We start from the raw sequence: 576,716 nt of genomic DNA, 5'->3' as shown, positions 1-576,716 counted from the left end.
CTCTTTCCTGATGTTTTGCATTTTGGGGCTAATTACATATGGAAAGATGAATGGCTGTATCAGATTTAATTGAGTTGAACTCTAGCTAGTCCAGGATCCTGCAAACAAAAAGTGACTAAAACCAGATGCCTAGAGAAGGGCATCAGAGGGGGGCAACTTCACACTAATACACTGTCAGCATAGTCATGTTTTCTAGCAATCTGCAATTCAGAGACTATCTGAAGCACAGATGATACTGTGTTTAAGTTCTGTCAGGAAAAAGGGAACAGCAGTTGAGGAGACATTGGATCTAGGTCTAGTGCTGTCACATGACTAGTAAATTCATTTTTTTAATGCTATATTGCTTTCTGTTTAATTCATGTATTTTTTTCTGCAGTTGACATAACCTTGTGAATTGTTTTTCAAAAAGTCCATTCTTGCTACTTGGCCATAGTAGAGGCCTTTTATTATAGCATGAAGAATTTGTCTAATCTGATGTCACCTAACTCAGAAGTATTTTCCCTTTTGCCACATGTCTGCTTACCAGCACTGTTTCCAAAAGATGCCAAAATCAAATTCTGTGTATTTCCTGTTTAAATCATTATCAAACATCTCTTGAAAAGGACAAATCCTAATGGTAAACAAATGCCTTCCTTTATGATAAGTTCTTATCATTATGTCCAGGTTTTTTTCAGGAGGACACTTGGCTTTTGCCAATTACATACTATAATGTGGAATACTACGGGTCTCCTTTTTTTCTTCATAACAAGACCTGCAACTGTTTCTTCAAATTGCTGAACAACTAATCCACTAAAATTGGGACAGTATGTTAAAGATAATGATGTGCTATATAATTAACTTCCTGACTTACCAGACTACCAGAGTCTATCGGTAGCATGTCCCCTATCTAAACAATCTTATTAGACTAGTGTCATTCCTTAGAGGAAATCTCCATTCAGCTTACGTCTGTAGCAGTGATATGTATCACAAGTTTAGTGTTAAGAAGGAAGTGGAGCTATATTTACAATATAGAAGTTAAAATGCTGATTCTCAGCAAGTTAATTGATTGTGATTTGGGGTAATAAATTGTGCTCATATACCATTATGGTTAAGTTTTTTCTTGCATGCTCTGACAGGCTAGAATATCAGTATCCATCATTACTTATATAGTACCAACAATAAAAAATCCACTAACTCTAAAGTGAAGAACATTTGTAAGTCTTGAATGATGAAAATCTAAAGCAGACAAACATGTGACAACACACTGGACCAAAGACTTGGCATCAGGAATATGCGGGGAGTTACTTGTGTGTGTATTTTCTAGAGCCTCAGAAAGCATTTATTGCTGGGAATTATACAAGAAATTAGGACTTCTCTAAGAGAGCTTGTGTTGCAGCATACCTAAACAAGAAAATGTTGTTTTCATTAATGCTAAAGAAACACTGTCTGTTCAAATGTATATACAGAAGGGCTGTATCTCATTTGTGCTATCACTGTCCTGAGTTAACTGAAATCACCAAGGGACTAAGACGTACAGTGAGTTGGTTTTCTCTAAGCCAACGGTAATCTCACTGTTCCGCTGCTGCTAGACACCTTATCTCAGGCTTTAGTCCATATGTAAAATGCACATGTATCTTTCTTACAATTTTGCTACATGAAAATCTTCCCTATATCTACTCAGTGAAAGTCATTTACAGTGGAGTTTGAGTTCTCACATATTTCTTTGTTGCACCTCCTGAGACAGGCGGCACAGGAGATGAGAAGTGAAAATGTCTGCGTTAATATGGCTTAAGGCAGCTACAGGAGCTGAAACATCACCTGGTATTAATAAGAAGCTTTGCATTTCTACCTTATGGTGTGCTGTACAACCATGCTGCTGCTTAGCAGCACAGTGGGACTAAATATAGTGGGACCACCATGTACAGACATGACAAATCCCATGTTGCTGGTATGAGACTGAGACATTTGTCCCTGTCTCCCACTCCCCAGCCTCAGCTTTTGCAGCTCCTTTCTTTGCCAAACAGCATGTCTTCTGCCTTGGCTGCACCTGGGATGCTGAGCTCTGAACCCAGAGAGAAGCTCTGATGTGCTGTGCTGAAGCTTGAGCTGTGCATCCCAGCCAGGCCCCTTGCGTCAGCTTCCCTAATCCCCGCTCCTATTGCATGACCCAGCACATGCTAGTGGCACTGCAGATATGGGTGCACACCTCTGGCGTACAGAATAATGAGATCAACAGTGAGAGGCCAAGGCAAGGCCCACTCTGGTCCCTTTATTTTGATGATGACTTCTCATTTCTCCTGTTTTCCTCTTGGATTCACCGCCATCCTAGGAAGAGTAAAGTCCCTTCCCAGGACAGTCTGGTTCTTCTCTAAGGTTTATTCATTTGTCTACTTTAGAGGATGTTATTTTCCCTGCCACAGGGATCCTCTCAGGCTGCCTGGCCATTTGACTCCATATGAAGGGCTTAGAGACTTCCCGCTGATACAGCTCAGGAAGACTAATGCTCACCCAGCAACTGAAAATGTTAAAAACACAAATACAATTATTCTTTCTGTCCTCATTTGGGTGCTTTGATTTCAAAAATATTATTTTCATAGCTGCCTTTTTAATATTACTCATTACCTTCCTGGCTGCTTTGCACATTGTTTTCACTTAAGATGTATTGCTTACACTGGGAGAAGTTGTGTGGCCAATGGTTTGAGAACAAGGCCAGATGGCAGGAGTTCCCACATCCAACATCCAGTTTGCCACTGTTACTATGTGTGGCCTTGGGCAGATTGTCCAGTAGTACTGTATATCAGGTCCCCTATGCATTTGTAAAAGAAGTAAAAACAATAAGATCTACCCTATGGTAATATTCTAACTGAGTTTCAAAGATTGCACTGAGCATACAGTACCCAGTGCTTTGCAGGAGCTAAGTAATTTTGACAGTGGCAATAACAGAAAGTGGGATCCTGTCCTCCCACAACATCACTGCCTTACCGAGGAAGTTGTGTTTTCACACTCCAGCAGACACATCCACCTCTGTATTGTCAGTGGATTTAATCTGAAAATGTAGCATGGAAAAGAGGGTGTAAGTAGGAGGTAAGGGCAATGCTGGCCTGTTTCTCACCAGCATTATACTCCCTAGAGGAAATCAAAGAAACATGAGTTTTGCAGACACTAGCCTCTTAGTTTAAATGCCTTCTGTGGTAAGTTTGATTACAGCCATTGTTGGATACCTGTGCTTAGGCTTCACATAATTTTTTCCAGTGGAATAATTCTGTAAGTATAAAATTAGAAATATTTGTTATTTTTCTTGGATTTTTTTTTTTTTTCATAATAGAACTAAAAAGTTTTCTAACTGCAACATAACCAGAAGCCAGATTGGTCTACACAGTCCTGCTGAATTTTTTTCACTTAAGTTGCCTTCAAACATAAAGAATGTGGTGAGGAACTAATCAGTGCTTGGCAAATTCTGCTAAGCGTTCTGCTTGAACACAGCAGGTTTTTAACCTGAAGCACAATGTTTTCCATTGTGTATTATCCCAAAGCTCAAGTGACTCACAGAAATGAGCAGGTCATTTTACACATAGGAAATAGTATGCAAAGGTTATAGAGTAAGACACTTTTATCTTCAATTTAAAAAGTGTATTCTTCCTTTTGGTTGTAAATTGCTCCAAAGCACTCAGATCTGTATAGCTGCTAACTAAATGTCACTGAGTGATTTAAGCTTCTCAGCACAAGGATGGCTCAAAGATTAAGTTCACAGCTGAATTATTTTCTAAAGGAAACAGTCAGCCATTTGCCAGAGGTATGTATTGCTGTCCATGAAGTTTTATTACAACGTGCAACCTGTTTAAAAATGGTAACCTGCTATTTCTACTTGAAACTAAAGAAGAAGATATGAATATCTATAGGTGATTTTTTTTTTTTTAAGCAGAGTTTCCTTTAAACATGATTATCAGAAAAATAATTTAAGGAAACATTTTCTGTTGTTACATGTTATTCATGCAAAGTAACATGTTATGATTGGTTTTATTAAACATTGATCAGAAGGATGAGCCAGGGAGCCTGGGAATTCTCTGTGATAGCTTTCCTACAGGCTGTTTGCTCAGGTGTAGGAAAGGCAGTGCTGATGTTTCAAAAACGCAATTCCCTGTTTCAGAAAGAACTAAACAAACAATAGTTACATCAGGTCCCTCTGCTCACATTGCTTATTCTCCTGTAGAAGCACCTGTATTTAAAATCCACTCTGTGTGTTATCCCCACGGTGAAGCCAGGAGAATTATTATTGGCAACATTTTCAAGCCTTAGATGCCTAGATTTAAGCATCTAAATATGTGGCTTGATTTTTGAAGTACAGAACACATGCACACATGCACACAGACATACACACACATTTTATTGAAGTCAGCTGGAGAAGCTGGGTCATAAGCATTTTTTTAAAATCAGGCCACTTATTTAACTGTCTAAATACGGATTTATGAGCCTAACTTCAGACACACCCAAGTCTAGTCATAGCTCTCTCAGATACTAATATGTTGTCCCGGCACCGTGTGCCCCACACACTTCAGACTGACTAATTTTTAAGTCCCGTTCCAGAGCTGCACTTCTTAAAATTAGGCTAGATGAAAAGAAAATTGTTTGGGAGAATTATTTCCATAAATTAAAACCAAGGATTATTATTATTTTCATTCTAGGAGAGAAAGGATATTACCCTTCCTCTGCAGTAACTGGAACCTAAATATTGTAGACCTACTGTTAACTTGTGAGAATTAGAAAATCAGACTAATTTCTTGACCAGTTTTCTCTTTTGCTTCTTTTAAATATTACAGTGCTTACTGAAATAAGTGGGGCAGCTTGTGAATATTGCTAATAAAGAGCAAGGGGATCCCCAGATAGCCCTTGCTGTGCCACTGCAGCACTGTAATTACACACTGCTTTCTATTCCAGGCTTGGGAAAAAAAATGTGACCTTACTTCAGGGTAAGCACTGAAACCCATTTTACTAAAATTTTCCTATGAAAGCTGTTGTCGATGAGGTGCAGTTCTGTTGATTAGCACCTGAGCAGGTGTTTGTCTACTGTGTGAGTTCATGCAGACCTTGGGAGGGCAGAGTTTTTGCAGTGCTGTAGAGGTTTGCTTTCAGACCTTCTTTTGTGTCATAAAATCTGTGTCATAAAATTTGTGTCAGGAAAGCATGCAAAACTATTTCAATTGCTGCACATCTCTCATACACTTCAAGTATATTCAATGAACTGTTTGTATCCCAGTTGACAGCACAAAATTGACAAAATTGACCTGAAGAAAGAATTCCTGGTTTGTTTGGTTTTTAGCTTTGAGGCTTTTTCCTTCATCTGGCATCACACCAGCTGCTAATTCTGTCAACCAAGCATTGGTGTGAAATGTTTCCTTTACTGATAAATTGACTTTGTCCCCCAAACCTGCCCAGTGCAGAACAAATCCCATTTCTTCTTCTCCCTTAATGGAAGGATCTGCGTGTTCTCAAAAACTAGCATAGTTCATAGTTGAAGGTCATCCAGAAAACATACATACACAAATAGATTTGTCTGTTTTGATTTAGCAAGATATTTTATGGTTTAGTTTACTCTCTCAGGTATCCTTAGACGATCTTTTCTCTTACACTTTTGTTTCTTCATAATAGAGTATCACCAGCAAGGATGGAGTAAAACAAAACAACTCAGTAGGAGGTAAGAGCACTCAACCATGTAAAACCTAACATTATTTTGGTTCCTAACATTACCTTTTAGAAAGCAATTTCTAAAACAATTGCCTCTTATCTGGAAAAGACGTGAAGTCTTTTAATCAAATCTGATAGCAAAGTCATCTTGGACAAGCATAACTACCTCTTTTCTACTTTCATATTACAAACATTAGAAAAGTAGGATGAATTCAGCCCTTTTGAATCTTTACAGAGTACAAATCTGTTATTTGGGATGGTATTCATTTAGATTTGTACTAGTTAGTGGAAAGGAATCATGCACTTTATGTTTCACTGAACAAAGCACAAATTCAGCTGTCATGACTAATTCAGCCAAAGTTTGTTTGTTCTCTCCTTTTTTTTTTTTTTTTTTTTTCTCTCTTCTCTCTCCCCTTACCACAGAGAAGCACTTCAATGCAGAGGGCACAGCAGGGCTGAAGCCAGCTGGATTAGAAATTTTGATCAGATCTGAAATGGTTCTCTGCCCTGCCTCAAGACAACTTTGTTTGCTCTGCCTTTTCAGCATGTTGTTTATAAAGCACAGTCTAAAATTACCTGAGTGTTGAAAAAGTAAGAGCTAAAATGCAAATAAAAAAAAGATTTCCAATGGCTGAGTCCACACAGAAAAACATCTAAGTGAATGTCAACAGTATTTCATGGGCAAGCTCCTTGAAATGTATTAATTTGCTTTATAAAAGAGTTCAGGTACTGTCAATTCCATTTTTGTTGCTAAAAATTCCCAGAAATGTACATTTAATATAGAACTGCCATTAATACTCATTTTGTGGCACTGCAGGACAGGTTTCCCTGCTATTATTCCTATTGTCTAGCTTTATCTTTCTCATCCTCTTCTGCAGTACCTTGCTTCCTAGATGCTCCTTACCAACTCCATAAACAATGACTGATAGACTAAGCGGAGACAGATTAGTAGCTGCTCTAGTCTCAGAAAAGAAATAACAGAAGAAACTAAATTTAGCTCTGTGAATAATAGAAGTAGAAAACAAGAGGGGAGCAATTCCAAGTGAAGAGTGAAATGTGTGTGCCAAGACCACAAAGGAAAACTGCGAAATTTTTTTTCTTCAGACACCCAGTAACAAAAGCTTCGGTCAACAGCAGTGGGAGATTCCCAGTTCACTTAAACAGCAATAGTGTCAGGGCCCAACTTTCTGGGCAAAACATCTCAACAGTGTAAAACCTGGGCAAAACATTTCAACAGTGTAAAAAGGTTCCTTTCACAAGTAGAGGAATTGTTCCTCTCTGACAGATCTCAATAGTCTTGAAAACAAAGAGTGAGAGAGCAAGCTGTAATATCAAATAAAGGGACTAGGGCGCAGGCAGGTACAAGGTTTTTGGCTGGCTGGCTAATAATGACTTCTTGCTTTTAGATGTATAAATGCCCTATCCTTTAGCTTCCTACCATGATTCAGTTCCTGCTTTTTTGCCTGCATCTGTTCACTCTCCATTCAGTTATCACCCTGCTACTTCCTTACAGTTGTCCTGTCTCGTGCACAAGAATGCTGAGATACTAAGTATGCCATCTGCTTAGCTCCTTGCTTAGAAAGCAAGAGGTCTTCAAGAAAGTAAGGTGTATACTCCACAGTGAAGAGGTGAAGGGCAAGAAGTGAACTTGACAGAGGGATGCTGGTGGCACTCTGCGAAGAGTACAGGAAACCAAGGGTGATACAATCAGACGGAAGCATGGGTACATGCAGGGTATGAAAGTCAAATTAATTTTTTTTACTCATGCAAGCAATTAACATATCGGTGTAAGGTTACCTCTGGTACTTTCCATCACATAAACAGGCTGCCTCACAGTCTGGGAATGATCTGGGAATCATCTGAAAAGTAGATCATTTGAAATAATTGTGCCAAACCTGGACAGTGAAGCAATAAGAAAATTCAGATTTGTGAGGAAGGGAGGGTTTTGAGCTAGTCACACTATAAAAAGATATTAAACAATGACCAAAAAATGCATAGGAATTGGAGATTGTGTCAGAAGATGAGATGTAAGAAAGACCATTTGAGGTGCGAAACAAATCAACATGTTTCTAAGATGTGGAAGGGAACAATGAGCAAAGTATGTTGCTGTCTTGGCCACAGCAGGATTTTCAGTCCCTGGCTACCTTCATCAATAAGGATCCCACTAAAATGAAAGAAAATTTCACATCAGATGTTTTTGGCAGCAGGATAGAGGTTATTGAGTCATAGGGACCTGTGGGTCACGTGCAGTACAAAGCCGTTTATGACATCAGCAGGACAGGGATTTTGTTGTGGTGGCTTTCTTACTGATTGCTTTCAAAAAAATGACAAAATTGAGTGTAACTTTTATTTAGAGAGTAACACATACAGGCAGGACTGCGTGAAGAGGTCTTGGACTGATGTGGTGTAACTCAGGATTTGGAGAGGCAAGGCTGATTGCATGTTTCCATTATTCACTATTAGGAGAAGCAGAATTGGTAGTAGACGCCCCACTTATGGGCACACTAGGCTTGGTACAAACACAGAGAAAAAAAATGTTCCTTCTCCAAAAAAGCATTAAAGCTTTGGGGTTTGCCCAGTTATAATACAGAAGTTTTTGAGCACGTTTGAAGTTAGACAAGCTAAAACCTATTTCTCACAGACTTAGCAGCTTGAGTTTTCTAAAGGGACCTTGGACAGAGAGTTAATGTACATTTACCCTACTTCACTCCCCTGTTATACAGTGATGTGGTAGAAAGATGCTTCTCACCATCATTAAAAATTAGGCACATAAAACTATCTGCCTGTCCATGTGCACAGAACAGTATGCTCTGATTTCTCTCCTCATCTAATCTCCCCTGAATCCCTGGCAGCACACTTCAGCATTGTTATTTTTTTCACCGTTATTTTTTAGCAAATACGTTTACCAAAGTCTAGTCTTCAGCATTATTCCATAATGCAGCCTAGCATGGTAGGGTTGAGGCGAGATGTGTTTAGGTCCCTTTTAACACCGAAGCTTCATCTACCCTTGGGAATAATTTAGTAAAGGGGTTTGCTTGATCTGTTTCCATGAAATGGAGTACTTCAAGGATCAAATTCTTTTTTGGGGAATAGTGATACCAGTCTTCAGCATCAACATTGCAGCAGATTGCATGCAGAAGTCAGATATGTGGCAAAGTGATGTTGTGCACACCGGCTGAAAATACATCTGTTTGTCAGCTGAAAAGAGGCCTCACTCCTTCCGTATGTGCTTTGACAGTAAAAGAACAGTTGGTATTTTGATGCTATATGAAAATGTGAAGTTACTGCCTGCAAAATGTCAAAGTTAATGCCTGTTTGAGAGGACACCAGAAAACCAATATGTTTCAGTCAGGCTGTATCTGTTGCCAAATTTGTAAAATACACTGCTGATGGTGTTTTGTCAGCTGTAAACCCTGTAGAGATACGATTACATCCTGGCCCCACTAAAGTTGGAGTTTCAGAGTTGGAGTTTTGGTCATTTAGTTAAAGACTGAGACAAAGCACCAGTGAATCATGACTTAACATGGCATTCTGAGAGAGCACGAATGTAGAGCTCACAACAGAAATACATTTCTGTCCCACCCCTGGTCCTTATTTATCCTCTCGTGTGGTGCAACCTTATGCGCTCCCTACTTGTACATCTTCCTGCACTTCCTCTTGCAAGAATTTTTGTGTGCTTTAAGGGTGTCAGGCAAAGGGCTCTGAAACCTGTTCTCCTTTGACTTAGCTTTGTTTTAGAAGAGTGTAAATATGTAAGCGTGAACAAGATTTGTCCTTATTTACAGATATCAGGCCTAGTAGGTAAACTACACTTGAGTTACACCACACTCCAGTAAAGCCAGTGAAGTTGCATCAGTGTAGCTGAGAAATGAATGTTCATTTATCATTCCAGCACAGGCTGTCTGCAGTCATTGTTTTCATCTGCTGCTGCCTCTGAGCCACCAGCTCTTTCTGCCTGAGAATGTTTGAATCCTTTGTTTTCTTCACCACCTAAACTGTATCCAATGGGCAGCACATTTTCCGCTCAGATATTTAATATTGATTAGGTAACTGAATTTAAATTTTAGAACTATGAAAGTTTGGAAACATCTGCAGACATTGAATAAAGTCTGTTTTCTCTTCCACAGTCTGTGAACAGCTGGAATCCTCAGCCTGAAAAGACTTCTTTGTTTCCCAGGTTTCCATTACACATTTTCGTACCACACATGCAAACTATCCAGGCCTGGTGAAGGCGGGACAATTCTTATTTTTGTGTAAGATGTTTGCCATTTTCCATTCTTCAGTCTTCAGACCTCTCCTTGTCCAATAATTGTTGTTAAAACATTCCTATTTTTCCCTCTGCAGCTATATTTTTAGTACAGATACTGGGCCAAAGTTTGGTTTTGCACCAAATTTAATCCTGTCACAGACAATTAACTTCAGCAGAGTTTCTCTAGATTTGTATTGAGGCATGACACAAACTTACTTGTTAATCTCTCCCGCAGAAGCTGTGGAACAAACAGGGCATGCACTAACCATGGTACGCGCTAATAATTTTATCAGTAGCACTGGTGAAGAGCTGTGTGTTCCTTTTTTTTTTCCTCATATTTGTAAACATAAAGTATGTTAAGTGAAGATTTATAGACCTTACTCTGCAGTCTTTTATTGAGCATAATTCTCATCTTGATACGTGACTTCACTGATGTTCCTCTAATTTTCCATGATTAGGCCTATCAAAACCTGGTCTTTAATAGCATGCTGGGCATGTTGTTAGTGTATGAAATTCTTCTGTAATTAAAATGTGACATAGATAACATTTGCTTTTGAGTACTCATCAGTAGTCTGACCCTAAATCCTTGGAATAATAACAGTGTCTGGTCAATGTCTTATTTTGTCCAATGTCACAGAACTCTTTTCAACATGTAGTACCTAATTAAGGAATCATTGAGTACAGATAGAAACATCTACGAAACTGAGTGATCCCCACTTCCTAGAGTTATATGGCAATAATTTAAAATCTGGTACTAAAATCAAAAGATTGAGTTGCAATATGTAAGTATTCTTTGTTTTTGCAATTCTACACTTATAGAAAAAGAGAGGGACTGTAGAAGGTTTCTTAGTCTACCCTTTACAGGAGCAGGATGAACTATACTGTACTGTACTATACTAGCTATTCCTGATGGAAAAAAATCCAGCTTGATACTAAAAATGTTCCATCAAAACTCTGTGGCTTTCCCATGCCATGTATTCCACGCTGAAATAACTGTATGCTTTGAAAAGTTTTCCTGTGTCTTCTCTGAATCTCCATCTTTCTTCCTGCCACAGTGCACTGCAGAGAACAGCATATACATCTCCTCTTTGCAACAACTTCTCCCTTTTTTGATACAGTGCCTTCAAAACATTTTGAATAGACAGACAAAAACATTGTGATAATCAAGGCATTTTGGCTGAAATGCAGAGCAACCTGGATTCAAAGGACTGCCTTTTGGTAATTGTCTGACAATACTTGAAAACACCTGGAACAAATACAGGTAGAGCATTTATCCATGCCATGCTTTTAGTCAGCCTTCTGCACAATCTGGAGAAATTACAAACTCTAGGTTGACTAGAAGGAGGTTTTTTTAAGTTTAGAAAAATCATGATCACATGGACAGTGATGTACAAAACTGATATTGAAAACTGCCTTAAAATCATGCATCTGATTAACAGAGAGGGAGATGAAAAGTAGTCCTACAACTAGGGATACTGATTAAGGTATGTCACATTTTTTTGAATGGCACCACCAGAAGGAAAATGAGAATAGCATACACTAATGGCCAAACTAGTTAAAATACAAGTTTTCTAGATCTTAAATCTATTTTCACCGAGGGCCCAGGTTAAGGACACAATCCTGAGGTTTTTTTATCAGTGTGGAACTAATTTTTGCAGAAACACATTTCCACTAAAACCTCACCTTTCAATCTGTGTACACAATCCCTTAATGGAATTGACTGCTCATAGAATATGTTCAAGCACAGATTTTAAAAGAAAAGCTGATTCATTATTATTAGGTGGATACATCATATGCCCTGACCTTTCAGATGTATGAGATACCTTATTTCAAAGTGACCTTTCTGAAAAGGTGTTAGCTATTTACATCAATTTGATTTCCTAAAACTTCCTCCTTTTATTTCTAGGTTTTCTACCCCCTCTACCTCTTTACATTGGCAGTATTTTTCTTGGTGATAAACTGAAATGTCACATTTTAGGATTTTATTTTATTCCAGTCAAGACAAGAAGAGCACAGGAGCTCAACTATATTATAACTCTGGATAATACTAGTTATAAAAGAATGCCAAAGCTTCTTGGCAACCACATTTGTAAGCCAGAGCCAGAGAACCAGAAACTAATGTCTAGTAAAAGATGTCAGATTCAATTCTTGCTGCCAATGTCTGGCAAGAAAAATCTGCTCAATAGATGGTTTACCTCATATGACCCAGTTGGCACTCAGAGCAAGGGTGCTTAATCATCAGTGCAGGTAAATTATAAGAAAAGCATGTAGTACTTCCCATACATCCTGTTTCTTGCATACTATTGTTCTCTGGATTTTAACACTAAGCATTTATCCATAACGGTACTGTCAGGAGCTTATAGGAATCTCAGTCTGCTTAAAATAGTGAAATATTTAGGATTCGAATCATTGCTGGCAGTGAATGCTAGTCCAGTGGATTCAAAAGAACTTCTGCTCTTCTTCACGACACTGTCTCTCTTTGACTTCATTTCCCTAAGGAAGTGAAATTGTAAAGTCCCTGTATTTCTGTGAAAAGAGTAACTTTCTTTCCCTTTGGCTTCCCCACTTCCAAATGAGACACCTTTTTCCTGGTTTGCTATCTTCTGAAAGTGATTAAAATTCCACAGACTCTTGAGGAGAGTTCTTTCTGTCTCCCCAAAGCCGCAGGTACCTGGGCAAGAAAGTGGTTTAATTTGCTGCTCTGGTTGAGGCATCTGTGTGTAACGACATTCCTCTAAGGGAAAAAGGCCAGGGAAGGATGCTAGCCCACCTTTTGTAAATACAAACAAGGCTGATCATTCTCGTGATAGCCAGCCGATGCACGAGTGACACTTTTGCATTTTCGTGTATGTCTGCAAAGGTGATGTACTCCCTGCCTGGTAACTGTGCCCCCTACTTCCAGAGGCAATGCTGAATATTGCCACCGAAGGACCAGAAAGCGAGACCTGCCTGGGGCTGGCTGCTTCTGGCTGTGGAGAAGGTCAAGAGAAGAGGGACCTGGAATACAGTTTTCTGCTTTGCCACTGTTGCCATAGAAAAGGGTTAGATAGAGTTTAGATGTGCATAAGCCTCAAAGCACAGCATAAGCTGCAAGTGTGTGTCTTTAATTGACCAACACAGGCACACCAAGCAGTAGGTCCATGACTGCATTGTCACCTCCCAACATTCCCTTGACCTAGGCAACTGCCTATGTGGCCTATACCAGAGCCAGCTCTGAAGCTGAGCAATCAAAGCCATATATTGGATTGTACAGTGTTATTTAAGGGTCAGAACACATAATTTCTGTCAGATACACGAAGCAGAGCTAGTCACATTTCAGCTCTTGTTCCAGAAAGTTGGGAGATAGCGTGCTAGATTTTGGTGGCCTGTTGGAGCTGTTGCTCAGCCTAGAAGCAGCCTTGAGTAGGTCCTCACCTGTACTGACTGTGATGGAATGGCATGAGAACAAAAATGGCCAGCAAGTTTATCTGATTAGTGGCTAATTGGCAGTAACAGGAGCTCATATGCAAGAACTGTGACACCAGCACCAAAGTGACATCTCTGAGAGTATGCCTTAGATGGCCTGATAAATTAGAGATGGTATTTTTAAATTGTCATTTCCTTTAGGCTATTTAGAAGCAATTGCCTGCACAACAAGCTCATCATGCACAAACTGTTACAGCTTGGCAAACACATGCTCCCCAAAAACATCGGAAAACAAACTAAGTCCCATCTTCACTACTTACTCCTGAACGGATCTCCGTCAGGCACTGCGTTATCTTGACAGCTTGATCCTAGTGAGGCTAATCAGATGCAGTTGGCTATTTTAAAAAAGAAGATACCAGCACATCTGTCTTGCCCTCCTTGACAAAAGGAGGGAAATAAAATGCAATGAAAAATTCCTGGACCCTTGGTAAAGGAACAAGACAAGTAGGTAGAAATTTATGCCTACTTAACAGAGAAAGCCCAAATAATGTGAATACCACCTGAATTCCCTGAACAGCATTTCAATTAACAATGCAAGACAGCTCTACAAAGCCAAGAGATCAAATCAAAGCAAGATAAGCATGCCCCAAGTGACACAGAATCAAGTTTGACCAGTTAACGCTGGCAAAATGTTAATCAAGACCAAGTTGCTCAGTGCTTCCATTGGTCAGCAGGGTACCATTTGGGAGATCATTTCTCTATGATGCCCAAAATGTGCTCTGCTTAGGTATCAGCAGCTTCAGTGGTCATCAGGGAGGCTAGTCCACATTAGGGCTGCCTAGCACATTTAGTCCCTCTGGCTGGAGACATGCCATTTAAAAAAAAAAAATTTGTTTTCAGCGCTGCTTGCAGTGTTCACGCCTGACAAGATTTCTGACTGAGTGTGCAACTCCCAGATAGAAAAGACACAATTTTCAGTTTATAAAATCTGATGAATAAGCTGTCCCCTGGGGTTTGGCAGGACTAACTGCCTGAGATCTGCTGTAACTTTCTCCACTTGGCCTAAACTCTCTGATATGGGATGCCTGAAAGTTACACAACTAAAAGCCATCTTTAACCACTCAAAAAAGCAGACTTGTTTTAGAGACTCTGAAAACTACAATTCCAGCAGGAGCATATGGGAACAGTTGCTGTGAAAATCAGGCCATTGTCATAAATGAGTGCTTTAGGCACACGAGTCTGGAAAAAAAGGGCCAATAAACTGAACAGTATCATTGGTGAATGACCTGCCAGTGGCATTCAGTTGAAAGCTTGGAGATAGCAGTTTGGATTTCATTCATTAAGATCTGCATACAACTATTTTTCCCATCTGCTGTTTAAGGAACATTACAGAACAACAGTAAGAACTTTTTTTTTAGTTTGGGTTCTGTGCTTTGAGTGCATTTTTTATGAAGCACGTGTTTGGCTAATAGTTGCAATTTCATCTGAGCAGCCTCTTTGATGACGTGCACTTTTAAAACAGATGCCTGTGCTGATGGAGTGATATATTCCAGGGTTAAGTGGGCCCTCCAAGACATAGCTCTGACTGCCTGCTGCTGGGGTCACTAAACTACTTCAGTGGTTTTATTTTAGCTCCCTGAATGACACCCTGTCTGATGGTTTTTGCCTTCAGCCACATTCTTTTGCTTTCTAAGAGACTTTTCCTGAATTTACCATGCATATAGATGACAGTGTTCTAACAATTCCATCCTGACTAGTTTCCTTTTTTTCAGAGGCATTATAATTAATCATATTCATGGGTTATATGTTGGTCTGCCTGCCAAAACCCAATACACAGCAGCAAGTGAATATTGTTAGTCAAATTTTTACAAGCCAGAATGATCCTCTAGTTTGCAGACATCTCTCATGAAGAGACGCACATGTCTCCATTCTGCACTTAAGAAATCTTGCAAGAGAAGAGCAGTCGAGCTGCCTACTCAAAGTCTCCAGGGACTGGTGTTCAACTCACGGTTTATCAAGGCTGTATTCTTATTTTTCTTGGTTTGTCATTTGATCTCTCAGCACTTCTGGTCTGTCTGTGATTATGTATCTCCCACTTTTAAGCAGACTTGCTCCTAAGAAGTCAAAAGTATCACTCAGAATAAGCAGTTGTCTTTCTTCAAGGCTTCAAGGAAACCTCACTATTTGCCCTCCAGATATTTGCCTATTCCTCTTCAAGTTCACCTTCCAGATTGTGTTGTATGAGAATAAGATAAGAGCAGATCTTTGTAAGTCTGAGGTCCTTGTCATTGTTCCCTTTGTCACAGTGTACAAGTACTTCATAGTCCCTAGGATAGCTACCCTTACTTCACTGCTGTAAAGTAGTTAACAGCTAGTACCCCTTTCACAGGTAACACTCCCTACCTATTATGAGGTACCTTTGTCAGTAGCTGTAGAGGAGCACTAAAAACCAGTTTCCTTGTTTTTTAAAAGAAAGAAAGAAAAGAGTACACATCAAGATAATGCCCTTTTTTAGATCTGAAGTGAGTGCTTAAATAGAGTGGAATCTGACCTTGTTAAGCATCACATCCTCTAGATTTGCCAAGGAAGGGTCTCCCAAGCACTAAACCTGTGTTTCTGCATATGCTTAGGACAACTTATGATTTGGCAAGGCTCATCCACCCCTAGATCTGCTGTTCAAGGTTTTAATCTGATGTCCCTAGTAATTCCTACCTCAGCCTTCTGCTACATTCTAATTCAGGTATCATTTGTAAACTGGTTTTGGTAGGATTTACGTATTGCAGGTCAAGCCAATTTGTAGTCTTAATAATGCTGCTGTAGCAGATCTCCAGGGTTTACTCCTGAGCAGTTCATCTATTTTACCTGGAATTCTTGAAAAAACATGTATTTCTTCTGTTCATAGTTGATGTCCAGACATGATTTTGGCTAAAGCAAAAACATCTGAATCTCCTGAAGACGTTTCCAATATTTTCTCACCAGACAGGCTTTACTTGCCTTAGGGCAAAAAATCTACTGATTAATTTGTTCATATGCAAGGCAACAAGTATTTGCTGGGAACCAGAAACCACCCATCTACTCCAGAGAAGTCATAAGTATAATACATTTGGAAAAGAATGAGCACACAGTTGTAGAAATGGCAGGGTTTGAGATCTAGGAAGCATGGGGCTTTGTGTCAGTGCTTCAGGACATGGAAATGAGAGGTCAGAAAAGAAATGGAGGCATTATATTCCAGTTCCCTACAACAAGCAATGAGTAAATAAATAATACCTGATATTCAGGTTAACCTATATTTGTTAAGTATGGTGATCAATAAACTACAGCTATAGATTAAAGATTCTGTCAGTTTGAAATTCACTCATTTTATTTAAACAATGAGTGGAAAATACTCTTATTCCCAGCACCTGCTGTTGAATTCCCCTGCTTTTTTGTGGTTTTACTATTACATTTTCCAATTTTAAAAGAAGTGAAGCAGACTAGACACAAGGTATTGTCAAATGCCCAAGGTAAATAAGCTGGAAAAATATTAAGAAAATTATATATAATTTTCTGTAGTAGCAAAGGGAATATTAAGTGAACAATATTAAATTATGAAAGGATTCTGACAAGGTAAAAAGTTGAATGGTCTCTCTTTAAAACAAATGTCAAAAATGTCCACTGAATCCTAATGGGTGGAATCTTTCTGTGTTGCTTCAACACAGAATATGGAATATGAATCAATCTTAATTTATACAGTAGATTAATTACATGTTTTTAATGTGAATCAGATCCCTCAGGTTCTATACTCACAAAAATCACCTTTATTGGCCCTATATGAGAGCTCAGTGCCAAGACCACCCAGTGACACGGCCTTACTTTGAAGGATGGAGGAAACTGTCTACTCTTAAATTCTCATGCAAATGCTGATTCTCAAATTCCTGACCTACAGAACAGGAAGATGAAAAGTCATAGCACATTACAATAAAAACATCCTTTTCACCTAGAAGAGAAAAAGTCACTTGTGAGATTCCCTTCTGCGTTGTCCTCAAAAGGGAACAAAAGAGCTCTTATCTTAAAGGCAATTATCACACATCCACTGCTTCCAGCCCAGGGCATTATATAGGTGCTTGAGAAGCTGTAGCATTGAATCTGTTCTGCTGTGCTGGAAGGGAAAGACCTAAAATGGGAAAGAAGGCCAGTACCATGTTAAACTACTTAAGAGGTCAAACAAAATCTGACTGCAGCCAGCAATGTTTGGATTTTTCCTTTGGCACAGAGAACAAGCTGTAAATTATTCAACAAATGTGTACTCTACAAGGGGTCAGAGGAAAAAACATCTGCCCATACTGGGCAGCCACTTCAATCCCCTCTTGTTGCCAAGTTCCTGAAAAGTGCCCAGAAGCACCTAGTCTGATGCACCAGGTTTCCTGCCTCTTCCTGGGCTGGTGGTTTCATGTCCACCCCAGACCCTTGTGCATTAAACGTGACATGAAATATGCAGAAAGAAGGGGAAAAGCACTCATGAAGCATTTGCTTGTCTTTCTCCTGACAAGGCTGCACCTCTTATGTTAAGTTTTTAATCCCAGTTTGAAAGTGGTTGTGGAAACCTTGAGAGGGTTTGCTGGTTTGTGTCCAGTCCACAGGCTTAAAAATGAAGTATGCTCCAGCCTTACCCTGATGACAATTTGTCCACTCACAAGAAAGGAGATAAGGTTCTCAGTTAGTGGAGAGCATAAAACCAGCTTCTTCCACTGCATTCGCTCTCAGTGAAAAGCCAGCAAAGCGGGAGGTGGTGAAACCTCCCTGGAGAGCATTGCAGCATAGGAAAAGTGCATGGCATAGGGAGGGGTAGTTGCATTAACATTTCCTGACCCATGTTTTTCTGGTCATATATATTAAAATATATACATAGATTTGTGTATGAGTATTTATCAGTCTCCAAAGCTACAAGAAGTACAGTGTTTTTCAGTAACAACAGGGACGACTTTTAACAAAATCAGCTCTTCTGAGACACACTGAAAACAAAAGTCATTTCATAGACGTGGGGAAAACTTTTTTCACTTTCATGTACCTGTAGTTCTAATGCATCTGGGGCTGATTTCTGACAGCGTAATGTAAACAAATATCAGAACTCCATGGCGCTCTAAGCATGCTGAACTTCACAGCTACCTGCACTCATGACATTTTTAGTGTTTCAATATGATCTGAGATGGCAGTGATCTGCAAAAGGGATGGAAATGATTTCCCTGACTGTGCTATCTACCAACCTGACTTTACTGAAAAGATTTTAGATTGGAGCCGGCCCGGGTATTTGGCCAATACACTGGCTTCCTGACGTCAGTCACCTTGAGCTTCCCCTAAGCCCCAGGCATAGAAAAACTCAGCAGTCTGCTTAAAAATGAAGAAGTCATGACACCTAGCGGTGAGTTAAACACCAATAACCTATTTCCTACAGAATTCACGCTTGTTTTCCATAGAAACATTGTTCTCGGTCAGATTGTAATGTGAGAGGTGTGGGCATTACCCTCACTACCCTAGACATCCAGGCAGCCCCTCATTCCTTTTACAGTCCCATGCAAAGTGTGTGTGTCTTGTTGCATCAAACTCCTGTGCCTCTCCGCAGAGAGCCCCATTCATTAAGGCCCAGTGTGCTGCCCCTGGTCATGCTCCTTATTGAACATGACATTTTGAATAGCCATTTATACTGAGATCAGGTTAAGCGCTTTGACTTTGGAGAGAAAGGGAGCATGGCAGAATCCTGGCATAAGACCAAGTGGGAATTTAAAACTTTTTTTCTGGTCGGGTACTTATTCATCAAGGCTGTTTTTAGAAGGCAACTCAAAAATGTATTGTATGGCATGCAGCAAATTCCTGGCAGGCAGTTTAAACTGACTCAGTTGCTGGCAAATTCTTTTGCTTTTGAAGACTACTCAAAGTCTGCCTTGGTCAGCAGCAGTCAAAAAGTACATACTGGGTGTGATGCCATGACAAGAAGTCGCACTGAAAAGCAGTAAACCAGTCTAGACATGTGCAAAAAAGTTATAGGCTCTTTCCAAACAGTGGCGAGTCTCAGGGATTTTTTTTTTTTCAGGGAAGCAGAACAGTGTTGAGTTGTGCTAGTGGTAACTAGGCTGCAATCACCAAGTGGCAAACTTTCCTGGATTGTTGAGCTAGCTGGTTGGGGATCTGCCATTTTTTATCACAAGAATGAGCTTCAGTGCAAGAAATTTCAAGTCAAAACATCACTGTATGTTGTTTGGGAATCTGGGTGCATGCTTCTTTGCATCTGTAAGAGCTGTTAGCAGTGCAGCCTTCCAGCTTCATGTCCATATTTGTGCATGCCATATAAAGCATACTTTCCATTGCCTTCAATGAGACAAACTCCTTCCTTCTCTGTCTTTCCAAAGAGATGTGTGATAAAATTGCATGTCGTAACCAAGAAATGGAAACTAGATTACTTGCATGTACATGATTTTCTTGATCTAAAGATTTATTTTACCACATGTCCACATGTATTAGTACCTGTAACTTCCCCAGTTTGCTGTCTTGGGTATAATTAACACTTCTACCACCAGAGTGTCTGGATATAAGGTAAGTGAATATAAAAACATCAGTTCTGTCCAAAATGTTCCAGTTTCCATCCCTTGAATCATCAGCATGTGATCTATTCTGTGCCAATATTAATAACCATTGCTCATGGCTTTCAAACAACTCAAACTATTTAAAAATTAATTCTGTTTACAGTACCTTCTAGAGGAAGTATTTTGTAAAAGTGTATAACTCAAACTGACTAGTGGCTACCCACAAAATATGACTATCCAGAAACAAAATGAATCATTTAGAACTAGTTGGCAAGGAATGGACATATTGTTGGAGAAAGGATGAAGTGGAGATCAGATCCAGCAACTGGGAGTCCTGGGTTCTCTTTCCACTGTACCATACATTTCCCGTGCTGCTCTGACATAGGCAGGCCTGACTGCAGCAGTGTAGACAGCTATCAGCCGCAGTCATGCCAAATCACACCGTTTACTCTTTTACACTGTAAGCTGTGAGGCTGAAGTTAACTGCCCTGTTGAGCTGTCACTCCTAGAAAAACTTGCAGTCATGAGTTGGAGCCCAAAGGTGTGCTAGTTTATGCTTTGCGTTTTTTTTTCCTTCTGTAAAATGGAGATGTCCACCAACTGATGCATGACAAGCTTGTCTGAAGTCCCTGGTATGAGCCAAGAGCTAGTATTACTTCAGTCTTCACTGGCAGTGATGCCACAGCCATTGCTGAAGACAAACAACACAAAATGGAAAAGTAATACTAATGCTGGCAGCCCTGTAACCTGAAATATGTAGTGCAGTCCTGGACAGAACAAGTGCAACATCGGACAGAGCAGAAAGTTGGGTGCCACTTGTTCCATTTTGTATTTGTTCTTGTTGCAACAGACTCTAAGCAGCCCCAAAACACTCACCAACAGAAGTAAATCTTTCTTCTTCTAGCCTCTCTCTAGGAGAAATAGCTTGACAAGTTTATAAGGGAAGGGAAGTTGCACCCTACTTTGTGTGGATGTGCTAGCCTGTGAGGCAAAGTTTTTGGAGTGCCAAATAGAAGACGTGAATTTGGGCTGTAGGTCCAGCAACAGTGATGTGTTTCATTATTCTCATGAGAGGCAGGATTGTCTGCTGCAGTCTGTGTTACACAGGTACACCTGAACTTCTGCTATGGCTTGCTCTTGCATTTTTGTGATTCCGCTGTTGACAGGTGGGACACAACAAGAGCTGTGAGGTATAAAGTAGTGTCAAAGACAGCACTGAGGAGTAAATATCTAAGTGGTATTCACTCAGATAGGACTTTGAATTCTCAGCTAGCATGAGCTTTTTAAGCTAATCTCTGCATTGAGTGCAGAGGTGATATGGATAGTGAATCCCCAGTGTATCAGACTCACTTGCATGGCTAAGCCTGCAATCACAGAATCACACAATGGTTGGGGTGAGAAGAGACCTCTGGAGATCACCTAGTCCAAACCCCCTGTTCAAAGCAGGCTTAACTAGAACAGATTGCTCAGGACCATATTTGGCTGCGTTTGAGCATCTCCAAGGATGGAGACTCACAACCTCTCTGGGCAACCTGCTCCAGTCCTGAATCACCCTTGCAGTAAAAAAAAAAAAAGAAAAAGTTTTTCTGATGTTTCAATGGAATTTCTTGTATTTCAGTTTGTGCCCATTGCCTCTTGTCCTTCCACTGGATACCACTGAGAAGAGTCTGGCTCTATTTTCTTTATACCCACCACATCAGGTATTCATACCTATTAAGAATTCACTTTGATCCTTCTCTTCCCAAGGGCAAACAATCCCAGCCCTCAGCCTCTCTTACTGTGTCAGATGCTCCAATCCGTTTGTGATTTTTGTGGCCCTTCACTGGACGGGCTCCAGTATGTCCATGTTTCTTTGGCACTGAGGAGCCCAGAACTGGACCCAGATATGGCCTCACTAGGACTGAATGAAAGGGAAGAATCACCTCCTTTGTCCTACTGGCCTATTCCTTATGCAACCACAGACACTGTCAGCCGCGTTTGCTGTGAAAGCACATTGCTGGCTCATGTTCAACCTGTTGTCCACCAGGATACCCAGGTCTGCTATCTGATGTCTAGTTCCATATGAATGGCTAGCTTTCTTCAGCTTCGTAGACTTGATGGCTTGAATTTCTCTCTAATACACAGATGAACGTGCCTGGTCTGTTGAATAGCATGAACTGTTTCTGCATCAATGCTGTTTATTTATCCGGTAGCACTGAGAGGTCTAAAACGGCCTCCAGCCTGTTTGATCAGTTTAGTAGACAGGATGCATACTTAACTGCCTGGAGCAAACAGAAGCAGCAGCAAGTTACTGTGTTTTCTATTGAACCAGGATGATACCAAACCTCTTGCTATGCCATAAGATTTAATGGCATCCTAACAGCTGCAGAATAGCTTGAATTGAGGGAGGGGCTGCTTTTCCTAGTAATCCGGTCATTGTCCTTCTTGTGGACCAAACAATGACATGTTCACTGCATATACATTTGGGCCACTTCTCAGGCCTACATTTCTTAGCTCTACGGCAGAAAGGAAAAATCACCTTTTCTCTAATAATGGAGTGAAATCCTTCTACAAAAACACAACTGCATTCTCCAAAGAGCAACAAAAGTGGACACAGTGCGTTAATGCTCAAAACCATGAAATACCCCTAACCAACACTCTATGTCATCACATAACCTAGATTTCAGTTGAGAATTTGGGTGTTGTTTTAAATAACAAAATATAACATGTGTTCGTCATTAATCTTCGTGAACATTTGTTTGGACAGAAACTGTCTCTGATCAACCCACTTGTGTAAACAGGTCTATGCTTCAGATAGAAGTGGTAAGATGTTATTCCAAGTACCTGCATTATAGGGAATCTCTCCTTAACTCTTAACGAGATACATGTAATGACAGCCTCAGTATTGGTGGCTGTACTCCAAAGACTTTTATGTTCAGTTTAAATTTCAAACTTAAATAAAAATTTATCTTGCATCAAAGAGGAAAAATATTACCTCTAAAAAAAATCTACCATTTGTCCCTAGTCTGTTTGAGGTTTCAATATCAAACACTTCTGCATCTGGCTTGCAAAGAACAGAAAAACTTTTTCACCTTTCATTACCAAATGGCAGACGCTGCATTCATCGCAGCTGAACACCCTGCAGAGGTTTCCATTCATCATGTAATTTTTTACAGGTATAGGATCATATACAAAAATGAAAGAAAAAAATAAGAAAACTAAGCTTTGTTTATTTAAGAAAATAAATGCTGCATTGTATTTGTGTCAGCTAGTTCTGGGCACAATTGGTGTATTTCGTTTATGTTTGACAATGTAGTCACATAAACTATCAAAAATTTTACTTGCAGAATATTGGTGGAGTAAATTAAAACATGCAATTTCCTACAAAGCTCTTGCTCCCCATAGTTGGTCTCTTCATGCCTTTTTGTTACAGAACAAAACAAGAACAAGCAAACAGCTTCAGTCCTGCCAGTCCAAGGGTACTGCGTGAGCGGGGAGCAAGGCTCTCGTGGAGTTGTTATCACTGCAGCTACTTACTGGCTGTGAACCTTACCCAAACTTGTTTACCTCCATTTCCTCATTTGTAAAATGTAAAGTATATCTAAGAATGAGCCAAGAGCTGTATACTTACTGACTGCTGGTGAAGTTAGTTAGTTCTTTACAACCAAAAAGTGTTAACGCTTTGATTGCTTGAAGGTTAATCCAAGGCTTAAAACTGTTTGATAGGAATCATGTCCAGACACAGGAGCCCCAAGTTTGCAATAAATACAGCCATTAGAAACATTTATCATTGAGACAGAGCATTGAAGAGAAATAGTCTCAACTGTGCCAGTTCCGGAACACAATATCTTAATAGCGTTACATATTTTGGACGTTGTCCTGAAATGCTTCTGAAGATTGTAGAGATACAGAACTCTTGAGATACGGTTTTGGTTGGTTAGTTGGTTGGTTTTAAATCTGGAATTCAGTTTATCCATTGCAATTGTTTTAGGAATTTCTTACAAAGCCCTGCATTTGGTAGCTGGGAAAATGGTACAGAAAAGGCTGTGTTGATAGACACATAGAGTAATAAGGAAAGGACAGAAGCTAGAAGGAACAGAGTAAGGGAAAAAAGACAACTTCACTGGCTCTTAATATTTCAAATGTCGGGGGGGGGGTGAGAAGAAAATAAAGTTACTTTTGTAGGTGGAAAGATAATTTTGTAGCTTTAGAAAAGTGACACGGCTGCTATAAATGACATGGCAGGTGCTGCTGCTTCTTCTCCCTCTTGGCAGAAACCTTCCCCTCAGCAAACATGCTACCATTTAGCTGCATTTTAAAGCCAGGTCTGCAGATCTTGCAGACAGGGAAACAGAAATGCTGACAAACTAAATGAGCTGAATTCAGGCATCCCCTTCCAATTCCAAAAGTATTAATTCTAGTCCTTTTCCATTTGAACTTCTGTCCTGATACACTGAACTGAACAGTTATAAGTCTTCAATATACTGTTTTTTTCTGCCAAGTGTTGCTCTGCAGCCCCATCTTTTATGCAGTTTGGCCTGCCACACTGCTGTCATGGCAAACTTTCATTTGGAGATACTATCCCATTAGTATCTACAAGTGATTGAGATCCATAGAAGTCTAGATTGGTTGTCTGGAGTTATCGAAAATTACAAACATTCATCTTAGCCTGTTACATAAACTTGTTTTGAAAGCAAAAAGAAATTAGAAGCAGATAGGTTGGCTGGTATAAAGCAGATAGGTTAAAACGATTGTGATAGTATTTACAGCTAGTGAAGTCATGCAATCATTACAATGAGAAAAATGGGAGGAAATTTTTGTAGCTGAAGTCACCAAAATGTTTCTTAAGTAATGTTCATGGAATGTGGTTGTCAGCTTTCATGTTGTTTTTCTGAGGGTCACTGAAAAGAGGCAAAGGAAAACTGACTGGGAAGAGCTAATGTCATCATGGCTGTCATCCTAGTGTATCTCAGAGGGATCCATCATTACACTAACATGCTTCCAATAGAAGCCTTCTCTGGTGCTAAATCTGGATTTTGGCTGGATTTGCTCAGTGAGAAATACTCACCTGGGAGCCCTCATTTCCTGAGTCACAGCTCTGGAGCACATTCGCTATCTGAACAGCTGTGGGGACAAGAATGGTAAAGGTGCCAGCAATTAAGGTCTTGAGCAATTTTTTTCTAAAATAGAGCTCAGAAACCAGACAGCTTCAAGGCTCCCTCTTATGATTTGAAAACTCAGTGTTCCAGGATTCAGTATTCCTAGACTTTAAATATATGTAGAAGTTTAAGAAGTCAGAGTCAAATACCTCGAAGTCTGCAGTCAAGATAATTTTGTTTTGATACCGCCAAAATGTAACATTTAGATTGTAGGGGTTTTTATACCTTCTCTTCCAAAACCAACTTCAGATTTCCTATTTTTCCTTCTGAGGTGGTATTATTTCCTTTCTCCTCTTCATTCCATCACTTTCCAATTTCCATCCTAAGCAAAATCATGACTCCAAAAAGCTTTGTACTTCAGCAACATGGGAAGAGTTGAATAGTCACCAAAGGTCCAGTAAACGAATGTTGTATTACTTGGAAATAGGATCTTAGCCGTGAACAAACTTCTCTATAATGGAAGGAGAAGTAAGCTGGGCAATTACCAGTTACTTTAAATATTCTTGGTTTTCTCTTAAGTATGATACATTTTCTTCATGTTCTGCTCTGTATTGGGTAAAATTTAAACTACCATGATCTTCATATCAAGCCTACGTCTGGAGGATTGTGTAAGTCTGCCAGTTGCTCTGGATGTTACTGTTTCAATAAGTGGAGACCTATAACATGTTTATTAAATTTCTGTTAGTTTTTGTCTAATTTATGAGGGAACCAAAAGAGTTGTATAATTTTAGAAGGGGATTGGATGGACTATTTACCTAAAGTCATACTGACTGTCCTGCAAAATACTGAAGTGATGTCAAATACAGACCGGGCAGACTGGGCCTGAAACTGCTTACAAATGATTGCAACTCAGGTGGAGTTTCGAAGTGGTCAGTGCTCAAAGTGGTCTTGGTATGAGACACAGTGTGGGAAAAGAATTATTTTTCTCTTTCATAATGGGAGTTATCTGAATTTATTTCACATTTTTTCTGTACACAGTACTGTCAGTAAAAATATAAAAACACTTGATGCTGTATTTCAAAGGACCTAAACCACTGCCCATTTCTGAGTATCTTTTGAGCGTTCAAGTTGCCTGAAATCTGACTATGCATCCAGCTTTTGCAGATGGGCCCATCTCTCTAATGGGCCTCTCTCTCAGTGATCCAAACCAAAATCCTGACTCCAGCTGTCCCTGTTTTGAGAACATTTCCATGTTAATAACTGAATTTTGCTGCATGATCTTGCCCACAAAGGCAGACAGCCATGTCTGTCTACTGCTCGTAGTAGGCACTTTTTCAGTTTCCAAGAGCTGTGCCTGTGCTCAGAGGGAGCCGCCAGACTGTTCTCAAACTATGTTCAGGGTCACGCTGAGGAAACACCCTCTTGGAAGCTGTCTGGCTCTTTGTTCCTTCCATCAGTCTAAAATAAACGTCATTGAAAGTGCCTCATTCCTCTTTGTGTACGCAAAGACCATGGGAACACTTACAAGTCAATCTCTTTCAGATACCACATACAAAATCAGAGGAAATAACAATGTTTGGGTCTTTCAAGAAAATCCAAAGTGCCCAGATTTCTTTGGCAGACATTCCCACTTTGTTTTTCCAGGCTGAGAAGCATGGAAGTACCCTTTCCACCTCTCTGTCACTCACAAGTTCAAGGCTGATTATGCTTGGACTCAGAGATAAAATTCAGCAGTGAATGGAAAAACACATCCAGCTGACCCAAAGGGGAACTGCATCCTCTACCTGCTACTGTCTTCCTCCACATGTTTCACCTTCTTTCTGCAGGTTAAATGACTCACTACATTCTTCTGCCATTTACTTATATTCTGTTTTCTCTGTGTTCACGGAAAATCTCTGATGCTTGTGGGACTGTTCCAAGGTCAATAAAATTTCATTTTCTGAAGGTTATAAGATTCTTTAAACTCCAGTCAAGATCTGGAGCCAGAGGGGGGTCCATTTTGCATAAAATCAAAGCTGTGCCACAGGCAAGTGCCACATATAGTTCGTTAATAAAGTTCTTAATCTGAAAGTGTTGTTTTCTATGTGGGAAAAGTCGCCTTAACTGACTACAAGTTGTTGCTGAAATTTTAGCTGAAATTATGCATACAGTCCTAGCCGGTGTAAGCAGAAAATATTTGCACAGACATCCATTGTCTTGACCTACAGACAGAGTTCAAACAAACACTGATGGGAAAATTAAATTAGGAATACAGGATATTGTCCTTCATTCTCTGCATTCAGGCTACTCAGATGGCAGAATCTGAAATTTATATGGCATTTTAATTGGTCATAAACAAACTCAAAATGATTCCAAGGTTGGATCTGAACAGATTTCATACATGACTATTTAATATTCATAAAGTTTGCAGAAGGACAACTCTGAATGTTGACTTTGCTTTCATCTGCAAAACAAAGAAAGCAACAGAGGTGAACAGTGGAAGCTTATGCAGAGTACCCTATTAAGACCCTTCATGTGCTCCTCTGTGTTGTGCTATGGCGATACAGAAAACAGCTAAAGTCTTTACTTTTTCACTAATACTATGGTTTATTCTATTCTTCTCTTTAATTTTTCTATCTGTATCAGCCTCCATCCATGAAGTTAAATCCGGCATGACAAAGGAATTTAGCACTATGAAAAAAAGTTTTTAGCCTAGTTGGCCAAATGAAAAAGTTGGGGAGAAAAATTTATTTTGGAAAACCTGACACAGGAAATACAATAAAAAATGAAGGTTAATGTAAGCATTTGTTTTGACCCAGCTATCAGAATTTCATTTAGTGTTTGGTTTCATTTTTTTTTTTATTGTTTTAAAGTATATATGCATTTCAAATTAAAAAAAGGAAGAATATAAATATTTCTTTTCAAATGTTCAAATGCATGAATAGGATGAAACAATGGCAATGCTATTTACCAGCACCACAAGCAGCTCAAAACTGTGATTTCCTCTTGCTTTCTTTTCTTTACAGCAAATAATTCTATTCAGTCTCAAAAATAATGTATAAAGGGATCAAAAAAGTATTATCTTATCCCTCATCAGACCCCTGTTAACATCTGCCCCTCTACTCCTGTTAACATCTGCCCCTCTCCAAAAATAACCAGAGGGCATAAATCCAATGTCCATCCCCAAGTCCAGTCCTTATCCTACCCCGACGGAACTGTCAGCATCCTATTTCTCCAGATCTTCCTTTCCAGCCATACTGAAATGAATAGTAATTCACCTTTCTTAATGTCAATCTTCATCTGTTTTACAGAAACCCATGTTGAACATGGAGCAATTACTGGAGACCTAAAGCAAATCCCAATTGAAAAACTTGTCCAGAGTCTTCTTTATGCCCCAGTTTCTGTCACATACTACCTACCTACTTTTCACGATTGAAAAGATCAACAATGAAATGGGAATTATTGGTCTCGCAGAACCCAGCAACAGAACAAGCTTTTCAGACTATGTTTACCTAAAACATAGCACCAACCATTGCTCTCCTCTCAGTAAAAACCTTACTCACCCACACAGAAAGCATACATCCATCCTAACAGTAGCTTTCGTCCTACCCTACAGAACTGAAAGACTCCAATAACAAGCTGACCTCTGCAGCCACTGCTTTCCTGCACTGCAATTTTAACATTGTCTAAATTCCTTCAAAAATTCCAAAAAGATCTTCTCCTGTACTAGAACCACTCCTTGTTCTAGGCCTCAGTGCCCTGCATGAAACCACACTAATATTTGAATATTGCTGCGTGGATCCCTACCTCCAAATTCAGTCCTATTGGTCACCATATCCAAAACTCATTCAACTTTTCTTGCTGTGGCATTGATCATCCATTATTCACAGGTAGGACCAGCCACAACCTGTTAGGAACCTACAAGAAACTGAGTATCTAAATTCAGCTTTCTTTATCTTAAACCTAAGCACAACTTTAGCCAATAAACAAAATAAAAAAACCCACCAACTTGGACACCCTAAAAATTCAATTTGGAGAGAAACACACAGCTCACTATAAATAATAGCCCACATGCTATTCCCACAGGACTTACTACATCCGCCTATTAACTTGCTCTACTAGCCTCCCCTTTCCTGGACCGTAGTATAAGTATTAATTATAAGGATGTTTTCTAAATACAGTACTGATCTATAGAGTTCATACCACAATGACTGTCTTTTCTGATACCAAGTTTGCTCTTCTTCCTTAGCTTCTTAAAGAACTAATGTAAAACCAAGACCTTAATGATCTTTTACCAGGCCTGTGATCCCAAGCCACACTAACAGTTAATGCTCCCCTGTTACTCTTTTCTGTCACAGGATTAATTATATATTATTCATTGCTAAGAGAACTAGTCCTGAAACTAGAGCCTGCGGCTTGGCAGGATCCAGGAACAGGCACCTCTACTTTCCAAATGGAAACCAGATATCCAAATATGGCCTTCACTTACAGGTAACCTTACTTACCCTGTCCTAAATCAATACTATCCAGATATTGTTGACCTCTGCAAGCACCAGCCCTCTCAGCAGTCATCCCTTCTCAGGGATCAGTTTAGCTCTCCATGCTTTCTTTCACAGAAAAATAGTGTGCTACGCTTAGGATAGGCTTCTGGACAGACTAACAACAGCCACAAACTTCCGAATTAATGCTATGCTAAGTAGCTTTCTGGCATCAGCCCCCACTGTGTCTCTAAAATTCTGTAGGCTCTGACAGTAAATTCAGGTCTTTGTCCTCTTCTACCCCAAACTCTGCATAACTGCCAGATGCTTTATCTGTAGTCCTATCACACTTTAATCATTGACAGTTCATTGCGGCAAAATCACTTCTAAATGAAGAGTAAAAGACTGGTAGGGTTCAGCAATAAATTTTTGTTTAAAATCTCTGCATCATCAGATCTTCACTCCTTTAAAAAACTGTCTCAAATGAGGGCTGTTGTGATACAGTGATAAACACAATCCCACAGGCTGCTTTCCTAAATCCAGACCATACATCCAACCTTTGTTTATACAACCTTTACACATATGTCCAGCCTTTAATAATAATTCTCTTGCCACCAGCTCCCATCAAAACTAGCCAGAGGGCATAAGTCCTTGCCATGACCAGCCCTCATCCTAGACCCACCACACTGACAAGATCCTGCAGTAAATGTATTCATCCAGCTCTTCCTTTCCTGAACCCCAGCCCTAACTGTGGCCACATAGCTCACCCCCACCACTCCAAAGCATCAGCCCTAATCCCAGCCATAATTGTAACTTTAACTGTAACCAGTTGCTTCTCTCTACCACAGAACTAATCACCTGGAGTCTAATCATCTCTCCGCTGCTAGATGGACAATCTCTGAAGTTAGGTTTTCAGGGTAACAAAATGCCAATACAGGAAAATTATCTTCCAGTGATAGGCTTCTTTCCAAGTGTTGCTTGAAAACACATTTTTAAAGGTATCTATTGCTAGGTTTTGTGGTTTTGTTTGGAGCGATGAGTTTTAGTCTTACTGTAGCTTGTCAGTGCTTTAACAAATCCTGGGCTACCAGGCAACCTTTGGTTTGTGGCTTACTAGAGAAAGGAAAAAACCGTCAAGGCTTCTTCAATATAACGAATGCTATGCAAGGGCAAATACAAAATCTCCAGTAAACGTGCAAATGCTTTTCCAGATGTAAGCTGTATAGAGCTCTGTTGGATGGGATTTTTATCTTTATCTTTCTTTACATTTGTACATGTTGGAAAATCCAAAAGCATTTAATAAAATCATATTCTCTCTTTTAATCTGTAAAGTTCTGCTAACAGCAGACACTCCTCTAACCCAATGCTGACTAAAACCTTGTGATTCCCATTAATTTTAATAGGTATTGGAAGAAATTGCAAAATCATACCCTATAAAACTAACAGCATGACAAAACAATGTCTCAGAATTAACATAAACACTACTCTCTATAGATACATTTCTTCAAGAGCAATTCACTGGAGAAAATATACTCCACAGGTTTTCCTAATCATATTTCTTTTTTGGTAATGTAAGAAGTCATTCCCCAAGGGCAATGTTTCGTTCCCATTCAAGTCAAAGATAAAAATTCTCTTGAGTTTCATGGGAACAAGAGTATTCTAAAAATAAAATTGTTCCTCTGATAACCTCTAGTGGATTTTTTTTCCTCAGAAAGCCAACACAACAAAGATGACATTTTCATCAGTTCCATTTCTGTCCTCAGGGTGTACTGCTGTTCAGTGCAAACACAGCTTAGGGATATGTGAAGGAATTTTATGTTGTCTCATGCACCCCCTGGATTGCCCTGAGGCTAACTTGTGCCTTTCTGGTGATAGTTTACAGCTGTTTCTGGGCAGTGGTATAGCTCAGGACCCTCCACATAAGTAGGGAAAAAAAAAAGTTTGATAGTCTTATACTGCATCACAGTAAAGGCAGCTCTTTCTTGGACTCTTGCAATTTCTCATCAGCCCTAGTATGCTGCCATGATTACCACAGAAGAGGCTGTAAGTCTGTTCATAATCATTGTGAATCCTTCCTGAGGATGGCAAGAAACAGGGCTGCCACAGAGAAAGGTAGAACAAAGTACTAAACTTGCATCCCAGCCACATATCAAAAGTCAAAAAATAATTAAAATCATTACATAGATTCAGCAATAGGACCACCAAGGCTTGAGACTCTCTAGCTGTACATTTTTCAGCTCAATGCAGACTTTGTGACCCAAGCCTTCCAGGAGAAAGGGGGACGTTTAAACTTTCCAGATCTCACTTGAGGTAAAACAATGAATTTGTTATTAATGTTCCCTGTGTGCAGTCCTCTTCTGTCTCATCTGCAGTTTACTCTTGTAGTTAAACAAGGCACTGCAGGACATTTCCTAATGTCTTTGGGAGACTCGTTTGTTGTTCTGCATGAATACATAGTACTACTGTTACCTTATTCCGTGGAGTCACTTACCTGGGTGACCATGCTGGGTCAGCAAACACCATTTGAATTGGTGCTCCACTGTTCACTTAGTTACGCAAGGGAGAGGACCACACTGTGCTTGTGTGGGTTGTGCTTACCCATGCCTATCAAAAAGCATTGTCAGCCTTTCCTAGAAGACTTTTGCAAGCATCTCTGCTTAAAGAAATGCTGCCCATCAGGTTGCCTGCTGAGACAGAAGCTGAAAGAGAAAAGGGTGTTTGCTGGTGTAGGCACTATACTGCTTGATTTTTTTGGTTTTACTTAAGGTGGATTGTGTTTCATAGCTGGATTTTTAAATGAAAGTAGTAAATACGTGGGCATCCAGATTACAGCAGATATCACTGTGAGAAAAGGATGTAGAGAAGGATGCTGAAGACACTTGGGAGAACTACCATAAGAATATATCATGTGGGTGCAGTGAGGCAAGTGAGGTGTTGCATTAAGCTTCTGAGCACACATGAGCTGAACCAGACAATAAAACCTTGAGCAACTCCAGCCAAAACTGGATCCTCCTGCAGTGAAAGAGCGTGCTGTGCTCTCTTGGCAATCAGATTCCTTTCTGAATTCTCACTATTGTCCATATGGAGAAGTACATGGGGAGACTCTAGAAAAAGAGGGGACCAGAGAAGCGTGCAAGATGGGGAAATGCAACACTTCGAGAAGAAGGAACTTGACATGGGCTGTGGGAAGCGAGCAGGAGCCCAGGGCAGGGGTCTGACCAGTGTGAACTGGATGGTGAGCGAGATGGGTGTTTGCAGCTATAGGCTGGCTGCAGACAAAGCTGTGAGGGATACAAAGCTGTCACGTGGGAGGCAGAGGCCAGAGCCTGGGGAGCTGGGACACTCAAAGCAGAGTAGCTTCACAGGGGCTGTGATAGACTACAGAAAGTATTGAAAGTACTTATATCCATGAGAAGAAGGGACAGGTGCCACCTCCCCAGCTATTTGCAGAAGCCTCACTTCTACCAGCTGGGCAAGTTCTGGGAAGAACAAATCCCTCCAGAGCTCATAACCACCAGCACCCCACTTTCCGCTCAGCAATTTGAACTCCCAGGGCCTGGAGCATCCCTGTGTAGTAGCCCACGTCTTCCTGTCCTCCCAGAAGCCCCTCTCGTTGGAGACAGAGGTTGATGAAAGAGCCCCTGTGCTGACCCCAAACTCTTGTACCCTTCTTATGTCTTGTGGGCACAGTGGAAGGGCAGAAGAGAACCAACATGGTGGGGATTTGGATCCTCATGGAAGACGTTTTTGGCAAGAATTTCCTCATGTCTTTACACTGGGGACACCAGAAGCGAAACAACCCTGCGTGAAGAGCCTGTCATTGCAAAAGAGACCCCTTTGAACAGGCACAGGAAAGGCCTCGAGCCTGGCTGCAGCCCTGTCATACAAGAAATAGAGCAGGGCTTTTTTTGTTGTTGTTTAAAGGGCAAATGGGTATGATTTTAGCCATTCCTAAAGTAAATCTCTGGGAGCCTATTTTCAAAGGTTCTTCAATATGGACTCTAAATCTGCAGCTACAATTCAGACCACTGAAAATCCCATTTAAATGAAAATTCATGGAATTTTCTGTAAAAAAGAAAGAAAATAAAAAGGAGAATTATTACCATTGGGAAACATTTTCTTGCATATACAGTAATGGCAGAATGTTTACATTAAGCTGCTGGATTTACTTGAAGCAACTGAAGGCCGAAGATGAAATCAAGTTTTTAGACACACACAAAAGTCAAATTATAAGTATTTAATTTAATAGTAACAATATATTAGTTTGTATAGCTATTACAGATTTCGTTTATTTTAAAGTTTATTAAAATGGCTCGCAAACCATTCAAGCGTCCCTTACACAAGCACACAGGCACTTCTGGCGCTATGTGTTTTCTTCACCAGTAGAGAGCAGCACTAGCCTAACCATTCTCTATGTAACAATTGCTCTACTTTTTTCCTCCTTTCTTCACCCAAAAAACAAAAGTCAATGGAATCTTCCTCCCTAGCTTTTACAAGTGGAATACCTGGTCTCATTACTGAATGCTTTGCAGTGAAGTAAAATTTAAGCATGTTTTATCACTGGCAGAAATCGCTAATGATTACCCTACTCACAAAGCAGCCGTTGTGCCTGTTTTCTTCCTTCCAGGGTACCTTTTATCTGGGAGACCCCCTAACATTTCTCACAGGCACAGACAATACAGAGGGTAAATGTGAGCCTGATAGGCAGAGAAACATGCTGTGTTGCCTGCAGTTTGCTTTTTGTTTATTGTTGCTTTTCCATGAACTGACCAAGATGAGAACCATGGAATTTGCACCAGCCTTAGAAAGCTGGTCTTTGTCCTAAAACATATTTTGTCTTACCTTAAACAAATATTTTCTCTCTACCATGCAAGCAGGTAGAGATAATCCTGGAAATGAGATGTGCTGCAGATTCTGCACTGCTGTTCACAGAGGCTAATCATAGAAGATGGCTGGTGCTTCCTTTCTAACTAGGGATTGACCAGCGGAGCTTACTTACTGCCTAATTCGTAAGATGCAGTGAATTGCTCTAAACCCCTCATTATTTCAGCTTTTGCATTAGTTCTGGTTTGTGTTCCTCAGACCTGCCTCATCCCCATATATGATCCGGGCTCTGGGCTGTCCTTGGCTGCCATGCCCAGGCTGACTCTGCCCAGCTCACCCGGGTAGCATGGGGCTGATAAGGCCCCTGCCCTATGGGCCTTGTTACCATGCTTGGCTCCCAGCTCCCCAACCCTTAGGGAACAGCTGGCCTTTACTATGTTCTGACACTCACCCACCTCTCACCAGCTCAGAATGTGCAGAAAAATGATACACAGAAACATTTAAGTTTCCTTTGTATATAGCCTGGGCAGTACTCTGTCTCCCTGCTTGCATGACTCCTATTTGTTTAAGTTTTTTTTAGAGTGAGTGACAAGAGTTTTTCCAAGCTAGGCTGCTTTAATGAAACGATTTTAAAATCATTCCTTCTGTCAAATGGACTTTTCTGTCACTTGAAAAAAAGTCTACTCCCACTCTTTTATACCCAGAAATTCAAAACTGTAGTCAACACCTTCTAGGCAAGAAATAGTTATAGACAAAATGACTTTTGAAGCTGTAGTACCACTGCTTTAAGCAGCTAGGCAGAGCCTTACAGGGAGTCCGGGTCTGGCCAACAAAATGAGAGATCATAAATAAAGATTATAATCAGTTTCTTCCACCAGATAGATCTGTAACTCTTGAGGTAAAATCATTCCTCCTACTTTGTTGTACTTCTCTCCTGAACCACAAGTTAATTTACTTACAACCTTTTTAAATTGAGTTTTCTGCTCAAAGAGCCTTCAGTTTCCTGAGACATATGCACAGATTTCCTGTCCCAAGACTTTAAGGCCTTTCAAAGTTCAACATTTTTGCATTCTTACCTAGTAAGGGAATGCACCTGGCTGGTTTGTGAAAGAATCACCTTAGACTTGCCTACCGTATTCCTGGTTAGTGCCGGGCTAGGTTGTTCTGTCACTTTGTATTTGCGTACTATTTTCATTTAGCGAGGTGTATGAAAACCTCTTAAACTTGTTGCATGCAACACCTTTTCATGGACACTGAGCATTAGGTCTGTCATCTTGTAGTGAAACTGGTCTTTCATTGATGGCTCTCTGTGGATTCTGGGTTGTTGTTTCTTGGGTTGGGTTGGGGGTGTGTCAGCTATTCCTTAAGAAAACAAGAGAGAAGTGTAACAAATGAAAAATTCCTACCGGTAATTTGTTTGCTTAGAAATATGTCATCTTAACTTTTATGCTCCAGTCAACATCACTGTGTCTCCAGACGTTTTTGGCTAGCTTTCCCTCTCCTCAGACTATGTGCCTCTTTTCTCCCACAAGCAGGAAAGAGCAAAAATAATTCATGGCAGGTGGGGTTTTCAGACATGACTAGCATAATTTAGACCAAAGCTAAACATTTTTGGACACTACACCGAATTGATTGTGTACATACATACCAGCTATTTTTCTTTTAAAAAGTACCATATGGCAAATTAAGAACTATACAGAATCAAAAATTGTGATTATTTATTGCAGAACAGTTTAGGGAATTAGTTACCTTAAATACAAATAAGGTTTCAGTTCTAGGTGGGTTAGAATACTCTTGCAGAATGAAATACAGAAACAAGACCAACTTCACACAAGCCAATGCACTTCGTAAGAGTGCCGTACAGTGAGTTACTGGTGTTCAAATGAATCCAATGGATACAATAGCGTAAATCAAACCACTATATACCATAGCAGTGGAAGGCAAATACTTAGTGCACACAACCATATTCCAGCAGGACATTGTAGCAGTTTGTAGCATGACCAGTAAGTACAATTTTCAGAGTACGATATTATATGTGCATAAAGGAATATGCTTGATAAGAGTATTTTATCTATGGAGAAGTGTAATAGACATAATTTTATAGCGGATGCACATTACTGAGGCCCTCTGAGGACTTACGGAGAATTAGCACAGAGGGTTTAGCCCAACCTTTCTGAGCACTGGCAAATCTTATTTTTTCTGGTTGGTCTTTCAGGCTGTTACCAATGATGGCTAATTCTCAGAGCTATGTGTATCTCTCAAGCATCTTGGTAAGTGTTGCCTCAGCATTGATGATATTGTCAGCAGTAAGATACCTTGAAGACTTCTTTTCAAATGCCCTGTATTTCTCCTCCTTACATTTTGATCTGTGTGTCAAATGTAGGCCCACTTTGCCCTTTCTGTAGCCTCTTAATAGTAATCCTAACAAATCACGATAGATGCTGTACTGTAAGTTATGCATATTCTCAGGCCCACTTAGTCCAGTGATCTCTCTTCAGAGAAATAATGATGAGCTGGGAAGAGCTATACATGGCTTCAGGGAAGTTATAGAAACTGTCAGCAGCTAATACACATTCCAAGGTCTGTTTGGGTTTTGTGAAGATAAGGCAATGCCTACTCAGCAATATCCAATGTACTGATTAGTCTGCAATGCTAGCAATTCCTCTTGCCCTGTTAAAATAACAGTATCCTTTATTTTGAAAATCTGTTGTCTGTGTACAAAAAGAATCTGACTCAATATGAATATTTACCAACAATGTTTATTGCACTCAGACTGTCTAGGTTGGGTGGGATATTTCTGAGGAGATTCCTTTCTTAGCTTTATGTAAATACTACCTACTCAGAGAGATGGGAGACAGGTTCTTAAAACTGTGAGGGATAATATTACATTTTTATTACAACACATCTCCCTGCCTAGTAGTGGAATCTAGCTGAGAGGAGCATCTGGAAATTGCATAGCCTCCCCATGGTTTTGGTTGTCTCAAGCAAACTCTGGAGTATATCGTAATCCTTATCTGATGTTCCCTAGGATATCTGAATGCTTTTGTTTGTAACAGTATCTCATCTCCTTTTTCATGACAGACATGCATAATATAATGGTCCTTTTTTTCTAGAAAGGAGGAAAAGAATGCCACAAATTAAATGCTAGGCAAATAATCGCCCATCTATAATGAGCTGAGCAAGGACAGCTACTCAGCAAGTATTTTGCCCTTTTTTCTTTTCATAGGAATGCCTCTGCTCTTCCTTGAGGCCATCAGGCACAGTAGAGTTTAGAATTCTCTGATATTTCTTGGAAAGACCATTCTTGCACAGAAAGGCAAATTTCTTGTATTACAGATGCTTGTCTAAATCCTCTGATGGCTTGATCGAATGTCCAATAGAGCTGATATTTCCATGGACTATTTGATCAGACCTGATAATAACACTTTCAGCTTGAAGGAATAAATGTTAATAGCAAGTCCTTTTTATTCAAACCTATATACTTCCCTACATAATAAATAAGAATAAAAATCAACTCGTGTTATCGGTGCAGTCCCATGTGTTTACCCCAACTGTCAAGCTACAATCTGTTGCTGAGGTGGTCATCCTTTCTTTTTTCCCCTTTAATATCAAAAGAGTGTTTATTCTTTTGCCCTCTTTAAAATCTGCTCAATCACATAGTCCTTCCACTAAAGGAAATTACAGGCTACAGGGAAATCTGGAGAAATATCTGTGTTTTAATACTAGCTGTATGTCATCCAGGATCCCACCGGAGATGACATTATTGCTTTTCAATGGCGAGAGCTGGTCACATGGGAGGTGATGTTTTTATTATAATCAGCTGCAGAGAACTGGTGAGGGTGAGCTCATCTGCAGCTGAGTATGTTTGAACTTTTGTACCTTTCAGTACCTTTCTGCAAGCAGTGGAAATTCTCTCCAACTGGGATATGTTAAAGGGTTGGGTTTCCTGTAAATGTTGAGATCTTAGAAAATGGCCATGGGAAATTAATTTTTCAAAGGAAAAGAAAATTGAACTGGAGAATTACGATGTTGATCATTGAGGCAAAGTAGTCTCATCTGGGTTCAGTAGGAAAGGATTATTATTGTTTAAATATCTGATTTGACTTTAGTCTTCCATTCACAGAATTACTTAAAAGACTTTTTGAATCTATGTCGTATTACACAAAGCAGATTCCACTTACACTATGGCCTGCCATTGTGTTGGTGGCCTCCTGGGAGATGCTGAGCACCCTTAACTCCTATCTGAAGCTTCAAGGATTGGTCTTTAGTCAAAGCCTCGATAAACACATCACATCTGCTTCCCTGGGACAATTTCCAGATGACATGTAGTTCATTGACTTTCTGTGAGGAATAAATGGAAATCTAGTGGCACATCTGGTGCTGCCTTCAAATCAATTTACAGTAGTTAAATAGATTTGAATTGGCACTCACTTACATGAAGAACCTGTCGTGCAGCCCTTTGTTTGCTTCACCCCACTAACTAGGCTATTAAACAATTGCATTTACCTTAATGCAAATTCTGTGGGGGAAAAAAAAGATGACATTTTGCACATGGCTGAGCTTTAAGGCAGTTAATGAAATTAAAGAACTCCCAGCACAGTAGGAAACCCGGATAACAGGAACAATCATTTAGTCAGCACATTTCTGTTCCCACAGGAGCCAAGGCTAATTATCAGGGCCAGGTTGCATCCAGAGGGGTGAGGAGATGACAGCACAACGGTATTTCTCTGCACAGCTGCTCTCACCAAATTTACTTACACATTCTAGAGAAACAACACTTTTAAACCAGATTTATTCCCAGTGCAGGCTGGGAAGTGTAGATAATGAAGCCATGTAGTTGCCCTATCAAGTTTTCACAACAATTTGCAGTGTTTGAAAAGCAGCTTAAGCAGTTTGTCCAGTACCATCCATACGGGTCGACCTTGAGTAATTTTGGAAAAGATGTATCAAAGAAAAAATGAGTTTACAGAGGGAAAGGAGGAAAGCAGATCCAAGTCTGGAAATTGTCTCCACAGAACAGACACTTTTTTATTTTCTTTTTTTTTTTTTTTTTTTTCCTTGAGCTAAGTAAAAGCAAAATAACATTCCACAGTCATCAAAGCATGTTCTCTTATCACAGAGTAGGCTTTGGGTTAGCAGCATGCTGCTTGATCTTTCTCTAGTCTCTTTACTAAACCAGATCATAAAAGGTGAGAAAGAGCAGTTTTGTCTAGAGCACTTTTATGAGTTAAAAGCATTAGTTTGCGCTTAAGGCAGTGGGCCAGATCTTCGAACATCTGGTTCAGTTCCTGCCTTTTCCATAAACTTCCTGTGTGACAAAACATATTTGCACTTCAATTCCCTATCTACTAGGCAGGGATCATGTTGTTTTACTGTTTTACAGAGGTGGTCAGTTCATAGAGTCTATGTGAGTATCTGCATGGCCCAGTTCAGTGAAAATGTGACTTTAAGCTGTGGACAAGGGTCCATTAGCTGATATTCTGCGTATCCAGTCCCAGCTCTATCACTGTTTTCTGTGGCTTGAAAGCCTCTCAATATTGCCATCTGTAATATGAGAATAATGCTGCTTTCTTGCTTCCAGTGGCAGTTGTGTGAATAAGTTGTTTGCAATGCTTCCTAGTGCTTAGACAAAGAAATGTGCTGTGAAGATGGAAATTGTTTTGATCATGTGAACCCCATCCACTAAGGTACTTTTTGCATACGAGAGTCCTTTCATCGTCAGTTTTGCTGCTTCTGCTCACAGAGCTTCTTCCCTGTTGTTTCCAATATGAAAAAGTTCACTCAGTCTTCACACATTATTATCTCCCAACTTTCAGATGTACAAAGCCAGTTGCAACAGCGTGAAAGACAAGGAATGAGTAAATGATGGTTTCGGCCTGATCTTGGCCAGAATGCAGTTAAGATTTTATCTTAACAGTGCCTTTGGTGTCCAGGGAAAGTCATTGATCTGCAGGCAGTCTTCCAGCTTGTGCCTAATTGGAATTGCTGGCCCTCAGCTAATGGCCCAGCAGAAAGTCAAGTTGTGAAACAGGAGAAATGTTTGAGCCAACTCCCAAAATAGGTGGAGCAGTCACAGGGAACTAAAACTTCTTACCATCCACTCTGAGCTACATCTTTCTTTCCAAAGATTTTATCATTTCTGTGGCTTCCTGATATTTTTTCAGCAAGACTAATCTCAGCCTACAAAGCACAAGGAAGATCAGTCCTAGCTGAAATTGATCTGATGTGAACTGACAAGTTTCTAAGAAATCTACTTTTCTGTAAAGGAGCCAATTGTTTGGAACAAATGCTGCAGACATCTCCTTTAGGCTGATAATTTCTGTTGTGGGTTAGTTGAGGGAAATGTTTTAAATTGCAACGCACAACCGTTACTTTCCCAAATGTAAATATGCTAATTATCTGTTCCTGTTCTTATAGTCCTATGAATCTTTCCTTTTAATCTTTCACTGAAGAACAAGAACTACATTCTCAAAATTACAGATTCAAATGTTGTAACAAACTGTTTATAATGCAGTATTTCTTTAATCTGTGTGCTGATCCTGTTACTGCCTCCTTCTAACTGAAGCGGCATATTTTTCTGAAATGAAGGGGTTTTTTTTCACAGTAACACAGGACTCAGCAATCCTGTGGAGCAAATGGTGTCAATATCTTTCTTCAGCCAAAAAACCAAAAAAACCAAAAAAAACAAAAAAACAAAAGGAAAGCAAGCTAGCAAGATTTTGAGGAAGGATTCAGCTTTTCATTCCAGGGTTCTTACAGCAATACACATTCCACAAGCCAGCCTGTTCCCAATAAACACAGAGCACACTCTGCTTTCTCAGGAACAAATATTTTCTAGTAATTTAAAGGTGACTATTTGGATTGATGAAATGATACACTAGGCATCTTGAAAGAACGCGTGAGACATTGGGAAATAATATTCAGATCTAGTCACACTTTCTCTAAGAAGCACTTCACATGTTGTGGGGTTCCTCAGAATCTACCCATGGGTACCCCAAAGTACTATCTGAGACAAGAAACTCTGAAGGTTTTTTTCAGGATTCCCCTTAGCCCTGGGGAAATAACCACTCATATTTTTTTTGTGGTGAGTTTTGAGAAGAAGATGATCAGATAAAACAACACAGAACCTGCTTCTGGAAAGCAGAATATGAAGAAAATGTAATAAAGAGGAAACACCAGGGGTTGGGATTGTTTGAACAAACGCAGTGCATATTCAGTGGGAGAGAAAAATCCCTTCATACCAGTCCAGGAATGCTTAGTAAACAATTAAACGAACAGTGTTGGCTGGTTCTAGAGTGGATCATTGCTTAGGAGCTACCCTTAAGTACTAGGCATAGTTTATAGAACTTCACACCTTTCATGAGATTATGCATTATAGAAAACCTTTTTAATATGCAAACAAGTCTGGATTTTGCTAGCTGTATCAGCTGGTCTAGAAAGAGATTACCTCCTTGCCTCACTTACAGCCTTAGGCAGCCTTAGGCACTTACAGCTACAGCAATGCTGCTATATTTGAATGCTGTTATGGACTCCCTCAACCGAAAGGGTATAAAGGATCAGCTTCTGAAAATGTATGAATCTCCAATAAATTCAGTAGAGTTTTGCTGATTTACATGAGGTGAGAATCAGGCCTGTGTTACACATCAAGTCCTTCTTTGAGGCCACTGTCAAGTTTGGTATAAAAAAGGGGGAGAGTTTCATGAAATTGTTTCAGAACAGTGATTCAGATAACTAAATAGATTTGAATGAGTAAGAGTGGAGATTACAGTGATGTGAAAATGTGTAAAATGAAACTAAAGCATCTTGAAAGATGATAAAAAGTAGATCAAATAATAAAGTCTGGTGACAAATATTGTAAACAAGCAGGACTTTTACGTCTGAAACTCAGTGCAGAGAACTTCATTCTCAAATATAGGTCAAATTTCCAGATGCTTCCTGATAATGTGGGAGGTACTCTGTGCCTGTCTGCAATTCCTCAGTTAGATAATGCATAGGAAACAAAATGATCTAAATTCCCAAGGCACTTGACCCTGTGTGCAGCTGTCTAGGAACAAAATTATGTACAAAATACACAGATATTATCAGGGCCTTATGTATATCGTGATTCCATAGCAATGGAATTTGATGAAGAATTGTGGTCTTGACTCTCGCTTATTATTAGATACTATATGAAAGGGAATGAGAAAGATTTTGGAAGTCCTCAAGGAAGTCTCTGCAGTAGGTATTTTGCAGACATCTAGTAAATGACAGTCCCGTCCCTATGTGAACACAGACTATGGAATGAGAAGGTGCACCAGAAGGTGTAAATCATAATAATAGTTGTAAAAACTGTAATTAAAAGAAAGAAAAAGAAAAAAAAAGGAGGTGGGAGCATATAAAGTGGGTAGGTTTCTAGTCTGTATGAATGTTCAAATACCTTTGACAATGCCAGCCAAGTATCACCAGTGTAGTGAACTATGCTTTTAATGTTAGTGGTGAGAAGGATGAGCTTCTCATCATCTGGAAGGTGAATTTGGAAAGGAAAAATTCTATTTTAAAATGGCACAATTAACCATATCACTGCAGAGTAATTCTCTAACTCGGTCTTCTAGCCATTTATCCCACAAGCCCAGGCTGCCTTTCCTACCATTACAGGTGTGAAACGTCTCCTCTCCTCTTTGTCTAGTTGCCAGGATTTCCAGCTTTTGCCATGCAAATATTAACTGCTAATAGCTAAATATGAAAAAGTATGGAGAAGGCATAATACTAATTTATAATGAGTTTGAAATTAAGGAGCATCTGTAGACTCTTTGAGTGAATGCTCAAAATATTTTTTTAGAAACTCTTTTTAAAATACAAATGAAACAGCTGCAAGATTTCTAATTTGCTATTCCAGAACGTTCTACACTCAAGTTCCTAGGCATACATCAAACGTGACTGTGATGATTTTTAATTAATCATGGATACCAACACTAGTAACATAACTAAAATTTGGTGACATAGGTCGTATTCCAGAATCCTGGAAATAGGCCACCCTATGCTCTGATGACATTTTACCTGGGAAAAAAAGAGGTGCTTTGTACAATTTTTTCCAAAAGTAACACACAAAATACAAATTATGCATGTATTGTTTTATAGTCCTAGATACGTCTCCATAGCCTGAAGACTTCTCTTACATGGCCATGAAAATATTTAAGTTGCACTACACAGTCCCTATAGGGCAGCATTGTGAGACCACAGCAAATATTCAAAATTAAGTAAGCCTTTGTTATTTCTAAGTTGGTATATTTCTAATTAAAGGTACTATTTTTCTTCTTGTGCACGTAATTGCCTAACCAGACAGTTACTTTCAATTTAAGAACTGGATCAGATCTCATGTTCAGTTTAAATCCAACTTCTTTAAATAGCTTCAAGTTCAAGCCACAACTGCCAGTTAGCACGTTTAGGATGCATTCGCGCTCTGGATAGTATTTTGTGGTGCTAACAGAGGCCCAGACCATTCCTTTCTCATTTTATTTCAATTTTGACATCTGTTTGTTGGTTACCTTTTGCATTGCACAGCCTTAGTTTGGAAACAGACTACAGAAACTGCAGCCACAGCATCCCACCAGGACACAAGTAGTCCCTGTGCGGAACCTGTCCGCAGCCCAAGAAGGGGAAGATGAAGCCAGCAGCAACCTGGACATAAGTCAAGCACAGGCCAATCACGCCAAACAGAGCAGAAGTAAACCTTGTTAATGGAGCAGCGTACATCTGCCTGCATCGGCACTCCAGTTCAGTGAGTTTGGCACTGCGTTTTACAAGGGCATATCTTAGGGTTACTTTCCCAATCTCTGCTGGGGCTTTTCTAAGAGTTGGTCTGTGATGTGTGGCAAATGAACCTGTGGATATGACTCTGCCTTGTGCATATTCTTCTAAATGTGGTTTTATGAATTGCAAATATGACTGATGAGGTTCCAGACTGGCACAACTCCACTAGATGACAGACAGATTGTCTGTCCTGCTATGACTGGGCTAGCTGTGTTTGGGGGCCACCTGTTATCAACAGTGAATAAAGTCAAGTTAAGAAAGTGAAGATAGGGGAACAGATTATCTTGGGAAGGCAAAAGCCAAGGGTGCATCTGATTTTATAGGCAGACCGTGATCAGACATAGACAAGAGCATGGTCAGATATCTTGTTATACGATTTCCAAACTCTTTCAAGATTGTTCCTAAACACAGCCTAGTCCAACTATTTGGGTGTCACCAGGAAAAGATAAACCTAGAGGAGCACTATAGCGAAGAGTAGGAATCCCACAGAAAGAAGCAGAGAGGTATTCAGGAGTCAAAGAACAAGTAGTGAATTCACTGGAGCGTGGGGGGAATCTAAACGCTACTTAAAGCTTTCTGAGGCCATAGCGAGCTTTTCAAACTATCAGCATTAAAGTAGATTCCTCAGTCCTAAACAGCAGTGGCAACTTTAAATGCCTTTTTACCTTTTTAGCTTTTTTTCTCTCTTTTGGGAGAAAGTGGGGAGAAAAAGGACTTGCGGTTCTGTATAAAAGCCTCAAGGTCCAGAAAGTTATGGCAAACAGTCATCTAATAAAAATCTACACACAAACTGTTGGCAATTCTTTTAAAATATAATCAATCTTCTTGCACCTATTATGTCAGAAAGCTGGTTTAGTAACACCCTGCTCTGCTCTTTAGAAACCTTCTTTTAGCCATCATTTTGCCAGTATCATCTTTTGCAATGAAGATCGAATTCCTTTTATCTGTGATCTTATCTAACTGCTCATTTGAACAGTATCCCTCTTTTAGGCACCTTACCAAGATAGACGCTTCATGAATGCAGTATTCAGTCTCCTGACCAGCCTAGCGTCCAGTCTCTGAATGTGTTCTGTGTACCCAATCAAGATCATATTAATTTTTTAGATAATGCTGACTAGAACATGACATTCCAGGGGACGTTTTTATTATTTCATATAAAATGAACTTAATATTTCCTTATCTCTGTTAAAAGAGCTTGCCTCTCAGATGAGGATCACATGTGTCTTTTTCATGTCTTCATGTCAGTCATACCTCATAGTTGGGCCATCAACCTAACACGTGGGTCATTGTCCCTGGACACCTCCAGCTGATAAACTGCCAACTTAAATGAGAAAGTCTTATTAGTCTTTGCATTTTATTGTACTTTATGACATTTCTATTAGTCCTGACTTAAAAATGGATCTGTCCTGTATGATAATCAGTTCCCTCTCCTTATACAATATTTTGCCACTGTACTGAAATTGCCTCCGACTGTGTCATCAACAGATTCCATTAATATGATCCTAGTCTTTGTGCCAAGGCCATTCATGAGAATATCTTATAATACTGAGTTCCATAAACGACCCTGGAAGATGTCTCTTTGTAGTCTTCCTTGAACCCTCTTGCTGTCTCTCTCCCTTACTCTCCTTGCTGAACCCTCTTGTATTATCATACTCATCTGTATTCACATATTCAAGTGATTCCTACCCTATTTCATATCTTCTCCACTTTAATTGATGAATGGTTATGAGGACACTTGACAGAAGTCACGATAGATTTACTGCATTTTCTTTCCCTAAAAAAAGATGATTGTTGTCAAAAACAAAGCCAAATGAATCTGTTTTCATAAACCCAGACTGCATTTTGTCCTGTTTTTCATTACCTTTATGCCTTGTACAATATTTTCCTTTGCAACATGTTCTAAAGCCTTGTATACTATTGAAGTTTACAAGAGCATCATCATGTCCTTTCTGTATGGTTAAACACAGAAATAGTGTTTGCTGTGCAAAATGGAAAAAATAGCCCCCATTTTCTTTTGGTGTCTTTGGCAGATAATCATTAATTTCTGATTTGTTAGTGTTGCACAGTGATCCATTTTTTAAATTATTAAAGATTCCTTTCCTCCCCCCCCCCCCTTTTTTTTTTTTTTTTTTCTTTTTGGCAATTCATACTGTATGGCTATTTATTCTGATCTCCAAGGCAGAGAAATTTTAGTTGATTGATTTCCTTTTCTGTTTTTTTCTAAGCTTTTGGTAACTTCTAATATATTTTTTCAGGTAGCTGCTCATCCAGTCACAGTCAGACCTGTCCTCTAGAAGTGCTTTGCTTTTCTTGGGATTTTTTGCATCTCCCACTAATATATTCTCCCAAATTTTCTCAACCTTCAGGACTTTAAGATATTCAATCCAGGCTACTTCATCAAATGGTTCTCTTTGTTTTATAAAATTTCATCTTTTTTTCAACACTGCTTTTTGTTTATTTAAAATTATTTCATTTATATTGATCTGATCTGACTCGTGATCATCAGACCCCAAATTATTTTATGCTACTGTTTTTCTTTAGCCAGTAGGAGCAAAGACCACAGTCCTTACTCAATAGCACTTTACAGCAATTTCTCAAGCTTTTTCCTTCCCCAAGGTAAATGAAAAACATTACAACTGAGAAATTGCGCATTTCTTCTATTAGAATAGCACATCTTGCAGTTCATGTGATGGCAACTCTCTTTACCAAGTCTCTGATTTATAGTGATGAATAGGCTGATTCATTTGATATATAGTCTTTTCTCCTCAATGAAAAAACATTTGTCTCATTTTTTTCAAGACACATTGCACATATTCCAGCGATACTTTCTTTATTCTTTAAGACTAAAGCCCTACCCCTTGAATAATCCTGATAAGTTCCAATGGGGCAAATTTAGGGCATGATATTCTAAGAAGACATAACAGAATCTGACACTAAAAGAAAGGCAGTGAAGTCTACTGAGGGAGGTGAATTTTTATGTTGTTATAAAGGGGTGTGCTAGTAATTGAGGGGAAAAATTCAGGTTAAAAAAAAAAAAAGGTTATCAAGAAAAAATATACTGAGACCAAAATACAATACAGTCCACAGACATCTTCCAAAGAAAATCTTGGAAGCAGAAAAGCCTTGTACTTTTAAAAACAGATTTAACAAAGCAATAGAAGAGGTCCTGCATTTTTAAGCTGGCTAGCAGAGATTTTTTCCATCTGTAGCTTCCATGTATCTGTGTTCCCTACCTCCTTTTTCCCTGACAGATGTTCTACTCCTCATTAAAGAAGGAAGTAACAGTACCCTTTACTGACTGTTCCTCAGTTTTCACCCATAATTTAACCCCAGATTTCAAGAACTACTGCACTGTTTTGCACCTATTCCACTGAAATTAATTCCAGTTAATTTCTGTCCTTTAGTTACAGTTCCTGTCTGTGGGTCAGCAAAGAAGGGGAAGGAGGAAGAAATGCTACCTACTGCTTAGCAGTTCTGTAAATGAAAAAAGTTAGTTTTAAGGCACAGCTTGCAACCTGTGGGTAGGACTCAAAAAAAAATGTTTTTTATTCATTCTGTTTAATATCACATACTGAAGTTTGAGGCAGCAATGGTAAGTGATTGATATTCCTAGGACTAAGTCCCACATCTCTAATGTCTTTACAAACTTTCTGCGTACATTGTTAGATTTACATGCATTCCCCCCTCAAACATTAGGCCAGAGTCATTCTTCATCTTCCAGGGTTAACTAATCCATCATTAGACGGAACCATGCAGATCCATATGAAATGTTTGCTTTTAAAGCCAAGCTTTCTTATTTCAGCTTTTGTCATTTTATTCATTCGGACAAGCTGATTAATGGTGTGAGCATTGTACATTTGCTTTGCAATGAATACTAAGCAGATGTTATACTGGCTTCTTGCCCCACACTGAGCATGAAGAGGTAAATCCTGTGAGACCTTGCTTTTGTTAGTAGGTCAGTTACCGAAAGGTCAAATAGTGTCCCTTAGTTTGTTGTTTTTTACATAAAAATTATATTGATTAATCTTAGATATTTTGATTCAAGTCTTCTGGGAGGGGCTTTATATTAGAAGTACAGGCCCTGACATATCAGACTGGGCAAAACATCTGCTGACTGTAAGGGCAATTTTTTCTGTGAGGGCTTCCAGGTTGAAACAGTTGTAAGTTGCTCTCATTATACCTTGCAATTCTCTCTCACAGGCATGCAGGCAAGGTCTGTAGGGACAGGTTACATCTTTTCATTAAGCCGATGGGATGTAACAAAATAATGTTTCAGGCACACAAGTCCCTCTTTAGATCTGAAATGGAAACCACAAACTTCAAGCTCAATACAGAGTGAGAAGGGAACAGTTCTGCCAAAAAATCTGGGTAAGCGCCCTAGGATAAAAGGAGATGTTAGCAAGAGAAGAGAGGATAAGCCATACCTAAGCATTTTCCTTCAACATGGGCTAAACTTCAGAAATGAGCTCGCTGAAGTAGAACTACATCTATTTGACACTGGCAGAAGAGAATCAAGTGCATTGATACAGATTTCAGAAATGGGCCTGTGCCACAAAGTTTGAGTCAGATCTGAAACTTCCCAAAGTTCAGGAAGTCTTCAGAACCAGGGCTCTTGGGCCCTTCTCACATGATTTACAAATTGGAGGCTGTAAGCCTACATTATCTGTTGTCCTGGGACAAAGATTTTGAATACTCTCCCAGAGAGAAACAGAATTATTACCTTCCTACCTTCTGAAAATCCAGTGGAATGATTCATTTTACTTAATTCACTAATTTTTAATATATGTATATACACACATGCAATTATTAATATATTAATTTGTTAATTCCCATGTGAGGCTATTTATTTTTTTTTCCCAAAAATTCTTTCTCCTTTCTAGCCAAAAAGAAGAAAGAAAATAGAAAACCTACACATTAATCCCATAAAGGTAAAACTTAATCTATTTCAGTGGATGCAAGATATGAGTATTCACAACGCTCTCATGTCTTACAGCCATCTCTAAGGCTCAGGGGCTAGCTCCCAACTGAATCTCTATTAATGCCCAGCATTCACTCTTCAAATGAGATTTTATAAAATAATTTTGCATATTTATGATATTTAAATACTAGAAGTATGGTATTACCATTTTTATGGCATAAAATGTTTGGATGTAAGCTACTTCAGCTAGAACGGCACAATGATATTGACGCAATTCTGCTGGTCAGAAAAACTTCTTTTTTTATAATTGTCCTTGTCCCACAAATTCCTAGGAGCTTAGTTATTTAGCTTAATCTGTAGAGAATGGATTCAGCCCTGGAGGTTCATGGTTCATACTCTGCTTTTGAAGGGTATAACTAATATTTAATTGAATATTTCATTCACCTCTCTAAAAAGACAAACATAAAATGACAAAGACGTATAAATATAACTAGACTATCTTCTGTGCTAAGTATATTTTCCTGATAATTACATGTAGGTTGTTTATATTTCTTTCCCTAAGCAAAGATATCCTAGTTACTTGCATTTCATTAAAATAAGTCCTTCTCTGGCTTAACAACCAGTGCATCTTAAGCCTGTTCATTTAAACTATTGAGAGTTTATACACACTAAAAGGTAACAAGGCTTTTACTTATTGAACACCTTTTATATCCCCATTGTATCTTTCCCTGTGTAAGCTAAATCTCAGTTGTGACATAAAGTGGTTTCTAACCAAATTCATCGCCTTCCAGTTGACTGTATCCTTCCCCTTGAATACGAATTTGCAAGCAAGAAAGCTATTGAAAGGTCAAGGGATAGAGAGAAGAAACACCTTGAACAGAATGGCACTTGTTCCCTCTGCCATTTCAAGTTACTGACGTCCTTGCTGTCTCCATGAATTCATTTGCATAATAGAGGTGATCATCTGGCCTTTATTACGGCAGATTGAATGTAAATCAGTTACTGAAACATAAAATGCATCCTAGGGAACTCTCTGCACACTGGCATACAAATGAAGGTCCTAGTGCTGCCTAGGGATACTGGAGGTGATAAAAGAAAAATATTAGTGTTGCTGATTGACACTCATTGCTACAACTTCTGTGAAAGGCTACAGGAGAATTTCACGGTCTTGGTGAAAGAAGAGTTTCTTTTAGTTCACCTCCCTTCTCCCATTGCTGTAAAGTTGTTTAAAAGACTGGACTTCATATTTCAGTGTGTAACTTGTCACCAAAACCATCCCCATCTTTTACACTCTCTTAGACTGAACTGGACTCCAAGCTGGGAGATTTCTGCTCACATTGAGATATAATCATGTACTTCGCGGCCTGATTTTAAGCACCAAACCTAATGAAAAGGCTGTCCTGATCTGCAACATTTTACTGAGCCATTCTGCTTAGAATATACTTCCAGTTTCTCTGGTAAGACACTGTTTTCCTTCTCAGCACAAAAACAGCTGCAGGCTTTTATTCCTAACATTTAGAAATAAAGAGAAAAGTATCAACCACACTCCTACTCAACCTTTTTGATTTGGATTCCCTACCTTTCATTTTTGTCACAGCAGGCTAGGATGCCACACCTCCTCTGTCACTTAACAGAACTACTGCACATGCACATTCAGTCCAGGACTTCCCAGGAAAAAGGCGCACATCTATGTTGTCGTGCCTCCTTTCAGGAAGCCTGTCAGTTACTGCTCTAACCTTCTGAAGTTCAACATAGTAATCCCTGTCCATTTAAGTTTGCCCATAAGATATGATTTAGTGAACCTTTTTCTTCCCATCTGCCACAACTGGCTGTCCAAGTTCTTCATGAGTCTCTCCATATCAATTTTGACTAATGTTTGCATAAGGCACATCTCACTCTCAGAAGGAGAGATTGACACTACTAGGGTGCAATCATATCCAGCAACTAACAACCTTCTCATGAAGTCCTGTATGAAGTACATTGGGTCATGTATCAGCAGAGAAGCTGTGGCATTGCACTTCAAGAGGAGTGTGTGTCATAGTTGCCTCATATATCTGAAAATGGAAAGTAGCTAGGGAACTGAGTATTGCCAGTCATAAATTTCGAAAAACACTAGGGCCAAAAACACAGTGCTATTTTAAGAAGATGTGGGCCCAAGGATTGCTAGCCTTTCTTCTATCTTTTGGTTTTATCAAACTTTCTCATTGATTTGGGCCACCTTTTAAAATTATTTCAACAGTCATAATGGCCAGAAACTTACTCTTTTGTAACATCTTTTATTTATCTTTTTTTTTTTTTTTTAATTTGGATTTTGATTCTTAAAACTCTTGCACAGTTATTGCTTGCCAGCATCCAAGTGCTGCCAGCAACACAAACCAACACAAATTTCCTGGGTTTTATAGTAACTGGCAGTGCTGTTCTCGAGGGAGACGCATTAACCCTGCGCATAGAGCTTGGATTTCATACAAAAGAGCCCTATTTCTTCTTTAATTATATGCACTCATTTTCATCTATGTCTTTATTAGTATAGTACAATATTTCTTTTAAAGTTTTTCATGTTTTCAGGCTCCCTCCCATTTAAAATTATAATTCTCTGCTGTTTCAGTTAAACGCTACACCAATATTCTTGAGGCTAAGTCATTTTTGCCTGCAGTTCTAGCTCTGTATTACATCGGCACCAGTTAGGGCTGTCCATCAGCAGCACACTACTTAAAACTGTACAAAAGATATAATTGGCTTTTTATCATTGAGCTGATGTTTCTAGAATATATTTTCATTCTCCTCTTTTCACTACAAATAATTTTACTCATCACAGTACTGATGTGGTTGCAGCCTAGCTCAGATCAGTTTGCTTTAGTGGGACTACAATCAGTCAGACAAAAAAAAAACAGGCTGCTCTCAGAATTCTTTTTCTGGAAGAGACACAGCTGATACCAGTTCACAATTTTAAGAGCAGGCCAAGTGAAAACTCTTGAAAAAACTGAATTTATTTGCTATGGAGATTACTAATCTCATCTCCAAAAATAGAAGAATGCCTCTATTTCTGAAACAGAAAATTTTGCTTCAAGTTCTTCCTTTTGGATCATAGCTTCCAGACATTGTGTTCTCAGATCCCAGGCTGAGCATTATAGTCTCACCTCAAGTTTCTGTTTACATTTGAGGGTCCCCTGTAGACAGCAATAGGCACAAATATATTACAACTAAACATTATGTTGTTCTCTGACATTGGTGTATGGACATAGTATTTTCTTTAGGTTGGATATAAAGTCCTGAAACATGACAGTTAAATCCTTTCTTTCACCTTTGTAACGGTGAAAGAAAGGGTGCTCTTAATTATTTTCCAAATTTCATTAGTGTGATCTGTTCTCGAGCATGTAAATAGATCAGTAAAGATCTGCACCTTTTTAGGAGCCACGCATCTAAAATTTTTCTAGTTACCACTGATCAATGAGATTGGAAGCAGGAGTCAGTGTAAAATCAAATTATGATTCAATCTGGTACAGTGACTAAAGTAATTCAGAGGTGAGAATGAGTAAGGATGCAGGCAGAGGACTAGAACAATATAGGCAAGATAAAGAATTTGGAGGAGGTGAACAGGTCATGAAAGATTGTTTCAACCTGGGGTTTGCATAGAAGGAGCAAAGCTAAAAAGAAAACGAAAGTCCTGACAAAAATGTGAAATATTGAAAAGGATGTCAAGAACAATACATTAACTATAAAATAGAGGTGAAATGTATGGAAATAATTGAAGCAGCAGACTCATGGTTCCTGGTTCAGCAAAATAGCTACAGACTTAAGGTCGGGTTTGTTCTTCATTGCCACAGAAGCTAAATCCATGATTCAAATCCTGCTGAATTGATTCTATGGTAATCATAGTCTCCTCCTTCAGCTTTCACCGAGCCGTAGGATTCACTGCATCCAGGGGATTTGAACTGCTCGGGACTTCAAAATACTGCTTTTATTTGAGAGTACCAAATGCAAGCTTACAAGACACAATTTGCCTTTAACATTTTTCTAACTGTTTTTGCTTGAAGGATCTTAGTAGTACTGGGCATTGATCCAATAAATATGAACTTGTTCAAGGGTGGAAGACAGTATGAGAGCCTCCCTAATATTTTCCTTCTCTATGTTACCATGTTTAAATAAGAAAAAAAATAGCTTAATATTTTCCTGAGCATCTCTGAATTGTTTCACATATACAGTGCAGCAAAAATGTAAAAGAAAATTGTTCTTGGAATTTATGCTACCATTTTTCCCTGATAATGACTTTAGGCACATAAAATTAACAGATGTTTCTTACCAAAATAACCCAGAACTAAATGTTAAGTGTTTATTCTCTTTTAAAAACATAAACCAATCAGAAACCAGATAACTCTAGAGTGTCAAATAAATGTGCTTTATGTATATATACATCATGAGGCTCCTCTCTGAAGTGAATTAAAAATTAATCCTAGGTAAATATATCATGGTGGTTTCGTAAATGTGTTTCTGAGGATGAGATTAATTACATTCATTGGTGTGAATAATATACAATCAATACCCATTTTCCTTTCTAAAAGGATGAAATCAAATCCATTCTGCTACTGGGACTTTGTTGTTATTCTTAAAAACATCGGCATAATAGGCAATTAAAATGGGAACAAAGGAAAAATGAAAGAGAGGAGTAGAAGGATTCCTACTGAAATCCCAAATGAGATGAAAATGAGTAGCCAAGAGCAACAAAAGCTAGATCCTAAGGCCTAGATCCTGCAGTCTTTTAGTACCACACCTTCAGCTAACGCCACAGAGCATACTTCAGGGTTCTGGAAGTGTTTGCGAGATCAGGCACCAACCATTCAGCTTGGCTGGAGGTTATTAGTAACAACAGTTAATAAAATAACATTTGAAACGTCATGTAAACTCCTGAAGCTCCAGAGATACTTCCATTCTGTAGAACTCATCATAGCTTAATTTACTCACAATTTTTCACGGGTTTTCTTTGGATATTAAATTTAAAACACTACAGAATGTGTTTTCCAAAAAGCAGAATTATGGCAAAGGAGAACAATAACTTTTTCAGTAACAGTTTCTGTTTTAACTCAAATACTTTAACAATTAAAATTAATAAGGGTGGGGTTTTGTTCCAGTGTTGTAGCTGTTAAATTATAAAGCTGTATTTCAATGAATAATCCCTTTATATACTATGAAGCCTGGAGAGTTTTAAAGGTGGCATGTTTTTTCCATGGTATATGTCAAACTTGCCTCTGAGCTGGGTCCAGGTGCTCATGGGCAGGACACTGGATCTATCCACTGTCAGGTAAAACGGCTGCTTACCTGGTGAACACGGAAGTTAAATATTTCCTTTAACATTAAATGATCCTTTTAGAATGGCACCAAGACATCCCTGTGTTGTGGCAAATAAGTTTGCATTTTCAATATATGTGCTGGATGGTGCACTGTGTCCAGGAGTGTTTAATCCAATGCAGGTTCACAAGAAAACTGGGAAGAACTAAAACAGAGCAGACTTTATTCAGGTCCCTCACTCTGGAGTGAAATTTATTCTTGTTAAACTCTTGTAAATGCTAGAAAACATTTTGGCTAAAGAAAATTCTGCAATTTAGTTTATTTTTGAGTATTACATGCTTAAAATTATTTTCATACTTAAATACAACACCTCAGCAGATTGCAAGATCAAACCTACATACTGGACTTCTTAGAAAGCACTTCCACAAAGTTAATGTGCAATAGTGTGGTATTTGTCTCTGTTTTTTCTGGTGTTAAGACCTCTAAATTTATCAGCCAAATTTGACTACACTGCCACTGTAGCTGTAATCTAAACAACTCATAAGAATATGCTCATTAAGCAGATAGCATAATTCTTTTGCCTGGAATTCTGCCATAAGCAGTGGAATTTGTTTTCTGGAAAAAGAGGTGAAGTGATCTAATAATTCAGTGGATAGCAGAGAGAAACTGTGAAGCTGAGTACAGATCTGGACTTGCTCAGAAGTGATTATCTGGGAACAGTGCTAGTAATAACCTTCTGGTGTCTGCTGAACAGAGGCGGCATACAGCCCTCAGATGCACATACAGCACTTGTATTAGCTGGGTGGGTGGGCCTTTGTATTTGCTGTCACAGGAAAAATCTAACTCGCATGTGACATTTAAGGACGTGAGGGATAAGAAGATGGAGGTGCTAGCAAAGAACTAATGTGTTAATATCATGAAAGAAGTCCATAATTTGGCTGCTTTAAATGCGTTATTCCTTTTCTTCAAGTTCAGAAACAACCTCTTCAGAATAAATTCTTACTTCAGTTAGAGAACACGGATAAGTAACTACAGAAACTGGAAAGCTGAAAATCTGGTTTGCTCATTTAGAAGATCCCCTGTCACTGCAGGAGTCTCCTCCATAGTAGGTTATCTGGTGCCTTAGAATCATACAATCATAATTCAAGTTGGAAGGGACCTTCAGGGGTTATCTAGTTCAACTCCCTGCTCAGAACAGGTTCAGTCAGACCAGGTTGATATTGGCCACGTCCAGGGGAGTCCTCAACATGTCCGAAAATGGAGATTCTACAACTCTGAGCAACCTGTTCCAGTGTTTGACCACCCTCATGGTATGTTTTTCCCCTTTTGTCTGGAATATGGAATTCACCATGTTGGAACATGTATCTGTTGCCTATTGTGCCATCACTGTGCACCTCTGAGAAGAGGTTAGTTCCATCATCCCAACATGTCCTGCAGTCAGGTAGTTGGAGGCAGCAACAAGGTCTCCCCTTAGCATTCTCTTCTCCACACTGAGGATGTCCAGCTCTCTCAGCTTCTTCATGTGCACCATGTTCTCCAGCCCCTGACCTTTTTGGAGGCCTTCACATTGACTCTTTCCCATACATGAATATGGTTCTCATACTGGAGGGAGGCCAAAACTGGACACAGTACTCCAATGAAGTCTACTGAAAGGCCATTTCCCTGGCCCTCTTGTTAATACAGCTCAAGATGCTGTTGGCCACCTTTGCTGCGAAGGCACAATGATGACTCACGTTCAAATTGTCCGCTAACACGCCCAGGTCCTTTTCTGCAGAGCTGCTTCCAAACAGCCCCCAGCCTGTACTGTTGCGTGGGGCTATTCCTTCCTGCATGCGAGACCTTGCAATTGCTCTTGCTGGACTCCAGGAAGTTTGCATCAGCCTGTTTCTCCAGACTGTGGAGCTCCCTCTGAATAGCAGCCCTGCTCTCCACTGAATTCAGCTTTCAAAATGCAATAAAAGAATGTAAAAGCTAGACAGCCACTGTGGGAGAGAAGCCCTGTGCATCAGAAGCCTCTCAAGGGAAACGACAGAACCAGATGGAGGTGATATCTTTATTTACCTCTAGAAGTTACTCGCAATCGGGAGGAAACATTACAGAAATGCTTAGTTGGCTAAGCATTCTTCTACCAGCAGTAAGAAGTTGGTTTGATCTCGTGTGTTACCATCTTGAAAAAAAATATTTGTGCTGATTTCTTAAGATGTGTTGGCAACTTATCTTATGATAGTGCTATTATACAGTATTATATTTGTATTTGCTTCCCACAACATTTTAATTCTGTATCTGTTTTGATTTGATGACAGGGACAGCTCTAAGTCACAAACTAAAATGGAGTCTTTATTATATAGTTCTGCTTCCCCCAAAGGAGATGCCTGGCAACTCTCACAGACTGAAATATGCAGTACTCTGCAGCTGGTCTATTTAAACTCATTTTGTGCTGAAATCTTCTTAGAAGAAGGAAGATTCTGAAAGCCAGGGAGACCATGTGGATTTATCTAATTCTTCAGATTTTTTTGTTGCATAAAAAGCATGTATTAAGACAAGTCATCCAAACAGTTGCATTGCTCATGGAACCATAGTGCTAATTCTTTGGCTCTGTAGATTCCATAAATCTTTAAGGCTTTCAGGATGTATAAGCTTTCATAGTTTGTCACCGCTTCCATCAGGATGGTGTTCCCTTTGTGAAATATGTAACCTAGGGCTCCACATAAACCATTTGTGGGCAGGGAATGTGGCTTTGGGACAAGCTTCCAAGGTAGATTAAGAAAATTCGGCCTCTGGCTGCTTTTAGGAATTCTGCAGGTTTTCACACCCCTTTTAGAAACCAACCCTCTCTCAGACCCAGATATCCTTTTTATGGGAACAAATAAAAACCTTTAGAGCAGTTAAATCAAGCTAACAAAACACCCCACAAAGCCTTCACAACAGAAGATAACACAGGAGGAAACCTCTGTCAGGTCCACCAGAGACTGTTACTGATTTATGTGTAGGATGTTCAGATGCTCCTGTTAATGCATGGCACCACTAAGCCACAAATTATTCAAGGAGTGATTTTGCCAGTACACAACAAATACCACTAATGATTAGTGATCTAAGGAATGTGCTCTCTGTAGTACAGAAAGGATGTTATTGTAGTGATATAACTGCTTCACGTGACCTGTGGCATGAACTTTTGTGTCTGGCGAACGGAAGACAAACGAACACATATAAATTACTCTCGATTCATCTTCCATTACGTGTGGCAGGATGTCTTGGTGACTATTACATCTTGCAAGCTCACCTAAAACAGCCTCATCTGAGATATTCTCCAATTGACTTTGCTTTCCTTGGGGTCTCTTCATGTGTTTCTAAAAAGGTTTCAAAAGGGGAAAAATATGAAATATACTAAAATTCTCATATTTAACAGTCCCTACATATATAAGAAGCCACCTCCTGGCAGCTGTGGCACAACTGTGGTCCAAACAAGTAAAAAAGGTGCATCAAAATTTTGCTGTCTTTAGTCAGAGCAACAAAATTAATTCTGGATTCTTCCGTGATTTGGCACAAGTGGTATGGTCGATATGCTCAAGGAAGGATAGATAACGCTCTGCATGTTTCTCTGTGAAAAACGCCTTCATAAGCCATGACAATGTCCCGTAGACTTGGACACAGTTCAGTTTTCAGCATCTTAACAAGGAACAGTAATGTTAAAACAATTAGTAAACATCACCTAAATAGTTCTTCAAGCAACTCTGTGGATTGGGTAAGACTGACTCCCAAGATGCTTTCCTACCATTTTGGTGGAGACAGCACTGGACACCACTGGCCAGTAGAGCAGTCAGAGCTGTTTGGGAGAGGAAGTCGAGAACGATGTCTTCCTTAAGACACTTTTTACAGTAGAACTGCTGGAGCTGGACACCACCAGGACATGGGGTTGACGTGCAGCAGCCCTTCCATAGAAGAAAGGGTGAACCATGAGGCCTGTACTGGCTGAGAGGCTTATCTTTGGAAGCTGTGGAGTCCCAAGTCCCTTCTGCTTTGTGGTGAGAGTGAGCAAGGTCAGTGGAGGGCTGAGAAGGTTTCAATTCTGAAGCTGAAAGAAATGTGAAATGGCGTCTGTGTGGGTGCCACTCCCACCCTTCCTCTCGTCCCTCCGACCTTGCTGGGAGGAAGCAGGGCTGCAGCCATGGAAGCATGGACATGACAACATTTAATCTGAAAATGACATTCCTTTCATCTACCACTGAAAAACACACGATGAGGTGTTCCTTTCTATGATGACGATGATGGTATTATAGCGGTGATCCTTTGATCTTACCAGTGCTTAGGGTGTTTTTTGCCCCAAAGTATGCTAAGGGAATTTAGTGTAGTAACAGCTACTGCAAGCCTCTGCAAATCGATATTTTGCCTTCTTGTGACTGTAAGAACTAAAAGTTACTTTTTTTTTTTTTTTTTAAAAAAAAAAGAGTATCTTGTTTCCCCTGGGTGGATTTAGCCTCCTAAAGCAAGCCTGTCTGATTACATGCTGTGAATGTTCAAAAGCTAGATGACAAGAACTCAACTTGAAATGGCTTGGGACTTTGTAGCCTTTCCCTTGCTTTTCTAGAGCTGGATTCGCATTTGCGTGTGGAGATCCGTGACAACGGTTTATCCTCTTCTATTAACGACAACAATACTCGTGTTTCCAAGGAGTTTTGTTTTTCCAGGCAATTTTGCCTCACTTAATCTCTACTTTGGGGGGGGGGGGGGGGAATCTTAGCCAACTCACAGAGGAGGACAAAGGAGGAATAAAGAGGAAACTTAGGGGTTGACTCCCAGGGGCTCAGTCCCGCAGCCGTCAGCCCCGAGCAGGCCGCCCCGCAGGCGCCGTCCGCCCTCCCCGCGCACCCCCGCACCCCCTAGGGCGCGGTTAGGGAGCCGGGGGGAGGGGGGCGCCGCGCTCAGCGGGGCCGCCGGCCGGGTCTTCCCCCGCGCAGAGGCGCCGGGGTCCCGCGGCTGCCCCTCGTCGGCGGGCGGGCGGGCGGGCGGGCGGCAGGAAGCGGGGCAGCCCCGCAGCCGCCGGGGGCCGCGCCGCGCACCCGGAAGCGGTTGGGCCGGTTGCAGGGGGCGGTTGGCGGCGCGCGCTGGCTGGCTGGCTCGCAGGCGCGTCCCGCTGGCGGCCGCGGGGCGCAGGGCAGAGACTCGGCCCGGCCCAGCCCGGCCGCCCCGCAGCCCGCGATGCCCTCGGACTGCCGGCCGCGCTGGGCACGCCGCTGGGCATGGTGAGCCCGGGGCGGCCGCTCCCCGCGGGGACCCGCCTCAGCCTCCTCCTCCTGTTGCTGCTGCTGCTGCCGCTGCCGCAGGGCGCCGGGGCGCAGAAAGGTGGGTGCGAGAGCGGGCGGGCAGGGCGGCGGCGGGCGAGCCCGGCTGCCCGGCGGCCGGGGAGAGGGGAGGCGGCCGGGCGGGAGAGGGAACTCAACCCTCCGGGACTCTGCTGCGGGGAGAGGGAGCTCCCCCCCCCGCGGGTCTCCCCTCCGGCATGTGGCCCCACACCCCGAGCCTGCCTCCTCCCTGGCCAACAAAGGGAGAAAGAAGAGCCCCGTTCTTAGAAACCCCCTTTTCTTCCTCCTCGCTCCCCCGTTGTGGGGTGCCCGCCCCGTCGGGGAGCGTGGGGGCTCTCTCAGGCAGCCCCCCCCACGCCCCCCAAGCGCGGGGAGGTTGGCCGGGCCTGGGCCGCCCCCGGGCTCCGGCCCCTGGGGGAGCTGGGGGCGGGAGGGCTTCACCCGGGCGGGGCGCGACCCCAGGGACGGCGGGGAGGCGCTGGGCTGCGGAGGTGGCTGGGGGGAACAAGGGCAGTCCGGAGGCGAAGGCTGCGGTGGAGTTTGTCGTCTTGAACAGCGTCCTGCTTCTGGGGGAGGCTGCCCCAGCCGCGGGTGACCCCTGGGTTTTTCCTCCGCGAGCTCTGTGTGAAGTGGTGTGAGCCAGGAGGCGGATAAAGGGGAGATTCAGCTTGCTGTGAAAATAAACTTAGGCGCCCAAGAGTATGTAGAAGCGTATATAGGGGTGAGAGTCCGGAATGTGTGATAGGCAGGGTTTTGTGGTTGGTTTTGGATTTTTGTTTTGTTTAGAGAAGGCGGTGAGATTTCTTCTCCTTGGGTGGAATTACTGATGAGGCTGTATGTAGCACTTTGAAAATTACGAGGCACAATTTGGTCACTTCATGGCAGAAGATCAGAGGATGCCACAGTAACTGTCACTTTGATCATATGCTTGGGAGAAAGTGGTGGGAGTGAATGTTTTGACAGCATCTTGAAACTTTCACTACTGTGAATACAGGGGTTGAGAAGAGAAATTTTATGGTTTTTAATTCCGCTTGCTTCTTGCACTGCTCTTGCTTCATTTCAGAAACTCAAATGTGTTTCCACGTAACTTTCTGTACATCTCAGGGAGGGAAATACGTTTGAATGTCACAAATACATGTATTTAAATGCACAAAGGGAATCAGAAATATATGCACTGTATGGTTAAGCATACATTTTAACTATTTTTTTTTTAATGAAAAAAGGTCAGAGGTGTGTCCATACAGCAAGTTAGTCGCGTTGACTTATCCTCTTATTTCCAGCTAATTGCATTTAATTTTAAGTATGTTCCTATACACATAAGAAGCTAACACTAATAAGCATTTGACACACCTGGTTTTGTTTTGTTTTAATTTATAATGGAGGAGGAGAAGACCCATTTGCTTTTGAGAGGAAATTGGGCAATTTTAACATTTAGTCTTTTGAAGGCTGCTGCTGGGTGTCAGGCAGCAAGGCGTTAGTTAATGCTGTAGGAACATCACACACTTGTGCTGACCTGACACTTGTCTGACCTTTTGGTGAGCAGACTGAGTTTGTTATTGTAGGAGAAAACTGAAATAACTGGGGGGGGAGTGGGCCGGTCATAATTTTCCTGCAGACTATTGAGTTGAAGTGGCTCAGTGAGTGCTCAGAGGTGTGCTAGAGGGGTTGGGACTATGCAGCAAGAAGTGGGGACTGTGTGGACAGCAGGCTTTTAGGTATGGGGTTCACTTCGTCTTTCTGTACTCTGAGAAACCACTGAAGAGCTCCTACCCAGAATTTCAATTTACAGTGCCCCTGTAGTTAATGCTTAAATTTTGCACAGAAGCCTCACTTTTGAGCAGGAGGGGAATCTCTTTATTGACAAGCTTCATCTTATTTGATAAGAAAAAGCAGATCTTGTTTTAAGGTTAGGGTCTCTGGTGCTGTTGGATACAATGCTCTTCAGTATGAGAAACTGTTGGAGCTTCTCAGAAAAGTTTTGCTTGTGAGAGACTGTTCACTTGCCAAAATGTTTTCATTTATCTTATTCCAGAGAAGGTTGGAAAGCCCATATCCTGTATCTTTAAACGCTGGCATAGTTCTAATTTGGGTAAGGAGTCCCATACAGAAATGTCTTGCTCGTAAAGGGTCTGCACAAAGCTGCTACTAAATTATAGTATTGAATATATGCGCAGGCTTCTACGGGAATATGTTGATTGCCAATGAAAGTACCTAAGGTTTAGGAAATTCCACAGTTAAAGTTGCTTTTAAGCTCTTTTGTAAAAATACAGTAAGTGATACTGTGTAGGAACGTAGCCTCATTTGTTACATTAGGGAGGCTGATCCCCTGTTAATAAGCAACTATTCATTTTCTTTTTCACTGTTCAGCAGCTCTAAGCCTCACGTACTACATGGTATTTAAATCTTTTTCTGAAGATGGAGTGTTTTCATTTCTCACATGCTTTTCTGTAGAACACCTCCCTAGTGTGAACTGATTTAAAAATAACAATATGGTTTTGTTCAATGTGAAACTTGTTTTGAATATTGGGTCAAATGTTCTCCTCCTCCTCCCCTTCCAGAGCTGCAAACTGAGGAATGAAAAGGTGAGGGTACTACTGCGGTGAATATGCTTTTCACTTAGTAGCCCACTGTATTATCTTGCAGGATTCGAGTGGGATTTTTTTTCAGTCTATACTGTTGAAAATCGTTCAGAGTATGGAATTCAACATTCTTTGGTCAAGGTCTTGAACTTGAGCGTCTCACTGTCTTGGAAATATGAGCATTTTGTGTGAGGTTGAACACCTTCAGAAACACTCAACAGCAAAGTACCCCATGCTGCATTTCATGCAGTCCTGTGCATTGAGGACTGTCCAGCTGATGGCTGTGCAAGTCGGCTCTTGTGATTTTGAAACAATTCTGTAGTGACTCTAGCTCCTGGTTGCAAGGAGATGGATATTTGAAAAATACTTGAAGTGTTTTATTTGTTTTTCATGTAATTGGGTAGGTGTGAATGAAAGCAAGCCAGCACCATGTAAGCTTCCTGCTCTTTGTGGATTGCATTTTGAGAAACAGTGGTCTTAACAGATGTTCAGCTATTGACATAAATTCAGTATGGCCTGTTGATTAGTTAAGTTTAACCTTTTTTGGATTTAGAAGGACAGAAATAAGAGAGAAATAGCTGCTTAGCTTTCATCAAAGTAGAAATTGAGTAATGTCTCAATTATTCTGAAAATAAAGATTGTAGGGTCTGGGGAGCAAGAACTTTGTTATCATACATGTAGTTTGGTAGCCATCTGTTGGGATTCCTAGTGGATACTGATTTGCCTTAAGTTAAAAATAAACTTTAGATTCTGAAGTTGATTCCCAGGTGATTTGAAGCAGATTTGTTTGCAACCTTTTCTTTAAAAAAATTGGTCTGGATGCTTGTTTTTTGAATGTGACTCCCACATTTTGTTCTGAACAAATACCAGCCCATAAGGATGTTGTTTTATACTCAAACCTCGTTGAAGAAAGTACCGAAATGTGATTCATCACTGTAGCTTAAAACCGTTTGCTTCAGTGTAGCGGAGGAACAGAATTTTTGAATGTATGGTGCTGAGTTACCATGATCTGAAAAGCTAAGTGAAAGAGCTAATGGCTCTGTGTACCTTGAGCCTGCTGAAATGGTTTTCCATGGCCTTGTGTTTTGTGATTGGACTGCAGTATTCCTGGATCTGTTGTGTGTTCCCTGTTCGGCTTCAGTTCCTCTGTGTGCCCCTCCCCTTCTCTCCGCAGCACTCCTGGTTCTTGCCTCTGCTTGTCCATGCCTTCGAGGTGCTAGACAACAGTGGCTTTGACTGTGGCCCGTCCAGACTGTGGCTAGTCCATCAACCTAGTCTCTGCCTTTCTGTGAGACCTGAAATAGCTCATGGTCGTTCAGATGTTGGTGGCTGAAACAAATAACTGTAGTGACTGTTGCAGCTTCTTGGCCCCATACTGTACAGGGGTGTCCCGGTGCCTTTGTCACTCAAGTTCTGCAGTTTACTTGCAGTATGCCGAGTTCAGAATTTCCTGGGACAGGAAGAACTTCTAATCTTCCTGGGAAGACTAGAACTAGCTATGTGATTTTGTGAACTTTGTTTCCTTAAACTTTGTTTCAGACTTGGAAGTAACTGTCCCTTTTGGTCACTAAGATGACCTTCCAGTTGTGAACTTCAAGCCTGAAAGGATCTAACAATGTCTTCCAGCTGTAGATTTGGAAGAGACATGACTTGGTTTGGGGAGAGGGAAGCAGACGAAGACGAAGAGAAGGTGGCTCTAGCTACATAGCCATCGGCAAGAGGGAGGGAGAAAGACTGTAGCTTATTCCTAGATGTCCTAGAAGAGATGATTTCCTTCTGGAACAGGTGACTGACCAGGGTTCCAGCTGCCAAGGTAGCCCATTGCAGGTGTCTTTTTCCTGCTGCAGAGAGCTCCTGGCATGTGAATATAAAGCACTACCGCAAAACCGTCTGCCACATGAGCAATTGTTATGTGTTGCCCTTTGTATAAGTGCCATTTTGTACTCCAAATTAGATTGGGTGGTGTCTCATTGCCCTTTGTATCCGTTGTCCTTGGCTGGGCTCATCTGGGAGGAAAAGTCACAGCCAAACCCGTAAGGAATTATTTTGATTAAAAAGATGCCCAGCTTTTTGTAAGAGAGACATATTATCCCTCAAATTAACATTAGAGTAAGTGTTTTATGATGGAGAGGGCAGCGCTCTATTGAACTATTTGATTTTGCTAGTAGGACAGTTTTACTTAAGAATGCAGAGTGTTTTGAAGATGCAATTGTGCAGAATACAGACTCTTGAGAATTCGGGAGTTGGTACCATGCAGGCAGGAATGCTGAGGCAAATCCCCTTCAGCCTTGTGCGGAGAAGTACGGAAGAATTTTTCAAGACTGGGGCTTAAAGTTATGCCAGGTTTAAGCTGACATGTCTGCTGATTCAGATTTTCTGATGCCTTTTTTCACTTCCCAGCGTTGTGCCTTGAAGATGTATGTAGTGAGGAGGAGGAGGAGGAGCAGCAGTGCTCTAGAGAATTGTGTGGAGGAATGCTGTTCTTGGGGGGAAGTGGGCTGGTATTGGAAGTATAGACCTAAAAATGGTGAAAATTCTTTGCTTTTTAAAACAAGGCTCTCAGCAAAGTTATTTTTCCTCCACCAGTTACTGAGCTTTATTTGAAGTGGTTAAGTGGGTCGGGTGGGCAGAAGGTACATACATGTGTTCTGCAGAGCCATTCTTTCTGGGAGCTTGCCTTGCAGTACTGATTCTGTTCAGCCCAGCTCATCTTTGGGAGTCTGTTGAGTCCTGTCCTAGTCCACTCCTCTAAAGAAAGCAGGAATCACCATTTTGTGTTAACACTCTTAGAGTTCTCATACTTGGTCCCAGAATGTATTGCATTTTGCTTTGGATTTAAGCAGTACAATGCATGTTGGGTTTATGTGTGTATGTGTGTACATGGCTTTAAAAATCAAGTATGTAAGCTAGTGTTAAAAAGGCGACACAAATATTCTTTCAGAAGCTTGTATGCTGTTCCTGTGTGCATCTCAAGCCAGTGACCTTCTAGCTTATTAGTGGAGTCTTTAGGAAAATTATTTTCCTGATACTGAATGGAGATGTTCAGCTTTCAAGATTTAGAGAAATGTTTTCTTATGTTATGCCAATAAGAAACAAGTAATCCATCTATTTTCTGCAGTTCTGCCGCCTGCTTTATACTCTGGGAAATGATCCATTAGGTTTTTAATATGATCACTGCTGTTCTGTATAGTTTCAGTCATCAGCTGGTTACACGCTGCCTTGAACATATCAGCTTTGATAGCTCAGATAATCATCAGTACAAATGCAGTCCTTGTTGGAATTGCTGCTCAACTTACTGGCAGATGTTTCTATATTCATTATTTTATCCATATTTTGAAATGTTTTTAAATGAGCTATTGTGCACCACGCCCACTTTTGTGGCTGCACTCTGTGCTTTGGGGAGGCAGTTAGGATTACCTGGAATTTGTTCTGTAGTCAAAGGATTTCCCTCTCCTCCTGCATTTGCTGATTAAGAGATACTTTTAGATTAATTTCTTTAATCAAATATTATAGGACGTCTGTGGTCCTTTTTTTATAAAGTAGTGGTATAGTTGAAACCTTTGTCCAAGCATAGACTGAGGTTTTGTTTCTAAACTGAGGTTGGGGTGTGGGAAGGAAGAGCAGTAGTAATGTTAATTTAAAAGGCCATGTAGCAACTCGGATTAAAATAGGATCTGTAAAATCTTCAGTGCTGTTTTTTATACAGAGGTGGGTCTATGAAACCTGTTCATTAATGTGGGAAGATTGTGAAATACCAGATTTTGCTAAGCTTCATGCTTTGCCTTCCATTATTTGAGGCAAACAGCTTGAGCTGTGCTATTCGTATTCTATTTGAGCTTGTTGCTTTATATTTGAGCACTTTTTATGTTATTTGCATTAAAAATTATACTTGAAAATGTGATAGTGATTTGACATTTGGACCACAGAATAGCACTGATTTTGAAAATGGCTTTTGTTTGAAGAATTCTTTGTCTAGTGTTTGAAAAAGAAAACAAACCCTGACCCTTGGACGGGTAAGAAACATTTAAGCCGTGCTGTTTCTTTTTGGGCATGTCATTTCTACTGTTTCCCTGCATGACCACTTAGTTTCCCTTGGTGAAGAGCTGTAAAAGCATAACATTTCTTTGTGGTTGCTAAACTGTTAAAAAATTAATTTAAGGCAGATAGTTCATACCTGTTCAGTTACTGGTATCTCAGTTATTTCAATCAGTTGGATCTTAGAATTGATACACAGGCACTTGATACTGCTTGTGGCATTTGGATGCTTCCTGTTGGCATTTCTTACAAAATCTCTATGTTTATAGTTGTCAGTTCTAGTTGGGTTAGATTCTTTTTTTTTTTTTTTTTTTTCTGTGCAAATACTGGAATAAAAAGAGTTTACCATGAGTTAGCAGTCTGTAAGACTTAGACCAGCAAACAGCTGATGAGTGCTGAAGGTCAGTGGTTAGTTATCGCTTTGGCTTTGGTGAGACTAGTTGCACCCTGAAAATCACATCAGTGTTTATCTTTGACAATAAGTGACAACTCATACTTTTGAGTATTTCATTGTGACTTTGCAGTGAGACTAGTGAGTTGACCTCCCTAGCTCTAAACCAATTAAAATGCATTTACAGTAACTCTGTAAAATACAATACTAAGTGCATGAACCATTCTTAGCAGCTGTTGGCAATTGTTTTAATGAGGTGAATCCTTTTGAAGACAAAGGATTCCTGGAAGCAGAGTATGTGTAAATGGGGACTGAATATGTACTTGTCAGATGAGACTGCTTTTAGTTTTTGGTAACATGAAGAGGATGTTTTGGCTTGTTCGCTGGTCTCAGTGTGCAATAGGTGTTCTGCATTTTCACTCAGGTAGTTGTTACTTTCTTACAATTGTTTGACTGCTGATCTTAAGAACCTCTGTTGTAAGTACTGAAAGTACTTAAGTTTCAAGTTTTCAACTGAATGAACTTCTGTTCTATTAACAGAAATTCCATGCATCTTCGTTTTGAAGGGTAACACAATTAGGAAGGTTCTAGCTCTGCACCATTGTTACAATAGCGTACATAGCTGTTGCATTAGTAAATGTTTTTGTGTAAGCTGAATAAAGTTTATGAACTTAGTTGTGTCATTCTTGGCGATAGTAGTATTGAATAATAAGGAATTCATCCATATGCCGTAAATAAAGTAGGTGTGTTTTTTAAGAATATCTTAGAAACAGTTGGTTTGGTGTTTTTTTGGGATTTTTTGTTTATTTGTTTTCCTCTCCAAGTGTTTAAAGCATGTTAGCTTTAGAAATAGTTACAAATTCTCTCTCTCAAGATACCTTTAAATCAAGTCTGAAAACTTTCAGGAGAGTTAAATTTAACGCGACATCCTACATTTTCTTTGGTTAGAATCGTGACTAGCCAACTGTAAGCAGTTGTGGTGTACAAGAAATGATGCTCAAAAAGGCGCTTATCTTCAATACTGTGAATCCATCTTTCTGTAAAATGACCTATAAATTAGGATCAGAATGTTCAAACAACACTTTTTTTTTTTTTTCTCTTTGAGAGGTGAAGTCTGAAGGGTTTTTCTGTTTGTTTGTGTGCGCGCATGTTTCGTTTTCTGGGGTTTTTTTAAAAGAAATATTTCTCCAGTGCTTTCTTTACACCAAGGTTTGTCTTTTATTGGCAAGACTGTATGACATCAGTTTTATGAACTGTAGTACTAAAAAAAAAAAAAATCAGCTATTTGCAGATTTTTTTTATTCTGTTCTGTGTGGATATCTTTGGTTTCCTTAGCCTTTTTTCATTGTTCAGCAGAAGTTTCAGCTTCAACAACGTCACGGGAGGCTACCTTATTAACCACATTCCAGAGATTATGCATCATTTAGGTACTGAAAAATGAAAATAAAATCAATTGTCAGATCATCTATATGCTTTATTAAAACACTCCCCTCCTCTCTTTATAACTTCCCTTGTTAATCCCCTCTCTAAACCTTCCTCCCAGATTTTTGAAGTTGTTTCCAAATTTACTTCTAGTTCAAGGAAGAGGTTTTGTCATCCAGGATTGGAATAGTATCCATCAGAACGTTAATCCTGCCAGCTACTGACCTTTGGATCATCAGTCTTGCTGAAATTTGATGTACTGTGCATGAGGCCATATGGATTCTTTTTTAACTTTTCTCCCCCAGAGCGATTCTTCTGGTAGAACCATTTCTTTAAACAATATTCTGATTTTCCTGTTTCTTTACTTGAAGTGCTGTGTGAGATAACGATTTGATACATCCTTGAGGAATACCATTAGTGGTGGAAAAGGGAACTTGAAAAGCGTGGTATGCTTCTGCGAATGGTTGTGAGCAGATAACTCTTCTGTCCCAGTTTCAAAAAAGATGATGGTGTAAAAGCTTCCCAGAGTGATGCTGTCAGTCATATTACACTGGTACTGTTGATCTTGGTCTGGCATTTAAACACAGCTTGTAAATAGATATTTTGTAAAATTATTCCATATTTGCAAAAGGTTAATAATTTTTCATCCCTAAATGCCATTTTCTCCTCATATTCAGTGATCCATTTGTGGTTTTTCTAGACTTAAATTGGGCAATCCTAAGACCTCAAATGTTGCTTAACTGTGAAGAGGAAATCTTTTCAGGTCTGTTAGTTGCCGTTTCTTGGAGTAGAAGTAGTAGTTGTTTTAGTGCCCAGTTGCAGCTTCAGATATTGAGGGAGGGGGATAGAAACACTGAAATGTTTTAGCTGTCACAGTTCTCTTTATGTGTCCTGTTTTTGCACTTTTAGTTTTATATTAAGGTGAAACTGAAGTGGCGTGTTAATTAGACTTACGAAGTCAAGCAACTTGTACAGCTGCTTTGATGTAAATGTTTTTTGTATAGAGAAACCCCACAGGAATGAGGCAGGTGGAAGATCCTCAATATCTTGAGTGGAAAGATGAATTAGGAAAGCAATGGAAGTAGAAGGTGAATTACAAGGGTGCAATTTTGCTTGGTTACTTCTCAGAGTTAGGAGTTTTTGACTGTGGAAGGATAGTTTATTGCAGTGATCTAGCATGTATGTGGAGTATGTTGTGCACGTATGTTTGCCAGCAAGTCCACAAAGGTTTTCATAGTTGGCAGCTGTTGCATCTTTAGCAGGACTGCAGCCAGTTAAAGCCATATCTGGTCATTTTAACTTTGCTCCAAAATGATTCAGATGTGGGGAAAAACATCTTGCCTTGTTCAGTGTGGTGGAAGGAAGCTGCTGGTGCTTAATTTTGCTTTTACACATCTGAGAGTTTTGTGAGACCAGGAAGCCCTGAATTATCTGCTAATTTCTATTTTTATGCCATTGTATACAGGTGTCAAAGTGCATCTCATTATCACAGGGTGGAAAGAGAGATGCATGAAAGTTAGTGCTTTTGAACACTTACGTATGAAGTCCCATGGTGATGAGTTTTTATCTTTTCCTCAAGCATATTTGAAAACGTCAACTAAAACATTTTCATTACTTTATCTTTTCAAAGAGCTGTTTTCAAGGTCTTCAGTTCTGTAACATAAGGCATCCTTTTCTTCTTCCTGTGAAGAAGTTACAGCAAAGCTGACGGGCAAGTTTAAAGTTCGCAGATAGTTTTTACTGGAGCTTCATAGACTACTGACTTCCTATGTGCTCTTGCTATATTTTTGTGATAATTTCGGCACTTAAAAACCAGTTACTCGAATGTGTAAATTTACGGTCATCTTCCTAGTTAATCTTCTTTTATTCAGTAGTACATGATGTTTGTTTTCTTGGTAGTATTCATGGAGGGTCACAAGTGTGAAAATACCTTCCTTTTAAAGGAACGTCTACAGGGAATGAATTACCTTTTAGAACAGATTGTGTATATTTCATGACACTAGAGTGAAGCCATGTTCTTCACAATGGGAGAACCCCAAACAGTCCTCATTGTAATTTTGCAATTGGAGTTGAAAATGATTGTTAGAAATTAAGATGATGCTGTATGTCACCTACACTGGCAGAAGGAAATACTGGTGTAGAGATGTGGAGTGTTACTGTTTCATCAGTTGGATGACAAACTTTAAAGAGGGTTGGAAACTGATATTTAAAGTCACTGTTCTTGGTGCAGCTACAGAGTGCAAATAATTCCAACTGTCTTTTGAGGTTTTCTTTTTGAAAGCATCTCAATGCCCCGTTGTTTGTTGTTCAGGTACCCAAACTGTCAGCTGCCTTCCTGCCAGCTTGTGTGGATTCCGTGGTAGCAAAACGCGATCTCCTTCCTGACTCTACCTTGCATCCTTTCCACTACCTAGGCTCCAGTGATGGTTAGACTCCTGTTGACCCATACCTGTACCCTTACTCAGTAAAAGGTGGATAGGGTGGTAACCTGGGTATAAAACTGCTGTACAGCTCAACAAGGGTGCAGTAAGCATCGGTAGTGGGCAGGGTGGGGAGCCATAGCTGTTTATAAAAGGCAAGATGGTACTGTAGCGGCTGGTATTTAGATCTGCGTATGTCACTGTGGATCTTCAGTGTAGGCTGTGCGGTCTCATTTGTCAACTGATAGAAGAAGAGGAAGACAGAAAAAGATGACTGTAGTGTTAATTTAGCATGTGAATTACTGGTATGATTGAGGAATTTTTTTGCCTCTTTGTTGACATATGTAAGACTTGTGAGATTTCATTTGGTCCTGGCGTGGTAAGGAGTTTGAAGACCTTACAAGAGATTTGAAGCCTATTGTGACCATGACTGCTGCTTGTTCTTACAGAGTTTTGTGTGACCATCTGTATGCTATTTTTCATTTTCTTCGTCAGCTGTGTTTCTGCAGTGTAGCACTTAAAGCACCGAAGCACAACAGTGTTTATTTTTATGAAAGTGTTGGTGCAGATTGCTAAGTAAATGATATGTCTTGGGAAGCCAGCAAGCTGCATGTGCCAGACAAAAGACAACATACAACGTGAGCTGTCACTGTGATTCAGCATGGGCAGCAGGTCGGGAGGGCTTCTGCATTATGTATCATTGAACACAGAGCCCTCTTACAGGGTCCTCATGTAAATCACTTTTCACCATGGCTAGCCTGTCTTTGTAGGCTGCTTTTGTCTGCATACTATTTAAGCAAATCATAGCTGCCCCTGGGGACTTATTCACATCATTTCCCTGATCAGTAGGCAAAAGCTTTGCAACATGGTCTTGTGCAGCTGATCTTTCTTTTCTGTTCTTTTGAAGTAGCCAGTTGATTAGTACATGATAGAAGAGGAAGCAAATGTCTTACCTGCTCTGACGATTTAATTATTTGAGATAATTTGTTTCAAAACGTTACTGTATTTTGGATGTTAAATTTAGCAAGGCTAAGTGTTACTCTTTTGTGTAAAATTCAGCGGCTGAAAGCCAAGACAGCATTTCCAGAGATGATGACTGAAAAGCTGTGTGTACAGATGAAAATAAAGTGCTAATTATCACTAGCCCAGCACGTGGCTGGCATTGTAAATGAAAACAGTAAAATTTTGTTGTAATGGCATCTTACGTTCTGTGCTTCTGCTGTAAGAGCAAGAATCAGCCTCTGTCTCTGTCCGTTCTGTTCCCTGCCCCCCCCCAGCTGCCAACATTTGGAAAGGCAAAATGCTTATTGGGCTTTATCTTTAGTCCTGGTCCTGTCTTTGTTAAACCTCAACCCCTATTTTTATTACCCTTCTAAGGGTGCTTCATAGCAAGTAAATCAATCCAAGCTGAGACAGCCATAATCCCACCTGCCCTCCTTTCCGTGCCCTACCACTGGCAGGTGCACAACAAGCTGCCTCAGAGAGGCAAGTTGACTGAAATCTTAACATTGTGCTGTGGAAAACGGTAGGGGCACTGGTTTGTCTTCAGCCAGCTAAGTTCCTAAGCCAGTGCGCCACTCTTGTGTGACTGGTCTTCCCAGGGGAGGGATGGTTTCTGCATCTCTGCTTGGGATTCAAGGTTGTTTAAAATGCAAACACAGGCTGGCAGTGCTGCTGAAAGAAGCAGTTGCTCCTGTGTCCCTACTCTTGCGCTGTCCTGTCCCTCTGTCAGGGAAGGCACTGCTGCATGTGCACACTAAAATGAATTAGGTGATTGCTCTGGGTTAAAACTAACAGCTTTTTTTATCTCCAGTCCCTGGTCAGGTTTACCATGTGGCTGCAGAAGTGTTTCCCTCCAGTACCAGGAAGGGTGTGAGAACAAGTGGCCAAAAGTGAGAGGCAGACAAGGCTTTCTTTTGTCTGTGGCTGCGCTAATTTAAAGTGCCTTCAAGTGTTTATTGAGCTGTGGCCTCACTTGTGGAAGTGTCGGGTATTTTATGTTGTGAAACATCTGTAGTGGGATGAAATGCTCAAACCAGTGCGTTACTGAGGCAAATAGATGGCATAAAGATTAAGGTGGGCTGTGTGCTTGCTGGCTTGTTAAGAAAATTAATTCTGACAGAGGAACAGATTCCTTCCTGAAGAACATAGTTCTGTGGGTTTTGGTGGAAACAGCAATGCGTTTGGAGGACACAAATAAGGGCATTTGAAAATACCTGAAAAAGCTATTTAGAATTTGATGTCTTTGTGGTCTTAATTCCTCAGTGTTTCTTACTCATGGAACTGTTTTGTTGGTTGTGCAAACTTTCTTGCCCACACTGAGAAAAGTGAAAAATAGATGCAGTGTCTTTTTAGTGGCACACTGATAAAAGGTGGGGAAAGGCAGAGCACATGAGCTAAACGAAAGAGGAGAAATCGTAGTAGTGCATTGAATCAGAAAAAGTTGTGTATTTGGAGTTAAAATGAATGCTTTAAAATACCTTTTTGCCTACATAACTTTAACAAATTTGGTTCTACCTTTGCTTATTTAAGAAAGATTTAATTACATCCTATATGTAGCCACAAACTTACAGAAAACCGTAGCTTGTATATGTAAAGTCTTCTCAGGAAACCCACTGATTAAATTTGGTCTTTTCAAAGTGCCATGTGTTAAAATTGAGATTGGTGGTTTGATATGCATCAGTTATGCCTTATAGACTGTAATCTTAAACTGTCTGATGTCTTTATTTTATTATTCTCTCTTCTCCAAGTAAGGGGTGGGAAAGCATTCTCTAGTCTTAAAGATTAATTTTTAACATGTTTTGGTACTGAGAACAAGATCAGCAGTCACTAACAGCAGCCAGTCTCAGGGGGAAAAAGTTCTGATTAATTGACTTCAGCAACTATAAAGAATAATTAATCTTTTTTGTGGGTATTAATAGAGTACTTAGCACCCACTTCTGCATGTGCGGTGTCCTCTCATTTTATTAAATTCCACATTTTCTTCTTATCCAATGCATTTTGGTATGTTTGTGTTGGTTCAAGTTTTGTATTTTTTGATGTAAAGAACGTGGGTATGAGAAATGGTTTTAAATCATCTGCATGATTGCATCAGACATCAGCGTGCCATAGCCCGGGGGTCATATGTAATTTGTCAGGATAATTCATCCAGACTGCATTTGAAGGCGCCTGCAGAAGAGATGAATGGTTCTCCTGACGACAGCAGTCTGCTTTCCACAACCGGCTTCTTAAGAGGCGCCCGTGTTTCTACCACACGTTTTGGTGAAGAGCTGAGCTTATTCATATTTGCTGCGGACACGGTCCTCAGGACATGTGAAATTCAGTGCAGACCTTCCAGCAAGTGTCAGGTGTAATGGGTATGTGGAAGTGATCTGGTGCTTGATCTGTTCTGCAAGTGCAGTAGGTCCGTTGCGTGACGGAGAGGATTGAAAGAAAGCAAGAGACTCGTTCAGCTGTGTACTGACAACAGAAGTTGCCAGCCCATTCGGGACTAATTGATTTAGGAGTTCACTTCTGTCTCTTCTATGTGTTCTCAGACACTCCACTGTCATGCACACAGATTAACAGAAGCGAAAGATTCTGTGACACTTAATTGATGAGTTACAAATGAATGAAGTAGCTAACACCTCTATATATGTGGCTGTAGTGCAAAGAATTGGACTTTCTCTTTTTCTTGGAGAAATTGCCAAGTATCCAGATTGCTCCCCAATGCAGGATATGTATCTGTGTCTCTGGAGTTGATCGGGGGTATTTATACAACTTTGGCAAAAATGATGAAGCACCACTTACACAGAGAGGCTCAAGAACTATCGTTTTATAGTACCAATAAAATGAAGTGAGGCTTCATTGTTCTGCAAGTTTCACTGGAATTGTGATTTTTAGAAATTTCCAGATAGCTCCTGAATGGTGCTGCTGCCCTTTGCAGACTGTATATTGCATGCTGGACACACAATGGTAATCTTTTAATTCTTCAGGCATCAAGCATCTGGCACTTCTGCTATCACTAACCTAAGTGAAACACAAAACAAAATGAGATCTAAATGTCCAGTCAGAATGAGCTACTTCTAAAACTAGTCTTCGTAGTAAGATGATGCTGTAGATGCGGTTAAGCACAACTTTTTTTCCTTTCCATTCCTTTCTAGTATGATTTGACAGCAGCTTCTCTGATATGGGTAGATTAGAGGAATATTTTTCCTCACATGTTTTCAAGAAAGCCTACAACAAAAGGGAGATTTGAGATTTGCATTTCCATTAAATTGTGTGAGACAGATTAGAAAGTTTTTCTGTCTACGCACTGGAAACATGACTGATTGTTCTAAGCTAAAAGGGGAAATTTGACATTTCTTAGTGATGTGTCTTTAAAAGAAAAGTCTCAATGTCTTTCTAAAACTTACAATATTTTATTTGCATTTTATCACCTAAATGTGTAAGAGTGTTTTTGGAGTTTCTCTGTTTTTCTCATCAGAAAGGTGTGCTGTGTTCATCATACAAACGCAGTGCCAGCAGTGCCGGTATTGTGTCATGCTTGAGACAGCTGAACTGCAAACTGGTGAAAAGAACAGTTGAAGTGAATGTTAGATATGTCTTTTCTACTTTTAACTGGAGAGACTGATAGTTTAGGTACAGTTCGTTGTAAGCTCCTGTTTGTCTTCCAGCAGCATAGGCTTAAGATGCAAAAATGTGGGGAAGAATCAAAGATGCATAATCATGGCCATTATTGGTATTCCTGGTTGTAAGAAATAGCATTTGTGTGGTTACTGCATTGCCGTAACAGGCCCATTGAAGTGAGAAATAATTAACTACCAAGTATTCTAAATTGTGCAAGTGTTTTTATCTTCCTTAAAATGTACTCAGAATGAGATATCTGCCTGTACAGGTGAAAGCTACTATGATTTTATGTTCAAAAGGCCACTGTCTTAGTGTATCTGCATAATGTTTTCAATCTGTAAATGAGTAAACGTTGCTTACCCCTGCCACAGGATAGGAAAAGCACAGAACTGGTTAACTGGCTCATTGTTTTTATATAGGACATAACCTAAAACTGACTGCTGCTTATGTTGAAAGTTGATTTTATATGTCTGCAGTGTAAAGAGTTTTGAAATACTAGCCACTAAAATCGCCGTGAATAAAGACCTAGTATGTATTTGTTGGTTTTATTTTTGTTAATATAGTAAGTTCCACATATTTTCATCAGCGACCAGGATGAAGGGACAGAGTGCACCCTCAACAGGTTTGCTGATGATACTGAACTGGGAGGAGTGGCTGACATGCCAGAAGGCTGTGTTGCCATTCAGCAAGACTTGGACAGGCTGGAGAGCTGGGTGGAGAGGAACCTGATGAGGTTCAATAAGGGCAAATGTAGAGTCCTGCACCTGGGGAAGAATAACCCCCAGCACCAGTACAGGTTGGGGGTCGACCTGCATGAGAGCAGCTCTACGGAGAAGGACCTGGGAGGTCTGGTGGACACCAAGTGACCCGTGAGTCGGCAACGTGCTCTTATGGCCAAGGAGGCCAATGGTATCCTGGGGTGCATTAAGAAGAGTGTGGGCAGCAGGTCGAGGGAGGTTCTTCTCCCCCTCTGCTCTGCCCTGGTGAGGCCACATCTGGAGTGCTGTGTCCAGTTCTGGGCTGCCTAGTTCAGGAGGGACAGGGAACTACTGGAGAGAGTCCAGCGGAGGACTACGAAGATGATGAGGGGACTGGAGCATCTCTCATATGAAGAAAGGCTGAGAGACCTGGGGCTGTTTAGCCTGGAGAAGAGAAGACTGAGCGGAGGCCTTATCAATGCTTATAAATACCTAAAGGGTGGGAGTCAAGAGGATGGGGCCAGGCTCTTTTCAGTGGTGCCCAGTGACAGGACAAGGGGCAACGGGCACAAACTGGAGCACAGGAAGTTCCACCTCAACATGAGGAAAAACTTCTTTACTCTGAGGGTGACAGAGCACTGGAACAGGCTGCCCAGGGAGGTTGTGGAGTCTCCTTCCCTGGAGATATTCAAAACCCGCCTGGACGTGATCCTGTGCAACCTGCTCTGGCAGGGGAGTTGGATTAGATGATCTCCAGTTTGTCCCTTCTAACCGCTGCCATTCTGTGATTCTGTAATATGTGTGAGTACTTGTGAAAAGCCAGTTTACTAGTTAAGGAATCGGTATTTTTCTTGACCGTTAAGCATATTGTGACTAATAAGGAATCTGACGTTTAAATGTTTACTAACTAATAAACCAAGGCTATACAGGGTTTCAATGATAAATTTTTCACTTACTCTTAGGCCTTTGGAAAGAAACCGGGATTAAAATGATACACAAAATACACGGTTTAAGTTACCTCTTTATAACGTTGGACAATTGTGTCTCATGTATTAGAACAAGAGTAATTTAGGAAAGCAATTTATTAGTTGTCACCCAAATGGAAATAATATTTGTCATGGTATGGAACAAAGTATTCTAAAGCAAATTGCTAAAATTAGATGAGGAAAAACATGGCTAAACAACAGCTTTGCAAACTGAAATTTTGAGTTTACTGAAGCAGATATTCCAGGTACTTTTTACAAAGAAGATGCATCATTTTGATTTAAGACTGCTAGCAAGAAAAAACCCTGCAGTTTGCATCTGTTTGTGGTTCTGTATGTACCAGCAGCACAGTAGCTTTTAGAATATGCAGCTGTCTTTCAGTGTGCTCAGATTGTAAAGAGAATAGGTTTTGTTACTAGAAATCAAGGGCTTTTGCAAACAGATTAATCAGACCTAGCTAAGTACACAGTTACTTTTCCCATGCCACTTCAGTGCGTTGGACTTACTTTTCCATTCAGTCTTGTATGAAATATATTAAAGAATTTTGGAATTTAGTTAAAGTCCCTAAATATGTGTACAATTTATGTCCCTAAAGCTTAGCTTACATTCTCATGTTTAGCAGAGGAGCTACACATATTAGTGTGTACAAAACACTTTCAGACTGACACTTTTAGCTGTCAAAACAAACATCTGTCAGTACAAATGATGTTGATCCTTGTTTCTGGAGTGTAAAATCTTGATGTAATGTTAAGTCTGTTGTAATCACTTGGTAGGAACTGTATACACAGGCATGAATTTTGAAGGGCAAAGTGGACCTACATATAATAAATGTATTTGGAGTGGTGTCGAAGACATTTTTTAGCAGCATTTCTAATCTGATTTTTGTCTTTGCTATCTTTGCTTACATTACTTTGTTCATGATCCGCAAAGGTCCTGATTGCTTTTAGGATAACGTGTGCAGATCTCTTTCAAAAGCTCTCCGGACCTTCTGGTGTCAAATCCTGAAAATGATAATGCTGTTCCTGGCCTGCTCATTTAATAAATAGACTTTTTTGCCTCCAGTGCTAACAAAAATAAATCAGAGATGTTATAAGGCTTATTTTGTGGGGCTTATGTTACTGCAGGTGTTAATTTTGCTGGATGTGTCTTTGTGCTCAAAAATACTTTGTTTCGTCTTGATACAGTAATTTATAGAGAGAAAGTGGTGGTGGATGTTACTTAAAGAACATTTGTATTTCCAAAACAACACGCAAGTTCTTACACTTCTTGAGTTGCATACTGGGGAAGTTGATGTCTAGCTGTAAATAGTTTATCAGTTTGTTCTTTGTAATTTGATTTTGAGAATACGCAATTTGTTCTAATTTTTTCCACTTGTTACTGCTGTTTAAACTTAACACTCAGGTGTTAGGTAGACAGCTCCAGGTTGGAGTTATAATTTAATTTTTTGTACAAATCCAGAAAAAACCTGAGCCTGTTCCCTAAAAAGCTATAAGAATTAATTACAGCATTAAAACTGTGGTATAGTAGAAAACAATGCAGCAGTAGTTTGATGATGACCAGACCTGGCAGTTATTTTCAGTAGAGTATTTGCTGTCCATTGTCTTTCCACTTCTTTTTCATCGTGTTGTGAGTACAGTAACAACAGTAAAACTGATGTGCTCTTATTTTATTGGTGGGATTCTCCATGCTTTTCAGAACCAGTTTTCTTCTGTGTTGAGGGAACGTGATATAGTGGGGATGCTTTCTGTACTGTCTGTGCAATTTTTTAAGTCATTATGGATGAATTTTTATCTAATGGAGGAAGTTGTAACAGCTCTCTGGTCTACTATGATGTGAAGCTAAACAGTAGGCCATATTAGTTGAATGGTATTTTTTCACAATTGCTGTTTTATCTGCGTGCAATTTACTTTGGAGTTTCCTTGCAACATGATCAGTACAGTTAAACAACCAACAAATCTTACACTACTGCTAAAACCCAGCGTGACTAAATCACCAGTGAAGCTTTGAAGATGAATGTGCGTAGCTGACTTATTTTTGGTGTTTTGTAGGTGATGGATGTGGACACACTGTTCTGGGCCCTGAAAGTGGAACTCTTGCTTCAATAAACTACCCACAGACCTCTCCCAATAGCACGGTTTGTGAATGGGAAATTCGTGTAAAGCCTGGGCAGCGAGTTCAGCTCAAATTCGGCGATTTTGATATTGATGACTCAGATTCTTGTCATTCCAGTTACTTAAGAGTTCACAATGGGATTGGCCCCACCAGGACAGAGATAGGTAGGAGCTTTTATTTTTGATATTGGAAAGCTTTTGTCTTATATAGAACTTTTAAAATTTCTCCTTGTTTACCTGCTCTGAGCATAGAGTAACTACTAGGTGTATGGTATCAGTTAACTTCTTTTTCTGTAGCCGTAGAAAACTGTTATAATTCAGTTGGATATTGGGCAGGGTAAGACCTTGCCTGAATACATCATACACTGCTTTGCACGATATAGAATTTGAGTCTTACGAGAAGTGATGAAAAGAAGCGTTTACTATTTACAGGAATCTCAAATAAGGTAAAGAAAGGAGTTTTAGTAATTCTGTGATCAGAGTTGTGATTTTCCTGAGCTTCATGTCAAGGAAACCCTGCAAAACTTTGAGGAGTGCTATGTGTACCTCACCACAGTAGACAAACAGCCATCAGGGACCAGTTTTAGTAAATTTACTACTGATATTACTGCTAGAAAGCACAGCTAAGGAAAGATTCTCCTGCTATACAGGTCTTCAGTACAGGGAGGGAGTACAGGTGCAACTGTTAACTATATAAAAATAAAAGTGGTAAACCATAGAATCACAGAGTGGTTTGGGTTGGAAGGGACCTTAAAGCTCTCCTAGTTCCAACCCCCCTGCCATGGGCAGGGACACCTCCCACCAGACCAGGTTGCTCAAAGCCCCATCCAGCCTGGCCTTGGACACTGCCAGGGAGGGGGCAGCCACAGCTTCTCGGAGCAACCTGTGCCAATGCCTCACCAGCCTCACAGTAAAGAAGTTCTTTCTAATAGCTAATCTAGATCTCCCCTCTTTCAGTTTGAAACCGCTACCCCTCATCCTATCACCACACTCCCTGGTAAAGGGTCCCTCCCCACCTTTCCTGTAGGCCCCCTTTAAGCACTGGAAGGCTGCTGTAAGGTCTCCCCAGAGCCTTCTCTTCTTCAGGCTGAACAACCCCAACTCTCTCAGGCTGCTCTCACAGGGGAGGTGCTCCAGCCCCCTGATCATCTTTGTGGCCTTCCTCTGGACCTGCTCGAGCAGGTCCATGTCTTTCTTACACTGAACGCAGCACTGCAGGTGGGATCTGACCAGAGCAGAGCAGAGGAGGAGAATCCCTTCCCTTGACCAGCTGGCCACACTTCTTTTGATGCAGCCCAGGATACAGCTGGTTTTCTGGGCTGCGAGAGCACGTTGCTGGCTCATGTTCAGTCTTTCATCCACCAGCACCCCCAAGCCCTTCCCCGCAGGGCTGCTCTCGGTCGACTCATTGCCCAGCCTGTAAATGTGCTTGGGGTTGCCCTGACCCAGATGCGGAACCTTGTACTTGGCCTCGTTGAACTTCATGAGGTCTGATGGTCTCTTTCTCTGATGACGTGCTCATTTCAAGTACACTTACCGTTGTTGCTCAGCAGATGAACTCTGTTTGGAATGCCAGAGTGTTCTTAATGTAATTATTCTTAAGTAATTGCATTTTATTTACTGTTATTAAAGTGTACATAAATGTCTGTTGTCTTGACACAATTCCCATATCCTAAAAATTTACTGAAAAAATTATGAGGAATAATGATAGCCGACCATCCTATGTTTTGTATGTGCATACAACTAGATGCTAAATGCAACACAGATCCTATAATTATCTTTGATTCTTCAGATTCTCAAAGGAAACTCCACTGTTATGTTTTATTTTCTTAGATATTTCCCAGTAGCTTGCGAAGTTTTTGTAAGCGGTGGAGAGGGAATTGCAAAACTATGAGGATCTTTGTTAAAAAAAAAAAAAAAAAAGATGGAAATAAAAAAGTAGTATATATATTTCACCTGAAATGCCTTCCTTTTTATGTGGAATCACTCTGACTTGAACTGTTCATCTTTGTGCTGTTAAAGGATGTCAGGCTTAAAAAGTTACGTAGTTCAAAAATGCCCCATTTTTTGATAATGTTCATAGTTTAATTTTTGTCCTCTTTTATAGGACAAACTGAATTTCATGACTGTAAGGCAGGGGTTTTTTCAAATAGCAGAGTGACATTATCATCTACGTCAAGGTGTATTAAGGGTTTTAAGACCCTTGTGGTTACTTTGCATAAAACTCAAAATGAATTGCCATTCTTCCTTTATTAAAATAAGTTGTTATTGTGCAGTTTAATTCTATTTTCCTTCCTAAAGCTTTAATCTGGAGAGAGAGAGATATTTATTTCACCAAGATTGTGTTTGTGCAACTCAAATGCTGATCCCGCTAAACTGGGTCTTTTTATAAAGAGTCAAGTGGAACGTTAGGTTTGTTAACCCTCTTTCCCTACTGTTACCTAGGTAAGTGTGTGCGAAAATAAAGTGTGTGCTTGGAGCTGTTGAGCCAGGCTTGGTCTAAAATAGGAAGCGCTGAAGTCCTTAAATGGCAAGGAACGTCCAGTTCTGATCAGTCTATTACTCACTTTTACAAGTGACTTAATGGGTTCGAGTAAATTTTCTACTTCGTTTGTTTCTCTTGACTTTCAGCTGTTCCCAGCTGTTGTAGTAGCACAGTATGTTGAGCAAATGTGTGTGTTGTTCTGCTCTTAATAAATTAAATCACAGAACAGTGATATTAACAGATGATGCAGATTCCTGAGTGTTCATAATTGAAGCAACAAACACTGCAGAGATTAAACAGTGACCTGAATTTGTTTGGAAGAAATCAGGATTAATCCTAAATTTTCCCATTCAAGACTAGTGACATGGTCTAACATTAATGTACTTGTATTACATAAAATCTGAAATGATACCTACTTTAACCCAAAATAACTTAAAAATTGGCTGATTAAAAATTAGATTGTTAGTGGACTAGTTCATTGATAAACAGAGGTGGTTTCTAATGAAGCTTTTAAGGACTAGTTCTCATTCCAAGCCTTTTGAATATTTATCAGTAAATCAAAAGAAGATTCAGATCCTTGGTGTTAAGTTTGTCTCTAGTTTAATTAAGATCTAGAGATGGTTTTTTTTAGAGTTCATCACAGACCAATCACTGTGCATCGTCAGTCAGATGTACTTATTTAACACATACAGTGTAAGCCCAGATCTATAGGAGCAGAGGATGTAAGCTGCTGTGGGAATTCCCTCTCCTGCTGTAACGTTGCTGTATGAAAGCACTTGGGGTCTCTCAATGCGTAAGTACAGACAAAAATGTAATATTACATCTTCTGCGCACACCTTCTGCAGAGGTGTCACGGCAGTCATGTTTTGTCTGTTTCTAGTGCCTACTTCTAAAAAAGATTGCTAAAAATCTGGTGAGAGGCCAGGAAGACTTAGAAAAGCGATTTATAGTTTCAAAAGTATGTCTTGCCATGAATCATGAGGTGCATCAGTCTAGTTTGTCAAAGGCTGTATCTCCATGGTGCAAGCAGCACTGGATAGTTTATCCAAACTAGATTTAAATGTCTTGCCCTGTGTATTTACCCGAAGAAGAGGATAAATGGTGTCTCGAGGACAGTCTGACCTACCCTGAGCCTCATGCTGATCAATCCTGTAACACGATCCAGTGGCTGAAAATAAAACTTAAAGAAAAGGAAAAGAAACGTAGTAGTTGGAAAAATGATGCACTTCATAATGAATGCAATTAAACATTGAAACATGACTTAGAGCAAATCATAGGGTCAATGTGCAGCCTTGGAAACTTACTTCTTTGAAACAGTTGCTGACAACCAGTTTAAGTACTGAGTTGAGGTAAGGTTGTATTTTTATAATATTACAAATTTCATTAAAGTATTATAAAATCTGTTTTCTGGTTTTTTTTTCATTAGAAAATACCCTTGCTTTGTTCAAAAAGTATCTGAATAAGCAACATTTAGAAAGCTCTAGTTATAGGAATTTGTATTTCTAATTTTTTTTTTTAAATTTTATTAGTATTTGAGAGTGCAGTTCACTTTTTTAAAGGAATTCAACATACCCATTATATTTGTTTGTGCTATATTTATATTTGTTTTGTACTGTTATATTTGTTAAGAACTGTTCCTGCAGGGCAGTGTTATTCCACTCCCTCTACTTTAGTATTGTAATTTGCCTTCAGTTCAGAAGGGAAACTGGCTTCTTTTTTTGCTCTTTTATGTATGATAACATACTTATTATGAAGAAAGCAAATAAACGAATGGTAAACTGAAACGTAGGCAGTGTCATTTGCTGCTGGTGATTATCCACTGATTATCCACTGCAGAATCTTAAATAAGGTTGTAGGTGCTTTACAACATTGAAGGATCAAGGGACCCTATAGAACAGAAGATTCTTTTTTTTTTTTTTCTTAACAGGTTTCTAAACTGATCAGTATTATATTAAAGTTTCTAGTTAGTAGGACTGGAGAATTCCTTACTGACTTTGGTCCTTTTAACAGCCATTCATCCAGGTAATGTCATTTGGTAGTAATTCTAGGACTTCATAGGGCAGATATTGTCGGTATCTGCAGACTCCAGCATCTCAGTTTAAAACGTATTATTTTTGGCCATTTTGGATGGCAAGAGAAGTATCCAGATGCAGAATCTGTGTTAGGTTTTATAGGTGCAGCAAAACAAAGCAAGCCAACTGGCAGCTTAATGGTACTCATGTGTGATTGTATGTTAATGCTGAACTGCAGTGAATCATGCCTCTTGTTGTCCAAAGTTAAGAAAAGTAGTTGACAAAAGCCAAGGAAATAGTTGACAAGGAAGAAGTGTCCCAACAGCTGAGGGACGAGAAAGGCTTTTTTCTCCTTTGCTTCTGTAGGTGATTCTCGTTGCCCTAACTTGATCCTTTTCCTTGACAGATTTTTCATGGCCTTTGAAGAACTGACTGCGAGGGTTATGCATGGCTAGAGGTGAATGGCATAAGGTCACATTTATTTGCAAGTGTTAAGGGTATGAGAGACTCTCAGCTGTTGACAGTGACAAAATAAATGTGGTACTCACATTCTGCCATTTGCTTTACATGGACACTGACTACAGTATTTAGTGTCATGCACATGCATTTGTTTTTGAATATATGCCAGAAGCAATGTGAGCTTACACTGCAAGTGAAATAAGATGCTTCTCACATATGTTGATTTTGGTCCACGTCTGTCCTCTCCCTTGTCTCCATAGGAAAGTACTGTGGGTTTGGCTTTCAAATGGATGGTTTAATTACTTCAAAAAGTAATGAAGTCACAGTACAGTTCATGAGTGGAACACACACTTCTGGACGTGGGTTTCTTGCAGCTTACTCAACCACTGACAAATCAGGTATTTATGATTATTTTGTAATTTTTCTGTGCTGGTAAAATTAGAGCTGTCTAGTAAAAACACAGAGCTAGTTGATTTATTCCCATGTTCTCACAAATTAACTTCTAAAAATGAAGACTTAATACAGTCCTCCTGATTCTTCTGCATAGAAAATTGGACTGGCAGTTACTCTAAGTTACTGTAGTTTTAAAGAATTGGTATCAAAGTATACTTTGAATAGCAGAGAAGAAATCAGTTACCTGTTAGGAGTGAAAAGAGCTGCTTTAGATAAAGCACAAAATGCATTTTTTTCAGGTAGTAGTCAAGGTGGCAGGTAACTAACAAGTTTTCTCATGGACCTGTATATATTTTATATAGACCAATCTTGTGGAAAATTTTATTTCAGTAACAGTATCCTGTACTCCCTCAGCTCTTTAATGATATAATCTGCTGACTAGTTTTTAGTCTTTTTGCCATTTCTTGGTTTTTATGTGGTTTTGGTTATTCTAGCCTCTAAAAGAGGCTGCTGTGTTTGTTTTGCATCTCCTTCCACTTGTAAAGGTGAGCGACATACATGGTCCACAAGGAAACGAAGGATTGCCAGCAACTGCTTCACAAGGCGAAAGGCTTGTGAAAACACTTTCTAGAAGTATTTTCAAAAAGAGTTTTAATTTTTAATTTTTATTTTGTGGGTTTCCTGATGCTTTTCTCTCTGTATTTTGGACTGTATGTGCTGATACACAGCAGACAGAAGCACGAAATTTGAGCTAATCAGTCATGGATGCCAGTAACATGGCACTGTAACGTTTGTTCCCTATGCTGTCTGATTTCAGTAGTGTAGGAGTGTTAAATGCTGAAAACAGAAGGCCTGTTTAGCTAGCTTATTCATTGAATCTTTTGAGAAGAGCGTATGTTTGTGTCTGAATTATGTTAGGTTCTCTGAAATATAGCTATCAATGAAAATGAAGCTGCACAGAAAACGGATTTTTGTAGTGTTTCTCTTCTTGCCTGTGTCCCGTTCTCAGTGGATTTCCCAGTTACTCAGACAAATTATCAAGGTTCTACTGTAATACAAAATCTGTTGCAAGAAGATTTAGTAGGAATGTGTTTTTTCATTCTGAGACTTATGGTTAAGCCACAAGAGGCTCAAATATATATTTTCATGCACTTTAAAAATTTCTCAAATTTGTTGTCTTTATCATCCTCTTGACTTAACATTTTTTCTTTCCAGACCTAATTACCTGTTTAGACAATGCAAGTCACTTTTCCGAACCAGAATTCAAGTAAGACTGATTTTACCTGTTCCCCCTCCCCATCTCTTTAATGAAGTAATTTTAGTGTTTCTACTTCACTCTGTTACTTAAACCTGATGCAGCTTGAAAGTTGGCTGTCCAGAGAACTTAAGAAATAAAGTAATTAGGGGTAGAGCTGAATAATTTTGACATTTGCACTTCTCCTTCCTCCCCCCCCGCCTCCACACCCCGTTTTTGATATTTATGTGCGGTATACAGTAGAACCTCGTTAATTTGCACTAATACACACTAGCTAACATCTCATTCCCATAGCAAGAATATTGCTTTTATAAATACGTATTATAGCAGGTATACACCTTACGCTGAAAATCATATTACATTTACCTAAGGAGCACTAAACTATGAAATGTGTTAAAAATTAGAAGCCCATTTCACATTTTGGCCTGCATTAATGAGGTTCTGTGGAGACACAAAATGCTGTACTTTCTGGTGGGGGAACCATATGTCATTTCCCTTTTTTCTTCTTCTCCATTTCCATCTAAAGCAAGGACAGTGTTCAAAGCTGCAGACTGTTGTGAAGTGCATAAGCTTACTTTTTGGAGAACTTTAGCCCTGGCATCATGAGACATTTCAAAGTACAACCTTTGCATTTCTCTCTTAGTTTCCCAAGTTCCAGAATAGGGCTCTAATTGCAGGTTCTGGCCTTACTCAACATGTGCTGAAGTCTCTGAATCTCACTATTTTCATGGTACCTGCAATGTTGCTTCCGCTGTTGTTGAACTACAGTGACGATGTTAATAGTCTTGAAGATTTAATAGTTTATGTATGTGCACTATGAAACAGCACTAGAGCATGAACACGGGCTTGGAGCAGAGATGCAGATGTCTTGCCTCTTGCTTTTTGTGAGCTAGTGTGTTAACTGAATTTGGCCAGTTTTTTATGAAGGCAGTGCAAGGAGCTATTATAAAATAGCATTACTTTTCAGATGTATAATTTAAAGATGCAAAACAAATAGATATGCAGGTCTTTAGTTTATAAAATAGAATTCATTAATATTGATACTTAATATGACTTTCAATTTGCAGAAGCCATGCAGTATTTATATTATAAAATGCTGGTTGTATTAATTTATTATATTGAGACTGGAACTGTACTTTCAGCTGAGACTTTTTTTTTTTAAACTCTCTCAACTGTCTGTTCTCCTGTTGTGTAATTCTCTTCCTGAGTATTCTTTGTCTGATTTGGTATGTCTTCAATTAGGATGTATCCTTAAATAGTGATATATGAATGATAACAGTGTATGGTAAATCACAAACATAGTGACTATTTTATAACATTAGGAGAGCTGTAGTTGCATGCATATCTTGACTTGATATTTTGTTCTCTTCCAGTAAGTATTGTCCAGCTGGATGTGTGATTCCTTTTGCTGATATTTCAGGCACTATTCCCCATGGATACAGAGATGTAAGTAAAAATACTGTGGGCTCACGTGAATTTTGGGAAAACACGCAATGTATAGTTACAAGTCAATTACTGTTGTTCGCGTTAGTTCTGCTGCTCTGGAATTTGTACCTCCTGAAGTGAATAGCATGGTACTCATTTTTTTGCAGAGCTGCTAAATGGCTGGTGGTTCAGATGTTGCCGTCTCCAAGAAGTAGTGTAGTAGAGACTCAAATAGTTTTGTAAGGCCTGCTGAGAAAGGTGGATCAATGGAAGTATTGTTTTCTGCTTCCTGTTTTGTTTTTGTTTGCTTTCTCAGGTTGGGAAATTCGGATTTGTAAAGAGAGAACCAGTTCTTTTAATGGTGTCCTCTTGTTTTTGACACTGTAATGCCCCTCTAAACAGAGGGTCTCAGTGGTGTCTTAATGTTTTATTACAACTTGAGAGATGAAATAATATTTATGCTCAGCAGCTATAAAACCATTTGCAAAACAGAGTTAATACTGTAACATTAATGTTTCTGTAAACTGGAAATAAAAATCTTTAATAATGTACTGTTTGCTTAGAACACTACAAAAACCTAAACACTGTTTTTCTGATGTAAGCTTTTGCAACTGAATTAGCATTTCTGCCATAGGATGGGAGGGTGTTTGCTTTGTTTATATTTAAGTGATTATAATGTTGCTAGCAATCTAGTAAAAAATCACAGTAAATCTCATTGTTTATCTTAAAATACTCTTTTAATAAGCCATTAGATCTAGCACAGAGGAAAGACAATTTTAAAACGTTAGTAAGGAAAGAGATTAATGTGAACCTAATGTGCCTCTCTGATACTCTTTTCTCAAATATCTGTAAATCCTAGGCTAGCCACTTAAGTAATTGCCCATATGTAAAAATGTCACTGCACTGTAACTGTGTTGTGTGTTCAGATCCACCGTGAGTCCTCACTAAATGGCTGCAAGATAATTTTTGTAGCTAGTAACAAGATGAAGTTGATTCTCTGCCTAATGTATTTGCAGAATCTGTAGGAGTTCTGCTTGTTGGGAGCTTTTTTTTTGTTTTGTTTTTTTTTTCTTTTTTTGTTTTTGTTGCCAAAATCTGGAAAAACTGTTTTCTATGCAGGAAAAAGGGAACTTTAGGAAATAAATAGCCTGTGACTTTTTTTTTTTCTTTTATACTTCATTGCTCTGAATAAAAAGGTAAAAAGGCAGAGAATTTCCCAGAAGTGAAGCTGTGTGGAAAGAAATCAAATTGTCCAGCACTTTAAAGTTTCAGGTAGAGATTTCTCATGCATCCCTTTCAAATGATCAGCAGCTGCTTGCTGCTTTAAGAAATACCCCAAATCTTGATTCTTTTGTGTATGATGCTAATGTCCACAGTCCTTGAGGACTTGGAGCACACATTGCTGCCATCTTCTGGTGAGCAGGGAGGAGAGAAGCTGCATCTCCTGCAGTATCCCCTGTTCTTACTTTCAAGGGAAAGTAGGAAAGGAAAGGGAAGCTGTGTGCATGAGCAAGACATAATTACGTTTATTTAGAAAGCTTTTGGGATATGTGGGGGGGTGGGGAATAGAGTTAGATTTTTTTGTGTGTGTGACTGTACTGAGGAGGATTATGTTTGGAAAAGTCTTGGTGAGCAGGGTTTTTTGCCAGTGAGCTTGAGATACAGGGCATCCTGGCCTGCTGCACCATGCAGTTATTTCTAAAGAAGCCACAGTGGAGGAAGTTGTTCTGGTTTTAAAATAACGTGAGAAAGAAAATAATCTATGAAATGTTCTCTCTCTGCAAAGGACCTGCTGGTTCCTTCTTAAAGAATTGTGGTGAGGCACTATAGCGCTCAGTGGAGCGGCTGGCAGAGCAGTGCAGCAAACGTGTTTAGTCACAACAGCTCCTAGTGGACTTTGTTTTGGGGAGCAACAGTTAACAGCAAATAAAGATCTGCAGTTGTCATCTGTTTTTTATTGACTTGGGCAAGTCTGCACTGGGATACCACACTAGTAATAACAAGCTAATTGTGGTTGCTGCAAGGCATATTGGGAGATACCCAGGTGGTCCTTCACAGACAGCTTGGGCCCACTCAGTCTCCTAAATTGCAGGTTGATCCCAGTCTCATTGGATGTGAGCGAGGGGCTGCAGAACTGCAACGTGTCTGTGCGTACCGCCGTGCTGCACGTTGCAGGAACGCCCGTGAAGAGCTCTTGTCTATGCCTGTCGCAGTGTGCGTAGCCAGTAATCTTCCAGAAACCTTGGTGCACGTGGCGGACAGGTGCAAAGCCACTGCTGCTAAGCCTTTTTTGGAGCTGGACTACGTCTTTCCTCTTGAGCACTAGGATGTTTCTTGGTCAAGCCCCTTGGGCCTGGAAGGGTTTGCTTTCCAGCTGGAGAAGATCTCCTGGGCTAGTTTTGGTCCAGGAGACAGAGGCGTCTTGCTCTGCTCATTCTGTGCTGTGCCCAAAGGACTTGGCCTAGTGGGTCAGCCCTGCTGTCTGTGGCACAGCTAGCCTGCACGCCAGGGAAATGGAAGTGTCACTGTGACATTTGGTAGAGGATCCAGGCTAGCGGTTGGCCAGGGAGACAAGGAAAGAACAGGATGTCCTGCAGAAACTTTGTGCGTAACTGATCTCCATTGACCTGTACAACCCAGGTAATCAGCTTCTTTAGAATGAATTGTGTTCACTTAATGGCTTATATGGATTAGAGTGCTGGATGGTTAAAACATGAGTTTAAATAAAAAATACAACCCATCAGCTAAAAGCTACAATATCTGCAGAGCATAACTCCTTAATTATGAGAGGATGAATAAATGTATTTTCAGTGTGCATTCTGTTAAAAGGTTTCCTATGTATTTATGCATTCAACTCCTGTTGTCTAACATAATAGATTTATTGTAGGCTGCAGGTCTGCCTGTCTGGCTTTTTCAGACTGATTCACCTTGCTGTTTGTTTGAGCTTATTTAATTACAAGAGTTACAATGCAAATACATCTGGGTGAGGACCTTCCTTTTGTTTTTTTATAAATTCCATAATAAACCAAAGATGAATGGTTTCTAAATAACAGAGGTAACAGTTAAATAAGGACAGTATCTTCATGTATATTAACAAAGACTATAACTGGACAATGTAGCATTTACAATATACAGTGCAGTATTTAATTTATTTACAATGTAGTATTAAATTTTTCTTTTTTCCACCCTCTTCAAGTCATCATCACTTTGTATGGCTGGTGTTCACGCAGGCGTTGTGTCAAATACTCTGGGTGGCCAAATTAATGTTGTAATCAGCAAGGGCATTCCATACTATGAAGGCTCCCTGGCGAACAACGTCACCTCAAAAGTGTAAGTGTGCTTCCTTGATTCTCCTTGTCTTTAGCACCTTAGATCTTGGTAGTGTCTCATCGTGGACTGATTTCAGCTAGTGGAGCTGTGTGTTCCATGGACAGGTTCTTTTCTGTAAGGTTCTCACAATGCTCTTTTTCTATGGTGTGATTGCTTTACCAAATACTTTTAACCTCTAGACGATAAGGAGTAACTTTCCAAATTCTGCAAGCAGGTTTTATCTTCCAAAATGCATGACATGACCATAAATTCCTAATGGTCTGTGGAAAAATAATAATTTAATAGCAGCTTTTTAGTTGCAGGGAAAAAGAGTGTAACTTGTAATTTTATCTCAGAAGTCCCAGGAATGAAAGAAATCGGAGGAAATTGATTCTTGTTATTGTGATTAGCTGAATTTAAAAGACAAGCATTTTAATGAAGCCTTGTGTTTTGCTAGGCCAATGTTTGTTTGAAAGCCGTTAACTCAGGTGGTATCTCTGGACTAGATTTCAGTTGAAAAGGTGTTTGTACTGAAAGCATTGAAACTTGGCAACAGGAATGTTACTTGAATCGTGAGGTGCTGCTCACTGAGGCATATGTGCACAGGTTTCAGAGGCAAGCAGTCAGGCAAGAAAAAAAAGTGGAAGACTGTTTCAGTTTTCCTTGCTGACTACCACAAAAACCCCTCATCTTTTGTTCTCTGCAGGGGACCATTATCTACAAGTCTCTTCACGTTTAAGACGAGCGGTAAGCATTATCACATGTATTGCATGTTGATACTTTCATATAAACTTTGTGAGTAGAAATAATTGTTCAGGTATTTTATTTCTTAAGTTTTGTTATCCTTTTTTTTTTTTACTGCATTTCTCAGTAATGTATATTTTTGAATTGTTTTACTCTCTCAATTTGATGATTAATCATCACTATGTGTATAGATACAGTGATGTATAAAGTAAGCCTTGCTTATATGCAGAAAGATTCTGTCAGGTTATGTTCCTCTTTTACAGTGGTTTAAAGTGACTTGACTCCCGTACTTTAAACACGCTGCTAAAGCAGAACTGGGCCCTTTATTTGTACCAGCTGTGTATTTGAGTTTTTTTCCAGGTTTACTCCTTACACTTTCCTTGTTGCCTGCTAAGAAAGCTAGCAGAAATCCCAAAATGATTCCTTAGCTTTCTCCACCTCTTCTTTTTTTTTCCTCCCATATCCTTGCAGCTGAATGCGATGTGATAAATCACTCATCTCCCTTGCTCTGCAAGGGCATCTCTTGGGCCTTGCTCTGTGTGCAAGTTGTGTTCCTTTTTGGCTGCCATGTTTTGCTTCATAAATATGTACCAGGTTGCTGATTGCTATAACAAGTGTTGCCCCTTTTTAAAGCTTTACTGCTTTGCATGTTTTTACTTCCTATCGAATACCTGTTTTTCAAATAAATTAGCTGTAGTTTTCTAAGTGGAAGCTAGCTTCTATGTCAGTCACTTTAAATGCCATCTTTGAATGGATGTTGGAAGTACTGTGAAGACAGTGGCCTTTCCTTAGTCTCTTTAACTGTTTTAATAACAATATAAAAAAACCCAACAAAAGCATTACATCTGTTTTCCATAAGGATAAAGTTAAAACCAAAAAATCATACACATACTCCTCAAAAGTAAACAAAAACTTTTCCTAATATATAAGTGACATTGAATGGGGGTATAAAGGCAGGAATCTGATGTGCAGGAGTGTTTGGAAATGGAAATGTATACAAACAAACAAATTAGAAAATATAATCCACATAATATTCAAATAATTTCTCTGCAAGAGCTGGAAGAAGGAATTGCACGTCTGGTGACCTTATGCATGGAGAATATTGAGCACAGTGATGGAGGCAGGGTTTGTTGGGGTCTTTTGTCTTTCAAAATGTGATCTGATAGTGTATATGAAAGTAATTAAGTGGCCTGGAAATACGAAGAGACAGGACAAAATGCTGATCTAGACTGTTTGGATTTCAGTGACACATTTGAGAAATTAACAAATAAGCTAGAGACAAGATGCAGGTCTAGATTAAAATGTATGTAGCTGGGTGGCCTAGGAGTTAGCTGAAGGAAAAAGAGGACTCTGTTGTACGCTGAAATGAGGTTTATCAGACTGGTGAAGTTACTAGTGTGGCTCTTCTGTAATAGTTGGTTTCATGACTTTGTACAAAATAGAGTGTGCTGTTAATGCTAGAGGTGTGGTCAGTGCAGACCTTGTACAGCACAACCTGGCTGACTTTGAGATTTGAGTGATAGAAATGGATTGAAGAATCACAGAGCAAAATGTATAAGGTTGGTGTCTACATTTAGTACCCGGGGCTAAACTACAGCAGTTGCTCTGTCACCCGACAACCGCTCACCAGCCCCAAGGGGGAATCGGGAAAAGGCGAGCAGACCTGTAGGTTAAGTGGAGACAGCTGTAATGAAACAGCATCACTGCCAGCCAGGGAATGCAGGGTTAGAGTCAGCCAAAGGAATATGGAGCCGTCACAACTGACATGAGAGCAGTCCTGAGGAGCAGGGAGAAGCCAGAGGGGGAGCAGGAGGAACCCCAGCAGGAACCCCACAGGAGCTCCCCTTCCTCAGCCAACCTTCACCCCTTAACAATGACCATGACATACGGGATGGGCTGCACCTGTAGCCAACTCAGGGCAGCTGCCCTGGCTGACTCAAAACTGCTGACAGCCTGCCTAGCATGGCTGGGCTGTGACTATATCCCAGGCAAACCAGGACAGTTTGGGTATGTAGAGACTGAGGCATTTCTGCTTCAAACTGGCGGCGTGTTAGATGGCAGTGACGGAGGAGAGAAAGGATTCTGTTAGTGAAGTGCTGCTAATGTGATGCTGTACCAGGGGAAGCACGTCCAGTCGAGACAACGAACTATTAGCACCATCGTACGGGACATCGGCAAGGCTTTGTCTGGGGTCCAGTCGCACGAGGGCTCTGCCACCTGTGTCTCACTTGAGGAATGGGCACCCGGCCTTGGTGCAGAGGAGGGCTGCGGGGGACCTGCAGGGAGAGGGGGAGCTCCCAGCAAAAGGGAAACCACGCCGTGTTGTTCGGCTGGCTGACGGAAGGCAAAGATTGCTCTGCACTGATGTGTCTGGGGAATACATGTGTGAGAGGGTGAAGCTGTTGGTGCTACAGAACAAGATTTTAACGAAGGGCAAGTGGTCTCAACTAGCCACAAGGAAATTTAGGCAGAAATTTAGGAGATGTTTTTTAGCCATCAGCAGTAGAGTGTGACATGGGAAGAAACTTTTAGTAAGAATGGTGACAAAAGAATACAACTCATTTCAAGGATGTGTTTAAGCTCAAGGCCTAGATTATGACACGGCTTGCTATGTTCTTTGGTGTATTGTTCGAATTAACAGTGTGATACTGAGGTGGGTTTAAAACCCAAGAAGTTACATAGACACAAAAAAGGAACAAATGATCAAGTAGTCTGTTTCCCATGCCTGCATCGATCATACATACTCCTAAACCATGACAGCTCTCCCAGGGCCTCTCGTCTAGTGCTCTGTGTGGGTGGTAATTGAGAGAATATCCCCATTACTCTTGAGCAGGCATACATCACGGCATACTCGTGACCACGGGTGTGGTTCCAGCATCACTGTTAGAAAGCAGAAGACGGTGTGTTTTGTTGGTAGTGTTGTTATGGAATAAATTTAAATGGCAGTTTAATATTTGCATGTAAAGTCTTAAACTCTGAGCGGGTAAAATCACCGTGTAATGATTTTATTGAATTTTCATTTTGAATCCTCACCTTTTCATCGTGCAGGTTGCTATGGAACACTGGGGATGGAGTCTGGGGTAATCCCCGATTCCCAGATCACGGCATCATCTGTTCTTGAGTGGTCTGACCAAACAGGACAAGTGAACATCTGGAAACCTGAAAATGCCAGGCTAAAAAGGGTTGGTCCTCCTTGGGCTGCTTTTATCAGTGATGAACATCAGTGGTTGCAGATTGACTTGAATAAAGAAAAGAGAATAACAGGTAAGTGAATCTGATGCGGCTTTTAAGCAGCATTCAAAAAGTTTGCTTGTTGACATCCTTTTTTCCAGTGCTTGGTCTTTAAGATCAAGTCCAGGTGACACTGAATTAAAGCAAAGGGGATTCTATGTCCTAGCTAATACACTGAGGAGCCTGGAGTTGAACAGGTGGGGGGATTCATAGTAGAAAACACCTCTTCCATCAGAATTTCTTGGAAGTGTTTCCTGTCGTTTTACTGGATCCTTCCTTTTTCCTGCTGACTGATTGTCTCCTTGGAGGTGCAAATGCATATCCAGTCAGGTCAGTGCACTGGTACCTCTGGTGCAGGTGTACTGACTTCTGTTTCTGGGCTTTCCCTGCTGCCCGTCATGGCCGTAGTGAATCCAGCAGTGGAGGCAGGAGCAGCTGCAGCGCAGTGTGAGATGAGCAGCAGGCAGAGTAAACCAGCTGGCAGCCTCCCCTGCACCTCCTCGCCTGAAGTAGAACTTGGGCTGAGAGCTGGGGATGGTGGGCCCTCTGTGGCACTTTTCCTCAGCAGATGGACCAAACAGCAGCCACAGTCTGGGTTAGGCTCTGCTTCTTCACGGAGGTTGTGGTGGACTGTCTGCTGTGATTTCAGCTGTGTCATGGGCAGAGACAGCTGGAGGTGCTGTTCCTCGGTCCGCTCTGGATGGTTTGCTTCACTCAGGCGAGCTCATGGTTACCTGTTCCTGTTGATCGCAGTGTGGCCCGTGCTGAGTGGCAAAGCATTGAGGCGTTCGCATTTTGGGGTTAACCTCAGGGGTAGCCTAAGTAGTGGCAGGACAGCTATTGTATCTTCTGTGCTGATGTTAGTGTTTTCTATTTTGATTTAATTATTCAGAGGTGATTTGCTGTTGTTAATGGGCATGTTTGCAATCTGACTTAAATCAAAAATAAAGTGGCTTTAGGCAGAGTGCTTCAGAGTCCCAGGCTTTAAGACTATTGTGAAACATCTTCGTTTGATCAGTTTGGGTTGGCCAACGTGTGAGTTGGTCTCTGTAAAGTCAGCTGCACACCCTGCTATCAGCAGCTTGGCTTCCTGTCATTAAGTAACTGGGGTTTACCAGCAGCCTTTGTTATTACCTCCCTGGGGGCTCTTTGGGTTTTACATGACTCCTCTAATTCCTGTGCCAACAAGCTTTTACAAAACAGCTTTCCTCTGTGAGTCGCTCTGCAGCGCTGAAGTGGCAGCTCCAGGAAGGTACCGTTCTTTCAGTCCTGCTTTTAGGTTGGCAGAACAAAAGCAGGGAAGAGCGGCGCTGTCTCGGCAGCTGGAGACAGGAGTGGGCCCTGGTCAAATGAACAGACCGCTTCCACCAAGAAATAGGGGAAAAGAGCTGAGCGAGGTTATATATCATGAGAATTAAAATACAGATGTAAGTCAAATGAGCATGACATTTCGGTCACTGTAGAAGTTTCAGACCAGCACCTTGGGTAAACTTTTTGAAATGTAACTGGACCAGCAGAGATTCCAGCTGCGTAACTCTGGATTCAAAAGCTGATCTGTTGATTTTTACAAACTGGTACCTGTTTTTTGTCTAACTGGGCACTTTCATTTTCGCAGGTATTATAACTACTGGATCAACCTTAGCAGAGTACTACTATTACGTCTCAGCCTACAGAATTTTATACAGTGATGATGCACAGAAATGGACAGTATACAGAGAACCTGGCATGGACAAAGATAAGGTAAAAATACCACATGTTTTCTAGTGTGTTCTGCGGAGATTTCACAATTGTAAATACAACTAATTTTGGTACGGTGAGGAAGCATTAAAGAACTTTCCTTTTCAGTGTAATTTTGAATCAAAACAGCATCTGTGCAGAAGAAAATATGCAAATACGTAAGGATTCGAACAGTTCTGAAATTCAGAGATGATTTTTATTACCATTTGGGGGTAGGAGTGTTCTGTACAAGAAACTTCTGTTGCCAGTGGTCGGCTGTCTGGTACTGCGTCCCTTTAAGAATAATCAGATTTCTTTCAAAATTAAGGTTTACTTTCTTATCCTCTTATGGTTACAGAATAAATGTTAGAGTTGTATAATTTTCCATCTTTTATAATGTTTCTGTCCATCTTACTTTTTGGCAAAATGCTGGTAAGTTTCTTGGATAATAGAGCAGCCCTTGCAGAGAGGAGTTTTCTTAAAAACTGAACTGGTATGTTCCAATCAGAAATGCTTTGCCCCACAGAAAAATTACCTAGTGTTAGCAGCAAGTTTGTCTTGTTTTCCCTGTCATTACAGCTTTGCATTATTTAATAGATAGTAAAAATGGGAAGATTAATGTCCTACATGGTTTTCCAAGTGGTTCAGAATGGATTTTCTTAAACAAATGAGAGTATTCTTGAAGGGTAACCTGTCTGGAACTAGAATTTCCTTCTTTTTCTTAAAATTCTTGGATGTAATTTACCTTATTTCCATAGGCCTGTGGTATTACCTACATGTAATAGCAGGTAGTAACCTAGTAACTTTTTAGAAACAGGTCTTAAGAATGGTAACTCTTCAGCTGTACTTGGTTTTCTCAAGTTTACTGTGGGTTAGGAATGTTTCAAGGTAGGATGTAGCATCCTGCCGGTGAAGTGAAAGGTTCAAGTATCCTGTTTGTAAATTAAGACGTTTTTGAACACTGAACATAATCACAGTAGGAAACTTTCCTGAAAGGAGGAGACTTTACTGTCGGGGCTGGTCCATCCCCTTGAACCTACACATGAACTAACAGACTGTTAGTATGAAGTATTCAAGAAAAAAAAAAATCCAGCATCTTTTGCTAGTTTTTGAGTGCCCTCTTCTGGCCGTAAAATAAAATCTCAGCTAGCGAGCCGCCTAGATTTAGGCTTCAGATTTAGTTCGGTTATTTTCTTAGAAAACCTTTGCAGCTGTTGCCTTTTAATTTGAGTGTATTGTTTTTCTTGCAAGTTCATGAAATGAAACAAATTACGGGTAACGGATTTTTTTTTTTTTTTTTCCCACTCTGTCTCATTGGGTACGATGCGGAAAAACCGTACATATCCAGGAAGTGTCAGCTGTAGGTAAATGACAGAAAAAAGGGTTCCGCACAGGTGATCTCTTAGGCTTCGAAACAGCAGATTTTTCCTCTGTCTGACATCATCCCACTGATACAGCTTTGCTTTTGGGTGCATGTGTGTGCAGGCTTCTGCCTTTGAGCCTTACGTAATGGCACACCAGGCCAACCAGGAGGTGCTATTTCCCATTTGTTTGAAAGATGTTTGGAATTCCTAACGTTTTTCACGAGACTGGAAGCTTTTCCAAGGCTTTCCCGTAGTTCCGTTTGCAAACAGCTTCTAGACATCTGACAGTACTCAAGAAAAGCTTTTCTTAAAAATTTTACAAATGAAAAAAGGAGTAAAATGCTTGAATAGGGGGGAAAATGACAAATTTGCAGTGTTGGAAAAGTTTTGACAGCACAGAGGCAAACGGAGAGAGTTTGATAATAAATAGAATATGAAAGTGATTTCTCATTTAAAAAAAACTTGCACTGTATTGAGCTCAGAACCAAATTTTTTGTGCAAAAAAATACTGACCTGCAGGTAAAGTTAAGTTACGATCATAACCCTTGACATCAAAAGCTTGAGTAATAAAAGCCTGGAGTAAAGAACTGCTTTACTGTTAATCTTTCTTGAAGATAATCGTCAACGTTAATGATTCTTGTTGCCTTTGCTGTTACACGCTCAGCCTCAGAAACCTGAAGGGAGACTAACTTTCAGTGTTGGGCGTCTATTTTCCTCATGTGCAACTTCTGCCTTCAGTGCTGGGGTAGCCACGTGCAGTTTGCACCTTCTTTTAGCGGGCACCGGCATGGCACAGCGCAAACAAGGGTGCAGTACGGCAGTTTGGGCTGGGCGCATCCCCTCAGAGAGTCACCGCTGTATTTTGCTTCTCATTTGCATCTTTATCAAAACAAATAATTCTGGTGAGATCTGTAGCTACAAGCCTGTCAGTTAAAAAAAACAAAAAAGGCTTAGTTTAGGAGAAAAGTGGCTGTAAATTGAAACACGGTCTTAGAGCGTGACTGCCTGGGCACAGAAACTGTGGCTGCTTTGTGTTATTATTTCCAAAATAACACCATAGTCTTGCCCCCACAGTTAATCTGTCTCCATTCATTGCTAGTAAGCATATTTAAGAACAAGAAGCTTCAATCCAGAGCAGGACAGATACCAGTGAGAGCCAAGTGCTTGTAAATCTGCACTGCACTAAGCTGGGGAGGAGAGGAGACTGTAACTTTTGAGGGAGATAGATGCCTTGTGTTTGCCTACCTAGATTTTTAGTGTCGTGAGTGGGTTAGCAGTGACTTGGATAGGTAAAAAAGAAAATGCTGGTTACTAATTTAAGCTGGAGAAAAAACCAAGGCACTCAAACATGAAGTGCTGCATTTAAATTACCAAGTGATTTATTTTTCTGTGCCTAACCAAATTGGCGTAAGTGTCCATTTGATCAGTCGGTGCTCTCAAACATGAAGACGATGCCCGTGTAAGGACCACCAGAATTCTCATGCATAAGTAATAGGAATGGGACTTGTGGTCTTTTGAGGGTGGAGACCCGTTATGTATGTCAGGGAGCCCAGGCGTGAGTCAGTCCCTTAAAGGTCCCTGGGGTGGTTTGGGTTTTTTGGGGGGCTTTTAAAAAGATAGTTTCCTGGAATAATTGGTTTCTTTCAAGCCTGTAGGGATATTCTAGTCATTTTGTTACAGAAACTTAAACACAGGAGTGCAATACAAACCCCTTTATCTTGTGTATCAAAGTTGAAAGACCAGGGATCTGCATTGCTCAGAAGTGTGCTAAGAATTCTTGACGGCTCCGTTTTATGCAGACACACGGCTGTTGTTACACAGTACAATGCTTGTCCTCAGCAGCAAGGTGCTTTACTGTTTACCCACTGGTGTGACAGAGCAGAAAATTTGCTATAATGTTTATTTTTCAGGCAAGTGCCATAATTCTGTTCTGCATTATGCCCAACGTAATTGTCAATATCTGTATCGGTGCTTTAAAAACGAACATCTTACTCCTTTACTGTCACCTCTGTGGTGACGCGTGTTGCCCTCGCACCCCAAGAGCTGCATGTGCAGAGCCAAAGCCCAACTGCTGTCTGTGCACTGACACGGGGAGACAGTTCAATTCCTGCCCGAAGACGTGACACCAAACCAGGCCTCCCCAAGGAGACGAAGGGGCGGCTTGCTGGGCCGGGGCGCCGGGCCTGGTTTCTGTAGTGTTTTAAGCAGCTCGGTGCAAAACCTGTAGTTGGCTGTAGGTTTGCCAGTGCGCGTACACGGCAGCATACAGCACTGTCGATCTGCTTACTGGTTTTAAATCTCAACCAGACAAACCCGCCCCGTAGTGTCAAACCGTGACGAGTTCTTTGTGTGCGAGACGCAGCAGTGAAGGCCCAGCTTTAGCCCACCCTCTGTGCAGACTCTGCGCCCTTCTCTTCCAGCACCGCACGGCTCCGGGTGAGACTGACTGGAGAGAGAGCTCTCCCGTTCTGAACCCGAGTCCTTCCATGGGGCCTGTGGCTCCGCCCTTGTAGACAGCAACCAGCAGAGGGCAGTACTTGACCGCGTCTCTTCATGCTTTCTAGTACGTGCCATACCCGGGCACAGCACAGGCTGTGCTTAAACTATGAGGCTGTGCGAAGGCACCGCTTAATTCCTGCTTTCACGTTGTCCCAACTCCTTGCTGTACGTATTTGAAGAGTAAGTGCCAATTACCAAGAAGGTCTGAGTTAGAATTACCCAGTGCCATAGACACGCGAGATGCCTGTAACGGCAGGCATTGCCCGGGGAGCGTCCGCAGAGCGTTACATCGTACCTTCGCTCCGAAGGACGTAGCTGCGTGCGTGCACGTACAGACCCACACCGTTGTTTTAGTTAGTTACATATTTAATGGGGCCGAGTGAGGGGAGGTGTGCAGGCAGCACCACCGTTCTGGGGTGAATTTTCAGGATTCTGCGCTGCTTATTTTTCTTAAATAAACCAGCAAAATCGGTTGTAGTTACTTAATTGCTGTTGCATTTGTATAACATAACGTTTGTCTTTTTTTTTTCTTTTTCTTTCCTTTTCTAGATATTTCAAGGGAACACTGAATTGTACCAGGAAGTTCGCAATAATTTCATTCCACCTGTTATTGCACGTTTTTTTAGGATCAACCCTTTAAAATGGCACCAGAAAATTGCAATGAAAGTAGAATTGCTAGGATGTCAGTTTAGCATAGGTAAGGCAACTGGAAACCTTTCAACTCTGCAAGACAAGCAGTGAAATAACTTGGGAAAGGTGACATTGCTGGGTATATTTTCAATGAGAAAAAAGTACTTCTTAGCTGCATAATCCTCCTGTAACTGATACTTCCGAATTTCTTCTAATGTTACTAGACTTAACCTGGAAAATACCTAGTTTAGTAGTGTAAACGAAAATAAGTGTTTCAAAAGAAACCAGTCACTTGCTTTCCGTGTTACTGATTCATGGGCTGTTTTTTTCCTCATTATATAACATGAAAAAGCTCTCGAGCAAACTGTTCCAGCTGTCTTCTGAAAAGGAATTATGAATTCTTTTCTTCTAAAGGCCGTGCTCCTAAAATCACCGTGCCACCACCACCTCCTCAGCACAAGAATGATGACTTCAGTGACGATTTCATTCATTCAGTGAAGACTTCGTTGCAGACAGATAAAACAACTTTCACACCTGAAATAAAAAACACCACAGTGACTCCAAGTGTAACCAAAGGTATCCACAGTTAGGTCATAGAAGTGTTTGGGAAGTCCTTACAGTACCTTGGCATATATTAAGTGTGCTTTCTGAATGTCACTTTCCTAAACACTTAATATATTATAGCAAATTACCAATCTTTTCTTTTGAATTTTTACCAGTTACTAAATACACATATGATAAAAAGTGTACAGTTGCATACTGCATGCAGAAACAAAACCAGTCTTCCAAGTCATGTATGTAAAGTTCCATCTTTCAAAACTTGTTCAGACCGAGTTCGGCTTTTACCTACTGAACGAATTTTGTCAGGCGGAGACGCTGCAACTTGGACTTCCCTTCAGAATTCATCAGCTGTAACTGCTTTGTTACTTAATTTGATAATTCCTTACGACAAACCACTTTTGACGTAGCTAATCCTTTATGGAGCAGTCTTGTTGGCATGAAATTTGAAAAACGTCACTTGGCATTGTCATTTTGTTTGTTAAAGAAAATTGTCAGAAAAGGGAGCGGAATCCCTGCAGCTGCAGACACTGGCGAAGTGTCCTTTGGATGGTGGGGGGACAGGAGGGTCTTGTGTCCCAGGCAGGCCCAGCATAGGCTGATTTTGGTGACTAACTGTTAAGGTACTGTGGTATTTCCTTCTTAAAGGAGGTTCAGACTTCAGTGGCTGCATGCTGGTGGGCTCTTTTGATTTCCCTTGGCAGTAATAAAATACATTGTTCTAACAGAAAAATCTTACTTACGAAAACAAACCTGTTGATTTGGATGAAGAGCCTTGCAAAAATACCAGCTGTGCCCACGTGTAGAGGAGGCAGCTGGCACCTGAGCTGTGCACTGTGGGAGCATCCTGCAGGGTGGCTTAGCTGGGGGACCTGGTGCGGTAGAGGCTATACGTGACGTCTGTGTGCTTTACCCAATTTGATTTTCAAATTAAAACCTGATTTATGAGAAGCTCTTCTGTCTGACACCGCTTAATTTAATTGCTTTCAGATGTGGCATTGGCAGCAGTTCTGGTTCCAGTGCTGGTGATGGTCTTCACTACTCTGATTCTTATCTTAGTTTGTGCGTGGCATTGGAGAAACCGGTAAATGAACAGCTTAATGGAAGTGCTTTAAATGAATGCGTGGGAATGAAATGCTGCATGTGTCACTGTGGGAACCACATGGGCCACACTTGTGGAAGGATTCTTTGTTCAGAATTGTACGCGCTGTGAGAAAATGTTCACTCGAATAGCGAGGACAGTGAAAACAGCTTTTTGTAACTATTTTCGTTAGAAGTACTTTTACTGAAAACTGGTTTCTCCAGTAGCAGCAGACTGGTGATGGCAAGCCGGGTTACTGGTGCTTGTACTTTAAAGCTGAGGACCAGTTACAGCCAAGGTCGTAGTTGCTGAGCATTAATTAACGCATCTTCCGATAAGCAGGCTGCCGGCTGAAACACCCCCTTTTTCTTTTTGTCGCAGCAAGAAAAAAACGGAGGGCACTTACGATCTACCTTACTGGGATCGGGCAGGTAACAGAACGGTTTTATAAACTCCTTTACTGGGCATTTTTGGTTTGATGTGTATTTCAGACTGTGCATGTCTCTGTCCTCCCTCATGCTGGAAATGTCCACACCTGTGTGTTTGCTCAAGGGCAGGTCTAAGTATGCCTTATCCTTTAGACGAGAAACCTTGTAATGGCCCTGTTTTTATTTATTACATACCCGTTTCTGATAGATCACAGCCGTGTTGTCTTAGAATATTAGACTCAAACTCTCCTGTACTTAAATGTTGATGATGGACATGACAGATTTTTTCCCGGTTTGCTTAAATTTAAATGTTCAGCATGCAGGTCTGTTCTAAAAGGAAATTCAGCAAAATGCAGTATCGAACTAATGCTGCTGCACTTCCCTGTGGAACCTCTGTCTGTCCCACAGGCTACGTCAGATTCTGTTAAACAGTGTTCTGTGGATTTGAATCTCCTGTTTCTTGGGCTCTGCCTGCAGTGGTGGTCTCTTACAGCTGGAATGAAATGGACAGCAAACCAGAATGGCTCTAGCTGCTGGCGGAAGGGATGGGGGCAACCTAACAAAGCCAGCCTGCCCTACCCTGTCTCTTCATGACAACAGTTACTCCTTTTTATTTCCACTCAAGTTAGAATCCTCTTTATTCAGGTTTTTGCAAATACTCACTGACCTTTTTCAACAATGTTGCCTTAAAAAAACCATGACATTAACAGCCAGAAACCATGTGAATTAGTTAAAGGTACTGTTAGGTTGTAACTGAGACTGTCTAAACTTTTATGTAAATATTTGCATTACAAATTGGAATCATGGCTCACTTTTTAGTAGTTTCTGTGTTGTATTTTGTGAGTTCATTAATGTGAAGAGTACACTGCGGCTAGTGGACATGCAGGGATAGACTCGTTGGACTGCAGCAGTTCTGTGGGAACTGGGCGAACAGTCAGGCAGGTTGATTGGGTGAGAGTTAATGTTAAAGTCTCTTGTAACCTTAGGATCACGCAGGTACTGACAACTGAGTTGTTTACGTGCTACTACAAAATATAGGCTGTGGTGTAAAAATATTTTAGCAGCTGGAAACACAGTACATGTGTATGCAGGCTTGGGTGTTGTGTTTTGTTTTGTTTTGGTTTTTTTGTAAATCCATGTGAAGGATGGTGGAAAGGAATGAAGCAGTTTCTCCCGACCAAATCAGCAGAACATGAAGAAACTCCCGTACGCTACAGCAACAGTGAAATTAGTCACCTCAGACCAAGGGAAGTCCCAACAATGCTGCAAACGGAGTCTGCAGGTACACGTTACTCTTTTTGTGGGCCGTGTAGTGTGTGTGTGTGTGTGTATATATATATATATATGACATGCAAAAAAAATGTCAGGAATTTGCTTAAATTTAATTATTTCCGGTTTGGTTTGAGGAACAGAGGAGAAACGGATAGTTCTGTTGGTACAAGCATTTCTTTGATATCAAAGATATTGTTGCCATCTGGTCTTAGAGTATCATAAAAGTGTGTGTTAATTGACTTGATGTGCTGTAGATAGACACGTTCCCAAGTTAATGCAGTAACTGAAAGTTTCTTTACTTGTATTTGTTCTTCAACCCCATAAAGGATTGAAGGATTTTTTTGGTTATGTTTTCATGCACTGGAAATAATCTTTATACACCAATCTGAAATGTGGTACTTGGTTCCCTGCACTGACTGCATGGATTAAATTGGTGTTCTGATCTAGAAGAGGGGGAGTTACTGATAACCCTAACCCCTTCCTTGGTGAACCAGTCGTTAGAGGAAGATGGCTGATGGTGCCCTTGGTTCTGTGCTTACATAGCGATACCGATGGCAGGAATGGGCAGACGTGCAGGAATTGCAGCTTCACAGCAGGCAGAATGACTTTTCTCTTTTTGGCTGCTTGTCTGTTTTTACCCAGCTAGCCAGCTTTCTCGCCTCCGGCTTTTGTGACTCAGCTTCTCTCTGCACTAACAGATCTCAGCTGACCACATGCAGGGTTCCCCCCTCAGAGGACAAACCCTCTGTCCCAAGGACCACTTTTTATTCAAGGCCAGGCAGGATAATTTCATTTAATTCTAATTTTGCAGGGAAGACATTTCAAAAAACTTTGTTTTGAGGCAGATTTACAGCATGGGAAATTGCAGCTCACAAGGGAAGACGTACGAACCTGAGAAATTGGGACATTGTGGCTCTATCCCAATGGCTTTAACTGTTGGGTGGAAATGACTTTTGTTCCAAAGCAGTTGGCACTGATGGACAGAGAGGGACCACTGGGTCAATCTCAGATAGTAATTTCTGTTACACTGTTGACAGGTTGGATTTAATGTGATGCTGCTGTAAAAAAAACCCATCCATTAAGAGGTTTTTTATTTTGTTTTGTTGGGGCTCACAACACAGAGTACGCTCAGCCACTGGTGGGGGGAATTGTTGGCACGCTTCATCAGAGATCAACCTTTAAACCAGAGGAAGGAAAAGAAGCAAGTTACGCCGATTTGGACCCTTACAATTCACCCGTACAAGAAGTTTACCATGCGTATGCTGAACCACTGCCTATAACTGGACCAGAATATGCAACTCCAATAATCATGGACATGTCCAGCCATCCCAGCACACCTCTTGGCGTTCCTTCCATTTCCACCTTCAAGGCTGCAGGGAACCAAGCTCCTCCTCTGGTTGGAACTTACAATAAACTCTTATCTAGGACAGAGAGCACGTCATCAGCACAGGCACTGTACGATACACCGAAGGGGCAGCCGGGGCCGGGTGCCACTGCCGAATTGGTGTACCAGGTACCACAGAGTGTGGCCCATTCCACTGGGAGTAAGGATGAACTAAGTTAGCTCACGAGTAAGGTAGAATGATGGCTTGTTTTTAAAAGCCAGTTCCATAAAGCTGACAATTTCATTTTTTAAATTGCATTGTTTTGATATTGTTAGTCTTAAATAATACAGTGTTGAACCAAAAGATGTGGTATTGGAGGACTGGGAAACCAGTCTGCCTTTCCTTAAGCTGTATGCATAATTACAGCTTGTCTCCTGCAAAACCGTGGGTATTTTTATTACTACTGTACAATTGTTGGTCAGACATGAGAGAAGAACTCTTCAAGATTAGCTTCAGTAATTCATAGATGTGAATGATGAATTGGAAGAAACAGTTTAAAGTACGAAAGCCGATAATTTCTTGCTAATGGTACTATTTCTAGGGAGGGAAAAAAACCCCAAAGCTCCTACTTTTCCGAGATCGATACATAAGCACTATAGCTTCTAAAATTCATTTTAACCCTATAAAATGCCTGCACAACTTTGGACTTTAAAAACTAGTATCAGGACTCATGGCCAAAATCCCATTAACTTCATGGCATACACTAGTTTTGATTCTAAATTACATTATTTCAGCTTTTGTTCCCAGGATTAGGAATCAGCAGCTGTGTGTTCCTCAGAAGGTTCCCACCATTTTTGTAGCCTTCCCGAACTAGAATCTGCTGTCTGTCTGTTACAGTCTGTGCCTCCTGGATCCCTAGGAAGGGACAAGACTAAGTCAGACATACAAGGAACCTACGTGGCAACTGCTTCTACATTATTCCCAACCACACGAAGGCCGCTCTGAGTAGCGTCTGCCTTGAATCCAGACTTCCCTGATGGTCCATGGGCAAGAAGCACCCAGGTGTTCAAGGTGACTGGATTCGGAAAGGTTCTCCCTGTCACCCTGCCCTGCCCTCCCCCCCGAGTATCTGTTGTTGTGTGTTAAGATGTGAGCGTATACAAAGATATGTATATACTTTTGTGAGTGCTTAAGGAAGCACACAAATATTCCAATGGTGCACACTTTGTGTTATACACGCATTTAGCACATATGGTACGTTTTGGCACAACTGAAAAACTTTAGCCTTAGGGCTTTTCTTCTGATTGTTCTTAGTAGAGGTATAGAAGATTGCAGAACCTTTGCAAGAGAACCAGTATTGTTCCAAAGAGTGTCCATTTCACAAGTGTTTAATGGAACTTGTGTCCCTTGAGTGTTCCAGTGTTCTCTACTATGAAAGCATTGCAGTCAGTTTTCTGTTTGGGGTAACATAGACTAGTTTTAGGTAGGTAATTACCAAGTGAAACCAATTTGGCTATCATAGTTGCCATTTTTTATCTTGTTAGAAACAAAGCACAGCTTTTTAACCTAAAAGTAGTAGGGAAAAAACCCACAATAAAAATGCTTTATTTTTATTGTAACAAAGAGCGCTGTTGGGAGGGTGCTGAATTAATTTATACATGTGAACCCCCTGCCTACACATTAGCCCAGTTTTATGGACTTCAGTGGTTTGCTCTTTGTTTCTGTGATGTAATTCAAGTCAGCCTTGTTAATTGCCCAGCGTCCTCGGCTAGGTGGAGAACCAAATCAAAACTGAAATGCTGTTCAAGAGGGCTGCCCTTTGTACCACTACGCTGTCCCAGCTCACCACTTGAAAACCTGTTTGCACGGCGGCTGTACGTCAGCTTAGCAATCCAAAATTACTTGTGGCCTGTTCAACGTCTAGAATATGTTATTACACACTCTGTGCTATCTTAAAGCCCAATTTTTTTTGATGATTCATTCTCATTCATTGAGAATGATTATTAATTTTTTTATTAGAATTGGGTGTCTAAGCTGAAATGTGAATGTAAGTAAGGGTGGTATCTAAGACCCATTCATGAAGAAACCAAATTCCTGCCTATAATTGTATTTTTGATGTTATTGCAACTTTCCCTGCTTGATAAAGCTAGTCTGCAATCTTTGTAGCTTTGCTTGTTTCTTACCCAGCAGCAGCAACTATGTCTTCAAAATTACCTGAGCTGATTTTATTTGAAATGGGGTGGGAGGTTATTTGTTTGCTGTGATTGATAGCCATATTCCGGCCAAGGTAAGAAACCTCTGCATTCTCAAATTGTACCAGTTTAGGCTTTAGAAAAATTAATCTACAATAAAAATAAATGGATGTGGTCAGGCTAGTAACATTAACAGGCTTGGATTTCATTTTTACTGTAGGCCGGGTATGGTAGAACTGTGGGTATGCTGTAGGCTAAGATGGTGTAAGAATTAAACAGTTTCTCTATGGTGGGTTACTTTTTAAGTACCTGTAATGAGGTTTCATTATTTGAGCAGCATGAGCTGTTGACTGGAATGGACGTTTTTAAGAATTTAAGTCCCTTTTCTGAAAGAAATTGGTTCCAAGCTTTGCTCCCTGCTTTCAACTTTGACCACGTTATCTGCTGGGGCTAAGAGGAGAAGTCTGAATATGTAACGGTTGGGTTTAAAATGTGTGCTACAGACTGTTAAATGTTGATTCCTAGATGTAAGGTGCATGGCACGCTTAAGATTAGAATTCTCCTGTGTACAGTACAAGCAGAGGTACATTTAATGGGTCTTGTACATGTGAAGACATACGGATATAAAATGTATTTCAATCTTATTTGGCTCGAGTATTCTCCCAGAATGTATGTTCTTACCTCAGCATGTATTGTAGTTGCTCAGTATTTGTATATGTTGCTAGAACTTAGACTGTATAAATAGTGAGGGGTTTTTATATGTATGTTAAAAAGTATTTTAAATAAATTGTACATACACATTACTTGGTGTGTTTGCATTTAACACCTACCTCGTACCTCATGCATTTGTAGTTTGGAAATGCAAGGGTGATTTGTGAGTTACCACCCTCCCAGGGGGATTATGCCCTGCCTCCCCGAGTGACATTGGTTCCTGGCAGTGGGTGCACGTAGCAGCCACCCACAGAGGACAGCAAGTGCCCATCTCACCGACTGAGCCTTAGATGGAGTAAACTGACATGTACCAGAGCCGCCCTCATGCTGGAGCCTGCTGCAGGGGCAAGTGGTATTTACAGGAGGGAGCTGCCCTGGAGTCCTGTGTGACGAGTTACTGTCATGAGACAGGCAGGCTGGGGTCCAGTACAACCCCTTGCTTAGATGCAGAGACAATCCCCCCAGCCCCCAGTCAGCACAACACCTCTATACTGGTAGAGGGGCTGCTAGTTTATTCTTCAACTAGACCATGGCTATTTTCCAGTTACTGAAAAAAAAGCTGCTTTTGTTTCCAAAGCTTTCCCCTTCTTTATCTTAATTCTAGCACTGCAGTTCCCAAAATAAATAAATCATAATTACTCTTCTTGTGCAAGTACAAGGTGAAAATTGGATCCTAAAGGGCTCAGTCCTTGCATCCCTGTAACCTGACAAGCAGAGTTGTCTTCAGCAAGGGAAGGCCAGCACACCTGCAAGCATCCCTGCTCTAGCTGACCGGTGTTCCAGAGGGACTGTTCTCAAGTGGGACAGCCCCATCGGGCTGAGGCAGAGCACTTGCTGTTCCCTTATCCGTCTCTGCATCTTGCTAAACCCACATTCTGCGTGGAACGCAGCTTACCTGAAATGCTACTGCTACTTCAGCTCGGGCTGTCTCAGCTTTATGCTTAAGCTTTTCCACATCCTGGGTGATGGAGGGGAGGGGGGGGAAACAAACAAACAAAAACCATTGAAGTAAAACTGTATCTAGATTTCTGAAAATGTTTCAGGAGCAGAAAACAGAATAGGACAGCCCTTAGTGTGCACAGAAGTCTCCTGACATGCTATTTTTTTTATTACTTTCCCACACATGTTGTGCAGACGTAGTGAAAGACCATAAGAAGCGCTTAACTTAAAAGGCCAAGTATTCTGGTCACTACACAAATAGCTCATTATTTCTAGGAAGAAAAGTTCCTGAAAAAGTAAAGCTTTTCATGTAAATGAATGACATTTGCCTTTCATCCATAAGTGGTCAACATTTATACTGGTTTAATTTCATACTGATGAAAACAGAACATAATTGCAGTGAACGCTGTTCTCCTCCTGTACTTGGAGTTCACAGGTGTCTGCACACAAGCTGGCAGAAACTCCTGTCACGCTACTCGACCCTTCAGATGTCTCTTAGGAGCAAACGTCAAAGCAGCACACCTACTGAAAATGGGTGTGTACCTGACCGTCCAGGGAAAGGCAGCCATGGAAGGTGTCTGTTCAAGCCTTTCCTTAGGGAAGCCTTGACCCAATTATTGATCATGTAATCAAGTACACCATGGTCCAACTTTGGGAGAGGCGCAGCGATCACTTTTATGAAACCACGTGATCAGTAACCAAATTCTGATCTAAAAAAGGCAGATAGAACTTGAAACTGGTGTCAGTTTTCAGCACAGCCCGAAGTTTATACCAACGGCTGTCTCTGCTGCCTTGCAAAAGGAAACTTTTTTTTTTTTGCACACGTGATGACAGTACTACACATGGAAGAAAGACTCCCACCTACGTTCACATTTAAATGGCAGAAGACTAGAACAGCTCCTAAGTAAGTGCACTGTCTGCACGCTGAACTTACCTAGCGTGACTACACGAACAACTCTGCGGTCAAATTACAGTAGAATCACAATCTACCTAAAACCAAACTCAAAACTAACAATGGTGTTTGTTGTGAGTCTTTTAGCTCTTTTACCTTTGTACATGGCTTTAAGCAAGACAGAGTCCAAAACAGTGAGGATGCAACTGAACAGGGAAGTGAAAGTCTGCAGGTCAGGTTTCACCCTAACAAACAAACACAATGCCACAATACACAAAAATTGTTTCTAGAGCATTATAAAAAGTCTCACTTTATTATTTTCTAAGGAAGTGCCTCCAGTTCACTTGCCTTGCCCATGAACATGCTGCAGCTTCACAAGATTCTTGGCTCTCCAGAACCAGCTTTTGGTGACAACAGGCCGAGTGTAAGAACCCATTCTGCTCAGGAAGGCTCCGTCACATTGGACTAGTTTAGTACATGAGTCTGTCTGAAACAAAGGCCAAAAAAAAGTTGAATTTTATTGGTAAAAAAGAATCCATGCTTTATGTATCAAACATCCGATACACACCTAAACCAGCTGACACAAAGGCATAGATGATTATAATATTCCTTCAGCAGTGACAGAAATAGGGCTGTCTCAAGGCACTCTATAGGTTTACTTTACAGCCTCTCACAAGCAGATCCAGAGGCACGGTCTGTCCTGCTGTTCCTTCAGTCATCGTGTGACGTTTTTCTGGGTGGGGTTTTTTTTTTTTTCCCTGCATCAAAAAACCCAAAAGCAGCCTTGTTACTGACACTGGTGCTTTGTTGCTTTACCCATCTCTGAAGCAGACCACACCACTTACATGTTTAAATGCTGTAATTATTATTAGCAGAAATAACCAAGTTAACGAAGTTAAGCTAAAGCTCTTGTAAGGAAAAAAAAAAAAAAAAAAAAGAGTCAGACTTTGATTTAGTGCCTCCCCTGGGAAGCAGGCTGCCCAGCATCACGACTGCCTGCTACTTCTGTGGCTTACTGGTACTTCCTAAGTTAGTAGTGGCCCCCGTTTTCTGCGCCTGCAGACTGCCAGAACCCTGCTGCAGTGTCTCCAGGCACAGGGAACACAAGGGTTGGGGCAGGGGGTGGGGCATCTGTGCCTCACTGCCTGGTCACCTGCCAGCACCAAAACAGCCACTTGGGGAATCATGGAAAAGGTTTCGTTTGCCCCCACAAAAAGCTTCAGCAGTATGAAAAAACTATTGAAGTTCTTGCACCAATAATTTCTTCATTTCATATTAAGGAAAAAAGCAACTTTCAGCATTCATCTTGTACTGCCCCTTCCATGCTGGGAATTACATTCTTACTGTTTCTATACATTCTTGCATTTTTTTCTGTTGTACTGACAGAACTGCAGTTGCCTGCTGTACAGACCATCAGTACAGGTATTAGTTCCTCCATAGAGGAGAAACTGCCTGTGAAAGGATTTTTGTGTGGAAAAACTTGCATTTAGTGAATGAAGTATTTGCACTGTGAAAGGACATTAGCTCTTAACATGTAAGAGATCAAGATCTCATATGTATGAAATAATCTGTAAGTATAAACACTTCAAAGAATGGAAACTAGAGTATGTGGAGAATTAGACCTATTCTTTTCTAGAAAGTAGCTGATTTTTTTGTTTCCCCAGAAATCCCTGACTGTGCTGAGAAAGTGAACTGGACACCAGAACAGAGGTGTTTTTCTCAGCACGAGCAGTCATGAGTCCACGTTATTTTACTTACACTGGTGAATGTATTTTTGAGCTGTTCATCAACAGCATCTTTGTCCCACACAGCCAAGCCCCTCGGCCTTTACAATGTAAAGTTACTAGCTTTAGTTTTGTCAGTATGCAAACACAATAGTACTTGGTTTAAGGACAAAAAAATCTCACCTTAGAATTCAGTTCTACCTGTAGAGCCTTCAGGAGGCGACCAGCAACAACCATGGTAATACCAAAGCAACTAAGTTGCTACCCACTGTTACCTGAATTTTGTAGGTACATGTCGCACAGTTCATAACCACCAGGCTGCGAATGTGGGACTGGATTATCCAATACAGTCACCTGCAATTCAGGGGAGTGACTGCCTGTCTGCTGAAAGGATATCCAAGATCAGAATCTGATAATGAAGTACGCAGAAGTATGGAGCAGTGTCTTGCTCACGTTTTGTAGGGGAAGAAAGAAAAAAAATATTGCCTGGTGTTCCTCATCCTCTAGCATAATGTATGAATACGCTGGGGATGATTTTTCACGTGTTTTAAAAAAGTTTAAATCCTCCCTTGTGCATCTGTAACCTTTTATGCTTTATACTCTTCCTACGCTCACTTCACTGAAGCCTGGTCACAAAGACACGGACGCATTATTTTTTTGTCTGAAGGGAGGAGTTACACCAACTTTCTTACTACCAAGATGCCTCGCGCTGGCACAGGAGAGGAAAAATAATTTGGTAAAATACATTCCCATCAGAGAAGAGCTCAGCTTGCTGCACTGTATCACTACTCATCTAAAGGAAGTGAAATACAACCTTCTGCCTTTTGTCTCCTTGTGCATGCTCTCCTCCAAAATACCTCACCAGCTGAAGCATAATGGAAGGTTCACAGGTGAGTTCCGTCTGCTGCTCTGCAATGGGAAGCACTCTGCTGGGTTTCCTTCACCCAGCCATCTTTTTTTTTATTATTTTTTTTAAACTAACAAACAAAAAAACCTGAAGACTCTGCTTTTTCAAGTTTGGCTGAAATTAGCCCATGGCTTTTGGCAAAGGAGAGGTCACAGCAGATAGACCACACAGAAAACCTCAATTCTTTCAAGAAATGATAATAAAAAGTATCTGAAAAAGCTCCATAATTAGTCATAAATTTCCATCAGTGCAAGCAAAGCATGAAAGCGCAGCCTCTGTCAAGGCTTCTTACGAACCTGCTCAGGACAGGAAAGCAGGTGGAGGCAGACAGAGGAAAAAAGTGCAGTGAACAATTGTCACAACACGTATGCCTGTATTAGTAGTTTTGAAAAGCTGGTTGCTCTCCCTCACCTATCAATGACCGCTACGTTTTGCAGTCCTGTTTTCAGTGGAGGTTTGTAGTATCAACTTTGATGGAATCATTTAAAAGGCAAACCTTGTTTCAACAGTTAAATGATATTCCTTAGCTGCCAGAGTCATGAAAAGCTATCTGTTCTGCATTTCATCAACTAAAGAGATGAGACAAAGGGGTTTTCATAGCATTAGGAACAAATGAGGAATGGCTACAAAGAAAACAGAGCGGAGGGAATTTTAAATGCTGAGCACCTTTAACATAGTAGTTTTTGTAGTTTAAGATCAAAAGGCAGACAAGTTTCACACATACCTCCGAGAGGCAACAAAGAAAGTAATTAAAAGCCTGATGCAAATAAACCAAAAAGGCCACTGATACTTTGAACTCCTTCATACTTCAAAGGGAGAGAAAACAGAACCTTACTTTTAACAGTCATCTCTGCTCTACCATAGTAAACTCAATTTAAAGGAAAGATGAAAATTGGACAAACCACTGGTAAACTCCTCAGTATAAGTAAAAGACTTTAAAACCAGCGTGGACTGTCACGCAAAATACACTATAAACTGTCCAGAAAAAATAAGAACAAAGGTCTTTTTCAATTATCTACGATCATCTACATCTCAAATTCCACCATTCAAGCTAAGAAAGGGTGGTGTAAAGATGAGACTCCTTGGAGAGGAGCAGACAGGTACCACCACAGCACATGAGTGGCAGAGACACGCATCCTACAGGCTAGAGTGTGAAGCCCAGGCAGCACTGAAACCAAGCCTAAAACCCAAACTGCAGCCTGAACCATGCTGACACCTAGACCACAGGAACACGTGGGATGTATGATGTTTTGTTTTGCCTTAACTTTGATTCTCTCTTTTTAAAGTTGCTCCAGTTTTTAAATTTAAAAGCTTTTCTGTTCTTTGGGGAGCTCACTGTACACAGAGGTCCAGGGAAATCGATCTCAAAGCTCCACCCCACCGAGGACATGAAAACATCACCTGCCTTGAACTGGTATTTGATGTATTGTTCAATCTCATGACACAACAGTAAAAATTTCTGATTCACAAGAATCTTGCTGGCATTCAGGATTTGTTTTTAGCTCACTGTGTTAGTGAACACAATAATTATCAGAAATAACAGCATCATAAAACACACACAAAAACGTAACCTCATTTGTGTATGTAAAACAGCTATGAGAGTATATTCAGGATTCATTCAGGATTGCATTTGCAGAACAAAAATTACAATATTCTCCCGACACTGAGACAAAATACTGCAAACAAGCCTCTGCTTTTTTATTCAGGTTTTATAATGACAGTTTTGGAACAAAAAACAAAATTGAGAAAAAAATTAAATCCCAAAGGAAGTCCCTAAGCCATTTATATTAAAAGGTAACTTACTCCAAGGTCTCCTTCTGCCCACGAAGAATGATTCATTGGGAGCAAAAACTTGCATTTTTCAGTAAAACTCAAATAAATGTTTCATAACTTTAAGAGATTTCCCAGGCGCAGTTTCATACAACAAGAAAGAATCACACTGGTCCAAACACTCAGTAATGTAAAAAGGTGGGCAGAACAGGGTTTGTAGTTCTCAGCCCACATAAGCACGTTTTAGGTATAATCCTGTAAAGTCTCATCCTCCTTCAGACAAGTGGGCAAAAAGACCTCATGTTACTGTCCTCAAAGAATTACTCAGCACCCTGTCTTAGGTCATATCTGGCATGACACACATCATGTAAATAAGCACGTACCACATACAATACACAGTGCTGGATCCTACTAGATAAACCTCACTATCTTGAATTATTCAAGACACAAAATTATTTCAGAGATTCAGACACTAGCAATAGTCCATTAATCACTAGTGAAGCACAGCTTTCCAAATACTGACAAACGCTTCAGGTGTAACACAGGAAAAAAGCAAGCTCCCCCCTTCCCCTGCTCTTGCATCCATGAAGTTTCTAAGGCTTCAAGCAAGTGACACGTCTGGTGAGGACATTCTCTCTCCCAGCAGCAGCCAGGTCCCCAACATCATGTTAGGTCCCATATTTCGCAACTAGGTTAATGTAGGCCAGCTTCCCTATTGGTTTCAGCGGGGCACGGCCAGAATCTGCCCAGGCAATGGATGGCAGGGGCTGAACATATCACAGGCTCCAAGGAAGCTCTGCTGTAACTTCCAAAAGGGATTTTCTCTCTGTGCGTGTGTGTGTGCACTCGCTAAGTCCTGGTTGTTTTTTATTATCATCCTTCTTTTACACCTACCTAACATCAATCCTTCCGTTACCAGCCCAGCTGGCCAGCTGCTTTACATTCCTGAAGGTACTGACAAGAACACTTAAGTCTTCTTAAACCGCTCCTCCAGCACCACAGACTTCCAGAAGTTTCAGAGCTGTCTTCCACCCCAGCTTGTTGGTAATCACAGCAAACCACAACACAGTGTTCTTCTGACAGTTACCTTCATTTCCCAAAACTAAATGGGATCAAAATCTGTACTTCGATGTAAACGAAAAAAACCCCAACATCTTAACAAAATGTCAGTTCCTAACAGCAGTTTATACCCAATGATGTTTCAATTATGTTTCCACAGCAAATTAAAAATAATTTATGCTTCTATGCATATTTTATAGCATTTTTTGAACACAATAGAGGAAGATGAAACCGTATACACAAAGAACTGGCCTCCTACATAAAGCAAACAAAAAAATGCTGATTATTAAACCAAACTTCTCTCACAAAACTAGACCTCTACTGGCAGTATTCCCACTCCACACAGTGGCAGACACTAGATCTGTCAGTATCAAGAGGCTGAAACCATTAGTCGTTGTTCCAAAAGTTTTAACGTTTTTTACATCTGCATCAGACTTTAAACTCACAGTAATGAAACAAACAGCCACATGATACCCAGTGCTAATAAAGCTGCCTGCAAAAATGAGTTCCCACTGAGTTGACCTCAAAGACAACTTGAAATACAACTGTATTACTATTTTCAACTCATGCATATTTCCAAATTTGAATTTTTATAAAGCATGTGTATGACTGAGTTAGCATTAAATAATTCCAAGAATATTTTTCCTAAGTCATGATACCAGCCCTCTAATAAATTAAAAAAGACATCCTCCCATACTCTCCGCTGCAGATGATACCATCACCTTTTTGTTTTCTGTAATGCCAGCAGAATTTAGACACCAAGAGACTCTAGCATGTACTAGTATAGTGAATCTTTTGTTGGTACAGCTAATCTTTTACCTTAACATACACCCGTGCATTTCAGGCACTTATTTTTCTGTCAGTCTCCACCACCAATGACTTCTCTGATTTATCAGTCTGCAGGTGCCTAACAGTTCAAATGGCTAAGTCCAAACATATACTAGTTGAGTCCCCCTTCATAAATGACAGTTTAAAAACTCTCTCTAGTGATTAATTACTTTGTTGGTACATAGAGGGGTACGAGGAAGCTGTTCTGGGAACAACACTATTGTACTTTAATTTAGGGATTTTTTAAGGAAAAATTAACTAGTTATGCAATGTCAGACTTCTGGAGGATCTTGGATGCAGGACTTCTCAGAGCCAGCAGACCAACACGTAAGAGCTCTGAGGAGCTGTATATATGATTTTACACTATTTCAATGAGGTTGGGTTTTTTTTTTGCATTGTAAGATACAGTTGACAAATTGACTATATTCGAGTTCTGCAGTTCAAACACAAATATCTTCAAAAGATCTTCATTCATCTAGTTAAAAAACTGCTTACCTGGCATTCCTCTTCACGCATCTTCAGACTTTGCTGAAGTATAACCTCAGGTGGTTTGCATGTCTTCTAACCATGAAGCTTCATATAGAACCAAAAAGAAATTAAACATTAAAAAGTTGATTTTCTTTAAATGGTCATTTATCTATAAACACATGCACAAAAAATGTATTTACAGTACTTGTTTATGTAGCTGTATACTAGAGGTAGTTCTATTTCAAGATAGTGTTACAAAGTTTTGCAAAATAAAACCAAGCCCTTATTCTCACATAACTCAGGGAAAAACAGCATGTGAAACTTTGTTTTTTCTGTACAAACCAATTATATAAAAATACCACTGTCTTAATCAGGTTTCCACCGGTACACTTGCAAGCCAGTTTTGTCATGAACCAAAGTTTATTTCTTCGTAGCATTGACAAATCCGTGGAAACAAAACAAATGGATTCTATTACCAGCTACTTTGAGGCTGATTAGCATAGTTCTTGATTATATAATCCAAATATGCAATGGTAAATACTTATAAAAAACCCCTACTGAGTCAAATTTAAAATCGCCTGAATTTTGAATGTGGGTTATTTCATCTTTAAATAAGAAAAATAAAATTTTTACTTTCTTATTAATTGAGGTATTATTCAGCTCCAAACATCATCATTTATACAAAAAAGCATTTTATATTAAGTATTATTACAAGCCATTATTATACAACTTTTTATTAACATAACTATTTTCAGATGACAACTGTATTCAAAAGGCCTCAAAAATATGTGAACCACAGACTTCCTATTTTTTCTACTGGAGAAGGAAAGCGCTAAGGCCTGGCAAATGCCAGGATCAATCTGACCTTCTCCTCTCAGGCACTCTACTGCTCAGAGAGGATCACACATGGTACATGTGAACTGATTTTGAGGAAGCATACTGGTTTTTAGGCTTACAAAACAAGGCAATTTCCTTGAATCTCTTCTAGTAAAGAATAAATTGTGCCCAAATGTGCCTTGTTCACATAAAGAGCTGAAATGGATGCAGACATGTTGATTTAGTAAGGTAAATCTCAACCTAGAAGGTACACGATTAAGACATGCCGCACTGGCTGGGATGCTGTTGTCACACGGTAGCGCCTTCTGTTTGCCTCGGTTTTAAGTCTTTCCTAGCTCATGGCTGACATTTGAAAGGCAGTACCGTGCTGGATGGACCCACTCGAGGTTGCTCACGTTACTAGTTTTGCCCATTGCTACCTGTGATTCGGGAGTCTCTGGGCTTGCTTTCGCAGCAGCTGTTCGTTCACAAAAAAAAGCTGTTGTCTGACCACACCAACAAATGCAAAAAGAAATAAAAGAGGAAGGACCTGTACCCTGTTCAGCTAGACACAGTGCTGAAGCAGGTTTGATCCAACACTGGGATCTCTTCTAAGGCTACGACTATCACAGATTCCTGCGTGGGAGACTCGTGAGCCCCGGAACACAAGTGCAAAGTGTCTGGCACACAAGCAGCGCTCCTCTGCAGGCTCAGGCGAGAGCCAGGCTCACAGCTGCCAGGCGTGCCGGCGAAGGTAACAGGCCGCCGCCCCAAGCACCAGGTTCAAAGGGCGCTTTCTGGTTCCAGCGTGACGAGGCAGCGTTTTCACAAATGCGTATCCCCGCGAAAGCCCACGGGGAGCACTTCAAGTCCCTCGGGGCCAGCAGCAACAAGCACCCCGCCCCGCCTCGGCCCTGCGGCAACCACCGCCCACCCCCTGACCTGGCGGGCACGGCGGTGCTGCCCTCTCGCCCCACGCCGGGCCGCAGGGCAGGGCAGGGCAGGGCGGAGCCGGGCTCCCCACAGGCCCCGGCAGGGCTCGGCTCCCCGGGGGGGCAGGGGCCGCCCGCGCGGGCACACACCGGGCGTTTCCCACCCTGGCCGCTCAACCGCGCGCCGACCTGCTCGAGGACACCTCCGCAGCCGTTACTGCGCGCGGCGAGTCCCACTCCCCCACCTCCTGGGGGCCCCATTGGCTGCAAGGAGCAACGCTCCTCCCGCCCGCTGCTGACCGATTGGCTCAGGCCCCGCCGATCAGCGCGAGAACCCGAGTCCCGGCGACAGCTCCGCGCCAGAGGCTCGCCCGGGCCCGCAGCCGGGGAACCCCCGGTTACCCAGCGCAGGGACACGCTGGCCAAAGCGGCGGGACGCAGCGGGAAGGCAGTAACCTGGCGGCAGATAACGTGCAACTCCTCTCTGAAGGTGGCACCCACAGGGCACCCTGTTCCCGGCGTGCGGGAACGGCCAGCCGTACCTCAGGGGAACGAACCCCGACTTGCCCAGAGCTCCTGAATTTCTTCAGTCTTTTTCATCTGACAAAGCTTACCTTGCGGGGAGGGGCTAAGATGATGCCAGTTTCTTCCCCACTGTTACATCCGTCCCATTAAGAAGGTGTACGTTTTGGACAAGGCCAGCATCAACCTTTTCCTAGTACCAGAACAAGTGTTTTTACTCCTCGCACAGTGAGGTCTAAAGAACAAGTATGCTAGAGACTTGAATGTGGAAGACTTGCCTTCTCCATCAATTTCTAAGGAAATCATGCTCTGCCTGCCTGTATCCCTCCCCCCAAACAACTTTTGAGTAACACTTGGCTGAGGAAAACCTGCCAACCTGTTGATGATGTCAAAGTTGTTTTGAGTTTTACGAACGCAAAAGCGAACAAGGGAGGGTGCAGACAATGTTACAAATACACAGCTCAGGCTACCTCTATACAAGGCTCCTTGCTTAAGAGCTACCATCCCCCTCTTTCAAAAGAAGTAAAACCTAGGATCCAAAATGGGAACAACTCAATTTGGTATGCTCCTGAAACTTTAAAATTATACCCCTGCTGTAGGAAGGGAACATCTTTTCCCCATAACTCTGCATTATTGAACTGAAGTCATTATGGGAAATAACATTTCAACAGCTGAGAACACTTAAAATTACAGCTGACACATTCATACTACTTTTCCTTCTGTGACGTGATCACTATCACCTGTTAGGTAGATAGGAGAATTACTGACAAAATAAGCAAGTTTCAAGGCAAATCCCAAATTATAAAACTTAGCCTATTTACTTACGCTGTGTGAGACATTCCATTTCAATCAAAACCCTCCAAAATCCAAAAGTTATGAAAATTTTGTGCTCTGTCTTCACACAGCTTGTGCTTTGTCTTCTCATTTTCTTCTCTCCCTTTGAAAAGCAACTCTTGACCTTTTCTAGTTAAGACTTGGCTCTCCATTGGTTGCCTGAGGTGAAGTTCCAAACTTAGAAATCTGAATGATAAATTCCTCAAGCTACAGCCTAAAACCCATTGGCACAATTGTGGTTTATACATCTGTTAAGCAACTCCTGTACTTAATTAATTTTATCAGTAGCAAAAATATGCAGAGATAAAATCTTACCCATAGCTTTACCTCTTAGCTCATCAACTTCATTCAGGATCAACGTCTTTTTTTTTTATGATTAACTGCAAAGCCAGAAATGATAGTGCATGAAGGAAGCTTGTTCAAAGACTTTCTGCGATCATTGCTGGATCTCACATGAGACCCAGCAACAGCAAGCTTAAAACATGGACATTTGACTACAAGCGCTGGATTTGTTTTCTTTACCAAACCCATCAAATAAAAACATGTGCTTTGTTTTGGTCAGTCAAAACAGGAATGGCTAACACCAAAATTACATGTGAACACCACTGATGTTTGTCAGTACTGCACTGTGATGGCTGATCTCCAGCCATGGCTTACTAGTCATCAGAGGATAATAATTATGAAAGACCTTAGATGGAGAAATCTATCTGCTGTATGGTCCTTCTAATTCTTGTAAGGTGTAGCTGATGACTCACTAATTACTTTTATCATTTTTACTTTTAGTGACTTTAAATTAAAACTAACACTGCTGCAGCCAAAGCAACACAGTGAGCACAGAACCAAGGTAAAAACTGAAGCAAGGCCCCTCTTTCACAAAACTGATAGTACTTCAAAAGTCAGTTACTGTCTGAATTCTGTTTGTAAATAAAACTCTCAGGATCTGAACCAAGGCAGACCAGCAAAAGCACTCATGCCACTACTTGATTTGTCCATGGGCTGCTTTTCTTACAACTGTATCTCATTTTGCCAGCCCCCAAAATAGACAAACTGCACACAGCATGACCCTGGCGCTCTTCCCGCTCCCTCACCTCTTCTACATTTTTGTACATAAACTCTGCAGGCAACTCGGACCACTACAGAGGTCAGAGCACAGCAAGCCACGGTAATCTCCTGGCAGCACACGCTGCTTTCAGCAAACACCTGGGCGGCGTCTCAAGCTCCTCCTGGATGTCCCGCATTCGCATGGCACAACGCAGGCCAGCAAAAGCCAGCCCATGGGGGACTGCAACCTAGTCACGCGACACACCCTGCCACCCACCAGGATGAAGCACCACTGGCGCGTTTCCTTGGCGTCCAGCGTTAAGTCGCTGCTTCTGCCCAGCGTTGGGGGACACGGTCCTGTTGTCCTCTGCCACCGTGACAGATTTCTCAGCACACCCGCTGCAGGGAGGAGTGTTATTAACTGCAGATGTTATTATTGTCCTTAGCTGCTGTGAAGCCTGTCTGCGCTGTCAAATAACCGCCACATTTTACCTCAGAGGCAGAGACAGTGGCGCAGTACGCGTCCCCAAATGTTAACTCGTTATGACAACTGGGGCTATGGCCAGACATTACTTCCTTCCTTCTTTTAACCATTGTGGGTTTTTGATTTCTCTTTCCCGTGTTTTCAGGTTCATTGTCACTAGTAATACAGCCCATAGAAAGCCCAGGGATTCATATAAATTACTTGAGAAACCTCAAGAGCTTTTAACCTAATCTTAAACCTGGAATCCCTCAGTATTATGACTGGGTCAACAGAGCTGTTAATGGAACAGTTTTTCATTACACACAGGAATCATCATGGCGAAAAAGGCAAATAACTTTTTGGTAGCTGGGTCTCACACAGTAGAAAACCTAATTTTTTCACAAGTTTAATTGTTTCAGTTTGAAAGGGATTGTTTTAGGCGCTGTAATGCAAGAAGGCAATGGCTGCAATTGAGTGAGAGTGCGACTATAATGGCATTTTTTCATCTTGTTTCATGTTGCATGTTTGTTAACAGTACATAGTACATACTCAGTAGAGAAATACACATTTTGATTAGAGCTGTCTCAAATACAAGTTTTCCAGAGTATGAGCTATTTTGATTTCTTTACGCATGGTAATTACCATTTGGTATCATTTAAATACTGCCTCTACTTGCACTGGACCAGAATCAGCCCTATTTTCCTTTTCCTCTCCTAGCTGGCTATATGGGGAAAGAGAAAAAACTTTTTTCATGCACTCATCAATGTAAGCAAAAGCCAAACAAGCCCCACTCCTCCTCTGCCTGTCTTCCCATAACCTGGGGAGAAAGCAGGACACAGAGCAAACAAAAACTGCTCCACAATCCCCATCTTGCAACCAAGAGGCCACCAAAGCAAAGGCAGCTGCCCAAGGCACTCGTAGCTTATAACAAATTTGGTTTTGGAATTGTAGGGAATAATGCAATTAAAGAGAACTGAGTCAGACCACCTTAGCTCAAAAACGATGCACCATAGTTCAGAAAATGTGTACTTTCCACTGAAAACTAAGAATTTCTTTTACTTGGCTGCTCCCCAAAATCATACGAGCTTCCCAGATCACATGATACACTATCGTCTTAAGCAGATCAGCCACGTTTCTTTGCCTCTATATCCAAGAGCAAAAAAACTACTTTGCACCTTCCTCCATTCTCCCTCCTTGTGCGATCACAGTTTTTTCTCAGACCAGCTCTGTCTCTCATAACAAACTGCTCCCAGCTGAGGAAGACGGCACCCTCTTATCATGTGACAAGGAACCGCTTTCCCCTATTTTAGATGGGAATCCAAATTGATATGCAATCCCTCTTCACATTATCAAAACTTTCCAAGCCTTCCCCTCCCCAAACTGCTATCTTTGACTTTACTCTGGTAGTAGTTTGATTTCTCAGAGGAAAGAGAGAAAGCTTTTACATTGTACTATGTCGTTAAAATACACGGCACCCCATCCAAACACTATTATTAATAATCTCCATGCAACACAGCTGTTTATATAAAAGAGATGCAGCATGTAGCTGACTTTTCCAGATTCTATAGGTCTGCAATCATGCTAATCTGTTTCACATGAAGGACTCATCCCTTTATTTTTAGATGAGATGAGTTAAGCAAATGTCTATGTTTAGAACACAGAAAAACCAACCGAGGCAGACAGATACTGGACGTATACGCATGAAACTGTAAAGCCTGAAAAAGACTTGGAAAAATTCTGTAACTGAAGTGCTACTGAACTATCCTGTAAATCCTGTTTCCCTTTTATGTCTCTATATATAGATATATATCCCATTAATGAAATTCAATCCTAAAGGGAGCTGGCAACCAAAAGGAGAACAGTTTTTGACATTATAATACAGCACTCTCTTAAACCTCCCTGTAATTTAGAAATGAGATTTAAATTGCATGTAAGTTTTTCATAATAATGGGAACTTTTCACCTCCAGATATTTTTGCCACTTTTAAAACTGAACTACAGAACTCAAGAAGATAAAATGCTCCCATGTGTAACTGGGGAGTTTCAAAATTACAAATGAAAACATATATTAAAAAAACCAAAACCCAGACACTTATATCCCATTTAGCTCACCTGTTTTAGTTCATGCTTACCATATAAATTTAGATTACCTCTACTAACAGGAATCCTTTGTCCAGTTTTCCATTTATTAAATATCCACTCCCCAAAAGAGAAAAAATTGCAATAAATAATGTCCTCCTCTATTTATCTTTTAGAAAAAAGATGTGGAAAAGAAAAGAAAAACCCCACACTTTCTAGTACTTTAAGCATCTATGATGTCATTAATTTCAGTCCAACAAACTTAATCCCCATTTCTGACACGCATCTTTCTTTTTTTGAGAGTGAAGGAAATAGGCAAAGTTCCATCAGCTCAAAGGGACTTGAATATACAGCAATGATGCAAGATAAGGCTTTAAGCGGCAGTAACAAAGGAACAAGCATTTTCCTTTGCAAGCAAAACCAATTTTTTTTTTTTTTTTTTAAGTATTATGCTATTTTCTGAAGTGCTGGCATCTGTAAGAAAGGAATTCAAACAATTTAATAATTTTGATATGCTGAAATATTACAACTAATGGCAGTAAGTCTTTTATGGCTTAGTGATGAAGCACTCACAGTGGTGCTGTTGAGTTCCACTTTCCAGGTACAGCTCTCAATTTCATGCAGCAATCTTAAACCCGGACATCTTTGTTCTGAATTGACAAATCCACATTAAGTTAATCTCGCATAGAAAAAGGCCCACTTACTGTTGGTGGAAGTATGCCTGACAGATAAGCTAATTAAAATTAAATTCTGAAAGGTTTTACCAAGGTGGTTTTTTTTCTTTACTCAGGACACATAAACTTAATTCATAAAACCGAATATGCAGGGCAAAAGCAGCGCTGTGCCAAAGACACAGTATTGGTCATGACACTCCAGGTATTTTAAAAGCAATCTGTACCTCAGTAAAAGTGCAACATCTCTGGTTCCTTCATACTTCCACTCTCCAAATCTCAGTATGCTTTCCCTGATCAATTTGACTTAACGATCTGCTAACAGCCAGAATAAATTAATTCAAAATCACACTGGATTTTTGTCTGGAATCATGCTTCCTGCTGGTGTTAGCAGCTGACAAAAGAGGACAATCCCCTGAGACATGCCACAAAGAGGAGCAGTCAATGATGGCTTTTACTATCTTTCTCTTATGGTAGAACAGTCCTTCAGCCAGGGCTTTCACTTCTGTTTCAGCCCCTGCACAAGAGGAAATAAGACGGCGGCAGCAGCAGCAAACAATTCCAATAAACATTTCATATAGGAGCAGGAGTATTTCCCAATGTGGGCAACGAGGAACACGTTTACAAAATTTTCTCGAAAAGGCACATTCATGCAAGCTCTGGCACAAGGAGCAGACCAACAGCACAGCTGCAGCACTGGCACAAAAGGCAGTGTAAGGAGGTTGCTAAAACTTACTTCCCATCCTTTTGAGCAAGGCAGATTCCATCTGCTGGGAGTAGTTCATCAAAACTGCCATTCCCATTGCTCTGTTCTGGGCAGTATAATCCCAAATGACAAGACACTGCATAGCTGCTCAGCGTTAACAACAGTAACTGCCCAAGCTCAAGCAGCAGCCTCCAAGGACACTCACTGTTCAGAGGGTACAAGAAAGATGTAAGATGTGTTTAAATCTGTGGTAAGATGAAAAAGAGGTTTTGGGTTTATAAATAAAGAGTTAGACAACTCCCACATTACTAGAAAGAGGAAGATTTGTTTGAAGACAGGTCTTCCCTGTGGAGGGGTTTGAAGACAACGTGCATTTCAAGAGAAGATATTCTTGCACACATGTCTGGGAGATAATGGGCAAACTAAGCACTACTTGTTAGACTGTGTTCTCCAAATAACTTTTTTTTCTGGTAGATACTGACTCAATCAAATACATACATCATTATTCAGTCTTCTTTTACTAACATTTTTACCATTTACATATTTCATGAAGAAATAAAATCGGTGACAACTGCACTGTGACTTAACCACCCAGATGACACTGTTTCCTGAAAGTCAGTTTCTTTGAGGATTTAAAAAAAAAAAAAAACAAAACAAAAAACCCAGGAGGAAAAAAGAAAGTAAAAAGAAAGAAAACAAAGAGGCTCCTGGGGTCCATCTGGAGCCAGAAATCCTAAATTCAGCTTTGGCAGCAACTCCCATCAGGGCTCTCCAGAGGGCTGCATGGGATTATATTTTCAAAAGGACTTAAAAGGTTTAGGAGCACATCTCATTGTTAGAAGTGATTTAGACTAATGGGCTTAAACATTGCTAAATGTACTGCTTCATGCTCTGTATTGTCCAGCCCAGTTACAGGCAGGGCTCTCCCACAGCTCCTGACAGATTTAGATGCAAGGGTTTGAAATTCTGGAACCCTGTTTCTACAGCTTTCTGATGGAGGTGACCAGCCCCAACTGGGAAAAGCAGACGGGGACACGCACCTTAGCCCAGCAGGTCAGCATCAACCATCGATGGAGCGAGAGTGTACTAACAGGCCGGGCTGTGAAGTGGAGCAGCACCCCTCCTGCTGGCTCCTGGCACAATTAAGAAGCAGAGACTACAGGAAAGTACGTTCTGTGACTGCAGTCAGATTCACCAGGGGCTATCTGTCAGAGGTCACAAGTCCTAAGTACCTAAGACACTTTAAAAAGCAGATGTGGGTGCCCTTGACAGTGGCACGCAGCCCCCCTGTGCCACATTCCCTTCTCTTGCTCTGGTCTGTGGTTTCCCTCTTGGTTTAGTGTTGAAGTTTTTTTAGGGGAGGGGGAGGTAAGGCACACAGAATACTTACGAAAGGAATTAAAGTGTTTTATTCCATTTGCCCTTTTGCAACAGAAAAATTATTTTAAAAAACTCAGATGTATACCATAGTATACTTGATCTAAATTCTTCACTGCTGTGCCTACATTTTGTGAGAGACTGGAAATGACTCCTAAACGTGTAAAATTTTGAACATGAAACATGAAAATTGATTAGTCTATTCATGAGCTGCAGTGTTTACTTTCTGAAGTTTACAACTTTCAGTTGACATATTTTCTGATGCGTTGTTTTCTATTGACAGTAAGTCACCACACCACAGAAATGGGGGCCTGGCAGGGGAACAGACATTTCATGTCACGTAAGAGTTCGTGAACTTTGTAAGAGTGGGGTAGGTAGGAGTGCAATTCTGGCCTAATGGTTATATTAGGTAGATGTTTCTGCTAAAATGTTTAGCATTAAAGGAGTTTTTAATTTAACCTTTCTATTAAATCATAATTTTAAAAATGTAAATGTTTTGATGCCCTCTAGCTTTGCAGGTTAGTCACAGTACCTAGATAAACCCAATAAATTTGGTTAAAAAAACCTCCAACTCATAAAAAATACCCTGTATTAAATCATAAATTGGGTATCAAACTGTGATGAATATGCTATGCTAAATTGGTTGCTTTTTCAAGATAGCTAAAAAAGGTATATAAAACCTAAGCAAAGCCATTTCAGCACCGAATTGCACCTGCTCAAGCTTTTTGTTGGAGCAAGACCTCACTTTTTACCCATCTGATGCTCCATTTAAGTCAAGAGAAATATTGTCTGAATTAAGGCTTGAGTAAGAACTGAATATGGATCCTTACTTCCAGCCAGATATTAGTACCATATAATTTCTTTGCCGTTGCAATTCTAACCCACTATGCTATCTGTTGTTTGAAGGCTCATCTCACTATAAGTTTCCTAGGAAACAAATTTAGGAGCACATACATTAGTAAGAAGGCAGCCTCAGGTAAGTTTGGTTTTGGATGATGGAACAGTACTGCCCCTCAGTTTGCTTAAGTTCAGCAGATCCGTTACTGAAACGGATCCAGAGGTCAGGGGAAACAATGAAAGGTCTGTGCTGCATGTTCTTGGTTCACAGCACGCCTTTGCCTTTGGTCAGGAAGCCAGGGAACCTTATTACTTCTGAAAGTATGTTTTCTTTTTTCTGAGTTTTAAGTGGATGGCAGTTATGACAAAACCTGTCAGGGTTGCTGCTGTGCCAGAAACCACATAGGCAATTCCCAGGAATGGGTTACTTCCTCCGCTCCATACCACCGTTGAAAGAATCACATGCTTCCTCCCCTTGAATCTGGTAACAGGGAAATCTGATAGAAGGATGTCAAGGTTTCATAACAAATTTTACATTATTTCCAGGAGGAGAAAAAGTACTGGTAAATGCTCAGAAACCTTTCCAAGGCATAAGAAGTCTGGAGATCTGCATTTGCTGCAAAAGTTCCTTTTAACTGATCTGTAATGTCTCTGCTATTCTGGGTACAAAAACCCAGTAGCAGCTGGTGGTAAGAAATCCAGTTATTTTCAATACAGTCTCTGTGTGAACATGGAAATACTTTTTTTTTACATTATGAATTTGAGATTCATCATTTATGTAACTTCTACTGCACTGATTTGCTATGAAAACTCTGTTGAAAATGAGCCTTTTGGGCAACTTACCATGATGGCGCTCTACATATTCTCAGTGAGGGGAAGCACTCACCTCTACCTACTATGTTGTCTACACAGAATGTTACATGATTTTACCTTTTATCTCTCCACATGGAAACCTTCAGAATAGAACTGATTTGAAATCACAGCTCTATCAGCTGAGAGAGAAGAGAAATTTATAGTCATCTTGACATAACTCCTGCTGACAAAACAAGTGTTTTAGTCAGCAAAGTTCACGCTGTTCAGTGTAAGAGCCCATTTTCACCAGCACAAAAATTCCTGTCAGCACATGGCCCAAACCTGCCAGAGTGCTTTGCTGACACAGGTGTCCCACACAGCTCTCAACAGCAGGGATACCTCTGGCATTCCTGCACCCCAGAAAGGATGTCTACACATCTGATTAGGCCACTGTTAAATATTTCAGCTAAAACAACACCTTCAACCATCTCTTCAGGTTCCAACCACACTCTTCAGTTTTACCCTTTGTGTAAAGCTCCCATGTCTCCAGCCAAAAGCAGCCCCCTCAGAAGTCATATCCGAAGTCACATGATGCCATTTCAGTAACATGTCTTAACTCCACCTGCACAGGCTAAAGAAAAAACACTTGTAGTGTCTCATCACCCTCAAAACTAAGTCTTTTCATGGTGATCTAATCTGGGTGTTTTGCTTGTCTGCTTTGCTGTTTTACTATACAAACCCCATCCACTTCCATCTCACTGTAACTATCTCATGGATAACATCAAAGGATATTATAAGAAATACGAAAAGTGTAATTCCCTGCGGGGAGGCCATCTGCAAACTGCCTTATCCGTCTGACACGACGGTAAAGATTTCTGAACGTAGCAAAGGCTGACACTCGCATCCAGATAATGAAGTCATCATTTACATAACCGTTGTTCCTTTCATCTTCCTCATCTAACAAATACACTGGTTTCTGCCAATAAGGAGGTCTTGCTGTACCTGACGAAAAAGAAAGAAATGAGGGAAGACACGCTGTCAGTAAAAACAGTGGTTGGTGACTAACTTCTGGGCCTACTCACAACCAACACAGACCATGAGATATGAAAGAGAAACAAGACCCTGTCCAGTTACTGAAAAACTATAGATGCTAGATAACACTTTTCACCCAAGCATCTCCACTCACCTCAAACATGAGGGGCTTGGACTAGATGACCTTTAAAGGTCCCTTCTGACCCAAACTATTCTCTGATTCTATGAATGAGAGTTTAACAGTACCCAGGGGTTGCTACAGATTAGAAAATTCAAGCACAGGAAAACCAAAGCAACTTGCACAAATGGAAATACTGTTTATTCTGGATTCTTGACTCTTCAGCAAGCAACAGGCTCTCTATAAGGAGGAGTTTGCCTTCATTTTTATACATTAATTTATTCCTGTACAAACAGAAAAGCACCTTTTTACTGTCTAACGGCATAAACTATGATATTTAGAATCTGTCATATGAAAACTACTTAGATAATTAAATCTTGCATATTGCATCCAGCACAGCACTGCCTTGGTCCAGAATAGGGAGCTTTTAGTCCCACTTCAATACTGATCAACCATAACAAGAAAACGGCCATAGGAAACAGCTGTTTGGGAGAATTAGTGATGATGGCAGCCTCATTTGTCTCACAACTGCCTAAGAATCTGCAAAGGCATGAAGAAGGAAAAACATGACATGCAATTCTTCTTCATAGATATTTTCAACAGGAAAAAACAGTGACTGCATCCTTGCTTTCTCGGGACAGATTAAGCATTACAAGAAACTATACAGAAGAGTGTTGACATGGTATAACTTCAGTCTTCCAAAACCACTTTGTCCTAATTTCTGTGCTCAGTGATAAAACAAAAAAAAGTGATATTTTGGCTAAATCTGTCTTCTGCTCTCAGTCACCTTCTTAAATCTGCTTCTCCAAGCTGCTTTGGGACGTATTTCTCCCAAAGGCAATTCGTCTCAGAATGGGAGACCCTCACATGGAGGGGGAGGTAGGGAAGCTATTGAAAAATAAGGAATACTAGTGGAACCATTCTCACCTGCAAATGCAGAAGAGAGATTGTATGATTTTGGATTGCGAAATTTCACATTTTTATCTGTCCACCAACTGTTTCCAGTCTTCAGCAGTGGTACTTGAATAACAGATGAGTTAAGATTGTAAAAAAGATCAATAGTGTCTGTAGGGAATACAAGAAGCAACAAGCAACGCGTATGAGTAAAAGACAGTCATTCTAATTGCCAGCATGACTAATAAAAACCATCACATTGAAGTGACAAATGACTATTCAAGTGAATAGAAAGAAAAAAAAATCCTGGGAAAGGTTTCATCACGACTGCGTACAGAGCACTGTACATTCCACAAGAAGAATTAAGGTTCCAGAGCCATAGAACTTCTGAAGTTTTAAAGACTGAACCTATTCCTACCAATAATCCTGCTGAATCCCTGTGTGGAAACATGCACAAACATCTCACGTCCATCAGCTCCTGTGTGACTAACTTCTTTGCAGATCACTTTTGGAGCTTTCCAGCTAGTTACAGAAGTTACTCTCCTAGTTAGCTTTCCCTAGCATTGCTTTGACAGTTGTCCTAAACGGATTGCTTTGTTATATATAATATATATTTTCAGTGAACAGGGGAGAGGTGAAAGCACAGTCAAGGGAATTCATGACCCTCTGGAGAAAATTTTGCTTTAGTTTATGCTAATCAGACCCTGTCTACCTTGAACAGGAACACTTCCTTCAATCAAAAACTGTTTAGTTAAAATTGTGATTTACTGTGCCATCCTGTTTTGGTGGGGAAAAAGCATTTGCTTTGATCCATTATATTTTCCTACTTAGATTAGTTTAATGTAAGGCAACATTATAGGTCTCATTAACATCTATGTAAACACCTAGGCAGCCAAAGAGATGACAGGCAGGGATAGTTAGATGATATAGATGGGGAGGGGCTGGTTTTAGGAAACATGAAAAACAGAACTCAGCTGCATAAGCATCATCAATGAAAATATTTTTTTTTAATCCTGCTACAAAACTTGTGTTCACACAGCTCCTTAGGGCTCAGACACACTCTTCTGAGCAACTGATCATTCTGTGCCCTAGATCTTTGTCACTAGTTTATTAACAGAAGTTGCAATTCTCTCAGCTCTGCCTGCTTAACTGCTTGTCTGACTACTCCCTTACCTGCTAGCTTGGGCTAAAAACCTTTCCCATGGCAGGAACTTGGCCATCTTCCTCATTTTACAAAACAAGATTAGAGAGCAATTAGACAACCAGCTAAACTGTCAAAAGTGAATGGGAAGCACCCTCTTTCACAGCAGAGGGACAGAAATAAGCTACCAGAGGGGGGATTCAGACATCACCCCCTTCCCTCACATCACCAGCAGCTGGAACCTTTCATCACACTGTGCACTAAGGACCGATGCAAAGGCAGACACTGGGAGGGTTACCCTCAGCATTTTAAAATCTTACTATCCCTAGTTCTCTGCAGGAGCATTCTGTCCAGCAGCCAGGGCTCCAGAAGAGTGTAGGCTGCACATAGGTAGCTCTGCTGGCCTAGGTCTGAGCCCAGTCCAGTAATCAGACTTCCAGGGGAGCAGGTGGGTGCACAGGCAGATGGAAATCAAATGGATCTAGAAGTTACTGAATGCAGCTGCCCTTCACAAGTCCTATGGTGTGGGTGGCCCTGCTGCTTGAAAACAGCTGCTACATTGACAAAAACTGCTGTGTGGAACAGGTTAAAAAAAAGTGGGGGGTGGGGGACAGACAAAAAGGATGGGTTAAGGGAGGAAAATCTGTAGAGGTTTTTTGTCACCTTTCCCCACAAAGAAATCCATTCTGAACCCTGCCAGTGTTCATGGCTAAGAGCCCTCTGGGTTTCAGCCTAAATGTACTCATAGGCAGATTAAATACTAGGTTACTACAAAAAAGATCAACGCTGGGATCAAATTGAGCATGACTATGTATGCTTCCAGCACTCAAAGAACAAAATGCAACCACACAGATCCAAAGGTTCAAACTGATGTGAAGAACATGTCACCTCCTTCTAAGCACACCACTGTGGGAAGGCAGAATCTGGGCTCTCCCATCACTGTACAAGAATTTATTTTTTAGCAATGAAGCACACTAAATCTGTTGTATCATTGTTCTGTATTTCACCAGGGACTCAATTCCTCAGTCCTGTTGTATATTCACATTGAAGAGGGCCTTAATAAATGAAAAAATCTTCCTCAGTTTCAAAATGAGGGGCAAGTTACTCAACAGTAGGAAGCAGAGTCCCATATTCATGTAGCACTGCCAAACAAAACCTTTTGTGGGAGAAAGACAGACATCTTGCAATATCAGGATTCAGCTGGATTGAGGTAATGGAATGGTTTCAAGTGGAAATTAGTAAGGCAGATATGGAAGTTACCTACTTACCATTGAACATGCTGTTGGCAATAGCACCGCATGGAGCCATGGGCGTCCCATTTCGGTAGGTGGTGAAAGGCGTGCAGTAGCTCTTCTGAATCTGCATTCAAGGTCACAGAACAATCAGGGACAGAACCCGGTGGTTTGTTTTGGTTTTTTTTTTTTTTTTGGTTTGCTGGTGTTAATATTTGTACAATCATAGAACAGAACACCAGGTTGGAAGGGACCCCAAGGATCATGTGGTCCAACCTTTCTTGTGAAAAGCATGGTACACTGTCTAGAGACAGCACCCTGTCCAGCTGAATCTTAAGTGTCCAATGTTGGGGAATCCACCACTTCCCTGGGCAGATTATTCCAGTGGCTGGTTGTTCTTGTTATGAAAAATTTTCCTCTTGTGTCCAATTAGAATCTCCCCAGGAGCAACTTGTGCCCATTACCCCTCGTCTTTTCCACGTGACTCGTTGTAAAAAAGGAGTCTCCATCTTCTTTGTAGCCACCCTTTATCACCCTCTGTGATAAGGTCTAAGCCTTCTTTTCTCAAGGCTGAACAAACCCAGTTCCCTCAGCCTTTCCTCATACGGCAGGCTTCCCAGTCCTTGGATCACCTTTGTGGCCCTTCTCTGCACCCTCTCCAGCCTGCCCACATCTTTTTTGTACAGCAGGGACCAAAACTGAACACAATATTCCAGGTGTGGCCTGAGAAGCACTGACTAGAGTGGGATAATGACTCCTTTGTCTCTGCTGGTGATGCCCTTATTGATGCAACCCAGCATCCTGTTGGCTTGCTTTGCTGCTGCAGCACACTCTTCATTCATATTGAGCTTGTTGTCCACTAGGACACCCAGGTCCCTTTCCACAGAGCTGCTTGCCAGCCAGGCAGATCCCAGCCTGTGCTGCACTCCTGGATTATGTTTTCCCAGGTGTAAGACCTTACACTTGTCCTTGTTGAACTTCGTAAGGTTCTTGTTAGCTCCCTCTTCCAGCCCATCCAGGTCTTCCTGCAGGGTGGCTCTGCCTTCCAAAGCATCCACCTCCCCACAGTTTGGTATCATGCGCAAACTTCATCAGCGTAGACTTGATCCCATCACCCTGATCACTTATGAAGATATTAAACAGCGTTGGGCCCAATATCGATCCCTGGGGGACCCCACTTGTGACAGGTTGCCAGTTTGAAAAGGAGCTATTTACCACCATCACCCTCCAGGTGCAGCCTGTCAGCCAGTTCCCTGCGCACCACACAGACCACTTGTCTAGACCATAACGCATCAGTTTCTCTAGAAGGAGTCTGTGGGGAACTGTATCGAAAGTCTTGGAGAAATCCAGATAGACAATGTTCTCCTCCCATTCCTTCTTCTGAAAAGCCACTGAATAATTAACTCTCCAGTACCTTTTGGTCACATTAGAGATACCTCCAAATGAATGGGTCTGCAGTTAAGGAACACCTTCCACATCACAGTAAGTAAATTAAAGGTCTTCACCAAATTCTGCTGAGGACTTGCAAACTCCAGACTACAAAAACTCATTTGGGAATCTGCTATTATAACATAGCAACAATTTAAAATGTTCCAGTGAAGCCTTGGCTTACCCTAGAACATCTTGTTCCTTCTTTTTACTTTTGACCTGGACTGCTTCAATGGTGGAGAACAGCACAGGCAGCTAGCCACATTACTACAGTTCTGTGTGGGGAAACCTTGATGTATGAAAACACAGCATGAAAAAAAAACTCATCTCAAATTTATCATGTCTCCTATCCCAGTTCATGAGAAACTATAAATCTTCAGGTTTAAACACAGAAACATTTTCAAATAACTCTAATAAGCTGTGTATCTGATTGGCACAAAAGCCAAAAGCAGTTGCACCTGGATGCAAACAAACAAGCTGACTGGACACCTGGAGAAGCAGATGTACAGGGAACGTGTCTTGAGAGTTACAAGAAGCATTTTATAGAAACAACAGATTATTATGGCACAATCATTACACGTACTGAGAGGACAGTGTGTGGATTGTGTGTATATTAAGAAATGCTACTTTTAATCCAAAGAAAATATGTTTTGTATTTATAAGTAAAAAAACTGAATGCAATGATTGCATTCCCCAATTTCCTTACGCAGGCCTGCTGCAGGTGATGCTGTCTAGCCTCCTCTTTAGACCTCTAAGTTGCATACTTGGAATGCTACATGATCACCTATTTCACCATAAACCTTTTCCTGCTCCTTGTCTGCTTCCAAAGCCAGATGGCAAAATGAAAGAATAACTTAATTCCCTAACCCTATAATAAAAGCACAGCTTAAAACATTTCTGGCTAAGAAGACTATAAACGCTAGAAGGAAAAGCTTTCTGTAAATTTATTTGAAAAAGACAATGTATTTTTAATCAGCATCCCTACAAGGTGCAGGTTTGAGAACTGCAACACTGGACTGACATCTTTTATTTATCCCCTCAATCTTCCTCTCTTATTAACTTACTAGACATAATGCCCCCAACAACCATAAAAGCAGAGACTTTTAAACACTGAAAATCTACTTTCTTATTATTCCCTAGAGCCATTTTAACACACTTACAGTTATGACTAGTTAGCTCTCCATATGGTCAAAGATGTACCTGATGGAAATACTGATGATCTCATAACTAAAACTTACATTTACATTTCGACCCAACAATTGTGCGTCACTTCTTGATATCATATATCGACGGTGGTTTTGATAGAAGTTTTGCAGGCCATAGTACATAAAAACATCACCCTGGAATTTAAGGATAAATCCTTTCAATAATGTGAGCTCATGCAGACAAAGAGAAATCCTTTACTCAAGATGGTGCAATTATTACAATAATTTTGTGGAGACAGACACTCACGTTCCCTACCCAACAGCTCTTAATACCTTCAGATTTTTTGGAAAATAAGGCCGCCTCTCATCAATTGTTCTAACCTTTTGAAAAGTTAAGTCCTGTAACTAAAAGGAGAATGCTAGGCAGGCAAATACAAGGAAGAAAGAAGATTATTGAACTATTAAAAACCATTATTCAGTTAAAAAACCTTCTCATCTCAAACATCACTGTAACTTGAAGAATTAGAGTATTTTAACAGCCTCTTCAATACTGAAGAACCCTAAAGTGACTTTATAATTTCAATTACACTGTAATTTTAAGGGATCATTTATGCAGTACTAAGCATAAGATCTCTTTGGCAGTACATGAAGCATCTCAGCAATGTGACCCAGTAGTTTAGGACAGGAAATGAAGGATATTTTTCCCAAATGAAACTGCAGAATGACATTGCTAGACTTATTTCAAGGACCTTGGGGATTAATAGCATAACCCTTATAAAAAAGACTACAGGAGTTTACTTATGACAAGTGGTCAGAACTTCAGATTACCTTCTCATTTGAGAGCTTACAGTGCAGTAACAACTAACCCCAGGCCAAGGGCGATGGTTTGCTACTAACTCAAAGAGAGAAAGACAGACAGAAGTCACCTCCACAATCAAACACCATTTCCTCCATACCCATCTTCTTCCTGGACATCTCCCAACCAAGGACAGAGGTAGTCTGATCTTAATTATTTTTAACATGTACCAAAACAAATAGCAAAGGCAAAAGTGTAAAATTTTGAGTATTAAATGTTTTTAAAAAGTACAAAGACAATTTAGTCAGGAGCTCTGCAGAGCAGAACTAGTGTGCTTTATCACACAGCAACAGAAGTAACAGGAAGTATTAAGCAACTTGAGTTGTTTTCTCACATCCACTTACCAATATACCTTCCTTTAGTGTGAAATTAAGAGAACAGTGGCATTCCTTATTCCAATTAGAGGAATTTTCACGGAGTTTTGAACAATCTGAGCATTTATCTGAATAATCGATCTGTCAGAGAAGTAACAAGCAGAGATATTGTAATAAAGGAAAAGGTTAGTGTTTTAGTTCCAAGACTTAGAGCAGTTCTAAGTGACTGTGGACTGCCAAAAGCATTGTTAAAAATCAACAGAAGCAAAGAATCAGGACTTGGCCTCAATGAACATTCACAAATTTTATCCCTAGTTTAAAGCTGGTTTAGAGCCTTTTGATGACTGTTGCAGAATCTCCACATCTGTTCCTCAGCAAAGGAGTGCCGAGTGAGGAACACTTCTGCAGCTTGGTCTGGCTGACCAAGTAATGCTTGACAAGTCCCCATGTGCATTATGGCATGTGCCGCGCCGCCCCCCGCCCCCAAGAACAGCCTTGCATGTAGTGCTAAGTGTTGGCTCCAACCAGGAGTCCATTAACACCACCACAGGCCTAACCAACCTTTCCTCCAGGATGCATTTAAACATCAGGGCTCCCTGCATTTTAAGATTTTGCCCCAGTTAACATTTATCATCTTCTACTACCAAACATTATCAAAAGGATTAGTTTATTTCCCTTCAAAAACCCAGAAAATAATGACAATATTTCAGATAGTGGTAGTAATTACCACCCATATTTCAGATATTACCACCCAGATAACCACCCAGTGCCTGGGTTTTATCAGTGACCAGCTACCTCGGAGGATTTTCACAGGAATACTGGCTGCTGGACACATGTCCAAGGCACGAAGCCATTGTTATCATCTTTACCCAGAAGCAGAAATTCAAAGCCTTTTCCCTTCAAACATAGCCCAGTTTCTTCTTCATAGAATACCTAAGAACACCACCCCCAAACAAACCTGGATTTCTCTGACGCTATTTGCGGACAGTATGAGGCAGACTCCCACAGAAAGGCAGAACACGCCTGTGAGAAAGAAGCTGGAGAGCACAGTCGCAATGGTAAGCTGGGGCTTCCAAGCTGGTAGCTTCTGTTGTTTGAACGCACTGTTATCTGGACATCTGGAAGGACGAGCCTCTCCTTCTTGTGGAAGAAAACTTGTCTTGTTTTTCATTTTCTTCTTGGTGAGAGGAAGGAATAATATACTTGTGCTGCAGAGTGTTTAAGCTGAGATACTGTCCTTACCGTTGGGAAACTGTATTGTTTGTTGAAACCCACATTATGGCCAGGAATTACTTATTAACTAAATCTCTCTCTTCCTCATTTTCTACATTTGTGCCTGGATCCCCATGATCAGCTTGTACCAATCAAATGATTGTGTACTTTGGTCAGGGTGTACAGCTCATGTCTCCTGGAAGAGCTTAAATATATGCTTTTTCCTGCCCCACAATTCAGTAGGATTTGTTATGTCTTATTAATTTGCAGGGATACTGCCAGCTATACTGGAATTTCTGTGTAATCTCAGGTGTATTATTTCTTCTCCCTTCACTGCCAAGCTAACAGGCATGGCATACAATGAAAGGAGCTGTACTCTGATTGCACTGGATGCCATTGGGGAGGACTGCAGGTGCTGAGACAGCCCCGGACAGAAACCATTGCTTTGGAAGACCAAAGCAATTTTCTTAACCTACTGCAGTCATTGCTATTGATTCAGATGCATTTTAAATTTGTAAAAAGGTTATGTGTTCTTTATCACAAAAGGGCAACTCATTCTCAAAACATCTGATTTCGATCTAGGGCTTTCCAAGATGCTGATGATTTGCTCACCTTTATTCATCTTGTCCTCTGAAAAAAAAATCCATCCATTCCCTGCTATCCACAATGACAAAAGAATCACCCAAAGATCATCTCCTTTTAATTTAAATGGACAAACAGAAGAATATTATTTGCACACTCCAACAGTTTAACCAAAATACAGTCTAAATATAATACACAGGTAATTTATCATGTAATAGCAAAAAATAGCATCTGTCCAGCTCTAGAACAGACAGGTGAAAAATACCCTTTTGACAAGTTACTGAAATTCATACAAGTTTTTCAAAGACCCTCGAGGGCAAGAACTAGATTACCACTCTCATGAGAGAATTAAGTGTCTCCTTTGGGACAGCAGAGGGAGAAAACAGAAAACTGAGTTGTACAAAGACTTTCACAGCCAAGTCTGCTCATCTTCAAAGTCTTAAAAGTGACCTAGAGTAGTAAGGTGAATGCAATGTAACTCTAATTTTAGTATCACATATTTCCTGCAATAAAAATCATGCTAAAACTACAAACAAAACTCATGTTTTATTATTAAAAGAAAAGGAAACTTGGAAAAAGTTGCAATGTGCATTCTTTCTGTATTGATAGACCTCTGAAAAGTCAAAATTCTTGATTCCATCACCTGTTAACCTCTCGCCAATTGCAGACAGGATAATAGTAAAATGCAGCTGCAAATTACTTCCTTGTTGGTAAAACCATTAAAAGAGTCCCAGCTTCACAGATCCCTCTCTGCACAGCTTTATAATACTCATCTCCAGTAGGTCAACTGTTTCTTTCTTTATCTGAAGAAAATAAAAAACAAAGAAAGCATCAAAAGTTACTGATAATGCTTTGGCTAAATAACATTATTTACTCAGGCACCCCACCATAGGACTAGAAATTAAAGAAGAGGTTCCCATAAAAGGTCCTGAGCTTTAGAATGTTTCCATTTTGTAAAACATCTAGCATTTGCTCTGCAATCCTAAAGTGCAACTATGGCTACAGAAAAGTTGACATTGGTACGGAGTTGATAAAGCATGACACAGCAAAAGGTCCATCCTGGGCTGCAAAATCCCTATGGCACTTTCCACAGTATCAACTGGTCTCAAGTAGTCCAAGGGCAGTACTGCATTGCAACAGCCACAACATTGTCTGTGTCTGAGACACCTGAATGAAAGCGAGCATGAAGGTCAGGTCTACATGTGCTGCATGTACAGCACTTTGGTTTATAACACAGATACCGCTGTAGCTTATTGCATATCTAAAGATAAAAGACGAATGTATTCAAGAGTAAATATTGGCTACATATTTCAGCAGGAACATGAGATTCTCTATCATCATGGTTAGTCCAGAGTCTTCTTATAATCTCCCTCTTCCCACTTACGAATAATTTATTTGCAAGTTTTCTCTCAGGATTATATCATTCTGTGCCTCCACAGAAATAAATGATGTGAGAAAGCCTAAGCAATCTCTATTCCACACTGGATGTGCTACATGAGAGTGAAAATAGCAGTCTACCACAAGTCCATTTCTTACAAACCTTTTTACTTTCATGAAGCCTGAAACCTAAACTTTCTGCATTTTCAAACTTACTCAAGGCTCAGTGTTTGTATTGTTTGCAGACAATACAATACAGGTTTTTGTTGAAAAAACTCCACTTGAATCTTAGAAACAAGTAAATTGAGGAGTTGAGACAACTCCATATTGCCATCAACCTCATACACAAAGCTTTCAAAGCAGGAAGGTTGTCCTTTGGTCACATCAGAAAGTATACAATAAATTTTTATTTAAACCTTTATACTTTAATATAACTCCCGTGTGCCAAGTCACAGTCACATGAACCCATCCACCCCTCCTCCAGTTTCTTTGTGAGCTTTCTTTTTAGTTCCTTCTTGCCATTGTTTGGGATGAATGAAGCAGGAGACACAGAAAGAGAAAAAAACCAAAACCCAACAGCATCTAATGAGGTGTTGAGGCAACTGAGATAGCAGTGCATCAGGGCACCATCCATTATGTGGATATGATGGGATACAAGACTGTCGTGTGGGAAGATTTCTGTGTTTTTAAATCCATATATTTATCAGAATATACCACTGTGTACATAATTCTCCACTGAACATCAGGCGAGCACAAAAACTGCAAGTAGAATGGACACATTTCCAGCTGTTCTTGCTTTCTGGTGTAACCACAATGAAATTTAGCAATGCAGCACCTTAAACATGCAAAGAAATTATTGACAATTGAGGTTTGCACTGAAAATACGTCAGTATGCCTTGTTTCTAATTTTAAGGGTGCAATTTTGCCTCCACAACTAATACGGGATGAAAAGAAATTAGTACATCAAACTGCCAATTCTCTAAATTACATTTTTTGTACTTAATTCCTCTCTTCTTTGAGAAACTTATGACTATTCATAGCATGTATTTGACAATTTTTGCACAAGTAGAAAAGTAAGATCCTCTGCTCGCTAAGACTGTATTCTGTATTTCAAGTCTGCAAGTTGCCAAAACATCCCATTGGTTTCTACTGTGTTAAAATGCCTTTATTTGGGTATCTTTTATTACTGACATTCCTTATAAATAATTTCCAGGAATCTGCAGCAGGACAAATAGCCACAAGATGCTCCACTTACATAGCTCAAGATGTCAAAAACCTTTCTGTACGTTGGGTTACCTGAGTCAAGTGCAGGCTTGAAGACTTTTCTGTAATCACATATTCACTATTTTGTAATCACACCTAAATATCTATTCCATATGCTAACACTATATATGAAGGTATAACATTCTTACTTACTTGGTTTTAAACCTTAACATTTTGATGTTAAGATAGCCTTAAGATTTTTCCTTAATACCTCTGGAGTAATTTGTTGGCCTATATTCCTAGACAGAATGGTACCTACAGTGAGCTGAAAAGGATAGTTCAGGCTTTCAATAGCCCATAGTCTTCATTTTTTGAGGTGGATCACCTGTAGTCTACCGTATGTGTATTTACTTCAGTTGACTTAAAAAAATCCATCCCACTGTAACTGGCACCTTTTGTCCTGCTATGTCTATGAATTTGTGTTCTTTAAAAAACTTCAAGTAAGTGCAAGCACCATACAAAAAAGCCTTCTGTATTTACCACAAGAGGGAGCAGCCTCCTTGCCTCAAAAAGCAAACTGTCACAGCAATAAACGTGAAAGATGGATTACAGAATTGAAAAGAATGGGGAATTATCTTAAAAGAAGTCTACAAATGATGGATGGTTCTACATAGTTTGTACCCTACCTCTTGTCAAAAAACAAAAAAAAAAAAAAAAAAAAGAAAAAGAGAGAACTGTCTATAAATTTACTTACAAGAAGTTATCTTACTCTTAGATGCAAACAAAGAAATGCTTCTCCCGTTTTCTTTAGTTTTTGGAGAAACTTTTGACCAAACTCCTCTTACTGAGAGAACTCCCTGGGAACAGGTAGAACAACCATCTAGCATAAACAGGAGAAATTCACAGCACAGCCGTAGAAGTCACAGCTGTGACTTGCAACAAAAAAGGAAAAAATCTTCCTCAGGAGGTAATTTTGAGACCTGAGAGTGCAGACTCAGCAGTCAAATGTTCACTTCTTTATGTTTCTATATCACTGAAGTCAGCTCTGCAGAAAGAAAACCTTACTCACCAAGATCTGGGCACTAGAATCAAAAGTAATGAATACACAGAATATAATATATACAGGTGCTTATACAATACCTCAGGGATATCCATCATTCTCCTTAGTTTCTGATCTCTCCAGTTCCAATCCAGAATCATATATTTCGTGGAGTTCAAGCACAGGCCATCTAAAAAGGCAACATAAATTTTACTACCAAGATAAGATGACATGTGCTTATCAAAATAAGTTTGGGCTTTTACATCTTTTGCTGTCTGTTTCCAAGGAAACTAATCTTTGAACACTTAAGTACTACATTTGCTGGTTGGAAAACTAATGCACTGACACTGCAAACTCCCTTAACCACATAATCCCATGCCTTTTTGGAAGATAAACACAAAAGCAGAACAACTACTGTTGCCAGGGGCTTGTCAAGAGCTAACATCCTGCCAGAAAATAATTCCTCAAGCTTCCTCTTGATGAAACCGCAGGAGTTGAATTTCCACAGCTGATGAGGAGCTGGTAAGTTACAAGGACTCTAGCCTGAAAACTCCTGTTAATGGGAACTGACAGTGTTTAGCAATTTACAGGATTGGGTGCTATGTGAATCTGAGTCAGGTCAGTGGTGCTGCTGAAGAATGCCTTTATCCTCCAAATAAACGGTGGTGAAAGAAGAAAAAAGTCCTTTTTGAACCGGCCCTCCAGCTGTTCCCCTATTTCCCCCTGATCTTCTAACACAATGCTCACAACTTTTCTTACCAGTTTTGACTCCTCTCCATTCTCTAGTGACCTGGCATTGCAACACTAAGGTGTCAAGAAAGCACTAGACCTTAGGATAAGATGATACACCTTGTGTCCCTGCCATAAGCTGCCTCTACCCTAACATGGCAATGTGCTGACAGGCTGAGCAGTAACGATTTAATGTTGGTGGAGGGCACAGGAAGCATCAAAAATACGCTACTCCTGTACCATTTTGGAAAGAGCAGTAGAGTCCCCATCTACAGCCAGTCCCTGACCAAGAAACCACAGTCAGAGCAAGGCAGTGTTTAGAAAGAGGAACGGAAAGAATCACCTTATCATCTTGTAATTTTGTTGTTTGTTTTATTTTGTGTATGTAATGTCTATTGAGTAAGTAAAAGTACTCAAAATTTGGGAAGAGAAAAGGAGATTTATATAGAGTAATTAATTTAATTACAGCCAAATCAGAAGAAAAATCAAATCAGCAAGGAGATCTTTCATTCACCCCTCACAAAAGCTTACACTGAGCTCAGATTGACATATGATATAATGACTTCTGCTGTTATTTCCTTTTGATTTACTTGCAGTGTGTGGTTTCCTGGAGCTTTAAATCTTACACCATGGTTTTGCAATCACTTTCAAGTCAGCATAAATCAGTATTTCTGCCAAAAGAGGAAGTCCTCCACCTCTGCCTGCTCATTACCTGATTTTGTGTCCACACTGGTTTTGTTTTAATTGGGATAATTTCTAATTGGGATTGGTTCATTGAGCTGCCAATAACTCTTGGGCTAGCACAAGAAGCAAGAAGGGAGAATAAGTGGGCACTGACTGGGCAGGAAGTATTGCTCTTCCTTTCGTTGGTAATACTGATTTATGCCAGCTTAAAGTGATCATAAAATCAACTCTAGAATCTTGACCTCATTTTGACTGACATAGTAGAGGTGGCAAAATAGAAATGTGCATTTCAGTACCGAAATCCACAGATTCATGTCACCCTAAGTGCTTCAAAAACAACTGAAGTCTTGCTTCTCATCAGACCAAGTATAAGGTATCTATGGAGAAAACCCTGCTTGTTCTCCTACCTTGCTCCACTAGCGCTTTTACTCTCCCAGGAGTTCCAACTCCGATGTGGAACACGCTTTTCTCCAACATATTCATCTGTTCTTTTATCTAATTTGAAGAGAAAAAGACAAACCACAGTAAAACCATGACTGTTTTAAAATTTCTTCTCAAAGAGCTGGAAATAAATTCAAGATCTCGAAATACCTCTTTCTAGAATACCATCAAGTAACAAATGCCATTCATCTTTCAAACTGTCAAACTGATATATCTGGGAGAAAGTTTAGGAAATGTAACAGCCAGCTGGGCATCACACTCCTCTAGAAGTTCAATCATTTTCAACTCTGAAAATCTGCTATTGCACCAACTATTTTTGGAGGTGAGAACAGTAGGCTTCCTTCAGCATTTAAACAAATTCTCTGGAAATATCTGGAAAACTGACAAAGTTGAATTAGCGTTAAATTCCTTCAAGATGAAGACACTGGAAAAGGGTGAAATAAAGCAAGTGACATTTGTGTGTTTGTCAGCATTTATACCAAAGGCCAAATGACTACTCATTACTTCCAGCAACCCCATAACTTGTGCTCTCCAACAGGTATGGATATCGGGTATCCAGGCATCCAATCGGCAGAATGCAAACGTGGGTACAGGTACAGTTTGATTCAATAAACCTATGTGTATGAGCCTTCTATTTAAACAGGCAAAACACATTTGAATGAGCACCTCACAGGAATATGGAATATCTTTAAAACATAGCACATGCATAAGCATCTACATTCTGCATAGGATTCCACGAGAGCTGTTGGAGATGGTGTTTGGCTAGATCCCTCAAACTGCAATAATGGGTTACCAAAGGAAGCATTACCTAAAGAAAGGAACATTGTATGAACACTATACGAAAGCCACTATTGCTAAATGCTTTAAAAAGAAAATGGTATGACGCTAGTTAGTTTTTTAGTTGTTCTATCAAAATTCCCTTGCAGCTCTCTTACCTTTATGTGCTTTGCAAACAACTTCAGAACTCTGCAGTCTCCTTTAAATGCTGTCATTGACCTAGCAATAAAAAAATTGAAAAAGGAAATGCAAGCATCGGGGCTTGGATTAAGACCACACATGAGGAAAGCAAAACTAACTGGCATTTCTCAATACACTTGAGACACGCAGTCCCCCAGTGACCCTTGCTTGTACTTTGAACACTATGTACATTCTTGTTTGCTACTCGATCAACAGTGATCAACAACTGGACAAACACAATAGAAGATATCAGTAGGGGGCAATATTGTTTAGATAGCTTTTCAGATAGTATTTAATAATTATGGCCTGTGCTTTCACAGCTGACTTAGTTCAAAACTGACTAATCAGCAAATTCTAATTCGAAAATATCTCAGTTACTGAGATACAGGCACAAATGAATGGACCAATCTACATTTTACAGTCTTCCTGCAGTGTGGTTGTTGAGAAAACCTAGGCTGCCACAGTCTTTACTGCAGAGATTGCCCAAATTCCAGTTAACCAAAACTCATTTGTCTGGAAACCTGATTTGTTTTTCTGACACTCCATTTTGGCACACAGTAACAACTCTATGTTCGGTATTAATCAAGCAGGAGGCAACGTATTCCATACTTACTGAATGTCATTTAAGACAGCTTTCTCTGCATGTTTTTTGCAGTGAGTCAAATTTTCAATGTTCTCTTGTGCAAAGCTAAAGGTTTATATACAAGTATACACATAAACCACCTAAGTCTCAGATGGCAGTATCTCCATGCAGGCGCTAAGCACTACTGGCACATCTTCCCTATCTATGCTTCTATCTGTGTCATGGAGTCAAACTTCCCAACTCTCCATCTCATGTTGTACTGACAGATCATCACAGAAAATGGGGTCAAGACAGCAAAGACAACCATGAAATCTGTGACGTATACATTAATTAATCAAAGTCAGTCATCAAGAATTCTGGAATGAGAAGGGGGAAGATAGAGAATGAGAAAAAAACAGGACAGGGAATACTGAAAATAGCCATCTCTGCACAGCAGTTTTGCCAGCCTGAGCCAGCTGAGAACTCAGACACAGACCTGGAGGCACTCGGGCCAGATGCACGCGTTGGCACTTGAGGCCCTGGAATGCCACGTCCTCATTGCCTTTGGTGCAAAGTCACGATTTCTAGTGGTGGATCACAATGCTTTATGGGTTTACTTTGTTCCCAAGTATAACATGTTGCACGTTTCCACAAAATTGGTTACACTTTATTTTTGGTTTTTAACAAAAACAGCACTTCCATGCAGCCAAAGTACTTCAGTCTAAAACCAAACACCACACTCCCACAGTTTAAAGAAGCAAGGGCTATTGCATCAGTTTGAGTCAGTGAATTTGTTGGCTAGCAGAGGACAGTGACCCAGTTTTGCCTTTATGTCTGTGGTTCCAAGACAAAACCTCTGACTGACTGCCAACCTCAACATAACATTTGCTATCGACATACTTGATGAGTTCCAAGGAACGAAGGGCAGAACTGCAGATAACCAGCATCACCACTGACTTCTTCTCCTTGTGGTTTTTACGGAGTTTTGCCCACTTAGGACAGACTGCAATGAAAAAGCCCAGGTACTCACACAGAGAAAGTACTACAGGCCGCAATTTTAAATTACAAGAGTACATGATGAATGGTAACCATGAGCATGAACACACATGATGACTCCTATGAAGTCTGGATCTCTGGCAACACTCTTACATTTAGTCATGGCTGAGAAATTGCAAAATAAATTGCCCAAACTAAATAAAATACATAAATATCACATAACTGAACAAATTAGATAAGCATTAAGAATCAACAGTTCGTAGGGTGACAAGCCCATTGTCTTCATTTGCCACATATGGCAATTTGTATTAGAGAAAACCAATTGAAAAGAAATATTTCTTTTGTATACAAGAGAATAAAAATTCTCTTGGTTCATGTCAGCAGACAGCTGCAGGATTTTTACTGTAAGATAGTACATACACCTACTTACGAAGCCACAATGAATTACTATCAAATAATCCTTAGCAATTAAAAGAAAACCTAGAGTATTTTGATACAAAAAAAGTGCTAAGAGTAAAAAGAGACAAAAACCCAAGACCTGTCATGAAAACAACTGAAAAAGAAAAAACCCTTCAAGTTATTAATATTTCATAATTAAAAATACTTGGAGGTACACATAAAAACTGCAATAATATTGCATTAACCATGTTTCTCATACAACTTTCATCTCATCCAGATCAACATTTGAACTCACTTTCCTTCAGGTATGAAGAAAAACTGTGGGTGAGATCATTGGCTGGCAAAAAACAGGAATCTGAAAACATAAAGGAAAAAACATTTTTGTTGACGTATTTTGAACAGTGAAAGGAGCATATATGTTTGCAGCATAACATTGTTATATTGATGAAATCACAACTGTGTTGAAATCCATCATCAAAAAATTACCATTTGTGAAACAAAGATTAATGTACGCCTCACGTACAAGAAGCTTTATATTGGGTAAATCAATGAAGGTAACATCTCTCAACCCAATTGCAATTCCTTTCTTTTCTCCCACCATGAAGCCCTGAATACAGGACTGCACAGGTGTGATCACATACTCCAAAAAAAGTTTTCATATGTCTTTGCCACAATCAATCAAAAGTCTTAGCCAAAAGCCTTACAGTCAACCTGCTAGACTATTCCTCCAATCTGCCTATGACAGAATACATTTGTCGATCACCCAAACAATCATACTGTGCAAATGCAAGAACCTACCAACAATCTATGTGTCAATAAGTGCCTTTCTGGCCTTTCATATTGTGGTAATCTGCCTAACTCTATCAACCCTAATGGCAACACCTACACTGCATTTTAATGCCTTCCTCTTCCTACACTTCCCACCGACTGCGTATCTTTTACCTGGTCACTATGTTAACTAGGAAGTTTTAAAAGCAGTCTGTTGCAGACACGCCATTTAACTTTAAGCTTCATATAGAGACAATGAAGAAAGGCAAGGTCCTAACAGGTTCTTCTCCAGCGTCTATAAAGAAAAGAAGGTCCTTTCTCCAGTGCCTATAAAGAAAGTGTATATTCTTAAAAAGGTGATCAAAATTAGATGGTCTGAAAAATTGCCATTGTTGTTGAGGGTCATTTGCCTGATGGAACAATACACTTCTGCAGAGCATTAACAATTCTGTCTTCAGGGACCCACATATTTGTGGTCGTTCTGCATGAAGCCCAGCACCTCAGGGTGCCTATCTATGGATATTTGCTGATGTATTTTAACTAAATTAAGGAGGTTTCATTACAGACATTATTCCCGTTCACATGCACGGTGCATTGTGCCAATGCTGGCAGCATCAATCCACGATTTCCACTGGAACAGACAGCATGACAAACTTGGCTTGTAGCTGATGCCTGGCTGAAGTCCTGCCTGTGAAGTTTCTTGAGCATAGACACTCTCCATCACCATATCTTCCATTTAATGGGTATTCTCTTACTAAAAACTTTCATTTTGCACTGACCCCTTTTATTAAATCCAGAGATGGACATTTACTGGGACTTGAGCTCCAAAGGGAATGAATGTGTACCACTGACGGATCAGCAGCTGATTTACTTTTAAAATCATGTTAAAAAGATGCACTTGACCCTGGTGGGGAAAGGCAGGGGCTGCCCTTCCGTAACCATTTGGTGCTAATAGGAGAGCTCTTAGCAACCACCATGGTCCTTTCCTCCCAGTAGCAAAATAACTTCACTGTTGTTTTGCTTTTCTGAATACATTAAGTCTCATTAACAACAGAACAGTCCAAAAGATAGTTTCTAAAGGACGCGAGGTTCAGACGTTGACTTTTCACCAACAGTTCAGCCACACTGGATTATTAACAATTTTAAATGAAATTTTCAGAAAAGCGGGAAGGAACAGAGCTCCAGACTGCAGCAAGAGACCATGTTGACAACAAACCTGACCTTCTGTACCGTGTCAGTTAAAGAGAACACACAGCTCCAAGTAGCTGCTTGTTATTTGCTCAGTGCTTTGACGTGAGTGACTTGACAGCTGTAGAAGTTCGTAAACTCCTTGGCACTCTAAGCCTTCAACTCCCGACACACAAAGAAAGAAAAAATATCTCCATCCAACCCAAGAGCCAATCCATACGGAAATGGGTCACTTCACTGGCCCAAAGGGCTCTTTTAATAAGAAAGTAATCAAAGCAATTTATTATTTGCTAAAAACCCTCAAGATCTAAAAAAATGTAACACAAGTTTTTCAAAGTAATCTGTATGGACTTATCCAGGTTTTCTTGATTCAACAAGATAGCTGAACCTGCCCCATAGAAATAAAGAAGGGTAAACCTAGAATCATGGATGTTAAGGGGGAACATATTTATCTAGAAACACAGGCTTAAACATGAAAAGAGAGAAACGACTGCTGGGCTAGAAGGCTCCTATATTGGCCACAGGTCACTAAGAGTTCAACCTGCATCAAAGGTGTATGCAGGTTAGTTACCAGGCTGTTTGTTCTTCATGAGCACTACCAGCAAATAATGGACAGTGCCTATAAAATGACAGTGCCTCTTTATCTGCAGAGTAAGAGGCACAGAAGTTCAAAGCTGCCTTCAACTGTAATGCAACCTCCAACTAACAGAAGCTAACCCTGCTCTGCCTTTTCTATCACTGGCTTTTAACTGGAGCCAGAATACAGGAAACCAAGAAGTCCTAGTCATGGTTAAAACTTGGTCACTTTACACTTGGACCAAAACTACAAGCTCATTTCATGCTACTCCCTGAAAAACCATTGCATTCAACATCTCACAACCATGTCAGAATGATGTCTCATTATTTTTTTGTCTACTCCTATCAGCCCTCGTATTATGCATCTCAGATAAGCCCAGAAAAAAAAATACATTTTCACTCTCTCAGTTAGCATCTTGGAAGCTATTATTAAGAATCATATAATTTCTATCAGAGAAGTGAGCTCCTGAAATGAATACTTTACAATAAAAGGACACATTTAAACAATGTTTCATTTCTGTAACTCCAAGAAACCTTATTCCAAAGAAACTAACATCTCTAGTTAAACAGAAAATTAGTATGCAGTATAAGAAAATACTTCCATAAAAAAATACAACTCAAGACATGACCCAAAAATCCTTGTTCTTCTGCAGAAAAAGAACTCAACAGTATCATGAAAAAACTATTAATCTATTAAATATAGGATAAGTTACCTGACAGCTTTAATTCCTCTATTTCAATTACCGAACGGTTTTCACCAAAATGTTGACTAAGCAGATTTTGTAGATCTCCAGGGACACCAGGCTTTGGAGCAGACTTTTCCAGAATCTCAGAAATTTTCTTCTAAAAAAACAAGTAAAACAAGTATTGCATTTCTATAATTTCTGCTCTTTGGCTAGCTAAGAACACCGTAAATATATGTTCCTCCATAACTCTGCATGGTTATATTGGCTTAATTGCAGCTTAATTAGAAAACCACCTTACTATGGGCAATACTCCCTTTGTCTTTATTGGGACACCATCTGTGAGACAAAGTGAGATTTCACAGAGATGAGGTGGGCTTGGAAGCATTTTTGGCAGCTTTGGAGTGGTGGTGGTTACCTTCAGTGCAAGTTCAGCAGGCTAAGGTCTGGGGCAGCTAAGATCCGTGGAAATTTTAGAGAGCTATAGCAGCAGTTTGAACATAGGGGACAGATCTTCCATCCCTCTTTCCCCCAATCCATCCCAGCACCCACTCCCTCTTCCTCTTCCATTCCCCACCACTCCTGCTCTCCCTCTTGCCCAATACACCCCAAATACTCCTCTAACAGCAGCATAAGGGGCAGAAGGCTGAATAGGGAAGAGCCGTATGGGGGCTGCTGAAGCCATTCCACCCCACAGCAAAGGCAAAGTAGGCATCTCCGACTTAGCAGACAGCAAGACAGAACTATCAGGCTCATTTGACTTGGCAATTCAGCGTAAGGCGCCATTCCACAGGACTGTTACGTCATTCATTGGGCCACTTGGTTCCTTCAGGAAAATTATGGCACTCTGGAGGGGAGAAGCCTGATACTAACACGAAATTCCATAGGAGCAAGAGCAAGGACACCTGAGCAAACTCTCTTCCTTCAAGAAGAGCTGTGGGGAAATGTTCCTCACGCAGGAAGTTTTATTGTTTTTCTTCCAATTTATTCCAGATGCTTAAAAACAAAGGGTTTTTTTCCCCCTTTTCGTTATTTTTGGAGAGAGCACTTTGGAACCCACAGATCAACCCAATAAATATTTCCTGATGGACTCTTTGACAGGCTGTGTACGTCAACTTAGTGGCCTAGCCCCACTGAAACCAAAGGTCTAACTAAGTGCCTATTGTTTGCCTGAGAATGGAGTCTTTTTGTTATGTCTGGTTCACCAATATCTGCCATGGGATCCTTTTGCTCTGGCAGCAGTGGAACAAGTACCATGGTCACGTCTGCCAGAGTTGCATTTAAAGCAAAATCCCACTCTTCCCTCTTCCCATTCCCTGGATGATTAAGAGGCCTGACAATATAAAAAGGCCACCTCTCAGCCTTGTGAGGGAGCCAACTATTTACAGTCTGTCCCAAAAGACAGTTAACTTGCCTGGTGCCATATAATTTCCATCTAGACTGCAGAGTGTGTTTGTTGTTGAGGGCGAGGATGGAGCATAGCCAGAGGGACAATACAGAGTATTTATTTATATACTTATGCTACGAGGAGAAGAGCGAAGAAGTTCTTGGCTCAAAAGATGTAACAGCAGCTGGAGCCTGACCACACTGCTGAAATGGGGTAGATTCTGCAGCAACTGAAATTCCACCTTTCTGTGACACAGTTACATTTTCCTGTGTGCAAGACTTGCAAGTGGGGTGTAGACATATATAACCTTTGAGCGGAATATAGGCACAATGCCACAGTTCAGATTGAGAACAGGTGTTTTGACTGGAGTAAAAAAAGTAGGAATTGTCTATTCTTCTCTGAAAGAGGCTGCAACAGTATGACCATATTACTTCTCATTGTCACGGGGTTGTTCCAGTTCTGAATCTTGTAACAGTACACACACCCACTGTCCATTCTCAAACACACTCTAGGACTTTCATACCTTCTTTCTCCTCTTTGCCTTTACAGTGGTCTCTTGCTTTTCTTCAGGCTGACTTAGAAAACACTCTGTAGGCTGCAAAGCACATATGTTAAAAAAAAAAAAGGGGAGGGGGGGAGAAAAAAAGATACAACATCAGATACCTGATCACCTGTGGAAAGAAAATGGTCACCAAAGGGAGGTAGGACAGGATACAGAAAGTATACCGCTGGGTTAGGGAAAAACAAACAAAACTAAGCTTCCCTACCTGTAGAAGGGATCAAATTCTTACAGTTACATATATCTGGAGTAATTTTGTAATTGGGATCTATGTTGTTGTAACCAAGAGGGGAATAAAAGAACAGAAAGCTGAAACATACAGGTTGTAGTCACAATTTCATGAAACGGTGGAAAGCAGGTTTTGATATATTGAAAAAAAAAAACAAAACCAAGAGGAAACACATGAACAAAACCTTTCACACACTTTGTATTTTTAATCTCTATTACTGTGTGTGATTGTTTTTCTAAACTTTGCCAATAGTGCTCTAAAATAATTGGGTCTAAGGTGAGCATCCAGACAGTGAAAGATACCACAGAACTGGGCGAGAATAATTGGAAACAATCATGCTCTGGATTTCCTTTGACATTTGTAATGCAAAATTCAGGAAAACATGTTTTGAATTTGTTCTTCCCCATTCTTGCTTCGTCTCCTTTTAGCAGGCAGGGTCAAATACACACAACAAAAATACATGGTGCATTTCAGAATAATCTTCATCCAACAAATGTTGCTATCATTAACCCTCTTTTGTGCCTGAATGAGCAGGCTGAATTGGTCCATTTGTACCAAAGTCCCTGTTCACATAAGCCAGGGTTAGGATTTGTTCTTAGCCACCTAAAATGGTTCAAAACAGAGGAAGCAAGGCACAGGCTTTCCTTGTTTTGAGCATAGCAAGTCTCTTTTCTTTTGCCTTATTAGGGACTTCCACTTCATGGAAATGCAAATTAATCTACATAGATGGGCTTTAAAGCTTAATAAGTGACTTGATGAAGAGTAATGGGAAAATAGGCTGAGCTGCAGGAAAAAGCTCCTTGATACTAGGGTGCATTTGGCTGGAAAAATCTGCTCCTGTGAGAAACCATGGAGAAGTCTCATCGCATAGAGTATTAAAAGCTCAGAACAGCAAATCCAGCACTGCTCCCTGAGGAAAGCCTGGAAGAAAAGTATCAGCAGGAAAGGGAACCCAGCTGAAAACCAGAGAAGCTGCTCCTTTGTTCCCTTGAGAGGGCAGCTTCAACAGAGCTGAGAGGGCCAAAGGAAAGCTAATAGAAGAGCTTTTCTGAGCACTCCTTGCACTGCTCTCCCTCCTTAACAGGAGGACACTTCATGACAACTGGTGCTGTATGACTCTACCCACCACATTTGCACCTTTCCAAGCCCACTCTCACAACCTTATCAGAAGCATTTTGTGGAGTTTAATTGTTCATATTATGCCTAGATTTCCCTTTTTCTCCCCACTCCCCTGAATGTAGCTACAGAAAACCAGATACCACCATGCTCAACACAAACTTGCTTCTGCTCTCTGTGCCGTGATGCAACCACACAATTGCACTTGCAAAGGCAGTAATACCATATGGCATTGGCCCTGAATCTGGTTGAGGTTTGAAATGATACTTGGGAACTACCAGAGAAGATTTGGCTAGGGACTGGCTACAGGCAGCAAGGCACTCTACAACTAGGGCTGGAATATAATGCAGGCTGGATCAATATCCAACCATGAGAAGTTGTGATAGGGACTGTATCTTGCCTCAACAACAGAGACCTGTCCCCGTGATTTTCTCAGGTATAAACAGATACTATCTTCACTAGAAATCAAGGGAACAACTGCAAGAAGAAACTCACTGCAGCTACCAAAATTGTTCCAGGGTTAACTGTGAGCTTTTAGTTTTTATTTTTGGTTTGTTTCTTTTTTAAAAATCTCTTTCCTGACTCCGATTCAAGTACTTTTAAAACACCATCATGCCTTTCTTCATTCCTATCCCTACCATTAGAATTCCCAGACATTGAGACTGAAACAGATTTACACTCGGCCTTCAGTTCCTGCTCTACCCTTACGCATCCCAGCTGTCCATAGATACTTGAACACCACTTGCCAGGTGTTTTAATCATAAATTCCATGTTCAACATCATATTTTATGCAGAGAACAAGGCTTTGGATTGATTTAGTCAAGGGACACTAACAAGCAATCAAAAAGTCAAAAAGGGGACAATCTGAATCTCTTTCCTCCAGCAGCATATGATGGTTCTCTATCCTAGAAAGTGTTACCACTCATTCAGCATATTGAAAAATGACAATTCACTTCAGGCCCATTTCTCCCCTCCTATAATATTGTAAACTGTTTTACATAAATCTACAAAAGACTCCCAACTGGTATCCACATGAGAAAAGAGTAAAACTGTGCCACAGAGCTGAAAAATTTTCTCTAAGAGAAACAAAATTGTCTCATTGATAACGTTTTCATTCAGATGTTTAAAAGTATCACCAAGAAGTACCACCTTCTTTTTTGAAGGCAGTATGTAAGGCTTTCTTCCAACAGCAACAGAATTACATAGCAGGCTTGTAGTCAAAGCCTTGCTTCCTCAGAGAAGCCTGTTAAGACTCAAAATTATCTCCTTTACAATAACATATATATATTTAGGCACAGTATACTATTAGACCAGCAATAATAAGTCCACTTTATTCAGACATTAAAAATAATGCCATAAAAAAAAAGAGAACCTTCATGGTGGTGAATGGCTGTAAACCTACATTTCTTTGATGATCTGCAGTCTCGAATATCTGGGCACCTGATCTGGGCTGAATTTCCAACCCTTATCAAAATGTAAGTTGCCTAGCTACTCATGCAATAGCTCTTTGCATGTCACCCTTAAGAAAACATCATTTGCATGTTTTTCTTATGTAATACACAGAGGAGACAACCTACTGGTTTTTGACATAGCTCCCTTGTGCTCTGTGTTTTTAAGCTATTTTTGCATGGAAGTTCTTAAAATGCAGAAAACAGGAACTTTGTGCTGAGACCACTGATTTATGAACTAAAATGTCATAAATTCCATGTTTGTTAATCATAGACAGAACATAATATATTTCCTGTATTATATTTCTAAGAAATATTTTTTCTTTACATGTTGACAAGTCACTGGAAATTCAAATGTAGAGTGAAAACATTCTTGTGTATGTGTGAAAATTTACATTCTAGATCAACCATATACTCTGACTTTTGGAGTTTGTGACAAAGTAAACACATCAATGCGCCATTCAGATTGGAGGCAAATTATTCATTTCACTGAGGACAGCTTGCAGACTAAAAACATGAATGTTCATAATTCTATTTGGTTGTCTCCTGACTGGCTTTAAGGTGCCAAATCCACTACAGAATAGCTTCCAGCCTAAGAAAAAGGCAGGGATGAGTAAAAAGCATTGTTATGTGCATCAGAACTACAAAACTACTAGCTTTCCATAAATCATCTGACTTTGCAAGTGTTTTGCTCTAAAAGACATGCAATAACACATCCATGACTTTGAGCTCCCATAAAGCATCGCCTCCTAGAGTTTCGTGGCTAAACATTCAACTACCTGATTCCAGACTGATATTCTTTACATGATAGGAAGAGCTGTGGCAGAAGATCTGCTACAGCTGAGCAGTTCCAGTCCACCTTGGCAGGATAACCAGTGTTGGTTATCCTTTCTAATGTTCTTACAGAAAGAGCAAAGCAACTCCTCCAAACAAATGGTCTTAACCTAGGTTCTAGATGCTTAAGTTAAGATAACAGTGACGAAAAGTACTTCCATAAGCATTCTCACCGAGTTGAAGTCCTTAGCATCTGACCCCCTAGTAGAGCCTGTACAAAGGCAATAGAGCTTTCTCCTGTATTGCTCAGTTCTCTCTTTCCTAATCGATGTGTGGAACCAGTTCAGACATTTGCCTCACTTCATCTTTGACTTCCTCAGAAAGATACCCAAAAGCATAGCAATTGCTACTGTGTGGTTCACACTTCTCTGTTACAAATAAAGAACATCCCTGCAAATGGTTTTCACTTGGACATCTGCCTAGGCTTCACGCAGTGACCTCACTACTGACCTAAGGGTCAAAATCAATATCCATAAACTCAAGCAGAAATAGCTTCCAATGTCATTTTAGCTCTTTGACAGCCATTCAGTCGATTCTCCTGTATGGTATCAGGAAAGCAGAAGAAATTTACCTTCAAACAAGAGACTTCTTAAAATCAGCTGACCTCTAGATGACTCTTTTTTTGCTCAAGTTGGGGTGATGCTGTCTGCCAAAGACCTTGCTGCCTTCTCCTTGGCATACTCCATATAATGCTGAAGAATGCAGGTCCTACTGGTTTTAAAGGATGGTTTTGGTAGTGAAAGGCTATGAAAACATCAAGCCACATAAAACTAAATTCTTCTTCACTTGGACCTTGCACTGGGGACACGCTTGAGTGGAGACGCTGTACAACATTTAAATACAACTTTCAAGACCTTGTGTGTGCAAGGGAAGGGAAAAGATTATAGGGAGGATACGCGGTAGCACCCTCCAGGCTTTTACCACTAGACACTTTGTAAGAGTCAGGCCTGGCAACCTCAACTCACAAAACGAGTGAAGTTATCACTGAAATGTACTAGAATGTGATCACTTCCAAATAAGGCAAAATAATTTAATAAAACCATCTTATCACATGAACAGATCAAAGTGAAGGAATCTGTCTCTTCATTGAATGAAAGGGGACTACATTTCCCTATAGGTTATTATCTCTGTGCTCTACGCAATCACTAAATTTACAAACCTGCTTTCTTTTCTTTGTCACAGCAAGTTTGGAATCTGAAACTTGATGTGTTGTTGTCCTGTTATCACTTCCTTTCTCAATAGCTTCTTCATCTGAAAGATCTAAGGAGAAAAACAAACAAAAAAAGTTTTTGCTACTGTTTTTCAAATCCACCTCCTATCTTCGCATTCAAAAACAGGGATAAAATCTTCAGCTGAAGGGTTGTCACAATAATACAATCTCAAGATTGGCAATAAGTACAGCTGTAACAGAATTTTTTATCATTTTAGAATGAATTTCAAATATCAGGGTTCTAAGTAAAGTCACAGGTTTCCCCTTCTCTTCACAGTATTACATCTGGCAGGCCATGTATTTCTTTATCTTTCTGGAATGCTGCACAAGGGGTGCCAGCTGCAGCATCAGAGGTAGAAATATCTAATCCTTCCAAAACCTCTCTTGAATTAAGCTAAGCAGTGAACAATGAAAGAAGATGTTTTTGATAAAACTACATCTGAAGTCACATGACATCTCTCTGCATTATTTCAGAACAAGTAAAACATAATCTTGGATCCATAGCACTGCATTCACCATATAAAATTACAGACCTATCTTGTTAGATCCTAGAACAAGCAATAGCACTGGTACTGAAGGCTAACAGCCCTATGGTCCACAGGATCACTGTAAACATACATCTCTCTTGCAAAGTTTGCTGACGCTTCTTTCAGAATAAGTCATCTCCTCCTATTAAAACAAGTCTTGCAGATGAAGGAAGAAAAAAAATAATCAAACCAAACACACAGAAAAACACACACAAAACCCACCCCAGCCTCCATCTAAAAGCCCCAAGTACCTTATTGACATCAATTACCTAGAAGAGGAAAAATTACAAGATTAGTATAATGTCCTATTGCATAAAAACATATGCAGACGTTTTCTGCAAGTACATCTTAATTGTATGTCTTTTACGTCAATAATAATTAGACAAAGGCACCATTCCCAAAGTTCAAGCATTATGTCCACAAGACTAAAAAAGGCTTATGTTTTGAAAGAAAACTGTTTAAATTAAGATATTTCTTATTTTGAATAGAGGAACAGTACAATTTCTTAAGCATCATCCCAAGCATGGATGCTATAACTACATCTGTGCAATCACTAGCTATGAGCAGATTAAATTGATGGCCAGAGAACATGAGAGAGAGAGAGAAACCAACTATGGCTGGTATTTACTAATTCCATGTTAAAATAAGTACTTATTGAAAAAAGGTAAGTGAAAGAATGTGTGAAAGATATGTCAAAGAATTTAAATGAAAGGCAAGTAATGGGATATGAAGGGGAAAGGAATCTTTATTCATCCACAGGTGCAACATTATATATTGTATGGCAATAAGACAGTGGCTTTGATAATCCTAATACAACAGAAGGGGTAACAAAATAGGTACATATTTACTCTTGGAAAGATACCATCTTGTAACTTCCACTCCTTTTCCCACTTTGAAAGGCTTATGTAACTTTCAGCATCCTAAAGTTGGGTTGTGACAGCTGTTAAGAGTTCAAAAAAGTTTGGGAAGTTGAAAGCTAGCAAGTGAAGAAAATCAGTGAATGTTTTAGCAGGCTGGATGTAGTGTGTCATGAAATCTTACTTGATATAGATTAGATTCTTGGCAAACTGTAAGAGCTTTAGAAACAGAGCAGTGACTGAGAAGAGAATTTGTTTTCTGTGAAGTATCACCAAGAGACTCCTAAGTGAAGGGTTTCACTAAATATGTTAGTGAACTTAGTTCAGACCAAAATGAATGCCATGGAAGAAATGGCAGCTCTTGTTTGCATCTCAATGCAGGATGAAGATGTATTCTGAAATCTTAAACGGGAATCCACCAAGAAAAGCCCCTGCTTTCCCAATCTAGAGCAAATGCACGAATGTGTGCACCAAGTGGACATCACAGCTCAGCTGGTCTATTTGCTTCTTTCTCTTCACAGGCACAGCCATCAAATCAGCAGCTGAACAGACTGTGGCCACACAAGTGCTAGATCCCATACGGGGTGAGTGGCTGGTGGCGGGGGAAGAGCAGGATGTCACCCCTTGCATCCCTTTACTGTGAGCTAGCTGCAACATTAAGCTGCCCCTTAAGCTGACGCTAAGTCAACCACAGAGTACACTAGGTGGCCAGCCATTCTGGGATCTCTTCTCAAACCACATGAGCAAGGGAGGTGACAAGTCTAAGTCTCAGGCTTATTGTACACTAGGAAATGGCACCGATCTCCATGAGTTGCCCTCATGAGCTATTCTCCCTCTCTTCTGAGGGGCAAACTGAGTCCGACTGACTCTTCTTCTGAGCTGCCATTTGGATCATGAACAAGAATAAGCAGCGTCCCCAGTATGACTGCCACTTTTGCTAGAACACCACTGTTACTGTCCCAAGAGTATTCATCAGACATTGGCTGAAGGTGGAAAGTTTATTGGCCAACAGAAGTAAAAAGGAGAGGGTATACCAAAGCCCATTTATTTTTTTTTTTTTTTTAAATTATCAATGGTGATATGGGTTTACTTTATTACAAATTTATTATTAATGCACAAAAATTATATCTAGTCCTGTACAGCCTAACACATGGCAGCATGCGAACAGCGGAAGACAGAAAACTGAAGGTTTGGGAGTCTAACATTTTTTCATTACATTACAGCTCAAATATTGGTGTCGATCTACTGGGTTCTTCCCTTCTGTTCTCCTGACAACGTCAGAGTGCTCCTGCACCCTAGGCCTGCCCCTGCACAGGAACAGATCCTTCCCTGGCCTACTCCTCTCCAAAGTCACTGACCACTTATGTCCTCTGGACACTCCGGAATCTTTAGATATGATACTTCATTAGAAGAAGCTAAAAAATTACATCATCCAGCATACTCCTGAAAGTTTAAAAGCTGTCTTGGTAACTCAGTGTTACCCCTGTGCATTACCATGGGCTTGTTTCCCTCCGTATCACCCTCTCTCTAACAAATCTATTGTGCTGCATTTTGGCAGGGCAGCTTCTGTGTTTGAGAACCCATCAGTGACTTTCATCTCTTCTGCCCTGACTCCAGAGATACTGGAAAAGTGACCAACTTTCACACACACCAACTCCACACCCTCGGGGTCCTGGCTGCACTACATCCAAACAGGCTGTGGAATGATGGTACGAATGAAAGTAGATCAAAGAAATCAGAACTAATCACCTTTTTGTCCCTCTTGCTCACTGTGCTTGAGCCCCAAACACCCATTCCAGAGTATATCCATGCATGCCTCACTGAATTGAATTGCTGAGCCAGCTCTTTCTCAGCGTATTTACTTTACATTGGAAATACATGAGAATTGCATAAAATAGATTCAGGGGAAACTGCCTGTGATCTTTAAGCATTCCTTCTTAAATCCCACTTGGCATGCTCTGAAAGGCAAGCAGGAGTCATCTAAGTTTTAAATAACCCCTTCTCTTTCTCATAACTAAAAGACATACTGCTAGCAATAGCAACCTAAAACTGGACAAATGGTTTCCATGATCTGAAATAGCCTGACAATGTACCACCTGTTTACTGCCCATCTGAGTTTTGGACTGCACTTCGGGATGCAATGTCCTTCTCTGCTTTCAGCAAGAAGAGAAGAGGGAACCAATGTCCAGCCCCAGACTCAACAAACATCTGTGAAAACAGTTCAAATTTGAGCATCTTTCTGCAGTAGCTGCGTATCTTTATTTCATACAACAGGAGGACTTTTTTTCTGTTCCAGAAACAGCCACTCACGTCCCAGTTGAGACACCAGATACTTTTGAGCTGTGATTGTTTGTGACACCATGTCAGCTCCCGTGATGACAGGAGCATTTTGTTGTGGGCATCAAAGTACCACAGGCCAGAGTCTGTCAGCCATGCTCACATTAAACAGCGTACCTTCTTCTGCAAATAGTTACCTTGATGTCAGCAAAGTTATTCATAAAATAAATCATAACTCGATGTGAATAAATGCAAAAGCACCCACAGCTCACCGATCCCAAACATGGCTGTATCAGAGCAGCGCTGCTTGCCCTCCTTTCAGGTGTCAAGCTGCCCAGGAGACTCATCTCTGCCAGAACAGCAGAGATCACAAATCCTTCCTTAGTAATAAGTTGGCACAAATGCAGAACCTAATTGATTAATACAACGTTGACTTTCATCTTCCTTGCGATGCAAATGAGCGGACCGGCAGGCGCTGATGGAATACGCTGCTGAAGGGGTGGTGATGTTCACAGTGCAGCAATCCTCTGCATCTGCTTTCCTGTGACATATGGACCTTACGCAACCACAAGGTCGTCAAAGACGTCTGAACAGTCACGTAATGCTCTCAATATAGAAAAATAAATGTAAATCCCACACCTCTTCACGTTTTTTCCTTTGGTATTACATCAGCGGCATGGGACACACTAACAGGCTTCTCAGTCATTAAGCATTTATATTTGAGTTTATTCTGAACCACGCTGAAATGAAAAAAGCCATTTATGCTTAACACACACACACATAAATGAATAAGACTTTCTCATTTATGATATTGATCACTATTTAAAATCATTCAGTGCAATGGTTTCTAACTTCTTTGAAATTTAATATTAAAGCATACACATATGTATATCAATATGTACACTAAACATATATACACCTATACATATATACATATACATACATGTCTTCATGCTTATACACATGCACATAAACAAATAAGCACACACATACTTAGATCATTTAACAGGTTCCCTTTAATAATCACCTTTTTTAACTAATATATTTGCAAAGAATGCACATTTGCTTGGTTTTCTATACCAGTATTTTTAAAGGCAGACAAGACCTTAATGACATACGAGGTAATGACACGTGCTTTGATGTGAGTGCAATTTTGTTTGTACAAAACAACTACTACATACAAATTTGTGTTTGCTAGGTTGATTCACCATTACTGAGACTTCTGACCTTCACATGCCACTTTTCTACTCTGAAGTGCTTAGATTAATAAAGGAGTTAGAATGACCTCAACATACATAATTAATTCTTATAAAGACTAAGGCTGACTGAAAAGTGTAACTCTTCTAGGCAGCACACCTCCACATGCGTCCCCCTCCCCCTCAAAAAAAAAGGTACAACTGAAAAGGAACAAAAAATAATCCTAAAATTGTTTGGAAAGTGTGACTTGTGGTTCGAGCCAGCCTATGACTGAAATAAAGATAAAGGAAGCTTACAGAAATGACAGCAGCTATGGGAAGAGAAGGATAAGGAGAACAAAAGGCATTTTTTTTGAGAGAAAGGAGGCATAGTGCTTACAACTCTTCACTATATAGGAACAATGAACATGTAATTAAACAGAAAGCTCGGAATAGAAAAATATTCTTTTGTGTACATACCTAAAGATAACTGAGTGTACAACTTCCGTTAGTTGGGTTTTGTTTGTTTGTTTGTTTGTTTTTTAATCTGGAAGCTAAGTGAGATCAGACATTTAATTGGTATCCAGTGACACAGGATAGTACAGGACAAGTTTGTTTCTTACCGTTAAACTAATCTCAGGATTTGGAGGGAACGTGCCTTATGTGTCGATGAGGAAGACTCCCTCAACTCTTATTTGATGTATCTGGCATTGCCCACAGTCAGACACACACTCCAGGTCAGAATAGTCTCTGGGTTTAAACAGAAATCCCTGCTTTCTCCCTTATGCTCCCATCAGGGCTACCTATCAGTACAAAAATAAAATTACTTACACGAAAACAAAGTTTGTATGTAATTTAATATTGTCCCTCCCAACTTCCATCCTCCTCTGACTGGTCTAAAATTGCCTTATATCTGAACCAGACTTTAAATAAAGCCTGTTTTTTCCAATTTTTTAAAAAAAGCTCTGTACACTATGGAAATAGGTTTACATTTGTTATGCTCACGTCCTAGTTTCAAATAAGTTTCAGGAAAGTATGTGCTTGTCATTACTCTGTAGGTGGGCATAGTTCATTCAGTTTGGTTGTGCTATGATGGATTAATTTCAGGCTGCTTTGCAGTATATGCTTTTATTTATTGGTTGATTAAACCGTATGGATCTGTGTTCATTAATCTGGGGGAAAAATATTTCTCTGGGCTCCCAGCTTTACATTCAGCAGACTGAAAAATATCTGATGCTGAGTAAAATGCCAAGTGTATTGGGCACATCTCGAGTTTTTTCTTAATTGCCATTTTAAATTCCTTTTCTTTGGAAAGAAAGGAGGAAAGGTATAGCGAGAAGGCCAGGGAAAAGAATGAAATTGAAGTCTGAGACTTCCTTATTATTCTCCTAGTTTTGCCATTAAAAACGGGCCTAAATCTTCAGTGAATCAGATTAAGTAATCTTAATGTCAACGCACTATCTCAAATTTTTCTCATTGTATCACCCCTGCATGTCCCATCAGGTACACACAGTGCAAGGTCAGTTAATGTTCTGTAAAATGTAACAGCTAGCAGCAAAATTGGCTTCCAGGTCCCTGTTCATCCTCTTGCCACCACAGTTGTGCTGATCACAGTAACTGGGCTACAAGTGGTGATGACAGTATTTTAACATACCACTACGGTATCACTCCTCAAGGCAGCAGGAAACATGAAGCTCAGGCAGGTCCTGCCATGCTGCCCACCAGTATCCAAAGGAACAGATGAGGTCTTTCAAATGAAACAGGCCTGGCTGGGGGGATTATTAACTAAGAAAAAAGGATTAATATTTTAAATATTTTAAAGCGTTCCAAGATCAACTACTTCCCTGACAAAAGGCAAGGGTTCTGCGTACCAGTTGGAGAAGCAAGTACAGAAACCAGTGGTGCACAGCGGCAACAAGCGAGCAGCAGCTCAAACAGCCTCCTGGACAGATCCCAAATTACTCAGCTGTGTGTCACTGGCACTAATCCCGAATTGTCTACCAGGACAATTCTCTCCAAGTTCCCTCTCTGTAGGCAATGGGCAGCTTTGAATTTTGTTGTCGAGAAGCCTAATAATAGCTCAGATACCCTGGAGCCCATGGTGTAAAGTCAACTGGCCAAGCAATAGCTATGAAGCCTTTCTGGGGACCTCCGGACCAGCCATCACATGGAATAACTAAGAATGTGAATTTTATTATTAATATGGTTCTTCAGACCAGTTTCTGGCTATTTACCATGACAATACTTTAGAAATTGCTAGTAAATGCAATAAAATTTTAGTTACATCCTTGGGGAAGATCACCACATAACCATTGCACCAAAAAGAGCTACAACCATGTCAGTACCCTCCTCATTTCTCAAATTGCTCTGACTAAATTAGAAAGGGCCCACTGGCACCCCCAGAAAGACAAATAATTCTCCCCATCATGGTCACGCATCGTCTGCAGTGGCATAACCGAGAAATCCAGATGACAGATTACAGAAAGAAAAAACAAAACCATCTCCTTACCTCCTTGAATAAGGATTAGCTAAATCATTTTAAACAATATAGTAAAACAAGATTTTGTCTTAGAAATCAGCAAGGGAACATACATTCTGACAGGAAATGAAAAATGAATACTTAATTGCATCAAAAGACATCATATTACAGCTCAGGGTAAATCTTTGATGCAAGGAAGAATGACAACATGGCTAAGCAGAGTGCCGCTTCAAAAATTAATGACGATGTTTGCTTTTTTTTTTTTTTAAATTTTAGGTTTTGCAACTCCAGTTTTAAAACACTGATGAAGTTTTCACACTTTTCTCACCAGGGTCATGAATCAAATTAAGGCCTTAAACTACTTGGGTATTTTGACCATTTGGAACTAAAGAGGAAAAACTGAATGAACCGGTATCTGTTACTGTTACTTACATGATGTTAGAAGTTACATGTGAAGCTCTGCTGCAGCTGACCACTAGTTAGTTAGTCAGTCACGGTCCTTTTGTCAACTTTTGCTGCCAGCCTGTTGCAACAGAGAACAGAGCTCCCTCTTTGCCTGGGCTGACACAATCTCCGTGGTAATTTTATGTGTGCTGGTGCTCCATCATCCCAAACCAGCCATCGTCCCCCAAGGTCTGGGCAGTGTTTTCCCTTCCCATCTCTATGAACTAAGGACTCTTTTTCCAAAACAGGCCTGTTCCAGCACAACAGTAAGTTTTCAAATCTGCAAGGATGCCTTGAACTTCAGGCTTTATCTGCCAAGGTACTTTAAAAAGGCATTTTAAAGTGTATTTGTGAGGCATACTTGAAGGGCATACAATATGCGACTGAGCAGAAACAGACACAGTCCTGTCAAAGAATGAAAAGCACTTCAATTTTGTCCCATTAGGTAACATTCAGAAGGTACGAGCTCCTTCCCAATCCATCCAGCCAAAGCCTGTACCGAGTCAGTTTCTTGCACTGTAGGAGTACCCTGTAATAGTTTCTAAGTATTCACAATAGCTTGTACAATAAAGACAAAGACAACATTCTTACAAAAATGTGAACCCCTTCCCTGGGCAGTTCAGAAGGCACATCTACCACAAACAAATTTTTTTGGCCTGATAAATCTGGTGACATGATAGTCAGTTCAGTTTCCTCTTTCTTACACTGAATGGCAATTTAAATTAAAATCTCTGCCCGTTCAAGCAAAAAAGAAGAGGTCTTAATGGAAGAATATCAAATCAATTTTCACTATGCTCAGACACAATAAAAAACTTTTAGCACACAGACATAACTAGCTGCTGTGCAAAGGATCTCCCACAGAACATTTCTAACAACTACCTCTCCTTTCTGCCTTATTTTTAACACTTTCTCTTTAATATTCAAAAATGGGTACTTCCAAACTCATTTTTGCCACAACTTGCTGACCGGGAGTGAACCAAAGACAAAATAAAGGGCATATCAGAGAATATGACCAGAGGAAATCCTCTGTTGTACACAAGTAAGCACAGAAGAATAAAATTCACGTGATCAAGGTTAGGCCCAGCTTGTAGTACAGCTGCAACCCAGGCCTATTCATAACTTGACTTTTTCATTTTCATATATTGCCTTATAAGGCAGAAACATATTAGAAAAATCACAGAAAGTGAATGATCAAATGTAAAAGTAGTAGGCCACCCTCCTCCTAATGAAAAAAGTCTCTTTTCTGCAAGACAAGGGTTGAATTTGACATCCTATTGCTGCCTCGAACAAGGAATAAATGGCATCACCAAGGTAAGAAGGGAGAACTGAATATTCATTTAGTCACTGTGGTTTTTAAAACCCATGGTATGCAAAGGGCAAATACAAAGACTTGCCATGTTAGGAATATGACAGGCCCTTTTATTGTTTGATATTCAACTTAATTTCTTCATGACGGGACTGCCAAACAAGAGCAACCAAAGCCTGAAGATACCACAACACATCAGCAGAGTGCAAGTCAGTCCTGTTTGCTCTAGTACCCTTTGCCAATGACACCATGAGTGAAGGCTCAGATGACATCTACAAGTCGCTGCAGTCTCCTCATTACTCTTTCCTTTGTTTTCTCAAAAACTATCCTTTATGCTGAAATTTCCAATAATCTCCTTAAATCTCCAAACTCAGTTTAAAAGTGTATTCATAGGGAGATAGGGACGTGGGAGACAGTTTTGTTTGTTTGTAAGTGGCTGTAAACAGCGGTTTTGGCTGTTTACAAATCTGCTGGAATAATATTACAAAATTAAATACTTAACCTTGTAAAAAGGGCTTCTCCTCTTGACAGATGCCAGGCATTATATACCCTGCAGTCACTTTAGAAACCACTCAAAGGATGCCAGCAATACTGTGCAACAGTTTATAACAGTAAAAGGACACTCTACCCGGTTCTGAAAGTAGAGGAAGGGGGCAAGCCAGAATGCAGTTGACCATGTTGGAAAACTGGCTGAGACATTATGGTTCACATATCTCATCTTATAAAACGCTCCATGGGATCTTTAAACAACTAAAAGTGTCTAAGAATTTGTGTTTATGAAAAGAAAAATCAGTTCACAAACACTGGTTACAGTATGCACAACTGTATGAGGGGGAACCCTACAAGACTGGCTTGAAATAGCTATCAATTCCAACAGAGGCATCTGAGAGAGGAAACAGCCTGGGCTCTGGAAAGCCAAATCATTCCAGAGGAAATGCTACCAAGGAAGGCTGGGTAGTCAAAGAGAAAAACCATCTACAAAGAATCAGAAAGACCATCAAGCATCATAAAACACAAGTTATGAGCCCAGGAAAAGCTAGGCATAAATTAGGGCTTGACTCCCTACTACATTTCCCACTTGGTGTGGAAACTCATGCAAAAGCCATCCGAAAGAAAGTTTGAGTGTATACAGCTGTCAAACAAAATATTGTTCCATCCATCTTGAAGAACTAATACAATCATTCTTAAAGCCTTTTCCCCTCCTTTCAGGAAGTTCTCATTACTGGGGTTGGTCAGGCAACATTTACAGCTCTTTACGCACAAACAGCACCACTCTATAAAAGTCTCCTCCAAAATTAACATTCCTTCCCCAAAGCCACCCAGCACATTATTTGTATAAGCAAGAAATCATCGTTTCTCCAAAATCTCCATATAGGAGAAGTGCATGTCACAGCTCCTAGCAAAGTCTGACTGTTCCTGTGCTTTAGGACCCACTGAGCACTGCGATTCTTTCTTTTTTCTACAAACTACTAATCTATTGCATATGGAAACTGCTCCAGCCATTTGCTGTGGAGGGTGAAGAGTACCAACTTATTCTCTCTCCTATCCCTATCTCCTTCATGCTGTGGATGAGGGCATCTGTGGCAATTTCAATATCCCAGCACTGGAAAGATGAGTAGAAGCAGCAGTGGCACTGCAGGGGTGAATTGGTTGGGTTGGTCTAGGTCGCATCAGGGTACCACCCTGGAGTGAAGATAACATGATGCTATTGGTGTTTAATGATGTGGTATCACATACACTTAGAATTTCACTACTTACACAGTGCTAGTATGTCACTCACCATCTGTCTATCTGGAGGCAGACTCACTCCTTTTTCAGGCCCTCTCCCAAAAGTCAAACAACAGCATCATTCATGCTAATATTCACTCCTAACAAACATTTATTATTGTTAATGTGGAAGAAATAGGTAAATTGGGAGGAAAGAGGAACTTGGATAAATCCATAAAACTACTTAATGGGTGGGCTCTAGCCTAGGTCTGACTATGGGCAAGTTTTGCCTGGGAACATAGTATGGTCCCCGATGTGATGTCTCCATTAATACGGCAGGAGATTAATATTTTCTACTATTCTCTCACTACCTTGGGAAGCAGCTGAGCCTTACAGCTGTAGTTCTTGTTGTGAAGGTAACACACAGAGTCTGTCTGACCCTGTGGACTTCAGGCTGATAGATTATGATAAAATTACACAGTGGAAAAAAGCTAAAAGTAGTAGGCTTCAGTTAAAAAAATATAGCACACTTCACAAAAACTTACTAGCCCAAATTGTTGTTCATAAATACACATTGCTACTTTACTGACCACTGATATTATTCACGCCTTTTTGGCTCACGCATATTTTGCAGACATACACATCTATAGTATAAGGTTATCACAGTCCTGATGTTTTCTCAGGTTTTCTCTGAATATTGAAAACTGCATGCGTGCATGTAATGTAGCATACATTTAGATATATGTCACCACTAACAAATAGAAGAACAATACTGCAAACAAGGTTTTATCCCAACTCTCCTTACATGTCTTAACACAGAATGTGAGAGCAGACATTTTGAGTTGCTCACATTTCTGCAGCTTTTTTATTTCATAAGTCTTCATATGACATAGCAGTTATCAGGTCCATGTTTGACAGAGTATCAGGTTGACTCATATCAAGTTTAACTCTCCTTCAGGTTAAGAACGAAATACCCTGACATGTTGCCACATAGTTAGAGTGGCAAATTCCCCAGCTTATAAAACATCTGTTGAAAAGCAGCTCCCTTTTTAGGGCCCAAGGGTTATATTTCTACGCCTCCTCTTCTCTTGCTTCCTCCTCTGCATATACTACACATTTCTCTGCAGTTTGGTCTCTGATATTGCAGGTTCTACTGCCCTTTCAAGCTACCCTAGCATCTCAAATTTATATGGTACCAGAATACACATTTGTGAATTAACTCACTTTTCCAAAAAATCTTATTATAAGAGCAAGTGAAAGGAAGGATAATTTTGTACAGACAGAAGCTTTTAGGGAAATCCTACACACTCCGCTGCATTAAGGTTTTTAAGAGGAGGAAAGGTGATCGGCTTTTCATCTATGTCAGTGCTCCCTACTTAAGACGAGCAATTACAAAGCAATCTTTCATCTGTACAAGTCTTTTGTGAACTGGCATGCAGCTCATTTGTCTAAATGATCAAATAAAATGCATTATGACTCGATCAGTTGCAACTGCCATAAAAATAGATCTCATACCTACATTCATTTTCTGCAAGCAGATGGTTAGATTGCTTTTCTCTCCTTTTATATTGCAGTCCTGTTCCCTTAGATCCTCTCTTTGTAGTGAGCGACATGCTGGGAGGTCAGTTTTCTGACAAGGTCATCTGCCTTCAGAGTATGAAGAGAACTGCACGGAAAGTGGGTTGGGCTATATTTAGAGTTCGGTCCAACTCCGTGCCAAGGTCCCCCCGCTGTCTCTCTCTTGCAGCACCGTCTCAGGTCTATTCTTGCAGATTCTCAGCCCACAGAACACATGAGGAGAGGAAAGTCACTCTGAGCTACTACTGGATTGAGGTTTTTGCAATTTGCGAAAAACAAGTGGATCAGGAGCTCAGATGAGGACTCCTTAAATCCCTCACTTCTAGTATTTAGTTTTCTTTCTTCAAAAGGATTTTCCCTTTTCAAGCAAATAAGGAGAGGACACATCCTGGGATACAGCAAAAAATAGTCTGCTGAGCTAAGGTAAGCTTGCTTCGTTTTTCTATTGTCATCATAGTTAGAGAGCAATTGATAATGACTTGGATCAGAGATGCTTTTTTTCTGCTAGACCAGCTCTGCATGTCAGCATTAATGGTTTTTTTGGATAAGGAAATTCTCAGTTTCAAAACATCCATTTTCATTATCACTGTCTAAAGGAAATGAGAAATAAAAGCATATCAGCATGTGCAATAGAATATACACTGTCTGATTTTACCTGTTTAAATGAAGGTAAAAAGCACTCAACTACGCCAATAGACTATCATTCTGAAAGTAAGAGAAAAACAGCTGTGTGACTATATGCATAATGATTACATATCTAGATGTGCATTTAGATATGTTGACTGATGTTTTATCAACATTGTACAATATGAGACAGTACAGCTTCAGGATTGCAATATAGGGCTTGCTGCAAATAGCACAGACATAAAAAATAATAAAATTAATAAATGAACACATGCTTAAATCCCCTTTACAGTTCAAAAAAAGTTGCTCAGCTTCAGCCAGAGTACAGGCAGGATTAAAGATCATATTGAATTTGGCTTCCTTTCCACTGAATGCTTTACACTGGTCCTGCATTACTTCTCCTTTTAAAACCACATATGGCTGAACAGTTTTCCTCAGCACCATTTAAAACTTGTGATTCTTAAGGGGGGAAAAATCCTGGACAGTGTACAGCATGGCATGCCTGCTGTAAGGAGATCCTAACACATTTCAGGTCACATGGACATCATGATACTGTAGTGTGGACTCCAACATGGGGAGATTGTTATCATGTAAAGACATTCTGGAGCCACGGATTTAGCACTGGCACATACACACATAGCTTCCTGCAAGGCAAACACACAGGAGTGGTAACCCGAAGAAATAAGGTCGAAAGGTCCACTTGATCCAAAGGTGCAAAAATCGACACGACAGCACCAAAAAGTTCCTCATAATGGAAACACCACATAAAAGTCTCAGTAGGAACATCTGAGGAAAGGCTGATGGGATTTAAATTAACAGTAAGCAAAGGGCAAAAGAGGTCACTAAGTTGCTGGGAGTTCATCTAAGCCACAGCAACTGGGTGAATTCCTGCACTTATTTCAGGTCATGTTTTCTTAACATATCTGTTGGTTAAACAGTGCCATATATCAGGCTGAAAAAGTAAAAGATTGCAAGGTGGCATGAGTTTTACCTGCTGAAGATACTTATCATTTTGGTTACTCTCAACTCTGTATAAGATCATCTCACCTTCTTTTCCTTCTGATTTTTGTTTGGTAATTTATAATGAGAGTCAGGAGCGTTAAGTTTATTTGGAGGATGTGATAAACACCATGCATTTCAAAGAAAATACCTTTCTAGCAGTCCTAAGACTCTTCAACAAATAATAATTAGGGCAACATGCCATGGAGCCAACTTGGGCTGTGGCATGTGATAATTCAGAAGGTTTCTATTGCAAGAACAAGAAGAGGAGGCTGTTATGGGAGGGTTACTTAAGTACTGCGAATACATTCATCAAGTTCATCAGCAAGTAAAAGGATTCACAGTGTAAAAGTAACTAGTGCAGCCTAAGATTGGCAATAACCTTTTATAAACGGTTGTTACACACTGATAGAAAACAGGAGGAACCAACAGGTCTGTATAAATTTTTAAGTGGTTAGGTTATGCCTAAAGTTATTGTTAATGAATCAACTTACTTTTTGTAACACTGTGGCACCTATACTCCACTTGCGTGTGGGAAAATACTGTTTCCCCACCCATGTTAAAGACCTTGGAGGGGTGGGAAGTGACTCAAAATAAAGCAGTATGGGTGCGACTGTAGCCTACAAATACAGCATTCAGAAAGACTCTGCTGGCAGAGGGGCAGAAGCGCTGCTGCATTTCAGTGGCAGCCAGGGACTGGCTTGTTTTGAAGGGAGGGTCATCACATCTTCCCCACAAGAGCTATGGTCTCTGCCACCCAAACCGGTGGGAAGTTTGTCGTCATACAGATGATTGAATGGCAGCAATGGAAAAAGGTAGCACCACTGTAACGATAAATATGACCATGGCATCAGAGGAAGAAGTTATGGAGAAGCACATCCGAGTGAACAGGCCTCATGTCTTAACATAGGGAAACCTAAATCTGCTTCTAACCTCTTTCTGGTTGTGGATGATCCTGCTGGGTGGGATCTTCCTCTTCCTGTTCTCTCCCCTCCATGATACATTTCTAGCACCAGCATAAGCTGGCTTCATCTTGCTAAGGTGTGACCTCCAATGGGTACTATATGCCCATCCTAGTGGAGACCACCATAGAAGGGGAAAAAAAGAATTTAAAAAAAAAAAGAAAAAGAAAAAAATCAAAAGGAGGAAAGGATCTTTATTTCTTCCCCTAGTGCAGAAAAGAAAGACTGAAACACTTTGTTTCCACTGGGGTGCTCACACGGGGTTGAAATCCACTTTCCTCGCTGGGGGTGGAAGGGCATGGCCTATGTGTTGACTAACTTCCTACCTAAGGTTGTGCATGAGGAGGAAGATGAGGCTTGGCTGATGACACATGCTGCCAGCTGGCCAGGCAAAGCTCCAAAGGGACATTCACAAACTCCTGCCATTGGCACTGTCACCCTCAGCTGACAGGTGTAAGCAAGGCCAGAGACAGAAGGCTAAATCCAAACAGCGACAAGGGAATGAGTAAGTCCCACCAGCAGTCAGATCCCCACTACTGCTCACTGTATTTATGTTCCTGCTTGGGGGCTTTATCCAAACAACAAATGGTGCTGAGATTCTCCTCCCTCCCTTCTAACCCTCAGACAAACTGGACTGACAGAAACAAGCTGGGGTTTTGAGGGCAGTCAAAGTGTACCTCAGCTCATCCTGAAACTGGTATGTTTAGCAAGAAGCCCTATCAGACACTACAGCATCACTGGCATATGTCTCTGTAGTCAGTCAATGTGACCTAAGACTCACCACCACCCACCACCATCATCGCATAGCTGGTATGCAGCCAACAACTAGCCAGGGACACCCAAAAGGGGATGGAAGAGACCTAGAAGGGTGAAGGTCGCACCCATAGAGACAGTCAGAGTATTTGGGTACAGTTCTCTCTGTGTATGCCCACATGAGGAGGTAACACGATAACAAAATATGAAAATATCATAGAAATTTCTGCATATAAATTCTCTTTCAAAACCTTTCATGACTATTGTAATGAATATACTTTCCAGGAAGGAAGTGACAGAGGATGATGTGTGAGTGCGAGCTGTATAGGAGAGAAAGGTACTTACAGACACAGAAAAAATCATAAAATTATAGTTAAATGAACAGTTAATTAAATAATTGTAGTCATTCTGCTAAAGAATATTTTCCCTTGAGACTTACTGGCAACAGGGAAGGAAATCAAAGTTCATACTCGCAATAAGCCACATAGCCCCAAGCTTTTGTCTGACCTGCTTTCACAAATCCATCTCCCAAAAATAGGAGGAAAAAAACCAACAGAACTTTTCCATAGGGTCCCCTGCTGTATTTTGCTTTCTGTGCATCAGAGGTATAGAGGTATCTTGTTACAGAAAACAGTGCTCTTATATGAGGAGTAGACTCAGCAGTCTGCATTTTCTTTCAGTCTGATACAGTGTTGGGACTAATGGAAAGATCTCCAACACTGGTTTTCACATTTTGCATTAGAAGATATCACTTTTAACCATGGCAAATGCACTTGTCTACCAAAAGCACAATAAAGCTTCATGCTGACATCTAAGCAGAATAAGGCACAGAAAAAAAAAATCCACTTGAAGATCTAGGTACTCTACAGGCCTGCAGTACCACGCTGCTTTGCAGCTGCAATTGTGAGCTCCAAACTGGTGAAAACTGCATGAAGACCATCTTACTTCAGTGATTATTCAGGATTGGTACACAATCCATTTACGTGAGATAAAGTCTGCTGTGTATAGCCTCCGCATAGAAACAGGAACCTGGGGTCTTCTCAGTGCAGGGGAAGGGGAGGCAGAAGGAGCAGCCCCTCCCTGACCTCAGACATTGACCACCAGTGCAACTGAGGACACAGTGGATGCAGCCTGCTTTCCCCCGGGTCACATCTGCTTCTCTCTCTTGCAGTCACACAAATGTACATATGTATGTACACAGGTGCATACAGACAAATGACAAAGTTGCAGGGGATGTAGACCCACTCTCTATCCATTAACAGCAAAACACAGTATTTTAGGCTAAGATGCAGCATCTCCTTCGAAAAATACATTTATTTTATCTGGACTTCCCGTTTCTAGATTCAATGGAGAGCAACTATGACAGCTTTGCCTAAATATGATGATAAGAACGAAATTAAACAAGTGAAAGTAGTTTATCTGGAATGGTATAAAACAATGTGCAGGGGTATGAGACAGCATGTATATACCCAGAGAAGCAGTGGTTATCCATACTTGAAAATATGCTTTCAAAAGTATTTAAAAATTGAGGACATACATCTGGCCACCTGCACGGATTGTTTTTTCATTTTCATAAAGCTGTTCCCAACTCCAAGTTCAGTGATAGCTACAAAAGTAAGCTGAAAACAGAGTGCTCCAGTAGGGCACACATTTCTTATGGTACTAATGGAGGTACACAGCACGCTCACAGGAACACCTCTCCTCTCTCAGGGGAGCTCAGCAGGAGCTGGGAGCCTGGGAAAGCACCAGGCACAGCAATGGTTGTGCTTTGCTGAAGCAGTTTCTCTATGAACGGTGTATGCACAGCTTTCTGCTGCCCTGTGACATCTGCCAAGAAAAGGATCATATGCAAAGCTAGATTGTATCAGTACATTTCACTTGAAGATGAAGGTGGTTAACTTTAAAACAATTCCCAGTGAAAATCCCACCTATACAATGTGGCATAGTCATGCAGGGAGAAATAGTTAAAACTGGGATTATACGAAACTAACACAAATTTCTTATCTTCCATTACATAAGCCTAAATTCTTTCAATCACAGCAAATTCACAGGACTGGGACTAAAACACCACAGAAAGTAATCCAACAACACTGAATTCTTTTGTCTCAAACATCAGAGCGTGAAAGTGCATACGCACAGCTGCAAAACTATAAATTAAAATTTTACATAAAATGAAACTTGGACTAAACATAATCCTGTTAAACTAAATCCTTGGAGGTGAACTTTTCCATTTTTTACTCATAACCAGCTTTTTAGTATACCATTCTGTTCCTCAGGCATTCACTTGAACTTGAGAATCTCTCGCTCTCAAATAACATTCAAAAAAAATAAATCAGTATTTATGACATGGTTGTATTTAGCACAGTACTCATGCCATTTTCTTAATGACTAATAATATTGCAGAAGAATACCAGAACCGGATGAAAAGATCATAAAATAATCCCCAAATGAATGACAAATGTTTTTGATACTCTCCCTAAACAGACAATTTAAAAATCATGCTCAAAATACAGTAAAAAATAGGCATTTTACATCAAGTCTTGTCTGTCTTTAAAAGCACTCAATTTAAGTAAAAAATAAGTGGCAGCCATTCTTGCTGTTACTATATTTTATTCTGCTAACAGATTTAGATTACATTAGAGATGTCATCCAGTACAACTTGATACGTACCATCACAAGTCCACTCACATAATACCTGCCCACAAGAGTGGGAAGACAAAGAAATCCCACTTTGGAAGAAAGTGGGGCAGTACAGGATAAGCTTGCCTGTATACAACAAAAAGGAAGGGTTGAGATGAGGCATTAGGACTCATGTGCTCGAGCACGTGCTGTCGCTGTGTAGTTTGCCTCACACAGCCAAGCCAACGGGCTGCGTGCTGCCCACTGTACGTGTTCATCCACCGACTGGCACCGGCCCACTTAGAAGGCAAGACAGCTCAGTTTGCAATGAAGTTTCTTCATATAGATAAGAGACACCAAGAGACTGAAACCATATGACCTCTCAACTCCTTTGCAACAGGAAACCTGAGACTCTTGACAAGGGAAAACCAGAGCATTTGCTCCCCCTCACACCAACGTTCATCCAACCTCCAGCTGTCTGAAGTGGACAACATGTAGTCTCATTATAGGATTCTTGAGTCTTCACAGAGATTGTCCTCACTATGTGGGCAAAGAATCTCACAAACCTCTTTCAGAGCACAGATCGTCCTCCATTTTAGACTCTTCTTCGCTATCATAAACGTGCTAGGCGGGTTCCCCATCAAATTTGCTCCTTGCCAGTGAAACAAAATGAGAAAATGCCAGGTTTCATCAAGCAGTGCAAGGTATGGAGTGACCACTGGAGAATGCATGGCTAGCTTCTTCTCTACTGTCCTTTCCTGTGACAGGTCATGTAAAAAGAGCTGTTAATGCTGAAGACATTTTTATTACTAAAAGTGTAAAGCTATGGTATGTACCGAGCAGTTTCATACTTTACACTTGTTGAGGATGTACTACATGTATGAGTTGATAAGTTGTGTTTTCTTTGCACTTTGTGCACATACCCACTACACGTGGTCAGAGGAGGGAATCCTAGAGGATTTATTTGGATTCAAGTCAGGTGCATGTATGTGCTTTATTAAAGAGCTTGGGATGACTAGGAGGCTTAAGCATCTCTCACATGAAGAAAGGCTCAGAGACCTGGGGCTCTTTAGCCTGGAGAAGAGAAGGCTGAGAGGGGACCTTATCAACACTTATAAATATCTAAAGGGCTGGTGTCAAGAGGATGGGGCCAGGCTCTTTTCAGTGGTGCCCAGAGACAGAACAAGGGGCAACGGGCACAAACTGGAGCACAGGGAGTTCAGTTTGAACATGAGGAAACTTCTTTACTCTGAGGGTGGCAGAGCACTGGAACAGGCTGCCCAGGGAGGTTGTGGAGCCTCCTTCTCTGGACATATTCAAAACCCTTCTGGATGTGGTCCTGTGTGACCTGCTGTAGGTGAACCTGCTTTGGCAGGGGGGTTGGGATCTCCAGAGTCTCTTCCAACTCCTACCATTCTGTGATTCTGTGAGCACACGTTTCTACATCTGATAGGGACTGCTTAGCCTTTAGCAAATCACTAGCACTTCTTCCATCTCAGTTTGTCTTACTGCAAAAAAAAAGAAGATGCAGAAATATCCCTTAATGGGGTGTTTCGAGGCCTAAATAATATACATAAAGTGCTATGGGAGTCTTGAAGAAAAGTGCTATTGTAGAAAAAATAATAGTTATTTGTTATATTCAGACAGAAAGGACATGAAGACCCTTTCTTTAACCCTTGAAAAAGCATCAGTGTTTTTAAGAATATTTTCAAGAATCCAAACTGGTTGCATTCAGATCATTAAGATGAAAAACAATCTTGGGGCTCACTCTGTCAGAGACACACAGTTCCGTGGGTTCCCTTTTAATTTGGAGCTACAATTCTCCAGTCCCAGTATCGACAGCCACAATCAAAGGCTTCTTTGTCATGTCTTTGCTATTCAGCAGCTTCTGGGAGAGTATCCTGACATGAAACAAGAGCATGATAAGGGTTAGCCCTATCCAAAGGGTTTCGCTACTGCATCCAGCTCAAGGACAAGCTGATGACAGACTATGTAAAACTGGGGTCAGAACATATACTGTACGGGAGAGACAGAAGCAGTGCTTTATCCAGGTCCTGAAGTCTCAGCACTAGAGACAGCCTCGTAAGGCAGTTTGCCCTCTGGTATCCTGTACAAATTCACATGCTGTGAATCCTTCATTCAAGATCCTGTTGGGAAACGCAGTCTCCTCCTGCTTCATTTACTGCAGAATTGCCGATAAGGAAACCCTGCTGTAGAAGAACACTACTCGCAGCACACAACAGGGACGAGATAGGCAGCACATCTGCAGAGAGGAGATTGGCATCTCAGCCAAAGTTACAGAAAACAACAATTATAAAATAATCCAAGTCTTACAATATGGAAAATAGCATAGCCCTCAAATCAGAGATACTTTGTCTCTCACTGTTTGTCTTTGGCAACAGAAAGAATGGCCATATAAAATTAGTACTATCAAACAGAGCCTAGCATGGCAATAAAAAAAAAAAAATCATATGTCCTGTCACAGTAATTTTATTGTTTTGTTTATTTTTTAAACTGAACTAATTACTTAGCTCCCAACCATTGTTGGGACTGGAAGGCTGCACCAGGACTGCAACGAAGGTAGAACCCCAGGGACCAATTCTGACTATAGTGGAGATTTCATCTGACTACACTTTAATTAATTGTAGTAGCACAGCACTCTGAATTCCCAGGTACCCCATTTCAACCTGCAGACTAACATGACTTGTTTCAGGGTATATTTTAACATTGTTCTAATAAATTCTTCAACAGTTCTTTTAAGTCTCTGAGGTAATCAAACTTATTTTTTTATTTTTGTTATGGAGACTTTCAACAGGCATTTCAACTATAAATCACTAAAATGATATGGCTGTGGAATGCCAAAAATAGACTCAGAAACCAAATACCTCTTCACTACTTGTAGCACAGTGAATTTTCTAATTACAAAAGAATTCTTCCATATCAATAAAGCATTTTAATTTAAAATAAGTCTCTATTATAATAAAGACAAGCCACAGTAGCATTCCGTTAAAAAGCTCAGGAGTGAGCCAGCTTAATATTAGGTATCACCCACTGTAGGAGAAACATAAGTTGTCAACGACAAGAGAAAAGCAGGATGTTCAGGATTCAACACATGCTGCAGTGTCTGCATTACTTGTATAATCCAGGCTTAAGTAAGCCATGCTTAAGGACTGACAAACATGCGTAGAAATATGTGGCAAATAAAGAACCAGATCCCAAAATAAGCGAGTTTTGAGCTAATACATCATAAGACCCAGCAGAGATGGTGTAATTTATATCCTTAAATTCACAAAGCACATAAATTTTCCTTTGCATTCTCTGCATCCTGAATTCACCAGTGTTTTGCTACTGTATGGAAACGAGGATGTTAAACTGCCCAAGACTCTCCTCGTTTCTACTGAGACGCTGCAGTCCCCAACACCAGTTAAATGGGACCTGCAGAGGTGGCTGTACACTGCCCCTATACAGCAGCAGTAGTATGTACTGAATCTTCCTCCAAGGGGGATGCAAAAACCAGAAAAAAGATCAAGACATTACAAAAGAACCAGGGGAAAAACCTGAAGACAGCCATCAAAGGAAGGGCAGAGCACACCACTGAACGTAGTGGCAGTGGTGGCAGGAAAGGGGATGAGGACAACAGGAGTGGAGCTCTGGCTCTAAGCTAGCACACTTGTCCATGTTTTCTACAAAAACCAACCCTCTCCCTTTCTCAATGAGGTGAGACACTGCACCACCTGCCCGGTGTCTGGGAGGTCATGGAGCTGTTCCTTGGTCCCTGTGTGGGGGCACGGTAGAGGGAGTGACTCCTGCTGTCTCAAGGCACTGTCTGTCACACAGCTGTAGAAACACACTTGCTCCTAGCAGCACCTACCCATACTAAGGGGTACTGAGCCTCACCACTAGGCCAAATGCAGCCCACCTCTGCCAGCTGTTCCCCTTGGTTACCTAAATCTTTTGAGAAGATAGGCATCATAATTATGACTTTCCCCCTACATAAGAAAAGGCCGGGAGCAAGAAACAGTAAGTAACTTCACATGGTCCCTTACCCCAGTGTATCCATACAGCTGCCAAAACCCAACCCAAAATAAAATAAAATACCAATTAGATTAGTATTCCAAAGTGAAACTGTTATGTGTACAATAAAAAAAGGGTAACTCACTTCTGTGGAGAAGCAATGAAGCAAACATGTAATTTAAGAGAATGATGATGGATTTCCTTTGACAATGGGAAAGGTACAGACCAAAGCTCACATCTCTGGCAAGGCATCTAGTTCAGCAATCACTACTTTCCTTTAGTTTCTGCTAACCTAACAGTACAGATACTCTATTTTACAGCTGTCATTACCACAAATATTACAGGAATAATTTGCTACAGTAAATAATCACAGAATTGAGTAAAGGCAATGGCTTTCTCAGGAACATGTAAAATTATTCCAGGCTGGAAATCAGTTGTTCATGCCTAGCAGTAACTGTTCATGAAACCAACACTTAAATTACATGTTTGGACTGAAAACCTCAAAGAGGAAAAAGCATCAAATTGTTGCCACAGACCAAGGCACAAAATCTTTTTGATTTGGAGAAGCAGTTTCTGCATAGATTTACAAGCCTGAAGCAATTTTAATTTTTTTTTTTTTTTTTTTTTCCACACTGAGCATCTAACCAAGTAGTTTAGGTTTCAGAAGAGCTTGAGTGATGTATTTAACACCCGCTGGGTACACCGCCACTTACATCGTGTTCAAACCAGAAGGAAAGGAACAGCTGCTCTTGCACTCCCTGCCTCAGGTTAAGCACCAGGAGTGGGAAGCCCCCACCAGAAGCATGTGAAAGCACCAGCACTCACGCACTGCAGCCTCCAGTGATCTAGAATTCCCCTCCTAATTTTCTATTCTTTACTCATGCCTTCTCTTTTAACTGCATCCAAGGATGAGCAAAGGTAAACAATGCAGTGTGCTTTACCTGTGGCTGACCCTAAAAGCCACTTCAAAACTGCAAGCTTGGGCAGAGCCCAGCCAGGATCTCTGAAGTGAGCCCAAAAGAGCTTGAGCCTACAAAGCCTTATCATTCCACGTCTCTGAACAACGCTCTGGCTGCTAACCAAGCTCCTTGGCAATACCAAGAGCGAGTAATGTCCCATTTTTTCTACATGGTAGTCACTAAGAAAGTGAAGATAAATTAAAGGAGGGGTAGGAAGCTGAAGCATGCTGCCCTCTGGCCTAGGTGATCCTGACAGAAGTCAGTTTTCTCAGCTCCCCTTAAGCTTAGAGCCCCAGGAAACATACCTTGGCAGGAGGTTTGCCCTAAAACTACATGTTGCGAGTAAACCCATGGCTATGTTAAAAGTCACCCACCTCTAGCTACTAGCCTTGGAGTCGCTGAACATAGAGAGGGAGGCAGCACTATTTCTGAAAATGGGGAGGGAGCTTGTTCTAGGCAGGTAATTAATCTGTCTTTGCTCTTGCATCAGTGAGAGTACCAGTGCACCAGTACAGTACCAGCACACAGCACCAGTACTTTAAGAACATCTGTAATAGTAATAAAGATGCTCATGACTCTAAACTATGTCTATCATGAGAACTCCTGTCCCAAAGAGGAAAGTGACAAAGAAAATGCTCCCTTAGTGCAAGCATTGGTTTTACCACATTTGTTTTGTGGTTTTTTTTTTTTCCAAACTAGACAATCTGTACATCTGCTCAAGTTGCTCATGCACATGTTGGGAGTGGAGGCTGTGCATATGAAACAACTGAATCACAAGCATGCCTACTAAGTAACCCTTGCAGGGATGAGGGGGAAACTACATGCACAAGAGTCTTCAAGCTGCCTACACATGCAGCAACTACCTCCCACAAGGTCACTGGAAAAACCCATTTAGCCACTCTGATCGCTTTTAAGAGCAAGTAAAATGCAGACAAACATACAGGGCACTGGGGGAGGAACACGTCTCAGGCAATGCAAGGCATTTTTGGATAGGCTCAGACAGTTCCTGGCCTATTTTAACAACACTTAAGATTGGCAGAAATTTTGTGGAGGAGAATTATTTTTGTCTCCACCATTTCAGCAAGATGAAGATCATGGCTTCACTGCACAGACCAGCCTTGGTAGGACAGTAGTACACAAGGTGCAAGAGAGGTAGGTCAAAAGTCTCAACACAGAAAGGATTCAAGAGATCAAGCAATTCTCTCTTTTACCTCCAAATTCAAAATGGGAAGCAGAAGTGACTGCAGAACATTTTAATTCAAAAAACAGATACTGTTCTGGTTCATCGGTCAAGACTTCTGTTAGCATGTACTTCAAGAAGCTCACAGTACTGTTGTATAGGCAAACAGGAAACAAAGTTCCTTCTGCTGTATTCCTGTGTTGAATTACAGGGTCATTTTTCAAAGAGAAATTTTGAAATGTACAGAGCTAGGAGTTGGACATGATCAGACGTCTATAGATCTGACTGCTGCATTCAAAACACAGTTGACTACAAGGCGTGAGCAACTTGCCTGCAGAACCAAACAGGAGTCGATCTGAATCTCTCAGATGGTTCATCTCATTCCTCTCAGGAGGACCAAAACAGGCAGCTGCTCCTCCTCACTAGGAGTGCTTGCCATGGCATCCCAACAGATTAGGCTCCGTTCCCCATGAAGCTATACATTATTAATCTTATCTGAAGCAGACAGTGCTGACGCCCAGCTTCCTCAGTGTCTAGAAGAATACCAGCTGTCTCCAGTTCAGCCCAATGGAGAGAATGTGTTCATGTATCAAGAGGAAATATTTCTTAAAACTTTGCAGGATTCAGAATCCTTCCCCTCTTCTTTTCCTTACACACTATCACAGCAACTGCCTGGGATTCATACCCCACTCCATTTCTCTGTATGCCCAGGTGCAATAGACTCCTTTTTTGTATCTTCTGCTTACAAGATAACTATGCCACTTCCTCTCAGACAAGGATCTGGACCCAACACCCCATCCATTTGTTTTTTTTGGAATGGGTTACTGCCTGTCTTTATCAGACCAACTGAAGAAGATGCCCAGATCACGTAACCAGTGGAAAATATGGCAGCACACTTCCTAAAGCACAGGAATGGACACTGTAAAGAAAATTACTGTACTCAACAATTCCTTAGCTTTTACCTCTTAGAAGTCCTTCATGAGCTGGGTTCTAAGGCTCAACAATCTCTATGGAGCTTTTTCTTCATCAGCTTTGGAGCATTACAACCAATAGATACCACACAGTTGCTAGCGTTGTAAAGAAAAAAAAAAGTTCATTTCTACTGAAAGGCAACTGAGTTGAGGAAGAACGTTTTACACTGAACTTAAGAACTGGTCCGTAAGGGATACTGGATAAGACTCATATTCATCAGCCCTTCTTAAAAGTGGTCATAACCAACTGGATGGCAAATTACACAAAACCCAGGAAGAAATGGGTCTTTACTGACTTACAGTCCTTTCAAAGCCTCTAACAATCTAAGACGTTTTAATGGTTGTGTAAACATGGCACAGACCGGTGCAATACAAACACATGGCTCAACGGGTAGATTAAGCCCTTAAAAACGTAGAACACTATGCACCATAGTTGATTTTGCACCAGAAACTGGTTTCTTGAACCAATTTTGCACTTCAGGATGCAGTCCAGCAGTGAGTTGTTTTATGAACAGTCACATCAAGACACATGTATCTTGCACATCCCATCCTCTCAAGAAAAACAGGGGTCTCTACTGCAGCAACATTACATGTGAGGAAGCGCTATTTTTAAATAAAAGCCTTTCATTCTGGGGAAAACCAATTCCCAAACAGTTTTTGATCCCCTAAATCAGGGTCCAAGACTTTGCTAGCAAGTGGGAAAGTGTTCTACAATTTGAAATGTTACAGCTGAGCTGATGAAAGATCATTCAAGCAACCTTAATGGCTCACATACAGTCATTTTTACTGTAGAAATCGACACACGATGTTCAGGTCTAATAAAACCACGTTATTTGTTATTATGGAAAATACACTAATTCTACTATTTCCCATAGATTTAACAGCACTAATAAATCCAGATTTGTGTCATTAATCTCTAGAACTAATGACTGACTACCAGTAAGAGTGCAGTAGGTGATTAAAGCAATATAAATGTCCCATAACAGAGCTGTTATTGCCTTTGTGTGGGGAGGCACTGCCAGTGGTAAGTCGTCGTGGTTTAGGCCCAGCCAGCAACTAAGCACCACGCGGCCGCTTGTTCATGCCCCCCACCCCACAGTGGGATGGCGAGGAGAACCGGAAGAAAAAGGTAAAAATTCATGGGCTGAGATAAGGACAGTTTAACAGGACAACACAAGGAGAGCATAAATAATAATAACAATAATGCTAATAAAAGAATATATGAAGCAAGTGATGCACAATGCACTTGCTCACCACCCAGAATCCGATGCCCAGTCAGTTCCTGAGCCACGATCCCTCCTCCTCAGCCAGCTCCCCCAGTTTATATACTGAGCATGATGTCATATGGTATTTGAATATCCCCTTGGCTAGTCTGGTCGGCTGTCCTGTCTGTGCCCCCTCCCAGCTTCTTGTCAGAATTAACTCTATCCCAGCCAAATGCTATGGCTGAATAGTACTACCCTCAGCCACTTACGTCATCAAAACAGAATGACATCTTTTACTTTTATTTTCTAAAGCTTGTTTTTGGCAAAGCAAGTCATCTGTTCTCTCAGGTACTGTTTAGAAAGCAAGATTAGTAGATTAAGTCGTTTAGCTCCTCATGTATTTTGCATTTTACACTGCCATATTTAACACACAGCTTCAGGCACGGCAAATAAAACAGTCTTAAATCTGTGATTGCCTCAGAGCTGTTTAACAGTGCTCTTTATGCCTCTTGGAGCAGGTTGACAGTTTTGTAGCATGAAGTCCCAGGCTTAACCCTCAGTATAAAGTACTTGAAAAAAATACAGACTTCCAAGTAGAAGGCTGAAACATATTACACATCCATACTCAAATTCCACAAGGCAGACCTATTCACATGTATTTACCTGGCAAATATGCACGAAGGTGCCTGACTTTTTATCATCATAGCAAAGGAAGACTAGATAAGCATGTGTATCTCATGAAACTATCTATAGCCTATAGGCTTCCCCACAGTCGTATCTGGGTTTGACTCTTAGAGCCATCTGTGTATTTCTATTAAGATACATTCACTAAGCCTTCATCACAAGGCAATGACAATTGGTTTACTCCATTACCTGACTGACAATTAACCAGTGGTCTTAACAGTCTGATGTCTCACATACTAATGTAAACAGTTGGAGCCCAGATCTGCCTGTTTATACAGGACAGAAAACAATTTAATTATACACCAATAGAGAGAGTTTGATTTTAATTACATGAGGCAGAGTATTTGTCCAAGCAAAAGCACAAGGGGAGTACATTAAAAAACAAACCCAAAATTTGGCTGTTGAAAGAAAATTATGATCACATCTCTCATGTTAGAAATGTTGATAAAAGAGTTCAGAGTTGATGCCAAGGTTATTATCATCCTGAATATGTATTGGCTGTTCAGCCACTGGTCACAAGATTCAAAAAATAAAACAACATTTAGTTTTGTATAGATCTGTTTCTTCATGTAAAATTAAACAAGTTATTTGCTTTTTTTGCTATTTTGTTTTGCTAAAACCAACCACCATTCAGCATGTGTTTAGAAGACTACACTTCTTTCGGGAGTCTTTTAATCAATATAGCAATTTGTAAACCCATTTCAAAAATAAATATTTAGAGGTCATGTAAGCAATGAGCTCACAGAATGGCTTAGATCCAGGCATTGTGTAGACCGAATGATGTGATCCTCCAGACATTTTGCTGCCCATGTGGTGCCATCAAAGAATTTTGGTTGTTGTTTTTTGGGGTTTTGTTGTGGGTTTTGGTTGTTTTTTTTTTTCTTTAAAACAACATGACAAAAATTAAGGAAGGAAAGAAAGAGACACATGAGGAACTGAGAACTGTGAAACGAGACAGGGTTAATGCAAGAGGGGTCATATCCCACTACTCGAATGTGAGCCGGCAGAGGGGAAGGAACAAGATAAGAAGAAAGGTCAGAGCAACAACGGTGGCCAGGTCTTTTCTTGGAAAGAGCTTAAGATGAAATTAAACCAAAAAACAACCCTCACTCTTCCGTTTAGACATCAGCTACTCTCTGCATTCTCTTCTTCTCACTAGTTTGGATAAGACTTTTATTAGACAACCTTTTTTAATTGCCCACTTGGACCCTAAGGTGCTAGAGGAAAGTGCTGAGGGCTCAGCTGTCATCCCAGCATTAAGTGTGGTTGACAAAATACTCTGCTCCACTAACTATCTTTCCTTGATCAAAGAACTTCCTGTTATAGGAACAACACCTTGCTGTGGAGAAATTATCTCCCATTTCAGACCACAGGACAACTCTTTAGAAAAGTGCTGCCTATACTTCAGTTCAGCAAGAGCACAAGAGACTGAGGTACCTTCTTCTGACTTGGACAGCCATGCAAAAGACCGTCCTCTCTGGCCCTCACCACCAACTATGCCAGGTCTCTGTAGCAATTTGCAGCAATATACTTTATTGGGCTACTCTGCTAAATTTGTTGCAGATGCTGCTGTAGTAAATCTTTCCTTAGTCATGTGCTTCAGGAAAAATGAACTGGAAAAGTCTGCTTCATAGGCTCTGTATCAGCCACAAAAAAACTGCATGAAACCATTAAGTCAAGCCCAAAGCCCCCTGGAGAATTCTGGAGCACCACTGTCACATCCCGATTTTCCAATTTCATCCACTCAGCTGAAAGGATGTTTAAAACCAACATTTCTGGGGACAAAGAGAATCTATTTTCATTCTTCTCTTATTATTGAAATGTGGCTGAAACCTTCTATTCTCAGAACAGCCAAAAATAAATAAATGCTGGTACATGTAGGGAAATTTTAGCTTCAGAAGCAGAATTTCTCACAAGAACTTTTGAGCAGCTGAAGATGTGGGAAGAGACACTATTACTTGCTCTCAGCTAGAGCAGTTGCTAACATGATTATATGCCCCCCCCCTTGAAAGTCCATTTGCACAAAAGGAGGTGAAGCTGTCAGTAAATAGCAGTCATTTATCACCACACCCATAAACCTCTCTTCCTAGAGCTGCCATACACCTGAATATTGTCCATGAAAGCAGAATCCATGCTTAAGGTGAATGCCATCTAAGGCCCTCCTGGAAACTCAAGCTCTGTTTCAGACCCTGAGATGCCATTTCTTAACACCATGACATGGGCCATCATGCTGGAAGTCAGGCTGTTTCTGGGAAATGCCATTTCTCTTCCACTCCTACACTTGTCCTCCTTTCTCAGGTTTACCTCTATAGCTGAAAAGCTTGTTTGGTGCTCCAGCTCATCGATACTGCGAGTTAAAATGTTAAACATTAAACCCTTAGTACTTCATTTTGGGTTTAAGGCTGAGATTCAGAATCTCATAAAATCCAGGATGCTCAAGCTACAGTTTAAAACTACAAATTACAGCGCTTTCTCCAACACCTTCTGTATTTATAATAAAAAAAATACTGCAAAGCTTATCAGAAAAATACCTCTATACAAGTAGAGTGAGGTTTCAGAGGACAGCCATAATCTCTAATGCAAACAGGTATGCCAGAGCACAGAACAGTAAGACGATTTTCCTCCAATCATGCACCAAGTTAATGGCAAAGCCAGGAACAGTATGCAAATCTCACTGATGTTGTAAAACATCAATAAGCCCACGCATGGCTTTTCTGCTTATTTATGGTACATGTCTCTACATCAACTTATTTTTCACATGCTGATAATGCAAGACTGAACTATGCTTTTCCCACACTTGGGAAGCGTTACATGTAACTGCTAGTTATTTTCACTGAGAGAATTACCACCAGAGTAGGCATCATACCTTTGAATGGCCTCAGTTCAATTAAAATCCCAAGATTTACAGCTTGCAGTTACCAGGTTTCTCTTATGGTTTCTAGAAATATTACCATATTTCTCTTATTTCTGAAAACTTGTGGTTAAATAGGACAAATCCCTCCCCCCGGCCCCTTACTAAGGTAGCCTCTCTAAGTGCCCACTGCGCTGAACTCCACAAGGGTAAGACTGAGTGACAATTTAGACTCACAAAACAGGGAAAAGAAAGCCATCGAGCATCCCCTATAATGTCAGTGGCACACAGGCAGGGAAGCTCAAACAGGCAGGGAAAGAGAAGGTGCTGTACTCCTCCTACTCCCTGCCTTACACGTGGCAAGGTCCCTGTTTCTGAGAACACTGTCAGCAACTCCTTGTCCCACAGAGCCCACAACATGGCTCCCACTGCCCATTCACTTTGCTTTGCGTCTTTAGGGAAACAGGGCTTATACATGACGAACACAGTATCTGTGTGTGTGTGTATTTCTGTGTGCTGATCCCACAGTTTTTGTCTCTGCCCACAGCCATTATACCAAGGTTTGACAAAGGGCTGGAGAAAGCAAATTCTTGCAAGATCTTACAAGTTTTTTGAAAACAGGCAGGGAGGCGATTCCATAATTATCCTCACAAAAGGCAAGGTTGGCATATGCGATCCCAGAGAGAGGGGAGAATCCCAGTAAATTCCTCAACCATGGGAAAAGTTTCACAGTCAACCACTGGACACAAATTTATAGGAAAGCATGCATATTCAACCCCAGTGCTCAGAAAACTACTCATCTGGCTAGGCAGGCACTATAAAACATAGTCATTTGAATGATTTATTCCCTTCTTTCTTCTAAGAAATCTTTCCCAGCACTGGAACAGGAGGGAGCAAACTGGTGGGTGACACACACATTTGCTAGCACAGAAAAGATTTTTATAAAAGCAGAAGTCCTGCCTCTTAGTTGCCCTGCCCAGTTCAGCCACAGCAAGCCACCCTGGCAATGACCCATTACTCATGCTGTTTACCACTAACCTTGCTCATGATGATACAAGGCAATCACAGAGCAAATGCAAGCCACTCACCTGGCAGATCTGCAGGCATTTGTGGGAAGCAGGCAGTGACCTTGTCAGCCAGCAAAAACTACAGCAGGAAGACAGTGCTTGAACAAACCTTATCGTGCAATAGAAAACTTCCGCCCTGGCATAATAATGCAAGGGAAGATTTCCCACCAGCCATTTACTATATGAGGGTGTAGCCTCAGTACAAAAGGATGCATAAACTTCCAGGCTGAAACAGTTGTGACCACAGCATGCACGTTCTTCTGTCTCTCGAGGAGCTCTGACCTGGCCAGGCCTGTATCACATTGCCTGCCACAACAGTACTCCTTTGAGAACCAGGTGTTTAACAATGTAGACAACCCTTGGGATACATGCAGCACACTACAGAGGTCAGGAGATTCAGACACATGGCTGCACTGCCCAGAGGGTCCCACCAGTTAGGAAGAACTGAGCTTTGCCACACTTTCTCTTGAACCTTCACCCTCCCAGAAACTGAACAGACAGTACGGCAGGAGAGCTGTGGACACTCTACAGCTCTGTCCACCTACCTCAACTGCATCAAGACTTGCTACCTAATACCACCACCCTCCCTCCACCCCACAGATAGCTTCTTTCCCTCTGTGAAACTCTGAATGCTATTTTTCACAAGTAGAAATTACCAACATTGACAGAATTCTTACATCACTTTATTTTAAAAAAGCTGTTTGCGCTAAATATATCTCTATCTACTCCAACCCTCCATGACTCAATCTCTATCTATAAATACTTTAATGGGATTTATTCCATTTATTTTCTAGTTTCCCAGGTGATACGACATGACAGACCTTCAATCTGGTCTTGTGCAATCAGCATAGGAGAGGTCAGTGAATTTGCAATAACAAAGTATTTGAGAGCCAGCAACAGGGAGAGAGAGTTCAAATGTTCAGTGATAATGCACTAGCTCAAATGCATGCTTCCCTCCTCAAAGACTCCAGCATAAGAAAAAGCTTTAGGAGCAGATCTTTCATACCATAATTTGCTACGCTGTTTTGGTCTTAAGCACAGGTTGATTTGCTTGCCTTCATTTGCAGCTAACCTGCAAGAGGGACAAAGATCTAGAGATCTTGTCTAGAGAAAGGACCAAAATGCAACAGTTCCTACATCCCTGTGAAACTTGTAATAGACAGTCAGGCAAGGACCACAGTTTAGCCGTTTTGCCCTGGTTTTCTCTTGTTATCCCAAGTTGATAGCCACTTCTCATTTTAGGAATTTGGGATGAACATGCATTTCTTGCCATGCCAGGTTTTGGGCATGCCTGCCACCACCAAAACAGGCACTGTGAGCCTCTTCCACAGCATGCAATGGGCAAACCATTCCAGCAAAGTTTTTCTGTCCGGGCTGGGTCACGACAGTGGCACTGAATATGGGCTACAGGGGACTCCTGAGCAACATGGATCCCTGATGTGAGCAGCAGTGGGCCAGAAAGACACTCATATGAGGCAAGAGGATGGGAGAATGCTTCTCCCCAGTAATACCAAGCACTTGAAAAGGCTGGAGTTTGGCATAGAGAAATGCATAGGCTGCAACATTTTTTTCTACAAAAACTTTTCTCCATTCATGGACTCCTGCATAGCAATGTGAGACTCCCAAGTGGGAAGCTCAACAAAACACTTAAACTTCTCTTTGCCAAGGACAGCCTGGTTAGCTTACCAGAACGCAGGAATCTATATGGAAGAAAAAGCAGCAAAACATTTTCAAAACATCAGTTTAAATCCAGACCAGTTTTCTCTCTTCAGTGAGGTCCCGTGTAGCTGCTCCTGTTAGAGATGCACTGGAAGGGGTGATATTTCAGGCCTATTCTTCAGCAATGCTCTAAAATTCCCAGCTATGAAGCAAGCCTGCCAATCCGCCACCTTGCTCTGCTTGCACACAAACCCAAGTCAAGTAACCTGAGGAGACATTAGCAACTCAACACTCACCGCAATTTCACATCGTGTTCTGACCAAGTGGCACAAGCACTTAACCACAGCCTTTAACAACAGCATGCTGCGCACGCTAATCCCTCCTTGATATTTCATGTCAGCTCCCACTGTGAATCAGCACAGATGGCAATGGATTTTGGCTTAACAAGCCCATTCAATTGCACTTGCACTTTCTGGAGCGAGGATGATTATCAATCTTACCTAAATTATACCATGATCCTGAATGCAGTCTGCCAGCCTCCTCTGAATGGTGGCTTACCAAAGCTAATCTGTAGCCAAGGGTGTTGCAGCTGGGACTGCCTGAAAGGCTCCGCCGTTGCCTTCAGGGGAAAACACCAAAGGAGCTGATGTCATTTACATGTTACCTGACTGATGAGCAAACTTGCTGGCAGCCAAACACAACACAACAGTGACACTTTAAAAGAAGTGTTTAGGACACGTTTTTCATTACCATAGTCAATCAAAACACACCTCTGCCACCTCCAACCTTATCCCACTGTGCAACAGACATTAACAGGCTAAAGCGATGGCAACACGTGGATGATGAAAACATTCCACCAGTAGACTGGACTATGCTGAACGCTGCGCGGGAACATCAAGTAAGGTATTTTTTTATACCCTGAAGTGTTTTCTCATGGCACATTAGACTTTCTGATTTTTTTTTTTAAATTAATAATTGTGATCAAGCTCCCTGGGGCTTCTTTCTTGTGACAAAGTAGCACTTCATGAGTATAAAAATCTGTTCAAATAAAGTTGAAAAAAAAAAAGGAAGAAAAAAGCCAACAACCTTTCCAATATTTTTTCCTCAAACATAATGCATTTTTTCCGTATGTCTTCTGATTCCCTCTGTACCTTCTTTTGCTTTAAAAGTATGACAGTACAAATGGATAGTCCAGCATATGAGAACTTCAGTAACAGGCCACAAAGTAATCACTTAGAGCATTAGGCATTGGTGTTGTAGATTGGTAACACTAGCTCTGCTCAGAAGAACTTCTGTGATCATCCATGATCAAAACCCAACAGCATGCAATTTCTCAGATCTCCAGTGGGTGAGGGGAATGAAAGAAGTTGTTCAAGGGCCTTAGGTCCACAGTGAGGTGATGCACTATGGCAGTGTCACATAGAAATGTGTGCAGCCAGCAGAGCACAGCAAAACAATCCCATTTGACTTCCCCATCCAGAAAGGCCAGGCACTTTGAGAGGTACCCATGGCATTTAGAGTTGGCTGGTGGGAGGGAGCTGTGGATGAAGTCTGCTCAGAGCAAGGCTCCTACTTACTCATCTAGATTAGGAGCAAGACCTTCAACTGTCCTATTTAAGCGCAAAGCTTTTGGAGGATAACTGTTCTTAATGGTAAACTAACAGCTCTGCCAGCACTGAATGAGTCAGTTATCTGAAGAAAAGATATTGCACAGTGTCACTTCTCAAACACACACAAAATCAATTATTTCCTTCCAACTGGTATCTGAAAGTTGCAAATAGCAATAAGGAAAGTATTCAAGAGAAAAAATAAGGAAGCACAAACATGGGGATTACCTGCAAAATTAGACTGGTTTTTTTCTTTATTACTGTTAGAATTTTTAATTGCAAATGGAGTCACTACACATTCTCCTAGTGACAATGTAATTTAAGCAGTCTATTATTCAGTATTATGTCGAATCAACATTCTGCAAAACGTTAACCTCCATCCCAGGTTCACCCCCCTACCCACCCCTAATATACTGGTTTCAAAAAAACACTATATTTAATCCCCTTTATAAAAGCATGTAATATAAAGGCTATTGCAGTCAACTCTAGGGAATGACTAGCACAGTACTCTTGAAATGTCTAAGGAAATTCCTGCTGGGATAATATTTAAGACTTTAGTCCCCAAAGCAACGTTTCTCAAATGACCTCAGGCCTAAACCTACCTAAGTTGCATCAAAGCTGCTCAAACATGTTGTGGCTGGCATCAGCTCAAGTTCTTTTAAAACATAATTGTTCTCTATTTATTGCATGTCTTAACTGAGTCACCACATGAGAAAGATTTTTAAGTTGCCTATCAGAAAAAGCAAGGTAGATCTTGCATATGAACATGACCAACCATTTCAAAGGGTGCCTGAGTGCCCTCTTCACTCAGACCTTCCTCAGCCATTATGCTCTTAAAGCACTGCATGTGTAACCCTTCAGCTGTGTTAAAATGCTATTGATCAAGGACCAAGATACACGTTAATGTGTAACTTGCCAGAGGTGTTTGAAATTCCATCTGATCCTCATCAAAGGAAAAAATTCCTCACCCTTATTACAGAGTGTAAAAAGTTACCAAATGCCCTGAGCAGGATGGCTGCCCCTCTGGAATAATGCCTTCCCCCCATTGCAACACCATCAGCTGTAGGTGAACCATATGGGTTCTCCATGCTATCTCCACCTTTCAATAGTGGCTTTGAATCAAGAATGTTACTGTAATGAAGAACAAGGGCGGATGGGCTGAGTCCCAAGATAAGTAAGTGGCAGGGCTGACCTCATAAGCTGTTCCCTAGGGCATTCCATTGGGATCGCACGAGGTTCCTCGAAACAACATACGAAAAATAGACATTGAAGTTTTACCATTCATAGGCAGGAAGTAAACAATGTTTAGCAGGAATTAAACACCTATTATTCAAAGAAATTTAAAACACAAACCCCACATACAAATCATGCCGGGGTTAAAGCGGTACTTAGATCCAATAAGGGAACACAGCAAGAACAGGTCATCGCAGAATCCACACATGTAGCATACGCACACATGCACACTTGTGAAAGCATAGAGAGAACTACAGATGCAGCTTTCCAATGCTCTTCAAGAAACATGGCCCTTACATTAGAAAAAGAATTACAGAAGCACTTTGGTTCAGATCCACTCCCAGAGAAGTTAGTACAAAAAAGCAACAACAAAAACCTTGAAAATAAACAACACACTTAGTGGGAAGAAAATTAAGCTACTGATGAGCACTTCTGAAAATCCTGCCCATCCTACTAATGCGCTCTGCTGAGAGCGAGCTGCATGAGCTGTCAAGCATTTCAGCTTCCGTCCATTTTGAGGTCTGTCCCGTGCAGATGAGCCTCACCCCTCCATTTCTCCCTTTGCGCATGGAAGAAATCCACTCTATATTTTGAAGTATGTGCTTTAAACATTCTCCAATACTAAATATTACCCTTCTGTTCTAGCATGCCACAGAATTTCATGGAAAATTAACTGGAAAACAAAAGGTTTCAGAAACATCAACACCACCAAAAATAGGCAGAAGATACATATGATGGGCCTCAAATTCGACGCCTATCACTGCAACAAACCACAATCCTATATTCAAATTTCTTCACTTTTTTTCCTAGATGACCTCGTGGACAAGAATCACTAGACCTTAAAACACAGGCACCTCAGCTGCCTAAGCTGCAGCACTAGGATCCATAGTTGGAGGCATCTGGCATCGTTCTTGTTTCGTGTACTCCATGACAAGCTCATGTGGACCACAGTGACAATCCGTAACAGAAACAATGCAAGTCCTGCATTGGTCCCCTGCCACCTAGTTGGTCTTAAGATCAAGTAAAACCAGAACAATGATACTGAAATAGGAGAACAACACAGAGCGATTATTTCGGGAAAAATACTTTATCAGTATTGGGCTTTTTTATTTTGCTTGGGTTAAACAGGTTTAGAGTGACTCTCCTCTAAACTTTAATTTTTTTCAAGTAAGTTGCAAGTTGGTCTGGACAGCTGAAGAAGATTGAATACCCACTCATTACTTTGAGCTCAACATTTTCACATTTTTTTTTCCCTTAGAGGTAAATTAACTACTAAGGAAGAAATAATTTTAAAAGTACAGTACTCAGTGCTTATACAGTGTCTTTTACCAGCAGAACTCAGAGCTGTATACACTTTTTAATGCACTTGTCAACCACAAGTCCAGAACACTGGACTTGTAACTACTCGGTCTTTCACAAAATGTATCAGCTTTTGGCAAAAAAACCCCTTTGGTTTTTCATTACTAAAAAGTCATCCTTTTTAGGACCATAGGAAGACAAATAGCTTTTGATCAATTCCATCTCATGCAGCCAAAGCCTCACTTCCAACTAATAAGAAAAACTTCTCTTGATGTAGCCAAGCTGCACTACACTGAGATGTGGGCATTATTCTGGTGCTGGGACCACTTGATTCATAAAAATCTGGAATTCTATTAAAAAGCTGATAGCACACAAAAATCTCAAGTGACAGGTACACCAGCAGGGCACTGAGAACCCCTCAGCTCTGAGTCCACACATTAAAAAACTTAAGCATCTACATTAGGTTCTGCAAGAGAACAGACACATACCCCAGCGTGTCCCAAGGCTAACTCACTCCTCTGTCCCCCTGGCTTTATAATTCTACATAGAACTGAAATAAACCCAGCTTAAAACAGCATTCTGAAAACTCAACGTACTAAAAAGTTGTTCCATTCATATGTTCCCATGTCCTAAGAGACATGCATAAAACATGATAAAAATATTAGCAATTAGGTTTTAGGGACTGTGATCTCACAGATGAGAACAGAACAATTCCAACTGAAGTCAATGGAATTATACCCGCTGATGTGAGATCACAACACAGCACTCAAAAAATACCTTAAATCTTAAAATCCCCAGATGCAATGTCTGTATTAGCCACACGCGCATTATCCTGAAAGGAGGTTTCAATTATTTTTATAGTGAGATAATGTTCCCTTGTTGATCTTAAAGTCTTACTAGCATGTAACAATTAAATTTCATTCTTGAGAAGACGATAGCAAACATCTGCAACTTTGAATCTATACAAGTAGCAGCAATTTTTCCACAAGAACAGTGACTTTTCCACAACACCATAAAGCTACTGCAAGCTACATACAGGAATCAGAGGAAAGAAGGGGGAAGTCTTCTCCAAGGCCAAATGCAAACTGGAAGTTTTACGCTTTGCCAGTTGCAAAAAAAATGGGAAACAAAACACTTCATTTTGTAATAAAGTATCAGCTAACATATTTAGCAGAAGGAAACCCGTTCTTCAACAGCCAAATCTGACTTTCATTCAGTGAACTAAAAATATATCTGCAGAGGTTTGTTAATACGGTTGACCTCAAAATTTGGAACTTTCTTCTTTCCAGATGCAAAATAGCTCAAAATCATGCATTTTCAGTGAAGGATCCAAAGGCCCCTCTACTGTCTATTCCCCACAGAAGTTAATCACCAAGAATTAGTGAACACAGCCAATCCTAGAGACTAAGGAAACACAGTTATCCCCACTTTTGGATAGAAAATTGAGCAATTAGTCTCTTCTGTGTTTTCTACAATATACTTTAAAGCACTGCTATGCAAGGTTTAGCACACTGCATGATGCCACCACTGACCTTTCCCAGTGCTGTACTCCTACGTTTGGTCCTAAATTAATTAGAGGAAAGAAAATAGCACAGTTATCAGGGCTGTTAGCAAATAAATGTAAGTTTTTCTTTTCTCCTCCCCTCCCCATTTTTCTTAAGATGGGGGGGGGGGGGGAGTGGGTGGGTGGAAAAGAAGAGACTACACGTACTTAGAAGCACAGAAAAGGTAACTTGAAGGACTTGAAGGTAGGAAAAAGCTACTTAAAGCTTGTTTTGCCAGAGGAAAAAAAGCTGACATAAATTAATCAGCAACATCACTACAGGTCAAGCCAACTGCTCACCTCAGCCAGCTAATCCAAGCTACAATCTGATTTGTCTGTGCTAGGAATTGAAGAAGAGATAGCTCACTTTTTTTAAAAAATAAAAAATAAAAAATGCTTACTAAAGATTCCTTGTAACATGTCACCTTAATGCTCATCATGCTATGGCTCTGTGTAGGAATGGTCACTCAGGCCCAGTTCCTGTCAGGACCAGCAGCACCAGCAGTAGCATCTTCAGCCCTTCTACATTATGGGTATGTGATCAAAAGAACTAGTGCATCACACTTGTTTCTCTAAAATGTACAATCTCATAATTTTCCTAGCATGATTCTGGGGGCAAACAGATAGGAAGGTTAGTTCTGTTCATGTCTTAAAAAAACCCCTCCAGTTTCTGGAGAATAATGTTCCTTTCTTCTCTAATTGACCATTCACCTGCATGGTAATGCTATGAGGGACATCATGAGTATGTCCTTCCACTGCCCTACTCACCCAAAATAGGGTCTCCGAATCTCCAGCAGCACAGTCACTGCAGAGCCATGCTGCAGCAAGAACTAAATCCCACCTGGCATCCTTTTCAACAGTGCTTAGCAGAGATGTGGATCTCATCAGCTGTTCTGCAGACCTTGTGACCAGGAATGTTCATTTAGAGATGCTACTTGAGGTTAGTTGCATTCACAGATGAATGAGTCCCAATCACCACCAGCAGCTCTACCCCCGTACGCTAATAACGATGTACAAATGACAATCTGCCATCCAGTGTGACCCTTTTAAAGACAGAAATGCAGAGTAACCCATTCTCCTACAGCTTAAACCCCTTGGGGTGGGTGGAGAAAACACCTTCTAACAGCAGTATGGAAAATCTTCAAGCAAGGTTGGAAATACCTGAGAAGATGGGAAGAGAGCAATAGACAGGAGTTTCATTTCCTGACCTGACATGGACCTTATCATGCATTAAAAGGAAGTTAGTCCAGGACAAATGCTGCATCTGCGAAAACATATGGTATCAGGAACATGGCACTGAGAGAGTGTCAAGGGCTGAGGTTGGGCAGGCCACTAACAAATGACAGACACTCTCTATTAACCCCTCTCTCCTCCCAGAAAGGGAAGGGAGAGAGACTTACTGTTTGGAAAAGAAAACTAAAACAGCTTTAATGAAACAATAACAATAAAAGAAAAGACAATAATAAAGATAAGAAAAATAATGAAATATATACAGATCCATACAAAACCAATGCCAAACCCAACTCCCCCCACCCTGATGACGATAGGTCAGGGCTGGCACTGGAGCAGTCCCAGGCTGGAATCAGCAGCAGATGGGAACTGGATGCAGGAGCTGGATTCAGGCACTTTATTCAGGCATGCACAGATCGGGATCAAAGACAGAAGAACAGACGGAGTCTTCTCTGCCTACCCTCATGATGCCTCATCTTTATACTGAATAAGATGTATACGGAATGGGATACTCGGTCAGTTTGGGGTCACCTATCTGGTTCACTCCTCCCTGCAGGTGCGACCTTTTTATGTGCTTGCGACCCTTTTCACTTACAGCACCCCAACATGGGACACAAGATTTAGCAGTGACCTTGGTTGCTATAGGAGCAAGTGTAAGCAAGGGCCCTTCTGCTTATCATTCCTCAGTATTAACTACAGACATCAAGCGCTATCACTACTAGAAGCAGACACTGGCTGGAAAAACGGGCTGTTGATTTCAGGAAGTGCAGTTACTTAGAAGAGACTTAACTGAAAAGTAAAATCATTTAACAGGATTAGTTCTGTTTTAGCCCAAACCAGGACAGAGAGCTGGTCAGTAATTATAGTATCAGCCTTTTGAGATCTAGTTTTTAGCAGAAAGGAAAGCCTGTCAAAAACATAACCCTCTGCAAACCAGTAGGGAACAGACAGCCTTGCACCCATTTTTTTGGTGAGAACTTTCAAGACCCACTAAAGGTGACACAGAATTATCCCATTCCTCTCAGAAAGTGTCACCAGATCATTCAGAAACTTAACTATAACCCATAGTTACAGATGCAAAGAGCTCTGTTTATGATACATTTCTGCATGTATATTAGCACAGAAACACCCAGTATAACAGATTCAGAAAAACAAATATCCTTTTAGATGTGAAGTGACCTTAAAACAAATCTGTTCCAGATTAAAAAGGCACCCTCCTGAAGTTCCAGATACGAATCTAGGACCCTTGGGTGACAGAGATCTATTTCCAAGGCACACAGAAAACCAATAAGCTTGGGTCTACAACCATGCCTTGTGGGGGCTCCAGGAAAAAGTCTATTCCATCCTCACAAGCTGTCTGACATCCCCTGAGGACAACGAATGAGACTGACCAAGAACAGGAATTTAAAACAGGCTGCAGGACTGTGGTTTACCAGGAACAGGGTGTTTTTTGGACTGCAAACAGCCCAGTCTATGTGCAGAGTTCAGGCACTCTGGCCAGTGGACTCACAAAAAAAGGGGCAGAGTTGGACAGGCTCCCACATGCAGCAAGGCAAAGCTCCAAGCACCAACGCAGCCCTCTTTAAAGACTTCAAAATGGTCACAGTGAACACATGCCCTCCTTGACTTGTGCTACCAAGCATAAGATGGACCTTAAAAAGATTAAGGTATGAAAAATCAGGAATGCAAGCAGGTGCAAATATTTGGGATAGTCTATAGGGAACACAAAGTCTGCTTCAAAAAACCACCCTATTCATATCCACTAAAGTGGAAAATACAGCTTTTGCTCTGCTCCTTCTGAGGAGGAAGCCATCACAAGGCTCTAATTTGCCTCAGTGGGAATCCCCTTGTTAGTCATCATGGTTCACTGTGAACCAGAGGTACTTTCTGTGAGTGGACAAACCACAATGAACCAGATTTCTTTGTGTGAAGCAATTCCCTGCCACAACATAGATACGATCAGCTAGTGTCATCATCTTGAACTTTCTTATGAGCGAAGATGCTTAGTCTGACCACTTGTGTGTCAAACAGAGGGAAAAAGCCTGCTGAGAAGGAAGCTTTGGATCGATTCTTGGCAATGCACTCTCGCCCTGGGCTCTAAACCCTGGCACCCCACACGTAAGTAGGTTATGCTCTTCATCCAGCAAACAAAGAGGTGCATCTCCTCAGCAAGGAATGGAGCTCTTAAAGCTTACAAATGCTACAACTCTGCTAAGTGAGGAATACGAGGCTGGACACCGGGCTGTCCCACAGCAACAGAAATAAAAAACTACAAAGACAATGACGCAAAAAGCCATTAAAGTTCACAAAAGAAGTAATGCAAATTAGAAAGGCTCAAGTAACCTCAAGCAAAGAGCAACAAATCCCAGAGGAGGTCTGGCTTGCCAAGACAAGAGGAGCAGCTGAGCATGTGAGCGCCATCCACTCTGGCTGCCTATGTGCAGAATGGAGGGAGGAGGTGCACAGGATCCCCCTTGTTAGGTACCACTAGCTCTAACGCTGCTCCAGCTCCAATGGCAGCAGGTACACACACCAAGGGAGAACATACATACAGAAAGCCATGTCAGAGAGTACACTTTTCCCCTACTAGATGTAGTTTAAAGTTGCAGCTGTTTGATTCTTACCAAACTTAAAAGACTAGCCAGCCTATTAAGACAAATTCCTGTGACGAACTGATCTTACATTGCCAACAACACAATGATCTTATATTGTTAAGGATCAAGGTTACCAGTAGGATTCTCCACACACAGGGAAACTAAGGGATAGAACTCCCGCAGCTTTTCTTCTGGGGTGACCCTTAACGTTAATCCAACATAATGTGATTACAGTTACACTCCCAAGTACACAAGTGTAATAATCTGGCAGATTATACTCTGTTCTGTAGTTTTTTCTCCAAATAATTTACAGGTTTGGAAACTATTTTTTTTTACAACTTCAGCATACCTAGTGAACAGTTCAGTAGCCAACACCCCCCCCCCCCACACCCCTTTTCCAGTTTCAAGCTATGTTTGTACAGTTCAGTGAAAGAAACTATTATAAAGTGGGCACATATTTTTAAATTAAAAGGAAAATTCACGAGGTCCTTCCCTGATTCTCTGAAGAATTCCTCTAGCCATTTTGATATGTGGGGATATATATAAAGCCATTAGGAAGCAACAGTTTAATCCCAGACCAGAAATGACACTTCTCTTTTACTGGTGTGGGGGTGAGGAATGGGGAGAGTTACAGTTAGGAATACGAACCATCCCAAAGAGAAAATTAAAATAGATGGCCTAAACTTTCCTATAGCCACTGACAAAGGAGGCGAGTATAGTTATGTAGAAATGAAGCATCAATACAGCTATTAAACAGTGCATCAGCACTGAGCAACTTGGTTTCATTCTGCTATGTTTAATTCAGGAGTAAAGCAGTCTCTCCATCTGTAAAATTTAATCCATACTAAGGAAGAAAATGTAGCAAGTAGTTTAAAAGACAGTCTAAAAAAAAAACCCAGAAAAATGTATGTTTGTCTTATATGAGCCAAAGATGTACAGTTTGGTGGGTTTTGCTCAATTTTGAGGCCAAGCCTTGTTGCACATTGGTTTCATCCAAACTACAAATGAGGAAAAATACATTCAGGCTACAACAATCTTGCCTATAGCTAACTTTTATTTGTAACAAGGCTGTTTAACTCTACTTTTAACTTGCTTTTGAACTTCAGTTCCTTAAGATGCCTTTGCAATGAAAAAAGATGGTAAAGTTTGCAGATTGACTTGAGTCAACTCCCACTTTACATGTAAACATGAGCTCTTCATACCTGTCTCATAGTAACACCCTCTGACGACTCCTTGTTTACAGCTGTAGAGATCCAGCATCATGGTTAGCCATGAAGAAACAAGAGTTGGGGGAAACATCCCTACAATCTAATTATTTTTTTTTCCTATCTTGCATTCAGATATGACAAAGAGACATAGCTTATTATGCGAAAGACATTACGCAGCTCTGACCTGCTTCATTGTAGCTGAAGCTCATGTTACATCACATTGACATGGCTGCAGAAAAGTAAGCAAAAAAGCAATAAATTACATTCCTAAGGAAGCAGCAGCTACCTAAAGAAATGAACCAGTAGCTTGGCAACACCTTACATTACCATGCCAGGACTTTTAGGTCATGAACGTAGGCAAGTGGGCACACAGTCAGGTAAGCAAACATCTGTTTATACTTCAAAAGCTCAAATTATGTGATATTTAACAAACCTTTTTCTAGTGTGACATTTTAATTGGTTCATCCAGTTAAATAGCTCCACAATGAACCAGTGATACTGCAAAGGAGCTAAATCACCATCCTTTTAGGAAGGATGCTAAAGACATGGGAGGAACACCCACAAAAGTAGTAAAGGAAGGCCTGCCTTCATAAGCCTTTAATTGTACCGCTCTGCATCGCTGTAATCTATTTAAAAACTGATTGGGTTCTTGTTTTCTCCTGAGTTCTTCACCCTGAATCTGCCAACTTTTCCCATCCTTCAGCCGATCCTGATCATTGACATGTCCCACATCTCAACCCTATTAGCTCAGCTAGTCTACTGGGGGTCTCTACTGTGCCTTTGACTTATCCAGGAATCTTTGTGTTAGTGCAAAGAAATCCTAACCAAAGTTTTCAAATAAGGCCAAAATATATGCTTATAGCTAAATACAATAAATCTGAAAATTGAACCAATACAGTGGTTAGATGAATTACATTTTCTTACAGTGACTAATAATTTCTTTTGTGTTTTAACTAAAGCCTTACAGTCAGCTGAAGCATGGGAAAATATTTAATGTGACTTTCCAAAGCACTGCATTTCTGAAGCTCTGCCAGTCATGTGGCAGACTGAACACAGCATCACAAAGTATTCTCATGTGTAATCACAGTGACTCTACAATACAGGTTATTTAAAGCCTTCTGAGATTCATTTATAGTTCTAGGTAAAGTACATTTCTTACAGGATTTCACTGGCAACCATCCGAAGCCACATTCCAAAAACTGAAGTGCAAATTTCACAGCCTCTAGTCCTGACAATTCACATCCTATAAAATAATCAGAAATCTTTACCTTTTGCATAATAGTTGGGATCCTGTGCCCTTGCAGACAGTCTTTATATTTTGCTCCCTAAACAACAAAAATATCACAAGAGTTGCTAGCAGGTTGGAAGGAGGTCAACAAAACTAATGTCAGGAGCTTTTTATTTCCTTTCTTTTAAACTCCTTGGGGAGTCTAGTGATCAAAACCTAGCAAAGTGCATAAGTACGTTGTGTAATAGGATTGTTAGATCTGTTGGCTTCAAACTAAAAAGACTATAAAACAAAATTCCTATTGTGGATATTTCTTAACATTTGGTGGTCTGTCATGCATTCCCACTATGGACAGTCATTTTCATCCTCTTGCTATTAAGATCTTTGATTAAAGAGCATTGCTGCAATACTTCCACGAAATTGCTGTAATTTGGGAATTTTACTTTTGGGAAAAAATGTAACAGAATGATTAATGTGTCTATCAATTCTGCTCTCTTAATTAATGCCAAAAGTGGAAGGAATGAATTATTAACCACTTGCTTGCTCTGGCTGTCACATTGACAGAACGTCAGACTCTCTTCTAGCATTTCAGCAATGCCAGAAGCCGGAATCTTCCTCTAATTGTGCCCACAAAGACCCGTCAGAATGGGCAAAGCAGGCTCAGAAGAAACATCTGAGATCAAGATGTGTCTTCCTAGAAAGATCTGAACTAATACTTCACTGCTAACCCACAAAAAGGGAGAGCAGACAAATTTGAAGCGTATTTTGTATTTAAGATTAAGCAATTCTTGGGTGAAGCTTAATAAGCTGGGTTTGATCTATGAAGTTCTCTGTATCTCTGTGCTAACTGCATAAGGAATGCCTCCCCTTTCTTCATCTGATGGGATGGCCTGAGACTTGCCATCACTAGAGATAATCTTTCCGAATCTTTCCTATCAAATGTTAAACCTCTTTGGAGAGCTTTTATACACAATAACCAACCACTGTGGATTACGGCCAGTGGCCAGCAAACAGTTTTGAAGCTTCATCAGTGTGACCGAGAGAAGAATCCAGCCCAAGTGCCATAAACACCATAAGCCACACATGGAATTAGTCACATGGAATTCAATGGCAAACTTCCTAGTGATTTTGTAGAATCCAAGGTTTAGTTTCTAGTTACAGTAACTTATCCATTAAAAACACAAAAGGAATCTGACATTAGACTTCCTCAATATATATATAGTAAGGTAAAGCATTTTGCTACATGTTCGCAAGCACCTAATGTTGAAAATATCCTTCCAAAATTAAAATTTCACATCCCTTAGTACTTCTTACAAAGTATTCCACCTTCTCACTCTCCTGGTACTTTACAAGCAGGTTTTAACATCATAAAGCAACACACCACACATAAAATTCATCACATATAGCAGACTTCTCTCAAAGAAAGTGAAATCACAAATTCTGTAGGCCATTTAGTAGTTTTTCCTCTAAACACATAAGTCAGTTTTTCACTCAAAAAATGTAAAGCAGCACTTTATATCTACATATTATTTCTTAAGTCCTCAGAGAAAATACTGATACCTAACAAGCTTTATTAAAAACATACAATAAAAAACCCGCCACCAAACCACAAAAAATTCCCCAAAACCACCCAAGAACTGCATTTGCTTTTGCATGGAAAAAAAGAGCAAAAAACATTCTCAAAAAAGCTACAGCTGAAGCAAAAAACTTAAGTGCTTACACATCTGCTGGAATTATGAGCATCTTACTCACCAAACTATACAGTCTCCAGCTTATCTGACACGGCTCCATGAATGCGTCTCTCTGCCTCCAGTAGGAACAGTTAAAGATGTTTTAAAAGTCTCCGAGGACATTTAAAAATGAATCAAAAATGTAGAACCATGAACAAAAAAAGGCCTCAAATAAAGTCTCTGATACACATGGAAAGATCTGAATTTAATCTCACAAAAGACTGATTTTTAAGTATAGACTGTAATATATTAACTACGAAAATGTTTGACTGGCCTAGACATTACCAAGGACCTTTTCATTCCTAAGTAACTTATTTATCAAATGTTCTGTTTAAAACAAAACCACAAAAACGCTCTGTATGCTTTCCACCAAGGAGAAAGCAGCAGCAAAGCATCATTTTTCAAGAGTGATGGTAAACATACTCCACACCATGTGTGTAGGACAGGTTTTCAGATAACGCCGTAAGAGAAGCAGCAGCTCTGAAGCTGGTGGGCCAGAAGCAGAAGCACTGCACATGGGGGTAAACTGTAATCTTGTAAACTGTAATGTAATGTAAAACTTGCATTCACCAAGGATAGGGCTAACGACACAGAATTATTAATTTCTTAGAAAGGCTTCTGGTTTCCCTTTTCAAGCCCAGAAAGCACAGTCCAGTACTTCCCACTGCTGCCCCTCATTCTTCAGGTACAGAAGCAGCCACATCCACACTCATATCACAACCTCCCAGCTAATAAAAGCCAACCAGCAATAACTTTGCCCCAGCCACAAAAAAAGAAGAGAAAAGAAGCCTTACAGTCAGAGAAGATGAGAGAGAGAAGCTGTCCACAGTGAATAGTAGATGATATCAAAGAGAGGAAAAAGTCCCTCCAATAGCAGCTGCTTCCTGCTCACTGTGTGAGCTTCACTCCCCAGATTTTTTAAGTCAAGCACTAAACAGAGTGGGACTGAATGAAGACATGCATTGCAAGTCTTTTTTTAATGCCCAGGAAAACATTGGATCCTGAGAGATGCAAAAGGAACTTGCTGGGGAGAACCATTGCGTGGTTTCAGGATGCAGACAGGAGAGCAGCATCTTTCTATAGCTCCCACCCCGCAACCACTGTAGATGCCTGCAGCAGCTCCAACCTAAGAGCCAACTAGCAGCCACCAATCCAGTTTACGTCAACCCACAATGCAAGTGTGCCCAGCTGGTAAACCTTCATGTCCTTACAGAGATCAGCAGTTGTAACTGAAATCTCCCCAAAAAAAAAGACTCCATTTGACTTCTACGCGACTTAGCTAAAGTGTGAGAAGCCCACAACACATCTTCTTCTTCTTCAGCCTAGGCCCAAATGAAATCAGCAATAGAAGTCTCTTGCTGAAATCATCAGCCTCAGTAAAACTATATGAATATGCTTGCCTGTAATTGCTGGACACAGGTTTTACATCAAGCCATGTCTGCTTCATCCTGAAGACCTACTGATCTAAACAGTGACATGCAATGCTCATTTCTCCAGGCTGGTTACTGCAAACTGTGGCTCAGAGTAGGCTAGAAGATGGTCAAGTGATGCACACATACCTTCTGTTAAACTCAGCTGGCTCTGCTATTTTTTAATTTGTCAAAGGTGAACAGGGAAGGTAAAAGGTTTAAGACATGAAAGGGAATAAACCAGTCACTCTCAAATTACTAGTTAAAAAAAAACCCAGCTGACAGGCGAGGGAGCAGGACTTTTATAGTCTAGTGAAAATGTCATGTCAGTTAGGAGGCATATGTTCATCATGTTTCTGTGACTATTTGTGAAATGCACTTACTCTGCATACTAGGTACAAACTCGAAGGAAGTGAAGACAGACAAATTTGATGACTATTTTTCCTCATTACCACCACAAACCTACAGTCTTCAAATGAGTGCAGAAACGTAAGATGTCCGTGACATCCAAATATGACCCTTCTTAACTAATACCTCTTATGTTGCACCATTCAGCTTCACAAGCTCTTTTCACCCAGGTACTGCAGGGTTGGTGGAAGCAAAAAGCAAGCTGTCAACAAATTGAAGAAATTAATAAAATGTAGCAATATCAAGTAAAATGCTACTATGTTTGCAGTTTCTCTTCAGACTACAACCAGACTTGGACTTTTATTTTATTTTTCAAGGGCTAAGCACTCTTCTTCCAAGGAAATCTAACCTCACTACTTTCCATGGAGCACTCTACAAATTCAAACGATTGGTTAGTTCTCCTGACTTTGACTAAAATAAAGGGTGTTTGATAATAAAGCCTACGAACTATGAATTCTGTTTGCAACCACCAACTGCTGGCCATCTTGCTGAGCAGGTAATTTTCTTGTATTGAAAGACTGAAAGCTCAAGCATTATACTAAATAAATTCCTAAACTCCCACATGCAGCTGTACTTGACTCGAAAGGCCTTATATGCATCTGCAAAATATAAACAAAAATTAGATAATCCTATAACCGTAGTTTCAGAATTTATGAATATGATTTTATTACAGATTTTGAACAGTCACTTGTTTCCAAAAGAGGCAAATATTTAATCTCATGTTTCTTTCTATGGCTTTTCCAGCAGAAAATAGAACACTTGATTACGATTACTGGCCCTGAAAAATGGAATCTTTTATTTCAGAGTTGGTCAAGCTGTCTCTCTTTTCTGGAGAGACAACTAACATCAAATGTACCCTACAAAACAAACCAATCAATCACTACTGGGTTTATAATTTTTTTAGGTTTTAAGACATTGAAGGCAGAAGACTTCAGGTACAATATAAAGAAAACAAAACTTCAGGACTCGCCCCAATCAGATGTACTGCATGGTTTAATTTTGATACTAGTTCATGTTCACAAAAGCCCAGAAGTGTCTCAAGTTGACTCCTAATTATGCAGGCAAATTGGTAAAAGATGGCCAGAATAAGTCAAACGAACCATATGTAAAATTAGGCTAAAGCACATGCATACCGTGTTATTCTTTGAAAAAAAACCCAACAACAACAAACTACCAAACCAAATTAGTGGCTAGATTTCCGTAAGAAGCAGATGCAGGTTTGAGGAGCAGCGGGCATCGTAATTAGATCAGCCCTTACTCTGCACTCATACCTTTCACAACCATTTGATGCACAGAAGGTGTTGGGAGAAGTTGTGGTCTTGCTAATCCAAAACCCAGATAGCCATCAGAGTTAAATGAGAACTGACTAACATTAACAAGGAGTTAACCCCTTAAATAAGCTATTGTAGGGCTTCCTTGCCAGGGATTTCTCCATTGCTATGAAAACAACGTTTTAAATTCAGCTTCCATTGTTAGAATGAAAATAAATGCTACAAAGAGTATGATGAGATGGAGGTCTTGACACAGCCACTGAGTCAAGTGATGGGATCTCACATGCTGCTTCAGTTACCAAATTTAATATTTTTAATATGCCTATAAAGACAGGCTTCAAACTGACACTATTCCAGAGATCACAGCTCACAGATTCCAGGCAATCCATCATCAAAACCCTTCAAAAGTAGCAGCCAAATTTAACATCAGCACCTGATGGGATATTAAACAGACAGACCTGCACTAAAGCATTCTCACAGAGGAGCTTACACAAAGCCCTCAAAAAATGTGTTATCATAAAATATACTTAGTCACCTCATCCGATCTCAGCAAGCAAGCATGGGTGATTCACATCGTATGGCACTAAAATCAATGCTGCAGACTCAGTGCTTTACAAACAACACTTCCTTCTCTAAGGAATGATGAAAGCCCTCCTTCCTCTGTATTCCCTCCTCCATAGAGTTCTTCAGAGTGTCGTCTTCTGAAGACATAAAACTTAAGTCTTGGCCACTTACACTCACTAAAAGATATGAACTCATCCATCTTCCCCCACTGCTAGCTTGTCCAAATCCCAACTTAGATTGTTTCTGCCTCTCCAGATTTCCCCTTTGGTGACAACTGAGTAAGCAGCTGCATTTTCTTCACTCAGCTCTCTTTCTTCTGTCTTTTTTTCCAATTGAACTGCCAGAAGTTTTTCAAGTGGAGGAAAAGTCAACTTGTTTTGGGGCAAGGGAGCTACTTTTGCTTTTAACTTTTAAAAATGTGTGGTATACAGGTCGTCCAAGCTAGCAAGATTTTAAAATTCAAAGGAAAGTAACTGCAATTAACAGATGCTTTTACAAGAGCAGTGGCAAGTAAAAACTAGCCACCAGGCAAATTCTAACAAGCCAAATTGGCTAATGATCAAGGAAAGAGGTGGTTGCATCCAGCTGCAAAATAAGTGCCATTTTTAAAAAATATGTTTTTTAAAGTCTTTGGAATTCATATACAGGTTTTATTTGCATTTTCTCCAATGAATCGTTATAATCGTGCCCATCAAGGATGGAAGTTGTGTTCTAATGTTACTAATCCTCTTATCAAAGTACTTTAGACACTGATTACAGCATTATGAGGGACAGCCAAAATGCAAAGGCACAGGGGGAATGAAAAGGATGCAGAAGGGCATCCTTTCATAGGGGGAATGAAAAGGCTACTACCAGCTCAAGCTCCAGCTACTCACCTGGTACTGTACAAAACCTAAACCCGCAAATGGTTATCAGTGTCTTAACATCTTTCAATTTTTATGGTCATGATTTATATGATTTCAGGTGGATATTGTTAGGAAAATTAGGAGAATAGGCCTGATCTGACAGGCCAAAAGAGGCAAGGCTGCCACAGGTCCATGCTCCTAGGTGCAACCAGTAGCAAGGCTGAAAACATATTGCTAGTAGACACAAACACTCTCACAGCACATGCACACACTGGACATACACAGATATATACAGCCACCACACAGCCCCTATCTGGCTGAACAGAAAGAGGTCCACTAGTGAGATTACATACACTTTATATGTATGCACATGTACTTCCTATGTATGTGTGCGTGTACTTACATATATCATAGAATGGTTTGGGTTGGATCGTCTAGTTCCAACCCCCCTGCCATGGGCAGGGACACCTCCCACTAGACCAGGTTGCTCAAAGCCCCATCCAATCTGGCCTTGGACACTGCCAGGGAGGGGGCAGCCACAGCTTCTCGGAGCAATCTGGTCCAGTGTCTCACCACCCTCATAGTGAAGAAATTTCTTCCTAATATCTAGTCTACATCTATCCTCTTTCTATTTGAAACTGCTACCCCTCATCCTATCACTACACTCCCTGATAAAGAGTCCCTCCCCACCTTTCCTGTAGACTCCCTTTAAGTACTGGAAGGTCGCTATAAGGTCTCCCTGGAGACTTCTCTTCTCCAGGCTGAACAACCCCAATCTTCTCAGCCTGTCCTCATTGGGGCGGTGCTTCAGCCCCCTGATCATCTTTGTGGCCCTCCTATGGACACTCTCCAACAGGTCCATATTTTTCTTGTGCTGGGGCCCCCAGAGCTGGACGCAGCACTGCAGGTGGGATCTGACCAGAGCGGAGTAGAGGAGGAGAATCACCTCCCTCTACCTGCTGGCCACGCTTGTCTTGATATATAATTCTATGAATGTAAGAAGACAACAGCACAGTCTGTTCTGTCAGGCACAGAGCAAAGCCAAACAGGCATACTGACCAGCAAAGTATTTAGACACAACTAGCCCTTATTATGCCCTTAGCCCTCTATTTTCCCACACCTGCTCCTCCACAAATCACCTAAATGCCTCCCTTTGCCTGCCTTGAGTTCGTCACTTAAACATCCCGTAAGAAGACCTGTGCAATCCCCAAAAGCTCTTCCCCTGCATCCCACCATGTGTGCCGTACACCTCAGCAGCAATCCCACCTCAGTCCAAAAGTTGCTCTGGCCTTGACTCATCTTGCTGGATTTCAGGTCTGGACCCTGGGGCCGAGGCTCTCCTGGCAATGGGAAAGGCCCAGACCAGGTATGCCCCCCTGCCAGTCCTTAATTCAGGTTCCTGCCTGCCATTGTGTCCCTGGGCTCCTCTGGGCTTGTGAAGGTGGGCCTTTGGTGGGCTGATGGCCCCTGTGATGGGAGGCGCCCAGGGCAGGGTACTAGTTGGGATCCCCCATCTGTCTCTGCTCATATAACCCATCAGATGTTCCCATGCAAGAGTGACCTGGCAACTAAAATGCTCTGCCCTGCCGTGCCCCCAGCTTTCTTTTCCTTTTCAATTTATTTATTTTTTATAATTGGTGAACATCTGCTCTTCCTGCTGAGCATTTGGTATAATTTAGAGGAAGAATGAAAGGCATCTGCATTAGAAACACAAACAGAGGCACTGTGATCAGACCAAACAATCCTCATGGAAAGCATGGAAATAAACTCCAGCCAAACGCAAAGGGGAATTTTCCAAATTCCAGTACCCCTGTTTTTAGAAGAGGATGTATTAAGCATTTGTCTACTATCTTTTTAAACTTTTAGTTTATTATCAGGCAAAGAACTCCATAAATCTCATTTAACATTCACCCTGACTGTGGGTACCTTCAGCCTGGCCCAACCCAGAGCTCATGAGCTGGCTTTGACACACGGTGGGGATCCTTTCAGCTGGTCCAGCACATCACCTTGGGAGAAGAGGAGGAGCGGTGGCTGGTGCAACAGACAGGCCTCCCTGGCCAACATGGGCACACAGAGCTGGGCTGACCAACCATTCTCCTGCCGAAAGCCATCTGTGCTTTCTGACCAAGCGCTGCACGCAGCAGCCCACCATGGTTGTGGGGAATTGTAAAGCATTTCAACCAATTCTTTCCAAGCGTGGGGAAAGTTACTGCTGCTTATGTAATCTGTCTTTTGCCAAATGTGAATCCGGGAGCTCAGCTGAGCTGATGACAGTATTTCTTTAAAGTTAATGAGCCAAAACATCTTTCAGTCTGATGCTCTCCTGGCTTCCACCATCGACTATAGATTCTGCTAAAAAGTTACATCACAGTTCTAAATGCCACCTACACCACTTAGGTGGTGTAGGATCAAGCAAAGTGTTTAGTTTCAGGTACAGTTCAGAAGCCAGGATTTGGGAATATGGGGACACTGAGAGTCGTACGTAAGCAAACAAGGAGCAGCAGCATTATACCGCCTTAGCCCCACAGGTCCCAGGTACTATGTGATAGCTGGTTTACCTGTATGATGGTGGGCTACCTTGTTGACTTGCAGCTCCCAGAAAGAGATAGCCCCAAATGTCTTCAGACAATTTGCAACCTTTCCACCTTGCTTCTTAAATTGGAAACTTATTTAACCTCTTAATTGACAGCACATCATTGTACTATTTTACACGCAAAGTCTGTTCCTAGCATAACCCTTGAAGAAGCTAATGGAGTTCTTGGTTTTCTATACCACTTAATATAATTATGTATCACTTAAAGAAGACATAAAAGCCAAGAAAAGAAAACAGAGGCAATTAAGAAGGACCCTTCTCTCAACAAAAACAACATACTGATTACCTGAAAGTTCGTTTCATAATTTGTCAGGAAATGGCAGTGACACATATCAATTTCAAAATAATAAGCATTAAATAAATGCAGAAAACCAACTGAAGGAAGGCTGTTAAGAAAGCCTTTTACAGCAGCAATAAACCCCAAATCCTGAAAGACTTACAATGGTCCAAGACCACATTTTATTACCAAGCATGAGAACTGGCTTATAAACTGCATGTAAATTAAGAAGAAAACAATGGCAGTAGTCTTCAGACTATGCCTGTGATGAGAAATGGCTCATCCAAGAAAAGGATGCCAACCCACCTGCCTCTGCTGTGACTGAGTTTGTGTCAATGCTTACTCTCAGTCAAGTTTCTACTAACTTGAATGATAGTTGATCATACTGATGCTCAAAAAACCAACGTCTCAAGTTTAAAAACAATTGTTGTATACATACCTAGTGAAAAACAATCTCTTCTGTTCATCTTATGATACCTTAAAAGACAATTACCCATGAGGGCATACCAATGTGAACAGGCGTGACAGAAAACCCTATCTCCCTTGTCTTTAAATAGCTTTGGCTGGCAAAGCGTAAAGGGGTTATTGCAGACTTCTCTGCCCATATGACTACTGAGGGATGACTTTAGGTGAGCAAGGTTAAGGAAACATCTAAAAGCAGCAGTTCCATTTTTAACTGAGTTTAATTCAGAGGCCCCTAAACACTGCTCAAGAAGGAGCAAATTTAAACTAAACAGAGAGGTGGGGTTTTAAGTGTCCCCCTCTCCACTGATTAAATTTTAGAAACCCTGTGATAAGGACAGTTGATTGGTGCCACCCCCAATCCAACTTCTAGGTCTGTCACTGCTGTAACTGAAAAGGGTAACTATTTTCTTGTTACTCTCAAAACCAGCATTCTGTGGCAGCAGATAAAGCTTCTGTATTTTTCTTAGGTCCACTGCTAATAAACTTGATGAACTCGTCCACAACCCTCTGCTGACTCGGCATCAGCTAAGTCTGTTTTGGTAACTGTGGGCTACTTCTCTTTTCACTGCTTCTTCCAAAGCTGATCCATGTTTCCAGTGTTCCCAGTGACTTTAAGGAGAGCCACCAGTAACTCTTAGGGGTGCTACTTTAAAACAAACAAAAAGCCCACAAAAAAGGAAAACAAAGAGATGCAAAGGCAAAACAGGTTTGCTTTACTTGGTCTGGCCAAGCATAAAACAGCCACATAAAAATTCTACTTTAAAAAAATTGCTATAAAATTCTTGCTTCCTTCAATACTATATGCCACCCGAATCCTGCATGCAGGAGTAACAGTAAGACAGCCTTAAGACACTTCTAGACACCTCACTACAATTTCTTCTGCGGTAAGCAGACTAATGTCAGCCAGTAAAACTATGATGCTCAATGAACCAACTACAGGTGTCATTAAACTAATGGGAACCCATAGGAGGGGAAAGATGGGGCTCAATGCCGGTGTTAGTGTGTCTTCGGCTGCTCTACACTTGACTCATTTCTAGACTGAAATGAAATGAAATCACATTCCAAATTGTGAAATCCACTTGGGAAACCTTTCAGACTTCCCTAAAGTTATTTCTGTCATAGCAAAACATAAAAGCTGAAGTACCGAGATATCTGATTTCGATCAGAGTGATGAAAATCTCACCATAGAGAGAGAAGAGAAGATAAAATATGGATGGTTGACTTTGGCTATGGTTGCTGCTGCTGTTGTTTTGCTGCACGTTATTTTAAGTAAAGCTACATTTTTTAACAGTGACAGGGCTCCGCAACAACTTAGTAGCTATAACTTGTATCATTAATCTTTGTTAGGTTCTCCATCACCTGAAGCCTTTAACTCAATACTGGGCACCTCCTTAGAAGATAAGCTGCAGCTCAGCCAAGTTTATTGAGCTGTATAAAAACCTGCTAGATTAGGCTTTATGGTTTATGTAAGATTGCAACCATGACATAATGTCTCTAACCTTAAGTATCCACTAAGCTACAAAATACCCAAAATACAAAGGCCCTAGGAGCTACTAACTGTAATGGACACAAAGGTGGGCATGTAAAACAGACTGCTATATGACAAGTGAGAAATAATCGAGTGCAGTAACTCCAACAGGGGCAATTTTGTTGAGGTATGGAAAAATACTACGAGCACTATTATGCTGCAAATACGGTGCTGAAAATAAAAAGTCATATATTGTAAGAGGACAAACACAAACTACAGAAAATATCTGGTTTACCAGTGTCATAGCAACTGTAAGAGAAAACACACACACTGACCTGAAATAGTAGCAACTTCATCCAATTAAGAACATTGCTTATAAGGGAACAAGTAAGAGCCGGCTGACCACGTATCCATAAAAGCTGAGAATGTCTGTTCCCAGACAGAGCTTCAATGCCTCTACTATTTAGGAGGAGAAAAAAGAAAAAAAAAAAAGTGGGTTTGTCCCTGATTTTACAGTCCCCGAGTGCATGAAGTTACAAGATGAACAGACACACACTTCAGGGACTTCTAATTCAACCTGTCACGTTTCCACTCATCTTGGAACCTGCTGATAAATACAAACTCCCTTAACCAGACCCTGACCCTGCAAGCTGATCTAACCCTCACACACAAACATCCCACTCCTTTCCCTCACCACTGAGACAATGACCTGCTCACACAATCAACTGACAAATTCAAAACGAAACAGCTGAATCTGCCTGATCAGGGATTAACTGGCATTTCGGCCCTATCTGCCCACTGAACAGCCTTTACATTACTAAGATCCACCACTCTAATGCCATTAACCACAGTGAATTTATAAGAAATGCTATGCACAATTGGATAGACTCGTAAGAATGGTTTTACAAGGCTGATTTGAGACTCCTTCCTAAAGAAAGTCTTGCATGATATATTTTACAACTGTCTATCAGATGTTGCCCCTTATCACTGCTGGACAATTTCAACAGAGAAGTCCTGAAGATAGTAAGCTCCTAAAAATCTGGTGAGAAATCAATGCAAAGAAAGGAGATTATAATCAGAGTGTGTGTGTGGAAAAAAAATAATATGTGAACTCTGCCATTTTAAGTCTTATTTGGTGGTACACCACCAACACTGCTTCTGACTGGACGTAGCAGACACTGGCTATTGCCTAGTGGAGGTTTCAACGAGGAGCACAGCATGAAGATGTAGAGTCGGAGGTACTCAAGCAGAAAAGGGCACACATCTAGTCATTTGTACATCTTCAGGCCACAGAGTTTGGATTTGCTTGTTTAACCATAATATATTTTTCTATTAGCAAATGACAATGTATGTACGTTCACGAGTTCTCCACATCTGAGCAAAACCCCAAACCAGAAAAACCTGCCTAGAATGAAGTATTATTTATCATGTCCTACAATACATCTAACTGTAACAGAAGCAAGCCTACCCACATACTGTATTGGACATTTAAATACTGTCTAGCAAGGAAAAATAAGAGCTAATTAGACGTATTTTTTGCCTCTTTTAAAAAAGTCATACTAGCGTGAAACTTTGAAAAGCTGACATGCATATACCCTTCATGTCTTTATCGTGACTTCACCATAAGAGAGACAACAGTCTGATTTACAAGTACTTCACGATTTTGTGAAAACAAGATTAACAGTGGAAACTGTTCTGCAGCTCAGTGACTAGTTGGAACCAACTTAATGCAACTGCTATGCACGTATTCCTTCCCAGTAACGCAAGCCTGTAAGCCACCAAATGGGAAGGAAAAAATGGCAAAACAATGCGTTTTTTTTGCATTTAATAACCAGTAATAGCTGGGACTGCTATTCTCTGCCCTGCTCACTGACTTTTAAAAAGCTGTCATTTAAATGTCTAGAATACCTAATTTCTCATGACTACTTGATCGAGTTCTCCAATCTGAAAGTCCCAACAACTGCTGCTATCTGAAGCATCCAGAACATTACTTCCACATGCTTTATAAAAAATGGCATTTGCTAGTGGAAGCAAGGCTTTAAAAGTTTGGGGGAAATAGCCTTGTGGTTTTTCCCTTCTGAGAGCTTAAAGCTTTACAAGTGAACTTAAAGGACTGCCAGATTTCTACAGTGACAACACATTACGAAAAAATTTCCTATGTGTTTTACAAATTTGAAGTCATCCACATTTCACAACTGACATCAGAGTTTTTTAATATCAGCTCTAATGAAATATAATTCCCTAATGACAAAGCTGTAAAGTACAGCATTTTCATTTCCCTAGCTAGCAGACAGGTTTTGGTCTTATTATTATTACCGTTATTACTATTTTTTAGGTAGAGCCAAGTCTTCTTGGCCCTGCACAGACACGTTTGAAGACAAGGCCTCTTCCTTGTAAATGCTGTAAACTCTGAGACCGTAGGGTATTCAGCCTAACAGAACACATCAGATGCATTTTCACGTGACTGCTACAGCCAAGTCATATGTTAGGTCACAGGAATATGAATACAGTGTAAGGAATAGCTTGTCGTCAATCTTCTCTAAAGTTTCAATTTCACTACATCTCTTTGGGTGGGATTGGATATTTTCTGGTTTGGGAGAGTTTCACTGTTTTTTAAAAAACCTTACAGTCAATAAAGAAATTCCAGCCACCATCAAAACCCTTAGGGAAGCAGGGGGCAAGTTGAGGATTAAAATTATAGTGTTGTTTTTAAATCTGGTTCTTGTTGAGGTCACATTTCTTCTACTGGATGAGAGAGTGGGATATTTTAAAAGTACAGGTACATGCACAGCTCACAACAGTTTAACTGTACAACAGTAAAAATCAGAAAGCTCCCCTTTGCAAATGACTGAACTAAGTACATAACTGAGACAAGCTCTTCCTTCCCTGAACCCTGACAATCCAAGAAGCAGGATGAGAGAAAAAGCCAAACTTCTCCTTCCCAGAGACCCCCTTGACTGAGATGAAATCAGAGTATGGCAGACAGCAGTCAGATGGGAAGCCTTGCTTACTCAGAAGCTCTACAGTAGTTGGTAGGTGCACCTGACATAGGCTCTTTTTTCTGAATTTGTTGTGGGGATGAGCAACACCACCACCAATGTTGAACTCACCCCTTCACTTACACACCCTGCTCAAAGCACATGTTTCTTCAGGACTCCAATGGTGCTGCTTTGGGAAAGAAATGTGCCTCAACTTGGCTGTTCTCAAGATATTTAAAGACTTTAGAGACTGTACATTGTGCTCTGGGACTCAGCAACAACCCTGGTGTCACCCAGCCCTCAAAGATCCTGACACCCAGTGCACTCCTCTGCACACAGATCCAAGTACAGTTTAAGAGAGAATATGCAAGGGGTATCTCATAGCATAGTACATTGACAAATCTAGGCCTGACCTGACAAAACACACATACAAAGAAGAACAGGATAAAAGATCCCGACAAGTACAAAGGGGAAGCCACTGTTGCTAATCTAAATGTAACATCTCCAAGTGATGATCATGAGTGTAAAGTAGCAGGGTGCAGAATCTCTGCCACAGGTCTGTTGCATACACACTCAGCTTGAGTGGGAGAAGGAATAAGAACCAGCATTTGGCACATTAAATTGAGAGGTGGAGAGAAAAAAGCCTCCAAACAACACAAGGGACAGATGTCTGGCAAAAGTTAACATCAAGGTTCATTTGTGGGGTGTTGGCCTCCTGTATAACTCCTGTGGTAATGCCTTGTTGGATTCATAAAATCTAAAAGCAGATCAGTAGCAACTTCCCCTTCAGACTGGACTCTGAGTTAACTCAGGACCATGCCCTCTTTTTGCATCTTTCTGAAACCCTCAAGGATTTTTTTAATGGGGGTCTGCAGTACCTGAACTGTACCAAACTAAACATAGTTTGAATTCTTCATGAACAACAGCTTCACATCAGCTCCATTTGAGACTACAGCAGAAGCTGAAAAGAAACCATGTTTAATTTTTCTAGTTTGGGGGTGAGTGAGGAGGGAAAGAGTCTGCATAATACATTATGGTGCAGCTTGCAGCGGTGGTGGTTGTCTCTTCTGGTGCCTCAGTTCATTTCCAAAAAGATAGCTGTGCAGGATGAAGTAAGTGTTATCCTTCAGTTTCTCTAGACTGCTGACAAATATTAGACTGGTCTCCAACACTGATGGAATACAGAAGAGAAAACACAGTGCATGACCTCCCAAAAATGGGCAAAAACTTTGGTTCTCTCTGGAGGATGCTCTGGGAAGAGGTGGAGGATAAATGAGGTCTGGCAGTCTTTTCCAGCTCCATGCAACCAAGCGCAAGTTAGAAACCACACAGATCTCCCCACCTCTGAGTGGTTGTTTGAAGCCTGCAGGAGGAGACAGCACAGTAGGGGAAAAACTGCCACACATGCCTGCTCTCCACAGACCCAAGAGATCATGGTCAGGACTGGCTAACATGCTTGCTGGAGGCTTTGCCTCAGAAAGGAGAGAATCAAAACCATGTAAGAATGGCAGGGTTTGGCCCATCATAAATGCTGGTGTTAATAATGGAGAACAGAGCATCACTGGATGCCTCTTACAGACACTCACAGTTTGCCTTTCACAATGTCATGTATTGATGCTTTGTACTGCAATTTCATACAGTAGTTCCTTACTTTAAGTAATTGCATTTTTTACTAGTGTGAAATGGTCTGCATTGACCATACGAAATAAGCTATTGTCCCACCAATCATATTTCCATAGTCATTTACCAACATTTGTTTTAAGATACTGCCATTTCTTAAGAATTCTCTTCCTCTATTAGAGCACAATGTAAGCCTGAAACCAATAAAACACTCTTCTCCAAAGACAACATCCCTTTCATCACGCACTAAAGCAATAAATAGCTTACGAAGGGGAAAAACTAGTTAACTACTTGCTAAAACTAGATAGAGCCCCTGCCTGTGAACTCAAAAAACACTATTTCTCACACAGCTCTAGAGTCTTAATAGGCAAACTTATACTAAAATGGTATCAAAACTTTCACATCTTCCACCCACACAAATGGAGCAGTCCCCTCCTATCCCTCCACAGCTTCCAGCCTCAAATATCCTGGCATAAAATGATCAGACAAAATAGGTGACTTATGTTTTTATTGGTTCCTCCAGACTATGACGACATTTCCTAAACCATTGAGCCAGGAAACTATTAATGTCTCTGAAAAAGTGGAAAGGGTCAGGCTATTTCAAAGGGCTAAGAAGCCTTTGCTATAGATGTATAGGCCACTTAAGATTTGATTAATAACAACAAAAGTCTTTAGCTTTCTCGTAATATATCTAGCTTTAAGGTATACTATGAACGTATTTGTAATGCCTCTATAGTAAGAAAGTATTACCCTTCTTCACCTTCTTGAGAATTGAAATAAGAAGGTTAATCAGATTGCCTATGATTTTGTAAAGTAGTATATCCATTCCAAGACCGGAATTCCTCACAGATGTGTCCCCAATCTCAGGCTGTTATTGGAGGGAGAAATTGAAATGGTCTCAAGTTATCAACATTAAAAAAAAAAGAAGACCAGGAAGATTTTCTAGATTTATCTCAGCTGTGTTCACCTGCACTTGGCAGCACAAGTCAGGTCAGGCATTTGCAGGTGGGGTCAGAGATTCTTAAGAAAAAGCTCTGTGTGTTTTACATACAAGCACTAAACCAAATCAACTGATACTCTAACAGGAGCACAGCACACTGCGTGCAGGACAGAAAGAGGGATCCTACAGAGGCTCCACAAAACATAATTTTCTAGCACATACTACATGTACATACCTCTTTGTTTCGGCTCCTTTGTCAGTAGGTCTGGGAATTATCAAGAGGCATACAAAGGACTTGCACAAAAGCCTTAGAAGTAAGGGTGCTCCAAAGGCATCACCACTTCATTCATGGCCAGATTAATCTCACCCACAAACCCAGTTCTGATTCTGACTGCACTAGAGTATGCACAAAAGTCAGTTCCTTAACATCGGGGTGCAAAGATTTAAACCCAACCTACCTACAGCATATACACTATGACGCATTTTACACAGAAGAGAGTGCTGAGGCATCCTAAAAGAAGTGCAAGTCACTCTGCTCCTACTGACTTAAGAACCTCACTCATCTGTCATGTCTCAGACAGCCACGATCCCATCACACCACAAACACTGCAGGTCAAAATCCCACTACTGCACAGTGCCATCTCCTGGGCAAGCAAGACTGGAAAAAACCCCTCACGCTGCCTCTCTCCAGCATCCAACGTTTCAGCGTCATCTCCTGTGCACTGGCAGGCTATGCGTTACCTCTGTTCTCCAAAGGCAGGCCATGAATTCACGGAAAGAAGAGCAGATTGTTTACAGCTACCACCATGAAACATGAGACTCAGCAGCTCTTGAGAGACGAGGTATCTGCATGGGCAAGGGCCACAGAAATCCACAGGATTAAGTTCACTCTGGGTTGCTGGCTAATCACAAATTAGCAATCAGGGCTTCCTTTCAACATCCAAACAGGAAATGGGAGTGGAGGAAGTGAAAGCTTAATAATTTCTTGCATGTTAACAAGTTACATGTGCCACTCCAATGAAAAAGTTTTGCTAAGTGAACTTAAACCTAGCATATTGTCTGTCCCAATGGTAAGCATCTATCTTTTAAAATCAAGCTGTGCAACTTGGAAAGAAAACAGATGCAAACATTTCATTCAGCATAGCTTATTTCCAGGATGAGAGGACATCAAGCCTTTAACTTGATGAGGTAAAAATTGAGGATCCTCCCTTAGTGTAATCATAAATGTTGAGATTACAGTCCCCAAACCAAACCAGAGGTGGCAATCCTGGCATCTCTCTTGAAACATTCAGCAAAAAAACAGGATTAGAAGGGTAACTTTTTAGTTATTACAAACTGTTAAATCTGTAATGGCCTTTGACAAAGGAGCAAGAAAAATCAAACATAATGTGTTAGCTCCATCTCTTTCCACTGTCTTTTAGGGCTACTGTACTCATTGATTCTGCATATCCCATAACATCTACCTGGCCACACAGTAGAGGGTCAGGAAAGCTGGGGAAGAAAATCCCTGTGGGACAATGAGAATCCTAAAAGGCCTGAAGGAGCAAAGGACTCTCAGGCCTCCATGCCAAATGCAGCGAGGAACATCTCTCTCCATCTTCAGGCCACCACATCACAGCCCCTGGAGGAAGTGAAAAGCCTGGACCATTACACACTCAAAACTTAGTGCTATTTTCACTGCAAAAGGAAAAAAAAAAAAAAAAAAAATCAGCTTTGTGCAGCTGTTGGCAATTTTGAAGAGTTCAAGACAGATGAAAGGCCAGTCTCTTGGTTGCCTGGAGATATTAAGACAGATTAGGGACATAAGTAAGATGACTTTTATGGGTGGATCAACTGATGTCTTGAGGGAACAAAACTGCCCCAGGACTGTAAGGCAGAACTTCTTGGGTTTTATGGATGTGCCCAGCAAAACCAAAAAATCTCTTGAAGAAGTTGTAAGACTCAACAGTCCAGAAAGAGATTATTTAAACTGGCTGCATGGAGAACAGAACAAAAGCAAATGAATGTGGAAAAACCCCTGCTGTCAATATATCCACTGCACAATCTCATTACCTCCCAGGGATGCAAGCAAGAACAGACATATAACATAGATAGTCACCACGGCCCACAACAAACTAGCTGGAGTAAATAAGGAGCTAAAACTGCGTGGGTGCATGCTCTGCATTTTGGAGTGTGAAGGTAGGTTCTTCCCTAGTTTCAGCAGCAGAGACACGGGGAATCCTATTTCCAATGCAGCATTTACCATAAAGTGCTGTCTGCCATAAGCCACCTCAAGGCACTTGTTACACTATGCACATGGCTGGAAACGCGGACCTTACTGTGGACTCCCTGAGCAACAAAAATAGAGCAGAAAGTCTGTTTTACATGTGAACTTCTATCCTGGATCCTCCAGGGTTGGATCATTTTCACAGTAGGCATTCCCTGTATCCAAGGTGATGGAAGGCATATCAGATATTTAATCAGCTTGGGGTTTAGACCACCCATCAGCAAAAACACTCCAGATGAAGAGTTTTGAAAGCTCAAAAACAATGACTGTGTAAGACTGCTGGGTTTGGTAGGCCTTTTCTTTGTTCGGTTTTTAAGACTTAATCATACATAGGTATTATCTCTTTCACTGGAAACACTGATACTCTTGTCCAAAGGACTTGTATTGTTCCCTTACACTCCAAGACTCACAGTATCAACTGCGTCAAAACATTTACTTCTGTGGAGTCACTGACTACTTCATTCACTTCTCTCTTAGGATGTTTGTATCCAGGGCAGCAATGCCACTTCCTACCACATGAAAAAGACCATGACGACTTTGTGGGACTGCCACCTGCTCCGTTCCCAAAATGACGGCATCTGCCAGAACATTCAGGTTTCCAGCCTGTGATGCTCCAGCAGGTTAGCTGATCTTCATTTAACTTCTATAGTACCAAATGCTTTTTCTTAAGACAGAGATTTCCCATCTTCTTTCTCTCTCCTCCCAATGAGCAAGGTGGGAGTTTCCAAACAAGGTTACTTTGGTAAAGAGTGTTGAAGAGCTCATACCCGTTTAGCAGCTACGACTGTATCAACAATCCACTGCCAAAAGATAGAGGAGGAATGTGCTTGACAATGCTTAATGAGAGACAAATTATAATCCATGTCCTCCTTGTCTGACATTCACACAACATCCAAGCTCACATGTTCCGTTTGATTGTCTAAAAGAAGATGTAGTTGTGAGACAGGTAGCTGTTAAATAATATTAAGAATTATTTCACCATGAGACGCTTGTACTGGATCTCACCCAAAACCTTTTTATATATTGCATATGTTACTGTTTTGCTGCAATTGGTGTCTCAAAGCAAAGCAAGAACTTTGACAAATATATGCAGGAGATCATCCAGATGAGGAGACTATACGTTTGCAGACGTGTTAATACTTGACAAAAACAGATTATCTTTTTTAGCCTGTCTTCCAAAATAAAGATTTTCTTGGATGATGAACTTGGAGGTTCCCAGAGTTTTGTCCACAGAGGGCAACTTAATGGGTGGGACATCAGGTTGGGGTTACATAACAAAAATCAATCTGCATCACAGTGCAGAACAGCCACAATTTGAAAATCCCTCTGAGGGTCATACTTAGTAGCTTTCCAGGTCAGCCTCTGGGAATCCCTGACTCAGATGCTGAATTCTTGTGAGGAATTTAATTGATCCTTGTGGGGTTTTTTCCTCCTCAAAGACACATTTCTGAAGGTTTTCTTTTTCATGATGATTACGTGGCTGTGTTACACAAGCAGGAGACTGACAAGGCAAGAGCAGACATGCTAACCTTTCAATTTATAATGTACTTGTAAATGCTTGTAAGCTCAAAACAAGCAATAGTCTTTATTGAGGCGCCTTCCAGCTCTAGAAGCAGCTCACATTATATTCAAGTGGTAGTGGAGGGGAAGGGGCTCTTACTGCTTAAATCTTCAGTAGGCTTTTAAAGTTTATTTTCATAGTCTGAAGGCTTGGAAAGGTAATGATAACTTTTAGTATTCTCTAAAATACCACTCTCAATGTGGTCTTGTTGAGTTATTTCCATGATGTTGCCTCTCTGTGCCATAAACATTCACAAAGAGGAAATATTTCTGCCTTGCATTATCTCTGCAAGCAAGTGACAGCCTAGAGGGAAGAGTAACAGCTGTGGAGATACACTGCCCTAAAGGATATCGGCCTCCATTCACATCTCTTCAAGTGGAGGTGACAATGGTAAACTGCACCTAAGATTTAAGGACACAATTGTGCCAGTCAGATGACAATTCAATCATGAAAAAGATAAAGAATATTTTAGGCTGACAGGCACTTTCCTGCATTTATGCTTTCTGTGCGTATTTTCAACAGCCTCTCATTCCCAGTTGCACACAGATTCACAAAATAAGAGATGTTATCAACTTGTTCTCCAGTTTGCAGAGTTGGCAGGAAGGCTAGCTCAGCTGGAAGGCCTGTGTCTGCTGTTAAAAAGGCTGCAGCTTACTTAACTTCAGGCGAACTAATGGAGAACATCTACCTTAGTCCTTAGATGCAAGTAGATGTAACAGAGAATTCCCTTCCAACAGAAATTCCCCGCCAACAGGAACAAAGTGTCAGTCTTTCTCAACAAGCTTTCTGACTTCAGGTGTTTTGAGGGGAAAAGGCACCAAGGAACTGCAGAAGCAAAGAGATAAAAAACACTGCTATGCATCAGCCCCATGCTCCCCCAAGGCACAAGGGACTCCATCAGAGTGTGAGCTTCAGTCCTGCGCAACAAATTTCTTTTGTCTCTGTTAGCCTGGCAGCCCTGTCAATGAACATCTCAAGTTCTGGGCAGGAAAGCACGTGTTGGGCCCCACACTCCTGTCAAGGTGGATCACAGGGTAGTGCTTGTGGTTGGAGGAATGCATGGCCAGAACAGTGCTCTGTTATGGATAGAGCAACCTTGTTAAAAGGTCTCCTGTCAGTAGTAGGCATGACTAGCCAGCAGAGATCTGACTTAATTGAAGCAACCTCCTTTTTGCTCTAAATTCCCCTTGAGAAATCAAGATCATGCTGTCCCATGTACCTGCCCTGCCTCCTTACTGAAGAGAAGAAAAGCAGTTGCCTCTGTTGTAAAATGAGTGCAATCCAGGTTAAGCTGTGGGAGAAAGTGAGGCCAAAACCTCCCGTAACAGTCTCGTGTTCACTGCATGCACTCTCCTAGGTCTGGTCACCAAGTCAGACAACTCTCAGAAAGTTACCTAGTCCACATAAAATAGAAAGGCACAAGAAATATCACTTGCTTTTAGCTGAAGATCAGACAGTGAGTACGTACAGCAAAGTCACACAGCTGCGACAAAGGTACGCTGTGCAGCAGGTTTTCTACTCTGCAACCAGCCAAGAAGTCTGTATCTGACACATGGTCTGTTTTCTATGTTTTATCTCACTCTGATCAAGAGTGAAACAAGCCAGTCAGTCTATTGTTCTTACCACATGGTAAGTAACTAGCTACACGTAAACAAAACAATTAAGCTCCACAAGGAACTGCTTGCCATTCAGAGCTGAACTAAACACTGTATTTTGTTTTCAGAATCCAAATATGGTAAATTACTGACAGTTAACTATGACTACGGGTGTATTTGTTGCACAGAAAGGGTAAGTGGAACAGGCAGCCCAAACTAGAAAATCACCTTTCTTCTCCTTTACCCTGACATTAAACACCTCGAGACCCTTCTGGTCTCACTGTTAGCTGCCCCTTGCTGAGTATCACCTTAGCATAACTAATTCATGATAATGGGTGCAATAGAAAGATAAACTTCATATGCTGGCACAGCTGGCTCTAAACCCCCCTCGCTCTTCAGTTGCAAACCCACCAGGTTCTATCACTACCCCTCCAGGAAAATACCTCTGAGTTGTTAGCCTCTTAATACATTTAGCAGACAATTCATTAGGGGATAGCACTGCACACAAATACACACCAACTCATTCTTTTCTTATTAGCTGTATTCCTATTGTATCTAAAATCCCTAATCAGTATCAGACTGTCAACTTGCTTGATAGAGTACAAATGGAGGAAGAAAGAATCTCCTTCCAAATGTCTACAAGACTAGAAGCCTGGATACTGTAAACCCAACACACACAACCAACTCAAAAACCAACTGTCCCACTGCTAATTTGTGTAAATGTTCAGCTTTGCAGGCTGAATATTCCTATTTTTAATGTTCACAGAGTAAGGAATAGAAAGGGTAGGAAAAACCCAATAAAAACAGAAAGAAAATGTTATTAAATCCATTAGGGTGGACTAATAAAGGCATAAGTAAAAATGCATTCTGTTATAGCACCCACTGGCTCATCTACTTTTATATTTTAAATGTGCACACTTTGCTTCTTTGCAAAGATTTAGCGGCTATCCCCAGTTATAGACCTGCACTGAAGCTCTCTGCTCTGTCCGTCACTGTGGGGCTGAAGCAGTCACAAGACTGAAGAAGACAACCCAGGAGCAGAGCTGGGACAGGACATAGCAGGGCAGGTGCTGAGCCCTGAGGCAGAGAGGTCTCAGCACACCAAGGGGAAGGACAGAGCCTGCAAGGTGATGGCAGCTTCCACGATAATCTCACAAGCTTCACATTGGAAATCTGGGGGTTAAAACCAGCCACGGTGGATCTTCCCATTCCCATTAGTCATGCTCTCCCAACCAACCCTGCTATGTGGTATCTATGCCTGCACTGCCTAGAAACACCCCAGCCTCCTGATGAAGTTACTAGATAAATTCTAAGTTTTGAAATACAGCTAGACAAAGGTCAAGAAAACAAACTATGGTCTATTTACTGTAGTACTGCAGCACATGTCTCCATCTCTGATGAAGCGTGGAAGACACCATTTTGTGCAACAGACTGGCAAGGACAGCCGTTGGTAGGCAGAAATGGTCAGTTATGGTGGTATTATACAAAAAAAAAAACAGAAACCAAAACAATCTAAATTAGGTTTGTTTTCTAAATCCTGGGTGCCAAAATGGAAGGGAAGGGGGGACCAGGACAAAAAGGATAGAAATAGCCTTAAATTTCTTCCTAAGTTTCACCCGCCATCATAAATATTGCTGGCTATCAGATTATTACCACTTACCTTCTACACTCCTTGCAAATAATTTTGAGCACCCCTTCACAGCTGCCCATGTACAACAGAGGTTCATCAAGTATCCTACATCCTGGCAACAGAGCCAGGAACACACAGAAAAACAGTCAACTGGTTTTGAATCAGGAGAAGTCCACATCAAGTGCTGCTTCTCTGTCCCTCAGATTTTTCCTCTGCCCACTGAAGTGAATCCTTCATTCAGTAGAGACAAAAATGTCTAGAGGACATATCTGAAGGTGGGACACGGTGGGAAGGGATGCAGACCTGGTCTAGGACTTGTCTGGAGGTACCTAAGGACCCGGAGAATTTGGGACTCATCCTATGGGAAGATCAAGTTAACCCAGAAGAGTCAGAAAGCTGTGAAGGGCTGGACTCCAAAGCCAGGGTTGAGGGGAGTAGACCTGGGACAGACTATAAGACAGTAGCTGGCTCCTAGCCTCAGCGAGACTGCCGTCTACAGAAAGGTCCCATCCCTCTTGCAGCCAACACAGGAAGAACAGGTGTGGTCTGCAGCTTTCTTATAACAGATCGTAGTGTTAGGAATTCTGATTGCAGAGCATTTGAGATTGGGAAGGAAAAGGAAAGCTGCTTGCAGACCCACACAGAGACTAGAGAAATGCCAAAGCTCAAGCTTTCATCAAATGGGCACAACTACTTTCAACAGGTTCTGCTTGTCCTTTGTACAGTTTAGCATCCCTCCTTCCCACACAACATTTCAGAGAAAGCTATGGTAGGAATGCAGGTGTATAGCATTCAGGATGCACTCTCCAAAATGTGCAAATGTAGTACAAGTGTTAGGTTTACCCTTATTCCTTACCTAAACATTTTATTTCTCTGCCTCCTCTAACCTCTGCGCCCTCTTTCAGTATCTTAATCTTAGCTCCATTAACCATAACTCTGCCCTTTTCTGCTCTGCTTTTGTTCTCTCTAGTTTTCTTCCTCTTCACTAAAACAGCCAATCCTTCTTGCATGTTATTTCCCTACTAACACAACAAAAATCATAACGCTAATTGTTTTCACATGTATAGCACAGTTGACTTGACTTTTGCATTCCCCACACTTTTCCCTGCATTGACATTGTCAACAAGCCCTCTGGGACAAGGCCTGTTCGAATCTGAATTGTTCTTAGCAAAACAGCACCCAGAAGATCTCGTCTGGCCCCTCAGCATGCCTGGACAAAGACACTTAACAACACTAATTGGTTAAGTTGCTTCTTACACAGCCACCACCCTATTTCACCTTAGGATTTGAAGTTTTAGGTCAACACATTAATACTGCATCATCACCCACTACAATACCTGATGCAATTTTTGTCAAGGATGCTTTGCCAGCAACTTTAAAGGCGATTGAAGAATTCCACCTCAGACCCCAAGCAAGAGGCAAAACTGCTGCATCAGGGAAAACTCTTCCAGGGTACAGAGCAAAAGGCCTCTAAACTCCATCCTTAAAAAAATAAGGCTGAGTGCCTACCCAGCCCTTGCTTCTGCAGCTCAGAGGGCTTTGTATGCACTTGCATGCCATGGTGTTGAGCATCGCAGTAAAACCTAGACAGATTGTTTAAACAAGCTAGGACCTGGGCATCCTGTTTCTCACGGCACGATCCTCACAACATATGACTGCTGCCAAGCATTACAGTATAAATTTCCCACTGAACCTAAGATGCAGTTGACAAATATCCAAAAAAAAAAAAAAAAATTTATATCTTAAAACATGTTGACTAGGTAAACAAGATTGTCGCTGGGTCTCTGTTATGTCCTGCTTACCAATGCACACGCTGAAGCAGACATAAATGTTTACAGCAGTCACTGTTGTGCACGCATACATGCTCCGTTGGCTGTCCCTCCCACTGCTTTGCCTGGCAGGAGCAGAGCAAGTCCAGGACAGGATGATGGGTGCCTGCTTATGCTTAGAAGAAGGTGATTGTAGAATCATTAGGTTGGAATAGACCTCTAAGATCATGAAGTCCAACTGTCAACCCAACAAACCACTAAACTATGTCCCGAAGTGCCACATCCACACATTCTTTGAACACCTCTAGGGACAGTGACTCCACCACTTCCCTGGGCAGCCTGGTCCAATATTTGACTACTCTCTCAGTAAAGAAATTTTTCTTGGTGTCCAATCTAAACCTCCCCTGGCACAAGTTGAGGCCATTTCCTCTTGTCCTATCACTTGTTACTTGGGAGAAGAGACCAACACCCACCTCACTGCAACCTCCTTCCAGGTGGTTGTAGAGAGCCATAAGGTCTCCTCCCCTCAGCCTCCTCTTCTCCAGACCAAACAACCCCAGTTCCCTCAGACACTCCTCACAAGACCTGTTCTCCAGACCCTTCACCAGCTTTGTTGCCCTTCTCTGGACACGCTCCATCACCTTGCGATGACCCAAGCTCACTCAGCAAATGCTGATCTTCTCAGCCAGCTGAAGCAAATAATTCTCACACTGTATGGAAACACCATGCATAGCTACAGGTATAACTTTCAACTGTTCTTCATGTCCTGAATGCCAGATGGACCCTGACTGTGGCAGCAGTATAACACCTTTCATCTTCATAACTAACTTATGGAGCAAATTTATTCTCCCAGATAATTATCTAAAACTTAAACAAAACAATCATGACCAAAAATGGTCAGTTGGTGGTTAGACTTGTCGCTTTTAGGTAATCAGCCTCAACTGCATTCTTCTCCAGCCCTCACTGCAAGCATATAAAAGTCCATCTGTCCATTACACTGTCACCAGTCATATTCCCCTTTATGATGCCTGTGGGCTAGAATTCACTGTGCCATTAATATGAAAAACTAATCATCCATTACGTTAGTAATCTATGTCACTTTTGGCCAAAACTGACATTCATATTTAAAGGCATGTGCCTTTACTATCTCGACATCTTAGGAATATATTAGGGTTTTCTAATGTACTTTTAAAACTGAAGATATATGACTAAAGGTCTCTAAGCCTATGTGTATCCCACCTAACTGTATCTGGAATGATATTCTTCAAAACAACAAGTGAAAATCTGTAACCTGTAGAAAGCTTGCAATATCTCAATCCCACGCAGGAAGTAACTTCTATGCTTTAAATTTGGTAAGCAATCACAGGAAAGAACCATCCAAATAAAGATACTTGCTAAGGGACATTTTTTTCAGTTAGCATAGCACCTTGAAGAATACAGTGTTCTAACTTTAGGGGAACTCAAATATTTAAGAATAATTTTATGATAGAAGTTGAGCACAAAAGCCCTGTTTCAGGTAAGCACCTGAGTCCACGACTTGTCCTAGACTGAAGGTTTGACACATCATGGCAACAGGTCTGATTTCAAATGCCGTCTTTGTATTTACAGCCCAACTATATACTGACATCATATACAGTAAGGCAGAAGGCCTGTTTCAAAGCTCCTAACAGCTGAAGTCCTTCTGAAATAAGCATTTGCCATTCTAGTGGAAGAACCTCAGATGTATTTATTCTGCGAATTCCTTCTTATAAAACAGCACCACTAATAGGAGGCAACTTGCAGTCTATTGAGTTGTTATAAAGAGACCCAACAACAAAAATCAAATACGTGCTACTGTCTACCCAGTTGTTCTAGTTAATTCTTGTGGTTTTATCATTACCTTGTTTTCCTTTTTCTTTTAATTGGTTTTCTCCCCTTTCCTTACTGCCTGAGACACACAGGATTTGCCTACCTAACCATGCAAACACAGCAACGGCAGAGGATATTCTTGAAGAATGCCTGAACTACTATTTAAAGAGGAAAAAAAGGGATTATTTTTCCCTTGAGTAGTCACAGCCATTACTTGTAACAGTAAATGTAAAAAACATTAAGGCAGATGTATGAACTTTAAGTTGATGATATGCCATAGTCCATTACATCTAAGGAAGTGTTGTTACAGGGAATGCTAGTAAGAGCATTTTGATACGGGCCACAGGACTGGCTAACACCAGTTTCATTGCTCAATATGGCATATTTTTCCCATTAGGTAATGCTTATTGTAGGTATTATAATGATACATAGCTGAAAGCCATCAGTAAAGGCTTTCACAAGGGACTGCGCAAAGAAAGCTGATACAATGATAAAGAGACAGCACTTGATTGTTTTTCCTTATACTCTTTCGTACCTTTTGGTGGTTGTTAAATCGGTATGTTCTGATCGGATCTCCTAATCTCACCTGCTACCTTTATGATACCATTTGTCAGACCAAATTTAGAAACCAGCTGCTGGGAGAAGGGCTGCAGTCTCATCACTTGTGGAAAGTCACTAAATAAGGAGGCAGCGGGGGGAAGTCTCTGCGAGGTCACTTCATATCATTACACGCTGTACAAGCACCATCTTTTGCAGGACGATTTCTTTCAGCACATCAGATTCCAAAATGGTTAGAAAACATACTAACTAGCTGGTGTAATTATGGGGAAACTTCTCAAAATATGAAACCATATTAGGTGGCCTTTTATTGACTATGCCTAATTTAAAGTTTATATGTCATTAGGGCAGACTTGCAGAAATCCTCATGAATGTAGTGTAATCAAGCTTTTATTAAAACTAGTCAGACGTTTTCATCACCAAAGCCAAGATTTCATTAGGAACCTTTCTCTGGTTACTTTGTTTAACTTTCTACATTTACAGACCTCTGTCAAAATTACCTCTTAAAGATTTGAGACCGAATTAACCAGGGGGCTATTTGTCACCAAGAAAAAGTACACTAATTTGGATAGTTTAAAGTATTTGGATCTTATTTCTTTTCTTTTGAGAAACTTCAACCGTGCTGACGATGAGAAACAGATGAAAAAGAATTGCTTCCAATCCCAACCTCAGATATTATAATTGTATTAAATGATCATTTAATTATTAAAGGGAGTAGACTGCAAGGCAAATTAAAGTTCAGAAAGTAAACAGTTTAATGTCTCAAAATCCCTTCTGTCACTGAAAGACTACAGAGGTCCAAGAATCCACACCAAGTGGAATTTTAATACAATAAACAGATTTGATTTATTATTAAAAATTGGTGTGAAATTAAATAACTGAGCACTACTTCAAAGCAGCTGGCTATACAGTTACTCCAGCAGTTTATTCATAAATCTATTTCCTGGCCAAATACTCTAAATTCAATACAATATCATTACAAACTGCTGAATTGCATGTAGAAGTTTGCCTATCACTTCTTTAAAATACCACAATGAAGAGATGCTTATTCTAACCTCACTGTGCAAAATATAATTTTTGAACGCCCTATAATTCAACAATGAAATCATCACAATTGGTCTAGAAATGTAGTACTTTAAAATTTAATACCTCATATTCTGGGGAATAAAATATTTGCATCTTGAAACGAGAAAGAAAGGCAGCTCAAGTCTGTTTATCCTTAAAAAAAAAGTTTGTCACATAACAGAAAAAAAAAAAAAAATCCACCAGCTGCTTAAACCAAATGAAACATATGACTACAAGCCCCAGTCCATTTTGGTACTTGGTCACTTTTGACGGTGTAGATGCATACACAGCATGCAAGGTGTAGGCTGAAGACATAAGAAGTTGCATAATTCCCATATAGCAGAAAAAGGATAAGGCATAGAGGCAAAACTATTTGGTCATAGCACGTAGATATACTCATTGGTTCCAGATGATTCCTCTCATTGGTTTGCCTCTTCAGTGCCTTTTGGGTCACTAGAAAGGCAAGTTCCTTCAAGCACAGATCTCAGTAAGGTCATCCCAAACATCAAAGGCAGCAACAAAGATGACACAGAAATATGAGAAGGACATAAAAGAAGATGAATCTGGAGCAGCTGTCAGAATAGAGGAAGCAAGATTGAGGCTGGGCAGACAATAAGAGAACAGAGAAAGAAATTAAGCTGAGCAGTGAAAGCTAAAAACGAAAATTTGCTACTGCTGTCCTCTGGAACAGAAAAGCAGTCAAGCAAAGAGGAAGAACTTGGTGAAAGAACATAACTGTCATTATAATATTAGCCTTACCAAACTTTAAAGCCCCTTAAAACAGGCAAAATCAGTGCCTAAGACAAGAAATGAACAGCAAACACATGCTATTTATCTGGCAGCCAACACTGAGAGAGCACAGCAGGATAAAATGACAGAACTCTGTCCTTGTGTGAATGTAATCAGAGAAGCTGGAAAGGAGGAAAAAGCTGAAGATGCTGCAAGCATAAGGGAAGAGAATGCAGAGCTCCCATTGCATGCAAGCAACCAACACAGGTCCAAAGACATGTCTAAACTAAAAACACTGCAATAGCCCTGTGAGGGTCAGGTATGGGAGCATAACCTATCAGCCTTGTTAGTAATCCTCATCTGGCAACAGTGACTCTATCACAGCAGCAAAAACATAGTGTAAGAGTACGAGGAACTTAATGCTGTGGGGGATGAACAAGACCCCTCCACCCCTATGAGAATGCTTCTGAAAGCAGTAACAGCTTCCAGCTAGGCAAAATCAGAAAACTACATCTCTTCGATTCAGTCCATAAAGGTTGACAACAAAGATCAAGGACAAGCTTTAAACAGGGGTTTACATATCTGAATTCTAGATATAAAAAGACAAAAAAAAGTTCTGGTTGCAAAGGATTCTGGAGTTGCTGAAAACAAGGGCTACAGCAACCCTGAGCTACAAAATCATTCACTGATTTTCTTATCTGTCAGTCAGGAACAAATTAGACCTCAGGCCTGCAACATAAAATCCTTGTCATAGTTTCTGCAACCCCTGTTTTTTCTAGGGTAAAAGTTATATCCACCTAGGCATTAAAACAGGATTGAGATTTAAAGTCAAATTAGTACTATAACAAATTCTGGATCGATGTACTTCAGTCACAAAGTCATTCGTTCTTTCTGTTCACTCAGTCCTTCTCCAAGCAACTGTGCTATGCCTAACACAGTGGGTTTGGTGGCCTGGAAAGCCACACAGTGGGAGCTTGCCTCAAAACTTCAGCTTGAGCTTCAGCTCAAGTACAAGACAAAATGTTTACACAACAGTAACTACTTTGACAAATTCAGGATGGATGTCAACTCCAACAAGGGCATGAAGTACCCATGTTTATATGAAGCCCCTCATTAATGTCTTATCATGTCCAAGTGCTTTAATAAAGTCAGGAACTGAGTATATGGAACTTGGCACTTGAGTAAATAATGCCTGTGTATAAATTGTAGTTCGCATCCCATCTGTGCTACAAACTAAAACAATGTGGTCAGCCAGCACTGATTTTTGCTGTGCTTGCAGTTCAGGTAAATCCAATCTCTATTTATCTACCTCATGATTGAGAAGAGATCAAATCCAGTCGAAGACTTTAAGAGAAAAGAGTATTAGATGTAGACAGGAGAGCTAAAAATCCCCACATGCTACAGATGTAATTTGTGCAATTCGTGCCATGGAAGCCCAGAGAGAATTGATCGGTCAGGCTGCCTGTGGCTCTGCACAGGCTTTTGTGCATGAACAACATTTTAATAAACACTATGCCCATGCCCTAAGCGATTACATAGACATTCTCAGAGCTATTGGAAGACAAAATTGACAGAAGGATGAATCATGCCCCGAAACTGGCAGTGTCACAGACTGGTAGAAGGCTAAACCATGACCTCAATTTCACCCCCAACTGGACAGTGTAATACAACTCCTATCCAACCTATGCATATTAACAAAAAAGCAAAAACCTATATCACTATACCAGAATGTAAGCAATACTTCAGCACATGCTCAGACCACAGTCTGAGATACATGTGTTCTGCATGAGAGAAAGGGAGGGAATGAAATAATCAGCCTGAGGGTACACTCCAGTATTTCTTCAGTGACTTTTGTACATGAAGTCTTGCATCTTTTCATTGTCTCAACTCTCTAGGCAGTTTCCATCATCTAAAAAGGAAAAAAACAGCAGTCCATGAAAATAATTATTTGGGCCTGTAGCTATTTGTGTTTTAACATGTAATTAAAATGTTAAACTGAAGTGAATTAAAAACAGCTAATTTATACTGTGGATGATGTGGTGCATGGTCAAATATGAAACATATCGGTGAGCCTTATTTTCCGATGTAAAAGCTTGGTCTGCATAGGAATTCAGACTCCAAACCTAAATATTTGAGAGAGCTATTCAATTACATGACAGACATTCTATACTTTTCTGTAATGAGGGCTGAAAAAGTGCCAGTGAACTTCTGCGCTGTTTTACCTTGTGAGGACTACACATTGCAGTCATGTTAGAAATGTGTTAACTGAATTTCAGAGCAGTCCTTGCAGTTTAACTCCATCATGAATTAGACTAGGTGTATCCTAAGCTGGGTAAAAAAAAAACTAGCTGCATGGCTAAGCATGGCGAGTTGTGGTGAGCGGAGTTAAATCCAGCTGGCGGCTGGCCACAAGCGGTGTCCCTTGGGGCTCAGTATTGGGACCAGTCTTGCTTAATATCCTTATTGACAATCTGGATGAAGGGACTGAGTGCTTCCTCAGTACGTTTGCAGATGACAATAAATTGAGTGGAAGTGTTGATCTGCTCAAGGGTAGAGAGGCTCTGCAGAGGGACCTGGACAGGCTGGATCCATGGGCTGAGGCCAATGCTATGAGGTTTAACAAGGCCAGGTGCCGGGTCCTGCACTTGGGTCAAAACAACCCCATGCAGCACTAGAGGCTTGGGGATGAGTGGCTGGAGAGCTGCCCAGCAGAAAAGGACCTGGGGGTGCTGGCTGACAGCCGGCTGGACATGAGCCGGCAATGTGCCCAGGTGGCCAAGAAGGCCAACAGCATCCTGGCCTGTACCAGAAATAGTGCGGCCAGCAGGAGCAGGGAGGTGATCGTGTCCCTGTACTTGGCACTGGTGAGGCTGCACCTTGAGTGATGTGTCCAGTTTTGGGACCCTCACTACAGGAAGGACATTGAGGCGCTAGAGCGTGTCCAGAAAAGGGCAACAAAGCTGGTGAAGGGTCTGGAGAACAGGTCTTGTGAGGAGTGTCTGAGGGAACTGGGGTTGTTTGGTCTGGAGAAGAGGAGGCTGAGGGGAGGAGACCTTATGGCTCTCTACAACCACCTGGAAGGAGGTTGCAGTGAGGTGGGTGTTGGTCTCTTCTCCCAAGTAACAAGTGACAGGACAAGAGGAAATGGCCTCAACTTGTGCCAGGGGAGGTTTAGATTGGACACCAAGAAAAATTTCTTTACTGAGAGAGTAGTCAAATATTGGACCAGGCTGCCCAGGGAAGTGGTGGAGTCACTGTCCCTAGAGGTGTTCAAAGAATGTGTGGACGTGGCACTTTGGGACATGGTTTAGTCCATGCCCACACAGTCATGCTGGGCTGACTGTTGGACTTTATGATCTCAGAGGCCTATTCCAACAGTCATTTGTAGTAGTTATAAAAAGGCATGCAAATATCCTGACAGCTTGTTCCTGAGCTTCTATGATGCAACTCAAGCATAAAGTAATTAAAATTTGGTGTCAAGAAGTGGACTTTTTGTAATTTTAATTGTTTCTTAATTAGAGAAGAGTCTATAGTGCATGTTATACTATTACATAACACAAATAGCATTCATTTTAACAATTGTCTAAATGCACATTTAAACAATTAGCCAATATATTGCTTCAAACATTAGCAAGTCCAATAAAAAAAATTCTTTTAAAAGCATTCAAATGCAGTTATAGCGGGAAAGCCATAAAAACCTATTTAAGTGATGCAAGAAGTCTAATCTGAACCAGGTGGATGGAACATCAGTCCTAAAATGTCTTGATTCTGTGGGTTTATATTAAAAGCTGGCAGAAGGTTTTAAAAAAAGAGATGAGACCAAATCTTCACCTAAATTCAACAAAAGAATTTTTTTTAGAGAAACATAATGGCAGAATTTATGGTAGTACAGAAGATGATGTGGACAGGCTAACTGACTTTTTCCTCAATGTATTGCTCCAAATTGAGCTTTTGGGAACCCTATCCACCAAAGACATTGTGCGCTCTCTCCCTCCTCCTTTTGCCAAACACTGAAGTGTGAAAGCATGACAAGGAGACATGAGAAAGATCCTAGAGAAGGGAGCTTCCAACCATATGCTATTCTGTTTTCTACTACTGCATAGCAGACTTCCATTTTTTAAACTTTAGTTAATGTACCTCATATTATCACATATATATCTCTTATGCATTATTAGTATGCATTTTATCATCCCATAAACTTCCCCTGCTTACCTCAAAATCCCTCAGTCACTGTATGTTCCCTCATACTTTCTGTGCTTCTGTGCCCAGTTTCACTAAGCTGTATAACATAAGCTAGAAATTTTCTTTTTCTTATGCTCAAAGACACATGTATTTCTCCTCTATGATCATGTACCTTTTCCTAGTTTTCCTTAAAAATAAAAAAATTACAATAGACTTTCCTCCTCTTCTCTTTCTACCCACATGCTAAAGAGGTAACTTCACGTATTACATGCCAAAGCAAATGACACAAAATTAAAGGACTAGGTATTCTGCTGCTGGCATAAATGACAGCTCAAGTATTGTAACCTTTGCTTGTTCTCTAGAAGGAAGTTGTAGAGTCCTCAGTTCATAATTAAATCTTTTTTTTTTTTTTTTTTTTTTTTTTGAGAGAGAGAGAAAAATCTATAGTTCACTAATAGCACCAGGGAAGTCAGCTCACTCCCAATTTAGAGGGTGAGAAGAACCATAGGACAAACAACAGCTACCAGTGACAACCCATCACCAAGCACTGAAAATACAAATAAGAGTAAAGACTGTTAAAGTTTGGAGTAGTGAGAAAAGCAAAGCAGGAAAAAAAAAATTGGGACGAAGGACTGCAACTGAACGGAGAGACACACACACATGGCAAAACTGAACTGTGTAGCCCATGGGAGATCACCAGCTCTGGAATTAAAACCCACAAAAGCTTCCAGAACACATTCAGGTTTGTTCTGAAAACTTGATAGGTATATGGGAATTATGAATACGAGTAAGTATGTTATTGAAGCAGCTCCTTGTTTAAGTAAAAGATCAGGAAAGACAGGAGTCAAATGCCAGGCTTCTCCAGCGGGAAGAACACTGCAACCGTAAAAAAAAACCCTAGGGTTGAAGTGGCTGATTTTGTTCTAAATATCTGAAAAAGGGGGCAAAAAAAGATAGGAGGACTAGGCTATTGCAGCCGTTGGGGTTGGAAAGCAGAGCAGAGCTGTGATACTTTCATTCTAGTTTTAGACGTGCAGTACGCAGAATTGACTGAAAATAACTAGGCAGTGATGCCTGTTGCATTGTGGAGATTAGGATCAGGAAGGCTTTATACTGGCTGCCAGCATTTGAATAGTTTTGAGACATTTCAGAAGATGATGTGATTCCAGCAGACCTTTTTTTTTTAAAAAAAAAAAAAAAACACAACAAAACCAAAACACAAAAACCCTAGTGAGCACTTTTAATAGATGTTGAGTACAGTCAAGCTTTGTTTAAGAAAGCACTGCTTATTCTGAAATAAGCAGGACCCACACAAAATGCTTCAGCAGCTCACTGCCTCCTAAAAAGATCTTCGCTTAGGAGCTCTCAGCTCTCATCTACCCACTGTTTCAAATAAACCCAACTTGAAAGCAAAGTCAGAAGAACCTAACTAGAAGCAAAAGTTATTAGCTAAATAGGCAGGGTAATGTTAAATGGAGAGTCACTCCAGAATAAAAGCTTGTATCTGGATTCCAAGCTGTAAGTATTGTCTGCCCTCAGCGTGACTGCAGCCTCAAGCAAAAGTGATGAGGGAACTAATGTTTGCTGTCACTCACCTGAGCAGGATCCTTACCATGTACAAGAGGATAGGTGTGCTCGTGTTTTTAGCCAAGAGTAAATGAGAGAAACAAGAGATGACAATCTGAGTGATTAAAAAAACCTGCACAACCCCTGCATTCCCTCCATGAGCAGTGACAACTGGATGGCTTCAGGATGCCAAACTAAGTTGGACAAAAGCATCTGGAAAACTAGTGTGAGACCACAAGTCTTACTCCACTGAAGACACACAGTAGTCACCAGCTATAGAAATCAGAGATTATCCCTTTTTCCTTTCTTTTTTTTTTTTTTTGCCAAAAATTGGAAATAGTGACTCACTAAGCTCTGTATCCTACAAATCCTACCCCCTGCAAGGAAGTTTAATCATTCGCAGTGATTTTCATAACATTTTCTTCTCATACTGAAGTAAGCCATTTAAATCTATCTACTTTACTACATGCTCCAGTACACCGAGCAGCCTGAACACAGGGAAATGGATTAGATAAACAGAAATATTTTTGTTATGACCTAATTTAAGGATCTTAGAAATAATACAACTACATCTAAAAACTGCAAGGCATCAAAAGGCTTAAAAATACTACAGAGACATGAGAGTGCAAGATATCTGGCAAGTATTGATAGAGTAACGTTTAACTTGAATGAGAAACAGGAGGCATTCAGAGACACATGGTTACCATTCACATAAATTTATGACCAGGGCATTTCTGTTATTGTAATACTCTCTATACCAGGAGCCATATGCAATGGCTCACTCTTTTATGTGCAATGTCCGTTTATGTCATATTGGTGAAAATGAAAGAAAGGTTTGAATTTGGAATTTGCTGGCCGCCAGTACAATGTAAAAGATGAAGGTAGTGCAGCTTCTGCTCTTTGTAAAAGAAATCACAGCCCTAGGAGAAGGAATCATGCAGCTTTTACAAACTTCACAGTAAGTGATGGAGGAGATGGCTAGCAGACAAAAGTATACTTGCCTCATCCTACATGCAAGTAACATCAGTCCAGTACAGTTCAAACTACACCTTTAAGAAAGCTGTCTAATGTTTCTATCAAACTAATGAATACACTGCTTGATTACCTTAAAAGTTCATTTGTGCATCTGCACTAGCACTGAAACTTAGTTAGCATTATAGCCTGTTCTAGAGGATGCCTTTAGTAAGCCACTTCCTACCACGCAGTCGATGGTTTTCTCTGGTTTCTTTCTTTGGTTTCTCTGTTCCTTGAACAGAAATTTAAAGTGAACAGTGCAAAATACAATCCACAAAGCAGACACACAACGCTGTCTCTATTGCAATTCCCTCATTAGTTTTACAGTTTATATTACCTTCCATATTACATTCCTCCTTACAGAAGCACTTAAACATCACAGCAGTCTGAGTAATAAACCCCCAAATTATAAATAGTAACATCTCCTTATCAGGCAATAAGTGTCCAGGATCCCAAATATGGTGAAGAAATTCATAAACTGGAGAAATAATGAGCTGTAATGTAAAAAATATTCCAACTGTTATCACAAACTGCTTTTCCAGAGGGTGTCTGCCTCTACCTGTACACCAAATTCACATCATTAAGATGTGATAGGAATGACTCCTCAGGTACATGCTGTTCACAGCTCAGTCCTTTGATTCTTGGGTATGATGCCTGACATCCTCAAATCACTCTTTACTCCCTGGTTTGCCAGGTTTATGACTCCTCCTAACAGCATTTACTTCAAGGAAATAAAAATACTATGCCTAACTCCATAGGAAACACTACTGCCCCAACCCTAATCCAAGCCTGTTTTACCTTTTGCTGCTCCTTTAAATTCCACTGGATATGTCTGCATGTCTCTCTCATCTCTTGTACTCTGTTGTAATCTCTCTGAGGGTATTTGCACAGCCCAACACAGCACTGTAAATCCCCAAATCAGGCATCAGTTTGTAGCACATCTACACAAATGCAACACACAAGGATAACATACAGTGCTAGCACACTTACGTTTCCAGCACCCAAGTAAGCTCACTCAAAGCTAGGCGAGATATTTCTGCACAGCTTGGCATGGCACTACGGAGTCAGGCTCTCTGAAGAAATAATCTTTCTGCTGTTAGCATAGAGCACCTTGTTTAGCATCAAGGCTCAGAAGTGAAGCCCCTAGGTGCTGCACAAATAAAAATAATAATGAGTAGCAACAGAGCTCTCTTGTATATTCCTAAAAATCACAATTACACTTAGTTGGCTGCTGAGAGAAATGTTTTCCTATGATAAAACAACATGGCAGTGTGGTTCTCTCAATAAAACAGGGATAGAGGAGTCGCAACAGAACACAGCTCCACAGGATGCCAGGCACAAGGGACAGAGCCCAGCCCAACACCCACAAGAACTCCAATCTGAAACAGAGACAAGAAAACTACATGTTTTAATTGCTCATTCCGATTTCTTTACCACAGTGCAGCCAGAGCCAAAAGCTGCAAGGCCACAGATGAGGTTAAATCTAGACAAAAGTTTTCTCATAAGAAAAGGTTCTTCAAAGGGAGATGGGTTTATTGAATCAGAAACATTTCATTCTGTGAGTTGGTGAAACCTCAAAAGTTTAAGAGCATCATTGCTCCAAAGGAAAGCAAAACGTTTTCATGCAATACACTGCTTCTTCTAGCTTCCCTGATCATTGCTTCATCAAGAATGTCCCTTTTCCTACATCTTTCTACTAAAAAGGCCTCTTTGGAGAAAACCAGTACATTTTTCAGATGGAACATCTTGTTTTGCCTCTTTTTTGTTTGCTAAAAAAATAAAAATAAAAAAAACCCAAAACCCCAAAAAAACCCAAACCCAACAACAACCCCAAAATGACAATAAAAATAATTTCCACTTGGAAGAAGCACTCTTGGCAGGAAAAAAACCTAAGTACCTCAAGTACACAGCAGAAAGTTTGTTGGGTGTTTCACTCTGCTGGAATGCTTTACAAAATCACTTACATCCCCATATGGAATGAAATGTCACAGCAGTTCTTGACACTTCACCCATATTTTACAAATACCTTAGTTAAGAGGTCATGTAAATTTTGCTCTCAGTTCTTCAGTATGCTTTGATCTTTCTATAATATTTTTAAGGCAATTTTCAGATTATGGAGTAAAATGAATTCCATTTAAAGGACATGGATTATCATGCTGGAGAGTAAAAAGGAAAGAAGAGAATAAGGTTATGCACCATGGAAAACATTTTCAGAATTTCCTACCTGAGTTACACATCTAATCCCATGAAATTTCAAAGGGACTGAAAAGCCCAATATGACCCAGATGGTGTCCCCATGCTAATTAGGTAAGTGCCTTGAAACTCCATCAACACATTAGCTACAGGCTTTGAACCGAGGCTGTACCTTATTCAAAGAAAATACTGGCTACAGACAACCCCTCTCACAATGCGTGTAAAGCGTTAAGGTGATACAGTATTATCTATGTCACTGGGTGTTACAGACATCACAAATACACGTCACAGTTTGTCTCACCTGTTTACTTGGGGGATTTCATGACCACAGTTCAATTCCTGCTCAAGGCCACAAAATAGGAAACAAACTTTTTTGGAAGTCAAGCCATTTGGAGACTATTAAGGGCCTATTCTTTCAATAACTACAATAATCTGAAATTAATAAATGAAATATTAAAAAGAAACTTTCTGTCCAGCTTTCAATATTTGTGGAGATGTCTGCTTTTTCTCCCATCAGCATCAAAGAAGCTGATAAATGAGAACCTTAGGAAGCTTGTAATGTTGTCATGTAAGACATTACCACCCCAAACCTTTAACAGTAGCTTATGCACAGTGTAAACTGACTGCACTACACTAAACTTGAACAAGCGAGTCAGTATGCATCATTTGGGTAGGAAAACATAACGATTTTACATCATTTATAACCAATCCCTTGCTGCTTGTGTTATGCAATTAATGCCATTCACACTTTAACAAAGAAAAACGAAAGCAAAAACCCTAAGGCTTCACTGCTGTTCCTAAACGTGACTACTCCTTTGCTCTGTTATTATAAAGACATTTCTGTTGGTATGGATGATTGATGAAGGGTTTACAAATTAGTAATTCCGAAAAGCTGCTTTAAAGCTACATTTCACAGATTTTTTAATTCAAGTTCTGTATTAGAAGAGGGGATTAGTGTCACTGTTACAGAGACTACTGCACATTAGTATAAAGACTTACAGAATTTTGAGTTGGTGCCATTGAAGCAGAGCACTGTGCTGTAGGGGAAACAGTTACTGCACTTGTAATAGCTCGTAATATGTTCAGAAATGCAACAAATCAGGAAAAAAATCTCAGTTCTAATTCATTATGTTCATGTATTTAAAATAATGCATGCACTCCTTTACAATTATTTGCTCTTCCATAAACATGGTGGTATTTTGACATTTAAGCAAAAAGATTTTTTATTTACAGATTAAGTTGTGTTTTTGTGCTAAATGCTCAGCTACTCTGCCTCACAGACCAAATCACGACATTTGTTCATATATGGTTATTCTCAGATGCATGGAAAGAAAAAAAGAACCCAAACCAAGAAGTTACTCAGTTAAAAGCCATCTCCATCTGCCTAGAGTTTTATTAATAACTCATCACCATGGTATCACAGCATCTTAAGGAAAATAAAACAGACAGATAGTTGCTAAGCTCTCCAACCTCTAAAGATAAAAGCAAATACTTCTTGAGGAAGAATGGGAGAAACTGTTTTGGTCTTTTTTCCTTATCACCCTTGAAGGCAAGGCTAAGCCAAGAGATGGGCCTCATATTGTGTTCTGAAAGCTGCAAGTATTGTGGCCATCACTCAAATCTGTCATCCATGACCCAATTCTCTGCACTAGCACTTACATAAAAAAAACAGAAATCCAAGCTGTGAAGGGACAAAACCAAAGCAAAAGGGAATTGGATAAAGGAATGCATTGCTTTCTTCAGCACTCCCATTTAACCCTGAAAAGGCCTCTTCAACCACATCACTGTTGCCCCCATTCATATTAACCTAAAATGAGCTGTTTGCTGACATGCACTGAACTCTTTCCTGCAGAAGGGGGTCCAGGATCAGCACATGGCACAGACTTGCCCTCACTAAGCCCCTCAGTGTCATGCTGTAAATGTACCCTGACATCAATGGTGGGAACCAGGGAACAGTTTAATGACAGGTCCTCTACTCAGAAGAGTCTCAGCTGTTTCTCACAAGTATTTTCAAAATTACTCAGTTTTAGTAATTTACCTGTAGCACTCTCTCCATCAATACTGAGAGAGATGATGTCCTCATGCCTCTGCCAGGTTTAGGCTCTAGAAGAAACAGGCAGCCTGCACGCACTTGTAAACATTACCTGCTTCAATAAGTGAAGTGAGCTCAAAATATGCTATAACATCTTCAGAATTTTAATGCAGAGAAGCATTAAGCTTAAATGCAGTAAAACACATATGGCAGGCAGAGTTTGTTTGCAGTCTACATCCCCTTTCAAAAAGCATGTACGGAAAGGTTGCTCATGTCCGACTGTTGCCACACTATGGAAAGAATGGAACAGCAAAGGAAAATCCGTAACCAACATACAGGCTTGAGGGTACAAGAGTGTGCTTCCTACTTACAAATAATACACTATCAGCTAAATTAATTTTACGGCCAAAGAGCAATGTAGTCAGAAGTCACAGCTTTAGCTGGCATGCTATCCTGCTGAAGTGTCTCATGGGCAGGAAAGCTTTACAGAACCATTATGTATAGTGACAGGGAGAAGTATCCAGATGTGCAAACTACTCAGTCTACCATCTAAGAGAGGTACAAGTGAGCAGTTAAGATGAGGTTCCCTTGTTAAAATGAGATAGCAAACAGGGTTACAAAAAAAACATGGGATGTGGCAGATTCATCTCTAGTGCCATCTGCTTAAAGTGCCAGCACTAATTACTTTCTTCACATGTAAGTTTAATATAGCAAAAAGATTGTGCAGCTCAAGGGGGAGAGAAGACAAGAAGCACCAGAGAAGTGCCTTCCCCACTGAAGGGCTGGCACAACATGAAATGCCACAAGCAGTAGGCCTGCCCCGCTCCCCCAGAGACGCTGCCAAAGCTCAACAGACTTCCCTCTCAGAAGGACCTCCACTCCTATGTGCTGTTTATTCAGTACTTTATAAGGAAACCGCCCTTTATCACACTTTTTCACACCCATGTTACTGCATACTAAAGCAGAAGTCTGTCACCTCCATCAAGTATAATAAGTTGTCTTTTGGTCTCAGGTGGCCTCATGTTAGATTTTTTACAGTTATAAGAAAAGTTAAGAACAGGAGAAGATGGTTCCCCTTGTCCTTCAGTTGCTTGGCTAATTAGTGCAAGCCACAACAAGCCCGAAAATCTTTTTCTTTTTGCTAGATAGTTGTAGCTCTGAAGGCAATGATTCCTGCAACATGAAGCTGTGTGCTACTTAGGGTCTTCCTTTTCAGGTGAAAAAGAAGCAGAGGTCAAGGTAAAAATCTCTGGAAACAAACAAACAAACAAACAGTCACCCTGATTTACTCCTGCCTGTTAGGCGGGGTGCATTTTGTCTTTTTCTGTACCCAGAACATATAAAACTAATCCTATTTTCTAGAACTACGATTGTTGATTGATGAGTCATCTTTCCTGTAAATTTATTTTTTTTTAAGTGATTTTGGCATTGTTCCTTGAAATTCCTCTCTGGCTATGTAATGGAAATTTTGACCTCACACTCTGGTTTCTTTAACATCACAGATACCGAGATTATGAGTTTAAAAGACCAAACAGTTGAAGAAAGGATGCAATGAAGAAATATGTAGCTTAAAAAGAAAGCAAGCTGTACTAAATAAACTCTCAAGTAAATATTTAGCTGTATGGCCATTAGATTATGTTCCTAATAATAAAGCAACTCATTTATCATAATTAAGAATTCACGGGGGAGGGGGTTGCTTCCCTCTTTCCCCTCCCAAAACTGGTCACGTGGCCAAAGTTGTCAGCAAGTGAAACTTGGCGTATATCAAAGTTCATTTTTTTCCTTTTAATCAGCGACTCCCCATATTACGGTTTCAAAAACATACTGCAATTAGTAGTCAGAAAACAAAAAGTAGAAAAATGTAAACCAGAAGAGCTTAGAAAGAAACCAAAAGCACCAAATAATTAATCCAACAGACAGAATTATTGCACAGGGTAGCATACAACTATTCAGATTGAAACCAGCAAGATGAAGGATTTTTCAGCTCCCTATCCTTCCTCCATTTGGGGGCAATGTGGAAAGTACATGGTTACCCAAATTTCTCAGATATGCTATGTTCAAAACACATGATGAAAAGGTTGAAATTGTGCACAACCTTAGTCCCTCAAGAAAAATTAGATGGATCTTCATAGCAAGAATCAAAACTGAACACATTTGTGAACTATTCTGATTTATGTAAAATGTCACTTAAAAAAATAGAAGAAAAATTCCTCAATCCACTCAGTCTGCATTCAGCTGTCAGGAAAACCCCACAGCACTCAGAAACAGACAGATGTTGCTAGCACCTGTGGGAGCCTCTAAGCAGTGATCACCATCAGCCAATTACAATCATCATGGTAAGCTAAAGCTAAGAAGTGGCATGTTCAAGACTCACAAAGGCCAATCCTATATAAAATGTATTGATGTTCATGCCTATCTTGCAAACGTTAAGTGGGCTAGCCAAGGGACATGACAACATGAGCTTCAAATTATGCATTCTTGGAAAAACTCTAAACGAGATTTCTCAAATGAGAACACCATTATGGTCTCTGGTAATTCTTCACTGTCATGCCAGAAGGCACACCACTCTATCCCACCCATGTTTAGCTTGCACCACCAACCAGCTTTCATTCAGGCCAGCCAAAGGAGACAGAGAATATCAAAGTCTTCTCCACTGCTGCTCTAACCACAGGGCAGCCCACAGCAGTCTCTTCACAGGCTTCATTAGACATGGACAAACTTAAACGGCCTATTTAAGCCATGAAGAATGCAGCAAATTTGACACATCGAAGAGAGTCACTGCTCTTCCCCACCAAGGTAGCACTCTGAATGGAAACTGTGCACCCAACAGCAAAGTAGCTCTGACAACATAGGCTGGGACGTGTGACTATGCTGCTGGCACACCAGACAGCCTTGCAGCTGCTTTGAAACTCATAGGAATGTCTGTCCTCAGTCTGTTGCAATGATGGAATGAGATAATGTACACTTCTACAGGTGTGATGACTGACTGATAAGGTTTCCAAAAAAACTTGGGAAAAGATGCTACTGAAAAAAAATGTGTAATCCCACTCCCAGCTCTTGTCATAACCTTAATGCAGTTGAGTTCCCAAAAAAGCCAGTATTTTGGTGGGTGGGAGGGGAAGACAGTCAATTAAGTTGTTTTCTACCTTTCCAGTCTCAGCAATAGAAAAAAAAAAAAATCTTCAAATTTCCATGTAGAGAAGATCTATGAAAAAAACCAGCTCAAAGTCTCGGAGTGCAAGTAACCGCCAAGCTGAAACTGTTTCTCCGTGCATTCATGGCTCAGAAATGGCTGTAGATTAGTAAAATAATGCCTGTGACCTAAGCTGAAATACTGATGATTTTAATACAAGGTATTACAGACTCCCTTACATATAGCCACTAATACTTGCAGGAGAAATGGCCAAAAGCTTTCTTACTAATCCGATCGATGTAATTTTAAGGAAAGCATTTCCAAATTCTCCAAATCATTCCCTTCAGCTTCATAGGCAAACTTTCACCAACTCAAATATAAGTTATGTACTGGGGGAGGGGGTTGTCCATTCTAGTGATGAACATACAAGCATCATAAGCAAAGATGGGCAGAACATGCGGAAAGCATATTTAGCATCTGTGTAGTTACTTGAGCTCTAGGGAAACTTCCACCAGATGCTCCTAGATGTTACCTCAGCTGCCTCCCAAACCACTCTCACGTCTGCTCTCTTTCTTACTGAATACCAGTGTTATTAACTGGAACCATGCATAGTTTACTCCTGGGAGAAACCTTAATATATCATTCATAAGCCTGCCAAGTGCCACATCTCTTATTAGAAACTGAAAAGCTCAATAAATTAACATGTTAAACGCAGTAACAAGGTACTCAAACGCAACAGGAAAGAAATGTTTTCCTCAAACCCCTCTCAGTCAGGGAAAAATTTAGCAATCAGAACAACCTAACTTTTACACACTTGTAGTATCTTCCAATTGATTGCGTGAGGCAACATTGTAAATACTTCCATCAACCTCATAAATAATGTTGCATGTCTAGGAGAATACCCTACTATCACACAATCATTAAAATATCTGAGATCCGTAATTACACAGAAAGGAGAAAAGTAGCTGGGCCAGAGGATCCTGACACTGAAAATTAGAAGGGTTTGGGCACAGGGAAGATGTGAGATAGAAATGCGTTCCTCTTCCCAGTGATTTGATTGTTAGGTATAAGTGTACCTGATTTAACTTGGGTAGCAATCCATGAAAACATGACAGCTGAAACTATCAGAAACTAATAGCAGAAACATGGTAGCACAAACATGTCAGAAAGCACCTAATTTCTGTACAATAAATATGTTGACTCCATTTTCATCCTCATCAGCCCTCCCCTGCATCAAAGCCACTAACAGCAGAGGTTCATGGACTGGTGGGTAAGGAAGGATATTTCTCTCCCTGTGAGGAAAGGGAAGCACATAGCCTGCGATACTCAGTGGGACCTGGCCAGAAGAGAAGAGTAGTTGGACCAGAGGATGGCCTGACACTGACAAGGAGAAAGGCTCGGGCAACACAGGAAAGAGATGCTTTCTAGTAAGAAGCTACCAGTATTATCACAAAAGAAAAATAAATAGGGAATGGGCAAGTTGTCAAACTATATCTTAACCTGGAATGTAAACAACTTCCAACTTGCACAGGGCACTGAAGGAGAGAAGATGATAGATGCTCACTGCTCCATGAAGCACACCCATCATGCACATTCCAAATGCAAGTTTTAACTGTTTTGAGAAATCAGCTTCAAATGTCTATAGTAAAAAAAAAAACAAAAAACCCTAACCCTAAATTTCTTAACAATCGCTGTCTGAAAACTGTTCTTTCCTCTCATGCAAGAAATTGCTTCTGAACTAACATTCTCGAAATCCTAGAACTCCTTTTTAAGGAGATACACTACCCACAAAAAGTAATGTGAAAAAACCCTGTAATTGCATGATGAAACAACTTGAGAATTTCAGGTTATTCAATATATAGGGAATACAATCATCTATGCAAAAGTATTACCAGAAACAAAGATACTCTTCAAAAACACAAGGATGGAAATATTAACAGAAATAATGGTCCACATGAATTACCAGAATTAAAGAGGGAAAAGAGAAGAAAAATCATCATTATTAAATGCACCTTTTTATGGAGACTAAAATCCTTTCACGAGGCCTTCCCTATATACCTAGTACTGAAATGATTTTCTGTTGTTCTGTTTCTGAAAATCCCCTCTGCCTATCACCATTGTTGTATGCAGGATTTGATTACACTTAGAAACAGTGAAAGTATTGCACTTATATCCATCAGGGAAAACAAACAAACAAACAAAAACCCACCACAACAACAAAACCCCAAACAAACAAACAAAAAAACCAACCAAAAACGAAAAACGAAACACCAAAAGACCACACAAATCAAAGGTACCTATGGTAACATTTTATATTCTGGAATTTTAAAAATTATCCTGGGCTTAAGTTTACCCATAAGCAATGTAAAGTATCTGTGTATCATCTAAAAAAGTCCAAAAGGAAGTATCTTTGTAAGACTACTAGTGTAGTCCAGTTCATCTATCATTCTCAATGATCATTATTTTAAAAATGTATAAGGAAGTAATAATTATTCCAAACACTCTCTAGCTATTCTCCAGACTTTTTACTTTCAGCCCAAACAATTTTTCTCATTATTTTCTAGTATGTTGCACTACACTACGTAACTCAGAGAAAAATATAACCGAGACAACAAAAAAGCAAAAGAAGTGCAGATCCATGTTACCACTATGCTCCAGCTGATACACCGGGTGACCCCGAGCAAATCACTTAGCCACATTCCCACCAAAAATGGAGAAGGCTCCAGACTCTAAAAAATGACTGTCAGACCAAAAAATGTTTACAGAGCAGCTTGTAATCATCAAACAGAGGGCTCTGCAAATGGAAAGTATTACAGCATATGCTATGTTCTACCCATGAGCTAAAAAAACCCCCCAAAACAGAAAAAAAGAACCTTTTGAATCATGACTAGGCACATGTTCCAAAGAGAAATGAAACTCCTGTTTCTTGATTACAGCCCTTTGATTTTGCATTACTTATGCATGATAAAGACTAGGTCTAGAAACAGGAAAAAATAAGTTTATATATACACGATCATATGAAAGCTACTGAAACATTTCACAAACTGCAGGTATGACAAGGTACTTGGAAAGAGGCAGCATCTATTACTAGATTTAATTCCTACAGCTAAAAGTCAAATTTCCAGGTATGAAAGACCTTCTTCAGGTTTCAGTCAGCTTTTTAAATTAAGGGATAAAAGGAAAAGAAGCACTTTTCATAAAAGGATGAGATGCAGAAGGGATGTGTTAGGTCAGGATGCAATGAAGCAGACACAAACCCTTGATTTGACATATGGAATGAGAAGCCCTAGCCTTTGACTTTCACATGAGAAACCAAGATATGTTCATGTTTATTTGCAGGAAGAGAGGGTGTTACCATCTGAAAGGAACCCAGTAAATTTTTTTTTTCTCCTCCTCTTGGGCTGGTTAGTAAAATTTGGATGAAGGTGCAAAGAAACCCAATGCCAATGTTTCCTAGCAAAATGCTTTTTCCCTCCAAATGACTGCTCCCCATGGAGAAGGCAGCAGTAGAGTTTGCATTAGCTGCTTCTGCAACATATCAGTTCCAAGTGTGAAGACTCAGCAGTGGGAACAAGAACTTTAATTCAGACAGAGGCTTAAGATGAAAGCATATGACAATTTATTGATAAAAGCAAATCCTGTTTTATAGTATACACTGGCCAGGGTGACTGCCAGCAATTAATTATGGCTATGAACAATGCTAGCTAAGACAAGCATATAGTGGAAAAAAAATGACAGTATGATTAGTCACTGTGCAGGAAATAAGAGGCAAAGATACAAATTAAAATTTTGTCTTTCACATCTACATAAAGCAGGGGTACTCAGATTTTCAAGAGTCTACTAAAGGAACTACCTGAGATTATTTATTATTTTAAGGGTCACTTTTCTTTTTGATTCTTGTGCTTTAAACCAAGCAAACAAGCCAATAAAAACTAAGAAAACGGGATTATGCAGTATAAAAGAAAGGTAGAGACACTTCGTTATCCTTGTTTATGCTTCTCACCTGCCTCCACATAAAAATCACACAAAACTAAGGAAGAAACACATTCATTGACTACAAAGGCACTGCATAAAACCAACTCAACACACATTGTTTCCAAATGCACAGCATAAGCAAACAACAAGCCTACTATATTTCCCATAATTATATTTTTCTTTTTTTTTTTTAAAAAAAAAAAAGCGCTATACCCTTCATTCAATGTGTAAATCTAAAGAGACAGAGAACGGAAATAAGTATTTTCTCTCCACGTGCAAAATTCATGATTAGTCTAAACAACTATAAGCATCAGAGTGCATAACACCCATTGGTTTCTTCAAGCATTCATCCATACTGCACGTCTGGCAGCGGTTTCAAAGAAAATCTGGATTAAATAACACAATTCAGATGTGAAAAGACTGACAATAAACAGCATTTTAGTACCGCTCAGTCATAAACCAGCAAGTTTTAGTACTGCATATCCACATTAGGAAAAATGAAACTGTTTCTTCCGAGAACAACATGCTGGGTGTTTGACCCATGTGCCCCTCAATGAAAACCAGGGGAAATTTGTTTTTCTGATTTCCCTTGTTCCATTGACATTTAAAAGCAGCCATAGATAATAAATTATGTCTACTAAAAAATTCCCAACTTTTCTTTTAAAATCTTATCAAAATAATTTTTAATTAATTACCAACTTTCATAATTTTTAATAAAGCCATTTTATGACATGGTTGTTCTTAAAGAACAATGCTTACAGAATAACCACAAACAAAGCCATAAAACACTTTTCTCAAAGACCACTAAGCAGATCAGATGGCTTCTGATCCATGCAAAAACGATTCACTACAAGTATGTCACAATGCTAATATAAATGACAGGCCTACTCGTGGCAAGAAGGCAGCTACAGAGCTCTGGGAAGAAAACACAAAGCACAGTGACTTCTTCCACATTTTATTATCTCCCTTCAAAACCCTACAGGAAAGGGTCTTTTTGTAGTTTCCATTATCACTAATTCTTCTATAAAGTAGATAAAAGAACAAACACATTAATTGGACTCACCACATTTCTGGAGTCTTCTAGGTTATGGTGGGCAGATGAACTTATCCTGCTGTAAAAGAAACTTCTCAAATGCAAGTATATATCACAACACAGCACTAGCAAATAGCAATTATAAAATGTGTATGAGGGAGGCTTGGGTGTGCTTAGTCATATCGTTCACAAGACAGATTACTAACGATATGTTACCACAATGATTCAAAATTCAAAGCTGAAAACAGATTTCAGAATAGAATTTGAGCAGAATTGACGAAAACAGCAAGATGTAGCCAAAAAAAAGGCATGACTGAGCACTTGCCTCATTCGTGTAATCTTTCTATGGCTAACAGCTAGAGACAAGATAGAGAGCTAGATGGACGCTGGTCCAACACAATACATCTGCTCCTCAGTGCTCAGGAGAAGCCAGATATAAAGAAGCAATAGCCTTTCTTAGACAGTTTAATCGTGTTACTGATGGTGCAATCTTTTTATTACTTAATTATTTAATAGCAGTTCCTTTATTATTAATGGATGTGGTTTATGCAAATCTAATCCACTACAGATACAGATTTATAAACTACTCTAAATTACAGTGCTGTAATTGGACAGTGTTGACATGAAACTTGAGTAGTTTAGGAATTTCCAGAGGCACGATGCCTGGAGCCAAAGTTTAATTTCAGCTCTGAAGCAGATTCCCTCTGCACCTTTAGGCTACTCATTTACATTTGCTCCTCTCTAAACTTGCCTCCCAGGGTGGTGCTAGAGGTTTAATTAATGAATGTGAATCATCTTAGCATTGCCTCCTGAACTCCTGATATAACCAATAATGAGCCAAAGTTCTACTCAGGCAAAATTGTAGCTGCATTTCAGGAAAAGCTCACCTTCCACTATGCCAGTCAGAAGTGGTCTTGCAGAACACCAAAACCAAATCTGTGCTATTTTTAATCTGTCAGCAAGTGCAGTAGTCTGCCTTTAAGTGTGCAGCCACTTATGCTGTCAAGCTTTCACACAGCCTGCTCTCACCTGTGGCATCATGGCTTCTCTGCTAACCACACTCCAGTTAGCAAACTAAGACACAGCAGTGTCCTAGTTTCTCTGGGATAGAATCAATTTTTCTATTCAGGAAAGCGGCATTTTTGAGAAGACTCAGCACCCAATTCGGTGAGAACAGAGACGATAAGACACTTAGTTTTAGTCCGTGGCCAGCCTGGTATGCAGGTCTCCATAGTGATCAAGGTCTGCAGCAGTTTCAAGTTAGCCAGGTGCTAGAGCGGAGGACTGAAAGCCAGGGCAGCTGACCCAAGCTGGCCAACAGAAGTACGCCAATACCATAAATGTCACACTCGCTATAAATTGGAAAGTTTGCTGGGGACGGGCCCCCTTCTTCAGTGGTTGCCATCCCTGGAGCGTCGTTCCACTCCCAAGGCCTGCTCTCCCATTTGTTGTGACCATCGCGCTTTCGCTGGAGCTCACAGTGCTTGACATCTAGCATGCACTGCTGGGAGCGTGCAACTCGTGACCACTATAGGGGCTGAGCATAACTTTGTGTACTTTGGATTAGTATTAATATTATTTTTATTATTATTTTACTAAATCTGTTCCCATTTCAATCTACGCATCTCCTTTCCTTTTTCCCTGATTCCCCTCCTTGAGGGGGCTGAGGAAACACCGGGTAATAGAACAACTGACTAAATGAAGAGTAGCAGTCAGATGATAATCTATGCGTACTTGCCTTCTCAACTCCCAGATGCAGAGCAGACACCATCACTGGTTATGAGCATGCATCCTCTGCCAGGACTCACGTCTCCCACCCACTGCCCCAGGGCAGGTCAATACTCCTCAAGCTAGTTGAGCTGCTTTTGCATGATCACTCCCTAATTGTTTCCACCCAAGACAGGTTAGCACAGCTGAGCTTCTTCAGCTTTTTTTGGTTGAGCTTGCTCATTCTGACTGAAACAGGCGAGAGAACAATTGCAGCTGAGAAAGCAGGAATGAGAGGGTAAAGGAATATCACAAGAGATGTGTGCTAAATACTTGTATGTGACCACCACACCATTGAGAAATGCCAAGGGACTTGTTCAAATTACGTGGCTGCCAGATGTGTTCCTCCCTGTGCCTTCATGTCATTCCCATGACTTCACATTCATGAGACTCCTTGTGCAACAGATTTGATCACCTCCATTTCTCTGTTCAAGTACTTTTGTACACTGTGATCCCAGTTGTTTTCTGGCATCAGTATCAAGAAAATAATTCCAGGCATGTGTTATTGAAGAGACTGTATTTTTATGTGACACTAAACAGCTTTACATTGTAGAGCAAAAGGGAAAGGAAGCTACTGGAAGTACTGTAATTGGAAAGGGCCATCACTTTCCATCTGGTGACCTTCTGGCAAGTCCAGAGGTATCACAGCAGGCACGTTCCTGTCCCACCTCCCTGTTTAGTTTCTCTTGACAGTCATCATCACCCTCTTATCTTGTCTGGCCATTAGGAACGCTTCATCATACACTGCAGGCTAAAGATCCTCACTGAGTAATTTCAAGCCTATAACTTCAGAGTTGTGAGACAGCTTGTGGGTGAATATCCAGTTTTAATGACAAGACATAGAGTGATAGAGAAGCTATTATGCCTCTCAGAGGCAAGCTATTCCTCTTAAGTTACAAAACCAGTTTCATTAAGTAAATGTCAGGAAAACAGATGCCAAAAAAAAAAATTAAACCTACACCAGTCATTTATTACACAGAAAAGGATTAAACTTCTATCAATCATAAGTTCCTCAAGGTCTGACTGTTTCTGTTTCAGTACCACGTATATTGCTAGATGCATTAAAGAAAATTAAGACAAAACCAGTGCATGAGCATGCATGTGCCCAGGCACACAGACAGTGGATGACAGTCACTCCACTCAACTCTCAAGGCAAGACTCATTTACCATCCTGGGAAAGAGATTATATTCAGATTTTGTGATATTTAAAAAAAAAAAAAAAAGACATATATGTGTTGTCAATGCAAGACAAAAGATGAGTATCTCATCATGGAATTATCTGAAATCCACCAGTTATTGTCATTTCATCAAAACCAGACAGGTTGTCTGCTCATCACCAAAAGCTGTTCTCAGAGATTTCAGCCACTGCAAAAAGCTTCTCAAATGGTTACAATCAACAAGAGATGGAAACTCACTGAATGTTACACTTTATTAAATTTCTATCAATATTATGTTACAACCAAGACATTACAGGCCCTCTGTTACTGACTGCAAGCCGGAGAGGTGAATACTCAAAGGATTAAGGCTTTTATCTTATTCTACATGGTCAAATTTGTTTCCAGTTGGCAACTTTGCAGGTCAAAACAAGCAAATTAATACATAGTCTTTTTAAACTGAACTCAGACATCAAATCTTTCCACTATACATACCATTTGTTAGCAAACTCACACATACTTTCCATCCATTTATGTTCACTGGCACCGAAACACAAAGACCGTATGAACTCCTTTCCCCCCAAGCAGCATTATCTCTAACCTTCATTAGCCAAACTGAAACTAGTTATAGGACAACTAAAAGTAGTTATACATCTAAACCCAATATATTAGTAAACAACTTATTATATTTAAAATGTGATACTCATTTGAGAATACTCTTATAAAAATCCTTAAGAAATTCCATGGGTTTTTATGGGTCTTTTAAGCTGTTATCTAGTTTATATACACAATTCTTAGCATAGAAACTGAGTCAGCTGCTATGTAATCGAGGCTCCTCATGGGAAGTATAGCTTTGCAATGACTCAACATGCATTGTTCCCAACCTACATGAACCTGAAACACTGCAATCGCTTGCAAGGGCAGCTCACCCAGTCTTCCCTCTGAAATCCACAGGAAGACATTTTCACCTTCCCCTCCCACTCAGAAATTCTCCTTATTGCTTTTACTGCTTTGTCAGAAAATGGAGTCTGCCTTTCTCTGGCATAGCTACTGCCTCCCAAACACAACTCCCACCTTTTGACACCTACAATTAATTAAGTGCAACACCTCCATGCCTTTATTCTCATTCCCTTCCTAGTTTGCTGTCAGGCTCCATCCTAGCCTAAAGTGGTCTTGAAAACGCCACAGAAAGAACGCCACAGAAAGACTCCCCCTGCCCCGAAATGCCTGGTCTTTTAATATGTTAGAAGAGGTTGGCAGGAGAGACTATAATCTGACCTAACTTTCAATCCTCCCTTCCTGCACACCCTGCTGTGTATTGTGCCTTTGCCCACAAGTCCAAATCAGGGATGCTGGCAGGAAGGGATGATGGTCACTTCTGCAGAAGTGAGACCTCCTCTGTACGAAAATGCAGAAACCCTCCTGTGAAAAGCCTTCCCTTTGCATTTGGAACAGACCCGGGTTTAACTAAAGGCAAATTTTCCTATTCAAATAGGAAACAAGCAGAAAATGCAACACATATGAGTAAAAACTCAAGTGCGTGAGAGTTCCTGTTCCTAGTAAATAATAATTACCTGCAGTAACAGGCAGAGCAGATCCTGCCCTGGTCTCTCTCCCCTACCCCTGCCTTTTCCTTTTTTCCCCCTTTTTTTTTCTTTTTCTTCAATTACAGCGTCAAAAGAAAACTAAGACCTTTTAGAGACATAAATGAAGCATTCCTGCTCTGGAATGGCATCAGCATCTGGACACCTGGCAAAACATAGTTCAATACCTACTGTACCTATTTCTCAATCCCCCAGACAGCAAGCACGAATATTCTTGCCTTTCTTCTTATTTACCAACAGCATTTAAAGCCAAAAGTGTTTGGAAGTCCGTTTCAACAGTTTTTGTTCTGGTTACATTATGGCAAATTGCTCTGATCTGGGGAAGGGAGGGGGAGGGAAGCAGAGAACATCTTGAGTTCACAAAGCCAAAAGCCAAGATGCACAAAACTGAAACATTCCAAAGTTAAAAATAATCATCTTTAAACTGCAAGAGCAGAGCTGTAATTTTGAGCAGTACAGCATGACATCATGGTTTATATGGGGCCAGCTCAATAAATCAAATCGTGCCTAATTAGAGATCCTACTGCAAATCTACATTATTTGGACAAATAATTAAAACAGGACAGTCCATAACACAAGCCAGATATGTTTACTAAAATATGTTCTTTTCAAACTTTTAGGTTCACTACTGCTTACAAAGCTTTCACATTTAGTAAATTATAGACCCCTAAGTTTTTATTTTAGGCTGACTTCACTTTCAAGGAATTCTTCTATTAACTTTACATTGCTTTAAGCTCTTCATCCAACGAGAAAACAATCTGTGGTTTCTTACTTCTTCCAGTGCCAATGGCTGCCCTCCTGGTTTGACTTGCAGACTTACTGTCTTCTTAGAGCCAGCGTCTGTTTGTCTAAAAGCAGCCTAGTTGTCATAGCATTTTGACAAGTCCTCTCTAAAAGCAGAACAAAACTTTGTGGTGGGTAAACTGCTAAGAATAAGGAAGGTTGTTCTCACAATCTCAATAGATGACTGCCAAATTTAACGAACACTCAGCAATAAACCCAGAGCTGAAAGCCCTGACTACCTGACTTGCCCTTCTTTCCTACCTAACCGAATTTTTTAGTTTTCCAATTTCTACTTTTCTCAGTTGCTTTTCTAAAATGCGTGCTTTTTCTCAAATCTAAAAGCTATGACATGCTCAAACATTTCCAGCCTAAAAAACCCCCACTGCAATCCAACATTACTATCTGTAGGTGGTTAGGATGCCTCTGGAATTGTTGGAAATGCTGTGGAGATTTTGACTATCAGTTACTGGGTAAATAATGTTAAATCAAGAGCCAAAAAGCTTAATAAAAAGCATGAGCTGAACAAAAGGGACAGGATTCATTCCTAAACTGCACATTTTTCCTCCTAGAGCTTGACAGATTTGTATGTAATTTTTTAATCTCAGATTTAAAGAGAAGATAGTAGGCAGCTCTCCTTCCTTTTCCCTTCTGACATTTGACTTGCTAAATGGACCAACATACAGAGGATTAGAAGAACTGTTTATATTCAAGGAATACTTTTTCCAAGCTCAAGATTGGAGCATCCCAGTGGGTAGGAAATCAAGGGAGGGAACCACGAGACCCACATGGTTAAACAGAAAACTAATGGGCAAACTCAAGTGGAAGAAGAGAGTCTATAGATCTTGGAAGGAGGGGATGGCCACTTGGGAGGAACATAAGACTGTTGTCAGAGGATGTAGGGAGGCAACTGGGAAAGCTAAGGCCTCCTTGGAGTTAAGCCTTCCAAGGGAGGTCAAGGACAATAGAAAGGGCTTCTTCAAACACATTGCAGACCAAACTAACGCTAGAGGCAATGTAGGCCCACTGTTGAATGGGCGGGTGCCCTGGTGACAGAGGATACAAAAAAGGCGGAGCTACTGAATGCCTTCTTTGCATCTGTCTGTACTGCTGGAGACTGACCTCAGGAGTTCCAGACCCCTGAGGCTCCAGAGGAAGTCAGGCTAAAGGAGGAGTTTGACTTGGTTGATGAAGCTGGGTTAGGGATCAATTAAGCAAGCTGGACATACATAAATCCATGGGCTCTGATGGGATGCACCCATGGGTGCTGAGGGAGCTGGCAGAAGTCATTGCTAGGCCAGTCTCCATCATCTCTGGTAAGTCATGGGGAACAGGTGAGGTGTCTGAGGACTGGAGGAAAGCAAATGTCACCCCAGCCTTTAAAAAGGGCAAGAAGGAGGACACAAGTAAGTACAGACTGGTGAGCCTCACCTCCATCCTTGGAAAAGTGATGGAACAACTTATCCTCGGCACTGTCTCTAGGCATATCAAGGATAAGAAGGTCATTAGGAGCAGTCAACATGGCTTCACCAAGGGGAAGTCATGTTTGACCAACATGATAGCCTTTTATGACGACATAACCAGGTGGATAGATGATGGTAGTGCAGTGGATGTGGTTTATCTTGAGCTCAGTAAAGCATCTGACACGGTATCCCACAGCATCCTTGCAACTAAACTGAGGAAGTGTGGTCTAGATGATCAGGTAGTGAGGTGGACTGTGAATCAGTTGAAGGAAAAGAAGTCAGAGAGTTGTGGTCAATGGGACAGAGTCTAGTTGGAGACCTGCATCTAGTGGAGTCCCTCAGGGGTCGGTACTGGGACCAGTACTATTCAATATATTCATAAGTGACCTGGATGAGGGAACAGAGTGCACTGTCAGCAAGTTGCTGACGACACAAAACTGGGAGGAGTGGCTGACACCAGAAGGCTGTGCTGCCGTTCAGCGAGATCTGGACAGGCTGGAGAGCTGGGCAGGGAGAAATTTAATAAAATACAAGAAGGGCAAGTGTAGAGTCTTGCATCTGGGAAAGAACAACCCCATGTACCGGTACAGGTTGGGGACTGAGCTGTTAGAGAGTAGAGTAGGGGAAAGGGACCTGGGGGTCCTGGTGGACAGCAGGATGGCCATGAGCCAGCAATGTGCTCTCATGGCCAAGAAGGTCAATGGCATCCTGGGGTGTACTAGAAAGGGTGTGGTCAGTAGATCAAGAGAGGTTCTCCTCCCCCTCTACTCTGCCCTGGTGAGACCCCATCTGAAATAGTGTTCAGGTCTGGGCCCCTCCGTTCAAGAAGGACAGGGAACTGCTTGAAAGAGTCCAGCACAGAGCCACAAAGATGATTAACGGGGTGGAACATCGCCTTTATGATGAGAGGCTGAGGGAGCTGGGTCTCTTTAGCTTGGGGAAGAGGAGACTGAGGGGTGACCTCATTAATGTTTATAAATACATAAAGGGTGAGTTGTCAGGAGGATGGAACCAGGCTCTTCTCATGATGGCCAACGATAGGACAAGTGGCAACAGGTGCAAGCTGGAGCACAGGAGGTTCCACATTAACATAAGGAAAATTTTTTCACTGTGAGGATGACAGAGCACTGGAACAGGCTGCCCAGAGAGGTTGTGGAGTCTCCTTCTCCGGAGACATTCAAAACCCGCCTGGACGCGTTCCTGTGTGATCTACTCTAGATGGTCCTGCTTTGGCAGGGGGGTTGGACTAGATGATCTTTCGAGGTTGCTTCCAACACCTAACATTTTGTGATTCTATGATTCTGTAAAGACAGTCACTGAGAAGCAAAATGTTTGGCACTGTCAACAAAAAAGGTCCATACAAAAATGAGAGATATGTTTATTAGTGCAGTATTATGCTATCCAAATAATTTTCTTCTACAGAACATTAACCAAATACCAATACAGAGAAAGTATCATTCACATCTTAACACACAGAATTTAGATAAAATAATCCAGAGGCTTTTAAAGGAATCAGAGCACGTTAAGTATTATATGCACAACATAATAATGTTTTTTGTAAAGACATGGCAAGTGCATCTCCCTCCACCAGTCACCATGATCAGCACATCCTTAAACAGGAATGCACCTTTCAGATCTCCATTTGAATTCTTTGCTACAACAAAAATGCATCTAACTTGTAAATTAAGAGTTTGGGAGGGGTTTTTGGTTGGGTTTGTTTGTTTATTTGCTTGTTTTGTGTTTTTTTTTTTTTTTGTTTTTTTTTTTTTTTTTTAATTTAAGACTGTTGCTGTGGACAGAAATATTACGACTGACCTCTGTTAAGTGCAAGCATTTGGAGCCATAGTCATTCCAATTACCTTACATTCTCAGTGTGCGGCAACAGATTTCTCAGGAAAAAAAAAAACCAACACCCTGTAACTATTTGGACATACTTCTGAAAGCAACAGTGAAAATTAAGAAAGCAGCCTTCCCAAAAAAGTATCTATTTTTGCAATGTGAGCTTTAAAGCACAATGCTTACGGAATGAAATACTTCAGTTCTTCAGTTCTCTTGTGTAAACTTGTACAGATTTGTTTGCTATTGATCTTTTGAGTCATATTTTGGCAATAAAGTGGTATCCTTGTAGAAAATATAAGAACTACAGATCAAGTGATGTAATCTACATCTATATTTAACTCATTTTTACTTTTTTTTTTTTTTTTAAAGGGGAAAACTCAGGAAAGGATATGAAAATCAAAGACAGGTGAAACAAAAAAAAAACAACCCAAAATATTTGTACTTAAATTAATATTTCAAAATAAATAATCTGGACTCCATACTTCCAATTTTTTCCCAGATTATGAGCCTTGTGGTAAAACCTTCAGAAGAGACAGATTGTTTGTAGGAACATGGCTCTTTTAAGCCACAGGACAGAACTCAGATGAAAGTAAGTAGTGTTTCTACCTGTACTCAAGATGTAGGACTATAAACTACTTTAACTGAATGACATAAAGCGACTCTATAAAACCAGGTCTAAAACTGATCTCAAGGAAGTGAAACCTACAGTTTTTTCACAGTGGATTCTTCTTTTCTCCCTGTCCCCAAGCTACTGTCTATTCAAGGGTGGGGGCGAGGAAAAAAAAAGAAGAAAATTGCACTGTAGCAGGGCCATCGATATGGCTGAAGCTTGTACTGTGTGCAGTCCATGTACATGCCCTATACACTGGTGCAGCATACCCTCTCTACTTCTGTTACGGCCAAGGGCACGTGCCACAATCTCCAGGTTTCTGGTCTTTTGTGGAGTACATAACACTGCATGGGAGTCTCAACAGAAGCAGGAAGAGCCTATGGAGATGGGTAGCTGACAGAGGGAAACTAATGCAATGCTCTTGACTTGTAATTAAAGCTTTGCTCAGCCTCAAACCCTCCAATGTACTAAGTCTTTAACCAACAAAGACTGCCAGTGAGTGAGAGGAAGAGTGCACGAGTAAGAGCGAGAGTGTTCGCAGGAGACAGAACACATGTGCTTCCCTCTTTCCTTCTCTCAGGTTTCTCCCACGAACTAAGAACCACTACTTAAGGGCTTGAATTTCCTCAAAGTATGGTTACCTTAAAAATAAGAACATGGTCAAGGCCAACACATACAGAACAACTGGAGGAATCCTACCCTTTAAATCCTAGGTCAATGTTTTCTTACCTCTCTGAAGCAGGGACTCACTAATGTCAGCTTTTTTGTACCTTTTCCTTACTCCTCATGCTGCCTGTGTCACTGCCTCTCTACCTTCCCCTCCTTGTCGCACTGCCTCCCACCGTATTGCCACCTGGGAACTCATTGTGTAAGAACCCATCAAGATGAGGATGAACACCATGCACCCACTTCTGGGCAACTATGAGATTTGTCTCTTGGAATAAAGCATCTCGAACTCCAGAGTTCATTTGAGAACATCACTAATTGCCTTTCAGATGGAATGGAAAGGAAGAAGCATATTTAAGACTTGAGAAAACAAAAATTCACACAACTTGCATTGACTTTATTAGAGGTTGAAACCCACGTAAAATCTGTTTGAATAATAACCAAGAGCATTTTGCCTTACATTACAGAAAGGATCAGACTAGATGACTACAGAGGGTCCTGCTGACAAAGTTGTGACAATACAGCTGCCAGAGAATTTTAAAGATTGGGATTATCTCCCAGTATGAATTACACTATTTCTTGTTTTAGTTTTGGTCTTCTAAAACCAGACAAAACCCAAAGGAATATTAAGCACACAGCAGCTCAGAGCCTGCCTTTAGATACTGTCCAAACGATGTACTTCTTTGACCAAGGAGATAGCAGTACCTCTGTTTCCATTAATTCTCTACTAAGAATCACAGGATTCGAACTCTTGATTTCCAGCATTACCTCATGCCTGGGCCTCTCTGATTAATTAAAACTGTATACGTATAGGGAAAAGAACAAAAAAAACCCAGAACTGCAGTACTATGAACCAAGAATGTCTCTGATAAAAGAAACGGACTGCTGTTCTCAACTCCTTTCCATAGGTTGATTGTGAATTGTAAGCAGACAAGATCTCCTTTTTCAAGCTTCCAGCAACAGCCAAACATGTCTAATGCACAGGAAGTCATATTTATAGCTGCATTACTCTCCACAATATACTAATTCTCTTATAATCAGAAGTCATCGCTAGGCCTGCTAAATGAAAGATTTTTTTTTCTTGGGATTGCAGCCTTTTAACAGGAAACTTCCAAATCTACAGTTAGTAATGGCTGTGGAGGGGAAACACAGCACAGTACAGCCCCCACATCATCATTATTAGACAGTAAAGACATATCAGACTTTGTTTTTTTAAAAAAACAAATAACTCTGGAATCTTGGTATTGCAAGTTGTGTTAATTACTCTGTTGAATCACCATTTAATTTACAACATGTGTTTAACTTATCTACTTTTTGCTGTCTAGCTTTAAATTCTTCTTGGGTACAGACAGATAAAGAACTTACTACTACATAAGCTTTGGTATATACTTGGGCAGGACTGTGAGCATGCAGATATTCCATAGGAAATCTGAAGCAGCGCACTCTGCTTCATTAAAGGAAAACCCGTTTCAAACTTCTTCAAACTACTGGAGCTGACAGTTAATAACTTGCTTGTGTGTTAGTACTATCACTCAGCACATAGAAAATTATTAAGAAAAACCCAAACATGTACTTGAAATTTTCAAATTATCTTCCAGCAACTGTATCAGGGTATCTAAAACGGCACAGTACTAGCCTCGGCTGAGGATTCCCCCTCCTCCCTTAAATACAGAGAAAAAGAACGCCATTTTTTAAGGAAGACAGAAAAAGAGATTAATACTTTACCAAAGGTTAAATTCTTCAAAAGCAAAAAAAGTCGTCCTTACCTAAAATTGAAAGAAAAGAGAAGGGTGGAAAGTAAGTAAGATTAAGAATCATCCCTTGGAGCATTGCACATTCAAAACACAAAGAATTCCCAAACAGTATTTTACAGACATCATGACAGCCATGGAACAAAACTAAAGAAAACAAGCTACACCAGGACAGGAAATTGCAATTTCTTTGAAACAATAATTAATGTTAAGAAGGAAACCACTACTAATATAAACAAACAAGTAATAAAGGAAACCTTTTACCACGGGGAAACCTGTCTTAAAGCAGCGAAACTAGGGAATATAAAAGGAGTTTGCCAGAAGTGATGGGTCTCTAAAGAGAATGGGAGCAATTCTGTAGTAAGGATCATGCACATGCAGACTTCAAACAGGTCATCTTCAAGGTTTCAAAGAGGAGGCTGGACCACAGAAATTCAGTAACTTTTAAACAGAGGACTTAAATTTAAACTGAATGTAATCTCATACTACTAGCATTTACACAAAATCAGGAGTTTGAAGGGTATCTAGCAGGCTAAATAGCTTTTATAATCATAGCTTGTGATGCCCAATCCTTGTAATTTATAAATAATTACAGTTACAATAAGCAGCTTGGTGATTATTTCATTATCTTAAACGCTAATCAGAAATGGGAAAAGATGAAAAATAAGAAAGTTGAACTTTTTCATCAGATTACAATTTCAAAATTTTTTATGAGAAACATGCATACAAAATTGAAAACAGGTCTAATTCTAGATTTTAAAATCATTACTTTTTACATTAAAACTCATTCTCTAATTTGAAGTATTAATTTTTGCTTCCTTTTACTGCTTGCAATTCTCAAATAGTTGTGAGTAAGCAGTAGTCCTCTTGTATTTATTGAGATTCCAGTGGGAGAAAAGAAGTTCATAGGGGTGTTAAGAAAGCTGTAACTAAAACAAATACCAAAAGCAGAAACAATTTTTATTTCAGATGTTAAGTCAACTATCTGCAAGTAACTGTTAACGTCTCAGACTGTCCTTATTTGTTCTTGTTTATTACACTGATGGCCTTTGTGGTTTCTAGTATTTTGGCAACTGGAACATTCACAGTAAAGCTAGCAACACAACAAAAGTTTAGCAAAGGCAACCATAACTTGATTTAAAACACCAATACAAAATAAAGCAAGCAGCTCCACAATCAATAGAACCAGCATGCTTTGCCTTCCTATGAAATCGTGCCCTATGGGGATTTGAAAAAAACTTCAATAGCTCCACAAGCTCATACTAAGATCTCTCTCTTCTACCTGGGAGGTCATTCTCATGAAATTTATTGAAACTTATCATCAAAATCTCTGTTTCTAAACTGGTCTATCCCCATCACTAGGAATGACTCAAAGAGAGACAAATAAAAGTCCTTCTTCCCTAGAACAAGCAAATGACAGAAGTACCAGATCCAGTACTTTTATGTAGATTCATTCCATCTTTATGAAGTGGCATTTAACTGAAACGAACATTCTACCCTTTTTAATACTGTAGCAGTGTTAAGTTTTGTGACTTTTTATTATCTTTTACACACATTTAGGAGGATCACTACAAGAGAAAAACCTTTATATGATGCTAAAACCGATCCATGGTCAGCAAATTCCAATACTTGCCTACAAGGAGATTTTAGTAAAGTCAGAAATAGAAAATATTTGTTATGGAGATCTGAAACACAAATACCACCTGTGCCTCATCACCCTCACAAAGTGAGTTTTATCCTATCTCTCTTAAAGGGATTTGGGAAATGGAAATTTCCAAAGCTAGACAAATGGCAGAAAATAACATGAACAAATTAAGAATGTGACAGAGTTGTACTGAGGAAGCTTAAGAGATTATCACTGGAAACACCTTCTCAAATGGAAAAATGGTGGCAGCAGCAATCATGGGAGATGAGGGAAAGTTAGGCCTATCCAACACTGAGACAAACTCCCCAAATCCCAGGAGGAAACTTAGAGTAAGAATAAGGAATATCACTGATGGTTTAACTATGCACTTTTCTTATGCTGTTAAACAAAGAGCAACAGTGCATTCAGAAACTCTCTACATTACCCTGTAGCTACCTGCCTCCTTGAGCTCACCAAGGGCTCCCAGGTAGCTAAGCAGCAAGCCAGAATGCTCAAATGCCCAGCAGCAACCCTGAAGGGGCTGTTTTAAGATAAAGACAGACCACCAATGAACCAGGAACAAAGGCTTTGCTTCTGCAAAGGAAGTGACAGAGGTAGAGTCTCAAAAGAATTGCAAGAAATCCCAAGGCAGAGGCGGTGTCTGGGCCCTTCTCAAAAGCCAGAGGGAGCCAAAAGAAAGGCTCTGGGCAGACCTCTGTGCTGCTCACTAGCATGAGCCACCTCTATTTGACACATGATGCCCTCATGGAACAACCTTTGAGCATCATGCCTAGCCCTGAGATCATAATTTTCTTCAATTCCACTTGTACTTTTTTTTTTTTTTTTTAAAGCCCGAGATTCCCCATACCCTTTTGGTATCTTGTAATGAGAGACTGCTCAACCAATGAGTGGATACCAAGAACAGGCAAAATCTGAAAGCAGATTCAAAGAAGCATTTCTGTTCACTCTCCCTGGAAGATAAGGTGCCAACACCCAACTGTAAGTTTGCTGTAGTCTTCCTACGGTCCTGACATGACTAATGAACCCAGGTATCTTTTACACCAGTAAAGGTCACAGGAAGAAAGGCATACACAGTAAAAATAAAATACTAAATCTTCACTGCTTTGTAGACTTCACAGGGCTTTTTCTGAATATGTAGGACTCTAATGTGGGCCTTTTGCATCCCCCTGTACATGATGATCTTTGACCAAATACAACATAAAAACTATGTAAGTACCAAGATGACCGTACAAAGCATTTGGAGAAAGCTACCTAGCTGCACACAGAAACAAATGGTGACCTGCAGTGTTATCAGCCAAGCCATCTGAAGCTTGACAACACGCCACAAATACTAACCAAATAAATGTGCAAAAATCACCTTAATCCTTAGGTAAGTCTAGATTTAAGTAGCCCAGTAAATAAGACTGAACTACAGTTTTGGCCATCTAACCCACTTAGTTATTTTGGCTTGGTACACTTGTTGTTGGGCCACCTGAGCCAGGACACTGCTGCTAACATCTGCTTCCTGCCTCTTGGGCCCTTCCTCAATCAGAGGTTCCTCTGGACTCCAGAGTTTGACTGAGCCAAGGAGCTGGACGGGGCTCTCTCCGCAGACCATCTGCTACTTTGAGCAGCAAGAGGCAACTACAACTTGACGCGAAGTAGATGGCGGGCAATGTCCTGCCTCATAAACCTGCAGAAGTGAAGGCATACATTTTACAGAAGCTGCTTAAAGAGAGTTTCTTTTTTCACCATTTCTTCATTCAGTGCCTTTCAATTTTGAAAAAGAAACTCTTAAGTTTGATTCATTTTCTAGTTGAAAGCACAAAAGAAGAGAGGTTTAAATGAAAAGCAAAAAATCAGTTCTACAGCCACGGTGCTGGCTATTTAGCCAGAAGAAAACAAAAGCCAGATATACCATTTCACTGCTCAAGCTGAAAGACAGATTCTAGATACACAGCTTACATAAAGGCACGCGTCAAACAACATGCTTGATTTTTGCCTAAACACTGACTCAGTGAAAAAAATCGACGTTACTCTTACGTAAACAGTTCCTTTAAGAGCAGCAAAATGAAATACAGACAACATTAAGCTGGACATGAACTTTTGCTGTCCCCAGCCAGGCATCTGTGTAATTACAATTATTAACTTCATTAGCATATACTGTCACGTACATAATATGTGCTGCATGTTGCATTAGAGAAATTTTACTTTTTAAGATTTTTAAATGACACGTTTACATTAAGAATTTACTCATCTGGAGCACCTTTTGAGATTAGCAGATCATGGATGAGTTTGTTTTCCTTTAAGATATGTTTTCAAAATGTAATCAAAAAGTGCATACACAATTTTATCTCAGGCATCAGTATGGCCTTCATTAGAAGTAGTCGAGAGGTATGCCTTACAGAAATAAGTTGGTTTGCCTTTTTTTTTTGCTGACTAATTATTCACTTTGACCATTTTTTTCTCTTAAGGAATGTTATCTCCAAGAACTATCACTTATCTAAATGTCAAGGTTGTTTACATTCTACACAAATGTTACGCTCTCAAACTTTCATTTTTTAAAATGTCAAAAAGTAAGGGGCATGATGCTGCACTTGTAAAAACATTCTTTATTAACAGAGTAAGTGTCATAGCATTTTAGGTTTCCCACAAGACATTTTTCTGTCTACCATTTTAGAACTTTTTCCCACACATAGTGTTCCTGGTATAGGCTTTGGCAGGTTGCGAGATATGAGCTGGCCAGAAAATGACAGCTAGTTTTCAGCATAACATCCTACTCTTAAACATTAAGCATCTTTTTGCACAAGATAATTTAGACTGAGCTGCACACACAGAGAAAAGATGACAGTTTTAGCTGAGGAAAGCTGAAGTCCTGAAGGATGCCAAGGATTTTGTGACAATTTTACAGAGAAAACAAAGGAATACTGAAAAAATAATCAGCATTTCTCGCAAATTCTACATTGTCTTCATTCTGGTCTCCTAAGACAGACTTGAGAGCATTTGACAGCACACTTTCTAGCAAGTTCAGTGAAACATCAATACAGACACTTTGAGGAACGTGTTGTTAAAGGACACACATACACAAACAGCAAAATATTGATCTTCAGGTACAAAAGAGGTCCAGTCAGCCAGCCCACAACAAGGGAATGACCAAGACTTCACAATGTATCAGAGAACATGCTCACATGTTTTCTTGATCAGTAAGATCAATTTCCCAGCTACTCTGTCAAGGAACCAATAGGAGGACTGAATCTGATGGGAACAGTTGTACCTGCAGCCCAAGAAGTTTCAAAAGCTAGAGACAGCATCACAGACTTGTCATTTGTATTTTGTAAGCTTATATCTGTACAAATACACAAGAAGAAACAGGAGGCTTTACTGACACACAGCAACTGACTCACGGTCCTCTTGCAAAGCTTATTAATGTCATAACACTATCATTGCTAAACCCATGAATGTGAAAAAGACTGTAGTTGAAAATCAGAACTCACATAAGGACAGAGAAAGTTCCTAAAGCTGCCTGGACCACAGATATCTAATAGCGCTTTTCATTTAGTATTATGGTCAGCTATCTGCAAAAAGCGTATTTAATGTTTCATAAACATAGAGTTTAAAACAAAAGTGCTTCTAATCAGATCTGGCAGGAAAGAGAGAAATGCATACATAGAATGAGGTAAGTGTGATCTTGCCCAGCTGAAGAACAGGGAATGGCAGAGCTTCAGGCCATGACTCACGCAGACACTAAACAGTAGAGAGCTACAGATAATTCTCAGGTAAACTTTGCATGAGCCACTACGTCATCCTTCTCTACCCTTCCTGCATTAATCATGTCATTAGTAACCTGACGCAGCCCAAGAAGAATGTCTGATTTACAGGGAGCAGAGCAACGCTAACAGAAAAAACACTTTGGCAGGTCAAAAAAGGAAAGACCAACCTAAACTTAATTTTTGTTCAAACCACACCCTAGAACAACAAAAAAAAAAAACCTAGGAAAAAGAAAAATCAAAAGCAAAAAAGTTATCTTCCCACTGTGGGATTGCATATTTCATTACAAGTTCCTGATGAACCAGTTACTGGGAGTACAAACACAAAGGATAAGCGAAAGCACACGCATAAAGAACCAGCCTGAACATGCACCTAAACAAAGCAAAGAGGAAAAAAAAAACCCAAGCTTTCTTTTGAAGTTTTCATCACAATTACGTAATTTTCACATTAGTCTAGATGTTTTTAAGCATCTTTTATAGCATACAGTTGTAAATCAATTCTACAGTGAGTACAAAGTGTACTGTTAGGAAAGACTCATGTCTCAGCCAGGTATCTTGGTTACTCCACAACTTAAGAAGGACATGGGAAAATACTGGGGCAAGAGAAAAATGTAATATTTCATGATTTGTTTTTTAAATTATTACTCACTTTGGATTGACACCAGTCACTTTAATAAATGTGGCTATCATTTAAAATATTGCATATGGCTATTTCATCTTAAACATCTCAAAAAAGTAACAGTCATTTGAAGGAAAGGTAGATCACTTCCAGTCACTTTGAAGCAAATAAGAAGCCCTGTGGATTAAAAGCAGAACGAAATTGTCCTTAAGTTTCTTGCAGCAAAGAAAATTATTATCCAAAACATGCAAGGGGAGCAGGTAGCAGCAGCAGTTGCATTAAAAAAAGTCCACAAGAACAATTTCACAGTAGCAATTCTCAGAAGACCATCCACAGCAAACATGTGCTGAAGCCTCTCCAAGCATATGGAAAACCCACTGCTTGTGGGATTTTGTTCAGGTTCTCATGACTTCATCTGCTTCTGAGTCTTCCTAACTAGGCTGCCTATTTTCTTAATGTTTCCTTCCCATAGAACACTCCCTTTTCCCTCACTTCCCTCTCATTTTATCTTAGCGTCAATCCTGTGAACTGCCAAATTGATTTCTTAGCTTCACGACTTGAAACAACAGGGTTGCAGGTCCACTTTCCATCATAAAGCAAAGCTCTAGAAATTGAAAAGTGAAGTCAGAAAAAAACTATTTTACCTCCTCCTTTTCTCCTTTGTCTTCAACCAACTATAACGGCTGCACGTGAGTTACTGGTACCTGACTGTGTCACCTCAGTTAGAAACAGCTAATCATTTTGTTGTTACTGATTATTCATGGCATCCCTCTCTCAATTTTAAAAGTAACATACAAAATATGACCAATTTTACAGCTAAAATGTTAAGACAATCCATCAAATATTAGTGGAATGTAAAATAACGAAGAAAATGCAACATTTATCTTCTGGCACTGATGTGGAAAGCTTCTCCATTGTGTGATGATAGTAGGTCTAAATCTCTCATTAAAATTTAAATCAGATGTTTTGAAGGTTTTCTCAACTTACACAAATGTGACGTCCCTTTCCTGGCTTCTTGCTTTAAAGCCAACATTGACTTCAGAGAGGCAAAAAAGTGTTTTGTCCCTGCTAGCTGCTCAATGTCATATGCAGAAGAACACTAGTAATCCCAAACTGGAAATAGGCAGTAATCTGCCTTACAACTATTTCCTTTCTCATCATTTTTTTCTGAAGGTCAGCTAAAGACTATGTGAGCAACAGTGAAAAATCTCTCAGAACAGTCCCTACGTAGATAAACCAGGTTTGCCACAAAATGGTAGGTTGGTAAGTGATCTGTTTGTGCTCCATTCAGTAAAGGTGCTAAAGGCCAGTTTTACAACTTTGGTTTATTTTGGGAGGAATGGGGGTGTCTGGTTTGTTCCTTTTTAATTTAAGACCTTCTGAAACCAAAGAACAGATTTAGAGATACAATGCCAACAGCTTAATATATATTCTATAGTGTATATGAGCACCCTGGGGAAAACCTGCACTCTGATAAACAACAGATTCCATCTTCCCCTGCCCTGAGGAGTATAAACCAGGCTCGCAGTTTATGCCTAATCTAATGGTGGTTTTCAAAACAAACACATTTCAGACATATCTAGCAAATACTCCTCTTCCCACTCTGCATCCTAAGCTTTCTCTTGATTAAAAAAAAAAAAAAAGAAGGTTGTCTTCCCTGATGAAGTCTTCAAGGATATCTTCCAAATCTGCCAATAGCTGGCATTACATAGTACACCTAAGAATTTTAAACTGACCTTTGTCCCCTCTGAGAAAGCTGTCAGTCTGTTCCAAATGGCCCACACACACTCAGCAGAAAGCCAAAGCTCCCAGAAACTCTTTCAAATATGTAATATATCTGTCCCATGTGGTGATACTGTGTGTGCCTCTATGCACACACTAAGGGTGAACAGAGCTTTCCACAGTCCAGAATATCCCACAGAACGCATTTGGTCCTTAGAGGTCTTACCCTACTCCTTGCTCTGTGGCACTGCTTCCTTCCATGTCCACATCTAAAAAAGGGTCTCAAAAATTTACTCACAACTTGGAACTAACACGCACATGTACTTTGCCAGCACAGGGTGTAGAAAGGCAAGGAACACCCACAACCCACTTACACTGCACACCTACTGTAGTGATGCTCCTGGGGTGGGAACATGCAGCATGACTACCTCCCCCAAGAAGCTACAGTTTGCCCAAGGGAGCATGCAAGAGAGCTTGCATGGCTGTCATATGCCCCATGCAAATGCACAGAGTTTTCTGGTGGTGGGAACTGTATCTGATACCTTTTGCCAACTTAAAAATCTATCCCTAGTGTGGAAAAGCAAAAACAAGGAAACAAAACAGACAATGGCTGTAGAGATTCCAGAGGAACACAATGACTATTACAAAAGGCAACAGCAGTAGTGTGACATGGGTTTATTAATGGGTCAAAAATCAGGCTGAAATGACTCAGCTGCAGAATCAAATGCAGCAGGATTGCCTTAAATCTCCTTCAGAGATTGCAGGCCTTCATGCAGTTTGTATTCAAATTCTCTTGGGACCATTAAAAACAAGGTCCTATCTGCTCTTTCACCTCTCAAGCAGAAGGCCACCCTACCAAAGCAGGACAGTGCCACTATCCCCTTTTAGCAGAGCAGAAACAGGCTCAGAAGCTTCAACCTAAACTCTCTTAATGAAGGGCAAGAAGTCAGAGAAGAGCACAAGCAACTCCTATCAAACTGCCACTGGTGCAACACAAATGGCTTTCTTAAAGTGATTGTAAAACTATGGTAACAAAATGCTAGTCTGCAGAAGTTTGCATGACTACTACTAAAAGACCATACAAACAGGCTATAAATGTGGAGAGAGGTAAAAAAAGGAACGACTCAGGTGTTTTATCCCATTTATTCAAGGGAAGGCATGTCTAAGCATCTCATTCCTTTGAAACACTACCTACCTTTGCCACCATTAGGAAGCAGTACTTTCAGGCACTCTGTATACTTCAATATTTCAGCTTGTTTATCAATGCATACGTAGGTATAACTCCCAGTATGCAGGCGACAGCAGTGCGTTGTGATTTTGAGCATTTCTACGTTCACATGTGACTACTTACAAAATTGACACTTTCACCCATCCAGGCCTTCTCTCAATTTTCCACCTTAAATAGGTCAGTAACACAAAGGTTAAATCATGAATTCCACAAAAATCTCGATTCCTTAGTTACAAAAGGACGATTGGGGAAAAAAAAATAAAAATCAAGAAGTCCTACTCTTTTCACTAAAAAATCCACAGATTTTCAAACAGAGCTTTCTAAGCAGTAAGACATTATCTTCCTTGATGTTCCATGTGCACCATGGAACAGCCTTTGAAGGAGACAGTCACAACAGTGAGGTTTTAGTTTCCTTCACATTACCAAGTCAGATACCAAATTCTTCTATATATTTGATGGGGAGGTAAATGCCTACAGCAGTGCTTCAGCTGTATGCCTAAAGATGAGGGAGAAAGACCACAAGATCAAAAAGGGACAGTCACGGACCTGGCAGGAATTATGAACGGAACAGAAAAGAAACCCACCACATTTTGGGCAGGCGTGAGACATGGAACAGATCTCTCTACAGTTGCCAGAAAAGCAACAGAAAGCCAAAAATTAAACTTGCTGCAAACCATTATTCAAATAGTGACTCAAAATAGTAAAGAGCGATTTGGTTCTTAAATAAAATACTATGACAATGTGTCAAGAAGCATTACATTATCTTAGTATGACTTAAGCATTTGCGAAAGCTATGTAAAAAGTTTCCTTTCTCCCTGTTTGGAGGGCTGAATTCTAGCAAGAAATCCCTGAGATCCCGCAATCATTTCCTTGGCCATTTAGCATACTGCACAAGTCACTGGTCTTAACAAGTGCACCGATTCACATCTAGTATTGTCTTAACCCCCACTATGACTAAAGACAAAAAAGGACTACAAAACATCTAATTGTTTTATACTGTAAAATCTGGAAAAGATTTTTTTTCTCTTCTTTGAAGCAGAAGCACATGATTTCCTTATATACGTCTTGTCATTAGTCAAAAGTAACCCAGTGTACTTTGAAAAACAACCAAAAAAACCTTAAATAAAACATTTAACTTCATTGTTACAAGAAAACAAGTTAAATGCTTTATGATAAATCACCTTGAAAAGTCAAGGAGACGCCTGATGGATTGACATCCTTTCTTATATCTTACATTGCTAATTGATTTTGTAGGGTGCATACATGGCATTTCACAGAAACTTTCCTAACAGAGTCCAGTTGTTTTAACCAACAATTAGTGAAACAGGATTCTGGTTTTATCTCTCTTCTGTGAATTCATCAGTAACTGGGCAGACATTACAGAAAGTTTCTCAAAAGGTTAGCCCCTTTTTGACTTTAGAGACTGAGTTTCACACTCCACTGTAAAAAATTAGCTTAAATCAGAAAGCCACTACAGATCCAAAATCTAGCACCTTTAATATTAAAAAGCAAACATACATAAGAAGTGAGAACACATGGCGTCTGTAGTTTTACAAACACCAAAACGCTTCTTTTGTTAAGAGCTCTTATTACAGCCATTATGGTACTTGTTATCTTATTATAATTGCTAATAGAAAAGTGATCAAATGGCACATTACCTGAAGAAATATGAGGAAGACTATCATGGGAGTACTTGAGATTACCTGACATTGACATGGGAGAGAAGACAATTCATCACATCCAAAAAGCAGTGGGAAATCAAGATAGCCTACTAGAACTTTAGAAATCTAAGAGTTCAAGAAAGAGTTATCCAGAACACATGAGCTAAGCCAGACTAACTGGTGCCTTCTCCCTCTATTCTGTCACTATCCATCAGTAATAGATGGTTTAATACTAGAAATATATTATGTGGTTTTTGCTCTTGGCAATAACTTCCAGAAAGAGCAGGCAAATATAAAATATAATTCAGTTTGAAACAACTGTGTGGGTATATTAAATGAGTTGCTACCAGCAAATAATAAAAAAAAAATCCCTTCCTGTGTCCAAATAATCCCATTTTCCTTCCCTTTCTCTTCTGTTACATCCTTTGATCATCTTCTAAAAACACAGATGACACTAGTTTCATTCCTCAGCACGTTGCAGGCCTGAGTTCAGTTTCACTTGGGTGTTCCTCTCACCTTACCCGAGTTCCTTGGTCACATCTCCATAAAAAAAGACAAACCATTGCTACTGTACCATTCACCATCAACACCGTGGCATTCTTTCCCCTCCTGTAGCTGCCTAGATGTAGGGTACGCTTTTCAAAGAATGCTTTGTGATCGGTGACCTAGCTTCACCAACCAGTGAATTCCCAAAGATGGAATTCTCTATGTAAGTTCAAGGAGCTAGAATTTGCTCACTCCCTACCAACACAAACAAATATTTTTGAAACTATAGCAGAATACAGAAGAAAGTACAGTAGAAACAAATCTTTAAATGAAACAAAGATAAGAGATTAAATAGCAGTGCTTTATTTTAATATTCTTACAGGCATCTGCTAGACTTCATAACAGTTAATCAGAAGAGCATATTATTTATGTGCAGCTTCTTGAATGGTAGAATCTTTACTAGATCTAGTCTAACCCTTAATAAATTATTTTATACAAGTTTATTAAGTTAATGCTGAAATAAGAATCTTCGAAGTAAAAAGAAATCTCTCAAGCAATATTTACATATGCTTGTTAAAAAAAATAATCAACTGCTGAATTCTATTGCAGATTCGTACTACAAGAGAGACAATTCTGGACACAGCTAAAAGGAAATTTAGGGAAAATATCCCTAACTATCAGCAGAAGAGCTCTGAACTGGTAGGAGTTATTTTCATTTCATGTTTTTAAGTGGGTGGTACTGAAAAATGTAAATAAAATATAAGCTCATTTTGTATGTATAAATTTTTCAGTAAGATGAAAATAATAGGAACCTGTACATATAGGACACCTTTTGCAGACAACTTGGTAGACTGACTACTAAAAAATGTTAAATCTTCTGAAAACAAAACCATTCCCTACTTTCTTGGGAAAAAATTGGAATACTTTCTCATACTTCCTACCTATAGTGGGCATCGCTCCATTTATCCAATTCTTTGAAGTTCTAAGTCATAGAATTTACTTGCAATGGGGAATTTACAGGCCGGGGGGGGGGGGGGGGGATGGGGGGGGGGAATTTTGTTCTGCTTATTAAGGAACTCTCTTAGTTGACTAAATTAATTAAAAGCTTGTTAGATATCAAATCAGTCTTTGAATGTAAAGTAAATGTGAAAATGTATTGTAAGTAATTTGTATTTCTCCTGTACCACTTTTTCAAATCAACCCCCCCTTAAAAATGGTGAACAAAGCCATCAAAAAAAACCCAAGTATGTGAATCCTCCAGATGTTTAAAAAGTAGGTTCATACAGCCAGCAGTGTCACTGTATTAAATAGGTACAGCAGTTAACTCAACTGCTTTTGCCCTTTGCACATCAGAACAACAAGCAACGGGTTTTTTGGACTGAAATAATGTTTCTGTAAACATTCTGGAATTTCATCATTCCATTTAAATTAATATGGATCTTACAGCAAGTGGTCCTGGGAAACAGCACATTTCTGATGTCTTTGCATGAAACATACCTTCCTGAAACACTTCCTGTCTTGCACCCGTTTTTGGATATTATCACTGTTGTCTGACAAGAATGAGGTCAGCTAGGATTCTAAGGATACTTTACAGCAGCTGTCGGGATTTCTTTGAAACTCCACAGGCCTTTAACTCCTTAACTGCCTCACCAAAACTGACATTGTAGTCTTGCAGCAACACTGGACGAATAATGACTTTTCAGGGTGCACAGGATGTCATCCACTGAGCAGTTCTCAAAGTGCTTAACGGAGGGAAATAAAAGACTAAGCTTTTCAGGTGAGCAAAATGAGAAGGAACAGGCCACAAGATGTGGAATTGGGAAATGTTCCCACCTTTGCAGCAGCCAGGCCCAAACAGAGCTGGGGAGGCAAGACAACATCACTTATGTAGAACAAAGAGACACACTGTGCTTGAAAAACAGCAGACAGACGGACAAGTTTAAAATAGTAAGGTCTATCAGCATTCTCCCATAGAGACACACTTGGCTGACTCTCAGCAAATAAAACTGTTCAGTTGCTCAGGAGGACCAATAAAGCCGCTGCTTATACAGGTTTAGTTCAAAGAGTGCTGTGAATTTGCACAGAACTTAGTTATATGGCAACACAACAAAATTCCGTCCCCAACACCCTCACAAAACTTCCTGATGTTTTAAAACTAGCTCTCTCAGGTCAGGCAGACTGTCAGAAAACTTTATAATTCATTTATGAAGCTGTATTCACACAATCACTAGCATGAGCTCTGTGTATGAATGAATCTTTCAGCAGCAAAAATTTGATCTGTATCAATTGCCCGTATTTCCATTAAACAAGCCAAAATTTGCACTCATGTTATATTGGCTGTGGGAGGACAAAGCGAGCCATAATGATGCAGACTGATTACATCTGGCATACAAGCTTTACTTACACAAAAGTTAATGTGTTAATTTTTTTTTTTAATAGAGTAGAAAGTTCCACTCATGGTGTAAATTTACTCCCTGTCAGTTCACCGAACTGCATGGCCACCATTTCCATCTGAGAAGCTTTAAGATGACGAAGACCACAGCACCAAACCAAAGTTTCTTTGTTGCTTTTTGACACACTGTGTTAAGAGCTGTTGAGAAGACAAGGAGAACAGCTCTGTGCCACACCACAATCTCTCCCAACTCAGGCACCAGAAGGGGCTGTGAGAGAACAGCAACTGGGAGTGCAGAGTATGTTTTAAAAAGGCTCAGTTGTGAGACTGATGAGAGACAAAGAGACTGATCATGCAGCATAAATGTTCTGATAAGATGTGATTTCGACAGCTTCTTACTTTCCTTTTTCACTGTGTTCACAGGTGTTGTGCACACCCTCTTTTTTTTTTTTTTTTGCACAGTGGACTCCGTTTACATCTTGTTTCAAGGATACTGCGATGATTTTGTGATTTAAACCACAATTTAGTTACGATATTAACGTTGGCATAGTTTTAAAAGAGCGCTGTTCCTCCTTAGGCTGCGTACCTGTCACACTTTGCAGGGTTTTGGCAGCAAGCAACTTAGCTCATCTGTTATCATACTGTAACACTTCAGAGTGCATACCAGATCTAAGAAAGCATTTACAAACTCAACTTGAAAAAAAGAAATTTAAAAAATCCTTCACAAAACTGTGATTATTTCTTGCAAAAAATCTCTGTATGCCTTTAGCTGCTTCTGTCCCCACCTCAGGCAGGGCGTGCCCACATGTAATATATTATACATGTGCATGCAGGTCTGCAGGGCAACCCTCTGTGCTTCCTTCCAAATGGCAACTTTTCAAAAACCAATTGCCACTGTGTACCTTACTGTTTACAATAACTCAAGCTAAAGGATGAGAAGTGAGTCAACAGACAAGAAATTAGCTTGATTTAGCCTACAGCAAAAACCAAGCAAACCAGGAAGACAAATGCAAAAGTAAGGCATTTCCAACCAATTCACTGGGCTCAGGAATCAAATTATAGCCTCATAACACTGTTCCAAGATGTGCTGCAATGAATATTATGCTGCTCAAAACTAGAGAAATTGTTAACACCAACCTGGCATTTCTAGTAGAAGATCTCTTCCTGCCCCCTTTCTTTTAAACTAGCCAGGTCTCAGTGTTGAAATACAGGTCACCTCAAAGTTCTGTTTGCACCTGGCAAAGGACAGTCTGGCTTTTTGCATGAGTTAAAGCCTGATAAGCAGTGATAACAAACAAGCAGATCCTTTATAAAATCCCATGATTCTGTAATTATGGACAACTAATGGAAAAGGCCTAAAAGCTGAACTTAGTGTAGAAGTGAGATGAAACAAGTTGGGGTTTTTTCTCCCAATCCATAAAGAAAAACATCAGATGTGTGCAGCATGTTAGGATACTACCCTCAAGGGCCTGAGGGGCCACAGATAATTAGCAAGATGACTAGGGCATGCTTCCTCTAAGCTCATATCATTATGTACCATCACATTAATAGGACTGAGGTTTTATTTTGTTTATATTTGGCTAGGTTTTAAAATACGTTACTTAGCACAGGGAAGAGAGAGATGGACTTGAGTAAGGAAAAAATGCTGTTCCCAACAAAAAAATTTCAAATTAATTGATCATTACATACATTTTAAGTCAATACTTTAACGGATAGAACAATTTTTTGTCAAAAATCAGGTAAGTTTTGTGGAAAGCAGAAGAGAAAGTAAGGAGTAACATTGTATTTAGATACTTCCAGCATCTGACCACAATCAATATTTTTGCCACACAAAGCTACATCAGTTGACAAAGCTCAACTAAGAACTAGGCAAAAATCTTATCTCTAGCTAAATGGGCAAAATTGTCCATTTTCATAGACTTTTCCCCTCCCTTCTGTTCTAAGCTGAAGATAATACATTTCTGCAGATCAGATTATTAAGCAGCAAGATCTACAGGCAAGTTGGCAGAGCATGCAGGTAACAGGGAATGTACAGCATAAGACTCCCACAGTTTCTACCCAGCATTTATAAGTTGTCAGATGCTGCCTTCTAGACTGAATTTCTGAACAGGTATAAAAAATTCATTTAGGAATAAATTGTTTCAGAAACATTGGTCAAACCTTCCTGCCTTTCCAGCTGCAGAAACCTACAAGAAGCATCTTTTGAGAATTAAACATTTACCAGTAATTCTGTCTTTGTTGTTTTAGCATAACGATGCACCCACAAAGTCAATGCCTTGCAGTTTCTATTAGCTTACATTCCCCACTTTAGAGGGCAAACAAGACTTACTAAATCTTAGGAATCAAGAAAATATTTCCCAATGCCAAAGATTAAAAAATATACACACTATTGTTTGCATTTGATTTTCAGTTGCTCTCAATTTTCCTCTTTTTCCATAGCTATAATGATTAGCGTAAATATATATTTACTGGTTTATATATATAATTACAAAAAAATTAAAATAGAGGGAACTAATTAAACTATAACATACAAGAAATGTTTTCGGTTTTGAAACAATTGCAAAAGCTACTGTGTTCCTGTAGGCTCAAAGGAAAACTCACTTGTCAACTCATCGGCACCTAACTGTTGAGATACAAGCCAACATGTTCTTTAAGGACAAATTACCTTTGATGAAGTGAGGAAAAACTGTACAATCTTACAAGCACTTTAAATTATTAATTTTAGCTTTTATTTACTGATGAATCATTGACTTCATCTTAATCTAGCCTTTAAGTGCCTATAATTGGCCTTTTCATGTGCCTCTACTGTAAGGCCTATACACAAGTACCTTCGTGTTAAAAGGGAAAGGAGTCAGGGAGAGAACAAGGGAAACTGGTTAGGATGATCTATGAGATGCCAAACTGTGCGGAAAATCCAGTCTGACAGAAACGAAAGAAAATACAACAGAAGAAACTCCAACAGCTACAGCTTCTTCACTTGATATATGTAGGTTGATTTAGGATGTTCACGGCACCCTTCAGCAATGAGTATCACAATACCCATCCTAAAACACTTGCAGTTTGAGGCATGCAAACGTTCACTGGTTCATTCAGATGAACAAAAGCAGACAGCAGCAAGAAGGAAGCTTGAAACGTTTTACCAAATCCAACAGGAAGGCGACCCCTGACAGTTTGGGTGAAGATCCTGCTCTGGAAATCTAAGGACCGGGAAATAAAAATGAGAGAAGAGCTTCACAAAGTCTTATAAGGACTGCAAAATAATTTCCAAAGGAACGCAGAGGAGGTCTCATCTCTCGTGATACCTAAAACTAGATGGAACAAACTAGTGGAAAGTAACCCAAGGAAAAAGCTAGTACTGGCAAGTTGACAGCCTATATAGAATACATTTTTTCTTGCATCTCTGACTTCTATTAACATTTTTGTGGCTCTTGAGGCAGCAAGGTAGAGCTTGCCAAACACAAGCCAAAAGCCTCCCACGGTTCCATTTGGTAACGTCAGCTTAACATGCTCAAATACATACAGACTTCTGACAATGAGTCAAGTTCCCACTCAAACATAAATTATGCCAAAAACCGCCCAAGATTATTTCAACTAATAAACACTTGGTTAAAAAACATGTCAAATCAACTTGGTCTTTACATCAATTTAATTGCCTCTTACCACAACCATTGCCTAAGCCACAGTGTGCTGCAGGAAGCATTGAAAGATAAAGGCGATTGAAAACATTCTCACAGCACTCCTCTGACTGTCATCGCTTCCGCAATTTAACAAAGCTAAGGACTCTGCACTAGGAAAAGAGACTCTCGAGCAACCCAGCTTATACTGTGAAAATCATTTCAAGTATGTCAACATCTTGACTCCTGAAGACTAGAGTTTGGGTCAAATATTGCACCAAAATTAAGTTCTTAAAGGAAAGGCCAGGCTCTTGTATCCTGTCACGGTACACAGTTTCAAAGCCCTCTCAAAATGCACTTTGATTCAACCCTCATAGTGTCATTCTTATAAAAGACATCTCTTCATGAGAAATACAATACTTGAAAATATGCACAATGTTACCCCAAGTTTATACAGATGCTGTTCATTACATATTTATTCTCTTTATAAAACTGTGACATTTGGACTTCAGATTTTTCCAAATTCCATTCCAACTCCCCTACTGAGTTTATATACTGAGCATTAAAAAGACAACCAAAGCAAAAAAAAAAAAAAAAAAACAACAAAACCCACCACGGAAAATTCAACACAAGGCCACAACCAAAGTGCAAAATAACTTGTGATACGTTGGATATTTAGATCCTGAAATGGTCTTATCCAAATTGCTGTTCTCTCCAGAATTTCATATGTAGTTACAGTAACGCAGAAGTCAGAGCTGGTGTGGTTTATTCTCACCCAAGAGGCCTTTCTGATGTAAGAAACATCTCTCATAGAGCACTCAGACAAGTGATTAGAGAAAGCAATGCAAATTTCTATGAGACAAATGAAAGGAACACAGCAGAAATGCATTTGTCAGTTAAAACATGGATTGGAACAGCATCACCAGCAGCAGTTATAGCATGGAGAAAAACACTGAAATCTCCTAGAGATTTCACACACACTAAAAGCTGGTTTTCCTGATTTGGACTGAGCCACCTTTGAGAGGCTAAGCTGAAGTGTACCTTTTACATAAGAGCAAGCCTTCTTCCTCCACAACTACCATGCTGAGGCAAGCCACAGACAAATAAACACTAAATTCGCTCAAAACACTTCAGAGACTAAAGCTCTTAAAGACAACCCAGTTCAACTGAAAACACATGTACCCAAACATAATGTCCTGTCTCCATATGTATTTCCTCTTACAGAACGGTGACACGAGCTAAAATTTCATTCCCACTGTGACATCTCTTGATGACTCATGGAAAGATGAATCACTGTTCTCAATGGAAATAATGACTTGTGACAACTGTAACCTCTGATATATAGAGTATCACATGGGCAAAGTTAGCCTGATTCCCTGCTGTAAATAATTAGTGTATTGCAACAAAATGTATTTCACCACCTAGCTTTAAAAGGTACTGGAGAATTTATAGTCTAGAGGCTCACCCATGCTACAGGATAAATGCATGAGGAACACCAGAGGTTGAGCTAGTTCCAAAACTTTCTGACAGGGCCCAAAGCAGATGCTTAGACAAAGACAGCAACAGGAGCATCAATGGAGTCATCCTTCTCCTAGCATCCCTCAGCTGCCATTTAAGGATTTAAGCTGCCTCCAGAACATCCTGCTAAACTACCACAACCAAAGTGATCCTCTGTGAATCTCCTTACTGAATTCACTAACACCTCTGGCCTCGGTGATACCCTAAGGCACTGACCTCTATGGTTTGACTAGCTGCTGTGCAAGGAAGTAATTTGTTTCAATTTTGTGGCAAGCTGATTCACTGAGTGTTCCCTGATTATCATCCTATCAGAAAATAATTACTTCCATTTACTTTATGTGTGCTGCTCAGGATATCTGAGTCCTAAATCAGATGCCTTTTATACATTTTCCTTCCCATTTCTTAGAATCATAGAATAGTTTCGGTTGGAAGGGACCTTTAGAGGTCATCTAGTCCAACTCCCGTGAAGTTAGCAGGGACACCTTTAGCCAGGTAAGGTTGCTCAGAGCCCCGTCCATCCTGACCTCAAGTGTTTCCCCAGATGGGACTTCTACCACCTCTCATTTGAACAGTCATGGTCTAGCAGTCCTAGGAGATAGACCACAGGTAATCTGGTACTACTTTACATTTTATGGAGACAGAGAATCAACTACATCTAATATCCAGAATACATTTGCACAAAGGCAGAATGATGCTCTCTGGTTTAGCTTACTTTGTTAAAACTCTCTGGTTTCTGACCAGTGCTAGAGACGGAGCTGAAGTATTCCCAAAACAACAAAGAGGGATCCCCTACAAGCCCTCCTTGCTGAGTAACAGTTCCTAATAACTACCCTCAGGACTTTTTCTTAGAGATATTAGCAGAAGCACCTAATTAAATAGGCTGATAGGCCATCTATTCTAATGATTTTCCTGCTACAACTCTGACATCAATTCTGCAGGGCTTCAGCAAAACAATTTCTGGTATGTTGCAATTAACAAGCAGTTTAACATCTTTGAGAAGCAACACTGATTCCTTTGGAAAGGAAGAGTGCAGAACAGGGAAGGAAGGAGTTTTCAGATCTCAATGCTTCGGTACTTAACCAACCACCCTCTTCAGTCTCCAGCTACACCTCATGGAGAAAGCAGGGCTTCTGAGCAGGAATTCAGCCACGGATTTGTGGAAGTGCCCTCTCACAGCCCCATCCCCCTTCACCACCTGCGGCCAACTAGGCTAAGCACATATGCACAGCTAGTGTGAAAACCTTCCCGCACGCTCCTCTGCATATCTCAAAGCAAACGTATAGATTAAGATATCTGATCATGGATAAAGAACCATGCTTTTTTACAAGGTGTCATAGTCTCAGCCCTCACAATTTTTCCTCACAGTGGAGTAAGTTTGCATATGTATATATGTATACATTCTAAAATATATATATTTTTTATATATGTAAATACATCGGAGTCTTATTTGTGTCCCACAATAGGGCACGGTGTTATTCGCAAGCTTCCAAATGCTCCGTCCAGTTCAACCTGTACGCATAGCTTCTGTAAAACAAAGATGAATCACCAACATTGGTGGCCGCTTCCCCAAAACTGTCATATGCGTGTTTTGTCAAGGGCTTCTTTTCTCCCTCTGACAGATTATGCTGTCCCTTCACCCTCCCAGGCCCTCCTGTTGCCACCAGGGCAGCTGGTTAGCAGGTGCAGAGGCATTCTACACTCCAGCACAGAGCAGCAAACTCAGAGCCTGGCAGGGCTGCCCACCCCAGAGTGGGGGGCACAGCAACAGCCCACCGTACCCCTAGGAGCACTGCTGCTTCATCACTGCTCCAGTGGTTAGACAATGGCCCAAACACTGCCTTTGTTGTACCTGCCAAGCCGGGGAGCAGATGACCAGGATCCGTGCTTAACAAGGCAGCTGCAAATTCGACAAAGCTATTTCTTACAAGTATTGTACAAGCCCTTTGGGAGGGCAGCCTTAAATCTCCACAGGGTTACGTCTTGCACAGGTGGCCTGTATAACTTCACAGGATCCTGTTCTTAATATTTTTTTTCTAAGCTTGCTCACTACATTTATTACTGTAGTTCTGACTAAGCCTCCAAACTATTTTTACGGGCCATGAACAATGGTAATCATTTAGAATCAAGTTCAACTTACTAAACTGAATTATATCTAGTCCAGATCCTTAAAATCCCACATCTCTGACAACTCCTGTAGATCACAGAACATAAACGATATCAATTGGGATAATGCTGGTTTAAGAGATACACGAAGAACAAGAATTTGCCATAAGGCTTTTTCATCATTCAGACCTCAAAGAAATGCAGTGCATTGTAACACGCTCTTAAGCAACAACTTCGTTTTGAAACATGCAATGCAGATGCGGTAAGGTAAAGATGAGTAGGTTTCTGTATGATCAGTCTTGTCAATTTTTTCAATGGCATTCAAGAACCCTGCCTGGGAACTAAGAGGACATGAAGAAGTTGCAAACTTCACTCTTCAAATAAGCAACAGTAAAACTAGAGCATATATTTGCAAAAGGCTATTTTCAAAGACTGAAGATTTTACTTGACTCTCTTGATGAGCAGCAAAAATAAATTCTTTTGCCTTATTTGTAGAAAGACAAACAATTCCAATTTGATTCAGCTACCTGAAACAATTCCTGATGCATAAGCACTACTATTTACGTTGAAACATTTGCCCAGAACCATAATAATGAATTTGTATGATAAAATGGTATTGCTGTCATTATTAATATCAGTGTTATGAGCCACAATCTACCTTGCTGTTACCATACATATGCTTTTTTTTTTTTCCTTATTTTTCCTTCAGTTCTAACCCTAAAAGCCAAACTGAACAGCCAGTTCACTTCTCAGGTACTATGAAGATACCTTCCCCTCTCCTATACCAGTGAATTTTGTTTTGTTCTGGGAAGTTTTTTCCCCCCTTTTACTTCCCTTTTAAGGCCATATGGCTAGAAAATGACCAAACCCTAAAATAAGGAGAAAACGTCTTACTGTCTCTAGATTTGTTTCCTTAATTAATCAATATGCTTGTGTTAACAAAAGACCTTTAAAAATGCTACATTTTGAGACTGGCCAGACTACACCTAAAGAAAAATGCATGTACTCAGGATTATAGTAAGAGTCACAAAATATGGTCTCCAACCCTGTAATCCAATCTTATACATGCAGATCCACAGACTTTAAGAGGCTTACCTGCAGGAGGAAAGCTTGCAGAATCCCACCATATGCACTCTGATGCTTACTGGGTATTCGGTATTAAATGATGCAGGACAGATTCTCTAGCCTTTCATTTAAAAGCTTTTCCTGTATTTTATCTCCAGAAATTTATTTGAGCAGAAAACATTTTGGTGTCAGAAGAGTGTTAGGGTCTGTGATTGCTCCTCAAATAGAATTGCTTGCAGATACAGGAACAACTAGCTATTCAGGGCTGTGCATCATCTTAATCAAAGTAAATGGACTGTTTTAAATATTTATTCACTCACTCAAAACAGACTTGTTTGGAATAAAATGCTAAGAAAAATTATCCTCTTAGAGAAAGAATGTAAATACTATTAATGCGTGGGAACGTATGATCACTACACAAACACCTGCTGTGTGTTAAAATGACTCCTTTACAATCACTCAGAAATCAAGCTCGGGGATGCTTTGGAATATTTTTTTTTTTTTTAAATGCTAAGCAAATGTTCACAAGCAAGCTTACATAGTTTGACCAGGAAGTGTCTATCTCTATCTCTCTATCTAGGAGAGATGTCTGTACCTATGTAACACTGAACTAGGACCATACGTTCAGATGATGTGGTGCATAGGTACTTTCAGAAGTGGCATTAATCCACTGACTTAACGTATAACAAATTAGCACTATTTATGTTTAAAACAGGCGTGACGCTCTCAGGAGATAAATATTAGCTTCAGATAAAATAATTTCAGTGAAGTCTTACTAAGAACAGAGGCCATCTGTGCCTGCAGGATATGACTCATTGCTTCACTAGGAAGGACTTGCATGTTAAATGCAAACATTTATAGTCACCTGTCTATGCCCTCCTTAATACACCTAAAAAACTGCAGACCTGTCCTCAGCTGCCAGGAAAACAGCAGTTAAGAACATAATACAATTGTCCTAGAGACCAAAAAAAAAGCAACTCCAACAGGACTCTCCCGGCAGATCAACTCATTTATGATACCTGCTGCTCAGGGAGCAGTTCCTTCCCAAATCTTCCTGTGTTAATTGCAGGGCTGAACACAGACAGCAGAAGGGTCCCAACTGCATTCCTTGGGTCTCACCTTGCATCTGCTTAGTTCCACACTGTTTGTCACCGGCTATCACAGAGGCAGGTGGACAAGCTTTCAGCAAGTGTCTCCAGCCCCAATGCACATAACAGAGCTCCAGGAAAACTGGTGCTGAGCAGCTAAGATGAGTAATTGCAAGATTTTGCTTTAATTTTAATTACCATTCTTCTAAAAGGATAAACAAGTGTTTAACTGGGCTTTTCAGAGAGGCCTTTAGAGGGATGGAGATGGGGAAGAAAGGCATCCAGATTTTAGCGTTCCCTTAGGACCTCTCTGAATATCAGAATGTTGTAAAATATCCATATAGATGCATCCATTTACATCTGCAAAATCCCTCTTCTCAGCTCCCACTAGCCATTGGGCTATCAACTGGCCACAGCCATATTTTATTAGAACAAGGGGAAAACAGAGAGGAACAAACAGAAGTATGTGCTCTGAGCCACCTCTCAAGCATGCCTTGCCCCCCCTCAAGGACTCAGCTACAGTATAATCAAAACCAGGGTGAAGTCACAGCTGCAGCCACATACCAACATTTGCCTTTACATATGAACCTCATGTAGCAAAATTGCAGGGTCCTTATGTAGCAATGAAAGGAATATACTAACTTCCTCTGTTCACCCTATGCCAAAGCACAGATGACTGCCTCAAGACCAAACTTCAAACACAAAAAAAGAATAAAACATAGCCAGGGACACAGAGGAGGTACATCTACATAGCCCATCAACCTCCATTACACTTTCTTTCTTCTATGAGGAGGCAATTTACCTTCACTGCTTTTAAGAAACTTCCTATTAGAAAGCTGTGGTTTCCAGTGCCTTTTTATTGCATTTTCCAAAGCTGCGTCATCAGAGCAGGGCACATTCCTACAGGACCTGAAGGTCCAAAACTGTAAGCCATTATAATAAATAATAACAAATGTCATTGCTAGTAAAACCTGTAATCTGAACACACACAAAAATTAATTTCACTGTGTACAGCTACTTCTGAAATTTTGTGCTTTTCACATTTTCCTGGCAGACCATATAGCCCCAGTCACCAAATAATATAAGCAATATAAAAAATATAAGCCACCACTCAAAGTTGTTATTTTACTTCTGCTCATTTAAGGCAATAATCAATCTTAATGAAAAAAATTCTTCAAAAACTAAAAATGAACTACAAAGCTGACTTGAGCATCTACCTGGAAGCTCATGCTTCCTTCGCATTCATTTGTGTGGAGGTGAACCTGCACCAGACAAAAAAAATCGCGCTGCCACAAAATCAACAGGTAGAACCAAGATAAATAAGAACAAAATAATAACAAAAGCCAAAGAAAACAAAATAAAAAGCCTCCAAAACAACAAACAACAGAAATCCACATTACTGATGCAAAAAGAGATTTTAGTTCAAAACACCAACACAACACTGACTTCTACTTCCGCCAAAGCCTAGAAACCAAAGTTCTCAAAATTTCTTAGGAGCATCTTGTGACCCTAAAGTCCTCTTGTCAAAATCATGCAACTTGTCACCATGAATCAAGACAAAAGCCCACAAGCAGCATTTGTGGGGTTGGGTGAGGGCTATACAGGGCACTGCCAGCCAGTACTCCTGTCTCAGAGGCGAAGAGGGAACTCATGCCATTCACCCCAATGGCAGCATCCCTTCCCGTCGCTAAAACCTAAAACCTCTGTTCCATAGGAAATACGGTCTAATCTGAATAGAAAGGTGACAGTGAGAGGACTGGATATTTAAGAGAGATTTTGTTTCCAATAAATCTCTGGGAAAGAATGATTTACAATATTTATCTAATTTATACAAATTCTTCTCTTGGATATTAAATATGGAGAAGGTCGGCGTGGGGAGTGGAGTGAGGAATCTTCCACAGCCATCCACATGTTGCTGTTTTGTAGTTGCAGTTGGAAGAGGAAAATGCCAGAGCAAATTTCTTGCATGAATAAAGATTGCCTCAGTCAGAAAAAAATATGTTAGCCTGCTGTTACATACTTAGGTATTGTCATTAATGAGAAAAGAAAGGAGAACAACATGTAATCACACTGATTTTGTATTACAGAATACAAAGAAAAACTCAGTATTTCCCCAACTATAGGAACACAAAGTACCAAATCACAGAATGTAATAAAGATCTGAACATTAGGATATATAAGGAAAATCCAGTCCACAGCTAAAAGAAAACCCTAAAATCCAGGAAAAAAGTAACCAGAGTGATTTCATTTCTTATCGGAAAAAACAATGAAAGATTACTGTCAGATTTCTAGATAGCAGCACAATATAGTCAATGACAGGGATGGTATGAAGAAGTTTGGTTTAAAATAACAACAAATAAACTCCCCTCAAAACCAAACAAAAATTTCCATACCAACAACTCAGAAATCCTAGGTTTAGAGATAAGCCTGAAGTTCTACCTAGTGTTGTTCACGAATGCTTGGTGCCAACATGACAAAACCAGTAAAATCATTCAACAGAGAAACACTATTCTCAACAGCTTCTATGAGTTAATTACTCCCAGTTGTCAAACACCACATAAAGATTTGGTCTGAGGAATAAAAGTTCATGAAGGCAAACAGTCATTAAGAAAAACAGGTCTTGGGAAGAACTAAAATTAATCTATTTCCCTGAAAGGTCTTTAAAGGTGGGAAATTTCAGATTAGGGAGAAGATCACAAACTTTCAAAGCTTAGCTAACATGTGTTCTGTGTTGCTTAGATGCAAAAACAGATGAAAAGAGATTTTTTGACAAATCAAATCAAAACCAACCAAGCAAACAAACAAAAAAAAAAATCAGATACGCAATCTGTATGAAGCCCTGAAAGCTGTATCTGGACATTTCACTTAACTTCAATAGCCACAAAAGCAGATAAAACGGCATATTTAAAAATGTCAATCAACTCACTCTTACACAGAACTCTTGAACATGCATTGCTAAAGACAATCATTTGAAGTAGAGCATCCCCCACAATATAGTGGGAAAACCAACCGAGTTGGTTTTGAAAAATTATTTTATTCATGTCTGTCTCAGTAGAATTAGGGGGCATCTGTGGATTCCTCCACCTCCTCCTTCCCCAAACAAGGCATCTCCTCTCAGAGTAGGTTGCAAATGATCGAATCAATGGAATAATGATCTTGATTGTCTTCGCCAGCTCTCCATAGACATGAGTTCACAAGAAAAGCAGCCATGCATCTTCCTCAGACATTAGTAAAAACTTTTGATCTTTTTTTGAAGAAGCTTTTCTCAGGATATTTAAAAGTCTGTGGTTTATTTTCATGTGTGGGGAAAAGCAACACTGAGGCAAACGCTCCCACACAACGAAATGTCTCAACAAAGCTACGCTTGTCAAAAATACCCTTGAAGAAAATTAATATATACTCAGCTTTGAAGGTGTACATTTCTATTCCGTAGTCCTCAGTGCGGTCTCTGCTGCCTGTTTCATGACTCATGAATGTATGGCACTCCATGGAACCACCAAGCACATAAAAAAAATTAGTAAAATGGAAACAGAGATGGCTGCAAGTGTGAAGAAGTTTGCACCTTGGATACCCAGACCAATTACTGTGAGGTAACAAATCAACTTACACTAGATAACATCTACTAGATAATCCTTGCTTAATAATCATACATTTTTCATTGAAAACAAAAGCAATGTACTTCAACTCTGTGTACTACTGCTCTTTTGCTGAAAGCTTGTAAAGGACCACTTATTTCCTATTTGCCATGTGCACCAAGCACAAGAGAGTTACATAGATGCATACTTGGTACAGAAACACATTATTTAGAATGTCACGTGTGTGTATGGAGACACACACACACACACACAAAGAAATGCAAGAAATACCATTGGTTTCTTCTCTTTTGCCCACAGCTATTATAGCTAATAATATCATAACATTGTATTTCTTCAAATAGACTATCTTTAGACAATTCTGATTACAGCCTGCTTTTCAAAATGACCGTATACCACATTACCAGCATGTTTAAGGGCACACAAGAAGACTGTCACAAGCACTTCTTTGCCAGAGTCAATTTGCCTTCCATCAGAAAGGAAGACCGTATTATAGTAGGCACACTGGCCACTGAAGTGACATTTGTATGCACACATGTGTATGCACAGGGAAAGTTAATCTATGAAATCAGAGATGTAAAAATTGCACTGGACTGTGTGAACTTCTTTTGTCTTTTATTCTTACAGACTTGTCTTCATTTTATTTGTGTCTTCCTTCTTATTACTTTGAAAAACAGTTTTAAAATTAAGAGATCTGTCATGCTACTAAACACATTGAATTGACAGTATTTTAATTCTGCTTAGATGATTAAAATAGAACATCAAGTGTTCCCATTTTGGGGGTGACAGGACATTTTGGGAAGTGGGAGAGAACACTCTAAAAATGGCATTTTTTAAAAAACCTGGTATCACAAAAACTTACCTTGAAATATTTGTAAGATTACCACACAATGATGGCATTTTGGCTAACCAGGTCTGCTGAGGACAGCAAAAGAAGCATGGGCAATAACCTATATCATAAGGAAGTCAGAAACAGCTACTTTTGCAGTTTCCCCGTTTACCAAAAGCGTGTTCAGCCTGGGGAAGGAAGGGCACATACCTGCCAGTTGGGAGACAAGCAAACACGTGGAGCATTTAGAGAGCCTTGTGCACTGAGAAACTTCGCCTGGATTATAAACTCCACCAAAACTGTCACATACTTGCGCAAAATTCATTCCACTGCTCAGACAATACCTTCATGTATGTTTGCATCATGTTTGGCACAAGGAGACACTAATCTTAACCTCTATAAGATGCGTTTATTAAGTCTCTAGTAGGAAGCAGCAAAGCAAAACCCAGAAACACAGGTATTGACCTGAGATGCGCATGGATCTCACGTGAAATAGTCAGAAATGAGATATGAAAAAAAATTAAAACCCCACAGAAAACCCCAAACAAACCCTGCCATTCAGTAGTCAGAAGGTGTGACTTGCCATGCATAAAATTTTGGCCTATCCTGAAACTCAAAAACTTTTGGTTTGGGTTTTTTTTTCTGTTTTCAATCTTGCATATTGTTATTTTACAAACAGATAGCTAGACCCTTCTCAAGTCCTCAAATACCCTACTTTAACCACTGCCTGTGGGATTTACAGAAATATGTTACATACCACGCAAAAACCTATTTGTTTCACAAGTCTGAATATGCCACCCTTCAGCTTCATGAATAGCCCCCATAACTGGCGATTCTGGGAAAAGGCCAACCAAAGTTTCCAGTGTATTCTTCCTAAAGATAGCCTGAGCTCTCTTCTCTTGTGCACTTTGTCTGTCCAGGGGTCTATCCTGAACCACTGCCAATTTCAAACAAGCCAGACAGAGAGAGGGTAAGATACTGACATTTCTACAGACTTCAGGGAAACTGGAGCCTGCAGAAAGAGTTGAGAGATAACCACAGTGAGAAAAAAATGAAATGTGGAATTCAAAAACTCAGCTGCAGTAGCTACTGCCATTGCCTTTCTATAGGCACAAATCTACAGAAAAACAGTCTCCATTAGTACTTCTCTGTACTTTCTTCCTTTCTTTTTTTTTTTTTTTTTAAATTTTTAAACATATACTTGGTCGTATATACTACAGTACTTAACCTAAACTGGAGCTGAATTATCCTGCTACATAAATGTCTGCTGTCCAGCTAATTTCAAGATATTCAGGTAAAAGGATGAGTTTAGATACACAGTTTCTAAGATAGGACCATTTTCTTTTCATGTAGCACCATTTCCTATTTTCGCTTTGGATAATGCTGTAATTATAGAATAATTATAGATTGGAGCCAAAATTACAGCAGCTGAATAATACCTATTAAACCACAAGCACTGTATCGTTACCTGTTTCTTATGCTCATAAAACCTGAAAATTCTATAATTGGAATGCAAGTTCATATAATTTAAATTTGAGCAGCAGAGTTTTATTTCAGTGTACTTCACCAATAAAAATCACACAGACAACCGCAATATTCACTTTTTAAAATTTAGATAGAGAAACAGATAATATGGCATTGCAGAGTTTACCTTTTCAAAGACTTAGATCTACCTGATGTTATAGGAACATTTTTTCACATGCAGCAAAAATCTCTCTTGTACTAATCCTTACAAATAATCCACTTTTAGTGTCTAATAACAAAATGAGTGTGAAATACTTTACTTTAAAAAGGAAAAAAACCCCAACAAAACTCAAGGAAACAGTGGAAAAAGTTCCATGTATGAATCTCTCAGAAGCAATTCAGTGTACTTGCATAAAATTCCCCACAACCCTCAATTCTCAGAAGTAGAAAGTTAAAGAAATTCTACCTATTTTAATTTTGATTCCTCCTCAATCTTTTGAGCCCATAAACCCATGGGATTATACTAGTGTTGCTGCCCTGCAGCAGCACATTGAAGCTACAGTGCACACACAACTTCAGAGTCATTCTCCAAACACAACTAAAACCTTAGCTGCATATTGTGGCCTTGTGGCATGTGTAGTACCTCAGTGAGAAGAGAAACACCTCAAACAAATCTACTGTGTCTAATCTGTTTGCTACATAAACTGTATACATATAATGTAATAAATACACTGCAATTTTCTAAGACTACCATCAACTTCGCAAAATGGTGGACCACAAACTAGGAGAGATTATTTCCTGTGGAGAGAGAAGGGTTTAGTGGGGTAAAAAGTGATGACAGTGCCTTGGAGTGTTAGGTACAGTCAGAAGTTGTTCCAAGGTATGACTAGAGACAAGGAAATAATCAGCCCATGTCAGAAAACTCTCAAAGTACTGATTTCCGAGTTGGAACCTTGAATCCAGATGTTCATTTCACAACCAAAGAAATGTTATGCAATACAGCAAGGAGCCCAAACTCCTGATTTTCTCATGGATCACCATGAAGAGCTCTAGTACCCAGAACACTTAGTTTTGTGGAACACTACTTAGAAAATGATTTGACATCTCTGAATAGGAGAATACATTCCTAATCATATTTTCCTAACATGAAAATTTCAAGTATGTTCCAAACAAGCAGCTTACGCTTTCATGTAGAGCACTGTGAATGGGTATGCTTTAAACTGCCACAGTATGAGCTCAAATACATGGGAAACACCACCTGAGACTCAGCAGGAGATGGGCTGAGGTTAATCTACAGAAGGGGCCTAACTTAAGCTCAGAGCCACAAACCAGCAACTGGCCACATGGTACAGGCTCTTTTCTCTACTTCCAGGCACAATATCCTGTGGGCTCTGTGTGTATACATATATATATATATATATATATAGTTAGTTAGTTAGAGACATTGTAACTGTGAAGACCAGATCACAAGTTCACACACCAATACCGAACTAAATGAAAGACAAATGACAGGGACACATTCTTCAAAAGGACGTGGTGAAAATCTCCCAAACAGATGCAGCTTTCTAAAGATGACTGGAAGCCTGTACAGACCTCATACGCAAAAAAGACTCGGGAAGATCTTACCTAACCACAGTCACTACATACTACAGGATTGGAAGGGGGAGGAGACGACAACAGATGGTGGAAATTTCACAGGACATTTACCGTCAGCAGAGTAACATGACAACTCTCTAACACAGTCCAAAAGGCATCTTACTGTCTCAGAAGAGGCTCTCCGCCTCCAAGGGATGAGAAATCTGACTTGTGGTCAGATGAGCATAAACCACAACCAGCACAAAAAATGGTATCCTGTTCTCAACCATGCACTTTTCCTGTCTGGGAGTGTTTATATCCTCTGTTGAATCCAGATTTTCTTCTCATTTGAGTAATTGCTGTTCTTGCAGGATCCCCAAGGGCTTCAAAGATCAAAATTTGACAAGATCCCGTGAGAGGGGAAACAGACTGGTAGGTTATTTTCTTTCTCCTGCTTGACTCCCTGCAATTCTGCAGGCCAACAGATGCATCAGGCTACATAGGTAAGCACTTCTGCATCAATATTCCCAGATAAACATTTTAATCTGGCAGTTTTTCATGCCAGGATGGGAACATTTATCCCAGAGTCCCTGGGTGAAGAACCTCCTAAAAGAAAAAAGTCTCTTCTTGCTTACTGCCCAGCCTATGCACCAAAACAGCACAGGAGTCTACTGTGAATAAGAGCACAGCCCGAATGAGATAGCTGGCCGTAGTACAGCAGAACATCCCTCTAGATAGAAGCCACTGCAAATGTTTTTCAGGAAAATGCTAAAGCAGTCTACCAAAACCAAAGGGCTATATCTTTGGAAGTGGTGCAAATCTACCACAAAGTAATGTATTCCCACTCAGGGGAAGTATGAAAGTCCTAAACACACTGTGTCAGAAGGTGCCAGTTCCATACAAGGCTCAGTGATGCTGTGAAATCGCCAGATCCTGGAATTTCAATTAATAAGAAGAATTTTTCATCTCTCCCATGGTTCAGCATGGTTCAATTGCTGGCCCACAGGCCACATCAGGACTACAGAAGGAGAACAAGACAAATCTGCTGCTTTCTCTGGTGAAGGACATGTGGCCTCGCCAAAAGCCACTTCCCATGCCTGGACAGTACCTGGTACACAGTCACACAAGAAAGCAGAAGAACAGGGACAGGAAATTAATTTCTCCTTAGGCATGTATGTGCAGCACTAAGCTGAACATGATGCTTCAAAATAGCTTTTGCTACACAGGAAAGAAAGAAATGGCCTGTAGCCCTGTAGTAACTAAGGTGAGACTGCCTTTCTTCTTGCCCCAAACCACATTTGTAGTGATGGTCAGAGGCCTGCAGACCTCTTTTTCCAAAAGACATCATGTGCTTTGTGCCCTACCATTACACTGGCATGCTGAGCAACTGCATCTCAACTCCTTTTAATAGTCAGCCTGTTAGTAGGAGTCCTGTCAATTCCAGTAAATCAAAAGCATTGCTGTATCCCTTTAAGGGATGTTAAAAAAAACAGAAAGGCATAATTCCTTGCTTAGTCACGGATTTTTGGAAGAAATGGCAAGTTCTCAACTATTCAGGATCCTTATTCTGGGATTAAGGGAAGATTGGGTCCTGTGAGGGATTTTGTTAGCTCATAAGTCAATCACTGACTAAAGAGAAAACACTAAAGGGAAAAATAGATGGAAAAAAAATGGATGTCTCTTGAAACCCTACGGTGTCTGTGGTGAAGTCATCTCTGAAGGATATTTCAGTCTTTCCCACAAAAGTGCAGGGATTTCTGAACCACCTGCTTGTTCACTGCTGCCAGAGAGACAAATGCAGTTCCATCTCCTTCAGAATATGATTGAGAGGGTGGAGACCAAGTTAACATCATAGAAACACTTGGTCATTTATTCATCTGGCTCTTCAGGAAAGTATATTTTGATCCCCCAGATTACTTGCTCATCAAGGAAAGGAAAATTTCTCCTTTATACGCAGAAGGACAACATACATGTTCAGAGATGAGCAAGCTCAAAAAAAAAAAAAAAACAGAACAGAAAACTATAAAAAGAACAAGAACATGAACACTGAGAACAGATTCAAACTTCGCTGAGTATATTACTTGCAATAATTTCATTTACCAGAATGTTCCAATGTAACCTGCCCTTACTCTATTTTGCATCTGGAACTAGTCTACCAAACTGCACTGAATCTGATGAGCCTGAGAACCATCACCTTGTATCTTCAAGAAGCAAGATTTTTGACTGCAAAATCTTCAGTAAAATAGACAGCTCATAATGTGAAGGAAAGCACAATAGTGCAAAACACAGGTCTTGTGTTCTTCAATTAGCGCACTTACAGTAAACTTTTAAGTACCCACTGCATTGTGATCTGTGATTTCAGGAGATGTGACTTCATGATCTGGATGGTCCCTTTCAATCTTCTTTTATTTTTGATGCAAGCAGATACTGCCTAGATTGTACATAAAGCATCATATGAGAATGCTGACAAGTATCCTTGTTTCTTCTGTTCATGTAGCTACAATCCTTGATGTATAGCAATTAATGCAAAACAGATGGAAGATCAAAAGTGCAAGGCACGCATGCCCAACCAAATCTTCTCACCTGCTTTCTTCTTTCTTAGCAATTGTTTACTGTTTTCTAAGGTATCTTATATTGTCATCCTTCTTGGTGGTAGAGAAGTCAGACTTAAATTAGCTTCTACACAGAAGTCTTCCAGGAGATGCAAGAGTCTGTTCTCCAGGAGAAACCACAGAAACTCGGAGAACTACATTCCCTGTTACAAGAAGGAACATTTCATCCTTACCTCTTTTTTGCAAGAAGCTTTCTTGTACACAGACTCCCTCCATATGTAATTTAAAGTGAAAAATGGCTGACACACAGATATGCAAAAAAGCAAATTTTCCACTCATTAGTCTAATCTTGAAAGCCCAGGCTCAGGATGGATGACACACCTTTTTGGGTGTCATGAGACAACAGATATCCACAAATTTTATGAGCCTATTAAAACCTTTACCTTGGGGGAAAAAAAAAAAAAAAAAGTTCTTCATTAACATTCAAGAACATGGAAATAATTGTTCTAAGTAAAAAATAATCGAATATACCAAAACTCACAGCTGGAAAATTTCAAATTACACTGCTTCTATCTTGAATGTTACACTAGAGCCACTGAAGGGCCTAATAACATTGGAGAAAATAAGCATCCCCTGGACTAGAATGGATCATCTTTCTGTCATGGTGCAACAGCATGACACAGCAGCTGATATTCTGTCTAAAATGTCAGATGCATTCTGTGGGTTAGTCCCTTAGATGGTGCCACATCTAGGGGTCTGACAATTTGAAGGTAGTGAGGAGTTTCAGGGTAGGTGGATGGGATGTTTATTTTTGTCCATTTCTGAGGTCACACTTCTCTTGCTGCACCAGCAGCTACACTGTCTGTGGTAATCTGAAGCTTTGAATTGCCCTTCTGTTACTCACACCTACATCCTTTGATGACCACGTTAGCACTAACATCCTTATATAAACAGACTACAGTACGAATAATAAGAATGCCAGTCAATGTACAGGTAAAAATAAGGCTTAAAACACTAACAAGGCAGCCTACTAATACCAGAGTGTTTCTCTTGTCAGCTGCATTCAAGACAACAAAAAAAGGGCTTATAGTATTTAGTATGCCACTTCAGTCTAATAATTCATGTTAATTGCTAAATCTGATAAATATTTGCATTAGCAGATTCAATAGTAGGCACTGGCATTCAGGTATGCCAGAACAGAATGCAGGTAAAGCGCACGTAACAACTCTGCTCAACAAGAAAAGAAGAAAAACATACTCTGGGACGCTGTAAAGGTGCTATCTCCACAGGAAGGTAACCTGTTTGGCAGGTCAGCAGGCCTTCTTGGAGACCAAATGCCTTTTGCCAGCGCAATAAGGACTGGTCTATCTGATTAAGAAGTAGGCACAACAAGCTTAAAAGGGAATCACATCTAGCTCTCTGCAGCTGTGAAAATTGTGTGGCATGCAGCCTTGAAGCCAATAGCATGTGTACAGTGTAAGAAAAAACATGGAGGAGGGCGTCTTTTTTGGCAGGATCACAGCGACTACTGTCCTTTCAAGTTCAGGATCCTGTTTCCAGATGCAGCCAACTCAAAAAGCATGAAAAGGCTTTCCTCTTCCCTTCTGCAAGGAAGGCTGTATTGATACTTGTTGCCAACAAGTTTGACAGTAGCTTAACGCCCAGTCAAGACTGCTGCTGCACCTGGCACACATGAAGGGAAAACTGCAAAGACTTCTTGGACTGTTTATGCATTTCATAGCGTCCTGCGCATCAAAGCACACAGACAAACTCAGAGTGCATTCAGGTTACCCTATTTAACTCAGGTTTGATCTTACAAACACTAGTCGTCATTAACTGCACACAAAAGCCCAGCAGGCATTCAGCATTTTACACTCAAAGGAAATCAACCATCTTCTTCCAAAGTAGTAATACTCCGTAAGCAAGATGCAAAAGGTGAGTAACCCTAATAAGCAGACCACAGCGAACAAAGAGAAACTACATTCAACCGAAAGGACAGGATAAGCACCAACTTAAACTAATCATCATCAGCTAACATCACTGCCAGGCTGCTATGAACAGCTCTCTGCTTCCTACATGCACTGTAGCAAGCTCCCATCCTAACGTGACACTGTCGATGCACAGCTTCACAAAACAGGTTCCGGTACACACTACCACGCAAATCTGACACACCTTGGTTTTTGGAGACCTGGAGAAACAAGTTTTTCTTATGAAACAGAAGCTATTGTAAGTGCTTTAAATTAGACTAGAAGAGAGTTCAGCATTACAGAAAATGTCACTTGCTTTTCTTGTAATGTTTTTGATAAATTCTCCCCACTCTCAGCCATCACCCATTACAAACCAAAAGCTGCTTTTACCTCCTCTGTTCTTGGTGAAAAATAACAAAAGGAAGTATTTGTAGCATTCGCTGGAAAATCACCACAGTTAAGGAGTGCAGTCACAGAGTTTACCATTTAGAGTCAGAACCTGGCGGAAGGGGGAGCTCTGAAAGAACTTTATCAGCTACAGATGTGTGAGGCCAAAAAGCAGCAGCTCAATCCTTTCTTGCCTACCATGGGCTATAACAATTTTCTGGACCTTTCAGCAATTAGCTTTGTGGTTTAGTAAGAGAAATTGTGCCTTATTTGTATTTAGAACATGTTTAATTTCACTTTTAAATCACATGATCAGGCTTTTTGTCTGGTAGACGGTATCCATGACCAGAATTTTCCTGTAGAGGTGGACTACAATCCCTTCATACCTTAATCTGAGTGGTGATAAGCAAAATACAGTTCCTAAGGTTAATCAATATTTATACAGTGTTAGTCATTTATCTGCAAAGGCATTAGAATACGTTTACTTAACAGAGGCACTTCAAAGGGGCCTAGTTAGGACAGGTCTCCCTTTGGCCAGGTATTAACACCTCTAGAATGCTAGTCTACCACTAAAGAAGTAGTAAGGTTTCATACTACATGGTTATAGGGGGGCGACATCACGATCAGCAAGGTAGTTTGGTTTTGGAGGGGGATGGTGGGGAGGGGGTATTTATGACAAGGCTCACCCCTTGCCATCTGGATGTGCTAGCCCCTACGTTTTGCCAAACATGGGGAACGTAACTGCATGACACGTAGCGGAGGACCGCTTTTGTGCTCTCCCTTGGAAAGACAAACAAAACACGGCTATACAGTAAGGGCTGGGACGTTATGAAATTGGAACGGAAAGATCTTCCTAATGAAAACCTTCTAAACCTAAATTTGCCTCATCACACTAAGCAGCTACTTGAAAGGTGAGGTAGACCCTGGCTCTCAAATGGGAAATGTGGTCTGCAGTGATGTGCACAGCACTGCCGCTGAAGTTGTTGCCTTTGCAAATACTGAGGAGGGAATTGTTATAACAATTAAAGACCAGTTAAGACTCACTTCACTGGAGACACTCAGCAAGGATCACAGCCCAGTCCTGTTGGCTCACAAGAGGTTGTCAGTTTTTGTCAAATAACAGCCTTGCGTGGGAGGGAAAACTACAAGTCTGGAGGGAATAATACCCACCATAAATTATGGTAATAGTTTTACAGTTAGTTAAAACAATTACTTTTTTCCCCACCTTCCTTCAGCTTCAGAGATATAAACCATGCGTTCCAGAAGTAACAGCACAGAAAGCCCAACCAGACCAAAGCTGAGCCAGCAAGGGCCAAAAGACCGTAAAGAAGAGGTTGGTTACAGTGGGAGAGGAAACGTGCAAAGGCAGCAGAAGGAGAAGGATGATGTAGCCCAAGCCAGTACCATCCTAAGAAGCCCTAAGGCAGAGAAAAAACAAAGAAGTTCTTTCAAGAAAAGAGAGGATCTCTCTCGTGATGACTTGCTATTTCTTCTTAGTGTCCTCGAGGGCGAATTACAGGTGATTTACTCTCTTATTTTCTATTCCAGATTAAAACACATTCCCTCCCCCGCCCCACCAATTTACCACAAACACACACTGCTTTCATGTTAAGGAAAAAACATACCTAACTTGATACAGAAGGACAAATATAAACCGCAAAGTACATAAAAACACAAATTAAAGCTATTATTATAGCTATCAACCAGAAAAGGTGATCTTTACACTGCCCCAAACATAAATAAAATTTATTCACAATGTACCTGTATCACACTAAAAACATGCATGGTCCACTGTGAAGGATCACATAACTCTCAAAGCAGAGAGCACACAAAAGTTTCCTGTTGTGATGCCCCATTCTAAGTATTTTGAATACAAATATTTGTCACTGTAAAACCTATACATATTAGGTACATATTAAGAGACCTTTAAGATCTGTTACTTAATTATTTCTATCTTCCCTCTCCTGAAGTCATAAGCATTACTCCCTATGAATCAGTATGTGCCAGATTACAAGAAGTAACTCACTCAACAGTATTCTAACATCTTTTGCTAGGAAAATCAAAATAGCAATTTTATTTCCCATAATATGAAGCGTAAGTGTTGCATGCCACTTCGCCCACAAGATACTGGCTTTTGAAGAGAAAGTATTTTCTATCTGGAAAAGGAGCCAGCTGCCAAGTGGCAAATGATGCCTAACCTGGTCAAACATAATTTCAGGAAGTGGGAACCAGATTTCCAGTGAGTAGGAGAATATTTCTGCATCAGGCTGATTGCACAGTAGTGACGGCCACTTAAAACTGCTCACAGGCAGAGGGAAGAGCAAATTGGCCAAAGTGTCATAAACAGGTATGTCACACGGTTTCAGAGTTTATTACCTAGACAGTACCTGGGTAGTTTCATTCTTAACATATGTGTATATATTTACACAATAATCCATACATGCTTAACAGAACACACATGCAATACGAATATTTGATAGATGTACCAATCTCTTAAGGAAGATCCAGGCAAACTTGTAGAGAACATCTCATTATGCAAACAGAATGATTTCCATGTTTGCAAAACATTTTTCTCCTGCTCACTTGCCCTGTCTTAATTTAGATTAAAATTCAGGTATCGCACACTCCTCCAAAACAGTTCTCTCTCCCTCTCAAAACAGAGATGTTTGTATGTATATATATTGATATCACACACACACACACACTTCATCGCACTTGTGTAATATAAATATATAAATATACAAACACACACACTTCAATTCTTAAGCTTCAAAACTGAGAGTGATATGAGAAACTGGAAAACAATGAGCCTGACACAAACATTTTAAATCATGTCTGACATTCCAAAAGAAGCATTATGAATGAAAAAAGCAAGAAGTAATTTTTTATTCCTAATTTTCCACCTCCTGTAATGCCAAGTCAAATGTCTGAACATCAGCTGTCAATCCAACCATAAATTTCAAGTGAGATGCCATTACTCCCCAACTCCAGAACATTTAAGACACACAAAGATTACTCTTCAATTTTTTTTTCCAAAATGATAGGGATTAGAAATAGATTATTTTGTAATTTTTTTAAACACAGTCACATCTAGGGATACAGCAATGATCCAGCCAAGAGCAGTCAGACTGAAAGCGTTACCCTCTCCAGATACATCCCTCTTTCTGATTTCCTCCCTTCCTATTGCACCCTTCCAGGATTAGCATATACTTTGTTTTGTTTTTAACTGAGATCATTGCAAACAATGCATGTTTCAGACAGTTAATGTAGTTATGTCACAGTAATGGAGGCAGGAGGCAACCTCCACCACCAGAGGATGCGGGGGGGGGGGGGGGGGGGGGGAAGAGACAGACACAGCCCTAGGAGAGGTGGTGATCTAAACCTGTTCCTCCTCGAGTAGGAACAGTCACATAATCAGATATTCTCATGAAAGAACATTATCACTGGAAGTGGGACCTGGAAACAATCAGCACAATATTTGCAGCAGGTATTCTGTCCCCTCCAATGTAATGTCTAGAAGCTAGTAACTTTATAGCAAAGAAGTGTTCTTAGTGGTTTCTTTTGGGTTTTTGTTTGTTCGTTTTCTTTTAAAGAGCAAATAGAAGTTACAGATCACTTCAAATACTGCAGGTCGGTATAGCATGTTTCTCCAGAGTGGAACACGGACTTAGAGAGCCACGCTGAATGATAGGAAGAAGATCTGTGCACCTGCCAGCTTGCACAAGAATTTCTGAAATACATACATAGAAGAACATATTGAAAACATACATAGAACACATTGTATCTACTGTTTAGTAACAGAATGTCACCAGATGTTTTACAAGATTAAGGAAACAAATGCAGTGACATTAAAAAAAGGAAAAGTATAATGCACATATTTAGGCTATACTTTCTGAAACGACATGGTTTTTTGAAACCAGATAACACTACCTTCTCTTTATCTTTTAAAATGCTTTATTTAGCATGCACTTACAAATTGAGAATACCCTTACAGCAGTTACTTCCAAAAAACTTGAAGCTGCAAGGTTGCTTATCACCTGAGGGCATGTACACAAGTGTGTGCCTGTCTACATATCTACGAATACATAAGGCATGGTCTCACACATGCATGCACATGTACATATACATGCACACAAGACCCCTCTGCCAGCTTTGAAGGCAATTAATCTTGTTTTAAAGAACTGCCATTATTGCATGGCTCTGGAATGCGTGTTCTGAAGGGTCACATCCCCTGCACCGCACACCTCCCTACATTCACCACTCAAAGGAGCTCAGTGTAACAACAGGAGCAGACGACCCCAGGTGGGTTTAAACTACAGAAGCCACATTTGCACCCCAAATACACAGAATGTGCAACACTTCCAAGCTTCAGGAACCATCCTAACTTCTTGTACTACCACAAGTCACACTTCGCCCTGAAATTTTGTATTGTGAATGCTACCCATTGGTCCCGAAACAGCAATATGATCTAATCACTGAGAAAGTACTTAAGCATTGATGAGGGTTCTGAAGATGTTTATGCAGAACTAATAAAACACCAAGACCAATACTTCCCTCCTGCTTTTTAACTGTCTTCATGTTACTGATTCTTTTGGGGCACTTTACATACACAGCATTCTTTAAAAAGCTCTTTAGTTTTCTAAAAGAAGAAAGCCAACCTGTAAATACACACATACAGTTTAACAAACTAAAACCTTATTTTGTGTTTCTGCAGGCTCAAGATGAAGTTATAGGAGTACTTAAGGCTGAAAAAATTGATTTGGCTTTGCTTGAAGCACAATATGGCTTTGTTACTCCCAAGAAAGTGTTAGAGGCCCTCCAGCGAGATGCTATTCAAACAAAGGCTGAGCAATGGCAAGAAGATATCTACGAAAAGCCTATGGGAGAGGTACGAATGTGCAATTGATACTTAACCATAGTTCCCCCTAAATTCAACAGAAAATATCTCACTGACTTCAGGGGAAGAAAGCAAATGAGCTCTAAATCTAGAATCTAAGTGTAAGTGACAGGAGAACAAAGTCCAGGGTCCAGTGGGGTCCCTAACAAAAACCAGGTATCTAATGATCCTTATTTATGCTGAACACTTTAAACATAGACAGAGATGTTGTCTAACTGAAACTCTGATGATCAGCCTTCGATTTTTTACACAGTTGTCTCACACACACACCCCTTTCTGTTATGCAAATTCACAACCCATACAAACAGATGCTTCCCCACTGGTCTCATTGATGCCATCTTACCAATGGCTGGTAAGGGCCCATTCAGCAGTAATGGCACAGCTGTCTACCGTTATATATCCCAGCTCCCCTAATTCTTGGGGAGTCACATACCTGCTTGGTTTGAGTAATTACTGTAATGAGCTGTCATTAGAAACTTCATCCAGGCAGAAACTGAATATTCTCACATTATAGCTAAGTAACTTTTAGTTTAATTACACTGCAGCAGCAGCCATACTTTCTGAACAATGATATCTGAATTTCTGCCCTGCAGTGCAAATCACTGGATATTAAAATCCCTTCATATCAGAATATGTGTTTTTTCCCCAAGTAAGTGCCTCCTCTTGAATTTAGATAAACATTTTTTAATATGCTGCTCAGTATAAATTATCATCATAAAAATAAAAGCAAAAATTATGGATAAAACTCTTCTATCAAGTGTTTTCCAAGCTTTCTGAACAGAAATGTACCTAAGGATATAGAGTTCATTTCAGAGAAAATTATCTCAGGCAAAAGGTCAACACTCATTTCAGAGGCTCAAAGGTTAAAATTTCTGGCTATAAGCTGAAACAGATAAAGTTCAACTGTGAAGGTTAATTTATTGCAGCATTATGTCACAGAATCTTTGAGCACAAATGGAAAAAGTTTTGAAGAGAAGTCCAAAAAAGTTTGAAAATATAAGTTCAGTCTGTTACTTTACGTAAGTTTATACACACTTTTTCCTTCTTATGCTTAATGGCAGAGAAAGGACTTCTGACACCACTGGATTTGGCAGTTCCAAAAGGCAAAGGTAAACATCCTGAGAACAACTGAAAGGCTAGAAGGACCACCTGCACTTTGCATGTTTTGGTAAACCAAAGGATGCCATAATCAGAAGGCATTTCACAATTTCAGTTTCAAAATTCCCCCATATTAAGTCAGAGATCCATTTAGTTTTTGTTAGTTTTTTAAAAACATTTATAAAGGCCAAGGTGGAGGTGGAACCAGCTGCAAAGTAGAGCAAAGGACCATTTAAATTCCCCCTTTGCACCATGACAGCTTGTATCCACCTAAAAAAAAATCTCTTCTGATCCAGTTTCCCTAGAACACGTGTATCTCGCTGTTGACAATTTAGCCTTGCAGCCCAGAACACAAAGGATCCTCCCAAAACTCAGTTGAAGATACAGTGAATTTCAGAAGCCATCTGTAAGATTACTGGTCCTTTAGTGTTCTCTCACAACGCACTCATCTATCCTAAACTTTATGAAGTTTCTTGGCAAATTTGGTTAAGAATGTAGTGGGAAAATTTGGAGGCTGGACAGCTTTACTAACTAGGAACAGGATTCATAGGCGACGAAATGTAGCAAAATAGAAAACAGCAACAATCTATCTTCCTTTGCAAGACCTATGAGGAGTGGGACAGACTAAAACCATGTCTTCCTTGGCTATGAGGAGATTTTTTAATTTTTTTGAAAGTAGAGGGTTTTTTCAGCCAAATTTGCTCTACAGCTATTTCTTTCTGCAACCTAAAAAATGCCAGATAAGCTTACTCTCATTCCTCACACTTGAGGATACAGTATATTGATTTATGTTTACAGGTATATAAATGAAGAGAAAATAGACTTTTATTTTGTTTTTGCTGACACAAAAGCCTGAAAAGGTTATCTATCTTCGCATGGTTTATAAATCTAGATTGAGCCAGTTATACATGAAAAAATCTGGCTTCAGATCAATTGCCACTTCTCTTGAATAGAAAACAAATGGTATTGAATGTTCTAGTAAATACAGAATAATAGCATAAGAATCATTTTCCCAGATTGAAAAATAAACTTTTTTTTAAAAAAAAAGAATCAAAAAAAAAAAAAATCAGAGAAGGTGATGTGGAAAAGAGAGACAAAGAGGAAGATACTGCAGAATTTATAATGCCTTTTTCTCACATTTCAAACCATCATGGAATCAGAAAGCCAATTCTGGTTTCTAACTCTCCCCAGTTCGCAATAACAAAGTCACAGGTAAAAAAAATCTGGTGCCTCACTGTTTGAAACTTGATGAACAATACTTCCTATCACTTTGAGAACTCCTCTAGAAGCAGTAAAACTAGAGGAAAGCCTATATTCTGCACCCATCAAGGATAATTCAAAATTTCATCAACTTTTAAAATCCCACTACCAATCAACTCGTGGAAAGATGCATCCTCATCAGCTTTTTAACAAAGTATAGCTGATTGCATCCTCACAATATCTTACAGATGTTGGTCACAACTTTCCAGTGATGACACCCGTAGCGCACCAATAATTTAGTCATAGCAAGAGACAGAAACAAGAACATTGACAACGTGGCATTCAGGAAAAGCAGATCAACGTATCTGCATGGAAACTTGGCTCAGCTAGGCTTGAAAAAGACAAGGAAGGAACTGCTCCCATAATCTCCCGTAATCCTAAACTCAGGATTATATGTTTATAAACAATGACCATGAGGATATTATTAACAGGAATAATATGCCACTCAACTTTGGATAAAGACATGTAACAAACCTGGACTTTACTCTAGCACCGTGCCAAACACAAAACAGTCTAAAAAGGGAAAGACAAAAGTTCAGTTCCAATGTAACGGATATGAGACACACCATCCTAGTTCAACTTCATACAAGAGTTGTTGACAAAATGTATTTAGATTATTAAATTCCTGTGAATTTTTAGCTTGCTGAACTATTCACAGTTACGTAAAACCATGTATCTTATTTTCCATTGTATTGTACAGTATGTTCAAGTATTAATTCTAGCAAAATGCCCATATGGTTAGCAAGAACAAAACAACAAATCACTTAATTAAGATTTTATCACTTTAATTTTCAACAGAAGACATTTATTATACTGCTGCTTATTAGTCCTCTGTGGTTTTTAGCAAAGAACTGTACATGCTGAGTAAACGTGTGTGTGTACATATACATGGATATTTCAGCATGCGCAGATTTAGCATTCTGACAGAGTAATTTGAGGAACCAGGGGCTGCTGGAGACCACACCCGTGCGAGGATGTCACACTAGCCTGCGTTCACATGACTTCTCTCTCTTCTCTGCTGGGTATGTGGGAGTGAGCCACAAGATCTCACAGACAAAATGCAAGAGTCATATTTGCCCCCCAGTGAAGTGCCCTTATCTCACAGAGGGGCCCAACAATTTCCAAACAAACCACACAGAAGTGCAGCAACCCAGTACCAGACTCTGATCTGCTTGGTCCTGCAAGGAGGAAGAGGCATGTTGCACAGTAACACACACAAGCGTCACAAGGCCAAATGCCCATACTCATTATGAGCTTACATGCAGATCTCAAGCATCCGCACCAATTGTGGTGTAGGATCTGCTGCCTCTCTGATTGTCTACCCCACACCTGTACCATGAGACAGGTCCAGCACGTCTTCCCTTCTTTCTCAAGTAGAATTCCAAGCTCTTGCTCTCCACCCTTGTCCCCAGCCACAACAGGCATGGGCCAGCTAAGAATGCTCACGGTAGAACGAATTTGACAGCACTCTTGAAAACGAAACCTAAATGCATCTTCTAATCTAAGCAACAGGAGAAAACAGCTTTGACACAGACGCTTATTTACTTGTCTCTCTTACCCTTTCATGTAAGCAGGTATCCCCAGGACCCTATACTTTCAAATTCCTTCCGTTCCACCTCCCTGCCTTGAATACACATCACACCCATCCCAAACACCAGTTTGTAATCCAAACTGCTAATCTCAACCCTGATGAAAGCACAACTGCAAAGTGAAAGGCACACACATTGATCATTGAAAACTGCAAAACAAAAACCTGGAGTTACTACCTTTCTTCTTGCATACATGCTGCTTGGATTACTGCTTGAATTAACCTCTTGTAGCCATTCAACAAATACAGCAGAGCAAACGAAATATATCGAACCCATAAAACAGTGCTGGCAGGTCCCACAACCTTCACACCCAAGAGTGCAGAAGCAAGACTGTTTTCTTTTTGGTTAATGTTGTTTGTGTTGATGACTAACTCTCATCTCCATTAGGCATTTATATGTTTGGAAACAGGAGTAATTTGATTTATTATCAGCTTGTAGCCAGAAATTTCAGTGTTTTCTTATGACAGCAATTTATACATCCCCTCAGATTCTTACACATACTTCCAAAGCAGTGGTCCAATCCATACAAATGCATCACCTTACTTTGTTAACCCCATCCATGCAGACTGTTTGCCAAAAGATATCAGAAGTTCACACCTTTGCCACCTTCCCTACCTGACCTCACATTGAGGGCTGAGACCAGCAAGCATGACCATGCAAGGCTGATGCCCAGTTCATATCAATTTAAGCAAGACAGGGCCATAGTTGCAAGGAGCACTGCATCAGAACTTTATCAAAAAGCAGGAGACAGATTGCTTTCTGAGAACAGGACATACTCACCTGAAAGCATGACCTTTAAAAAGGCAAGGATCAGAAAATCAGGTGATAGTGCTTCACGCATCTATGGGATAGCTCTTCCAAAAAACCCTCTGAAATCTTGGTGGGGGAAGGTTGATTGAACACACTGAAAATTATCTCTCTCTCTTTCTGGTAAGCTAGTAGTTGAACAGAAGATTTCAAATTTTGAAGTTTCCTCCACTGGTGGAAGAAGGGAGAGTGTGGAAAAATTAAAACCCACCAGTTTTCTTCAACCTGACCTTGTAAGGCAACGCCATTTTCGACCTCTACAAAAGACATAAAAAACAGAGAGAAGAGATTACTGTATAAGTGACACTTCCGTACTGAGAAAGCTTGCATATGCAAGGCTTGACGTAAGAAATGCTCTCCCAAGAGAGGTCCTACTTCAGGACACAAATTACGAGTGAACAAGATGGAAAAAACCCCTTAACAATCTGCTCTAAGACCACAACAGAACAGCCACAAATGACAGTCACAGGTTTCTTTACATTCTTAGATCATGCTTGAAATGAGCTCAGCTATGTCACAACAGAAAAGACACTCTCTAACATCAAAAGCAGAAAGAACAGGCAGTTTTCAAAATGGTCCACATTTCTGTCCGAATATTTTACACCCAAACTGTCTTCAAAGTCCTGTCAATAGTTCCTTTTTCCTTATTCAGTGTCACCAAAAAAGTGAACAATTATTTAGGAGAAATATAACATAAAATATTAAGCTTAAAAAGAAGCTGAGGTAAGCAGGGTGAGACTTGAAAGCCCACATAGAAATTTATGCTATTCTCACTCATTCAAGAAACTCCTGTTAGGCTCTTCCTGTCACTGCTTCTATCAGCCAAACCGTGAATAAACATGAGGAAGAGATAATTTATCATATTCCTTCGAATTAAATTGTCCAAAATAAGCAGTATCCCTAGGAAACTGAGGGCCCAGAGTTTCTTGTGGCACACGGAATTCCTTGTCAGGGAAACATCAGAGAACCAGAACCAGCCTTGCTTCCCACACTGCCCATTTGCGAATTCTTTCCTATTAATAGAGTGAAGAACTGCAAAGCAGTTTGACCTACTAGAATAGACTGTGGTTAAAAGGAGGCACTGAGCTTTGAGCTCAAAGTTCTCTTTTCCAAAAAGAATATGAGGATTCCTGTGTTGACCTGATGAGGGAGGCAGTCTCCACAGGGGAAGCGGAATGAGCAGGGAACAAAGATTCTCACAAATACAGACTCTTTCCCAGGTAGCTGGACTCCAGTGATCCTTCATCAAACTTCAGCTACATCAGTAATGCTTAAGGAAGAAAACTCTTTCTGTTTTCATACACACACTTGTATAATTCAGTCATAGACTGAATTCAAAATTATAAGAGAATCACCAGAATTATAGTTTTCTCTGGTTTTGGATATCATTTTGTTTAACAGCCTAACTCCAGTGAACAGTTATGCGAATCAGTGGTTTACAAAAACTAAAAATCATTACCAAAACCTAAGATAGTTTATTTAAATTAAAATATCGCTAGATAATAATATTCAGAAGCTCAGCAGAAATCCTTGGGGAACGGGAGGCAATTTGATGCTCAAAATGTGCTATAAAGCTGGCAGATGCAAATCCCTTTACAGCACGTGAAATTTGAGGAACAAAACACGAAATGCCACCATTAAATAAAAAAACTTCCAACTATTTCAAAATTTAGCACTTAATTATTCCAGAAACCCAGAGCCACACTCAGAGGATGCACAGGAGATGAGATTGTTTTCCAGTCCTGGTTTATCATGTGTTTACTGTGAAACCAGAGAAAAACTGCTTTTTGATCTACCTGTCTACCTTACAAAGACAATTCAATGTTCTCATTTCCTATGCAGCTAAAAATGAGGCAGCTATTTCCATTCAATCAAAAGTCAGCCATCTACTGTGTGAAGCAGAGGCTTTTTCTGCCAAGACATCTGGTTCTCTACCACAATGATTAATGAGAAAAGCACACCCTGGGAACAATAACTGTTAATTAGTAGCTGTTGAGGATCAGTCATGGCGGGAGGAGGAACAGAAGGTGGCCGCGGATCCTGCAAAAGAGTACCTTAACTTATTTTCCTAATTTGTCAGAATTAGACTGATAGAACTAAGTAACCCTTTCCAAACAGATACCAAAGGACCTGGCCATAAGGCTATTAAATGCATTTTATATTATTAAGCCTCTCTTAAAATCTTTCATTAATAAAAGCCCGAGCAAGTAAGAGTTTCAATAGACTTCAGGAGTTTTTGCTTTTTTTGTAGCTTGATAAAGTTGTAGAGAAACAGAAAGAAATTCACAGACGAATGCTGGAGCAACTGCTAATGGTAGAAAAATCACACAGACAGACATTGTATGAACTAGAGGAAGAGAAGAGGAAGCACAGCAAATACATGGAAAAAAGTGATGAGTTTACAAACTTACTGGAACAAGAACGTGAAAGGTAAGGTTACCTCTTGCCATAGTACTAAGAAATACCTACAATTTAACATTATGTCTAAGGATCTGTCTTCTTTCTTATTCTGCATCCACTAAAAATCAGAAATATTTGCAGAGTTGTATTTTGAGAGTTTGGCTGTGAAAACGTAACTAATTACTCCTAAATAACAGCAGTGTCTACATCTCCATCAGCAGGTAAGGTAGGTCAAACAGTCGGTAGATTCTTCAGCACTGTTGCAGGATGACAGGTATGTTACATTACAGAGAACACAGGGAGATATGCAAATGTGTAAAGTTATAACCAGCATGAAGCAGGTGAACCTTTCTGCATGTTTAAGATGCTCAGTGTACAGTACAGTCTGCAAGTAACAGAATATGAAATCAGGCACACAGCCTTTGATGGCAGAAGAAAAAGACATGAGGAAAAGTAGAAGGTGTTTGGACAGAGCATAGAAATACAGAGAGAGGAAGCAAAGGCAGAAGAAAATTTACAGAAAGCTTGGAAAATAAGAACACCATAAATTTCAGCTATTAGGACTGGCATAAAAACCATAAATACAACTTTATTTTTAAGTGCCACATGTTGTTTAAGCACAGTGTGAATGTTTCAATAGCAATTCTCAGAAGAAGGATCAAGAATTAAATGTAGTTTACTGTCTTTAAAAAAGCTACTTTAAACTGTGGTTTCTCTGAATCTGCAGTAAACTGAACACATCCTAAGGAAAAAAAAAAAAATATCAAAGAACATTTCCTATTCCCTAGATAGCTACTCCAAAAGATAGGAGAATATTGTCTCTGTTTCCTTTTCGCTTAGGAACAGCTTCCAGATGGAAATGTTTGGGTGTGAGAACGACAAGCCTATTCTAAACTCACATTATGCATAGATAATTCTTCCTCTGCTTTGCCTGTGTAACGTCATGTTCCACATATTTTGGCAGTGTTCACTCTTCACACTATACCTCTCTCCTGCAGGTCTATCAAAGATAGCATGTATGCTTCCCACCGAGTACACAGCCATATTTATGGTTTCCCATTAAAGAGGCTGGGGAAAAAAAAATAACCCCTTTGCTTCTCAGAAAAATGTATACAGATGCGGGCAAGCACAGGCACACAGAGAAAACTACATACAAAGTCCCCCCACAAGGCACAGAACTAACTTTTTTCACCCTCTAAGAACTGTTTTTGTGAAACATCATCATATCAGGGACCACAACCTGAGATAAATGGAAGTTTTCATCTCTGCTGTCTTTTTCTCAAAAACTGGAATACTTATCTCTTAGAGACAGAGCTAAACAACTACAGTTGCTAAAAGTGGCAAAATGTTACATCAGACACATGTGCTCACACAGTGTGAAAAGCTGCACAGAAGTAAAGACTAAGCATCAGAGTCCTTGTGTTTTTTTTTTTCTTGTGAAAACAGGGTAGATATGGGATTAAAACTCTCTTCCCTGCCCCTCCTCCATATTTGCACCCAGACAACTATAAAACATTTACCACTACTACCTGCAACTTTTAGTCTATCTACCTAAAAGAAGTGGTGGTGGTGGGAGAAACACTGAGGTTCCTAATGAGACCTTAGAGGATGTAATAATAGATTTCAGATTAAGTCTCGATTTTTGTATTTTCTTTGGAGGACGTATTTTATATGGAAAACCTTAAGGGGGTGTGATATCACATGTTGAGCTTGTTCCAAAATGTTTGCCAAGTAATGTCGCCATCAAGATCTCCATGCAATTCCTTGCCATAACAAAAAAAAAATCCCACCAACAAAAAACTCCACAACCAAAAAAATGCTCAGCAAGTTAAGGCACAGCTCCTTCTACATTAGCCTGCCTGACTTGACTTTCAGAAAACACACACCCATGCGCAGCAAAGTGACCTCTTGTTTCACTTCAAAAACTTGAGTCAAATAATATCTTCTCAGGACGCGAATTTTGCATTTGGATTAAGAACAAATAGAACTCTGAAAAGTTTCATGCATAAACCAATGACAAATGAATTTTTGCTCCCTCTCAATTCAATTAAAAGAAATTATAACCAGAAAAGCAGTTAGTATTCATCAATGAACTTTCTTCTTTTTTTTCAGCCAAAAGCAGTAGTCTCTTCTAAGTGTGGCAGGGTATATAGCATTCCTAAGAGCATTTCAATTTCAAAGCAAAATCCTAAACTTCCTTTCAACTGGTCAAAAAAGTATCTTGATTTATCAAAGAGCAAGGCTACAGTATACGCTAAAGATACCCTTGAAGAATATATAATGCACACAAGCCAAACCAGGTACATGAATAACACGTCATTATGTGGTCAAAATGAAAAAAACTTAATGTTATGGGACAGTGATGCTGAGGCACAGAAAACTACTCCTCATAGCAAGAATAAAGAATCTTATCAGTCAGATCCAACTTCTACATATGACTCTGAACATATTTACAAATAAGGTGGAGAGAAAGCATTTCCTCTTTCTTATGTGCTCAGGAAGAACAGAACTGAAGAATTATTAAATGAAAATTTTAGTGATGAAAATTTATCAGATGATTGTGCTTTTTAAAAACTAGGCAAGCCTCCATCTCTAGGGCCTTTCCACTGTCTTACTCCCTCCCTACATGACATGTCATTAAAAGAGTTAAAAAACATGTTTGGATCACACAAAATATTAGCAGTCCTCACTGACTCAGTAAAAACTCTTCATCTTAATCGGTCAAGAATCCCTTTGACTTCATAGCAAGGCAACAAGACTAAGTTTGGCCTCAGCAATTGTACATTTCAGATTTGTGAGTTTAAGCTTATGACTGGACTAGTGACAGTTTTCTAGATATGAGAACTGGATTAGCATGTAACGTTAACCCTTTAGGCATTTTAAGTGTTTTTCTTGTTGCCAGCCAAACTAATCCTCCATAGTCTCGCTGTAGTTAAGAGACAAAATTGGTCTTCTGAACGAAAAAGTCTCATTACTTAGCAACAAACATTCACCAGTAAAAGAATTATATAATCATGCTGCTATCATTATCCTTATTCATCTTCAGTCATATGTACTTTTAAGGAGTGAAGCCACTGACAAACCCCCATCAGATAAGGAACAGTTTTGTGGAGAAAAAGAGGCCAATGAGCAATGACTAGATAGGTCTTTCTGGCACTTCAACATGAGTTGTACTCTGTATGTGTGCAGATCAGACAGGAATGCAAACTAGATGTGCATGGCAGTGTACTAGACCAAGTCTACTAGAGTCTAGAAGGGAAACTTTTTATTTTATTGCTGGAGCCTATGGAAATAGCAGCACCCAAATTCACAGGAACATACAAAAACCTCCAGAAGCTAGATACAGAGACTACTAGGTGCCCTTGAAGAACCATAGGATATAAGCCACTAAGCTTGTTTAGAAGCTCTTGCATCTCATGAGGATGGAGAATGCAGGCCAGGATTAAGGACTAGGAAGAATACTTACTTTAGATTCAAACGCAGATTCCACTGTGTAGTCCGTAAGGACACACCCATCTGTTCAAATGTATTTATCCACATCCCATATTTTTGCATTACAATTAAATAATAAAAGCTGATATTTTAGAAAACATTTTACAAAGCTAAAATATGGAACTAGAAGGTTTTCCAGATAGGTACGTCCCCAGTTGGAAAACACAAGCCATATGCATGCAAGTATTTACATGGTTACATATTACTCTCCAATCCACACACACACAAAAAGAAATGGAAGAGTAAAATAGTAAAATGATTAGCAATTACACAGCCCTCTTCCTCTGCAAATCTCAAATAGTAATATTATGTAAGCACAGTTATTCCCCATTTTCTGAATACTGAAAGGAAATGAAGGAATGAGTGGAAGAAACCAGTCACAGGTACCGGAGTGTTAAATTGGAGGAAAGGAAGAAATCTCCCAATGTATAGGCGTGTCTCATCTTCAAACTTTCTACAAACTATATGGACTCTCAACTACACAAGAGGTAAAGCTTTATTATGAAGATACACTGGTTAAATACATGAATGTTGTTTAATAGGACAGGAAAAAATAGCAGTTTGCTAATACGCAATGTAAACTGATTTTTCAAGGCAGTTATGATAAATGTTGCTCACAGGAATTCAAATAACAACACAAATCTTTGCAGGTTGGTATAGCAGCAATTAATACGATCTTTAGTTTATGGATCATCTACTACAATGAGGGTTTTTTTCTATTGACAGGAAAGCCATTTTAAGTTTTTGTTTTAGCTTGGAATTCACACTCAAAAAGGTCACATAGAGAATTTAGTCCAAAGATGAAAACACAATTGTTTACATGTAAGATAATCCTAACATTTCCTAAAAGGAAACTTATTCCTTCTGCTCTAATCAAGTGAAGAAAACCTAAGCCAGGCAACCACACTCTTTTCCACTGTATCAGACATTTCTTCTTAAAACATCAAGGGCATTTTCGGTGTTAAGATAAAAGTTATTATTATAACCGTCCAAGGAGCCAGCAGTCACCAAGCATAAAAAGTAGAACCTAACCTGCGAAATTCTCACAACTGTAGTCTTTCTCATGTAACAAAACACCACAACACACTGTGCTTGTTTCTCCAACTGCTGCCCCCCTCAAGGTCAGTTAGTTAACAGGATAACCTGTTGAGTGACACAGGTTAGAGGGGATCTCTGGAGGTCTCCAGCACAACCTGCTGAGTGCAGGGCTAACTTCACAGTCAAATCAGGTTGCTCAGACCCTTGTCTAGCTGACTATTGAAAAACCCCAAAGCACAGTGATTCTGCTGGCTGCCTGGGCTCCCTGTGCAGTCTTTGCCATCCTTACCAGGAGATCCTTTCCCTCAGTTTTATTGTAGACATCATTCTGGTCTGGCTTCTGCCCCATGTTCAACTGAAAACTGCTGTCATTAAAGGTTCAATAATTTTCCTTCTGGCAAACCTCTGAACCTAATCCATCTTCACTGTCTCTATCTTTTGGCTGCCTTGGACACAAAAGGCTTTTGGCACTTCCTTGCCATCTTACCCACACAGAGTTTCTGCAACTCCAGCTGGACTCATTTCTCTAAGTGTTTCCACAGCGTACTCCAAGTTGGAAACTTTTAATTGTCCACCTCTGCTCTGTCCATAGGATCCCACAGGTCATATTTCACAGGTCTTTTCTTTAACCACTCACTCTGTGCCTCTCCTCACAGAAACTCAAAGACAGCCAGCATCTCTATATCTCAAGCCTACTCCAACCACCACCACAACCACAAATCTCACCATTTGTGAGCAACTTGCCATCATCCCCAACTCCCCGAGACCAGAAGGGAACTCAATCTTTTATCCCCTGCCCTTGGCTTCATCCTTAAGATTCTCTAATATCTCAGTTCTTAAAACTGGGGTAACAAAGTCATACTGCTTGTCACTCAGCTTATCATACCTAGGCACATTTTCTACCTGAGTCTTTCTACCTTTAAGGTTCACAAATTCTTCTTCACAGCACCTCCAAGAAAATAATTTATATATATTAAAAAAAAAAAAACAACCAAAAAAAACCCCAAAAAACAACCACCTCCCCCCTCCCCCAAATTAACCAAATATATCTTTCTGATCATCCAAATAAGTAAATCCTTTTCCAGGCCCTCACTGCAAAAATTTTTTTTTTTATCGTTTCCACATTAGCTATTTCACCCATCTACGTCTCTCCACTGGATGCACTCTCAGTACTGCGCTAAGGCTATGTATTTCCTCTTGTGTACCTTTATAGCACACTCTCACCCTTTCATGCAATATTATCACATGGACTAAACATTACACTAAAAATGTACCAAAATTAAATCATATTATCACAGAATGTTAGGGGTTGGAAGGGACCTCAAAAGACCATCTAGTCCAACCCCCCTGCCAGAGCAGGAAATACTATGTTATAATACTGCTCAGGTATTGAGTAGTAAGAAATGTGATTTCATAAAACAGAGCACTCTAGGTTAAATGGTTTGTGAGGTTTTTTTACAAGTGTCAGATGAAAGTAATTGCTATACACAGTAGGTCAAGCAAGCAACACTTGAAAACTAGGACTAGGCATCAAGGAGATAAGGTACCTCAGCTAAAGTGTGTTAGTGTGTTGTCAGCATAACATTCCTGTAATTGAATTCTGACACATTCACACATTGAAATAACAATATATTGCGTGCCCACCTCTAGAAAATTCAATATTCTGCAACAGTGAGTGTAATTAATATTTGCTGTTTTTTCTTAATGAAGTCAATTAAATATTATAAGAAGGCAGAATCTTGTCTCTATAGAAAGCTACAGTAAAAATAAAGACTATCGACTTATTTATTCTACATGCATTACCAGCAGTTTTTAATTTCATGCACACTGAACTATTGTTGTAGATTGCATTGTACTCAAATGCAATCATTTCCTTTTAGCTTTCTGGCAATGAGTTATATATATTACATATGCCTGAGACTATGTCTTACAAGTTGTGAAATGGATGCCAGATCTCTGTACATTTGACCTTTTTCATGGGTATCTAGTGTTCTGAAGGTGAATGAGAGACCCACCACAAGCAAAACACGAGCATTCTTATTCTACATTACACCCCAATGGGACAGTCCCACTAATAATACCACTGAGGCACAAAGACAGACTCAAGGAAGTGATGTACGCAGATTAATTACCTCATGCTCGTACATGAAGAACTATGTACCATTGCACTACATAACTTTCAACAGATGTTGTGAAATCAAACCCTTGTCAAAATTCAAAGATTTCCACAGCAGTTTCTGTGCATGATGGAAGGTTAAAATACTAAAATATTAAAGCAAATAAATTAATAGAATCCAGGTTAACAAAGGGATTAAAAACCACAAAACTGTTTAATAAGGTCACATTATGTTTATTCAAAACAGAAAAAGAATAAATACAAATAGAAACAGAGCTTTCAACTCAGCGTTAACAAAACTGAGAAATTCTCTAGATCCGTGGGGCAATTCTAAATTATTCTGCCTACTGTAATCAGAAAGCAGATGCAAGATCTAGGCGATAACCATTTCTCATGCAACTCTACTGACATTGGTGGGATGACAGAGGGAAGTGAGGCTCATATTCAATTTTTTTAAATTCTGAGCACATAAGATGTCTGTTCACTGTTTCAGGCACACTGTCATAATTACCAACCAATAGTGTCATTACACTGAGACCAGGGAGGACACAATGAAAAACCTTAGTCAAACAATGTTCTCCTACACTACTACTCTCTCTCCCTTCTTGAGCGAGGAAAGTGATGGTCATTGCCATATGCCCTCCCTGCAAAAGGGCATAAATTCTCCTCAAATGGATGATCGTGGAAAACTGTCCTGGTCAGCTTTGGTCAGCACTTTTAACTGTAGTGTCAGAGCTCAAAGGGAAAGATGATCTTTCTAAGCTGGCAAGTCTCAGAGTATTTACGGCTCTTGTAAATCAACACCAACTCCATACACTCTGTTTGGAACCTCACCAGTGACCAGCGTGCAGGATGAAGCACTGGCCAAATATGCTCACGGTGAGGCGCCGCCCTTGATAATGGGGCACTCGCTCTAGTCACCAATTTACATTTCCAAATAAGACTGAGTGCACTGCTCCATGTGCAGCACAGCATAACTAGTCTAATCATAAGCAACAATAGAAGTGGATGACTGCACCAAGACCTGTGACCAAAAAAAGACACGGTGCACTTCTGATTCATTGCAGGGTGGGGCTGTGAGAGAGGGAGAAATTGGCACAGGCCTTTGTAACTGGAGTTTGAAAAGAAAATACACAACATCAGAGAGAAAAATCTATAAATCGTTCTCTGAGATAGAAAGTTTGACGTTATCATAATTTTCCAGACAAACCATTGCTATGGGAAAAGTTATACTCCTCTTTAAGCGTGGAGGAGGAGAAATCTCAATGAAGTTAAGATCTTTCTCGTGGCAGAAAAATTTAAGTGACTTATATGTGCTATAATTAGTTTCATATCTTAAGAACAAGAGAAAAATGGCCATGAGAACTGAGAACGCAGGTCACACAGCAGTTACGAAGACCTACAGTCTAAACTCATAACTGAGTTTCCCATGGCATACTATGAGCTTCAATGCATTTATGCTTAGCTACAAAATCTCTGAGCATTACATACACAAATGAAAGAAGGATGCATAGGAGACTGAAGCAGTTTAAGAAAAATGTCACAGCCTCAGCCTCTGTGCTAAGACAGTAATTTTAAATAGAATAAAAAAGGAAATCAGTACCACTAAATCTGTGAGAACATAGATTACCGGAAAAAACTGTTTAAAATAAACCCCAAAATCTTTCTACATGATAAGTTCAATTATAATATATAAGTGCATTATATTTTTGTTTCTTGAGCCTGAAATGCACTCCGTATAACCTTTCAGGAAAACACCACACATTTGGACAAGGTAACATATAATCTATTTAGTGTCTGAAGACCAGAAGTGTGAACAATTCTGAGGTTTAACAAGGCCAAGTGCCAGGTCCTGCACTTGGGTCACAACAACCCCCAGCAGCGCTACAGGCTTGGGGATGAGTGGCTGGAGAGCTGTCTGGCAGAAAATGACCTGGGGGTGCTGGTCAACAGCCGGCTGGACATGAGCCAGCAGTGTGCCCAGGTGGCCAAGAAGGCCAAGAGCATCCTGGCCTGTATCAGAAATGGTGTGGCCAGCAGGAGCAGGGAGGTGATCGCGCCCCCTGTACTCAGCACTGGTGAGGCCGCACCTCGAATACTGTGTGTAGTTCTGGGCCCCTCATTGCAAGAAAGACATTGAGGTGCTGGAGCACGTCCAGAGAAGGGCAACAAAGCTGGTGACAGGTTTGGAGCACAAGTACTATCAGGAGCAGCTGGGGGAACTGGGGTTGTTTCGCCTGGAGAAAAGGAGACTGAGGGGAGACCTTATCGCTCTCTACAACTACCTGGAAGGAGGTTGTAGTGAGGTGGGCGTCAGCCTCTTCTCCCAATTAACAAGTGATAGGACATGAGAAAATGGCCTCAAGTTGCACCAGGGAGGTTTAGATTGGATATTAGGAAAAATTTCTTTACTGAAAAAGTGGTCAAACATTGGAACAGGCTGCCCAGGGAAGCGGTGGAATCATCATCCCTGGAGGATGTATCAAAAAATGTGTAGATATGGTACTTCGGGACATGGTTTAGTGGGCATGGTAGTATTAGGTCAACAGTTGGACTTGATCTCAGAGGTCTATTCCAACTTTATGATTCTATGAAGAAATCTATGACTAAATCTATGACTAAACACACTGAATAAGTATGTACAATATTCGAACCTTTCTGCTAAGAAGACTAGGAAAAAGACACAGAATATGTATAAACTCAGAAATAAAGTAAAAGGTCAGGAGGGACCATCTATGTTTAGCCCATATCTGGGGCTAAACTATAGCAGTTGCTCTATCATCCGATGATCCCTCACCAGCCAGGAAGGAGAACTGAAAAAATGAGAACAGACCTGTGGGTTGAAAAGAGATTTAATGAAACATCACTAATATCAACAAAGGTGTACAAAGTTATATACAGCCAAATGCAACAGTCACAATGAACAGGCGATCAGTCCTCAGGAGCAGGGAGAAGCCAAAAGAAGAGCAGGGAGAAGCCCAGCAGGACACCAGCCAGACCCCAGCAGGAACCTCACAGGAGCTCCCCTTCCTCAGCAAACCTTTACAATGACCACGACACTATGGGATGGGCTGCACCTGTAGGCAACTCAGGGCAGCTGCCCCGGCTGACTCAAAACTGCTGACAGGCTGCCCAGCATGGCTGGGCTGTGATTATATCCCAGCCAAACCAGGACAGGGACATATGAACTTTCATTTTTAAAATTTCTGTTTCAGATTCCTATATGGGGACAGGATGCATGGATGGCTCAGAGTAGGAAATGGGAGTAGTAGGAAGTAGATACAAGGAAAACCATTAGATCATCTAGTTTCATCTCTGGCAACAGAGGGTTGTTCTCCAAACATACTGCTGACCATTTTGCTTCTTATTTCAAATGTCCAAAATACAGAAAAGTCTTCTATAAAAGCTGCATTGTAATAAATAAAAATACACTTTTCTATTAATTCAATAATTCATTCTCTTTAATAGCTTAATACAGCCCTTCATAATAGGATTGTTAGTCTATTGACAGATTTCTAGATACTTGGCTAAGACTGAAAAAGAACTCTAAGGCACTCGTTTTGGTCACAGACACAGACCCAGCTGAGATCCATAGCAGATAAAACCCTAAGATGAAAGTCTGAATGGGCTGCAGCAAGGTCTGCCGCTTAAGGACAATTCCAAATGGAGAACTGCCTGCTTCCCTTCTGCAGCAGGCCTCAAGTGCACACCCCTTGGGATAAAAACTCAACACAACAGCCCCTGTGAGACATGATTTGAGGGAATTCCAAAGACTGAGCAGGCAGGCAGACTTAACTAGTCCCTTCACCCTCCCACAGAAAAGTTTGTGCTGGGGAACACAACTGGTAAAAGCTAGAGCTTATTCAGACATACTGACAACAGAAGGCTCCAGCACTAAAGGCTCTCGAACCATCACTTGATCATCAACAACATGAATTTTCAAGCAGAAGAAAAAAGAAAAAAAAAAACAACCAACCACAATCAAAAAGAAGAAACAAACCGAACAGTTCTGACAGGGGTTATGATGACCAGGCTACTGAAAGGGGAGAAGGAAGTATTTTGCCACAGAAAAGTTTAATTCCCCCAAAACAGGAAATTAAAAGTGCCAAAGGAACAATAACACTGAAAATACCCAGACAGCTAACTGATTTATGTCTGCCAAATTTGTCCTAGCATCAGTTACCTTCTCTCAGACTCTACCATTGCTGAGAGTGCTGGAGTAGAAGAGACACTCATCGAATACAGAAACATGGTTGTTTTCGAAATGTGCCTATGAGCTTGATGACACGTAACTTGCACAGGTCTGCTCTCATTCTCTGCCCAAGATACTCCTACCAGCCTCAGTGAAGACAGCATCAGGTTATGACACTGCAAAAGAAAATCACTAAAACTGCTCTTTGGAACAATGCCTTTACTTCCTTGCCAATACCTTTCAAGCTACACATTTTGCTTGAAATTATGAAAGCTGATTAAAATCCTGCAACTTGAACAGAGCTCTTCGCTTTCAAAATCAGAGTCTGTCTCTTATACACTACTGTGAAAACCTCAGCCTCTGCGCTTTGACTCACAGCATCTTCAAGTCACTGGGGAAAGACACATGCCCCACAGACATTATCAAAGTAGAGGCAACAGAACAGTGTTTTTCTTGAACTGTCTGTCCATTTCAGTCAATCAAAATTGTTATCATCTCACATGCACTTCCTTACATGCTATGCCAGCCTCCTTCCTCCTCATAACCTGGGGAAAAAACCTGAACAAAATCAGAAAACTCTGTCGAAAAGGAAATAAAACCTAGCATCAATGGAAACTGCACCCTCCTCTCCCTTCAATTTGATGTGTATGTTAAGAATTTTAGGGTTATCAGAAAATTCTTAGCAATGTAAACCTTATTCTGACGTACAAATTTATGACTAGTAAGATGACTTTCAGGAATGTTCAGATCCTACAATTTGTACTTAAGTCATCAGGAAATTGGGACATCATTTATTCAAATGTTTAGACAAGATTTCACATGTTTCTCATTTGAAAATTTTATCTTGCAGCCAACTGGGGAACTGAGAAGCAAGACACACTCCCTGAAATCCTAAAATTCTCCCTTTTTTTCAATAGTTTTGTCAGCTAAACTCTGGATGTGTTTGCATCCTGTCAGACAGCAGAATGAGTCAGTCTGTCCCTAACTGGCCTTCTAAAAAGGAAATCGAGAAGTTTGATGACATACTTGTATAAACACACTCACTGAATAAAGTTACTTAACTTTTTATATCTAAGTTTGCTATAAACCTTCAAAATTCTTATAAAGTATAGCAAATAAAAAAATATAGATTTTAAATAAACTTAATGAAAACCACTATATTAAAACTCAAAGGACTGTGTAAATATGCTTGTCAAAGCTTCACCATTATAATACAGCACCACATCCATAAATCCATGTTATTAATTTCTAGTCATCCACAAGTCTTATTGAAATTATCAGCCCTACATAGATCATATTTGGTTCAGAACCCACTTTTCTCATGGTCTCTGAACACAATGTAACAGCCAACATTGTAGCTCTGACTGAGGAGCAACAAATAAACCCAGAGTTTATACCGTTATACTCTCCTGAAAAGATAGCAAAGACTATTGTTATCATCTATATGGGGTTTAGGTCTCCCTGAGTGTAGTATTTGGCCTATAAATAAAAGATGATTGAAACATACAGTACTGAGCTTATAGAAAGGTACAGATACTGAGCTGATTTAGCTTTGCAAGCCCTCAGTTTACTAGAGGGTAAGGAGGTTTAAAATACCATTTTGGGAAGCGTAATTGATTGCAATAGTGAATATTCAACACTATGGTGTGTAACTCAAAGTTTTATTAAAGAAATGTACCTTACAATTCAAGATGCTGACCTCTATGAATTCCCATCATCTTTAGCTCGGTATTAACCTCAGATGCAAAGAAAGAAAAGAAGGCATTCCAAACAGACCTTTTACTAGTTTCATAAAATAAAATATTTATTTAATAGTAGTTATAGATCAGGCTGTTAGCCACACATATTTATAAGCATTATCAAATTTTAAGATTAGTCTGGTCTAAATTTCTTGTCTGTAACCAATCTTAAAATTAAGCTAATTTCATATCATTTCAGATTACACTGCCAGCATTTCATTAAAGTGTGTTGTTTGACGCTTACGTATGCAAAGATCTGAGTCTCAAAACAGTATACACAACCTTGCCCTTGGGTATTTTGACTACTAAATGCAAAGATACTTGGTTTTATGATACCCAGGAGGCATCCAGAGCATTTCTTGAAGAAAACTGAGAAGGAGCTGTTCACGATAAAAATAACAACGTATAAAGGAATTTGCAAAGTGCTTGGAAACAAAATTAGCTTTTTAGTCAATTGACTACAAGACTGTCTCCTTGACTACATCTTTGAGACGGTCCTAGCACCAAAGCACAGGTTCAGGCAGTAAAGCAGCATTTCACTACGTGGTTGAGAAACTATGCAGGAAGAAAGGGTTCAGTTTTATCAGACTGTGGAAAGACCTTTGGAATAGGATGCACAAACTTTACCTAAAATAAAACAAAAATAGGATGCTGGTATTTAAGTTTGAAATGAAGACTGTTTAGCAGAAAGCTGGCAGGTGCAAGACATGCACAGTTCGGGATGACACATCAATTAGGGATGTAATCATTAAAACTCTGTATTCTTGGAAAGAAAGTATTAAAGCAGTTAATGAAGTCTGACAGGAAATAGCAAAGCTCTGTCTAACCAAACATTATTTCAACAAGGTAGAGTTTTTAAAAAAATAAATAAAAGACAGCCAAGGCTGCAAGGGCTCCTACACAAATGCAAGTCCAAGAATCCAACATAAAAACTAGTCTGTCTAGTTCTAAATGTGGACATGGATTGAATGTGCTTCTTAAAGCGTGCAAGAAGAGAACAACTATCACCTCTAGATTTAAGTGGGATAAACATACAACGCCAACAGAAACTTAATTAAACAGAGTATCTAAAAGAGTAAATCGCTTGAATGCATCACAGGAACAATTTAACAGCACTGACAAATAGATTCCATGTAAATATGCATCAGCAAATCAAAAGCACTACGATACTCTCCCCAAAGCCAACTAAGAAATTTAACAACAGATTAAAATAAATTAAGTATAAAGACATCTTAAAAGGGAAAATATGTGCAAACGAAGATAACATACAAGAAATAGAAATGCTGGTATGCTAAAATCCATCCATCGAAAGTGGGAAGTCCGCATCCTACTCAAAGTGGAGAACATGGAATTGCTCTGGACATCCTTCTCCTCTGAACACTGAGGCATAAAATTAATTTGGTTCACAACCTTAGATCTTTTTCATTTGTATTTTTCCCTAACTGACAGCATTGGATTCCACTGTTTAAGACGTCAAGCAGGTTTTCACATTAGACTGTCTTTATGGAGAAAGAGTCTGTGAAGCTATCTGAAGCTGAACTGATAACAGAAAAACCTTTAGAACAAATTTGTACAACACAAAGCCACAAGCTTACTAGCACCTTACCAGGACTAAATGGTATTTAAGTTTTCTAAAAGAACTTGCAGAGAAACTGATGAACTATTAGCTGGTGAATAATTCCTCCCTTGAAAAAGGTAGAGAAATGGGAGGCAGCACTAGTTCTTAACATGAGATTCTAGGAATAACTCACTCAGAACTCAAGACGAATTAATTTGATTAACCAAGCAATTAGAAGAAACTATAGTAAAGAAGAGAACTGGCAGATGTCAGGCAAACACGAAATACTGCAGCCAGCTGAGAGGAAAGCAGCATCATGTGCCAAGTCTGCTCTCCTTCCCCATCTGACCTTAAACTGAGTAATGCTTTGCCATTCTATCCTCCTGTTAATCCTGGTATCTGCACTGAAGCAAGACTAACTGAGCTCACAGCAGTTCATTTACCCCTTTCCCGGCATCAGTATGTTTTTCATGCCCTTTGACATGCATAAAAACAAAACTCAAGGGGCTGAGTAGTTACTTAGAATTGTTTGAAATAGATGTTTACAAAGGCCAATTTTTAACTGAGTTTCTTATGGCTGTGTGCCTATCCATCATCATCCCATTTTCTCATCCCTCAGCTAATTTCAAATGAAATGCAAGACAGAAGCAAAGACCCCTAAATTATGAAATGCCTACAGGGTTCTTAAAAATGGGTATCTCTTATTGTCCAGGATATTAAGCAAGAGCCCAGTCTGACGCCGATAAAAGTACATTGCAGATAAACTTTGTCTTCGTCCTACAGAGAGAGGAAAGCCTAGTATCTTGCACATTATTGGATACTAAAAAAGTACAGTCATGAAACAAACTCCCATAATTCATTTTGTTTCACTATACAAAGAGCTTTTTTCCACAGCAAATAACACTTCTTAAAAACCTTACAGAAACAGTTATCTATCTTTACTGCACCCAAATGCAGAAGTAAAAATCAGAATCTTGATTTGCTATTGCAAAAGCTGAGTATTTGGATAGTTGTAAAACATGACAATCTTCACTTGTTCCTTCTTTTCTTTCTAGAAATCAAAGAACTCGTGCATAAGTCTCCTGAAAATATCTATAATGGAAATATTTAGTCAAATTTTCAAGAAATAAGTACTAGCATGTGGGGTCATAGTTTCAAAAGAGCTCAGGCATGCAGCCTTCACCCTCTTAGAGAACTGCAGACCGACTTCCCAATGCATTCAGGCATGCAGCAGTTCATAACAATTACAGGGAGACGACTGAAGATACTGAGCTCACTGGAACATTTAGGCTTTTAAAAATTATTCCAAATAAAGCAGAGCACTCCTACCTCCAAGAAGACAGGGAGAATCTGTTTTTAAAAGAAAAATACTAAAAATACCTTCAATTACATTTATCGTTAAAAAAGCTGGAGAGAACATATCACAACTCCTCTTCAGTTGAATCCACAAAATAACGTGGTACATCTAAATGTACACCATCAATGTTTAAGACACTGAATATCTTCAAGAATTAGGACACAGGAGTACTTGGATCCCAATACAATACGACACTGAGACCATGAACGCAGGAAAAACTGTCCCGAACCGTTTGAACACCATTCCACTTTCTCCTAGCAACCAGGCCTCTACCTTAGTTCTTTCAGAAACTTCTCCTCATTATTACCTTGTTTGTTCAGCTGTTATAATTACAACAGCAAAAGGAAAAGCTGATGATTTGCTGTATAACACTGCAGCAGTCATTACACTTCCTTATTTAACACAAACACCTCACTTTCCTCAAGTGTAAAATGGAATGACAACACAACACCGTAAGTCATTACTGGTGCCAAGTCTTACCCATTGTCATTGCATTCAGGACAAATAAATAAAAGAGTACATACTACTATGCGCTACAGTTCATAAAATATATACTAAGCAGACATTCCTATGAAAGTACCATGCATTGGTTTATTTATTTTTTTAAAATAAATTTATTCTATTTGATCCATCTGTCCTCAGATACTTCAAGTCCGTAGTATTAAAATCATTCCATTTCATCCCCATTTTGGTTCTTGTCATCAGCTGCATAAAGAGTACTTATTTTTGCAGTCATTATGGCAAAACACGTATTTTTGGTTGCAGTCCAAAAAGCACCCTAGGCCCCACCTTCTCTTCAGATAATGTTTCTGTTTCTCCATTCCTATACAAGGTATCCAGACTATCTTACAACAGGTATATTACCTCACTTTTTAGTAAGCTTACTTAACGTGGAACAATTTTTGCCCTCCTAGTGCTCATGTTCCCCTTTCTGCTTTTGACTGTAGCTGTAAAATTACATTCAGAAACAAAAGGTAAACTTTATTCCATGTTTGACATTAAAAGCACGACTCAGCTTATCGATTAAGACATTTAAAGTAAATGACTTTATTTAGATGCCTCCCTTGTGAGGCAGGCACCTAAGCTCCCAGTGCTGTCCATGGAAATGTACTCATGACAGCTCCACTACAGTGACTGAAAACAGGTGTCTTCACACAGACTAAAATCTCACTCCAAAAGTGGTAACGTGAAGATAACTCAGCTAGAGTCACTGCTCCTTTCTGTAACCTCTCTTTTAGCAAGCAACTTTAAAGATAAACCTTCACTGGGCTGTTTACTACATTTATACCACAATCATTTGCAGCACGGTTTCTTGTACCTCTCCCTCATGTGCTGGTATTGACCACTGACTCTGATCCAGCTTAATCATTTCACACCTATTGCAGCTGCCATTCAGATTTCCTACCATTCTACTTCTGTTTACAGAATCAGACTTCATATTTCAATTCTTAAGGAGGTACAATCACCCTTTTGGAAGAACACAAATTCACCTAATGAAAAAAAACTAAGCAAAACCACAAAAAAAAAACCCAAACAACAGATAATCACCAAAACAAACAAAATCCCAGACATATCTGGAAATTACAGATTTTATAGAAGCCTATAGCTTCCATTCTGCACTCCAAGTTTGGAGCAGGCAGAATGTGATGAGTAGATACACAATGTATGGTGTAAGTTGTGTCAATTCTCACAAGGATACACTTGGTATTAAAAGATAAAATGGTTGGGAAATTGGTACTAAACCCACATGGTTAAAAAAAAAAGAAGTGCGAGAAAGAAAAGAAAGTTCTTGGATTACTGCTGTCTTTTCTCATTATTCAATTTAGGATATCCCTATCTATCAGCAAAGGAAAGGAAAAATTATAATGACGTTTTCATGGGAAGGGGAACAAAAATACAATCACTATTTGATTTCTAACTGTTTGTCTAAGTTTAGAGTCACAAAACGTGTTTACATTAAGAACCTGAGCTTTGTTTGAATGTTTACTTTATAAAAACTCTGAGTTGAGAAGCTAGCAGTATAAACTGTGTATTATCATTGTCAGTGTAGATCACAGGTTTTGTTTGCCATAGGCCTTTGCAATGAAAAGCTGGCCAAGAGCCAAACAAAAGTGAATAATTTAAAACACTCAATCAGTTACATTCTGAGACATTTTGTTTAGTGTTTAATAAGCTCTCCAGGGATGGAGAAATTACTAAAGCACATTGCCTTGACATGAGCCAAAACGGTCCTCTCTCATCACCACATTTTTGGGAATTTGACATCAATGCATTAGATGAACGTCGTTCTGTATGTATATATATGGATGCATATATACATGCTCATATTTTTCCATATATGTATATTGAGATACCTTTTATTTGACAGTTTTTCACATCTAATATTCTTTATTGCATTCCGTTTTTGAACTAAAATGTCCATATTCAGTAAAATTTCTATACACATTTATACATTCAATTGTCCGTCTACTCTCCCTGCAGGATCTGTTGGTTTATATATTAAGAGAGGACACAATCAAATGCCTCATACATGATGCACCATGAATGGACAGCAAAGACTGTTCAGGAACTGTTCTTTAGTTTATCTCCTATTATGCAGAAAGAGAGCCTCTCAACACAAAACCACTGTAACTCCAAAACTAAAAATTATCAAAAAATTTGTGTGTGTTTCATTGATAATCAGGTTATGACACTCGTTTTTATCAGAAGTTTCTGAGCCAAACAATTTAGGAAATTATGCTGAGCCTTTAGATGCAAAACAAAGACACTGAAATTGTTAACAATTGTTTCTGAGGATTCAGCTGCAAGCAGGAAAAAAAAAAGGGGAGGGAATCATTATTTTGAGATCAAATGTCTCTCCTGTTAGAAATCAAAATTATCATAGAATATGATCATAGAACAAATTATTCCTACAGTTTGGCTCCTACACTTTTGTTAGACATCCTATATCAGTCATCGTCAAGAGTCCTGATATTATGCTAGAATAAGTGTCCTATATGTAGGCTCTGATTTCAACACGTATTTTTAAGTTTTATTTGGCACCAAAAGGGAGGTTGGGTCATTTCATATAAATGTCTTTCAGAATATATTGTGGCTGGTCATTGAATTTGGTTTAATTGTGCACATTAAGAAATTCAAGACCCCACACAAGCTCTAAGGATCGGACAATACTGACACTTCTCAAAATACATCATTTCATTGGTTGTGCAGAGGAAAGGTGCGCAAGCTGGAGGGTTCGCCATAAGCCATGATTTCTTACTGCACAGCCATCCTCATCCTTTGAGACATGCCATTCAGGCTTGTCCCATTCTAAAAGTACATACATATACCACACAGGCGACATCCTATTCTTTGAAACAACATCTGCTCAGCTGCAGCCTTAGCCATATCTCAGTTGTCAGCTCAAGAGAGGCCGTAACAGGCCTCATGGCCTCCAACTGCAACTCCTGTTGATGGTCTGAAATACAATTCAGAGCCACCAAAGCTACCCTGAGGCCTCTAGCCAGCCTTTTCACAGACATTATTAATGCCCTTCCTCTCCTGGGAAGGAGAGTTTTACTTAGTGCCTTACCAAAGTTGGGATCTTATCTAGAAGTCTGCATCAGGACTAAAGGGAGACTGTTTCTGTATACATATACATGTGTACACTCACACACTTTCATACAGCCAGCTTATGTGTAACTGATAGCATCATATCAGCAAGCTGTAAAGAGTACTGAACCCAATAGGATACTTGCTAATACATGATGACAGGTACTTCCTAAGTATCCAATAACTTCTAAGTAACTGTAAATGCCTTGGAACCATATCTAGGAGAAAGCAGGTTATGAAAAAAAGTCAGGAAGGCTTAAGGAAAGAGTAAAGAAACAAATTAAAAACAGAACAACAGAAGAAACCACTCTACTAAACTGGAGCAAAAGTGCCTAGCCTTTCTTCCAGAGTAGGCCAACAAAATCTACCACGAGGCTGTTTAAGGTCCAAACCCCAGTGTCTCCCTAAAATCGCATGAAAAGTTGTGTGACTACATCACACGATCAAAATGCTGGTGTTCCCTGTAACACACATGCCCTCCAACCTGAAAGACACATTAGTTTCACAGAGGAGGACAGAAGAGCAGGAGCTACAGGCGAGCAGTACAATTGATAAAGCCCACACAGGACTACTTGCCTTAAAGAATGACAGCAAAAGAAGGAAAAAAAAAAAAAAGTCTGGTGAAGTGTTCTGGCAGGCCATGCCCAACCCCAATGGTCACAGACTGGCTCTCCTGCTCTGAAATGAGGTTTTGGAGAAAGAAAATTGGGAAGAGATACTTATCAACCAAAAGCCTCAAGTTATCCTTAAATGCACAAACTTGGGATGAGGTCTGGCACAAGGTTCCTTATAAACTGTTCTATATGAAATACATACCCTGCAAGCTCATAATTTATCTGTTGTTCTTATAAAGTGTACCAGCAAAACATTGCCTGTTAGGAAGAAACAACTGAACCTGTCAGAGTCCGGAGGCAAGGAGCACTCCCTGGTGCTACCACACACCGTTCCAGAATGCATTCTGATGCCAGCTTCCATACCTGCACCATCCACTGCTTATCCCTCTCAAAGAATACAAGAAAGCTTGTTTCTCATCAAAAATATAATTTAGGAATCTGTTATGTGATTTTGCTATTTTTCTTCTTTTCCAATCAAACTAGATTAGATTTGGCTAAGCTTTATACTTATAGATTGTCTTCTATTTGGCAGTGTCAACAAAAACCACAAAGGATTACACGTAGAAAAGGTTATACTCCGCTCCCCACCACTGCCTTTTTTGCGCTGCGACACTTTGAACTGCTGCAGGTTATTGGAGTAAAAAACAATGTCACAGCTTGAAAGCTCTCCGCTTTGGCTGTTTCATGAACAGGAGTTCTTACTGCAAGTGCAACAAATAAAATTTCATCTCCAAGGATATCTGTCAAATACGAAAGCTGCAGCCTCTATAAAATGAGTTGCACACGGCAATGTGTTACACTTCTCTCTTAAAAACAAAAGTGCATTTCACACCTCCTTTTTCATTTACTTTATAAAGTTCTGAAAAGGCCAGATAATCTCTATCTGTAATTTAAAAAAAAAAAAACCCTAGGAAATACTAAAGTGACTTTTACTAAACTTAATTTAGGTGATCTTTTTATTCCCTACTACCAAGTCACTATGAAATAGCAACGGCTGTTGTTGGTGCCCTAAATACACATAAACAAATAAGGAAAAATGAAATTAGGATGGTTTTGATTCCTGGAAGGTAAAGGGGTCAAAGGGAAAAGAGTCTGCAATGCCTGTTTCCCAGGGGAGAGAAATCAACCATAAATGGAAAATTCCTGATTTCGTGACTGTAATCTCAAAATGTGAGTTTAGGTTTCTATTTACATTGTTGATTTGTTAGTCTACATGTAAGCTATTTTTATACACTTTAATTTCTCCATACTAATTCGTTAACATCTTAGGAGTTTACATCTTTTAAAAACATACTGACATTCTGCTTAAAACGAAATGGTATAAAATAGCATCACAAGACATTCTAGACTTTTAAAAAACTAATATTTACATAGGATCTCTACTCTAATCATGTTGCATCCTCCTCTTAAAATGTTTACAAGATTCAAATTATCATTTACAACAAAGCCCCAAAGGCATTAGATTCATTGTCTCTTTAGTTTATCCAGAGAGCTCTTCAGAGTATGCAATTCTTAATCATCTCTAGGCAAAATTTCAACATAGAAAAGAATCTGCAACAGCAGCAGCGATCTCGGCAGGATGGGGAAGTAAACAAGAAAACTGATCTCCAAGACCCAGAGCAGAAACTCATCCCAGTTGAGTGAACCAACACAGCCTATAATAAATCCTGAAAAAAACCAATTCCAATGACACTGGACAAAAGGATTTAAAGACTTCTAAATTTTGAAGAATCTCAAATCTACCCGTTACAAGTCTCATCTGAGACTACACCCCATCTTCTCAGTACTAGAAAAGGCAGGTTGAATCCAAACACGGCTATGATATCCAAACCAAAGCCAATTTCTGATTCTTCTCAAAATAGCTCATACCCACTGCTGTATAACAGCACAGGTATGACAGACAGTAGGCAGGTCAGCACTGAGTAATTATGCCACTGATTTTAGAACCAGCTAAATCATTGGTGGTCATCTTTATAATATGTTAGAACTTCCGACATTTTCCTGTGTCCTGTAGAAAGGCACATCCAAGTGAACTAAGAATAAAGTTTTGTTAAGAAAGGTAGGGAGAGATGCATGAAGACATTGCTCCATTTCAAATACTGGGTGGCAAATTTAATGGGATTTCAGATCAGCAGGTCTGTAAATGAAGGATACAGCTACATTTCTGATCAATGCCCCACAATTCTAGGACTGAGAAGCCAAAGGTAGACCCACATCGAAAAGGGTTTCTCCCAATGCCCTGGTGGCAAACCAGAGAACACAAGTTAAAATATAGGAAGATACTAATGTCAGCACCATTAATTGAGTCTACAAATAAAGCAGTCTGCTGAAAACTGAGCATCAGATAGATCTTAATTCAGAGCATGGAAAACAACAAGCCCATTCCTCCTCCACCATCCAACTCTTGCAAAAAGTATCCAAACCAGCTCCTGAACTAGTTCTAAGGAGCACACTGGGCCAAAATTTTCTCAAAAATGATGTATTCACAAACTTGAACATGACCATCGCTCCACTGATACTTGAACAGATTATCTATCTGAATTCTCTACAAAGTAGGCAGAAATTGGGCAATTTCAGAAGTCAGAGCTACACATTTGCATGAAGCTTTTTTCAGAGCTCCAAAGATGTGTTTTAAGCAGCCAATAGCTCATTAAAAAAAGAAAAGAATAAAAGAGCAATCATTTATAGGGCAAGTAATTGCCAGGCCTTGTGGTAAAAACAAGTTCCTAAAGCTCAGCTGATCTAGAGAAGGATCCGTCACTTTATGGGGAAAAGGTAAGACTCCTGATGTCACAAAAGCGCAGATTTCAGTCTTCAACTGGGGACGGATGGCAGCAGCAGCTGGCTGTCATCCAGCATCCACTATATTGGGATTGAAGTAACACGGAGCAGTAGAGTTACCATTGGACACGACAAAATGAAGGGAAAAACGGAAGAGTTCACTTGTGCTGAGAAGTGTTATTAGCATTACACAAGAAATAGCTACCTGTGCACGTGCAACCCATGCCCAGCAGGCAGCCTGCACACGTCCATCTGAAATATGCTCTTCTGCAGGATGGCTGCCAGTCATGGCACACAGACATGCTGCAACCCTGTTGCTTAAAAAGGCATTTGGAGTTTCTCACACCATAAAAATGTCACATCTTGTGACTACAGTTTCATGGTGGTGGACTACAATGATGTAAGTGCCATGCACTGACTCTACTCTGCCACCTCACAGGGGGTGTGTTTTAACCAGCATACTGAAGCAGAAAGCTCTACCTCAAACAGGACAAGTCCCCACAGCATTTTATGCTGGTGTGATGGCCAATTCAAGGAAAAACTCAGATCAGCTGAAGAGTTTATGATACAAAACATAGTTATTTCCTTAGCAGTTACTTGCTCAGAAACTGAAACTCTAACAGAACAGCAGAATGACCAAATTTCTTTAAATGCACTGTACAAAACTGATTCAAATTAGGAGGCAGGGCCCCACAACAACGATACAAGTCCTTGTCCCTGCTGACCTGCATCACTCTAGTCCACACATAATTAGTTACAGGATTCTGCACGCATGGAAGTCAACTTAACAAAAAAAACCCAACCAACTATGGGACAACCGAACGCATTTACACTTAAGTAAAATAAGATGTACAGAAGCTACCAAATAGACTATATTTAATAGTTTTCCTGAAACTTCTTTTAAAATGTCTCCGCTTTCCTCCAAAACAAATAGTACATTATTAAATTTTGCTGTTTAAAAACAAAAAGGGAAAAAAAAACAGTTCCGCCCCAAGTATTTATGAAAAGTTAAAAAAAACCCTAATCAACTCCACAGGTTCCAGGTGCATTTTCCAAGCTTTTTCCTAACATGGGTAACAACTAAAATGACATAAATAGATTGATTTCCTTTCAAAACATTTGTTTCCATTCCTTTTACTTACAGTATTTGTGATGTCATTTACTCTGGTAAAGGATCTAGCTCAGATTTCTCAAGTTTTCAGGGCATTAGTTGTTAACAGAGTACTAATTATGAAGGGTTTTCTAATTAAAAAAAAAAAGCAGCTAGCACTGGCTTTTTATCTGTTTTCAGATGTTTAACACCGCATATTTTCCGAATTTAAGCAAGAACGGTAAAGCATCTGTCCTTCTTCTCCCCAAAATAAGCTGCCTTTGCTGGCATAATGCAACCGACTCGCACATAGGACTTACCATCTCAAAATTAAATGACTAGACCACAAAATCCCAGAGCCAGAAGAGGTCAGAGAAAAGAGTGAAAAAAATTAAAATATCATTTAGTTAATTTTCCTTTTCCATGCAAGGATTAAGATCCCCTCAGAGTACAGACCATAACATGACTGATCAGTTGCTGAGTTACAGTTCTCCAAAGGCCCCTACCACTCTTCAGGAAAGAGGCCATACTTCTAAAGGCAAATGTGATCGGAGACCATATTTTGATGAATCATTTTTCATTAGAAAGAAAACGGACTGCTTTCCTCTTAAGATTTTTTTGAGAACATATTCTCTGGATTGAAGACTTTTCAGCTGCAGGCCAAAGGAAGTTCCTAAACACACATTTTGCATCTCAACAGAAGCCCTATAGGAGCAGGTTTAATTTTGACATTCCCAACAACGCTCTCAATTGAAATTGATTATTTAACTCAAGGCACAAAATTAACTGAGGAAACAGAAAGAGCTACCTAGGTTTTCTCCACATCACATAAATTCTGAGAGACTGCATTTTGTTTACAATTGTGCACAGATGTATGCGGGGGTAGAAACGCTTCTTGGACTGAAGTTAGCAGGTTACCTCAGCACGTACTTCACACTAGAAACACTAGTTTGGATGATACCTGTTTCCAGGACAGCTATTCTTTTCACTGAGCAGTAAATCTTAAGTTGCACTAAGCCATAAACATTCTTGCTAACTTAACATGGTAAAAAAATCCAAAAAGCTGAATGTTAAAACACAGGAGGTTTTCAGTTTTTCCTCTTTTAAAATGAAAGTATGAACGAAGGCAGGTTTGTGCTTTTGCATCCAGATTTTTCCCTCTATTCCTTGGCAGAGATGCTCTGAATCTTGCACATCATCTTCCATTCCCTCAGAGAGCTCTTTGGACAGACTTTGTGAAGGAACTACAAGATATGGACTACATATAGAAAACGTGAATAGATGGAGCATACATTTTTGTCCTTAAATAAATCAGTCCCTCAGAAGTTAAGTGTACCAATTATGTGGCTAACGTTAGGGCAACAAATTTTCCCTTGCCTTCCTATTGCCATATGCCTGTCATTTTTTTTCCTACAGTTTCCACTCACTGTTTCAAACATATGTTGCCACTTATGTGCCAAGAAAGGAATCTCTGAATTACCCCCTTCATGTATGATGAAATGGCAGACTGCATGGAGCCAGAGAGAGTGCCATTAGCAGTTATTCACACTTCTGTTTTCTCTTAACTTCCTCTTCTCCAAAGTTTATTCCTCCTATGCAAGGGGATGTAGAACTATAAAGCCACCCATGACTCATGCTGCAAAATATATAGCTGCAGCCATGTACCAGAGAAGCAATTTTTTTTAAAGGCCACCTTAAATAAACTTTTTCTCCTTTCAGTTTCCAGATGGAGGATTCTTTTGTGAATCGCTTACCCAAGCATCAACACTGGTGATCCAACATTCTTTTCTTGTAAACTCACTGCTCAGCTTACCACTGGTTCACAGCCTCTCTCCCTGCAACTCCTCCTTCTCAGGGTCAGCCTGGGTGCACACTTCACAGTTCCAGAGCATTGGATCTCAAAAAACATCTATAGCACTACCCACTCTTTTTCTCTTCAAAACAATCATGAAAATATAGTCATGCATGTAATTCTTCAAAGAGGAGGAGAAAAAAAAAAAATCAGCAAAAGATGAATGGAAGGAAAAAAAGAGGATGCACAAACAACCAAAAAGAAAGTCAGTCTGATGACTTAAATTCCCACAATGCCAAGGTATCCATGCTCCTGAGGGTGCTTCTTTGGCACCCTGAAAATCCAGCTGAATAACAGCCCGAGAGGATACAGTATCTTCAACACTCCTAATAACTCAGCAGAAAAAAAGCTGTCCACTAAAATGGATGCGAGCAGCTACCTTTCAACCACACTAACATTAAACAGGAGTAACAGGAAGTTAGTCCATCAAGAAATATTTTTTTAAGACAGGTTAAAAGTAACAAAGCATTTCCAGAAGGAGTCACTCAATGACAAACACAGTGAAAAAGTAAATGTGTTGGATAGTTTCAAAAGAAGTTACCAAAAAAAAGTCTTTCATGAAATAAAAAGTGTTACTAAACTAAAAAGAATTCGAATAAACCTAATACCTTCACTATTTTCTTCTCTGACGCTCTTGCACTGATTATTAGCATCAAAGTTGCCATGTGGTAATAGCTGGGTTTTTTCCCCTTGTTTTTGGTGTGGTTTTCTTTTGAGTTTTTCTTTGTGTTTTATTTTGTTTTGTTTGGGTTTGTTTTTTTTTTTTTTTGGTTTTGGGGTTTGTTTTGGTTTGGTTTTAATGTGAGAAGACACAGACAGAAGTTTTCAAAGGAAAAAAAAAAAAAGAACCATATATTCAATGCCAGAAAATTACTTAAATTAAATTGCATAATCAGAGGCCAAAGAATTATCTTTTTGCCGCCATTTAAATTCTCAAGAATATAATGAAACCAATAAAGATGCATAGCCTGAAACCTGATTTTTTTTAATATTGTAAGGACACTGTTAATTATCTAAAGACATGGGTTTATGCTAAGAATGGAAACTATCCAACACACCATACTTTTACACTGTGTTTTGTTATTGAGTGTCTCTTCCTGGACATTCTTGGTTATTTTTGCCTGGTTTTTAAACATAATTGTCATCCTGGGGTTTTATGTTCGTTACTTCCAAGGTGTCCTATGAAATCAACTGCAGTTCATGTTCTTCCTTAATTCTCAGAACAGTGGCCCCAAAGTGAAATGATGTTGTGTTGTCCCTATTCCTCTTCAGTGCCACAAATTTCTGCCCTTATTGATATCAACCTCATCTTCTCTAGCAGTTAATAAGCAACTATCACATTTCTTAATAAACAGAAATGTAGTAGAACATAGCTTAAACCCTCATATTTATGCTGATTCTGCAATAAAAACTGAAGAACTCCTTCACCACTTACTTACATCACTAAAATGAACAAAAAGGGCCCCACAACACACTTGAAGTTGTTTTTAAATTCTAACTTTCTTCAAAAAGCATACAAAGAAAAGGAACAGTCAACAGGGTAAAGCAGCAACTACTGGGTCTCTGAAAGTTTCAAGTGACCCACTGTTAGTGAGGGGATGCAAAAGTTCTTTGGTCCTTTCGCAGAAAAAGGAATATTCAGGCTTAAGTCAGAGAGGTCAAAAGGCAGGAAAGTCATGTGGCAAGCTCCACTGCCATTAGACAGACATCCCACCTCAGTAACATGTATATTTAGCTCTCCTTTGTCCCAATGTCTGCTCCACAACTGGTATAAAGATCACTAGGAGACTGAAACAGAAAGATGCCTACATGAATAATTATCAGGGAGAAAATGTCACACATGCACACCCCAAACTTTTCTAAACAGAAAGTGAATAAGTAAAGCAAGCTGGTAGGATGCTAAACACCACCTATTTACCCATCCAATATATAAAAATGCAAGTCCCAACTGCTATTTCATCAAATTTGAATATTAACTATATTAATTAAGCCTTCTGTGTATTCATCCATGCTCTGTCCCATGGAAGAATTACAAAAAAAAGCCGAAGAACTACACTGCCTGCTGTGAACAGAAAAAAATACAGTGAAGTTTTAAATAGGTCTTTGCAGTGTGTGCCTGCCCTTCCACTTGAGGATCTTCAGTATTACACACAGTTACATCCCAGTTGTCCTCTAAGTATCAAGATGAATGTTTTGAGGCCAACACTTGCAAAATCAGTATCTTGTTTCAAGATTTTATGGGAGCACTGACCATCTGGAATTGATCCAGAAAAGAACTGGGGGATTCTGTGGAATGACCAAACGAAATTTATTATTTCTGAGGATACACTGGGACAGGCACATTAACAAAAAAGTCACCACAAGTTCCTACTCTTCAGCAAAAGCAAAGTCAATATTGATAGATGACTCATACTGGTGCCTAATTTAGTCTGGGAGCAGGACAAGAGGGAAGAGAGGAGCAAAATCCATGGCCTTGGGTTCAGTCAGTCTTTTCACTGAAAAACGCCTTCCAGTCCAAAATGTATACACACCGCAAAGCTGACTAGCAGTTTTAATTTGAAAGTTTGGTGCCATTTTACTCTGAAGCCATGCATAAAAACTCTGTTAGGACAAGACTGAAAATCATGTGTAGATCATCATAACACAAAGCTGAGACTTGTAAATTTTGTTGTTGTTGGGTTTTTTTAATGTGGTCCCATTTCCTACAAAATAGGGACTTATACGTATATTTTAAGATGAGGTTTATAAAGACCAGGTTCACTAAAACTAGACTGAGATCACACAAAATACCATGACAATCAATAAAAGACCAAACTTTGGTAGCACTTTCATACAGCTTGAGAACTATAAACTCAGTATCATACCTTTCACAAAAAAAGGTCTTTCTAAAAATGAGTTCTGAATGGGGACGATTAAAGTTGCCAGACACATAACAATAATTTTGCACATATGGTCCTTAACAAGTGAGTAACTCTAAAAAGTGCTTAAATTAGCTTAGAAAGACAAATTTAATATTCCATAACCAAAAAAAGTTTATTTCCAGTATTTTTAAGTGGATCATTTTTCAATAAATTTAAACCACAGACTGAGGGGAAACTGGTCTGCCTCCTTTGAATTCGTTAACAACAGGAATTACATCACATGAAATTTCAGCAAATCAGTCTATAAACATATGTGTAAAAAACTCTTCTGTTTCTTCTTGTTTGTTTCAATACATTTAAGTACTTTTACAAAAAGAAGGTGAACTCTTAACCAATTTAAAATCTGATTTTCTTCAGCTACACCCTTCCCAAGTGAATCCTATCCCCAGTCTACTATTTCACTTCAAAGTTTTTGATAGGATGGTTAGGAAATGGTTAATTTTGCAAGATTACATCTTCCACATGCAACTACCATTCAGCATCCCACCCTAAGGGTACAGTGAACCAATAAAGACTTTGTTCTGATTATGTAATGCATATATTTGATATCCCACTTGAGAGCTCTTTTGGATGTAAAGACAACTATAGCATAGTGATTTTGCAAATAGGGTGATGTAATGTTACTTTGGAAGTAACAAAACATAAAGCATACCCTCTGTGAATGACACAATTCAAAAGCTCAAGCGCATTTCAGTCTGACCCATTCAATTGCTGGAGACCTGTGTCTCGCTCTCTGTTTTTTTGGCTATGTAGCTCTTACAAACACAGATCACAATTTTTTTCAAAGCTAGTCACACAAAAAGCCACCCAGAACAACCCACCTTTGTTTGAAGTTAACCAATTCTCAAAAAAATGGAATAAAACCACTCTCCCAACTTGTATTTATGAACAACAACGTGAGAAATGTTTTCTAGATGACTTTAAGCAATCATAGAATCATTAGGTTGGCATAGACCTCTAAGATCATCAAGCCCAACCACTGACCTAACACCACCATGCCCACTAAACCATGTCTGCAAGTGCCCAAAAGGCAGCAGTCAAAAGAGTATGTGCAAGATTTGTGTAATTCTTAAAAGAGCAGTTATATGTGGAAATCCAACTTGTATCAATACACTTGTAGCTTAAGAGTTATGAAGGTGTCTAACTTGGAATTCACATTCATGTGTTCCAAGTGAATGCATACCCAGTACGTTCATTGTTCATCAAAGTAGAAACAGCAATAGCCTATGAATGCCATAAGACCATGCACACACACACAGTTTTAAAAGTACTGTCACCTCATGGGGCTTTATATATAGCACCTTTCTTATTTCAGGTCAATGAAGAAGTGCTTTCTGAAAGAGAAAGAAAAAGCTTACCAAAAGTAAATCATTCAAATATTCCCCAGAACAATCACACAACAAAACAATAAAATTATACCAACTCTGTAAAATTGCTCTCACTGAAGAAGGTACTACAAATAGTGAGACAGAACAACATCAGAGTTAGAAGAATGAAGACAGACAAACAAATCAAGCCCAAAGCTCTACTGGAAAACAAAGTGAACATTTTTCTTCATTGTGAAAGAGGTAATCATTTTCACTATCCTCAATGCCATGCAACTGACAGCAGTAAATTTGCCCTATTTGAAATAGAAGATTCATAAGATAATTCCATGCAGAATTGCAAGACACATCCATTGTCCTTTCTAAACTCAGATTAATGCCAAGTGAAAAGTATGTATTTGAGACTCTATGTGGACTACTTCCTGATTCGGGACCTCTTCCCTTTCCCAGTGACCTCCCTTAGGGAACAAAAGGGCAATCATAAGCCTCCCTGATTCCAGTACAAATGCTAAAAATGCCTCTTAATCATTCCTTTCCAGTCACTCCATCAGACATTGGCATATTCACATGGTCCTCCCTCTACCTTCCAGTAATCCACTCATGGATTTTCCTCTTTCAACATGACAAAGCCAAACTGGAACCTCACCTGACAAATGTCAGCCTCTTTTATTGCTTTGGGTTCCTGGATGCACTTAACATTAGAGACCAGCACAAGAAGAGAAGAAAAAAACACTTGTTAATATCTGGTGAAGTAGTTAAAGAAAAAAACAAACAAACAAAAAACCAAACCAAACTAAAAATTCACAGGGTCATTGCATCTACCTGTTCCCCTGCAGTTCTGAAAAGAAACAAATTTTTATACTTGCAAAAGGATCCACAAACACAATTCCCCATCTTCCTTTTGTATTACTTAAGATAGTAATGCTATTCCCTGAAGCCTGTAGGAATTTACTACTAAAAATGAGCAGCTTTCCGGCTTTTGAGAAATACATAAATATACGGAAGTTGCTTCCAAGAAAGTATTTTCCACAATACTGAAGCAGAAGTAATGAGTCAAAATTTAGTTAAACAACCCAAATTCTGTGACATCAATACATGTGGAACACATACTGGTAAGGCATTTAAAGCTAAGGTATCACAAACAGCCCTCAGTCACTTCTTAAGAATAACTAGCTGGAAGAAATCAAAATCCTTTGGAACCACCATCCATAAAAGCTTAGAAGTATCCACAACAATTTTGTGTACATTTGCATATGCAAACTTTTCAGAGCAATTCCCAAAAGGTCTGGAGGCACTTCAAAATTCACTCCCACTCAGACCCTGCTCTCCCTGAGCAAAGCCACCAGTAAGGGTTTCCATGAGGCTCTGAGCTATGAGTGTTTCTGCTCCTATCCCCATCAGAATTGCTCCAAGAACTCTAACCACCCATCACACTGACCACTGAGCAAACTATACATAGCAACATCTTTTGGGCATGACTTGCGTTGATTTAGATATACATGGATAGCTACAGTTAAGGCTCCACTTACATTCCCAAGCCCCAAGGTCAAAAGCACTTTATAACTCTCAAATAAAGTGTTTATTCCCGTCAAGCTCTGTATAACCTTATGTCATTCTGGACACACCTCAGGCTTCTATAAAAATAACTCCTCCTATTTCGGTGGTGTTGGATCCACGTATGCTCCTCTTTACTCAGCAGCAATATCAAGGAGGACAAATCTGTTTTATGTGAGAATAGCATTTGCTCATCTACTATGGGGATTTCGAAATAAAAACAAATAAACCCAGAAAAGTAACGTAAAACAAAAACGCATCAAAGAACAAAAAAACTTCGCATGTCCCAAAACACAGGCATCTTAGAGAGGGAAAAGCCAACTTGAATCAAATTCTAAGAGGTCACTCACAAGTGGGTCTCGTTTAATCAACACAACATAGCTCAGGAATTCAGAAAACACTTATTATTTTGCAACATCCAGTTCTAGGCCTCTGTTTATCATACATGGAATCCAGACACTTCTTATGTATCACTTTAAAAGTTACAGTAAATAATAATAATGTGTTGTCATTTTCCACAGAAAAGCTGCGAGCAGTATCATAAGTACCAGTTAGCATAAGTAACTAGAATTGCTTTTCTCCCTCTGCCCTTGCTACTGGTTGAAGTTATGCACAAATATTTACTTATACATAGAGTTATATATTTATTGGGGAGGGGATGGAAGGGACACATGGAGAACAACCAAAAGATTAACAAATGTAGCATGCTTAATCTTTGTTCTGTAGAGTCACCTAAGAGTACTAAGATCTACAGTATTTTGTTGTACTATCCTTGTTAGGAAAGAACGGCTACGTTAAGAAAGATATGCAAGAGAACAACTTGAAATTATATCCCCATTTAAAGAAATCATCTTATTTAATTTTGTGTTGAGTAATAACATAGTCTGCTTATAAGATAAATTATTAACAATTATCAAATGTACCATGAGATTTTGTAGCAAAAGAAGCCACTTCAGATTTCTTTTACATGAAATTGTATCACTACAAGAAAGCATTCAATACATCTCTACATTTAATCAATTCTACACAGTTCATCATGATCACACACTTAACAGACACATTTTTTTTATGGACTGTAACTATCTTTCATCTAATTAATCTTAATCTTCGTATTACAAGCTTCTGAGTTCACTGCCCAGAGCAAATAGAAGCCAGAAATGACGCTCTGTCAGAATGCTTTCAACTAAGTTACCAAGCGGAAACAACGTTAAAAGGAATAGAAACTTCATCCTTACAACTAAGAATAGGCAACTGAACAAAACAGATTAAAACCCAAGTACTCAAAAACTAAAAAAAACCCCACCAAACCCCACAAAATAAAGACCACAGAGCATGAAGGAAGGTTGCAGGGAATACTGCTTAAAAAGCATAGGATTTTAGAGACTAAAAAGGAATTTTTGTCTTTCCTTTAGGTGCTGGAAGAGAATTTCCTTAAATCACTTCTTTGTGCTTGAGTACAATTTTCAAGCATGAAGCAATCTGTAGGTTATTCAAGCATTTAGTTCATCTCCTGAAAGACTTTCTTAGTAATAGCCTATCCTGTTGACATAACATCCAGAGACATGAGATCAATAAAAGTGTTCCCAGATAGTGACACAACTTTAGTATTGCTGAGTTTAAGGTAACAGTTCTTAATGCTGACATCTCTCATGCAGTCTGCCATAAAAAAGCCAAATTAATACCCTTTTGTATTTATTCCCCTTCCTCACTCGAGGGTTTTTTGAAATTTTTGTTGCAGACTCTGGAGCTATGGAGTGTCTGAGTCTGCTAAACACATTTTCCCAAGCCCAAGAGACTCCTTGAACAGTACCTGCTGTGGGCAAAGCTAACACAAAGAACTACATGTGGCTACACACTAGGAGATGAAGAAATTCTGTAAATACTTTTCCAGACTAGAGAATTGAACCACACAACTAAGTGACATTTCTGAACTATGAATCTATCAGATAGCTCAGCAATTCTGAATCCCAAAGGGATCAAAGTTTTATATATTACATTAACATCCCTAGCAATCCACACTCTAAAACAGCCCATAAAGGACACATTTGCCTCTGTATTATTTCAATACAGGTTCCTTAAACAGGTATCGAAAAGACAAACAATTTAAACAGGGACTAGTGTACGGCTACTGAAATTATAGAGAATAAGGAAAGCCTTTAAAAAAGTATTTTTTAGCAGGAATCCTAAGGGAGTGGGGTGGGAACATATCAAGGCAGAAAAAGTGTCTCTTATTATGTAGGTTTCGTAACATAAATGCCAGCATCTAAAGAGTCAAAGGGGGCATGCCTGCGGGCCCAAGAGCATGTTTCTACTTGGCTACTGTAGGCAGCTCAACAAAAGATATTTTCTCTCTTTGTAAAGTTTGCCTTCCTAGGCATCCATAGTAATTCTTTTACAACTTTACTACCTTTTGGACAAGCTCTCTTTAACAGCCGTATTTTCACTGGGTTAATCTGTAGGATGCAAGAGAAGCCTATAAGAGAATTATGACAATGAAATGTAAGATTCACAATACATTTTGATCCTGGATTCTCTCTACTTAACCACTAAAAAAGTATGACAACTTTGTACTCCTCTATATACAATTATCAATGGCTCCAACAAGACTTCTTACAGTTCCTAAGCTGCGTTCAAGTCCACATTCACCTAAGTGTATGCATCACAAGCTTGTGCTCTTGAAGCAGACCAGGGTCTCAAGTGATTTCTGTAAAACTTGCAATCTGCAAGAAACCCACTGAATGCCATCTCCCTTCTACCTGTGTGCTGGGCTTTGCACTCCAAGGCATTGGTGAAACAGCATCACCCAGCAACAAGGGAAGAAACAATACACGTGAAGGGAAAAGCAAGTGAAGAGATGGTCAGTGATACGGAGGAACTGAAGGAACTTGCAAGAACTCGATCTACTTCTTCACCTCATCTGCATCAAAGCTTTGAAAAGAGCATCCTCCACTGACACTATGTTCAATTTGTATCTATGTAAAAAGCTGAGTCAAATTCCCTCAAACCTGTGTGTTTATTATTTAAACCAGAATTAAACTGCTCAGAAAGAGGTTTGATCACTTTTAAAAAAATGACTGACTTCACAGCTTAGGTTAACGTGTACAAAGGATCTGAGACAGGGACAGATGTGAAGTAAGACTTGAAGCTCAAAGTGTTTCAGTCACCCCATTTCCCTGAAGTTCTACAAGAAAAATCTTGCTTTGACTGAATTTCAAAGGAGATGGATGAAGAAAAGTAGGCAACTAATTACATAGTGTCACTTTTTTTTTTCTGAGGTCTAATGACTAAAGACAGATGTTTAAAATATGTTCTACTTCCAAGCATGTTCACAGACGTGGAACTTAGTACCTTACAAAATACCTCATCACAATAGTCTTCACAGAATTACAACCCACTTATGCTACTGGATTAATACTGAAATGGCGGTCATGCTTGCAGAAATAGTCCAACTAGACAGGCATACTTGCAAGGGGCAGTGGGGGGGAAATAATAAAAAAATCTCAGTGCAGAACACCACAAACTGAACAAACCTCCAAGCCCAAACTGATTCTTAAAACACAGTATTGTGCAGAATTTCCACAGACTAAAGAACATTATCTCATTTCATCATGGAGAAAAGATTACTTGGCTATATATGGCTTATATAGACTAGGGGAAGACACACAAATTAAATTCTATTAATCTTTGTTTATGAGAAGCTTTGCTGTGCGAAAAATGTCTTTTTCATTAAAAATTACGTTGGTCCCATATACAAGATGAAACCATTTCACAAGAAGAGATGAAGCACTTGCCAGCTCTCCTTAGGAGAGAAGTCATTAGTAGTTAAGAGATGCAGTCATCAACTTCACAAGGCGGCGCCCAACAAAAAGAGATCTAATTATCACTAATACTTGGCTAGGAGTTTTACTTGAATCTGCCAAAAATGGGAGAATAATAGAATCTGCAAACAATAGGAGAGTTTGGGAAAATATTTCTTCCTGCTGCCAAAAAAATTAAAAACACAGTAATGAAGATATGAATCTCTTTCCATCCATGGTCCATAGTAAAAGATACATGAATCTAAAGAATGTTGTCTTTAGAACTTTACCCTGCTTCTCCCCCTTGCCTTCCACATGCAATTTATCAGTTGTCAGTGTATTTCAGACTGGCACTTAGCCATAATAGCCTCCATATTTCTCTTTGTAATATTCAGAAATTAATCTATGCATTAGGATACAAAACACTAAAACACTCTATTGATGAAATCTCAGATGTTGTCAATCACAATGCTACAAGAAGCAATAAAGACAAACTGGATACAAATTTTTTTAAGGATGCTATCAATCCAAGAAATAATTAAAGAGTGAGTCTTCTTCCCCTGAGTTAATGTCAAAACTCCCACATACTTCAGAGACAAGGCTGACATACATTGGAGAAAAATCCTTGAAGTCACGTGAGTTATTAAAACATCAAACATCAGATCCATTTATGCAAGTCATTAAAATTCAACTTGTCAGTCTCGTATGTGTCTGAGTTCTCCAGTATCACTTGCAAAGCTTAAGCAGACCACCTCCAAAAAGCAAACAGTTTTAAGTAACGTGAAATGCTAATAGAAGCTTTGACAGTATTTGTAGTTCTGTAGACATATATTTTTGGAATATGAAAGTAACCTAAAGATTTAGACCCCGCAGAGGATTTCAAAAGCCTGAGCTTCAACAATATCTACGTGAAAGTAAATGTGATCAAGAGCCTGATTCAGCCAAGCATATCAATATATCATTAAAATCAGGCTTACGCTGAAGTCCTTTCCTTTTTCAACAAAAATACACAGGACTACGTTTTAAGTGCTTTGTTGAACTGAGGCCCAAGATCTAATTTCCTTTATTTATCTTAGATACAAAATGGCTAAAGGAAGGGGTCAAATGCTGCAACAGATAGGTTATGGGTTTAAGGACACTGGAACTGCTGCTATGAATTGCCACGGGAAGAAAAAACAAAAGAGAAGTAGTTTAACGATGAAAGTAACGGGAGGAATTCAGATAGTTTAAGATAAAGTCTAAACAACAGCCTCAAAGTCTTTTAGTTTATTTGTCCTATGTTTTTCCTACCTGCTACAATCTTCCATCTTCCCAGCTTCTATTTTTTTCCAAGTAAAATCCTGAGAGAATGTGGGCACAAATAATACAATCGATAAGCAGAGAGACTAGATGAAAGCCACTGCAAGCAGGCTGCAGGTAGCAGTCCCAAATTGTCAGAGGATGCACCAAATGATCTAATAAGGTTTTCATTTGGTTTCCGATTTCTACAAATCCACAGTTTCTTTTGATGTCACAATACCTGCAAATACACAAATTCTGAACAACTATGTCTAGTAACTAAGAAAACCAAATTAATTTACAGGGAGCAATGGAGAATGAGACAGGCATATCTGCCTGTCCAAAGGCTTTTTTCCCCCTTCGGTGAAGTTCACCAGCACCAGGATTCCACATACAGATACTGGAAGACACTGTAAACAAAGCAGTAAAGGAAGGCTTCTCAGCCACTCTATTCATTACCTCAGACATAAGTAAGCTTTTCATGTTGTAGTAATCCAAAATGTGGAATTTTTAATTATACAGTGCCTTAACAGTGCTTGGAATAGTACTGTCCTTTATTGGGACAATACAAGAGAAGGAAGTCAGGTCATTACACACTCAGCTGATGCTCTTTGATAAAGCTGTTTTGCAGAAGGTCACAGATGTGCACTTTTGTATCGCAGAGGAGAATTAATTAAGAAACTTGAAGTTCATACTTTGGCCATCCCTAGATGTAAACACAGACTTATAAACAGGAGGATTTGCATTCCCTATTCCCTGCTCTAGCCTGCCCCCAGACTGCCAATAAACTTACCACCAGCACTATCTGAGCTGTGATCCTAGCAACTCCAGAACAGAACCCGACTGTAAAGATGGATTTTTGATTACCAGCTTTTGAGAAGTCCTCTTCTTCAAAGCTGTTTATGGTCTAGAACAACTGTTTCATGTGGGAGGACAAAAATGCAGGCAATTTTCAAGTAGAGATAGACTAGAGAGATAGGGGATATGTAAGTGAAGATGCAGGAAAAAACACAAAATTGCAAAGGGAAGGAAAGAAAAAAAATAACCAAGTGAAATAGAGAAACAGTCGTTTTCACTGGAAGCATTTGTATGCTTGCATACACACACACACACATGCAAAAAAGAATGCATGCACATTTAACTCCTAGCTATGTTCCACAGATCTATTTACCTGACTACCCCTGCAAATCTTAACTGGATACAGCATCCTCCGCAGCCTATTCTAAGACAGTATCTTGCACCTGCAGTTGTCCTGTCTTTGTTAACAGAGTCCCAGCAGAAAGGGTGAGTTTGTAGCTGAAGATGAAATCAACTTCATGTTCCCCGTACTAAGTTTACCTGGATGAGCTTTTATGTAATTCAAATGATCCACATTGGCACAACACTTCCGAGAAAAAAAAAAAAAAAATACAAAATGTTAGTTCCCAAAAACATTGGCCAAGCACTGAACAGTCCAATTTTCACTAAAGGACAGGTTATTTTTTTTGTTTGGATTTGATTACTAAATCTCCCTAGAATAGGAAATAAAACATTATCCTGGTCTGTCCATTGGTATATTCATTATCTCCAAAACCATTTAAGAAGTGTCAGTATACAGGTATTGCACTATTAAATAGATTTGGAAGTTTTCTGATCAAGCACCCAAATCTGAACTTCCTCAGAAACCAGCAAGTAGGATCATCCATACATGCAAGTAGCACACTTCTAAGTCAGTCTTTACCCAGTTACAGTGCAAAGGACTGGCCAGAATTTCCCAAATAAAAAGTAAGTATCTTTTTCAGGCTACACTCAGGGTAAATATGTACAAGGTAGGTAAGAGATGTCTGCTTTTCTAACGAAATATGAAGGAAGATTTTAATAACCTTTGCCTTCATAACAACAGACAACACCCCCAAATAAATAAATTGCCTTACGTTAGCATTATGTTCAAGTATGATAAAACACACAAAAAGCAAGCAGAAGGACAGTTTAAGCCACACTGAATTTTATCTGAAGACTGAAATTCAAATGCTGCAAATAAATGAATTGTTGATGCGCCTACTTTAACAGAGCTGCAGAAAGTAGTGTAGAAAGCTTTTCAATGGTCTAATTTACCCACCAGCACAAAAGGAGTTTATTTCATTAACTCTTGTTAACCCTTAGCAGAATTTCAATGAGTTTTGTGCCTATTTCAAGTACTTCTTCCTTGTGTTCTCAGTGTTTATTCAGGGTGTACACTGAAGGACAGGGAATACAAGAGATACATTTTAAGTTCTTCAATCTAAATCCTATTTTTTGGCTTCCTGCCTCTTTCCTAAATATTAAAACAAACGACTTATTTCTTGAAGACCTTCTTACTAAAAATAGTTGGTCAGACTGCTTAATTGTGTTAGCTGAAACACAAACATACAAAAAGGAAAGGGTTTTGTAGGAAAACACTGATGAGAGAAAAAAAAAAAAAAATCAGATTTCATCTGGCCTTCCCATCATCACTTAGAGAATTGTTTTGTAGTTACATCATCAGGAAATAAAATACTATCCTCTAAGGACCCCGACTCTTTACAGAAGGGGAAAAAAAAAATAAAAAAAGGGAAGGCTCGAAGTTCATATCACCCTCTGAGGAGTTTCGCTAAATTCACATTTTTTGTCATACTAAAAAAAAAAAAAGTAAGTAAGAAAAAGAGAAAAAGCTCCCTTGGAACAACTAATTAAAGATTATGTCCTGGAATTTAATTTTTCCCTTCTCAAATTCTACGCTGCAAGACTAAGTAGAAAACACTATAACTAATCAGCTAACAACTTCTAACGTCTTCATTATCAATAACAGAAAGGAACTGCCCTAACCCAAACCTTCCGCACATTCTTCTTGGCCATGAACTATTAGACAAATGAAATATTTCACACAGTCCTGAGCGTCAGCTGGAGCCAGAACACATTAATAAGCTTTCTAAGTTCTGGCTATCACTAAAGTACACCAGGCAGACACGACGAGTCTGCACAACACAGAGTGCCTTATATGGCAAGGCAATGACGTAATGCTCCATAGGCTTGGGGCATGCAAAGAGCCTATCTCTCATTGTTTAGTGGGACTGCTGGAATGCTCACATCTCTGATGCTACAGCTGAACGCCTCGCACCATGGAGCAATAGCTGACCCAGGATTTCTATAGTCCAGGAGCGCAAGGTAAGGGAGAGGGTGGGAAGCAAACTTCTTCTGGCAACCACTGGCGCTTCTTGCTTTTTCCTATTGAGATGCTTTTTTTAAAAAGACGCTTCCAAAAAAAGGGGTGAGGACTGAGAAACAATGAAATACCCCAAAACAGCACCAGGAGATCTAGAAGATGTCTGGTTACTCACAAGTAGGATGACTATTTCAAGCGTTAAAAACTGTATTTTAAACAATTCCTACAGAGCCAACAGATGAGGAATTAATGTTAAAGGAGGAGGTAGTTATGAATTACACACACTTTCCAAATAGTCGGATAAAATCATGACTGCATTTAAAGCTGCGGAAAGAGTCCAACAGTATTGTAATATATTAGGTAGAGCTACTGCCTCTCTTTATGCTGCCTTTATATGCATATGCTATATATTAGCAGACATGTATACACATATGTCTCTAAGCATTTACTATACTTTTGAACAACTTTTACTGTAGTTTACAGAGGGTTGTATAAATTGTCACAAACATTACTTTGCAATAAGATTATGCTATGTCTGAAAGAAACAATTGTAACTAGTTTAATTACTAACAAACTTTTCAACTCCTACACACTGCTTCCCTCTTCTGTGTCTTGTGTGCAAGTGTCAAATCGCAACAGGACAGAACTGTCAGATTTTAATGAGAAAAAACTTTAAATCCTGTTCATCAAGCAAATGATGAGGCTTTCAAAATCAGAAAACCCACTGGTCTCTTTGAGGCTTATTCTGCAAGATGCTGAACAGTATTGCAGTTATTAACTCCAAAAAACAGAGAATGGAAAACAGTTCTGACAAGGCACTAAGCACCTTGAAAGATTAGACCTTAGCGTGTTTATAATTCACGCCTGCATAGTACACAAAATTACACTGTCCTCTCCCTTGATTAAGGGCCAAACCCTGTCAAATCCTTGTTTATAGGAACAACTGCAATTAAGCCAATTGTACTGTCCTACTTGCAAATTCAGACTGCTAAGCATTGCTCTTAGTCTTATGTGTAATTTAAAATGTTAGAAAAGTTAAGACTCCTTAAGACCTTTAAACTCAAACTCTTTTTAAAAGTAAAACATGTGTTTTGCTCTACGTTTTCATTCTCCTTAATATAAAACCATAATTAAATGTTAGGACGGCAGAAAGGGGTTTTTTTTGCCCTTCATTTAATGTTTTAAATCCTGCAAAATCCTTTTTCAAGTATATATTTAAGAAAAATCAAAGCTGATACAATCATATATATCACGCATACATAGATTTAAAGACTGAGTCAAAATACCATGTGTGAACATTTTCATGACTTTATTTTTTGCTTTAAACAACAAGAAATTAAGCAGTTATTTTCCACATGCTTCTAAAAACATAAATACATATATAGACACTTCATTTCAAAGATAATGCAGGTATTTGAGTATTATTAACCTTGGCATTTAGATAAAGGTCACATCCATGTTTCCAAGATGATCTTTCTTGTAACACACAGTTTACACCTCTGTTGATGCCTTGAGTCTGCCTAGCTATAGAATCAGGGAAGAAGGCACTGTATAGTATATACAGAAGGAAAAGAATCTTAGCAACCAGAACAAATGTAAGTTTATAGTAGAAAACAAATACCCCGGATCAGCATCCTAAGCCCCTTACAATGTCTTCTGCTCGCTATTCTGTCACATCTTCAGACTTGCAACCTATGTCCTAACATTTTTAGATCTCTACTGACAAATGATTACTTGGTTTCCCACATATCCTATGTCCAGTAGATTTAATACTTAATAAATACATTGTCAAGTTATAAAGGGGAAAAGTTAGCTACGTTATGAAAAGTTAGATTACAAACCAAAGTTAAGTAACAGACTTCAAAAAATGTGTCTGAGTAGAAAGGATAAGCTGAAGTCTAAAGACTACCAAATTATAAAGAAAAAAACATTCATAGAAATGCTACACATGCAGTAAATGTATATATTTGATAAAAGCAGTAACTAGAAAAAGAAAAAAGCCTACCCATAGGTAACAGATTATTTCAGCTCCTCCAAACTGAACAGAGAAGGAGGGTAACATTTATCATTAATTACTGCTTTAGTAATATCCATAGTACCATCTGTACTGCGAATGCTGCTAACCTAGTAAGAATCATAACACCTACCAAAAGCCAGAACTCTATTTCCCAGTCTGTCTTCCTTAGATCGAAAAGGAAACTTCATACTTACAAGACCAATTTTGCTCTCATTTATACTGCTAAAAATCCAAAATAATTAGACTGAGGTACAATGATTAAAATGCCTTACTGTTTTATGTCCCGTCCCATGTGCACGTGTGTCCCAAGTATTACACTCCTTTGTTTTATCAGATCTCTTAATATGTATTGAGAATACCTAATTTTAAGCAATTAAAAACGTTAGCTTTCATCAGTTAACAGTAGAAGGAGACAGTAGAGGAAAAGAATTATCACATAATTCAATCTTCAACAACTGTACTTCACTTAAATTTCTTTTTATGGTAACTTTTTACGACATCCAGTTTAAAGAGAAAGCATTTTGAGAACAAATATATCCATGAGAAATGAAAGTCAACTTCCTATCAAACTGCATTGACCCTTTGTTCCTTTCTGTCACTTTCCTCCACTGACAGACATTGTGTAACTGCTGTAAGCAGAACGTTTAAGAGATTTGATCCAGAAAACCAAGGGATATAACTTACACTTCTTTTATTTTCCCCATCAGTACTGGTAATATCAAGCTATCTACCTAACACTGTGATGAATTACCACATTTGCCATTGTCACGAGATTAAAGAAAAAAAAAAGCCCAGTTTTACTCCCAGAGTGGTCCCCCTCTGCGGCAGTTCTTAAAAGGCTGGTACTTTTCTTCAGGAAAAATTCTTTACCAGGTGTAGTTTGGCATGGGCAAGTGTGCAGCCACTCCAGTAAAGGCCCTCTCCTGCAGTTTCTCTCAAACGCTGGGTGTGGTATTACCTGAATACAGTTCATTAAAGAAGCAATTAAAATACCTAAAGTCAGGGAATCCTAAGGAGCTTACAATGTAGGAAGACCTATCTTTAAAAATCATCCTATAAAATTTTAGTCCTGATTCATCAATAATTCACCTTAATACTTTTGCCTGTCATCAAGTTGATTTGAACTTAGAAACTATGCCTTACCCATAAAAATAAATTATTTTTAATTGCTTAGGTTTGTTTTTCTCATATTGAATGGATTCTGTCATGGCATCCTTGATGTTTATGTTGAGCTTTTTTGAAGTGGTTGAAAGCTTGGTTAGTTTAGCCATTCACTAAATTGTATTACTCAGCTCCAAGAGGCATTGCTGAAAAATTCTAAATATAGTGCCCAGTCTTGTGATTTAAGTGAAGTAATGGACATTTTGAGTCTTAACACCTCTCAGTATGTTATGCTGATTTTGAGCTTTGCTGTGTTTTCTGTCAGCGAGACAAAAATCACTTTGATTGCATGTCCAGGGCACCATGTTGTTTCTGGAAGGTCAGCAACAGCACTCACACTGATGGACCAACTGAGTACACTCAGGCATTCACAGCTCACTTTACTTAAGTGTTCACAAATTCAAGGAAAACATATTTGAAGATTTTCTGTGTAGGTCTGCAGCCTCCAGTTCAAAACAGTACAAAAACAACACCTCCCAAAGCACTGCCTCCTCACCAGAACAACAGAACTGAGGTGACAGTGAAGAGGTGAATGTTCCTGCAATAAATAACTGCTAGCTGAGCAAACACCCAGCAACATCATTGTATAACCCTCCTTTAATAACAAAATGAAAAGCTTTGGGATGAAAGTTCAAACCAACCTTGCTAGACAACATTTCAACACAACTCAAAGTCCTATAACCTTGGTCATTCAAGTTGATAAATGCACATATTTTCTGCCTGTTGCAGAAGTCACCCTTTCTGCTACAGCTCATCGTGCATATCACAATGACGTAACACAGCTGCTTGACTTCAGCCTCAAGCTGGGCAGGGGACCCATGGACAACCACCAGAGACTGGCTTCTGAGGTAATAAATAAGCAGAACTTGAGCCATTTTGCTTCATACTGCGTGCTGACAGAAGCTGAGCAACCAGAGCCCACAATCACGTAACTGCTCATGCTCAAGCTCCAACAAACCTTTACAGACGTACTTCAGGTACAGTACGCAAAGCTCCAGTGAACATGACTGACAACATGGGTGGAAAAAACAAAACACTTCTGACAAGAAAAACATTAATCTTGCATACGTTTCAGGGATGTGAAAAAATGCATCAACCAGATTTCATTGACCTTTACAAGTTTCCAAAGGCCTGGGAAGGAACACAACAATTGCACTTAAATGATAGGTTAGAGTTCTTAAAGATCTGCCATAAATGTAACATTCAAAGCAATGTCTTTCAAATTCATTGCAGGGAGTGGATTTCAAACTTTGTCCTTTTTTCACTGGAGACACAAAGCTTATCTAGTGTTTGCATAGCAACTGCTGCAACAAGAGCACAAGAGGAACATTTTAAAAACTGAAATGAAGCAGCATGTTGCTACTACCATGAAAAAAAAAACCCACACAAGATTGGCTGTTTAAAAATGGAAAGTAATGCACTCATAAAACTCACATTTTAATTTTAATTGGATTTCAGCACATGGACAAAACTATCTTAGAGACAGTATAAGCTGACTGAATTCCATCAACTTTTTATGGATTGAATAAATATTCTGGTAAAATTCACATAACTTTCAGTTATTAAGCCAAATTACGAAGAAGATTAGGAAATTCTATCACCATTAAGCTTGGCTTACCTGAAACTCTAATGTCACCTACCACATTCCCAAACATGATTCTATTCTACTTAGCTACACAGAGGTTTCAGAGAAGAAGCCTAATAAATACTACAGTTGTTTTTGTTTTCAACTTCAAAATGCTCCCCCTTGTCAAGCACATTCTCTACCTCAGTAGAGCCATTCTGTTTGAGATTCCTACCTAGAAAAGAGGAAAGTGAATTATATGAGCCTAATTTCTTTTTTAAATTCTGGTCACTTCAACCCGGGAGTACGACAGCTCCACATTTGCAGCAGCCAACCCCTGACCTAAATACCTGAAATCCAATGTTGAACATACTAACTTGGGTGTAGGAAGGTGGAAAAAAAAAAAAAAAGCAATTTGTTAATGCTCAAAGCTGAAACATTTTCTTAACTTACAAATAGTACCATATATTCTTTCAGGTAGAGAGAACAGTCTTTCGCTAGCAGCCCATGTCATTCCCAAATTAAATACCAAATTGGCTTCAACGAAAAGGCCACCGTGAACCTTGGCAGGCTTAAAACTTTTCCTAAAATACAGGTTTCTAAAAACGTATCTAATATATAAATAGGTATGCATTTGCTTGCATATGTGCAAGCAAGAGCAGGGGAATAAAAAGGCTCCAAAGGGATAGTCAGTAAGTACAGCTTCAATACAGGTCAATTCAAGATAAAATAGTCTGGCTATGAGGGTGTACGGGATGACACCAACCAGTGGAGAATGCTTAGGCTTGGGCTAGTAGGTACACACATTGATTCTCTTTCAGGAAAGTAGCAGAGAACAGCTGACAAGAACCTTCGAGCTTACGTTATTTTGCTAACCCCTATAAAGGAGGAGCGAAGAAAACGTAATACGGTACTCAAAGGAGCAGCCACTTTGTCCATCTTTGTAAATAGCAAAATTCTACTATTTCAATCAAGATTAACTGGGTGGGGGGAATCAGAATTTGACAAGGTAACATTTTATAACCTGTAAGTGACCCTCTCATATGTCTAGGCTAACGCAGTTAACCAAATAGCTAGCAAGTTCTGCCTAGAGATAATTGTGTCTTTTTATTTTCAGCATTTGAAACCACATTATAAATTAATGATAAAAGTTAAAATGTATTACATCAGAAACATACTGTACATGAAAGAACGCTACAGCTCCTTCATTTTCAGAGTGACATCTGAAAATAAGAAAATACAGCCTAAACATCACAGACTATCAGCCAAGAGGCAAGAAAAAGAGATCAAATAGGGCATGTAGCCAAATGCCCTTCAGTCACATAATGATACTGCATTATAAATCAATTCAGGGTACAATAAGAGCCAGAGAATATTCGACCGAATTAACAGTTGTTTGGAGAACAGGGAACACTTGGAGTCTCAAAGTCTTCATATAAATGGGCAAGGGAAACATACATGCACGACCCTCCTCTTTCCTAAAAAAGCCTTTTTTCTACAATAGTTTTTGAAAGGCAGAGAAAGAAAACTGGAAAACAACTAAAGATGGAAAAAGTAAGTATCTCTCTTGGCTTTAGGAAGACTGTACAGACCAATTTTAAAAGAGTTTAAGAAACCATTGGTCACAGAATAGCTAGAACTAGTTAAATCCATTTTTTCATCCTAACAATTCAGGGTTTTTTTTCCCTAAGAAATAAGAAACGTTTATTTTCCAAAGCAAGCAACAGTTATTCCAGCTGCTGAACACACACGCAAGTAGCTACAAAAAAAAAAAAAAAAGAAAAAAGAAAACCCCAAAAAATCCACAACACAAAACCACATAAACCAAACCACCCCCTCACCCCTCTAAAAAAAAAAAAAAAAAAGCTGATTCTAGATACAAACTGTTATTGGTGCTTTGAGTGGACATATGACTAAAGGACCCATTTTTCTTTTATGCTTAAGCAGGATATTTGATCTGTAACACACTGAACTACCAAGGCTGCAGAAGAATGGAAAAATCTTCCTTCAACACATCATAATCAACAGATCTGAAAGTAAAAGCTGTTCTTTAGGTGAACAATTCATCACAGGTGAAGAGGCTGCTTAAATTATTATTTGTTATTTAAATATGTAAATTAAATCTATGAAGTAAACCTTGGTTAAAACTATAACCATTAAAAAATATTCTCAGATTATCATCTTTAGCTCTCCACTGCAGCTTCCAGTCTAAAACAACGTGTTAGTCCTCTTTGAAGAGGATCACTTTGGAGAAACCATGTAAACTTAAACCCCGAACAAGAGCACCTACGTTAAGGATTAGCACACTTTAAACAAACACGCACTGACTATGGAGCTTTAGATGATTCACCAAGTCCTCCCAGGTCAATGTGGCTGGAGGTCATATTGTGACAAGAGAAAATTCAACTTAGAAACGCTCCACACTTCAAGTCTCAACACACTCAGATATATCAGACATACAGCAAAACATTTAGCAGGATTAGGACAGATAGCAAGAAAGTGAATTATTGCCCAGACAGCCAACTCCCCAGAACCACAGAGCTTCAATATCTAGAACCGTACCCAAAAGCAATTTGGGTAATCCATTGGAAATAGTTTCAATACAATTTCTGAAGATCATGTACGGCAAAACAGGAAACTAGTAGCATTCTTCTTCACTCATAGCTTCAAAGCCATCTTTAGCTAGTTAGCCATGCTGCAATGCATTGCTACAACCTCTTTTTCACTTGTGTCCTCCAAGATGAAGTGTTGGCCAAGTCCGTCTTAGAGAAAACGGACACCCTCACATTATCGGGTCTACAGGAAAAAGATGCATATTTAGCTTCAAAGTGTAATCTCTGTTTGACATTAAGTGTTATTACTTCTCTTATTACTTCCAGCCTTAGCTGCTAGAAAAAGTGGCAACCGTATCAGCAAACCTGATTAAAGTCTTTTGCCTATTTGGAAACCCTCAATTACTCTGCTTCATGCAACCTTGCATCAAAGAAAATTCAAATATATCAAGCGAAGTTTCCAGTAACAATTAAGGTTCATGTTTTCTGTCAAAAAAGGAATGGGGTGCCACCCAAGCCCTGTCTTCAAACACTCACGGTTTATTATACACATACACAGAGCTGCTTCAGGAAGTAAGCACAACAGAAAAAGGACTTACTTTTGTCTTAGCATGTGTCTATAAAGATTTTATGGGTACAAATAGGACCCTCAAGACGTTACGGAATTTTACCCACCTGCACAGGAGTGACACCACCTACCATCATTCTTGAGGAATGTTTGTCTAATTGCTTTTTAACTACCTCCATTCCTCCAAATGATGGCAAACTCACAGTCTTCCCAGACAGTCCCATTCAGTACTAAAGTACCTTTATTTAACTTACAATGTTTAATCTATGTGGTTATAATCACAATTTCAGCACATAAATTCTTGTCATGTGCACTGAGCATGTGGAGAACGCACTAAACTTTGCAGCCAACTCCCACCTGTCTAAAAGCAAGTGGCCATTATATGACTCAGCAGCTTATCCACGACTGGCAGCAAGGAGGAGGACGCCTTCAGTTCAACAGAGGAAGTGCGTGTGGCAGTATGGAAAGTTCTAAATTTTACCACTGCTGATGACTGATAATATACAAATAAGGCCATGGTTAGCACAAGAGACAGGCACAGGGCTTGTGCTGCCCATGGATGAAAATGTGGCCCCAGACATTTATTTCTATATAAAATGTGTGTTAAAATCGTTTTAGAGAACATCCAGTTCCTGTAAATGTTATGGGAAAATGACATTTACGACTAACCAGTCTCCTCTGAGTAATATGATGTGTTATTGTTGGCTGAGTGCCACTTTCTGTCATACCCAAAATATTAACTAATTGACATTAGAAAAGTTTGTATGAGTTGGGTGCACACACAATTATGCCCAGTTCTGGTCAAGACAGCAGCACTAGCACTGCCCCAGGTGAATCAGATACCAGAGAAGCACCTATTTTCCCAACTGCCCCCAGAAAAAAGCATCCATAACAAGGATCCACCTTGAACCTACACACTATGATGTTTACAGAATAAAAATAACACAAATTATAGATAGGATTTATCTACTGAAATTGCATAAAGAAAAGAAAACTCAGATTGTTCTCTTAATCTAAAGTAAGTATTATCACTAAACTGAAAATGTAAAAGTGTGACTTCAGGGTTACAAACTCACACAGAGCTGAAGCAACAGACTCATTCAGGGAATGAGAACTTCTGCAAACTCCTCAGTCACTTAAAGGATACAGACTGAATAGCCAAGACAAAAAACTTAGCCCTCCAACTATTATGCTTCCATCAACAGTAAATACAGCATGGCAGTGATAAGTAAGTAGTATTCGCCTCTTACAGCTAAACACACATGGCTGGGGTAATCAGTGCTAGCAGCAGCCTGACCAGAAAGTTCCAGAACTCAGGCAAGCTGCACTCCCTTGCTTGTGCCTATTCTTCCCACCAGGAATGGGGGGAAGGCAAGCAGGGCTCTAAAAGAGAGTTCTGAGGAGCTCAATTAATTCCTGCTACAATTTTTCACTTGCTAAATCCTAGCAGCAGGCAGAAATGGTAACCATTACTGGTACTGACACTTTAACAGACAATGCAAACACATCCACCTGCCCGTGGAGGGTGGAAAAAAAAAAAAAAAGGAAAAACACTGTCCTGTTTATCTCTGTAGTACTGAGTGTTTTATAACACTGGTGATTTTAAAAACAGCTCAGTAACTGTGGTCTAGCAGTAATGCTTAAGGTATACATGTAAAACAAAACTCAGGTTCATAAAGATACAGGATCTCTCCCATCAATTTAACTTGTTATTTTGCAGTATCACATATCAAATCATCAAACACAATCAGCTCAATGACACTGTCATTTAAAAATCACAAATTAGAAACAGCAGTAGCTGTCATGATTTATTTTGCATAGTTATCATACTATTAAAACCTTTTGCGCTAATATTCATTCTCAAAATAATCTATTACAGTAAGTCAACACTGCTTTTCCATTTTAATAAATATGACATTCAGGCACAAAATTTTACTTGTTAAAGATGAAGAAAAGACAAAAGCAGGACCTGGATTAGTAACTGAGAAGTTCTGCCTCAGTTTTGCGCATTGACCCTTATACCACATCTCTTGTGGTTCATCTTTCCATTTCCTTCTGAAAGCTTTCCATCTGCAAAACTATAATTTCCTGGCTGACGTAAATTTGAACAGTTCCAAATTCTGGTGTTGCATCTGAAATTACTTGCTTTATTTCCGACTTTATAGGCAGTGTTGAGTGAGCGTGAGAGACGGGGGGGGGATGTGTATGCATTATGCTAAAATGAAAAAATCCTGAACTACTAACTAACAAAACTCAAGCTGTATTCCTGTGAGCCGGTTAAGTTATTGATGCATTTAGATTCAGATCTGAAGAGGATTAGCAGTCACACTACACGCTTGATTATACGCCATTGAAGCACCAACAGTAATACATACTGACTTCAAAGACTACCCGAAATAGCTATTAAATCTAGAAAGAGGGGAGAAGAAAGAAGAGTGGGTCTCAAAAAGGTGACACATTTGAGTCCAGCTCACAATTCATTGTGCCATGTTTTCTAGTAGCTGAACTCTGGGATCTGTAGTTTTTAAGGCTAACTTCCAGTTAAAACTCATTAATATTCTGGTCTTGTCAGGTCAGCACTCATTTACAAACCGTTTTTCAGGATTAAAAAAAAAAACCCCACAACGAAAACAAGACAAAAACTTGCCAATAACTTAATAGGATAGTAACTTCTTCACTCCCACCTAAAAATTCTGCACCTTCCTGTCATAATCTCAGATGTGGATGGCTACCATTACAAGATTAGAAATGAACAGACACAATTAGTAACTATCACTTTGCACAACTGAACAGTTACTGCCACAGAAAGCATTAATACTTTTTACACAAGACAGAGGTCTTGACAGGTGATTTCCAAGAACATATAGATTGTGGAAAGAATATAATGTAAGACAGAAAATTATTTTCTTAAACTGAGGTTTCATGATAAAACAAAATGAATTTTAGTGCTGAATTAAAATTACTCAAACTAGAAGTTAACGTTAAATCAGTCTTAAATCTTAAATTAACCAATATAAATTTGTTAAAAGATTTCTCATGCCATTTACTGCCACCAAATTTACATAGGATTTAGTAACATTTATGAGCACCGATATCCCTATATCACCAGGACGAATTTTCATTAGCTTAGTAGTTGTGAAATCATGGTCACAAACAACATTATTGTCCCAGATAATATATTTTTCTAAAACTTAATTTATCTGCATTATGTTTACTCAGCATCTCAGCTAAATACATCTGGTTATCCATTTCAAATTTTGCCCATTAACCCAAAACTGGGAAAGGCATTCATCATATATGACTTCTATTAAGACTTGTAAAGCAAGTCAGCATTTTAGGCATCAGATAAAACAATAATTACTCTGTGGTAGTCTGTGGAGTAATAATCAGAACTCACGCTCCCCTCATTAAGAGTCCTCATTTTATAAAATAATGTTCCTTATCAGGAAGTTTGCCTTACACACAGTCTCTTGCAGTTGAGACACCCTTGTGGAGGTTTGCATCCTAGTACAAACTAATCATTTAAAATATACATATGTATATAACATACCAGAAAACAAATTTTAAAATAAGTGTTCACATTCTGTTGGGAAGTGCTGACTGATTCAGATAAAGCCAACAGATTACACAACAGCTACGGCATGTTGTTGCTGCTGTAATTTCAAAGGCTTTTGACTTTCTTTATGATAGAGGGGAAAAAAGAAGCATTTATAAAGATAAAGACAGCCATAAAAGTAGCTGTAACATATGTCTTCACAAAAACTACATATCAGTAAGTAGAACTGTAGGCAAAGAAAAAAAAAAAAACCCGCATAGCCACCCCAAGACCAGAAACCCATTTTAACCAACCCAGATTTTGTTGCAGTAAACTGTGGAAGGCACAGAAAGACTGGCTTTCTTCTGAAAATAAATATTTAACTGCATTGGTGTAAAAAATTACAACTTTAAGATTTACCAGAAATGATGAAGCATGTTTCTTCTCTTACTAAAGGCCAGATGATGGCTTATTGTTAACTGGGAAGAATGCCTCAGATGAAAAGGCATAACTTCATCTACGTTTAAAAGCCTTCAGCTTTGTGTTTTTATTTGCATTGTACAGGGGAAATTCAAGCACACATCCAAAAACTTTAGAAGGCTCCCTCATGCTATGACCTGTAGTACCTCTAGTAAGCCACTTCTGTTACCTAAGGAAAGGTGAAGAGCACAAGCTAGATAAAAACAAGTATCTTCACAATTCACCAGAGGGAGGGGAGGAAAAAAAGTCACAGACATCCAAAATCTCAGTCATTTCTGCAGAATGATCTGATAAAATAAAGATATCAATAAAGTGTACCTTAAAATCTCCTCAATACTTTGGTGGAAGGAATGATAAAAGTACAGCTTTACAAACAAATACCTATTTCACTCACATCCTTACAGAAAGCAGCCTTATTTATAAGTTACCATTACAAGATTGCTTAAAGAAAAAAAAAAATCAGCACTTTATTCTTATTATTCTAAGAATAATGATTCATTCTAGAACACACTCAAATTGAAAAATAAGGGTCTTGCAATACTAGTCTCCTGTGCTTTCTTTGATTTTCCTGAAACTCAAAGGAAAAGCCACCCCCTTAGAATCCTGTAAAAACATAAATTAAACAATGTTGATGTAATAATGATCCCCACCATGACAACGGAAAACCCCACTTAAAGACAAAATGATATCACATGACACCAAGACAATGAACTGTTTTGGGAGTCCCCATGTCTTGTAGAGAACACACAGTCATCATGTTGCTAAATATAATGTAGTGTAGCCCAAGCTACACGCACTTCAAAAAAAAGTAGAAAACAAGACAACACAACTGAATGCATGATATTAACACCAACAAAGCTATAGTACGCGTACTGAGGAAAGTGATTACAATGAACAAAGGAGATCTGACAAATACAATTTCTTTAAGGAAATAAAAAAGCAGGCAATTGGTATTGCAGACAAGCACAACAGTAACCCACAATAAAGCAGTAATTTATAACAGAAGCTCTGAAGAAAAAGTAATAAGACACTGCCCTGACTCTGTCTAACTATCTAACATTCATGTTCATAAAAAAAATTTCCAATGCCTGTTTTTGCTGGCATGGATTCAGAAAGGGTTCTTGTACTTCTATGAAGTCAACTGCTTGGAATTATCTGTGAAAGCCTTGACTAAATGATATACCTACCTTTGCCTAATATGAAATACATGATCATGAAATTCAGCTGGAAATGAAAACAATAAAAATATTTTATTGGATAGGGGAATGCCTGTTCTTTTTTAAATTATTATTTTTTAAGCCAATTTTTTTTGACCTTTGCATATTTTTGGTAAAATTGCTCTCTCAAATACTCTGAATACTCTTCTTCAGGAAGTTACACAAATTATTGATGAAGTTAGACAAAGTATTTTTATTCTGTCACAAAAGTATGCAAAATATCACAAAGTGATCTTATCAGTTACAGCACTTCTTCCATTAAACATGAGATTTGCCTTAATTTAAATGATATACCTTATCAAGCCCTGACCTGCAGAAGTTGGGTTCCCCAAAAAAGCTGACCAAAACCAAGCAATGGTTTTAAAAAACAAACAAACAAAACCACCAAATCCCCCCAAACATTTTAGGGTCCTCTTCCATTCTTAACTGCATGTGTGCAGACACAGTTGCTGTGACCTACTGAACCATGAAACGGAAATTCAGCAGCCAAGGAAAAATTCTTCTGCAAATATTAACAGACTCCCAGTTGACTTTCACAATATCAATCTCAACTCTGTCCAAGAAATCATTATCTGTTCAGCACTGTTGAGGGCATTTTCTGTACAGGATTACATGAATATTTCCGTACAGGAATAAATGAATAAGCACAGAGTTATCAAAAACAAGTGCAAAAACTTATTTAACTGTATAATATAAAAAAAAAATGATGATACTTAATACATCCCTTTTTTCTTTTTAGAAACACATTAGAATCCTTTAACTCACAGCTTCTGCACTATTCCCCATAACTTAAATTCAATTGAGTAATTTTATAGAAGTATTTTTTTAAAAAATAAATAGATCTCAGGGGTTAGAAATATTTACTTGTTTTTTTGTTTGAATCTTAAAACTGCATTTTATCTTTTGAATGAAGGGAACATTTTTAAATACCCTAAAGTCCTTTGGCATGACCAAAGAAACAGAATCTCTTGAAAATCCTTCTCAGTTTATACACTGATCCAGATCAGATACCAGTAATTTAGACACTTTTGTTCAAGTAACCCTTGCAACACAGACCTGATCACAGTTCGGGTTAGACTACCTCACTCAAGCACTCAGTTTGGGCTGGAACCTCAAGTGCTTTGCTGAAGCAAGTCTTAAGCATTCCTGATAGCTTGAGAAAGGAAGTTATAGAAGAAGAAGAAAAAAAAACGAACACACAAACAGGAGAAGACGACACATACACTGATGCCCACTGGAAGGACTGCTGGGATTATTCATCAACGTATTTATTATTTATGCACAATTATCCTACTTGCATCATAAAAAAAATTAGACAGCACCCCTATGAAAATTATAATTGTTGGTTACTCTTTGGTCTAAGAGTTTTCTTTCTAAAGCAATTTAAGGGGCATCAGTCACCGGACCATTACAGTTTCATTTGGCTGGAAAGATACCAATTAATTCATAGGAAGTGTTGCGTAAAATACTGATTAATTTAGGTGTTAAATTGCTCAGCTGAATTTGCCTTACAAAAATAAATTACAGTGAAGCTAACTAAAGTAAGTCAAATGCTAATAAACCCAAGTCTATTTTAACAGTATTAATATAAGATGTCTTAACTTCATGCACACACAAAAACTGAGTTCATTCCAAATTAAATTGTTAGTTATGCTTCTGTTATGGTTTTATATCTATGGCAACGGTAAATCATCAATTGAACTTCACTACTAAAGCATTTAGAGACAAGGGTGGGGAGGGAAGAGAGCTTTACACTAAAAAGAACTCAAACTGAAAGTAGCACTGAAAAGTTTATACACCAACAACACAGTAAAAAGCTGCCTTTGAAGATGGTGGTTTTCTCTCCATTTATTTGTTCTGTCAACCAGCAGCAACCCTTCAACCTCATTTTGCAAACCTCTCCCTCTCCACTTACACCTTTTCATGTGTTTTCCCCATTATGTTAATTGACTGTTGTAAAGAATTTGGGGCTGCTTTAAGTCTTTGATATCAACTCTGTTTATTGCTACTTCCCATTCTGTCAATTTCCCATATCAAGTATTTCATTACACCAAATATAGTGCATCTTATGCACTAAAATAGAAACAGTGAGGATGGTGAAGATGTTGTAAGAAATTTCAGTCATAGACTTCTATACAATATCATCATTAAATCAGACAAGTCTGATGGACAGCTGTAGAATGGCAGGGACTTCCTCTCTCCGTGCTGGAAAACTACAATGCTGCCAAAGGGGATGCTGCTGAGGCAGCCTATTAAATGCTCAGAAATATATGCCTCCAGTCAGTCAACAGCTAATAAAGAGCTGTGCAAAGAAGGCCATTATCTAAGCTCTTCCTGAACTAAAAGGATGGCTGCAACAGGAACTTGTCAGTGGGAGGCTGTAAAGGCTCACCACTTGGGCAAGGGCATCACCATAGTGACCACAGACAAATGTTGAACAGGAATCCTACGTATGTTTCAGCAGCAACTTCTAGAGTCATCATCATATTTCAGAGGGGGAAGAAACTAAAAAAAAGCAAGGGGCCTCACCTAACAAGTGCTGAAGCAGTCATTTTGTGCAAGTACAGTCCTGATACGCAACTGATTTTCCTCACATAATCTACACAACTGGATACACACCATACACATAAACAACAGTGAAACATACAAATCCTAATACTTTATTACTTCAGCCTAGGCTTTTCAGATTTTTTTCTTTAATACCAGAAGATACTTACAGGTTGGCTGTGGGAAAAATCTAACTGAAAGGAGGCAAATGTGCTGACCAAACCTAATCATATCTCAGACCCACCTCCACAAACATCTTCCTGACAAAGAAAAAGTCTACAAAAGAACATAATTATTTGAGGTATTTGGAGGTTTCTTAGGATCTTACATAAACAAATGGACAACCTTATCTCAAGTCTCTAACTAATTGAGTATGTTGCATCTCAGTTAAGACAGAGTACTAATATAAACTTGTAAAACTCATTTTGGAAAAACATTATGAAGAACTTCAACAATCACGTAAAAGCAGGGTTGCACTTAGGTGGATATAAGACCGAATCCAAGCCCTAAAGACAGCAAGGCATTTGGGCTTTCTTAAGTTCAAAAGGCACAACCTGAATACCTGTTTATCTGCTGACCGCATTCTCTGTGTGTGTGTATGATACAAGGTCACAAGGCCTGCATTTTCACTGAGGACTGACTTATCTACAACATTTAGTTTTGCTCTGATGTGCTGCTTAGAAATTGACATTAGGCAGCCTGACTAACTGCCTAGTGTGGCTATATTTCCTTCACATACTTTAACATTCATAAGGTTTAATCATAAAACATCATAAAACACCAGGACGACTTATAAGTAACTTAAAGTTATTAGGAAATTTATGATGCTGTAAATTATACCTGCCCTTGAGGGTTGCACTGATTTAATTTCTCAACCACTATGATAATAAGATTTCTTTAAAAAATGAAACAAAACAAAACCAACAAAAAAATCCCCACCAACCTGCATGCACATACCTAGCCTCAGCAAACAGCCAAGATCAGTGTTGTTCTAGTGCAGAATACCAAGAAGTTGTTTAGCACTGATATCTGTCAAAAGCTAAAAATGTAATCAAAGATGCATAATTACCGAAATTGTTAAGTTTAAATGATCATATTGAAGTATCCACTACATAACAACTTCTGAGTAGGAAGTAAAGTCTCTGGGCACTTCCCCATGATGCCACAAGGAGAGGTCTCCTTGTAGTTACACATACAGGTGGATGTTCATGCACGTCTGGCAGAGATGTCATAATATTTCCAGTGTCTTTTACAATGCCTATTAAAATGGCTACAAAATACAATATTATTTCATCCCACAGATTGAAAAAGCTTCTTGAACAAGAAACAGCATATCAGGCAAAAAAAGAGAAGGAAAGCAACAAGAAAATAGCTAAACTAAAAGAAGAATTGACTAAACTGAAATCCTTTGCTTTAATGGTCGTGGATGAACAGCAAAGACTCACTGAGCAGTTGAATCAACAAAGTCAAAAAATTCAAGAATTAACCACTTCTGCAGAACTAACACAGGAGAAGCTGGCTTTTGCTGAAGCAAAAGTTCAGGAAGAGGAACAGAGAGCCAGCAGGCTGGAGGCTGAACTTCAAGCCCAAAGCAGTAAGATTTCCCAAGACCAAGAAGCAATGATGGCCAAACTAACCAATGAAGACAGTCAGAATCGTCAGCTCCGGTTAAAATTAACTGCTCTCAGCCGACAAATCGATGAGCTGGAAGAGACCAATAAATCTTTACGAAAAGCAGAAGAAGAACTGCAAGACTTAAGGGATAAGATAAATAAGGGAGAGTGTGGGAACTCCACGCTTATGACTGAAGTAGAAGAACTACGTAAACGACTGCTGGAGATGGAAGGAAAAGATGAAGAGCTCATAAAAATGGAAGATCAGTGCAGAGAACTTAATAGAAAGTTAGAAAGAGAAGCATCACAGAGCAAGAACCTTAAAGGGGAAGTTGACAAACTCAACAAAAGAATTATGGAGCTGGAGAAATTAGAAGATGCTTTCAACAAGAGTAAACAGGAATGTTACTCCCTGAAATGCAACCTAGAAAGAGAAAAAACGTTAACAAAGCAGTTGTCCCATGAGCTGGATGGCTTAAAAGCTAGAGTTGGTGAGCTTGAAGCAATTGAAAGTAAGTTAGAAAAAACTGAGTTTACGCTTAAAGAAGATTTAACAAAGCTGAAGAGTCTAACAGTGATGCTTGTGGATGAAAGAAAAACTATGGGTGAAAAAATTAAGCAAACAGAAGAAAAGCTGCAAGCTGCAACTTCTCAGCTTCAGGTGGAACAAAATAAAGTGATGTCCGTTACAGAAAAACTAATTGAGGAAAGTAAGAAGGCACTGAAATCAAAATCTGATGCAGAAGAAAAAGTGTCCAGTGTTACAAAAGAAAGAGATGAACTGAAAAACAAACTCAAAGCAGAAGAGGAGAAAGGAAATGATCTTGTTTCCAAAGTGAATATTCTGAGAAAAAGACTTCAGTCACTGGAAGCTGTTGAAAAAGAGTTTCTTAAAAATAAACTTAAGGAGAGTACCAAATCCAGCACCTCCTTGCAGCAGGAAAACAACAAAATCAAAGAGCTTTCTCAAGAAGTTGAGAGGCTTAAGCAGAAGCTGAAAGAAATGAAGGCCATAGAAGATGATCTTATGAAAACTGAAGACGAATTTGAGACTCTAGAACGAAGGTATGCGAATGAACGGGACAGAGCCAAGCTCCTATCAGAGGAGCTGGAGGCTGTAAAAATGGAAGTGGCTAGGTATAAATTAACAGAAAAGGCAGAGTCCAATCAAGAGCAGCGCCTGTTTAAGAAGCTCAAAGAGGAGGAAGCAAAATCAAGTCACCTTTCCAGAGAAGTAGATACACTGAAAGAGAAAATTCATGAATACATGGCAACAGAAGACCTAATCTGTCACCTCCGAGGTGATCACACAGTCTTACAGAAGAAACTCCTCCAGCAAGAAAACAAGAACAGGGAGTTAGCAAGAGAAATGGAAAACCTCATGAAAGAATTGGAGAGGTACAGACACTTCAGCAAGAACTTCAGGCCTGGTCTCAATGGAAGAAGAATTTCTGACTTGCAAGTTTTTTCTAAAGAAGTCCAGACAGATCCAGCAGACAATGAACCACCTGATTACAAAACACTCATGCCTTTAGAGAGAACAGTCATAAATGGGCAGCTGTATGAAGACAGCGATAATGAGAATAAAGACAACAATGAGGAGGAACAAACAGTGTCTTTCAAAAGCAATTCATCCATTGCAAATGCCGTGAACAAAAAATTATGGATCCCTTGGATGAAGTCCAAAGACAGCCACCCTCAAAATGGAAAGATTCATACAAAGCAAAATGGAAACTGTGCACAGACTGGAGACCTAGTGCTAAGCCATACACCTGGCCAACCTCTTCACATAAAAGTAACTCCAGACCATGGACAGAACACAGCAACACTTGAAATAACTAGTCCTACCACTGAAAGCCCTCACTCCTACACAAGCACAGCAGTTATACCCAATTGTGGCACTCCAAAGCAAAGAATAACCATTATTCAAAACGCCTCCTTAACACCTGTAAAATCAAAAGCATCAGAAGGTTACATGAGCCCAGAGCAAGTAATTTCTCCTATTACTATGGCTACTTTTGCAAGATCTCAAACTCCTGAATCATGTGGTTCTTTAACTCCTGAAAGAACAATGTCCCCTTTGGCTTTACCAGGCTCAAGTTCTCAGGAACAAACACTCTCCTCAGAGCCTTTGGAAATGGGAACCAAGCACACAGTTTTTAGAGTATCCCCAGACAGGCAGTCGTCATGGCAGTTTCAAAGATCTAACAGTACAGGAACAAGTGTAATAACTACTGAGGATAACAAAATCCACATCCATTTAGGAAGTCCTTATGTCCAAGCTCTCACCAATTCCAAGCCCATCAGCCCTTGTAATCCGGTGCAAGACAACAGAACTCCAGCACTAGCTAATGGCTTACCCAGTAAGCCCACCAATAAAATCACCAGCAGTATTACTATCACACCAACAGCCACTCCTCTCCCACGGCAATCACAAATTACAGTAAGTAATGTCTATAACTGACCCCCACCCATGCTGACACCCAGCAACCCATCCTGGTTTTCATCCCAGCAAGAATTATTTGGAACAGCCCCTTTACTTTGGGAGAGATCTGTGCATGAACTATACAACAGTATATGGAACTAACGTTAAGTTTTGCCTGCTTAGTGTTATCGAGTGTGCACTTACTGTATATCTTCTCATTGAAATCCAGTTATGTAAAATATTTAGTCTTGCACTTGTATAAATGCATCTTTATGTATTTCCATTTTCAAAATAACTCACGTTACTTTTGACTGCAACTTGCCTTGGTAAAATATTTTAACACTACAAAAACAGTAAATAATTGATTATTTTTATCATTGCTTGCAGAATATTTTTGTTTGTTATATGTGGTTTGTATTTTTTTTGCATGTACAGTAGAATTTGAATTAAGCCATAATATTACCTGCTAACTTCAGATAAGACCTGATTTATTATCTTCCCTGGTATTTCCCAACTCCTCCTAGCCCTCTCATTTCAGATAATTATCAGTACATCACACACACTCAAAATATTATGTATTGTATCTCATTACAAATTTAAGATGCATACATGATATAGTTCCAGAGCACACCACCACTTTTCCTCCCCATCTTTTTTTATGCTGTCTGGTTAAAACTCTTTTTAAACCTTCCTGTAAACATTTCTTGTAAATGAACTGAGTTCAGAAGCTTATCTCACAACACAATTCTCCTCAAACAAGGCAAGCAGTTTTTTCCAATACAACAGAAAAACTGTTATCATTTAGGTACACTGCAAAACAGTAAACAGCAACACTTAGATTCCTAGAGGATCACTCCGAAGAATGGATTCACACATAATATTCAAATTCCATCTAAGCTCCTAGCTATCAGTTCAACATACAGTATACATCACACAGGTATGCTGAAAAAGAAACAAGATTAGCAAACTATGGCACACCCTCATGGTTTTCATACAACAGCTAGAGAAAGCTTAACAAAAGCATTAAGTAGTACTGGGCCAACCCTCTAAACACGTATGCCTCTAGAACTATAGTAAATAGGAGTACCTGACAGAATGGACAGAACAGGTTAAGGTATTTCAATGATGGCTACAGTATTAGCGCCTAAGAAAAAGACAGAAACGTAAGCCATTCTGCCCTTTCCACGTATGCCAAGCAGTCAATCCTAACCTCCCAGAAAATACTGCTAGTAAGTGGATGAACTTCATGCAGAATGTAAATCAGCCCAAAAGACCTGAAATGCACTTTCAAATGTCTCTCTTGAAAAAGCTGTAAACTGCAAATGTAAATTGGAACAGCTGCTTCTTGTTCTAAAAAGTTAAATGCCTATGTATATTATACTCTTGCAAGGGGGTGGGTAGGTATTCCTTATCAACAAGGAAGTTTCAAGTAAGCAGAAAGTCCCCCATTCACTAAACCCATATCTTTACTCTGTTTACATTATCTAGAGGAAAGAAAAATAATTTCTGATTCAGCAAAGGACTTTGGCACCTGCTTTCACATAACAAGGAGACTTTTATAGTTTTGAGTCCTTTTGATGGACAGGAATCTAAATTATTATAACTGTAGGTAATAACGGATTTCAGAAGCACTGGTTTCTATTGAAAAGCAAAGCCCACCACCTATACACACTGTTCTCAGTAAAGTTAACAACAGGAAGAAAAAATACTAACTTACAAGATACATGACAGAAATGGATATAACAAAGGTATTACAGTTGAGCAGTAGCAATTTTAAAAACACAAGATGTGGACCTGCACAAGCTTAGATTAATGTCATGCTGACACAACATCTCCTGAAGTTACTGGGCTTCGTAAGAGGTCCTTCCCACTTGTTTTGTCTCAGTTTATCTCCACTGACAGCAAAAGTGAGATCTGACTAAGATCTGGGTCAGAACAAGTGCACCGTCTTATCCTGCAAAACAAACTTCAGCTCCCACCAACTTCAGCAAAAGTTACTGATCAAGACAGCAGCCAGCACTCAGACAAGTAAAGATTATGATAATTTTAGCATGTGCTAATTATATGAACAAGTTACTCAACCACATTGAGGTTATGCATTCTTAACTGCAGGGCTCATTCAAAATCAAAAATTCAAAACATGTTCTCTGCACTTCTACTGCACATCGTGCTGATCCATACCCAAGATCTCCGCAGGGACACATTACAAACATGGTACCGAATAACCGCGTCTGAAGTACACAGTTGCCAATGTACTAAGATGGCAAAGTCTCCAAAAATTAAAGGATTAACAGTTGTCCTCCAGAAGCACTAATATTTTCTTCAGTTGGACTTAAAAATCTTGTAGAAAAAAACATTTCATTTCATATCTGCGTTCCAAAATACACAGAAATGTGTTCATCATTAACCACCTGGCCATCTATTACAACATCTCATAAAAGCAAAATCAGGACATAGCAATAAGCACACTTAGTCCTTTGGATGATTCCCAAGCTATTATGAATCCAAAGCCTAGGTGAGAGTTCACTCCACTTGTAAGTTTAATAATTAAACAGGACAGTATTTCTGTTCTTGTCTTAATCCTTACATTTGTGATGGTTTACCAGTAACCACCTAAGTAACAAAAGACAAAGGAAGCAGCCACTCATGACCATTAACTCCGAAACAAGAAGCATCACCATTGCCTGTAAAAGAACTTGCTATGTTCCTAAACACACACCTTGATTAAGGGATGCTCATATTCCCCTGCTGATGAAACAATCTACGTGTAGATCTTAACTAACTTCACAATGGAATTTTTGTCATTCATTTCAACATAATCAAGTAATTACCTTGACTATAAATAAAATTTGCAGAATAAAACCTGTTCATCCTGTTCAAATTCCCAAGATCTATTTCAAAGCACACATCAGAGAAAATAAACACTTGGATGTATTTGTTGAGAGCCAAAACTTACTTAATTGTTTGAATCGAAATAAGCTAGCTGTAATTTTACCATAAAATATCAAATAGGAAGCATAGCTTAATAAGCAGCACATTACCTATTTACAAATTAATATCAAATTGTTCAGATCACCACTCCATATTTCAGATTATTTCCATTTTGCTGAGCGGAAATATTCACCTATTTCCTTGGCAGACAAAGAGAAAAAAGCAGAGCAAGGAGAAAATTAAACGAGTTGTCTGCAAATTTAAACACTTTGCACAAAACCATCAAGCATAATCATATTAAAATTCAACCAAGTAAGGCAGCTTTTCTAGGAATTTCAAGCATTCCATAAATGGTAAGTATTGCTGTTAATTTGGATGCTGAGACACTTTTATTTTCAGCATTTGCCCAAAAGCCTAAAATCTGACAGGCATGTAATGATTTGATTAAATGTTAAAGGGAAACATGGTCACAAAGCAAGTAGCATATATCTGAAGGATAAAATTGTGAAAAAGCGTAAAAGCAGTTTTCAGCAGATCATATCATCAATGATTCTCTTTTCCAAAACTCTTAGCAAGCATCTCTTCCGAAGTCTAAAAATCTACCCTTTCCCTGGATGTTAAGTCCCCAGGAAAAGAAAGGGAGAATTAACTGAAAAAATGGCAGAAGTTATCAGCCCACTTTACTTCATTTTTTCACTTTTTATTTCAGTGAGTGAGCAAAGGAACACAAGCAAGGGCAGCACAAACAGTTAGGTGCTCAGCATTTTCAAGTTTTTCTTTTTATGCCATTAAATATTTTAGAAGAAATATTTGTAATTTTTGTCCTTACAGGTAGGATGGATGAGGGGAGGGAGGGAAAAAAAGGAAAAGAAAGAGGAGAATAAGAAGCAATAATGGTATTCTGAGTGCACAGTGCCCATCCATCAACTGTAAGGTAGTATTTCAAGTTCTTTAAAAAGCCCCCACAAGTAGCTAATTAAGAAATAGAATTGACAAAAATTACAGAAACAGACAGCTAATCTTCCTGATCCAAAGCACAGTAGATAATACGGTGTCTGGGGACAGAATGTAAGGCTGTGGTAAGAAAAAAGATCTGTATGTAAACATCTCATGCAAGGCTTAAGAAGGCATGCTCCCCACCCTGGGGAAAAAATAATCAGAAACAGAATGGCACAGCACTACTTTCTGATTAAGACTGAATGGATGCTGCAGGGTTAGGTGATGGAAATGGAGTAACCATCTGCAGGATGACTTTGTCCCTAGGAAACAGATATTGAAACAGGCAAACCAAAAACTGACAACTGTCTAATCTCCAGGCTTAAGCAAAGACTACCAAAACATTATGTTACCAAGAAGCAGAAGAGAAAAATATCTTATGGTTCAAGTACAGCACAAGCAGGTGTATAAAGACATTTTAAAATTAACACCAATTACTTTAAGTGGGAAAATGCTCAAAAAAAAGACCAACCTTAAAAATTTAAGAAGCATTAAGTGTTTTCACAAACCTGCAGTCAATGCCCAAGATGTAGATGAATTCTCTCCACTAGCACATCACCCAATGACCCACCATACCATAGGCACCCAGAAAGCCTCAAATATCAGAGCTGCCAACTGAACAAGATTCTCCTCTGACTACTAAGCAAAGTACTCTTGGAAAACAGATTTTGAGAGGAAAGACCTGTTTTAATCAATGACTCTCCACTTGCCAAGCAGTGGCCTGACATCACAAGGTTTTCATACAGGGATGGGCAAAAGAAGCTCCCTCCCTTTCTCACCCCTACCACATCCCAAATCCAAAATACTGCCCTTTCAGTTATGCTGTCATTACTGTTCAGCAAGGCAGCACCTGTGAACTAGGCCAAGAAACTAACATGGATTTAAAAAAAAACAACCACCCATAACAAAAAACTCAAACAAACAACAAACCCAGAATCCACCACACTCCACAAATCTTTAATAAAGAGCTACATCAGCATAACTGAAGGGGCAGGCAAAAAGGATGAGCACTTCATAGTGGAATCACTGCCAAAGCCCTGGTCCCATCACCTTAGATGCTACCACTATTGTCTGAAGAGATACAATCTAGCATGCAAATATACCACAAAGCACTGCAAATATACAACAAACATTCGTCAGTCCCATTTACATCCTTCTGGGGTAGTAAGAAAAAATTACACCTCTTTTAGGGCAGAAGTTAATTGACTTGCGCAAAACCAGAGCAAGCCAGCTTCAATCGTGATTAGAATCTAGAATTTCTTATCCTTGACTGTCTCATACTGATGCCATTATAGGTCACGTTTTATCCCACAGAAACGTCAATCTTGGCTGGTCAAAAAGTAAATTTTTTTTAAAAAAATACCTTTTATATATATATATATCTCTCTATATAAAAAACATTTATATATACACATATATATTAAAACATTTTAAAAATATATATATTTAAAATAGGACTCTGATTACACACCTTTAAATGAGGCCTTTGCAGAGGAAAACAGCCTGCTCCTAGATAGAAAAAAATTGATGATGGTAAAAGCAGAGGGTTCTTTTTCCTTCTCCATGCAGAACACACTTAGGCCCAACCTGGTTACCCTGTATGCTTCTTCAACAAATGTATTAACTAATATCGGAAAAATATATTCAAGGCTTTTGAACAGACAATATTGATATTGAAGATGTTTTCATATTAAAAGGTGTATGCAGGTATGAGCACAGTTCCACACATCTTCAAAAACTGCACTTAGAAATACCCAAACACATACCTGCCCACAACCTGTACAGAATAAAAGCTGCTGCCAAGAATCTTACTCAAAAAATGGCAGCGTAGCTTTAAACCAAGCAAATTGATGATCTCACACAGATTTCCAAAATAATGTATTACATGAAAACACTAACAGTTAAGCGTCAGCAGAAGCATTTAAGTGCGGGCACTACCCTCTCCTGGATAGAATTAATATTGCAGCGTGTTTAGTATTCTGTACACAGGCCATACTACAGGGACCCTAGGTGGCCTAACAAAGTGCCCGAGATCCCTCCTTGTTTTAGGAGGCAAAAGGAAGAGAACTAACGGCAAGCAACTGTTCATTTCAGAGAACAGCCAGCTGCATGGCAGTGTTGCTCATCCAGTCCCAGGTAAATCCTTGTCCTAGGGGAGTTGACCCAAAACATAACCTTACCTTTCCCTGCATCTTGTCAATCATTTATTAAAAATTAGTCTTTAAACTATCTTATATTTAAAAGATTATCACAGTTCCCAGTGAAGACATGTCCCAAGAAAAGCAAGGCACATAAAAGAATTCTAGTAATTAGGAACACAACTTCTGCCTTCCAACTCTGTCCAACCACACTTCTTTCCCCCCCCCACCAGAAAGTACATTTAAACTTGGTGTTCAGGAAATAAGACCATTTGGGTATATGAGTGCAAATTATAATACATATATGGAAATTATTTCTAATATTAATACAGATTTTTCTGTAAAATAGGTCATATTATTGAAATCAAGAGTGCTGAGTAATAGGCCAAATATCAGCAGAAATCACAGGAAACAGAGCTCAGAAAGGACCTCAGGACATTTTCCAGCCTATTCCCTTGCTATAACTTGACTTAAACACTTCCAAAAAAAAAAAAAATGCCTGGTTCATCCTGTTTTAAAAAACTTCCACAATGGCAATTTCACAGTTGCCCCAAAAATCTGTAACAGGGCTGAAATATCCTTGCCATTGAGAATCTTGCTAATTTCTAAACTTCCTTTGCTGAAATTGTAATCCAGTAATTGCTTTCCTGGTCCTCCACTGGACTTTGAAAGCCATTTTCTCTGAAGCAGACTTTCACATATTAGAAGATAATTCTCATGTCTTTCCTCAGTTTTCTCCAGATTAAACAAACCCAACTGCTCTCCCACCTAATAGTTGAAGTACAACAGTACCGACTACTAATCATTTTCTCTCTGCAGAGCCCTTTATAATGGTGTGACAACACAGTGCCCCAAGCCAGACAATATTCTGGCTAAGGTCCTACCAACCTAAGTATAAGGATTATTTATACTGCCTCCTGCTTACACATCTCAAAATAGTCATGAACACAAGAGGGTTGCATAAAAGGAAATGCAGAGCAACTGAGAATTTTCCCTCTGGATCCCTAGAATACAGATGCCAGGACCCAGTGAAAGAAAAGGAACTATCCAAATGCCTTGTGCAGTTGAGAAGGCCTAACCAGAAATTTCAGCCAAAGCTATCTTGTTTGGAGACCAAAGGGAATATTCAGATTCATCACTTAATCTTACCTCATTCTCACTTGCAGATGTGGCTTACGTTCTGACTGCATCATCCAGGAACAAACCTAAGTCTGACAAGAGGCACACTTGTGCGCATACAGATATGTGGACTTCTGTGTAAAGGATCTTCAGCACCATCCCCTGGCCACTTTAACTAAAGTTGAAAATGATACTCTGTTGCTTAAATTTCTTAAGCTAAAAATTTAAGCAGTGAAAAAGAACCTTATCTAAAGTTATTTCTCCTAAGTCAAGTCCTACAATAACTGTAAAAAGGTAATGGCAGAAGTACTACATGCTCCCCCCCATTCAAATGAATACAGTTCAAACAGGAAGCAAACCATACATCACACCTTCAGACAAAAAAAAAAAAAAAAAAAAAAAAGGATTAAAGAAGGTAGGAGAACTACTTGAACAGCACAGAAACAGACATATTTTCTCTTTTTGACACCCACACACACACTTGCCTTAGCCCACTCCACAGAAAGCAAGCTTTGTATTGTGGTAAAAATACCTGATGGCTCATAAAAATAACAGATAAGCCACCTCTGCGCTCGTGGGAAAAAAAAACAAAGTGTGTATGGAATATATACCCTGATATATCAGAGCATGCTTTCATAGTTGACTTTCTGAAATTAAAAAGGGCCATTTTCAGTCACATGTGAAAATTCCACAATTATCACCCATGGACTGTTTGTCCCTGTCTCTGAAGTACCTGCTGTCATTCACTATGAAATAACAAACAGCCACTGTATTCGAATTCTCACTCTAACACCTTTTCTCCTGCCAACTCCTATTACAGGTGATTGACGTCTACTTCAGAAGTTAATTTAAAACTCAGGAAGTTAAAAGATCCTTATGAAACTGCATTCTTAGACCATTGCTTGCCTTGAAAATGAGCTTTAACTGCTTATTTTCACAACTGCAAGCACTACTGACAAAAACTTCGATATTTTCTGAGTCTACCACCTTAAATTAATATGATGCTGTTACATTTACAGCACGATATACCACATAATCTTCTAATTTCAAAAGTGTGACTAGCTTAATGTCTTTGGGGTTGGTTGTCTTTGTTGTTGCAGTAATTATTTGCCAAAATTTACTTAACTGTGTTTAGACTCATTCAGTTAAGAAAAACCGCACAACTACTCCAATAGGTAGCTCCTGGGTAACATCTCATTTCTAGAGGTACTTTGAGAGCACTGATGGGAACTCACAAGGGCTCTCCACAACATAAAAAGCGGCTGAGCTTGTTTTTTGAAGGATAAACATATCTTATTTCCTTTTCTATCACTTGGAAAGACAGTAAATAAAGAGAGGGGCCTACAGTGGGAAACTCAAGGAGCCATAACTAAACAGCAATGATGAACACAGAGCCAGCAAATTCAGAATACAAGTAAGTGTCCACAAAAGAATGGGGAAGACTGAAAACGATTCATCTTGAAGGAGAAAATGAATATGTAGAAAGGGTGCATACATTTGAAGAGATTTGAATATTCTTGGTGTGCACACAGGCTTGCCATACATAGATAAGAGTTAAAAGTCAAATTGAAAAAGCCCACCAAAATCTACACAGGGTTTTTTTTCAGTCATTGAGATCTGCCCAAAACCAAAATGGACATCCCAACACACAAGCATGCCTCTACACTAAGTAATGGGGACGGAACTAAGAGGATTGCACAAGAATTTTTAGTACACAGACAAAACAACCAATGCAGAACTTGATTAATAGTTACTCCCAAGTGCTTTCCAGGCAATTCCCACATAATGCCATTCCCTCTTTTACAGGTACATCTTACAGCAGCTTAAGCATTGATCTATTCAACTGACCCAAAATGTTCTTTTTACAACTTACATCCAAGATTCATATTTTGTCAAGTACCAAGTTTTAAAAAATAAACAAAGTTTAGTCCTTGATCTAGCAACACATTTAATGAATTCAACAAGAGTCAACAAGTGTTTTCCTTAAGTTTAAGTTATTCAGCTTTTCCTCTTGAGAATTTGTATTGGAAATTATGAAAAATAAACCAATTTTTAAGTGCTGAATGAGGAAGAAGAGAACTAGATGGACAGTTTGTTAAATCCCTGCCTACAACAAGTCAGAGCTATACAAATAGATTTGTACAATCACTGAAGTCCAAATTTAGTTGTTCTGGCACAGAAAATTAACACCAGTATAGTTTGTTTGCATAGGAAAAAAGCCCTATAATACAGCTGTTACCCTCAATTTTGAGCCTATACCAGGAGTTGCATCAATTCAGTTATTGTGGCTATAAGCAAATATACACAGAAGACAGCAGTATAAACACTGTGAGCAAACCTAACCTTGACAAAGTTATCAGTTACAATGCAACCCTCAGGACTAAGTGATAGTAATTTAGATGTATTCAATACTGTCATTCAGAACTGTAAAATAGAACATAATTTCGAATCACAAAAAAATTTTTGCTTGAAATTAAATCTGACGGCTCAGAAGGCTATATTGTAAATTATAAATGGTGGTTTTAATGAGCTGGAAGCTGGCATAAACTACACACCAGAACACAGGGGTATTTTCAGACCTAAATTCCCACTGAGTTAATAAGGCCTTAGAACCTGAATACCAGTTAGATGCACAAACCCTGGGCCTATAAATACCTTCTTGAAGTACTAACATTGCTGTTCAACTAACTACAGACAGAATCTTCCAACCACTTTGTAGCCTACTCTGAACGTGCACACTTCTCAAAACAAAACAAAACCCCCACAATGCTTTCTTAGAGATACAATCGCACTTTAGCATGCAAGACTTACATAAATATTTTTATCATTTAATTTCAATATGCTTAGCAAATGATGGCTAATCTAATTCTTTTTATAGTTAGGAAACTGAGGCACATTTTGTATCATCTCTAAATTTACATCAGACAGTAGCACTGCTAGGAACAGCCCACCCAAATATTTCATTCTCAGTACTGTGCCTCGTCTACCAGGCCATACACCGTAAACTATTCCAACTCGGTACTCAAGGAAGGCCATACAGCAGTAACACAATTATGCCCTCCAACATCAACCCCTTCTTTCTTAACATAGTGCCTTTGGTAATTGAAGCAAAACACTTTTTGGTTTGGTTTTGGTTTTTCGGTTTGGGGTTTGTTTTTTAAAATTTTTTTTCCTCCTTGCATACTAACCATATGAGTGTTAAAATTCAAGACTACCATGAAAATGCATGTTGATTTTTTTTTATTATTCAGCATTTAACAAGTTTCAGTCTGCTTTTAGTGAATATACTGGGACGCAGCACAAAAGAAAAACTTTGCTGCCACCTAGAGGTAAAAATCTTCAAGGAACACAGAGCAAAGAAAAACCCATCTCCTTTTTCCTTATTTTCAAAGTCAAACTCTTTCCTTTCTCAATGTATTAAAAAAAAAAAAAAACAAAGAAAAAAAAAAAACAAACAAAACCAAACAAACCCACACAACTACAAATCGACACTTTCTGGGTTTGAAAATAAACGAGTTACACATATTCAGACCCAGGATCTATGTAAATCATCTTTGGTAGTGACCAGCGGTAAATGCTTATGAAAAAAAAAGTTACGTACCAGGCAAACAGAGTAATAAACTGAGCCTCTAGCAGTCTACAGCTTTTGGCTATCCACAACTGAAATCTATATCATGTCTTTGTGTTTAGCAGTCTTTGATGGATGTCATCAATGAGGGTAAAGTCTCCAAACAAATTTATATATCATCACCTCAAAAACTGCCTGTCCCAATGAGTTTCGTAGCCCGTTGACAAAGGAAATTACTTTTCACTTATCTTTAAGCCCCCTCAATGGATGGCCTCTCAAGCATGTTATTAAAGAGAATTCCCTTATTCACTATAAGGCTAGATTTCGTCTATTGTTTTTTTCTCTCCACAATCAATTTTCCAAACTTTAAAAGGTTTATTGTATGTTGTTAATCTTCATGCAGAAGCCATTCCGTAACTGAACATCTTTGCCACCTTTTTCTGCATTTTGCCATACCTTTTTCTGAGCAGTTTGGACAAAACTCTGCAAAACATTCACAATGTAGGCATGGTATGGATTTACGCACTGAAAAATGATTGGTTTTGTTTTCTTCTATTCTTTTCCTAGTAATTCCTAACCTGCCTGTTAGCTGTTTGACAATTGCCTGTTACTGAACAATGAGGACCATTTACATGACTCCAGGATCTGTGTTCCAAGTGACAACAGATGTCATATTTATTACTGTATGCAAACTAGTTTTCTGCACATATATATTTTTTAATGCTCAACTAACACATTTTTATCACCTTATTACTCAACACCATGAATTACTATCAGCTCTTGTTGCTAATACCCTGCCCTTTTATACCATATACAAATGTCATCTTTTCAGTACTAACTCTCTTCCCATGCAGTTTATGAATATGTTGAATATCACAGGTCTCTGTGAGGCTCAGACGGTGTCTCCACCATACTATGAAAACTGGCTACATGCTCTTCTTACTATCCACTTGCCACTTTTTAACTGTAAGAATTTTCCTTCTTTTTCCACAGAAACTTTTCTCTCCCAATATTCTTTTGTTAGAGACCACTACTAGGTTTTTTTTGCAAAATCATGATATAACATAGTCACATCTATAATAGTAAGTTAAAGGCACCTACATTTGTCCCTCCAACACGGGTCAACCCAAACTACAGGAAACTTCCTGAGCCTCCAAAACAGCCTAGCCAGATACAAACTACCTACTCAAATTAACCCTCCTCTGGGCTAACTCCCAAGCTATGCATCAGAACTGTCCCAGAGTTAGATCTAGGTCATGGCCATTCAAACAATTCAACACTACCGACAATTTAACAGTTCCAGTGCCTGGGAACATTCACAGACACTGCCTAGTTCATTATTAGACAATCCAATACCATATACCTATATAACAATATAGGACTAGCAGATATTTGAATATTATCCTTGACAACAAATGTGGATGTTTCCCCAACACAAAATTAGTAACCATGTGGTTCAATACGCTATTTCTTATTGTCATTTCTACAGTTTGATCAGTTCAGCAGTTACGAATCTTCTGTGAAGCTTTACTCTAAAAGTGGCATCACATCCCTTTAGCATCACCAGCAATTTCAGTGGCAGATTGCATATCACTAATAAGGATTCAGTAATCCTTCAGAACTCTTGGAAAAATACCACATTGTTCTGGGAATCACTACTATTCTTTCTATCTCTGTTCTCAAACTTCAATTAGCCCAGGTTATTTATTTTTCCCTGACTCATGATCCATTAAGCACATCTCTGATGTGCAAACTTTCCTCCATACTGAGCACATGCAATGATGTGATGATGGATCAGCTTCATCCTTTTGAGAACTCCTGTCATATATAATTATCTACAGCTAAATGACAGGCTTTTGAATTCTGACACATTTTTTTTAAAATAAATACTTATTCCAGGCATACTTTTATGGCCACTAGGAAGTTGTTTCTCAAAATTTGTTTTGACCTAGCTCATCCTTATTCATACTTAATTCATGAGAGTTCCAATGCTGTTTTCTATTGTCCTCATTTGAGTACTATTTCCACTTAATCTTTTTCAAAAAAACCCCGTGAACTTCTTTCACTCTGTCACTCAACAATAAAAGGTATATAAAAATACTTGTGATGTAAAATGCCTTTCTGATGGGTAGCACATGTTTAACGCTAGTTTCAGATATGGCACCTTTCAAACAATCCCTTTGCCTTTACAGGTCTTCATCCCTTTTAAGGGCTCATTTTAACTTTTAATTTTTGTTAAGTTATGTCTTTGCAATTAAATATGACTACGATGGATTCTGGAGGGAGAGTTCTCTCTTACAAACAGATGCATTTTCTGGTGGTCATTTTGCTGTGGTCACTTTCAAAGAATGACCTCTTACAGTGAAGTATGAGCTAGGTACTGCCTGCTACTCAGGACTGAATCAAGACTTGCTTCTGCATGTGGAAGTTCTCTGATTATTCACTCAAGAGAAGTCACACAGTTCACAGCCTTTGCATTGCATCACTCACTCAGCCCTCAGAGCCCTAGTCAGTTAAATAAAAAGGTACACTCTCATTACCAAGGAGAGGAAAAAAAGTTCAGACAAAGAGTTCTAAAAGCAATGGTTTTAGTTTTACGAAGTGGAAAAGACACTGATGAGCTAAATATACAATCTGTCTCCCCACCCTAATGCATGACTTATTTTCTTGGTTTATTTCAAGATTACTGATGCGTTCCGACGTTCAATTCCAACTCGGATCCCCAAACCAAAGCCTACAAGCACAACCAAAGTACCTGTCAAAATTCCTGCCGGACATCTGAACAAACCACTCCAAGACAGCAGTTCTAGAAAGCTACGCATTATAAGGACTGTGTCTAAAACCTGCCTTCAAAGCGGAGGAAGAAGGTAAATAATTTTCTATGATCTATGACATTGAAATGGATTTAAGCAATTTGAATCTCAACAGCAGTTGTTTCCACTGGGGAAAAGTCTGAAACCATCCACATAGTCAGCACATCAATGGTCACCAATCACAGGACAACAAGAGACAGACAAATTCTTAGGAGCCACAGGTAACTGCATGACTGCAGGGACCAAGCTCTGCTCCCACTTTTCTGGTGTAATTCCAGAATTTGGCCCTCACAGTAGAGAAGCACATGAGACTCAAATAAGTTGCTACTATAAATTCAGTTTTGATGTGTTCCACAAATAACAATACTAATTGTCTCAGCAGATTTATAAAAACATATGGTCAATCAAATGAAGAGGGATTGAAGGACATGCCACTTTGTTTTCAAAGTTGGTCTAGTGTTTCAGTATGGATATTTGACCTCATTAATGTTTATAAATACATAAAGGATGACTGTCAGGAGAATGGAGCCCGGCTCTTCTTGGTGATGTCCAACGAATAGGACAAGGGGCAACGGGTGCAAGCTGGAGCATAGGAGGTTCCATATTAACGTTAGGAAAAACTTTTTCGTTGTGAGGGTGACAGAGCACTGAAACAGGATGCCCAGAGAGACTGTGGAGTCTTCTCTGGAGATATTCAAAACCCGCCTGGATGCGTTCCTGTGTGACCTACTCTAGGTGGTCCTGCTCTAGCAAGGGGGTTGGACTAGATGATCTCCAGAGGTCACTTCCAAACCCTAACATTTTGTGATATCTTATGCTCAGTACTAAAGACAGAATGAAGAGAGGTATGGAGAAATCTGCTCTTTTATAATGCATAGAAGTTAAAGAAATGCAGAGCTCCTTGTTGTGCCAAGCATCACTTTAAAAGCATGATTTGAAGATCAACAGTTCTCTCCTCTGATTTAACCAGTGTGATTATCCCCACTTGCATCTGTGCAGATGTTCTCTTAGGTAAACAGACGCAAGAACTGAGATGCATATTGTTCATATTAGCTGTAGGAACTTTCACCATTTTATTTGGGCTATAGTATTTGGATTTCACTTCACTTAGTATTTTGGAACTGATCAAAATCTGTGTCAAGCTTAACAGTAAGTTGCGATGTACACAGAAGTGCAATTTTATTCGTACATTCCTCCGCAGTTTCGCCCTTCCTCTCAACTGTTCACATTCAAGCAAAATAGGTAACTGCATTCATAACGTAGTGAAATTTTTTTTTAACCAAACTATCTCTTTGCACAAGTAGTTCTGGTTCATCCATGAAAGGACTTGCCTTTTTGCTCTTCTTAAAGTATAACTTCTTTAAAAAGACCTAAAATTCACTCCAAACTTCCTTTCAGCCAATGCACCAAAAAAAAAAAAAAAGCCACACCAAAAAAACCCCACAACCCGAAATATTAAAAGAGACTCCGGGTTCGTTGTTTTCATTTTTCTGAAAAATAGCAACTGTTGCTCTGACAAGAAAATTTCTCACTGCTCCACTTTAGAATGCTAAAACTAACACGATACTATTACTGCAAGGAACACACCCCACCCCCCCGATCCCCCCCGGAATCCTGTAACACCAACTAACGTGAGTTACTGTTTAAGAACATAAAAATTAAATTATTTCCCTGGTATTAATGTCTCCCTCCTTCTTCTTCCCCTAACAGAGTGCATTCCAACAATCTAAATGGCTCAACTGATAATTTGTGGGAAAACTCCTTTCACGTAGGTCTTTCTTTAAGAACTGCCAAATCCTAATTCCCAAATAAAGCAAAAGCTGATGGTGATTACAGTGCCATAGCCAGAATCACAATCCTTTTGTTGAAGCAAGGAGAGATTTTCATGCATTCAGTCACCCGATTTTTTCCCTTTTATTTCACAGCTAAAAGTTTAACTTAACCACTGAGACAGTACAACACGTTAGCACTGCTGTGTGACTATTTTTGCAAACCCACAACAGAAACCTACGCCACCCTCAACAGCTCCACAAGAAATTCTCTAGGAGTACTTAAAAAAGGAAAAGTTTAACAAGATCAGTCTACTGAAAAATTATTTCAGCTTGTGTCCCACAAGACACACTCGTGTCAAAACGCAGAAATTAAAAAATGACTTTTCCATGTAAGAGAGAAAAGGCTTGAAATATTATTCATGAAACCTGCAGGTAACTATAAAGTTCTGAGGCTTCATATCATGTATGCTCAGATACAAATAAAGTTCACAGAAGCACACCACTACATTTCTGCAACTTGCAGAATCAGAGTATGTAAATGCGAAGCAAAACAAATTTCAAAGAACAGCTGTCAACTTGGCATGCTTATCAGAGATATCGTCAGTACAAGAACAAATTTCATCAGAAGGGACAGCAACTCACCGGTGAATCATAACAAAAAAAAAAAAAAAAAAAGAAGATACAAACCTCTCCATACAAAAGTCTGCCAACAGATCTCAGCTCTGATCAAACAACAAAACTCCCACTGAATGTGCTACAACAAACAGTCCGCTTCTTGGTAGTTGCAAATCACATATTACAAATTGATGCTACTTGGCGCCCTTTATTGCCAGTCTACAGAATGAAAAGGAAAATCTCTGGCAAAATAAATTAATTTGCACAATAGCACCCTTTGCTTTAGAGCCCACAAAGGACCCCACAAGTGCTGTTAAAATCATCCTCTATGGTACCATATTATACTTCTCACCTACTTGTACTGCTGACATAAAAGTTTTCCTGTCTTTTGTCTCTCTTGGGGCGACACGATTCATTTCTACCTATGCGAGATATAGCCCACATAGGCTCTTACTTAAGAATCTAAACAAACTGACCAACAGGAATACCACACTCTTACGGGATTAAGGGAGACAAAGAAAGCATGGAGAACGAAAGATAAGGAGGGGTAACATAAAAGGAGGAAACTGGAAGAATTTCTGAAAAATAGAAGTCTCTCCCTCAAACTGCTCAGGAGATGTGGCATGCTGGCTACAGGCAAGATATGGACATTTATAGTGCTGTGAGAAATGTTCTTTCTGTTCATGGAGGGACAAGGAAAAATTTGCTGTCTTTCACCAGTACTAACAAACTCCTTAGTATTCCTTATCCTCTCCCTTATAGTTCTGAATGCAATATAAAAATCATATTCAAGCATGGACATAGTTGTCACATGAACTGGAAAAAGGGAGGGAAGGAAGGCCTGCAGTTAAATGACTTCGGACATGTGTAACACTAAACAACACTGATAAGTAGAAAATAATCCCTAACCACTGTCTCCACAAATCTCCTCTCAAAGTTAAAGGTTTGCTGAAGAAGATACTGGGCAAGATTCTTTAGTTTGTGTCATGTGACAAGGTAAATAGATGGCAATCCCTTCAGAGGTTTCTCTGTCGGTTTTTTGTTTGTTTTAGGTTTTTTACATGTATAAACCACATGCAGTGGTGTAAACATGAATGTCTCAAAGTGAGAGCAACCTATATTCTTTAATATGGATTCTAAAATAATTATTTCCAATGATGTGGCCAAAAGCAAATTAAGATTTACTTATATATCCTTATACTAGGATACATATTTTGTGTTTTCATACCCTTTGAGTCTGAATGTCTTTCACACACTTCATCTTAAAAGTAGCCTCTTCTAACTACAAGTTGATAAAATACAAGACACTGAAGACTGAGATATTAGGAATAATATTCCACTGGTCAGGACTTACTCTAGGGCCAGTCCTAAAGGACTTGCCAAAAGATCAGTATTTAAAAAGCACATTTTGAATTCTTCTGCTTTGCACCTAGAGTTGTGGCAGAGATGCTTTTTTAAAACAGATCACCAAATGAAGTTGCATAGTAAACTTTTTTTAACGAAACTTGATGTTTCACAGAAATAAACTTGATCAAGTCTGTCAAAAGTGCTCACTAATGGGCAATTATTTTCTTTTTGCTTACATTGTACACTGTAAACCCTTATTTTCTATTTCATATCAACTGATTTTAAGGCATTTTACAGTACCCATAAGATGTGGTACAAATCAACCTTTGATTTTACATCTGTTGTATGTGAAAAATAGCTACACAAAATAAAATAACAGATGCTCTTACTTTACTGACAGCTTGTGTCAACTTAATACAACAGACTCCACATAAAGCATCTGACAAGTTTACAAAGGTGGGATATGGACAGCAGAGTACACGGTTTGCACAATGCTCACCTGTAATCATCACTCGTAATACATTCAAAGAATGTTTTTTGAGTAAAGCACATATAGTGCTTTTAACACAGGGCTGGATTAGACACCTCCAGAGGTTCCTTCCCACCTAAATTATTTCAGGAGCTCCACAATGCAACTGCAAAAATCCCAAGGAGTTTTATGTAACTGGAAGAGTTGCGATTCACAGTCTCATCTCAAAATCAGATAATTTATCCATCATGTCAAAAGTTTATCATCCAAGCCCTGCTTTGTGTCCAGTTTCTAAAAGAAAGCTGCCAACTTCATAAAAATCAGTTTACCACCCACCCCAAATGAAACTTCTGGTTCGCAGAACGTGCAGGTAGGCTCTTAGGATATTTAGGACTCCTGAATGAAAAATTCCTAAGGAAGAGCATTTACCATGGGAACTGGAACTGCTTAAGGAACCTACATGAGACTGAAAAATAAAAATGGAATGCTCAGGAGCCTTATTAGGGCTTACGACTCCTCTTTATTACATACGTACAATTTTTATATTGCTCCCTCTCAAACTATTATGCAAGTACCTTTTCACAGGAAATAAGAAACCATTGTCAAGGCACTGGAAGATCTGGAATCTTTCCAGAGGTACTGATAACTCCCAACTCTTACCAGTATTATATTCTAAAAATTAACTTGAAAATCAATTAAAAAATAACAATAAAACAGGACACTATAAAAGTCTTAAAGTCATTTTAGTTGCCTGGATCTACCTAAATTTCCACACTAAATCTCAAGATTACAGATGCAACCACAGACTGCAAAGTGCTTTAAGACACACTGAAAAAAAGCCAAGTATAGGAGCCAGACATTATAACCACCAGAAAAAGAGACAAATCGGCCACAGTGCCATACTCCAAAGAGCAATGGCTGCAGAAAAGCTGTTTAACTCCTGCCCTTTTACAGTAACACATGGCAAAGGTGATGTGAGACACCCCAGTGAGCACGTGGGTGATGCTTTTCAAGTACCACACATCTTTTTCCCTCCAAAGGCTCTACTATGGATTTATTGTTTCCAGGGCCTTTCAGAGCTGTAACTTCTCGTCGGTAACGTCAATCAACACACGTTATGCAACAACCTTTCATCAAAGAAACTCGGTGTCGAAGCAAACACCGTTTAGAAGCTAAATGAACGCAGGGGACAGCTGAGCTCTGAACTCAAAGCAAGCGGTTTCCTTCCTCTCCTCCCCTCCCCTCAACTCGCTTTTTAAAATTTGCTTCAATGTGTTTTTGTTGAGTGGGTTCCTGTCGGTACTTCAGTACCGGCGTCTTCGTTTGCCGCTTCATCCTCTGAACTATCCCGGCTCTGACGGGTCAGACGATCAGATCTCACCTGGCTGCGGAGATTTTGTTTACAAGCAAAACCGCCATGGAGAGCAAGCAGGGGAAAACAGGCACAGGAAGGAAAACGGGTGTGAGAGGAAAAATAGGAGAAGTAAAGTAAAAGCGAAGAAGGGAGAGGCGGGGGTCTGGAGGCGAGGGGCGGGGGGGGGGGGGGGGGGGGGGGAAGGAGCGGGAGGTGAAACGAAAAGGAGGAAGGAGGGCCGGGGAGGATGGGGCTGGCCCGCAGGAAGACTGTGTCAAGCCCAGCGCGAGGACCGAGCTCCAGGAGACGAGTACCTGGACCGCTGCCGGCCCCGGGCGAGGTCTCCCACCACGGCTCTTCCAGCGTGTCCCCCATCCTGCTGCCGCTGCCGCCACGCGGGGAGGGCGGGGCACCACGCCGCGCGCGGCCCGCGACTGGCACCGCCCCCTCTAGCCCCGGGGCCGCGCCTGCGCACCGGCACGGCCCGCCCGGCGGCAAGGCGGGGCCCCTGAGAGCTGCTGGGGTGTGTGGGCCTGGGGACGGGAGGGAGCGGTGCCTCGAGAACATTTTGCAACTTTTTTTTTTTTTTTTTCCCTAAGTAATAAAAGTAGGTGTTTAAAGTGCATGGGGTTTTTTTTTGTTGGGATTTTTTCAGTGAAAAATATAGATCATAGAGTCATTGGGTTGGAAGAGACCTCAAAGGTCACCAGGTCCAACCGTCAACCCAACACTGTCATGCCCACACAGGTGCTACACCACGCCTACAGGTGCTACATCAACGCGGTTTTTGGGGCAGCCTGTTCCAATGTTTGACAACCCTTTGGTGAAGAAATTTTTCCTAATGTCCAATCTAAACCTCCACTGGCACAAATTAAGGCCATTTTCTGTTGTCCTAAATGATGATGAAGCAGGAAAAAAGAGGAAATGAGCTAAAATTATTACCCTCTCCTTCACAATATTATTTTTTTTAATTGCCTGAATCTGGTTTTAGGCTGCAAATACCTACTTTCTTGATTAAGATTATTCATATAATCTTCTCTGAGAAACAAGTGTGTATAGGAAAACATTGTGTGTTGCCTTGGAATGAATGTTGTGACTCCAGGATCCAGACCCTGCAGGTTAAGCCCGTGTGTCTCTCTTCGCAGGAGCAGTCCCGCTCAAAGCCTGGGCATTTACTTGCCGGAGCACATCCCGAAGCACACTGTGGAAGTAAAACAGTCAAGTGTATGGACATGAATTTATCATAAGGTGGCACTGTTATTCCATGTACAAATTGCTCAAATCATTTTTCTGAACGTTCATAGAAGTATGCTATTTTTTAAAAAAATTTGCGGGTGTGGTTAGGTAAGAAACGTGCGTGATCAAGAGCTTTAGTTTTGTTCTACCCCGGGGTTGCTAGGGAGTATTGCAGGTGATTTTTAGCCCTTGGAAACAGGGTTCTCGTGTGAAGCTTGTGAATTTTCTCTTACTCGCAGAGTATAGCCTGGCACAGTACTGACTGTAGGGGAAGTCATTGAATAGTCCAACACATACGTAGTAAAGCAGTTCACCTTTACGAAAACCGAAAATATTCAACTTTTTCAGAGAACGGCTCCCCTGCCGGGGAAACCGATTCCTAAGCCGTCCAGAGGAAGACACCTGCAGCCGCTGGCGGCAGGGCCTTCCCCCCAGCCCGCCCTGAAGCAGCACAGGGGATGGCGGACAGCTGACCGCAGCCCGCAGCAGCGGCGGCCCTCTCGTCAGAGCCTCCCTCAGTGCCCCCGCCGCGGCGGAGCGCCGGCCCGCCCCGCCAGGCCGCCGCGGACCTACCAGCTCCCAGCCCTAACCCTCCCCGGGGCGCTGGAGAGCGGCTCCCGCCCAGGCCGGGCAAACCCGGGCGCCAACGGCCAGCTGCCTGAGCGGGGGTCTCTGTAGGCGGGGCTTGGCCCGGCCCACGGCGGGGCAGCTCCCGCCTCCCGAGGGAGAGTCCCGTAACATCAGCCTCTCCGCAGCCGCCGCTGGGGATCTGCTCTCCCCGTTTCCCGCGGCCAGCCCGGCGCCGGCTCAGCCGAACCCCGCAAGGGCGCGGCGGCGGCAGCAGCAGCGACAAGCCCGGCCCGGCCCCCGCCTCATGCAGGCACCGCCCACCTCCCGTGCCAGGCTTCCGCGCTTTACGGCCAGCGCCCTCACTTCACGACAGCACTGGGGAGGCCGGGACGGGAACCGGCGGGTGCCGGGAAAAAAAACACCCCACCACCCGACCGCACTTTACGGCCGAGCGAGGGGCACGTCAACAGCTATGGCGGAAGGGGAAGAGGCGCCGCCGCCGTCGTTGAGCAGCTGGTGAGTTACGGGGGTGTCGGTGCATTTTCTCCCGCCTCCTGCCCTCCCCTCCGCAGCGGGGCTGAGAGGGAGGAGGGAAGAGTGGAGGGGTCGCTGGGCGAGAGGCTCTGAACTCCCCCTTGCCCATCACCGCTTCCCTCCTGAGAACCACCGTACTTGGGGGGTGGGTGTGGGGCTAAGGCTGCCCCTCACCGGTCGCGGGGCGGGGGGGGAGGGAAGGAGGGAGGGAGGGAGGGAGGCGCGGTGGCGTCCTTGGCCCTACCGCCGCGGAGCGCTTGGCGGGGACAGAGCGGCTGAGGGAGCTCCCCGGGGCGGGGAGCCTCTTCTTCCCCCGCCGCCCGCCCACACTCCCTCCCTCCCGGCCCCAGCGCGGTGGGAGCCTGGGGCAGCCCCGGGGCAAACGCCTCCGGGCGCTCGGTAGTTCCCGGGTCCTGAAAGAGGAAGCGCCGCCGTCAAAACAAGGGCGAGACGGGGCGGCCTCTGTCTGTGCCCGTCCTGGAGCGAGGAGGTTGCTCCAATTTAAAAGGACAGCTTTGATACGGGGTAGGAGCTGCTCGATGTGTGCGCCGGTCTGCCTGGAGTGGAGTTGCTTTGTTTGGTTCAGTTCAGCTTCCCCTGTCTCCGCGTACTTGCTCAAGCACAGGTGACAACAATAGGTCCTGGCTTGTTTTCTGAATGATTTTTGCTCGCCGCCCTCCTCCAGTGTAGCCATTACTTACAATGGATTTTACGTTGAACCTCTAGGACAAGAATAGAGACTATTTCTGGAGCATTTATAGGACCATTTTGATGGTAACAGTGATGTGATTTTAGCATTCGTTGCATGCGTATTCACTTAAGATTGCTGAGGCTTAAATAAACATTGTGTTTAAACACCGAAGCTGTTTTTGCTGCACCCCCCATCTCCGTTTCTGTGCATCTTCACTGTGTTTTTCTCTTTGCACTTCTGCATTGCATGCGACTTCTTTTCTTTCTGTGGTTCTGTGCCACAGCATTGCTCTTTGTCCTTTCCACGTACAGACTTTACAAACAATTACTTCACAGACCTGCTTTTTATGAACATTTCCTATCTGATGTTTTTGCTTCTAGCCTTTGTTTTATGTGGCAGATTCAAAGTTTCTTGCTAACTCTGCTCAGCCTTCTTTGCGCTTGGTTGTCTCACTTAAAGAAGCCAGAATTGACACACACGCCGGTGTAGCTGGTATCTGTTCTTTGTCTGGGTTGGTTCTACAAATACAGCTTTTCGAATAAAACAACTATGTGTCATTTAGTAGCAAATGAAAATGATTTGATGTCGTTTTTTTAGCCTTTTTTTGCCTTTGGTTAAAGCTTCAAAATTTACGAAGCACCTTCTACAGGTACAGTGTTGCATAAGCATTATTTGTAAACAGAGACCTGACTGTTGGAAGATATAATTATGAAGTTAAGGACAGACTCATTGATGGTGCTGTCTTGACACTTTGAAATATAACCCTCGACATTGAATAAGAACCATGTTGAAATATCTCTGAAAAAATACTTCAAACCTCTTTCACTACTAATGTTGAAAGAATATTGCAGTCTTCCAGATCACAACAAACTGCTAAAGTTTCTGTTAAGAAAGAAGCACAAAGTGCAGTTTCCAGACATATTTCAAGACACAGCCTGCATTGTTGCCGTTCTGACTAGCAGCTTCAAAATGTAACTATAGTAAACTTGACATGCTGCTACTACTAGAAAAGGCAAACTTGAAGGCATTTGTTAGAAGAGATTTTGTGAGTCTTTGTGGGAATGATTCAAGAGGTTTATGCCTAAATGCTACATTATAATATGCCAGAATACATCCTATTACTAGAGCTGTACCCTGTGAATAACATGGAGTTGTGTTCCTTATTTCTTGTTTAGAACCTCACATGGCTTTTTGTTTTTGTTGTTGTGTTCTGGTTTTTTGTTTTGGTTTGGTTTTGTATTTTTAAAGCCAGTTTCAGTGATTTTTTTTTTTAATTTATTGATTTAAACTGTTGTATACGTATCTGAATGCTGTTGAACAGGTTTTTTTCTAAGTATAATATATGTATCTTTCAAATGAGCTTTTTAGTATAAAGTACTGCATTATCATAGTTTTGAAGTATATAGGATTGAGCAGTAACATTTCACATTTAAAAAAAAAAACCAGCCAAAATGTAAAATGTTACATACGTACACCTGAACTCTGTTGAGAACAAAACCAGCTGTGCTGATTCTTTGTCCTCTACTCAGTTCCTTTGGGGGATTCAAAGGCGGGTGTAATTTTATGTTCAGAGACTGACAGCACCTTAAGTGTGTAGACTCTAGATGTGCCTATTAACATAAATTGGCCTTTTCAGTTGTTTTGTTTTTTTTTTTTTTCTGTTTCAACTTGACATGCAGTGCTGGTGTGTTTTGGCGGGGGGGGGGGGCACAAATTAATGATGAGTTAAACCATGCAACATCCATACTGACTGCCTGGTGTTTTGTTTAACAAAAACCAGGGAAATTTGCCACTGTGTAATACAATTTAAAAAAAAAACAAACAACAAAAAAACAACCCACCACTCCCAAACTTATTTATAGAGTTATTGAAAGATGGGATTGTCAGCTTTTTCTTCAGTAAATACAGGAAGTTTATCAACAGTTTTTATTTTAAAATGAGAAAAATCTGTCAGACCTTGTTTATTAGCTCTTTGGCATATTCTCAAAAATTAATTTGAGAAATTTCTGGCAGTATTTGATGCTGGAAGACCTATCGTGTGTCCAAAGCTAAGAATGCCGTGGAAAACAAAGGAGGCAGGCTGCTTTGAAGCTGTGTTGTGTAAAATCTTAATTTCCTTTTTTGTCTGCTTATTTTATAATAACCATATTTTAGTCAATAAATACATCTAGTCAGTAGAATGTATAGACACAAACAAGATGAACTGTTATTAGATAAAATGTTTGTAATTGGAAGTTACAGTTTTTTCTCTCCTCATTTGTCAAGGAAATAAATTATCTGGACTTAATTTTTCTTGTTCAGGTTCTCAATCAGTTATGAATTAATTTCTAAAACCTTTTTGCAGATGTTTGTTTAATACCCAGGCTTCAGGGAACTTGATCAAGTAGTACTTTTTATTTTACAATCTACACTTTGAAAATTAAGACCCGAACTAACAAAATATATCTGTAAGCATGGATGGAATTGTTCTTGTGCATTTATCTTTACATTAGAATCATTCATATTATGGGTCCCAAAAATACACTCCAACTGCTTCAGACAACACAGTGACAAAACTACGTGTTTTTTTTTTCCGTGCTCAGTATCTGGCTTATTAGTGCTTGGAGCCATTATATTTTCTTCTGAAAGCACATGAACAAAAAAATCCTTTGCAGTTAAATGTGAAATTAACACACTTGAGGAAAAAATAGAGTTAAAATGTCAGGGAATTAGTGTTCTTCTCCAAAGTTCGGTTGGGGGAAAAAAAAAAAATATTCAATGGTGCTCTGAATGCAATGGGTATTTTGAAGTAAATGTGAGGGATTGATTTTTGTTTGTTTGTTTCAATAGAAAACAAACACTCATTACTTTCGATTTAATATAGCTCTTGTTGAGGCTTTTTTCCGGTAGTCAGGAGAATCCTGAATTAAAAGTAGGAACAAGAGTAACTAGATTATATAAAAGCATATTTCTGGGGGCGCGGGGAAAGAAGCTTTTATATAGATCGTTTTCTGTGGTGGGAAACAATGTTCTTTGCTGTGGGAAGGTAGAATGATGACTACAAAAATAAACTGATATTGGCCATTGACTTTGAAAATTTTATCAGCCCTATTCACTTGCCTACTTTCCTTTTAAGTATAGCTTGTTTGCAATTACTGTCTGTTACAAACCTGTATGCTATTGTGAGCTTAAATCAAGTAAAGTACTTTACTTGAAATGGAGTTTAGTTCAACCTTAGGAACAAAAATAATAAAAATAGATTAGAATAAATTAGTCCAATCTGTCACTAACATGGATGTGTACAGGCAGTCCTCGTAATTGTGATGGCAGCACTATGGTATATATGCCTGTCCTTCTCTTTGCGTGCTGCGATTATCAGAAATACATGAAGACTTGCAGACTAGATGTTTGATGTCCAAGGAGATGACAGTTTTGTAGAAACTAAAACTGATGATATTCTTGGTAAGGGGTCAGCTGGTATCAGCCTTGCTTCTGATTTAGGGAAGATGGGAATGATGTGTGAAGGGGTTTAAGAAATACTACTTCTCACCCTGGAAGTGGTGGTGGCCTACTAGGGCATGATGAATGTGTCACTTGAGGGACGAGGAGAAAATAATCAAAGCTTTTCAAGTGTTACGCCAACATCAGATCAGTGGTCAGAGTATGGGAAGCAGTTTGGCAAGCAGTATATACTACAATAGATAATATAATCTAAGTGGGAATATTTGTTTTAATCCCCGTTTAGGCCACTGAGTAATAACTTTAACAGGCAGGTGTGCAGTAGTAAATTTATTGTATATGGGAAAAGGGTGATTGTCTTGTTTTGGACTGATGAACGTGTTTTAGATAATGAATTTGGTATGTATAGAGGATGGCTGTTGGGCTGTGAAAATAATAAATTAGTATTAGAAGTTTGCCTGTCAGAAATTAAAGCTTTAAACTTTTGAAGCTTTTTTTTTCCAAAAATACACTTTGACTTGGACAAAACAGCTCAAAGGGACCTGTCATTTCTAATAACAAATGATCAGATGTAGTGGACTTTAGCAGGTACATTTCAGGCATTGTAATCTACTGATTGACTATCATTTTCTTAATACAGTACATCTTTTCCCATGTATTTGTAGTTTATTGAAACACTTCCCACTATATTTTCCTTCTGTTGACATCCCCACAATTTTTTAACCCTTTCATTAGTATTTATAAATGATGTCTGTCATATATAAATAAATTAATACTTTAAAAAGTGGCTCAAACTTAATTCCCAACAGTTGATCAATTTTTACTGCCTCCAGCTTTCTCTCACATCTTAAGTGTTTTAGCTAAAAAAAATAAAATAAAATAAAAAGAGTTAAATATCCGTGAAGGTAGTTACTGTTGATTGTAATATGCTACCAGACTGGCATAAATTTCAGAGATCCTTCTGTAGGTATGGAAATTTACTCCAAATACACTAATAACAACATTATGCATTATGATATTTGGAACAGTATGCCTTGTGCGAATTAACCTTTCAGGCCATGGCTTGAGTATGGGCTGGTATTCTACACATCTAATGAAAATTTTGAGTAGCATCTAGAAATAGGCAGTGGAGCCCTGGTAGAGCAGAAAGTAAGGATGTTCAGGTCTGGAGGAATTTTTCCATAAAGAGAATTACTGCATTCTTTCCAAAGTGTGATAATTGTCCATATGAACAGAAGACTTCCTAGCTGATCTTCACTCCTGAAAGACAAGGATCCAGATTGCTAGCAGTTTACTGGCATATTTATGGTGCAACACTGACTGAAATAAGGTAAAATGCAGCTGGTGGATGTGAGTTAAAGTATCAGAGTCACATTCATACTTTGTACTTTGCACTTTGCAAGTTAGCCTGAATATTTATTAGAAAATAATTTTTCTTAATCTTTGAGAAGTCCTTACTTCTAGCCTGTGAGCAATCTTGGGAGTTGATGGAGGAAAAGAGTAGCTGATTGAATCATAACAGAATAATGCATTTTTACCCCCTGCTGTTACTTCATTTAACTCAATGTTGGTGTCTCTTCGTGTGGGAGATGGGCATATCGGTTTCTTGCATTTTAAGTTGAACTAGTCAAGCTAGCATTTGGCTGTTATCTTTACAGTGTACAAAGTGTGGATGACTGTACTTACGAAGAAGATTTTGCAAATAGTAGTATGTTATCAAACAAACAGAGGAAGCACACATTTGCAGGTAACAGATGTTAACTCGTGCACAGCTTTTTAAGCTGTGAGCATTAGGTACTAGTACCTGGTAGAATTAGTACTCATGGGTCTGTGAAACATTCTTTACCAGATATGTTTTTTGAAGTTGTGTAGATGTGGTTTCAAGTGTTGTTTCACATATTAAATTACTTAAAAAAAAAAAAAAAATATTTGGAGGATATAGAAACCAAGTTTCAGTATTGCAGTTTAAGACCTTTCCACCTGAAATGCAACACGCATGCGGCTGTTGTGTTCATTTCCCCATGCCTGTTTAATACTTGGATAATATTTGTAGCAACTAATTGTATTTCATGTACTCTAATTCAAGGATTAGCTGTTGCTCTCTAGCCCGTTTGTCATCCATAATGTGCACAGAAACCTGGAATGTATCTAAGAGCATGTAGCTCTCTTCAGTTGATGTTTGATGTTGGCTTCTATTTAAGTTCAGTCATCGCAGAGCTCATGCAGTTCTGCTGAGTGCTAGGTCCCTTTGTGTAAATGCCCTGGAAATAGTTGATTTTTATACAGGCTGAACTGATTTGGTGGTTTAACTTTTAGAATGTTGACAGTTATGTACACAATCAGACAACAGGATAAGTGATGGAAGTGCAAGAGTGCTTGGGCATTCCCTGCTCCGTTTCTGTCTCAGGAAAGGGACAGTAACCCATGCAGCTTGTAGTTCTGTAGTAAGTGGGCTTTGGGATTTTTTTTTTTTTAAATACTAAAAATGTAAGAAAATAAGGCAAGACAGTCTCTTTGTAAACTCTGCTTTCTTTGATCCAATTTTGGGAAATTATTTGAAGAAAACACATTGTTAGTTGTGCCCTAGTGTATATTTGAAATATGATTTAAAGTGCTACCAAAAAGTACTGGCAAAGAAACTAGATGATACAATGCAAGGAAAATGCTTACTCTTCAAACTTGTAAGTACGTCAAGAAGTCTTAAGTAAGGCTAGCTTTTTGCTTGTTGTTAAGTATTTGCATACATTCTTACTGGATTGGGATTTTAGACTGTTTATCAAGAAGGGTGATATTTAGAAAATCAGAAATGTGTGTCTTAAGCTTTCAGGAGACCAAACTTGAGAAGCTTTACATTGAGGAGTTGGTTGTGAATATATACAAGTTAAAGAAGTAGACAAAAGCTCAACAGCTGACGTTCTTTCTCCATGGGTATTTGGAACTGACTACATAGTAACACAGAGTAATTGAGAATTACACTTGATAACACTTTAACATCTGTTACTCCATGTGTATAAATAGGTGTGTTATTCACAAGGAATGCATCTTCATACTTGATTGTTTATCAAGGACAAATATTCATGTTCTGTGTTTTGCTCTGTCTAGAAACATCCTGGATGTGTGTTTAGCTCCTCAGGTATATGAAGCAAAGCCTTTCTTAAGGCATATGTCAAAGCTGGTAGAGAACAGTTGAGAGACTACAGCAAGGGAGAAGTTTTGCCTATGGGACATATGTATCACTGCCATTGCTATTTTTCCAGTGAACTTGGTGCAATTTTGCCACTGCTCTGCTACATGGTATTGAAATTCCTGAAATCATCAGATGTGTTTCAGTCATTATTGACAGCATGGAATTGTTGAAAGAGTCTGCAGAAGCTAGCAGAGAGGTTGTAAAGTAATCATTTCTGAATGTGTACCTTCTTACCTATAATGCTTATGAACTTTTGTTGTCTTACTATGGCAACTTAAATGTCATTACTGTTTGACTGTCTTGTGAATTTGCATGTTTTGTTACTTTATACACTATTATTAACATTTTTGTATGTTTTAATTAAGTTTTCTACACATGTCCATACTTACGGTACTAGAACATTATAGTTGAGTAACTCTGAGTTTGACTAAAAGGTCCTTTCCCATTTCAGGGAAAGATGAGGTTAAAAGCTGACTGTTCTAAACCTTTGAAATAAGTTTTCTGTTTTCTAGGTCATCTAATACTTTATTTAAAAGAACTCCACCATCTAATTTAGGCGTAGTGCTTGCTTTGAATGCATTGTGTGCATGTGAAAATCTTCTGTGTATCTCTTAAGTTGTAAACTGCAGCTAAATTTGCATTTTTGTCATATGTTTTGCAGCATTACCACTTCATGGGGGAAAAAAAAATGCCCTAAACTTTTCTCCTTGTGTATAAATTGAATGGAATTAGAAGTTGAACAAGCAACCTTAAAAATAAAGGAAAAAATAACGTTTTGCAAGTATTTATTTTTAGTAATTGCCAAACTGTCTTATAATATAGCTTTACATATGTGTGGGTTTTGCCTGATAGTAGCCCCCAGTCTACATCTATTAAATAGATAAACATTGAAAAATACTGTATAATTCATTTTTAATAAACACATCACATATCATTATTGTAGGGAAAAAGATCTTGCAGATGCTCTAGAAGAAGGAGGCTGTGATCTTGAAACTGTGAGAAACATCATTCAAGGAAGGCAATTACCTGCTGATCTGAGGGCCAAAGTCTGGAAGGTAAATATGAGCTTAAGAAGCAGGAAGTACTTGAAGTTGTGTTTGATTTGAGGTAAATGATTTAATTACCAGGCATCTCTACAGAAGAGTAGTACTGGGATTTTAATACACGTGTATGTTGATTCACGTTTAGAGTATTCCTCTTTCTTGAGTTAAATTACTGAGTTCAGTAATTGCATAACTACAAAAGGACACTAAAATGTTAGAGGGTTTTCTGTTTTTGTTTTCAGATTGCACTTAATGTTGTAGGAAAGGGGGACAGCCTAGCATCCTGGGATGGCTCTTTAGACCTGCATGAACAGAGTATAATTCATAAGGATTGCCAAGAGCTAATTGGTAAGTTCAATTACATTTAGATCGCTTATGTGAAAGCTTCTGTATTCTCAGTTGTCTTAGGGTTTTGTTATTTGGATTAAATAACCTGAATTACATTTACATTTTGGAGGAGGCTTTGAGGAGGAAGATGAGAGAGCAGAGAAAATGAGTAAGAAATAATAAGAAAACAGTAGTATCTTATCTGTATTCTTGACCCTGGGATGGGTGACATCATGGAAGTTTAAAGTATTAGCTTGTAAATGATAGATTGCAGGGTTGGAAAGCTTCAGGAGCTGAAAAAGTTGACGTTTTTTTCCAAACTCTGTCTTTTAAACCAGGCATTCTTTCTATAGTGTCCTTCCAAGTTTTTAATTGTGTAATGACTGATTCTTAGTTCTAAAAGCTGATGTAGCACCAAAATGCATTTAACCTTTAAGAGAAGAAAATATTAAACATTTTGGACTTTAAAGACTGTTTTTAAGAAGGGTATTTTTTTAATAGCATTTTCAGCAAAAATGAAAGGTGGTGTTTGTGAAAGCAAGATTCTTCCAGGACGTTGGAAATAATATTCCAGTATGTCTGTAAGGAGCTGCCACAAGATCTAGTTGTCAGCTCATTGCAAAAATGGCCAAATCCCTGACACTATGCAACAGCATTAATATTGGTGATCAGATGATGGAGTCAATGCTGACTCATAAATTAGAATACTACTTCTTGTGTCATCAACAAGAGACTCTTCTATTTAACCCATCATGCTTTAATTTGTTCTTGCACAATTGAAAGTTAAGGATGAGAATGTAGTTATTGCATGCATACGTACCTACCACTTTTAAAATGCAGTTCTACATTTTCTAGCTCTAAAATCTAGTAGGGCGCTTTTTCCTACTCTCTTTGTCCCGCAGAGGAAAGGAGGGGAAAAATTTCTACTGTGTTATTTAGTCACAGTGTCTTTTCAGGAGAGATGGCAAAACACCCCAATTAGTATTCATAACAAAAAAAAAAAAAGGCACTTCAATGTCTGTTAGTTCTCATTTTGTCTTTATTGGCAAATGTTTTGTAATATGTAAAAATATTAAACTGATTAGAGTAACAGATGTAAAGTTAGTTCAGAATGAAGGTTATATAGAGATTGCAGTTTTGGGTTGGATTAAATCTGTTTCAATGTTTTAGCAGAGCAAGTAGTCTCCAAATTTAAAGTAAATCTACAGATGGCATTTGATTTTTATGTACTGTTTAATTTTCCTGAGAGGTAGAAGAAAGGAAATGCCAAATATTGACTGGCTTTGATGGGAAAGTATTAAAGATTTCTGTAATAAAAACTTTATTAACTGTAATGAGGCTCATGGGCTGCTTGTAATTGAGAGGGAAAAATGTTCACTAGAAATTTAATGCCACTGCATTAATGTAGTGTGTAGGCATCTCTTGCTTCCATCCCAGATGTAAGAATATTATTCCTTCTTTTATTGTAAGTCATTTAGCTACAGTAGAATTGACATAATCTGGATAGATTAAAATAAAAATATATATGTAATATATAATTTGTACATATATTTAATATTTGAGTTTTCATTTTAAAAAATCTTGAGAGGTGTTAATATTAAAAGTAAAAATTGTATGAACTTACATTAAAGTCTCGTTTCACTACAATCTGTGTAATAAATACTGGTATATTTAACTGTAAGTAAGCAAAGTAGTTCTTTCATCACATGGAGGAAGGCATAATTTGGGGTATGGTACTGACAGGCTTCAGTATGTCTTAGATTCATTGCCTCAGGTGAGGTGGATGCCAGTGCTTTTCCTGAGGTGTTGTCAGCCTTTTAAGAGTCTATGCAGAAAGATGCTTTGGAACTAATGAAAATCTAAGCTTTGTGTATATATCCAATTCAATAATGACAGTATTTAAGAAGTGTTTAGCTTGCTACCTTAATTATAGAACTGGTTTTGTACCATTTTTTTGAGGCAGTTTTCGTGCAAATGCAATAATGTAAGTTATGGATTCATAATTTGTTTGTCATTAAATACTTAAAGTACTTTTTGGTACCTTACAACATTTGTTAAGAGTTTGAAACAATATACTACATTATGTCAAAGTTTTTATGTTCATGGTTAGTGTATCTTTTGATTAGCAACAGTACCAAATCAAATTTAAAAGCCAGGTGTAGTTATAAGTAATCAAGTAATTTCTCTTTTTATAGTTACACTAACAAGCATAGAATCACAGAATGGTTTGGGTTGGAAGGGACCTTAAAGCTCATCTAGTTCCAACCCCCCTGCCACAGGCAGGGACACCTCCCACTAGACCAGGTTGCTCAAAGCCCCATCCAGCCTGGCCTTGGACACTGCCAGGGAGGGGGCAGCCACAGCTTCTTTGGGCAGCCTGTGCCAGTGTCTCACCACCCTCACAGTAAAGAACTTCTTCCTAATAGCTAATCTAGATCTCCCCTCTTTCAGTTTGAAACCGCCACCTCTTGTCCTATCACTTGACTTGCTGATCAAGAGTCCCTCCCCATCAACCTTAAACTTGAACTATTATTAGGAAAATGACTTTGAAGCAGAGATTAAAAATGTGATTTATATGTTAATACTAAAATTTAGGTCTGTAAGCCTAGCTGATTTCAAACTACTGATTTTCATATATTTGCCTGATAGTGGGCTTTCGAGGAATTGGGGGTGTGGATTGTGGGTTGATCTGTGTTGAAATTCAAATGAATTTGTTGTAGAGTTGAGCTTGAGTTATGTGCTGAGCACATCAAATAGGAATAGAAGAGGGACATTCTGTGCATTCAAAGAATCTACCTCTTTGTTACATTTAGATCCTGGAAACCTCAAATTTCTTTTGTCCTGTTGTTGTGATATTTAAAGGCCATATACTACTGGGGTTATAAAATCACTTGTATTTTGATGCCTTTCTGTAAGGGTTTGTTCCAAGCTGCTAGGTTTTTTGTTTGTTTTTGTTATGTTCTTTTTTCAAGAAGTCCTTAATGGTGCAATTGTTCTATGAAATAAACTCATTCTATTTCTTTGAAAGGCCTTTAATACAGTTTATGTTGCTGTGTCTATTTCAGACCAGTTGTCAGTGCCAGAAGAGAAGTCAGTATTACTTTTGGATATTGAGTCCGTTATTACTTTTTATTGTAAATCACGCAATGTTAAATACAGTTCTTGCCTCGGCTGGATACATCTACTCAGACCTCTGGTGCACCTTTGTTTGCCACGCAGTGATTTGTACAACTGCTTTTATGCTATCATGAATAAATTCATTCCAAGGTAAAACTCTTTTTTTTCCTGTGTACTATTTTTATTGGCATTAAAAAGTATTTTCTGAAAGGATATGCATGTTAGTTTCAGCTAGAAATAGCACTGTTTGTAGAAAAGTGGTCAGATTCCTTCATGTGACAATACATTAAACCATCTTTCAATACCTGTTGGTTTAAAGTCCAAGAGATGATTGAGTTGGTTTAAGATGTGAAGAGTTAGCATGTGACCAATGTAGACTCAATGTGCCTTTTAAAGAACAACTGTCATTTCATTTCCTGCAATATAGAAAATATTTGTTTAGGAAGCATCTAATTCACATCTTTTATGTGAAAGCATTTTTTCCTTCCTTTCCTAGCATTTTTGATATCTAAAATGCTTCAATCCTTGTCACTTCAAAGTACTTTATAAGCACTAATTGAGTCTCAAAACCTCTTTAGAAGTAGTAGTTGATATTTTTCCTGTATTCTACTGTGTTGGGGCTGAAATTATTTTAAATTGTTAGATTTTATTTTTTAATTAAAAATATGAGAATGCGGCTTTTCATACTGTTATGTAGGTGTTCTCACTAAAATAATTTTTTATTTATGTTGGAGTAGCACCATGACACCCCAGCAATGCTACAGGGTCTTCTGGTTAAGCCTTTGAAATAATACCTGGATAGTCTACAATTAAAGATCTTAGTCTGATTCTCTGGAGAGGAGATTCCAGCCCAGCTACTGGATGTGTACCTGTAATATGAAAAGTGTGTGTTTGGTGTTGTGGCAGGAAACATTTGTTGGTCCTGTCACTTGACTCAGCTTGTGTTTGTTTCTGATTTAAAATACTGTTGGGCCTTACAAACTGTTTGGGGATAGTGGCATCATGGTCACATAACTCATGTAGTTGCAGCCATAGGAAGCTTTCAGGGTGTCTAGTATTTGAATTTCTCTGTAAGGATCTAGGTGGTGTTTCAATGAGATGCAGACTGTTTTCTCTTCCCACACACACACACACACAGAGACAGACAGACACACACACGCACACACACCCCCCAATGGGAGAATGAAAGGCATAGAAAGGCAATTTATAGTAGACTTCTAAATTCTGATTGGGTCTATTTGGTCTCAATTTGGCTTTTGACTGCTGGACCATGATTACTATTTGATAAAAGTTTAATTTTTAACTTTTTGCTAATTTTGTTTTTTAAATCGTACACTTTTTATTCACATTTTATTATGTTTTGTAACTATCATGAAATATTTATTGGGCATTTGTTCCAAGAAAATCTTGACTACAAGAATGCTAATGTACAGCATAATCTGTTGGACCATATTGTATCTTGGATTTTTTTTTTTTTGAAAGAGCAAGCCAAAGGAGGAATAAGGAAAAAAAAAAATATAGGCTGTTTTAGATGAGGGAAGTTTTCCTATTTTTTGCTTGGAAACACTGTTACTCTCAAGGCTTTTGGTATACAGTATCCTGTGGATACCTACCTGTCTTTACCTCCTGCCTTTCCCCTAGAATGATGAGTTTTCTGAACTATACAAAATGAACAAACAGTTAATATGGAAGTCTTGTGGCATTAGTATTCTTTGTTTGGGCCATAATTAGAAGAAAACACCATCTTAAAATATGCAGTTGAATAGACAATTATTTGTGTGAGAGCTTGTAAGGTAGTAACCTAACTAAAAAGATGCAAGTGGATAATGGAAGTATGTGTTATCCCAAGGACCATGTGAGAAAAAGTGCATTACATCTGTTTACACTACATCAATGTTACCTCTAACAGAGGATAGAAAATAGCTTCATTTTGGGGGGGTTAAAAAAAAATCCCCCCAAAACAACAACAAGCCACCCTCTCCTAAAGTAAAATGTAGGTTAGTTTTGAGGGCAATTTATTGCTGTTTAGCTAAACCTTTTTTTAATTGTTTTTGCCTTGCTTTTGTTTTTTAACAGTCCTTCAAATGACTGGACCTGCTTTTAGCCTGAGAAGTAATGGATAGATATAGGAATTCATAATTTTTTGTTGGGTTTTTTGGGGGTGGTTTTTGTTTGATTCTTGGTTGTTTTGTTTTGTTTTTTTTAAACTGGTATTTGTTAAGTGTTGATTACTATGATCAGTACCAGAAGTAAAAAATTACTGAGAAAACAATTAAGAAAAATGTCTAAACAAGGTTGTTCCACTGTCAGTAGAAATGTGGAAAAATTCTTTTTAAAGTTATTTTTGAGTATATATCCATTCTTGATGTTAAAAGGTGGTAAAGAATGACTGACTAGAATAATTGACCATATTAACCATTCACAGAAAGTAATTTGCAAGTCTAGATTCTTATGCTAAATTAATGAATAGAACATTTTTCTTCTTTTCACACTTTTTGTCCTGTTAACTTAATGGGAAGTCAGAGTTTGTGTGGCAATTTCAAAAAAGAATCCCCGCGTGTGATTTGCTGTGAATGTTTCCATTTCACCACCATAGACATACCCTTGTTTAAGAAAGTTAGGCTGATAATTGTGTTTGGAGATCTGTATGTCAAGTTTCCTATAAGTTTACTTAAGTTTTTTAACACTTAAGATTTGTTCTTTAATGTCTTTAAACAACTGATTCTTCATTTTAAATATTCTTTTATTTCCTGCTTGATGAATTGACATTTAATTGTTATTCATGTATGAAATAAGCATCTTTTAAGTTTCCTTTGGCTGTCATATTAGAGTGGTGGGGTTTTTTTTAATTCTATTTTTGGTTAACACCACTGATACCATGGTAGCCTTGTTTTTATATGTAAATCTGTTTTAAATATTTATGTATTATATTGGCACTATTACATTCTTTCTTCTGCCTTATTAATATAGTGGGCTTTCGGTGTTTGTGAGGTGTTTTTGTTGTTTTGGTTTTTCTTTCGCTCTTGAGGCAAGTTGACTTCATGATCAGTCCCTGTGAATTAAAAGAACAATAGAGGAAATTACATAATCACAACTAATAAAGAACTGCTACTGTAAGTCTGACAACTGGAATATTACGAGGGGGTTTATGATTATTTTCACTGCTACTTTTTAGGGATTGTTTTATGAAGGGAAGACCATTTCATCTATTTAGACTGCTGCTTCAGTACCATGAGCCTGAACTCTGCTCCTTTCTTGATACTAAGAAGATGACTCCAGACTCATATGCACTCAACTGGGTAATAAAGTGAAAGTAGGGAAACATAATGAAAAATAAATTTCTGTTAAAATTCAAGTAAATGTTGCCAGCTTATAGAAGAGTAGTACAAGAGATTACAACTGCATATATTGAACTAAATCGCATGTTTGGCTTTTTGTGTTCAGTTGTTTAACATAAAGTATGAGATCTTGTTAACATGACATTACTGGATGTTAATTGAGCCACTGGTGTTAGGAGCTACTTGGAATAAGTAAGAATGGGAGAAACTGACATACTCAAAAAGAAACTTGTTAGTTTTTATAGTGAGCAGCTGTATGGTTGTAGATATGGATAAACATCAGCTTAACAGATCTCTTAAAGTCAAATTACTAATAGTTTTAAAAAACTCTGTGCTAATAGATATATTTGACTGCCTCATAAGATGCTATGTCTTTTAGAGTTTAGGCACGTATACTTTACGACTCCAAGAATTGGCTATTTCCTCCTCACCTTAACTTCAATACTGCCTGGAGTTGAGGGCAGTTATAAAGATGCTTTCCTCAATCACTACTTTATGAAGTTTGTGTAGCGGCACTACAACATAAAGCAGCAAAATTGTCATGTTTCAATGCTACTTAGTATATGCAGTACAAAATCATGATGTGTTGCTTGCAGAGGTAAAGTCGTTATGACTTGTGAACTCTTCTAGGCTGTTCTTTCACACCCACTTGCTTTGTAATATTTTTTGTAACTCTATTACTTTCAGTTAAAGAAATAAGACTGAAACAAATTATTAAACTGCAAGGTTTGTATTTATGGTTTTGGTTTTTTTTAAATTTTTTTAGGCTGCTACCAGTTTTAGTACTAAAATGTGTCCAGGAAGAATTTCCATATTCTCAAAATCTGCCTTTTGCCTGTCATCAGTTTTCAAAAGAGGAATCTTGGGTCTTTTTTTTACTACTGAATCTCCCTTTTTTTGTAATATATATTTTTTCTTAGAAAAATACAAACTTCTTTTAAGTCATTTATTAACAGTTTAGTGGTTCATTAGGAAAAAATCTTCCCTTTGAAAGGAGGTAGGGAATTGAGCTAGTGTAGCTGCCAGTCCTGTTGTCATGCTTTCTGGTGTACAATCTTAAGCCTCATCTTATATTATGAGACTACATTAAAATTCCTTGTTTCATTTGTCAAAAAGCTTAGTCTATATAGAGATATTTCTAATGTGTAGAAATACATAAGCAAGATTTGAAAACTTGTCATTGCCTTGTTGTTCGGGGACGTTTCATCTTCAGTTGCATTTGATTCTGAATTGGATAGATCTTCTTACCTTTTGTTATAAAGTTATACTAGGAAGTGTTGAAATATTCTATGATAGTGTTTAAAAACAGATAGTGAGCTTTTGAAAGCTGTAGCTCTGATACAGAATCTGTTTGCATTGCCAAGTTCGGGAAGACCCCAGTGAAGCCAGCTGGTATTTGAGTTATACACAATACATTTGAGTTAGGTGTGATTGCAAATATTATCTGGCATGTATGAAGAGAAGTTCCTACCTGTTCTTTTATCTGTTTTGAACTTTGCATATCAGAGAGGATGTATTTTTAAATGGGAACAGCAAAGTTTGTTAAATGGTAATGAAAATATTCTGTTGCTTGCGAATGTTTAATTACTCAGCCATAAAGCATCATAATGTAATGTTAAATGACATTGTCAAACTAATGTACAACCATGTTCAATTAGCTTAGTTCTACTGTGAAAAATGGAAAGAATGTTGTTTGCAGAATCCTTTCAAAGTCCTACTTGCTAAGCTAGTTCAGTAAATACATTCTCTTATTACTGTCCTGTTGGTATAATAGGTATTTAGCAGTGACTGTGAGCTAAACAGTATTCCAGCCTGATTGTGTTATCTCTGGTTGAATTTGCAAGGCTGACAATGTACAGCAGAGTTTGCCTTCACACTAGGCGTGTTTATTCAGAGATGACCTGTAGCATTACTGCATTCTTTCCATAAAAATTGTTTCTGAGGATAGAACCATCCTTCAATACGTGGTACAGATGTATGTTTTAACATAATTTTGTTTGGTTTATTTTCTTTTAGATATCTTGTATCTGTTAAAAATGTTATCTTCATAAGATTGTTCCTGGTTATTGCTTTTTCTCACACTTTTTCCAAATTTTTAGCTTGGAAGCCTCTTCTCATATTACTGTTCAGCTGAAGTCACTCAGGCGATATGGGATGGGTATCTACAACAAGCAGATCCATTCTTTATTTATTTCTTGATGTTAATCATCCTTGTCAATGCAAAGTAAGTGTATAGTTAATCCTTTGGAACATGCCTTGCAGACACAGTTTTAATCCACTTTTGTTTCATTTTGGTTTTACTGACTTAATCTATGCCTGTGACTTTACTGTTTTCAGAGACGTTATCTTAGCACAAGAATCAGATAAAGAAGAAATGATAAGTAAGTAATTCTCTTACATAGATGCTAGCAGAATATTTACCATGTAGTATAATCTGACTTTATTATAATTTTTAATTACTAAATAACTGAATTATTTGATTATTTCCCTGTGGTTATCTCACTAATGAATCCCCTCACCCACTAATTCCTTTGCTCTTTTGCTGCATCACATTTGTCCTGTCCTTAACATTCTTTTCTTGCATTTCCTTTTAGCACCCCACACCTAGTTTTATACTTCAGTTTGGAGTACTTGAAACAATCACCATTTCTAAGCCCAAAGCAGCAGCTTTCAAATCCTTCTTTAAATCTACTGCACTTGTATTTTCCAGATTATTATCTTTATATGCACTTGATTTGAGCCTAATTCATTGTTCTTCTTTTACCCACTTTGATTTTTATAGACGTTACACTGACTTTCTTGAGACTGTTTCACCTGCCTTTGTATTTTTTTTTTACATGGCGTAATACAGTATAATTCATCGTCTCCTAGTAGTTAAAAATGAGGGTTCTTGGAATTTTGTGTCTTTGCCATACATTGCAGAACTACACCCTTGTACCATCCAGGACATAAAACAGTATTGCTGATTAAGTATTCTGTTTTAGAGGATTCTCTTGGTCATCCCTCTTCAGAAAAGGCAGCTGACTTAGTACAGCTAACTTACAACTTAGTACAGCTGATTTACAACTGAAAGCTAAAACTGTACAGAGGTAAGAGTGTGGTAAAAAATAATTTGCATAGAAGGTTTGAACTTCTAGCAAATAGCTTAGGTTTCCTATGGATAAGGAGTGTTTCCTGATTCTTTTCTTTCCACCTGGAGAGAGAATCAGCATTCATGTTTAATCAATAAACTCAATTGTTATGCCTTATAAAAAATAAGTTGTTTTATGATGTGAAAAGATGTATGGTGCTTCTTTTCTACGTCTGAAATAATGGTGCACTTATGTTGTTTGTATATCTCAGAATTCTTAGAAACTTCACCAGCCAATCTCAATTTAGAGGATATAGAAGATCTCTTCTCTTTGGCACAATATTACTGTAGCAAAACTCCAGCTTCTTTCAGGAAGGTAATACAAAGTAATTTTGAACTTTTTTTGGTGACTGACTAAGCTCCTGCTGACCGTAACTTTGAATATTTCAGTGCAGTGTTTTTTTAAACAATTTTTTCATGTTGTTAACTCTGGTTGAAAGATAAGAAGGTTAAGCGAAACATGTTAGAGAGAAGCTTCCCTGCAAAATTTTCACTTCATGGCTGATGACCTTGTTTTGCAAACCACGTTGTGGTAAGAACTGATGAAGCAAAAATGCCATACTGACACAATTGCGCAGCAATCCTAGCTGTATTTGCAACACCAAACGGGAAAAAATCACTTACTAGAGATAAAGCTGTCATCACCTGCACTGTTGTTGCAGTTCTTCCTTACTCAAGATATCTGACTTCAGTGAATTCATGAAACAAAAGTAACTGATAGTCATTGCCTTTGGCTTGGTACTTTTTCCGATGTGTGTAGGCAGGTAATGTGAGAGGGTTTTTTGGGGGCAGGGGGGAAACCCACCACAACCAAAAAAAACCCCAAAAACCACGGATATCTCATCATGTTGGCATGATCAGAGTGGTGAACAAGTGTGTTTGTAATGGAAGTTCAGGCCTTAGCATGATTCTCAGAAAGAATTTCAGTTCATCAAACATTTCTTAACTATACGGACAAGATACCTGTGTAGTGGCCTTAAAGTTTGTGACATGGTAGATATAGTTTTGCTTTAAGCCTTAAGCCTTCACATGTAAAGATGATGGATTTAGTTAACTTTTTTTCCTTCTTGCCTTATTAGGACAACCACAGTCTTTTTGGCAGCAGCTTGCTGGGCCTCAAAGATGATGACACAGACTTGAGCCAGGCTCTCTGTCTAGCAGTTTCTGTGTCTGAGATTCTTCAAGCAAATCAGCAACAAGGAGTCAGTATACTGCATTACTCTTCCCCTCCCCGCCCCCAGCCCTTCTCTTGTCTAGAAAAGGAAGAGAGTCACTTAGTACTTTGTGTATCACAAATATTTTTAAGTGCGAACAAGACACTATTTCACTATTTCAGGAAAAAGTATTCTTGTCTTGAAGTTTTTTCCCTTGTAAATGATCTCCTGACTGCAATGCATTTGTGCTGTACCAACTAGAGATACAGTGCAGGGGAGCTTAATACAGCTGATTTGAATCTGAGTAGTGGGAGCTTAAAGTGATATGTCACTAATTTGAATTCCTTTCCAAATGGAGGTATTGTAGAGGAAAATTTAAAACCCACTACTCAGTACCTTTGAGAAGAATGCCATTATGAAATATCTGTCTTTTGTCAGTGAAAGGTTTAAACAAAAAAGAAAATTGATTCAAGCTATTTCTGTGGTAGTTAATTGCAGACGTACTTATATGCAGGGTCTTCACTTAGAGTATTTAAGACCAATATATGGATATCAGTGTAGCTAAGTTACAGTGTTTCTTACCGATTACTGGCTTTCTGTAGCAGTTTCCAGGCCCCAGTTTCATCCTGCATACTGTTGTGGCTTTTTTTTCCCCCTAGTCCAAGTAAAGTTAAGCGTCTGTGTATATCCTGTTGAAGTTGGTGGGATATAAAGCTATCCTTATGTGCTGTGCTGAGTAATAATGAACTGTTGGATTGGGACTTCAGAGTTCTCCCTTCCAATGTCTTGTTGATGTGTGGCCTCACACGCACTGTATTTCCTCTCAATAGAGGTGAAATTACACTGTGTATATTGCACTTGGGAAATCACTGTTAGAATACTGTTAGTGGTCTGGTAACTGTAGAAGTTCAGATAAGTCAAATGAAACAATATTTTCCAATAGCTCTTAGCCGCTTTGAGGGGTTCCTGTAGTATCAGAATTAGTATTAAAATGTAATTGAATTATGTTCTTTCCCATCAATGATTATGCAATTTTAAAATTTTGTAACAGGCAAAATCTCTATCTTTCAGGATGGAGTAAGGTTCTTTGTAGTGGATTGTCGTCCTGCAGAGCAATACAATGCTGGGCATTTGTCAACAGCATTCCATTTAGACTCGGATTTGGTTTGTATGCTTTTTGCTTCTTTATTGATTTTTTTCTTTTTTTTTTTTTTGAATCCTAAGTTAAATAGGAGAGAGAAATGTCTGTCTTGTTGTAACGGGTCTGTGTGGCAAGGGTTTGGTAACAGGGGGGATTACAGGGGTGGCTTCTGTATGAAGTTGCTAGAAGTTTCCCCTATGTCAGATACAGCCAATGCCAGCCGGCTTTAAGACGGACCCACTGCTGGCCAAGGCCGAGCCAATCAGCGACAGTGGTTTCGCCTCTGTGATAACGTATTTAAGAGAATGAAAATGTTGTTGCGCAGCAGTAATTGCAGCGAGTGAGAGGAGTGAGAATATGTGAGAGAGACATTCTGCAGACACCAAGGTCAGTGAAGAAGGAGGGGGAGGAGATGCTCCAGGCGCCGGAGCAGCGATTCCCCTACAGCCTGTGGTGAAGACCATGGTGAGGCAGCCTGTCCCCTGCAGCCCATGGGCGGTGGAGCAGATGACTGCCTACACCCCGTGGAGGGCCCCCACGCCAGAGTAGGTGGATACCTGAAGGAAGCTGGGAACCTGTGGGAAGCCTGCACTGGAGCAGGCTCCTGGCAGGACCTGTGGTCCGTGCAGAAAGAGAGAAGCCCACACTGGAGCAGGTTTGCTGCCAGAGACCCCATGAGGGGGGCTCATGCTGGAGCAGTTTGTTCCTGAAGGACTGCACCCCACGAAGGAGACCCACGCTGGAGCAGTTCATGAAGAACTGAACCCGTGGGAAGACTCACGCTGGAGAAGTCATGGAGGACCTTCTCCCGTGAGGGGGACCCCACATTCGAGCAAGGGAAACATGTGAGGAATCCTCCCCCTGAGGAGGAAGGAGCGTCAGAAAACATCATCAGAGTGATGAACTGACCCCAACCTCCATTCCCTGTTTTTCCCCCTGTGCCGCTGGGAGGGAGGAGAGAGAAAAATCTGGATCAAAGTTAAGCCCGGGAAAGGAGGGAGGGGTGGGGGGAAGGTGTTTTAAGATTTGGTTTTATTTCTCATTACTCCTCTCTGAGTTAATTAGTAAAAAGTTACATTTTCCTTTAGTCGAGTCTGTTTTGCCCGTGACAGTAAATGCTGAGTGATCTCCCTGTCCTTATCTCAACCCCACAAGCCTCTTGTTATTTTTTTTCCTTTCCCCTGTCCAGTTAAGGAGGGGGAGTGATAGAGTGCCTTTGGTGGGCACCTGGCATTTTGGCCAGGGCCAACCCACCACACTTGAAAAATAAATTGTCCTTAGTTTAGACTCTAGTCTGTGGACTGTAGTGTCTAGCTGTGTGATGAGGTTTCAAAAGTTAAAGGAAATAGGTGAAACCATCATTTTACTGAGAAGTTTAGTACTTAATGACATTAGAATTTGGGATTACAGACTTACTGTGCTTTGGTTAGAGCTGGAAACCTATACAGGCTAAAGACTAGACATTGCTTGGAGGAGAAATCTATTTTTAGCATCATAATTTCTAATGAAAGGTGTCATTAATTTTAACAAGTAGCTTTTTTTCCCCTTTCTTTTTCTCACCAGCCAGTCTTACTACAGCCTGCTTGTAAGGAGCATATGACTGGAAAAGGATTTGGTTGTTCCTTTAAAATTTTTGCAGTACAATATGAGAGAAGTGGTGTGTTACTTTTGGGACTGGGATGTACTAGGGACTAATTAATTCATTAAAGATTTTGCAGTAGTTTCCATTTCATTATGAATTCCTAACTGAACATTCAATCATATTTTTTTCTGTCCTTTTTTCCCAAAATCACTTACCCTTCAGATGGCTCATAGGTATTCTTCACTTCTAGATTAACCCTCTACTCTTTCACTTCAAGCAGTCTATGGATGCTGCATGGAGTGATTTCTATGTATATACCCCATAAAAGGCTTTTTTATGTTTCTTAGTTAAGAAGCTCAGTCCTGCATCTATTATCTTTACCTCTCTTAATTACCATGATGTATTATTCAGTATTATTTGCGTAAGTGTAATTACATTTGAGAAAAAAGGAGGCTGAGGGGAGACCTTATTGCTCTCAACAACTATCTTAAAGGAGGTTGTAGTGACGTGGGTGTCGGTCTCTTTTCTTAAGTAACTAGTGATAGGACAAGAGGAAATGGCCTCAAATGGCACTATTGGGTATTAGGAAAAATTTCTTCACTGAAAGGATTGTGAAGCACTGGAACAGGCTGCCCAGGGAAGCAGTTGAGTCACCGTCCTTGGAGTTATTTAAAAAATGTGTGGATGTGGTGCTTTGGGACATGGCTTAGTGGTGGAGAGTTGGCAGTGTTAGCTTTCTGGTTGGACTCAAGAGTCTTTTCCAACATAAATGATTCTATGATATAGTGTTCTGGGTTTTAATCTAGGTGAAAAATTATTTAGGAAAAAACTTTCCCTATGGTATGTGGGTGTCCTTCTGCTAGCTTTAATTTAACACTGTATTCAATAAAGTAGAAATAAACATTATAAATTATAAAATAGTTATAAAACCTAGTAATAGATGAAAAAGTCCATGAAGACAATTCTTAAATTGGATGTGATTAGTTTGTATGTATTTAAATTACATGTTGGAATTAGCTTCTGCTGATTCAGGATCCTTCATGAACCATTGCTGGGTAAATGTCACCAGGTTCATCTATGGTTTTAGAAGTTTAATGCCAGAAAAACGTTGTAGGGAGCAATCTTGGAGATGAAAAGCCATTAATGGAACTTCAGTGCATTTTATACGCTTGTTTGTGCAAAGTACACACAACTTGCTTTAAAGGGAGGCAATGGGGAAAGCACTGTGGAATCCATCTCATTTATAGGTAGTCTTAGAGGAAGTAGTGAGATTTAGCACCTGTGTAATAAAGCAGCAGGATTTGGCTATAGGAAAACTCCAGTTAAAGTTCAGGTTGACTTGCTGATGGCTGGATTGTGTACTCATTACTTGTACTTTGTCACTTAATGTAGCATAAAGGCTAGATAATGAGAATTTCTCCCCCCACAATCTAGTTACAGGTCACCATTTGCTTATTAATTTAAATACGTGCCTTCCCCACAAAACCATGTTAAAATTTCAGCTGTATTCAGCTGTTTCTTCATCTCTTTCGTCTAGCTGCTTATTGGTTTTGCGTGCATATTAGGCCTTCAAGAGACCACAGCCTTAACTTTTTGAGAGTACTAAGAATCCTAAATACCTCCTTGTACTCTCGATTGTAAATTTTTTTTCCAAATCTGGGTAAGTAAATGAGAAAAAGCTTAGTGGGGAGACAACAAGAGGAGGAAGGACCTTAGTGGCACCTAGAAATTCTAAGTATTTTAAAGTGTTTCAAAACTGCAAAGCTTGAACGTGTTGTGCTCAAGCAATTGTAAATAAGGAAATCAGTCCCTCTACCGTATTGCCAACTTGACGCAACACAAAAGTTGGGAAGGCTTTTTCCACTATTAGTTGGTGTCTGCATGAATGAACATTTCTTCCCTGGGGAGAGCAAGGTGGAGTGAGGAAGAAAAGGACCATTCTCAGTGTTCTTTATATAAGATGAAGTCTGGGTCAGGCTGTCTTTTTGTGTGTTGTGTGCGTCTTTTACAGTGCTGATGTGGCCTTGTTTGTGCTAAACAAATTACAACCGTTTTCAAAGTTTGTATCTTTTCACAAGTTGTTTTGCAGTGTGGTGGTGTCAAACAGCCCTTTTTGTTTGTTCATTCCACAGATGCTTCAAAATCCATCAGAATTTGCACAGTCTGTAAAATCCCTATTAGAAGCACAAAAACAATCTATTGAGTCTGGCTCCATAGCTGGTGGGGAACATCTCTGCTTTATGGGAAGTGGCAGGGAAGAAGAAGATATGTATATGAACATGGTGCTAGCACACTTCTTACAGGTAAAACTAAATTGCTGTTGATTTTAATAGCTGAAATAAATTGTGTCTGCATGTGTAACTGGTACTAAATGGCAAAATATTTTCCCCTTTAAATCATAACTGTTTTTTTACATTATTCAAGTTGACAGTTTTTATGAAATTAACCCACGTTTCATTACCGTGCTTGAAAAACTCATTCCACAGATTTTTGCTTTGACCAAAAATGTCTTTTCTGTTGCAGAAAAATAAGGAGTATGTAAGCATTGCCAAAGGAGGATTTATGGGTAAGCTTGTTAATGAGCTTTGGCTTGAGAAAACTTGATAATGCTGTTGATACTTCTATTAGGCTTTGGCTAGAAATCAGCTAAATGAATAGCAAATAGGGCTCATTTGTCAGGTTTTTGTTTTGTGTAAGTCAACACTGTGGTTGTCTAAGTAAACATCTGTGGTTAACTGTTACGACTTACTCGTATTTCTGAATGGTGAAAAATTAATATAGGAAGTGGGGAAATTCCCTACTTCTTCTAACTTATCATTCTTGATGTGTAGCCTCTGTAGATTGCAGTAGAAGATGCTACTTCTGTGTAACAACTACTGTTGTGTTTTCTTAAATCATCAGTTCAGAATTTGGCAGTTTGTTGCTGAAATCAATCAGGCTCTACAACAAGTGGAGAGATCCATGCTACGATATGAGTATAGAGGCATTACTAGTCAATACGTGCAGTGTCATAACAGCAATCTTCAGGATCAAAGCAGTGATTTATTTTTAGTTACTGCTGTATTTTAACTGTTTTTTTTACTGAATATTAGCCTTTGTACTACAGAAAGAAAAGCCAAGGGTGATGACAGAAGTAGCTGAATTTATCTGTTTCATTAAATCATGTGGAGCAAAAATTATTACCGATTAGCATTGAATATACAATATTTTCATAAACAGATTAATTCCAGTGTAGTTCTGAATGTTTTTAATGGCCTTTTAACAGCCCTCCAGCAGCACTTAGCAGATATCAATGTGGAAGGACCAGAAAACGGATATGGCCACTGGATTGCTAGTACCTCAGGCTCAAGAAGTAGCATAAACTCCTCTGTTGATGTAAGTGAATTTTAAGCTCAAGTGGTATAGTAGGATGGGAGCCTCAGGTGTACTGAGGTTTTTTTCTTCATATTCCTCATTATGTTCTGTAAAAAGCATTACTGCGAGTCATGATTGTTTTCAGTTGTGTTTAATTTCAAACTATATTAATTGTCTAGTTGGAAGCAACCTAAACATTTTTATCCTTTTGAAAGGAAGAGCTTGTACAGAAGAACTTGCTGTAGTTGTTTTCCAGCAGAATATATGTAATGGACAAATCTTTTCCTGGCTTTTCTTCACTCTCAGAATGAATTACTGTAAACCTGGCATACAGTTTCGTGGGAAAACTCAAAATTGTCTTTCTTCTATAGCTGATATGTTGTACATAGAATTTGGCTTTTAATTTGGATGCAACTTATTAATAGAATTCCTTCCTCTCTAGGCTTCCATAGCAGAATGCTCAGTAATAAGGTTTGTTAGCTTGCTTTATTGGGTCATCTTTACATCAGACACATATTGCTGTCATTTGATAGGATTCTAAAAGAATACTTAATGCTATAATTAATGTTCTACTAAGTACCAAAAAATAGGTTACTGTTTTGTAGTCTGTTTCCTTTCTTAATGAACTAGAGATGAAATATCCTTATTTTTATATGATTAATCCTGAGAGGAGTTACTTTTACAGGGTGATTCTCCTAATGGTTCAAGTGATGGAAAAGGAGTAAAATCCCTGGTAAACAAAATGACGGTTGCTTTGAAGACTAAATCTGTGAATGTGAAAGAAAAAGTTATTAGTTTTATTGAAAATACATCTACGCCAGTGGACAGGTGCGTTATTTATATCTCACTGTGAATTAGCGTGACGAATGACTTCCCATTTTGGGTTGCTCTTTTGTAACTGTGAAGACTGTGCTAATTAAGAAAAAAATTACCTTCCAGTTTCAGCTTTTAGATTTCCTACCCTGACCCTCCTCACAATTTTATCACGACACAGTAAGCCTACCGTGCTGCCTTAGTAATGCAAGGCCAGTGTGAGCAACCTTTTCTCTTTAATGTTTATCTAAAATTTGTCACTGCATGGTTAGTTTGACTTTTTATAATGGGTCGGTTCTGTATTCAGTCTAAAAGTCAAGAACGATTTCACTTTTATTTCAGTTCTTCCCCATCCTGACTCTAATGGAATGGGTGAATGGCAGAAGGATTCTGGAAAGGATTTTTGGTTGGTTTTGTTCTGTTTTGCTTTTTTTACTGCCCTGTCTTGTCAAGTTGAGGTTAACTTTTTTGAAGATCTTTATTTTTTAAGTCCTGACATAAAGCTGCTTTTCAAACCAGAATCCGCTCTTGTTCATTTATTGTATCTTTGTATCTTGAGCTGGGAATGAGAATGTGCAAACATATTAAAAGACACTTTCAAAGTTGGAAGTCATCATTCCAAATACTTAGCTTTCTTAACTAGATAAAGGAAAAACAGCTTTCATCTGTTAAAGCTTTAATTGAATAGCCTGGTTTAGAGTTGTTTAAAATGCAGCCTTTGGAGTTGTGTGTTCCAAAGACATTGATATTCGGGAATTTTATAGAGCTAGTGTTTGTTTGATAACAGGATTTAAAATACATGCCAAATGAACAGTAGTCTTTAGTAGTCTTGTACCTAATCAGAAGGTACAGACTGTTGCTTCTTTTCCTGTTGGAAAATGATTCTTTTAAAATTAGTATTTCACAATTAGAGGCAAAAATATTCTTAAACAGCACTTGGTAGTAGCTTTTGGTGTGTGAAGAATTCAGGTAAGGCCTATAGGTAAGCCATACATAGCATGAAAAATGCATCTTTTAATAGAATTTTTACAAATATTTCTCTACCTTGTAGCTAGCTGTCAGGAATTGCTTTTATTTATAAGCATCCTCCTTGAAGAAGATACATTGCCAATATAGAGCATTTCAATTATTTATCTAGATTTTTCCTTTAAACTTTTTTTTTTAATTCTTTTGTTCTGTCCTCTGCCCCAATGTACTGTAGAATACCTTTCAATATTCCCTGGCCAGACAGAGCAAGCCTGGAGCGGTAAGCTTGATGATTAAGCAGTCTGACTAAAACCACCTTTGTCGTATTTAGCATGGCATCACAATATTTGTAAGCATTGGTTACACTGACAAAATTGCTTGTGTATTTTTATATTAATTAAGGGGTTTTGAATATATTAAAGCTTTTGTTTTTTACAAGTACTGGTCAGGGGACTAGAGGAAGAAAAAGAATGTATTGGCAGTGCTTTCTTCTCTTAGTTTCTGCTTTGTTATTTCTGTTCTCTTCCTTACTATTGCTTTCTATGAAACATTTTTTTTTACTTCTCATGTCCTGTATACGTTTTTATTAGTGACTTGTACTAGTGAAAAACACCAGGAGCAATTACTGAACAAATTATGGCTTAAGGTTTTAACAAGAGAGACTACAACTATGAAAAGGACTTGTCATAAACTGTTCATAAAGCATCATCAGAGCTTAGATTTAACTGGGAATCCATATGGAAATTCTGTCTGGAAATCTGGAATTTTTGTGCTTCTCATCACATGGTGATAGAGCATGCTGATAGAAACAGAGATGCTCATTACTGGGGAAAAGAAAAATGCTGAGTTAGTAAGTAAATGTGCCTTGCAACTCTCTGTCATCTTGTTCACATAACCGCTAAGTTTCACACAAATGTGGAGTCCCTTCACATTTGTCTCAGATTTATTGGCTTATAATTATTTCAGAAATAAAAATTGTGAATTGAGGTTATATAAAATTGCTTGTAATACATGAAGGACAGCTCATGCATAATCACTTCAGAGCTTTGGTTATACTTCAGGAACTCCATAATCTAGCTTTTGACCCTCAGACTGAAAAGCATGATGATTGGTGCTAGAAGAATTAATGGAGATGTAAAATGCTGTTTGCTTTTTCAAGGATTTTGGACCAATTCTTCTTTCAAGTAGTTTGCACATAATTTGAGATAGGATTTACCCATAAGCATTACAGAATGGTGTTGTGTGAGCAAAACCAATAGTAATGTTAACCAATGGTATTTAAAAAAAAAAAAGAGTTGAAATATCACGATAGCACGTAATACATTTTGTTAATTTAGAAATCCTAAAGATCATGGGCACTTCTCCCCACATTTTGTTCATCAGTGTTTAGAATATGGTAAGAAAATTCCAATTTAAAACACTAGGTGACTGTTTGATAACTGAAAGACACTTGAATCTGTGTTTGTAACCAAGACATTTTGATATACTGAGATTATACTTACATATACCAGTTATTTTACTTGCTCTTTTCACTTAATTTGCTTATATTCTTTCATTGGGAGGACGCGATAATAAATTTGCTCACACTGTGGATTGCTGGACTATTCTTTTAAAATTATAGCTCTTAAAAACCTCGAATGGCGTTCTTTTCCCATCCATTCAATTAGATCCACTTTGTGTTTATCACTGATATATGTCATTTTGCAGGCTTGCTGGTAAAATTGCATTCAATTTGTAACAATGTAATAATGGCCTTCCATGCAAACAGGTTAAAGGAAATCCATTTCTAGTTTGATGTTACCAGGTTTTCATAAATTAGCTTTTTACTTTCTCTTGTTTTGACTAACTTTGATCTATAAATACCAATGAGATCTTCTCTTAAATCCTCTCTGTGTAGTTGTTTGACACTATTTAAATGTGCTGCTTCTTATTCAATTGGTTGTGTATTACTAAAGCATATTTACAAAAGCCTCCATATAGAAGCACTGCCCTCTTGAATTGTCAGTGTCATTGATGCTTATTGTCTTAAACACTAATAAGCATGTTTTTGTATGTTTATGTTTTGTTTCATGGTAGAATGCATTTCTGTTGTTTTCCTATTAAACATTTCTTTGTTTTGTCTGCATTAGTAAATTTTAGCCATAGAAAGCGTGGGTTTTGTTTTTAACTTTCAAATACACTTTCAGGTATACATAAGTACTAGCATTCATTTATGTATTACTAAAGAGGTTGCCTGTCCAACTTGGTTGTACAGTAGCGTGTAAACTGGAGCGTGTGAATATACTTAAAACAGGAACCAGGGCTTATAGTTTATACAAAATATGAATACACATTATGGGGAGGGAGGTTATAGAAATTGAAATGGAGGAAAGGGATGGGCATGTTTTGGTTTTGGTTTTTGGTGTTTTTTTTTTTTTAAACTACTACGTGTTGCCAGTTCTAAAGGCTAAAATAATGAACTGTTTATTTTTTTCAGCAATTGCCCTTTTTTGTGGCTTTCTGAACCTTTAGGTTTTGTCATATTTTTCAGGTCTTCTCAGCAGTTGAGGGCCACAACTTTTAACATGACAGCTGTGACCATGCAATCACAGCTCTCTGAGATGGAGGTATCTCAGGATTTGCAACTGTTACTGTCAAACATTAAGACTCAGTTGTGTGTGTTCGTGACATTCAATATGATCTGTAGAAATAGGTTTAAGTGTGAGTTTTGAGGTCCATATCTATGCAGAAATCCCAGTGATGCTGGGATTTTAGCAGTAGGAATCGCTTGACCAAAGCTTTTGGGATTTGGCTTATGCTGGAGAACGTTATGATCAGGAAGTTAGAGTTATATTGCAGTGGATGATTTATAATAACTCCACTTTGAAGTGCTTATGGTATTTTGTTATCTTTCGAGGAATTAACCAGAAAAATGAGCTTCCACACATGTTAGTTAATAGTCTTCATTTTTTCCTCCATCCCAGTTTGGCGTCCTTGTAAAGCTGCCCTGACTGTCTAAAAATATTTCAGTTTCATGCTAGAAACTTCATGGCATGTTGTCAGTTTTCAGGTCTCTGGCATACTTGGGTCATTTGAGAAGATGGCTGGAAGTTATTTTTAAAACAAAAAAAGTATTTCTTTTCACTTTGTTGCAACAGTCACCCTTGCCAAGTAACTGAAATACATGCTTTCACTAACCGAATTGCTTGATGGGTCTGTCACAGTTTCCTTGCAGGCAGCTTCATGAAATTCTCTTGTCCTTCTCAGTTGCACTGTTGTGTTTGTTTTGCTAATACGTTACTGTAGGAGTTGCACCATCAGTGCGAAAGTTAATTTTCTTCTCCCTCTCCTGCACTGTCATTACCAACAGACACGTCAGCAGCAGTGACAGAGTAGGAAAACCCTACCGTGGTGTGAAACCAGTATTCAGCATCGGAGATGAAGAAGAATATGATACTGGTACAGTAGAAGATTTTCCTTTTACCTAGATTAGCCTATTAAGACAAAATTACTAAGTTTGGCTAAATCATAAGAGTGTATTTTACATATTCGTCTTACAATGTGACATTTTTCTAACTATTATCATTGGTAGCGTTTGTTATGGTGGTGCTTAGGACCAACCAAGAAAGAAACACTCTCTTCAAATACATAGTAGCGAACTATGAGATTTTGCGGTAGGCACCAAACTGCCAAGGGGAAGAAGTGGAAATAGATGGATTTAGTGGATCGTTCATGTTAAGTTGCTATTTGTGCAGTAAAGATCTGTTTTTCTGCACTGGAATGTATGTGTAAATGTGCAATTGTACCTCTATTACTCGTGACAGTAAGCAAAATGTGAAGGACCTAGTTTGGCTGATAGATCTTGGATTGAATCTCTAGTATTGGCAGTTAGTATAATGATCTGTATTTCTGAAAATACAGATGGAGCGGGACTTAAGATGGCTGATGTGTGCACACCTCTCTAGTGTTTTGGACTTTGCTTTTTAGCATCAAATCTGTTAATAATTGATTCATCTCTTGATATGTGTGCAGAACGCTGTAGAAAAAACATGCAATTTTTATTTACTTTTTTCACCTAGTTGAAAAATTACAGGGAAAACTGTAATACCACACTTTTCACAAAGGTTTTTTGTGAGTTTTTTTGAGGCTAGTGCTAATGTTATAATGGTGCAGACTTACAGCTGTCCTGGTGGTGTTCTGTTAGTGCTAGCATACTTCCAGCCATCATCATCTCACAAGTAACCATTCTGTTACTGAAAGGCATACTCAGCTTCCGTGTGAGAAACAAATAAGTAGGCTTCTCCAAATGCCATGTAATTGGGTTTGCACAGCTCTTTGATCATCCATAATAGCGTTTGGAGAAGTCTACACAGTTTCAGAAAACCAGATCCTCAAAGACAAATTGTCTAGAACATTTTTGGTAGTGGTTGTTTGCTAATTTCTATTTCCATTCGCTATTAAAAGCACTATTAGGTTTAGTAAGTAAGCATTATCACTGCAATGATTTGAATAAGCAGAGGCAACACCTATGAAGGGAAATATATGTTATTTCAGTACAGAAGAATGCAAAAAGTGAACCTGTTTCTGTATAATTGTTTTTGTGAAGTTTTAGTGGGGGTTTTGTAATAAATAATTGCAATCAGCTATAATAATTGCAATCTGCTGTAGGTGCTTGAGTAGGAGAGTTGGACCAGATGACTGCCAGAGGTCCCTTCCATCCGCAACCATTCTGTGATTCTGTGAAATGAGGATGGATTTTGTTCCGTTCCTTTCAGTTTCATATTGTATTTTTTCAGTGAAAACCTTTTCAAAAGTGTGGCTATAATTCTGAATTGCTTTGAAATAAATAGTTTAACAAAGTGTAGAAAACTGGCTTTGAAAAAGATATTTTAAAGAGGCATCCTTCAAAGTTATTTCTGGGAGTAATTTCTATGGATTTAATATAGTTCATTGTTTTAGTTGACTAGATTGCTTAAATTCTTCTAATGTAACACCTATATTACTATGTAAATATAATCACCATATTTAGACATGAAAACAGTATTTTGCAAGTAAGTGATAACACTTGCAGGTGTGTTAGGTGTTTCACAGAGTCTGTGCTGAAAATTTTGATTTTGAGTATATTCTTGAATGTCCTCAGAAGAGGAGGTGAACCCTAAGACAACAATTTTTGCTAACGATCCAAGGTTATTAAAAGTAGTACAGATAGACCGAAGAATTGAAAGAGTCTTTTGCTAGTTTGAGTGACTGGGCAATAAAATGGCAATGAAATTCAGTATGAATTAATGTGAGGCAAGAAAGACAGAAAAAAAACAGTTCTAGTTTCAGATATAAAATGGTAGACTGATTTTTCTGTGTCCGGGAGCGGTAGGTTTATAATAAGTGCTCATTAGTAGTCAGAAAAGCAAATAGGAATTCTAAAGAAAAGAATAGAGAATAAACCAGACATCATTATGTCACTGTATAAACCTGTGGTTCACCCACACATTGAATATTGTGTGTCTTGATCCTCTGCCTCAGAAATAGTATGTTTGAACAGGAGAAGGTTCAGAGAGGGATGAGGAGGGTGAGGAAAGATGGTGAGAGTGAAAATATTCAGCTATGCCATTGTGAAATGGCTTTCACAACAGGCATAGCTGAATATTAAAACTTTTGTTATGTGAAATAGACAATTTAAGGAAGTAAAATGGCCCACAAAAATAATGTCTGTCCTGGAAAGAGATCAACGGATGTTTATTTCTTCTTTTACAAGAAACTAGAAGCCACAAGAGGAGGCTTTCCTGAAATGTAGTTGACATGGTTTTGATACTCCTTGCCCAAAGATGCTGGTGTTGTACATGGGAAATGTTTACATGGTTTCAAGGAAAGTCTGGACAAGTCCATATAAAAGAAGTCTGTTAAGCTTTACTGAATGGACAAATCAGACCAGCTTAAGAAATCCCCTGAGCTGAAAATAGTTGTCTGCTGAGAGGGAATTAAAAGAGAAATATCAGATATGCGTGCCTCTTTCTTTCTGCCCTCTGAACAATTGTATATGGCTAGGTGGACCTTCGTTTGAACCAGTGTAGCTGCTATGGGTTGAAATGAGTTGAAAAGTTGTCTGGTGTGTGAAAATCTTGTCTTTTTTTATTTTTTACCCCCTGCCTTTGAAATAGATGAAATTGATAGCTCCTCAATGTCAGATGATGATCGAAAAGAGGTAGTCAACATCCAAACGTGGATAAATAAACCTGATGTGAAGTATAACTTCCCCTGTAATGAAGTCAAAGAAAATGGACATATGTTTCCCAGGTACCAGAATTAAGTCTTAATGAAAGCTTAATGCAAATGTCTGTCTTGATAACACATTTTAAAAAAAAAGATATTGGGCAATTAAGTTATTCATGAGATTAAACTAGGAAATTAAGGTGCAGAAGGACCTAGAACAAAATGTTACCACTGTATTTGCATTCTTAGACTTGCAGTGTTACAGAATGGTAATTATGTACAAAACCTAGTATGAAGTTTTGCTTTGCAAAACAAGATAGTAAGAAAAATATTCTCAGTATGTGTAGGCTTATTTTTCAAGACCAGGCTGACCCAAGTACCTGTGGCTCCTGTTTTTCTTGCCTACTTGCCTCTGTGCCTTCTACTACACACCCATCTTGCCCCTAGGATTCGGTGGCCTTGTTAATCCTGCAAGTGCGGAATGTGATGCTTGCTGTGTTTTGTCTTCCCTAAAGAGTACAAATGCTGTTGAATCTGGATAACAGAAAATTATGATGGGCTTTTTCTTGCATCGTGGTCTGTTCTTGACTTTTATTATTAATATTTTCCCATTAGATTTACTTTATATGGTGTATGATTAATAATCTGTCCTGGTATGATTTCTCAAACTGTGTTGGAATTCAGCTAGTGTGTTCCCACCACTAGTTGACCATGCATTCCTTCCATGAAGGCGGCAAAAGTGGGTCTTGAAGTGAGCTGGCAGGTCAGCGTCTCGACATTAGTGCCCCACTGTACAGTGACTGGCAATCATGGAGTGCCAGCACATCCTTTTAACATACCCACATGTCGAGTTCCTGATTTATAGATGGAGGGATGGGATAGGGTGTGATTGGAGTATGAAAGAGGCTGGAGACATTTTCCCTACTCTGTGCATGGCCTGACACATTACTGGTGGTTGTGATCTTTGTTGATGGCACTCATGGCTTCTTACGCTGAGATGATGATGTTAGCTGCTCACTCTGGTTTTGTATGCTGCTGAGGATGTCATGCTTGTTTACAAAAATGGCTATGATACAGTACTGAAGGAAGATTTGAAGTATTTTGTAGAGCTTTCTAAATTCCAGATTTGAAAAGTATTAAAACAGTTTCTTAGATTTGGGAGCTGTTTTATCTAGCTCTCTCCATATAGCTTATTTGTAGAATTTAGCTTTCTAAATAGCTGATACTTAGTTCATTAGCAAATTTAATTTGTATTTTTCTTTTCCTTCAAGTCATCTCCTAATAACAGCAACACATATGTACTGTTTGAGAGAGATTCCGTCACGAAAGGGACTGGCTTATATACAATCTCGACAGGCACTCAACTCTGTAGTCAAAATCACATCCAAGAAGAAACACCCAGAACTGATCACCTTTAAATATGGAAATAGCAATACTTCAGGCATAGAAATTTTGGCAGTTGAAAGGTAAGCTATCTTGGTAGTAGAGATTTAAGTAGTAGTGATATACACAATGCTGTCAACTGGAAATCAGGCACACGTTGTAATTCCCAGAATTGAGTGCAAAAGTAACAGTTTTTATTTAGGAATAAATAATTCAGATGTGAACTAGGAAAAAGGTTGGCCGGCAGAATGAGGAGAGTTTACAGGACCCAGCAGAGAGGAATTCCATGGTCTGCAGCAACAGTTGTTGCGGATGGATGTGTGCAAGTGTTTTCTTTTTGTAATATGTCTTAAATGAAAACGGACAGCTCTGCAGCTTAAAGTATGGATTTGTGAAGAGTGGGATTTAAGAGTGGTCTTTCTTCTGTTGTATCTTTTTTGAGACATCTAATTCTTCCTATGCATTGTACAAGGAGTCCAGAAGCCTAACATCAGAACTCTGAACCCCTGAAACCTGTTTCCTGAAAGTTAGGTATTGCCATACTCAGCATTTGTGTGCTTGAAGACTCAGGGGAAGTCAGAGAGATGGTTGTATTGCTCTTTTTTCCACTGGTGTAGCCTGTTGTTTCTTGACACTGTTTTAACAAAGTTGCTGACATCAGCTGGACATTTTCTCATCCTCTTCCTTGGAGAACTTGTGTGCAGTGGGTGATCTGTTTTCACAAAAAGTGGGAGACGAGTTTCCCAGCTAACTAGGGGAGTTGTTCCATGCCTCTGTGCATTGTACTTAGAATGAAATGAGTTTGGTAGTAGGTCAGACAAAGATAAATTAAAATGTTGCAGAGAACTTTGCTGCTTGTTGAATTGCTTCATTGCCACCTTCTTGACTGGAGCAAATCCCGAAAAGAAAGGAACATAAATAAATGATCTAGAGCTACCTATAGGAGTTTAAAAAAAAAAAAAAAAAACGAGGACTGCCATGCTTCAGTCGGACAGTGCTCTCTGTACTGCCTGATCTAGACCATTGCCAATTAAGGAAAACCTTTTCCTTTCCAGGATGGCCTATGAAGTACTCCTCAGCACTTCTAAATTCACAGATGGGAAGTGTTTCATTGTATAAACAGGAAATAAATTATATTTTCTCAGTACTTTTTCATTTTAATACATTCTCCTCCTACTTTTTCCTAGTTTGTGCCAGAGGAAAAATCAAAACAAGAATTATGGAATTGATACTCAAAAATTTTATAGTGAATTAACAATGGCTTTTTTTAATCTTTTTTTAAGGTATTTGATTCCAAATGCAGGTGATGCTACCAAAGCCATAAAACAACAGATCATGAAAGTATTGGATGCCTTGGAGAGTTAATAACTAAAGACTTTGTAGAGAAAAGTTTATAAAGAAGAAGCAACCAAGATACTGTATGTGAACACAAGCTGACTGTTTCCCAACTGAATACTAACTTAAGAGAGTTTTTCTGTTTGCTGATGGGAATGCCTGAGTAGCAGGCTTAAGATAGGGTAAATTATTATCAATTTCTGAACAGGATTTTTTTTTTAATTTTTTTTGTCTCTGTTTTGAAGAAGTGTTTATTATAAAGGTCAGTTTGTTTCATTTTTAATGCCACCTTAATGTGAGTGATCTGCACCTTTGCAATAGAAGATGCAGCTGGGTTCACATTAAGTGAGTTAAAGGCCTGAAGCACTGACAGATACAGAGGAGCAGTTGAAAACAGAATTGTTTTTAAATTACTGTACCTTGAAAGTAAAATGTCTCCATTGCCTGTCGTTTATGACTTTGATTTTGCCTACGGGGTAGTGTCAAGGACTGATTAAAAACCTAGGTTTATGAGCAGAGCAGATTTAAAAAAACAAACAAACAAAAAAAAAAAAAAAACAAACAAACAAACAAAAAACCCAAACAAATAACCAACCAACCAACCAAAAAACCTAACTACTTAGAAATACTAATTCCTTCTCATTAAAAATGGTGAAGTCCACCTTGGGCTGCAGATAAATGGAAAAAATGCAAGCAATTTGTAAAACTAACTTTTAAAAAAGTCTTATCCACCACTAATTGCAATTGATGGTAAAGGTATTTTTAAATAACAAAACGAACTGTGCAAGATAAGCTTTTACTACAGGGTTGTAATTTTTTTAATTCTGTAAAATTTTACATTTCACAGGTTGAGGCTGGTTCTCTTGTAAAAATGAGTGTGTGCATTGAAAGTGAAGTTAATGCTTCATGACGGAATATGGCAGTTGAAAACAAGTTACCTTGTTCCTCTAAAACCAAAATGTCTAAGATAATAGACATTTAAAAGCCTTCAGTTCAGCACAGAAGTGAGTACGTGCTGATGGAAGGTATGTTCAGCAAGAAAATAAATGCACACTGAGGAGCTTGAAGTGCTATATACCTGTGATAAATGCATTCGTTACCTGTTGCCTTCACTGATTCAAGCATTTGTTGATATTCTTTTTAACTAATGTCTTCTAAATTAGTTAATGTTTGAGAGATGGCAACTATGTGACTGTTTATAAGCAGCTTTCCACTTGTTCCAAGAACGGTTCTCTTGTTAAAAAGCTCAGTATAGGAATGTCCTTATGGCTGAGGCAGAGCATCTTTGTAGACTGATGTGGAAATTACCAAAAACAGTGAAATAAAGATAATAGGGATTAGCTTTGCTGCATGAAGTCTTCTGAGTATTTGAATCAAAACCTGTGAATTGGTACACTGTCAGCAGGTAAAATAGATTAAACTGACCTTTATAAAAAACAGTTATTCTAAGTTATTTTAGGAATCAAGCTAGGGCACCTTAATTCTGGAACTAATTCCTTTTTTTTTTTTTCTTCTTAGTATCTGAGTAAACACCAATAGAACTTGAACTGTTGAAGATATTTGCATGAAATTGCACCTGGGCCAACACTCATGTATTTATAGTTTTGCCCAGCAGCTGTTGTATTACATTTTCCTCTTCCTACTCCTTTCTGAAAATATTCTGAAGAGTCTCTGACTCTGTGCCTACTTCAGCAATGAGATTTTTTTCATGTAAAGATGTTTGTGTTACTGTTTATAAACTACAGTTGTAAATAAACCAGTACAATTTGAACATAACTTGTTCTGTCAGAAAGGATTTAATCACATACTGTGTGAATTCTCTGAATCAATTAACAGTTTTTCCTAAAGGTATTTTGTAAATGGAAGTGAGTTTGATCCTTGGAGTGGAAGAAGCTAATTATGGATCCTAGGAAGCTACCGTCCATGACATCTTAATGTAAGTATTTTGGAATTTAGACTTAGACTAATTCCATTAAATACTTTCAGGTGAGCCATAGTAAGCATTCACAGAATGGTCAAATGGACAAATTATAGAAAGGGTCTCTGCATAAATTCCAGAATTCTCAGCATCATATTTTTATATTACGAAAATGTTGAAAAAATGATACAACGCATTTCTGCTAGCCATTTGGGGGGCATTGTGAAAAGTACACTCAGTGGTTAAACAAGGGTGTTTGGGTATTAAATATGGAAAGTGTGTAACGTGTATGCTTCTCTGAGGACAACAGATACAGAGCTTTTAGACCTACGGTAAGTCAGTTCTTAAATCTCTTCTGTGTAGAGATGCATAATCCAAGACATTAAGAGGCTAATTATTTGTAATTTTTAAGGCAATGTGCAACGAACTCCTTATCTTGCAAAGCTCAGTCCAAACTATGAATAATTTCAATGGTGTTTTCTGCATCTCTACCCACAATTTAAAGGCTACTTTAACTACAGATGTGTACACTATGAGGCAAGTGTGTTTGTTAAAAAGCTTGTATTACTAAGCAGAAATTCCAATTATAGTACTGGAGTGACAGTTTTTGAAAAGAAAAATCAAAACCAGTATGCTACTGCCTGTCTCTTTCATCTTCAAGGGATTTTTTTTTAAATTATCTGCGAGAGGTTTGCAGTCTCTCTTGTTTTATTTTGCATGCCCTGCAGTCTGTGTTGTTGAATATAAGATGACAGCTGCTATGTTGCTGGGGTTTAATTTTTATTTTTTTATTATTTTGGTGGTAGAAATGAGGTCTGTAGCAGGAAAGAAACGCTTTTCTCGGAGTAAGATTTCTTGCCAAATGGAAGCTCTTAACCTTTGTGCTTCATAGCCAGGGTCAGTGCTTCGGCGGTCACTGATGGCTCTTCAGTTGTCTCACAAATTCTTTTAGATTCTGATCTGTATGAGAGTTTGTAGAGAACTTTACATTAATTACCCACTAAAAATACTCTGACTGTGGATATGCGATTTTATTTACCTTGCCTTCTCCAGATATAAGTAAAGATTACTTGCTGTTCTTTCAGTTTAGTTCCTGTTAAGCCTTAACGTGTGGGTCTCAGTGGTGTTTGTAGCTTTCCCTTGCAACTGCATTTCAGCTGTAGTTTCAAAACTTTTGATACTGTCAAATAACCCTTTTCAATATAGGCGTAGTCTACTGAATGGCTGAAAATTTTCCCCTTTTTAGGAAGTAAGGGGGTGATAGTGTGTAACTTGTTCTTTTGGGTGTATTTAGTGCTTTCAGATATTTTTGTGTTGAAACTTGAGAAATATTCTGTAACTCTCTGAACAGTGGGAAGCTGGGTTTTTGGCGTGTGCTTTTTGCTTTGAAGGGGTGATACTGCTTCACTGCTTATTCTCTTTCTTATTTTGTGCTCTGCCCCACACCTCATTTGAACTCAGGAGACAGCTGTTCTTTGCACCTGGAGCCCTGCAAGGTGTGCTGTTAAAAAAGAAAAAGCTCATATATGCTGTTTGTACTGCCATGGCCATGTGTAAAAGGGAGCAAGGCCTGCCAAAGAGCTGCTGCATCTCCTTCTCATCTGCAGTTGTCCACTGTTGGTAACTCTGCCATCCTTTGGCATGCTCAGTTTGGGATGGGGTGTTCCCTTTACTACTCCAAGGGGCAGGTGGAACAGTTTTTTCTGTTGGAAGGAAGGTTTGTAACTGCTGCAAGCAGTGGTGGTTGTGCATTTCATGGTGGTTATGCACTTCCCATCCTTTATCTCTCTGCACATACTTCCTGAAAGTTTGTAAGAGATTGATCACCCTGGCTTACCCATTTTATCTTTGCCCTTTCTGCCGTCATGCGCTTTCAACTTGTGGAGTTCCTCCTTCAGGAGAAATACTGCTTCTACACAACAGGAATCTGCAATTCTACAAACATGCTTTTAAAACCCACAAGATTGTAAAATATATTTGTGAGGCAGCAAGGTTCTGTGAGTAAAGGGGAGCGTTCGGTGTTTAAAGCTAGCAACAAAGCAGCGTGGCAGTTAGCGTATAGGTTTGTACCTTAGGAGATGCTGCTCTTGTAAAGGAAGATGGGGGCGGGATGTCCCAGGTGAACGAGTTACCCGTAAACTGGTACAGGTCTCCCGGGACGAGCCCTTCACAAATACCAGTGTGCTAGGGCTTGCCCAGGGCTGGGCGGGCAGGGTGCCGGAACACCGACGGCGGGGCACCGGGAGGCTTAGGTGGGCAGCTGTGTTTTGGCACGGGAGGAGTGCTCCCAGCTCCCTGCCACCCGCTGGGGTGACGCAGAGGGAAAGGCTCAGCAGCGGTTTGGGCTTGGGGTACTTCACCCCCTGCTCGTTCCCGCTGCCCCGAGCGCGGGCTGCGCCGCTCCCTCAAGCTGCGTCAGGCAGCCCGTATGGGGAAGCGCTGTCAAGTCGGATCACGGACCCAGCCGGGCTTTAAAAGCGATACAGGAGTCGGGTTTTGAACGCGCCCCGCCGCGGGAGAGGCGCTTCCCGTTCCCGCCGGGGCGCGGGCAGGCGGAGCTGCAGCCGCCGCCGCGCCCGCCCGGCGCTGGGGCGGGGCTCCACGTCGCGGCGCGACTCCGCACGCATGCGCCCGGGCGGGCCGCCCGCCTCCGTGAGGGCGGAGCCGGGGGCCCGCGGGGATGCAGGCGGCGCGCGGAGCCATGGCCAGTGAGTGGCGGCGCGGGCGCAGGGGTGGTTGCTTCCTGTGGCGCAGCTCTCCTCCTCCTCCTCCTCCTCCTCCTCCTCCTCCTCCTCCTCCTCCTCCTCCTCCTCCTCCTCGCACCCTTCCTCCCTCCCGGCCGGGCGCCGGCAGCAGCCGGGGACGCGGGGAAAAGGGCCGGCGTGGGGTTGAAGCTGCCTCTCTAGCGGGGCTCCGGCCCCCCGTCCCGGGCCTCGGCCGGTGACAGGGGCCGCCGCGTAGTGCCGCCTTTCCGCGCTCGCCCCGGGATCTCCGCGGGGTCACCGCCGCTGCCGGCCCCTCCGCGTCCCCACTGAGCCCTTACACTCTTAGCTGCTGCCCCGACCGGTGTCCCCCGGTGTCCCCAGTCCTAGTCTGAACTGGAAAGGCCTCAGCACGGGGTGCTGTCTCTGAGCCTTTGAAGGGATGTGCAATAAAGCAGGTATTAGAGGGAGCTGCCCTGGGCGCTCTGGTGGATACCGCTGGCCGTGCATCTCGGTTCTGCGGCAATGCTCAGCTTGTCGAGACACTTCATCTGAACAAACCAGCCGTGCTCAGTTTCTGATGGTTTCCAAAAAACCGTGCTTTGTGGCGATACAAATGTGAACCGTTATTTTACTCTGGTACACTTTTACCTGCTTGTGGTTTGCTTTTCCCTAGGCTTATCCTAAGAATTGCTGTTAAAGAAGTGTTTGAGGCAGCTTAGCAGGGCCAGAAGAGATCTTGGGCCTCTGCAGCGCTGTTGCACATTTCTCTGTATTTTTGTTAGTTCTACATCTCAACATTTTTAAACAAATCTGTGGGCACAAGTATGTGTATGCTGTTGCAACAGAGCTTTAGTTTTGCCCTTTAACAAACTCCAAACCTGAGGCACAGGGAAGATAAGAGTAATGGTTTCCTGGTGTTTTAAACATTATGGGAAGTCTTTCCTAGTAGATGCTCTTTTGGCTTTTATGTAAAAGTAAATTTGTGCTGAAATACAAATCGTTAAGTGTCTAATTTCTGTGAGCTAAAATATATTTAACAAATAGGGGAAAGTTTTAGACTGTTTCCTGTACAGTTATCTAGGTGAGTCTGGATGCTAACTATGGTTACATCTGTTCAAAATCTTTGTGAAGCTTTGTTTGCTCAATAAACCAAATATTAAAAGTCTCTCACGTGAAAGTGGCAAAGTAAGCAGTTAATCATTTCCTTAACCTCTAGACATTAGGTGCTTAGCTACTGAAGTGAGAACTAAAGTAGGAAAAAAGGTACTCTGCCTGACTGTTCCTGACCCGATGTCATCTTCATTTGAATCAGTTCTTCCTGTTTCCCTGACCACTGAGGCTGTGTTGTTTGCTGCTTTTTCTTTATCCTATAGTGATCTTTGTGTGTTGGGGGTGGTGTGTGTCCAGAGAAGGGAGGTGCTTTAAAACTGAGGTACTTTCCTGTATGAAGCCAGAGCATTTTTATTATTTTTTTAAGGGAGACAGTTCTACTTGGTCAGGATGTTTTCCTGCAGCCCAAGGTATCGGGAGATTCGTGGAAGGAGGTCCAAGAGGTGTGCACAAAACTTGATTTGATCTCTTCCACTTGTGTACCTCAAGAGCCTGCAAATATAAATCCTGCTTAGCCGCAGTAGAGAAAGTGTTGATAACGCTTGCAACAGTCTCTTGGCTAGAAACCAGATTGCAAGGAAATGATCAGGAAAGAGGTTATCTTTGTTGAGTTTTATAGCCATTTCCCAGGCTAGGTGTGATTTGTGCGAGGAAAGCAAACTATTCCCATATTTGATGCTTTTGGGATTATCCCATCCTTTAGTTTGCTAGTGGCATCTTAGACATGCAGTGCTCATCAGGCAAGGGGTGCAACAGAGAGAGAGGCTCACAAAGTGTGTAGCAAACTGGGAGGGAAGAAGCAGGTCTAGGTGACTAGTGGTCTCCCTTTATGTCACACAGTATCTTATGCTAGAACTTGGTCTGGGTACTGCCTAGGCTAAGTGTTACTAGCACGTGAACTCTGTGATCTTCGACCTGAGCAGAGCGGTGGCCATGTATGGTTCCCATTAGCAAGCCTAGGTTTCAGGGTTCTCCCTGTGTTAAGAGACTGTTTCCAGAGTCATAGACAGACTGCAAAATGAGTTGGAAGTGGTTTGTATATGTGTTAATGCATAAGCAAATTTATGTTGTTAAATGCTCATTAGTGAATTCAGATTTTGAAGAGTTTTTCCTGGGGGAATTCTGCTGACTAATTTTTTCTTTTCTTCAATTAGACTTCCGCCTGGCTCTTATTCAGCTTCATGTGTCTGCTGTTAAATCAGATAACCTGCAACGAGCCTGTGGACTGGTGAGAGAAGCATCAGCTAAAGGAGCGAAAGTTGTGGCTCTGCCTGTGAGTAAAGATCATGGACTACTTAGCACCTATACCTCAAACCCTTGGAAACCTCTTTCTAGTGTTACTAATTCATTATATATTCCTCTTCCTTTCTGGATAGCTTAGATGCTGTATGAGGCTCCAAAATAGGAAAAAAAAACCACCCAAATCCCAGGGGTTCTGTCTAGCAGCACACTTGAGAGGGGAAAACAAGGAGGCAAATTAAAAAAAAAAAAAAAAAGGCAGCTTGTCTTTTTTGTGGTATAGGATTCTGGTTAAGTTTTTGCTGGTTTAAATCCCAGGCAGTTCTATCACTGGTATGTTCTGAATTCATGAAAGTGGCACTGTGGTTTGAATCTTTGCAGAAGCCTTCTGGGCTAGAAACGTAGGAAAAGGCAATTTTCAGCTAAAGAATGTTAATATGAAGATGGAAGAAAACGAGTGTACAGTGACTCTCTTTGCCATAAACATTCCAGATTAGATAGCACATGAGAAGTAAAATAGGCCTAAGACATTTCCAGCAGGTCATTTGTGGCTGAATTATGATTAAAATGCGTTTCTCTCATGACTTCCTTGTGTGGGAATGTAAATAGCCACTTTAAATTACTGATCATTTCTGATTTAGTTTTTGGACTTCAGCCGTGATTACCTTGCTGAATTTTCACACAGGTGAGTGTGCTGGCATCGAGGTGACCTTCCCAGTGCAGCTTTGAGCTTCTTTCCTCTCTTCCTGAGGGTACGTGTGTTAGCCCTGTGCCCTGCAGTATCTGACTCAGGAGTGCAAAGTTCTTCTCTGGGTGAACTTTTGGTCTGAATGTTTTACACATAGAATGTTCTCCCTCCTGCTGTCACAAGCTATGTGTTAAGCAACCCTTCCAGCTCCTCTGTGCTAGCACAGCTCTTCTGTTGCAGATGTGACCTTTGATTATTCTGGCTGGGCCTCCTGCATTGGAGGTTACCTATTATTTGCTAGTTTCTTCATGTGCACAAACATTGAGTTTTGCAGACCTATTTAGTGGAGATACTCCCTTTGTCAATGATAATTTATGCTTTTAGAGTAAAACTTTTCAAACAAGGGCAAGGTTTTGCACAGACTTTTGGGAGGTAAATTTTGTACTGGCATTAGGTCGTGGCCATGAGATACTCTTTTCCCTCCAATTTTCTTTTTAAGCCATGCTACATAAAGAACAGAAGTAACTTGCGCTGACTATGTAACGTACACCTCTGCAGAGGCATATGGCAGTTCTCCTGTGACATGTTGGTCTTGATATGTTAAACTTTTTTCTTTTCTGAACCAGGAAAAATTTGTGAGGAAAAACAAAAAAGGGTGTCATGTTTATGGATGAAGAAATAAAACCAGGATCTATTTGAATCTAGAAATTGATAGAAAGCACTTCAAAGATCCGTCCCTGTATTCTTACCACTTTGGAGAGCACAGGACTAGGTGGTCTGAGCAGACAGTCTGCAGTTTTGTTCCAGCATCCACTTACGGACAGCCCCATGCACTGCTGCCACAGGCTTGCACAGAGCTCTGCTTGTTCTCCTGAGCCCACGGTTTCAGTACACGGGCACTGACACTGCAAGTGGCAAGATGAAGGTGGAGGCAGCTGGAATTGCTTTCATTTTGTTGAAGTTCAGTCCAGCTTTCAAAAGCCTGGGAAGCTCATTTGACAGCTTGAGGAGACTTCCTTTCCTGCCTCTTCCATCTACAAATTCTGCTGTGGGTTAGCTGGCATCTGCTGGCCCAGTGTCTGTAGGTGGGGCAGAAACATCCATCCAGTTTTGGTTCAGTTATTCCAGTTCGGTAGAACCTACTACAGTTGTTAAGTTTGCTTGAGCGGTTAAGGCATAAATGTTTATTGTGCTATTCACTGCTTGGTTTTGTTTTTTTTTTTCCCCTCCTTTTTTGGGAGGGGCAGGTTTTGTTACAACTTCCAGTAAGCAAAGGTATCAACCGAGGTGGATGCTTGGGCTGAGAGTTGCTTGCCAAAGAGTAGGTGCTGGTACTGTTTGATAGCCTACCTGTGGCCTTTAGCTGTGCTCCTTTAGGGGACAAAAAAGTGGTGGAGGGGCAGGGAATGTCTCACAGCCTCACAGAGCTGGCACATACAATACAGAGTAAAAGTTCTGGGTATCTTGGGCCTCTCAAATACCGCTAGCCACCTAGTTTAGGCATCTGAACTGCTCTGTTAATCTTCCTGTCTAAAGATCACAGGCCTGGTTCTGAGGGATAGCAAATCTTTAACTAGCCTAGAACAGAAGACACTGTTCAGTTGTGAGGAAATGGTGTCAAAAGGATTGTTTTAGCAAAAGAATAAGTAATTTTAAGAAATGTATGCTTTTGCAAAGGTTCTTTTAAAAACGAAATTATGGACCGTGGAGGAGCACAAGCATTTCGCAGTTTTGAGAGGATCTATTTAGCTTGTAACTTGTCAAATGAGCTAGGTGGAACTTGGTTCATTGTTCTGATGAGAATCACCCTTGTGATCCTGCAGAGTGTAGACTAATAAATGTGCTAGCGTTGTTACTTGCAGCTTGCATGATACTCCTAGCTCATCTTCTGCTTGGCACGCGTTCACACCAACACACCCACTGCATTTTCTCTAACTGTTAAGATCTCTCTGGCCACCTGGTATTTTCTGACTTGCTTATTGAGCTCCTGTAAACTAAACTCCTGTAACTAGAGATTGTATGAGAACATCGATAGAGAGAAGTTGCAGAGGTCAAGTACATCTCCTTGCAGTGGTGTTACTGGATTTTAACCTTTTTTGGGTTTGTTGTTTGTTTATTTGTTTTTTTTCTTCTAATTGTAGGAATGCTTTAATTCTCCATATGGAACCCAATATTTTAAGGAGTATGCAGAGAAGATCCCTGGGGAATCAACACAAAAGCTCTCAGAAGTTGCAAAGGAGTGCGGCATATATCTTGTTGGAGGTAGTTTACTCTTAGTGACCATTTCATTGAGGGGGAAATGGGCAATGTCTATTAGTGCCATTGGATCAAGATTCCATATAATACAGTGGGGGAAACCTTTGTTCTTGCCTTTACAAAGGATCCATTCCAGAAGAGGATGGTGGAAAGCTGTATAACACGTGCACTGTCTTTGGGCCTGACGGCGCTATGTTGGCGAAGCACAGGAAGGTAAGATGGCAGAATATTGTTATTAAAAGGTTTCTCAGCAGTCTCGCACCAATGATTTCATCTGTGCCCAAAGGTGATGTGAGTTAGTAGAATCTTGCATTAATAATAAGCTGTGTACTGCATGTAATTTTTATTTGGGACATGTAAACACCCCTCCCAAAGGTGGTCATAAATTTGTTCTGGATAAGGATGACAAAATGCAGAAGGCATCATTGGCTTTTCCCAGATGCTGGGAAAACTGTGGTAAAGAGTGAATCCTGGTCCAACTCATCTGTGTGCCTTGGTCTAGGTCTAAAACACAGTGCCACTTAAATGGGATCGGGATTTTCCCTCAGCTTTCCAATGGATTTAGTTCTTCTGTTATCATAAATATTGTCCTCTACGTACTTTGCGTGCCATATGCATGATTAGTGCCGACAACCGAAGTCCAAGTTCCATAGTTAAGCTGTGTCCGCTGTTTGCAGTAGATGCTTGCTTACTGTCACCTTCTACCTGGACGATGCTCTGTGCCTTCTGAGAAACTGCCTCCTATTCGTAACTGTAGATTGGAGTTTCTGTTAATCTGACTATGCATACGGGTATCAGTCCTTAGGTGAACAACAGCTTACTTCCTTCAAGGAATAACCAAAAAGAGAATGCAAGGTCACTTGGAACAAATGAGGTGGTGCAAAATACCTCTGGGATGTGGGTATTAACTTATTCTGTTAACTGATTCTACACTTAGCTCTACACTATTAGATCCCTTTCTGAAGTACTATGTTGCCTTCTAGCTAGCATACTATGCCAGTCTGCAAGCCCAGTAGTTGCTTGTAGAAGGAGTGCAGGCGTGTACCATGTAAATATCAATGAATAATAATACAAAAGCAGCTGTATTATTAGGTAGCTCTTGTCAGGAACAGACTCTTCCATTGCAAGGGAGGGATAGAGACTGCAGGGGCTGAGAGGCATCAGTGTAGCTGAAGTCATGGGAACTTTATGACTTCCTGAAGGTATTAGCTGGAGAATTTTGCAGGAATAGGACTCAGATCTTAGAGGGGAAAATACCACCTGCTTTAACATACTTTAAAATCATCCTGACATATTCAAGACATTTTACGTGTATCCTTTCTTTTACAAAATTACTCATTAGATCAAAATATCTAGTTATTTTGCAGGGATTCTTTCCATGAAGAAGATATACAGCCATACTACAAATTAATTGTTATATTTTTAGCTGGTTTTAACTACTGTTTATTACTGCATGAGAGGACAGGGCATTCTATTTGGTAAGCAATATAAACATTTGATATGTGCATCTCTTGGGTCACAGGGATTATATATGGTGATTAAAATGGCCAGTCTTTTTTTTTTTCTTCCAAATAGCTTTAGACACATATATTTCTGTAAAGAAGAAAACTCTTTTCAGTCATCTTTAGGAGATCTTACAATCTTAAGAAATATTTAGTTGGGATTAGATAACGGTAACTAGAAAACATGTGCCTAATAGAAAGAGGCTCAAATACCAAGCAGAGCAATGGTTATTAACTTTTATTAATCATACTATAATTACAGGTTCATTTGTTTGATATTGATATTCCTGGGAAGATACAGTTCAAAGAGTCTGAAACACTGAGTCCAGGGAATAGTTTCTCCATGTTTGATACTCGTGAGTATAAGACAAGCCCTCTCTTTAAGGAGCTTTACCACAATAACACCACAGTCATTCTGGAGTTCTCTTCCCCCTCTTCCTCCCCAGCAATGGATTTTTAGACTGTCAGATTTACAGTAGGCATTTGACAATCGTAGCAAATATATTTTAAGTTTGTTCCAAGTGTGTAGGTCACTTCTGAAACTTTTAAAAAGGCAATGTGATTGCCAAAGGACAGAGGAGTAGAAAGGGTTGAAGCATACGTCATGGAACTTCCCTAATAAATAGTGGTCCTATTGGTTTCTTAAGAAGTTACTGCATTTTTTTTTCATGGCAGTTTGTCTTTACAATGGTTATTATAAAACATGTCTTGGAAAAGAATGTATGTAGCAAACAGCTGCAGTGGGACATCGTTTCATGTGAGGGTGATATAATAATGGAGACAGTTAACTGTAAATCCCATTCCAACATTCTTGAAGCAACCACATCAGATGAAAAAGCAAGGGACCTATGGCCCACCCCCCCCGCCCCAGTGTTCCAAAATTAACATGTCCTGGTTACTGAGCTCTCCAGAGAGTCTCGTCTCCCATGGTCACTTTTTTCCTCCTTGCGGTGCGCGTGCCGAAAGGAAGCACGTGACTGTAGTTTCTTTACTCCATGAAGAGCAGCGAGTGCTTTCTTGTCTTGAAAAGAAAATAATTGAAAAACCTGCAGCTGAGTCAGAGGGGAATACATTACACAAAGACCTGATAAAACATGATTTTGTGGAAAATGCTGTTTTAAAGGGTAGATAAGACTGCTTCTCAGTCTTCCTCTTGTCATGAAGCATGAATTCTCCCCCCCAAATAGCCTATGCTTGTTACACATAAGGATACGCATTTAAATATAGCTCCTCTTGTTACTGAGACATACAAAACAACAGCTGGCAGGATGGCTACAGGGAGTCTTGTGCTTGCTTTTGTGTACTTGTGATGGCGATATGACTGTTGTCTCTTGTGTTTTGAGAACAGCATACTGTAAAGTGGGCCTGGGCATCTGCTACGATATCAGGTTTGCTGAGATGGCTCAAGTCTACGGACAGAAAGGTGAGGCTGGGCCACCTCGTGGAACGTGGTTAGCCCTAAGGCTGGAGCTATGTGGGGCTGTTTCAGGGGGTACATACTGGGCAGCCTGTGTGAGCAGGCACGCTTAGCCTCGCCCAGTAACACAAAATGCATCTTGGGGCCAAGGAACTGTTATTCAAGTGGGTGTCTGTTCTCCCTGAGTCAAGTAACAGTCACTTCCTGAGGGACACTTGCTGGTGGAGTGATGGAGATGGGTCCGTCCCCACACTTGGTAATGAATCACAGGGCTGTGCTGACTGACCTAACCATCGCACATCGTGCATGGACAGGCTCTGTTTGGTTCCGTTTAGAGCAGAAGTTGGGAAGTACTGAAGGAAATCTTACCTTGAGGCTCAATGTGAAGGGCTACTCTAGGGTAAACCATCTTCCTCTTAATGATGGTTGGGTTCTAATTTTCTTTTAACAAAGGCTGCCAGCTGCTGATATACCCAGGGGCTTTTAACCTGACAACAGGACCAGCTCACTGGGAACTGCTACAAAGGGGACGGTAAGAACAAAGTAACAGCTTGTCCTGCTGTTCCAGAGGGAGCTTTAGCCTGTGCAACTGAACTGTTGTTGTGTTCCAAATGACACTATGCATCAGAAGTGGTGCTGCAGGGCCACTCTGCTATTGGAGCTGCACCCTTCCTCAAGCCTTGCATGGCACACCAAAATGATTTTGCTGTCAAGAGGAGCAGGAAATGCTTATCCTTCACTCTTGCCAGCCCCTCCGCAGTGATGCCCTTTCAAGGACGTTTTCCCCCAGCTCTGTAAGCACCCGTCACGGACAGACTGCTAGACAGAAGAGCCAATAACCATTTGAGATCTGCTTTAATTACAGATAGAAATAGACCCTGCGATTCCTGAAGGCGGTATTTTTTTTGTTCATTTGGTCAGCTTCAGTCACCTTTGCTACATACTGAATGAATGTGTAATTTATTCTGCCCGCTCTGGTGCAGGTGCTAGAGACTTCTCTTTCCAGGCTCAGCTTTCTTTGACCTTCATATCATTTACAATTTTGGCTAGTCCTTAGGAGGATATGTAGCTTGATCTTCAGAGTGGATTCTTTCTCTTCTTCCTAGTTAATTAGTGGTATAAAAAAAAAAATAATTCTTCTCACATTCTCTCCTCCCCCCTTCCCTCATTTTTCTGTGAACACAGAGCTGTTGATAATCAAGTCTACGTAGCTGCCGTATCTCCTGCTAGAGATGAAAAAGCATTCTATGTTGCCTGGGGACACAGCACTGTAGTAAATCCATGGTGAGTTCAGGAAAAAAAAACAAAACTACCTTTTCTTGGTTAAAAAATACGTTTTACTTGACAGTCCCATTTCAGTCCTACATTTCCATCTACTCTTAAAAATGTCGTAAGTTCTTGATAAAAAGCACCTGAGACTTAAGCCTACATTCTCAAAATCATCCTTCAGAACTGTCTTGACTGAAAAACAGAAAACTAACACTAGCTTAACAGTATGTATTCTTTTTGGTAGCAAAACAGCTACTTAGTACTAGTATTTAGCATTAGCTAAGCTGCTGACCTCTTCAACTTGTCCCTGAAGTTCAGTCCATTATATACTATGCATCAGGGAAATTCTCTGTGCAGAAGCGAACCATGTTAAACAGCTCACACAACTATTTCATTTCTTCAAAGTTCAACACTGTTTTGACATAAGAACAAGAAGAATGTCTGCAGCTAGATAAGAGACGTATTCTGACTTAAGCAGAAATCACGCAGGTGCACAGGAGGTAAAAGTGACCAAATCTTCAGGCAGTTATTTTTCTTTCAAATAAATCCACTGAAAGTTCTCTTCCAGATGATTGCAACATAAGAAAAGCTTTATGTCTTTAGCTTTTAACTTTATCTGATGAAAGCAGTGATGGAACACCTAGTGGGAGGCATGAGAAATAATGTTGGGTAGCTTGTGTGGAGTAAAAGTATACTCCTATTAAAAGCCAGTAGGATCCAAAAGGAGAAAGTGTTAGTCTTTGCCGTATATGGTTGTCCCTGGTGAAGTTGTTTCTTTCCCCTTGAGGTACATCACATGCTGACATGCACTGGTTCTCACAGTTGCTCTTGCCGTGATTCCTGATCTTCGGAAACATCCTTATGTTAATGAAGTATGTGCATGTCACATATAAAATGTGCCACCTAAAAAGCTGGGAAGCCCTTCCTGTCATGCCAGAGTTATGAATTACAATGCTATTTTTAGGACAGCCCTGTCTTTACAGCTGTTAGACATCAAGGGTGGGAACTCCCTTTTGTACGAACAGCAGCAACTGGACTGATGCCTTGAGACCTCTGTATTAATGCTGTGAACAAATGTGCTTAATTTTGCAGGGGTGAAGTCATAGCCAAAGCTGGGGCTGAGGAAGCAGTTATATACACAGATATAGGTAAGGGTAAAGTGTTGGGTTTTTTCCTGCTTGCTTTCTTAGAGTACAGGCCATGAGACTGAAGAGAGAGTTTTTAAGTCTGTGGGCTTGCACGTGCAATTACAGCTGGCGCAGTGTTCCCAGCCCTGGTCTGCCTTTGCTAGTTTAAAGCAAGAACAAGCAGCACTTGGCTATACTCTTCCTGTTTCCTTATGAAGAAGCTGCCACCTTAGGAAGGAGCAAAGTTGAGGCTTCCTTCAGCCCTGGCTGCCCAGGTGCAGTGCCCTGCAGACCCATCCTCTATGAAAGCTGCTCTTCTCCCTGCCTGACCTCAGAGCAAGTCAGAGTTTTCTTTTTGACTGCTCTTCTAACAGCTCTTTCTTCCCCCCTTGCAGATCTGAAGAAACTCGCAGAAATACGTCAACAAATTCCTATTTTAAGCCAGAAGCGTTGTGATCTCTATGGCATAGAGATGAAAAAATAAAGCTGAGCGAATAGAGAAAGTTCAGTTGGCACAACAGCTGCTGCTTTCATCGTTGGAAGGATTGACTTCCTAGTTGCTCCACAATGTACTGCTACATGTGCCAGTTAATTAAACAAAAACAAAACAAACAACTGAGCCTTGGTGGTAAAATTCTGAAATCGAGTCAAATACAACTTTTCTATCTCCTCTCATACTTCAGTATTTTACAGCTAGGATAAAGACTGAGGTGAAATCAGTTCAGCACAGTAGTAGCTAACTGCTTTTTATGCATCACAATGCTTTAGTTACCTTTTTGGGGCTTTTTTGAGAACGTAGAAATGGTAACCTTGTTCTCTCTGGAAATCCTCTGAAGTCAGCTTTGGTATTAGATTTTCAAACTATCAGATCATTTAGAAGCATGATTCTTCCCCCTCTGTCCTTCTTAATTGTATGTGCCTTAATAAAGTTCCTTGAATGCCCAACTTCTAACTTGGAAAGCTTAAGATTTAACACACTAAGCAAAACAGGCCAAATTCTGCTCTGTAAGTGCAAGGAGCTGCCCGATGGAACTACAGTGATAGAGGAATCAGTAACAGGTTTAGGTTCGTGGGTCTGGCCTGGAATGTATGTATTAAATTCTCCTTATGGCAATTCCTGTCTATTGGGGAAAGGCTGAGGGGAGTCAGGCAAAAGGGTTCAAAAGCTTGTTGCACTGATCAAGCCTTTCTGCCCCTTGCCTTCTGCAAGACGGGCACTGGGATTGCTCAGTGGTTACAGGTGCTACTGCAGGCCAGGTCCCACCAGCTGCAGGGGAAACCCTCCTCATGGCATTGCTCTTGCTGAAGAGACTAACAAACTGATTACCGGCCTAGCATGGTGTAGTTCTGGTGGTTTTCTCCTTCAAGGAAGACACTTTGGTACTTCTAAGGTAAAAAGATAAGAGTTTGCAAATGGCTTTTTTTTCCTCCTTGGGATAAAAAAAACAGAAGCAATTCTAACTCTCCAGCCTTTACCACTAGGCTTTTCATTTTCCAGCAGCAAAAAGGACAAAGCAATAAGGCTAAAGGAGATTTCAAAATACCAACAGGGAAGGAAGGAGGGGCTCTATCTTGGTCTAGCTAACCACCAGTTTACCCCCAAACCACCTCACCTGTTTATTCACGTTTGGCCATCCTCCTCTTCCCCCAGCTGTTGACTTTTGTTTTTTGAATGTTCTTTTGGCTTCCCTGGAATGAGCTAGGAAAAATTAATGGTTAAGTTAACCCAAACCCTGAGGCATCATTCCCCTTAAAAGGCAGGTCACACCATTCCACTCAGTGGCATGATCTATTCCAGCAGGTATTTTTTGATCTGTACTTCCCACTGCATTTTGGTGTACATACTGTACTGGAACTCTTAAGAAACAAGCCACAGAGCATAAGGTGAAATGAAGATTTATTTGTTGAAAAATAAATATAAAAAAATTAACAGTTTACCATTTGAGTCAGGTCTCCTGCATTAGATTCGCGCCTCCCACATATCCAATAACCGGCATCTATGGTGGCCATCACAGGATCCAACTGCTCAGTCACAGTGACCATTATACATCCATTTTTCTAAGCTACTCCAGCTGTCTTTCCCTCCCCTCCCTGCACTAGTTCAACATGCAGCAGAGCAGGATTCTCATGGGCTGACCACTTTGAATTTTTAAAATTCAAAGTCCAGTATGCAACAAACAACAGAATCCATGGCCTGGACCCTCCTCCCCTGGAATCCCAAAGGGAGAGAAGGGCTGAAATCTGTAGGGAGCTACTTTGGTAGACACAGCTGAAGAGGTGACAGGAGCTCAGTCCTCTTCAGTCTGTCAGGACAACTTCTAAGCACCTTGTTTTAGGGATCTCCAGTGCAGTCCACTCAGAAGTAATACAAGTGGGACCATGAATTTTCAGGGATTTCAACAACAACAAAAAAGTACACAATCAGTTCTTGGCTAGGTAACACTTAGAGCAGTCAATACTTCAATCTCTGTGTTGGTAGAAAACAGGCACTTTAGGTATCCATATTGCAAATGCACACTGGTTACCAGCATAAGTATAGAAAACCAGCCAGCCAGTAACAACCCTGAAATAGCTTCAGAGTTTCAGCTTACAAAAACTTAAACTCCTTTTCAAGAAATGGCAGAAAACACAGTAATGCCGGTTGTATGGGGCAGTGTCATTGCCACTGCAGCTGGGAAGCCTGGTTAAGGATGCATCCAAGCTGCTCTTGATAGTTCCAGAATAAGTTACAGTACAGCTCCTTAGTCGACGTTAGTTCCCTTTTCACTGTCAGTCTGCAATTAGATCCCAGTAATTCAAATCACAACTTCTAATCTCCATTTTGGCAAGCTTGTCTCTGAACATGATTGGAATTAAGATATAAGACAACTATGTGTAGAAGCAACTTCCCTCAGGCTCTAGGATACACCAGGTTTATCCAAGTCTTCAGTACTAGCTTCCGATGTTATTTCAACAGGTTTGGGTTTTTTTTTAAATAGCAACAGTACTTGTTTCACTTCAGCTCTCCATCCCTACTGAAGAAAGCTTTTCTCAAACTTCACAAGCAAAGCTTCAACTGTATCAGCCATTTAAAAAAAAGAAAAGAAAAATCCCTTTCACTAAAGGGATCCACCCGCATACACACAGTGACAGGGTGGCCCAGCTTTCCTGGCTGGATTTCCTTTCCCCTGTAATCTTCAGCTCTCAAGATCATACCTCCTTGGGTGACGGAAGCAGTTGGAGGTAAGACTCGTTAATTCCATGCCCCCTCCTCATTTTTTCTTAAAGGCTGAAGTGAGAAGATGACAGGGAGTCAGTCACTAGTATTTCTGCCTAGGGTCAGAGCAAGCTCAAATAAGCACAGAGAGCACCGCTGCAGAGAACACTTTCATCAAAACCTGTTCTTATACATGTCAGAGAGAGATACTTGAAGGTAATATTTATTTTTTCAGTTTACAGGTGATACGTCATTTACAAAAAAAAAAATTACAGACAATGCATCCTCTCAGTGCAGTTTCAAACTAGTTCAAGAACAGGCAAAAGTCTGTGATGATTTGGAATGCTAGTATTCAACAGCACATGCTTTTTTCCCTTAATTGACTGGGTGGGGTAAGGAATGGGGTACAGGTAGGGTGAAGAGGAGAAAATGCCAATGTAAATAAGGCCATGCGAATAAAAACTCCTCAGGAGAGCAGGGCACGTCAGTTGGTCTGACATAATGTTTGTTCTCAGGTAATGGATGCAGGGATTGGAAGTTCCAGAAGACGATTGACACTTGCTATGCGCAGTGCCCTTCGAAGCTGCCAGTACCCTCTACTGCCTTCAATTCTACACCAATGCTATGATTTCAGCTCACCTACTGAGCCTAGCTAAAACAGAATGATTACATCTTTGTCTCCTCTCCACCTTTTGAACTCTCAACTGCAGTTGCTGGGAGAAAGGAAGGTCAAATTGACAATACAAGCTGCTGCTACATGGTGGCACAACTAGAGAACAAGACAGTTTGACCACAGCGTGGTTGGTTTCATTAAAAGATTAAATACATCAGACAGTTCAGCACGAGCAAATCTATGATTTCAGGATGGAAAGCAGCCCAAATTAGCGTGTCATAAATTAAGCTAAATCAGTTAAGTATTTGCATGAGGTTTATCCAGCCAGGGAGAGGCAAGGTCGACTGACTGACTTCCATACCAGGAAGATCAACCCAAAGCAAGAGAGCCCTCTGGAAGTTCCTGGCTAGAGGAAGACGGTTTATACCCAGTACATATTTAACGATTTGCCAATCTGCCATTTGCAGAACAGCTGCTTCCTTTCTACAGTATTTGTAATCTTGGACAAGACGGGGTCTAAAGAACAAGGAAACCAGTACAGACTCTTAAATCCAGTACTTGAAATCTTCGCCTATGCTTTGTTCCTTACCTCACTTAATCCTGCAAAGGGGCTGTTACAAGGAGCGGATCAGAACACAGCAGTCCCTAGGGACTGAAGAGAATTTAGACAGTCTATTAGCTGCTACATTTAAGCAAAAGCGTCAGAGATTACAAAGATTATATGCAAGCACGACCTTACCTTGGCAGCTCTTCTCCCAGCAGTGCTTTCTGTTCTGGAAAGGTCCCTCTGAACAACCCTCCAGAACAATGTCCTGTGACACTCAAGTAAGGACTGCTGCTGCACAGGAACACAGCCTTCCTTCCAGTAAAGCCTACACTGAAACAGCGTTACCCGACCTCTTTCCCCAGCCAAGCTCTTTGCTAGCTCGCCCATATAGTACGCTAGGGCTCTCTGGGGTGAGGATAAGGACTATCAAATTAATTCCCTAATAGCTGCCACAGGGCTATTTCTAAGTTAGTTATGCAGAGGGTGGGAAGGGCTTTAAGGGAAGATTGTGCATGCTTGCATATATTTACAGGGATTCTCTCCATGTCTTCTGACTTAAAAAACACCTCTATTATGAAACAGTTTGAAAATTAATCTTTTTCCTTTTTGCAAAATTAAAATCAACCCTCAAGGATTAATCGCGTATAAAAAAGAAACCTATTTTACAGCACTGACTAGTATTACCTTTAAAATCAACAGGAAAAACCCCACATGCTGTAATATTGTTTGATAAAGCAAAAATCGCCCACAACATAATCACCCAAAATGAACCAGTGTGAAGTTTTTATTTGCATGGCCAAAATATCTTCTTTTTTGTTCCCCTGCAACTTTATTTCCCTTAACACTAAGGTTTCTGTTGCAGAAGGAACAAGATGCAACACTGCATACTTCCTTGAACAACCACTCCCACAACACCTAAACATTTAACAGATGTAGCAAATGACAACACCACGAACGGGAAAAAACTAAGTTCCACCATTCAACATGGTCTGCAACAGCGTCTTTAGGGCTGGCTGAAGTGGGCAACTTCACTTTAGAAGGTCATTTCCTCCTCGTTTCTTTACAGTGTTGGTGGTTTCAATCCGTACTTCTTTGCGACTTCTGTCTGGGCGTAGGCAGCATCACAGAGTGAGTAGAGGTGGGCCATCTCCATTTCAGATTTGGCCAGGTTGATAGCTTTGTTGAACATTTCGATGGCTTTATCCAGATTACCTCTGAAATAAACCAAAAATGTAGTCCAATGAGGACTGGCAAAGCAATCTTTTCATCTCTACAGCACATTTCTTCCTCCAGGCCTTACACTCTCCACTACTGAGTTTAAAAGGACGTTGGGAGGAACCACCATGAGAACTTGCGATGATGATGAGCAAACTGAGAGAAGCTGTTACCAAGCCTAAGCACCTAGGACAGCTGTTCGACAGTCTTCCTTTTGAGAGCCACCACGCTGATAGTGGGGATAAAATGTTCTCCACAGGACACCAAGTTTACTACAACGATAATGCTGGGACAACTAAATGAACTCTCATATCCCTTGAAGAGTTTGTATACTTAAGAGGAAAACTAGCACAGACAAGAGCTCACATTATTTAAATAGAAAACACTTGCAAAATTTCTCATGGCAACAGTTTAATTCTGTCTTTTGATGGCTAGACATGTAAAAAAAAACCCAAAACCCTCAACTATACTCCTATACTTTCAGCTACACCCCAAACTTCTGCACAATTATAACACAATGCACTGTTACGCAATAGTGCATTAGTCTCTCTGCTTTACCCACAAGCTGCGGTCCTGTTGGAATTAAACACAAATCATCAGGCTTGAGAGCATAGCTCAGGATCCTCAGTAGAAACGGTCCACTAAGGTACATTTAAGCACTACATTAGATACACAGGAAGCCTAGTAATGATTAAGGAAGTAGCTTTAAATGCAGAAGGGATGTATTTAAACACACACAAACTCATCTGCATGTTGCCTAATAAGTATGAACTTGGTGAACACGGAAGTTTGTCAGATCATAAAGCAGAATTATGCCACAGAGAAAGGCAGGCTTTACCTAGGAGTTACAGAACAGAAATCAGAACTTTGGGTAAGGGCTAGCCTTGTGCAGCTCTGGGGAGAAGATCTTAAGGAAGACTTAGGATCCATAAGGAAATCTAAAGGTCTACTGTAATTCTGAAAGTAGCTAAGAACTCTTAATGCTGCAATTCAACATTACCTTTGCACTTCAATCGTTCCCATGGTTTCATATGCAAAATCACATTTGTTATCAATTTCAATGGCCTTGCTTATGAGTTCTAACCCTTTGTCTAAATCTTGCTTCCACTGGAGCTGAAGTAAACTAGAAGAGAAAGAAAATTTAGAACAAACTTCACAAACTCCTCTCCCAAAACCCTGATCACATAAGCAAAAAAATAAAAAATCCCAAATGTATTTAATTTCTCACGCAGGATAGACAGTAACTTCATAGCTTTTAAAAAAACCCAAACATATGTGAAAATCACTTTCAATAAGCATTGTTACCAGTTTAATAGCTCTAAAGAAAGGTAAATTCCTCCCAAGAAGACTTGTTACAAGTTTTTTAGGAAAAACTTCAGCACAAAGCTGAAATTAAGATAGGGCTAAAGTGAAAGTCAGAGATACTTCAAGCAGATACTCAGGAATGAACACTAATGAAACTTTCCTGAAACTTATTTACAATTTAGTCAAGAGAAACTGCAGAAATACATTTAACAGCACCAAGATGTTTTCACAAAGCTACTTCTCCTGGCTAAACTTCTAAACACAAACATTCAACTCGGGTTGATTCATCTAAATATGCCAATTGCCCTTGACCAAAAGGACCGCAAACTCAACACATACCCTTTATGAACATAGGTAGTCGCATTGTCTGGCTCAAGGTCAATGCATTTATCATACATTTCATCAGCCTTGCCAAACTGCTGTTGATCAGTTAGTGCCTGCATCAAAAGAGAAACCTGTATGTCACTATGCGACCAAGGCTAATTGCGCTAGGCTAATTCTAATTAAAACCATATTGACGATGTGAGATTGGGTATAGCGCTCTCATCACAGAGCAGATCAGTTACCAGGGTTAAGTTTCTAAATCCGAGGCTTTTTAGAAGAAAGCTGCTAGACTTCAAGTGCACAAATTACTGACCACAGTACCATCTGTAACGGGAGATCCCCAAGCAACATGCTAAGGGCACTGCAAGTAAAAACCATTCTAAAAGTCTGTACCTGCAAGTCTCAACTCCTTCCTTTTCAAATATACTTCTTTCAAAAGGAGATGCATCCATATTGCCTACCTACTTAAAATCAGAACATCTCATGCTTTGTCCTAGAACAGCAGCACATTTTCTTAGAGAAGAAATGACAGTCTCTCTTACAAGTGTACTCTGAACACCTGAACTAAGCTCTGCTTGACCAGTACATGTCATTTGTAGCAGAACAAAGCTGTTACTCCAGTTCCATGCATTCAGCTCCCAAATTACCTACAGAATCTGACGTCCATCAAGTGAGATGTCCCACATGCAGGAATTCAGGGGGAAGTGTATGCCAGACCTCTGGCTCCTCATAACCACCCCTGACACTCATCACTTATATTCTGCTCCACCAATTCCCTGTGTAACTTCCTCTACCCCAGAACACCCATACCCATGAATTCAGGTAGCTTATTAAAGATAGCATGTCTTATCTCAGAACTTATTCTCAATTCTATATATTATTTGAAGAAATGTATGCTATCCAAGATAAAAGGTGCAACAGAATGCAGCATTTTCTTTAAAAGACAGAAAACTGTACCTGAGCATAGAGTGCGTAGCCTTCAGCACACTTTGGAAATTTTTTTATGACATCTTCAAAGCCTTTCATGGCTACTTGCACAGGCAAAGGATTATTTCCTGTATAAGCTTGGCGATACTATTCAAGAAAAAGAGGAGGGGGAAAAAAAAAAAAAAAAGGGAAAAAAATGAACCACCACCACAAAAAGAACAAGCTCATCAGACCTCTACCTGCTTCCCCAAGAGATGCACACGTCATAACAATTACGAGTTCCCAAGGTGACGTGCCTGTACATCCTACCAAATCTGGTTTTAGGCACCTACAATGTGTGGGAGTCTCCTGTAGAGCAGACTTGGAGAAGAGAAAGAGTGAAAGAAGAAAGCCGTAAGGCCTGATAGTTGCCAATACCCTCCCTCTGTTTCAATAACCTAGATTTCCTCCTTGTTCACACCACGCAAACCTGTCCTTAGAAGACTCCTGCATGCAGAGGCATTGCAGTAGCTTGGAATAGTTTGTTTCCAATTTCTTGAGGATGATGGTCTTTCACAACATTAAAGCTTTATTCAAATCAATTTTATGTAATACAATAAGAGTGAATATTTGTGTTCCACTACCACAAAACAGAAAAGATCACCTACTTTTGAATAACAAACATTGCAAAATTAAAGTAGCAAACCCTTACTCCAACTGAAGAAACTGTTGCATTATTTCTGTACCTTGTTATTAAAAGACGTTGAAATGCTTGTTGTCCTACTTTTCCATTAAATCGGAATAAACCAGAGAAACACAGTCTGTTTTCCAGAACGCTTTAAAAAGAAAAAGCACCCAGATAAACACCATCATGCTACCTACCAGAGCGAAACATTTCTGTGCTTGAGCCAAGGCAGAATCGGGTCGCAATCGGATACATTCATCAAAGTCTTCCACAGCCTCTTCGATTTGGTCAAGCAGGATTTTCAACTAGCCAGAATGAAAGAAAATCCTATTTCTGTATTTAATCTGTGCTTCAGACACTTAAGTGATAATTCAGTTAGCATCAGTTACTCATATTGTCTCCAGTTCAGTTTTAGAACTGCCTAGAAACCTACAAACCCCCTGACTAAAAATCACTGCCATAAAATTACAGAGCCACCTGGGAAACTTTGGCTTCATGCACAGAAAGGCACTCTCCATGTGTAGGGATTGGGAACGCTTGCATTTTAGACTGCTGCCATTACTGGTTTAGCATTATGTCCAGTCTCCAAAACCATGACATATTTTCTCAAGTCGCTTTGCCTTGCTGTAGTTAATGCCTGTGGACTAGCTGGATGTTGAAACACTTTGGCTTTCCCAGCTTGCATGTTTCCCAGCTTTTTTGGTTTGTTTTTCGTTTGGTTGGTTGGGTTTTGGGGTTTTTTTTGACATTCTCATTCCTCCACAAGGGTGGAGCTCACATCATCATTCTCTTACTTTACTGTGAAGCTACTGTAAAAGACTAATTTTCAATCTGCAGAAACCTTTCATTCCCTTCAATCAACACGTAATAACCGTTCTTACTTCTGAGCACTAAAGAGATCTACTGATTTCATGGAGAGAGGCACTTGATCCTTGGAAGTCTTCTTTATGAATACAACTCGGCATATCTGTATGTGGTAGCGTTTCCTTTTTCTTCTAGGATCTTTTATGTTACAGTTCAGTGGAAGCAGGCCTCTCTAGGCCTAGAAATTAGTCAAGGACACAGCAGCGTCACAAGCCAGAGAGGGACAAGCTGAACAGATCCAAGTCTAGGCCGCAGTGCTGCAGGTGCCGAGTTATCAGGAACACACGTTACATCCACTGTAACAACGTTTCCTTCTATGCAGACGCCACTCTGCCATATCAGGGCCCCTCGCAGAGCAGCTTGTATCTGCTGTAAGCGTATATAAGCCCTAGTAGCTTTAAGTCAGAGTTCATACCGATAGAGGGCTGAACCTCTGTTGCTTTGCGTTCTTTCCCATAGCTACAGAAATAAACTGCTTCTGCCTGACCTGAACCTGCAAATTAGACTGCCTATTTATTCGGCAACAGTTCCAAATTAGGACTTCATGTTTTTCTGCCACAAACAATATAAAGTATCTCCGATGACGTACTGATCTTTATTTTTCTTTTAGTATATATTAAAATATTCAAGTATTGTGACAAAATCTCTAATGTTTCTTACTTGTCCTCGATGGTGGTAAACATCTGCATTCTGAGGATCAATATCAGCAGCCATGTTAAAGTCTTGAGTGGACAGCACAGGTTGCTGTTGCTGCATATACATACTTCCTCGTTTGATCAGAGCATTAGCTCGGAGCTGTAAAAGAAATCCAAAGAAGCATTAGCCACTCCAACATTCCTCCAGATTTAAGGCTTTGATACAATTAACAGTAAGTTTTTCATTTGATGAGTTTCTCCCACTGACAGACTTCATTCATTCTAAGCAGGAATAAATTTCATATTAACTCTAAATGAATCAACTCCCTTGCTTAAATTCAAATATGTCAGCCTATGCTCCTATCTCAGTGGATTTTCACACCCCCCCCCCCCCAAATCCTTCATAATACAGGTTCCCTATGCTTACACACATACATCAACATTTTTGAGGCAGTTCAATATGCAAGTACAATTAACGTTTTTCTTTTACCTATGAATGGATTTTTCAGACTGAATAAGGCTTCAATTCATTCAACTTCTTCTGTTCTTTAGTTTATACTACTTAGCACATCTGTCTCAAAAATCAACAAACCCTTGAAAAAACATTTTGTCAGGAATAGAAGACAAAACAGTAAATAAACCAGAACACTCCCATCAAAGTATCTGAAAACTTAAAAGAACAACTTCTTGAACTATATTGCAAGTTTACCATGTAAATACTAAGTTTTCTCAATGCAAACCACAATCCAGCTGTGACAGATTCTTACCTTCACATTTGCATCTTCCATGCTGATGACCTGATCTAGGTCTGGTTTGGCAGCATTTGCATTTCCAATAAGTAAGTAGAAAGTAGCTCGCAGAAGCAAAGCTTCTGCCATGTATTTTCCCTTTGCTTCAATTTCTTTTGTGCTTTCACTGATAATTTTGTCATAGTTCTCCTCTTCCATATACTGTTTTGCTCTCAAATAGCCAGAGCTGTAAATGATGCAAGAACAGTTGTATATATACATGTATTCACTGGACACTACAATTTCAATTCAGATTTTTCATTAAATCATAACAAATACTAATTTTTGCTATACTGTGTTACAACACCAGCATAGTAGGTAAAGTTACAAATGTTCCTGGACAGAGCCATCACAGACTGAAAACAACTTAGACAAAGAATGGCCAAATTATATTGGAAATAAAGAAGAAAAATGTTTTAAAGCTCTCCTGTACGTGCAATTTGGTTCGACAAAGACAAAACAACCTTTCAGCCTCAGCTGCTGTAAATTCATAGTTTTCATTAACAAAGAGTTCCTCTTGTCTCCTCCCTTCCAATCCAAAGACTAACTCGCTCTCTTCCTTGGAAACTCTTCTTCAGTATAAAACTTTCCTTTCTCCAGCAGCATCATTCAGCACTCTCCAGTCCTCCCATCTCCTACAATTTCCTATGATACCGTAGTAAACATTCAGCATATCTTCCCAATCTCATTGTCCTTCCTCTGTTTAGTGGATTGAAGCCACCTACAGCTGGGAACTAGCCAGTCACCTTTCATGAAAGTTTCATTTTTAATACAGATCTCATTCACAGGCTCTTTATTACCGCAGGATTTCCCATGCCCAGTACTAGAAAAACAACAGCAAGTTACACTGCACAGAATGTCAAAACTGCTGAACACTTAATTCCAATACCAAACAATTCCCAACTGTACTGTACACTCACTTTTCTTTTACTTCAGAAGCCTCTCCCTCCTTATCCTTATCTTCATCTGATTTCTCACCCTTAAGCAAAGGTTGGGAGATGATATCATCTGTGAAAGAACTGAAGTAGGATTTAATGAACTGTGGTGAGGGCATCAGAGGCTCACGATTCTGAAACAGAGAAATGTAACTTCAAGTCATCAGATGGCAAGATCAGATGGTAAATACGGAAATGGACAAAGAAACGTGACTATCAAAAATTAATTCATGAAAGAACCAATGCATGACTTTCCACTATCTCATTTGATAGTCTGATATTTTTGATTTGACGGTTTGATATTTAGGGATTATTTAAGCTTCAGATCAACCCAATGCCCCTCACCAGTAGAAATAAAGTGAAGATATTCAAGACAGGCAGGAGATAGTATCTTTCTGCATGTGTGGCTGGAAATGAGGGCTCTTGGGATATCTTAAGACATTGGGTAGATGTACTAAAGCAGTACGTGTGCACATAAATCGGGTGAAAAATGCAAGCTGGCAGTTTAAGCATAAGCCTAAATTCACATAGATTCTGAATGGCAATCTGCCCTTTTCTCCAACTTGTCCAAGAGAAGCTGCTCTCTATCATTACAATGAAGACTAAACTAATGAGGCAACACCCTAATTCTATGTGGAGCTTGGCCCAGATACCACACATTTTACTTGAAGTCCCAGAAGTAACACCTCTCAGGTACAAAATCCTTTCTACAGATGAAAAATATTTCTTGCTCAAAATGAACACTGTACACAAGAATTACAATTCCCTCTCTCCTGCAAGAAAAGCCTGAATTTCTCTATTAAGTTCTAGCATAATACTGCCTATTTGAAGCACGCCTACTTTATGATGCTACCACCGCCACACTAATAGCGCAATTTGGTTTTTGCTACCTCGACACCACACATTTATGTGAGTTTCTATAGGAAAGAAATTCAGCATCTCAAAACCAACACAGATTTCAGGTACTTCACCCACCGTCACAAATAACAAGCAAGAATGTTTTGATAACAAGCGAGAATGTTTTAATACCTGTCCCAACCTACAGCCACTTCAAATGACTGCTCCTGGCTACCCCTCTACCTCCATAGTTCTCTTTTCTGCAGTTTCCAAACATTAATGCAAGGACATCCGAGTGCCAACACAGAAAAGTACAAGCACCTATTTACAGAAAGGGAACAGAAACAGCCTGCAACTGAATGTCACAAGTGATCTGCAGTAGTTAGGAGACAAAGGCATATTTTTCAAGACAGAATCAGGCAGTCTGACCGCTAATGAAAAGATGTGACGTCGCACTGCATCATTGTTTCTTAAGCAATGCTGAACATTTGGCTACTGCTGTTCCAACAGAGCCCGTTTCCATTATGTTACAAGTCCAGAAAAGCCCCACGTAGGGCAGCACACCAATTTAGGGTGTCTCCTGAATGTCGTAATCAATTTGATTATTAAAGGGAAACAAATGTTAGAAATAGACCTCTCTTCCCTACTGAGGTTTCAAAAACTTTGGACAGGTCCCAAAGGAAAACATCATGAGTACAATAGCAGCTTTGTACAAAACTGTTCATGTCAATTCTTACACTTCAGCAGATGAAGACAGTGACTGGCTTACAACAATTGACAGAATGCCAACAATCCACATTTCAACAACCAGTGAGGTAAAAATCAGAATTTGTCAGCAAGTCCTACCTTGTATTTCTCTTTGGCCTTTTCTTTTCCAAGGAGTTTAAGAACTTTATCAGCTAATAACATACTTTGCTGGTTTTGGAAGGCTTCTAAAATGCAGACTGCAGTGACATCTAGGAAGCAACATACAGAAGTGAGATTAAAGACAAATTCTGATGGTCACTGGAGTACACTAAAACGTGCCATTGTTACGGTGAGTCACTGCCAAACTAATACATGTCCTGTTCGAGGGTAAAAGCCTCCCTTTCCAGTTTGCTGTATTTACCGTGTTTTACAAAATACAAATTTGTATCCAAAATGATCTCCTTGTGATAAAAGGGCTCCATGACAGTGAATGAAAGAAACTACATTTATTTTTGTCTTTATGCTTTTATCTAGGGACAAACACACTTAAATGAACAGCAAAAACGTACACCTCCAGCAGGCTTTCACCATTTCGAAACTTTGAGGACAGAAATTATGTGCGCATTAAAAGCGCTAACACAGCTTCTCTTCTGGGACCGGTCCTAATTTTCTACTTTTAAAATTCACATTTAGTCCCATCACATCTTGCTTCTTCCTCAGTTTAAGAAATCTTCCCATATTACATCTCAAATTTTTCTGCTCACCTCTGTGACTTTGGAATAGAGCAAGTTTAAGAGAAATAACCTTGCTGGCCTATTTAAAGTGTTAGCCCATATCACATCACTTTCATTCACACAGAGAAACTTCTGCAAATGTTAACTCATTGCTGCCTGAATCATGCTTTGCAGCGTGAACTGTGCTTTTACAGTACATTAACATTATTCTTCTGGATCCTCTAGTTAATGCAATACTATAACTGATTTTTCCTATTTAATTTCCACTTGAACATCAGTGAAGATGAACAGAGTTTGGAATTCAAATTCAAACATTGTATTGTTTGAATACACTTGAAAAGCAAGTGTCTTATCCTGGAGTTTTACTATAGTTTCTATAACCCTACACTGCTATAGGTACTATTATGCCATCATTTATACAGAAACTCCCCGCAAATCTGGCATGGTCAAGAAGCACATTGGAGTCCCCAGGAAAACACACTACACCTAGAAAGAGCGTGAAAGATAGCGTGCAGTAACACCATGCTATATGGCCTTAGGAGACACAGTTTGCCCCGTAAACTAGTGCCCAGACCTGGGTGAAGCAGCAACGTCTTCCCCAATTACACGGCTAGAGATCACTGGAGGGGGTTTTGCTGGTGGTGGTGGGTTTTTTAGGGGGTTGTTTGGTTTTGCTTTCCTCCACTACATGAACATACTCTACTTGCTGGGAATTTACTGGCCATATGTGGTTGGCAGGTAAAAGTATTATATTAGAAGACACTTGTGTATTTCATAAAAAGCAAGTAATTTTCAGATCTGAAAAAACTGCAAGCTAAAAATCAAACACAAATCAAGGCTGAAAATAATTGCTACAAACATTACTGCTACTAAGATTAAAACAGGGGCTACATTTAAAAGCTATTCTACTATGACAGGGACACTTGATCTTTCTTGGGGCTTTTATCATCTGTCAATTTATCACAACTACTCAAGGTTTAGATTTTATTACAGCACTCTGGAAGTGCAGCTGTTAGTCCATTAGTGACTGCAAAGAGCTACACTAAATGACCCAAGTAGTTCTTTTCTAGTCGCTATGGTCTTACAGGGCAGAGAGGCATTCTGCCAGCAGATAAATAGAGAGATACATAGATAGGATTTCCACATCTTATTTACCTTCTAATTTAGTAGACCTTATTCTTAGCTGTTACACATAATGAAACTAATTTAACAGTTAGATTTGCCCGTCAGAGCACTGCCTTATTTTCCGTCCTCCTTTGATAATGAGCACAGATGAAAGTTTCATTGGCCTTTTAACCTTACATCAGCAGGAACGATTTCACTTGATGAAATTTAAATGGATCACTTCGAGCAGTATCCCTTAGTTCTAAAGTGCCCTCAGACAACACGTGATCTGTAGTTCCCCTTCATTTTCATGGCTTCTCAGTCACGACTTCCTGACAGTTCAAAATGTATTCTGTTAGGAATAGCATTTGGAGGGATTTGACACAGTAGTTTCTGCCAAATATATAGTGTTAATACTAAAATAAAGGTTAAACCTGTTTCAATTTTTGTAACAGTTATACATCAGAACAAAATACTACTGAACTGTTTTCCCTTTCATACCTGCCAAATGCATTCAAATGACTGTAATACTCGTTTCTGACCATGTATCTCCACCTGCAAAAACACCTTGGTTTCTGTAGTAGTACCATTTCTCCAAAACAAACAGGGAAGAAAGTTTGTTTACTGTATGGAAGTAACTGGGTTATCCACTCAGCATGTTAGATGAATTCTATTCTAAAATGTAGGGATATTCCTGGAAAAAGAATACCTGGAGCAGCTACAGTAACATCAATTTCTCAGCAGCTATTTCAGACTTAAGCAGATGACCGCTTGAATAATGGAAAAGGTTTCTTCTTACAAGAGAAGAAAATGTATTAGAATTACTGTAGTTATAGGAGTAAAGACAACAACAATCCCAGAATCTACAAAGTGCCTCAGCTAATTCCACTTCGAAGTATACACCAAGAGACACTCACCTTCTAAGCATTCCTTCTTATTGTCTAGCTTCTCGTGAGCCTTTGCGCGTCTGAAGAGAGCTTTTACATATTTAGGATTAAGCTCAACAGCCTTTGTGCAGTCTTGTGCCACTTCTGTCCATTTTTGCTGTGGGCAGAAAAGCCACACAATGAGAGAGGCCCTACTCAGCTGCATTATATTAGCTTTCCACTACCAACTCCAGGGTCATGCCCACCTAACAGGAGCTGCAGTTCCCAGGGTTCTGGTTCTACCTGCTTGCTTCTATTTCTGCAAGTTTCTCAGTAAGAAACTGCCAGGCACCACTGGAAGCCACCTGCACCAGAAGAGCCACAAAACAGAAAAGGAATTCCTACAGAAAATGGACCCAGACAGCTGTACAAAGCACATGGGAGAAGGTAAGGCGTTGATGCGAAGATGCTTGCAGGAGGTTACATTGGGACTGAAAGACTGGTACAAAACAAACAGAAGAAAAAAGATGAAAACATAATGAAAACAAACAAGTTCAACAAAATGCTAAAACAGTTTTTATATTTGTTATTTCAGTTTACTACGCTGTGTAACTACAAAGGGATGATAAATAAACACATAGCAGCGGAGCTGGTCAAGGGTATTAAGAACTAAAAATGCATTTATCTGCCACAACTGATTATCAAAATAGACTTTTCTAGTAACAGAAAAAAAGAGGAACCACATACATTTGGGATTCATTATGGCACGAATTAGTGTTTTAAGTAGTATTTCATTAGACAAGAGATGTTTTACCTCTCCTCTAACTTTCAAGACTAGATTTCTCTAATCACAGTCTCCCCCTTGATACTTCAGACTGTACAAAGAAAATTTTTCCAGTCCTCACCACCTTGACCTCATAAGCAAATCTACTGGTGCCATAATAAACACCACTGGTTGACTTCTAAAAGTAACATCAAGTATACTCTGCTATCAACGTTACTTCCACATGTGCAAAATTTAGGTCTTGGGCTTCAGTAGGATTTCTGTGATTCTTTTTTTTTGTTTGTTTAATTTTTGAAGTAGCATCCTTCCAAAACATTTGGCCTTTCACCTAAAAGTTAAAGAAACACTCTAGTACAGAGAAGCAAAATTAACATATACAAGAAAATATTTCCAGAGGATAAGAAATTAAAACCCTGTCTTACAAGAAAGGGGTAAATAAGAATTACTTAAGATAGACCAAAAATAGTTAACAGAAAACAGTTTCATTTATATGTGGAAAAGTATGATGAACTAGTGAAAAATAGCTGCAAGCAATGGTATCTTGTTGTGAAGGCAGCAGGTATCACCGCCTGGGATCTCTCAGTGTACAAAAGTGACAAAATACACAATTTATAATACAACATTTTAGAATAAATGCATCATTGTATTTAATTTCTTACCAGTTGTTCATAGGCAGCAGCTCTATTTTGATAGAAGGTAGAAAGATCAAGGTTTTTCTCAGGAGGGCACAGGCTGATAGCCTCAGTATAACACTGAATAGCTTGCTCATATTTTCCTGCTTTAAAATACTTGTTTCCTTTGTTCTTGGCTGCTTGGGCTCTATCAAGAGGGCTCTGAAAAACAAAGTGATAGGTCAGTTCAAATAAGAAAAGCATCACCGCACGCAAGCTATGCACTTAAGGGCTAATCTTGAGAGATATAAAATGGATCTGAGTGGTAAACTCTAGCCTAGACTTCTGAAAATCTCACTCCTTCCATCTCCTGGAAAAACTCCATAGATTTTCTTTTGCAAGTATATCAGATAGGAGACAAACTTTTAAAAAGATTTGCTACAATGGTATTAAGCAACGCAGTGCTTTCTCTTTGGAAAGCTAAAGAGGTTTTAATCTTACATGACGTGATCAGAAGAACCAATGAGATAAGTTATTTCTCCAAAGACTAAATATGTGAAGACGACAGAGCCCTCAAAGCAATTCAAATAGGCAAAGTTTCCCACTGAAATACACATAGCCTGTAAGGCCAGAGCTGACTTAGCAGATTACAAATTAAATACGCAAAACACTTTGTGGAAAGACCTTCTGAACAAGATGAATAAAGCCTGCAGGGAAAACAAAGCTGTTTTGCCTTCCATACATTAGACAAATTAACTAACTTTACAGCTAACTCCTCTACAGCTTCATACAACCTTCTTCATCCAACTGCTGATACAAAGTGCTGGACCATCATGGACTGTCAGTCTTAGCAGAGGAAGGAAAACTTTGCTGACTGACTTGTGACCCTGCTAAATGAATCTTTATGTTCCGCACTGCCTGTTGATCACCTGCATTTCTGCAGAAACCAGCAGTGCTACCTGTAACCCCTAGGTTTACAGACCGGTTATCAAATGTTGTGGTTTGTAAGGAATCAACATGCAAAAAGCCTCTCTTCACCAAAGGGGTATGACCTGCATCTAAGAAATACAGAGCTGCAAAAGATCCTAACATCCATCTTCCGGATTTCTGCTCCTCTTTCACAGCCTAGCTTCAAAGATCAACACTTTCGGGCAGTTCAGGCTAACCCGCCAGACCAAAATGAACAGAGGTATGAGCACACATGCCATCCTACCAACCTCTCTGAGGAGGGGAAGAGTACAAACTGGGGGCAGTAAAGCCTTAAACAATAGCTGCAGGATTCACCACGTCTCACCTGTTGAATCACATGCACTGAAGAGATCATCTAGGATTTGCTGGCAATTGTCAACGCGGCACTTTGACCAGGCTTCTCTCCCCTCATCCACCACCAGTGCCAACTTACATCCAGATTGATGCAAGACAAACTTGAAAGCATCTTTGTATTTCATCAGCTTGTTTCCCTTAATGTCTGCTCATTTCATGGCAACCTGATCATTTTTAGCATCTAAACGATTTTTAAACTGAAAACCTGACAGGAACCCGGGAGTTGCTATAAAACCCCTCTTTTAAGTCCTGGTGTCAATCATGGCTTGAGAGAATTTGATAATGGGTACCAGTCTTAGGTCCTACATAAAAATACTCATCCAAATAGAACAAAAGGACAGGCACTCTCCTGAGGAGAGACTTACAAGTGAAACCATATAAGGGAGGGAATTTCTTAAATATCACTACTGCCAGAAGAGCTCTTCTCTCACAGGTCACCACCCACTGGGCTTCAGAAAAATCAATCTGCACCATCTCCATTGTCCACAGAACAAGATAATCTGCATGGCTTTTGGATTTTTTGGGTTTTTATTATTTAAATTCAAATTGCTAAAAGATTATTAACTTCACACCTTTCATACACTGTGTGTAACTCTACAGATACACAAATCAGAACTAGAGTGCAAATATTTTCACTGAGAGCCAAGTAACTGTGTATTTGGTAAGTCATTTCTTTAAAACTTAACCCAAGCCTGAAAAGGTTACATTTACTGCAAGTATGTCCTAATTTTAGCTTCTGACACCACAACGCTTCTCTTTTAACGAAGGGAAGGGTTATGCATATGCAGCAGAAAAACTTACAATACATGAAAGTCAGCTTGAATTTCTCCTTCTGCATTTTCACAGCAAACCACATTAGAAATGTCTTTGTGAAATAATCTACAAAATTCAGTGCTGTTCCAATTTACTTGGTACCAAAAAGAAAAACACAAGATATGGGCCATGCTGTCATATTCACATGTGTGTTCCCAGTATGAAAATTATTTAAGACTGCAGAGATCAAGCCTACAACTAGATTACTACTTTATGATTGCTGCCAATTCCTTTAGCCCAGGGATCTATTACCCCACTATGTGCCGCAGGCTGACCAGTCCATCCGCTCCATCCTATGTGCTTTGACAGCCCTGCACCGCAGTCCCTGCATGAAGACACATGCTAGAGATGAGGACTTATGGATAATATCCAAATGCAATGGCTGCTCCAACGACAGGCGTGGGACAGAAATTGTAACTGGAAGCAAGAAATCTGTAGTCCTGGGGCTGCCACTGGTGCCTTGCTGCTCTTGGGAAGTGCGAAGCCTTCAGACAGGCTGAAGTACATGCAACAGGGACCAAAAACTTTATAGACACTATGGGCATTATGCCACAGGAAAACCCATTAAAATTAGTAACTCCTATCAGAGTAAGCTTTGAATAACAGTAGTAGGACCACAGACCACACAACCAACTACACAGAAGCGAATCACTGAATAGACACTAACTCTATCATTACTCTCTGCCCCACTCATTGCATGATGCAAGAAATTTGGGGGTAGGGAGGCAGGAGTTAAGAGCACAACATGCCATCATGTCACCGTGTAATAAAGTCAGCAGCAATACCCCTGGCAAGAAAGAAATCAACTTTTTTAGTTATTGTTTACATTGCCTTAAGCTAGACTCCTAGCTCTTAGATGGTTTATCTCTGCAACCTCAGTCACACTGTTCTGCTCTAGTCCTCCGTATGCATGCAATACACTGTTGAATGGCCGACTGTATCAGCCCTGTACCATCAATAAACCCATTCTGAGACGGACTTAGATGAAAAAACAGAGTCGCTTAGCATCTCATACCCATGAAAAATAGATCCCACACAGACTACACAGAAATTGTGCATTAAAAATAACAAAACATCGTATTGATGTCTTGAAGCCCAAATGGTGATAAAACACAATGCCAAGTTTTAAACTCAACTCTTTTTTTAAATAATGATCCTGAGATTTATTTTCTTAGCAATCATGAAACTCTTTACCATAGAAAACATAGCAGAAAAAGATGGATTAATTTACAGCTTTGGTATACAACTGATCAATTTATGGAACAAAACAAACAAAACCAAAAATACAGCTTTTATTTTAACTTTTGTGAAATTTTAAAGATATTAAAGAACTCATGTCACATTATATGCTGCAACACCTTTTCGTAATAGCACAAATAAGAATACAAAAATTAATTCTTAACATATGATCAGTTTTTGAAAGAGTTTGTCAAGCCTTAGATGTAACCTTGGCAAAATTTTTAAGGGCTTCTCAGCCCTCCAGTCCTCCTCAACTGCTATACTGAAGATGTACACAAACAAGAAACCAATTATGCAAGTGAATTTCATGTACCTCATGCACAAGTAATCAAAAAACGTCAAACCTTCTTATTCCACTTTCTCGCAAACGTAGTAATTCTAGACATTATTTTCTGATTTCACTGCTTCTCCTCACCTGACCCATTGCCATTCTATGTGGTGCACTGGACATTTTTTGTCCCTAAGGTGAAGGTCCATATAGAGCACAAAAAACTCTCACAGTTTGTCATCTTCTAGTCAAAGAATCCGTGCAACAAGCAAACCAGCTCAATAAAATGAATGGAAGTTCATAATCAATCATCTGCCAAGGCAGTATAAACAAATGGCTCAGAAGTTACCTGCAGTTACAGAAAAAATAACATCTCAGGACCACTTCCAGCAACTATTCACTAACAAGTCATAAAACAGAGTTTAAGCCCAAGGACACTTGTGTACTTGAGAAGCACTCAGTTATCTAGGGAACTAAACAAGCAGATTGCTAACTGTCTGAAGACTAGACAGCACTGACAAAAACTTCCTAACTGCTATTTCAATCTCAGCAAATGTGCTTTCCTCACAAAATGTTCAGAAACTGCATGCAAACAACAGCAGCTTAACAGCAACAGACTGCCAGCTGTGATAATAGTAAAGCTTAGTAACGCCCAGCAATGCCAATGTGGTTAAACTAGCAGTTCAGAACTTCATGTATTTGAGGGAGGTTGCTTTTTAAAGCAGAACAAGAAATTTGCCGCCAGGCAATGATGGCAGTGATTCACAACAGAAGCACGAGCAGTGAGTTTCAGCGTTTTCTTTTGGTTGAAAAGGATTTGCTTGAGCCCTTGTCTGACAGATGACATGGATGGGGACTACTGTTTCAGCCATCTTAATTCTTCAACTTGCCAAAAAAAAAAAAAAAAGGTGCCCCAGTGGAGACTTCTTTTTTCCTCTTCAAGGGCACTCTTAATGAGATCAGGTACCAAAAAACTAGTGTTGTTTCCTGAATACCTACTGTTATCGAATACCTCTTTCCTCTCTTTTTTTTTTGACTAATGCTCATCCCAAGTCTGATCTCAGACCTATACTGAAAGGCATTAATTAACCAAATACAAATGGTTTTAAAATTCTCCTTAGCTCTAAAACCACTATGTCCACATGAGCTTCAGATGTACATTCAGAGCGCAAGCAAGGACGTTTTATAGTTAGAAATAATTAAGCTCAAGTTTACAGTACATTTTGTCAATGTTCTCCACCAGTCACCTCTTTTTAAATGAGTTTGCCATTCACACCTACCACGAATAAGCGAGCTGCACATGACCTGCCAAGGGTCTAACAATTGTTCTGCTATTACACACACATTTAAGTTTTCTACATCTGTCCGTTATAGATGGCATGAAACACAGAAGACTTACCAGAGATCAACAGTGAGATTTCTTAGGCAACAGGTGCACAGTACAACAGAAATGACTTTTTACATACTTTGCTTAGATCAGTTCAGAATAAGTATCAACATAAGCATATCTAGACAAAGGGGTTTAACTCGTTCATATACTGATTTAATGTCACAGCGGTGAGATAGGCAACGTTCAGCAATTGCTATTAAAATAGATACTGGAAAGAAGCCATACTGGTTGGCTGTTGATCCTGGTATGTGGCACCACACAAGCCAGGGAGTTTGGCCGTGTTCACCCGCCGCTGCGCTCAAGCACCATATCCAGCTCAGAGGAAAATGTACAAAGACAGTGAACTGCTGTGGACCCAGACACCTTTGTCTGCAATCCACAATGCCACACGGCTGACTAAAAGATTCAAGAATCTCTGCTCCATGCTTCCTCACATATCAAAACCACAAGGTTAGCCTACGAACTAGCTGAAAGGGTTATGGGTGAGATTTGGACTACCACCTACTTGCAAAAAGAAGTGATTTCAACTTAAGGAGAAAAAAAAAAATACTGAAGCAACTAACATATTGCCTCACTGATTAACCAGTGCTCACTCCTGTCAGACAGGGAGGATATAAACTTGCTAAGAAGTTACCATGGAATAAGTAGAAAAAAAAAAATTCAACTAGGTATTAATTAATGCAATAAACGCAAAGCAGTTTACTTCTTGAACATGTTTAAGTTACGCAACATTCACTACAAACTAAGAGACCACGTAAAAACCAACTGCTGTTACTGAGTAACTAAGACACATTCCACCTAAATTATAAGAAACAATGACAACTTCTCTGATTAACAGCTGCAATTTGACTTCCCAACCTTTGAGTCATCCACAGATGCAGTTTTCTCATCCGCATTTAACTGGTCCAATAATACCAGTTTATTGTACTGTTGAGGAGCTGTGCTTACAGGAGAAGGAATCTCAAAAGTAGTTCCACTTTTCCCGATATAGCACCTATGCTAACAGCTTCTGCCAACACGTCAGTCACGGGCTGCACACTTGGCCAGTGCATCTATGCCAGGAGAATCCTCTAGTGCAGACACAGCCTGGGGAAAAAATGTGAGGCCTCTGCAGCGCGTAAAATAAAAGTTTGAACTTCATGCAAAATAGCAAGAAGTCTAATAAAAAACAACAAAAATTTTAGACCCTACATATTTTCAAAGAACAAACAAAAAAATTCAAGGTCGTGTCTTCAGAAACAGTGAACATAGCATCAAAGGGATACAAAAGTCGATTTATTGAAATGCACCAAAAGTCTGAGTCCTAAGTTACACTTACGAGTAAAAGAATAGTTACCTCACACACACACAGCACTGTTGGCAGCGCATTCATGATTGACCTATGTGTTTTCTAAAAAGACTTCCCTCTTGCGTTTACGCTGTGAAATTAATTACTGGCTCTTACTCATTGTACAGATTTGTATTTGAAATCCAACTGAGTTTAAAAAAATACCCCACCACATTAGAAAGGCAGACCAATCCGATGCAGGTAGTTAACTAAGTAAAGCATCTGTAACGGTTGTATTTTCAATCAAGGGTCTTATCAATAATACACATAACTAACAAAATATGTGTAGAAACAGGAAATCTATGTGGCATCACGGCTTTGGATATGAGGAACAGGAAAGCGATCCTATACACACACATAAGGCAATGAAGGGAACCTGATGCCACGTTAGTTTTCCTGCTGCAGCCATATTTTGACCAGTTAGACAATTATCTCATGTAATCAGGCAAATCTGATACCTTCTTCTACAGCTTTCCTGCGTAATATCTCTCATTTCTTTACAGAATAAGCAATGACACTCTTCAAGGAGCTCTGGATCACACCACTCAACCATATACTTATTCTTAGATGCATAGAGTCTTCCAGTATATAATTTCCGGAGCAATCTGAAAGAGCTAGATACACAACATTTTAAATCAAGTGCTATAGAAAGGTTTTAAATGTTTTAAGTGCTTGCTTCAAGTGCAACTACAGAATGACCATCAACCACTTGACAGTATATACTGCAATTCAGAAGTACAATGAGGAGACCCAGAGTTAACATATAACATCGAAACCACTGCGGCTACACAAAGGTCAGGAGGAGCCTGCAAACCAGAGCTCACACGTAGCAAGCAGACTGCCACAAACATGCCAGATGCTGTTTGCAGACACACGACAAAGTTACCACAGTAAGCAAGGTCTGAATTTGCCCTCTGCACACTACTTGCTCAGTACTGCTGCCCATCAAGGAACAAACCCCTGCATTCAAGCCACTGCCTCCAGGTCCAGCATAGGTTTTGCAGCTCCCTACTCTTCCAGGAATGCCTGAGGGTACCTATGATTCACTAGCTATGGAAGTTGCCACCCCCCTCACCACTCCCATGTGTTCCTGCCACTGCCCGCCCACTCCTGTAACAATAATCTTCATCGCTGAAATGATCAAGGTTAACACCAACCTCTTCCAGTCTTCCGAAGTTGATTTTTTTCTCTCCTGATCATTTCAAGCAGGAAGTTTAAACCGTGGTCTGACAGTTCAGAGTATTTCGGGTGGTACACAAGAACGTGAGAAGAAAATGCAGGACTGTCTTAATGGGATTTTCATATCAAAGCAAATCAGTTTGCCAAATGCACCACTTTAAACATGCTTGTCAATTGTCACCTTATCCCAGGAATACAACTTGATGGGTCACAGTACATCTGTGACCGTAGATGTGCAGAAAGTGCATCTTAGAGGCTTTTTTCCATGCACAGGTATACAAAAGAATCATGGATCTGATCTTGACTCTGATCTTTCATATTGTCCTTCAATTTTTCTATAGGCCTTTTTATCTGAAAATTTTCAGAATAGTAATTCACAACAGGATAAATAGAAGTTCTGAAAGAATATCTATTTAGGTAAACTCGACTCTAAAGCTTCAGTCATTTGAACTGTATGGCTTCTGTATTTTTATGGAAAATATTTATTTTTAAAAAGATTTTGACTGTGTTTTCTTTCCACTCTGCTGTATCCAGCATCTCAGACTTAGCACGCACCAGATCACAAATTTCCTTTTCAAAACACTGCTCCTGCAAGCAACTTACTCACAGATATTCCACACCTCGGCAGCAGAAGTACACTCACCCAACACAGCACGCTCTTAGATCCATACTCACCCAGTTAATGTGCACTTCATGACAAGAGGCGTTCGGTAACATTTCCAAGTACCAGTACAGGGACTGGAACAAACACACACACTCTGAACAACGTCCTACCAACGCCCGGAAGACGAGGAAAGAGCCGGGAACACCAACGCCCGGTAACGAGCACTCCGCGGTTACACGGGCCGACCTCCCTGCTGGTTTACGCTGAGCATAAGAGGACGCCACCCAAGCGCACCCGCTGCACCGCGGCTCCATCCCCTCACACGCGTCCTCTGGGACCTGGACCCCAGAAATCACCTTCTGTACCGGGCCAGGGGCCTGCCCGGCCCTGCATCCCACAGACCGGCGGCCGCACACCCTCCCCCCTCCCCGCTCTAGGCGGTCCCGCTAGCGGCAGGACACCCGTCCCCCACCCCCCCCGGCGGCCTGAGCCCACGAGCTCAGGTCCCGGCACCCCACTCCCGGCGGGGCGGCGGAGACAGGCCCCGTCCCCGCCGTTAAAAGGCGGCCCTTCTCCGCTCCCCTCGCGCGCGGCGGCCGTTAGCCCTCGCCGCTGGGGGAGGGGTCCGCGCCAACCGCCGCCCGCTCGCGCTCACCATCTCCTCGTGGCCGGGCCCATCGGGCTGCCCGCCGCCGCCGCAGGGCCCGGGGCTCGCCCGCCCCTCGGGGGTCTTCCTCTCGTTCGCGCCCTTGCCGCCGCGGCGAGCCGCCCGCCGCCCCCACAGGTAGAACGCGCCGGCGCCCAGCAAAATCGGCGCCCCCAGCACTAACGCCAGCTGCCAGCGGGACAGCCCCGTGCCGCCGCCGCCGCCGCCGCCCGCCGCCTCCACGGGCTTCGAGGCGGCCATGACGCGCTCACACCGCCACCCGGGGGAGCGGAGGGGAGGGAAGGGGTCACCGGACACCCGGGGCACGCCGGGAGGGCACGGGTCGTGCAAGCACTTCCGGCCGCCGCACCGCCTGGCCCAGCCCCGCCACCTGCCGGCGGGGCGGCGCCACCTACTGGAGCGGCGGTGTACCTGCAGGGACACCCCCCCCCCAGCGACGACCCCGTGTGAGGGTGCCCCGAGGCGGTGGGGGTGCGAGGTACAGGGTCCCTCTGGGTTTAAGGAAGTTATTAGCCCAGGCCTAAAAACACTGAGTGCGTCTTTAGGGCCGGATTAATTTTGTGTAGAAGGAGCTTCTGGACTGCTGGCATAACAGGACTGATGCAGAGGTTCTAGGACTTTGTGCTGGAACACTTTGAAGCTAAACTACCCTTGTTATAAATGCCTCCTTTTTTTTTTTTTAGTTATTAATTGAATCTGTCATAAAAATAATTTAATATGCAATGCTGGAATTCTGGAATTTTGTATATATTGTATATACATATGCATTATATGTATGTGTGTCTATGCCTACTTAGCATCCTTACCTGTAGGCAGAGGAAGCTTGTGTTTCTGTCTCCACTTCTTTGTCTGGAGCCCTCGGCTGAGGATGAAGAGGAGTCATCTTTGATACTTTTTTATACTCAGGTAACACTAGTTATCTCACACCTAGAAATTTCATTGTGGGCAGCAGGGAAATGGAAGGAATAAGTGTGAAGATGCATACTGCACTGAAGAAAAAAAAGGACTGGAAATAGAAACAACAGTAAGATTGCAAAGCAAATACCTCAGTACCCCAACTGAAGTTTGCCCTGCTGGACTATGAGTCAATATATCTTGAGCTGTGTCTCCCTTAACTTACGCGTTATTACTATTCATGTAAGTGTATTTTGTCAAAGCTGTGGGACAGCCTCTTTCCAACTTTTCCCCGTTACCTGCCTCAGCATGGCAGAAGCGTTTTCTACTCCATACAACAGGCTGCACTTCTGTCAGAAAAGAAGAAACTTGAACCATACAGTAGAAAATCATATCAAATCATATAGACCAAATAATATCCTACTGGGACAGCCTAAATTCCACCAACCTGGTGGTTCTTATGCACTAGTGTAGGCCTTCAGATGTACCTTGCCTGTACAGATCAGTAGCCTCAAGGACATAAGTAAAATTTAGGCTGTCAGAATATGGCCAGGAGTGTTCTTCCCCTGGAGAATCAGCCTACACATACTTTTTATTGCTTCAGGTGCCTTTTTACTGTACTGTTTCGCAGGTGTTCCTCTTAACCCTGTTCATCTGTGCCTCTGCCAAGAAAGCAGCCTGCTGCAGGCTTGGTTGTGTCTCCAAGCTCTGATACACAACATCTGAGAATATGCTGTCTGCACACTCATGTACTCCAGGTCCTTGTGCTAATCATGGTCTTATCTGCCCTGGACAAAGTAAAATTCGGGCACATAAGCACCCATGACCAATTGGTCCCTTCACCCCTATTATTCAAAATGAAGAGTCCTACCTCACACCTATACCCACATGAACGAAACCAGAGTTACTACATCTGTATTGCTAAATAGGTTGAGGACAAGGAACAAGGTTTAATGCTGGACCACTGAATTTCTGTACTGCTAAACTGCCAACACACTTTCTGGTATACTTTTGGCCAAGGCCAACTAGCATCTCCACAGCAATGCCTAGGCACCAGGAGAACACCCAGCTGCCTAGCACACATCAAGGACAGCTTCCAATAAGAAGTTAGATTTGGGTCTCTTCCTCCTATGCAGTCTTCCAACACTATCCCAACAGGCTCTACAGCCTCAAAGCCCTCCTCCTTGTCCTTCTGTCATGTCCCAAGGCATGTAACACATCTAGTTATATACTATACAAACAACAGTTTTATGGGCCATGACAGAGTTTTTGTGTTATATCAGATATTTTGAAATAAAAAAGACACAAAAATTACATCAAAGTATTACAGCCACAGTGCAGTATATACAGCCTTGAGGAGACCGACAGCACAAGCGCCATGTAGGGTATATGTAACTAGTCTGGCCTCTTGGTCTTCAGAGCCAGAAAACATTTCCCAGTCCTGTTCTGTTTCGTGGTATAGACAGGTCCTACATGATTTACACCAGCACTGGTGAGGAGGAATCAGATGCATTTTTACTCTGCATGCCTTCAAGTAAGGCAGGGCTTCTCGTAAGCCTGATATGGCAGATTAAATGACTAGTGAAAAGCAGCTGATGCAAGTTCATGTGGCTATCATAACTCAAAAATGAAGAAGCAGTTTCTTCAGGGGGAGCTTTCGTCTACTTTGACAGACCATGTTTCCTGAATACCGAAGGAAGAGCAGAGACAACAGAAGTCAGGAAGCAGGACAGCATGGGAAGAGCAGGCCATTTGTCCTCCCTCCCACAGAGCCAGTTAGGCTTATGAAAGCAGCTGTGCCAGTTCCTGACCACTGTCAATATGTCTATTCTGCTTCTCAAAATCACAGGCCTACTTTGAGTTCACCTCCCAGGCATGTAACTGTGGGCAATTGTCCATTGGTATTGACAGCTAGTGCACTCAACAGCAACACATAGGGAGTAGCCAATGCTTTTCCCTTCCCACCAGCCCCCTGCGGCAGTGTCATATTGGACATCACTGTAATAGAAAGGTTAAAAGAAACCTTGTTGAAAAGAGATGAGAAAGTATTGACTTTATGTTTAGACAGTGCCCAGGGCTGCAGTGGGATGGGTTTTGGGGGATGGAGTGCAGAAAGAGTGGTTGAAACCGTGTCTCTGTTTCCTCTTGTTGGCAGAACAGTGTGAGGCTATTGGCTTGGTGGTGGCATTTGACCTTGCTTGTCCTTGGCTGGTTGGGAGACCTCCCCCCCAAGTTTGGAGCATCTGTACATGGAATATGAAGAGGATGATGATATTTCCTTTGCAAAATGGATGAGCAGCTTCTGGGGCCACAACTTGATCGATGAGAATGAGAAAGAGGGTAGAGGCCACAAGAAACGTCAGACACGACCCTTTAGTGAAAGGAGAGCCTCCCTTCCGGTAAGAGCTGTGTGCAGTTTTCTCTCTGTGTGTGCATGGTGTATGTACAAATACAAGTGCCATGCCCAGTGGCATGGCCCTAGAGACGTATGAGGATGAGTATGGTACACCTTGCCAAGTAAGTTTGGTTCGTACTGGCAGCACTTAATTGCTTTTTGAACTTAGCTGCCTGCCAGGGTCAGGCCTCCAGTGCCTTTGTAATACAAGAAAGCTGGCAAACTCCAAGATAAGCAATGCTAGGACCAAAAATGTGAGGAAAAGGGTGTAATAACTGCCTGTGTATTACAATGTTGTTCTGTCTGCTCAGCATGAGCTGGCAGAGATCAAAACATTTTGACAACGGACATACATAAACATTGTCTTTAATGAGTCTGTTCCCATGTGTAAAACTATATAACCTCGTATGTATTCGTAGGGTTTGGACCTAATTCTGCAACTACACTGTCTCCAGGAAGTTGTATGCTTTACTCCCTGGGATTTAGCTGTTTGCAGGTGTAACTTCTAATTTAAGCTAGAGGATGCAGTCCTTCCTGGTTTAAAACATCTGACTCTGAAACAAGGATGCAACACATAACAAAGCTTGTTGTACTGTGAAGTAAGATTTTAAAGTAGAAGTACATTCTTCATTCTTAAATGAACAAAATGGTTGGGAAAGGGGCAGGCTTCACACACAGAAGCAAGTTTTTAAGGCAGCTCACAACTGTCTAACCAATTACCAAAATGAAGTTAAACTGAAAATAGCTGTTCACAGTCTGCTCTTTACTTGAAGACTGTTGCTTTTCTTTCAACTGTAAAAAACTGTTTAGATGGTCCAAACATGTCTTTTTTCCCCACCACATCAGTTGGCTTATCAAAGATAGTGCTTCTTTACAAACTATTTGTCACTTCTATCCTTAGATCATTATTGCTGCAACAAGGTAAATGCTATTATATTGGGGTGAAACAGCAAATCTTTTCCAAACTTCTTTTTTCTGCCATGCTATATTTTCACCCTGCAAGTTCTCCTCTACTTTTGTTTTCAAAAAATTCGGCAAAAAAAACCCAAACAGACCAAAATGACCTCCTCCCTCTTTGAAGGACAGGCTGGAGAGGTAATCTTCACTGATTAGTTTTGAACTGATCATCCACATTTATTATTTACAGTTATATTTCATCTTGGTCAGAGATTGCAAGACAGACTCTGAGCTAGAGCTTTACTGATGGATTCCATCAGAATGCCTGAAAACAGAATGTTTATTAATTTTATTTTTAAATTATTTTTCCTGTATTTTAATTTTGTCCTTGAGAAGTCCATGCATAGGTGTTTTCTTTAGGCCCCAATACAGACTGAAGTGTAAGAATGTACTTTAAATCACTTTCCATTCAGCAAGCAGATGAACACGTTTGTGTATATTTGTGTGTGTACACGTTTCATTTGAAGTACATTTTTATATTCAGTTTGTTCAAAAGCTATTTAAATACTTAGCTAATAGCTATTCAAATACTTCGCTATAGTTGCATCCCTCAATCCTTACCTAGAACCTGAACTAAGTTAGCTGGCAGAAAGAGAAGACTCTGACTTTTGACATTACCGTTCAACAAGCTAAAGTTATCCTGTACACTTAATTATGCCTGGCATTTACATTAATACGCCACACAAATTTATCTTGCTGCAGTAGTGTTATACAAGAGAGAAAAATTTCAACTGCTTTATTTCTCAGTGCCAAAAATTGACTGGAGGAATGAGAAGGGAAGATTTTGGGGGGATATTATGATTTGGGGATAAACTTTGAGATGAAATATTTTATCTGGAAATCTCTGACTACTTGGTAGTAAAGAGCATTAAAACACGTTGTCTTAAACCCAATCTAGAAGTTAAACAAATGGGCACTAGTAATTCCTTAGAAATACCTTCAGAAAGAGCATTTCCTTGTTGAAAGCAACAACTTCCTACTGCACCTGGATGTGTTTTTTACACAGTTGTTACAAATTACAACTACTGTGAGATTAATTATAACAAATTATAACTACTGTAAGATTCGAAACACTTATCAGTGTTAGTTAAATATTGTCTTCATTTTATCAGAACAGTGCTATTAATCAGGAAGAATAATAACTGGGATTAGACTGCATCTCTTTTGTAAGTCAACACCTCCGCAGCAGATCACAGCGTACCCTTTCTTCTGTCTCTGACATTATAAACAGAGATAACTCCACTGTCTGGGTGAAAAACAAGTCAGCAGGTTCTGACTGACACAGCTGTTGGCAAAAGTTCCTTGTGCAGATACAATGGTACTGCCAAAACAGCGCTGCCAGCCGACTTTGTCTTGTATCCAGGGCTGGTGCATCAGCAATAGTGCCGTCTTGCCCACATGAACTGCATCTGCACCAGGACTGCTTTGGTTTTGTAGACTAACTCCCAAACTAACAATTTTCTCTTTTTTTTTCCCCAACATCTTAGTATACCTCACAAACATTACTGAAATGATCTTTGCAAAATGCTTTTACTATTGTTGTTCCCACTTTGCAGCAGGAAACATAAAATTATATTCGTCCTTCACTGCATCACTGGCAAGACAGGCTAAAACTTGCAACTCCTCTGCCCTGAAAAGCATCAGAGTTGTATATGTTGCTGTGGGCCAACACCGAATGTGAAAACTGTCTGGTGAGAACTAAGTCATCTGTTTCCACCTCCAGCTTGTTCCCCTGGCAAACTTTAGACCCATTAACTGTGATACCCTTTTTGAAGCCTCCAGCTATGATTTTCCGTGACACATTCTGGTTATCCTCCATAATTTTGGTTCAGTTTCTTACCTCCTAGACATTTTGTTGTGGTGAAAAGATAGGAGGCAAAGGAACACTGATAAAAGTTTTGCAACCCTATAAATGTATCCACCTTCAAATAGACATTGCTGCTCACAGAAGAAAATCTGATTAAGGACAGCTGGGAGTGGGAGCAGAACAACTGACTGCTGTGGAAGTTACTAATATTTAATTTAAACTGAAGTCAGTCTGAACATCTACCACAATATTCTTGCTACAGATCAGTTGGAGCCTAGGCCCAAACATTTTTAAGGAGTGTATGCTCAGCTACAAACTTCTCAGAAGGAAAGGAAACTGTGAGACAATATCTGAATGTCAGATGTTCCAAAATATCCCTGAAGTACTGGGGTCATTGCATCAACTTCAGCAAACAGTGAGCACTCACGTTGATACACGGAAGATTAATTTCCTCACCGACAGCTGTGCAAGCCCTCAGTTCAAGCCCAAAAGAAAGAAGCAATTATCTTGTTTCCAACAGAAATTGAGAAAGAGAATAGGCAAGTTATATAGACATCAGTTTTGTGAAGTATTTTTTTGTGTGTACTTTTTGCGTGTTTCGATGGGCAATTAGCAAAAGATTAGCTGTTGTGTAAATAGATACACAGAGCATGACTGTCCTTTACACAAAGGCTCAAGCGGGAGTGAGAAACAACCCCTGAGAACACCAAGTGCATCTGGGTGTCCCAGCACTGCCAGAAATTCCACATTTTGATATAGGGGAGCATCTATCGTTCTGCCTTCCCATGCCTTTTCCCTTCTTCTACTGTTTAAGAACTACTCCTACTACTCCTAGGAGCCAGAGACCAAGGGGAGTTTGCTAAAGAGGCACCAGATGCAGTCAAGAGGCAGCTGCTGGAGGAAGGACAGGAGTAGATACTGATGCTGTGCTCAGAGACCTTTGGCAAGGGATGACAGCAGCGGTGGGTGGACACCAGAAGGTGCAGATACAGAGGCAATCTGTGTTGCCAGCAGCTGCTGAGACTTCAGGAGGGGAAGCACGAATTAAAGTGGTCTTTAGCCATTCTTATTTACAATGTTACGAAGCAATCAATTTGGCACCAAACACATCAAATGCATGTATTAAATCTAAGAAACAGGAAGGAAGCCACATCGATTTTATCTAAAGTCAGTGCCAGATCTGCTTCATCGCTGGGTTTCGTTTTGTGACTCTTTCAGTTCTCCACGATCTTAAATAAGGTTAATGTACTGTGCTAGTTATAAGCCATGAAATGTTCTCTCTTGAGCAGTTGTGTTAAGGCTCTTGTCCTCTGTAGAGTTCTGTCCATAAGACAGCAACATGCTGACATGCACGAGCATGCTGTCCTCCTAGCTATAGTGGTATGTATCATGTAAAGGCACTGTGAGAGGAGGCACTGTCACAGTAATACAATTGCGTAGATATGTATGTGTAGCTATACCCTTAGTCCACTGAAGCAGATATGCATTTCAGAGGAACACCTGCCCCTTTTCTGGACCATTGCTGCCATGTCAGTATGTGAACTGCAGTCTTTTTGTTAAGGGCTTAACTATAATTCTATCTGTGAAGGGAAGTTAAAAAGCAATGTTTCAGTAAAATAAAACATTTAGTAAACATTCAGCAAACTAAAACATTGCAAAACAGGATTGATAGAATACCATCTCCCATTTCAGCTGTCCTCCTCGTTTTTTTTTTTTCCAAACCCTCTAAGAACAAATGCTCAGTGATTTTTAGTGTGAGACAGTTTTTATTTCCAGGAAACAATATATGTTGATGCCATTAAAATGACAAAGACGACATTTAGCATGTTGAGCTTGACATGGCATATGTATTCCTGTCCCTCAAGCACAATTTGATTGCTTTGACGTTTTTTGAAATAACAATACAATATGACCTTACAGAAATTACAGTTGTATTGATTGGTTTGAAACCAAAGTAAAAATAGCATGGCAGAAATCATTACCACTACTCTCAGAGGCAGTTCATAATACTAATTACTGAAGTAAGCTTATGTCAGGAAAGGAGTTGGATCAGTACTGTATGATCTGAAAACGCTTTGGTATTAGGTGCTTCTGTCAGATGTAAGATTTATTATTTTCAGCACCTCTCAGCAAGCCTATCGTGATGTAGTCACAACCATGTGGATGCACAGCCTCACTACTGAGAGAAAGACTGCATAGGTCCCTGTTAGTGCTGCTACATTTGTGATAGCATCTGGGCCAGAGTAAATGGAAATGTATACAGGAGATGTTTCAGGCCCCTTGCAGTCCAAGGTTTGTATATATATACCAACTATACCAAGTTGGTTTATCTTTCCACTGTTGTTTGTCAAAAAATCAAAATAAATACCCGTCCACACCTCTACAAATCCTATTCTGAGTGTAGGGATTTCTACTGGATTTTCTTAGAAAGCATTTCAGGATCTGTGGGGTAGATCCTCAGCTGTTATAAACAACTGTAGCTCCCTTGAAGCCAGCACAGCTTCTCAGGGTTACTCAGTAGCTGAAAGCTTAGCACCAGGCTTGTACAAAACATACATGCATTCAACCATGTATGCAGCAGCTGGATGCCTGGAATGCCCTAACCTGACACCTGCAGGGGTCTTATTTTCAGTACCTCCCATCTCTCTCTCACAATTTTCACTACCTGTGTCTTGCCAGCGTTCAGCTACTCACCCTGTAAAAGCATCAACAGTTGGCAGGGTTTGAGGCATGCCTGGCGCTACACGGGAGCCTTCTCACTCATTTGTTCTACAAGTCTGTCTATTTCTGAAAACACCAATACATGACTCCACAGGACACAGCAGTTCTGTATCAGTTTTATCTCCTTTAGAGACATGCAATGAAACATAGCTGACGCAGATCAATAGCTTTTATCTGCATGTCAGGCCTGGGAAAATTGAACCACATGGAAACAAACAACTATCTACTCTCTCCTCACTTTGGCCCGTACAAATGTAATTGTAGGAAGCCTGTTTCCTACCATCTCACTGTTACGGATGTGTCCCTCAGTGCCCTGAAAGTGCTCCCTCATCAGTTCAGGACAAATATGCCCAAGAAACCAGCAGGAAATTCAGACCTGGACAACAAAGCATCTGATCTGCATATAGGCCATGCTGAAATTTTGGCACAACTGGGCTAGAAATGGTCACTGTCACACTCAAAGGAACTCAAACATCTGGTAAGACCTGAAGCACCTGTGGGCTCGTCTGGCTACAAAAGGACAGGTCTGCTTTTTGAGAGTCCTGCCTAGAACATGCCACCAGATGTGAGGCCTGAGTTTTTGAGGTTATGAAGGGTGTCAGTTCCTTTTATTGTCAGTGGGCACAGAGACACTGCACACTTTACATTTGAAATGCTCATTTGGCTGCCAAAACTTGAATACTAAAAAACAGGAATAAAAGCAAATTCTGCTGCTGCCTGTGGAAAGCAAGCTCTTGGTGGTGTGATTCTCCTGCACATAAAAGGAAAGATACGGGAGTCTGGGCAAGGTCATTTATTCTGCACTATTGTTCAGAGAGCACTCTGTGGCAGAAAGAATCTGCCCTGTGTGCTCTGCTTTAATATTCAATACTCATCAAAGACCTCTTGTTTTTCAGGCCAGGCTTTCCTCACTCCATACAACACGACTACATGCTTCTACCAAAGGCTCATCTTCAGGCCATCTCAAAGGCTCCAAGGAATTTCAAGAAGATCAAGATGTCAAATGCCACTGCCACAGGAAGGCAAGCAGAACACCTTCAGGAGACAGCTCATGCCCGGAGACAAGATCAAACTCCATCCAAGAATTTGCCGAGTCCTTTGAAAAACAATTGCATCTCAAAAACAAACGCTCAGCTTCCTTGGTAGGTAACAACCAACTTAAGATCACTTCAGAAGAAAAAAAAAAATCACAAAAAAACCCAACAAGCAGCCAGCTTTCTCCCCAGTGTAATTGCTGTGGCTTTGCTGGGGGAAGAGCAGAAATAAACTTGAATTAAAATTTCCCAAATTATGTGGTCCTTACAGTAGAGCAAACAAGTTTAAAGTGGTAGTATCATTAGTACGAGAATTCTTGATGTAGTGTTACTGTCTAGGTCATTGCACCCAGCACTGAACAGCCTTCAGACACATATAGAGATGGATCATGTGGAAGGACAGAAACATGGAGTCTGGGCTGAAATCTCAGAGTCCCTCCCTTTTTCCCACCTGTCTGCTCTCCCCCTCAGGTCCTCCAGGTAGGTCACCCTCCCACTGTACATGCAATATAATCAAAGGGATGTTGCCTCTAGCTGAGTTTTACTGTGACTGGCTGGGGCCTCGAACTTGAACCCATCATATTAAAGTTGATCTTGCTGAGGTAAGTGACTGGAATATTTTATTATACATAACTAGAGAAATAAAATTATGAGATCTTTTTGTTCATGTGGGAGTTGCTTTTAATTGCCTGCTATTTATTTTCCTGCCTTTTAGCAACCTGAGGGCATGAAGGAGAGAAGAGAAAGACTGCATTTGAGAAAAAGCAAGTCTCACAAGGCAACAGGAGAGAAATCAGAGCCAAGGAGAGAGCAAAAAGAAGATGAAGGTTCAGAAGTTGTACCTGCAAAACACATTGAACAGTTTCCATCATAAGGAAGCATTGAGAAAGGATATTTATGCACAGGCAGCTAGAATGCGTTGAGACAATGAATTTTACACTCCCCCTGAAGAGCAGAAGGAGCATTCTTGGGGTTTTTTCGGCTAGAAGCCTGTTAGTTAGAATAAACGCTAACCTGTAAAATAAAAGTAAAATTCAACTGCATTGTTGACATCATGTTACTACCTTTCTGTCTTTACTTTTGCCATTAGGAATGTGACCCTTGTCATAGGAAGATACCTGTAGCAAAATCCAAGTTTGCAATTAACAACTGTAAGAGGGTTTCAGGCAAATTTAACACTGCGGCAGGTCAGTGGTGGATGTGTTCATTTAAGAGGAGAGCATGTATGTGTTACAGAGCCATGCAAAGTCGTCCAAAGCCTTATGTTTGTCTTTTAATTGAAAACAGGCTTATTAGTAGGTTTGGGAAGGAAAAAGCACACATAAATGGCCACCTGCTTCCTGTCCCTGACATTCACTTAGATTTGTTTCAGAATCAGGTGTCTTTTTGCTTTGACAATCTCCTGACTCCAAATTTATGTGAGTAATAGAAAGGAAGCCCACATGTTCTCTTCTACACGTCCCTGATATCTCATTTCTGTCTGCTTTCTCTGTCACTGTGCAACATGACATTTGTTTCTCTGCCACCCCCCAGCCCTCTCCCATGTCCTCTGTCCCATTTCCCCAGTCACACAACTAGTTTTTTCTCCCAACTTTAACCTCACCCTCTTGCTTCTTTTCTGGCTTTCTCCCTCTCAGTTTACTACTTTATAGCCCTGCCTCATAGCTACCAATCCTTTTTACTACATCTCTAGTTTTGCTGCATCAAAATTTGAGCTTTGCTGAAAGCTCTCCAGTAAAAACAGAGGTGTTCTGCTTCTCATACTTCTATATAATCCCTTCAAGGGATTGCCACACATTCAGGGTAAGACATCACAAACCTTTTCTGCTTTCTAGAACTAGGGCCAAACCAAGGGAATGGGAACTGGCTTTCCCCGCTTCTTCAACATATGTCTTCCCTGCAGAGAAGAACCCTGCCCCCTTTGGCTGTAATTTCCCTGGGCCTAGTATAGGGAAAGGCTGCTTTGAATAACAGTTAGAGAATAGTGAAGACTAATGAAGCATGAGCAAAAGTCAATGTCTGCTGGGTATTCTTCCTGTGATTTTCTGTAATTAACAAAGATATTATTATTATTTTACTTTAGAGTCTTAATTTTGAATGTTCAATCGTTTAAAAGCTTAGGGCATCCATAAAACTTTGTAACACTTATCTTCATTAAAGGACTGTTTTTCTTTTTAAGTAGGACTTTGGGGGATATATAAGAAAGCAATTGAATCCCTGCTGATTCTTGTAAATTGCCTTTTCCCTGATAAAATACATTATAAACTAATAAATCTGACTGAAAAATGTTGTTCCAATGCATAGTTATTGTCCTCCCAATCCAGATTGAATTTTCATGAAGTTCTTCTGCCAGCCAAAACTTGCATGCAGATGGCCTTCCTTTTTCAGCCTTAATTTGAAGACTGCAGTACAACAGACCTGGATAGAAAGGAATATGGCCAGCTATGCCTGAGTTCCTCAGATAAACATCCTCTCACATACATCCTTTCATGTAGCAGCCTGCCCTCACATCTCGTGATAGCTGAATGCTATGGCTGCGCCAGCTTCGCCTGGATTTCAGAGCATTAGCCTCCTCCTCCTGTTTTCCAGCTAGGTTAACTCAACAGACCCAGCTGTATCCCAGCAGAACTTAAAAAAAGCTTGTACTCATGAAATTAACATACTGGTTGTACACCACACCTGATGAAAGGAAGACACCAAAAGGAGCTAAAATAGAAACCCCATGTGTGCCTGGCTCCAACTTGCTGTTTACCATCTCCATCAAAGCACAGGCAGGCCTCACTGCCACCGAGTCAGCCTAGCAGGCTTGCCTGCAAACAGCTCCCGTGTTTACCACTGAACTCCATCTCTCAAATAGGAGAGTCTGTAAGTGTTTACGGCCTTTCTGAACTGGTCCGTCAGCCCCGTGGTGTGACCTGGAAACAGAAGCTTTCAAATAATGTCCTCAACACTGTCCTCCCTAAATCACTAAAAAATGTTTACTCAAAAGCGTTTTCTCTTGCTTCATATCATGCCTGATTGGACCAACAACTATTTCCAGTTCAGTCCCATGTAGTCTGATACAATAGTGATACCTAAAAAGACTGACATTTGCATGATAGAATGAAATAATTTTCCACATAAATTAACAATAATTCCATAACAAATCAGGCATTTGGGAAGGAAGGTAATCATCCGAAGAGGAATCTGATTGCAATGGCATGGCTGATATTTCTGTTTCCACAGAAAGCAGAATCGGGATATACAAGTAGTCAGAAAGTCTCCAGAGGGTTTTCATTTTCACAGTAGGTCACTAGTTTGGTCGTGACTGACATAAAAAATCACTGCCTTGATTCCCATCCCCAGTTCCCAGAGCAGCGGGGCTGGCTGTGGGCGTTCTCTGCACACACACCCATTCCTAGGCAAACACTGCTTTTTCTGCTGTTTCCAAGAGTGGGATGGCTACAAGTTGCATCAGAGTCCAAATCTCGGAATACAAAGGAGGTCAGTTAGTGGGAAGCAAACACAAAGGGACAAAAAAAAAATCTTTTCCAAAATGCTCATTAACAGGTAATATTGAAAACCTGAAGAAGTTTTACAAGACAGGGAAACTAGCAGGCACCAGAATTAGGCTGACGTTCCCACCGCGGGCTGGCTGTTGAAAGCTGACATGACTCAGAGGCCCTTGAATGGTGTTTTAGACTTGCTGTGGCTCACAGGTGGGAGACCACACTCTGGTAAAATGTTTATCTCTGTAGATCCTTCCCAGCACTTCAGGCTAACTACAAAGTGCTCCTGTGGGAAGTTAGGGCATGGGTACATAAAAGCATTTCAAGAGCAAGGTCCAGTTGCACCCCAGTGTTTTCCAAGAGGGCTAGGAAGAGAAAGTCAAGTGTGGTTACCTCGTCTTTTAGGCAAGCATTCCCAAAGCAAAATATTTATTCTTGCGTGCTTCTGAGGTGTTGTTTATTTGCAGCATGGTTTTGAGAATGGATTAAATTTTGGGTACTAGTTAATGTATCAGATATTAGTATATAAAATGCCAGACCCTACAAAGACAAAATGAAGCAATAGCTATATTTATGTACATGCTCATAACAATACTTTCTAGGAAAGAAAAGGGAAATATTTAAATGCATAAATGAAACAAAACAACCATGATGTATAACTGAACAAGAATATAATACTCATTAAAAAAAGAAATCTAATACTAAATATGAAAAGATGAAAATGTTCATCTGTACTTTTTTTGTTCTTTGACACAAAAGAAGATATTTGGGTAAGCACAGCCCTCGATCTGAATGCATTCGGTGCATACATGTGAATAGTAAAAAAACATGTGGAGATGTAATCAAACCTGATAACCAAAATTATTCACAGAGAAATGAATCATAATCATGGGATCTTGAGTTTATACAGCCATCTGCCAAAGCCATTGAAAACAAACCGGTCTTGAAATATATCCAGAGGGATATTGCAGCCAAAATCTAGTCATTCAACGAGAGAAGTGAATATTGAAATCTAGTAAACTTCATAGATAATGCCTTGCCTGCAGTTGTTGTGCCCAGAGCTTTGATAACTGTATGTGAACAAACGCCAAAGTAAACACACTGGCCATAGAAAACGTTGCTCGTAGGGTGTTCATTTTCTTTTACTCTATTGTTTTAGATTCCTATTAGGAAGATCCCTCTGAATCCTAGCCCAGTCTCTGCTGTACTTTGGAAAAAGATAACTTGTCTCAGCTGTGTCTTGTCTCTGAGGCCAGACAGAAAATAGGAGCAACAAGTGATACAAGGAGCATCAAAGATTAATATTCTGCCATATTGGATGCATTCTTATCCTTCTTATATGTTTGTCAAAATGCTTCAGTTCATGCAATTTCTAAACTGATTGATAGAGTTTTGCTGTGTTGAGAAGACCCACCAAAACTTGTGACGATTGTATATGAATTTTCATCAAAAAGCTGAAGGAGTCCTCACAGAGAGTGCCCAGTCTGCTGAATTAGTCCTATTCCCGATACTGAAGTATCAAAAAGGAGCTTTCTTTTTGCTCCAAAGTTTGAGCAGAAGGATTCATGGACATCATTTCCCTGGGCTTCCCTGCAACCATATCCCATTATATGTGGTGGATGCTAAGGTTTTGGCCTTTTGGAAAGCAACCTTTCCTGGACCTGGGAGCAGATCCACTAGATTTAAAATGCTTATGAGAGACATTTAAGGTGCATTTTGTGCATATAGGAAGAGCAGAATGTCAACCAAGATCCACTGCATAAAGGTCCAGGAAGGGTTGTTTTCCTAGCAGCAATAAAAGGTCCTCAGGGAGAACAAAGTAACTTTGGGCTGTTCTCACCTGTGCAGGAGTGGTAATCACAGGTTAGCCCAGAATTTTAGATGCAAAACAAAATTTCATAAACCCCTTCTCTGTTGTGTCAAGTTCCACCTATCCACAGTGGGAGAAGATACTTCAGACAAAAGATTTTCAGTGCCTTTAACATCTTTTACATCATACAAATGTGGTCCCACAGTAGCATAATGTATGTCTCAACTATATGGTCAACAGACATCAATCATAATGTTCATCACTCATTCAGGGTACTCACTACAATTTGATTACCTAATCAAAAGCAATTCTGAGTTGAGGTTATTTAAGACTGACAAAAATTTCCTTCCTCTCGAAGGAGGAAGATTTGTGTGTGTGTGTTACTTGTCATGATGCCTTGGGGACTGGCAGCATTCACTGATGCAACTTCACTGCATGTATGGCTTTCACAAAGACAAATCGTGGCAAACTCCCAGGGCCTTATTTTCTGTTATTTGCAATGTAGAGAGTAGAGGAAGGGGTTGATATACCAAATTCTTCAGACCTTGACTAAACCTTGAATGCTGGTGACTGAAAGAGATATGTCTGTGCGTTGAAGCTGCTGCAGTAATTCTATGTTACCAGATGCTGCCTAGAAAGTAGGAGAATCCTCAGTATCATCTTTAATGCCTTTTAGCAAAGTTTTGCACTGATGGAAAGACCAAAGGTGAAGATTATGGACCACACTGGAGCTGCTGTAGCCAGTGTGTGTCGTTCTTTATGTAACTATTAGCAGAAAAGGGGAACACCAGTGCTCTGAAGGAGCTGCAAGCAGCTGGGTGTTTCAATGTCTGCGAATTAGAGCTGGCACTGAAGAGAAGGAGCAGACAGATCTCCTAATTCCTGGTTAATTGATGTTTAAGAGTTCAGTCAGTCTGGCTCACTCCTCTCTGTATAGCTGAATTATGTGGTATAGTTGGTGCCTATATTGTAACCTCAGGAAAGGGACTGAGGACTAAGTATTCTCTCTCTTTGGAGGTTGTTTCTGCAGGTGGCATCGGAGACACCTTGGTGCAGTGGAGTGAGAGAAGCAGGCATAACTGCTACAAAAGCTGTACTTTCAAACACAGAACCTTATTTCAAGACTTTTTGGTCTGGTATCAAATAAGCAAAAAGATAAAGCACTAGATAACACATTCTTCTGAAAAAAAATAAAGTCGTGTCTGGTCTGGATCCTGATGAATTTATTCTGATGATAACAGGACCTCATCTAATAGTAGTGTCCCCATTTCCTTAATAGCATTGATTCAGTAAATGTTTTGGACCAGGCATCTTAATTTCTTAAGGGAACATATTAGCTATACCTCTCAAAATTCGTGGGAAAGAACAGGAATTACTGCATTAAAATTCTGTTTGCTAGTGCTCTTTTCCATTTGCTTTTAACAGTGTATTCAAAAGTGGCTGCTAAAGAAACCAACTTGTCCAACATGCTGTGGCCAGGTGCTTCCGTAAAGTCAGTGGCAGGCTCTTTTCATCTGTGATAAAGTCAGTGACAGAGGGTCCTTTAAGGCTACTGAGAGGAAATATTCAAGGCTTGATTCCAGTTACAGAAGAAGAAAGAAAACAAAACTTTACTGGGTGGATTAATGCATTATAAGGTTACTGTAAGTGTTGTAGCTTTTTATACAGTTCAGAGACCAACTTTGAAGATAAAAACTAACTCATAACTCCTTCTGCCTGTGTGTGTCATAGAAACATGCCAGTGCTTAGGGAAGACATCAAAATATTTTTACAATTCTATGGGCAATGTAAATAAAAAATGCACATTTGCTACAAAATACATTGTTTACAAGTTATTATACTTACCGTCATTAAATGGCTAGGCAACACTTATAGCCACTTTCCAGCAGAGGGAGTCTGGTGGCACCAAGTGAGAACACGCACTGTAGTCCACGGCAGGGGACTGCTCATCGCTTCCTGCGACTTCAAACTCACGTTCAAGTGTGCCTGTGTTTATAAGGTGTCAGTGCCAATATATATTGACTCATGAGCCGATGGAAATTTCGATGCTGCGGGAAACCTCGAGGAAAGGCGGGAGCAGGTGAAAGCCAGGGCTGTGGAAGTGCCCCTGCCTGCCCTGGCAGCGCCAGGCTGGCTCCTGGATTAAAGCGGAGGGGAGGAAGAGGCGGGTGAGTGACCGCTGAAGCACCACTGCAGCTGTGACTTGGCGGCTGGCTGGGGAGCGGGGTGGGTGAGGCCAGGGATGAGGGGCTCAGGCTGGGCTTTTTCACGGGATTGTCCGATTAGGGCGTCCCTGGGGAGGCGTGTGACGGAGAGAGCCCAGAGCCGCCTTTGGGAGGGAGCTGGTTTGTGAGAAGTGTTTTGGGTTGATGGCGAGGAGCTGGGGTGGGGGTGCTGTCAATTCAGGTGCTTTGGGAAGGCAAAGATTCACTAAGTGACAGCCAGGCAGGAGACCGAAGGATCCAGTTCCCAGTGAGATGGGACGTGTGGCCATGCCTGTGAGGAGCTGGTTGGGAGGACAGTGACCGAGGAGAAAGCATTTGTCTCCAGGGAATATTACACCTGGACAGAGACTTCTGTGATGCTTGGATGGACTCCTTCCTTATTACTGTTTTTTCTTTTCCATGTGCGTATGGGGGGAGCTTTTCTGGCCCTGGTGTCCCATAGCATGAAGACTGGTACCACAACAGTGAGCCGGAGGACATTATCTGCTGTGCTGCAGGAGAGCCAAGGGAAAATGGTCACAAGAGACAATGCCCATGCAGGAACATCGGCTTTCCGACCTCCCCATCCCTCCACACTCAGCTCCAACAGCTGTGCTACTGCTCTTGCTTTCCTTCTTCCCCTGAAAAAGCATTTTCCTCTCATTCTCCCTAGGCTGGGCTACACCTAGTGCTTTTCAAATCACTGCTCAACTGGCCAGCTTTCCTATCCTGTTCATTTTGCCTCTTGTCTCCATCCAGAGGGTTGTTCACCCTGATGTCCTTGCGTGACGAGCCTTCCCTCCTGACTCACCCGAGGTACGTGCTGAACACAGCAAGTGAGTCAGAGACAGCAAGAACAAAAATTAACAAGACAATGAGGAAGACAAAATTGCATCATGAAAAATGTTGAAAGAACACTGTTAGGTTTACAAAGTTAAACTCTCAAAAGCTGAACAAATCCAGACCTAACACTGCCTTCGGAAGTGCAGTTCAGCTCCCTCTCCCCTTCCCCCATACAATGTGTATAAAGTGACATGACTTAATCATTTGGCTGCATACTATTTTTCCCACAGGACTAGCATCTCATTTAGTGTAAATGTAGGACAGTGTCTGGGAATGAAGCTAGTGTCTACATTTCCTGGGCTAAGTGCGTAACTAGGAGCCCCATTTATCACTGCACAACCGAGAAGGTGTGCTGAATTCAGAGCTGGCAGCTTTTTCATGAGGTTTTCTGAGGTAGTTTTCCTGCACCCTCTGAATGTGTTGCAAACACGTTTATCATTGCAGTGTACATTAAAGGTGAGGAGATACTATTTCCAGGGAACTGGGAACTTTTTATTATGACTTGCTACATGTTTTTACATACTCCGTGGTCCTGACACTTGTTCAGAATACTTTATAATTTAACTAACTGCTCCAGCAGACTTCATTTGCTGTTCCAAGTGCTTGGTGCTTCTATAAATCTATAAGCTAGGTGTCTCCTACCACATGCCCCAAAATAACAGACAATCAGCCAAACACAGACATGCAAGTAACTCATCTAGAAACTACCAAGGTACCTGATGGAGGCAGGGAGAGTTTCTTGTTCTTGCAGCCGCTGTTTCTTTCCTCAGCTAGCAGATTAACCCCTGTTTCCCACAGCTCTCTGACTTAGATTTCCATGTCCCAGTTTCTGCGAGAACTGGTAAACTAGGACTTGGCTTGGTATTTGACCTCGGGTGAGTACACCAGGCAAGCTCTCTGCTGCCTGACAGTATTGAGAAGTAATGCTGTTGTAGACTTGTTCAACTAATCTGTTGCTGACCATCCTCCACTGAAAAATGCCAGGTTAGTGCACGTCATTTTCCCCAGAGTGAATAACCTCTTACTTTCTAATACAAAACTTGCTTCACGAGCTGAAGTATGGCAAAAAGAAATGTCATTCTACATTCTCAGAGACGATTTTCAGACTTCTGTGTTGTCATTTGCAGCCTTAAAATCATCTTTGCTCTCATTCAGCTGATTCATGATGAGACGAGAAAAAGCAAAGATTCTTACTCTGTAATGTGGGAACAGGGATCATCTTTTTTTTTATGTTTGTACTGAAGACGACCTCACCTGCACAGCTCTCAGTGTCAAGGCACATATTCATTTCAAGCATTGACACTCTGAGAAGAAAAATATTTTGGATCTACAAACTACTTTCTCCTAGTAGTTTCTGCTTTTCCCAGATTTCTCTGTTCTGAATCATCATTATACGGAAATGAAGAAGTCTGGGGAGAAAATTCTTACTGTTAATATGCTTGGCATTTCTGTCTTTATTACACTAGATTCCCCATGCCAAATTGCTAGACTAGTTCAAAGGACTCTAATCAACCTGAAACATAGCTATTTCCCATGAATTATAGATTGTTTCAGGTATTGCACCTGCAGTCATTGCAGTTCCTCTCTTAATGCAGACCGGGGTAAGATGAGCTCTTTCAACTTCTTTTCTCCGTGTTTGTTTTTGCATATTCTTCTAGATGAAAGACTTTCATAAGGGGGGATACATTTTTGTATGTTAAGAATCAGCTTGGCAAATTGCTGATTAATGCATAGAGAGGATACAAACTTGAAAAAAATACTCTTTTTGAAAGTTTCTTATGAAGGTCTTACAGGCTACTGGTAAAAAAAGAAAAATACTTCAAAAACCAACAACAAAATTAATAATTATTAACATTAATAATTTTTTTTAATTTCATGTGTAAGGTAACTACATTTTTTTACTGATGGCAGGATTAAGCCTAGAAGTATTTTAAAACTTTACAGATTTAAACCTGTATCTTCTAAATCTGTCCAAGAGCAAATATCCCTATTAGCACTCCAAAAATTGGACTGTCATAAGACGGGTCTTGTATTGAAATTCACTTTTTATTTATTTTGCTTGTTACAAGTTGTATTGAAAACAGAATGTCAATGTTTGCTTTTCCTAGAGTCAGAGCCAATGCATGTATTTGGTCTTTATTCGACTGTTGCATAAACTTTGCAAGGCTAGAATTATTTGTTTAACTTTCTGGGCACTCTGTTTTGTGATCAATTACTTGACCAGTGTCAGCTACACTTCAATGCTGCATTTCCTCAGCTATAAATTAGATGTGGTGCTGTGAAGAAACCTACAAACAGCTAACCTTGGACTTGAACTGTCCGGAGGGTAGATCAACATTTCACTTCCTTTTTTTTACCTAGAAACATGTCATGAATGTGTCCTGTTGGACTGGACTAGGCTCAGGAGGTCCATGGTTAGCTTCATCCCCTGACTGTGCAGGGCTACAACTGTGCACATCTCTAGTCTATAACCCTGCTGGAGGCCAGGTGGCCTCCTCAGGAGGCAGGCTGGCATGAATACTGCCAGCCAGGGTAAGAGCAGCAAAGCCAAAGGCACAGAGTGTGGCTGTGAGAGCCCTGTAGAAACAGCTTGGCAAACAAGGTTACTGTGGTGTCTGCTTCCACTGTTTGCTAAAGGTACCGTTACCCCAAGCAACTAGGCTGAAACTAGCTCATCTGCCTCCAGGTGCTACCATTTGCCTTCCGGGCCAAACTGGAGATGTTACAGTAATCCAAAAATATGTATAGCTCTAATTTGTCTATAATGTGCTCATGAGCTATTTGGATCAAGGCATAGATGTATGACTGTTGGCAAATGGTGAAGTACAGAGACATAGTTGATGTAAGTGCCTAATACCTATGGTAACTCTGATGAAGTAAAAGAACTAAGTGCCGTATTGAATGCAATGTAATAGAGCTGTGGGCTTGGACATTTGGCCTTGTAATGTTTCATTCAGGTAATTCGTGTGAAAAGTGGTTCAAGCACTACTTGCAAATTCATCTCACAACATTTAGGCTTAGCCATGAAGAAATGTTTTTATGACTTGCTTCAGGTGCAATGCTCAATATCAGCAGTGAACAACCAAACACATCCCTATAAAAAGTAACCTTTGGAGTGTCCTCCAAACAAATCCCTATAAAAAGTGTCCTTGTCTGATGGAGATTTATCTAAAGTGTGGTCCTTAGTGATTTTTGTGGATGCTATTTACTTTGACTCCAGCAAGAATGGAGGGATTCGCAATTATGAAGGAATTTTCCAGGCAAAACCAGGAGGACACAAGGACGTATGGAAATAATAAGTTTATTTGTCCAATAGGCAGACATAAATGATACACCAATCTTGCTTTTCTATTTTAGAAATCACAGTTTTTATCTCTAGTTACTTGATAGCTTGTTCTTACTGGATCAGAGAGGATACACAGTATGATTACGATAGAGCAAAAGCAATGTTAATCACATCAAACCCATGCCATTCAAGTACTGAATGGTTGTCCAAAATCATACACAGCACAAACCTAACACTCATTACAACATTAAGCATCCAAAGACAATTGTTCTTCTGCTGATGGATACATCGAGCAGGAAGAAAAGTGGAACAGATCCAATATGTTATTAGTTACCAACTGGTAAACTGAATCTATTAGTAATTCTAATTGTCTTTTACAATTGTACTGTAGAAAGCAATCCAGAACTAGCAGAGAAACAGCTGCAAATTGAGTAAGTCTTTTTCACTTATTTTATTTAATTTTTACATATTTATTTCTTTTAAGGTATTTGCCCTTGTTTGTATTAGTTCTCGGAATACCTTGTCCCAGCAAGCAAGACAAGTGTTACATAATTTATTGTCCCCTTTGACCAACCAGTGTTTGGGAAGCACATGTGGCCCTTTCAAAGATGGTTGGATGCTCTATTTCTCCAGCTAGAGAAGGGCTCAACTGCCTGCCTGTGTGTCAGGCACGTATCCTAAGTTTGGAACAGGTACAATGAATTAATTTCCTAACTTTGGTGTAAGGTAAAAAGAATAAGATTAAAATGAAGGCAGGTCTGAACTTGACTGAATGTAGCAGTGTTGTTGGCCTCTTGTTGACCTTTGGTAAAAAATTGCAAAGGATGATTTGTTGTTTCTGTAGTCCCTAACAGTTTTATAAAATATTCTATTCACGCACTTCTCTGTGGTTACTTTAATGCATGCTGGAACGGTCCTTGTAGAATTGCAGAATCCCTGCAAGGACTCTGGGATGCCAATTGGAGTTTTTGACATTGGAGACACTAATCATTACTTAGAATCACTTTTAAGTCATCTTAAGTATGAATGGAAGTGAGGAATCCCAGGAAGAGATTTTTGCTCCACTGCCAAGACAAACACATCAAAACAGTGGTAAACAGATGAGGTAATTACAATTATCAGTTTCATTGACTGATTTAGCTCAGTCTAATTGAAAACTTCTGCAACAGAGGGATAGCCATTAGGTAGGAATTAATGCCATCACGTGAGATGCACTCTGCCATCTAAAAAAAATTGCAAAAGAAGTCTCTCAGACCGGGAAAGGAGAGCAGCCACCACAGAGGCTGGATTTCTGAAACCTTGTTTACAAAGAGGTGATCCTTCTGGAAAGTATTAATTGCTTTTTCCTCTGTACTCATTACATCACCCAACCTGCAAAGGCATCTGCTTGCCAGATGCTGAAGGGTATTTATCTGGTAGTGAAAGTGTCACTATGAAAGAGGTAGGCATGGATGGAGCTGTCTGAGAAGATAACTGAGGGTGAAAAGTGTCAAATAGAAATGCAGTGTTGATCTATGTTTCAAACTTTACATGGAATTAACTTCATCCACGGATTTCCCAAAGCAAAAAGCTTCCAGATCCTGAAAAGCAGAAATCTTAAATTAGGGGAGGGGTCTCAGAACTTAGTCCAAGTTATGTCTGTGTGGTGGGGAGAGTTGCACCTCGGCTTGGCTATTCCAACAGCCACAGGGAAGGTTGGCTACACAAGAGCTTGATGCTGACAGGGGTGGAAAGGGTCAGGGAGGCTTCTGGTGTAGTTTCAACAGAGGCTCAAAACCTGATTATCACAACTTCCTGGCAAATACCTCAAGGAGGATTTTTCCGTATGTAAGATTTGAGGGTTTTGTTGGTGTTCTCTACTGGCTACTGTAAGAGAGGTGGTGCAGTATAAGATGCCTTTCATTATACAGTGAATGATTCAGTAATGTCACCAACACCGTTTACTACACATGACATTTGCAAATAAAACTGTGGCTTCATCCATTCGATTTTATTTTTAGACATTCTTCTTTTGGATTTAGGGCTCTGCCATACATTCCTATGAAATTACAGGAACTACAGCCACGGGTGCTCATTTTCGTGGAGAAAACCACGGGAAAAAAAAAAAAAAAAAAAAAAAGCCTCTGTTATATGCAGCAATCAAAGGAGGGCTTGTGTGTCAGAAAGTCTCTCTACTTTTTCTACATTGCCTAGCCCGCTCCCGGCTGCTTTTCCTGGAGAGCGGGTCAGAGGCGGGGACCGGCACTGGGCAGCGCCGGATCCCGCGGAAGCCTGGCTTTCCCCGAGCCCTTTTTATTTGGCTCTGCCCTGGGTCCTCCCCGGCCAGGCGGGGAGGAAACCGCCCGCCCCCCGCGGGGCCGCCAGGGGAACATCTGGGCGGCCGCGCCGCAAACATCTGGGGCGGCCGCGGCGCATCCCCCGGCGGCCGCAGCTGGAGGGTCCCGCAGCCGCGGGGCTCGCCCGGGCCGGCAGCGAAACCCCTGGGAGGGGGTGAGGGAAGGCGGAGGAAGAGGCGGCGAGAGAGCGGGGCGGCGCAGGTAAGGGCAGCCCGGCTCTCTCTGGCCCCGGGCGGGGGAACGGCGGGAGGTGCCCCCGCGCAGAGCGGGCAGCGCGGGGTGAAGGTGGGGGTGGTGGTCGTGGGGGGGTGGTGTGGGGGGGTGGGCGGCGGGGATGGTGTGTTTAATATTCCCGGGTGAAAGGACAACAGCTACTCCATATTTGCCCTTAACTCGGTCCATGATAGGGGGACTCCGGAGGTAAAAAGCGCGTACGCGACTTTTAAATCGGGAATAGCTTTCGCGAAGGCTGATGGTGTTCAAACGCCGCTGGAGCCTTTGCAGACATCCGGAGTCTTTCGCCCCATGTGCAAGAGTGCTTGCAGCAGTGGCTCTGGATCGTTAAACAAAGGGGGGGGATTAAGTGTTAAGGATGTGAATAAAACTTTCGGTTTAGTTATAAGTTTCTTGCGTGATTTTTCCCCCTCCCTCCTCCTTGGATGTCTCAAATGGAGATGTACACCCAAACTTGAATGTCCAGGCAAAACCAAGAGAATTTAAATGTAGCCATGAGTACTTACTATATGAGAGAAACCCTAAAATTATGTTATCTCAGCCTCTCTATTGTATTTCAAAACAGAATAACCCCTGGAAAAAACACTTCCCGTCCCTGCATATTTTCCATTTTATTTCAATTTTTTCAGCAATAAATCGTATTCTGTTCTCCTAATAACACTTTATACTTGACATGGTATCAAACATCTCATTATCTTTCTGACAAGTGGATTTCTGAGCTTAGGAACTGAAGTATTTAAAAACAAAGTATTTATGCTTCTTTATTTTTAAACTGAATATTTGATGATTACTGTGCATTTATATACCTAGGACTGCTGATTTCTCCAGTATATATAACTTTGTTTGCACCACCTTATATTGCTGTTTCTGTAAACCTCTTTAAATTGTGGCAGATGTTGTACTGTAAGTCACAGTAAGCACTTTGTAATTTGTAAAAGGAATGTTTTCAATATCCATTTTTAGATGCAAATCCATCATTGACTATGGAGTTACCTTTCCAAAGTTTGCTTAGATGTCTTTCACTACTTTTCAGGGTTGCTTATGTGGGCTTTTCCTGTATTTTTCTCCCTACAAATGGAGCTGGGTAAACCAAACAGATTCCTCTCAGTTGTGGAGAGTGTGGGCAAAAATAACTGCTGGGGAAGAAAAGTCAAATGAACCTTTAGGTTTGAATAATTGTGCCTGTGTTTAGGCAAACTACTCTCTGTTTACTCTTTTCTTGCACACCAAATCTGCCTGAAAATATCACTTTACTCATTACTGCAAATGGCCAGTGCAGCAGCACAAAAATGGGCCCCTTGTTTCCAATCTGAAGACGTACATGAATCAAGACTTCTCAGTGTCAAAACTCTTTGTCAGCTGGCTCCTGCTCTATTTCTTAGATGTGACCAAACATGCTCGTGCTCACTTGCAGTTGGTAGCAGTAGTCATTTTGACCGTCTCTTCCTAGCTGTGAGCAAGGCAAGTTCCGAAACCCAGGGATTATAAATAATTAAGCATTGTTTTTGAAATATCTTAGTTTTTAGTAGAGTGCCACTCTACTGTGGCGCTCCTGTCTTATCATGCAGCATGAGCCAGACCTTGAGTTCTGGTACTGCTTTTTGGTCCAGAAGATAAAAAGGAGAATTAAGTATCTTCTAATCAATTAATGCCTAAATCAGGGCCTGCTAAACATTTTAATGTTATCCGAAAAATTCCTAAACCTCTTGCTCCATGTGACCTTGCACTTGACACATTTCTAAGATACAGAGCGTAGCATCTATAACGCCAGTGGTTTTGGAAGAGGATACAGCCCCTTGCTGCGGCTGCTGGTCTGATTATATTATAAAGCTCCTACTCCATAGCATTACTCTTGCTTCCTCCCTTAATTCTGTTGTCTGAGTGGCAGCAGGTACTGAAGCCGCTGCTAGTATACCCTTGCATTACTGAGGTCTCTTCAGTTTCTAATGTTGCATTAGCACTAGCTGATTCCCATTTAGTGAGTACAAAGTGGTCCCATAAAAAGGAACTATACATGTTTCTTCGATGCGTTTAGATTTTTCTAGCTACGCTCAGACAGCAATTTCTCCCAGCTGTTATCAATGTTACAGACTGCCTTGCCAATGCTCCCATTTATTAATCTTTTCTGACCCATATGTCTTTCTGCTGTTGAGAGTATGTTTCTGACAAGCAAAATAGTAGTAGTTGCTAGAGGCAGTGCACTTGGTCACCCTTGTGACAAGCAGTACATCAAGCACCCTGATTTCGACAAACAAGACTCGCAGAGAAAACTTCCAGGTACAAAGACAAATCAGTCAAGGCAAAGCTCTAGGTGCAAATTCCACCCTCTGCTTTGTTGCATGGCTTTACAAAAATTACTGACAAGAAAGCTTTCAGACATTTTTTTCCCTTCTTATCACAACACAATATTGCAAGCCCTAATCTGTCAAATATCGTTGGTTACAGCATCCAAATCCATAGGATTTAAACATTTATTTTAAATCACTTTGTTTGCCACCTAAGGGCCCTGAGGGCTCACACTACCTAACTGCACTCCACAGACAGACAGCATGGCTGAAAGTTAATAATCACTTAATCAAATAACTTCAGAAAGTAGAGCTTGAAGAAGAGGCTGGATCTCAGCAGGAGACAGCAAAATGCAGCACAGTGTCCTACTAGAAGCTAGTGTTCTGGACACATGCCCCTGGTTTCCAGTCTCCTCCCTAGCAGGGGACAGAAATCCAGCTTTTACAGGTGTCACCTGCTTGTTGCCCAGGTATGAGCTGTTATGAGCATCACATTGGCTAGCTGAGATGGCTTGTAATTTTTTAGTAAGAAAATTGAGTCCTGCCTATGAACATCATCAGGGACTTATTAATGCTCTTGCGTTTGTTGAGATGAGCTCCCTTCCCGTTTTTGTTGAGACTGTCCTTAAGATGAAAGCTTACTAGTATACACAGCACAGCATGACACTTCTGCTTACCATATTTTGTTAGTGTTTGGTGATTCTTTAGAACAGGGTTTCCTTCATAACATTGCAATTTCTCATTTGAAGGCACCCCAATATCTGGCCCTGTACACAACGAAGAGAAATCTAAACTCCTTTTCTGCACAGTCACTGGTAGCCACAGTAAGGAGCAACCCTTGCAATCAAAGAATTATAAATCATACTGAGGTCAGCAAGCCCTGTCTTCCATACCTGAAGATCTGTCCTTCTCTAAGAACAGAATTCCTCACTTTTCTCTTTCAGACTTGACTTCCTTGTAGGTGGAAAATAGCATTTTAGACCACTCAAACATTGAGTTTTCTCAGTAAACACCCCTTTTTTTGTTTGTCTTCTTGTCTTCAAGAAGTATTTGGAAATATAAATAACAATTGCAGTAACTTCTAACAGTCTGTAAAGTGCCCTGTAAGTGTCAAAGGTAGTATTTGTCAGAGCCCAGGTGGTCATTAGTATTACAAATATTTGTCATAGTCCAGTGGTTCTGTCAGCTTCCCTGTCTTACTAGATCCTTCCACCAAAGCCCTGACTCTTGTGAGGACACTGTAAGGGAAAGTCCATAAAGATGATGCTAACAGAAACCAAATCGTATTTTATTTAATTTCTTCTCCAGAGCTGGGCTTTGAAAGATTATACCCTACAAAACTGGTTTTGGTATGGTAGCCAGGGAGCAATCTTCTTACTGGAGGTGTGACCTCTGCTTGACCATGGGCCTTCAGGGATACCTAGGGTCCTGCAGAGGTCATTCATTGAAGTGACTTGAGCTGTTTTAAAGACAGTAAGAGGAATTGACTTTAAAAAGAGAGAGCATATAGGAATTTCACTGGCTGGCACCCTTCAGATAAAATCATGAAGAAAGAAGAGCTCTAGCTGAGCCCAGCGCCTGTTGGACTGGAAGGAGGAGCCAGTCTTGGACATCAGTGAAGAGCTGCCGCAGCACAGCAGCAGGTTGCTGCAGCATGTCCTTCCACCATGCTGTCTGTTCAGCAGCGCTCAGCCATTGACGCACACAATCAAAAACTTGCTCAAGCCTGCTGGGTTGGGAGGAGCCACGCATTGGCAGCACCTCGCTTTGAGGGCAGCAATCTGCTGCGACCCTCTGCAGGGAAGGGAACTGCTGTTCTGCAGAGGGGACAGCTGGAAGGTCACCCCACAGGAGGCAGCAGCTACTGCTGGGCTTCTGTGGGCAGGGAAGTGGCTGCGGTGGCTGAAGCCAAACATACTCCCGCAGGAGGTAACACTCTCATATCTGCAATAGTTTCCTTACATACCTGTGCTATTTACCCTTTATTTCAGACAGTGCTAGGAAATACCAGGTTTTATGGCCAATAAAGCAGCTATGAATCTTTCATAGGAAAAACCAAAAAAGAATCTTATGTATCCCATGCAATTACAAGATTTAATTTTTTGTGTATGTATGTTTTTTGAACTTGTGGTGATCTGAATAAAAGGCTCCAAATTGGCAGTCCTGAAGACCAAAAATTTCATATCCACAGACTAGCAGCTGCTCTGATATCAAGAGCCAATGGTAAGATTATTATGGACTGTTTGTTGTCCCTGGATAACCCCTAGAGGTAGCCTACTCGGCTATGACAGCAGAAACAAGAGACAGCAGATGCACAGAGAAAGGGGAAAGAAAGCCAGAAAACTAAGGGTCATGAGAGATGAAAAAACACACTGAGGAGCACTCAAAGGGCTGAGAAGGACAAGTATCTGGGAAAGAGGAGTTGTTGACACATGCAAGGCACTGAAAAAAAATAGAGCAGTTCAGGTTATGAGCCTAAACTCAGCACTATGAGAGATTGTGTCTTGGAATCTCTCCTTTCTAAGGTCAATATATAAATTTCTGCTCATTACTTCTTTGGGGTTTTTGGTTTTCACCCCTGCCTTGTAGGCTTGAAGATTTTATCAAGGGTTGAATTCTTCTCTTACAGGCTTCAGAGGCGCCTATTCATGACATTCCTTTTTTTCTTTTTCACATGAAAATCTTTATCTCCCATACCCTTAAGCCAAAAATATCAAGGCTGTACTGTAATTTTTTAGCATTTCAAGAAGTCTTGAATCCTGCTTTCGTTAGTATATACAGTACTCAGTTCCAGTTTAATTCTGAAGGAGCTATAGGTGCCAGCTGAGTATTTCCTTAACGCTAGAGCAGTGATCTCATCTGGAAATGTGGGGCTGTATTTGCCGAAACACTTTTAGTCATGACATGAAATCAGTACTGCATTTAGTGAGCAAGGTAATTACAGCAGACATTGTTTTTCAGATCAGTGTGGCTCTCTGTGATGTTTACAATTTAATGGCTGCAGGATAAAAGGCATTCACTTGCCTTGTGAATGCATCTTTAACTGCAAGCAGGAAACTTTAGTACTGAGGTAAACTTGTCTGTGATTTCCTTTGTCTTAGATGCATTCAGCTTTGCTGGATTCCAGTTTTCAGTAAAAACTGTATGATCACAGCTTGTGCACTGATTATAAATTGTCTACAAATCTGGTTTTTCCTCCTTGTATCTGGGTGCGTTATTCTCGCTGACATCATGATCGATTCCTGTGGCTCCTATGGATAAATAAGCATTTTGTATCAAATATTGTAAACTCCACATCATTGTTGCCTAATCTAGCATATGGGAGAAAAATAACGCTTCGGTTTTACTGTTGCAATATACTTGCTAATGTTTAATCTTTGGGTTTAACTTTTGTTATCATACGGTTCTGTAGCAGAAATTAATGCATTGCAGCAGAGAGAGCTTGTGACGTTGTAACTTGTGTCATTTCTGGAAAAAACACCACATTTCTGGTTGACAGTCCTCTTTAACAACCCCCAGGGTTTGATAAACACAGGAAATCGCAAGGCACACTGCTGTGGCAGGAGAATGTGCAGGGAAGGGAAGCCGCCTGCTGCAGGGCTAGCTCTGTCTCAGCTACTGCTTGTGTCCCCATCCAGTACAGGTCACGGTGCCTAAGCCCCCGCTTTTTTAAAGCGAGAAGGGATAAAAAGGGAAACTAACTCTTCAAGAAGCGATTGAGAAGCTGTCTGAGTAACCAGGTGGTATAGCTAGTTTTTCCATACCAAGTCCTGCCTTAGTCTCCACATGGGTGGCCTCAAGAGACCAGGAATCATAGAATCATATAATGCATTGGGCTGGAAGAGACCCCCAAAGGTCATCTAATCCAACCCCCCTGCAGTGAGCAGGGACATCTTTAGCTAGATCAGGTTGCCCAGAGCCCCATCAAGCCTGATCTTGAATGTCTTCAGGGATGGGACCTCCACCACCTCTCTGGGCAAACTGTTCCAGTGCTTTACAACCCTTAAGGCAAAGAACTTCTTCCTAATATTCAGTCTGAATCAAACTGGTAAATGTTATGCAACATCCCTCCCAAAAGTCAGAGGGTGTTTAAATCAATCATGTAAGTCTGTTTCTTTCCTGCCTTTCACGTTTCTGCTAGTGTAAGTGAAATAATTTTTTGGGCTAAAAAGGCAGATTTTAATAGCCATATAAATGCACACCTTTTCATAGAATCACAGAATGGTTTGGGTTGGAATGGACCTTAAAGATCGTCTAGTTCCAACCCCCTGCCATGGCCAAGGACTCATTCTACTAGACCAGGTTGCTCAAAGCCCCATCCAGCCTGGCCTTGAACACTGCCAGGGAGGGGGCAGCCACAGCTTTTCTGGGCAACCTATGCCAGTGTCTCACCACCCTCACAGTAAAGAACTTCTTCCTAATATTTAATCTAGATGTACCTTCCTTCAGTTTAAAGCAATTACCCCTTGTCCTATCACTACCTGCACTTGTAAAAAGTCCCTCTCCAGCTGTCTTATAGTCCCCCTTTAGGCACTGGAAGGCTGCTATGAGGTCTTCCCAAAGCCTTCTCTTCTCCAGGCTAAAAGACCCCAACTCTCTCAGCCTGTCTTCATAGGAGAGGTGCTCCAGCCCCCTGATTATCTTCATGGCCTTCCTCTGGGCTGGCTTCAACATGTCCATGTCTTTCTTGTGCTGGGGGCCCCAGAGCTGGACGCAGCACTGCAGGTGGGTTCTCACGAGAGTGGAGTAGAGGGGGAGAATCACCTCCCTCGACCTGCTGGCCACACTTCTTTTCATGCAGCCCAGGATACAGTTGGCTTTCTGGGCTGTGAGTGCACATTGCCTGGTCATGTTGAGCTTCTTGTCAACGAACACTCGCAAATCCTTCTCCGCAGGGCTGCTCCTCATTCACTCATTGCCCAGCCTGTATCTGTGCTCAGGGTTGCCCTGACCCATGTGCAGCACCTTGCACTTGGTCTTGTTGAACTTCATGAGTCTGCACAGGCCCACCTCTCCAGCCTGTCCCGGTCCCTCTGGATGGCCTCTCTTCCCTCCCGCATGTTGACCACACCACACAGTTTGGTGTTGTTAGCAAACTTGCTGAGGGTGCTCTCAATCCCACTGTCCATGTCACTGACAAAGGTGTTAAACAGTGCCGGTCCCAATACCAACCCCTGAGGAATGCCACTTGTCACTGGTCTTCAAGTTGGACATCAAGCTGTTGACTGCAACTCTGAGTGCAACCATCCAGCCAATTCCTTATCCTCTGAGTGGTTCATCTGTCAAATCCATGTCCCTCCAGCTTAGAGGCAAGGATGTCATGTGGGACAGTGTCAAATGCTTTGCACAAGTCCAGGTAGAAGGCATCAGTTGCTCTTCCCTTATCCATGGACGCTATAACCCCGCTGTAGAAGGCCATCAAATCTGTCAGGCACGATTTGCCCTTAGGAAGACATGTTGGCCGTCACCAATCACATCCTTTTCTTGAATGCTCGCTTGGAAACTGCCTTTGCTCATCCTGTCCTTTGCTAGCGGATCACCATATTCCCTTCTGACCCCAAGGAGTAAGATGCAGCCTGAACCAAGGGATGAACAACCCAGGTACACAGAGCATTACTGCTACACAGGGAATTTGTGGACAATGGTCAACAACCTGTATTTGATCAGCAAAGTTTGAGTGTAAAACAGTTTTGGAATACTATACAGCTTTCTAATTGCTGGAAAAGCCTGGTGGGGTTAGGAGCAGGATGTGGACAGGATTGAGATCACCAGCTGCAGGTACGCATGCAGCATCTGGTGTGACTGGGTGGCTTCGGGGAAGCAGTGGAGGGAGAGTGTGCAGACCCTGTATGGCTGAACCCAGACCTCATGGCACTCAGCCGTGGGACAGCCTCAGGATTTTCTCTGCTTGCATCTCTGGCAGATGATGTGCTCTACGGAAGGTGGTGGGCAGCAAGAAAGGTTTGCTGCTGAGAGCATGGCTGTGGCTCTGCCAGCACCCCTTGCCATGAAATCACTGAGGATAAAAGAGAGTCTGGGATTTGCACGTCTTGCAACACCAGTCCTCCAGTGATTCGTTTGCTAGCTTATGGGATAAGGCTCTGTAAAAAGTAAACCCTCAAATTTATTAACTATTGTCATACACGCTGATGCCATCTTTATCCAATAAATACTACCTGAGATATCAAAACTGGCTTGCTCCCAAGCCGTGCAGAAGAGCTGGTGGGAGCTGCTTTGTCCTAGACTGCACAGGGTGATGCCAAAGCACAGCGTAGAAAGGCAGCAGCCTGCCATCCTGTCCCACTCTCCTTTCACCTCCTGTTGCACCCTTGCCTCACACCTCGCAGTGGTCTTCCTGCAGGGGAGGCTCCACTTATCCTCGCTGTGTCTTTAGTGTCATACTAAGCCCCCAAACCATATGATATCACCTGGTTTACTTGCAGGCAAAACCTCTCAGTCATATCAGAACTGTGGGTGGTGGCAGTTGACTTCTAGCCTTGCCAAAATAAACTCTCAGGCCTGATAAGAGAAAATTCGTGAACTGGGAAGTTGAATCAGTTTAAGGTGAGCTCTATCATGATGTTTTCAAGCATACTAAGGATTTAAAGTGTAATTCATCTAACTCCTTTCTGAAGCTGACTGTATTGAGATTCAGTGTTACAAAGGTCTGCCACAACAGCTGGCTGGCAGATCTCCCGTGTCTCCTTCTAGAGAAATCCTATAAATAATCCCAGCATTTTTGGATGAACTCAAACTGAAGTTTATGCTCTCTAAAGCTAATAATATGTGATTGTGTTGCTTACAGCAAAAAATCAGTTTTTCTGGTTCTGTTTTATTTATACTGGATATGCAGCAGTAGCCTCTGTGTCAGTCTTTTCTTCTTTTCCCTTGTTTTAAAAGGCAAAAAATACTTTTAAACAGAGTATCGTGATGGATTACCTAGATTTAGGGGAGAAAAATCCTGCAGTGATTAGAGCTGTAGATAACCCAGGTGTGAATTTGCATGTTGGGAATTATTTTTGAAGTTTTGTATACAGTGCACTACAAATGACATTAACACACTGTTCTTCATTTGACTCTTACTGCAGCTGTACTCTCCTAGAGGGAGGCTTTTCACAGGTTTAATTTGCCTTTCTAATCCAGTATCTTGCTTTGATGTGGGGTACAGGGTAAATCTTTCCATTTGGAGTGCTACATACATGTGGTGAATAATAAAATACCTAATGAATAAAGTCTTTCTAATGAATGGTGTTCAGTGAGATCAGACATATGGTGCAGAAAGGCCACTCCCCAATCCTCCCCTCTTCTTTCATTCGCAGAAGGAAAAAACCCAATGTGTCTGCAAAATGTGACAGCAAAGCCTTTCAGGCTAACAAGTTTTAGAACAAGAAATTAAGGCTTTCAAAGGAAAATAAATGCTTCAAAGTTTCAAGCAAAGCTTAGGTGACTGTCTAAAACTTCAGCTCCTCTTAGTACTGCCTTTTTTTGAGGCAAACAATGGTACAGTGTGTCATGGCAGTGACACACAAGCTGGTCAGACTTTTTGAACTAAAGATGTTCCAAAATGAGGTACCTCTTCTGCTAGACCATGGGGGCTGGCTCTAACCTGTGGAGCTGAGCCCCTCAACCACACCACCGAGAGCCTGACTGAGCTATAGGCTGCTTGAGAGTGAGCAGTGCTTTGCCCACCTTCAAATAAAACACACAAGCGTGAACGCAGCAGGATTTTAAGGGAGGTGAGAGAGACAGAGAATGCAGAGAAAGGCTCTCCCAATCCTTGCATCTTCAGTTGCCACCTCTTTCTCCTGCCCTGTCCAGCCCACCCTGGGTCAGGATCAGAGATGCTCAGCTCACAAACAGGCTGATTTGGCACCACTAACACTCCCCTAACTAAACTCCACCCCAGGGGGTTTAGATCTTAATTCAGCATTTTGTGAGCTGGGGTGCCCCTGCTGAGAGCCGTCTGCCAGGTGTGCCGCCGCTCACTCCTCCTCACAGCTTTTGCCGCTTCTATCTGAGCGGCTGGCTGGCCACCAGGTGAGGCAAAGCCCCCCTCAACAGCTCCGGGCAGTGCACCCTTGCTTTTCTTCTTGATGGGAGACAAATTGTATGCAGGAGTCTTTCCCCACACAGCAGGAAACTCAGAGTCATTTAAGTTTCATAAGAGTTTGTGAACATGTCCCTCATTTCCCCTTTGGCTGCCCCATGCTGGCAGGTGCTGCTTACCCAGGAGCCTTCCCTGGGCTTGGTGCAGCCATCTCAGCAGGCTCTGCTTCCAGGCTTTGGTACATAGATACCAGCAGTGGCAATACCTGTCAGGACACATCCAGAAATGGGTTAGCTTGGGCAACCAGTATCATGTTTCCCTTTTCTTGTATTCAGTAATACTTCCCTAGAAATTAGCTAAGGGGAATTTTATCCAGGCAAAGCTTTTAAAGCTCTCCCCTCCCTTTCTGCAGCCCTTACAGCGGGAGAGAGTAGCTCTGGAAGAGGAGGGGACAGGCAGTGGAGGCAGGACCCTCCTCAGCATCCAAGTTTATATCACAGCCTGCCTCATACTACACATGAAAAGCAGTATTTTTTTTCTTCTCCTTTGTGGCTATATAGGTCAACTCTTCTCATGCAGTTGGATAATAGTCTTATGGCAGCTTCAGGACCTGTGCATGTGGAAAAGTTTCTCTTCTTAAAAAAATAAATAAAAAAAAAAATTAATGCTTTCAGTGGAGCTTAGCCTCCAGAAATAGGAGAGTGCTCATGCTACGTGACTAGACAGTGTTACGCGAACCATCTGCAAGTACTCCATGACCCACAAGCCACAATTTAAAACGTCTTATGCAGAGCTGATCATAGGAAATACTTACTGAAAAGAAAAATACACCAGAGCGTCCATGTTCTATTCATAACCAGATGGCTCCAGTGTAGTGTGGTGAACAGATTTTTAAGTCAGCAATGATAATAACAGAATGTATAGATTGTCAATACTTCTAAAGTGGTTGTTATTGATTTTTGTCTGTGCAAAGATTTAGTATGTCTTTGGGAAATGATGCACAACAACTCAGTTTATAATAAAGAAAAATTGGAATCTAATGTTAGAACTGTCATTTTAATGAAGAAACCACTGGAGATAAGTTAACTCTCCTAAAAGTCGAGATGATGACAAGAATTACTAGGTTTTATTAATGGTGCTGCTTTTAAATGACTGTATAACACTGACCAACTAATAACCTAATCACTCAATGCACCTGCTGTACTTGATAATATGTACCTAGTTGTGGGTGCATAATTCACCTCTCAAATATTGAGAATGACTTGATGTTTGTAAATCATAATGAAACATCCAGATTGAAATACAAAATACAATTTATTAGTGAATATTTTCCCATCAGGTTTGTATGCAATTAATTTTTCCTTCAGTCAGGTATTGTCTTGATTTCTGTTTGTAGAGTAAAGAAACATAAAACCCTCTCTGAAGGTGAAAGAACAAAATTGTGAATATTTCATGTTCTCTCTTTTGCTAGTACAACTTCAAGAGCATGACATAGTGTACTATGGCTTTTTTTCTCTTAACTTGCCAGCTCTGCACTTCAGGTCCGCTGCTTTGCAGTTGGGTCTCTTACTCTTGTTCCGCAAATCTACGAAACTGGGGAGACTGGTGGGGTGTTTTGAACAGCCAGGGAAGATAAGTACCCAAATTTATTTTTAAATAAAGTGTGAGTACTTAATTTGGTGACACCCTGTTTATCTACGCAAGGAGATGCTTTAGAATTATAACCCACAGAATTCTCTTACTATTTCCATAATCAGTTTTCATTTGTTTCACCTTCAGGTATTGCCTAGCAGAAAACCATGGGCAACTTCAAAGGGCATGCCCTCCCTGGAAGCTTTTTCATTCTTTTTGGCTTGTGGTGGTCAGTGAAGTATCCACTGAAATATGCTTGTCGAAAAAACAAAAATGCTTGCTACCTTGGTTCCAGGGCAGGATTTCAGCGCCTGGAGTTCATTGAGGGGATTGTCAAAGCTGTCTTTGCCCTGATTGGTAAGTAAGGTGGACTTGGGGCAGATAACAAAAAAGCTGTACCTTTTAACACTTCTTTTTTAAAAAAAAATTTTGTTCTCTGATAAAATGCTTCTCATTGTGTTTTGATATTTTTTCCTTTAAACACCATCAATCTAAGAACTAGTGGGGCTATTGCTATTAATTACATAGTTAAGACCGTAACATGGTTTCCATCCATAGCACTGTTCTGGAGCTTCTTTAAGGTACTCCCTACTTCAGGGAGGGAGGTAAGATATTTAGGCGAGGGGCTCTCACATGCAGACTGGGAGCATCAGACTGTGGGGACATTGCTTTTCTGTTTCGAATCCAGCCATCTCAGATGTCAGTAGCCTCCACTGAGTTACTGATAAAATAGGCAAATGCAGATGTTTCTTCATTAATGTCATTCAAAAGTGAAAATAATCACAAAGAAAGACAGAACTCCAGATCTTACTGCTGCAGGACTGTTGCAATGGGGCCGGGGGACGGGGGGCTGTTTCTCCTTCTGTTGTCAACTGGCCTGGGTACAAACCCATGGCCATGGTTTAGTGAGCTGTGCAGCCAACTGGAGGTGCCTAGCTCTTGTTCACAGTACAGCAGGCTCTATGTTAGCAATTTAACTTTATAGAGTAAGTAAGCTAAATAAAAGGGGAACCGGGTAGCTCAGCACATGTGGCTCTTGAGTTGAAAAGGATCTTAATTTTTAGTATTTTTAGATTCTATCTATCTACTCTTCTTTAGATGCTCAGAGTTGCCTGGTTTCTAATCAAGGTGCAAACTGTGCCAAAATCTTGTTCTTGCTTTCCTTCTGCTCTGTGAGTTGTATCAGTTAAGATACGTCAGCACTGAAGCGATGTTGTATGTACAGTATACACTTTGATATGCCTTAAAAAAATAGTCAAAACCTAAATAATAGCATTCATTTTGAGGTGTGAGTGGGGACATCTTTCAGATAGTGTCTAGAGGCAGTTGGGCAGCTAAAATACTCATCTAGCATTTTTATTTTCACCCTGAAACAAAAAGCTGTTATTGTAATGTATGGTAATTTCAATTCCATTCAAAAACATGGACAAGAAAGCCTGGCAAGGACAAACAGTAAAAGCAGCAGCAGGAGTAAAACCTGCTGTTTCTGTGTTAGGAAAACTTGAAATAAAGGTGGAAAAACACTACATTTGCTCTGCCAACATATCTACTTATACACCTGGATGATGGCCCACGCTTTATAAACAATATAATGAACTTTAACGTTTTAGAAGCATAAAGTATTTGAAACTCTTCCCAAACCTCATTGATCGCATAAAGTATCTAAAAGCAGCTTTCCCTTGCTGGAATACTGCAGCTAGTTAGCAAGACAACCATGGGGCCAAGGTAAGGGAGGCGGTGGAGCAGCAATTCAAATACTAACTTGGTATATACTCTCATGGGACCTTTAATAACTCTGCATGGTGAAGGGATTTCCTTTTATGGCTTTATAGGAAAAATCCCCATTGAATTAAGAGTATGAACTCTGCCACCCTGCATATTGCAGGGGACTGAAATGGTAAATCTTTCTTTTGGGGACATCAGCATGTGTTATACTCATGTTTGAACCACTGGGAAAGGCAGCTGAAAAATTCAGTCAGAGGGCTACTACAATAGCATTTGTTTAAAAAAAAAAAAGGCAGCACAGAATAGCTGTCTCCATTTTCACTGCTGGAAACTGCAAGGTGCAAACAGTCCCACCAGGAGTGGAGCCGAAGCCTGGTTTGCTCTGGCTTTCTCCTCCCCAGATTATGTGATGCTTAATATATGCTTGAGCTCACTCTGAGGTCTTTCCCTCATCAAAGCAACGTATTTCACCTCTCCTCCGCCCACTGCCTATTTTCTTGAAATTTATATAAAATCAATACCTTTGAGGCCTCTGTGCATTTTCATTTGAATTTGGACAACACGTTAAAAACTTTATTGGGAATGGCTGAACTGAGCAGAAAGGAGCAAAGCACAGCAATCACCCAGAGCAATCTGCAGGCAGCAGCCAGACTAAACCCCAATCTTACTGGTGTTACACTGTGTGTGGATATATTGTTGCCTCTAATTGTTTACATAAAGACTTATCATCAGTCTATCTATGGTCTAAACCAGGACAAGTAGTTATGCGTCTTGTTTCATGTGCAGGAATGGTGGCTGAGCAGTTTGTTCCTGATGGACCTCATCTGAAGTTGTATAATTACGAGGAAAAGCACTGGGATCACTTGATGAACTGGCAACATGCTACTATGTACCTCTTCTATGGCATTTCAGGGTTGGTTGACATCGTGGCTCATGGGACCAGCGCGTTGCCAGTGGCCATGGACAGGATGGTGCTTTCCTTAGCAGTGTTTATTGAAGGTCGGTTTACCTCTCCCTACAAAGATGTGTGCGAAACTGTCAGAGAGATATCGGTCTTTGATGTAGGAATCTCAGATTAGCCCTAGAGAATGAGCCTATGGGAGCTGGGTGTTTAACTCCCTGAAATGCTTAAAAAAGATCGGTCTTGTCCCTTCTTGAACTGCTGAGGGTTTGGCTGCACTGCAGCCCAAAGCATGATCTCACATTTTAGAGGTGTACCTGTGCTTTCCTAACTGGCTCAGATAGCCACAGAAATGTTACGAAAATAGCAACACAATCCTGTTTGGGGGTAAGTGCTCAGTAGCTCGGGCATGTGCTTCAATGTATGTACCAACATGGATGCAACTTGTGAGCTAAAGCCAGTGTGAGTGCATCTATCTGAAATCGCATGTTGGAATTGCACTGGAGACACACGCGATTTATGTTTTCTGTATGCACAGTATATCTGACAGCATTCCTCTTATTACACTGCAGAGACAGACGAATGAGGCTTTTTGTTGATGTGTTTTAAACAAAAGGTGACAGAGCTGCAGCTTCCCATGCAATTTCCTAGTCTGAGCTCAAGAGAGAGAGTACACAGTACATAGGCATCAGTCTTAAAAAATTACTCTCAGCTCAACAGAGAAGGCGATATTGGCATAAAGAGAAGTGCTAAAGCTTAACCGTTTTCTAAAAGCAGATGCAGGGAGATTACAAGGGAATAAAATATCTTAAACTGGTCACTTAATTTATTCCAGGTTTTCTCTTTTGCTACCATCTTCATGGGAGAGCCATGCTGGATGTTCATGTTCATCAGTTATTGCTATTTGCTATCTTTGGAGCTGCTGTTTGCATATTTCTGGAAGTTTTCTTCCGTGGCAGTATTGTGCTAGAGATGCTCCGTACAAGTCTCTGCATATTACAAGGCAGCTGGTTCTGGCAGGTAGGTCACTTTTCTGCCTTAGGAATCTTCCTTCACCAAAATTAGTCATCTACCCCTTTGCAGATCTTTCACAGGTGATATAATGTGCCTTTTAAACACAGACCTCAAAGGACTCATAGAAAACAATGTCCTCTTAATGTCCCTTTAAAGAGACAGAAGTATTTTTCATATCTGTTTTACAGATGAAGAAGTAATTTTACTTCTTATTTGAATCAATAAAAAAGCTAAGGTGGTTTTGTTGAGCTCTCCCTTGTGATTGAACATCCTCTCTGATTCCTGTAACATCCTGTTCAAAATTCAACAGCCAAATGGCAGTGATTTTACAGCCCAGCAATATATGCTGTTCTTTACGAAGACAGTCCTCACTGTCAGCTGCTGGAGCAGTGAGTAAATGCCCAGTGGAGTACTAGACAGGTGAAGCAAAGCACACATTGGCACTGTGTGAAAAGGATCAAAGGCACAAATTATCTTTCATGAAGGCTGCCTCTTTCTGCTTTCTAAAAAGCATTTCAACAGCGGCAACCTAGGTTTAAAAGGTATTTGAGCTCCCGATTCGCCTTAAGAGATCGAGTGATGTAAAGCCTCCTGCTTTTCCAGTGTTCACGAAATTGTGCAGAGGAAGTAACAGCCCAAACTTTTACATTGCAGGGATGTGGCTCCCAAAAGCCCCTTCAAAATGCTGCCATGCCTTCACTTACCTGTGATTCTATCAGATTAATAGATATTTCATAGCTACCCTTTCTCTGCTATCAAACAAGAGAAAGAATTTAATGAATTGCTGTGATCTTGTAACAAAGAAATAGGAGCACTAGTGCTGATGTGTGTTTCATCTTATAGTGGAGAACTGAGGTCACTCCAGTGATTTTTCTTTCCGGTATGTCTAGACTAGCTTCTCTTTTTTATATGCTGGCCAGACATGATTAGTAAAAACGTTTGCTGTTCCTTAGGAGAACAGGACACTCAGCACCAAATCAAATATTTGAATACTTGCTCTGGCAAAAAGACAGACCTCTGAAACAGCAGTATTTTTGTATAAGTGAACTCAAGAACCTGGTGCTGCAGCACTTGGTGTTTTATTGTTTTGCTTGTAAACTTTTCTTCGGTGATTTAGGAGGCTTTACATAAGAGGAATTAGATGCAACCATTTATTCTTTGTTGCCTGCCTAGTCTAATTTTAGAACAAGTTATTTCTTTAGCTCTGGAGACAATGTGGTTTTTGTTTCAAAGAAAAAAATTGAAGAACTAAAAATACAAGAGATTTAAGTGTGGCTTTTTTCACACCCACATCAGACTTCAACCATATGTGTGCCTGAAAACCACACCACAGTGGCTGCAGCATGACAAACTTGTAAAAGGTAAAGGGACCGACTTTCTGCATCATCAACACCCTCATTCACTGAATTCTCTGCATGGAAATGCAAAATGCACTCCTCCCCTCCTCCTTCTTCTCCTCCTCTTCCCAGCCTCTAAATTCCCAGCGAAACTGCTGAGTGGTGACTTTGAAGAGTATTAGGTAGTACAGAGGACCAATGCTTGTCAAGGCAGACCACTGTGGAGCCATGAGACTACTAGTTTCCAGTTTATGCAGTAATCTGAATTTGATCTTTCCCATCTCTGAATAAACAAATCAGCTACATGTTTCACACGAGCTTCTAGCCTTGGGTGAGAAAGCTCTGGTTTTATGTAATTTCAAAACCTGTCCTTTCCCCCAGATGACCCAGAAGAAATGGATTTATGGGTCACCTTTATTTATTAATTATTCATCTTCTGAACCACGTAACGCATTCGTAGATGCTGTTGGGAAGAAGCGAGTCAGTGCAAATGGCTGGGCAGGTTTGCTGGTTGGCAAAGTGCTTGCAGTTCAGACCATACGTGGCTGAGCACCAGCCCCTTTCCTTACAGTACGTAACTGTGATCATTGCAGGACTTCTTGGGCTGGCTCCTTAATTCGCTGGGCAAGAGAAGGGGTCTCTGGGACTGGCTTTGCATCTTCAAAGGCATTTCTGTACAAAACTGTGTAAAATGATCCATCACATCTGAGTGTGACTGCAAAATTTTTTTAATAATAATCACAGAAATAATCAGCATTATAAGAAAACAAAATGTCTGCCTTGTGATGGGTAGCATAATACATGACATGGCATAGGATATATGTCAAAAGACGTTTCATAAATATCTTTTATTTTGTTACAGATTGGTTTTGTGCTTTATCCTCCAAATGGGAGCCCAGAGTGGAATCAGACGGATCATACTAATATGATGTTCCTGACCATGTGCTATTGCTGGCATTACGCTTTTGCTTTTCTTATACTTGCAGTGAATTACACAATTGTCAGCTGGTAAGTTACTTGAAACACTAAAACTTTGAAGATCTGTCTATTTAGTCTAGCAGGAATTTTATTTTAAAAAAGTGTCACTGACAAATCAAAAGGTTTTCACAAAGTAATTAATTGTCTTGCAAAGTGAAACAAAAATAGATATTGCTAATCAATGAAGACAATATGACTCAATGCTTCAGTAGAAAGGGGAAAAACATTGATAAAGTACAGCTCCAACAGCATAATTCTTCTCACATAAAATGAGCTCTTTTTTATAGTCTTCCACATTTGTGAATGCATAAAAATTTACAAGGAGGAGAGACCTTTTTTCCTATGACTTCTCTCCCAGTGCTCATCTCTACTAATTTCAAGTGGCTTAGTCAGCAGGTTTCATGACTGAACTTTGAAGATTATTGGACAGGTTTCATTGCTAGCAATTTCCTGTGATTAGACCTGATTTGATTTTCACTAGCCAGTTTAATCCCCTGATTTCTGAAGTTAGCCTTTTCCTTGCCGCTTAGTCCTAACTCTGACAAAATTTCAACTGCAGAGTTAACTTGGTTGTAAAAATGAGCCTGATTTTGCCATGTGTGATCACCTTCTGTCTGCAGGACCTTACCAAGTCTTTGCCTGCACTGTCCTAAACATGCTTCTTACCCCTTGTTTTATGCCTACCATCCTATTTAATCATGCTTTGGCCCATATAGTTCTTGCAGTCTTGCTGAGGAGGTGCTGTGTCGTTTTGGGTCTCAGTCCAAAAGGCACTGACACTCAAGGCTGGGTAACTGGTTTGTTGTGTGAGGGATCACAACTATGGAGAAGGTGACAGCAATCTTACATCCCTTCTGATGCTGGGAACGGCGGCTGCTGCAGCATCAGACAAGCCCCCTCAGGCTGATCACGGCACACTGCACAGAGTTCCCACCTGTGGGGAGGCTGGCCAGGCTTGCTCTTCTTCACAGCTTTATGGTACTCTTCCAAGTGAACACAGCTGTCAGTCTTGTACCTGCACAGCGTTGAACTTTCTAGATGTTACACTGAGGTTTGCTTAAGGTGTATGCTCTTAGATGTGTCTGTAGGAATAAGCTCTTACAAGCAGTACATGCAGATGGTAATGTTAAAGGCAGCACACACTAATGTCACGGTACATGCTTGCATAGTATAGCGGTCACTCATGCTAAAACACAGGTATCTACAAGTAAGGCCTGGGGTTAAATTCTGACCAGATTCTGCCTGAAATCACTATTTCCTCTTTACAATGTCTTCCACAGTGGCCCACTTCAAGTTTTCATAAGTCAATCATTCTAATTTCCCAATGAGATGCAAGAGTTGAACAATTTTTTACCATGTAAAAATGTCCAGATGAGCCTTTGAGTTACTATTGACAACTCTGTTTTTTGTTGTTGATTCCAGGGTGATTCGTTCAAAGGTTAAACAGTCCCAGTCCATGGAAATGGGATTACTGAAAACATCTGAACGAGATCAGGAGTCAGAAGAAGAAATTTAATATGAATATGGCTTGACTAGCTTACCTGCTCTACCATTAGGCTAACTGATACCTCATTTCTCCCTACCATCTTATTCATTCTTTACTACAACCTGCTATGCAAATATCATCCCCAAGTACTGTCTAAATCTACACAGTTACATCTTTATTTGTGGGGGGTAAGCTTGATATCAACCTGTTGCACTAGTACCTTGGTTATCACATGAAGAAAACCAGACTAATATTAGGCAGACTTGGACTGGGTGAGGTGGCATGACGAAGTCTGTGCATTTGCCTCATTAAAAGCTAAGCAAAATGTTTTCCAGTTGCTGGTGAACGGACTGTTAAGTTTCCATGATTAGGGTGTCCAAATAAGTGTCTTGTTGCCCTGCAAGTAACTGTGCATAAATAACTGTGCAGAACTGGAAAACAGCAGAACAAGGTAACAAAAATTAGAGTCTTTCAGCTGTCTTGTGTCTCTGCTTGTGGCTTTATGTTAAATGGAAAGAACTACTCACTGCAAACCCATTCAGAATTTCTTTGAAGAGTATGTGCTATGTTCATTCCCACAGAGACGCTACTAATCTTGGTAGGAGGACCAAAGAGGTGTATGATGACCAAATGCCTCTGCAGTTTTTCATTCTCGTGCCTAGGTAGTCCTGTCTCTTTGCTATCATTTGACTTTGAAAGGCAGTGTGAAGTGACTCTGCTGTCCCTCAGCACCTGGAGCAATTTCTTTTCCAGAAAGGCCGAGGGGTGCCCAGTGGGGCCACAAACCTGGGTTCTTTCCCAAAGTTATTTCTACTCCTTCGGTGGAATTTGGTGGAATTTCAGCAGGGTTTGTAGCATACACGTGACTGGACCCAGAACCTGGATCAGGAGCAGGTAATGTTGATCTGAAGGCAGGATAAGACGGATTTGCATCCTTTTCCCTGTGTTGCCTCTGCAAGTGTCGGGCAGCCTGCACAGTGCTGCACGGTGAGCTGTGGGAGGGCAGATGTTGCCCTCATAGTAGCTCCATGCCCATCTACAGCAGTGAGTAACTTAAAAAATAATATTGTTTTTAATTGTATTTATTTTCTCCACCAAAACTGAAGCCTTGATCTGGTGAAAAGCAGGGTGCTCTCCCCAGTGCTCAGCGTCACCTGGGATGAGCTCCAACCTCAACAAAAGGGAAATAACTGACATATGGCAAAAGACATAACAAAACCATGTTGTATATAAGCCCACTGCCCCTAAGGGGCAGACTTTCGAAACATTGCTTTGGCTCTGAATAAGTCTTTCAAAATACTGGCACAGGCAGCTTGTGGCACAGCAGCACCTACACCCTGTTTTCCAGAAGACTGAGCATGGGGTGCATGCTGGTAGCTATGGGCCATTTACATATCCACCAGTGGTAAGATGGTCATGGTAGGGTGGTCATTCTGGAAAACAGCCCCTTCCCTTTAGAATTCCTTCTAAAAATATTATTTTCTAAATATTTTCAGAAACAGACTAGTGCAGGACAACAAATTCTGTTCAAACAGTACCAGTTCATTGGGTTTGGTGGTGCAAAAGCATGTTTCTTCTATTATTCAAGTATTTCCAGATGCTCCTAAGGGAATGCAGAGCTGGACTCTGGTAGATGAATGAGAGTTGTAGGAACTGGTCCCTCTACTCCTGAGTTTCCCTTATATTTTCTCAGTATGAACCAGAAAAATGAGTAGCATGAAATTACTAATTGAAGTAAGCTGAGTGCTTAAAAAGATAGGTAATAAAATAGTTTGTAGCTCAAAGAGACCGCAAGACTTGGGAAAAAAAAATTAAGGCTTTTTCTAAAGCTATTTTGCCTTCAATGCAACATAAACATTCACTTAATTTTTAAGATCTACCTGTTATCTCCCCTTTTTCAAGGAGCACCTTTCTTAGCTGCACATGCTATTAATAGTGAGTTTCACCAATAGTGATGTCATTTATTCTGAAGATCTTCAGAAAGCACTTTGCCTCTCATAGGCAGGAACAATGCAAGTTTCTTCACTGCTTTTCTTGATAAATATATTTAATACTGTACAAATATTAAGGTGCTGTATCTCTAAACTAAAGGGACAACCTAAGCAGGAAGAAAAGCATGATAAATTGGCTGGCCTTTCACATATCTTCTTAGAAGACTTCAGTTTGTTATTTTTAAATTTTAGATCTTTGCCAAGTATTATGAAGTGACACTTGTAACCAGCTGTCAGATTATCCAGATGAAACTACCTTGGAAAGCAAGAATAGTTGGCTCACAGACATTTCTACATTTACTAATGGAAAATGGGAAACTGCAGATTGCTAGCCAAAGATCACCACTTCTCTTAATCATTTGCCCTTCTTCAATGCCTTTCTCTGAAGGGTCTTGGAGATTTTGGCAAACTTAATGAAGCCCATCTCAGGACATTCTTGTAAGATAGGTACTGGTATGGCATTTTTACAGCTCCGTGTCTCAGCTTTCCAGTGGTCTCAGTGTAAACTCTGAATTAATTGATATTTGCTCTGCAAACCTAGGATTTGAGTTTCATTACTGTGGTTCCATTAAAACCTTAGTTTCTGTTGACATGAGACAGAAGAAAGATCAACGGCTTTGCTGAGGAGCTTGCCTGTTAATTGTAGCAGGGATACATTGGCCAAATGCAGCATGTCATTACACCCAGCTATAATTTTACCTTCATTGTGCTACATCTCTCTTGTCTCTAAATTGTTAGGATTTTTTTAATGCCAGAATTTTTTTCCCGTTACAATGGTTGAAGTACAAATCTTCTGCAGTGCTGGGCAGTGAAGAGGATGGTTATGTACCAAAGAGAACTTGGGGATTACTACAAAATTCTGTCGCGATAAGCCAAAATCCGTTGATGAAGTGAGCCTCATGGGATTCAATAACCTGAGCAAGCTGTGAATGTGGAGGGTGCTTAGCAAACTCTCATTTCGAAAAAACCTGCTTTTTTCAGAAACAAAAAGTGCCAGTACTCAAACATGACGGCCAGAAGAGTGGCTCTCTGCCGCGGTTCCTCCTGTGACTGCCTCAGCCTGCTGGCTCTAACTCTGTCCTTACCTGTGCCCGGGCATTAGCCCAGCAGCAGCTGTAGGTCTGTGAATTTTCTTGGGAGAAAACCTGAGCAGGACTCAGCCTGCTGAGAGGTGTCATCTGTATTTCCCTCTGTCTCCCTGCTGTGAATCTCCCATAAATGATCAGAGAACTGGATGAATAAGCCCATCAGACACACCTGCAGGTTTTGGTGCAACCATGCTTAGCAAAGGTGCCTTTACAGAAGCCCAGCCTGGAGGCTAATGCTGTCTGTGACACAGAACTGTAGGGCAGGCTTCTTACAAATACTCTCTCTTTGCATAAGATAAGGTGGTATTGCATTATTAAGCTTGAAGAAATGCAAGGAAAAACAGATCCTGAAGCCTCAAATAAACAGTAATCTCTCAGATTTAAATTTTAATACTTACAGCACATGCAGAGTGAGTGTCACAGTGGGGTTTTGTGCCTGATGTATTTTTGGTTCCACAAAGAAAAGAAACATCCCATTTCAGGGTGGGTTTTTGCCACACAGAACACCCGACCCATTCTTCTCAAGCATTGTTCAAAAGAGATGCCCGGGAAGAGTAAAGTACCTATTACAATGAAAAAGGTACAACCTTCGGCATTTCTCTAGCAACAGATTTTGCTTGAGTTGAATGAGTGCAGGGAAGTCTGACAAGTTTACAAACGCCACTCAGAAAAAGGTAGCTGCTCTCAAGAAAATTTAAATTATTGTTAAATATCGGTGCCTTTGAAAAACTATATGGTAGTTTATAATAGACAAGATATGCCTGTAATTTTATTTAAATAAAATTGATTTATTCATATAAAATGTCTGTCATGTTTTCAGGGGAAAAAAAATATAACCGTTTATGGAGCAGGATGGGGTGGGATAGACATGTCATTCTCATAGCCCACCCAGACATTTGAATGAGCTGCACTCGAATTCAGGAAAGGTCAGTGCTACCTTGTCAAATTCCCTTGATTCTACTATTTAATTTTCATTTACAACATAGGTGAAAACAACTCTTTTTGAAGTCTGGGCAGTAGAGCCTCACAGATCCACAAAAGTCAAATGCTATGGAAAAAGGAGGTCCCAGATTTGGGTCTGGTCTCCTGTGTCATGCGTGATGGAGCAGCCAGCAAGCCAAGTAAACAGAACTGCAGGAACAGGATCTTTCTGTTTTGGCAAGCTTAATAATAAAAATATTTAGGATTTTATTTGACTTCACTCCCTTTTTCCTTTAAAGAAAAAAATGAAAAAACTTTCTCTGCTGTAAGATGAAAATGTATTCTGAAATAAAAAATTGAGATACTTGAGAAATGTTGGCAATTACAGATTTTGTCCTCTTCACATTTTTCACCAGTTTTTAAAACTAAAACTAGGGACTATACCTGACAAAAAGTAGAAAATAATTTTGGCCACTTTCAGACTGTATTTTGGGGATTAATTGATTATTCATTAGAGATTACAGTCCCACGGCTTGCTTTCATCATTCCATAGATTTGATACCACTTTGCTACATATTTGACAGAGTGTTTTTTTGTCAACTATGGAGAACTTCGGATGCGATGCACTTACCTATACATAAGAAAACTTCTAAATTTCTCCAGTGCCAGTTAAGGAAGAGAAAGCCAGCATTTCCTAATTTCCCATTTCGTCTAATTGCTCACAAATCTAAGAGTTACATAAGACTTCTGGAAACTACCAGTCAGAAACTTTAAAAATCTAGAAGTAGCTTTAAATAAACCAGTTGGGGAATCAACCAGTTTCCATTAGAAAATCAAATGTACCGATGTCACCTTATTCTCTAGGGTTTGGGTTGGGGTCAGCTATCTCCAACCACATCGCCAGCATGGCTGCTTACTCTCACAGCTGACCTCAAGGAAAAGTTGGTGATAGGCTGCATGCCCCATCCCATTCAGGCAGTCGTGTACAATGCACATTTTGGCATTGGCTCTGTGTAAGACAGACCAGCTTCAGTGTGTGGCAGAAGCTTGGCTCACAGTGGCAAGGTGTTTCCACCTGTGGGGATGACTCGGGACATCACAGTTGCATTGGTGTTGGGGTGAGGCCTGGAGGGAGGCACTCATGCATGATATGGGGAGCCTGGTCTTGGGTCGGCATAGCCTGAGCCCAAGAGCCCAAGGGAACTTGCTCAATCTTGTCAGCAGGCTACGAAGGAGTCAGTAGCCCAAACGAAAGGAGGCTGAAACCATGCCCTGGACAGCTGCGGAACAAGAGGTGAGGAAAAGAGCATCTTAAAGGCGAGGCTGCTCCTCCAGTTCCTGGGTCCCCAATCACACTAGGTTGCATATACCCTAGAATTTTAGTGTGGATCAAGAGAGTGCTTTGGACCTCACCTGCTCAACCTAACTTAAGTGCCAAGGTTTGCACCATGGAGAGGAGTTAGAGCATGGGAGCTGGAGTCCCTTCATGGGAAATGAAGTTCAGTGATGCCCCGCCTGATTGTGCCTCGTGTGCCTCGTGGGAGAAAACTACAGTCCCAAAACCCCTGTAGTGTGAAACGGTTGTGCTGTAGAGGTCTACTCCTTTGGCACCACCAATAGAGGTGCACACGTGGTGGGGTGTTTAACTGGAGGGAAAGAACCTGTTAAAGTTTTATCATGAGGATAAATGGGTTAAATGTGGCTTTCTCTCGTTTATGTTATCTGTGTCTCTGTAAAGCTTAGTAACTTTAATATTTGATCTATATTCTGTAAATAAATACTTTTTTTTTTCCTTATATCTAAACCTAGCTTAAACTAAGAGTAAATTTGGCAGCAAGGAATTTCAATCCTACAGATTCATTCATCCTTAAAACTGAGGCACTAGAAAACTTTGTTGTGTCTGGTACCTTAATGCCCTCCTCCCACATAGTTCAGTTCCTCTGAAGTACAGTAGTTGGAGCACGAGTTACTGGTATAGAAGTCGGTGGAAGAAAACAGAATAGGTTTTTATCCAAAAAGCCCTTTAGCATGTGCAGTAGTGGAAGCAAGCCTGACTCCCAGGGGCTGCGCAACAAGAGCACATCTGTTAAAAAGTGAGAAAGACAACTGGAAAACCGCTGGGCACTTGCCTTTAAAATCTATTCTAGGTAAAATATGTCCTTGCTCAAAATATGTGAGAGTAAAAAGACTATTATTTGTCAAATAAGGCATAATGTGTCCTCAGATGACATTTTCAGAACAGTAATTTCTAACTCTTTGCTATATAATTGCTGCCGTTCATGGATTTCTACGTTTGATACACTTAAAATTAAAATACATTTTAAAAGTAGTTGAAAAACATAATTATAAATACTACAGCACACTTTGCAATTTGATTCAGAAAGAAAACTCTTGCATATAGACTGCTGCCATTCAATAATAAAATACTCTGCAGGGGATGGTACCTAAGAGGTCAATGTCGCATTAAGGGCATGAAATAGGAGCAGAAATGGTTATGTTTACATACTGTGGTTACCAGCCATTGCCTCCCTGAGGAGTAAGAAGAAGAAATGGAAAATAGACTGTAGATCTATACAACTGAATAGCAATTAAGCAACTTAGGAATCAAGTGCTCTAAGACTATGGGAGGGGAAGCTGCATTCATGGCATATGGCATTCCAGTCTACTTCCAGAGTTATTTACCAGGGACAAGGTTCTCAAGACACACTCCAGGATTTTTATGGCTCCTGTGTGGCAACCCCAGAAGCAGTAGTGCTTATTCCATGCTCCCGGTGGGAATGATGGCAGGAGTGAAAGCTTGCACTGCTTGAATTGTTGGAATTTTACTGGTTTGTGACTGCGACTCAGCCAGATGCAGTTCACACATAAAAAAATGTCAAAGATGGAGTTTACTGCTGGCACTGCACTTTATTCAGGCTTGGAAAAAAAAAAAAGAAGGGAAATAAGAAACATCTGGCTCTAATTAAGGCTTAAAAGAAATGGAGGAAAGCAGAAGAAACATATCTAGTCACTCAAGAATGGTTTTGCCTTCCTGCAGCTGCATCACATATACAAATTTCCCAGTAATAAAGTTTTCTTTCAGTTTGATTATTCTACCATATAAACATGGTTTAATATTTTCATAAATAAAAGTGTACTGTCCTTTAGGATGTTTTGGTTTTGTCGTCTAGTTCCTTATGCCATTTTTTTTCTTTAAGGTTTATATGAAATATTCATGTGAAGTTAGAAGTTCCCTATCTTTTTCGCTCACGATCCTACTTCCACTTCCCAGCTGACGAACTGACTTCCATTTGCAAACCTGGGCTTGCAACCCAGGGTTTTGGACTTGCAGTACTTTATTTATTTAAACAAAACATGCTGCTCAAAGATGTCCATGATGACGTTAGCTATGTAAAGGAATGAAGTAGGGCTGTTATTTCCACTGAACAGAAAGGCCAATGTCAGTAACCACGAGAATTAATTCTTACTTCTTTCCTGCTTTGTCATTTACAAATCTTTGCAAATATGCAAAGTCCCTGCTATCATCTAACAGCATTTCTATTAGTAAAGGACCCAGACCTGTAATTCAGAACCCTAGTATGCTTTTAATATACTGTAAACCTCAGACTTGGTGACATTGAATATAACTTAACTTAATGCTGCTGAAGTATTCTGTGACTCAGTTTCCCCATCTGCAAGATCCAGTCAGTCCAAATCACGCTTGGTTCTGCTTTGCTCTGTACAAGTCCTTCGCAGGGACAGGTGTCTTCCTGTGTGTCTCTTAGACCCAGTTTTAAACTCTTGGCCCTTCTAACCCCCAAAACCCAAACATTTACCTGCTTACTGCAAGAGGCTGTAAATTAATTAACATGTGCAAGAGTACTAAGTGTTCTCTGTAAGCAGGACAAGGAGGAGACCATTCTCCCCAGCTTGCATTGCGGTTGTTCATAATCCAACAGCAGTGAGACGGCTGGGCCATGCAGCTGTCACGCTGCCAGGGCTAGCCTGGGTGACTGCAAATGCTTCCTAGCCCACAGGATGGCCCAGGCAGTGGGATGCACGCTGGGGCCAGCGCTGGAACTGTGGCACTCAATCTCCACTCACAGCTGCTCTTGCCAGGCAAAGGGGGCACCTTGCTGCCCTGCCCCACAGAGCCCTATTTCTGCCCCTCTGATGAAGAAAGCCTGCCAGTGCCTGTGCAACTCTCTTAGGGGGAACGGCAGTTTAGTGTTTTATTGAGTTAAAAGGCTCAAACGTCCCCTCTGTGCCAGGGAGACGGCTGTTTCCTCCCACCCTCGGACTCCCTCCCACCCATCGGCTGCATGCCATGGCCCCCACGCCCTCCTCGTGTCCCTGTGCTGATCCCAGCACCGAGGATCTTTTCCCTTCTCTGCTTTCTGTGCTAATGAGAATAACATGGAGAGAGGAAAGATCTAGGATAAGAGACTTGTAACCCAATGGCTACAGCAGATGGGCAGGCAGATCCCCAGATGGACAGAGCTGCACCCAGAGGGATAGCAAGCAGCCCTGTCCCGCCTGGAGGTTGGCCCCAGTACCAGTCACTGGTGTGGTGGCACAGCTTATCTTTAACTAAAACATGTGCAAGCAGATTGTTAAGACACTTATCTGTCTGAACCAGCATATTAACAATTTTGGAGCTCCTGTTTGTAAATGTAATCTTAATTTTTTCGGCATTTTCTCAGTCTTTCCTATGTCCTTAGGTGATTTCCTCAATACAGAGAGTCTTGATCACTAAAAATTAGATGTTTGGTATTTTCTGTATTAATTTTTCAAATATGAGAATTTTAATGAATATTTTGCAGACTGCCAGCAAGGAGATTAAGTGCATACCTTATCTTACTCATTTTTTTTCTTGATAAGAGGAAAAAATATCTTAATAATCTGTAAGCTGTTAAAAAAACAGTAGTATCTAGCAGTAGAAGTAGCAGTAGTATCTAGGGGCTAGATCATTGGGCCACATCCTGAGAGACATGAGCACTTTTTTGACTGCATTTCTGTACTTCCTTGGCAAATCACATCAGGTTTTTGAGGCCTGTTCCTAAAACTGAAACAGAAGCGCTTCAGTAATTAAAAAAGCCAAACTAACTTCCTTTCTTCACCAACAGCCACTGCTGAAGAATACCATGTAAAAGCAAGATACCGTTCCTACTCAGATGCAGGGTATTCACCCATTGATGATGGATATAAAAAAGACAGTGTTTATTCCATTTAGTTCTTTAAATAGCTCTGTTTGCCTCTTCATTTTGATTGTGATATTAACCTCTTAGCTTTTAATTTGTCAGTGGGAGACACAGTAGCATGTAGAAAATGTTGATGTTGGCACTTTTCTTTCTGTTTCACATTTTACTTATGCCTTTTTCTGTGTCCCCACTCCTTTCTGGATTGATCAGATGTCCCAGGAATCTGAAGACACAGATTTAATTCCCAGTTGTGCCAGTGCCTGCTGAGTGACAATATTTAATCATGGAGGTGTACAGAGGGGATGCAACCAGGCTCTGCACCGCCTGTCCAAAACACATAGTACGTAGTATGGAAATGCTATTTACTCTCCTGAAAGCACGTGCCAAGTGCCTGATCTACGCCAGTCCTAATACAGTCAGCGTTTCCACCTCCTCTCAGGACAAGAGGAACATTGCTGCAGAGGAGAGACCTTCTTCTCCCCCTTCCACAGCCTTCTCCCTGGGTCTTGCCTGCCTCCCCTCTGCAGAGCCTGGTGGTTATGGCTGTACTAGCAAACAAAACGAGGCCACACAACAGGGCTAATCCCTCAGGTGCTAGCATGCTGCCCGGCACAATTTTGGTCTTCATTAGCCAGCACCCCACAGACCACATGCAGGTCTAGTTTGAAGAACAGAGTCAGTTCCCAGGAGGCTATATAAATGTACACCTACATCTATACAGGAGTGCCTTGCTTGGAGGGACGAGAGGTTTGCTGGCATGGCTCTGAGCTGTGTCTGCAATCAAATAACAGGCTCTAGTCCTTATCATTATAAAAGCAGCTGTGTGTCTGATCTGGGACATTTTCCTATAGCAAGTAGAAGACACAATATTTAATGCCCTGGTAATGTTTTATGAAACGTTTTATCAGGTGGAATATGATAGGAATAATGGTGTGCTACTTCTCCACCAAAACTTTTATTTTTTCTAAGTGGAACAGAAAAGGTTAAAGTTTTAGCAGTAGGCAATTAGTTAATGGTTTATCCATCATAAGGTTATGAATGTATAATACCGTTTTATGGCAGAGCAGATAGTCTGCATTACAACATGCCTTCACTTCACTGGGACAGAATATTGGTTGGAATTACCTGTTGTGTAGTGACCGTGACCCTTTGGGCGCTGTGTATTTGGCAGCTTGTCCTCCGGTTTAAAACAGGTAAGAAATATAATTCTACCCCATTTGAGCTCTATCTGAGCTCTTTGGGTTCTTTTTCCTTTCCTTAAGTGTTTAAACATGATTGCTGATAAACATGATTACATCCATGCTGTACACTTCCTAGGTGGAAACATTTTTCTTTTTACACTGATGTTTAAAGAAGTATCCCAAACTTTGCGTATGCTGTAAACAGAATAGTATGGCAAAGAATCTCTGGAGTATTTCCCTTGTAACATGTTTACACTCTACATGATTTCTCTGATAGAGCTTTGAGAAATATCTTGACATTTTCTCACTCTTACAGTAGAAAATGGATTTATTTTTCAAAAAGCAAAAATGACCTCTAGTTAGTCTAGTAAATTATGTTTCAAAGAGGAAATATTTAGCTTTATGTATGTTTACAAGTTTGCAGGCATATAAGCAAAACATGCTGTATAGCACCTGTTCATGTTTTCATTACAACTTGCATTACAGAAAATTTTGAAAATCAGGTCAATACACCCTCATAAGGCACTTCTGTGTGCAAACTTGGAGCAGAAAAGTGGTCAGTGTTTCCTCTCAGCAAAATACTCACTATATTGTCATAATACAAAATCAGGCACGGACCTATATTCAAAATTCATAGAAAGAATCAGCTACTCCTGGCTGCTTGTTAGATATGGTTGGAGGCCAAGAAGCCTAAGGACATGTTTATATAATGATACATTAGGTTACATTTACTTCAAGAGATTTATCAGATGTTTGTTGGGAGGGAACATACCCAAGCCCAAGAAATGACACGTAAGTAAACAGCAATTATTTAATCCACCTTTGCTAATGTAAGTATACGACCAGGGCTTTGTTTGACTTGATGGAGCTAAACCCAGATGAGATGGGAGTTAACTCTTGGTGCAACTTTAGGATACCTCTGCTTATGCCTAGGATTTACACAACTACAGGCAGATGAGATGCTAGGAATTGGATTTAAACTGCGGCTACTTCAGGAATGGAAAATACCTCCATGCCCATCTGATGCATTGCTTGTTGCATATGGTTGCAGTGTTTCTTCTTTATTCAAACGTTAACCACAAGTATTAGAATTAACAGTTCCCACGATGTTTGATTAAAAAAAGCTCAACAGTTCATGATGATAGTATTACGCAAGAATTTTCTAGTTTAAGTTTAAAAATATATACAGTCAAAATCAATGTTATTCTTAAGATGATTAATGACTGCAAAACCTAAAAGCCACAGACAAATAAAAAAAGAATGCTTTCTGAATCTTAAAATAAAACCAGAAGAACCCCACGATTTTAAGCCAATGCCACAATTACTGGAGCCTGAAGAGTTTTACTATGTGTGGGGCAGACATGACTGCATTAGTCAGCTCAGGAATTTGTATTTGTGAAAGACACAGATTTCCCTCTGAAAAAAAAAAAAAAAAAAGCTGTACCATGGTACATGAGACCTTGAACAGCAGGATAAGAAAGGTTACCAAGAGGCTCTAGATAGAGACACAGTTTTGACTAGCATTAACAGATCCCACAAGCCTCACATTGTTACTACAGAGGGACTCTTTTCTGGAAGGCAAAGGTAAGGCCAATGCTGTTTGCTGGCACCTACTCTTTGTTGCACAGGCTGCGTGGCAGCTGTGTCCGCCCCTCCAGGAGCAAACACTGAACTTTTTACCCCACAGCTTCATTCTTTTCTGTTTTACTGCTTTCAAAGGAACGCCAGCCCTGTCTTCCTTTTCACCCTTCTCTTTCCTTACACTCCTTCTGCAGTCTGTGACTAACAGTGCCAAAGCCCTCGACAGCCTAGCCCGGCTGTGGAAGCGCTGCCACCACTGCTCCCACCCGAGGCTGCCCTAGATGCCCCCCTGCCCCACTCCTCAGTGAGCAGCCCAGCGTCTGTGCATTTGCGGGGCAGCGCTGCTCCATCCCTGGTTTCGGGATTCTCTGTGCCAGATTGCCCTGCTGTGTCACCTTCTTCCTGGCTGCTTCAGGCACACATTTACCAAGCAAGACAGAGGCTTGGAGCTGTACTGCAGGTTCCCCAGTCTTTTGTGGGTTCCCAGGCTCCCAATCCAAAGCAAGTGGCTGAGCCCTGGTGTCACTTCTCTGCTACATGTCCACATGCGCCACATGCGCCACATGCATGTGCCTGGCAGGTAAGCCAGTGCTGCTGGGTAGTGGGGCAATGGCTGCCCAACCAGGCACTCAGCTTCCCCAGATATAGCCATTCTCCAAAGCTGCTTAGCTTGGGCCACCCAGATCTACATTGCTGGAGGAGTTTTCCTTTCCTTTCTGTAAGATTTCCAATGGAGAGACAATGTGTTTTGAAAAGCTGATGGCTAACAGAGAAATTACCTAGTGACACATAGATGTTATTCCACTACCATCATAAACATCTGGCTGTAATGTAGCTGAGACAGCCTGAAACACAAATGCTAAATAGCAACAACATAAGCAAAAGCCGAGCGATGCGTGCCAAGAACAGAATTACCACTGCCACGCGGCACATCCCCTGTAGTTTTCAATAACCTTCCAGTTTCATGAATCCCATTAAAGAGCAAGAAGTTAGGCAATCTTTTTAGTTCAGTGAGAACACTAGAAATATATAACAGCACATGTGTTCCTGACAGCACTGTTTACTTTTGATTTTCTGGCTTTAGTCTATTTGTCAGCATCCCAAAACACAGACACTAAAATGTCAGACCAAACGGCAGTCCTCAACTCCAGTTTTCTGCATTATTTCAAGGCATACACTGCACCCAATGCACAGGTGTACAATTTCCACCATGAACATTATCGGAAGGGATGCCAATTCCATCCTTCACTTAGTGACTGGGTGAGATTGACTGTGAGGAAGTCTTGGTCCATGGAGATTGCCCAGGTCTTGGACCCATCTTTCGGAGCCTGAGGTCCATCAACCCCTTCCCTCTTGCAATTTCTGTTGCAGAATGCCCCTTAGCAATTCAAGATTTGCCAGTCTCTTTTTTTAAGAAACCTTAAAATATCACAGTATATTCAGAAATCTCTAAGATCTGCTATTTCTCTGCTATTGCTTATACCATGCTTTTTTGTTTCCTGAAGCTGTGGCAGCTTATGCAATGATTACTTACTACAAAACCCACTATTTCTGCCAAAAGACAGAAGAAAAATTGGCACCCACCCTGCAGCGTGGATAGAGCCTATGGCTGAGATTAGGGCATGGGTTGTTATCTAGCTTATGCTACAATGCCTGTCTTAAATCAAAGTATCTCTGTCTTGGATGTGTGACTATCCATGTCCTTGTTACAATTCCAGATCCCTCAGCACTGGGAATTGTGGCCCTATTTTGCCTACTTGCTCATGTGAAATCCTGCAGAAGTAATTTGGGCTTTTCACAGGTTTAACAGCTTGAGTTTTTGACAGCCTGGGGGCACATAGCATCACCCCTGCTCATCCATCAGCTGCACAAAACTGCTTCCTACATCTTTGTGGGAATCTAAATTAATGTTTGAAAGCTTTGACCCCACATTCATGCCACTGGTTTTAGGGGCAAGGAGTTGAAGCTTCAAATAAATCATGCTTGTTTCTTTCCTTCATCAAATTAGATAGATACATGTTTTTATATATGTATCAATGAACATACTGATGTCTTGATTCTTTATTTACACAGACACTACAGAATTCACGGTACCTCCATGCTTCTGCCTCAATGGTGGCATCTGTCGGGATGGAGCCTGCGTGTGCCCAGAGGAGTGGGTGGGATCTCTTTGTGAGATAGGTCAGTACAAGCCAGACAGCATGAACAGCTGGTGTAATTTCCGGGAACCCCTCTGTTTTGGGAGGCCCCTGATCTTCCCCGCACACTGAGACCAGCTCAGCAGGACTGAAGCCACAAAGTAACGTGGCTTTTCTTGCTACGTGAGGCTGTATCCTTCACCCACTTCTGTTGCTCTTTCAAATGAGTAATATAACTGGGGAAGACATTACAGGTTTCAACTGTCTGTGGCCTGTTTCTAGCCAATTTGGCCTTTGTTTGAATTCCTCTGTTTGAAGATCACACTGACTTGAAAATCTGATTCTGACCTCAGTGGCCAGTATTGCTGTATCTAGATCTGCCAGTGTTTAAGGGACACCACACAGCTCAGCACCCTGCAAGACAATGCCTGTCCCAAACTCCTCCTATCACTGGCACTGGTCTTGGATGAGTCAAATTTCCTGTGCCTGGCATAGCACTGGCCTGGTTTACCTCCGTTTCAGTCCCCTCTGCCACAGCATGGCATCTCTGCACTGCTGTAACTGGAGCAGGCACTCCCAGCTGATGCTGGGAGGGTGCTGGCTCACTGAGCTGCAGTGTATCCAGAGCTGGTAAGATCCTCAGCTCACGTTTTCCAAGCCAACCACCGACACTGCGGCCAGTGTGACACACGGATTTGTTATCGTGTGTCAGCTGTTCCTTTGTCAAATGAATGCACACTTTGTCAGAAGGACATTGAAAGATCTGCGGCTTATCCAGGAAAACATACTTGATAAAGACTGCTAGGTAGATGGAAACTTCAGGTCTCCATGACACTTCCCTTATGACAAGATGGGTAGCACATCCAACAGACAATGAGAGGTTGGGTGGGTTTATGACGGATTGGAACATTTGGGCAAAATGTTTAAGAGCAGTTGGCTTAAATAAAATACAAATGGCTGGGATTTCAGCACTGGAAACAAACGATTATGAGGACTCTGTAACTCCCTATGTTCACTCCTCTGGTATTCTGTTTTTGATTTGCTGTGAATTGCCTTAAAGAATAGATTTTAATAACTGTAATTACTAAAATATACAAGGTAAGAATGTTTGGACAGGCATCATTAACTCAAAATAATAACAAATGTTACTGCATTTACAAAATCTGCGTTCTACTCTGTTTTCCTGAGGAATATTTATACTGCCCATCTGTCTGTTGTTCCACTTTCTTGGCAACTTTAACTTGCTGATCATTTTCAACTAAATTCACTAGATGGTTACAGGTCTTAAAGGTCTTGAGATCCTACAAGTTTTGCACGTATTAGTAGTTGGGTACAGAAGACCAACCCTGCAAATACCTCACTGAGAAAAAGGCAAGGACACTTATGCTAGCAGTGAGGAGATGGGAGCCACATGGCCAGTCAATCCAGTCTAGCCACTAAGATGCATAGCTCTAAACTACACATGACATTTGCCTCCTTTCCACCAGCTAACAAAATAAAGATGTATATTTTATGTTTTGGGAACCTAAAGATGGATGTAGGACACAGAGATGGGCAGGGACTGAGGTGTGATGGGGCATAAAAAGTGTGGGAACACAGCGCTAAAGGCATTGGGGAAGCTGGAAGAATGTACAGTCAGGTGTTGGGGGTATAGAGGAGGTGATCTGGCTTATCGCCAAGAGGGTAGAGCTGGGCATATAGGGTAGCAAACTTTTGTAAACCAACTACTTTTGTTCCAATGGTGACAGAAAATTTCCACTTGGCTCATATGTCACTCTTTTTGTACATTATGTCATGGTTACTTTCCCTCACAGATCATGTCAAAGGGCCTGGTTTTCCTCCTGCTTGTTTGTTTGTTTTTTTTTACATTCTGAAGCAATTCTACTGGAGTCAGAATATTTGCAATAATTTGAGTTCTGCATCAGTGGGGAAAAAAGCACCAAATAATCTCATTTCAGAGAGACTCTCTTTTGTAAGTCCAAAACCAAGCAGTATAGTTATGTATATAAACCAGTCCAAAACAGTTTCAGATCAAGGCTTGAATAACTAGAAAGTTCCAAAATAAAGCTTGAATTGGTACTTATGTATGAATGCACAGGAATGTAGCAACTTATTCCTGGCTTTCATCTGTCAGAAGGAAGGCAGGATTACCACAAAAGTATTCAAGTCTATGGGTCTAGACAGGATTCATTTAAGACTGCTGAAAGACCTGGTTGATGTCACTGTGGGGCTGCTATCTGTCACGTATGGTGATCAAGGGAGGCCACAGAGAACTGAAAAAAGGCCAACATTATGCCCACCTTTAAGAAAGGCAAGAAGGAGGAATGGGGGAATCATAAGGCAGTTAGGCTTACCTCAGGCCCTAGAAGTATTATGGAGCACGTCCTCTTGGAGTCTATTTCCATGCATGTGGACAAGGAGATAAGGAACAGCATGGATTTACAAAGGGCAAATCATGTCTGACCAACGCGATTGCCTTTTGTATTAAATAACTGGCTACGTAGACAACAGAAGAGCAACAGATTAAATGTATTTGGGGCTTAGAGATGTCTTGGACACCATCTCCCTCAGCGTTCTTATTCTGTAGGTGGAGACGTATGGGTTGGGTGCATGAACCGTTATGTGGGTAGAAAATTAACTCAAGAGCCAAGCTCGAAGGGTAGTGATCAGTGACCTGATTGGAATATTGTAAAAACACAGTAACTTGCTCCTTGATACTAGACCCAGTATCATTTAACGCCTTCATCGAAAACCTGAATGACAATATATCATGCCCTTTCAGCAAATCTGCAGACAATACTAAACTTGGGGCTAAACTCGGGGCAGGGCGAAGGTATTGTTGACGGAGTTAATAGCACAGCTTCAATGCAGAAGAACCTTGAGAAACCTGAGGATCATGCCAACAGAAACCTCACAGGGTCCAACAAGGACAAGTGCTGATCTCTGTGCCAGGGACATTGGTACAGACCAAGAACTTGCTGGCTGAGGAGCAGGCCTGCTGGAAAGTACCTGGGAGTGATGTGGGATGCCAGGTTCGATATGAGCCAACAGTACGTGTTCATTGCAAACAAGGCACAGCAGCTGTGCTATGTGGAGGGAGATAGACTGACGGACACTATTACCCTCCCCTTCCTGGCATTGGTGAGGCACCACTGGGAAATACAAGCTCAGTTTTGCCACCTGCACCCCAGGCTAAAAGGACTTGAAAAATCTGGAGAGGGTCCAGCAGGATGCGGTGAGGATGGCGAGGGGCATAGGGCAGGTGGTCTACAGGGAGCATCTGAAGGAGCTGGGCTTGTTCAGTGTAGTGCAGAGGAGGCTGAGGGCAGAGCTAACAGCAGCCTCCAGCTGACTGAGTGGGAGTTGGAAAGACCATTGAATTCAAACTCTTTGCAGTAGCACCAGAAGGTAAAGCAAGGGTCAGCAGTCATAAACTGCAATTTGAGAGGCTGAGATTGAGCATGAAGAGAAATGTTTTGGTTAGAAAGACAGGGTGTCACTGGAACATGTTTCGCAGTGAGGATGTGGAGCCCCTGTTTTGCCTAGATGCCCTCCAGAGGTTCCTGCTACCTCATGTTCTTGAGACACCTCGCCCTGCTAATCACATCCTGGCAAGTGAGGTTGAGGCACAGTGCTATAAGGCAGACATAATCTTCGCAGGATCATGCATCCTTATTTGTTCATAACCATTTCTATAGAAGGACAGTATCATTGTGTCATGGGAAACCGAGACTCTACAGAAAACAAGACCCATAGAAAGGTATGTGACTTGGCAAGGAAGTCCATGCCAGAACACAGAGAACACTCCAGGTCTCCTGAGCTCCCCTCAGGACCTTGACCATAAGTATGCTTCTTTGATGCAGTCCTGTTAATGGGACACAGTCAGCTGAATTGTGGTCTGAATTAGTGAAACTTAGCAAAACCAGGATGTTGCAAGTCCTAAGACTGAGCAAAAATTTTCTGCCTGTGCGCTGCACTATTTTTTTCAAGTGTCTGCAACATTGCAAGGTAAATTTGTGTTAAGTTATAGTGGTATGACATGAGAATGTAATAGGCCGCTGTACTGGGTCAGGCCATGGGTCCACTGAGCTCATCATCTCACCTTAGACATAGGCAGTACCAGGTGCTTAGACAAGGCACAGGGTTTGGGGTGGCCACCCCATCCTGTTCCAGCAGGAAGCAGGGCAGTGACTTCTGACGCCAGAAACAGCATTAAACCCATCAGGGTTCAAAGTCACCAGAGGACTGTCTCCCATTAATCGTCCAAACCCCATTTGGAGCAAACATGTATTTTTGCTCCCTGCTGTGCTCCGTGGCATTAGGTTACCAAATCTGATTTCTGCCTGAGTAACAAGATGCTGGAAGTGAAGCTTTATAATCTTTTACAAATTTTCCGGGACCAAGGCAGTGAAAAGAGGAGATATAACAAAAAGTATGGGCTTTCAGGGTTTCAGTGACTTAATAAATATCACTTGTAGAAGTTCAGCAGCTTGTGTTTAAACAAGATTTACCCAATTGCAAAAGATTCAATGAGCTTCTATTGTCTCAATACTATTTTATTTTTGAAAATTGGTCCTCATACTAAAATATTTTATCTGGATATGTCTTTTTTTTCCTTCTGTGCAGTTAATTTCTGTGAAGCTAGTACTTGCACAGTAAATATTTCTGAAGGCATTATAAAAACCCTTACTTTTGAACGGATTATAGTGGGCAAATATGGCAACTCCAAAGAAAAATGTGAACCTGATACTGTGAATGGTATGTATTTCTTTCCTTTCACTTCTACTTCCCAGAAGTAAATGTTAGGTTTGTGAAAGATGTCAGATTATTAGACCAGGTGAGATGTCGGTGTTTGAAGCCAGAACTGCACAGCTCAGGCAGCAGGAGCGCAAACCTTTCCACACAAATTTCTACCTGAAATGCAGAGAACTTAAGGTGTGCACGCTGAGTTGTATACATGCCTGGACAGAGAGTCAGTAACTACTCCTGAACAGCCTTTTGATAGAAAAAGAATCTATGCTATTTAGCATTAGGATTCAGGATGCTTTCCATCAGCTGTGTTTCCATAATCTGTCTCAGCTTTCAGAGACCTTGTAGAGGAGTAAGTGTTGCACAGCTGCTCCATGTGCCCTTCGCATTTCTTTCACAACACATAAACTGTTTTTCAGGATGTCATAAAAAGTCTCTCTGACATCTCAGAGCTGATGCGTGTGCCTCTCATTTAAGAGATGTGTTTCTGCAGCTCTAGCATAACTAAACCTATCTGAATTTCACATGAATAACGTCAGCCACTCTGACAAGATTGTGTATATGAGTATAAAACACATGTTCTAAAAACAACAATAACTAGTTAAATAATTGATGGTCACTTGTAACACTGAAAGACAAATATTTTACACGCAAACAGAAAATAACACTGGATAGGGTGCCACACCCACAGTATAGTTTTAATTCCCCATGAGGTCATGTGTGTGTGAGTGAGTACTTCTGTACTAAATGTGTATATTTCTGCTTTTACTAAATTACAGGTAACACTTCTATAGCAATCCGGATGTGCTCCAGAGAAGGCAGAACTCCTATTTTAGAACCCCTCCAAATTCTGAATTGTAATGAAAACCTGGACTCCCTAGCATCACAGGTAATCTGAAATTATCCTTTAAACAGTGTCTGAGATTCTGCAACATCCCAAGAAAAAAAAAAAAGTGGTGGGAAATTGAGGCAGGAAATACATATATGTTACATTTCTTAAAACTTCACAGAAAGTCAAATGAATGACCGAAGCCTTTTTCAGTGGCATTCTTGGCATGTGCCTGCTTTGCAAACGGCCTGAATTTCCAGCTGTAATTATTTTATTTCACTTGGTTTTACCTGAACGCAGCATCCCATTTCATAGCATCCGAGGGAACTACAGGCCTGTCAGCCTAACCTTGGTACCAGGCAAGATTATGGAGCAGTTCATCTCGGATGCGCTCACACAGCAAGTGCAGGACATCCAGGGAATCAGGCCCAGCCAGCATGGGTTCATGAAAGGCAGGTCCTGTTTGACCAATCTGATCTCCTTCTATGATCAGGTGACCCGCCTATTGGATGAGGGAAAAGCTGTGGATGTTGTCTACCTGGACTTCAGCAAGGCATTGGACAGTCTCCCACAGCATCCTATTGGACAAGCTGTCGGCTCGTGGCTTAGACACGCTGGGTTAGAAACTGGCTGGATGGCCGAGCCCAGAGACTCGTGGTAAATGGAGTTAAATCCAGTTGGCAACCGGTCATAGCAGTGTTCCCCAGGGCTCAGTATTTGGGCTGGTCTTGCTTAACATTTTTATCAACGATCTGGATGAGGGGATCGAGTGCATCCTGAGCAAGTTCGCAGGTGACACAAAATTAAGTGGAAGTGTTGATGTGCTTGAGGGTAGAGAGGCTCTGCAGAGAGATCTGGACAGGCTGGATCGATGGGCTGAGATCAATTGTATGAAGTTTAACAAGCCCAAGTGCTGGGTCCTGCACTTGGGTCACAACAACCCCATGCAGAACTACAGGCTTGGGGATGAGTGGCTGGAGAGCTGCCCAGCAGAAAAAGACCTGGGGGTGCTGGTTGATAGCCGGCTGGACATGAGCCGGCAGTGTGCCCAGGTGGCCAAGAAGGCCAACAGCATCCTGGCCTGTATCAGAAACAGTGTGACCAGCAGGAGTAGGGAGGTGATCGTGCCCCTCTACTCAGTACTGGTGAGACCACACCTTGAGTATTGTGTCCAGTTCTGGGCACCACAGTATAGGAAAGATGCTGAGGTGCTGGAGCGTGTGCAGAGAAGGGCGATGAAGCTGGTGAGGGGTCTGGAGAACAGGTCTTATGAGGAGCAGCTGAGGGAACTGGGATTGTTTAGCCTAGTGAAGAGGAGGCTGAGAGGAGACCTTATTGCTCTCTACAACTACCTAAAAGGTAGTTGTAGTGAGGCCTGTGTTGGTCTCTTCTCCCAAGTAACTAATGACGGGACAAGAGGTAACGGCCTCAAGCTGCACCAGGGGAGATTTAGATTGGATATTAGGAATAATTTCTTTACTGAAAGAGTGGTTAGACATTAGAACAGGAGTCACCATCCTTGGAGGTGTTCAAAAGACATATAGATGTGGTGCTTAGGGACATGGTTTAGTGGTGGGCTTGGCAGTCTTAGGATAATGGTTGAACCTGATGATCTTAAAGGTCTTTTCCAACCTAAATGGTTCTATGATTCTATGAATCTATATTTCTTAACTGGCCTGCAGTTTCCTCAGTCAGGTTCCCGTTTCACAGCAAACACCTCTGAATGGAGGCAATGCCAAACCAGGATACCAAATCAGAGAGAAAGTGGAATGGATTTGGAGAAGATTGGCATGAGGGAATGAAGTGATGCTGACACTGACATGTCAGGAAGGATTAAGAGCAAAGACTTTCCATTCAGTCCTGTGATCCGCTGAACACAGAAGAAACACTTCTGTCCCTCAAGAATTCCAATTCAGTCTCTCTTGTATGGATGACAAACTCTTCCTGATAAAATTCATAAACCTCTAAGCCTTGCTTCAAGGCTTAGCTTTGCCATATCTACAAAATATGGAGAGCTGAACATGGCTAAGCACATTACAGTGACTGCTTCTCTTCTTCTGCTTCTGTGCTTTGTTTCCTTATCACTAGTCCCAGTTGGAAAAAAAAAAAAAAAAAAAAAAGAAAAAGAAAATAAATCAGCTACAGTCCCTTTAAATAAAAGAAGTCCCTCTCATCATGCATTTTTGCTTTACTGTTGTACTTTCAACATAAGCTTCACCTGCCTGGATACTTTGACAGGAAACCCTTGAGCTCAGTATTATATTTTCCCAGTACATATCCTTCACTAAATGGTTCAAATGTCAAATCTTCTCTAAAGTAAAGTATAATATTAGTAGTATCCATTTCTAATGCTAGTAAGATACACCATGAGGTTGCAACATAAGGTCATTCTGCTGGCATCGGTAATGCGGGGTTCGTCAGGCGTTGCGGTGCCGTGCTGCCACCTAGTGAGCCTGGGGTAGCTCTGGGTGTCAAGGTGCACGCTGGAAATAGGAGGGAGGCGGTCATGCTAGCGATCCGGAGCCCAGGTTTAAAAGGATGTTATTCCTTTTAAATCGGGGTGCATATGAGAGATGTTTTCAAGTCAAATAATATAATCTCCAATAATAATAAACGCAAATTTCATTCCTCCCTATGCAACATATTCACCTTTCTTTCCTACCATTTCAAGCTTTATAAATACTTCAAAGCTTCATGATTGAATTAATCTTCATTTTGGTAGCTTCCCAATATAAACAATTTGAGAACAATTCAGTTATCGAAGCTATTCACTTAAGCTATTCATTGACTGGACTAGAAAAGGGAGGACTTGATATGCTGTTCAGTTGGTCACTATGGCCTATAAAGGAAACTCTCCTGATGATTAGCAGATTTTCTGTCTCTTTAAGTCTTATTGTTACGTAGCTATACCTTCATATAACATACAGCTACTGCCTCATCTTTTTTTTTGTGTTTAGACTCTTAAGATACTACAGACATTTATGCTCTACACATTAAGTGCTAACTCAAACGGGACCTAACCGGTGGTTTTAGCAACTCTTATTAGTATCTCCAGCACCAGAATGTTTCCTTTGTTTTCTTCTACATTTATTCCAAGCTGACGCTATATACAATGTACTGAAGTGAGGTTAATGTTCTCGGTGCAGGTTACGAGCACTGTGTTCAGAAGCACGATTATTCTGGATGACATTTCTCAAGTTCCTCTAATGGCTCTTCAAAAAATCCTGTTCTGGTTATTTAAGGAATAGTGAAAGGTGTACAGAAGTTTATAGACTCTGAAGCTCAATGACCCCAAGACAAAGGGGAGGTCCCGCTGCTGTCTACAGCTACGTTATGGCAAGGTGTGCAGAACAATAGGGCCAGCCTCTTCTTTGAGGTATACAGTTTGAGGACGAGCAGCAACCGAGACAAGTGGCAACATGAGAAATTCTAATTAGATAAGAGAAAATTTTTCCCCGTGATGCTGGTCAAACACAAGAAGGTTTCTGAGGGAGGTTGCGGATATTCAAACTAAGCCCTTGTGCAGCCTGGTCTCAGCCAGCCTTGCTGGGCTAGGGGACTTCCAGGGCCCCGCTTCCAACTCAAGCTACTCTGTGAGTCCATGAAATCATCCCCTAGGCACAAGTTGCACATGCTACATGCTTGACATGAACAGAAACAATTTAGACCACCAATTACTTATTTATTTTGATTTTATGTGAAAATGTTATAAAAGTGATGACTCTTTTTCCTTTTCTCATTTTCTTTCTGTTGAATGGCATTTTCCTAACAGGTTGAAACTGCAGACTCCAGCAATGTTTCAGCTATTGCAAGTAGCACTCAAATCCTCACCTCCATGCCAGACCAACTGACCACACAGAACATCTCTGCCGCTGCAAACATTGTAGTGCAGATTCTCAAAAAGTCAAATGTTTCAGAAGACTTTCAGGTGAGACTTATTAAGACTAAAGTAAGACTTTTGTGGCTTGATATTTGGGATATCAATTCTGTTCCCCCTCTACCGGCAGAAGGAACACTCTCCTTCCTCTTAACTGTACATAACATCACAACCAAATGCATTAATTTCGCCATTTAGCAGAGTTATTTAAGTGGCCTTGGGTGCATACTTGTGGAATTACTGGTGGGTCAGTTCTCAGAGCTGCATGTAAATTTGTTTCTTATCAGCTGTTCAGATTTACATATATCTGAAATTCTAATATGAGCGTCATTCGATGTTTAAGTTAATCATGTAATCCTTATCGTCTAAATTAATAAAAGTGTGGTATTTAGGAACCCATTGGTGCAAAGCTTGTGTTGTCTCAAATGGCATCCTGTACTTTGTTTACTCTGCTGTGTGCACTTTCAAGCAATGCTTATTAAGTGTTCTTACTTTGCTCATCCACTACGTAGCACACAGAGTGATCTATTTCAATTGTATTCCAATATTGCCTTTTTTTCTGCATGTCTCAGGCATCTGTGGCAGTAATGGCTACAGTGAGTCAACTCTTGGACGCCAACGAAGCAGAATTCAGACACAATAATCTTGTCAATGTTACAACAAGGTAACTTTAGTTTTGGCCATTTTTTTTTTTTTTTAGATGTAGTAATCTGCATTTTCCCTTCTTTTTCTGGATGAAAGTGTTTCATGGACAAGTGAAAACACTTTTACTGTTCAACTCCAATAGGTAATTTCATTGATTCAGTAGATTTATACCAACATAAACTGTTTTGGTTGGATTCTTCTGCTTTGGAGAAAGAATGAGGATAGGGAATGAGAAGAAGTTCTTGCTGGAGAACCAAATCAGAGAGGAAGCTCAGAAACTGAACTTGTAGCCATATACTAACAAATAATGGTAACTTTTATCCCACACATTATTTCAATGCAGCCTCACAAAAACAATGGAGGAATTCTCTTTGACTGGCAACATCTCGCAGCCCAATGTTGCAATCCAGTCTGCTCCACTGAAATTAACGTCCTCTACTATTCTGTTTTCAGCACAGAGAGGTAAGTTTGTGTGTGGTGTTGGATTTACCTGGACAAGGCTGTAGGTACCATAAATCCTAATGCATCCACTGCTAATTTTTGCAGATACAGCACTGGGATATTATCAGCCAACAAAACTAGAAACACAAGACAATGTCCCTGGGCTTATTGGTGACCTCAGTACTGAAGTTCAGATACTGATCAACATTATAAATAATAGTAAGTTCTTTCACCTACTGAAAACTGCACCTGGGAAAATATAAACAATTACATGTTAGTTTTTTATGCATGCCGATGCCATACAGTGGTACAAGAAATGCATGTCAAATGAGTTGGATAATATTATTTATAGATTAATGCACGTGCACCCGTAATGGCCAGAATGCTTTTGGTGTTCAGGACTTTTTCAATTGTTTTGTTTTGTTTTCTAAAATTGAGAATGTAATGAATCTTTGACCATACCTCTCCAGACATCAAGATCAAGACCTAGTACAAAAGTACTTTGCCTGAAATCCAAAGACATCAACTAAAATTCAACCAAAATTACTGCCACTGTCAGGTGTCAGCCAGGACATACGCATCCTCACAGCTACATATTGGGATAGTCTTCAATGGCACGGTCACATGGGATTTTTCCAGATGTCCATTACACTCTGCAGTGCTCAGAGGATAAATTAGTGTTGCCTAGGAGAAAAAAAAAAAAGCTTATAGTTCCTTTTTTTCATTTGCTGCAGAAGGTGGTGGGTGTGAAGGAGCTGAGCTTTGAACCTGTGCTCTTCTATGACATGCTCATAATCACAAGAGGTTCAGACTGGGCACCTGAAACCAGCAGACTTCTCCTCAGTCCCTCTGTACAGAGACAGTAACATGAAGGCATCACAGCACAAGAGTGTCTTACACTTAGTCTATTACTTAGACTTCATAATACTGAACTTAATTCGTATTCAAGCCCACAGGGAAATGCATAATTTAGTCCTCTCACCAGGGTTAGAAAAGACTCCAAGAGACAAATCGGGTAGCCTCACACACCCAGCAATGCCAACAAAGAAACCACTGAATAGCTCATTAATTGGTCACTGTCCTTTCTGTTCACTGTTTCAGACAACAATCCTGTGGAAAAACAGTGTGACCATGTAATTAAAGCCTTTATCATAACGCCTGTGTATCATAACACTTCCCTCGAGAGCTAGATTGAACGCACAGCTTTTCTCAAAAAAAAAAAAAATTCTTCATTATTAAATGCACAATTGTGACATTTTGTAGATACAAAGTTACATTACTCTCTCTTGATGATCAAATCAGAGAAAGATAAATCAGTCTCTCTTGATCTTAACTAAAAAGTACAAAATCAAGAACAAAATCCATTATATAAACCAGGATTTTTGCTTCCTCACTTAAGCAGCAATGAAGACTAGTTATTTAAATTGCTTAAATGAAACCTCTAATTTGGTAGAAGAGTCCAAAAGAAACAGAGTCAAAACATTGGATCTGAAGGCAGAAGTGCAGCCAACCTATTTTATCCTCTGACTTACTACTAACTGTAAATGTCCCTGGTGTTACTATGTCTTATTTAGTGTTATTAAAAGCCTGGCCAGTTGGAGTGTGTGTACGTACTAAGATTTAGGATATTATTTTCCTCATTACCAGTATTTTTCCCCAGAAATTACATTAAGAGAAGGGTAGTAATTATTTTCACACTCCACCACAGCAAAAATTGAAGATGACTCTCTTGAGTTTCATAGGAAGAGAAGCTATTCTTTACTTCTTAAATGGATTCTAAATGAATATCTAAACAAAAATCTGCTGTAAATACTGGATGTGCAAAACAGCATAGCGTAGGCTTCTTCAAAGGCAACAGCTGCTCTGATATCTGCTGTCATCCATACCTACTTTTCTGTTTGCGTCATGAAGGTTCATCAGACAATGGAAGAGCTGGCTTTGTCCTGTATCAAAATGACAAACTTTTCCAGTCAAGAATTTATCAGAGTCGCAGTAGTTTCTCTAAACAAATTGTCTCTGGCAACCTTGACGGTGGAAGAACCAGCAGTGTTGAAATAGCCTTCAGTCCCAAGGTAAGCCTTCGTAAGAAATGCCATGTTCAGTGTGAACCAGAAACTGCCCTTGCCCTACTACCTGTTTTCAGGACTTAGAGACAGAGACTCAAGCAGAGGGGCTTTTTTGCATACTGCCTTGATTTCTGACAATAAGCGGTTGAGAGAATTTGTGGGATGTATAGGTGACATAACTGAAGGGTATTTAGTTAATGCAGCATAGAAATATTATGTTAGTTACTGAGGCATTTTTCAACTTTCGTATTTAACACCTGATGTTACTGACTCAGTACTGCTAAACTAGGATGTCTGCCAGCAAAACTGCATTCCATAGAAGGTTTTAGGTATACCAGAGTGGATTTCTCCCAGGGTAGATTAGTCCTAAGCCAAGAACGAAAAAAGCCAGGTCCCTGGAGGGCAATTTTTCTTTCTTGAAGACTATCAAATTTTTTGAAAACAAGAAAATGTAAACATGACTGGCATAGCCCAATACACCTACTAATGTGGGAAGTGTTCATTTTTCATACTATCTTTTAACTCCTGCTTACAGTTAAAATCACTGTGTGTGTTATGTTTTGACTTCCTCCCCCAGGAATTGATTCCAAACGTTATTGCTTCCTTGCAGTAAATGATCTATGTGAGTGCCCATTTGCCCAAATAACTCAATTTTTAGATAACATGTACTCATATTTAGCATAGTTTCTCCAGAAACCAGTAGTTCGCTGCTTATTACAATATTTAACAAAGGTTTTAAGCTCAAATACACACATATGATAGATCAGTAATCATCATCATGGATCCATACAGTTAAGTGGTCTGGGAAACATATGTAATTTATAAGGAAAACACTGAAACAAACCTATAATTTATTTTTTTACTCCTAGTTTTATTCCTCACTTTTAATTGAGCTACCTAGTACTGTGAATAGTTGCTTTCACTACTTATTTGCACTTCAAGCTGCCCGTTGCGTATTAAAAAGCACTTCTAATTGCAGTACCCTACAGAAGTATGTAATCCGAAAACAATTGCATGTAGACTGCACAACCACTACTGTGCTGCAGGAGGGGAGGGGATGGTTAACGGCATTTATCATTGTTTGCTTCCTGTTACAGTGTGGATACAGCTCTGGCTGGCAGTAATTTAATGCTACTAATATCTGAAAGCTGTTGTTTGGCTTATGCAGAATTCATTTGGCAATTGTTTAATGCCTGGTCAATGTGCATCTAAACCGTAATCACCAGAATAATTCACAGAAATTTGTAATTTCGTTGGCAATCTTGACTGAGAAAGGCACACAAAGTAAGTTCAAAATGCCAATTCGTGCTGTTATTGATACCGTTCATAAGGTTTACTGGAAACCCCATAAACCACTTAGTAGCTGTCAGCTTCCCTTTCAGAGGATGTTTGTCAGTACATGCCATTTGCTGGTGCATACCTGTTTATGTTTCTGTAGCCACTTTTTGTCCTTGCAATCCCAATCCATAGTACAACACATCCGAACTGCAGCTGCGTGATCATGCCTGTGTCTTTTGGGACTACACTGTCAACGACTGGAGCACCGCCGGCTGTGCAAAAGGAAGAGACCAGTTCTTGAGATGCAGGTGTAATCACACTACTAATTTTGCCGTCCTGATGGTAGGGTGTTGTCCTTTCTTGAATGAGAAGAGGTTGGGGTTTTTTTCATTTCTTTGGTTGTTTTCAACTGTAAGACCAGCATGCCAACGTAAGGGTGTAGGCATGCTGAGATAGAAGGCACGGGAGTTTAAGATGTCCCCATGTACTTGTTTCTGACCTGTGGCAGATCTGGCAGAAAACGTGCGAGTTGTCCCCAGGCTGCTGGAAAGCCAAACGTATTGGCGAGTCTCGGCTTCCTCTGACACAAATTGTGGCTGTGCCCACCTGCCTGTGCACCCCAGCAGCAGGGAAGGGCTGGCGCAAGTCGTCCCCCTTGCTCAGCTGTAGTAGCCTCCATCTCTCCACCTCCATTGCTGCAGCTGGTTGTTTAATGAGTGTATGTCTAAAGCCCAAGTGCCCCAAGATGAACAGTAAAATAGCTTGTGATTGGGGCTAGCTGTGGCACTGCCTTGTGCTGGGTAAATAACCCAAGGTACTTAGCATTAAGTACTTCCTTTATTTAAATGCTTATAAAAAGCAATCACTCTGTAAATACTAAGCCTGCTACCATTAAGTTCTAGATATTGCCCTCTTGTACTAACAGGGCTATTTAGGAACGACTGTCTGTCTCTGACATTTGTTACTCTTTCAAGTATTTGTTTCAGCTTCTCTAAACAAAACACTCCCTGGGTAAAATCACGTATCTGTGGTCACTGACTTCAGCAGTGATAGGATTTCAGAATTTCTTTTTATTCTGTCTTCATACAACAGCATTTCCATATTTGTAATATTTACTTGTTTCTGTGTTTCCCTTTATCCTATGCATGTCCTTATTGCACAAAATGACTATATTCTACAGAAGACTCCCATCCTTTTATACAAAGACAACAGTATTTTCTGTTTCACTGAATACATTTACATTTACTTGCTGCATTGTTGTCATATACAAACAAAGACTGGTTTTGATTTGTAATTCTTCGTAACATCTTATCCTAGACCTTACCCTCAGAAGCCAAAATTCAGAATGCACATCAGTACAAAAAGTCAAATCTGCTTTTTCCAGTCTGTGTTACCTTGCATTTTCTATGAATAATTTAATCTGCTATTTTGCTAAATATTTGATTGACATTGTTAAGTCTCTTCTTGGAGTTCTTCACAAGCTTTGAGGTCCAGAATAATTTTGCGTGATCTGAAAACTTTGGCAGTGGCTAGCAACAGCCATAACTTTACTAAAACATTGTTTCTATGTTCAAGTAGAAACACATATTTTAGAAAGAAATTTACACTTTCTCATCTTATAACTGAGAAAATTTGTTTTCTAGGCCTTTCAGATCAAATATAAATATGCGAAGCCTTTGGAGTATATTTCTTACATAGGTGTTGGATTGTCCATGGCTGGTCTGGTCATTACCATTTTGTTTCAAATATTCACTAGGTAAGAGTGAAGATGTAAAACTGCAAGTATTGTACTCTGTATGTAATTTGAGGAAAACAAAGAAAGAAGCCAGTTTAGAACATATTGCAATATTATTGATCAGCAAATAATATTAAAAAAAAAAGCTAATCATGTGGCATGTAGCATAGCTTGGGAAGTAAGTGTGGCTTACCGGTTAAAGTGAAGACACGTGATGTCTCAGCCATACCATTCACCTAGCTGAAACTTTAACCTTTCTGTTAATGTTAATCTTTTAATATGAGGGTATATACATATATGATTATTATTCAATAAATCCACCTTCAAAACTGTGAGCTTTGAAAAGAAATGATTGTATGAAAGAGTATGGAAGAGCCCAGAATGGTAAAAGGCCAAGCCTTTCATCGGAAACATTGGGCACGGCCGCTGACAAGAAAAATCTTTCCATCACTTTGACAGGGCAGCTCACCAGCTATAAGATAACAAAGCAGGCAGTGTGTACTACTGAGGACCAAAAGGTTGGTTCTTTTACCATGGGCTCCCATCACCATGTCTAATCTCTGGGTAATGTCTCAGAGTGACATTTGTCTCATCTACACGGAGTAAGGGCGGTTTCTGTTGCATTTCATGTCTCCTGCTGCCTTGCTGAAGGGTCTGGCCAGGTAGTTGACAACACGGACCCAGCACTGTATTATTGCTACACTGGTCCATGCTACATGTTGAGGTGTTTAGTTCATTACTCTCACTTAATACTAGCCTTTAATAATGTACAGAGGTATTCTACCACCAGCCTGACCTTCTTTTTATTTTCCTGTATGCCATGTGCCCTAGTATTATAATGTCTAATCAGTTATCTTTCTTCTAGCCATATATCAATATGTCTGTTAGGTTGGTGTCTTCATTTAAAGCTAGTCATTTCAGCCCACTGTTTTATCGCTTAGATTTTTGGCATTCACGTAGAAGCATATATGCTCTTCCTCAGGTTCTCTTCTTGTTATCCTATTTAAATGTTACTTCTTTTCTGTTGCCTATTTGATAGTTTCTATACTCTGTTGCCTCCTGTTTATAAAATGTCTGTAGAGGACAGATGATTTCAAAGCACCGTGATTATACAGCAATGTAGGTTATGTTCACTGCTTGTGTTTCAGTTTTATTGTGAGTGACTTACTTCAAATACAATTGCAGCAAACTTCCTTGATGGATGCCATGTGATTAATGGTGTCATGTGATTCCCTCTTGAATGAAGAGCAAAGTCATGCCAACAGAGTTGTAGTTATCATAGATGAATGCATGTTTCTCATCCTGCTTGCACTAATATAAATTTGGAGCAATTCCATCAAGGTCACCGTATTTAAGATTGCAGGCGTTTCCAGACTCTGCCTTTTAACTGCATTTATAAGATAGCATTTGGAAGTGGAGTTTTATTATTCTCTTGTACCTTGAAGAGTGTTTAGAAATACTTGTCGTATGCTATTTCACTTTTTAACACTGAAGAAAAGGATTCTAAAAAGAGCGGAGTGGAAAAAAAAAGAAAATGACTCCCAACTGCTGGAAAAGGCCCAGTCCTAAAAGGCGCTGAGTATTCTCTGTCCTAGTTGAAATCAGACAGAACTGATGGATTTGGTAAGTTGTCTGAGAGTAATGATGGTATAGAATTCTACAGACAAGTTTCCCCTCTGTATTAAAGACTGCATACTCTAGTTTGCTTTTAATATCAAAGGAAATGAGGAAGTATTTTACTATTTTTCTTATTTTGCTCTACTTTTTTCTTCTAAATATATTCCTACCAATAGAAAAACTCGGAAGTCATCTGTAACGTGGATATTAGTGAGTCTCTGTTTCTCTATGCTCATCTTTAACATCATCTTCATCTCTGGAATTGAAAACCAAAATGCCAGGAATCACAGCAGCAATACCACCAACTACTACCAGCAATATCTTCCTTATGATACTGCCAGCAACACCTTACTCCCATCTGACATAGTAGATCCTCCCGCAGACTCCTGGTGTACGGCCGTGGCTGTCCTACTGCACTATTTTTTGTTGACGACATTTATGTGGACAGCACTCAATTCAGCACAGTTGTACTTATTGCTGCTTAGAGCCATGAAGCCCCTGCCTGGACACTTCCTTGTAACCATGTCAGTGATCGGATGGGGTAAGATTAAAAGTCACATACATGGCAACTTTTACCAAAGTATCAGAACATAATACAGTCACAGAGAGTTGTAAAGATAGGAGATCAGTAGAGAGCAATTATAATCAGCGTCTCTCTGGTTCAAATCTGCAATGTGATTTAATAAATAACCTCCTGTTACTATTTGCACTATTGGTGTAAACTAAGCTTGTTTTCATGGTCCTGATATGGCACTGAAACTGATAGCTTGCTCCACAGCAACATAGGGCGGTTGTGTGCAGAAGAAATTTTCATGGTAATCAAGCATTCAAGAACCTGTTTCTGTCAACTAAGTAAAAAATCTTTCTGATAACAGTGATTGCATATACGGACTCAAATTTTTCATTTAGATACCCCTGAGAGTCCTCAGCCAGAGCCTTGCATACATCCAAAACCAAGGAATGACTGACACTATTTGTTACATATTATTTATTGATAAGCAAAGAGCATGTTCTTAAGTCAGTACAGGAGTAGGCAGTGAGACTGCAAGCTGAAAGGGAACTACTTGGAAGACGGAAGAATGCAGACTGATGCCCACTAAGTAAAGTGAAAATCTCATCCTCCTTCAAGAAACTTTTAATACGCTGAACAGGAACACCTGCCTTTTCCACTTTCTGTATTCAGCTTGTGTGGTGTGTTGCTTCTGACGGCAGCTACCAAGCAGTTTTAGAGCCTGATTGTTTCATTATTACGTTTTGCATTCGGGTGGAGGTAGAGGCAATTCCTTGAAAACTTATAGAATTTCAACGGCATGTGCAAGCCAGAAAATGTTCAGCAATAGCTGTCTGGCTACGCGTCACTGCACTCCACGTATATTCACATGATAGTACAGCATTAGGTTCTTCACTGTGTCCTGTGACTAGTTACATATGTCCAAAACAGCATGATTCTGACTCACTGGTTTTCAGATCTGCTTTGAGAGCACAGCAAATACTTGGCAGTCTGGAAGATCTCTGTTAGGGCTGAAGGAGGAACAGACTTTAAGAAGCGTGTCTATTTCTCAGATAAAAACTTGGGCGGGAGGCTCCTTGCCCCCCCAGATGCTCCGCTTAACAAACAGGTAGGCAGGAGACACCATTGGCGTTGTCTCTGGAAGCTGTGTTAAAGCTCTTTAATAGCAAAAATCAGCAAGTCATGGGCATGCACTGTCCTCAGAAAAACAGAGCTCACAACCCTCAGCCCTGCCTTTTCTCTAGGCTATAGAAAAGCCACACAATTTAGTGCAAGGCAGATGAAACAGAGCTCTTATAATCTATGGATTATAGAAGGCAAGAAGCTATTTGTGTGGAGGGGAGGTACGCCTATGCAACTGAATAATAAATTGCTAATATCTCTACTATCAATTAGGAATCCCCGCTGTAGTAGTTGCAACAACACTTGGAGCTACTTACAGAGAAGGAAAAGCTTTAAACTACCGACAGGAAGAATTGTAAGTTCACATATTATTACAACACTTGCTATTCCACACCTTTTATGATGGCTTGTTATTAAAACAATTCTAGATTTATTGTTGGTATACTATTTTGTATATCTAAAAGAAAAACAAAACTCTTCATTCAAGCTAAACATTCACTATAGGAATTGCAGTTTCTCCTCACTAAAAATTTAGGGTACTGGATCCGTATCTTCTTTGAATCCACCTGCAAGATCCCCTGTGACTTTAAATAGATGCTGCGGTCGCTCTTAGCCTAACTGAAATTCAAGACCTTCGTTTAAGTGCATAGCTGCCTTTCAGTACTTAAACCTAATCCTCCCATTTAAAATCTTTCTGGCCAACATAACTACATCCTTATTTACCCTATGTTTTTGGTATCTGCATTCGCATACCAAAGCAGGCTATCAGGCTTACAATGTACCTTGGTGATAGCGGATAACGCAGAACAAAGGCTGACTTCTTTCAGAACCCCCTTCCACATGGTGGCCATCTTATGATACTCATTTAGGGACTGTTGACTTCTAACTGGAGATTATTTGACAACGAAAAAAAAAGAGGTAAAGATTATTGCAGGATAACCCTGTCCTGCTCCTGTTTTTGTTTCAACCTTTGTCTATTAGGTCTCCCCTATTACTCTTTAGCTGTGTTATAATATACACTCTAAAGATAAACTTGCACATAGCGGACAGATATCTGTTTGGTTAGCTACATTGCATCTTATTATATTTCTCTATGCAGTTTGTTTGATAAATCACTTTGCATTTCCCAGAGAAAGAGAAGCATGACTGAAAGCCCTCAGTTCTCAAGGAATAGTTGCCTTTCAAAGATAGGTTAACAACACCTAGAAAGCCCTATGAGGTTTTTCAGGATGAAAAGTGGAATATTATTTTGTTTTGTTCTGGTATTCTGAATAACGTGTCTAACAAGTCTTTTGAAATGGTCTCTCTTTGTATTAAAAGTTGCTGGCTTGCAGCACTGGATCAAGATCAGAACTTCAGTGTGCAAAAGCCTATGTTGTGGTCATTCCTCTTGCCAGTAGCATTCATACTCCTGTTTAACATCATTATCTTCATCAAGATCAGTGCCTCTGTGATATGGAAGAAGAACGAGAATTTGACAAGGTGAGACATAGGACTCCTCAGATCTTTCAGTAAATGTATTCCTTGGTCTTTTGTCACCAGCTCAGACTTTCTTGCCACAAACTCAGATTTTTCATTTGTTTTAAAGAAATGTATACTTAAAGCAGTCAGAAAATGAATTCCATTGTAATGGATCAGACTTTGTTCAAGTGTGTATAAACGAACACATTTCAGGCTTTTCCCCCCATTTCTTGGTTGCAGTGTCACTCGACTTCAATGGAGGTTATCCCCAACTTAAAACCATACAAATGACAGCAGACCTGGGTCCAGCCAAATGAGAATTACGAATTTCTCAGCACAGCTGAATGTCAGGCCAGTTCCCTAGGGGCTTTGAAGCAGATTTACTTGCTCAGTTTTACATCAACACTCCATTTATTGTCACAGGCTGTGTGTCGCAAACTCCACAATGTACATTGTACTATTTAAAAGGGGATTGCTTTAATTTTTTTTAATCTGAGAGAACTGACCTGTTTAACAAAACTTTGTGCCATTTCTTCACTCCTTTTATGTACAATTTTCATGGTTGGAGCAAACAAAATACCTTACTTCTGACTCCCCTCAGGCTTGAGAGAAACTTGATACCCAAATTTCACTGGCAGCTTAATCTTATTATTGAAAATTAAGCACATTTGATTGAAGTTATAATAATTCTAAAAAGCTTATGTAGCTAACATGCTAATTTTCAACACTTCTTGTTGCCTTGGTAAACCTCACTTTTTTGTATAAGATACACATTCAAGCTACATACTCCAACAGTATTTGGTTTATTATGATTATTATGTATTTTTACATATTATTATGATAAACTTAGTTAGATTTCTTTTTCTGGATTTCTTCTCTGGATGATACATCAAACAAATGTAGGGAGGTCTATGTGGTCAACTCCCCTGAATAACACATCTTTGCAATATAGCCCTGAAAAAGTAGAAAGTTTGAAGCTCAAAAATATATTAAATGATACAGAGAAAGATTTAATAACTTTCTTTTTCTTTGTGTTTCTAGAAATAAAAAGGATTCATTTATGAAAAAGATGCTTGGCACTATCTCTATAGTGGTAGTGCTTGGAATCACCTGGACGATAGGCTACCTCATGTTAATAAGTCATGAAGAAACAAGTCTTGTTTTCAGCTATCTGTTCTGCATTTTGAATGCGACCCAGGTAAAGTATTTAGCAAATCTGAGACTAATAATTGAGATAATGAAAAAAAATATGTTGGATTTATTTGCTCTATAGCTTGGTATAGCCTGGGAACATGTTGGAAAGTAGTTACAGGGATTCAGAATTTTTGTTCAGAAAGGGATGAGATCCTTCTGGTCTGTCACTTGTAAAACTCTTCCCATTATGCACATCAATGTGGGATTTTATTTCAAGGTTAATATTGAAAAGCCCTTCCTGTCTGAGTGGCTTCTCTTACATCAAATCATGTATAAAATTATACTCAGAATGAGTATCAGCAAAATGCTTCTTCATCAGCCGTGGGAGAGAGTCCCAGGGAAGTCACTAGAGTTTCATGGCTTGACACCTTTCACAGTGATCCTGGATAAAAGCCTACAGGAAAGAGCCTGCCTCACTTTTCCCCCACAGTCCTGCTGGACTCTTGGCTTTATATTCATATAGAGCATATGAAGTACTTGGAGTGATGAATCCTTCATTACTACACCACTGAATATTTTCTCAAAACAGCTAATTGGAAATATGTGAAAAACCCCCATCCCCAAATATTAAGTTCTTTACTATCAGTTTGATCACCTGAAAACTGAGGGCCTGTACACCAGCGGGGATCAGATCTGCAGACTCTCTGTGCAAAAAGTCCTAAAGTGATTACTACTACACTGAGGGATGGATTATACCCATGATTCAAAACTGAAATCATGAAGAGGGAACAAAGGTCCATCTGTTTAAAACCATGAGCCTTTTTTTTTTTTTTTTTTTTTTTTTTTAAACCCAGGATGCTCCTGATTAATCCTTGAAATGAGAATTTAGAAGAACAGGTATAAAAATTTGGAAATCCTTCTTTCCTCTGTGTGTGTCTAATTGAAGTGCTGATAGGGCACACCAGACACATTTAATGCTTACAGCATGCTCAAGCAGGTCTTACCTTCACCGTGTCCAGCAGAGGGTAATAATATGATCCTGAGACATGCTCGCTAATCCATTACACTGTGCAAATGAGGCGACTATAGTTGCAAATCCATAGTCACATGGAATAATTTTCCTATTTAAAGTACTTCTTGCATTTTGAGGCATTAATGCCATTGTTAGTGGTTATTGAAAATTGTTTTGTGGTTGTTTTTCAAGTCAATTAATATTGATTCATCTTTTCTGGTGTTATCAGCAAAATATTAACTTCACACTTTCATTTACTCTACAGGGACTTCAGATTTGTATTCTGTACACTTTCAGATCACCAATCTTCAAGAAAAAAGTTTCCGAAGTGTTTCCTGTTCTCTGTGTGCCAGAGGTACCACTGTCTCTGCATTCAAAAACTTACTACGTTTCAAACTCACAGCCTGCAAAACATTCACAGGAAACTTTCAGACCAATCCAGACTTTTTCAGAGAATATTTCCTTGTCTACCTTCCCTAGCTGAAGCTAGACACCTGTAAATACGTGAAATATAATCCTGCATTTCTCATGGTTTGTAGATCTCACAGGTATCTTGAATGATGGACATACTACTCCAACCACAGGTAGCTCGAAGTAGATCGTAAGTCAACAGCAGGACCACACGCTAGCAAGCCTGTGGGACTGTTAAGCAGCAATGCAGTGCTAGATCCTCTCGATACCACTTGTACTGCATGTCACTGAGGAAGGAGTTGAGGTTACTGCACTTTTATATTACAGTGTAGATGCACTGAAGTTGCTTTATTTATGCCACTCTCATTTTTCAGGCATGTTGAACATGTTTACCTGGCCTATGCACTGTAGCTCTCCTCACCCTTTTGTAAGAACAATTTCCATTTAATTAGAAACCAAAAAATAAAGAACAAACAGCACTGTTCGTGTTGGCTCTGGGTCCAGATCCTACTTACTACTTCTATAGTATGTTGGCTTGCTCTTTACAGAAGAAAATCTGTATCTTACCATGGTCTTTTAAATTTCCCAGCTAAAACTTCTTTACTATAAATGGGAATTAGACAAAATATTCTGTTTTCATACGAGGAAATGAAAAAAAAAAAATTAGATGTTTGAAGGAACAGGCTAGGAGAGAAATTCTTTATAAATACTTAACACAGGTCCCACTCATATCACCCCCCAGCATTAGTCTGTGATAGGCAGCATGTTCACTTTTGGAGGCAGATGGGTGTTACTAGAACAGCAGCTGGAGCGCTTCAAGCTCTGCTCCGACCTTGGGCTGCTCCTTTCTCTTGGTCTCTCTGCCCTTTGGCTTTACGGGGAGATTGGAAGAGGGGGTCCCTTGACCTGGGTGTTAAGAGTTCGGTTTCTGAACAAGTAAACATAAACCCTCCTCCTTCTCCATCCACCTTTTATTAATAGTATTATTCAGCAAAAAAACGTTGAAAGCAATGCTGAAGGGAGAGAGAAGAAGAGTTTCTGGATGTTGAAGTGAGGAGTAAGGGGAGAGGAGAGCACCTTGATAGGAGGAAGTGTATGGTGGCTTGAGCACAAGCAGTGCATGAAGTGTGCCAGCAGCTCTTCCCACTTTGTGACTGTGAGCAAAGCAGTAAGGCCCACTGTAGCAGGTTCTTGTCTAACGAATGGGAATCACTTACACTGACTCATCCCATTCTCTCCTGTGTGAGAAAAAAAGCCTGAGAAATTTAGACAGGACATTTAAAAAAATTTCTTTATTCTGTTCTCTGAACAAATATATTTGCATGTTTTGCCATCTCTGGTTTTAATAAAACAAGAACATCATGCTGAATTTTAAATAATCTGGTTTAAGAAGTGCGGCCAGATCTACCTCCCACTTTCATTTTTTCTGAAAATTAATGTTGCGTGTTTTCAAAACTTCCAAGCTGCTCCAAATAAGGTCACGGGCATGATCAAATGCAATGGCTGAACGTTTAGGGATAGCACCTCTGAATACACTGGGCATTGTACAAGAGACTTTCTGAATGTGTTCATCCGAGTGTTTTGGCAGTCCTGAAAAGATCTCCATGTCTTAGAAATCCGTGCTCGCTCTATGAAGCAGAAAATAAGTGCTCTCTAGCATTGATAAGCCTCCAGAAAGACCAGTCACATCAGATACAAGGCTGAAGTTCATCACCACTGCTCCAGAAAAGGCAGAGAAGGTCATTAAGTTATCTAGGAAAGGTAATTAATGTTGGGGTTTTTTTGACAGAAAGTTTATATTTCTATAGGCATTCATTTTTTATTTGTAAATTAAATGTACAATACCTGCCTTTTTCAATTTTCTCAATTTCATTGAAGAAAGAGTATTTTAGAAATTACAGTGTGGTTTAGGAAGGATATTTGATTGTGTTCTAAAACACAGCTAGGCACTGTGAGGACAGCTCCTTAAATGAGTGATAATATGTTCTAGTCTTTGATATTTTTTCCTTGCAAACAAAAACATTCTCTGAAGCACATCCCATTTCATTTTGAACACAGATCTTTTAAAAAACTAATAAATATATTGTGTCCATATTATACCAAAAAAACCAAGCAAAAAACCTGAGAAGAATTTGAAGTATTGAATTGGAAAAGTGTTGACTTACTACTAATCAAATTAAACATCTTGTATCTAAGTACTTCAGATGATAACAAGATGCTGTTATAGCCAACACCAAGCACATCTCACCCAACAGAAAACATTTTCAGTATAAAAAAACCACAGAAAATGACAAATTTTATGTTTTTTTTTTTTATCCAGGGAATTTGAATTTCAAAAACAGAACAAAGCAAAACGATCTTTTTCAGGTTGTCTGCTTAATTATTACAGGAACAATAGTTCAGCTTTTATCTACACGTGGAATATACTGATCTTAATAATTTAGTGAACTTTGGTATTCTTTGTGATACGTGGGCTTTAAGGATCACAAAGTTTCTTATTGTTAACACTTTGGAAACACTGCATTGATAAAGAAACGAATTGGAGAAGGACTGAATCATCAGTACAAAGGTATGAAGTATGAGCAGTGCAGAGTGTAATGGATGGAAAAGTCCTATTTTCCAGATGTCTTTTTTATATTTTTAAAAGTGAAGACATGATTTTTTTTTTTTTGCATTGAAAATGCCCAAATTATTTCTGAATATTTTCCAATACTTATCAAAGAAGCCTCCTGAACCATGCCCTTCCTCCTCCTGGAGATATTTAGAACTAAAAACTTGTATCATATTCAGCTTTTTTCACTTCCATTTCAGTGTGACTAACACCTGCTTATTGCTTGTTGGACTTGTTATTACACTCCTCTAAGCAGAGACAAAGCTCTAAGCAAAGTCAAATACAAAAATCAAACTCTGACTTTTTTCTTGTCCTGGCAGAAATTGCCATTTGGAAGCCTTGCTTTTCAAGAAGAAAAAGGTGTATTTTCAGAAGCATCTCTAACTCTGGGAAATAACTACAGTGCTTTACTTAGCTCTGCATAGGTACATCTGTCATATGCGCTGGCATGTGTAGCTTCACTTAGAAATGCAGAAAGGCAGCAGAGATCTCAAATATCCCAGAGTAACAGAAGGTCCCCTCCCAGCAGCTCTGTGAGAGGCATCCTTAGGAGTCCATTCTTGCATTTTTAATAGAGAAAACTCAGGAAACCACCTTCAGATATACATGTTTTTCTCTCTCAGGTGGACAAGCCCTGAACGTAAGGGGGGGGGTGTGGGGGGGGTGGGCGGGGTGGGCAGCAGTGAATGCCTGGAAGGACAGCCTTATCAGGGCAAGGACTATTTGAGGATGACCAGGTTCTCCCTCTGTGAGGGCGGCGATGGAATTTTAGGGCCGATTTTCCATCCCAGCACCGCCAGCCGACGAGGGTCACAGCTTGCCGTTCGAGACAAATCCTCTGTTACACACCTCTACCTGAACGACCGTTTACTGCCGTTTCGGCCAAGCCTCCCGTGTTTCGGCTGGAGGTGCCACCTGAGGGCCGGGAGCGGGGGCGCTGCTCCCACCTCAGGGTTCGCACCGGCTCCTGTGTTCCGGGACAAGCGTCTCAAAGGCTTCGCCCCCGAGCCTGGCCCTTCGGTAAATGCCATCGCGGCGGCAGGAAACCGGGGAGAGACGCAGGGGGCGGGTGCTGGCGGCGGGGGCGGGGCCGGGCCGGGCCGCCGCAGCGCCAACGCGGCGCCCCTCCCGCCCTACAGCCACCAACGGCCGCGCCCCCGCCGGCGCGAGGGCGGGCCCGGACGTGCGGTGGTGGCGCCCCGCCCTGCCCGCTGCCGCGTCGAGGCGGGGAAGGAGGGGCGGCTGTCGGCAGAGCATGCGCGCTGCGGCCCTGGCCTGGCTGGCCGCCGGAGTGCGCATGCGGGCGGCTCGCGCAGGCCCGGCAGTTGCGGTAGTTGCCCCAGCCCCTTCTCTCCGCTGCCACGTACGGGTGGCGGCGGCGGCGGCCGTGCCCGGGCTCGGACGGGGCGGGGGGCCTCCACCGGTGGGACCGCTGAGAAGCCAGAGTAAGAGAACGGGGCTGCTCGCCTCCCCCTCCCCGTGCTTTTCCCGGGGGGAGCCGTTGCCGCGTGTGTGAAGGCGGCGGGAGGGGTGGTTGCGGGCTGGGGGTGAGCCCTCCCCCCTTCCCTGGTTCCAGGGGTGACGCGGCCCCTGGCGGAGAGGCCGGGAGACCCCTTGCGTGCCCCCGGCCTCGCCTGAGGGAGGCTGAAACCGCTCTTTGGCCTGGGGAATCGGGGTTGAGGGCTTACAGAGGCCTCCCCTCCCTCCCTGTCTCTGCAGCGTTCCCTTGCTCACCGAGGCTCTTTCCCCATGGGAGTCAGGGGAGTTGCAGACTCCTCATTGCCCGGCAGGGAATGGCTATGGTTTCTGCTCCGCGTTGGGTCGGGCCTGCCTTTACCGGAACTGGAGAAAACCGAAAAGAGCTCTTCTGTCTGCTTTACCCCCTCGTCCCCCAGCTATCTTGGGAAAACTCTCATGGCTGCATCGAGTGGGGTTTGGGAGGCAGAGCTGCTTGGCCCTGTTTGTGTTTGCTTCACCCTTTGTCCCTTGGCCCTGTTTTGACAGAGGAAAAAGTAAAGTAGGAATATCTGTTTTTCCCTTGCTTAGGCAAGGCTGTTTTTTCTCTGCTGCAATGCAAAAAGGGTAGTGAAATCCAACATGGTTATGACATCATGGCTTTAGGAGGGATCCTGAAGTGACTGATGTAGATTGGACAGTCACTGTCCACATGAACCATTTGGGTTGGTGGATGATGTGAATAGCAAGTGAGCCAAGAGGGAAGGAAAAAATCTGTATCTTCAAAATGCATGTGGTACAGCAGGAGGATTAGAAAGATACTGTGATTCTTCTGAAAAATAGCCTTTTCAAAAAACAGGCAGATAGTAATGTTTTTTGTTTGGTTGGTTTTTTCCTCGTAAGAAAGTAGGTACTCCAATTGATTCTGTTAAAATGCTCATTAGTGTGCATTCTGGATGTCTTCTGTGAAAAACTCTCAAGGCAGTCATCCATTCACTTATGTCACAGTGAGGGAAGAAAAGTTTGAATGCTGTGTAATTCAGTAATTAGAACATTTCACATAGTTTTCTGTAACTTGCAAGCAGTTGCGGTGTTTGGAATCTGTCTCTTAAATGTGGCACCTTCAAGCAGAATGGAGAACAATTGGGCAAAAAAAGTGCATTTAAATGCTTTCCTGTTACGTTTTCATAATCGTTGATAGGCACACAGTGAATTTCTATGGGTAATGCTGGTAAATAAGACATAGTTCTGTAAGTACATTGTAGTAGCTGGTTTCCTTGCACAAAGATAGAAGTCATGCATTCAATTTGTTGAAAGCCACAGGAGCTTCGGTGTGTCCACCAAAACGTGTATCTTTAGGAATTACAGGTTCTTACTGTGGTCAGTTTCAAAGTAGCTTACAGTGTAATGCTGAAGAAGCAAAACCAGTGCCCAGCTCTAATGTTTAAACAACACGGGATGGTAGTTAAATGAGCTCTCTTGAGTTAAACCACTCTTAGATGCAATATCTATATCCCCTGTTTGTCCGTTGCAGTTTGACCTGGAGCTGTAGCAAGATTGGGGTGAAAGGGGCACTATCTTCATGCGTTAATTATTTCATAAAATGGGAGTGAGGAATCAGAAGAGTAGTCTCTTCCTATTCAGTTACTTAGTATGCCACAATGCGCTTACCTTCGCCCTGTCAGGAGCAAGTACAGTCCTTCTTAAAGGTGAACATTTCATACCCAGGATGAGGGGAGCAGCTGCCAGCCTATGAAAACCAGAGAGGGGCTTTGTCTGTTCTCTGGGGTTTGATTGCTCTCTGCTTCCATCCTGTATGTCTTGTACCTGTTCACTCCAGTTTACTACCAGTTGGGTTGAAAGAGGAGAGCTGGGAAGCCCAGTTTCATATGGATGAGAGGAACCTACTTTTTCTCTCTGGTTAGTAATGAATCATCTAAAAATCAGATCATGGATGTTTGAGATCAACCATGTGTGCGAGAGAGAAACGAGAGTAGGGTATGATTGTCGTGTGGTAGGGAGGAGTTCAGTTGTGTTCTCCATTGGACTGGTCTGTATACTAAGTCATTGTCTTGTAGCTCTGGGCATTAAGCACTTGTGTAATAAAGAGGTGGGTTGGATAAACTTCGTGCAGCTCATCACATAGGCTTTCCAGCAGAGGAAGCACAGTCTTAGGCTGAATGGAGGACAGATCATATTTTTAAGTAGTTGTATATTTCTGACTGCATTTCTTTCTTGCCCGGTTTGGTGGCTCTTCCTGTGGGAAAGTGACATTTCTACTCCTTTCCTCTTGGTAGTCTGTCCTAATGCTGTGCAGTCTGTCCTTGAAGACACACTATTTAATGGCACAGAGGCTTCAGCCTTAAGCTAAGAAATGGACTTTGAGGTTTTTGTACTGCTAAATCAATTCAATCAATCAATCTTTAGCTTAACCTGGGGTTTTAAGGTGGATGCCATAGAAATGAATATTTAGAGACCATTGGTGAAGATCACTGTCCTGGAAAGGAACGCATTACTGTTAGAATTCCTACATGCAGTTACAAAATTTAGAAAAAATAAACTACTTCTATTTTGAAATTAAAACTCTGGTTCAAGATCTGTTTTAGTTGAACTTCAAACTCTACAATACTCAGAAGTGTAAATGTGGTGGTTACATTATGGATAAAACAGTGAATTTTTTTTTTTTAGTCAAGTATATTAGTTAAGATTTTCTAAAGTGAAAGATTGATGTGAAGTGTATAATTCTAAGGAAGTGGGACTGTAAATAGTATTTCTTGTTCTTTTTTCTGATGCAGCTTCCTGTTTTCTGGCACTGATAGTGCATGGCGACATATCCTAACTCTGTCCTGAAGTGAGGTGGGGAATCTGTCCGATAATCCAGCAACAGTAAGACAGACAGACAAGGTAATGATAAATGTATCGTTTTGGAAAAGAGGTGAAAGAAAACCTGGGGATGGACGCTGTTTTATTTTTTAATGCTTTAAATTAAAACAAACAACTTCTGCAAAACCCTGTGCTTTTACAACCAACTTGAAGTGTTAATTAGACTCAGTGTGTCTGCAGTCAAGACTCCTGTGTTGCAGAATGTGAATAATACATTAACGAGCATTAGTGATATTATAAGCTTCACTGTTTCATGATAATGTCTCAGCAGCAACCTGGCTGTGTTAATTGCAGGTCCCTTTTCTCTGCAATTAGACTGTATCCACCTACCTCCTGTTATGTCTGATTAGGAGAATGAGTTTTGTTCAATAGTTACTTGTCTCTTGATATCTGAAGTATAAATACTGGAGAGATTAAGATAACTGCTTCTTTAATGGCTCCTCATCCCAGATCTATTGTTTTGGCCCTGTCCAAAACAGTGAAGAAAGAAGGCGACATTTGCCTAGCTAGCTAGATCTTTTTTTTTTCATTCCTCTGCTCAGTAACTTCTCTGTAGATTCTGTTTTTCTTTTAAACATAAGGTCTTTGTGTTTTTTAAGAAGAGAGATGCCTCGTAAAAAGTGATAACTTTTAAATTGTCTTCTATAAAGTGTTCAAGATATAACTCTGAAGCATGTGCTGTGTGCTGTTTCGACACAGGATGGCTTTGTTGTGCTTCCCTTTAATCTGGAGTGGTTGTCCACCTCACTTAATGCACCAAGGGTAGCTGACTGTTCTGAACATGTACACTGCATAAGAAATTTGTGGCTTTCAGCCTAATGAGTAGCTAATGTGGTTTATTGAGCATCTTTTAAAAACCTAAAGTCTTGGTTAAAACATCTCAGTCAAAATTTCAAAAAAAGGAAGAATTTTGTATCTACCTTTCTGGAGAGGAACCCTCAATGCATGTAATAGCTCTTCATTTATTTGTTTGTGAAATAGTGCATAATTCAACTTGATCCCCTTAGTAAAGCTACCTTACCACTTACAGTCTTTGAAGTAAGATATTTTGTTCTGGCAGTCTTTTCTTAAATGAAAAAAAAAAAGTGCCTTTTACTGATTATCATGATTATGGGGGATGTAAAAATAATCTAATAAGATGATAATGTAACCAATATAATGCTGCAAGGCTGACAGCTTTTGCTGCAAGTGCGCTTTCCCCGAGAGAGGAGTGTGTATGTATCTCAAAAGCAAACGCTAGGCAATATGACTTCCTTTATAGCTTTTTTCCATGACAGTTTACAGCTGATATCTTACAAAAAAAAAACCCACCCAAGTTTGAAATTTCTAAATGTCATACATATTTAAAAGCCATCTGACTTTAAAAAACCTCTTAAATTCTGAGCACTGGGAACTGTGATAACTATTAAATTGAAGTGTCGGATCTTACAGAGTTCTTTGTTGCCCATGAGCTCAGTTAACGTATTGTGCACTGTATTGTTGGAGAAATTAGCGCATCATAGAATGCGTCTGAGAGAGGTTCTCTGGAGAGCTTCCTAACAGTAATGCTTTCCAGAGATGGAAAGCTTCAGAACTGTCATTACATACATGTAAATAACTTCCGTTTTCTAAAACGTTTTTGATGTTTTGTTGTTAACAGGTCTGCAGGTGATAAGGAATCCACCATGAATGGGCAGCTGGACTTAAGTGGGAAGCTGATCATCAAAGCTCAGCTTGGTGAAGATATTAGGAGAATTCCTATTCACAATGAAGATATCACCTATGATGAATTGGTGCTGATGATGCAGAGAGTTTTTAGAGGAAAACTTCTGAGCAATGATGAAGTTACAATAAAATACAAAGATGAAGGTAAGGTTTAATTACTGCTGTTGAGGTTTAATTACTACTGCTGCTCTGATACGATTTATCTGTGGACAGAAATTCTGAGGTTCACCTCTTCAAAATGGTACAAATTCATTGGCCAATGCAAGTGAATTCTCTGAAATGCAAGTGAAATCCTTCGAATCGGACAGTAGAAGCTGTATCTCTTGTGGTTATGCTGTCTTAACATAGTATTTCCTCCAGTTTTTCTGAAATATCAGATATCTGAAAGTTCATTTTTTGCTGTTGCAGGAAGATGATGCTATTGCAGATTTCTCTGCTGTCCACTAATTTAACTGTTTTTTGTGTGTTTTCAGTGATAAAGTGGGTTTGAAGGTGAGGAGCGAATAAACATGCATGACTTTATGCAAGCTCTTATACGACTTTGAAAACTTGATTTATCTAGTAGTAATTCTTGATTATGTTTTCCTTCATCAGTAAAGATTAGAAGAAACTTGATTTCACCTGAAATATTTATTAGAAGTAATCTTTCCCCATGTAACATTTTGAATCTGTTGGACATTGGTTGTTTTAAAAAAAAATCTTGATCATGATCACTAAACAAACGCAACCTTAAGAAAGAAGGGCTTCCACAGAATGGAAAATGTTTGAGGTGTGTAGAAAGAAAGTTGTGGTTCAGAGGGATTTTCCTCTTTGAATGTCAGTGTGGGGCATGGATAAGTTACTTAATTTGGGACAGAGGGATGTTATTCATAAAATGAAACTCAGAATGAAGTGATAAAATCCAAAGTCTCTTAGTCAGATCAAAGACTGTGGTAGTTACACTGGCGTACAGTAGAAGAGCTACATTACTGAAGCACTCGGGTTCATTTTTCTTAATAGCTCCAGGCAACTTTAGCACCATCTGTGGTACCTAAAATGTCAAATAACTTTTGTTCATGCATCTACACAATAAAATTTCACTTTGAATGACCCTGAGACAGTTTTTTTCAGGTTCATGAAGCTTTTGAGAGACACTGCTCATCAAAATTGATATGCAATGAGGGTCTAATACTTTGGGTCTTGATCTCTAGTGGGAGAGACCTCAGTGCATTGGTGGTTTTGTTTTTCCTCTTATCACATAATCGATTTCTTGTTTTCTTTCTGGAATGAGAAAGGTGAAAGGAAATCGAAGGATGCTTTTTCATGAGGTTGAAGTTTCTAGTCCCTTTTTTTGTATTGTTACCTGTTCTTTAATTATAATTATCTGGTTTTGTATCTCTGTTTTTGAAGAAGATAATGGTGCATGATGGAGACTGTAATTATGGTTTTATTTTTTGGTTGTCTTTCACTGCGTAGAGACCTCCTACTTTTAATTTTAACTTTCTTTGTATCAGAATGTACAATTTCTCCACTGTGATGTGAAATTTCAGTATATGTTATCCTAGCTGATTACCAATACTGAGAACGTTTAAATGTTGTTAGTACTAGAGGAAGTTGCAAGTGGCTAAGGAAAAAGTTAACAGAACCAGGTTTCAGTTTGATTGTCATGTGACGACCATGATATTCTTGACTTTGTTTCAACTAGTCTAAGATTCTTCTTTAATCTTTTTCAGACACTAGAAGCATTTGAATAGATACATTCTAGCTATTTCCATTTTGTTATTTATCCCTCCAGACCTGGAGGAATGCTCATCTTCATCTGTTATGAGGAGATATCTTAAGTTGGTCTAAGGACTTCCACTACTTCTGTGACCTTTGTGTGGGTCCTCTCAGAATTGATGTGCACACTGTTTGAGAGTTCAGAAGAATGCTTCATCTACCTCTCCTGGCTTTGTTTCTTGTTGCTGTAACATGTCAAGCTAGTGGTCTTCAGGCCTGGATGTAGGATTTTCTACTAAAAATTTCTGCAAGATACTGTGGCTTTGTGTCTTCATCAAACGGTTGTGATCCTTGAATCTAACATTTTTTGGTTTGGCTTTTGTTTTTTCAAACTTGTTTGTGTAATTGGAGAGGCTAGGAGACTTTAATTCCAAATCCTTCTGTCTCTGGATTTGTGGACTAAGATAGAAGCATATTCATAAGTTGTATTTAGGTTATGTGATGCTTTTATTAATTATCAGGGAAGTTTCAGTTTGATTACTGCCTTGTGCTGTTATGTTTTATGTTCAAGCCGGAAATCTTTCAAACTTCTGAACTAAGGAAATCATTTTTGTGTCTTGCTTAAGGTTCTTGAATATGTAGTAAAGCCCAATGTCTGCAAAAAAACCCCGAAACAAACCAATGAGGACTGTGAGCAGGGAATTTACACGAATTGCAGAGCAGAATTGCATCTTGAGCACACCATGCTGTTGAGTTCCATATGCTAAAGCCCCCATAAAGAGCCAATAATGGAAACCTAACTTTTTTTTAAAGTTAAGCTGGAATTTAAAAGCAGAGTGCGTCATGTGAGATTGGCCTTTTCGTTCTTGTTCTTCATTACCTTGCAGTAGAAGTTGATGTCTTTGTGTTTCATGCTGCGTGTAATCAAGGTGCTGTGCTAGTCAGTAATGTCTCTCTCTTTGGTAAATTTACCAAAGTGAAGGAAAAGTAAGTTTTTGGTGGTGGTTTTTGTGGATTTTTTTTTTTCCAAAATCAATAGGAAAAACCCAACATAGCTAGCAAATGAGGTTGCGTAGCTGGCAGGGCCAAGGATGATGAGGCAGACTTCTAATGTCTTAGACATTTCCAGTTTCTAATGTCATAAAACTTGGAATGCATCATGATGATGCAGAATTAATGCCAAAATACTTTCCAGTCCATTGTTAAAGGGAATCACTAGCTTATACTGAAGATGATAAAAATTCTAATTGGCATAGCAGGGAACATTTAGGGTATATGGGGAATTGTAGGGAGTGAAAGCTATGTCCCTTGTAAAAACAAGAAAGGTAAGTTCTTGAGATGATAACATTAGTAGAGAAAAAGGAAAGTCTCTTTTACTTTTCAATAGAAAATGATTAACATTATGTGTTCCTGTCTGTATCGTGTTAACAGGAATCAAGCTTCATTGACGTTCCTTAAAATGAAAAGTTTGTTTGATAAATCTAATATACTTAAATTGTCAGGCTTTTGTATGGCTTGACATATACGTATACCTTATGAATCCTAGAATGTGCTCTACTTGGGTAATAGCTTGATGGCTGTCAATGGGAATCATGGAACTGACTTTATGCATCTAGCAAGATTCTGTACTTGGTGCTCTTCAGCCTTGTTTCTGCGGGAAACAATAATCATTATTCTTAGTGCCTTTGAGGTAAGTGTTCAGATAGGTGAGGGAGAATAGGATGACTTTAAGCCATGTAAACCATGTGTATTAATATACATTTTCATTTGGCTGTGCAGGATAAGCTGTTTAGAACACGCATCTTTGTTCAGGCAGTGAATCTGACTATTGACTGGTACGATAGAAAAGCATCATCAGATGGTCTGCCAATGTGGTGCATTGACAAGAGAAGTAATTGTCATTTCTTGTGTTATGAGGAGAATATGAAATAGAAGGGCTTTGCATTTAGGAAAGGATGCTGAAAAGCTGGAGGAAGTGTTTCAATTGCAGGGGCAGGCCCCCACCTCAGCCCTCACTTTACTGCCAAAGAGAAAGGACTGTTTAACTTCATGAAAGTTACTTGTTTGGGATTTGATTGTCTAAGTCTTGTTATGGTTCATAATGGCAAACAAGGATGCTATTATTACCCTTCCCCTTCCTGGCACTGGTGGGGCCCCATCAGGAAGTCTGTGCTCAGTTTTGCTGCCTACACCCCAGGCTAGAAGGACTTGGGGATTCTGGAGAGCGTCCAGCAGGATGCGGTGAGGATGGCGAGGGGCCTAGGGCAGGTGGTCTGCAGGGAGCATTTGAGGGAGCTGGGCTTGTTCAGTGTAGTGCAGAGGAGGCTGAGGGCAGAGCTAACAGCAGCCTCCAGCTGAGTGGGAGTTGGAAAGAGCATTGAATCCAAACTCTGCAGTAGCACCAGATGGCAGTGGTCATAAACTGTGGTTTGAGAGGTTGAGCATGGGTTTTGGCCAGGAGGGCAGTGTGTCACTGGAGCAGGTTGCCTACTGGGGTTTTGGAGCATCCATTCTTGGAGACTTTCCAGCGTCTACTCAGTGAATCCATGACTGATACTGCTACCAACCAATGTTGTTTTGAGATTGTGAAAGTGCAAACAGGACATAGGTGTCACGGTTTGAGGCTGGGCCGGCCACTAACGAATGACAGACGCTCTCTACTAACCCCTCTCCCCTCCCAAAAGGGAAAAGGAGAGAGAACAAGGGAGAGAGACTTTACGGTTTGGAAAAGAAAACTAAAACAGCTTTAATGGAACAATAACAATAAAAGATAATAATAAGAATAAGGAAAAAAAATGAAATATATACAGTATGTACAAATATATACAAAACCAATACCGAACCCAACTCCCCCCCACCCTGATGACAATACGTCACCACCACACCGCAGGGCTGGCACTGGGGCAGTCCCAGGCTGGACTCGGCAGCAGACAGGGACGGGATGCAGGAGCTGGACTCAGGCACTGGATTCAGGGATGCACGGATCAGTCCTCCTCAGATGTCGGCCATTGAAGAAGAGCGAAGGGGCGAGACCCTCGTGATCTCTCAGCTTTATACTGAATATGACGTCTATGGGATGGAATACTCTGTTGGTCAGGTTTGGGTCACCTGTCCAGTTCGCTCCTCCCTGTAGGTGCGACCCTTTTCACTCCTGGCACCCCAACACACAGTACAAGATTTAGCAGTGACCTTGGTTGCCATAAGAACAAGTATAAGCAAGGGCCTCTCTGCATACCATTCCTTGGTACGAACTATAAACACCAGGCCTTATCACTGCTAGGAGCAGTCACTGTCTGGAAAAACAGGCTGCTGTTTCAGAAAGTGCTGGTAGTTAGAGGAGACTTAACTGAAAAGTTAAAGCACTAAAACAGAATTAGTTCTGATTTAGCCCAAACCAGGACAATAGGATACAAAAAAATCTTTGGACACAACAATATTTCTTTCAGTAAAACTTGAAAATTATTTTATATGTCATCATTTTATTAGTATGTGTAAGATTTCTTGTTTATGTTGTTAGAAAGCAACTTCCTTGAAGACTGACGGGCATTGTTAGGTGTTATTAGTGGTACTATACTAAGAAAACCTTCCATTGCAGAGGTGTTACTTGGAGTCAGGTATGACGGAATTAGAATATGCAGTTCTTCAAATTTTGAGCTTTTTTCAGCTTGCCATCATGTGTGTTACGACTGTTCATACTGAAGCATTCATTTATGTGAAAATTTTAGCCATAACTTCTACACAATTGGAACTTCATCACCAATGCATAAGGAAAAGCTCAGAATTTTTCGGCAGTAATCTGTAATTAAAAACATGTTTCTCTGTCCAGAGAACCTCCTTGTAACAGTGTTTTAGGGAGGAACATTGGTAGCCTGGAGTCAGCTTTGTTCCAAGCTGTGTGTCATTTGTCTAACGCTGTTGCTTCTGAAGGTGAAGCTTCACTAGATAGTGTCTCGTCTCAGTTCCCAGTCATCAAGCTGTTCTGGAAGGAAGTGGTCCTGCTAGCCCTTCTCTTTCCCTCTGCCAGTACACACCTTTTCTTGAGAATACGTTTCCACTCTTTCCCTTGCACTGCCTAATGTGTATTCACTTAATCTGTTAATAATCTGTTGAATATGTTAAACCAGCAGAAAGTCTGTCCTGAATAGTCTTATTTTATCTGTGACCTTGTTGAGTACGCAAAGACATTAATGTGGATTGTCTTGACTCAGGTTAAAAATTGTGAGAGACCAGACTTAACGGGAACCTGGTGTCTCTTTTGGGTATTAATAGGATTAAAGGTGTTCAGTGCTTTATGTGTGTCCCTTTGCATCTTAAGAATAAAGGATCCTATACGGTTCTAATATAGTTTCTGTGACTGACTATGTGCAAATTCATTAGGATGCATCAGGATGGAAGTTCCTTTGAAATCCGACACACAAAAATAAATGGCGAAGAGTTGAGACTTTATGTCAGATTCCTGGTTTGAGAGAAAGGTTTTCTTCTGGCTACTTTGACATTGTCATGTCTTCATTCCTATTTGTGTGTTAAGGCTGATTGATATTTTTACTCTTCACTTTTACACGGGAACTTTACTGTCATTCCCTTGTTGAAAATAAGTCTTGCACCTCAGTGTTGTGAGTATAACCTGAGGGAGTGTTCTAGTCACGTAACGTTTTCCCTTGTTAGTGTGTGTGTGTGTTTTGTTTTTTAAAAAATGAATTGGGATTGGCTTGTGCCATCTGTCTTGACTCTCCCTTCTGTTCATGAACAGTACAGTTCTGGAGCTACTTGGAACAGACATAACTTTTAACTGACAGCAGCATTATTTCTGGTGTTAGGCTTCATGAACTCTTAGCTCTAATGTGTCATCCTGTGTGTAAACGTAAAAGAATGATGAGCTGAATGGAACTTTCAAAGGGCTAATGTCAGGAGGCTCGCTGTTGAATCCAGTCAAGCTTCTGTCTTGCCTTCTGTGTGTAATTTCCCTGCACGCTGACTTTTGCAGTAAAATAATAAACTTTTTCTCAGAGTAACTTCAGAGTCAAATAGGGAAAGTTATTTTTGAGTAATGAAGTAACACTTCTGCCCTAGCAGAGTTCAGTAGTTAATAGGCTTTGCTTTTAATGTAACTTTTTCATGTTCTTTTCAGATGGAGATCTTATAACAATTTTTGATAGCTCAGATCTTTCCTTTGCAATTCAATGCAGTAGGATACTTAAGCTGACATTGTTTGGTAAGTATGGAAGATTGTGTCTTTTTTTTTTAATGTTGTTTATTAAAATTCAGGCAGTGGGCTTCACTGGAAGGTATTAAAAATGTTCAGTTTGTCACCTCAGAAGAACAAAGTCAGTAAGTTAAAAATACTGGATTAGCACGATACCCGTTTTCTCTCTTCATGTTTCATGTGACATCTGAACTTAGAGAAACTGAAATGATTTCTTTTCATAAGATTGCTTAAAGTATTCAGCATACGTATATATGTGGTCAATGTTTTTAATGTTATTTTCCATGTTATCTTCCATTCTCTAGTGTTTGTGAGGGTTTTGTTCGCAGGAGGGTGAGAAATTTAAGATGATAATTATCTTGCAGTATTACTAGTGCACTGCTAAAAACTAACATTAGTTCCTTAAAGTTGAATAGATTGTAACATTTATCCTTTGGCCTTTGTATAAAATAGTTCTTTATTTTCAAGCTACGGTTGGTAAATTAGCACACAGTTCCAAGGAATAGCGAGCAGCCTTTAACTTGGACACTGACTGTACTCATGAATTGCTGCATTAGTTCTAAAGGCGCTTTCTGAAGGGACAGCTTTGCACAACCAAGTAGGATATTTGTGTTGTGCAGGATATATTCACAGAAATGAGCAAACAGTGCAGGAACTTACTGCAGACTATACTTTGCAGTTCTGGTACTGTGGATTCTGCTGAACTGAGGCTGTATTAAAGCAATAGTAAGCTCTAGAGTGAGTTCAGTCTGTGTTGACTAAACTTTCGTCACTCTAAACTCCACAGAGGATGATGATGATGATGCTACAAGCAAGTAAAAGTTAAGAATTTTTTTTCCTGCCATTTTTAACTGGATGTCAAAATGTTACTACAGTCTTAAATTTATCTAATTACTGTTTTGCAGTGAATGGACAACCAAGACCCCTAGAATCTAATCAGGTGAAATACCTGCGTCGAGAGCTGATAGAACTTCGCAATAAAGTCAATCGTTTACTGGACTGTTTAGAACCACCAGCTGAACCAGGGCTTTCCACTAACCTGCCTGAAAGTGGTAGGCAGCCTGGCAAAGAATTGTTTGGTTTGATTTGCAGAGTTGTGTGCTGTTTAACAAAGTGAGAAATAGAGGCTTGAATACTGGTCGTGGTCATTTTAATTGTTGCTTGCTGGTTCAGAACTTAATTTTTAATTCTTCATTTATTTCAGAGGCAGATTTTTTAATTCAGATTACCTGGAGTAAAGCACTAAGTTAATTTAGGAATAAAACTTCAAAGTCTTGAGTTTTTGTTGCAATGTATGAAGATGCTGTGACTAACACTTGAGAGTCACGACAACATTTTGAGAGGGCTTTGAGCTGAATTAATAGTTTGTTGTTGCTGAAGAGTTCTTGCTCCCAGCTGAGCACTCTCACTGCTTACTTTGGGCTAGCTCTGGTGCTTATCTTGTCATGTTGCTAAGCAAGTTTGATTCACAAAACCAGTAAAAAGCGAATTCAGCAAAAACTATATCCACTTTTTTTGCCAGGTTAGGAAACTGAATCCACACATTTTGAGCTCAGACCAGCATCAGAGCTGTCTCAGGGTAAGCAGCACAAGGGTGCAGGTAGGGGTGGGAAACAATTACGGGGGGAGGGCAAAATGGGGAAGAAAGTCTTATTCTCCCAGTTTTGAGGCATTGATCTCCTAGCTTAGGGCTGTTGTACTGTAAAAACTGTACCTCTATGTGTGTGCTTAACTACAGATTTCAGCTAAGGTGGACATAGAAAATAATGACGTGAAGTCACGGAGTAGACTGATCTGAGTAAAAAGGCTAACGAAGAACTCCAGCCTCTTTTCTTTTTTTTTTTTTTTTTTTTTTTTTTTTTTTTTAGGAAATGCTGCTGCTTTTGTATTTTACACTTTGAAGTTTTATTGTGTTGGGTTTTTTTTCTTTAAAAAAAAAATCCCAGACCCTGTTCCTACATATAAGCAATTAGTAGTTTCAGTGTAATACTATGGATCCTGGTTATAAACCATTTAGAAGGAGGTTAGGGTGATGATCTTAGAGTGTGAACAGAACTAGCCAGTCTAAACCCTATTTGCACTTGGTCGTTTTTAAGAGAAGATGTAGCACTCTGCTAGGTAAGGGGTTTCTGAGTGATTCAGTGTTACTTGTATAATTTCAAAGGGATTAACTTCACCTGTCACCTTAGGAAGAATTCGAGGAGAAGGGGATGGAACAAAACAAAAACTGCAGTTGATAAAACACAGGATAGGTTCCAGTTTATTATAGTAAGTTTACTTATTTTGAATTCTTTGTAGGCAAGTCATACCAGAACAGTTTGAAGCAGGAACCTTGTATGTTTGAATTTAAGACAAAGTGACACATGATGCTGATACTCTGCAGTGTCAGTGTATCTTTAAGTAACTGAGCAATGAAACCGAAGCTTTGCGATTAATCAGTTTCAGATGCATCACTGATTGATCACTGTTACCCTAACATACCCAACAGTTAAAACATTTAAGATTCCCCCACAACTGTGCAGTATTAAAGTTGCTGTACTACAAGATATGTGCATGATGGTGTTTCAGTTCTCAAGAATTAGTAACAGGACATCTTGTTTTGTAGATGCTGTAGATGGCAGGGAAGAAAAGCCAGCTGCTGCTGACTCTAATGTTAAGCCATCTACTCAAGTTATAGCAGCAAGCATGTCTGCATTTGATCCGCTAAAGAACCAGGATGAAATCAGCAAGAATGTCATGTCAGCATTTGGCTTAACAGATGATCAGGTGTCAGGTAAGAATATGTCTTAAGAAAAGGAAAGCAAAACCTGTTCATAATTGATGACTCAAGTCTTGATTGGTAACAAAGCATTTGTGTGTTGGATGTATTAAGCTGTGTTCTGTATTTGCTATTTCTTTTCAGAATTCTAAGACTTGGTATGTTAAAGTCTAACTGTGTGCGCTAACTTTTATATACAAAAGGTTGAAATGTTGCTGTTGGTTTTAGCATTGTGTTTTGGCTTGGGGTAGAAGATGGCATGAAGTTTTTTTTTTTTAGTTGAATTCTTTAAAGCTGTTGTGTAGAGTAACTTAATTGGTATCTGCCAATGACAGAAAAACAGTATCCATTGCTTTGTCTTAGGGTTTGATCTTGCAGTTCATGTTCTTGGCTTGCTCTTCTGCTGTTTGGGTCGGTCAGAATGTTTTGTGCAACCCTGCCTTTTCTCTGGTTCATTTCAAGAGTAGGTAGTGTCAATATATTTATACTGTTAACAGAAAGAAATAACCTGCTTGCTGAAATTATATTTATTCTTGAAGAGCTGCATGACTGTTGGCCCTACCTAGTAGTAGAATGCTAAACATACAGAAACTGATTATACTAAACTGGATGCAGTTAAGACAGGATGACTGAAGTTAGAAAAGCAATGTAGAATGTAATAGGGAGCATGATCCGGAATAGAAGTGATTTTGCACAGAATCTGCGTGGGTCTGTCAAGGTTTAAGATAGTGCTGAAACCTGAAGATAAAACTGCTGTTAGCTAACAGGATTTGCTGTGTACTCTCAACTTCAGAGCAAGTCAGTTTTATATGATGTGTGAAGTAATGATGCAGACGGACAAACTAAAAGCAAGTGGAGCTTGTTTGTACAGTACGGCTGCCTTGGCAGAAGTGTGGAGCGATAGGAATAGGTACGCACCACGTAACTGTGACTGCAGGATCCAAAGTTGTACCTGCAGACCAAGTGGCTGTCTTCAGATTGGGCTGCTGGTCCGTGTATCAGGCCTATTGGGTGATCTCTTCCTCCATGGCACATTTTGCGTGTATTGTCACAGCGTGGTAATTTCACAAACCAGATAAAGGCTGGTGGTAATTGAAAACTTACAATGGACTGTCTCTAAGCAATGAAGTGGTAGAGTATGAAGTGCAACCACTGGAAAATTTGAGCTAATCTTTGAAGGAGTGGTTTTATCTTTTGGTACAAAGCCTCAATGTCAGTTAATGCTTTGATCATAGCATCAGTGATAGTTCAATATTTATGTGTCTCTGTAATTCTTCTGATGGAGTGAACTGACTGGACCCTGCTTTGAATGTACAAAGACCTTCACAGAGGACCATTTAAACAGCATATAAGAAATCCCATTCTAAAGCTGTAATCCCACAGTTATGTACGTAAAGGCAAAACCAGAAGTAGGCAGATTTGGTTCATTTTCCCCCTAATAAGGATAACATGAAAACACCGTTAAGGGCTTGTTGGATGGATATTTATATTATGTAAATATGACGTTCTTAAAATTGAAAGTGAATTTGCAGCAATTCTAATACTTGTGCTTAACTTTAAGCATGTGTTTGAAAGCAGTGTCTCATCCATAGCATTCTTACAGCTAAGAGCTGGAAAGATCCAGGTTTAAGCTCCCTTATTTCTAACAAAATATTGTGCATTTAGTTGTAGTCTGTGATACTTGTTTGCATGCATATTTCCGAACTTCTCACTAAAGTAGAGAAAATCCAAATTCTCTGTTTCCATGCTTTCTTTGGGTGCTAGTTGGAATATTTTCAGAATTCTCAAAGCAAAGAATTGCTTTTAGAGGGAAGCCTGCCATATCCTGTCCAGGAGTGCAGTTTTAACACCTTCCTTTGGGGTTTTCTGTTACCGTATGACTATTGGTAAAATACTGTTGCCTGGGCCCATGTGGGCCACAGGAAAACACAAGTGGTTTTGAACAGTTTCACACAGCCATTCACCTTTGCTCCAGGTGAGAAAGAATAGGTACGTAGGTGCACATTCTGTCCAAACGTAGGAAGTCTTCAGTGTACATGTGCAAGGTTGATGCTTAAAGCTGTGGAGAAAACATGCTGTCATGGAGGATTTTATCCCACAAATGGGTCAGGTTCCTTGGAGGGATGAAATCTGAGTGACCTAGAGACAGCTGGAAAATTTCCGCCCCAAATATTTTCATAGGAGAGCTTAGATGTGCAAATATATTTAGTTTTAGCTTGGGCATGATACTCTCAGATGTAAATCTGTGGAAAACTGGAAAAACTGTTAAATGCTTTGCCCATTAGACTTCCTTTTATTCAAGCTCGCTGTTCATTTCATATACTGTATTTTGTTCATGCTCCTCTAGGACCACCCAGTGCCCCTGCAGAAGAGCGATCGGGAACACCGGACAGCATCGCTTCCTCCTCGTCTGCAGCCCATCCCCCTGGTGTTCAGGCACAGCAGCCACCGTACCCCGGAACACAGCCACAGACTGGTCAGGTGGAAGGTAAGCAGCATGCTTTTCTACTTAGGACGTGAATGATGGTGTCCGAATCTGAGTCATCAACTAAATGACTTCCAGTTAGCAGACCCAAAGTCGATACCAAACTACAAATTCATCTGTGCCACCGGGCAGAGAAACTTTTTTCCTCACATGCTGTTCAATGTCGAAACAGCAGATGGAGCAGTAGCTTTGTTTAAAAGGGTAGGTAGTGTAACTTGAAGAGGATTTTCATGATACTGTTTTCTACGAGCATCTGTGCTCACTTTACTGTAAGGCAGACTTGTACACGGTGCACTTCAATGCTGTCTGAAGATCTTGGTTCGTATCATCCCTCTGCGTTGTGTCAAGCAGTCACAGTTTGTTGGCTGTGAATGAAACATTTTGTTTACTCATCATTTCTGTCTAACAAGCCTGAGCCATTATTGCATTGCTGCTTTATTATGTATGGCTCTGTGCTAGTCAGGTTAAACCTTGTAACTGTCTCACGTGCATTGTAGTTTTCCTGGGTAACCCTTGAGAGCCTTGGTTGAGCTTTGGCTCAAAGCTTAAGGTCTTAACTCCGGTATTGAGATTCCTTTGTACTATGCCCTTTGACATCTCACTTGACTTCTAAAAGTAAACCTATTCAGAGGCTTGCTACATTTGGGCTATCTTCCTGTTGATATTTTCTAAGAGCACTGAGCCTTCAGGCCTAAACGGTTCTGGATGAAACTGTCTGTGGAATGACTTGCTGTGGTACTTCTACCTCTGTATGAAGTACAACATAAAGTTGTTTCTGTGCTGTAGAAACAAGTTATAACCCTCTGCTGCTTTTTGTACTGACACAGTGCTGAGATGTGAGAGGTGATACTGAGGATAACTGCAGTATTCACAGTCACTTGGAATGTTTTGTTTGAAAGGCATCAGTAACATTTTGATTGAGCAGAGTATTTGAGCAACTTGCAGTTAGGTATAATATTTAAGCAGGCACAAATGCTGTTGGTTGCAGTGGAGCTTATAAAAACTTGGTTTGCTGCTTTCAGCTGGTTGGTTGGTTTGTTTTTCTTCCCTAAGAATTAGTCAAGAGATATAAAGAGACAGCAAGAGACATCTTTGTAGCTTTAAGATGTAACTGTTTGGCATTCGTGTGTGGAAGTGACTTTTGGAAAAAAAGTGCTTCAGGTTCTTCTGTCAGCAGCCAGAAAACTTAATATTCAAAAAATATACTCTCAGCTACTGAACTTGCATTTTATTAATTTAGTCCCTTTACTTTACCTTTTACTTTAATACAATAAGGGCTGAGGTTTTAAATGTTCATTTTAAGCTTGAACAAAAATGAAAAAGTGAAACACTTAAAAGCAATAGCAGTGCTAGGCTGGAGTCCTGACTCTGGGTGCTCACACCAGAGAAGAGGAAGAAGTACTTGTTTCAGCAGAACTCCTCTTACTTGAGAAAGAATTTGTCTAGGCTAACATATCAGAGTAGATGTAATGATTTTTCTAAACGTGGGTCAAGGAAGGTATAGTGGTGTTTTGGTTTGGTTTTTTCTTTACACTGAACTGTGCTATACTTTTGCCCAAGTCCTTTTTTTTACGCATAAAAGTACAACAGCAGTAACTATGAAGGTTTTGGCCTGCATTTTATGCAGTTTTTATTATTGCCACTCAAATATGTGAAGTATTGATTGTATTTTCTTCACTCTATGGATAAAACAGGATGGTTCGGTTTTTAGGAAGAGATCAGAAGTCATTATTGCACTTTGTTCATCAGGGGTACTAGTGGCAGCGCTTCTGCTGTGCATTGTGTGCATTTGGTCAACAGCAGCCTCTTCCCAAAGCTGGGCAATATCTGGGTGATTATCAGCCTCCGAGTTGTTTTTGTGAACTAAGTTGCTTTTATCCAAAGTGTCCAAAGGCTTCCCTTTGAAACATGGAGTAGCTTTCCGTAGTTCGCTGTTTGATAGCACCTCAGTCCAGTGGTACTTTGGGGACCTGTACTGTCCCGTCCCGCTGTCCCGCAGCCAAGATGAGAACCAGTGCAGGGCCATGGCCCAGCCAGAACTTTGGGTACGTTTTGGTGGTTAGGTTTTCAACAAGATTGATTCACACAAATGGCACTGCTGGTGCAGAGCATGTTCTTCTTAGAAACTAGTTTTAAAACTACTTTTAAAATAATAGTTCACTTAAAACAGAACACCCCAAGCTGTGTTCCTCCGCAACCTTCCCAGTATTTTGAGTATACAAGTAAAATGGTGATGCCAATTGTGTGTCAATCATTCTGGTATACGAATACCAGGGATTTGGTTTTCTTAATGGCATTCTTTGCCAATAAATGATATTATGATTATAATTGGTTATTAGTTGTTGTTCTTTGTGAATACCAAGTCACCTCACCTCTACATGCCTAATGATACTAATGAATGGCTTACCTCCCTTGATAAAGTTTTACGTACTCACTAGTTTGAATTAAATCACTCCAACAAAGACATTTCAGTATAGTGCCATCTCTTGGGGCCTGTCTGTGCTTTTGTACCACTAAATCCAGAACACACACAAGAACAAGTTATGTACAGATGTGGGCGCTTTTCTAGTCTTTGCTGAAATGGATGTAAAAGTTCATTCACGTGCGCACTTCGTGATCTAGGGAAAAGAATTTTTTGTGAATATACCTATTTGGTCTTTGTTTGGAATCAGGCTAAAATGGCTGTTTCAGTGCACAGGAACAATGGTAAATGCTGGCAGATCCTTGACTGCAATAAGCACTGCTAAGTACAAAACCAGGCACTGCTGCTGTAGCTCATCTTGTTTTCAGAGTAAAAATGCAGTGGGAAGGAAAAAACTCTGTGTGCCTGAGGACCCACAGGATCCCTGACTGCATTCATGGCTGTAAATTAGGAATGTTTTGTTGAACGGCACTGGAACACCTTTTTGTGCCTCACTAAGGCTTCAACCCTGGTGAAGACAGCAAAGCCTTCTCAGAAAGCTTTGGAAAAACCCCATGCTGTTCCTTTCATATCGCTTTACCTGGGGCCTCCAGCAGGTGCCAGTGTGGTCTCTATGTTAGCCTGTAGGTAGCTCCCGATACAGGCAACCTTCTGGGGGTTCTCCCGGAACTTCCCTGTAACAACTGAGTTTAAGAAACAGAAAACATGCATTCTGAGTTTCCAATTCTTAATTATCATGCTAACAGGCTTACATTCTCTTCAAGCCTTGTGTTTTAGCACTCTCTTCATCCCACAGTAACTGTATACCAAATAATATTTTGAACAGCTGCACCAATATAAAATATTCACACCTTAGTGTGAATGTAAAATATCGTTGCAGGGTTCTTTTAAAGGGGTGTGCACAGGGATCTGGGAGGACTTGGAGCAGAGACGAGTTGCTTTTGTCTCGGTACAGTTCAGAAGATGCAGCTTATGGTGTATTTATACAGCCTGCTGATCTTTGCAGAGTGAATAATAGTACCGTAACGCTTTATAATAGTAAAGTTTCCATGTCTGCCTCAGTTCAGCTAAGCTTTAGTTTTGGCAGGTAATTGGGTTTGTTCTTTGTGCCTGTTACTAAATTGAAAAAATGGCAGAAGCATAAAGCCTAAACAGGCCCCACAGGTTAAGTCTAAGCAAATATTCTGCCTTTCCTTGCCAAGAAACTGGAAATAGTGAATTTAGGAAAAATTAGCATTGAATTGGAATACCCAAGCTTAAGAATGTATGGGTTTATTTTTGCTTTAGGCTGTGTACCCCTGGGTCTCTTAAGAAAACTTGGCTTACAGCAAGTCAGATACTAAGAAAGAGATGGATGACTTATCTGGAAAATGTGGTCAGAATAAATAATGTACTCTCTGCTTACAGTACTTTGATGCAGAAATGGTCTTAAAAACCTAATATAAACACACAAGCTGAGGACATGTTTAACTTTTGAAGCACTTTAATTTACAGTGTAAGTTCTGGGGCAGTTATCAAGATGTTTAAAAAGACCCCTGTTCTGTTACCCACCACAGTAGCAGTAACTAAGGTGCATGGCTTCTGGCATCCTCAGAAAATGTGAAATGGTAAGCCTCGCGTACCAAGTGAGAACTGTTTATCCTGTTGGAGATGGATAAACATAATTTAGTCTTCAGGACACCATGGTTCAGAAACTAAAATTTGTAGATTGATTTCAGTTGGTCATTAGGTAGAACACATTGAGACTTCACTGTGTTTCGATATTTTTTTTTTTTTTAAATTTACATGTTGTGAGAGGGTTTGTTTCTGTGATTTCTGAACTGTTTGTTAGGATGTTGTTCACTGTGTGTTCATAATCTAGCTAGGGTACGGGGCTTCAACTACGTACATTTTTAACCCCTAGGTCAGATGTATCAGCAGTACCAGCAGCCTGGTTACCCCGCTCAGCAGCCGCAGGCGCAGCCTCAGCAGCAGTACGGTGTGCAGTACCCAGGTAAGCAGTGCTCTCGGACGGCCGTTTAGCTGTAGGACCTCTCCTTCCGTGCCTGACCCCCCTGAGCTTTGGCTCCTGAACGCAGGGGGGCAGGTCAGGGTGCTGAGCAGCCTGCGGGTCTGATGGGAACCAGCACAACTCAAAAACTACCAGTAAGAGAACACTGCAGCAGTCTGTATTTTTAATGCATAGTCGGAGTCCTAGTATCTCAGTCCTCCTTGGTTGTGACCGAAAGCAGACTTCAGTGTCAGTCAGCAGAACGCACCGTTAGACAAGCAGGCAAAATGAGCCACCTGAAGTACGGGCAGTCTTCAGGATTAACTTCTCTGGGATTCTAGCAAGGAAGTGATGATAACATCCCAATTAGGCTTCCTTAAATACCAGAGGTATATAAAGACTGCCTCTGTTGCTTGCATCTACAATGATTTCCATGTGCAAAATTTAGTGGTGTGAACACTGAATTAGAGTTGTCATTTAGAACCCTAGCCACTATAACTACTGTGATTTTTAGAGAATTTTTTGAGTGAAAGGTTTTTTTAGTTGTTGATTTTGCTGATACCTCAAGTAAAGGTGCCAGGAGGCTTTTAGCAGAAGCGCATTTTAGTGCACGAGTGGTTTATGTGCAGTCAAATACAAAAAGCTGGCTTTTGTGTATACCCAAAATAAACTTGACTTCAGAACTTGCAGTTACTTACTTTAGAAGCAGCTGGCATCTAATAACACATAGTATATGCTAGGAATCATAATCCAGCTAAAGTACAGCAGATTCCATAACACATTGTAAGTTGCTTAATACTTTTAGAAAATGATACAAAGCATTTATCATTCCTTTTTTTAAACAGTCTTCCTTAAACTAAACAAAAGGCTCCCATACCATTATGTGACTCAGAATAGAGCCTGTATGGCCTTTTTTTTTGGTGTGCAATATATGCCGTGGGAGCACATCAGTTTTGATGCAGATGAGAGCACTTGAAGAGCTTATGAAGAAATTCCATGTTTCTCTTGGCTGAGAACCCTAGAAAACTTGGAACTGCAGGTTTGTGCCTCAGCCCTTGTTCCTGTGCATGTGCAAGAGCTGGTTGATTTGGGTCTCTAAAGGGTCTCTTGTTCTCTGCAGATTTCTCACCCCCACATTTGTAACTAAAGACAGTGACAGACTTTCTGAAGTCTTAATTTCAGAAGAAGTAACAAGCCTGTTGGAAGTAGAATAGTCTATCTGACTTTCTTTGGGCTTAAACACTGTGGGGGGGGGGTGTACGAGAGAGATTCTGTCTGCTTTCTAGTCATATCCTACCATCATCTAATCAGTTATTTTACGGGAGAAGGTCCTGTGAAAGCCATAGTGCAACGTGAGTCCTGCAGTCTAATCAACACCATCTTCAAATAAGAATGAAACACCACCAAAACTGATCTGGGGCTCCTCTTTCTCATACGTTATTATATAATTAATCTGATAATTCAGAATGGGGTCTTCTTGAGGACCGTGTGACAGCAGCCTTGGAAAATCTTGACTCAGAGGACTTTTGTATGTGTTTTTGTTTTGCTGTTGTTCCCATGAGTATCATCTCCTTTCAAACCCTTGTACCCCCAAGAGCAGGATCCGGTCCCACTCTTGTAGATCTACTAGGCAACTATGTGGCTATTTACTCATGGTGGTAAAAAAATGGACCGACCCTTCCGAGGTTTGTCTCATGAGTAAATTTTGATCCCAGTTTCAAGGTGAGTTTACTCCAGTGCATTCTTCAATCCTTACTCTCTCCATTTAGGGCTGTGCACTTTTAATAATTTGTGTGTCTGGTGTTTAATGCTGACAGGATTCCAGTCACTGGAGAGGTTTCATTGCAAGTAGCTGCAGGTGTGTTCCATGATGGATAAAAGTAGCCATGTCTTCATAAAAGGACTTTGTGTCATTTTAAAGTTTTCAGTAAGAGAAATTCCTTTCGGAAGCTGGTTTTATACAGAAAAAAAAAAATCAAGTTTGGGATGTTTAAATGCAAGTTTTATACTAAAGTATTCAGTTCTGCCCAACTTTTCATATTTAACCCTAAAGAACTGAAAACACTTATGCGTTAACCAAAGCTATGACTGATTTTAAACCCCAACAGTATTTTCATGACAGTTTTATTTGGGAAAAAGGTTGCATTTTGCCTCATTTGCTAATGAAGACTTTTTTTTTTCATGTGATATGACGGTAAAATACTATTTGTCTTTTTTTTTTTTTTTTTTATTATTGCTTGTGGGAGAACTGCTTTGTGCTCGTGCCCGTGTGGCTGTGCTGCCGCGGCCGCGCACGGGGCCCCGGGCAACCAGGCGGCAACCGCGCCGTTCCCTCGGGGTTTGCCCCGCCTGGGTCTCCCCCTGTACGGCAGACCCGGGTGTTTCTGGAGGCGCCCTCGCCTCGCCGCCCTCGCTCACCCCGCCTTGCTCTTTGCCTTTCCAGCAGGCTACAGCCAGCAGCAAACCCCCTCGCAGCAAGCCCAGCCGTTCCCGGCCTACAGCCAGCCGCCCGCCCCGGCCCCGGCCCCGGCCCCGGCCGCCGCCTTCCCGGGGCAGCCGCAGCAGCTGCCGGCGCAGCAGCCGCCGCAGTACCCGGGGGGCAGCTACCCGCCGCAGCCCTACACCACCCAGGCCTCCCAGCCCGCCCCCTACAGCGGCCCCCCCGGCTCCCAGGCGGCGCCCGGCACCTACCAGCCGCGGCCCGGCTTCACCCCCCCGCCCGGCGCCACCATGACCCCCCCGCCCAGCGGGCCCAACCCCTACGCCCGCAGCCGGCCGCCCTTCGGCCCCCAGGGCTACACCCAGCCCGGGCCCGGCTACCGGTAAGGAGGGGCCGCCCAGGGCCGGCGGGCGGCTGGCACCGACGATTCCATCCCGACGGACTCCCGGCGTTTTGATGAAGATTCCGAAACCGTAATGAGGCGAAACCGGAGCTGTTAATTAACTTCTGCCGGGGGGAGGGGAACGACCAAACGACTCTTTCCTGCTTAAATGGTACCTGCTTCCTAGGTTAATTTGGGGCCGGGTTGTTTTTTGGGAAACACTACCTAAATGTCTGTAAAGTGATTTGACATTCTAGCTTGCCTGGGTTGAAGGAGGTGAAGATGCTAGTTGGAAGTTTAGCCCACTTATTAGGCTTGTTTTTACTAATATCATGATGTACTAAATTAGATTCATTCTGGAGGTAAAACTAGCTATGATGTATTATAAATTGTAATGCTCACATGGAAAACTAATAAAAACCCTGAATCTATTAAATGCCTGATCTTGATTTTAGAATTTAGATAACACTGAACATGTAAACTCTGTTAAAGTGTGTGTGCTGTGTCTGCAGATACAGAGGTAAGATCAGCGGTGCTGGGTGGGTAGAAGAGACAGATTTTCTGGGTGTGTAAATGGAGAAACATTGCGAATACAGATTGCTTTTGCAGAGGTTGTGCAGCAGTGGAGGGCCTGGCCCTGTCTGCTGCTGTTAGCTGCCAAGTAACCCTTTTACCAAACACATAAGAACCGGTACATAAAATCTTAGAGCCCCTTACCCATTCCACTTTAACAAGGGCAGGGGGAGGATTGCTTTATTACTTAGCAATTTAAGCCAAATACATATTTTTAAAAAAGAACTCTTAGAAAGGAACAGCTTTCCATAGGTTCGTTGCCACCCAGAAAAAAATGTGGGAGTGCAATTCTAGCGACTATTTTGAGCCAACAAAAAGCAGATCAAGAGCTGTAACAAATTCAATAAACCATATAACAGCAGAGGGCAAAACATTCTCCCAGTTAATATTTTCCATCTTATGGATTCTAGGAATACATAAAACTAAGTAGGCAATAAAAAAAGTGAACTGGAGCAAGCTGCTTCACCTCTCCTGCAGACAGATTAGGAAATGAAGCGAGTGAAAGCATTCCTACCTTCAGCATCCTTAAATACTGCTGCTCCCACCTCAGCCATGCATCCAGCGAGCCAGAGCTGGGCCTGGGGCTGCCCGTGCCCCTGCCCGGCCTAACACAGCAGGTGTTCACCTCACCAGTTAGCCTGTGCTGCTGCTTGAAACAACAGCATTTGCCAGGGAAACTTGGTACTTGTTTTCATGCAAAACACTTAAGAAAAACGCTTGATTAAAAAATACTTTATTAGGAGTACAGTGTACCTGCAGTGTACTTTATAAGGCATTTTCTATAAATGACTATTTCTACTATATATATATATCTGAGTGTTCCTGTCCGTATTTTTTCAATACATTAGTAATGTAATGAATAACACCTTTAAAAAAACCCTACATCTCTTTAGTTCATAAATGTTCAAGCAGTACAACAAGTAG

The 576,716-nt window shown here is 40.2% G+C and overlaps 11 protein-coding genes across 14 annotated transcripts; 8 read left to right on the top strand and 3 right to left on the bottom strand.

Annotated features, from left to right (window-relative positions):
• Positions 1-59,458: 59,458 nt before the first annotated feature.
• DCBLD2 (discoidin, CUB and LCCL domain containing 2) lies at positions 59,459-105,194 on the top strand. Of its 2 annotated transcripts, XM_086463774.1 has the most exons (16): positions 59,459-59,561; positions 78,707-78,934; positions 83,986-84,123; positions 85,334-85,385; positions 86,747-86,819; positions 89,995-90,128; positions 90,814-90,854; positions 93,900-94,115; positions 95,698-95,822; positions 100,211-100,358; positions 100,706-100,867; positions 101,840-101,933; positions 102,312-102,361; positions 103,503-103,662; positions 103,771-103,793; positions 104,752-105,194. In XM_086463774.1, the coding sequence occupies exons 1-16, from the start codon at positions 59,459-59,461 to the stop codon at positions 105,192-105,194; spliced, it is 2,190 nt and encodes a 729-aa protein (XP_086319900.1). The 2 variants fall into 2 exon arrangements, with proteins under 2 accessions (XP_086319900.1, XP_086319909.1); XM_086463783.1 differs by lacking the exon at positions 103,771-103,793 and having other exon boundaries at positions 103,503-103,640.
• A 21,837-nt stretch (positions 105,195-127,031) lies between these two features.
• Positions 127,032-136,845, bottom strand: LOC104343439 (cell cycle control protein 50C). Its single transcript, XM_086460536.1, is given in 7 exon segments — positions 127,032-127,219; positions 128,295-128,516; positions 129,592-129,729; positions 131,968-132,058; positions 134,598-134,699; positions 135,705-135,815; positions 136,633-136,845. Coding segments are annotated over 7 exon segments (1,065 nt in total).
• Positions 136,846-138,187: 1,342 nt separating this feature from the next.
• On the bottom strand, positions 138,188-386,979 carry CMSS1 (cms1 ribosomal small subunit homolog). Its single transcript, XM_086463764.1, is given in 12 exon segments — positions 138,188-138,271; positions 141,189-141,277; positions 142,908-142,995; positions 143,877-143,937; positions 145,361-145,463; positions 146,151-146,210; positions 149,101-149,230; positions 150,981-151,052; positions 155,803-155,935; positions 169,558-169,572; positions 190,482-190,500; positions 386,919-386,979. Coding segments are annotated over 12 exon segments (915 nt in total).
• On the top strand, positions 297,550-382,848 carry FILIP1L (filamin A interacting protein 1 like). Its single transcript, XM_009953624.2, has 6 exons — positions 297,550-297,816; positions 301,012-301,185; positions 308,200-308,378; positions 364,746-367,500; positions 380,917-381,101; positions 382,758-382,848. The coding sequence occupies exons 1-6, from the start codon at positions 297,550-297,552 to the stop codon at positions 382,846-382,848; spliced, it is 3,651 nt and encodes a 1,216-aa protein (XP_009951926.2).
• Positions 386,980-388,878: 1,899 nt separating the features above from the next.
• Positions 388,879-425,669, top strand: TBC1D23 (TBC1 domain family member 23). Of its 3 annotated transcripts, none has more exons than XM_086478164.1 (19): positions 388,879-388,926; positions 397,204-397,315; positions 397,546-397,651; positions 400,696-400,897; positions 403,923-404,046; positions 406,185-406,309; positions 406,423-406,466; positions 407,428-407,531; positions 408,295-408,417; positions 409,441-409,533; positions 413,225-413,395; positions 413,616-413,658; positions 414,358-414,467; positions 415,132-415,274; positions 416,461-416,505; positions 419,575-419,663; positions 422,360-422,495; positions 423,683-423,877; positions 425,078-425,669. In XM_086478164.1, the coding sequence occupies exons 1-19, from the start codon at positions 388,883-388,885 to the stop codon at positions 425,157-425,159; spliced, it is 2,091 nt and encodes a 696-aa protein (XP_086334290.1). In that variant the 5' UTR covers positions 388,879-388,882; the 3' UTR covers positions 425,160-425,669. The 3 variants fall into 3 exon arrangements, with proteins under 3 accessions (XP_086334290.1, XP_086334296.1, XP_086334303.1); XM_086478170.1 differs by having other exon boundaries at positions 408,295-408,421; positions 409,421-409,533; positions 415,120-415,274; XM_086478177.1 differs by lacking the exon at positions 416,461-416,505.
• Positions 425,670-429,727: 4,058 nt separating this feature from the next.
• Positions 429,728-441,327, top strand: NIT2 (nitrilase family member 2). Its single transcript, XM_086478188.1, has 10 exons — positions 429,728-429,755; positions 432,017-432,135; positions 434,931-435,051; positions 435,170-435,258; positions 436,810-436,903; positions 437,896-437,970; positions 438,418-438,496; positions 439,150-439,248; positions 440,326-440,381; positions 440,756-441,327. The coding sequence occupies exons 1-10, from the start codon at positions 429,728-429,730 to the stop codon at positions 440,842-440,844; spliced, it is 849 nt and encodes a 282-aa protein (XP_086334314.1). The 3' UTR covers positions 440,845-441,327.
• A 2,436-nt stretch (positions 441,328-443,763) lies between these two features.
• On the bottom strand, positions 443,764-467,046 carry TOMM70 (translocase of outer mitochondrial membrane 70). The gene is made up of 12 exons (XM_086478155.1): positions 466,795-467,046; positions 458,045-458,218; positions 456,653-456,779; positions 454,057-454,166; positions 452,359-452,507; positions 451,418-451,625; positions 450,676-450,810; positions 449,349-449,456; positions 448,518-448,634; positions 447,576-447,673; positions 446,932-447,054; positions 443,764-445,930 (listed from the first exon to the last, which is right to left on the bottom strand). Exons 1-12 carry the CDS (start codon positions 467,044-467,046, stop codon positions 445,777-445,779), a joined length of 1,755 nt encoding a protein of 584 aa, XP_086334281.1. The 3' UTR covers positions 443,764-445,776.
• A 2,903-nt stretch (positions 467,047-469,949) lies between these two features.
• LNP1 (leukemia NUP98 fusion partner 1) lies at positions 469,950-477,488 on the top strand. Its single transcript, XM_009952649.2, has 3 exons — positions 469,950-470,099; positions 476,477-476,722; positions 477,330-477,488. The coding sequence occupies exons 1-3, from the start codon at positions 469,950-469,952 to the stop codon at positions 477,486-477,488; spliced, it is 555 nt and encodes a 184-aa protein (XP_009950951.1).
• Positions 477,489-502,946: 25,458 nt separating this feature from the next.
• TMEM45A (transmembrane protein 45A) lies at positions 502,947-510,250 on the top strand. Its single transcript, XM_009950847.2, has 5 exons — positions 502,947-503,136; positions 505,291-505,503; positions 506,241-506,425; positions 508,619-508,764; positions 510,157-510,250. Exons 1-5 carry the CDS (start codon positions 502,947-502,949, stop codon positions 510,248-510,250), a joined length of 828 nt encoding a protein of 275 aa, XP_009949149.1.
• A 17,291-nt stretch (positions 510,251-527,541) lies between these two features.
• On the top strand, positions 527,542-550,224 carry ADGRG7 (adhesion G protein-coupled receptor G7). The gene is made up of 16 exons (XM_086460512.1): positions 527,542-527,647; positions 528,927-529,058; positions 529,829-529,938; positions 533,651-533,806; positions 534,328-534,419; positions 534,744-534,862; positions 534,947-535,060; positions 536,753-536,913; positions 538,378-538,527; positions 539,829-539,941; positions 541,714-542,078; positions 543,444-543,525; positions 544,491-544,652; positions 545,673-545,829; positions 547,043-547,132; positions 550,120-550,224. The coding sequence occupies exons 1-16, from the start codon at positions 527,542-527,544 to the stop codon at positions 550,222-550,224; spliced, it is 2,214 nt and encodes a 737-aa protein (XP_086316638.1).
• Positions 550,225-551,187: 963 nt separating this feature from the next.
• On the top strand, positions 551,188-575,223 carry TFG (trafficking from ER to golgi regulator). Its single transcript, XM_086463730.1, has 9 exons — positions 551,188-551,244; positions 554,050-554,158; positions 555,777-555,985; positions 562,668-562,751; positions 563,648-563,794; positions 565,348-565,515; positions 567,848-567,988; positions 572,311-572,400; positions 574,841-575,223. The coding sequence occupies exons 3-9, from the start codon at positions 555,802-555,804 to the stop codon at positions 575,221-575,223; spliced, it is 1,197 nt and encodes a 398-aa protein (XP_086319856.1). The 5' UTR covers positions 551,188-551,244; positions 554,050-554,158; positions 555,777-555,801.
• The last annotated feature ends 1,493 nt before the right edge of the window (positions 575,224-576,716 follow it).

This window comes from Leptosomus discolor, chromosome 1 (genome assembly GCF_034619465.1).
Source record: "Leptosomus discolor isolate bLepDis1 chromosome 1, bLepDis1.hap2, whole genome shotgun sequence".
Lineage (NCBI taxonomy): Eukaryota > Metazoa > Chordata > Aves > Leptosomiformes > Leptosomidae > Leptosomus > Leptosomus discolor.
This window is presented reverse-complemented; position numbering and strand designations above follow the sequence as displayed.

What these genes read in the sequence shown, in the direction of transcription:
- LNP1 (XM_009952649.2), top strand. Translation starts at nt 469,950, where the DNA reads ATGGAATATGAAGAGGATGATGATATTTCCTTTGCAAAATGGATGAGC. An exon ending in AAAGGAGAGCCTCCCTTCCG is followed by an intron (nt 470,100 to 476,476) that starts GTAAGAGCTGTG and finishes CTTGTTTTTCAG; the next exon opens with GCCAGGCTTTCCTCACTCCA. An exon ending in ACAAACGCTCAGCTTCCTTG is followed by an intron (nt 476,723 to 477,329) that starts GTAGGTAACAAC and finishes CCTGCCTTTTAG; the next exon opens with CAACCTGAGGGCATGAAGGA.
- ADGRG7 (XM_086460512.1), top strand. Translation starts at nt 527,542, where the DNA reads ATGGCGAGGGGCATAGGGCAGGTGGTCTACAGGGAGCATCTGAAGGAG. An exon ending in GATCAACATTATAAATAATA is followed by an intron (nt 535,061 to 536,752) that starts GTAAGTTCTTTC and finishes TGCGTCATGAAG; the next exon opens with GTTCATCAGACAATGGAAGA. An exon ending in CTGTTCTCTGTGTGCCAGAG is followed by an intron (nt 547,133 to 550,119) that starts GTACCACTGTCT and finishes TTGTCCTGGCAG; the next exon opens with AAATTGCCATTTGGAAGCCT.
- TBC1D23 (XM_086478170.1), top strand. Translation starts at nt 388,883, where the DNA reads ATGGCGGAAGGGGAAGAGGCGCCGCCGCCGTCGTTGAGCAGCTG. An exon ending in AGATAAAGAAGAAATGATAA is followed by an intron (nt 406,467 to 407,427) that starts GTAAGTAATTCT and finishes TGTATATCTCAG; the next exon opens with AATTCTTAGAAACTTCACCA. An exon ending in CTCCAGCTTCTTTCAGGAAG is followed by an intron (nt 407,532 to 408,294) that starts GTAATACAAAGT and finishes TTGCCTTATTAG; the next exon opens with GACAACCACAGTCTTTTTGG.
- DCBLD2 (XM_086463774.1), top strand. Translation starts at nt 59,459, where the DNA reads ATGGTGAGCCCGGGGCGGCCGCTCCCCGCGGGGACCCGCCTCAGCCTC. An exon ending in GACTCCAAGTGTAACCAAAG is followed by an intron (nt 100,868 to 101,839) that starts GTATCCACAGTT and finishes AATTGCTTTCAG; the next exon opens with ATGTGGCATTGGCAGCAGTT. An exon ending in AGAAACGGATAGTTCTGTTG is followed by an intron (nt 103,794 to 104,751) that starts GTACAAGCATTT and finishes CTCACAACACAG; the next exon opens with AGTACGCTCAGCCACTGGTG.
- NIT2 (XM_086478188.1), top strand. Translation starts at nt 429,728, where the DNA reads ATGCAGGCGGCGCGCGGAGCCATGGCCA. An exon ending in TTTCTCCATGTTTGATACTC is followed by an intron (nt 436,904 to 437,895) that starts GTGAGTATAAGA and finishes TTTTGAGAACAG; the next exon opens with CATACTGTAAAGTGGGCCTG. An exon ending in AGCACTGTAGTAAATCCATG is followed by an intron (nt 439,249 to 440,325) that starts GTGAGTTCAGGA and finishes TTAATTTTGCAG; the next exon opens with GGGTGAAGTCATAGCCAAAG.
- TMEM45A (XM_009950847.2), top strand. Translation starts at nt 502,947, where the DNA reads ATGGGCAACTTCAAAGGGCATGCCCTCCCTGGAAGCTTTTTCATTCTT. An exon ending in AAGGCAGCTGGTTCTGGCAG is followed by an intron (nt 506,426 to 508,618) that starts GTAGGTCACTTT and finishes ATTTTGTTACAG; the next exon opens with ATTGGTTTTGTGCTTTATCC. An exon ending in AATTACACAATTGTCAGCTG is followed by an intron (nt 508,765 to 510,156) that starts GTAAGTTACTTG and finishes TGTTGATTCCAG; the next exon opens with GGTGATTCGTTCAAAGGTTA.
- FILIP1L (XM_009953624.2), top strand. Translation starts at nt 297,550, where the DNA reads ATGCGTTCCAGAAGTAACAGCACAGAAAGCCCAACCAGACCAAAGCTG. An exon ending in TCCTCGAGGGCGAATTACAG is followed by an intron (nt 297,817 to 301,011) that starts GTGATTTACTCT and finishes GTGTTTCTGCAG; the next exon opens with GCTCAAGATGAAGTTATAGG. An exon ending in ACGAAAAGCCTATGGGAGAG is followed by an intron (nt 301,186 to 308,199) that starts GTACGAATGTGC and finishes CTTTTTTTGTAG; the next exon opens with CTTGATAAAGTTGTAGAGAA.
- TOMM70 (XM_086478155.1), bottom strand. Translation starts at nt 467,046, where the DNA reads ATGGCCGCCTCGAAGCCCGTGGAGGCGGCGGGCGGCGGCGGCGGCGGC. An exon ending in TGGAAGATGCAAATGTGAAG is followed by an intron (nt 450,811 to 451,417) that starts GTAAGAATCTGT and finishes TTTCTTTTACAG; the next exon opens with CTCCGAGCTAATGCTCTGAT. An exon ending in GGAACGATTGAAGTGCAAAG is followed by an intron (nt 445,931 to 446,931) that starts GTAATGTTGAAT and finishes GGTTTATTTCAG; the next exon opens with AGGTAATCTGGATAAAGCCA.
- TFG (XM_086463730.1), top strand. Translation starts at nt 555,802, where the DNA reads ATGAATGGGCAGCTGGACTTAAGTGGGAAGCTGATCATCAAAGCTCAG. An exon ending in AATAAAATACAAAGATGAAG is followed by an intron (nt 555,986 to 562,667) that starts GTAAGGTTTAAT and finishes TGTTCTTTTCAG; the next exon opens with ATGGAGATCTTATAACAATT. An exon ending in ACAGACTGGTCAGGTGGAAG is followed by an intron (nt 567,989 to 572,310) that starts GTAAGCAGCATG and finishes TTTAACCCCTAG; the next exon opens with GTCAGATGTATCAGCAGTAC.